The sequence below is a fragment of the Dermochelys coriacea genome, chromosome 12, assembly GCF_009764565.3.
Source record: "Dermochelys coriacea isolate rDerCor1 chromosome 12, rDerCor1.pri.v4, whole genome shotgun sequence".
Classification (NCBI taxonomy): Eukaryota; Metazoa; Chordata; order Testudines; family Dermochelyidae; genus Dermochelys; species Dermochelys coriacea.
Genome location: NC_050079.1, coordinates 37,284,550 through 37,755,419, shown reverse-complemented (window position 1 = coordinate 37,755,419; position 470,870 = coordinate 37,284,550). Strand labels below are relative to the sequence as shown.

Sequence of the window (470,870 nt, the reverse complement as noted above, 5' to 3'; positions counted from 1 at the left end):
TGTGTGCTGTTAAACAGCTGAGGCAGCTTCCCCAACAACAGCACCTCTCCCCTGGAGGACGGGAAGATCCCAAAGCATATTCTAGCTATCAGTTTAAAGCCCTGGTTGTGCAAGATGCTCCGTGCATGCGGGCCCAGCTCAGTGGGGCTCAGCAGAGGCACTGGCAGTTCCTTGTAAGCTGCAAGTGCCCCCATCCTCCGAACAGAAGCCGCCTTGCTTTGAATGTGCAGAGGGAATTAATTACGTTTGGCAGAAGCCAAAGCTGCTGAGCTGGTGTGCGGACAGGAGCAGAAGCTACCACCTGCCCTATTGTGTTGACCACATGTCTGAACAATATACAGGGCTGGGTGGGGCTTGGCTCTTTTCCTTTTCAACTTGGGCATTTATGCAGCATTTGCTCTTCCTTATCTCTTCAGAGGCTGTGCCTGCAGCTTGTTTTCATGCGGCTAGACATGGAGGCTCCCCAGCACTGTTGCTGTCTTTCCTGAAGTGCAGAGGTGATGTCTGATCCTCAGGCAGGTGGAGATGCAGGTAATACACGTGAGGCTCGCACTAACACTATTGCTAAAGACAAGCACTTGCGATGTGCCGCACCCATGATAAATGCTGTTTCAGACTATGGCAGGAGAGCAGCAGCAGGAGCACTAGGAGGCATGGCGAACCTGTGGATGGTGAATAGGTCTGGCCAAGCACATGTCCCTTTGCTTGTTACAAATCCAGCTGAGGCTTGCTCTGCCTAGCCCTGAGCCCTTGCAGGGGGGCCAGGGATGTGGTAGATCTTTCTGATGACTGTCCTGTCCTGGTCTCCTAGATTTCATCTCTCCCAGCCAATCACTAGTCTTTGCCAGGTGGCCCTCTTTAGCAGAAGTAGCAGAGTTGCTGTTGCCGCGATGATCCGTTGAACCGTCCTCTTCTCTAATATAAGTTAACTATGCCTGAAATATGAGCATAGATGTTGGTAAATGCTGCATGATGATTATGTCAATATCCCATCGATCCCTCAGCTCCAGGCTTGAAATCTTGCTGCCCTAAGCACTTAATGCAAATGTGGTAGCACGAAGTGTCAGGAACTATTGAGATGAAGCACCATGCAGTGACTAAGGGCAGCCCTGAATGCAGAGAACTGTAGCATGTGAACCAGCCATTCAGATACTTCTCTGGCCCCATAGCCTCTCATTCTTGTGTTAGAAACACATTCAGATCAGCAAGCAAACCTGTTCCAGCAAAAGAGGATGCCCTGCTGCTGTACGCAGTATTGTAACAGAGAGCCCTAGTGGTTTCTAAAGATCCCCTGGAGGAGGAGGAAGGTGTGGTATATAAGACAGAATGAATCTGCGTTGCTCTCCTCTAGCATGCTTCCCTGTAAACTGTACCGCTGGTAACTAGTAAAGCCAAATGTAAGAGTCTAATTGTTATTGGTCCCAACTAATAGCCGTGTTGCATACTATGATAAGGGAGGAAAGGTCAAAGCTGTGTAGAGGGCGTGTAACAGAGACAAGCATGCAAGAGGGCAGGTGGTCACAGAGAAGCCATGGAATGGGGTGGAAATATTCCTTCTTCTGAGTTCTGCTTAGCTGGCTGCTCCCAGCGGCAAACCAACAGCCAGCTTCTCCAACGCTGCTGAGTGCTTAATTTGTGCACGCAGCCGGGCAAATGGTGCTTTGGCCCATGTGACTGTTGGCTTTGCAGGCACAAGGGCAGCAATGAAGGTCAAGTATTTTTCAAATGGAGCCTCACATAAGGCTTCTAAAGCCATATTGAGGTGCCTAAGTAAGTAGCCTGGCCATTGTACATAGGCTGAGGACCTACTCCATTGTTGACTAATGTCCTTTATTCTACGGTATCCTGGAAAAAAGGTACCATCCCTGAAAAAGAAGCACCATTGCAGGACCTTCTCCAGATCCTAGATCCCTGCTTTAACATCAGCTTTTCCTTAGCCAGGTTCCTGCTGCACCAGGAAGCTAGTAGGGATGGGTGTTCCCGTACCTATTGCTACTAGCTGGGCAAGGATTCAAAGCCGTAGCTTTACTCTGAGAAGCTGTAATCTGCAGGGAAAAGGGGAGACATCGACAATGAGATGCTGAATGCAGACATTGCTCAATGGGGCTTAGGTGGTTGGAGTCAGAGCTGTGTTGGCAGAGTACCAAGGGAAGAAGCTTGCAGTAACTGCAGCCTCTCTAACCCCTCTTAAGTGCTCTGTGGTGTGTCCCATTCTTTTCCTTCTTGATTCTTTTCCTAACTGTAAATGCACTGTAAAAATGGATCAAAATTGCTTAAATCACCATCATTAAATTGGTATGGGCCCCCTCCCACCTCGGTGGACAATGGCTGGCGCGAAGCATTTGTTCCGTAGACCGAGCAGCAGTTTTTATTGCACTGAAAGCATGTTTGCTGCTTGATGGAAGGAGGGGAAAAAATAACATGTGCCTGAAAGGGAAAAATCAATGGGGCTCATTTCTCCCTGGATGCGTCGTGCTGGGCCATTCAGCTGGCTGACATCGCGGGAGGCCAGGCACACACAGCATGGGGCCATATCCCCAAAGGATCTCTGACTTAGTCCTGCAGGCACTGTGGAAATGCTGCAGCAGTGGGGAAAGCCAACAGCTGCATGCTCTCCCCTCACCAGCTGGTGGCGCTGAGACTATGCTGTCTGGAACTGAGGGATCTGTGATTGCAGTAACTGTTCTGTTCAGGTCTGATTCAAAGCTCACTGAAGTCAATGGGGGTATGTCTACACTTGACACACAGCCTGAACTCTGACTCAGGTTTGAGCCCAAGTCCCCTTCTGTCTACACTCAAATCAGCCTGACTAGGATCAGCAAGCACTCAGGACCCACGTCCCTGCTAGGGAAGGCGAAACCCCCATAGGGCCTCTGCAAATCTTCCCTGGAGGAAAATTCCTTCCTGACCCCAAATATGGCAATCAGCTAAATCCTGAGCATGTGGGCAAGACTCACCAGCCAGACGCCTAGGAAAGAATTCTCTGTAGTAGCTCAGATCCCACCCCATCTAACATCCCATCATAGGCCATTGGGCATCTTTACCGCTAATAGTCAAAGATCAATTAAATGCAAAAATTAGGCTATCCCATCATACCATTCCCTCCATAAACTTATCAAGCTTAGTCTTGAAGCCGGATATGTCTTTTGCCCCACTGCTCCCCTTGGAAGGCTGTTCCAGAACATCACTCCTCGGATGGTTAGAAACCTTCATCTAATTTCAAGTCTAAACTTTCTGATGGCCAGTTTATATCCATTTGTTCTTATGTCCACATTGGTACTGAGCTTAAATAATTCTTCTCCCTCCGTGGTATTTATCCCTCTGATATATTTATAGAGAGCAATCATATCTCCCCTTAGCCTTCTTTTGGTTAAGCTAAACTAGTCAAGCTCTTTGAGTCTTCTTTCATAAGACAAGTTTTCCATTCCTCGGATCATCCTAGTAGCCCTTCTCTGTACCTGTTCCAGTTTGAATTCATCCTTCTTAAATATGGGAGACCAGAACTGCACACAATATTCCAGATGAGGTCTCACCAGTGCCTTGTATAACGGTACTAACACCTCCTTATCTCTACTGGAAATTCCTCACCTGATGCATCCCAAGATCGCATTAGCTTTTTTCACGGCCATATCACATTGGCGGCTCATAGTCGTCCTGTGATCAACCAATACTCCGAGGTCCTTCTCCTCCTCTGTTACTTCCAAGTAGTGCGTCCCTAGTTTATAACAGAAATTCTTATTATTAATCCCTAAATGCATGACCTTGCACTTTTCACTATTAAATTTCATCCTATTACTATTACTCCGGTTTTCAAGGTCATCCAGATCATCCTGTATGATAGCCCGGTCCGTCTCTGTATTGGCAATACCTCCCAGCTTCGTGTCATCCGCAAACTTTATTAGCACACTCCCACTTTTTATGCCAAGGTCTGCGTAGTGCAGTATGGATGTGTTAGCGTGGCTGGGAGATCCAGGTCCAGATTTACAATGCAGCATGGACTCGAGCGCGGGCTTGGAAACAGTGAGCTCACAAGTCTGGGTCCCACAGATCCAGGTTAATAATGCAGTATAAACATATCCCTGGGAGCCCCTAATGCAAAACTGCACTGTCTTGGTGGAAGCTCCCATGAGTCTCAAATGAAAGGGCTACTGCGAGAGGAAAGAATGGCCCAGTGGTCAGGGTGCTCTTTTCTCTGCCACAAAATTCCTATGTGATTCTGTGCCTCAGTTCCTGATCTCTACAATGGGTCAATAGCCCTGCCCTCACAGGGGTGTGATGGGGATAAATACATTAGAGATGGTACAGTGCTCAGATACTACATGAATGGGAGCCAGGTACTATAAGTAGATACTGTGGTGCGTTTTAATGGGAGGCCAGCAAAACCAGCACATCCTAGAATGGTACATGGTGCCCCAGAAGCACCTCGCTCCACCTGGATTTTGTAGCTTGGTCTGTGGCATTTGGCTGGATAGTTGGTAGTAGCTCAGCTGAGCTCCACCCCCAGCCAAATCCCTTGCTGGCTGTTCAGTCCTCTTCCTTGTCACTGGGCAGAGGTCGTGTGAGTTGGGAGACTGTTCCAGGAACTGTTTAATGTAACTTAGCCAGAGCTGGATTAACCTAACAAACACATTTGTGGGCCTCCATGGGGGCAATGGAGCATGGTACGGGGACTTTGGTCCCCAGAGTGAGGGGCCAACCAGGGGCATGGCATGGCAGGGATGGCCCTGCTCCGCCCAGCCCAGTGCGAGGGCACTATTTACAAACGGGCGAGTCACTGTGCATCTGGCAACTGCTCGGCCCTGTGCTGCTAGCATGCCCCTTTCCCTTGGGGGTGGGTCCAAGCTGCGCCACACAGTCCCCCTACCCAACACCCTATTGCCAGAGCCCCCTGGACCTACTATGCCCACTGCCCCTCATGACCCCCTCTACAAATGCATAGTGCCTTGCACAACACCATCTCTATCCAATGCCCCCCTGCTCACAGCCCCACCACAACTGCCCAGCACCCCACACAGAGACCCACATCCTGCCTCCTAGCCGCGCTCACCGGCCCTGCTGGGAGGCAACTGTGTCTGCCAGGCTTGTGAGCTCACTGTTTCCAAGCCCGCGCTCCAGCCCTCAGGAGTGGCGCAATCAGCCAGGCCAGGGTCTGCCCCAGCTGGGCTCCCTCAGGATCTACTTGCCTGGAGGGGCGCATCCAAGCCCCCACATGGTCCCCCCCCCACAAACTGGCTGAGATTGGCCCAGCTTCTGCACCAGTCCCTGGTGGCTCTGGAGAGGTAGGCGGGGCCCCACAGGTGGTGGGAAGCAGAGACTGCACGGAGCCGGAGGTCCATAGTGATCCAGCCAGGGGGCAAAGAGGAGCCGGTAGGTGGGGCCAGAGGGTGGAGAGGAGCCCTTGGTCGGCGGGCAGGCTGAGAGGAGCAAGTGGTGGGCAGAGGGGGAGCCAGCAGGCTGGTGGGATCTTGGGGTGCAGGGCAGGTGGAGCAGGCTGGCACCCCTTCTAAGTATGGGCCCGGCTCCATGGCGCCATTGTAAATCTGGTTCTGCTCTGAGCCCAGGTGGCACTGACTCCATCACAAACACTCGCCTGGGCCTGCTCAGTGGGTAGTCCACCCAGAGTCAATCCTGTAGGCCAGGGCTTGAAGTGCTGCAAAGACGGTGGCCTTCGACCAGGCAGTGGGGTCCCGACCCACAGTTTGAGAACCCCGATCTACTCTGACCTCCTGCACAGCGCAGGGCACAGAACTTCATCCAGCTGCTGTTATATTGAGCCTAGTCACTTGTGGCTGATGCAAACTTCTGTCTCAGAAAGGCATCCAGGCTGGATTTGATGATTCCAAGAGATGGAGAATCCATCCTTTCCCTTCAGAGTTTGTTCCTTATTTCTAACTAGAATTTGTTTGGCTTCCAGCCACTGGTCCTTGTGATGCCTTTCTCTGCTTTCTCATATCTCTCAATCTCCTGCGTCGACTACTAGATTCTCAGTCTGCGGAGGTGCGGGTGGTTGGTGGTGGTAGTTTTTAGGATTACAACAGAAGTTTGGTTTGGGGCAAAGGGCAAAGAGAAACCATGCATTTAATTAAATGTCAGTATGGCACCTAAGGTGGTGGTGGTGGTGGTGATGGTCTCTGTCCAGTTCCTGGTGGACAGAGGTCCCTGTCAGAAAAAACACCCCAATGAGCGGCGGTAATTGGCCCCCTAGCTAGCAGTCGCAGGAGAGATGCCATGGACTGACTAGGCCATTGAGACAGGACTCAGCTGGAAGGGTTGAAGAATGCTGGTAGGCACGTGAGAAAAACTTGCAGCCCCAAGCTATAGCTGCTTTGGAACTACCCAGAGGCCTTCATTCTCCACGGCCAGCAATCTGGTACCTTTCACCCATGCGCAAGTGGTGTTCTCGTCCATCCTCCCCGTGGAAGGAAAAGGCCTGGGTAGGGACCGTCGAATCGTGGAGGTCAATGAATGGCTACGCAGGTGGTGTCGGAGAGAAGGCTTTGGATTCTTTGACCATGGGATGGTGTTCCATGAAGGAGGAGTGCTGGGCAGAGACGGGCTCCATCTTACGAAGAGAGGGAAGAACATCTTTGCCAGCAGGCTGGCTAACCTAGTGAGGAGGGCTTTAAACTAGGTTCACCGGGGGAAGGAGACCAAAGCCCTGAGGTAAGTGGGAAAGCGGGATACCGGGAGGAAGCACAGGCAGGAATGTCTGTGAGGGGAGAGCTCCTGCCTCATACTGGGAATGAGGGGCGATCAACAGGTTATCTCAAGTGCTTATATACAAATGCACAAAGCCTTGGAAACAAGCAGGGAGAACTGGAGGTCCTGGTGATGTCAAGGAATTATGACGTGATTGGAATAACAGAGACTTGGTGGGATAACTCACATGACTGGAGTACAGTCATGGATGGTTATAAACTGTTCAGGAAGGACAGGCAGGGCAGAAAAGGTGGGGGAGTAGCACTGTATGTAAGGGAGCAGTATGACTGTTCAGAGCTCCGGTACGAAACTGTGGAAAAACCTGAGTGTCTCTGGATTAAGTTTAGAAGTGTGTGCAACAAGAGTGATGTCATGGTGGGAGTCTGCTATAGACCACCGGACCAGGGGGATGAGGTGGATGAGGCTTTCTTCCGGCAACTCACGGAAGCTACTAGATCGCATGCCCTGATTCTCATGGGTGACTTTAATTTTCCTGATATCTGCTGGGAGAGCAATACAGCGGTGCATAGACAATCCAGGAAGTTTTTGGAAAGCGTAGGGGACAATTTCCTGGTGCAAGTGCTAGGGGAGCCAACTAGGGGGAGCGCTTTTCTTGACCTGCTGCTCACAAACCGGGTAGAATTAGTGGGGGAAGCAAAAGTGGATGGGAATCTGGGAGGCAGTGACCATGAGTTGGTTGAGTTCAGGATCCTGACGCAGGGAAGAAAGGTAAGCAGCAGGATACGGACCCTGGACTTCAGGAAAGCAGACTTTGACTCCCTCAGGGAACAGATGGCCAGGATCCCCTGGGGGACTAACATGAAAGGGAAGGGAGTCCAGGAGAGCTGGCTGTATTTCAAGGAATCCCTGTTGAGGTTACAGGGACAAACCATCCCGATGAGTCGAAAGAACGGTAAATATGGCAGGCGACCAGCTTGGCTTAATGGTGAAATCCTAGCGGATCTTAAACATAAAAAAGAAGCTTACAAGAAGTGGAAGGTTGGACATATGACCAGGGAAGAGTATAAAAATATTGCTCGGGCATGTAGGAAAGATATCAGGAGGGCCAAATCGCACCTGGAGCTGCAGCTAGCAAGAGATGTCAAGAGTAACAAGAAGGGTTTCTTCAGGTATGTTGGCAACAAGAAGAAAGCCAAGGAAAGTGTGGGCCCCTTACTGAATGAGGGAGGCAAGCTAGTGACAGAGGATGTGGAAAAAGCTAATGTACTCAATGCTTTTTTTGCCTCTGTTTTCACTAACAAGGTCAGCTCCCAGACTGCTGTGCTGGGCAACACAAAATGGGGAAGAGATGGCCAGCCCTCTGTAGAGATAGAGGTGGTTAGGGACTATTTAGAAAAGCTGGACGTGCACAAGTCCATGGGGCCGGACGAATTGCATCCGAGAGTGCTGAAGGAATTGGCGGCTGTGATTGCAGAGCCCTTGGCCATTATCTTTGAAAACTCGTGGCGAACGGGGGAAGTCCCGGATGACTGGAAAAAGGCTAATGTAGTGCCCATCTTTAAAAAAGGGAAGAAGGAGGATCCTGGGAACTACAGGCCGGTCAGCCTCACCTCAGTCCCTGGAAAAATCATGGAGCAGGTCCTCAAAGAATCAATCCTGAAGCACTTAGAGGAGAGGAAAGTGATCAGGAACAGTCAGCATGGATTCACCAAGGGAAGGTCATGCCTGACTAATCTAATCGCCTTTTATGATGAGATTACTGGTTCTGTGGATGAAGGGAAAGCAGTGGATGTATTGTTTCTTGACTTTAGCAAAGCTTTTGACACGGTCTCCCACAGCATTCTTGTCAGCAAGTTAAGGAAGTATGGGCTGGATGAATGCACTATAAGGTGGGTAGAAAGCTGGCTAGATTGTCGGGCTCAACGGGTAGTGATCAATGGCTCCATGTCTAGTTGGCAGCCGGTGTCAAGTGGAGTGCCCCAGGGGTCGGTCCTGGGGCCCGTTTTGTTCAATATCTTCATAAATGATCTGGAGGATGGTGTGGATTGCACTCTCAGCAAATTTGCGGATGATACTAAACTGGGAGGAGTGGTAGATACGCTGGAGGGGAGGGATAGGATACAGAAGGACCTAGACAAATTGGAGGATTGGGCCAAAAGAAATCTAATGAGGTTCAATAAGGATAAGTGCAGGGTCCTGCACTTAGGATGGAAGAATCCAATGCACCGCTACAGACTAGGGACCGAATGGCTCGGCAGCAGTTCTGCGGAAAAGGACCTAGGGGTGACAGTGGACGAGAAGCTGGATATGAGTCAGCAGTGTGCCCTTGTTGCCAAGAAGGCCAATGGCATTTTGGGATGTATAAGTAGGGGCATAGCGAGCAGATCGAGGGACGTGATCGTTCCCCTCTATTCGACACTGGTGAGGCCTCATCTGGAGTACTGTGTCCAGTTTTGGGCCCCACACTACAGGAAGGATGTGGATAAATTGGAAAGAGTACAACGAAGGGCAACGAAAATGATTAGGGGTCTAGAGCACATGACTTATGAGGAGAGGCTGAGGGAGCTGGGATTGTTTAGTCTGCAGAAGAGAAGAATGAGGGGGGATTTGATAGCTGCTTTCAACTACCTGAAAGGGGGTTTCAAAGAGGATGGCTCTAGACTGTTCTCAATGGTAGCAGATGACAGAACGAGGAGTAATGGTCTCAAGTTGCAATGGGGGAGGTTTAGATTGGATATTAGGAAAAACTTTTTCACTAAGAGGGTGGTGAAACACTGGAATGCGTTACCTAGGGAGGTGGTAGAATCTCCTTCCTTAGAGGTTTTTAAGGTCAGGCTTGACAAAGCCCTGGCTGGGATGATTTAACTGGGACTTGGTCCTGCTTTGAGCAGGGGGTTGGACTAGATGACCTTCTGGGGTCCCTTCCAACCCTGATATTCTATGATTCTATTCTATGATTCTATGCTAAAATAAATGAGGGCACAAATAAAATGACTGTTCATTATGTCACATGGAAATAGCCAACTGCGGCAAAGAGCGAATGACTGACAACTGCATGATAACGCACACTGAGCTAACCATATTTACATGGTTAATTAATCAGTAGGTAAAATTATAGTAGTGGGAAAATGCGATTATACTTCTGACATAGTCAATATCCTACAGCATAACATTGGTATCCTACATGATACTGGGATGTGCCCATTGGGCAGACTTATAGACAGAACTCTATAAAGAAGACGATGTATGTTAGTTGGAAGTGAGCTGTGATTTTTACATGTCTCATTGGTGAGAGATTCATACCTGCCTTTCAGAGTAGCAGCCGTGTTAGTCTGTATTCGCAAAAAGAAAAGGAGTACTTGTGGCACCTTAGAGACTAACACATTTATTTGAGCATAAGCTTTCGTGAGCTACAGCTCACTTCAGCGGATGCATTTGGTGGAAAATAGAGAGGGGAGATGTATATGCACACACAGAGAACATGAAACAATGGATTTTATCATACACACTGTAAGGAGAATGATCACTTAAGATGAGCCATCACCAGCAGCTGGGGGGGGGAAGGAGGAAAACCTTTCATGGTGACAAGCAAGGTAGGCTATTTCCAGCAGTTAACAAGAACAATTGAGGAACAGTGGGGGGTGGGGTGGGGGGAGAAATAACATGGGGAAAGTTTTACTTTGTGTAATGACTCATCCATTCCCAGTCTCTATTCAAGCCTAAATTAATTGTATCCAGTTTGCAAATTAATTCCAATTCAGCAGTCTCTCCTTGGAGTCTGTTTTTGAAGGTTTTTTGTTGAAGGATAGCCACCCTCAGGTCTGTAATCGAGTGACCGGAGAGATTGAAGTGTTCTCCAACTGGTTTTTGAATGTTATTCTTGACATCTGATTTGTGTCCATTTATTCTTTTACGTAGAGACTGTCCAGTTTGACCAATGTACATGGCAGAGGGGCATTGCTGGCACATGATGGCATATATCACATTGGTAGATGCCTTTAAAGTGGCTATTTTGAGTAGGTAGATGAGGGTTTTGTTTTTTCAGGGATCCCACTCAGTTGTGGGAGACGCACCCCTTGGAGGATAGCTGTTCCTGGGAGTTGGGTACAAGTTTGCTTTCCCAGACTTCAGCCAGCGGGTTTTGTTTGTTCATATGGAATTCACTCACTCAGTGCATGATGTACGTGCATAATGGTGTGTAACCTGAGGTCCATTGCTGGTTTGTAATAACACAGAGTAATGCCAACAAATAGTCCACCCCACATGCTATCCCAGAGGATGTTCAACTTGCAAATAAACCTTTTAGTTCCCCTCTAGTGCTAAGAATCAGTCTCAGAATTAGTGTGCTTGGGAAAAATGCATTTACAGAGGCTCCAAATTGCTTAAGAGCCTCATTGAGAGTTCCTTGCCTTCACGGAAAATCTAAGGTTCAGTAAAGGAATGTACAGTGGAATTAAGAATAAATACATCCAGCTCTCATGAGCGTGCCTGGTTAGTCCTGCTGTCCAATTACCGCCTAATCTGTGCATATTCTGGATTGCTGAAATCCTGCAACACATTCTCTTCGGAGTCCTCGTCACTGTCTTCCTGCCTCTGTAGAGTGCTCCAAACGCTCTAGAAATGAAGATGTAGAAAGCCATTATGCAGCCTACCATTCTGATCTCCTCTATTCTGCTATAGGTTTCCTTTAGTGAGGTTACTCCAGAATTGCACCAGCGAGCCTCAAATCTGGCTTTCAGGCTACCAGTAAGAGGGGACTCAAGCCAAAACCCTAGATCTAAAACACCCCTCAGACTTTCGGGAAACTTAGATCTGAATCTTAACTTTGATACTTGGGCCTACAATGCTATCTTTACTTAGTTATACGACCCAGCCGCTATCTAACTCTGTGCTGTAGAGACTTCTAGCTAGGGTGCAGGCCCTGGTAAACAATAGCAAGCCATGCTGGAACTTGAGCTGTGTAGGAATCTGTTTGTTTCTTAATAAATATGTCCCCTTCAAGAAAAACTGTGATTCCATACATCATGACCAGGCCCATCTCTGATCATAGCTAGAGCTGTGTCAAATGGGCTGGGGTGAACTTGAACAAGTTTGGGGTTTAGCTAGATAAAAGAACCCCCAAATTTATCCACAGCTCAGTGACCCCTGTGAAGTTCTTAGTTGCTCATGCATTTGTTACAAAATAATAATTTCTCAGCATGTATATGTTAAATATTTGTTTAAATTTCCTGGACCTTTTTCACTGTGACATGCTTCCTTGATCGTCATATGCCAAGATGCTTGTCTTGGTGCTTTTTAATAGCAGATGTTATATATTTTGGTAAACAAGTTAGGAGCTGTTTAATGTCCTTCCTCCTTATCTGTAACTTTCAAAATCAGTTCTAAAAGGAGCTTAATTTATGCCAGTTCCCCAAATACTGTTAAGCCGGGCTCCTTGAGCCAAATACTACATAACTGGGTACATTGTTGTTAACCACGTTTACTGTGGTAGTGCCTAAGGACCAACCAAGAATGGACCCCGTTTTGCTAAGTGCTATACAAACACCGAACAGGAGAAGTTCCCTGCCAGAAGAGCTGACGATCTAGAGAGACAAGACAGATGCAGGTTGGGGGAAGGGGTAGAACACGCACATACCGTGAGCAGTGTGATGACAAATGTCACATTAATGCCACGATTATTTTTGGAGGCGGGGAGGAGTAGCACAGAAGGGCTACTAGGATGATCAGAGGAATAGGGAATCTGCTGTGACAAAGTTCCTCCCCTGCCTTGGTGGGTCCTGCGCTTATTGGCGGATTTGCTCGCCTCAGAGGTTCACGGCAGCCCTCAGTTTGGCCACTTTCGTGTCTTAAATCTGCCGTTCACTCAGTTAGCCTCATCACTGGCCAGCATGGGGAAAAGGAAGAACAACAATCCCCACAGTCTCTGCTGATCCACCTAGTGGATCGGGGAACAGGCCAGAGACCTTCCCCTCTGGTGGAACCCACAGTCCAGGTCAACTCCTCCGGTATCAAGTAGGGAGTTGTGGGGATGGAGGGAACCCGGGCCCACCCTCTACTCTGGGTTCCAGACAGGGCCCTGTGGATTGCAGCTGTCTACAGTGGCTCCTGGAACAGCTGTGCGACAGCTACAACTCCCTGGGCTACTTCCCCATGGCCTCCTCCCAACATCATCTTTATCCTCACCACAGGACCTTCCTCCTGATGTCTGATAATGCTTGTACTCCTCAGTCTTCCAGTAGAATGCCTTCTCACTCTCAGCTTCTTGTGCCTCTTGCTCCCAGCTCCTCGCACGCACACCACAAACTGAAGTGAGCTCCTTTTTAAACCCAGGTGCCCCGATTAGCCTGCCTGTCTTAATTGATTCTAGCAGTTTCTTGATTGGCTGCAGGTGTTCTAATCAGCCTGTCTGCCTTAATTGTTTCCAGAAAGTTCCTGATTGTTCTGGAACCTTCCCTGTTACCTTACCCAGGGGAGAAGGGACCTACTTAACCTGGGACTAATATATCTGCCTTCAATCACTTTCCTGTAGCCATCTGGCCTGACCCTGTCACACTGCCTTATGAGAGGAGACTTAAGGGGCTTGGCTTGTTTAGCCTAACAAAAGAAAAGCGGAGGGGAGATCTGATTGCTGTCTACAAATACATCAGAGGGAGAAACACCAGGGAGGAAGAGGAGTTGTTTAAGTTAACGGCCAATGTTGGCACAAGAACAAATGGATATAAACGGGCTATCAATAAATGTAGGCTTGAAATTAGACAAAAGTTTCTAAGCATCAGGGGAATGAAGTTCTGGAACAACCTTCCAACGAGGTAGTAGGGGCAAAAAAACTAACCTGTTTTAAGACTGAGCTTGATAAGTTTATGATGCAATTGCCTACAATGGCATATGGCACATCCATGACTGCTATCCTCAAATATTTCCAACAGCTGGAGATGGGACACTAGATGGGGAGAGTTCTGCGTAACTACAGAGAATTCTTTCGTAGGTGTCTGGCTGGTGGGTCTTACTCACATGTTCAAGGTCTAACAGATTGCCATAATTGGGAAGGAATCTTCCCCTAGGTCAGATTGGCAGACATCCTGGGTTTTGTGCCTTCCTCTGCAGCTTGGGGCAGGGGTCACTTGCAGGTTTGAACTAGAGGAAATGGTGGATTCTCTGTAACTCAATGTCTTTAAACCCAGATTTGAGGACTTCAGTAACGCCGCCAGAGGTTAGGGGCCTACCATAGAAGTGCGGGGGGTGGGGAAGTGTTAGGTTCTGTGGCCTGCGATGTGCAGGAGGTCAGACTAGATGGTCATGATGGTTCCTTCTGGTGTCTGAGCTATGAGGGGCTCAGCTAAATGGAAAGAAAAGGGAAGGGACAGGGTACATGGAAAGGAAGGCAATGGGGGCCAGGGAAGGGGGGAAGAGACTGAGAAGGAGGGAGACAACTAGAGAAAACAGCCAATCAGAAATGACTCCAATGTTAGTCTGGGAGTACATGGGTGGCACTTTGGCCCCCTTCAGTCTCCATGAGCTCAGCTTTGGAAGTGGTGACAGCCAATCTCCTCCTTAGGGGGTCACTTTTCCACCGGAGTGGTTTGAATTGACTTTCTTTGAGCACTGGGGGGACAGCCTCGAGCTCAGGCTCTAATCCAAGGCCAAAAGCTTAATAGGGCACAACCAATGCGTTGCTGAGTCTCTCTCACCTGGCTGCTGGCAGACCATGGCAGGGTGGAGGAACGGTTTGTGGCGCTCACTGGCCTGGCATCATAATTTCCAGAAGCAATCTGGATCTTTGCTCTGAAATCCTAGGAAGGCAACACACCAATGGTGAGGGTCAATGCCAGCCATAGATGAAGACTTGGCGTGCAAGCGGGTGTCTCCCGAGTAATAGTGCGGGGAATCAATGCAAGCAAGCCAAGGGAGCTGTGCAAGCTCGGTTTCTGTGACTTCCCTAGCTGCTGTAGGTATAACTAGCACACAGAGCTAAATTGGGAGCAAATCCAAACAGCTGTGAGAGAGAGTTGGAAAACTCAGCTTGATTTAATCAAACCAAAGGCATTGGGGGGTGGGCACATGCCACTAGCCCGTGAGAAGGTGTGTGCTCTTCCCTCCATTGCTGGCTGGGATTGGACCATGACCCTGGCTCCTCCACAGTGGCTTGTGCCCCAGGGGTTGCTAGCAGTGAGGAGTCCTTGCTGCATCTGTGCCTGGTGCCTGCACGAAGGGGAAGGTGCCTTGTGCCCTGCGCACCTGCTTACAGGCTGGACGCAATCTGCCACTAAGCATCCCGTGTTAGCCAAAAGTGTGCAAGTGCTTGAACAATATATACACACAGAGCAGGCATTGTACTGGTTTAATGTGGGGTATATCTTGTAGAGGGATGGACTTGATGAGGCTTTTTTTATCTGAGATGATTCTGTGTGATGGAAAATTACAGGCGCCTCAGAAATACAAATTGCTCATTAAAATCTTATCTCCTTGTGAATAAAACATGCACGTGACTGATATGCTGTACTTAGACTGGGGCGGGTGGAGGTTACATCTGATCTAGTGAGTGTTGATCCAGTGGCCAAAGCTGGGGGCTGGGACTCAGGATTCCTGGGTTCTCTTCCACGACTTATCATCCGAGGTCACAAGTCATGTCACTGCCGTGTGCCTCAGTTTCCCCATCTCTATATTGGGGATGAGGATACCTACTTCTAAGAGGTGTTAGGGATTCATTTAGTGTTGGCAACATGTTTTAAGCTCTGCTGATAAACATGGCTGTATAAGTGTTCTAATAGAATGGTGTGTTTCCAACACGCGTACCTCCATATCTCTTTCAAAGTCATAATCGTCCAGCTTCTGGAAGGCGCTGGAATAGACCTCGAGAGCCTTGGCATGGAAAACCATCTCGATGGTGACAAAGTCTGAGAAAATCTTCTGCAAGAAAGGAAATGTGGGGGTGGGGTGCAAGAAAGGAATGTGGGGGTGGGGTGTAATGTGGGCCACCCCTTTCCTGCTCCTAATTATCGAAACCCCTTGAAAGACGAGTCATATACTGAAAGCACCAAGTACGCTGCCCTCTTCAACAGCATTGATGGTACTTAAGGGCACCCCCTTTGGCTAGTTAAGGAGCGGCATCACAGGACTCTGGAGGCATTTCCATTTGCTCTGCTTTGACCATATGGATGGTGGCTGCAGTAAGAGACGGGGGGGAAATGAGGAGGAATGAACCCCAACTCCAAAGTAGGGTCGCTGTACAGTTAAAACTGCTCTTAAAAGTCCTTATTTCCCAGATCAAACTGAGCCCTAATCCATCTGAGACCCGGGGGGATATAGGGATTTTTAAGACAAGGGACCATTGTGATCATCTTCTAGTCTGACCTCCTGTAACACAGGCCAGAGAACCTCACCCAGAGATTCCTGTGCCAAAGCCAGCACTTCTGTCTGAGCTAGAGCAAATCTTTCCAAAAGAAATGTCCGGTCTTGATTTAAATGCTTCAAGGGATGGAGAATTGACCACATTCCTAGTTAATGTGTTCCAATGGTTAAAATTACCCTCAGAGTTTAGGGGGAAAAGTGCCATTTATTTCTAGTCTGAATTTACCTAACTTCAACTTGTAGTCACAAGATCTTGCCTTTGTCTGATTGATAGAAGAGGGCTCTTTGCTCTGTCTGCTCTTAACCTCTTTGAGAAACTACATAGATTTAGTCTTTCACTGTAGGGCAGGTTTCCCAGACCTTGAATAATTCTTGTAGCTCTTTTCTAAATGCTTCACAGCGCATTTTACCTGGACGTCTTTCAGTTTCTGTTTCTGGAACTCATCGATGGTTTCCTTTAGCTGCTGGGTGGTGCGGCTGGCGTCTACTGAGACTTTGTGCACATTTGACTCAGCCTGAGAAAAATCCCAAGGGAAGCACAGCATCATATGGTGCCTATGCTATTCCTTCAGTTCCAGAAGGGGTTAACTGCATGGGCATCGGGGAGCAAAGGCAGCTCAGTGGGAGCAGAGTATAGAATTATGAGACTGGGCCTTCAGAGAGGAAGGATGGTCCAGTGGTTAAGGCGCTAGCATAGATCCTGGAAACCAGGGTGCACTTCCCTGCTGTGCCACAGACTTCCTGAGACCTTGGGCATGTCCTCTGTCTTCTCTCTGCCTCAGTTCCCCATCTGTATAATGGGGACAATAGCACCACCCTACCTCCCAGGGGGTTGTGAGGGTAAATACATTAAAGATGGTGAAGTGCGCAGATACTCTGGCAATGGGGCGCATACAGAGCCCTAAGGCAGGTAGGCAGGCCAGAGGCACTGCAGCACAAGGACCAGCAATGAGACCCAGACATGGTTACGGTGCAAGCTCCCGCATCAGTCAAATCCATAAGCCTCCCGGTCCCAGCGTGGAGGTGGTTGGGGGAATGACTGTGCCCTGGTAAACCCTTGTTATAAAAGCAGCCCTGGGATTAATGCTTGTGGAGCAATGCTAGGGCTTACAATGAGCCGCCTTAGAATGGAAGCATTTGCCTTACGGCCGTGCAAATGCCACAGTCCAATATTGTGTTCAGGGGCCAGATCCTGCATCCATCACAGAATCCAAACTCCCCTGGGTCTGACGTTGGCCTGCTTTGATTGAGCATGAGGTGCAGAACGGAAAACCTTTTACGTTCCCATTGCAAAGCCAATACCATGATCAGGTAAATGGTTTCTTTTGAAACTCACCCAGTGTCTCTCTCCTGGGGCTGCAGCCACTCTGGGGGTGATGTGATCTCTCTCTGACGTGCTCCTATGCTTAGATCCCTGTTCTGTTTCACCACTTGATGGTGATATACGTGCATGCTTTTTAGCAGGCCTGACGTTATCCAGCAGAGGGCAGTAGGACACGTATGCTTCATGGGGGAACAGACCATGGCCCAACATGTCCTCTTATGGCTGTAGTTTCATAAGCTTAAAGCCCTGTGAAAACCTTTGAGAGATCTAGGCCAAATTCATCCCTAGGGAGCTCCACTGAAACTGGCAGAGTGACAGCAGGGATTTACCTAGCCCTTTTCCTTGAGAACCAATTCAGCCTACATGGCATATATGCTCTGTATGTGTCCCCTCCCTGTGATTTTTATCAGCTGGGGGTTTAGCGTGACCATAGGATCTTAGGTTTCAGAGTAGCAGCCATGTTAGTCTGTATTCACAAAAAGAAAAGGAGTACTTGTGGCACCTTAGAGACTAACAAATTTATTAGAGCATAAGCTTTCGTGAGCTACAGCTCACTTCATCGGATGCATCTGTAGCTCACGAAAGCTTATGCTCTAATAAATTTGTTAGTCTCTAAGGTGCCACAAGTACTCCTTTTCTTTTTTCATAGGATCTTAGTTTTCTAAGAGTTCATCTGCTCCTACTGTTATTCCCCATCTTCCGATGATTCCCCTAATTCTCTGTATATGACTTTGCAAAGATCGTTTCCATCTTCAGATGGGGAATGAACAGAAGGTGCAGATAGTCATGGGGCCTGAATTTTAAAAAGCAGAGACCTGTTTTGCTTGTGCACTGACCACACCCAGGCACCAGCTTCTTATGAGGAGCTACTGGGTCCTGAACAGACAATGTCTGTGGAGTCAGGTCTTCCTTTTTCTATTCCTAGGATAGGTTACATCTTCCTTTTGAATGCTGAGCTAGTTGCTAAAGCTGGAGACTGATAGTCAGGACTCCTGGGTTCTCTTCCTGGTCTGTCACTGACTTGCTGTGTGATCTTGGTCAAGTCACTTACCCCCGTCTTTGTGCCTCGGTTTCCCTGGTTTCTGTAAAATGGGGATAATGAGGCTGACTTTGCTGGAAATGGCCCACCTTGATTATCACTACAAAAGATTCCTTCCCCCTCCCTCTTTCCCCTCCGCAACCCTCCCCCCCCCCCCGCTCTCCTGCTGGTAATAGCTCACCTTTCCTGATCACTCTTGTTACAGTCTTATGGTAACACCCATTGTTTCATGTTCTCTGTGTACATAAAATCTCCCCACTGTATTTTCCACTGTATGCATCCAATGAAGTGAGTTGTAACTCACGAAAGCTTATGCTCAAATAAATTTGTTAGTCTCTAAGGTGCCACAGGTACTCCTTTTCTTTTTCCTTGGTAAGGTACTTTGAGATCTACAGTGGAAAAGCCCTATGTGAGAACTAAGTGTTGTTATAAACTACCCAGTGGTGGTTCCTTTAGGCAAGGGAGGTGGCTGGAGAGTGCAGAATATGAAATCAGAAGGATGTTTCTTGTGGGCATGTTCGGGGGGGTCAGATGTATCCCCATGGTGGCAGACACCCTCAGGGAGCCCTACCACGATTTTCCCTTCCAGTACAAAGGATTCTATAGCTTGCTTGACATTCCTCCTCTCTCTCTAGCTGCAGGAGGGAAGGCGCAAATCCATCAGCACTGAATGTCATTACAGGAAAATAGATGAGACTTATGGCAGGGCTATTTCAGGTACTAAACATGTGGTGTAAAATCTGGACCAGTGGAGCATGGTGCATTAGTGGGTTGATAAGAAAAGCAGCTGGGAGGTGAAATAAAGCCTGCCTTAGTGGGGGGGATCTCAGGTAGGGAAAAAGCAGAAGGGAAGCTAGCCGGCAGGCTGGGTATAATTTGCTGTGCTCAGTCATTCTTTTTTTTCTCCTTTGAATACAAAACTGTAGGGTAAGCCTCCACCCAGCCTGGGAAGGTGATGCATCCAAATGTTAACCCTTTACAGTCATGCTGCACACACTACTGAGTAAACAGGGGCCACTCAGGGCTAGTGTGTCCATTGCGCATTCCCTCTGAGACCTCAGGCCCAGTTCTCCTCTCCCGCTGGTGTCAGTCAGGAGTCACTCCACTGACGTCAATGGCGCTGATCTAAACAGTGTACGTGATAAATTAATTCCTACTAGAAGTGCCAGTTGAGATCAGGTGCCATTGTGCTAGGCTCTGCACATGTGTGTGGGAAGAGGGGAGATGGTTGCAATATTGAAGGAGGGGATTTCCGTGAAAAATTTTGACTTTTCATTAATAGTAATAAAAAAAACACCCTGAATTTTCAGCCAAAAGATTTTTGATTGTTTTGACAAAAAGTCTAAATTTTCTGCAGAAAATTTAGACACTTCACCAGAAATATGGTGTAACTGAAAACCCAATTTTCCATCTAACAACCAGTTTTCAGAGAGAACTTTTGACCAGTAAGAGAGAGTCCTTTCTGCAGTGCGCTTACAGCTTAAATCGACAATACAACCCAGGATGGGAGAAAAAAGCCAGATTCCAGTTCCTGGTGTTATTGGAAGGAATTGGGTCTTGACTGCACCAGCGCCATCCTGTGTTTATAAATACCACAGGGAGGGTTTTAAGAATGTCCTGTCCCGCCCTGGTTGTGTGTGTCTTTAGCACTCACCTGTGCTTTATCCTGACAATCTTTTACTGTCCATTGCTTGAAATTATATCCTGGGTACAGGACAAATATTATACCCACGGGAACTTGTGCTTACCTGTGACTGATGGCAGTAGTCAAGGAATAATCTGATGAGAAGGGGAGAGTTTATAGACACACTGATCCTTGTGCTAGTGTCTGTGTGAGCGGCTGAGCCCAGAAGAACTGAACTGAGCAGTTACTGTCAGATGCTTGTGGGCAGGAAGGAATCCTGTCCTCTTACACTGACTGCCCTGATTGCATTTCTGAAAGAGGATTTTCACCCTGGGGCAAACATGGCAACTATTCACCCTATAAAACACAGGCCGAGCTTTGCCTGTGACTTTGTTGGAGTGCCTTTTAAATAGACCAGCGGATCAGCCCGGAAGGAACACCATTTATTGCCTAGGGTGATCATACGTCCTGTTTCGGCCAGGACAGTCCCTTTTTTAAGCCCTGTCCTGGCTGTCCCAACATTTCTGGCAATAGTGGACCTTTGTCCCGTTTTTACTCTTGGCAATTGGATTAGTTGGCAAGAGCAAACGGGATAAATGCCCACTTTTGTCAAAAAAGTGCGGTGTGGGGAAATTTGGGGGGGGGGCGTGGGTGGAGATGCCAGCCCCTTGCAGGGGCTGGGGAGGCAGGGCTCACACAGGGGAGGAGGGGTGACGAGCAGAGTTGCAGCAAACAGCAACAGCCTCTAGCAGGGGAGGGGGCAGGTCAAGTTCCTGCAACCTCAGCTTCTTGCGGGGCGCGGCAGGGTTCCAGTGAACCCAGCCTCACACGGGGGGTAAGCAGGGTTCCAGCGACCCAAGCCTTGTGGAGGGGTGGGGGCAGGCATGGTTTCAGCGACCCCAGCCTGATGCGGGTGCGGGGGGAGCTTGGACCAGCCCCATACAGTGTCCTGTTTTCCCTTTGGGAAATATGGTCACCCTAATATTGCCACATGGGGAGTGATCTCAGTGGAGGGAGGTAACCTGTTGGTGCAAACAACCGCTTTGTAGGAGCTCTTGTTTAAAGCACCTGCAGCGTTGGTGGAAAAACCAGTAAAAATCCAGACCTTTTTTTTGGAATTTTTACTGTTTTTGGTTTTTTTTTTCCCCAAAAATTTCAATGAGTTTTTTTGAGAAACTCTCAAACCTCCAGCAACCTCTGTAACAGGTGGAAAACCCACAAAGGTTCATGAAAAATAGAGTTGAAAATCTGCCAGGTTTTGCACTGAAATTTGATTTCCCACCCCCCTCCCCATGAAAAATGGCATTGAAATTCAAAAAGTGCCAAGCAACTCTGTGAGTGTGCAAATGAGGAGCACAAACCTGAGTGCTTTTTGCACCTGGCTTCTTGGGGACAGGACCCTAGGGATGCATGAGCCTCTATGCTGCCAAGTGTAGGAAGCTGAGCTGGGAGGCCGTGTGGTCCCCAATTAGCATGGTACTGCTGTGAAATCTACAGAGAGAGTGACATGCAACCCTTCTGGGGAGAGCCCATGCTAGTTCCCGGATGCAATGTTTTGTTTCCAGAGAAGCTGAGCCTACACAAAGATATCCAGTCCGATGAAGTGAGCTGTAGCTCACGAAAGCTTATGCTCTAATAAATTTGTTAGTCTCTAAGGTGCCACAAGTACTCCTTTTCTTCTTTCCCCCTTGAGGATCTTTGGGACTTTCAGCTGAGAATTGCCTTCTTTGGAAAAGCTGCGGAAGGGGTTGCTCATTTAAAATATTTTTGCCAGGAAGAGGCAAATCTCTTGAGCTGTCAAGATTATCCCTTTGAAAAGGGGTCCTACCAAGAAAGTCTGAAAGAACAAGAGACAGACGAGGTGGGTGAGGTAATATCTTTTATTGCAACAGCTTCTGTCGGGAGCAGGGACAAGTCTTTGAGCTTGCACAGAGCTGTTCTTCACATCTGGGTTACAAACTGACCCACCGTGCGTTTAGTTTAGACATTCTGGTTATCTTCTCCGGACCTGGGGAAGAGCTCTCTGTAGCTCAAAAGCTTGTTCCTTCCATCAACAGAAGTTGGTCCAATAAAAGGTATTGCCTCACCTGCCTTACCTTTCTCCTATCCTGGGACCAACAACGGCTACAGCAACACTGCAAACCATATAATAAGGTGTGTTTCCCTGGGTGGGCGGAAGGAGGGATATTTTGGAAAGAAACATTGCCCTATTTCCCATTCACATGCCATTCAGTGAGTGCTGATGTGGGGAAGCGCTTAGAGTAGTTAGCAACTGAGCCCTCCAAGATCTATGTGCAGAACGTGGGTCTGGGAACGAATTTAAGATGCGTGTGACCAGATTGGCGTAAAAATGTAGCACGTGTGAAATCTCCCCTTTCACATTTGCAGCTTGATAAGGAAGTGGTTTGGGGGGAGGTGGACTTGGTGGCTCATCATCTGACCCTCAATCCCTTTGCATGCATCTCGTTTCTCTGAGCTCCAGCTAGTTCCCAGGGAAGCCTGTGGTTAGTTTACAACAGTCTGGGCTTTCCCTTACTGGGGTGGGTGGTTTCCTGACGCAGGTTGGTTTCCAACAGATTCTGTTGGATTCCGTGGAACATTTGAAAGAAACCACAATGAAACCTAAGCCGCTGAGCCCTGGCTTCCTACCTCTGCGTTACTGATCAGCCAGTGTCCAGGCTGCCTAACCAAGTGCTAACTCTGCACCTCTCGGGGTTTGTAATGTGGCATAAAGGATACGAGGGTGTGCCGGTCTGAGGGTGACTTCTGCCGCAGTCTCTCCAGTTTCTCCAGTTGTTTTATCTCATTGTTTCTGACTTTGTTGAATCTCTTGATCTCTGCCTAGGAGATGAGATAAGTGTGTTTTGTTTTGTTTTTTTAAGGCTGGCACGGTCGGCTGGCTACGGGATGTGGCAGGGTCACAGCTATACGGTGTTTACCTGTGTCTGCTTGAGCTGGACTCCGTACCGTTTCAGCGGCTCCACAACCTTCGTTTCCAGTCTCTCCACCTAAAGGGGAAATTCACACCGGCAGTATGGCGGGGATATAATGTACGTGGTACAGACAGGGCTGGCTGATAGCCTGACAGGGTTGGGACCTCTAGCCACCAAGCAATAGCACTGCAATTGCCCTCTGCTCTATCACCTCAAGGGATCCAGATCATTCAGTCCTTGGTCTGTCAACACCACCAGTTACAGCAGGGACCTCAAAACAGGAGCTGGGCTGGCAGAAATGAATATGTTTCATGTAGCCCCTGAACTTCCATCAGATGGCAACACTAAAATGCTACCCTAACCCTGACCTAAGTTGGATTTAAACCAGACACCTGAGAGGTGAAAGGCCCTCTAATCCACTACCACTTCCCTAAAACGAAAGGCATAGCGAGACATGGAAGAGGGTGAATCTTCTCCAAATAGTAACCAAAGAATGGCCCATAATCCCCTCAGAAGCAGAAATTGGGGGATTATGCAGAGCTTGTCAGCTTGGATAAGGGATTGATTCACCCCTAAAATTCTTCCTTCTTAGCTTGGTTCCTCCCTTCCAGGCTGGAAAGGAGCAGGAAGGCTGCACAGATCAGTACCCTCAGCCCCTGAACAGGGAAAGCAGCAATGAGCCCGGCCATCCTAGGACAGGACACTAGTTGCTAGTGTAACACTGACAGACCCCGGACGTCAGCAGGCAGGATTGAACCTGGGACCTCTGGAGCTTAGTGCATGAACCTCTACTGCATGAGCTAAAAGCCATATGCCTTTTAGCTAAGGCTGTAGAGCAGACTTATTAATCTCTAAGTGGATTCGGTGCCACTAGATGGGACAGAACACTACACCCAGAAGGTGTGTGGGTTACACTAGCACAGTATATTGACAAACAATGAAATATTTAGTATTTCCTGTATTGCTCACATACAGGTTCGTTGCTCCCTCAATGTGAAGTCCCATGACTATGGTCAGATTGTGCCTCCCTAGCTGTGATCACAATCCTAGCATAGTCAGTGTTGCGGGGTCTAGGCAGCTCCTTACCTCTGCCTGCCTGTAGTCCTGCACTTTGGCCAGCTCCTCAGCAAAGTTCTTCATGGTGCTTCGCAGCTCAGGGTTCTCGGTGTTTGCATAGTCGATGAGCTGCTTCACCAGGAGATCTGACTTGTCCCGCAGCTTGGCTGTCTTCCTGGCGTAGGAGGCCATCAGTGCGCAGAACTGGCCAAAATATTTCTCTGTGTTGGCTACTGTGTTCTCCATAATCCTCACTTGGCTATCTCTGGGTAGGGGAGAGAAGAGCCGCATGTTGGGTTAGTTCACCATCAATGCTGGTATGACCCAGCTTTAAAAACTTGAGCCCAGAGTTTTGCAGGATTTCTCTCATGTGTGCATCAGAACCACCCCTTTGTATGTATGGAATGGGGCATTTGCATGCATAGATTGGAGAACTGTGCACCTGACTGCTCAGTGTGCACATGCACATGCGCGCGCACACACACACACACACACGGTGTCTATTGTTGCTCAACCACAAAAGGAATTTCTGACTTGGGTTGTTCAATAAATCAGGCTGAATGGTTTGTTACCCAAGAGTCTACTGTGACAACTATAGACTTTAAATATTGGGCCACTTGTCTAGACGGCCTTTGAAACAGCTGGAGCAGTTTCCCAGTAGGAGGTCACATCCGGGCCCTGTGTTTACGCTGAGTGATAAGACATTGTCAGATGCTGTTGTTCAGAATGTCTTGAGCTTGCAACTAGACCCAAAATCTGTCCCAAGCATTTTACAAGCATCAGTTGCAAGAGTTGGTTATAATGTGTAGGAGCAAGATTTGAGTTTTTTGTCCAGGAGTACTGTTTAAGTCCATAATGGTTCCCAATGAGTCAATTCATCCTGTCGCCTTATCTCCATCCCACAGTGCCTTCTCTTGCTTTCAAAATGACCTCCCTATGACAGTGCTGGGCCTTATGGGATAGGCAATTGAGGGGTTCCAGCACCGGGGCAAGCTTGGCTTTAAGGGATTCCATAATGGAATATGTCGCAGTTCCAGGGCTAGCTGCACCTGTCTCCTCTCTGGTCTCTGTCTACACTGCAATAAAAGACCTGTGGCATGGTAGTGGCTGGCCTGGGTCAGCTGACTCGGGCTCCAGCTCCGGGGCTATAAAACTGCTATGTAGACACTGGAGCCCATGGTCTGAGCGCCTATGAAGGGAGAGGGACTCTGAGTCCAGACATCTACGCTGCTGTTTGTAGTCCCACAGCCCGAGCCCCACAACCCTGAATCCACTGGGCTGGGCTCTGAGAAGTGGTACCATAGGTTTATCACTGTGTAGACATATCTGAGTGCCCCCCCCCGCAGGTGTCAGGCTTTGTCCCTTTCTCTCTCCTGGGATGGAATTGTGTAATTATCCTGCTCTGAGACCAGGACCTGGGCTACAGCACCCTGTGGATCACTCGTGCTTACTCAGCAGGTCCAGCTGGATATGGCAGCTGCAGTTCTTCCCTTTGGGTGTCTACAAGCAGAGGTCCATAGTGACCAACCAGTCTCCGTAAACTGAAGTATAAATGGTTAATCTTAAGAGAAGGAATAAAGCAAAGCATAAGAGGAAAAGGGTCTGTGTACGCCCAGCCAACCTCTGAGCAGAGTCCAGGATGACCTAGCTCTTCAGGCAACCTGGTGTGTGTCTGTGGGTGTTCCCCTGAACAGCCCCCTGACAAGTACCCACTCCCTCAGGAGAATGACTTGTATCCCTGGGGTTTTTGATTCTCCTTGGTGGACAGAAGTAGGACAACAAAGCCAAGGCTCTTGCATTCTCTCTGGCATGTCAGCCGCTGGGTGGCTATCTGAAGCCACAGTATCTTTCCTGCCTATGTGCAGTCAGTCTCTTAAATGCACCCCAGGTTTTCATACAGTAGCACACCCTAATCACAGTCAAACAAATACATAGGAGTCATATATTATTACAGAGCAGCCCATTGTCCATCACAGCACTGTCAAAAGTTATGTGGATTGGCTAAACCCAGACCCCATGCTAGGAGTTTTGCCGGCAAGGGTGGAAAATGTTTTCAGTGCCCCATTTTCCCCTTCCCCCATGAGTGGCCAAGCGGGGGGGGAGGGGGGGTGGAAATCACCCCCCCCAAAACAAGCAACCTGCCCACCCTCGTGACCAATCAGCGGAGGAGGACAAAAGAGTCTGAGAGGCACACCATTATGGCAAACCCCTTGGAAGTTGGCAACTGCCCGTTTGCCTGCCCTTAAATGCAGCCCTGACTAAACTATTGCAAGGTTTGGGAAGTGCCATTTCATGGCACAGTTTCCTCATTTGGGGGAATACGCTTTCACCCAGGTCTCCCTGTTTGCTGGTACAGTTTGTACCCACCTAAAAACCTGGGGGTGCCAATTTTGCACCTGCAAATATATTCTGGGGTGCACATCTTAGCACTGGGATGACATGCTAGCAGGGTAGGTAGCCTCTCTAGTGCGGCTACTTGCGCCTGCAAGTTTATTTGAGATACAAAAATGCACCCATGAAAGGGAGGCTGGGTGGCTAAAGAATTGCCTCTTGGTGTAGCCTGGCTTCTACGGTCTGAGATTTGGCATTGGGTGGCTGCCCGTTGGTGCAGCTGAGCCCCACACTGGGCTGCTGGCTGGGCTCATCTGTATGTGATCTGCATAGCACAACAGTTGAGACTTGAACCTAGACCTTCCCGGTCAATAGACAGCAACTGTTCCAGGCTAGCTAAAAACAAGCCTTCCCTTGAGCTATTGGGAGCGGTGCTAAACTCCACTCCGCTCCCAGGCGTTCTTGACACATCTCCCAGCTGCACTGCCCTGTACGGTACTGGTGGGCTTAAGCCGATTATTGAATGCTCCTTTCATAAACTTCAAATCTGCGTCACTTCATCCCATCTAGAAACCCAAATCCCCCAGCGATCAGTGTAAGACCTTCCTAAATTCTTTTAAGAGCAGTATTAATGGAAAGATACAGCTGCAGTCTGCCTACGTGTCTAGTTCTCTCAGCAGCTCTGCCAAGAGTGCTGCAGCTGTGCATCATCTAGTAAAGCCTGTTGGTCTCCATCATGCAAGCTTGACTCATTGCCACAAAAGACATGGGGGGGCCTTACATTTCTCAAGGCTCAGAGCTGTAGTAAACTGCCTTCCCCTGACCTCATGTTGAAAATAAATCATTGGCAAACAGTGCTGGCTCTCTAGAGCATTCGCTGCTTTAGGCAATGTGGGACTATGGCCACCTCTCCCAGGCTTGCTGCAAGGAATAAACTCACTAAACATGTTACTGCCCCTAGGCCTTTCTGTCTCTTCTGTGTGGTGTAGCCAGTCATGTCTTTCAGCGTGATTTTACTGCTCTCAGTTCTGGGTTCCTCCTTACAGGAATAGAGTGACAAACTGGAGAGAGTTCAAAGACACGGCCAGTGAAATGAGCAGGGGCTAGAGGGACTGACTGAAGAGGAAAGATGGAAAGAGCTTAAAGGTGCATAGTTTGGTTGAGAAGGAGAGATGTAACAGCCTACAAAAGGAGCAGAATTATTTAGTGAAAATACATCGAGGCCCTCAAAATCCAGAGGGATGGGGGTCCCTATAAAAACCTAAAGATGATGAAATCAAGTTGGAGAAATGTAGGCTGAATATCTGGAAATATTTCCTGATAGTGAGATGTTCTCCCAAACTGCAGTGGTCCACTGGGGAACTGGTGGGAAGCCCAAACAGGACTGGATGGAATACTAGATATGTTGTGGGGAATACCCTGAATAGGTAGGAGGGACCTAGCCCTCCTCGACCCTTTTCTCTCTAACTTCTGCCTTGCTCTCCTTCCGTGATTACACCTTGCTCATCTACGCTTCCCATGTGGGCTAAGCCATAAGACATACCTCCATGGTTCTCCAGTGTTTGCATTCCACAAACCACAGTGTGAGAGAGAGATCCTCAGAGATCCATCCACTCTGTCCCTGTCTGCTACTCCCCATTAGAGCAAGTTGAAAAATGCCAATGAATTTTGTGGAGAGTTGGAAACATTTTCTTGGTCTTTTTCCCCCCTAAATTTCCCCTTAAAGAGTTTCAGATTTTTCAATAAAACTGAAAGCCAATTTTAGTGAGAGGGTTTTAAATGGCTTTTGGACAAATGTTTCATTTTTTTCCAAAAACCTGAAAAGTTTTCCTGAAAAGTTTTCAGTTCCGATTGTTTGTCTAGAACAGGAATATTTTGACCAACATGAAAAGTCTTGTGGAAAATTTTGTTTCCATTTCTCATCCAAAACATGTTGTGACAACCAAGATGTGGATGAGCGCTAGTTTGCACATTTATTTCTGCAGAGGGCTGCTTGGGTGGCGAGCGATGGGCCGTGGCCGGGGCGCTGCCGCCTGACGTGACTCAAGCCTTGGAAACATGCTCCTTTGCGCTCATGTGTGCTAGGAAAAAAGAACAGGCCCCTTATAGATAGGGTGACCAGATGTCCTGTTTCTGGGCACTTTTTCTTATATATACATCTATTACCCCCCCACCCTCACCCTTTGTTCTGTCTTTTCACGGTTGCTATCTGGTCACCCTACTAATAATGAAACCCTGACTGCGTGTGGCCTTCATCAGAAGCCATCCAACTACTGAGAGCTGTGTGATTTTGGGGACTCAGTGATAGGGCACTTGGCAACCTGGTCTGATTTCTCCCTGGGGCATGTAGCTCTGCCAGGTCTGGTAGCAGGGTTGTGGTGGGAAGGGAGAAGGAGGCTTTCTGCCAGATCCTCTCACCTTGGCAGTAGTGCTGGAAGGGGAAGGAAGTTACAGCCAGACTCCTGCCTCCAGCAGCCTGGGTATCTCTAGGGACCCCGTGTTTTCTATTCTCTTGCTTGAGGCCCTGCTTATAGGCTGGATCTTGGCTTTAGTTCTGCTGTCAAACATCTGGCTCCAATACAGTTCAGTGTATGTTTGTTATCATAGTCTAACAGCTCCAGCAGATGCAAAGTTTCCAGAAGTTGCTGCTGCTTTACACGGTTCTTAAACATAGGATACATATACAGGATGTTACTCTTGCACCGCTTCTCCTTAGGGTTGCTATCTGCAGCCGTAGGGTGAGAGCCCTTCACTAAAGCTGCGTCTCCATTGCCCCCCACGAGCTTGATGCAAATGCTTAGGGCCGTGTTTTCAGACATCCGGCTTCCCTCGTTAGCCCACACTCAGTTGTTCATGGAGAGCCAAACAATGCTAATTGAAGGAGTGTAGGTCTCATTTACTGTTTCTACGTGTGATTGACAGTGAAAATTGTGGGTTGTGGGGATGAGCATGCAAAGTGGTGAGTTGTGCAGAGACATGCTCAGGCCCTTGGCCTGTACGTCAGCTCAGGGACACCAGAACACAAGCCAAATTTCCAGTTACAAGTCTTTTGACTACTTCATGGCTTCGGGCCACTCCTGAGCCTTGTAGATCGCTCACATTTATTTCCCAGGGTTCCCCAAAAGTCTTAGATAGCAGCTGTGCTAAAATATCCCCATGCTCCAGGTGCTTGGCATGCAAACCTCCCCCCACCTTCTACTGTGCTCTGTGCATAAGGGTCTGTGTACACTGCATCGGGGGTGACTGCAGCTCGAATGGATGGACCTGAGCTAGCATTCATCTAGCTAGCTTGGATACCAGAGCAATGAAGCTGTGGCCAGCACAGGCTCCACTGTGAGCTGGCTGCACGAGTAATTACCCTTGGTTCCAGGTGGGCTTATCCAGCCTGCACTGAAGCCCAGACTGCTGCAGCTTTGCAGGTACCAGAGCTAGCGAGATTGAAGCTAGCTTGGTGTGCAGTCTACATGAGCATAGTCACCCCAAGTGATTGCAGTGCAGGCTTTCCCTGTGAAAACACCTCAGGCTGCAGTGAAATTAATGACCATCTCCCACTATGCTCCTTTAAATCTCCAGGCTCCTCCTTCCCATTGTTGGGGTGTACAGCAAAATCTTGGAGGGAACCTTGATCCATTTCAGAAACGTGGATGAACTGAGCCTCTGCGAAGCTAGGTGAGTATCATTGCACCTATTTTACAGAGGGGAAAGCGGAGTTAAGTTAAGCGGCTTGCATCAGGTGGGACGAGAACCGAGTTCTCTTCACGCCCAGCCTGCTGCTCTGTCCACCCAGACGAGCTGTCCTCACTCACTGTAATGCCCCGTGTATCTCAGGGGAGCTTCCCGCCGATCACTGCAAGCTTCTTCCCTGGCAGGCTCCATGGCAGGAGGACAAAGGGAAAGGACACCCCCAAGCAGCTGGACCCTGGCCCGCCTTACCTGGAAAGGACGATGTTCATGGCAGCAGGAATGGGCCAGCCTTTCTATCACAGAGCAGTAACACTAGTTCTGGCTGCAGAGGGACCCACCAAAAGCACAGCTGCTCCTGACCCGGCTCAGGTGGCGCGGCCAGCCTGGTTGGTATGGCAACGCTACCAACAGAGAGCCGGGGATGTGGGTGGAGCCACGGCTCTGGTTTCCCGGGGTAACTGGGCCTGTTCTGTATCCCTGCCCAGCCTACCGTTGCTCCCTCCTCAGATCTGTCCATATTAACTGGTGGATCTCCCCCACCTGCTTCCGAGAACAGCTTTGCCCCTCCCCTAGCACCAGGTGCCGTCCGTCCTCGGCTGGCGAGATGCCAACCAGCAGAAGATGGCCCCGGGAAGCAGGACAGCAGGCAGTTCGGCGGGGGGCAGGCCTGGGAGTTCGGGTCTGCCTGGTTTTTGAGTCTGTGCAGGACCCCCATATTTTGGAGGTGCCCCCACTGCAGCTCTCCCAACCCTAGCTGGTCTGGGGAAGCGAGGGGATAACTTGATCCTTTTATAATGAATAATTAGTTGTATTACCCACAATGCCCACAGTGTTTTTCTCTGTTTAGCACAGTCCCTGCCCCTAGGGAAATGCAGTCTAAGAGCTGAACTCCTCCACAACTAGACAGCTGGCCTGAAGGGTGGATTAAAACTGTCCTGGCCCTGAGCCACCCAAACACTGCCCTACACCCCGCTTTGCTCCCCTCAGACAGCACAGGCATGGCCAAGGCAGCGGTGACACGCAGCTAAGCCTTGCAGTCTCCCTTGTGGGGCACCTCGCAAGCTTCTGCCACCTTGAGACACATTTAAACCCAGCTGTGACACAGTGGCAAAATATCATCCCCTGGCCGTTGTACAGTTGACCCAGAAGCAAAAATCGTTACCAGAGTCGAGATCCAGGGGGTTTGAATATGAAACACTATCCTTCCACCCCTTCCCCTGAAACCTGGGGTGGGTGGTGTTTGGCATACAGGGCTCCAGTTCAGCCCCGTATCTAGTCCCTGTCCCCCATGTGTCGTATAGACGTTAAGACCAGAAGGGAGTGTTGGGATCAACTTGTCTGACCCTCCTGCCTAGCACCAGCCAGAGACTCTCCCCCTGTGATTGAACTGAACCATAAGCTCTGGCTGAGACAGAATGGATCCCTTAGAGAGAAGCTTGGGCAACAAGTGATGGAGAATCCACCACAGCCCTAGATCAGTGGCTGCAATGGTTAATCACCTCCCTGTGAAAAATTTGCACCTTATTTCCCATCTGAATTTGTCTAGTTTCGACACCCAGCCGTTGAATCTCAGTCGGCTTTTGTCAGCTGGCTTGCAGATCCCTCTCCTCTCACAACTCCTCTTCCTGGGGAGGTACCTGTTCGGGGCGATGGGCAGTCTGCCAGTATAGGCCCATTACCACCAGCCAGATCTTCTCACAAGCCTCCTCACAGTGCCTGGGGAAGTGCAAGCTGCTGCTAAGAGGATAAAGGCTCTTATCTTTCCATGACTCTGTCCAAAGTTTAAAGGGCAGCATGAAACCTTTTTGTATACGTGTTACAGCTGGGCTTGGAGTGCCTGCTTCACATGGTCTCAGAGTAGCAGCCGTGTTAGTCTGTATTCGCAAAAAGAAAAGGAGTACTTGTGGCACCTTAGAGACTAACAAATTTATTTGAGCATAAGCTTTCGTGAGCTACAGCTCACTTCATCAGATGCATTCGGTGGAAAACACATGGTCTGGGGTCTAGCTCACTGGCTGACTGAGGATTAAGTCTAATCTAAATTCAAGATCTTCTGCAGAGAGAGAGAGAGAGAGAGAGAGAGAGAGTAAAGAACGGGCTCTTCCCTACTCCCACCACCACTACATGGAGTGGCTTCATTAGCTAAAACCCTCTGTAAAGCTGTAGGTGAGCTGTAGCTCCTTGCTGTCTCCACTCATCCTGCTCTTGGGCATGGAGTCTGAATGAGTAGCCAGAGGCTCAGGAAAGAAAGATACTCTTGTGGCTAAAGCACAGGGTGAATTCTCTGCCCTGTGTTCTATAGAAGGCCAGACTAGATCATCACAATGGTTCCTTCTGGCCTTAACACCTGTGCGTGGGAGTCAGTAGAATTGGGTTCTACTCCAGCCTCCTCTGTGATTTTGGGCAAGTCCCGTAAATTGTTCTCTGCCTCAGTTTCCCTTTTGGTAAAATGGGGATAATACTTCCCTCTCTCACAGGCTGTTGTGATACTTACTTTACTGTTTGCCAGTAAAGCGCAAGGGAACTGGCTAAGGAATGAAGCCAGGGCCAGCTCGGTCTATTACCAATCTCCTGTGATAGTTATAGGGGCAAATTCTGGTTGGCACTTGGCAATGGATCCCTCCAAGCGATAAGCAAACAGCAGTGCTGACTGCTTGTGCTCTGTGGCTCGGAGGGGGAGGCGACTTGTGCTAGCCCCCGAGGGAACTAGGGAATTTCCTTTTCTCCCATGGCCCTGGCGGGGGCACATCACAAGCACTGTTCCTCCTTTCTGTCTCACCGGAGGCCTCCAGTCAGTACTCCCTGCACTACCTCAGCCATGGGCACGTCACCTACCTTCCCCCTGCCCAACCCAGCCTGTCCCCACCCTAACAGCTGACGGAGCCCAGTGCTGGGAACCGGGGAGGGGGACATGATAGGAGGGATCCAAGCGGCTGCTCTGGGGGAGTCCCCCAGCATCCCTTGAACTGGCTCTGGTGCTCACGGAACCTACAGGAGCTGCAGATTGTTTTAATGAGCTCCTTAAAGGGCATGCACTGTGACGCTCTCCAGGAAGAGCGACGTCAAAGGGCAGGTTATGGCTTGGGGTTGGTAAGGGCAACAGGCCGAGATCTCTCCTCAGAGGCACACCTTCCCCTGTCGTGGAAATAGGAAGCAGTTCTGCTCCAGCGGATCAGATCCATCCCTGCTGGGCCTCCACTGGCCTGTGCACTGCCGGGCGGAGAAGGGTCCACTCTGTTCCCCCAGCTGTGTTTTCTGCTAAGTAGCAGTCTTGGCAAAGGGGCTCGAGCATGAGGCTGGAAAGGCAGGTGTAAGGTTTTGTGGCCCCTTGGGGTCAGAGGACTTGATGCTGTCTTTCACTCAGAGAGGAAGGGAAGGAACTATGTGAGAGGCACTGGACTGTGACTCAGGAGACTTGCAGTCAATCCCCAGCTCTGTCACAGACTCTCTGTGTGACCTTGGGCATGACTGCTCTGTACCACACACACCCCCTCTGTCAAATGGAGATGACTGTCCTCCCTGGCTGCCTTGGCCATTAGATGGCAGGAACCGCTCTCACTGTGTATCTGTGCAGTGCCCTGTGTGAGGGGGCCATTACGTTGGTTGGGCACTAAGAGATTATGTACCTGGTGAAGGATTGTGCTCCCCTGGGGATTATTTTTCCCCATCCGTACTGATGTTTATTCAGGGAGGGGGAGATAGTTTTAAGGGAGACAATCCATCTGTGGTTGCACCAGGTGTAAGCAATGTGCAGCCAGGGAGCTTTTTATTTTTTTTTTAGCTCTGTAGTTGCATTCTTGTTGGAACAGTTTGCAAAGCCAGATGAGTCCCTGGCAAAGGCAGATACGCTGCTTCGCCAGCACCTGGCAGGGGTCGGAGCTACCTGAACATGCAGGGCCTGTCACGCAGCACAGCTCCTCTCCTCCCGGCTTTGGTTCCTTGCCAGCTGAATGCAGCTGTCCCTAACTGGCGCTCAGATATGCCTGAGTGCACAGAGGGTGGTGTGCAGCAAAGGGCTTATGGGGGGGTAGGGGTGAAAGGGCAGGCAATGCATGCAGCTGGCTCTACACCAGTGGGTCAGGCAGTCTTTTGAGGTTATAACCCCACAGTGCTTTGAGTCCAACTACAGGTTTCTATTTAGCAGGCACTGGACTTTGCCTTCCGATTCTTGGCTTCCAAGCACCCAGCATTGATTTGTTTATGTAGTACTGGAATTATTGGGCCCCTGGAAAGATCAAAGGTTCAAGAAGGTTTCCTACTGAGATGGAGAGTATTGGGACCCCTGGAAAGATCAAAGGTTTAACAAGGTTTCCTACTGAGATGGAGATCTACTGCACAGCTGGATGGGTGAGGGTCAGTACCGAGGATTCCTGAGTCTATGGGATCTACCACACAGCTGGGATCCATTGCTCAGCCGAGCTGGAATATTTCTCCATACATCCAGCTGCGTTGGCTTTGAAATGGGCAAGAAGAAAGCTGGGCAGGAAGATGGTGTGTCCAGGGGATCAAGAAGGAGCTTAGCTGACAAGCCTGGTTTTATAACACACACAGTAATTGCCTGAGGTTAGTCTAGCCTTGCTGAGCACAGGCATATTCAGGGCATGGCTGACAGAACCACCATGGGGGCTCCCTGATGCTTTTCCTTGGGTGGGGGGACGGGCAGGGAGCAAATCTAACCAAAGTGCAGAGATGCCCCCTGGTGAGGAGGCAGCTGTTCAGACATGGCTCAGTGCAGGGCTCTCAGCCACTTGGGCTGCTGCAGCCAGAGGCAGTTGCTTAAACGGATGCAGCAGGTTTTACAGGCCGTCACGCTGCTGCGTGGGGGCTGTGGGGGCCGAGCTTTGTTTGGTAACCTGCCCGTCTCCGTGGCGTACGGGAGACGAGTGCGAGTTCTTCCCTCTGCCCCTCCAGCCTTATGGCTGATGCCTTTCACCAGGCAGGTCCCCAGTGCAGCCAGGGCTGTGGCATCTGATCCTGAGACCCTGTGAATACAAATCTGGCGGCATGATCTGCTCTTTGCTGCTGCCCTGCCTTGGCAGCCCTCTTCCTGCAATGCTCAGTCGTTTTCCTTTTTGCTGGCGACGTGCAGGAGGCCCAACTCGGCCCAGTGCGTAGTGCACCTGGGTGTAGTGCCAGCTGTGCTACCACTAATGGGTGGCCGGAGGCAAGTCACTGCCTCCCCTTGTGCCTCAGTTTCCCCTCCCACCCTTTGCCTGTCTTGTCTATTGAAGCGTTAAGCTCTTGGGAGCAGCGATTCTCTCCCCCCTCAGTGTCCTGCGCTCTAGGAATAATTTTGTCGCACTGCTTTCCCTGCCTTTCAAACAGGTCTCACTGCAGTGTCCCTGCCCCTGAGCCAGTAGAGGGCAACAGAGAACTGTGTGTCCAGTCAGCCATTCACCAGCGTGTGCTAGAAACACGTTCCCTTCACATGCCCGGCAGCTTGTCTGACCCAAAACAGTGCGTTCCTTCCTCCAATATTTATCCTGCCGGTGGGTGACAATCGGGTATTTCCTGTGGACTGTTTGCACAGAATGGGAAAGAAGGAGAGATCGGCTGTTATGACTCCTGCACTAGTGTGTCACCAGTGAGCGTAGACACAGCCAAAGGGGGTGAGCAGCTTGATTTGAGCCAGTTGGGAGCTGCAGACACCAAAAGGACACAGGAGCGGAGAGTAGGAAGAAGAGGAGGTCAGCAAATGGGTCTTCCATCCTGTGAAAAATTTAAATTAAAAAAAATATCCTGACTCAGGAGAGTCCAAGAACAAATCCCATTTCCGGACAGTTGAAACCTTTTGGTTTGACTTCAACCCTTCATTATTCTTTAAAATGTTATCGAGTAAATTTTGAAATTAAAAGTCTTTTCAAAACAAACAAAAAAAACCCAGAGTTTTCATTCTTAAAAATGCTGCATTGGGATGCGATGACATTTTTTTCCACTCGTTTTCCAAATGAAGTATCATCGAAAGTGATACAATTTCCTGGGAAATGCTGGGTTTGTTGAAATGGCATTTCTGACAGAAAACTGTTTTGATGGAATTTTTCCATCCAGTAGGAAGGCACTAAGGGGCATGCAGATGAAACCAGGGAGCCTGACTTTGATCTGGGAGGCGGTCAGGGGCCAGCAAGGGGGCGTCAGAAGGGGCTGACAGATTTTGCAACAGTCTTGGATGGTTTGGAGGGAGATGAGCTGAGTGTTGCAGAGAATGGGCTGCTGCAGTCGGAGCGAGATGGCCAAAGCCTGGATGAGGATTCATGGTGGGAACAGTTGCATTTTAAGGCTGTTGTGGAGGTAAAACCAGCATCGGTGTTGGGGGGACAAAATGAGAGACAGGAGATGGAAATGAGGCCATGGGGCTGCTGACAGCAGTAGATTGAGGAGGAGTTCTGCATTTGGCCTGGTGTCTTTGTGAGACAGACACTGTTCACTATTAAGGCTGCCAGAAGGTAGTGACCTTGGGTTGTCTCTGACCTTGGTTGGATTTGAATCAATGACGTAGAGTTGAATCACTCCACAGCCCATGACTGATTTCCTGAGCCATTCAGCAGATTGAATTGTATTTACCTAAAAAAAAAAGGCACCCAAGCTGACTCAAAGGTTACAACTCTGGTGGTTGTTACCCTGACATTTCTGCATCTGGACTGATGTCCCATGATTGTCATTGACTTGCCTAGGAGGGGAATCTGCACTGCAGCCTTTCTGCTTCTAGCAAGCATCTGTATTGTCACCCCGATTGATGGGGAGTCTGGGATGGGGGTGGGGGAGTCTGCAGATGCAGAAGACTCTTCGATCTTCTCACAGATATGGGAATCCAATCCATTTCCTGAAATGAATGGGAAATTGTTAAAAGGCGAAACCACAAATTAGGTATTGACTATCTGCCTAGTTGGTTGGCCACCTGTTATAAGCAGAATCACACTTCCCCATGCAATAGCCTGTGAGCAGGTGTACACACACACACACACACACACGCACGCACACACACACACACTGTGTGCTTGATTATCTGGACAGCACAGTGGATTATTTAGAATTGTTCCCCTCTGCCCATGGTTGTTGGATTGTGTTTGTTCCATGTCTCATGGCAGACTCTGTACCCGTAGGATGTGCAGGCTTTGGGATCAGGTTTGTTTTGTTCCGCCCTCCAGGGAGCAGGAGTTCTGAGTGAGAACTAACAGTTCCTGCTGAGCAGCAAGACAGTTAGGCTGAAATCCTGCCATCATGCTTCAGTTAATATTAAACCACTAGCATGTGCTCACCCAATAACTGGTGGGACTGATTGCAGCTTTAACCCTGACTTCACTGGCTGAACACCATGGCTCTTAGCTCTTGTTACTCACACACTTTAATGACAACATTAGGGACACTCTTGTAGCCTATCATATCGAAATAGAAAAGATTAGTATTAATTAACGCTGCAGTGCAAATAACAGGACTCAGGCTTGACATAAGAATAATATAGCAACAACAATGCAGATAGTGGCAGGGTAAGTTGTGTTTGATGCATCAGCTTTAAGTAACATAGGAAAGGTCAAGTCAAATTATGATATTTTAGAATAAGTTTAGGGAATAAGTCCGAGTCAAACTTACATGTATTAACCCCAGAAATACCATGGCGACTAATTGACATAAATGCTAATGACAGTGGAAGAAATCGGTAAGTAACCAATTAACTGTGTGTACCCCCAAAGATACAGAAGGCAGTGGAAGTTTAAATGAGGAAAAAGGCCAACGAGACATATGAACATGGATAAGATACAGGGGGCATCAGTGTAACCTGTTATAAAAGCTGGTAGCTAGCCTAGATGCCATGGGATATGCTGGAATGTGCCGGACTGCTGACTCTGCTGATTCTCTGACTGCCGTACCACCTGCTTTGCAATTTCCCCATGAAGAGGAGAAGGCGATGCAAGTGCTGGACATTTCTCTTTTTTGTTATATTACACTATGCACAGTTTTGTTTGTTCTGCTCATTATTAATCAGAGTAAATGTGATTAGGCTAAACTGGTTCATGGGTAGGGCCCTACTAAATTCATGGCCATGCAAAGCGCGTCACGGCTCATGAAATCTGGTCTCCCCCTCTCATGAAATTTAATCTTTTGTGTGCTTTTTACCTTATACTACACAGACTTCATGGGGGAGACCAGCATTTCTCAAATTGGGGGTCCTGACCCAAAAGGGAGTTGCAGGAGGGTCACAAGGTTATATTAGGGGGGTCGCGGTACTGCCACCCTTACTCCTCCCTGCCTTCAGAGCTGGATGGCCGGAGAGCAGCAGCTGATGGCCGGGCGTCCAGCTCTGAAGGCAGCACCCCACCACCAGCCGTGCAGAAGTAAGGGTGGCAATACCACACCATGTCCTCCTTACTTCTGCGCTGCTGCTGGTGGCGGTTCTGCCTTCAGAGCTGGGGTCCCGGCCAGCAGCCGCTGCTCTCCAGCTGCCCAGCTCTGAAGGCAATGCCGCCGCCAGTAGCAGCACAGAAGTAAGGGTAATAGTACCGCAACCACCCACCAACAATAAGCTTGCGACCCCCCCCCAACTCCTTTTTGGGTCAGGAGCCTACAATTACAACACTGAAATTTCAGATTTAAATATCTGAAATCATGAAATTTACAATATTTAAAATCCTATGTCCATGAAATTGACCAAAATGGACTGTGAATTTGGTAGGGCCTTACTCATGGGGTATCTCATTCTGAGATCACTCCTCACACTACGGTAATCTGGAGGTTGAATTCTCTCAGACTACTGCACACTGAATCATCAGTTATAGGTTAAATTATTGCTAATTCCTAAATATGGCTTCAATACAAAGGATGGTGGGTCTAAAATATGACCCACCCTAGTGTGTATCTGATCCCATGGCTTCTTGTATACTTCACTGAAACCCCCAAGAATGCATGTCACAGCAGAGTTCCTGCCCACCCCCCTCGGGAATCCGTTGTCTGCTTGTAGTCCCCGTGCCCATTAGTGCACTTGAGAAAAGCATCCAATATGGTGAGACTTGTAATACAGCTGTGAGGGATGAGAACTGTGACACTGGCTTTGCCAGTCTGGGCCCAGGTGTACTGACCAGTCGACAACAGTAAACATGAGTCACACACATACATTACGCTAGCTCTGTACTAGGCACTCAAGACATCAAGTCACAGAGGCAGATTCCTACATGGATTCTCTTAATCTTACCCCTATCCGGGGTAAGCCTACTATTCCCCCCCACCCCTCTGGGCTACAGAGTCAGCCAGCAGGAGTGAGTCCTGGCGGCATTAAGACTGGCTCATTCTAGCCCAACCTCCTTGGTCCAAGGAGAGGTCCTATGCACCAGCCTGGCAGTTGCAATCCACTGAGGTGCTCCTTTTGTTGGTTGCCAGCTTCAGACTCTGAAGGCAAGGCCTTCCCCTGACTGGGGTGCTTGTTCTCTTTGTGAGCTAGTTTGCTGAGCATAGTGGAAGGCCCAGCATTTTCCTAAGGTGGGTCTGAGATATGTCTTGCCTGTGGCCATCTTGGGGATGGTAGAGAGAGGCATATGTGCCATCACAGCCTTATGACTGTCCTAGCTCCAGGAGCGGAGGGTTTGTGCATTGCTGATGCTGGCTGCAGGTGGCCTGCTGTGATCTCACTGGAGTTCTGTTTTTTTTAATGTAAACATGCTGAGAGGCCGGGCGTGTCCTCCATCCATATGGATCTGTGTGTGCGAGGGGGAGAAGTGGAGTGCGGGATAATGCACATGGAGGAAAACAGCTGGATTTTCTCTCCCTGGAGATGTAAATCACCTTCCCCTGTAATGACTGAACGTCATAATAGTTTTGAGTCTCCTTGTAGCTCGTCCTTTTGCTCAGGGAGTAGAGACAGGCTTTTAGATGAAGGGGTGTCAAGTTCAGTCCTTGCAGATGGCCCGTTCATGTGCACAACTGCTAAGTACAGCCACATGGGCACAATTGCCCGCATAGGAACCAACACCGTGGGTGCTCCGGGACTGGAGCACCCATGGGGAAAAATTAGCAGGTGCTCCTCACCCACTGGCAGCCAAGCTCCCCCTCCTTGCCTCCTTCACCCAGCACGCCACATCCCCGCTCCCGCTCCCCTTCCTCCCAGTGCTTCCCACTGCCTAACAGCTGTTTGGCGGCACTTAGGACTTTCTGGGAGGGAGGGGGAGGAGCAGGGACACAGCGCGCTCAGGGCAGGGGCGGGGACTTGGGGGAAGGGGTGGAATGGGGGTGGGGTGAGTAGGTGCAGGGGTGGGAAGAGGCGGGGCAGAGGTGGGAAAAGGCGGGGCGGGGCGGGGCCAGGGGCAGGGGTGGTTGAGCACCCACTGGGCAGAGGGGAAGTCAGTGCCTAATTTGCCCTCTTTGCATGTGCATTTGGGGCAGTTGCACATGCAAATTAAAGATACAGTTTACACACCATTGTTTTTTGTTTTTTGTTTTTTTTTAAATGACTTATTTTTACATATCCTACTTCTGATTTAATTTTTGTTCTAAATTCAGTTCCCCCACCCGCCAAAAAAAAGTTCTGTTGCCTTTTTTCTTTTCCCCTTCACTGAGCAAAAAAGAATTGCCAATTATTTTTAAAAAATATTTATGATGGATATTGCAATCACATGGAATGTCTTTGGGGACCATACTGTATTGAATCTATGTATGACTGTGTTCTACTCCATGGGGCAGGATTACCACAACTTCTCCAGGAACTAAAAAGAGTGATTAAGGTGAATCACTGAGATGATGCATCCCTCGAGAGCTATCACCCTGTGGAGAGGTTTGCATACACTTGTTCAAACTGAGTTTTCCAGAGACTGGGAGACAAAGAAAAGGCCATTTTTCTAAAAGGATGAGCTTGAACTGACATAGAGTCTTCCTTCTGATCCAGTGAATGGACAAGGCCTTCTGTCCAATGGGGATCCCAACACTTGAAGAAGGGTTGGAAAGACTTTGGCCTGATAGGGCGGCGTAAGACTGACAGGTGACACCTGTCATGTTTAGTGTGTTTAAATCTGTTTATTGTTATATATTTTCTCTGTGAAGCTGTTACCTTAACAATAAAGGTTCATGGTAACTTGCAACTGCTCCTTCTAAAATACACTGTTCCTAGCCCTCGGAGAGAAAACAAAGCACTGGTGCTGGCTGTTAGGCAGAGGGGCTTGCTGGTAAGGCGTGGAGCTGTGCAGCCTTACATCCCCCATTCAGAAGCGAGTGAGTCAAGGGTCCCTGCCCTGAAATAGGTGATGGCTGGAGACCTGACCGGGCCCTTCTGGAATGGACCCTGGAGTGGAGGGGATGCAGGTGCAGTTACTCTGAAACTGTGACACTATTAATCCAAATGCCCATGACTCTTTAAAGAAAAAATGTGTTTAAACAAACGCTAAATTGTACATTAAAGCAAATACAGCTGTTTAATTTTGGGCCTAATGCAAAGCAGCCAGTAACGCATGCATGGAAGGATCTTTGTGGGCCTCTCTTTCTCTAATCTCAGGGCAATCAAAGGACTTCGGCTTGATTTCTTGGAATCTGGAAACAACTTTTTTTTTTCTTTTCTTTTTGAGAAATGAAAACAGATAACTAATTCCCTGAACCTGCCACAAATTGCAGCCTGTCTCTCAATCTCCACTGCATTCTGGCAGCTGCTGAAGCACAGTTGGGTTACCAGAATTCTGCAAATCTGCTTTTGCTTTCCTCTTCTTGCTCTGCTTCATGAGCCGATGCTGTCCCCATCTGTTTTACCCATCGGGCCTGCATGCAGTGATAATCTCAGGCTGGGAATATTAGCCCGGAGGCAGTGTTTGGAAAGGCTTCCTCTGAGCATCCTTTTCCTTACATGCATCCGATGAAGTGAGCTGTAGCTCACAAAAGCTTATGCTCAAATAAATTTGTTAGTCTCTAAGGTGCCACAAGTACTCCTTTTCTTTTTGCGAATACAGACTAACACGGCTGCTACTCTGAAACTTTTCCTTACAGGAATTAAGTGTTAAGAAGTCTTTAACAAGCTGTGCATACAGGTATCTCTGGGGATCCTTTCAGCAATGATAAACCCAGCCCAGTATTTTAAGAATGCAGAGTGCATCTGGACAAATAGAGGGGTGTTAATTGCAGATGAGACAAGGCATTTATAAAAACCTCTTGAGGGAAGATAGGATCAGATTCTTTCCAGGGAAGGAGGGATTCTTTTCATTGGACCAGGACAGTGTTTGAGGCCTGCCTCACTGACTGGCTCGCAAGGAAACGGTAAAGTCGTTACTAGTCACTAAGAGCCAGTTTCACCTCTAGTGCAACTCCATCAGTGCCACCCTTGGACTCTGCATCAGTGATGGGTTTGGCCATCGTAACTGCTAAAAACCCCACTATATTTCATATGAAGCCCCTGATGGATTGCTGCAGGGAAACAGCTGGTGGGAGGTCCAATTGGCAAGGTTGTTTTGGGGTCTGGCCTTCCTTGAATTCTTACAACAATGACTTGGGGGTCAGTCACCAGCTGCAGTCTGTGACAACATGGTCACTGAGCGGGGGGCTGGCTTTGAGACTATTGGATTTGTAATGTGTGTCTTCTCTTCACGTTACGGAGTGAAGGGTGATTCAGTGCTCATGGAAGTGGGGGACCAAAAAAGCTAATGGAAGACAAGCATCGTGCAAATGCTTCCTCGCTCATATCTTTGCCAGTGACCCTCCATCCCGATCTGCTGCAGCCCTGCTCTTCCAGCCTGGCACCCACACACTATTCCGCTGGGTGCACTTCCCTTCTTCCCAGCAGCATCCCCTGCCATTCCAGCCCTGGGCCCCTGTATAGCTGTGCCAATGCATCTCCATCTCAATAGCCGCAACTCCTTCCTCTTTCAGTTCTCAGCCTGCCGGGAGCAGAAGGAGCCAGTCATGTGGAATTATCTGCTGGTTTTGTTATGCCCACAATGCGGGCTAAATGGAGACACCCAGACTCATTCAACACCAAGAGCAAAGAGTTGGGGTTTGAACCCAGCTGGCCTGAGGTGAAAGGTCAATGCTCTAACTCGCTGCACCACCCAGCACCTCCCTATTGATGTGGTGCGAGGCGCTTGCCTGTTTGATTTCCAAATGAGCTGGGAGGGCTTCGGTGGCAGGGCTCCGGCTGTCATCCAGCAGTGCTCAGCTGGCAGACCCTGTGTTTGATTTCCCCTCGGAGACTGCACCTTCCTTTCATTTCACTTTCCTCTGCTGTTCCAGCCCCTTTGCCATAAGCCTTTTCAGTCAGACATTAAAGGCTTTGTCTCGTTCTGGGTGCAGAGCAGCCCATTTAGAAGGAATTAGTGGTTACGTTGAAACGGGGGGAAGAAAGGCTCCTGGGTTAAATGCACTTTAAATGTCTTAATAATCACGACTGGCTAATTTGTTCCTACCCTGAGCAAAGAGACAGTACTATGGGAAGCCTTCCTCTAATTGAGAGCTGCACTGATACTTGAGTGTAGGAAACCAATAGGGCAGAGTAAATATTTTGCTAAAGCTTAGCAGCCAAGGCTGTCTGTCTGTCATCCCTCCCTCCATATCTGTCTGCTCTTTCTAATCTGCCTATCACTGCCTATCCACGTTCGTACAGTCCCAGGCGGTGTGCTCAGAATGAGACTCTTGCCGTTCTCTGATCTCCCGGCACACGCCAATGAAGGAATTCTGGTGACAACCCCATGAAGTCAGCAAGTGTGTCCTCCCTGTTATACAGATGGCATCTGAAGGGCAGGGAGGTTAAGTGATTTCCCAGGGTCATACAGGAAATCCTGGCTCCCAGGCCTGTTCTCCGATTGCTAGGCTTCGAATTGCCAGGCTGAACTCGTTCCTTCATGAAGGCCTCGCTTTCCCTCATACCATCTCCCGTTCTCCTTCTACGTGGCCCGTGTCCACGTGACATATTTCCTGCCAGGAGTTGCTGCAGAAATCCCCAGTGCCCAGGTGCTGGATGCCAGCTTCCAGGTAAGAATGATTCCAGCATTCAAACCTGGGTCTCCTAACTGGCAGCCCCTTAGTACCATCTGGGTGGCTGGTTAAACCCTTCCTAGTCACATCCCGGCATCCTGTCTCCAGCCTTAGCGCCGCCCACGTCATCCATTTGTGATGACAAACTCCTTTCGCAAGCCGCCCTCCGCGGGGCCGTGTACAGAGAAGAGAAAAAGAGGGCTGTGGCCTGTTGGCACGAGTCCTAACAATTGGGTAGCTGCCTGGGCCAGGTTCAAGTTGTCCCAGGAAGAGGGTCAAGAGGTGCAGCTTGCATGAGGCTGAAAGCAAACAAGCGGCCTAATTTATTATGTGCCGGATGGAGTCGTCGTAGCCAAAAAGATAAAGATGCTGGAATAGTTGGAATTCTCCAGCCGGCCTGACTCCGAATGGCAAAGCCTTTGGAATGTGTGTGTTTGGGGGCTTCTGCTTTCCCATTGCACGCTTCCCAACCACAAACAGCTAGAGGTGAGAGTATTCAGGGATCCACGGCCGTCCCTTCTGGACCAAACTGGGTCTGCTGACTTCCCGACCGTGGGGGCCGCTTGGCCTTTGGTCGGTGAGAATGTAGGTCCGGGGGCGTTTCTGGAGTCTCCTGGGTGAACTGTGAAAGTCAAGGCATGTGTAAGGTGGTAGTGCCAGTGTGGCATATAGGGGGACTGGAACAGCCCTGTGGGCCAGTCTGTGTGTATTGAAGGGGCAATACAGGTTTGCTCCCCATGTTGTACAGCAGGGTGCCTAGCAACCCATATCCACTTTGCACATGGGAAATCACTTTCAAGCCAGTGGACCATTGGCATTCACCCATCTAATGCCCATCTGGTAGCCTCATGTAGGGGCATGGCTAGCAAGTAAAAACAAGCTACTTAGTGGCAGATGTTTCCATTTGTGCTGGGAGTTGTGTGTTGGAACAGATTCAGGTAGACGAGTCTCGCTGAAGAACACTGGGTCAAATTCATTCCAGTTGTAGTTATTCTTCCTTTGGTGGCTTTGCCTAGAACAGTGGAATTAGATCTGAGATTAATTTGGCCCACTGGGTCAGAGAGTATAGCAGGAACTAGCAGAGAAAGATGGTTCCAGAAAATAGGACATTAGCATAGGGTTTGGGTTCAAGTCCCTGCGCTCCTACAGACTTCCTGTGTGACTTTGGGCAAGTCACTTAGCCTCTCTGTGCCTCAGTTTCCCATCTGTACAATGTGGACAATAAATGGGCCTCCCAGGGCAGTATGAAGTGAAATATAGTGAAGATTGCGAGGTACTCAGATACTATTGTGAAGGGGGGGCATATAAATATGATCTGTCTCCAGATAGATATTTGTGATTGACTGAAATTGATCACAGGATAATCTAGTGTAAATATTGGGGACACATTTGCTAACAGACTGGGGATTGTTCTCCTAAGGGAGGTGGTGGAAACCCTGTCAGAGACCTTTAAAGCTGGCTTGCCTGGAATGGTAGGCAATGTGTTGTAAGGACAATCCTGCCCTGTTTGGAAGGGGATGGAGTCAATGATCTCATAGGTCTCTTCCATCTCTTATTTCTCGGAGCCTATGTAACCTTGGAGCAATGACGGCCGTTAGCACCTGGTCACGTCGCTCACAACCTTCTGAATCCTCTCCATCCCTCCCCCATTGGCGACCTTCCCGACCTCACCCAGGGAAAGGGGAACATTCTCCATCTGCTCCAGTCTGTCCATAGTCTTCCTTTTCGGCTATTGAGTGACAATATTCCATTCACAAAAACATTCCAGGTCATAATACGGGCAAGGGAATAACAAGGAGGGTTAAAAAGCCTGCTGCAGAACAACAGGTTCATAGCAACTCTAGAGCCGGTCCCCACTGGCCACACCAGCCATCTGCCCTGCCCTCCCCCGTGTGCCGAGACCTAAGTTCAACTCTCTACTGCCTGCGCCCAGTTCTGGTGGAAATGCTGGAGGTAGGACTCGTCATTCTGCAGCGCACTGTGCTTGATGGCTTAGCATCCCTGTTGGTGGCTGTAGCAGGGTCAGGGCTGGCTCTTATTTGCCTCCCCGTCCCTGAACGTTGTTATGCTCAGTGGTGAAAGCTGGGTCTTGCAATGGGGAGGAGGGTCCGGATCAGAACATGTAAATGGCTCCTGTGCGATGGAGTAAGAACAGCAAAGGGCCAGTTGCTCTGAGCCCCACCTGTGCTTCTCTTCTCTTTAGAGATGACACTGAATACTTGAAGCCCATTTGAGTGTCTGGATTGATCCCACCTTAGCCAAGATACTGAGGCAACAAAAACAGGCTAGGTGCTTTAACTCCCCCACAACGGAGTACAAGGCACTATGGGCTCCATCCTGCAGACCTTCCCTGGCTCAAGCCAGTCTCCCTCAGATGTCAAGGGGAGTTTGGCTTGAGCCAGGACTTTGGATCTGAGCTCTGGAAGGGTCTGGTCCAGGGAGAGATTCCCACAGACTTCGACAGGCGTTGGGTTGTGACCTAAGAGAGGGAAGGAAGCAATGGTTCCTCCCACTCTGCCATGCATGCGTCGCTGGGGTTTATTGAGCAGTTCTGGCTGCATGTGAGTAGTAGCTCTTTGACTCTGCAGTCAGCGCTGCCCTAAAGGCCTGGTTCAGGGAGCTAGAACAGTGGCTGGCCAGACTGCCAACAGCAACACTCCCTAGGAGAACCTCTGAAAGGAGCCATTCATGGGTTGCAGTGCAAGCTGTTTGTCTGAGCTGCCGGGGATCTCTGCCTGTCTCCCCCGGTTACAGTCATGGGAACAAGAGAGTGAATTGCAGATGGGTCCAGTGGAGCCTTTGCAACAGCTCGGAAGGTTCGGGCTCCCCAAAGCTCGGGCCAGGGCAAACCTACAGAGTCCCTCAAGACGGCTATTGAGGGGGCTGGACAAATCTCTGTATGTAGGGCATCGAGATGATCATTTACCTTCCTGCGTCGGCCCCGCTAGATGGCAGAACAAGGAGTCCCTGTCTCAGCCTGGCTGCTCAGAGCTGGTGAGGTCACTGGCTTGGCCGTAGACGTTCATTTATTTTTCCATAAGTAGCGCAATCTCTTCGCTCCCAATTCTTTAGCGGGGCGGCTGTTTGTGCCAAGGCTGATATGGAAGGGATAAGGGCTGAGGTGTAAAACAAATCACCCACCCAATGCAGACAGCTGCTCTGATGGTATTCCATCTCCGCCCCATGGGTGCCCTGACACCCTGCCTCTGCGGGACTGCGCAAGCCGGTCTCTGAGCACCCTCTGTCCCAGCTCTGCCGCTCCCTCCAGCAGAGGGTGCTACTTGTTCTGAATCCTGTGGGCAAATGATTGCTCATCCTTAAAAGCCATTCTCTGCCACTAAGCCATTTTCAGGTTGGACTGTTGGCTGCCTCCCACTCAGAACTGGGATGAAAGCACCAGGAATTGTTTCTTTCACTGAGTCCCTCGCCCCTCTCTATCTGCTCCTGCAAAATAAATTCAAAACCCAGACCAGGCAAGTGGGGTGTTCCCTAATCAGGGGTGCCACCTGATCCCTTGGGTTTGCAGGGCAATGGTCAGAAACAGCCCCTAAATAAGGGATAGACACAGGGGCATCATCATCATTAGGAGGAGGCAGCCACTGCTAGGCCAACCTCCTCCTGCCCCCCACGCCCAGTGTGGCAGGAAATCCAGTGCTGTGTCTGAAGCCAAGCGATCTCCTGGCTTGGATCGCTGCCCTGGATCTGTCTCTGCCCCCCGATTCTGCTCTCCCCAGCTCAGCCGCTTGTAGAAGTTTGGGGAGAGAGCTTCCTTTTCCTCCTAACTCAATGGGGCATTTTAATAGCAACTATTTAGTTCTCAAATTAATGGGCTTTTTTCTGAATGAAAGAAATGGTTGATGAAAAGGTTAAAACCTCCAGTTTATACCTAACCATCTTCTGTATTTAGCTTACCAATCAACTGAGGGGTGTGAAAAATCCACACCAGTGAGAGATGCAGCTATGCTGACCTAGTCACTGGTGTAGATAGAGCTAGGTCGATGCAAGAATTCTTCCATCCACCTACCTATTGCCTCTTGGGGGAGGTGGATTAACTACAATGGTGGGAGAACTCTCCCCACTACACCGAAGCACCTCAGCGGTCTAAGTGTAGACATACCCTCAGAGAAGTCCCACATCTGCCCAAGGCAGCCTGAGCAGATCAGGATGGGGGCGTGGGGTGGGAGAGTACATCAGTAACAGGGAAATAAACTCGGCCTGGCCTGCTGGTGAGTTTGTCCAGATTAAATCTGTAGCAATAAGGCTGGCTCTGAGCTGCTATCAATCCTACCCGTAGGGCTGTTGATCTGACATCAGAGAAACAGCCACGATTCTGCAGGGGAACAAGGATTACCTGACCTGGCAAAATAAATGTGATTGTAAAGGCTTTTTCTTGGAAAGAGAGTGGGTCAGGGGTGGGGGATATATTAGCAACTGTTACATTTCTGTATGCAGCACGTCCCCCTATTCACTGTGAAGAACGTGTTTGCAGAAGCTATTCATCATATCTGAATAGATGGAAATAGCCCTAATGCTCAGGTAATTTAGGGCCATGTTTTGAATTTTTACCTGCCATGGTGCTATATCATTCATGAATGTGGTTGTCTCTTTTTGCAGTCCTTGGATTTCAATGTTCCCTCGCCCTGTTTGCAGAGGCATGTTACGGCTTGAAAACCCGAAGGGGGATGGCGGGGGAATACCCTGCAGCAAAATCTGAAGCTTTGTCAAATCTGAGCAAATTAAGCTAAACGTGTGAAGGCAGCATGGGAGATTCTCTCCTCTGCTCCCACCCCTATACACTACTCTGGCAGTGGCTGTGAATTCATGGCAAGGGACCAGGGCGAATTCCCCTGGGGGCAGGACAGCACGGGGCTGTTGTTAGCCTTATGCAGCCCTCTTTGCTCTTAGCAGGAGTGGCAAGGAATAGCTCTGTAGCGCATACTGCTTTTTCTGGAGATTCTGGGCTGCGACTCAGCCCTGGGAAGCTGCCATACATGAGAGCGACCCCAGGGATGCTCTAATTTATATTGAGGGCCACACTGATTTGCAGACAGCTAACGCTCCAGGCAGAGCAAAGGAAGCATAAGGTCCCCTCCCTGCTCCAGGCCATGCTTTTTGTGCTGCAGCTCCATATGTGGGACCAAACCCAGTCCCCCCATCAAACAGATTTAGAGTCTGAATTCTGTAGAGGTTCATCTACAAATGGGTCAGAGCGGAGGAAGGTACATGACTGGGATTTCTTAGTAAAGAGATTGAAACCACTGAGCATTAGCAGCTTTTCACCAGAAAGCTACAGAGCCAGCTGATCCGTTCTGTAATTGAACCTTTTGGAGGTTTCCACTGGCAGCAATCCTCCTTTTGTCAGCATTAGCGCAAAGCTGCGGTGAATCTGAGTGGATGCTCAAACCCAGCGCATCCGGTGTAATGCAATTCTAGCCAGGACAATTCTCTTCCGTAGAGCATCTTCGTACAGAATGTCTCTCTAAGCACTGTCTGAAGTTAAATAGTACAAGACAGGACACAGAACAGCGTGTGGTGCAAATAGCAGAAAACAATGGGAGAGACACTGAGCTGGATTCTCCTTTCTGTACCCCACTGTCAATCAGAAGTGACTCCACTGGTGTAAAAGTGGACGCATTATGGGATAAATACAGCTGGTTCAAGCAGTCTGTTCTAAAGGTTGATGGTGAGAGGGATTATTAAGAGGGATATTATTATTAATAATAATATTATTAGCTAGGGAGAGGAATGACCTGTAAGGAGTCAAGAAAGAATCTATCTTGTAATAAAGGACAATTAGAAAGGGACTGAATTTTACCACTTGGCCTAAGTCATCCAACATGGATGAGGGATATAACAGGTTAAGATTGCTGTCACATGGTAGGAATCACAGATATCAGTGGCTACTGCTAACCTCTCCCCACAATGGCAGGACACTGCCCTGTTCCTATTATATGGGGATATCGGAGAGTGGCCCTGGCTTTGCCTGTTCTTATCCTTAGATTGGAGAAATCTAGAACAATATATGAAAGAGGCTTTCAAAGGATGCAGAGGTATACAAAGCTTAGCACATGCTAGATAATACGGTCACCGGACCTAGAGACAACACTCTATATAGGAGATGGGTTAAAGGACTGGCAGAAGCAGATTGAGAAGGGAAGAGTTTCTGTGGTATTTCAGGCTCAGCATATACACGTTTGCAAATGTCTCTTACGCTGCATCAGCGCTCAGTGTTGCCAATGCTCACGCTTTGCTCTGGAGTTTTGCGATATATGATGTTCTGATTGAAGTCCTAGGGACTGGAGTCGTGTGACTTTTTTAAAGCCAACTCATGATTGTGGGGGCCAGACTCATGGTTTATGAATGATTGGGGTTGGTGATGCTGCAGTAAGAACATCTGGGAAAGTGAGTGATCAGTATGGACAGAAGCGCATCTGCACTAATCTACCGGAGCAGTGAGAGGGAGTGGATTAGCAAAGTGCTATCATGTTCAATCAGGGCGAATCCAGCAGGGTTTGAAAGAAAGTGAGTAGGATTCCATAGAAACTGCTCTAAAACCCTATGGATTTTTAATACAGAATTAGATCCTTTCTATTGGTATTTTTCACCATCCGACAGAACTTGACTGAGACTTTTCTAACCCTCCCATAGATTTTTGCTTCATCCTATAGAATGGGATATAATTCTCTAGGATGGTTTTAAAATATAAACACCCTCTAGAAAGGTTATCGTTTTCCATTACGTTCTATGGGACTTTTCCTGAAGAGACGGTGCTGTGTATTTCTCACCTCCATCCCCTTTTTCATAGGCAGAGAGGAGCTTCTTTACCCCTGACCAAAGCTCACCTCGCTCTCTTCTGCATCTTGCGAACAGCCTGAATGCCCTGCAGCCCCTCCATTCATCCTGAGTGCTTTAATAGAAATAGGCTCATTACCAGAAACTAATGAGGCATGTACATTGCAACAAGGGAAGCCTAACGCCTCAGGAATGATCCCCCCCACCCGACGCTTTTTAAAAATCTGTTTTATTTATTTATTTTATTGTGTTTAAATAGTAAACTAAAGATGCTGTACAGAGGCACAATTAGTGTTAGCAATGAACCCCCCAGCCACATTATAATAATGCTTTGAACAGGAACCCTGCCAGCCAGCTACCTACAAGCCAAAGCTCCTTTCCACCTCTTGACTGGTCTGAAACGCAGGCCCACAGTCCCCTGCAGAATCCCGGTCAAACATGACTTTTGCAGAGTTCCCAAATTTGGGCTCTTTTGGAGAACCGAGCCATAAGCCTCTTCTTTTTCTGTGTTGCTAACAAAAGGAGTTCCAGTCTAAGCTCCTTTCTCTACCTGCCCATCCCCAGTCACTCCTGTTTCAAGACAGTCTAGATGTCAAGGAAGACCTAAGTGGAAAATCCAAGGATGTGGTGCTGTGAGACTGTGTTGCTTTCCCAGCTAGGGCAGCATGGAGCCTATGCTCCAGCTGTGTCCTAGGGAGCTGCTGTATTCCTGGGAGCAGGGGAGCTAACCCTGGGCATTGGTCAAATTCTACCTCTGGGGCCTTGCGTCCTGATAATTGAAAGGCCACCTTCAGTGTCCAATGAAAAAGTTATTCTTCCTGTCTTCTTTTCATCTTCTGTCTGGCTGAGCTCAGCAAGCCGATCGAGCTGTTAGTTCTTTCCTCAGTTTGGGGTTTGGATTGTTTTATTAAAATGTGTCACTCTCGTTAGTTGGATGTCTTAGCACAGGTGAGTTTTTCTGAAAAATGGGAAATGTATCAATTTTGCAATCTATATGTTTTAAATAATTGTCATACAGCCCTTAGGAATCTTGATTCCCTGGTCTATTTAAAAAAAAATTAAGTCCCTAAAATAAATAGTTACGTTACTCGTACAGAATGGCGGCTGCTGCGCTTCACACCAGATGCAGCTGCATTTCAGTGCTGAGTGAGTGACTTGTGCACTGAGCACAGCCTGTAACACGTTTTGGATTCTTTAGGATATAAGCTTTAACATAAACATAAGTTGAGGCTATTTCCTGCTGACTCCAGTGCACCTATGCATCCCTGCTTTTCTTCAGACTATTATGTACTATCATGCCTGAAGGAAAGTTTACACTCAGGCCTAGGTAGGCCATGGCAGGAATATTTCCTATGGCCTCAGGTTTTATTTATCCTATCCGAATGCAACTTCAGATTTTTTTTTTTGTTCTTATAAGTGTCTAATTTTTTTTAGTCCTACTAAGCTCTTTGCTCCAATACTATATTGTTGCATGGAGTTTCACAGGTTAATTGTAACTTGTGTAAAATATAATGTTCTTTCATCAAGCTGGCATTTGTGGACTTTAGCTTTCAATGGCTGTGCTTTTGCTTTTGGGATAAGTGTATGTCTATGCTGCATACTAAGCCCTGGTCCATGGGGCCCAGGTTTATTGACTAGTGTTTTCAAGCCCACGCTTGAGCATCCACACTGCAATGGAAACTTGGGTCTCATAACCTTGCTGGTGCGTCCATACTGCACTATGCAGACTTGAGTCAGAACTTCCGCATGTGTGGGTGTGGACTATTGTATCCCAGAGTTCTTAGCACCCAGCAGACCTTGTTTTCCCCACTGCTCTCCTGTCCCCTCTTAAATCAACTACCCTAAATGGTTTTAATGCCTTTCCCCATTTCCATTGCTCCTTTCTGAATCTTTTTGCATTTCTGCAGTGTCTTTTTTTTTTTTTTTTTTTTTGAGATGAGGTGACCAGAACGGACCACAGTATTGAAGCTGAAGATGCCATATGATTGTATCACACTTTCTGCCTTAATGGCTATCCTTTTCTGAATGCACCTTACCGTTGTGTTGTTTTGTTTGATTGCTGCTGCACGTTGAGCAGAAGCTTTCATTGATCCGTTCCTGGTGCTGCTTAGATCTTCTTCCTTTGGGATGTCAGTTAATTTAGAGCCCAGCGGTGTGCGTGAATTGTTCAAACCATCTTTTCCAAGGTGTATTAGTTGAACATCAATTGACCAAGGCCCTGATTCAGCAAAGCACTTAGTATGTGCTTACCTGTAAGCATGTCCCATCCTTATTCCGTGCTTAGCTGAATCGGGGCCCAAATGCTTTGTTGTGTTAGATCCCTCTGGAGTTCCTCACATCCCTCTTTAGTCTTAGCACATGTAAACAAATGTTGTCCCCTCACTGTGGCAGACTTTACCAGCTCACCAATGACTATATATTAAGATACACTGGCCTCAGCATAGATCCTCTGGACAACACCTTGTTCCATGATGAAACTGACCATTTGTTCCTAAACACAACCAAGATTCTTGACCTACTCTCCTCCCAGCTTCCCCTATGCTCCCGTCCCCTTGACTCTGCCAGTAGAAGGGGAGCAGATGGGAAAGAAAGGCACGTTAGTGAATTACTATAAGTGAAATCTCTTCCCTGGATTTGCTTTAATATAGACAACAGGTGAGGTTGCCTAGTGCTGGTGCCATGGTGATATGAATAAGCCTCTCTGTGCCAGCTGTGCCCTGCGCTGCCACCTTGCAGGGCGTGTGGAAGCTGCTCTTCCAGACGCTAGAGAGGAGACACAGTGAGACACTGCCTTCCTTGGCTGCCCTGTCCAGGCCCGTGTTTTGGGGGCTTTATGCCTCCCTAGTATAGGGAAGGTCAAGATAATTTCCTTACTGCTGCAGCCTCTCCCCACCTGGTGGCCTGTCTACCCTAAGAACCCCTCCACTGGCAGAGACCCTAGGTGAAACTGTCCCATTCATCCAGCGGCCCAGTGACGAGTTTCCAATCACCCACCAACACGGAATGATCTTACAAAGCTCTAACCAATGCGCATCCTCTCTACAGCTCATCCGCCTCCTCGCCCATTCCTCATATCCCTCAGGATTGCTTATATCCATCCCTCGCATGGATTGATGCAGCTGCTGTCTGCACTGAGGAGGGCAGGGGGGCCCAGCGGAACCCGGCTGGCTTGGATCGTATTCACGCAGCAGAGCCCTCTTATGGAAGCTCCACCGCAGAGCAGTTGGCGGTACTGGATTAATCTGTGAGCAGAGGAGGCTTTGTTAACCTCTGTAATTTTAAGGTTCACATCAAATATTCCCGTGTCAGACAATGCCCCTCTTTGTGGCTGGGCTGGCATACTAGGGGTGAGAGATCATATTCAAATACTGTAGCTTCTCTTTATGGAGGAAAAACATCTTTACGGTGGATTTTCAGGCCATAAATTTTTTCCCCATGGTTTCTAGTGTGGCTGATACCTTCTGCTCAGGATGTTACTCTAGGAAGGAGCGAATGGAGGGAGGGGCGGGCCAGCTGACGAAAGAGTGATGGATTAAGACGAGGCTTGGAAGGATTAAATTCTTATCGGTAACTGTTGGTAAATGTCAATTTCACTGTACACACACAAACTGACGGACAGCTATTTCCATCGCCGATAATCGAAACGTACAGGCAGAAACATACAGGCAGGCACAGAAAGAAAGCTGTTAGCGTTTGATTGAAGGCTATTTAATTTGTGCATTTTGACGTGTGCTGTTGACAGTGCGTTTTAACAGTTAAGCTTTCACAATTTGAATCTCAACATCTGCTGTCGCTGAAGAATTCTTGTCTGACTTCCTGCAGTCAGGGGTGCTCACCTCTAGAGCACGTCCTAGTGGTGGGGTGCGGTATCACAGTGCTTTCTTACCCCTGGTGCCCCCTACAGGTTGCCAGCTTACTTTGTTGGGTTTCCAGTGGTTTGGCCCTCCAGCTAAGTCACAAAGTACAAATGCCCCCTTCCAGGGTATTAAAGAGTCCAATAAATAAACAGTTTATCTGTTAGGGTCTTCAGCCCCAGCACTGGGCCCTTTAAATTCAGCCCTTGGTTCAGCTCCCAAATAAGCTCCATCCCCTTCTTTGGGTTTATGCCACTTTACCTGTGGCTGATAGGGGAACCTGGGCCTGCTCGCTGATAGGGGTTCCACCCCAGGGGCACAGCAGCCACATACTGCTCAACTTCAATCCTTCACTGCTATTTCCCTGAGCTTCTTCCTAGTGGGCCCCTTTATGTCCAGTGCTCTCTGGGGGTCAATGTCCTCAGGTCCTTCTCTCTCTGCAATCCCAGTGTATGTTCAGCCCGCCATTAACTCTAGTTACTTGTCAGGCTCCTTTGGCCAGAGAGGAGCCCACATCTGGTCCAAGCCAGGAACTCGCCTGCTATGGCCTTGCAGCTCCTTCCTCGTATCCCTTTTTATCACCACAACCTCCTGCAGGGCTGTCTAGTGGGTAGGACACTGTTCCGGGGCTCGGCAGACCTGATTTCTAGTCTTAAACTCTGCCCTGGGCAATTTATTTCCCCTTTCTGGGTCTCTCTTTTCCCTCCCACTCTTTGTCAGTCTTATTTAGTTAGATTGTAAGCTCTCTGGGGCAGAGAACATGCCCCTGTCCCCAAGGTAAAGCCCAGCCATCTCCCATTGACACTTGGATCCATCAGCCTCCTCATAGCTCAAAGCCATTTTACTCCATCTGAGTGGGTATAGCTCAGAGAGTGTGAGTCTAGGTCCTGCTTTATCAGTCCTTTGAGTCTAGCAGGATTTCACAAGGGCCCATTAAAACTTCTACCAGCCAGAAGGATTGGAAGAGCCCATCCTTGCACATGGTCCCATATAGGGCTTAAATTCTCAGAGATTATTTCCTGGAACCCCCGACGCTCCCTCCCCACTTGGGGCTCCGGGCTTCAGCTGCAAGGCAGCGGTCTTGGGACTTCAGCCCCACTGGGTGGGGGCGCCGGGGCTTGGGGTTTCCGCCCCACGGGGTGGCTTCCACAAGTTTGAAAATATTTACCAGAGCTCTGCTCCGCACAGCTCCAACTGATTTTAAGCCCCGATCCTGTGTTACAGACAGAGGAGGTAGCATTGCCTTATAATGAAGGTTGCCTGATAGCTCCCATTATAAGATCCTGTTTTCAGTTGCTTCTGACTTTGCCAGACTTTAACCATTTGGCCTGAGGAACTCTGTGGCAGAGGCAAGGGTAGCATCCAGGTCTTCATGGCAGCATTCAGGTGACTTCACAATGAGACTGTCCTTATAGCCTGGGACTGACATGGCTACAACTACAATGCATGCGTTCTTTTTTTGCAACTCCCAGTCTCATTCACTCTCCATCTTCCAACACCCGCAGCAACTGAGGCCAGGGTCCTACAGACAACAGCCTCCTTCATGACACCCCCCTGATTCATCTCCAGAGTGGGTTCATCCCGGGCACTAAATGAGGCAGGAGTCCTATGGAAAATATAGTGTGTGATCATACACTTAAAGAGTCTGTCACCGTGTATATGCACAAGGGGGCCAAAGTAAGGGGGCCTTATTTCTGGCTCTTCCTAAGTGTTGAGTGCTTGACTTTGCAACCTTAATAATGCTCTTTTAACAGAGTTTTTTGTGTGTAACTTGCATCCACATTGGCCAACACCTGGGGGCATTACAACCTGCTTCTGCTATGCCAGGGAGACTGCTCATGCACTACCTGAGCAGCAGAGCCATGGCATTGAAGGAGGCCATGCTGATGTCCCCAGCAGCTCCACAAAGCAACCCCATTGGTGCCTCGAGTCACCTGAGCACTGGCTGAGAGAGACTCTAAACACCCATTTTGGAGAATCAGGCAGGAAGAAGAAAAGGCTGGAGTCTCCATAAATGCTTTCCCTTTGTAAGTGGTGGTGGTGACCTGTCTCCTCGGTGCCGAGAGGGAATGTGCTCTCGTAGCCCTAGTTCCTATCATTCCACTGCTGCGGGCGGCACAGGACTGGAAGCTGGGATCCTGGGTTTTAGTCCTACCTCTGCTACTGACTTATGCAGCCTTAGGTAAGTCCCTTTGCTTCTCCCTACCTCAGTTTCCCCTTTTGCTAAATGAGGGAATTACACTGACCCAGCTCACAGGGGAGTTGCTATCCTTTGTATCTCTCTCCATAGCGCTTTACCAGAGGAATAAACATACAGGAGTTTATAGTCTAGGAGCCTGGTCCTGCCCCCACTGCGGTCACTGGGAATTCTGCCCTTCACTTCAATGAGAGCACTGACAGGCCTTCAGGTAGGAGTTCATAACCTCGGTTGCAAGGCTAAGTGATCTAATAGTGATAATGACTGTGGGGATTTCTGAGAAGCCCCATGAGAGGTGAAGAGTAAAAGATTGGTTCATTGTCCAGCAATAGAGGCAGCGTCTTTGTTTTTCTTCCTTAGTGAGTCATTCCCTCCAAAGGGAGGCCGGCTGCTCTGTTCCGGCATAAGAGAGGCCCCCCGAAATCCTAACAGGCTGGAAGAAAGGCGATCTCTCTGCCTCTTCTACTTTCCCTGGGCTGAGTTCTGGCTCTGTCTTGCAGCTGGGGAGACACTGGCGTACGGAGGTCTTCATTGTCAGAAGGGCGGAACCGTCACAAAGCCAAACTGCTTAAATTTCAGGGCCCCTCTTCCCAGAAAATGGCAAGGCAGGAAAACGTTTCAAACAGGGGTGATGCTGAGAATATATTAGTTGAGGGATTTTTGTTTGATTTTTTTTTTTTTTTATAAGAACCGGCTGCCTCCAGCATAGTGTGAGCTGCTGTTAAAATAAACCCAAGTAGCACTGGCTGGTTATTTGTACATTGGGACTTTCCCCTCTGCATCTGTCAATGTCAGCGGGAGTAATTTCATAAATATGCTCAAAGGGGGGGGAGCTTGCCCAGACTTGACGTCAGCGTAAACAGCCCTAATTGGTCCTGGAGCCTCATAATTCCAGGATTCCCACCCCCCGTCCTACCCATGTGTATCGAGGAAATCTGCAAACACCAAGGCAAAGCGTGTTTTCATTCATAAATTGAAGCGGGGGGCTTTGTGCAGATCTGGAAATTTACTCTAATTTGTTGCCTTTGGGTAATTTTAATCCCCCACCCCACCCCTTAAAATCTGACTTCTTGCTTTCTTAAGGGACGGCGGAAACACATGAATATTTAATTATTTGGCTGCTGGGAAAGGAGAGAGTTGGCTGAATAAAGAATTGCCATTTGCCGCTCAAAGGCCAGGCTGGGGCCTGCTCTAACCCCACTGGGAGTCTTCCTGTCTTCTCACACTTAGTCATTTTATTGCATACAAGCTGGTCATATTACTGTAACCATCTGGTCTTTGTTTTAAAACACAGTTGCATGCCTAGCATCCAACCTGTGGGCTTCGGTGTTTGGCATTTGGATTGTTTTGGGTCAATCCCCAGCAGCGGACAGTGGTCTACAGCACTGAATCAGTCATCGTTTGTTCTTTGGCACATTGCTGCACTGAGCCTGTTTGCATTGACGGTGGAGTCTTAACACATCTCGGGCCAAGGAACAGCAAGGGGGGGTGGGATGGAGAAAGGGTGATCCCTTCTTTACTGAGCCTGTAGTGCTCTATAACCTGGAGCCCGAACAATACCGAAGGCTACAGCTTCTGGCCTGTGATAATAGAAAGGGAAGCATATCCAACCCGCCGCTGGAGGTTCCAAGGTGAAACCTCTCCAATCATCTCCCCTCGCACTGTCTGACAGTCACCCCTCTGCAGAGAGACCCGCACAAAGCCTCTTCGCTATCTAAGCCTTACTATTGCAACTTAAGTGGTGCATGGGCCTTCTGTACTGGGGTGAATTTAACGCACTGTGCTGGGGGGAAAGAAGGTGGAGCAGAGGGTCTGGGGGAGGGGAGAAGCCAGCTGGCTTGCAGTCAACACAAAGGGCTCATTGGCTTGATGCTAGTACTGTGCCTTTCAGTCAAGGGTTTCAGCGAGCACAAGTTTAGTGAGTCATAAGCCTTAGCCTCCCCGGGAGGTGGGTCGGGAAGAAACTTTCCCATGAGCAGGTTATTTTGTAATTGTTCATTATGGGGTTTCTTACCCCTTTCTCTGAAGCATCTGGCGTTAGTATCACCAGAGCATCTGGTGAAGCATCTGTCAGAGACAGGGTATGGGATGAGGTGGTCCGTGGGCCTGATCCGCTTTCATGATTCCTGTGCTCAGCAGGTTTTTCCCATGTGTTTCTTTAATGGTCCACAGACCCAGTGTGGTTGGGTGACCATTGCTTGGGCAATCTCCCTTTCTGCCTTTCCTGATTTTTCCCTTCACTGAGAATCTGCAACCTCAGTGAGGCACTGATGTGGGCCTCAGCCCTGAATAATGATAATGGGCAAGCAGCGTGCGACTGCGTGGCCTCCCTGCCAAGGAGAACATGTTCTTTAACTATCAGCCTCTTGCTGCATAAATGTGCCAGGCCTCAGCAAGGTGGGGTCTGATGTGCTGATTCATGGCTCCTGGGGGTGTGGAGTTTGCCAAAGCTGGTACAGAAACAAAATCAGAGGCAACCTGATTTTCTAATGATTCCTTCTTGGGTTAGCTAGTCCCATGTGCATGAGTCAGGCTACAGGGTGCCTGCCAATCACCATGTTTGCTCCAGAAGCATAAGAAGATCTTTCCTTTGGGTGAAATTAATGCTCCTAAAAGTTAAGAGCTGCAAGCACTGGCTTGAGATGAGCAATGTGCAACCTTCCACACACAGCCTGATTGTTGCATCTCAGTCTTGACCTGCCCTGCTGCGTCCGGCCATTTCCAGTCCTTGGACCCGTATATTCCACTGCTGGGGCACCTCCTCCTCCTGCTATTCCAACCCTGGGCTTCTCCACAGCTGACCAGTTGTGCCTTGGTCTTATGATGGAGACTGGAATAAAACCAGCCTTGCGAAATCACACAATGGCAATGGGGCCAGAAGCAACGGCCTACTCCTGAATTAATTTCAGCTGTGCCTGCGGGAAAACCCTCTCTGATTGGTTGCCTTCCCTGCCTCCAGGGGAAAGGCAGCCAATCAGGGCTGCTGCAGGAGGCTGGTGGTGCTCTCTCCCTCCCGCCCCCCATGGCCTGCTGTCAGAGCTGAGAGGAGTTTTGGAGGCCATGCAGGAAGGCAAACGGCTGCAGTGCTGGGTCTTTTGTTCTAAAAGACACTAACTCCCTGCGCTGCTTCTGTACCTACCTGAGTGACCTCCCGCAACGGCTTGGGACAAAGCATGCCATTATGTCGGACACCCCCACTCCCTGAGCCGGGATTGGAGCAGGGTGTGTTCCCATTACCCATCTTCAGCACTGCACCATCTGCCCCGATTCAGCCTTGCTCAAGGAGCTAGGAAGCGCAGAGAGGGTGGAATTCCATCTGCCCACCCCTTCCCCTCTGGCTCAGAGAGGGGAGAGGCAGCAGCTTCTGGCTTTGCCTCTGCCATTTAGGCCTTCCTTGCCAGAGAGGGTCTGGGGCTTCCCCTCTGTGGTTCCCTGGACCTGGAGGCTCAGTGGGTTTCTATCTGCAGCTTTTTTTGCAGTCCAGGAGGTAGAGCTTGTCCTCAGGTTGGATCTGGCGGGGCAGGCTGGCCTCTGAGGGTCTGTAAGCCCGGGGTCTGTGGGACCCACCCGGGTTTGTGGACTCGGTGTTTCCAAGCCTGCGTGTGAGTGTGCACGCTGCATTCTAAAGGGCTTACGGTTGCTTGGCCTGGGCCCCACAGCTGATCTTCTGACTCGGGTCTGCAGCTTGAACTGTGTCCACACTGCGAAATGACAGGGCTTTGGACCCAAGTCACAGCGGCACTCTGCCTCTGACCCACCCCCACCCTCCAGCAGTGTCCCACGACTCAGAGGCTGAGCGCTCGCTAACCCGAGTCAGCCTGATTTGTGTGTGGATGGAAGGGGGACGTGGGTCCAAACCTGAGTCAGAGCCCAGGAATAGTGGTCAGTGTAGACAGACCCTGAGATTTAGATAGTCCCTGTGCTTACCTCCCCCTCCCCAGCCCATATGGCAGCAGAAGCAGTGCTATGGGCTCCCCGCCTGCTGCTCACCGCTGCTCTCATTAGGGAGAGTCACACTGGGGGGCAGTGGGAGCAGTAAACTGATATTAGCTGAGTCAGCATGACTATAAAATCCCTACAGGACTGATGGGGAGGATGCTGCAGGAAGCGGCTGTTGGCACAAAGACCTTCCCCCTCCATGGGCACCCTGACCCCCTGCCAGCACTCAAGAAGGTGTTCCTCATGGCCTGACATTTCGCCCCCTGTGCGTTTTCCTCCACCCTGAATCCACTGAGTTGTCTCCCCTCGGCTGACATCGACAGCAGCACCTGGCCGGGACATTCCGTTTCCCCCAAGCCTCCGCTGAGAGACTCCTCACTATTTACTTCTCTCTCCTGCTTCATAGCCCATGCCCATCACCGGGGAGCCATACCCCTTACTTGCGATTTCCCCAGTCCCATTTGCCACACTGGCAAAGAATTACAGCCTCTCCCACGAGACCCAGTGGTAATTTCCCCTCTTGTTGCCCTGCAGGGAGTTGCCTGCCAGTGCTAGGAGAAAATCCCATCCCCTTCTCATATCTGCCTAGGGTACTTGCATGGTGCCCAACAACGTAGCCTCTCAACCCTTTGTCTTTGGCCAGCTGAGGGGGCAATGGAAAGTCCTGCCATTCATTGAACCACATCCATTATCACATATGTACTTGTAGCATGTATAGGGCACTAATACCCAGGGTTTGTCAGCAATCGACCTGACTGGGTACCTTCACTACTAATCAAGTCTTGTGGTCTTCGTGAGCAGTTTGATCGAGGTCTGCTTTCATAATCTTTAATGCACTTATCCTCACAATGCCCTGTGAGGTAGGGCAGTGCTCTTAACCCCATTGTACAGATAGGGAAACTGAGGCAGGGGGTGATTAAGTGACTTACCCAGCGTCACACAAGAAGTCTATGGCAAAGCAGGGACTTGAACCCAGGTCCTCCTGCCCTAACCTCTGAACCTTTGTTCCTCTCCACCTTTTCCCAAGCTGGGTGTCTGGGAACTTCCCTACTTATTCATGGGAATTTAGCTGTTTTTTTTTTCCATTATGTAGTTTGCCCTTGACTGACTCAGAGAACTCACAAGTGAGCACTGGCTCCAGTTTGAACCATAGTTAAAGCTAGCTTCCTTCTGAAGCATTTCCCATGCTGACACAACCTCCCTCCCTCCCCCACAACCCGTCTGCCTATCGGCGTGGTGAGATCTGGTGAGCAACGCAGGTCAGTGTTCCACTTAACATCAAGGAATGACATGCAATGCACACAGCCTCTCCGTCAGGTTTTCCCATGGGAGGGAGATTCAGGCTGGGTCCCTTGATTCCTCTCATTTGCTCAATGCATTCCCCAGTGAGCTACCTTTTAAAAATGCCCCCTCCATCCCCCCTGTGTGGGCTTTGGGAAACACAATACCAGTTTTCCCTTCTGGGTGAAATTGGATTTGAAATGGGGATTTTCGCCTCTGGCACCAAAAGTGGTAGATTTGACCAGATTTTACGGTAGCCGCAGTTTTTTCACATGCTGGTTGGTAGGACAGAGTCTGTAGTACTGTCATTGTACGCTAGGAGGCAGCCTGGTGCAGTGGTAAAAGTGCAGGTCATTTGAGTTCTAGGCTTGGCTCTGACTCCCTGGGGGTCGGTTGGTGAATCTCTCTGCCTCAGTTTCCAGCTATCAAATGCGGGGTGGGTAACCTGCCTCCCAGTGGGGCAGTGAGGCTGAATTCATTGATATCCGTGAAGCCCTTTGAGAGGCTCCCAGGGATGAAGCCATAGAAGGGCAGTGTTGTTAGCACATACCCGCAAGGCCATGGCCGTGTTATCCTTGGCAGCCTTATCCTCCAGGAATGTCCTTATGATGCCCCAAATGCCAAGACCTGTGATGTTGCCAAGGGAAGTGCTACCTTTCATTGGCATGGCTAGTACCAGTAGGGTCACATTTACAACGGAGCAGACCAGTGGGTATGTAGTGTTTGCTAGGGCTGCCAAAACTAACTCACTTTGGGGCTAGTCCTGCTCCCAGTGGGAGTCCTGCAATTGACGTCAGTGGGACCGGGGTGGAGTTCTCTGGTGTAGGGAAGGTCATGTATTTATGCTGCATGGTGTACAAACAACAAACAGACCAGTGAAGACACTCCAGCCCCAAGTGAATCCCTTGCAATCGGCTTTCTGCCCCCAGAAGTCCAGGCACACAAATGACTGGGGGGGGGGGTGTCCTGCTAACTTTGTGCCCACATTACTGGTAAAGCATTTTACTGGCTATTTCCTTGCAGTTAGCTGCACAAAATGCCTGCACACTCTCACACCTGAAAATCAGGTCCACTATGTCCTCCTGCACCTACTCAGAGCTGGCAGTCAGTAGGGCAGGTCAAGCCTTTAATCTATCGATTCCAAGAGCAGATGGTGAAGAGGGAAGAGGAAGGAAGAAGAAGCCTGCTCCCGTAATGGATCTAGCCAGTTGTCATTACTTCCTGACCCCTGTAGTGATCAGCCTATGCCCTGAAGCCTGAGGTTGACTGTGAAATGATCCAGCCCAATGTAAAATTCCAGCTGCAGTCCAACCTCCTGGAGCCACGAACCACAGGCAGATTATGTCCTTCATGAAGAAGTATTTCTTTCTATCTCATCTTGGTTTGCCTGCTGTCCTTCTCATTCGGCAAGCATTCCTTCTGCTCCTGGCCGTCCTGTACTACGCCCCCAGCTCCAGCAGGCGCAGCTCTATAAGGGAAGGCTTCCTATGGCTAGGATTGGAGGACACATGCTCTGACCAATGCAGGGATACTCTTGGTTTTTCCACCACGCCGGCTCCACAGCTCTTCCCTTCTGTTCTGTTGCGACACGAGCTGCGATTTGGTGCCCAGGCCATTATTCATCACAACCCTCTGCTATATGCTGCCTGGATCGGATAGAAGACCTGCCATAGGAGCACATGTCAGCAGAAGCCGGGCACGCTCTCTGCAATGGCTGATATTTTTATGACCCACTCTCAACATCTGGGAATGCTCTTTAATCGGTTTGGTGGGTTGCAGTGCCTGACTCCTCACCAGTGAACGTGAACCTCTGCTGGTGGAGAGCAGAGGGCTTGGAAGTGTCACCCCTCTCCCACTCCATGGGATGATTCTGGCTCGCCTGACCAAACCTCGCCCTGTTGCAGATTACCACATCTGGGTGTTTTCCACTGTGCATGATGTTTAACTTGGCCCAAGGAGCATGTGCGGAGGGTAGCAGGGGGTATGGTGGAGACGTGGCTGGGAAGAGATCCCAGCCTCTAAACCGGCATAGGACAGGGTTCAGTCATTCCTGCTGACAAGTCCAAGGGGGCACACTTACGCCAGTCCACTCAGGGCTTGCCAGGGTAAATATGTCAGGAAACAGAGTGGGGCTACGTCATCCCTAACTGGCTGTGGTGAGAAAGGCAGTATGTTGATTTCAAACAAGTTTTATTGCCTCTCTGCCTTTTCATCACTCAATGGGAAAACCATGAGAACAGCACCAGGGTGAATGCCAGGGCTGTGGCCGAGGGAGAGGGGAATGGCTGTTCTTTTGCAAAAGGTTTCTTTCCTCTTTCAAAAGACAACATGGAAAGGAAATGTACCATGAGACATCTCTCTCCACCGATTTATTTTTTTTAAATCTCTGACTTTGACATATTACAGACATTGTCCTAAGGGCTGGTCAGTGGAACAGAAAGGGATCCGTATACATCAGAAATGCAATAAATCATACCAATGGATTTCTCAGAAAGTTTCCAGCCAGAGCCATAAACTTATGGTATGAGGCCAATATGATATCTGTGCAGTTCCCCGTCCATCCGTCTGTCCGGCATGCAGCCCGCAAAGCAAGAGCTACTATTTTCTCATATCCAACTAACACTCAGCAGCTGATAACTTTTTTTTTTTCCTTCGAGAGTCAGACTTTTCTTCAAATTAAAAAACTTTAAAGGAACTCTATCCAACAGCTTTAGACTCAACAAGTAGGTTTTGCTAGGAGAGCTAGTATGGTGGTTACAAAACTTCTTATTAATTTGTTTTACTGTAGCACACAGGAGCCCTGGTCATGGATCATTGCGTTAGGTGCTGTACAAACACAGAATGAAAAGATGGTCCTTGCCTCATAGAACTTACAATCTTATCTGCTAGAAAAAAATAGAGAGTTGGTTGGAATTTTTCACTTTTTTTCAAAACAAAAATCTGCCTTTTTTAAATGAAACTTTGAGCAAAAAAATCATTGATATTATAAAAATTGTCTATTTTTCATGGAGTTTTTAAAAAATGAACACAACTATGGTCAACTTTTGGTTACTGAACCCAGTTTTCAGTAAAAACCAGTTTTTCGTAAATAAAAAAATTTCAAAATCAATGTTGATAAATATGTCAGTTTTTAAAAGTATTATGGAAAATTCCATGAAAATGGGTCCATTTCGAACTGGTGAAATGGAAATTATTTAGAAAAAAAATTTTAAATCATTTCCCCATTTTCTGACCAATCCTGTTTATTATTAATGGTTTGACAGGGTGCTGTGTGCTTTCTGTGCATTCAAGAAGGCTCATCCCTGCTCTGAGAAATTTGCAGTCAACAGGCACAATCAGACAAATAGAGTTTCGGGAACAACATATAGGGGATTTTTGTTCAAGTCCATCAACATGCACTGAAATGCTTTCAGGATTTAATTTCAGTTAAATGGATTTTAGAAATGCCCTACATAATTTACAATTCAAAGTGCCAGAGAGCCAGGAAGTGAAATTAATTGCAAACAGAAAGTGAAACTGACCAACCTGGTTTCAATGCTGAATGCCTGTGAAGTACGAAAAGCAAACAAACTTTAGAAAAGTCTATTAGATTTTAAAAATTCTTTCAGTCTGACTGATCTAGGCTGTAATTCAATAATAACACATGGATGCATTTGGTTATTCTGAGACAAGATTTTTATTTTTCTGCTTACTTGGCCAGGGGAAATGGAAGTGCACTGGACAAGGGGCTGATAGGAGCTGTAGTTCCCTGTTTTACAGAGCCATCACACTGTGTTCTTCTGAGAGGCCACTCTGAGTGCCTCCCATGCCTGCTGGTTTCCATAGGAGTTGCAGATGCATAGTCTCTCACAGTATTTGTCTCACAGACTTTATGTAGGAGGCGTTTTCCTGGGTAAGACTCTCAGAATTGGCCCCTAGTATTTCACTGGCAAGTAATGGCCTAATCCATCAGAATTCTGAACAAGTGGAAGGAGGTTGACACCTCACAGGATCAGACCCTAAACACACTTTATATTGCATCTTCTTTCTGAGGAATCATCCGCCTATGTTGCAACCTGCATGGAACTTGGAGGGGGAGCACAAGTTGCAGGAGAGAAGAGTTTGGATGCGACACCAGGAAGTCAGTCTGTGTGCACATGGCTGGAATGCTAGCTGTAATTGCAGCATCTCTGTCAATAGTTCTCTCAGTAAAGAGCCAGCTGAGTTTCACAAGCGTGGAGTCCTTGCATGTTAGTATCCAACATGCACTACATGAAACAGCCTCTACGTAGATGAAACCCAACTTTGAATGCCCTGATTCTAGCTGGTGCCTCTATGGCACAGCAATGGACCCATCCTAAATGTATGTGTATATATAGATGGTTTCTGATGTACCTCAGACTGTATTGGCTTTCCACCAAGCTGAGTTTATCCCTGCATAAGTGCCTGGCTGTGAGACAGTCGTATTCCCACTCTAGAGGCAAAGCCTGTATTTCCCAACCCGGCCCAGGGTACTGTTGCTGTGTATGGGGTACCATGGTAGTTCGGGGGATCTTTCAGTAGCATGGTATGCAGTAGCATCTTGGCAAAGGGTGCCCAGGCACTTCCCGCTGATCCAGCCAGCCCAGACAATCCTTCCAGTCCCTTTCTCAGGGCGTTTACAGCTCCTGTTTTCCTGCAGGCGAAACACTGATTTAAAACCAGGCAAGAAGATTCATCTCTCAGCAGAGAGTTTGGACAACTCCTTTGAATTAGGAGAAAATCTGGGCTGGCTCTGCAGATTCCTTTTAGTAGCTGTTCAGCATGGGCCACGTTGTTCCAGTGACAATCCAGGCAGCCGGCCTGGGGTCTCTTTGGCTGGCAAACAAAAGGTGACAGCAATGCTTGGCCTTTGTGCAGCACTTGACACCCCAATGTGCAACGCAGACAGAGGAAGGATGGCCCAGGACACTCACTTGGGAAACCTGCCTTCAAGCCCCTGCTCTGCCACAGTCATCCCATGTACCCTTGGGCACGTCTCTGTGCCTCAGTTAATAGTCCTGCCTAGTACCCATGGGTGTCGTGGGGATAAATTCAGTACAGAGTGCAAGGTGTTGATACTATGGTGATGGGGGTCAGATAAGTACCTATGTCAGCATGTTACTGAGCTGTCCCAAACAGTCCAGTGAGGCTGTTAAATATTGTCCCCATTTCACAGATGGGAAACTGAGGCACAAAAAGATTAAGGCCCGATTTGCCACCACAGGGACCTAAAGTTTAGCTCCCAGGTCCATATTTAGGCCCCTTAATAAGTGGCCTGATCTTCAAATTTGCTGAGCCCCCTGCATCTCCCAGGGCCTTCTGGCTACCTAGTCGGGAGCCCAAATAATGGTCTTGGAGCCTAACTTGATGCTCCGATTTTTATCTATCTAATCATCCTTGGCCTAAATGGCTCCCCTAAAGTGATGCAGGTTCGGGATTGGAGCTCAGGCGTGCCCAGCTACCTGTCCCTTTCTCGGCTCACTAGCCTGGTCTCTCCAATGAGGGAAAAAGAGGAAACCCCTAGGTGTCACCTCCTCCCCTCCCCCACGATGATGGCAGACAGGATATTTCTCCAGCATCAACATGCCTGGATGTGGATCAAGCCAGGAGGGGAGAAGGGGGAGGTTGCTCTTGAGAAGGCACCTGGAGCCAGTTCGGCTGCGGCCACAGGGGTTGCTGCCTTCACTGCCTCTCCCCTGGGGATGACCATGTCTTCCCAGAGTGTCGGTTCTGTCCCATGCCTGCGGATCCTTCAGTGGCAGGAAGCAATGTATTGTAACACAGGTTTCCTGGATATCCTGCAAAAGCTCCCCGTGCAGGACACGGCTCCCCACCAGCTTCCAGAGGAATCTGCAGCCGTCGCTGATGCCAAGGGCCACTCTGAGACCCAACTTGCTTGTGCTTTCCGAGCATCGAAAGGAGAGGCCAGACAGGCAGCTCTAGAGACTTAGAGGCCACTGGGCAGAGGATGCTGCATATATGAGAGCAAATGCCAAGGTCACCAGCCTGCCAATGGCCTCTGTCTCCCTTGACCTGGAGGAGCCACCTCTCTGGCCAAGAGGGGCGTTTGATTTCCATGCTCACTCAGACCCTGTCACTTCTCTGGTATCAGGGTACTGCTAAGAGATGGCAGGGGCATTTTTAGCATGTGGATACCTGTCCACTGGGGACTGGCCTGAGAACCAATCCGTGGAGACAGAAGAGCATATGGTGGCTGTTCCCAGGGGACTTCATTCAAACCCAGAGGCTCCTGTTGAGTTGTGGAGCCGGCTAGTCTGAGTAATAAAAGACACAAGCCAGTTGAGGAGCAATGAAGCCCTGAGAAAGATCCCTTGGTCTAGCTCAGTCATAGGGTCAGCCAAGGGGTGCGCCTCTACAGATACAAAAGGGGTCTTGGTTGATGGGGATACTTAGTACAAGTGCAGGAGGTGACGGGTTACTGCAGCCATGCGTCATTAGCACTGGAAAGGGTCGGGCTGGTGCCTCACCGTGACCTGTGGGGACATCATATGCAAGGCCACACCAAGGGGTTATGCTAGGAACCAGCCCCAGGTTCTGCTAACACTTGCTTGGTAGGGAGCCTCTGCCCCTCTACTGTAGCTAACCGCCCTGGGCACAGAAGCTGCTGTGTGCATGTACCTTAGCTGTGATGCCTTCCAGCCAGCGCTCAGCCTAGCATTACAATTGAGGAGGGAGCCTGACAGCAGCTTCCCTGCCTCTATTTATCTTGCACTGGCTACATCCTGGGGAGCGGGACTGACCCATACATGCCTCACAGTGAGCTCTTCTGCACCAGATCGCACCCATGGCAGGTTTTGCCCCAGGGAGGACATCCCAACACCATCCGCTTGGGCTGCATTCCCACCCACCCCTTTGCAAGTGGCGTGGCCTGGGCACTGCTTCTCGAATGCCTCCCATAGGGTGCAGGGGAGGGGAGAGGCAAGAGAGCACTGGGCAACCACTCCTCTCTCACTTTATATTTCTGATGCTTCCCTGCTGATCGTAATGTCATTCACCTCACTTGACCAAGGGACTCTCCTGTGAATCTGGCATGGCAGCTGCAAATGAAAAGCGGGGGGGGGGAGGCGGCAGGTAAAATCGCTGTGTAGCTATCCCACTGGGGTCCAGGCAAATAAAAAGCCACCAGAGCCTGGCATCAGTTTAGTTTTATTGCTCCTTTATGTGTCCATAAAATTGAAAAGCTGGTTGTTTGTTTAAACGCACCCTCCCTCTGGCAAATCCCTCACGGGGGCGGATGCAGAAAATACCCCTGTGAAACTTTGTTCTACTTACTTGCTTTTCCTATGTGGTTCATGAAGAACCTGGTAGCTTTGGTCATCTGGCTCTTTGGAATGCATGTGTGTTGTCTCTATTGGAATTGCATCTCCCAGTGCAGTCACATCACGTATTTTTCTCTCTCCTCCTTTCAGTGATCATACATGTGGCTGAGACTCTGGCTGATGTGTGGCGTTGGTCCCACTCCTGACAGTGGAATGAGCCCCTGGCAAAAGCCAGCTCAGTGCCGAGTTCAACAAGAGTCTCAGGGGGCCGTGGACTCTGATCTGCCCTTCTTGCCTTAGGAAGCTGGTCCCTTCTGGTCAGAGGGTCCAGTCCATTGATGGGACAGGGTGGGAGAGGCCTGAGCTCCCCCTGCCCATCTGTAGTGTGCATAGAGCCATCCCTCCAGCAGCTCCCACGAGGCCGGCGTGCATAGGCTTGAGCACCTGTGGGCGTGCTCGATCCGCGAGAACTGGAGCGGTGGCCGTTGGGCTGGTTTGCTGCCGCACTAGCGGCCGAAGGGCATGCTGCAGGCAGAGCTCAGTCGCTGCTCTTGTTCTAGAGGTGGGCGGGGAGAACACACTGTGTGTTGGCACTCCTAGGAAGACAGCCGTTTGCCTAGAGCACTTTATCCTGACAGGCTGCCAAGGCCCTGGGTGAATTATAAGGCGATCTGAGAGACACTTAACCCAGCATGTCCGTTTCTGCAGATGATGCTTGTAAAGCAGTGAGTGAAGCCTCAAGAGTGAGCAGGATCCCGGTGTGTTAACTCCCAGGGCACGTCATACGGTCCCCATCACTCTGGGGAGAGGAACAGATGTCTGAAAAGCAGGGATTGCATCGCCCTCCTGTCCCTCTGGTCCCTCTTCCACATACCGATTTCTGCACAGGTATTGCAGGCACTTCCAACAGCATCTCCCATCAGCGCCTCCTTCAGGTGCCTCTTAGCTAATGTGTCATCTTACCCAGGGTCTCCTTCCTACTCTTCCCTCCTCCTGCAATCCATGCCTGCTTCCTCTCCCCATGCCACATGCTTCATGCTCGCTTTCTCCCCACTCCAGCCCTTGGCCCAGCTCCTGTGCTCCCTGCCCAGCGTCTCCCGTTTCACCTTCCTTGCTGCTTCACGGTTCGCAGGTCGCTGCACATCCTGCTCTCATGCTGTGCGGTTCCTGCCCGGCCTCCCCTCTCCTGCTTCCATGGTTCATAAGTTCAGGCACGCAGCTTGGCAATCGGCACCAGAAGGTTGTTTGTTCCTTACCCTGGTGGGGATCTTTGTTTTAAATTCAGCCAGGAAAAGGGAGAAAGTGACAGCATCCTTCTGAAGGGGCAAACTAGTACAACCCCAGGGCTGTTTGTGCCCGCAAGGTACGGATATGGAATGCAACGTACACCCCCAGGTTTCAGGGCAATGGGTGATCAGCAGCTAGGATAAAACACCTCCTTTCTTCATCACCGAGTATTGCTCAAGGGGGCCAGCTGCATTATGGCGGCCCTGATCCAGGAGCTGAGTCCTCAGTTCTTCCCTGTCCAGTCACTTGCCCTTCTGCGCATGTCTCCCTGTCTGTGCACTCTGCGAGGATTAATTAATGCATGCCAAGTGCATTGAAGAGTTAGACTGCTTGTTGTGGGGAGGGGGGAGTTTTGGCAGCTGGAAGCATTGGGGATCCGGAGAGATTTGCAGCTTGCTGGATCGGGAATAAAAGTGCCAAGTTTTCCCTTTCTGGGGTGAGGCTTTGAGCCTGCGATATGGGACTCAAAAAAGGATGAGCCCATTTGAAGCTGCATGCCCCGTGCAGACCAGCTGTGCGATGCATGCTGCAGGGAGCCTGGGGCAGGGCCCACGTCGACTAGGTGTGCCGTTCTCTCTCTGCATGATGGATCGTGCACTTCCCCTGAACGTCAGTGCACTGAAGAGATGCTGGCGCATAAAACAGGAGCGCTACTTGACGGTGCAATAAACATTAAATAACACACCGTACACAGTGGAGTCATTCCAGGCACAACTGCCATACGGCGATGTCATTTTAATATTTATAAACCTGGTTTCATGGGCTGGCTTTGCAGAAGCAGCTGGGAGTATCTATATTCATTTTATTCTCCTAAATTTTAGTGCGCAAAGATGCTTACAGCAACTGCAACTGGCTGTTCTGAGCAGAGGGGAACCAAATGATCTTCTCTTTATCCATCTCAGCTCTTTTCCAAAGAGAACAATAGTCCATGCAATCTAGAGAGGTGTACCAATGTCCTATTTTTGCAGCTAGTACCTTCAAACCAAACTCAGTGTCCCCTGTCTTTTAGAACTGAGAATATATTTGATTGCTGAGGCCCTGGTCCACTGATGTACATGTCAGGAGGTACGGCAATGGTGAGATTTAACTAGAGTCAAGTTGTGAAATAGTTCATCAGAGGAAAGGGAAATTCAAAGTACGATTTGTTACATAAATATTTTCAAGAAACACTGGACTGCTTGAGTGTTGCTTTGATTATTAATTTGTATTGTGGTAGGGTTAGGGACCTCCGTCATAGACAAGGACTCCAGAGTGCTAGGGACTGTATAAACCCAAAACGAAAAGATGGACTCTCTACCCCAAAGCGCTTACAATCTATCTAATAACATGACCAGTTCATCTTGAGTTTTTCTTTGCTGGCTGCCACGCTAAGCTGAATGACACTCACTAAACTAGAACTACAGCAAAGTTTGCTGGTGCCAATTCCCCCAGTGATTGGCCAGTGGGGAATGATTTATGCGGCTTTCCCAGCCAATGATCTTCGAAAGGAGTCTCGGTCCTATCTTGCAGAGGTAGGAGGGAGCCGTTTATAACCCTGGCACTTTGCTTTTTAAAGTGTGCAGCCTGCAGCATCTTGTGTAACAACAGGGAGCATGAAAAGGAAGTGCCTTAGCAAGGCAATAACTACCATTTTTTAAAAAAAAAACAAAACAAAACCTCTCCCCTTTTATCCTCCCTCCTGACCTTGAAGGATGTTGGAAGGTGTCATGACATCAGCATTTCCCAGCCGCGCCAAGCTGGGGGGAGTGCGATTTTTCTTCCTCAGGGCGGCTTGCCAAGAATAACAGCAGACTCCAGCAGGTCGGCACAGGAAGGGAAAGGCTGGCCCCTGATTTGCAGGCAGATGCTTGGAGAGCCAGAATGCATTTTACTAAAGCGGTCTCCAGAGATGCATAAACCTTTCACAAAAAAAAAAAAAAAGCAAAGCAGCTTTTCACTGAAGCTATATATTTTTTTTAAGATAAACTCACTGGTTTTTTTATCATGTTTTTGGGGTGAGGGAATCCACTTGGGTCAGGAAATACATTCTCTTGGGGCACAATCCTGGGACACCTTATTTCATTTCTCTTTCATCCTTATGCTGAGGCTAAACCCTGAAAAGGGTCAAACTCTTGTAACTCTCATTGCGGGGAGTCCTGGCCTCACTGAAGTCAATGGACATCTTGCCTTGTTTCCAACAGGGCCGGGATTTCATTCCTAGATCTCAGCTGGGGGTGCTCAGTGCATCTTCAGCATCTTGCCAAAGTGGAAACTGAAGTTCGGGTTTGGCCCTCAGGACGGGATTTAGATTCGTTCCAAGGACATTGAAATTGCTCTGGATCTGAAATTCCCCCACAAACCATGAAGAGGTTAAGGTCCAAGCTCTAGGCGTAGAGTCAAATGTTGCAAACTATCCCTGTCTTTGTAAGGTTCGGTTTGGTCTCATGGACCGTGTAGAAGCCACTGAAAGCCATGATGTTCTGTCCTGAGCCAGATCTGGCGTGTTACAGGATGGGATGCCTGAGACAGACAGGTGTCCATCCACACCATGTTTTAGGTATTCCAAGGGGTCTTTTTCATCCTGCCTTCATTGGGTCAACTTTGAAGATGATTCCCAGAGAGAAGCTGGCAGGCATTTGGAGCGTGCCATCATAGACTACGTGTTTGACCAGATACTAGGTAAAAGCATTTCAGGCATATGCTATGATAAGAACCTTGCCAATGTCAGTTTTACTGAGGACATAATTATTGAATCAATGGATGAGGTGGTTGTGGCACTTAAAACCTTGGAAAGCTCAGCAGCAAAAGTCCGCCAGAAAATTAACTGGGGTAAAACCAAAATTCTTCCAGTGGTGATTTCGAAGGCATTAAGAGGCACTAGCATCTGAGTAAGTGACCACCCAGTGGTGATTGCTGGTGATTTCACCTACCTCGGTTCTGTTGTCAATAACATGGGTGGCATTGAGAGAGAACTTGAAGCCCACCCTGCAAAACCAGCATCCGTAATTGGGTACCTCTTCAAGAAGGTCTTTTGCTGACTGAGTGCCCTGATATGTAGAGAGATGAAGCTGAGGCTATATAATGTTTTGATAGTCAGTGTCCTGATGTATAAGACTGAAACTTGGCCCTCACCATGAAGATTGAAAAGAAGTTGGACACCATCCAGATGAAGCATCTCCGAATGAGTGAAAACCTCAAATGGTGCAACTGCAGAGAGCTGCTTCCTAAATCAACAGGACTGCTCTTGCAAATGGTCACCCAGTGCTCTCCAAGGTACGGTCATCTGCTCTGAATGTCATTCTAAAACTCCAGGGTCAACCCGCCCTGAACTTTGAGATTCATCCAAGCCCCAATGTTGTGGTTAGCGCCTCTCTGTGTTCAGTCTCACTCTAAATTGTTGTTTGTACTTACAGCGATTGGTTGGCAGGAGCAGGTGAGCTGGTGAACATTTGCATTTGGTATAGAAATGTAAAATGATTGGCCGAGCTCGCCCAGACCAGGGCCCAGAGGTATGTGCTTTCAGCCGAACAGAATAAACAAGAGGTTGTAGCTGGCTGAGAAGATGGTACCTAGAATACACTAACACAAGAAGGGGAAAACATTTAATAACAAAATGAGGGGTATGATTTACAAATTATAGCAACAGGGAGGTGTCCATCCCTCCTCTAAGCCCTCATTTTAACTCCGGTTTTTAAGAAAGGAACAAATCAAACCACCACCTGAAATGCAAAGAGGAGTCAAATCCTCCTTGGTCCACAGCCATGGACTGTGATTCCTAGCTGGTTCACGGACTCTTGTGTCATTGTGCAGGGATGAATTTGGGTCCGTTAGATGTAAATTCCACTGGTAGCAATTTTGCAACAGAAAAGCTTCAAAAACAGACTCCCAAGGAGAAACTGCTGAGCTTGAATTAAAATGCAAACTAGATACCATTAGCTTGGGTTTGAATAGAGAATGGGAGTGGCTCTGTCATTACACATATTAAATCTATTCCCCTATGTTAAGTATCCTCACACCTTCTTGTCAACTGTCTAAATGGGCCATCTTGATTATCACTACAAAACTTTTGTTCTTTTGCTGATAATAGCTCATCTTAATTAATTAGCCTTTTACAGTTTGTATAGCAACTTCCACCTTTTCTGTATGTGTATATATATATATCTTCTTACTATATGTTCCATTCTATGCATCTGATGAAGTGGGCTGTAGCCCACGAAAGCTTATGCTCTAATAAATTTGTTAGACTCTAAGATGCCAAAAGTCCTCCTGTTCTTACTTCTATTTGTGTCTTTTGTCTAGTAATCTATTAACCTAGGTACTTACCTGCCCCCTCTTCCCCACCCAACATACTGTGTGTGAATGTGAGTTGGAAGCTGGAACTCTAGTAACCTCCGGCTCTTTAGCAAACTCTAATTAATGAAGCAACAGCCCAGTGAAGTAGAAAGGAGTTAATGTCAATGTTTTACAGATGGGAATCCTGAAACAAACAGAGTGACTTGGTTAAAAAAAATAAAAAGGAAGGCCAGTTGCCAGGGACTTGCATCCAATTCCATCACCTGAGTGACCTGGGCAGGTCACTTAGCCTCTCTGTGCCTCAGTTTCCCAACTGTACAATGCGGGGAATAGCCCCCTGCCCTGCCTTGCAGGAGTGTTGTGAGGATAAATGCATTGTCAGGTACCCAGGTACTATTTTAGCTGGGGCTATATACATACCAAGATAGATCGCAAAGCACTGCGGAAAGAACCCAGGAATCCTGATTCTCTAGCTGCTGTGTAAATGTATCACTCAGCTGTAGCGAATGCATCCTGCGGTTATTACTATGTAGCAATACATGTCACGCGCCATGCCTCCCGATTTTGTATTTTATTTTCTGTGCAGACTAGCTATCTGGAACTAAAGCTTTCCAACACATGTGCTTCCTTCCCCACCCCCTCTGCTCACAGTGGAGACAATATATACCTAATTCATTCCATAAAGGAGCGTCCTGCTAGCTTTCTGAGAAATCCTCTCGCTCACTTGGCCAACTGAAGCCAGAGTAGAACCTTCCAAACAAGCACTTCCACCAATTCTTACAGATAAGACACCGGCTATAGATCTTGATTCCCCTGCCCTGGTAGAAAACCTGCTGAAAGCAAGGACTCCTGGCTTGCTAATCAACTCATGCAGGCTCACTCAATCCTGCAAGATGTTGTTAATAATGAGAACAGGCTGAATTATTCATCACAGGCCATTTGTTAGGGAATTCCACCCTTGGAGACATCTGGTACCTCTGGATAGTCAGAGTTTCAGATAACCAAAATTCAGCTTGCATATGAATTTGGGATTCAGAAAACAGGAATGACAGGGGTCCAGATAGCAGGGCTTGGCCTGTGTTCTGCTGCTCTCTACAAAATGCCTAACTTGGAGTTAGAGTGTAGCTAGCCTGTGCTGGGTGGGGATTTGGGGAGTGGGTGAGGTGCAAGGAGCCTTCCTCCCTGCCATATGTACCTCTGTTGGGTCTCCGTGTGCCCATGCCCAAGAGCTAGAAACACAGTGGCATTATGCACTGCAAGGGGCATGGTGCAGAGAAGTGAGCTATGCCCTTCAGAATGTAGCCCAGCTCCTGCCCGGGTGCACATTTCTTCTGGATGAGCTGGAAGAGGCAGGATTGAGCCCTCTTTGGGGCAGGGGTAGAAACAACCTGAACGTGAAACTGGCACCAAAACTTTCATTCCCGGATCAGTACCAAGTCTCCTCCAAACTCCACCTTACCTTGCTTCTAGCCCCCCTGCACACTAGTGAAACGTAACCTCACAGGGACGCTGGATGTGCACGGGTATAAATGTTCCTGGGGCCATTTTAAACAGACCTGTCGGGGGCGGGCATGATGAAACCGGGCCATGGATCCAGAACTGGGCCCTCCCAGCTTATCATGGCTCTCGAAAAGAACCAAAAAGGTGGAATACTCCATCTGCTGGAGTGATGGAAACCCATTGCTCAAACCACTTAAAAGTTACTTGCAAATACAGTAGAGAGAAACTTCCACAGAGATAGGAATTAGCCATAGGGCTGCTGCTAACATCAACCCCATGGCTACAACCATCCAACCTGGGAAGGTCTCAGGGAGGGGATTAGATGGGTTTAATGAGGGGGTGTGGCCTCCCTCTAAAATTGATGGGTAGGGACTACACCTCTCCCCCTGGTGGATGGAGCTCCACCAGCCTACCACCCCCACTGGAAGCAGAGGGGCAGGACAGGAAGTTTAAACGGCAGGAGACCTGCCCAGCTGTAGGAGACCTGGGGAAGGAAGCAGATGTTTCTCACCCGAAGCTGAGCCCAGCACCCAAGACCGAGCTCTGCTGTGCCAAAGACCCAGAGGAGCTGCTGGGACTGCTGCTGGCCATGTACCCCAGGGAGATGGAGGTACCCTAGAAGGGGTAGTAGGAACTAGCCCAGGGACAGCAGACAATAATGCAGTTGTGTTGCCAGAGTCTAGATCAGCATGTTTTGGTGGGATCCCCACTGATCCAGTGGTGTAACCCTCTGCTACCGTCAGGGCCCTGGGCTGGGATCCAGTGGAGAAGAGCAAACCTGGGTCCTCCTACCCCCTGTTGCCCCCCTTTGGGGGTTGGCAGCCTACTCACCTGAGGTCAGCAGGCCTACACACAGAGCTCTTAGACTGCTTATTGCTCTGCCCTGCCCAGAGGGCCAGAGCCTCTAGACTGCTAATTTCCCTGTTGAGCATTGCACTTATAGGCACAACGTAGTGAGGGAGATTGACAGGGAGGGACGGCCACCGACCACTACAATGAGACTGCCTGTCTAATTTCAATAAGGCAGTGATGTTCACACCAGTATTTTCACGTTGGCAATTGTCGCATTTGCTTGTGCTGTTCAGCTGTTCCTTCCTTTGTGTCCGTATTCTTCTTGGGCCCAGTTCACCCTCTTGTGTAATCATTTACACCAGTGCAAAGCTCCCAAATCAGAATGGGAGCTTTTCACACCCTTTTTACACTGGTCTAAATTACAACACAAGCTGCCAGGAAAAGGCTCCCAGTAATGTTCTGGCGTGTTAGACTTGCCGTTCCTTTCTCAGCTGTGTCACCTCTGCACCACGACCAGCTGGTAATTGAGTGAGTCAAAATTCCTCCAACAAAGCGCTTTTCTGTCAGACAATGAAGATTTGTTCAAATCAATATGTTCTATGGGAATGCTTTAACAAGATTTCATTTTAAAAAATGTAATGCAGCATTTTGATAGGGTTTGCCTTATTGGAACAGAACGGTTTGATTTTTCATTTCACAGTGACTTTTTCTTTAGACCATTTATTTTGTATTGTATTATAAATTATAAAACAAAGCAAAATAATATAAAACTCTAGTTTAAAATAAAGTAAAAATAAAAATACACATAAAATTTAAAAAATAAGATAAATATTTTTAAAATAAGCATTAAAATATCAAAATGCAAAGGAAACATTTAAACTGACCCATCATGGGAAATTTTGACATTTAATTTCCATTCAGAAAGATTCCACCCCCCCAAAATGTCCAAAGTCCAGTTCCAGACCAGCTCTGCAGTAACCAATCAATCCCACCACTTACCAGTCATCTCTGAACTGAGGCTCAGAGAGGAACATAACAGCTGTGACTGTCATAAAAGATCTAAATTCTGTTGACTTTCAGTGCAATTTGGACACCTAACTTGCAGGCCCCTTCGGAAACCCCAGATTAAGAGGTGTAAAATTGGAGGGGCAAGGATTAGGAGAGCAGATGATCAGGACTGGTCAAGGTACTTTGAAGGGAGATGGGACGGCATCAAAGTGATCATCTGAGAGCTGACTCCTCTCATGAAAAATGTGCCTGATATTCAATGGAGAGCACAGCACTCATGGGTCAGATGTAAATGGGTGTAGCTCCACTGGTTGCTGTAAACGGGCATAGCTCCACCGAGGACGGTGGGACTGTGCTGGTTTATACCGGCCAAGGATCTGGCTCCATGTTCCAAAAGGACTGTGAGATGGGATGAATAGACCCTAAGCTTCAACAGCCACCAAGAGGCTAATGGGCAGAGCAGCTACTCCCCCACCTGCAGCTAATTATTAGGCCAGCAACAGCTGAGATAAAAGGCTGCTCCTAGAAGAGGAAAATGCAGGAGACTTCAGAAGACAGGGGTTCAGCTCCCAGGAACAGAATCTCAGGTGTGACCTCTGAGATCACTGGAAGACCCAGTTTGTGAGGTAATGCCAGGGGACTCTCCTCAGACCGAAGGTAGGAAGTGGCCCAGGGAAACAGCAGTAAGTTGATGGGACAGCAGCCTCTAGCTTTTTGATAATGAGTCCCTGGCTGCAAACCAGAGGAGAGGGAGGGCCTGGGCTTCCTTACCGACCCACAAGGAAGGGGAGGTAAAAATCTCTGATACAAAGGGGGGCAAGGACTATCAAGCCCAGAGTGGGCTGATGGCTTAGGACAGGCTCCTTAAACTTGTGCTTTGCTGGGCTCTTTACTGCCCAGGAGGGCTGAGTCGAGAACAGGGGCGAGCCAGCCCAGGCTCCAAGGGCCCAGTGATGGAGGTCCCAGAGCCAAAGAGGCTCTACACCAGGCTCAGCCATGCAGGGGCATCCTGGCTGGTGATTGACCCCTCTCCAGGCTGGTTCTCAGCAGCTCAAGTTCAACTCCAAAGGGCTGGGCCCATGCCAAAGGCAGAGGAGGAGAGTGCAGATGGTGTTTTCACCTGTTGGATGAATGAGCTTGGAATAGAAAGTTAAAACCAGAGACCATTTCCTCCTGGGGCATCTTCAGCATCATGTTAGATGCCTGCCTTCCCTCCCTCTCAAACACTGGGCACAGGTTGCCCCGAAAACAGCTTCAGTTGTTCCTGCATCAAAGCAGCTGTCTGCCTGGTAGCTCTGTGTGTGTGAGATGGAGACACACACACAGACACACATCCTGAACTACAGGCGAGTAGCGCATGGTACTCTCTAGTGACTGTGTGTTTAAAGTCGGGGACACCTATTCAGGAATCCAGTGTTCAGCACTGCCACCAGTTAACCTTTCCATTAGTTGGTCTCTTAACCTCCTCTGTGGGATAATGACAGACACATAGTTCATGAGGCTTGAGTAGCTGCCAAAGCACTTTGAGGACTAGCAGGGAAGGTGCTCTGGGAGGGCGAGTGTTAATTACCCTGAGCACCCCTAGCAGGTTATTGCTATTAGGGTCTTGGGGCAGAGGAAAGAGCTAGGGTTAGATTGCCAAAGATCTTTGCCTGCGATGGCTGCAGCCGGGGTCGCAGGGCTAATGCCCGCAGTGTTTTTACTGCTTTGTAGAATTCAAAGTTGGTCAGTGCTGGTAATTTTTTAATAGCAGGTTCTAACAGCCACCATGTTGACATGGCCCTTTGGCATTGGGGCTTGGCACTGCAGAGCACTGCGCTCTGGAAGGGCGGGGGGAGAAGGGGTCTTAAAAAACCTCACACCATGTTGAAGGACTTGGCTCCCGCCTGACTCGCAGGGAAGAGTGCCACTGAGTGAATCACCAGCCCAGCTTCCCGCAGGCAGCACCCGGGCCTTTCCGCAAACACCTCCCCTCCAAGCGCTTGCCAGAACTCTCTCCTGCTAATTGACCCTGTCTGTGTTTGCACTGAGCTCATCAGCATGGTATCTGGGTGCCTTGGACCTGCTTAGTTGATTGGCTCTGTCAAGATCACAGCCCTCTGGAGGGGTGCAACTGCAGTTTGGCTTTTAAAGAGTCAGCAGAGTATTCCAGGAGCCTGCCTGGTTCCATGAGTCTGTACTACGTTCTGACAAGCCAAGAACCAGACAACTTGTTGCTAAAAGAAAGCAAAGCCTGCTCTCTTCTGAATGCTCCTAAAAGCCTTTTGCGACTGCTGCTATAGTTCATTAGTTACTCTGTGTCTGTGCATTTGCCACAGAGCAGGCAGGGGGCAAGCAAAGCGAGGAGAATTATTATTTGCACCTTCCATCCAAGCATCATCAAGCCCTGTAGAGACTGTATTACCCCTCAAAATGCCCCTGTGGGAGGGGTTATCCCTACTGAACAGATGGGGAAGCAGTGGAGAGGTGAAGTGATGTGGGTAAACTGAGGCACAGAGTGGTTATGTGACATGGGTAAACTGAGGCACGGAGCGGTGAAGTGACTTGCCTACAGTTGCACAGGCAGCCTGTGGCAGAGCTAGAAATAGAATCCAGGGACCTATTGATTTCAGTGGGAGGTGTGTGCATGCAAACGCTGGCTGAGTAGAATCCTATGCTACAGCTCAGGGCCTGCCCCCTCCATTGCTGAGAGAGTGGAGGAAATATACAGCTATGTTATATTAAGCATGAGGCACCATTGTGAATGCAGAAACAAGTGTATGCAAAGAGAAATCAACGTTCCTTGCAGGGGCTTCTCTCTTTTTTTTTTTCCCCCCCCCCCCCAGAACAGCAATGCTGCTTTCCTCACTCCCCAACCGTGTGTGAGAGAGAGCGAAGCTTTAGCCTGACTTCTGCCCAAGTCCATGTACAAGCATCCAACTATTGACTTTACAAGGACAGCGCCAGAACTTCACCAATGAGACACCCGGAGCAGGAAAGAGAGGAACGTTTGCCCGTGGGTGGGTCTGCCTATGGGAGCAAGAATGACTTGGTGAGTTAGGGCTGTAGAATCAGACCTTGAATGGGGCTGACTAGGAAATGGCACTCTGGGTTGAGTTGTTGGCCTCTGGTTGTTATGAGAGAAGCACTTTTTGATGCAGCATTTAGGAAAGTGCTTCGTAGAGCAAAGAGACTGCAGCTACAATACACATTCAGCAACTTTCCACCTAGCGCCGAGGACGCTGACTGCAGTACTTCGCGCCAGCATGCTGGCACTGTCCACTGAGCAAGGCCATGTAGTGTTAGCCCATGCACACCTGCAGATGCTGCTTTGGGGTCATTAGCAGCTGCCAGCTGGAAGAGAGCAAAGGGCTGAGCTGAAGGCACAAAGTACCCTCCTATGGCATCTGTGGAAATGAAGCTTGTGTGATCCCTGAACACATGACCTGGCGGGTACAGATATGAGCTTGGGAAAACTAGATCCAGTGCCTGGGGTCAGCTTAAAGCAGGAATGGGGGGAGACCAGAGCTCATGGTGCACTGGTGATCCCCACAGGCGGAGCAGTCCCTAGGGGACCTGCTCCATCCAGTACATTTAGAGCAGTCCATATGCTGCTCTACATTACAGTGTTTTAGCCTCTGGCCAGCACCAGGATGGGAGGGTGGAACTACAGCTAAGTGCAACTGGCCAGACCCATATGTGGGTTTTCCAAGGCTCACACAGAGCCCATAGATCAGGGGTGGCCAACCTGAGCCTGAGAAGGAGCCAGAACTTACAAATGTACATTGCCAAAGAGCCACAGTAATATGCCAGTAGCCCCCCATCGGCTCCCGCCCCCCCACCCCCAGAGCCTCCCGCCGACCGGCAGCCCCACTGATCAGCGCCTTCCCCCTCCCTCCCCGCACCTCCTGATCAGCTGTTTCGTGGCATGCAGTAGGCTCTGGGAGGGATGGGGAAGGAGCGAGGGCACAGCAGGTTCAGGGGAGGGGGCAGGAAGGGGTGGAGTGGGGGCAGGGCCCATGGCAGAGCCAGGGGTTGAGCAGTGAACACCCCCTGGCACATTGGAAAGTTGGAGCCTGTAGTTCCAGCCCTGGAGCCGGTGCCTGTACAAGGAGCTGCATATTAACTTCTGAAGAGCTGTGTGGGGCTCCAGGTTGGGCACCCCTGCCATGGGTGACTGTGTAGCCCATCGCCAGGCCGCACCTGGTGTCAGTATGGGACTCAGGACTAAGGGGCGCCCTTGCCTACCTGCAGCAAGCTACAGATGAAAGGGCTCCGGCTGGGGGCACGTGAGGGTCGCTCATCACTTTCTGCCTCCACATACTCAGTCTGGCTGTTGGTGGTGCAGTGAGTCAAGAGTAAAACCTTCTGACCTCGGAAGACGTAGGATCACATCTGTCTCGGGTCCCGGTTTGAGTGGGTTTGTTGGTTGGAGCACAGTCTCCAGGGCATATCTGTGCGTGCCACAAAGCCCCGACCACACCCCCAGCCAGCACTGTTGGCTAATCTGCTCGGGAGACATCCAGGACTCCGAAAGGGATAGGGGGCCTGAAGAGCTCATGAAGGGGGTGCACAGACAGAGTTGGGGGGGGGGGGGACAGGCCTGGAATAGAAGGGGTGCTGCAGGGAACGAGGTGCGTGAGTAGAGGGAATCATGCTCGGTGCCTGGGGCACCGCAGCTTGGTTCAGGGCAGGGCTATCGGTTTCTTTTAAAATCCACCAAACTCCCTGCCCTGACCATGGCCCTGTCAGGGCCCTTTCTCTCTCGCTGCGTTTGCAGGTGCCCTGCACAGGCTGCCCTCTGCTTTTCTTTCAAATGAAACTCCTGTTTGCGCTGGTAAATATATCCCGCCTGTCTCTGACCCAAGGCCAAATCCATCCAAACTTCTCCGGTCGCTCCCTCACATCTGTTAACTCCCGCTTTTAGCGGGAGCAGCAGTGCGGAAACCAACTCAGCCCAAAGCACTTGCTGCAGGTTAGGAAAAGGAAAGGGGAGCAGCGATCGCTAGGGGACACAGACCAGTTAGACCAGGATTCACCAAGTGAAACAGGCATGCTCTGGCTTCTGTAGAGCCACCGAACCCGTTACTCCCATTCAGGTCCGATACCATGGTGGTTCTCAGTCTTTCCCTTTCCCAGACCCCCTCCCATCTAGGGGATCTACCTGGGACCCCTCTCCCATTTAACACTCCGGAAAAGGTAGGCTGGTTGTGACCTCCTGGTCGAGAACCTGAGTGGGATTATCTTTGTGCCAATGCTAGACATCTCTAATCTCACCGTTGGGGTGTGAAGATCACATTAACCCTAACTGGCCCCAATTCATCCCTGAAGTCAGTCCAAGTCTAGGTTAACCAGCTTGTTTCTCTGCCTGACCCTTTTTCTTTTTCTCTTTCTCTGTCTAATGCATCACCTTCTCCTTCAAAGGCCATGTGTGACTGTGACCCTCCTCTCCGCTGGTGAGGGCCCTTTTGGGGCAGGCTAAGGTTGCTATGCTCCTCCCCTCCCAGTGCTGACTGCGCTCTGTAATAGTTTATTACAGATTATTTGCTCCCCATTGTGACCACGTTCGAAGGCTGTTGCTGAATCTGAGTCGAGCAGCAGGACGTACATAGCGGGAGGCCTGGGCAAATGGAAGCAGCACGTCGATGGTGAGGTCGATGCAGAGAGACATGCACGTGATGTTTAATGGCGCTGCCCTCCAGCATGAGGACTGCTGAGAAATCTGAAATACAGCTGTGTGTTTCCTACCCACATCCCTTCAGACTCCAGAGAGCGAACCAACAGATGTGCCTTGTTGGACAACCAAGGAATCACACTGAACATATAGACTGGCTAGTGTGGTGAGGGTGAGCCAGAAGGAGGACTCTTCTCTGGATCAGTACTGTACTAATGTCCCGCCACAAGGAGGCGCTTGTCTTTTGGATACGTTGCATAACCAACCTCCTTCCGGCTACTGGTGGTCATCCAATGTCCTTTTGCACAGGACTAAGGTGCTTAACTCAAGTGTCCTGAACCTGTTCCAGTCCAGGGTGCTACCAGTCCCTCCTGCACTTTAGTTGCAGGAGCTGCTCTTTATTTCATTCCTGAAAACTATTGCATGCTGTTGCTTTAAACAGTCACCACATCCCACCCCAGAAGTAGCTGCATTTCAGTGATCTCTGTTTACTTATTATTGTAACAAATCTGTGGCCACCTGCAATGTCATGGCTGTCCTTATGCCACACGTCACAGGCATTTGGAACTGTGCAGTGATGATGAGGATAGAACAAAAGCCAAGGCCTCTACCACTGAGCTAACAGAGTCTCTCCATTGGGTTTAGCAGTATAGGGCCTATGACAAACCCAAGCAGTTCTGAATCCACCCACTAGACAGCTGTGCTATATGCAAACATACCCTAATAATGGAATGAACTGAGTGGTGTAAATATCCCTGGAAACTAGTCTGAGCTCGCTCGTTTTGCATGTGAGGTAACACTTTCACAAGAGGAGAAATATTGCCTTCAAGCTTTCAAATCAAACTGTCTTCATTCATTTCCTTAACAGCTTGCCTGTCCCAGGCTCTAGTATCTTTTCCACAAGCTTCTCCCTGTGCTGTCATGCCAGCAAATAGCAGCACCTGTTTACTGCTATTTTTCACCTCTGCTGGAGTTCAGCTTTCGCTATTGATAAATATTAATGGGTGACCTCCAGTTACCAGTTTGCACTAACGAAAGATGCTCTTTATGAGCCGCCTGTCCCCAACTCTGGATGCAGCCGATCTGACTGAACTGTGGGGAACATGAGACACGGTTCTGTGTATTGTGTTCCTGGGAGTTACCTCTTCCGCTAGCTAACTTTCTATTTTGTCCCATTTGGGACAAGCTAACTCAGATTTCATATTGTATGTTTTAGGGCAGGGCTGCTCTGAAACTGTGGATTTGCAAAGCTAGCAGAGATCTGCTCCCTGCACATATCTTTTGGGGTCATGCATCATCAACAGATTCTGCCCTTAGTTCATCTTATACCGGGACTGATTCTCTGCTGCATTGGTGCTCGTGTCAACATTTACACCCATACAAAGGTGAGCATGAAACACTAGCAAACCAGAATGGCAGCCTTGGTACACTCCTTTGTACATGTGTAAACAACCTATGGCAAGGGCAGTGGAGGATCAGAGCTTCAATGAATTTGCAAATGAAAGCAAAATGTGAAGGTAATGAGGTGCCACAGATATATCTCAAGGTGGGGTTTTTAGCCTGCAAAATCTTTATTACTGGTGGTGATACACAAGCTAGTATGAACGCAAGCTGATTCTCCGCTCTCAAGTTGAGTTTTCCAAGTTGGCACATAGAAAACCACTCTTTACATTGGGAAACACTTTGAAATGGGTTTTAATTACAACTGGTCAAATATTTTTCAATCAAAACTTTGACATAATGCCTTTTTGATCAAAACCAAAGTGTTTGGGAAATGTTTTCCTTTTGGTCAAAAATGTTCACTTTTCAATGACAAATTTTGAAATGCAAAATTTCAATTTTCTCCCCAAAATTTTGCTTTGTTTAAATGGGGGGAATGACCTTGCTGTCACTGCTCCTCCCTCACCTTTTAACAGATTTGAGAGAGAGAGAGAGCAAGGGGATGGGGGGTTACCCACCAATTTTTTTTTTTTTTAAATTAAAGAATTTTTTGTCAGTTGAGAAATTCAAAATGTTAAACAAAAAATCATTTCTTTTGAAAATTTGTCATGAAACATACTTACCTTTTTTCAACCAGCTCTAATTTTAATAATAAACACAAACCAAGTGCATGTATTGGCCATTTAAAAAAAAAAAAGGGGGGGGGCAAGAAAAAGGTTGTATATCAGAGTTCAAGATGAAAGAACTTCCCACCAGTCATCAACCTATTACCCACTTAACAGACTGGTATGCCAGGTACACTGGCAGCACAGAACTAGCCATCAGGTGACAAGTTTCTAATCCTGGGTATGCATTTGAGTTCCTGTGAAGCCTCAGGCAAATCAATTTCACTCCTCTGCTGCATTTTCCCCATCTGTATAATGGCAATAATCATCTCTACCTCCTTGTGTGTTGAGAAGCTAAGTTAATGTTTGTATTTATCAGCATGAATTCTTATCTTGGCATATTTATTAGTATTCTCTCAGCAGTTTGCATATATCCTGGTTTGAAATTGGTCATTTTAAATTGTGCGATTTACTTCTAGAGGGGTGATGATTTGATTCTTGATGTTTAGAAATGCAGCTGTAGATGCTGCATGAGCCATTCTGAACTTGAATATGGATCTCAGCATGTAAGAATGTATTATTTTAAACTGATTTCTTCGAAAAGGTTTACTTGTCTATTAGGAATAATTAAAAAAAAAAAAAAAAAAAAAAAAAACCTACTCAAACCCCAATAGCTCCTACACTGTATGAAGATAAAATACACATTCACAGCTGCTTCCAGACATTAAATCATCCATTCCCCTTACTTTTCCCAGTGGGACTCTGTATGTATTTGGAAAGGAGATTTGATGAGTCTGGGAACTGGTAATTACAGTGGAGTCTTTTACAAAGTTTGACCTTGGTATCTCTCTGTGGCATGGCCCTTGTTGCTGCACTCACAGCTTAATGGTTTTTATCCTCAGGACATGCCCAAGACAGACAACACTAGGATTCCCATTTTACAGGTGAGGACTGAGGGGACAGAATGCTGAAATGACTTGCCCAAGATCACACAGGAAATCTGTATCTGAGCTGAGAGTTGAATCCAGGCAGCCGGAGTCCCAGTCCCTGTCCACTAGACCATCCTTTCTACGCCTTGATGGGTAGTCACTGGAGGGTGACTGGAAGTTTTGCCACTGACTTCAGTGAGGCCAAGACTTCACACTGAAAGATACCTTCTAATGGTTATTCTAGAGTCTGTGTAAAACGAGTTGGTGGGTGTCTCTCCAGTTACTAGTGGATAGGTGCCTGTACTGCCGCTGGCACTGAGGTGCCCCATGGTGAGTTGTCAAACCCGTTCAGCTGAGAGGCAAAGGATGGGATGGCCCATGGAGACTGAAGTCCCGTCTCCTCCCTAGAAGTGATCCCTGCAGGTCTGGCATGGAGATGCAAAGGAAGGACTGCATGAAGAAGCTTTGACTCTCCCTGGGGTGTGGCTGTCAGCCTAGCACCATTCAGTGGCGCTTTATGAACAGGGAGTTTAGTTTTAAGATCCACATACAAAAAACTTTTTACCCCTCTCCTAGATTGCGTCCATTGACAAAATGTCTGAGAAACAGCAGAATTACCCACAAAAATATTAATAATCAAACCTCCAGAAGTATAAGAAAACCCATTTTGTTCCCCCTCAGCCCCATACAGAGTCCATCAAAAAGGCATTGCATCTCACAGTACTGCCTGGGGCTTGTGTCTTAAATTATACATACTTTTGAATTGACTAGTTAGAGAAATATTCCGTTTTCAAACAACATACCAGGAGCAGGATTACAGAGAGGGGGTGGTTTGGGGAATGGCCACGCTGACTCCAATGTAGTGTCGTGTTTGAAATAAGCTTTAATGCACACTCTGACGCATGGAACAGCTGGAAAGAATAAGCAGTTAGTAATTTCCATATTAACCTCAGCATAGTGGGAACAGAGCATAGGCAGAAGATGCCACAATGGTGCTAAAAACCTCTGCCACTATAAATCAGGCCAGCTGCGTTGGGGAGTGCTGGCTGGTAATGCGGTATCATTCACATACAGCTCCAACAGTGTGTTAGATGCCATTGCTGAGACAGGAAAGTGAGATCCCTGCCCCAAAGAGCTTCCAGTGTGAATACACACAGAGGCTGGGATGTAACAGGAAGCAGTCTGATACAACAATAATGGTGACGGTAGGGCCAGATCCCCAGCTGGTGTAAACTGATTTAGCTCCATTGGCTTCAGCTGCAGAGATTTCACACCAGCTACGGATCCAGTCCTATGTGCTGTCGGTTCTGTAAGGCCAGGGTTGGCTTTAAAAATGTGTACATGTATTGCAGTGTATGTATATTGCAAATGCCCACGGCATGCTGAGTTTAGAGACCATCTTGTTGTTCTGTGTCTGTACAGAGGTTAATACAATGGGGTTCTGAGCCATGACTCGGGGTCCTGGATGTTATCGCAGTGCAAATAATAATTGCAAATTAAGGGCCTGATACTGCTCCCTTTAAAATCAATGAGAGTTTGGCCAGAGGTTTCAGAAAGAGCGGGGCTGGGCCCTAAGATCTGCAGCAAATTCTCCCCCGTTCTATCATCCAGAGATCACCCAAGTTGATTGGCGGGGGAGGGAGGGGGGTGTGCTGCCATGCAAAATGAGGGGAGTGTTTAGCCTGCCATGCTGGTAACCAGAAACCATGTTGTTGTGAGTACTGAATGGCTCAGGGATTGGTACTGAGCATATGGATCACCAAGCACTGGCTTGGATGCAGTCATAGCTGAGGGACACTCGAGTCCGACAGCGGTTCGATGGCCTACACAGAATCATTATGATTATTTATTGCAGCGCGTAGGAGCCCTAGTCATGGACCATGACCCCATTGTGCTAGATGCTATAGGAAGCCTCACTCCTGAGGGCCGTCACATCGGTCACCCCCATTACAAATGCCATCCTTGTCCATTACAAGCGAGACTGGTTACTGAGACTAGTTTATCTTGCTACCACTACAGAGGTCCCTGTATGTCAGGGTGGAGGACCATGTGTTGTGTAGGGACTTGTGCTAGCTATGTCCATCCTGTGGCTAGTGAATTTCAGCTATTAGTGTCTTCATTCCCCTTCACCAGCTCTAAATTCACTTTAAAAAGATCAAAAGGACTGCTTTTGCCCACCAGCCTGAATGGAATTGCTGTGGAGAATCCTCTTTAGAGCCTGCTGGAGCCACGGCTCTCCCCTGAGGAGGTGCTGGCGGCCAGGGCAGATGTTTTCAGTCCTTTCTGAAGCTGACTGAGAAATCCTCTCTTCCCCCCTGCTCAGCTTGCGTTTTGCAAACAGCAGCCACAGGAATAAGGCCATGCAGAGTGATAAATGAGCTGCTCTGCCCAGCTACATCCAGGGCCCCGGAAGCAGCCTCTGATGCCTGCTGTGTGTCTGTGCGGTGAAGCACTGCATGTGCCGGGAATTGGAGATTCACATTTCCCCCTGAAAACGGAGGACTACAAACAGCGTTGGCAAGGAGCCAGAGTACAGGACCAGGAGCCAGGTACTGGGGTTCTGGGCCATGGTCTTTCTCTGCTGCCTTGGCACATCATGTAATTAACCCGTGCCTCAGGCTCTCAATCTCTAAAACGGTACTTGCTTTGAGATCCTGTGGGCACTTTTTTTTTTTTCCCGGCTGATGATTTATTTTCTGAAAAATGTGGTTTCAGGTTGTCTAAAACTGTCTGCGAATTCGAGTCAAATTCGGAAAATAGTTCCAGCTGGGGGAGGTGGGAACCCCAAAAGCGTTGAAACATTTTGTTTTGACATTTTCTAAATGAAACATTTTGACTTTGTGTGACTTAAAATAAACAAGGGGAAGCAACCAAAAACAAAATGAAACATTTAATTTTGGGGTTTTGGGGTTTTTTTTATTTTGGTGAGAAAAACTGAAAAATTGTCATTTGGGGATCAACCTGAAATATTTTTTTTTCCTGAATTTTTCTGTTCAGCCACTGAACTGAAAAATCAATTACTCGCCCAACTCTCCTTGCCCTCTCTGTCCCACAGGGTGGGCTATGTGAGAAGGAATCCATATTTTTACAGTGCTCCAAGATATAAGGATCTCACTCGGTATTAACAGGAGGGGTGGAAAGATCTTGTGCCGTACAGAAAATAGTTTTATTCATGAAGGGACATGAGAAAAATGAGTATTCAAATTGAACTGAATAACCATGTTGATAGTTGGTTGATGGAAGCTTTTCCAACATTGGCAACTGGCCGTAATAACACAAGAAGCTGGGTAGTGAGTGACTGTGAGCACTGCTGCCCTCTAGGAGTGGGAATCACACCTCCCCATGCGAATATCGTAGTTTCCATACCGCTGCGAGCTTGTGAAGATTCTCCTTTAGCTCAAGCGTGCTTTTAGAGCACAAGGATCTGAATTCTGTCCCTGCTGTTGCTGTGAAGTTCTTAGTATGGCATGTGACACAGCAACAACTGTGGAGTCCTGAGTGGCTTTGGATTTTTTAGACTAGTAGCAATACTGAGCACTTACATAATGCTTTATGTTTTCAAAGTACTTTCCATATATTAATTCACAGAGCTGCCTTCCCTACAAGGGTGCCAAGTATAATATGGTGAAAAAGAGAAAACAATTATATTCCGGTAGATCCTGCAGCCACAGTCAGGGATCAGGGCCCCATTGTTTCAAGGGCTGGATATGTGATGAAGTTGCACAAAGTCTAGAAACCAAATAAAGCTGTAAACTACTCTAGAAGTAGCAAGTCAGTCACCCATTCAAGACTCCTACTGCACGTGTGCCCAGTCCACTCCGAGACTACCTGCCAGCAGTATCACCCTGCCGTCTAACCCTGGAGCAGACCTAGAAGGAGGCATGGTAAAACTCCAGCAGCTGGTCTGCAACAGGGTGCTTGCACTTTTGTGGGAGGCCAGATGGAGCTTGAATGTCTCTGCCCCACTCCCTAGTGCTGACTTCACCACCACCACAATGTGAGATCAATGTTGCTGTTATTTATTAGACTGTAAGTTTTTTGGAGGCAGGGAGTGTGTTGTCCTGGAAGTCTGGGCAGAGCCTGGCACTACTGTGGTACAAATAATAGGTTATAACTTGTACATTGTCATTGAAATTAGAGAAAATACTGGTTAGATTACATCACCTGTTCTTCTACGAGGTGGGATTGTTCCCTTCAATCAGTGCTTTGAGACAGTGTGGCCCAGTGGCTAAGGGGCTGGACTGGGGCCCAGAACACCTGGCTTCTATCCCCAGCCCTGCAACGGGCATGTTACTTTCCCTCTGTGCTGATTTCACCATCTGTAAAATGGGGATATTGACACTTTTCTCCCTCATAAAGCACTTCAAGATCTGTGAGTGAAAACCTCCCTATTAATATTATTATTTTGATGACTCAAGCAATGAGCTTTCTGCCTCTTTACTGAGACCATTCTTCAGTGTAATAGATCCCTCCACTGGGAAATAGCATGAAATACATTTAAATTCAATATTTTCCTCCCAACAGCAAACGATGAGCCCTTCTCGTCTGATTTTTGTCTCAGTGCGAATGTGCTGGTGAGCACTCCTTTGATACTGCATTGCCTTCTCCATCAGTTCTCTCCTACAGGGTGATGGTGGGGTTCACTGTGGCAGAGGGGAGAGCATGCAGCTCCTGTCTGGGATTTGTCAGGTGAAATATATTCGCTTATGAAACCACCCAAGTGAATGAACAGAGTGAGGGAGTTCTCCACAGTACCTGGCTGGAACTGGTGCAGACTACAGCAGCTTACATGCTGCTGCTGGTTGTTGTTGTTTGTTGTTTTTAATCCATGAGTTACAGGGAAATTCCAGGCTGAACTTTTTTGTTCCCTTGCCCTCCAACTCCTAGCCTTCCGACCAGTGCTGTTGTAAAAGAAAAATCAAGCTCTCTGCCTGATTAGAGTTGGGGTGGATCAACAGGAATGGAATAACTTGAACAATGCTGCTCGCACATCCCTGCATGTAGAAAAGGGGATGCATTGGAGATTTTTAAATAGTTACCTGCACATTTGTTTCCCATTGGTTTCAGTGGACGATCCAGGCATAGAACCACTGCACCATCAGGCCTATAAATAAATAAAATGCAATGAGCTGCTTCTGCCTCCTGGAAAACTTTGGGGGAAAAAATCCCTTTAGAGACAGTTCTCCTTGTGTATCATGTTCTATACTTGGTTCTCCCCCCGTCCTTTATTGCCAGGGCCATCTGCATAGAAACAAGATCTTCATCCCCTAAGAGTCCTTCTGCCCCCTCCTGTTTGTTCTCCAGCTGATGTCAGACAATCCGTTTGATCTCACATCCACTTGCGGTAGAGGAAGAGGATGACAGCAAGACCTGATCTACCAGAGTCCTGTTGTAGAGCTGTAATGGAGGGGAGTCAAGCCCACATCCCTGCATGGGTGGATCATGATATTGCAGGCACAGATGTTGTCTGCATGTGCAATTAGTTGATATCCATGCCCAAATGCTTGACAGCACCTGGAATAACCAGGTTTGCTCTTCTCTCTGGTAGCAGCCAGCGCACAGAAGTTTGAAACTTGCACCTGGGTAAAGAACAAGCAGCAAGAGCAGATGGACTGAGAAGGAAGAAAGTTCCTGTTTTCATGCAAAAATCTCCACTAAAAAGAAAAAAGCAAGGCAAATTTTTTAAATTATTAAATGTTCCTAAGGAATGGGCTCTGGGAGACTAGGTGTTTAGCCTATCTTTCAAAGCTGCTTCCTAGACGCCTCCTCTCTCATGAGAGCCATAAGGATGTTCTGAGATCCTATGGGCACTGGAGCTATAAAGAATCTATACATATCCTGAGCATCTATAGCTGCTCTGTGCGCAATCGTTCTTCGGAAAATTAGGTCTGTCTAATCTATCTTTTCAGGCCTTTATGTGGTGCTCATCACAGGCCCCTGGACTTGTCCTTATGCTGTGTTCTATCACAGTTACTGGTGGGTGCTACCTATTGATGGCAACTTACATACCTTGGGCCTGATCTTGAGCGATCCTGAGCACCTGATTCTTTCAAGGAGTCTCTGCAAGGTGATGAACAGCACCCCATCTTTACCTGTGCCATCCATGGAAGTGCAGAGCACACAGCACTTTGTAGGCCTTTATATCTGGTGGGAATTTTACACACCTGAAGTTGTACCTCTTGGAACTACCTTCCCCTACCTGCGCATGCACATGCATCTTCAGTGACAATGTTGAAGCATCCTGACTGTTTCCAGAACATTTTTTAGTTGCAAATGTGTGCTGGATGTTTGGATGGTTGACTAAAGCCAGTGTTAGCTGTCTCTGAATGTAATAAGCCATTGCATTTCTGCAGTGCCTGTTAGTCAAGGACACTAAAATGCTTTACAAGCATTAAACCTCAGAATACTCCTTCTGGTAGGTCAGGTTATTCAAGGCTTAATTCAGGCATCACTGCAATGCAGCTAGCTCTGGCTTGGATCACATCAGTTGTTTAACAGTGCACAGCAACACTACACAGCATGGATTAATAGGGAAAGGAAATACTGTCTCTGATTGCAACTGCAGGGGGATATTAAGTATTGGGGCAGGACATAGGGTTATTGCTTGATATAAAGCGCTGTATAAAAGCTTGGTGGTGGTGTTTTCTTATGCAAAGGGCTCCGGGACCCATCATGCCCACAGGCAGGCAGTGTGAGGCTTCAGGGTGGTGCTGGAGTATCACAGTACCCACTGGCGCCCTGCTGGGCCCTTGTGTTGGGTGGTGACTCAGAGGGAAGAGCTCACACAAAGTGGCCAGGGCTGTCCCCTGCGGCCATGCCTTGTGCGTGAAGGCTGTTGTGCCCAACGCAGATTCTGTCTGAGGCTGCCCAGGGGCTGGTCAGGATCCAAGCTCCGATTTATTTGGAAAGTTCCTAGATTTGGGGGGGGGGGGGGAGGAAGGGGGAGAATTGGCACAAAGGTCTCAAAAAGGCCCGCTCCAAGTGGTTGGCCATACAATTAGCAATAGATGATGCCAGCCAGAGAAAGGGGTGTAGGTGTGGGCGGGTAGAGGGGGGGGGGTAAGAGCTAGATTCCCGGGCAGGGGGAAATTATGAGGGCAATGGGCCTCCAGCTCCGCAGCCATCCCGGAAACTTCTTCCCAGCCCCCAACCGCACGTGGGTAAAGGCGCAAAACTGCCAGAGGAAAAACCTACCCAGTTTTGCAACTCCTCTCCCCCCCCCCCCCGCCTCCCGGGGGCAAGGAAGCCTCGCGCTGGAGAAGCTCCGGGCGGGCCCGTGCACGGAGGTGTGTGGTTTCGCCAGCTTCCTCCGCCCGCTGCAGGGCGACTCCTTCCCACTCCAATCAGTGGCCGCGGCTCCGGCAGGCGCGGAGGGGGGCTGTGCGCTCAGTGGGCGGCCCGGCGGCCAGAGCCGGGTTACCGGGCGGCTTTGCCGATGGCCGGGAGCGCGTGAGAGGGGGCGAGCTGCAGCCCCGAGCCGTGGGGCGCGGGGGCCGGGCGGGGCCGGGGCCGGGGCCGGGGCAGCAGCTGCTGGGGGTGGGAGCGGAGGGACCCACCGCGCGGCGGAGATGGCGCTGCCGAGCTCGCAGCCAAACTTTGCACGAGACGCGCACGGACAAAGTTAGCTCTTAGCGCCCGGCTGCCAGGCGGCTCCAGCCCTTCCCGCTCCGCAGCCCCCCGGCCATGGGGCGCTGATCGCCCCCAGACTTGGACCAACTTTTGCGCAGCTCGTCGGCCGCTGCCGGCGCGTGGGAGCCTGGCCCGCCCGTGAGCGCGGCTGGGCAGCAGGATGAGAGCGCAGCCCCGGGGAGCCGGCAGCCGCCAGCCCAGCCGCCGCCGGGGCGCCCCGGGCGCAGAATGAGCGACCGCCCCGCGCCGCAGAAGGAGGCGCCGATCTCCCGCAAGCAGCGGCTGATGGCCGCGATCGCCTCCGGCAGCTCCGGCGCCGAGCCCCCCTCGGCGCTGTCCTGCTTCGTCTGCGGCGGGGGGGTCGGGCGCGGCAAGGAGCTGAAGCTGCAGGTGAAGCAGCCCCGGGAGAACCAGCCTTTCTTCCCCTTCCTGCAGCACCAGGAGCCGGCGCCGGGGGCCCAGGAGGTGACCCCGGAGGGCTGCGCCCTGGTGTGCGCCGTCTGCCGCTGCTTCCTGGGCGAGCAGTGGGACGCGTTCGAGCGCAGCCGGACCCCGCTGGAGAAGCGCATGTACTGGCTCAAGCGCCCCTACCAGTGCGAGGCGGCGGCGGGGGGCGCCGGGCTCCGCAGGGGGCCCCAGGAGTGGAACCTCTCCTACGCCCTGGACCAGCAGCGGAGGCTCAGCCTGGGGGGCAGCGGCAGCAGCCAGCCCCCCGAGGAGGAGGAGGAGGACCCCGGGGCAAGCGGCGGAGACTCCGACTTGTCCTCCCTCTCGGACACGGACCAGCTCTCCGAGCCCGAGCCGCAGCTCCCCGCCCCCGGCCGGGACAGGAGCGCCAGGAGCCCCGGCGGCTGCCCGGCCCCAGAGCCGCCGAGCCACGCCGCGGGGCGGCAGCGGCCGGTGCCAGGCGCGCCCATGGGCGGCCGCCCCAGCGAGCGGCGCGGCCAGCCGCCCCCCGCCCCGGAGGAGGCACCTGTGCCGCAGGACAACGGGCTGGCCGCGGGGCGGGGGGGCCGGCGGCGGCGCCACTGGCCGGCCGATGCCCCGAGCAGCGCCCGGAGCCGCTGGAGAGGGGGCCAGGGCGCAGCCGCCCCGCCCGATGCCTTCAGGGCGGCGGCCTCCGGCCGGGCACCCGAGCCTGCCCCGGGGCAGGGCGACTTGACGGGCCAGCGGGCCCCGGCCTATGGCTCGTCAGAGGAGAGCGAGATCAACATCACCAGCGACGAGGAGAGGCCGGGGGCCTGCCGAGCCCCCAGCAGGCCGGAGAACGCCCTCGCCCTGGCAGTGCCCAGGCCGCCCTGGGCGGCAGCACCCCCGCCGGGCACCGTCTGCTACATCTGCGGCAGCCCCTTGTCGCCGGCGGGCCAGCACCAGATCCACGTGCAGAAACAGGAAAAGACCTCCAAAGCCCCCTTCTTCCCTTTCCTGTGGCTGCACAGCCCACCCCTGGGGGCCCTGCCCATCAGCCCTGCGGGCAGCACTCTGGTCTGCTCCTGCTGCTTCACCTCCCTCATGCAGCAGTGGCAGAGCTTCGAGGTGGCCAGCGTGCCGGTCCTGCAGAGGCTCTACGTGGTGCCGCTGGATGCCAGTGCAGTGGGCATGCCCCCCAAAGGGAGGAGGGCCCAGAAAGAGGAGGGCGCCCCTGCCCTGTTGCAGGAAGCCTGCTACCTCTGTGGGGAGGATTGTAGCAAGGAGGCCAGGCCGGTCTCTGCTAAGATCACCAATGGCAATGCTAAAAACACCATGCACTTCCCCTTCCTCAGCCACCTGCCTTGCCCTCCCAGCTCCAAGGGGCTGAACAAGCACGGGGAGGTGCAGAGCTGCAGGAAGTGCTATGGGGTGCTGCAGGACCTGTGGGCCATGTACCGGGCATGCCGCAACGAGGAGCTCATCACCTCGGTGCAGAGCTTCCTGGGGAGGTATCACCAGGTCTTCTCTGCCGGGGATCCCAGCAGCACGGCCACGCACCCCTCAGCCACATCAGGCCTGGCCTCCGTCTGTTACATCTGCGGGGCTGAGCTGGGAGCCGGAAAAGAGTTCCAGCTCAACGTCAACCCGCCAGGGCGCTTTGGGGAGAAGGAGCCTTTCTTCCCCTTCCTCACCGTCTACCCCCCGGCCCCCAGGGCCAGGCCTGCAGACTCCACTGGGCTGGTGGCTACCTGTGTGCTCTGCTACCATGATCTCTTAGGCCAGTGGCTGCAGCATGAAAGCAGGAATTCCCACCATCCCAGCAGCGCCTGGTCCAGGCAGTACAAAGTGGAGACCTTCGTGTGCTTCTTCTGTCGGCAGGAGAAGAAGCGATGCCTTGGATTAAAAGCAGTGCAGGTTGCCCGGCTCCCTGTGTTTCTGTACACCCTCCGCATGGCCAACAGCTTACTGGTGGATGATGGGAAACAACTGACCATTGGAGCATGTGCAGAATGTGGGGCGGTGGTGATTGCTGGCAAAGGCATGACACCTCCAGACTTTCTGGCTGTGACACCCCCAGCCAGTCTCGCAAAGGTAAGGTACAATGTTCACTCCTTTCTCCATTGATTTCCCTTGGGGAGGAGGGGAAGCTGGATGCTTTGGTTTCAGTGAAATTAGTTTTACAGTGAGGTCGTTGACCAAGGTTCTTCTGTTGTGTCTGATTCAGGAGATAAACACTAAGCAGGGTGCTTTTTAGCAAACCAGTTTGGGGTCACTGGCCTTCTAGCTAAAAAATGGAGTTGCTCCGGAAGAGCTGTGGCCAGCCAAGAGCTGGCCTGTTAAGAAAGCAAGGGCCCAGTCTGCGGTGATGGGATTGGCTTGGATTTGAGCCTGCCCAAGTGGGGAAATCCTGGTCTTGTACCCTTCTCAATGGTGAATGTCACAGCTGCCACTCTCTGGCTGGCCAGAGAGACGTCTGTCTCCCTTTGCACCAGCCAGCAGAGCTTTAAAGGAACAGGTCTGCTCACGGCAGACAAGCCCCATGGGAAATTCCGCCAGCTAGCAGAGAGAGGAGCCTCAGCCTCAGAGGAAAGTTATTCAGCTATCAGCTAGCAAATGCATCCGATGAAGTGAGCTGTAGCTCACGAAAGCTTATGCTCTAATAAATTTGTTAGTCTCTAAGGTGCCACCGGTACTCCTTTTCTTTTTGCGAATACAGACTAACACGGCTGCTACTCTGAAATCAGCTATCTTTGTTTTCCTAAGAATCCCAATCAAAACAGTGTCTCTTAAGAGGAACTCAAGTCCTTCCGACAGATGGGAAACTGATGTCCAGACTCTCTCTTTGAGGTGTGGGGAGGAGGGGAGGACAGGGCGACATTCCCAACCTGAAAAGGAGTACTTGTGGCACCTTAGAGACTAACAAATTTATTAGAGCATAAGCTTTCGTGAGCTACAGCTCACTTCATCGGATGCCTCCGATGAAGTGAGCTGTAGCTCGGGAAAGCTTATGCTCTACTAAATTTGTTAGTCTCTAAGGTGCCACAAGTACTCCTTTTCTTATTTCATTCTCATCAGTGATTCCATCCCCCTTTTAGTGGGGCAGCAGCTCCTAATAGACTCCCAGTGGGTCCCATCGGATACAAGTGCTGGGTTGAAAATAATAGTAATTTAAACCTTGATCATCCAGGGGTTGCTTTTTAAGCGGCCTGCACCCAGAACAGCAACGTCTACTAAAATGCAGGCAGTCAGCATCTAAATGAAGCAAGGACAGGTTGCTTTGAAAACTGGCCATTTGCCTGCCTGGAGGTTACTTTTCTGGAATGGGATCCTATCTGAGTGTTTGATAGTACTCATTAGAAAACAAACGCTGCGTTGGTTGCCCTCATTGACTCCTCTGTAAAATGGGGATAATTGAGTCCTTATAATTACTTCACAGGTGTGCTGTGAGTCTTAGCTAAATTACAGAAAGTGCTTTGAGATCCTCCAGTGGGAAGGTAGTGTAGGGGTGCCATGTGGTGTTGCTGAAGGAGAACCCCAGAAAGTTCACTCATACAAGGGAAGGCCCATGCCTACGTTTCATAAACTGTCCTCCTCACTCTTGATAGGAAGGGGAATTTCATTAATGCCTTTGCTCAACAGTTGTCAAAAGGGAAAGATCTCAACTAGAGATGCCTGACTTTAAAGGGACCTGGTTTCAGAGGGTGGGTGCTCAGCACTATCTGAAAATCAGGACCCTTTTAAGTGTCTCAGGTTGATGCCTCAAAAATGAAGACATCCAAAAGGACTAGTCAGCTTTGAAAATCTTCAGATTTTGTTCATAGCCGGCATTTGTTCTCGAAGCATTGACATTTTCTTTAGAGATGCACCACAATCTTTCCGACTCGGGACTCCTTTTTTCTTCCCTCCTGTGGCTGGTTGAAGTACAGTTTTCAGATGGGCTCGTTTGCATTGTGGGCACTGTGTTCAAAGTGGAGTCTCACTGGCTTCGAAGCAAAGGGATGCTGCTCCTTAAGCTGTCAAGCTGCCAAATTCACAAGTCTTTCCCTTCGGGCTTGCTGGGCGACAGCTGAACGAGTCAGAGGTTCAGAGCACAGTGCCTGCTTTGAGAATTCCAGGACGGAGATGTGAGTTTGATTGGCACCAGAGACAGGAATCCTCCGAAAGTCACTCTTTTCAGTTTTCCCCTGGCTCCCTTCCTACATCAGTGCAAGCCAGAGGGACCTGATCTCAATGCAGGTCATTCATCAATGCAGATTATTTCTTTGTGAGTTACGCGCCGATTGGCAGAGCATGGCTAGAATCCACCCTTGTTAATCACTTTGTGAGTTATGATCATGTATGACACACTGTGTGTGCGATGGTGGGGACCGGGAAACATGAGATTCCTGGATCAAATGATACTAACTCAACACAGGTGATAACTCAGGATTTCACTGTTGAAATTGAGATTATGCTGTACATAAAAGGTCCAAATCCATGTCCCCTTGAATCCAATAGCAAACCTCTCATTGATTTTGCTGAAACCCAGAGCTGGCTCCCAAAGCAGGTAACTCAACTGAGAATATTCCTGACTCCAAAGAGTTCATTCACAAGCTCCCCCCGAATCCCAGGCTTGCGGCTGTAAATGTATTAGGAGACACTCATGTGGCTGCCAGAACGCATCAGAGCATAAAGAGATATAGATAAGTGTAGAGCCTTCCTTTCTATATCCCATTTTTGGTTGATCTGAGAGTTAAAGCCCCTCCATTAAAGAAGTAGCTGCAAGCTCAAAGGCCTGTTCTTACAACCCTTGGTCTCTCAAGTGCCCGGTAGTCACGTGAGCCATCCCGCTGACTTGAACAGAATTACCTATGTGAGCTTAGGTTGCATGATTGGGCTGTATTGCATGAACCACAGCAACCAAATCATCCCTCATTTTGAAGGAGATGTTTCTTCCACAGCTGGGTGCATTTCCCCTTCACATGCTGTCTTCAGATATTTCCCTCCACTGGACTTTTTTTCTTGCGCTGAATAATATCATGGGTCCAAGGGTGCTTTACATTAGTGCCATTGGGACTGGGAACAGGTGCTGCTGGGGTGTTTTACTGACTTATGAACTATTCCAGAGCGCTTCTGTCATCACTCGAATGTCAGAGTTAGACACTCACATCTGTTTCCTGAGTTTCCTGCAGCGTCTGTTATCTGCAACCCAAAAGCTACATATTTCTTAAGCCTTTTAATGGCTCCCTGCCACCAGAGCACTAACCCAACGCTCAGGTGATATGCTGTGCTCATCATCTTATTAATCAAAGAAAACTCTCAGCACCCTGTGAAAGCCAGCAATAGGGCCGCAGGACAAAACATAAAGCCCCTGTGATTTCACCTCCTTCCCTCCCTCTCCTGGAATTCCACCGTTTCAGTTGAACAGTGCGGCAGGCTTGTTTTGGCAAAGGGGAAAGCATCTGCTCAGAGAACGGCCCTGAAAAAATGTCCACTTTGGCTCTCTTGTCTGAAGCACTGTCCCAAATCTGAATGGTTTGGGGAATCTTTTGTGCGAGGAAGTGAAAGAAAGATGTGTGTGTTGTGGAGATGGGATTAGCCCAGAAGGCCTGTGCGAGGAGGGTGTTCTAGGTTGAGAGCAGATGCTATTGAATTCCTCTCTCTTGTTACATGGCTCGCTAATGAGCAATGTAACTAGCTGTTATGCTGGGCACCATGGGGCAGCCCCCAACACAGATGCTTTGAATAGATTTGCTTATGCGGGGGATTGCAATTTCAGCCCCATTTGATTGTTAATACCCTTTGCTTTTCCTTCATTGCGGTTTGGGATGGCAACTCTCTACCAGTCCCTTTTGTCTTTTGACTTTCCCCATGTTTGTATTAGCCTTCAGTAAGGCTGGATTTCAGAGAGTGTCAGGTTTATTTAAAACAGGACTTGGTACATTTGGCTAATTTAACTAATGGGAGAAATCTTTTCTCCCTCTCAGCTGCCGCTGATACGTTCAAGGGTTCTTGTGGCTGGTAGTCCTGTAAGAGCTCTTTACCCTTCACCACAAAGCCCTTGGTGCCTCTGTTTTTACTAACTTCCCTCCTTCAAAACCAGACAGACCAAAGCGCTTGAATATACAGTGGGGAAAAGCCCACACAAAAAAGGGGTTGGACAATATGTCCACAAGGTATTTCCCACGATTCCCTGTAGTTCTGCCTTTTGTGCTCTATTTATTTTTTCCACATCCAGCAAACACAAACCCATTAGCGTGCATAGATTTGGGGGGCGGGGGGTTCAACACTGAGTGGGGGAGCACAGTTGTTAGGGAGGGGTTAGTTAGACCCCAAACTACTCGAGCTTCAGAGTTAGGGCTTATTCCCAAAGTGAGTTTCCTGCATAAATTCACCCACTAGTTTGCTGAACAAAATCCAGCAAGATACTGAAAGCATCAGCTCCTTTTCCTGTAGCAGCCTGAGACGGAAGGTGTCATGCCTCAGATGTCTCCTACAGCCCTAGGTGACAGAAGGAGGGAACCAAGTCTTGTTGGGAAACTGACCTTTTATACTTTCTCATCAGGCTAGGTGGGCTCAGGTGTGTTCTGGGTGGGACATTGCCTTTAGCTCCACCTCTGACATGCCCCTATATATAAAAGAGGGGACAGGGCAAATTCTCTTTAGAGTTCCTGGGTGTGTTCTATCCTGCAGGAGCAATGGGATCTGCTCTTTGTCTGAGGTGAGCAAGGAGCCTTTGTGTGTTATTCTCTGGTCAAATCACTCCTCTGTCCTTGCTGTGTGTGCTGCTGGTGTGGATTAGAGAACAAAAGGTTACGGTAGCTAGCTGTTGTGCTGAGCTGCCTGTCTCCTGCCCTTCCTGGGGCAGTTATTGCTAGTTGAGCCCGTCAGTGATGAATGGCTTCTGAATTGGAGATGGTGGCTGTGGAAGAAGCCTCCACACTGTGCACTTCTGTCAAGAGGGGTGGTAAACTAGCTCATAATGAATGAGGCCAGGCTAGCAATATAGAAGAAGAATCTTCTCTTGCCTTAGGAATTGTATGCTGAGAATGAAGAGGGTGACAGGTTCTAATCTTGCAGAATTCCAACAGGAAAAATTGGTAATGTTTACTATGGTTCCTAATGCAACAGTTGCAGAAATTCAACAGGAGTACGCTTGCCATTCATTAAACTCCTTGTAACCACAGTGAGTCATGATGCAAAACTGCCATTTTAAAAGTCGCTGCCAGATATCTCTTGTCCAGATATCTCAGACAAGATTGTCTGTCTTGTGGTACCTTCTTAGAGGCCTTCAATACCAAAATGACTCTGGTGTGTCCTCTGCTGCTGTTTGACAGCTGCTCTTCAGTCATCAACCTTGGTACAAGTAACGCCTTGTCTTTCTGTGTGCATCACTGACTGTCTAAAGACAACTCCAGGGAGTTGTGTGTGTGTGTGTGTGTGTGTCCCTGCCTCTGCAGGGGTGGAGGAAGCTGTGTTATTCCTGTGGGATCCACAACTGAGAGCAGTGGTTGGGTTTTTGTTTTTTCTTTTCTGATTTATTGCTAAGAGAATTGTGAATTTAAAATGAGCCTCTCCAAGCCCTGGGGTGTTTAGCCCCTGCAGTCAGAGAGTTTAGCCAGGCTTACAATGCCACAAACAAGCCTGCTCTCAGTAACCTGAGTTTGGCCTCTCGCTCATTTCCCAGCCCTCTGTCTGCCCACTACTTATCTGTGGCTTGCATTGCAATTTCCTGACTACCCTGCTGTGCTATTTGCCTTGGTCCTCTGCTTCCAGACTATTGGGTGGCTCATCTCCCCTCTGCCGAAAGCTTCACAAATAAATGAATACTGGGGCGGGGGGAGGTTGTGTGCTCATGTGCAAGTTGGGCCCAATATTGGGTCTAAGCCACTTGACCCCGTCCCTTCAAGTTTGGTCTTCTGGAGCAGGAAGGGCTGCAGGCCAACATTTCAGCAGGGATGTTGTAACTCTCCTTAGCTGGCTGTGACCTTGTTAATCAAGGGCACTCCCCAAGCATCCCTGCATTCCTTTGCTGATGCTGTGGGGCTGTTTGCAGAATTGCCTGGTCCCTCCTTTGCAAGGACAATGTCTGGCATTAGTCTAAGGGCTCTGCTGCTGTCTGGTGTGATATACGGCAGCTCACAACCTTAAGTGTCTGCAGGAAGAAGCATCATGGTACAGTACAGATGGGAGGCCTGAAGGTCAGGGAGGGTAACAGGCCACTGAAAAGGAGCATCTGGAGAGACTGGTGATGTTCACTTCAGCAGGAAGTGCTCCAGAGCAGCAACGGCTTTGCTATTGTCTAGCTGCCGCCTGGAGGAATGCTTGTTTAGGCAATAGTGTTAAGTGTAGTGCAGCTGTCTCTTTAATGGCAGACCCATATCTGGGCATACAGTCTTTGCATGCAATATACAAAAAGTAGAGGACTCTTAATAGTGCTGTATTACAAGGGCACAAAGGGCCTGATTTGGCTGGATTGTGTGCATAAATATAGGTGCCTTGGTGCACCAAACTTGCATACATGTGACTGTCATACGTGTGACATGTTAGATTCAGGCCTGTCCATTTGCACACACAGTTACCATGTGTGCAGGCACAAATGATTTTCAGGCATGCTGTTTGGAAAATTGGGCCCAACTACTCTGAGGATTGTAGATACACAACAGGGAGTGAGAGGGGTAATTTGAGCCCGAGCCCATCTGGTCTCCGTGAATTGCATCCTATTCTCAAATCTAAATTATCGACTGTATCTGTCTAACCAAGGTTCTAATCCCCACAGGATGTAAGTCTAGAGTGAAAGAAGGATTAAAAACTAGCGTTTTAGGGGATTCCTTCACTTCCCTTTCACTCTCACCATTACCTCACACTGGGCTGTCTCTGCTCTCAGAGGCTGTGCTTAGAGGAGACAGTACATGTTGAGGCAGTGCTGGTTCTGTAAGTATTGAGCAGCACGTTGGGGTTATGAGCAAGACCAAAGAAGAGTAACGGGTAGCTCTGTTCCTTTGTGCTACAAGGTTATGAACATCTTGTTCCTCACACACCACGTGAGACAATCGTGCATGTGACTTGACTTTTCTAAAAAACTGACTGCATAGAGTTTAGTATTTATATATACTGCATGCATCAAAAGCAAATACTTAAAGGTACAGAAGAAGCCTCTTTTTTTGACTAGAAAGAGCAGATATCTTGTGTGGCAGAAGCTTTGATGACTCAGGTGTGCTCTCCAAATCCAGTGATGGGTTTTTTTTTTTTTTGGCTTTTTTTTTTTAAAGCTTTCTGTGCTGATGATCAACTCGGGTACCTTGTCTGTGTGGGTAGATCGGGCTGCCTGCTTTTTAAGGATCTACATTAAGCAGCTCTTAACTGCTCTTAATAGCTTATGGAGGAGCTTGTTGTCTAGCACTTGGTTGCAGCTTGCTATATTTGCTGTGCAGTGTTCTGTGACTCTGGGAAGGATGCGCTGACTTGATACGCTGCACTATATCCACATATAGCAAGGCGCATCTCGCTAAAGAGAAACCAACTGGGTTTGGGATTGGATCATCAGCTCTGCTTTCAATCCATATAACAGTTCCTGTGCCTGACTCTGGCATTCGGTTGGGGAAGCTGCTGGATCAGTGATGGGGAAAGGAAAAGAATTACTTAGTGAGTTTTGGTCTTGATTGTTTGGCAGGGGAGTCAATTACCCTACATCTCCTAGCCCATCAAAGCAGGTCTGCTCCTTTTACTGGCATGTACCTGCACCTGTCATGCACGTTATATACTGCAGCTTTGTAAAACTGTCACAGAAACTTAACAGCCTAACCATGGTCTCCTTGCCTTCCCCCTGTCCTCCTGGATGAGAATGACAAAATGAACAGCTTATTCACCCAGGATGGGTGGGCTGAGACGGTGTGACTACAGCGTGGATTGACTTTCTGAGCCTAGTCTTATTTTTTAAAAGAGGCCTCTAAAATGGCACACGTAGGTCTTTAGAGCTAAGTGGCTGAGACAGGGCAGGTGTGTGCTCTAGCACATTCTGCGCTTGCACACTCAGGCCAGGTAGACGCTTATCTACCTGGTTTGTCTGTCCCTGCAGTTTGTTCAGACCCATCCAGGTTTTTGCACCTGACAACGTTTCAGTGTGGAACAAGTGCATATAAAATTCTTCTTCTCGTCGAAGCAAGGTGTTCTTGTCGCCAAGGGCTGGGGTTGAAAAAACGTGCGTTCTGCTGCCAGCTGTGTGACCTTGGGCAAGTCGGTTAATATCAGTGCCTCAGTTTCCCATCTGTAAAATGAGGTGACAATATTTCCTGTCTGTCTTGTTTTAGATTGTAAAGTCTTCAGGGCAGGGACTGTGTGTGTTTTTGAAAAGAATACCACAAAAATATTTATTCAAAACAAACAATATATTCCGGTCAATGTCTTCTGCAATGTGTACATACAGCACCTAGCATGGTAGGGCCTCAATCTCCGTTGTGACCTAAGTGCTATTATAATACAAAAAGACAAGTCACATGGTTGTATAGTCACAGTAAATATAGACCCACTGAGAGGGTCTGCAAATGTTCAAAACTCTCACTTTCTGGCAGCGTCTGCCAGCAATTTGCATATAGAGTCCCGTTGCATGGCAAGCAAAGTTGTCTTTCTGTCTTTCATAATGTTCAGACATTTCCCAGTGGTTTGCCAAATTTGCATCCTGGTGGCCTCCCCTTCCTTTGGGAAGCTCTCATTTGCAGTGCCTGTTCCAGTGTTTCTTGTCCCTGGACCTGTGCACTCAGAATTGTTCCCAGAGTATCCACTCAGAAGACCTCCACACGCTAAACTGCATGGTACGCCATTACCCAAGGAGGATGAAAGGCTGAGAGATCTCAGCTAGGATTTGAACCTGTTGGTCCAGTTAATCTGGGTATTTTGAATCTGATTCGTGGCCCATTGCCTTGGTCTGAAAGTATTTTCTTGCGTCACTGTAGCATTTTATAAAGAAAACAGAGTTCTGGTTGAGCGGGGGTTCTGAATTTGCAGCTGTGTAAATCAGGAGCCACTCTATTGGAGTCAATGGTGCTGAACTGGTGTAAATGAGATCATAATCAGACCCTCTTTGTACTGGATTATTAGGGTTTGAATCACGGAAAAAGAAGAAAAATCTGTCTAGAGAACTGGGCACTTACAGAAGTTTTCAAGCATCCCTTTTAAAGTGTGTATTTATAAATGAATTAAGTCCCTACTTGTGTTAATGACTCTGCCCCCAAACGTTAAACACCAATGGACTTCTTTGGGCGTGTGCTGTGCTTTGGACGCTTAGTAGTTCTTTCATACTAGCAGAATGGGGATGCGTTTGGGGTCACAACGCTGCTGGAAAGGTGTCAGTTCTTTCCCCTACAGTCTTCTAAACAAACCTTTTTCACTGGCACCGTCAAAACTGTTTTCTTAACACTTCTGGTCATATTGGAGTTTGCTCCCTTTCCCTTAATAAAAAAACCACATGGCAAGAATCTGATACTTCTGACTACAGTGTAGCTGATCTCCTTCAACCAACCAAAAATAACAGTAGCTTTTCTGAAACCAATCCAATGTACTAACTAGCGAGCCCACGGGCTAAAATTGAGTGTATGCCATAGTCTCTCCCAACAAATCTCTTGCTTGGTGCATGAGTTTGGAAGCATCTCCTATGAGGATAGGAAAACTGGCCTGGGCATGATTGGTTCCATTTAATGGGACATTATCTTGTCGGATATTGGAGGTTAGGATCCTAAACTTAGATTGTAAAAAAACAAACAAACAAACAAAAAAAAAAACAAAACAAAAAACCCCAGCCTTACTAATTAACGGAAATGTCTTTAGTCAATTAAACATTAGTGACGGCAGCTCTTGGCTCATCTCTGTACTGTTTGCAACCCAAACAGTGCAGCATCTACTAGAAATGGATTGTAAACAATAAATGGGCATGTCTATATTTGCATTGTTGGAATTGGCAGAAATGGGGAAATGAAATGAGGCATGGTGTAAAGTAAGTTTGGTTTGGTTTTATTTTTAATTTCCAGTTTCAATAATCTCGGGTGATGCTACTGGTGAAACTAAGGAAAGTGTTTTTTATAATGAGCTTGATTCTGCTTTCTGTGATTCTGCAACAGTGTAAATTGAGATGAATTCAACTGAAATCAATGGGGTAACATTAGAGTGCAAGTGAGATCCGAATCAGACCCATGGTTTTTAAGCTAATAAGGGCTTGCTTGTGAGATTTCCGTGTATAAGAAGTGACTTTGTTGATAGAGCTTCCCTTTCAAGATCAGGTATTCAGTGGTTCTGGGAGACGAACCCTGCAGCCACAAAAAATGAACTTGTTTGGCATTTAGCTGCAATCTCGAGTCAGACTCAGAGGTGGCAATATAATCGTATTATGACTTCATGTCTCGGGGCACAGCCTCCTGTTGGCTCATATTGCAAGAGGGCAAACAAAGAAACACTAGGAAAATGTGCCTCTTGCTTTTTCCTGCAGATGAGGTCACGGAGCGTTTGTCTGTGGGCATCCAGCATTTGGTATGTACATATCTGAACTGTAAACTTACACCCTTCTGGACTATCCCATCCCTCCAGCACTCCGAGCTTAGAACTCTTTCTGATCAGTTATTTCAGTGTCACCTGCTGACCAGCCAGCTGGTGTTGGTGTTGTGCAGAGTAAGCAGGGGGCCAGGGACAAATCAGGGCTAAGTGTTCTGACCTCAGACAGGGCACAGGCTAAGACTTCTGTCCTTAGCTTCTTCTAGCAAACCCTGCCCCTGAACCTGCCTCCCCTCCGCCTCCAAAAAAGACCCTTAGCCCTTACACTTGTTTGTTCTCACTGACTGTTTTGCTGCCAAGGCTAGTTGCTTTAACAGCTGTTAAAATATCAGGGGTCCCCATTGCTTTGCAGCCCTGATCCCCTCCAGGCCGGGTGCTGACTCAGTAACTTGCCAGCTGGCTTGATCTCACCCCTCCAGCAGTGTCAGAGCGAGGAGACCCACAATTTGCAATCCCTCATTCTTCTCTGGCAGCTTGGGGTTCCTGCCAAAGATGAGGCTGGCTCTAGCTGTGCCGACTAGGAGAATCTGCATTTGTCACTGCTTTGTTGAAAACAACAAAATTGTATGCATCAGTTCTTGCATAGAGCATTGCCTCTTCACGGTGCCTGGTTGCCCCCATCTTTCTCTCTCCTGTCCTGTGTCTAAGCTCAAACTTGGTCTCATCGCCACTCTCTTGCACCCATGTAGCTGCACCAGGACAAACTCTTGGTGTGGATGGGCTGTGCCGGTGTGGAAATGACTTCTGCCAGTGTGACTTACAGACTGGGGTACCCTGTCTCTGTAGCACTTCCATGGGTTTTGCTTAGCTAGGCAGGGTGCAAAGAACCCCAGTGCAGACCTTCTCTCTAACTGGGAATGTTCCAGTAGCACACTTGTACTTTCCTTGATACTCATTAATACGTACAGCTGTTAATAATCTGCCTAGATCCTGTCTGAAGGCAGGTTCAATGCCCCTGTTTCTGTCCCTGTTTGGGAGCAGAGTGAAAGGCTTGATTTGCCATTGCCCTGTGCTATTTGTGCTCACACCAGTGCAAACCCTACCAAACTGGAGTGGTAGCATCCTCCTCCCATCTACATTGCTGTCCAAATTGCTGAGCAACAGCTGTAGGTCTGAGTTTGGAGGAAAGTGGAAAGGCTCCAACTATTGGAAAAGTGCAAAAACTTTTGAAGTGGTTTTGTGTGTTCCCTTCATAGCTCAGGGAAGTCCCCAAAAGCATCACCTTGGAGCCATTGCATGTAAGAAGATGCTCCTGTGCTCTCCAGAGAGGAGAAACTCACTTAAAGCCAAGGCACCAAGTTGCTGCCATGTGCACACATCAGGGCAACAGAAGGAGGTAGCTTCCCCCTCCCATACCTTGGGTTCAATGCCTGCTGGCTGGGCCAGGACACAGTGGGAGTCGGGCACCATGGCTTGCTCTCAAAGAGCTGGCCAGCATGTGTGGATGCCGTGGAACCGTGTGGCGCTGGATGTACGACTTTCCCCCGGCACCTGCCTTATGCCCAGCTATTTTCCAGCATTCTAGTCCTTTTGCCCAGAATGCAGGGATGAGTGTGAGCGTTCGGGTCTGAAGAAAGCAAGAGCATCTGTCCTCCGGTGGTGCTGGCAGCCTGTCTTCTCCCCTGGACGGTGGTGGGGATTTGAAAGCCTGGCACTGTAGATGAGTGATTCACACCCCCTTCATCTGGACCACGTCCCTGCTTAGGCAGCGATGACCTTCCTAATTCCAAACCAGAGCGAAAGTGCCGTCATCATCATGGGGACTTGAGCCAGGGTTTATTATGGCACAGAAAGCAGGATCCATTCCTGGAGCAAGGGTGGTTGTCTCCCATGGGCAGTGCATGATTGTGAGGGTTACTGCAGTGTGTGTGTGAAGGGCTAATGAATGACCCCCTGTATCCCAGAAGGGCTGACTCAGCCCTCCCTTCTCCTGCAGCAGATCAACTGTGTCCCACGCAACTTTCTGTCTGTCCCTGGGCCTTACGCTGAAGTCCTCTGGCACCTCTCAAAAGAACAGGGATGGTTACCCTGGTGGCTGGCCAGATTTCACATCCTGGCCCCTGCTGTGCAGTGTGCAGTTCAGCTGCAGTTCTTCCATCCTAAAGGTGGCTGCATTTCAGCTGTGCTGTGTGGGGCAGTCTGGGATCCTTTGGAGGAAAGGGCTGTACTGAAGTGTAACACCTAAGGCCTGGGGAGGGAGGGGGGCGTACAGATGAAGAGCTGTGCTCTCCCCTACAGTGGTGGTAGCGGTGGACTCCAGTGGATGACTCTTCAGTGCGGAGTCTGATTCGGGATCGATAAAGGAGAAAGAAACCATCCCATCTGCTGCGGAGAAGGCTGCAGCATGTTCTGTGGGTGCAGGAGGGGACATGTGTGGTGAAGGAAGCAAAGGGAACCCCCAATAGTCTGGGTCGGACAGCAGGGCCCTGCAGCCCCTGCTAGCCAGCTGTCTTCCCATCAGATGGGTCCTGTGTGACTCAGTGTTTAGGGTGGGGAGAAGACAGATCCCCCATTCACATCACGGAAGGAAAGGACTGACCTTCCCCCTGTGATGTCATTGTCGAGCCAGGCTGCATGCCCGCTTCGGGCTCCTGCCTGGGGACAGGGCCTCTTTTCTGAGCCGAGCAGCAGCCCCACAAAAGCTACATTATATCTTTAGTGGCAGGCTCCCAGCGGTGGGCTGGGTTTTCCTTTTCTGTTAACAGCTGGAGACGGGAGATGTTCCAAACATTGAATCCTCCCAGCCCGAAAAAGCCATGACAGCTCCATAATCTCACCCCATCCCTCAGAGTTGATGGGATGCGCCAGGATGCCTGGGATACTGAGCCTCACCCATCTGGCACCAGGCAGAGACTGAGTCAGTAGCTGCTTGCGGGGAAGAGAGAGAAGCCAGCTCACTTGTATTACGAAGTATTGGTTGCAGAGGGGCTTTTATGTTTCTTACCCAGCTGCAGTAGAAAATAAGGATGCAGGGCCAGGGTCTCATTATAATTCTTGGGACCCATCATTTGCCTCAGTGCAAAATGCGCTTGTTGCGATTTGAGTGTAAAAACTCAGCTGCTCCTACTGCAGGCAATGGCGAGCTGGACTCCTGGGTTCCACTCTCCACTGACTGTCTGCACCTCTCTTGTGCGTTTCCTATCTCTTGTTCTCCATTTTCCCCCTAAGTTGATCCTGTCTCAAGTGTGTAATGCTGGATTGGATGCTGTCTGGTGTGACGGACGTTTGGGGTGGCTCAGTTAATTTCCCAGGGGGCCATCGCTCAGACAGACACGGGGCTGGCACTAGTTGTCCCGCACGTTGTCACTTTCAGCCAGGAGCTCTGGACTTAACAGGCCACAGAATAAATTCCCCTCCCATCCCGAAGATGGGGGGCAGGGTCTGGGCGGGAAGAGTCCCATCAGCTCAGGGCTGAAGTGGCATGTGGAAAGCTCATGCTACTGTTTCTCAGCCTGTCCCTCTCCTGTGGCTATAGAGGACTGGCCGTCGGGCTGGCATACTGCACCAGCACAAAGTACACATGCGTGTAAACACACCTGCTGTCAGCGAGGCCTTCGGTCGGGCAGGCCTGGATACCCTTGGCATTTAGTTTTCCCTAGAAGCTGTAGCGTAATGTAGAGCTTTGCTCTGAGAACTAACATTGATTGAGGATCTGCCTTGAGGGAGCACCGGGGTGCAGAGACTCCTGAGCCTCTCGCCCTGCAGCTGGGTTTTGTGTTCCTTCGGCTCCAGCTTTCCCTCCGCCCCTGTGGCTGCCTCCTGCTGAACAGCTGTGTCACATGCAGGGCTCCTGGGCTCCCCTTGACCTCAGAAATACCCTGTGTGCTTAGTGGAGTCGCTAGATAAACAACTCCGTGCAGCCAGTGTGGCCTCAGCCTGGTTTTGCTAAACCATCAGTGGCAGAGGGGGAGGAAAATTCTCTTCCTCCCTCATTGGGATTAGCCAGGCTGAGTTGTGCCAAGCGGGGGTGGGGGGAGCTAATGGCCTGGGCTGAGAGACACTCTACAGACTGTGCCTGTTTCAGCCTGGCACGAACGATTCCTTGGTCTGGTTTTTCTTGTTCATGTTGGTGCTGCTGGGTTTAACAGCCCTCTGGAGAGCAAAGTCATCTGTTTATCTGTGGCTGGAGCAGCAGGAGACAAGCATCGTCCCCAAACCTGGTCACCCAGGTCCAGGTGCTGATTGCACAGGTGGCTTTGTGAATGCTGCGTCTGCCAGGACTGAGACTTGCCCCTCCTTTCACATAGCCCACAGAGTGGCCATTATGCGTCTGCCGCTACTGACTGCACCTGGATTGCAGCCTCTGTCCTCAAGGGATGCCCGGGTGACAGGCGCCGCATCCTATTGGCAGTTACCTTGGCCACCAATCCCTGCACTGAACTCTTACGTGCAAAGCTGTTGCTCTTTGAATCTCCCCAGTTGTCACCTTGCAGCTGGTTTGGAAATCCATAGTATTGCATCGAGGAGGACCCCTGGGGTAAGAAAGGGCTGAGAACTACTCGAGAATGCAAGAGCATTTGGCCGCTGCTGCTGTATTCTGGTCACATTTAGTTTGGCACATTCAGATTATCTTCCTAGGGGCAGGTGTGTGAGATGAACTTTCATTTCATGTGCTAAAGTTTATTTAGGGGATAATCAACCTCTCTCCTCTACCAGGAGCTAGATCAGCTGTTGAGGTGCTGAGGGTCTCGGCTATTCGATCTCTGGTCGAGGAGGGACAGTGTCCACGTACTTGCTGTGTGTTCTGTGGCAAAGGCTTGCAGTGAGACAAAGGGAATTAACTGAGCCAAGTCTGTGCCTTGTAGGAGTCGGGACCTGCAGGTCGAGGCTTGTCCGAGTGCCCAGAATAGATCTGTGGGCAGCGAGAACATCACGGTAAATGTTCAGTGTTTGGAATAGGGCCAGCGAAGTAGTCAACCCGCTGCTGAGCCTTTGGTACAGTGCAGTTACTCCTCCTGGAGCTGAGCCCATGGGAATTATGGGCCTGGAGAATCCTAACATAGACCAAGCTACAGTGTCTGTGGCAAGGTGGGATCAGAACGCAGGTCACCTGATGCAGTCCTGAGCTTCCACTACAACACCATCCTCCCCGCCCCCAAAAGGCTCTGGCAGGTTTCTTGGATCCTGACCTGTCAGCCTGAGGGATTGATCCCACCTGAGGGGAAAACCCAGCTGAACTGACCATTAGTTCTCCCCATTTGCACACCGAGGGCTGGGAACGCAAACACTGTCACTGCACTCAGCCCGTGGGTGCGCTGGGCTGGCTTTTTCCCATCTCTCCCTGCATTTGTAGTTGGGTACACTGCTACAGGCTCGCTCTGCAATGCCATTTAAATGGTTCCTTACGAAGCAAGCCCCAGCACTGGGTCATGCAGGGGGAAAAACCAAGCACTGCAGCACAGGGTGTGTTTACAGTGAAGGAAAGCTGCTGTCACGCCTCCCCAGCCTGGGGGTTGTAAACTTCTGGTGACAACACGCAAGCCCTAGGAATGGTGGCTTCCAGTCTGCGCCAGCGGCACCGACTAGAATCGAACACAGCGGGAGAGCGCGCTGCCTCTTGCACTGTCCCCAACTGCTTGTCTGTGGGGTGCTCTTCTCGCTGGGGCTCTGCCTCCCTGCAGGCAGACACCACTCACCCTCCCAGAACACGCTCTGGCGCTGGGGGTTATAAAATGCTGCAGGATTGGCCAGGACCCATCGGTTAGTCAAACACTGAGCACCGTCTCAGGAAACGTGTCTGGCCCAGTCCTTGGCATTGCCTCTTCCTCCCTAGCTGCTATCTCATTCGGTCTCCAAGCTGCAGTGGGAACCAGGGAGAAACGGGGCCCTTAGAGTCAGCCAGGATCTGCCAGGCTCATTTACACTGAGAGGCTGGGGAGCCCCCTAACCCTTGGCGTGAGTCGCCTCAGAGCTAAGAGCACAGCAGCCCTTTCCACTCTGGCTCCTAACTTCCTGTCTGGGATTGATTTGTGCCTGATGCAGGCAAGACATGAGAGCCAGCGAAGTGTGATCTGATGCTAGCATCAGGCAGGGATGGGACAGGTGCCCATCAGCCTGGTGGTAAGGGAGAAGGGGGAAAAGCTAGAATCTGGATTTTCTGCCTGTTTGGAACAGATTCTCTCTACCCTAGTTTCCTGCTGATGGGGAGGAGCTGGAAGGCCTGGACAAGGCGGGGCTCACTTGCCCCTGGCTCACCCAGCCTAGCTTAGTGGGAGCCCCTCCAGAACTAGAGGGCAGAAGCAGGCCCCGGAGTTTGACTGCAGCATGGGATAGCTGGGCAGCAGGAACACAGCGTGAGTGCAGGCAGCGGGAGCAGCCTGCTGGCATGAGGGATCTGCATTTTCCATAGTCCCCTAGTTACTGGGATTGATCCCTACCCATGGCCAAATGGGGTATCCAAGTGTTTCCAGTATCCTTGGGGCAATCGCATCAGCAACCACGGGGCTCCATTTTGGGGAGGCTTCATTTCCAGGGACAACAGATAAAATGCAAGACAAAGGCTCCATCAGGAAGAGGCATGTGCTATGTCTCTAAACCAGGAGCAGGAAGCCTGGCAAGAGGGTGTAGGGAAGGGTCTAAGCATCGTCGGTCCAGCTTTTGGGGAGAAGCCTCTTTGGCCGATTCTGGAGTTCCTTGTTCAGCATAAGAAGAAAGAGAAGCGTTCTGTGATTCTTCATCGCTGGAGAACTGGTGTAAGAGAGCCGCTACCGAGAAGCGTGTCCCACTGGCAGAGAGCGGTGTGTGGCAGCCAGTGGGTTGCTGCAGATCAGGACTGAACTCCATTTGCACAATGGTGGGGTGGTGGTACCCTAATGAATCGCTAGTACAATGCTTGGCATCAGAGCTGCTTTACTAAGATTACATCTACATTGGAGCTAGAAGTGTAATTCCCAGCTTGGGTAGACGCACCAGTGCTAGCTTTGAGTCAGTGTGCTAAACCTAGCAGCTTGGCCATGGTGGGATGGGCTGGCTGCCCTGCGTATGGATGTAGGGTTTCGGATGGGATTGCACCTGGAGCCGCTAGCCCATCCCACTGCCCATGCTGCCGTGGCTACATCACTATTCTTAGCAAGCAACTCTCAGCTACCGCGGGTGTGCCTGCCCAAGCTGGAAATTAACCCTCCAGCCCCAGAACCTATGCACCCTGAGAGTCATTCTGGATAGTGCTAACAGGGATCCAACCTTAGCTCAAGGGTCAGAGGTAGCAGGAAGATCAGAGTTTTAGCCTCGTGGTCACGGAGCTGCCAGTTGGCCTTGATGGGCAGTATGGTAAGCAGCAGGAAGTTTTAGTTGGCTGTGGCTGTTGTGATGAATGAGGGTTTGTGGCGAGCTATTGGCTTTCAGCCTGAGTGTCTTCTGTGGCGGGGCACCTCCGTTCTCACCTGCCTGGTCGATGACTGCACCACTGCGGGTACCCCTGCCTGCTGCTTGTCTGCATTATGCTTTTGGGGGCAGGCTGCGTTCTCATCCATCATCTGTGATGCTGCGAAGCACCATGCTGACTTAATGATTGCTCTCTTAGTCATTTATCTAGCTCTTAGGTCTCCGTTAAGCCAAGCAGCCTGGTTGTTGCTGCTTCCAGAGGGGGAGATCTGACACTCCAGAGTCTGTTCTTTCTGAGACTTGCACAGCCTGCTGAATCCATGGGGAGAATTAGTGATGGGGAGAATAAAGTGGCAGTTCTCCAGCTGCTGTCTGCATAGAGGATGCAGAAGCTGACTTAGCACATCATTAGCAAAGAGCTGGTGTGATCAATTCCAGGCCCACAGGTGTCCCAGGCCAGAGTGTGCACGTTCTTAATATAGTGTGTGCACAAGCATTTCTCAGGACCTTGGTCTGTCTAGTGACCCCAGCTCTAAACACGTTGGATTCCTAGTTCATTTAAAGAAAAGGAGTACTTGTGGCACCTTAGAGACTAACAAATTTATTTGAGCATGAATAATGCATCCAATGAAGTGAGCTGTAGCTCACGAAAGCTTATGCTCAAATAAATTTGTTAGTCTCTAAGGTGCCACAAGTACTCCTGTTCTTTTTTGCTAATACAGACTAACACGGCTGCTACTCTGAAACTAGTTCATTTAGTATGTGACAATGTCACCACTACATCCTGGGCTTTGTTTTCAGGGGACCTCTGCACTTACAGCTGCCAGGTGGGAGCAAAAGTTGAGGATTACCCAGAACTCCTGAAGTCGGGACCCAACCAGGTAGTACAGATTGGATCAAGCTGTGATGTTCTGTTCTGGGTCAGGATCTTGGATATAAGAGATACCCACTAAGGCCTTGGACTATACCAGTGGTCACCAACCTGTCGATTGTGGTCGACTTGCCGATCCTGGAGCCTCTGCCAGTTGATCGTGATCTCCGGGCTGCTAAAAGTCCAGCAGGGCTCAGGCAGGCTGCCTGCCTGCCCTGGCCTCACACCGCTCCTGGAAGTGGATGGCTGCTGGCACGTCTCTGCAGGCCTGGGGGAGGTGGCTCCGTGCACTGCCCACGCCCCCAGCACCATCCACGCAGCTCCCATGGGCTGTTTCTTGGCCCATGGGAGCTGCGGGGGTGGCACATGCAGGTGGCACACGGAGACCTGCTGCCCCCTTTCTTCCCAGGGTCTGCAGAGACGTGCCAGCAGCCAGGCGCTGCCCCGGAGTACCCCTGGAGTTGGCACCTATGCCAATAGCTATTGTACCCTGACTGCACACATGGTTCCAACTTTGGCTTAGGGAGGCAGAGTGACTGGGCCAAGGTCATAGAGGGAGTCTGTGTCAGAGCTGGCATTGGAATCTGATGGTTTCTGGCTTCCATCCCAGTGTCTAGCCCAGGCCTCTCTCTGCAGAGGGCCTTGTCACATGAGAAGTGAAATTGAGGTTTCTAGTGGGGCTGTCCAGGTGGCAGCTAAAGATTGCACAGTGTCTTGGGCTGTCCATGGTGCCATGTCCCCTCCTGGCTCTGACCTGGCACCAAGCCCTGTTTTCCATAGTCCAGGCTCTAACTCCATTTCCCCCATAAGGATCCTGTGATGATGGATAGAGCTATTGGGGGGGAGGGGGGCAGCGGACTGTGAGTGGTTCCAGTCAGCTGGATGTTTGTCCCGTAACGGTTTGAAACAGTTTTGATCTCAGAATCTAACTCTTCTCCACCCCCTGCCTTTATTTTGGAGATGGGAGAGGGAATCAGCTGACGCTTCCTGGGGCTCAGACAACAGCTGCACGTAGGCAGATTGGCCCTTCGGAAGCTGGGCATGAGGACTTCATAGTTTTCCTGCTGCTGAAGTCCTGGAAGGGACCTTGAAGCCCAGAAGGTTTTGCCGACTGTTGGGACGTCTGCCTTTGCTCTGCCGTTTCCAGACAGGAAGAATGTGGCAGAATGAGGGAGGGGGGTGGGGGACACAGCTGTGCAGACTGGGTGGGAGACTTCAATGCTGGATTTCCTCCTTTCCCCACGCCCCAAACTTGCCACCAACAAAATCCATCTGCCTGCAGCATGTTTCTGGGTGCAGACTATTCAGCCAGCTGGGAAGCTTTTCCTATGTTGTTGGAGTGCTAGTGACTTCAGTTATTAGCCTGGCCAGAAATTACACTTCTCCCCACCAACCCCTCTCTTTTGATTTCTTGTTTAATGATTTGGGTTTATCATTCCTGGCTTGGGATGAAGAATCAGCTGGTATTTTTCATCGTACATCAGGATGAAGGGCTTGCTGGGCGGGGCGCAATATACTGAACCTGCTTGCAGATACGCTCCAAATGTCCGGGCTGTGGTGTCTGCTGAGTGGGACATGAATTCAGTCTCTGTTCTGTTTTTGGTCCAGAATATCTGCACAGTAAATGGGAAACCTGGATTTTCTCCTGTTTCTTGGCCAGGTTGTGTCAGTTCTTTCTCAAGCCAAGAAATCCTTTGTTGTAGGAAGCAACATGACCAGAGCTGAGTGCTGGGTGTCTGTGTGAGCCCGTCCTCTGCTTTTTCTCATTCTCTTAGGCCCTATCCAATGTTATGAGTGCACACCACTGAAATGCAGCCACGTCTGGGGTGGACCCCTGCAGCTGTTGAGTAGCAGACAAAAACTCTTTTAGGACAGGAAATGAACAATACCTTAACTGGAATCTTAGGGAAATGGAATAGAATGACTCAATTGGAAGCCCTCCAGGACACTGGGAGAATCACTTTTTCTCTTCCCTGTAACTTTTGGTTTTACATCCCAGCCGAAAGAATTGCCCCAGGTGTAGCTACTTGCACTGACACAGAGCACAACCAGGTTCGTGTTTGCACTGGTATAAAGGACTATGCAACATGCAAAGCCAGAATTAAAATCAGGCCCACTCTCAGTCCAATGCTCCTTTGTAGCTTGCTGGGTTCAGTGCTGATCTGAAAGAAAACACTCCATCTACTGATCCCATTCAAGTGACCTGGCCTGACCCTGGCTAGCTTTAGACCAGTCACAGCCCATGGTGATGAGCTGCTTGTGTGTGCCCTACAAGGCACTATATGGATAGTCTCTGTCTCCGACTTGGCTTGTAAGCTCTCTGGGCCCGCGATTGTCTTTGTGTCTGTACCGCATCTAGCACAATGGAAGCTGGAGCTGTAATGAGGGTGCCTAGGCCCTCCCACTGTGCCAATAATCCCACATGGCCCTCCCCATCCCACTGCTGCATGGGAATCGATGGGGTATTGCCATCAGAAGGCATGGAATGGGCAGGGTTAAATAACCACCCCTTTGGCTGCTCCCAGATGCCAGTGGAAGATTGGTGCTGTCTCGGTCCCTGGCCGTGCTTCTGCGGGCATCCCTTCTTCCTGTCTTGCTGGGGGTGGGGAGGGGACTCCAACCCCATGCAGGTTCCTTTGCTTGGCTACCTCCCCCCACCCCCCGCCTTCGCTCATTACCAGCAAAGTGCTAATTCCCAACCTGGCGTTGCTGGCGGAGGAGAGATTGTTTGTTTAGAGCAGCTGGGCAGCTCTTGGCTCCAGTCTTCTCTCTCCACCGCGGGATGTTTATTCTCCAGCTCTGCTGCTGGCCTGGGCTCCTGGCAGCACCAACCGGAGGGCGCACTGTGCCTGGGACGGGCTGGTGGCACAACCCGGGGCCTGCGTCTGCTCCCCACCTCGCAGGCCAGGGAAAGACAGAAGCCCAATGCTGCAGAGGAGCTCTTCCTGCCCAGAGGCGCCTCCCGAACCCCGCATCTCCCTCCCCCGTTCTGTGTGTGCCAAGGATACTGCTTCTCTCTCCCTGCTAACAGACTGGTCTGTCCTTCTCAATTGCTTTTTTCCCTCCGCCAGGAGCAATGCCTGCGGCTCCTGGCTCATACTGAAGGGAAGAGCATCCCCAAATCCAGCTGCCTCTGTCGCATGGCATGGATCTATCCATGTATCTCCTGCTCTCTCCTCCAGCTAGCTTACCCCCTGTGGGGTGGGGGTGTCTCTCCTGGGTGCCGCTGCAGCCAGCCCTAGGGCAGCTGCAGGAACAACACGCTGAGTATGTGCAGTGTCCCCACCCAGCCTGTCCTTGCCGAAGCAGGCTGTTTTTGACACTCCTTGCCCGGAGCAGGGCTGTGCGTCTGAGTTAGTATTTCTGCTGGGGTTTGGGAGCAGGGAGATTTAGGGGGCTGAAATAACGTGTGATCCGGTGGTACTTCACACTGCAGGGATGGAAATTCCATGAAGAGAGCAAATCTGGTGATGTTCCCCTCCATGTATTAAAGGGAGATCGCCTCCACCCATAGGTGAACCCCTCTGTCACCCTGTGATGTCCCGTAGCCTTGCAGGCCGGGAGCATGACTCTGAGGGTCTAGATGCCTGGGTTTCCAGGAGGCAGGTATGTGTAGGGACTCTCTACCCATGCAGATTGCAGTAGCAGGTGCTTTTCCCATAGGCAAATCCCAGGCTGGATTCTCATGTCCAGCTGGCACCTTGATTCAGGCTGTGAGCCTGCTTCAAAGGGACAAATGATGACCCAGCTATTCCTGGGATGCTGGAGGATCTCATTGGATTCCTCTACTCCTGAGTCTGCAGATCAGGGAGTGCCTGGAACAAGTGACAACGGAGCTGACCTGAGACCGTTTTACATGTGCCTGTCCTTCCAGGTCACAGCGCTGTTCGGCTGGCCCCTTATCTGCCAGGGAGAGCTCCAGAGAGCAGCTGATTCAGTAGAGCCCCTCTCCCTTCTGACCTGGCTTATCCTCTGTAGTTTCCCAGGCCTGGGAAAATGTGTTTGTGGCTAACCCAGCTGCCCAACCAAAAGACTTCAGCCTCCACAAATCACTGTGCATTTCTGAGGGGAGCTGGTGGAAATCTGGCTGTCTCCTCTCTCCTGAGGATGAGAGCTTGGAGAGCTGCAGGCTGGAAGCTCTCACAAGCACAGTGAGTTCCCTTGGCCTCCCCCATGCTGAGCCGCCGTGCAGGAGCCATGCACCCAGTTACCCTCCCCGCAGCTCATTCCTTCTCCCCGCAGCCTTGTCCAAAGGCTTCCAGACAAATAGTCCCAACCCCAAAGCAACTGGCACTGCTTTGCCTTTCACACCATCCTGTTTACTCAGGGGCAGGCCTGGCAAGTGCTGCTGCTGCTGCTACTGATGGGCTCTGGTGAGCTTAACCACAACCTTCTGAGCTGCTTTCTCACTTTTTCCTTGGCTGTACCGCCCTCTTCCCCCTCCCCTTCTTTCCCTCCCTGCCCCTCTTTTGGCCATGCTGGCTCAGAGCCCATCGCTTTTTCCTCTGCTCTGTATCAGCAGGATGGAAGTCTCTAGCTGGGAGGGAAGCCAGTGGCTTAGCACTGCATGCAGACTTGGGGGTGGGGGGGATGGGGTTACCCCAATGAGTCACCAGGGAGGGGAGAGATGGCTGGTAATAAAGGAGTTTGTGGCAGCTGCCATGGGACACTTGTGTCCTGTGAGGTTTGCACCCCACTGGGCCCCTTCTAAGCATCTGGGTCAGGGCGATGATGTTGGGCTTGGATTAACTAGGTTTCTAGGTGGCCTTGCCCCCATTGGAGCAAAAGTTGTCTTTAGTTGAAACTTGGGTCCCATGTGGGACCCTTGCATTGTGGCAGCACCTGGAGGCCCCAGCCAGGATTGAGGCCCCATTGCGCTAGGTGGTGTACATACACCTAGAAAGAGACTGTCGCTGTCCCAAAGAGCTTGGGATATGTCTAGGGTTTTTTTTAAAACCCACAGCAGCAAGTCTCTGCAGCCAGGTCTCCAGACTCAGACTCCCGCTGTGGCATTAAACATAGCGTTGTAGATTCTCAGAGCCCCAGCTCCAGCCCAAGCCGCAACATCTAAACTGCTGTTTTTAGCACCGTAGTGCAAGACTGGGCTGAGCCTTGCTGTCCCAGGTTTTAAAACACAGTGTAGCCATACCCTTATTAGACAAGATGGGGGAAGAGGAATAACACATAAGCAGGACTCCTCTTACCTGGGCGTTCTTCAGCCTCTCCAGGAGCAGGGAACTGGGAACTCAGCTAGTATTTCCCTTAGTGGCCCTGGGGGAAACTGAGGCACAGCAAGGACTTTCTCATCTATGCAGTGGGGGTGATGGGATGCCTCACGTGGGGCATCTTGAGGCTTAGTGTTCAAAATACTGTGAACTCCGCTGTGGCTCATTCCCCTCTGCATGATCTGGGCTTCCCCGGCACCTGGCTGGAACATGCTCAATCTGCTACTTTCCTGAAACAGCCATATGGAGTGGGCTTCACGACTGCTATTTCTGGCCAGTCAGTGGCTTTTCTTCTGCGGTCACCAGAGTGTCGGGCCAGCCAGGTGCCACGGCTCACTTTATTTTTATTCCACTGGACCCTAATTGTGTGGGATGGTTAGAGATGTGGGTGGGAAAGGCACTAGTGCTTGCCAATGAGGAATTCCCCCACTTGTGCAGCACTTGGGCAAGACCTCTAAGGATCATCCTACCCCCTGTTTCTTCCCCTTCTCCCTATTTAAAATATCTATCTCTTCGGTGGGCAGCTGTAAAAATAGCACTTAGTTTGAGTTAGGAGGCTGGGCTGGGTGGGGGAGGTCCGGTTTCTTCTTTTCCTGGAGGAATTAGTGAGGCCACATGCTGCCGGGAGTGCTTGGCTGGTAGAGGCAAGCGGAGGCTCCAAGCAGGCGAGCAGGCGTCCGCACAGATGGAAACTTGATCACCCACGGCTCAACAGATTGTTTGATTTATTTTAAAATCAAGCAGATGGCTGCAACAGGAGTTTGTTTAAGTTCAGCTCCGAGCTGGGCCGGCAGCCAGGATACTGGAGGGCAGGCGTGCCAGAAAAATTTCAATGACTTTGGTCATCCACCACCTCTGTCCCTCCCCTCCTGAATGGCTGTGCACACACCAACTCCCTGTCTCCCCTTCTTATCCTGCTCTTCCTTCATCTCTTGGCTTTAGCTTCTTGTTTTTGTTTTTGTTTTTCTTTCTCTCGCCCTCTGCTTTTTTTTCCAGGCTAGCTTTCACTGGTTTAACTCTTCCTTCTTCAACCCTCTAGCTTTTCCCCTGCCCGTGATGGAGGGGAAGGTGAGCCACTCAGCGGTGGCTGCAGTGTGCGGCTTTGTAAGAACATAAGAAGGGCCATACTGGGTGAGTCCAGTGGTCGGTCTAGCTCATATGCTGTCTTACGGCAGTCCAAGCTGGATGTTTCAGAGGGAATGAACAAAACATGGCAATTTTTGAGTGATCCAGTCCCAGCATCTGGCAGTTGGAAGTTTTTTGCATAAGATTCAAGGATGACCACACCTGAAATACAATGGGGATCCTCTGGGAAACTAAACGGAACTGGAGAGCAGCTTTATGCAAATAATGTTCTCATCTGGAAATAGGGAGATAATAGGGTTGCCACTCACCCAGGTTTTACCCGGACAGTCCAGTTTTTGGCTTCTATATCCAGGTGCCATTTAGGGTTGCCAGGTGCCTGGTTTTTGACTGGAAAGTCTGGTCAAAAGGGGACCTGACAACTCTAAATATGGCACCCGAACCAAAAGTCTGGTTACCCCTGGGCGGGGGGAGGCGCCAGGTCATTAACCTGCACCTGCCCCTGCTCAGCCAGAGCCACCTTCTACCTGCAGGCAGGTCCCTTGAGATAATCCAGCGAGTGATGGGGTGGAGCCACAGGAGGGCAGGGGTGTGGCCTTGGAAGAGGTAGGACAGGGCCTGGGGGTTCTGATTATCAGCAATTAGAAAGGTGACAACCCTATAGTGTTTGGTGTTTCTCTAGATGCCTCTATCTGCATGTCTGGAAACGCTAGGCTACACCTCAGCCTGGGGAGACAAGTGGGTTTGTTGCTGTTTCTCAGATGGGAAAACTGAGATACAGAGACTTGGCAGGATCCCAGTCAGTGGCAGAACCTGGGGTAGAAGCCAGAAGTCATTGTTCCTTACCCTACTTCTGTGTGCTGTGTGGCAACAGGGATTTGGGGCTATTTCTAGGTGACCCAGTCCTCTGGGGGGGACTTTGGGGTGTCATCCCATGCAGCAGAAGTGTAAGGAGAAATCCCCTGCCTTGATCTAACTGATCCCTGCTATTTTAGTGTCCCTCTGGGTCCTGAGTGTTAGAGGTCTGGCAACACGGGAGGAGAGGCCTGCATTGCTGACCCCTTCTCTGCACCATGGTGTGATCTAACGTCAGACCCATGTTTGCTCCAAGGCGGCCTGCTCCATAAGGAGATGCTCACCTTGACGTCGTTCCTCTGGCTTGGGGGAAATGTCATCCAAGAGCAGCATGAAATCAGAGCCGTGATTTTAATGTCACCTAGAGGTTGTGCAGAGGTTGGAGATACCAGGCCAGAGCAGATACCAGTGATCAGAGCAGGGATTGTCCGAGTTATCTTCGGGGTCTGATCCAGTGAGTGGCTAGGCACCACGCCCTTCCCATGAAGCCACGGCAGGAGTGTGCTCGTGGCCTTGCAGGGTCTGAGTACTCGTGGGGCCAGGAGTCCTCACCAGCACCCTGCTGGCTGAAGAGGACTGAATGGGGCTCTCATCAGAGCTAATGTCTTAAACAGCATCTGGAGGCATGAGAAAGCGAAAATGGAGAGAGACTTTGATTCCAAGCTGTGGCCAGAGAGCATCGCAAAGCTTAATATCATTAGTGGCATTCAGAGCTTTAAATAGCACGGACACTGCTGAGGTGGCCCCATGCGGAAGATCCATTCCTCACGCAGACGGGTGGGAAAGCAGATGAAAGACTGAGCATGCATCACATGAGCTCCACAAAGGTTAGCAATGCAGGGGTTCCAGGACAGATGGGAAACCAGGGAACCCTTTATTGTTCACGGCAACCTGTGGCTGGAGCTGGCACTCTGGTACCCATGTGGTTCTGCCTGTGACCACTGCCTTGAGGATTTTCAAAAGGAAGGGAAAAGCCCTGGAGTCTCCAAGGGGGAGGATACATTGATGGGCATCAATGGTTGAAGTAATGACATGAGTCCAAGTGTGTCAGGTCTGGGGCTGTCCCCTGCATCCCTGTGTTGGGGCTAGCAAATGACTGACAAACACTGGCTTCTGGATAAGTCCCCATTGTATTGTGACCCTCTATATGCCTGCAGGCCACAGGGTACATGGGAGCAGACCAGAAGTTCCTGAATTTCTCCCTTTGAACTCTTTGCTTATGACCAAGGTATCAGTCTTTAAGGGGAATCCATCCCCCCATGGGGGTGCTGTGCAAGGGGCGGGACAGATCCCCCATCCTCTGGATGTGGGCTCTGGAGTCTTTAGGGGTTGATCCGTCCCCATAGGGACACAGTGCTGGGATCTTTTGGAGGGGAAATTTTGTCTTCTCATCAGCCAGAGCTTACAGTTTGTCTCCTCTTCCCTGGAATCTAATTTCTGGAGCTCTTCGAAGGCTGGGCATGTCTGATGGCCCTGTTTTCCTGCAGCGCCAGTGTAAATGTTAATCTGCTCTCCCGGGCTCACTGCTGAGGAGTGTGTAAGCACACACAGCCAGGGCCTTGTCTCATGGAGGGTGGTGACCTCACTGTGGCAGCGGCTGGCTTTGCAGAGGGAGAAACCTGCTCTGGAGTCCTTCCTGTCCAGCCCTAGCAACACTGCTCTCCTCAGAATGCCCTGGAAGCCCAGGCCAGGCCTGGATCCCTCTTCTCCCTGCTGCCAGAACTTGGATGCCATGGTGAAAACTGTGGCACTGAGTCAAAACTGGGCCCATGGGTGCAGCGTCCCCACTGGTGAGCTATGAGGGGAGCCGTAGTATCGACAGAGCGCAGATGTCCAACCGCTGCTGGGCCATCCAGAAATGGCGGTCCCTGGAGTCCTGCAGGTATCGGGTGGGGTGAGATTGTAGCTCAGTTTTGGCTGAACTGACAGCCTCTCCCAGTTCCTTCTCAGGAAGCTACGACCAGGTAGCTTTCCCCAGTTCCCCATCCACTTGCCCTGATCCCAGCCTCTTGTTTGTCAATTACCTGCCAGCTCCTGCTCCAAGCAGGCTGGTTACGATGGTGGCCTAGAATGCACCGGGCAGCCAGGCCTTTACCCAGGCGCTGTGCGGGGATGGTCCTGTCGGGCTGTGTTTACTCGTGGCCTGTGTGAGCTGGTCCAGTCCAGCCATGAGATATGCAGAAAAGAGATCTGGTGCCGCTTCCATAGCTGCAGCAGTATTCTTCTGAAGGGGGAATAAGGTATGTCAAGCCTGCAAGGCTGTGGCTCAAGGGGGTAGAGCTGGCTGTGTGCACTCTGGCTCCTGGGGAGATAAGGGGGGGGGGGCTCAAAGGGTTAAGCCACCGGAAAGAAAACACGGTTGCTCTGAGCCCTGCAGGGCCTGGGTGGCTGACAAGCCAAACAACTGTTTTTGACTCAGTGTTGCTGGCTTGCCAAGTGGAATTGCTTCCACATTCTCATCCCTTTGGCGCGAGGGATGGGTGGAGACATCGGCTTCTCAGAGCTGTTGGGAGGGGGAGGAGGAGGAGGAGGTGGGGGGAGCACGTGGGGAGCTCTGGGCCAGCCAAAGGCATCGCTTTCTGCCTTGAGATGTCAAATGCCAGACGCAGTCTCCGGGGAGATGCTCCATCTGCTGGGAGGCGGGCGCATGATGAGGGGATGATTAATGGTGTCTCCTCCGAACGGCGCCCCCCACCCGCAGCTGGGGGAAGGCACAAGCGGGCTGTGACCCTTCCAAGCTGCGTACAGGGTTGGAGACCCAGTCCCTTGTAATGGGATTGGGTAGCAGGGGTGTCTCTTCCTGAGCCTGACAAGCTGCTGCAATGTTACTCATAAGCCATCATCTCTGCCTTAGCAAGGGTCACTGACTTTCCTTCCAGTCCTGTTGGTTTTGGCCCTGGGTTCTAGGTCTGTGTGAATTGTAAGCTAACGGGTAGAGCTTTACCTTCTGGGGAAGGTGGACAGTGTCTCCTTCCCATTACAACCGGCCCATCCTAATCTGCAGCCTAGCCCGGGTGACTATGTGTCTTTTGGGGCACTATCCCAGCTTAGTTAAGGGTGCTGGGCTCTGGGGACACCTTCCCTTAAGGTCCCACTGATCCTGAGTGCCCCATGCCCTGGGTTGCCTGTCTCTGGCCAAGTAGGTCTGCTTGCTGCTCCCTCTGGAGATAATAGCTGCTGCTCCAGGCATAGACCATGGGACAGGCGCCTTTACTCCATTTCCACACCCCTTGCCCCCGCGCTGCCAGCATGGAGAGCAAAGGGCAGGCACAGAAACACACCTCACCCGCTCCCCCCTCACAGTTCCCAGCCCACTCTGTAACCCCAGCTTTTAACCCCGAGTTTGAAAATTGCCTGCCAGGAAAGTGTTAATTCCTCTCTTCCCCCCCCCCCCCACCCGCCCACCCCAATCTTCCTGTCATTTCATTCCTTTATCCTCTCCTGAGAAATGCTGCTGGTCTCTTCCCCCCCCCCCCCCCGCCCCCCAGCCAGCCAGCCAGCCAGTGGAGGGAATGAGCTGTGTGTTACAAGTCAGTATTAAAACCTTCCTGGGCCCCAGGAGTCCAATAATAAAGGAAAGTGACCTCCTGGTGACCCTGATCTGTGAAGGGACCGCAACAGCCCTACCAGTTCCAGGCCCCATGTGCGGGGCTGGGGAGAGGAGCTATGGATTTCCCAGAGGGGAGATGACCTGCAGAGCGAAAAGCTAAGCTGAGCAGGGGGCGGGGGGGCAGGGGCTGGAGAAGGTGAAATCTGTCAATGGGAAGAAGCTGGCCAAAGCCTTCAGACCTGAGTGCTGGTGCCTTTCTGTTAGAAGTGCAGAAATAAGTCCTTGGAATGCAGACTATCCCTGACTCTTTGTAGCTTTCATCTGCTCAGGGTTGCTATGCTGTAGGGTCTTTCATTTTTTTTCTTCTGATTTTTTTTTTTTCCCCAGTGTTTATTTTTAGGCAAATCATAGGCCAATTAAAGACACCTGCTGGGAGCACAGGAGGTTAGAGGGAGCCAAGTTTTGAGTGATTAAAAGGAGGACAAACTTTTTAAGGGCCCTCTTACCCTTTGAAAAAATTATATAGTACAAATTTTTTTGGGTGCTGCTTCACTTGGATTTCCCCCTAATGTCCAAAGTTTGCATTTTTATTGAGCCTTTTATCAGTGGATCTAAAACATTAAGCCTCCCAACCCAATAGGTGTGTGTAGATAGCATTCTGATCACCCCTCACTGAAATGCAACCATCTCTGGGACAGAACGTGGCAGCTATTTAAACAGCGCACTGCAACACTATGCAGCACTTAGAACAAGAGGTAACTTAAATTGCAAAGGGAACTTTGGGGAGGCAAAATTTAGTTAGAATTCACTTTAGGTAACAGGGTTAGCTCCCCCTGCTCTTATGTAAAGTGTCCTTGCAGTCCGAGCGGGGACTCTGCATTTATATCATCTGCTAGATGGTACATCCAGCAGCACAGTTCCCCCTACTGCCAAGCTGGGGTACTAGTTCACTCGCGACTTGGAAGGGAGATTGTGGCCTACTAAGGTCATAAATTATGTTGAAGGCAATGGGAGACTTCTGACTGAATCGGTCTCCCCTCCAAGTATTGTCCAAGTCCAGCCCTGCTTAGCTTGTGTGAGTTGATGAGGTCGTGATAAAGGTTGCACTGTTTGTGAACGCTTGTGCCCCTGCTGGTGGAAATGTGAATCTGGTTCTTTGGAAAGAAGGTGCTGTGGCAAGCGGGTGGAGGGGGGGATGGCTATGGGTTTCAGCCTTTCACGTCAGTGCTTAGGGGAGGGAGTGGCTTTACCTGGCACACCATGGATCAGACTTAGTTCTAGGCACCCACGGTCATCATCTTCCCGTTGTTGTGACTGATTGTATCTGTGCAGTGTGTGATGCTGTAATGTGACTCTGGCTCCTACCTCGATTCTTGCCCACTGTCCCCCTCCTTCCCAATTTCTGGCTTTAAAGCCATTTTTCAAATGTTTTTTCTCCCCCCTGTTGCTGTGTAACAGACCCACAGGGGAAATGACTATACAAGGGATACAGTGCAACTACGTATGCACAAAGTAAATAAACTGAAAACATGAGACCACAGTGGCATTGTTTTCCTAAAATGGTTCAGTTAAAGCCACTGCAGGGGTTACCAGTATCATAGTGGAGACAATATTGCCTGTCTGTGGTGTGATATAATTTTTCTTTTGTTGGTTAAGTTGATAGCATTCCTCTTTTCTCCATTCCAGCATAAGTGTCCAAAAAAAGGAATGAATTAGCACAGCCCTGGCAATGACACCTGCTAAAATTAAAATGACAAGAGATAGCAATCCTCATGCTTCAGGAGGTGAATGGCTGAGGTCAGGAAGAAGATCCCATCCTAACCCCGCCGTTGCATTCCCACTTGTATAGCATTGCATACAGTGCTTACTTTATGCTCCAGCACCTGTGGGCTTGGCAGTTTGTAGCCCCGGGACCTCCAGGCTTGCTGCATCAGTTAAAAAATATTGCTTGAGCCCCAGCACCTCTTTCATTACAACTTAAGCACTGATTGCATAATTGTGTACTGGGATTTTAAAAGCTTCATCTGAAGCATCCAGCATCTGCTGCGGACTGAGACAGGATCCAGGACTAGCTGGACTCGTGCTCCGATGTTACTGCTATAAAAGATGCACAATTCATCATCTTGACGCCAAGATGACTGTCTGGCTAACCTTTACTAGTATGACCATGCATGAGTCCAACTAGCTCAGCTCCGTTAATGAGCCCTCCCTGTCTGTACAGTGCTTTGTCCTCATTAGCCAGGCTGAGCAGCCATCAGCTTCCCTGACACAGCCTGCCCCCTTGCACTGCAGAGCCTGGATCTGAGAGGGTGTCAACCAGAGTAGAGGGTTCTCTCTGGGGGCATCAAGTACCCAGTCTCTCCCCACCACAAGCAAACAGCCCCCAAGCAAAGCTGTCTGATCCAAAGGGCTGTGCGTTTATTCCTCCCAGTCTGGGCAGCCTCTCAAGTGCTCTCTGTGGCGAGAGGCTTAGGGAGGTGGAAACTGGCTCCCTTTCCCAGTCTGGTTCTCCCAACTCCTAACCGAGCTGCCTCCTGGAGTTAAAGAGCCTGCAGCAGCCAGCTCGGCATGGGGCAAAGGAATGCCTTAGCAGGCGCCCTGCTGTCCCTCCTCGGAACAAGCCGTCCCGCAGCCTTGCCCAATGTCCAAGGACAAGAGAGAATTTAATTTGAGTAGCAGCAGGTGGAGGGAGCTGTGTGGGATTCCGCTGGGCAGAGCTCTACACCAGGCCAGGGGACAAGTCCGGTGCCTAGAGGGGGCATGAGTACTAATCCACTAGGGCTCCACAAGGGTAGGGGTTGGACTGTGGGATATTTTTTGTGCCTGGACACCCCTCTTATCTGGTCCAGCACAGCTGCACGCAGAAGATAGACCCCTCTAAAGTGTCCCCTCTGCTCCCGTTTTTCCTGTGGGATCTGAACTCGGCCAGGTGGTTCCGACGGAAGCATCGCTCTCCAGGGAGACTGGATTTGAGCGGTCTCTGTTCTGACTTGGCTGGCCCTTACTCGTGAGCTTTCCTTGCTGAATTGGGAGTCGCTGTTAGCTTGATGCTGGGGTTCTGCACCCAGCACTGGGAGGGGAGTGGGGCTCAGCAGCAGGGGGAAAGGATGGCTCAAGGGTTAAACCCTAGCCTGGCAGTTGGGAGACCTGTCCTCAAACCCTTGCTCTGCCACAGGCTTCTGGTGTGATCTTGGGGAAATCACTTAGCTTCTCTGGGCCTCAGTTCCTCATCTCTAAAATGGGGATTATGGCACTGGATATACGGCAGAGGGTGATGCAACCTTACAGGCACTCGGACTACAGGGATGCTAGAAGTTCCTCAAAGCAGGGGACTGGGTGTTAGCGTTCTGTGGTCTTCCTGTTTAACTCCAACACAGGAGTGCCTACATGACTCCATCTGGTTGGCCCCATTGTGCTAGGCACCGTGCTTCCCTGCTGGCATGACCTTGGCAAGTCCCTAAGCTGTACTTGCTGGAGTCCGGGTCTGTGCCCTCTAAGCTGGCATGCACATGAGTTGCTAATCCTTGGGTCTGGAGTGCCCGGGGGGCTGCACTGCTCCCATCCCGGTCTGGGATGCTCTTAGGATCTCCCTGAGGTGGGGAAGCTTTGAGTGTGGCTATGAACTGAGCACCCGACACTTGGCATATGGGGTCCACTTGGTTGTTGTGGATTGGTCAGAAGCCATCTGGTGCACTAGGGCTGAAATATCGTAGATAAAGAGCTGTGCGCCCTGCAGCGCTGTCTGCTTGTGACAGCCCCGCCTGTTGTAGATCAGAAGGTAAATGGGAATTACTTTCCTGAAATCAGGATCGACTTTCCAGCACAGTCTGCCTGTTCCTGGCAGTACTATCAGCGTCGCAGGGAGTCAGCCGGCGGCCCGTTGGAATGCTTCTGTGGGCCCATGGCTTCTTTGCGCGAGCTTCTGGGGTCAGCACCTTGGCATGACCCATGAGAGAACGCTGCTGCAAAAAATCTCTCCTAAGTGGTGAGGCAGATCCAACGTCACTGGGTCCTGTGGGAATGAGGGGTGGGAGGGCTTGGATGCAAAGCCCTTGAGAGAGAGAGAGAGTGCTCAAGGTAAAGGACAGGTACGGGGGGGGGAGGGTTTACTACTGGGCAGGGGTGGGAGTGCGTGATGTGTGGGGAATGGAGGGGATGGGTGGGGAGCCTGAGGAAAAGGTGGGGTGCACTGTGAGAAAGGTAGGAGGGGGTGAAGAGGGTATGTTTGGGGACAGACAGTGTGTGAAGGGGACACTCAAGGGAAGAGGGAGTAGTCTGGCGGGCGGAGGGGGGGGGGATGTTAGGGAGGCAGGGTGCCAGGCAGCGTCTGGGAGGAGAGCTGCTAGATGTCCGAGGGGCGCACTGCATGGTGCCCTCGTAGGAGCTTCAGATGCCGTTGGCAGTTGGTTTGACGGCGCCTTGGCTCCCGCCTGCCCTGCTGTTGTCTAGTCTCGGCGCTGGGACCGAGGGAGGTGACGGGGGTGGCTTTCTTCTGTAATCCGCTTCCCCTGGCTGCCTGGGCTCAGACGCAGCATCTGGCTTTGCAGTCAGCTTCCTGCTTTCCCTCCAGCTCTCCATCTGTATCGACTGAGGCCCAGGGAGGTCAAACAACTTGCTGGGGGTCAGGCATGAGGCAGAGAGCAGGCCTGGCCTGTGCGGTAACCACAAAGCCAGACTCCTTCCCGGTTTCCCAGTGCCAGAGGGGAGCAGCCCCCCAGGCAGGTGTGGCTCTGCCTCCTGCCCTTAGCTGCAGGCCCCATGTTAATTCTGTCTCTTGCCCTTTCCCCCGCTGAAAATCTGCTCTGCAGGGCACCCCCGTAGGCTGCTCCCTCCGGCTCCCAGTCCCCTGACCGCAGGTGGCTGGGGACAGCAGTGTACACATGTGCAACAAGAGACACCTTGTTGGCTCCTAATCTGGACACAAGAAACCAATTACAGGCTGGGATCTCCTTTCAGAGGCAGCAGATGGGGAAGGCCGGGCTAGCGAGCACGAACCTGAGCCGTGGGGCCGAGTGGTAGCAGCAGAGGGGCTGACTCAGAAGGGCTCTGCGTCTAATGTGTTTGCAAATCCTCACCAGCTGGGGAGATTAAAGCCAGCATCTGGCTTGCTTTATAATATTAAAACAAAGGGAGTTGCAGGCGCCATTATTGGGGCAGGGAAAGGAGGGGTCTGGTGGTCTGCTCACTGAGGTGTAACTGCTGGGAAAGTATGCAGCGATAACAGCGGAAACTACCCCTCCACCCTACTCCTTCCCGTGGAGCTTTTACCAGGCAGTAAAGCAATCCTAGTGCATGTTAGCTGCCGCTTTCCGCATAGCACCACAGGGTTGTTGGGGTAAGTCCCTCGGGATGCAGAGGGGAGAGAGGGCTGGCTGGGGTGACAACAAGGCTTGATAGTGGGAGGTCCAAGTTCAGATCCTGACTCCTTGGGCAGGGCAGCTCATGCAGCTTCTCCCCGTGCCTCAGTTTCCCTGTCTGCACAGGCGCTGAATGAAGGCATTGCTGGTATTGATTTGAGGTGCCTTTCTGCTGACAATCCAGACCGGCTCTTTCCTTTGCGATGTTTAACACTCGCTGTGCACCTGGGACCTTGGCACAGGGGTCCCTCTGTCCACACCTCTCCCCTGTCCCCTTCAGTGAGATGCAGCCTTTGGGGGGGCGTGAGCCCTGGGACGTCAATTCATGTGGGGTTCTGATAGAGTTAAAGGGAAGTATCTAATTTTTAAAGGGGAGGGAAGAGGTTGAAAAACACCAGGGAGGAGGCAGGAGGGAATTTTGTTACTATTCTTTTCATTTTTTTTCCATCCCGTTCTGCTGCTCTTGAAGTTGCGAGGATGCAGGAAGCTGGAATACGGCGGGTGCCAAGTCGGAGCTGTACTGCAGCCAAGACCTTGCTTGTTTTCTCGTCTTGCTGGAGCCAGTGACTGACCTTATTAGCTTGGAGGGCAGCTGCCTTATTAGCGCACATCTGGCTGAGGGGAGGCCAAATAGTCCGTAGATTGTCTTCCTGCCCACTTCTAACCTTGCGATACCTCACAGAAATGCCGACGGGGGGCTTCATGCATCTGGTGAAAATTTTTGCTGGGGGTTTCTCTTCTTGCGATGTCTGCACAGTAGCTTTGCTGGCACCCTCAATTTCTTTCTTCTTGGCACTCCAAGAAGGGACTCCCGGTGGAGAGAGGGTGCTCAAATGGGGGGGGCAGGCAGGGGGGCTATTGGCCTGGGAAGTGAAAATACAAGCCGTGCTCTAAGATAACATAAAATGATCCCCTCAAGCGAGGCCTGGATTCATCTGATTTTAGACAGATGGCTGTATTGCATACGGTGGGCATGTGCATCTCTCCACCCCCTGTTACTCCAGCATCATGGCCATTTGCATTGTGCTAGAGAAGGGATGTTGCACTGTCCAGGGCTCATTGCTGTCCCTCTTGAGTCAGTCAAAGCTCTGGTCCCTTGCTAGCAGTCTCCTGAGAGGCCTAGTTGGTTCGAACTGCAGCAGTGCCCTTGGGTGACGTGGACCGCCGCACACTTGCAATCAGCACTGCATGGTGGGAGCTGTCGTTTCCATGGGCCGATCCAGCCACGTTGTGGAACCTCACTCTAACCTGGGTGTTAGTCCCCACACTGCATCTGGGCCAGTCCTGCTGGGCCAGTGATGCTGCTTTGAGGGTCCTGCCCTAAGGTAGGATAGCACCACGAGCTGTGTAATCTGGACTTCTTGAGAGCAGCCTCTGAATTTGGAGATCTTCCGCATGGGCGCCATTCCTGTGTGTTGCGACCCTAACTGGCCATCAGGGCGCCCTGATTAGTATCATGGCTGTGCTGAGAGCCTCCATTGAGGACCAGGCTTTATGATCTTGTCTGAGAAGAGACCTGGCCAGCAAGTATGAGGACCGAGAGGGGAGGTGGGGACCAAGCACCGGGGAAATAAGATCTCACACACCACCTGGCCCCATGCCTGAGCATCCCTGCTGTGGAACATTGGACACACGTGGGGTTTGTTTTTAAAGACCCGATTTGGACCTGGAGGTTTGCCACTAACAAGCCACTCTACTTGGCTTGCGTCTCTCCAGTCAGACACACACCCAGGTTCCGGTGAAGGATAGAGGCGCTTCCAGCACTAAGCGCTACTATAATTAGAACGGCCCCTCCAGGGTGTTCAAGCCACTGTGCTCCTCTTACCACTTGCACATCAGTCCAGACTCTGGCTCTGTGTCTGGGGTGCACCAGCCCTGCTAATGTGCATGCACTAAGTGTTATTGCTATGCCCTGTCCCTGCTCTTCCATGAATGGCCGCATAGGTTTGACTCGGCATCTGGGCTGGCCCCCAGCAAATAGATAAAGAAATAGAACTAGCTCACAAAGGGATCTGGGGGTGTGTGGGGAATGGCTATATGGAAATGACTGCCATACTGCGTCAGTGAGGTCAGATCTTTGCCAGTGGGCAGCACACGGTGCCTCATGTGAAACGCTGCTGCAGATGGTGATAGGATAACCTGCCCCCAGTGTTTTCCTCCTGACCCCTAATGCTCAGAGGCTGGTTTGTGCCCTGAAGTAGGAGAGTTGCTATTGCTGATATTTTTCTGCCTTGCATGGCATCCCCTGGCACAGAGCTGTGGGCTGAGCGAGTGCTGGGTGGCTGCCCATCTCTCCTTGTTAGAGGCATGCCCTTTGTCCTTCTTGGCTTGTTTGGGAGTGCTGCAGCGCTTGGCTCCTCTCTTCTGTTTTTGAAATTCAAAACATTGACAGGGCGGCCCACTCATGCTCTCGCTGTGTCACGGAGTGAAGGGCTTGGCTGACTTCGCTGCTTGCTTTGGCTGCTTTTCCCTCTTGTTCAGGCTATTTACTGCCCCTCCTCCTCCGGAATAAGCTAAAAAGCGACAGTAAGCAGATTGTATTAAAAACACCGGTGCGGGAGGGAGGATGGGGGACGGATCACTCCGGGAGCTGCTTGCAAGCTTGCTTTGTGCTGACTTGGATCCCACCCCCGCCTGAGCTGTTGCAGAACCTACAGCCATGTTTCATGTAGACCACAGCCTGAGACCTCACCTGGGAGGCTAGAATATGCGTGGGGGTAGCTCTCTCAGTTGGCAGAGCTGCACCCGCTTACACCAGCTGGGGGTCTGGCCCAGAGTTTGCATCTCGATCCAAACTCTCCCAAAGGTGAATTGGTTCAGGTCACCCCCTGTGAAAGCCCAGCAGCCAGTGCTTGGAAGGGGAGCGACTGCTCTGTGTAGTAAAGCGGGGGTTCTCAACCCTTTCCTTTCTGAGGCCCCCCTCAACCTGTTATAAAAACTCCAGGGGAGGGAGGAGACTCAGGGTCTGGACCGGGGGTGGGCCCATAGGCATACTTTGACTTCTATTTTGGGGTGACAGGCGCGGGTGGGGCTTGGGTCAGCGCCACACGGCAGAGTCCAGGAAGGCAGCACCACCTCCACCCCCTGACTTACCTCAGCAGACCACCCAGCCTGTCTGGTGCAGGGAGTTGGGGGGAGGGTAGTGAGGGGCTGTGTGAGGGCAGGGGGTAGCTCAGGGTGCAGGGAGGGGGTAGCGAGGGGCTGTGTGCGGGCAGGGGGTAGCTCAGGGTGCAGGGAGTGGGGGGGTAGCGAGAGGCTGTGTGCGGGCAGGGGGTAGCTCAGGGTGAGGGGAGGGGCATAGTGAAAGGCTGTGCACGGGCAGGGGGGTAGCTCAGGGTGCGGGGAGCGGGGTAGTGAGGGGATGTGTGCAAGCAGGGGGTAGCTCAGGGTGGAGGCAGAGAGTAGCTAGGGGCTGTGTGCGAACAGGGGGGTAGCTCAGGGTGCGGGGAGGGGGGTAGCGAGGGGCTGTCTGCAAGCAGGGGGTAGCTCAGGTTACAGACAGAGAGTAACGAGGGGCTGTGTGCGGGCAGGGGGTAGCTCAGGGTGCGGGGAGTTGGGGGGGGTAGCGAGGGACTGTGTGTGGGCAGGGGGGTAGCTCAGGATGCGGAGAGTGGGGGGCTAGCGAGGGGCTGTGTGCGGGCAGGGGGTAGCTCAGGGTGTGGGGAGTTGGGGGGATAGCGAGGGGCTGTGTGCGGGCAGGGGGTAGCTCAGGGTGTGGGGAGTTGGGGGGGAGCGAGGGGCTGTGTGCGGGCAGGGGGTAGCTCAGGGTGCGGGGAGGGGGTACGAGGGGCTGTGTGCGGGCAGAGGGTAGCTCAGGGTGCGGGGAGTGGGGGGGGTAGCGAGGGGCTGTGTGCGGGCAGGGGGTAGCTCAGGGTGTGGGGAGTGGGGGGGTAGCGAGGGGCTGTGTGCGGGCAGGGGGTAGCTCAGGTTGTGGGGAGCTGGGGGGGGTAGTGAGGGGCTGTGTGTGGGCAGGGGGTAGCTCAGGGTGCGGGGAGGGGGTAGCGAGGGGCTGTGTGCGGGCAGGGGGTAGCTCAGGGTGCAGAGAGGGGGTAGTGAGGGGCTGTGTGCGGGCAGGGGGTAGCTCAGGGTGTGGGGAGTGGGGGGGTAGCAAGCGGCTGTGTGCAGGCAGGGGGCAGCTCAGGGTTTGGGGAGTTGGGGGGTAGCGAGGGGCTGTGTGCGGGCAGGGAGTAGCTCAGGGTGCGGGGAGTGGGGGGGTAGCAAGGGGCTGTGTGTGGGCAGGGGGTAGCTCAGGGTGCGGGGAGTGGGGGGGTAGCGAGGGGCTGTGTGCGGGCAGTGGGTAGCTCAGGGTGCGGAGAGTTGCGGGTGTAGCGAGGGGCTGTGTGCGGGCAGGGGGTAGCTCAGGGTGCAGGCAGGGGGTAGCGTGGGGCTGTGTGCGGGCAGGGGTTAGCTCAGGGTGTGGGGAGTGGGGGGGTAGCGAGGGGCTGTGTGCGGGCAGGGGTTAGCTCAGGGTGCAGGGAGGGGGTAGCGAGGGGCTGTGTGCTGGCAGGGGGTAGCTCAGGGTGCAGGGAGTGGGGGGGGTAGCGAGGGGCTGTGTGCGGGCAGGGGGTAGCTCAGGGTGCAGGGAGTGGGGGGGGGGTAGCGAGGGGCTGTGTGCGGGCAGGGGGTAGCTCAGGGTGCAGGGAGTGGGGGGGGGTAGCGAGGGGCTGTGTGCGGGCAGGGGTTAGCTCAGGGTGCAGGGAGTGGGGGGGGTAGCGAGGGGCTGTGTGCGGGCAGGGGGTAGCTCAGGGTGCAGGGAGGGGGTAGCGATGGGCTGTGTGCGGGCAGAGGGGCAGCTCAGGGTGCGGGGAGATGGTAGAGAGGGGCTGTGTGCGGGCGGGGGGAAGCTCAGGGTGTGGGGAGGAGGTAGCGAGGGTCTGTGTGCGGGCAGGGGGTAGCTCAGGGTGCGGGGAGGAGGTAGCGAGGGGCTGTGTGCTGGCAGGGGGTAGCTAGGGGCTGTGTGCGGGCAGTGGTGTAGCTCAGGGTGTAGGGAGTTGGGGTGGTAGCGAGGGTCTGTGTGCGAGCAGGGGGGGTAGCGAGGGGCGCAGGGAAGGAGTAGCGAGGGTCTGTGTGCGGGCAGGGGGTAGCTCAGGGTGCGGGGAGGAGGTAGCGAGGGGCTGTGTGCTGGCAGGGGGTAGCTAGGGGCTGTGTGCGGGCAGTGGTGTAGCTCAGGGTGTAGGGAGTTGGGGTGGTAGCGAGGGTCTGTGTGCGAGCAGGGGGGTAGCGAGGGGCGCAGGGAAGGGGTAGCGAGGGTCTGTGTGCGGGCAGGGGGTAGCTCAGGGTGCGGGGAGGAGGTAGCGAGGGGCTGTGTGCTGGCAGGGGGTAGCTAGGGGCTGTGTGCGGGCATTGGTGTAGCTCAGGGTGCGGGGAGGGGGTAGCGAGGGGCTGTGTGCGGGCAGGGGGTAGCTCAGGGTGTGGGGAGGGGTAGTGAGGGGCTGTGTGCGGGCAGCGGGGTAGCTCAGGGTGTGGGGAGTTGGGGGAGGTAGCGAGGGGCTGTGTGCGGGCAGGGGGTAGCTCAGGGTGCTGGAAGGGGGTAGTGAGGGGCTGTGTGCGGGCAGGGGGGTAGCTCAGGGTGTGGGGAGGGGGTAGCGAGGGGCTGTGTTTGGGCAGGGGGTAGCTCAGGGTGCGGGGAGGAGGTAGCGAGGGGCTGCGTGCTGGCAGGGGGTAGCTAGGGGCTGTGTGTGGGCAGTGGTGTAGCTCAGGGTGTAGGGAGTTGGGGTGGTAGCGAGGGTCTGTGTACGGGCAGGAGGGTAGCTCAGGGTGCGGGGAGTTGGGGGAGGTAGCGAGGGGCTGTGTGCGGGCAGGGGTTAGCTCAGGATGCGGGGAGGGGGTAGTGAGGGGCTGTGTGCGGGGAGGGGGTAGCTCAGGGTGCAGGAAGGGGGGTAGCGATGAGCTGTGTGCGGGCAGAGGGGCAGCTCAGGGTGCGGGGAGGAGGTAGCGAGGGGCTGTGTGCTGGCAGGGGGTAGCTAGGGGCTGTGTGTGGGCAGTGGTGTAGCTCAGGGTGTAGGGAGTTGGGGTGGTAGCAAGGGTCTGTGTACGGGCAGGAGGGTAGCTCAGGGTGCGGGGAGTTGGGGGAGGTAGCGAGGGGCTGTGTGCGGGCAGGGGTTAGCTCAGGATGCGGGGAGGGGGTAGTGAGGGGCTGTGTGCGGGGAGGGGGTAGCTCAGGGTGCAGGAAGGGGGTAGCGATGAGCTGTGTGCGGGCAGAGGGGCAGCTCAGGGTGCGGGGAGATGGTAGAGAGGGGCTGAGTGCGGGCAGGGGGTAGCAAAAGGTGCGGGGAGGGGATAGCGAGGGCCTGTGTGCGGGCAGGGGGTAGCTCAGGATGTGGGGAGTGGGGGGGGGGTAGCGAGGGGCTGTGTGCGGGCAGGGGGTAGCAAAAGGTGCGGGGAGGGGGTAGCGAGGGCCTGTGTGCGGGCAGGGGGTAGCTCAGGATGTGGGGAGTGGGGGGGGTAGTGAGGGGCTGTGTGCGGGCAGGGGGTAGCTCAGGGTGCGGGGAGGGGGTAGTGAGGGGCTGTGTGCGGGCAGGGGGCAGCTCAGGTTGTGGGGAGTTGGGGAGGTAGCGAGGGGCTGTGTGTGGGCAGGGGGTAGCTCAGGGTGCGGGGAGGGGGTAGCGAGGGGCTGTGTGCGGGCAGGGGGTAGCAAGGGGTGCAGGGAGCTGGGGGGGGTAGCGAGGGGCTGTGTGCGGGCAGCGGGGTAGCTCAGGGTGTGGGGAGCTGGGGGAGGTAGCGAGGGGCTGTGTGCGGGCAGGGGGCAGCTCAGGGTGCGGGGAGTTGGGGGGGGTAGCGAGGGGCTGTGTGCGGGCAGGGGGTAGCTCAGGGTGCGGAGAGTTGCGGGGGTAGCGAGGGGCTGTGTGCAGGCAGCGGGGTAGCTCAGGGTGCGGAGAGTTGGGGGGGTAGCGAGGTGCTGTGTGCGGGCAGGGGGCAGCTCAGGGTGCGGAGAGTTGGGGGGGTAGCGAGGTGCTGTGTGCGGGCAGCGGGGTAGCTCAGGGTGCTGGAAGGGGGTAGTGAGGGGCTGTGTGCGGGCAGCGGGGTAGCTCAGGGTGCTGGAAGGGGGTAGCGAGGGGCTGTGTGCGGGCAGCGGGGTAGCGAGGGGTGCAGGGAGCTGGGGGGGTAGCGAGGGGCTGTGTGCGGGCAGCGGGGTAGCTCAGGGTGTGGGGAGCTGGGGGAGGTAGCGAGGGGCTGTGTGCGGGCAGGGGGCAGCTCAGGGTGCGGGGAGTTGGGGGGGTAGCGAGGGGCTGTGTGCGGGCAGGGTGTGGGGAGTTGGGGGGGTAGTGAGGGGCTGTGAGGAATGCTGTTTTGTAAGGGCTGTGCTTGAGTCTCGTGTAACTGGGCAGCTGGCTGCCGGAGCCTGCCTCACGTTGGGCTCTCCCCGAAGCAGCGCTGCCCATGTACGTCTGTCCTGGCCTGCAGCAGCACCCCCTGCTGGTGCAGCCATGGCATCCCTTTCGGCTCTGCCATGCGCTTCTGGTCCATTCCCCGTGTCTCTGGAGCAGCCAGCATGGGTGTCAGGTGGAGCTTGTGATCTGCGGCGGTGGGGTGGGCCCCTGCTCTGTTAGCTTGGCTGTGACCGCAGGCTTGTGGCTGAAAAAGGCTAGTGCCCAGTGAGTGCTCATGAGCCCCCAGCTCATATACCGTTATCCTGCTGGAGTAGGGCTCATTGCATCCTGTCCCCCGCAAGGCCGAGCATTTCTCCAGCACTTTAAACACTGCCTCCTCTAACCTTTCCCCAGCACATCTGCATATCCCAGTGCTGCCCCCTTTACTACCATAGTGCCCCTGCTGCGGGTAATGCCAGGGCTGCTACACACACAGGGGGAAGAATTTTGGCTATTGTCCTAGTGTGGACATCCCTGGTGGGTGGTGAAAGCTTTCTGCCTTGGGCTGGCTCTGCCCATACTACGCCCAGTCACTAGCCTCCGATTACGCTGGGAAAGCCCTTGAGCTGGTTGCCAGATTGTGCTGGGTACATCTGGCCAGCACAGCTGCTTCGGGCTCTGAGCTGGAGAAATGCTGCGCAAGCTGCCTCCTAGGGCCGTTCCCAGGAGGGGTTGGGAAGGATGGCTCAAGGGGCTAGAACTTAAGACCTGGGTTCAATTCATGGCTCAGAGTCCCTGTGAGAACTTCAGCAACTGACAATCTCCCCAGGGCCTCTGGATCTACCCATATTGAAGGTATTTTCCCCCAGCCGCGGGTGTCGATAAAATCAATCCAGCACAATCCTGCTTTGAGAGGCATCTGCCTACCTGGACAGAGGGAACAGCTAGGCCCAGAGTTAGTGGGATGGGGAGAGAGGGGCGAGCCCTGTAACTGGGATAAGGAGCTCGGGTCTGATTCCCAGCCTGGTGGGCTGCAGTTGTAGGAATGCTGAGCTGTGGGAGAGGAACCGTGGGGGTGGCTGAGCAGAGCCAGGAGGGTTCAAACACCACCGGCATGCCAGCTAGTGGAAGTGGGTCAGTGACCCCTTCCCTAAGCCTCCCTTTTGGGCCTGATCTTTCTGGATCCCACTGTCTAATTGCCCTAAAGATTTCCCCCCCCTGCGATTCCTGCCTGTAAGCAGCTCCCCCGCAGGCCCCTGACATTGAAGATCTGTTTATTAAGGTCACAGGAGCGCAGTAATTTGTTCCTGTGCTATCACTTTGCAACTTCACAGCAGCAAGGAGCCTATTGCTGAGAGTGCCAATTAACCTGCTCTCCTGCCACGCACAGAGGCTGGGAATTTAACCCCTTCCCGATCGTGCCGTGCCACCTCTGGGTTGCAGCTGTGAGGATGCTGCCTAGCCTTGCCAGTGAGATGGCATTAAAACAGGGGTGGGGAACCTGTTTTCTATCAGGGGCCACTGACCCACAGGAAAAAATCAGTCACAGGTTACATACAGCCTCACGGGGGTGTGAGGAGGCTTGGTGCTTCCCCTTGCAGCTGGGCGAGCCGGTGCTTATGGGTCCAACTCTGCGGGGTGGGGCCGAGGAGACTCAGGGCTTCCCCTAGGCTCCAAGGTGGGGCCAGAAATAAGGGGTTCAGGATACGAAAGGGGGCTCCAGGCTGGGGCAGTAGGTTGGGGTGCAGGAGGGGGTGAGGGCTCCAGCTGGGGGTGCAGGCTCTGGCGTGAGGCTGGGGATGAGGGGTTTGGGGTGCAGGAGGGGGCTCAGGGCTGGGACAGGGGGTTGAGGTGCAGGAGGAGGTTTGGGGCCAATGGGAGCTGTGGAGACAGTGCTGGGGGTAGGGGGTAGCACATGGAGCTTCTCTGATCACCCCTGCTCCAAGGGGCCGCAGGGACATGCCGGGAGCTGCGCAAAGCCGACTGGACTTCTGGCAGCCTGCACCAAGGCTTGGGGCTTCCAGCCTGTGATGTGGAGACTTGCTGCAGGCCGGATGAAATGAAGCGGCGGGCTGGATCTGGCCGGCAGGCCGTAGGTTCCCCACTCCTGCATTAAAACCATCCCCACTGACCTATGTGCCTGGCTGCAGTGCGCACAGGGTTAATGACCTTTTTGTCTCCGTTGTAATTAACCCTTTACAAGCATCCATGAACCAACCTATAGTCCCTGCCAACTGCCTGGGGTTACCCCATCTGACAGGTGGGGACTGAGACAGAGGTTGGCCCAAAGTTTTGGAGGGGATCCCCAGGGGTGAGAGCTGGACTTAGAATATGAGAGTTCCTAGCCCCAAATCACACAGCTGAGCGACCATTATTTATCTGTATTGCCAGAGCATCTAGGTTCCCCAGTTACAGTGCTGGGTGCTGTATAAACACAGAACAAAACTGTCAGCTGGCCTGCAGGTGTGCAGGGATCCTGCTGGAGAGAGATGCTGCGTTAGTGGTGTAGAGAGTCTGGCTGTGTGTGTTCCCTTGTCTAGTCAGAAATGGCATGTCTCGCGTGGGGCGAGCGTGAGCTGTGGGGGTGCTGCTCGCCAGGGTCGCCTCCCTGTCAGGGAGCGGTTGGGGTTTCGGGTGCTTTGCTCCAGAGTGATACAAGGTTGACATGAAAACAGGCTCCGAGACAGAGAAATGTAACGGTTCAAAACGGGGTGGCCTAGATGTTGCCCCACCAAGGGGTGTAAAAGTGGCACCTTGCCAGGAGCTGGACAGGGCTGCACCAAAGTTGCATAATATGGGCCAGGTTGCAGCCGCCTTCGAGTTCCACACAATGAGGCTGCCCAAGTTGACTCTGGCTCAAGAGACTACTGATCCCAGCATGCAGCGCTCCAGAGGCCAAGCTGCCCCAATGGAGATGGAGCATGTTGCATGCTGGAGCCTGTAGTCTCCACTCTGCCAAGGGGGCATGGTACATACTACAGCTTGCAGTCATCAGTGGATTGAGCAGGGGGGCAGCAGTGGGCCATGATTGGCACTTGGCTGCCCTCTGAGGGGGGCCCCCGTCCTGTCTCCTTGGGCAGCACTAATTGATATTTAGCATGTTCTATGAAAAGGGAAACCCCTACAGCGTGGCTCCTTTGGAGAGGTGGGGGGAAGGAGGGGGCTTTGCTCTCCATCCCCCATTCTGGGCACTCTGCCTGGCCTTTGTTGTGGCTGAGCATGGCTGGGGCGCGCCGTGGGAGGCAGCTGGGAAGCGCTGGAATGCTGGTAATCTCTCTCCAAGGAGCTGTCAGCAACAGCATTCCCACTGGCTCCGGTTTCAACCAAATTCCACTCTCCCCACCCTGCATGCTCCCCTTCAACCCCCAAATGGCCTCCCCCAGCCGGCCAGTTGGCCGAGCCTAATTGTTTAAAGTCGCTGAAATGATTTATCTCCGAGATTGCTAGTGTCGCAGGTCAGGGAAACAACACACGAGGCCCCTCCGCCCCTCTCACTCAGGCAGGCGGCAGCTTCCTGCTTAGCATGCTGGAAATCGAGGGGCCACATGGGCTGGGAGGGGAATCCTAGGGTGTAGCTAGCCCACTGGGGCCAGAGGAACTCAAGATGGTAGGAGCAAATGCAAGCTGCATGCTCAGCAGGGCCCTTCTAGCAGAAGGGAAGCCAGCAGGCTGCTCTCTGCAGTGCGTGCTTTCATCACATTTTCTCCTCTGTGCTGATTTGGGGGCTGGCTCTAGCTCCCTCCCAGAGTCTGATCCTCAGTCACACTCCAGCAGCCCTCCCCCCCCCCCCCCCCCCGCCAGGCCTGTATCTGATAATAGGGGGTTCTTCAATCTAGCAGACAATAGCCAATGGCTGGAAGTTGAATCTAGATAAATTCTGCCTGGAAAGAAGGTACAGATTGGTGAGGGTAAGGAACCATTGGAATGGCTCACCTCGGGGAAGGGTGGGTTCTCCCGAATGGCAATCCAGATTGGATGTTTCTAAATGAGATGCTCTAGTTCCAAATGCTGGGAAGACCTGTGGCCTGTGTCGAGCAGGAAATCAGAGGAGATGGTCAGTGGCCCCACCTGGCTTTATCATCTTGAATACCTTCAATACAAACAAAAATGAATTACATCAAACAAACCCACCCACCCATGACTTCACAGGAAAGAACCCCAGCGAGACGGTGCGTGACCCTCACCCACACCAGCAAAGTATCACCCTGCTTGTGTCACATCCCATGCCCCTACTTGGGCCCATCTTGCCTAGTCAGACTGAAACTTTTCAGGGCAGAGGCCGGGTGGGGCGGGGAGGCGAGCACAAGGAATAACGTAGGGGTGTGGAATGATTCAGAGAATAGAGTGGTGGTGGAAAGGGGTCTCTTGTACTTTCTGGGCAGGTGATGATGACACTAAGTGCCCACGGCATGGGAGATGAAGGATGCGCCGTAGATGCACTGAAACGTGCTCGCCATGAAAACCTTTGGGAAGCAGTGGCCAGTGCGGCACACAGCACTCCCTCGCTGCCTGGATTTGAGAGCAGGAAGCCCATTGCACCAGGCTCTGTTCTCTCCCCACTGCAGTGCAAGGTGTCTACTGAGCTAAGAGGTGTGGGCCCTACCTCCCAGTCCTTCATCCAGAGGTGAGACCGGCCAGCATCTTCTCACTTATGCTCCCTGGGGGATATAATGAGAGAGTCCCAAAGTTTGAGGTGATGTTCAGACACCCCCCTCCAACCCAAACTTCCTCAAAGAGCCACAATGAGCCCCCTGGGGAAGGGCTGTTCCCCCCGCCCCACTGTGTTGACCCCACTCTCCCAGCCCTGTGGCTCCTGAGGGCTATGCATGGATTCCTCGCCTCTTGTTTATCTGGCTTGCCCCAGCCTTTCATCCTGCATTTCTCCCTTGCTCTCTGTTTGGCAGGTATTTGCTTAAGCAGCACTGCAGCTGCTGTGCCTGTGGGAGAGCTCCCCACCGCCAGCCCCAGCCTCCAACAAAGCAGGCCTGCGGGAGCAGCAGCTGCTGGGAGTGCAGGAGACACGTTGAATTCATTAGTGGGGCTGTGACACCGTGACACGACGGGTGGGAAGGGGAGCTGCTAGCAGGGCCCCAGCCCCTTCCCCTGACAGCCCAGAACAGACACAGACCTTTGGTTTTTATTGAGCAATAAGTCACTGAGGGAGCCTCTGTCTTCCCCAGGTTTGGATTCCTAGGGAATCTCTCCCTCAGGGCTGGGTGGAGGAGCCGAGTGAAAGGGACAGTGGATCTGGTGCTGAAGCAGGAGGGCTGCCATAGGGACTAGGCTGTAGCAGTAGCTCTCCACAATTGGTGAATTAACCCCTCTGCAGCTGGCTAACCAGTGTATGCCACTGTCTGAGCATTGTGGCCAGATCCTTAGCTGGTGGCAATTGGTGTAGCTCCATTGAATTGCACAGCTGTGTGGATTGATACCTGCTGAGAATCTGGCCTCATCCACCCAGCATTCCAGGGGTTAGCATGACTTACAAAGAAACGCCTGTGACCCAGGAACCTTGTAATGCCAATGGGTAAGAGGTGCACAGGGACTACAGGGGTCTCCTGGGTATGGTATGTCCAGTACAGCTCACCCAAGAGTATCAAGTGAGGTCTCTAATACAAACTGGTGTCACACCTGGCACCACTATCATCGCAGACCGTGTGTACGGATGTTGTGTGAGGAGTTACCTACGCTGAAAATAATGTTCTTAAAACCTGTGGCTAGGGACTGGTCACCAGCAAAGGTGAAAAACAGGTTTTCTGTCCCACAAGGCACCCTTATCTGACTGGTCACATGTAAATTAAGTGTTGTGAACCATACAATGGGTGTCAGTGTCTCAACTGATTGTTAAGGAAGGATTGTGAAACTTTTCTCTTTGAAGTTAACAGGAAAAAGTAAACAGTGGAGAGACAAGGGGAAGGAAACCCTATCTTGAGGTGCACATCAAAGATTTGCTTTAGTATATTTGAGGGACAGAGAAGACATCCTGTCCTCCTAGGAAGTAACTGGACAGCACATTTGCTTCACGAGGGTGGGGCCCAAGCTGCCTTGGTTGAAAAGGCTGGAGAGGACTTTGGGTGAGAACTTTGGGTGTCCTTTAGACAGCAAGTTAACTTGTTAAGTTTAGGGTCTCAAAAGTGTGTTGTGATTTGTCTTGTGTGTAACCATTTGTTTCCAATATCCTTACTCACTATCTTTTAAAGAGAAAAGGAGTACTTGTACATTAGATGCATTCTGATGAAGTGAGCTGTAGCTCACGAAAGCTTATGCTCAAATAAATTTGTTAGTCTCTAAGGTGCCACAAGTACTCCTTTTCTTTTTGCGAATACAGACTAACACGGCTGCTACTCTGAAACCTGTCACTATCTCTTGAATCTCTCTTCTTTGGCTATAGACTTATTCTTGTTTTCACTATAAATCTATCTCTGTGCTTTTTTGTCCAGCAAAGTGCTGGCCCTGAGTTGAATCTCACAAGCGGATGTGTACTGTTTGTTGGAAAGATCAGGCCTGGTCATTCTAGGACTGTCCAGTGGATAAGGGGCTGGGTGCTACAGGGAACACAGGGAGGACGCAGGGTTTGGTGTGTGCCTAGTGCTAATCTGTAGAGACCCCGCTCGTGCCGTAGAAGCCTGGAGGGTGGGACTCTTGCTGCCAGGGGCTGGTGGTTTCAGAGAGCTGACCCACAGCAGGCACAGACAAAAGGAGGTGGGGAGGTGCCTTGCAACCCTAGGTAGCCGCTGGGGAGCATCACAGGTGGGGGTGGGGCGGTGGGTGTGATTGCAGGGGCACTGGCCTCCCTCCCCCGCAATGGAAACGCAGATCCACCCTCCCAATGTGTCTGCCCCCAGGTGAGAACGGGACCCGGCTGTGCTGGGTGCAAGGAGAGGTGCCAGCGCACAGAGGGCAGGATCTGAAGGCGAGGTTGGAGTGGCCACCATGATCCCCAAGACTGAGCCGGCTCAGACCCACCTTCTAGACACCACTGGTCCTGGCAGAGACACCCAGCCCAGAGAAAGGGCAGAACCATGGAGTGCGGGATTGGACAGGGCACCATCACCTGGCCGGGGGCATTGGTGCATAGGGCCTCAGCCACCATGGAACTGCTGGGCTGCCCCCTCCCGGGCTAGAGCCGGCTGCCACCCCCTACCTAGTCTCCAGAGCCTCCTTTGCTCCCTTTCCTCTCCTGTCACTTCTCCCCTGCTCCATTCATAGGGAGAACCCCCGGGGCGTTACGCCCTGTTCTGAGCACAAAGGATGACATGGGTTGAAACTGCCGCAGGCAGAGCATCGAGGGAAGGTGTACGACTGACCCCGCCTGCCTCCTGTGGGACAGCTGCCCAGATCTGGACAACCTGATTCCTTGCGGGCATCACAGCATGCATGAGTCTTAGCAGGGATCTAGGAACGGGGAGCGCAGTTGATTGGCACCTTGCACCATGAGCTCTCAAACCAGTGCAGAGCTATAAGAAAAGCTCCTTTTAGGAGTGTGTCACATGCACTTTGAATTGGGCCAGCAAGGGTGGTGGGGAATTGGACCATCAGGGCTGGCGGCATTGCTGGAATGGGGAGGGCGGTGGAATTTGGGGGCGAGGGTGACCCAATAAAAGCAAAGCAGAAAAACAGGGGCAGAGCGATAGAAGGTCTTGCTGGTGAGGATGAGTAGCTTGAACTTGAAATAGATGCTAATTGCTATGTGGCTAATTACAGAGAGGAACAAATCACTCCGGCGCTTCAGAAAGTGTCTGAGCGAGAATAACAAGGATAATTAGCAATCAAACAGGAAGCTGCCACCTCACTGATCTGATGCCACCGGCTGAAGCTCGGGGGCCATGGCTCAGCCTTGTGTATTTGAATCCAAGAGCGTCAGGGCTTGGGGCTCCATGGCCTTGTGCAAACTGGGCATCAGCCCCTCCCAAGCCTCCCCCGGCGGAGATCTTCTGCACCCACTTACGCAGGGGTAAAACGCCAACCCGGCGTATCCAGCCCCAGCGGCCCTTGCCCTGGCCCTGAATCTCCCCCTGGGGAGGCCCTGTCAGCTTTCACCGAGTGACACCAGCAGCACCCGTAACTATGGAGATGGCAATCGTGCTTCGCTCTTACATGGCTGCTCTAATGTAAGGGCTTGGCAGCACCTGACAAACGCTAATTGGCTCTCAAGCCCAGCCTGCTCGCTCGGGAGGCCTTGCAGCCTGCTTCCTAAGTGAGGAGCTCCAGGCACGGGGGGGGCAAGTAAAAGCTGCTAGAATCCAGGAGTCCCAGTTCCCTGCTCTAGCCTCTAATCCATCCTCGGTGCCAAAACACTGCCTGGTAGGGGCTGGGGGCTGAGCCGTGTTCGTTGCCGTGTGAAGGCTGAACTCGCTGTGGGATCTGTGCCATTCCCTGTGCTAGGGAGCAGCAAGTGACACCCGCACTGTGACACGGATCTGATGGCTCGCAGGGGAGCAAAGCCCTTCGGGAAAATCTTGCCCCACTTGTGCGTGCTGAGCCCTTCGGAAAAGTCCGTCCCACCTGGGCGGTTTCCCCCAGCTGCTCTGCCCGTCGTGGGGCCTGCATTGCCGCTCTCCACGGCTTGGGTTTTGGACGGTGTGAAACACAAATGGAGGTGGTGTGTTGGCTGCAGCCCTGTGGGCAGAAGTCACTGGAGTGTGCCCCTCCGGGGAGGAGAGCAGTCTCCGCAGCCTGGTCGTCCTTGGCCTCTCTGCGGAGTCTGAGGGGGAACAAGTGTCAACTTGGGATGGGTGGAATGGGGGGGTGAGGGGGAAAGAACTGGCCAACCCACCACCCTGTAACATCTGTGTGGTCAGAGCCATTCTGGTCTGGATTTGAACCGGTGACTTGGAGGTGGAAAAAACACTCTCCAGTGGCCCTGTGCTGAGCTGACCCATGCCCCTGCAGACCCCCGAGGCGTTCCCTTAATTCTTGACTGTCTGCCTGGGACATTAGTTCACAACTAGTGTCACCACCTGCCCAGCCTCACAGATTGTGTCTATCCAAAGCTACAGTGTCTGGGGTGAGAGGCACTTTCCTTCTCTCCCCCTGTATAGGGCCGTGCTCTGATTTCTCTGGGTCAGAGCCGCTCTAGGGTGCTTGGAATTCTTTGCAAGCCCATGCAGTACCTGGTACCTGACACTAGAGAGCGGCAGAACCCTGCTGTGTCATTGTCCTTGGGAATACAAACGGCATCCAAGATTCTTCCCCCTGCCGCCCCATCTTCCTGACACTAAGATTCCCCCGGCACTATGGATGTGGTCTCAGAGGGGTGGGGGCAGTGGAAGCATCTGTTGATCTTGCCGTAGGGAGGGTGGAGATTCTTTCGCCCTTTCCTATACATTCCCAGGGCCAAGACCCTGGGCTTTGACAGTCCAAGCGACGGTATTAGCAGCTGCTTGGTCAGTGATTTCTATTGCCGCCCTGCCTACCTGCTCCTAGTGCTTCACCCACTGTAGGAGCCTGGAAGAGACGAAGTACTGCAGCTTGCAGGTTTGAAAGCCAAGACTTCTCTTTCTCTCTTGGCCGGCAACTGGGCTTCCCTTCACTGCCTGTGGAACCTGGCTGTCTGCTGGGAGAGATGAGGATGGTGATAAGGAAGGAGGGCTAAAGGCTGCATGCCAAGGGTCCCAGCTCCAAATTAGGTTCACCTTTAAGGCCAAAATAATCGGCTTAGAAAGATCCCCTGCATTGTGCCACCTAACCCGGGCCTGCCAGGGCTGCACACAGCACCTGTGGACTTTAACAGGTGGGGGGGGGGCAGGAATTCTCTCTAAAACAAGCGAGGCTCTGGCAGTGTGGAAAACAGAGTGCACACATGGCCTAGATATTGCAGCTGAGGGCTGCAGCAGCTCAGGGCGTGTGCGCACACGTGTACAAACTGGCCTTTGCATTCTCCCTTCCTAGCCAGCTGTGTGCCAGTCTGATCCCCTGGCCTGCCTGAGAGCTGCTTTAAGTTACCCTAGCTGCCAATACAATATGGGGCTAAATGGGCATAGGGCATTCCTCCTTTGATTTGGCCACGCTGCTGTACTTGTGTATGGCCTGCTTTGAAGCTGTCTGTTTTCCTTGGTAGGCTGTGTGCATGAGGACTTGTGAGGAAAGGGAGCTGCCCTTTCCGCCCAGTGCCCTCTGCAGCTCCAGAGGTGGTTGCCTGCTGATGGACAGCAATTAGGATTTGCTGTGTTAAGAATTCCCCTGTGGGCTTTGGGAGAATCAGGTGAGGAGAGGCCAAAGAACTGCCTTTGTCAGCTCCCCTCCCGCTGTCCATCACCACACTACTCTGTCCTTGGGATGGAGAGCCCAAGGCCTGCCCTCAGCGTGGCTGGGGTGGGCTGCAACCTATTGCTCCCTGCTGCTCTCTAGACTCTGCTCCGCCCCGACTGGGCAGCTCTGTATGCTTCTGGGACTTCTGTCAAGATCCCATTCCTGCCCCACTCCCAGTAGAGATGCCAGTTCCTTCTCCTGCCTTCCTCTGCAAAGTCGCTGGGTCCCTGTGCGTCCTGAGCACTAACCCCTTGTGCCCAGTGTGTTTGTGCATGGCACTGCCTCTGTGCTCCCTTGGGACGTGCTGAGAACCCTGGGATGGATTTCCCCTTGGCTTTTCCAATCCATTCCAAGTCCTGATCTGGCAAATGGGAGGGGATCTAAGCAACCGTCTCTGAGGTCTTCTGCCCCCCGCCCCGGCTTTGATCCAGCCAGTCTGATATTCTAGAGTGGGGGGTGCAGCTGGGTTTTGGGGTGGGGGAAGACAGGACTAGGGATACAGCCCCAAGCCTGTCACTTTTTTTTTTTTTTTGAGCAGCTGTTCCCTAATAAGCTGTTAATGATGATACAGTAAGTGGAAGCTGGAGTCCTGTGGGAGCTGCCATGATTTGTGTAATTGGTCTCGGAGGAGACAAAAGTATCTACTATTTACATGCCAGCATTAGTCCCCGGGGAGCGCTGTCTTGGCTGGAACGGTGCAGGGAGAGGCAGCTCCGTGCCTCAACCTGTCCGCTCGAGGCTGATGGATTGGAAGATCTGTAATGGATGGCAATGGCAGTGTGCCGGGCTGTGGGAGGAGCGGGGCCTGGCCTTCCTGCTGCTGGTGGCGGGGCCGGGGATGGGGAAGTTGTCAGAGGTCTTGCAGCTCTGAGCTAGAACGCTCTTTGAATGGCTTTCCGTGTCTTAGCGCTTGTGCAGGTGTTACCCCCCCAGAGCAAAGGGCTGTGTGTGCCCCCATGTCCTTGCACTGCCCAGACCATGTGCCCCCTTCCCCTCACAGTCTGACTTCGATCTCATGGCCTCTGAAACTGCCAGCAAAGGGGAGGAGGAGTTGCTACCTCTTGTGACAGCAATTCTGTGATGTGGCTGCCTGCCCTCAGGGAACAGGCACTGGCTCCCCCACGCTCCTTTTGTGCAGGGGCCCCTGGCTGCCGGGCGGAGCTTTGATGTTCTAGTCACCCAGTGCCATGGCTTCTGAGCGGCTGGTGCAAATGCACCATGCCAGAGCATGAGGCTAAGCTACGCCCAGTGGAAATGCAGGCTCCTCCTCGGCTGCCCCAACCCACCACCCATCACCGCCAGGGCTCACAGAACAGGGAGCGGTCGGGATGACTGAAGCACCCACAGCACGAGAGGCTCTGTACTGAACCACCCACCAGCACCGTGAGCGCTCTGTACTAATGCATAGTGGCATCAGTGATGCATGCCCACCCCGTGCCCATCTGTACCCCCTGTAATTCATGCAGGGGTTGGCATCAGAGGAGCCAAGCTCTGCTACCTCCCAGAGGTGCCCAGCAGCACTAAACAGTGGCAGGCTGACAAACCATGACAATCCCTGGCAGGGGTGAGCTTCCCTCGTGCCAGGGTGTGCCAGCATGCTCCCCAGGGCTCTGGAAGGGCACTGCACTTGGCTGCCAGATTGCTGCCAGCTCTGCTGCCTGTGGGAGAGGACGCAGGACAGGACTCAGCTTGAATGGGGGGGCTGACCATGGGCGCTTCGTGCCAGCTGCATTAGCCAGGGCTGTTACAAGGCAGGCGGGGCGGGAGAAGGGAACAGCCTGTCAAGCTGGCCAGCCCGTTCATCCTGCTGCCCTGGCCAGGGCAGGGTCATTCCCTGGGGTGGATTTTCTAAGGCTTTGTCCAGGCTCCTTATGGACAGAGGTTAGAGACCTGTTCATAGGGGAGATTAGAGAGACAGGATGGGGGAGGAGGCGGATAGAACAAGGAGCAGTGCACAGTTCCTCCCCAGGGGGGCAGGCTGGGGTGGGGCAGGTGTGTGCAGTAGCCCTGCACAGGCTGTTTCCCCCCCTCACCCCACAGAGGGGATATTGGCAGCAGCTACCTGTGAGGAGGGTTCCTTTGTCTGCGGCCCTCCCTTGGAGCACAGTCCAGTTACCCACCAGGCTGCTGGTGTGGGTGGGAGCCTGGATCCAGCAGCTGGTGAGGGGGAGATTGGAGAGGAGTTTCTCTCTCTCTCTCTCTGACCAGGTAGGGCTTGGGGCTGGCTCCACAGCTGCAGCTTCTCTAGGGGGTTCCCTGCAGTACACAGGGTAGGGACACCCGGTTAGCCTCCTGGGGCCTCATCTTTCCTCCAAAGGCCCCCGAGGGCAGCTCCCTTCGTGCTGCTGGGATCCAAGGCTCCATGCACTGGGGAAGCGGAAGGGTGGAATTGTCGATATCTGTTGATAACCCTTTGCCTGTCTTGGGATCTCCAAGGACTTCCCTGATCAACCCTTGATGGAATGGTAGCAGGCATCCCCAGGCTGCTGCTGGGGGAAACTGAGTGAGGGAGGTCTGGTGGCTTGTTTGGGGTGAGGGAGAGGCCTGGTGTTGCCAGGCTTTGGCCCACCCCATCTGTGCCCGCGTTGCATTAAGGTGTTGTGTGGTCTGCGGCCTAGCGCGCCTGCCCTGCCACCATCTGCTCCTGGGTGAGTGAGTAGCGACTGTGGTCCTGCTGGGGACCGCTTATAGCAGGGATTGATTCTGCCTCGATGGGCAGGGTGACCACGCAGAGCTCTTCCATTTCCTGCCTGTGGCCCCAGAGCTGGGGCAGGGCCAGGAGCCTGGGAGGTGTAAAATGGGCAGTGTTATGCATGGGGCAGGGGCTGTGTATAAAACCAAGGTGCACAATGGGATGCCTGCTACTGGCCTGGGGTTCAGCGAGCAGTGTGGCCTCTCCAGCCGAGCATCACAGGGTGCCACCCTGCATGGGAGCGAGCGATCTATGTCTGGCAAGCAGCCTGTGGGGCTGGAAGTGCCCCCTTCCCATTTTACAGATGGGGAAACTGAAGCACAGGGAGGGGAAGTGACTCAACTTGCCCAAGATGACCCAGCAAACCAGTGGCAGAGGTGGGACTAGAACCCAGGTCTCCTGTGAGACCAGTGCACTACCCACTAGGCCATGCTATCTCCCTAGTTAGCCACTTTAGTGCCTCAGTGGGTAGGCGTTTGCAGAGCTGAGGCTGCTTGGGGTGGCAGGGTCTGAGCATGGGTTGGAGGTGAGCTTGGAGCATTGCCCTCCGATCTTGGCAGTGAGACGTGTAGACTCTGGAGACATTGGGCTGAAGGCAGGAGTGGGTGCATCACACGAGGAGCGGGAGGCTCCATAAATCTGCCCCTAGGCCCGCGAGCAACAAGATGGGGAATGGATCAGTACCAGTAACGCGGACAATCCCTGGCCCATTTCCAGCTCCTACAATCCCTGGGGCTCAAGGTGCTCAACCTCACAACCCCATCTGTATTATTGCTGGGCGGATGGGAAAAGTGAGGCAGTGGGTGGGGCTGTGACTTGCATTATGTCAGGGGTTTTCAACCTTTTTCTTCCTGAGGCCCCCCACATGCAATAAAAATTCCTTGGCCCACCTGTGCCACAACTGTTTTTATGCATATCCTGTGGCCTAAAAGCCAGGGCTGGCTTTAGGAAATATCAAGCAGGGCAACTGCCCCGGGACCTACGCCACAGGTGGCTCCCCGAAGCTTTGTTGTTCAGGTTCGGGCTTTGGCTTTCTGCCCTGGGCCCCAGCAAGTCCAACACTGACCCTGCTGTCTCATTTATTTGGGCAGACCCCCTGAAACCTGCTCACAGCCCCCCTGGGGGCCACGGACATGGGGTTGAGAACTACTACTTTATGTCACCCAGGGAGTTGGCTCTTGAGGCGGTTTGTCCTTTCACCACTAGGCAGTGCTTCCTATTCCAGTAGGAGTTAACAAAACCATCGCCCAGGTAACGGAGGGTGGGGACCCCATCCCCAGCACAGCTACCCGCTGAAGGTTGAATGCTTGTAGCATCCATGATCCCTGCTCCTAGCTGGGCATCTGGCGTTGGGGTCCCAAACTCAGGAGCAGGCGGTGGCTGTCTGCTCACTGCAGACCTGGCTGCGGGCCCAAAGGGAACAAATTTCGACCCCTGCCAGCATCCTCAGCCCCTTGGGCTCCAGGTGGAGATCCTGCCCCATTCCTCTGCAGCCTCTCTGCCCTCCTGCCAGAGCTTATGCCTGGCGGGAGGACGATGCTAAGAAATGGGGCCAGGCTCCAGTAAGCTGCAGAGACCTGAAGAGCGACTCTGGGCTTTCTCTCAAAGCAGATGGGAGGGGAACAAGGGTGGGGGTTGGTTGGGCAGCAGCCCATGTTGCAGGAGGAAGCAGATCTCCCAGTTCAAAGGCAGAACCACACTGGGGGGATTCAGGTGGAGTCTTTGTGGTCAGGGCCCTTGGTCAGAAGGAGCCCCGAGGGCTCAGCCATAGAAAGCAGATTGGCAGGTGGCAGCACAGGGCACAACTGGTGGCCGGCTGGGCTGGCTGGGCAAGAGGAAAGTCTGGGACTCTGGCACGGGAGGAAGGCAGCAGGCAGGGCAGTTGCCAGGAAAGAGTCGTGGTTTCTGACGCGAAAGGGAGGGGCTGTTGCTGTCTGGGTCACCTGTGGGTGGCACTGAGACCAGCTGGAGGTGTCCAAGCCCATCAGGAAGGATGGTGCAAAGCCAGGTGCCTTTCAGATCCCAGGAGATCCCACCAGCAGGGTGGGAGCATCCAGCCACTCTGCGGGGCAGCGAGAAGCATGTGTGCGCGCGTCTCTGCTCCTTGTTTCAGTCTCTAGGAGCTGCACTTTGTGGCATGTTTCCATGAAGGCCAGGAGGGCATGGTCCAAAAGTCGGAAGTTACAGAAGCAATGGGGCGAAAACACATGCATACGCTTAGACTAACAGGACTCTGATCTTAGAGATCCCATATCGGAGGCAAGCGATGCACTCTTGGCCCCATGCACTTCATACACCTCTCAATGATTAAAGCTGCAAGGAGGGTAAAGTGCCACTCTTACTTTGTCCTACTTATTTCCCTTTTCATACTTTCTCAGCCAGAAGGGGGCCTGTTCCTGCACCCCTTTCCCCCCCCCCCCACTCCCTCTCTGGTCTCTGAGCTCAGCGGCAATTGGGCACTAGGAATGCTGACTGGGCTCTAGATGAAGTAAAGTCATCCTCACTCCCCTTGCATGGCCAGGTGCATTCTCCGTGCTTGTGAGGCAGACACGCCATGGGGACCTGCTTGGTTCCCCTGGGACCAGTTGTAGGTTGGGGGTCTTCAAAAGATCCCAGCAGTGTCTGATGCCCAGCTGTCTTCCAATTTCACTGGCATGCAGGCTTCTAATTCCCTTGTAAATTCTTGGCACCGTCTCCACTGGTGTCGAGTTTTTTATTTGAAACAAAACCAAAAAAAAAACAACTTTTTTTTTTTTTTACTGGATCTATAACTTGGGCCCCTTCCAAGGTGTGTGTGTGTGTTTGTCTCTTTAGCACCATCGTTTGCCCACACTTGTGCATTCACAGCCCTACTGCAAACTGCACATCAGCTGGCTGAGCTCTGTAGGAAGCCCAAAACAACCCTGAACTTGGCAGCTGCAAAGCCAAGGAGTAAAACACCTCATAAATGTAGCAGCCAGGGCTGGGCTCCGGCTCGGAGCTGCTGCAGAGACAGGTTTTGAATCTGTTGCCTTGTTGCACCCACTTTAAAGGCATCGCTCCGGGGCCAGGCACTCCCGCGGGGCGCCGGTGTTATCAGAGCGGTATTGACTGTGCCTTGGCCTTCCATCTGCATGGTACACTCACTGTCTGTCAGGAGCAGCCTGGTACAGAGGGGCCAGAGCAGGGTTCCCCCCCCCCCAGGGAATGTACAGCAGTTAACTTTCCTCATTGTGTCCTGTATGGGGCTGGGTGTTTCTCTTCCCATGGTCGGGTGGTGCCTATAGCCTGGAAAGGCGTCTGTCTGAGACTCAGTCTGGCTCCTGGGCCCTGAGGTTGCTGATTAACTCCATGCTGCATTGTGCATAATCTGAGCAGGGCATAGTGGTCCGGTGCCTCAGGTCTCCAGCCATCAGCCCCACCTGTTGACGGATCAGGGTCCAGGCCTGGCAGCACCAGGGCCTAGCTACACTGGGGAGGGCCCAAGTGGATAGAGACAATGGCCCGGCCCGGGGACTGCCCTCAAGAGCACCAGGGGCTTGCAGCGGGAACCCAAGAAAGGGAGAACAGTGGGAGGAGGGAGGCGTTCAGGCAGGACTGGGGCACTGGGGCTGTGGGGTGGAAGAGGCCCGGGCTGCAGAGGGAGATGTGCTGAGTGACTGAGGTGCTGGTAATTCACGGAAGGGCCGAGGGGACTGATGGGGCAGGAGGAGGGCAGGGGATGTTTCAGGGAGGAGCTGGAGGGGTGGCACAGTTGCCACCTCTCGCTGGCGTTGCACGTCCCTCTCAGATGTGCCAGATTTACCCCAGTGTCCAGCTTGCTGGGGGGCTGTACCGTGCTGGGGACTGTGGGATCAAGGAGATTGTGTTTGAAAATGGGCACACCTAGCGAGAGGGGCACAAGCTAGCCATCTGAGCACGGGCCCTGGAGCCAGGAAGTCCTGGGCTCTAATCCGGTTTGGCTCGCCACTCACCGTGAAGCAAGCCTCTGGTAGATGGCTTAAACTCCCTCTGCCTCATCTTCCCCATGTCACGGCCTGAATGTTTCTCTCTCTCTCTGTCTCAGGGAAATGCTGATTTGGAGAGGTGTCTCTCTGAAGGCCTGCGAAATGCATCAGCCCCACCAAGCGCTCTCACAGCCAGCGGGCTGAAATCAAAGCGCCACAGAGCCTGCGGAAAGGCCGTTGCTGTGAGCAGTGCTGGGTGGGCCCTACGCCAGGCAGAGGCGCTGGCTAGTTGGCGGGGTGCGTTCCCCTAGGCGCTGTACGGTTCTCAATTCAGCAGCGTCTCTGACTGCTCCAGCAAACCTTGGCTCCGCTGGAGATGGGAGCGGGGCTGAGCCAGCAGGAGGCTTCCGAAGAGGGCTGCTGTCAGTTTCCTAGCGTGTGGCTGGCTGTGTCGGACCTGGCTGCCGTTCAGCATGTGTGCGCATGGGGGGAGAACAGCTGAGATTAGATGGAAGCAGCAGAGCCAGGCTGGGCGGGGAAGGTGGGGAACTGTTAGGGGCAGGGCCGTGTTTGCTGCGTGTAGGTGCGAGGCAGGGAGAGAGTTGCCAATTTTGGTTGGACGTATTCCTGGAGCTTTCATCACAGGACATAATCTTTCGTTAAAGATTAATCTTTAATCCCAGGAGACATTGGGACAATGCTGGAGGGCATTGGGGTTGGCAACTCTAGGCAGGGACCCACACTAGCCAGGGCGCAAGGACCACACAAGGGCGCCCTTCTTTGCCAGCTCCTTGCAGAATTGCTCCTGACAAGTCCTGATCTAGCTAGGCCCGGGCCCCTGCACCATTGCTGGCAGAGAGGGGTTGGGGCCCTGTTAGGATGTGGGAGGCAGGGGTCAGAGCTGCTGACCAGCAGAGGGAAAGGGGCACTGGTTTCCCATGGCCGTGCTGGTTTGCAGGCTAGGTGTCGCTGTCTGTCTCGCTCAGAGTGCCCCAGCAAGAGAAGCGCTGCCGGCGTCCTGTCTTGCCATCATCAGGGCCTTTCAAGAGGACGTGTTCCTACCAGGGGCGTGCCTTGCTCGCTTTGCTGACCCCTGCCCCTTGCAGCCAGCTGGAAGGGCAGCTCCCTTGTTTACCTGATTTCCATCTCTGCCAGCTGTCCCTGATGCTGGCCCGTTGCTATGGGGACCTTCAACATGGCTTTGCAAGGGGTCGTCTCACATGTGCCCTCTGTCGTCCTGCTGGGGAGAGCCCCGCCTCCTCTCTGGATCCGGGCCAGAGGGGCTCGATGTGGGGACATCCCTGGAGAGCAGCCTTGCGGCAGAGTTTCCGTACCATGGCAGCCTCTTGCACCGGAGACAGGGTTGAATCTGCAAATTCTGGTGCTCTTTTGCTGGGTGGCCAAGCGGAGGTCTGGGGCGTACCCCAAAGGGCATGGGCAGAGCTGAGCAGGGGTCCCTGGGCTGGCGTACTGGGCATCCAGACTGCGGTGGATTGGCAGAGCTGTGGGAGGTCCCTGCAGGAGGTGCAGGTTGAGGTTAATGTTCCCCATGGGGGGAACACCAGGCATTTTATTTTTGGAGTGGTATCGCTGTCAGGGCACGGGAATGGAATACCAAGTGACGCTGCCCGTCAGGATTGTGGTGGATGGGCAGAGCTCTGTGTGTGGGAAGCTCGCAGAGCGTCCATCCAAGCTATGCCTGGCATAAGCTGTCAGCCTCCTGCTTTTCAGAGCACAGAATCAAAGGCGTAGTGTTTGAGAGACTTAAAATTAGACTGAAGAGGTTTGCGCTGGATGGTACCTGATTTGCACTGTCCTTTGGGTCCTGCCAGCCGGCTGGCTGACGCATCCAAGAATCCTGCTCTTCAGCAGTACGGCTTTCTGGGGCTCTTGACATAGGGGGCTTGTACAGGCTGCTCTAAAATAGCCCCGGGGAACTGTCGAAAAGGAGAAAATTCCTTGGGCCCAATTCTGACCTCAGTGGCATGGATGTAAACTGCGAGGAACGGCATCAAGTGTAGTGGAGTCACTCTGGATTTACACCCAGATAACGGAGGTCTGAATCTGGCCATCTGCCTCTCCCTCCCTCCCTCCCTCCCTCCCTTTTAAAACATCCACTTCATACTGCTGTAGGTCCCTCTTGTGGTGCAGCCATCTTGAAAAGATGCCAGTTGCTGTGGACGGTGGCAGAGGGGTTGTGTCAACCTAGCAAATTACTGTTGTTTCTCTAGCCGTGCTGGTCTTGGGCAAGGGTTCTTTCTTGGAGATGTTGCAGAAATCCTGAGCTGCTGATTGAAAAGAAGTGTGGATGGGGAGGATGTGTGCTGCTTATTACCTGAAATGAGGTTGGTGGTTCTCAGTCCAACTGCTCCTGGGCAAACGCCCACCTCACCAAAGCCACCTGTACCCGTGGCCTTTCGCTGCAGCCTCAGGGGAGAGGCTCTGGCAGCAATGGGCTGAGGCCCATTGGGCTCCGCCTGCGTGGCAAGATGGGGTTGCTGAGAAGCAGTGAGTAAACTCATCTCTCAAGCTGCCGACTGGAGCCCAGGGGGCATTTGGATCATTCTCAAAATAATCCCCTCATTTAAGAGCTGGAACTTGCAGGATTTTATTCCCCATCTAGGCTTGGGGATGCACTTGGTAAAGCCTCCATGAACTCTGCTGAAGGCTTCTGCCTCAGCCAAGGCCTGCCGGGTAGCCAAATGTCTCTGCCCTGGCATTGGAAGGAGGTGGTGCTAGGCTGGAGCCCCTTTTGGGTAGCATCTGCTGAGTGGCCACGTCGCCCTCTCGTAGCAGGTGAGGATAACAGCCTCCTCCTTCCTCACAGTTATTCCCAGAGGGGAGTGTGCCTTTGGGCTGAGCATCGAGAGCACCCTGATGTGGCTGCAGCTTCATTCCATGAACTCGGCAATGCCAGCATGGGGCGGGAGGGGCACCGCCCACCTGACGCTGAGCTCAGTGGGGCAAGGATTCAGTGGGATTTCAGGGACTCAAGGTTTTCTGCTGGTCTGGGCGATGGTCCTGCGCAGAATCAGCAGCCCAAGCCCTGCTCCACCCCATGTCCCTGCCCACCCCTCTGACAGTGAGGCCAGGGATGGGGTAGGAAGTTGCCAGATTTCTCCGTCGAGGGGCTGGGCTGCAGAGAAGGAGGACGCTCTTGTGGCGCAGGTTCTGGAGAGGGACTCTGGAGACATGGGTTCAATTCCCGGCTTTGCCAAAAACGCCATGCATGACCTTGGGCGAGTCACTCCATCTACCCTGCGCCTCCCTACCCCATCTGTACAAGGGGGATGATAATCCTTTCCTTGCCTTGTCTGTTTGGATTGTGAACTCGCTGGGGCAGGAACTCTCTCTCGTCGTGTGGACGTACAGAACCTAGCACATGGGCCCTGGTTACATACACATTGTAATAGGGAGATGAATGTTGGCTTGGTGCCAGCTAGCCTCGATTTCTGGGCACTTTCCCCCCCCCCCCCGTCTCCTTCACCCACCCCCACTTCTTGGCCGCGCTTCGCTCTCTGGCTGATCTGGGCACAACCCTCTCTCCAGCTGACAGATCCTTCCTGCCCTAAAGCCTTGGGGCTCCTGCGTGACTAATGGAAATCCCTCTACGTCTGCGGCTGGCTTCCAGCCTTTTCAGATGCTCCCTAGTCCTGGGGTTGCTGCCACTGCTGCTGATGCCACCTAAAATGTGCAGGGAGCAGCTGCTTAAATATCCCCAGTTCGGTAAACAGAACCTCAGCGCTGACCTAACAGCTAGTCTGACACGCCAGGAACTGGCCTGCATTTGCATGGGGCCTTTTCTCCTCTCTCCAACTCCTGCATTCAACATCTGCTCGTGACTCACCCCGACTGTCATTGGTTTCTCAGGAGACGATTAAAACCCACCCGCAGCCGGCCGTGCCAGCCCTGCAGCCGCCTGCCTGTGCTTCGGATGGAGATTAATGGGCCTATTTGTTCAGCCTGAGGACAATACGCAGGCCAGGCTCTGGGTATTGCTTGAACGTGTTTGTCTAGGAGCCTCCGCGCTCCTCCCTTTGTCTGTGTCTCCCCTTTCAGTGCAGGAGCTGAATGGATCCGGCCAGGACAAACAGGCCATGTGTTTCCAAAGGGCTGGGGTTCTCGCCTTCGCCCGCCTTGCTCCTGCTAGCTCAGCGCCTTCCCCAGCCTCCTAGCATCTGCCCAGGTCGCTCTCCTTCCTCCCGGTGGGAAGGCAGGGCAGGGGCCCAGGTGGGTCTGGCTGTGCAGGAAGGAGCAGGGCAGGGGCTAAAGCTGTCCGGATTGGAGCACTGGAAAATCATACAGGGAGTAGGAGTGCGGGATGAGCTAGATGGGACAGACGGGACCTGGTCTTCCAAAGGGTGGGAGCCTGGGGGAGAATTGTGGTGGGTCTCCATCCCCCTCCTCCTTATGTTCTCTTTTAAATCTGTGTTAAACAGGGACAATCAGTTCAGTCCCCATCTGGGAGCCTGCCAGTGATGGATTAACCCTTTCTGTCACCTTGGACTGAATCTAAATATTGCCTGCAGCCTCATCCGGTTCCACCTAAGGGACAGGAAGCAAAACCACCCCCATCCCCACCTCCCCCACCTTAGAGAGTTGGGGCCTAATTAGGTAGATGGGCTGGTCTTCAGGCATGTGCAGTAATGCACTGGATGCTATGTCCCTGTGATCAGAGAGCACATGGGGGGCCGATCAGACACAGCTTCCAGGTGAGCCAAGAACATAGCAGGGCCAGAGTGGTGCACCTGTGTCAGAACTGTATAGAAATGCAACGGTATGATTGTAAAGCAGGCTCTTCCCTCTTCTCCTGGCCACTGTCCGGTGCCCTGGGGTCCTGGCCTGCAGGTGAATACGTGGTGGGGTTCTCCATCCTCTATACCCTGCCCTGAGGAATGCCCCTAGGAGAGGAGAGGGCACAGTGAAGGGACAGGTGTCCCAGCGCGAGACATGGTGCTGGCACACTGTGCATTCAAACCTAAGCATGAAAGACCCATGTAGCTATCCTGTGGCTCTCTATAGAGTGATGCAATTTTACATGGGGCCTTAAACGCTATCCCAAACATCCTTCAGAGTACCGTGATCTGAGAGAGAATCAAAGAGGAAAGGAGACGGGGCAGGGGAGAAAACAGTCTCTCCACTGAGTGTGGAGAAAAGACATACTAAAGCAGAGAGCAGGAGCTGCAGAGGAGAAGGTCCCTATCCTCCCCAGACTGGGACTTTTGCAATAGGCAGGGCCAAGGAATCAGAGAGGTCAGAAGAGAAGTTGAGGATCGGCAAGATGGGCTGGGACAAAGTCCATGGAGGGTTTTAACAGCGAGGGGCAGGTTCTTAACTGATCCTCCCCGACCAGCAGCTCATCTCTGTATGTTCATTACCAAGCCTTGCCAAGCTCCCCAGTGTGCTTTCTCCCCGGCTGCCCCCATGCCTGGGCTGAGCGCTGGTAACCAGCCACAAAGCCAGCTCATTGTTCTCCTTCCAATCCCTCCTTCAGCTTCTCCTTTGCTCCGCTTCTTACAACGAACAAGGGCTAGGCAGCTGGTGTGCCGGGACCAGGGCCTGTCAAGGGCTAGGCAGCTGGTGTGCCGGGACCAGGGCCTGTCACTGTTCGTAATCAGCTCACAGTCACCTTGGGCTTTCCCAGCTGGTGGCTGTATCCACCTGTTGTCTCTTGTCTTTACAGTTCGAGTCCCTGCGTGTGGGTGTGGGTGTGTTTACAATGCCTCGCACAATGGGGCTGTGATAGTTTATTGGGGCACCACCATGTGACAAATAATTACTAATCCACACTGCTAAGGGAACAGTTGCAAACGAGGCCTTCGGTGGGCCTTGATTTCCAGTTCCTAGGGACTCACGCCAGCCCTCAAGAACTACAGTACAGCTTTGAGAGATCCCACTGGCACACCCCTGCGGAGGGACTGTGCCTGAACTAAACCTCCTTACTCCAGTAGGTGTCTTCCACTTCCTCAGAGCCAGGCCTCCCCCAGACATTAAAATCCTCCAATGCTGGAGCAAGTTTCTTTCCCATTGCCCCACTTCCCGTCTCATTGCCGTTCCCTGTCTCTTAGGCAGCACCGAAGTATCTGAGCATGTCGTGGTCTATAATGTATTTATCTTCACTGTGCAGTAGGAAGGCACGGTCCTCCCCTTTAAGCAAGGTGCTATTGGAGAGCCCAGGAGCTTGTCCACACATCCTTACTCTGGAATAGCTCAGTTCACACCCTGCCTTATTCCTGAAACTCTGGTGTAAACAAGCCCTAAGTGACTTGCCCAGGAAGTTTGTGGTGAAGCAGGGAATTGGATCTGGCTCTCCGAAGCCCTGGGCTAGCATGCTAACCGCTGGAACAACCTTCCTGTCTGTAAAAAGAAAAGGAGTACTTGTGGCACCTTAGAGACTAACAAATTTATTTGAGCATAAGCTTTCGTGAGCTACAGCTGTCTGTAAAAAGAAAAGGAGTACTTGTGGCACCAACAAATTTATTTGAGCATAAGCTTTCGTGAGCTACAGCTCACTTCATCGGATGCATCCGATGAAGTGAGCTGTAGCTCACGAAAGCTTATGCTCAAATAAATTTGTTAGTCTCTAAGGTGCCACAAGTACTCCTTTTCTTTTTGCGAATACAGACTAACACGGCTGCTACTCTGCTTCCTGTCTGTGACACACTTCAGGGGCTGCCTTCCCTTTCAGATTTATGAGCAGGAGGGCCGCGGGATGGAAGACACCCTTGTACTTCCTTGCGCAGGCTAATTTCCAAGTCACCCTCTGCATCCCCAGAGATTAGAGAACACTGAAGGCTGAGCAGCTCACAGCTCTTTCCAGAGGACCCCCTTTCCCAGCCCCAGGATCTCACAAAGGAAGGTGAATTTAGTTTTTGCTAGAACAGATATTCTGCACAGAGCTGGTGGTGACACTTGTAGTTAAGGTTGCCTGATACTTTCCATCCTAAGCCCTTGTCTAGTTACTTTGCCAAACTTTAACCATTTAAAATGTTCCATGCTTGTCTGCTGCGTCAGGGGGAATGTTTTTGGAAAGTTTCAGCAAACATACTTCCTCTACTACTGTGCTCAGTTCCTTGTTAGTGTTAGTAGAGCACAGGACTGTGACTCCAAATCCTGTTGATGACGCACATGGGCCTCAGTACAGCTCCACAGAATGGGATATGTGGGGTTTTGTGGAGAGTTTTAGTTTGCTGCTTTTTTTTAAAAGGAGGAAATTACATACAAATCTCTAAGTTACAAAGTCAAGTACTCAACAACTAGGAAATGCGAGAATTTGGGTTACCTGTCCAACCTTAACTCTGCCCCTGGGGCACATGCATTGTAATACCATCTTTAATTAGGTGATGCCATACTCTGCTTTATGCCTACAGGACCCCTGCCTTGTTCGGTGCACAAGATTGACAGTGAATAAGGCAGAGGTTGCAGGAGGAGAAAGGCTGCTCTGCTGTGATTCAGGCTCTGGACTGGACCCAGGAGAGCTGGTTTCTATTTCTGGCTCTGCTGTAGCCATGGCAAGTAAGAGTTGTCTGCCTGGAGCAGAGTACTAGTCTGTCTAAGATGGTCTTCTCCATCCAGCTCGTCAACCTTCCATAGCACACTGAGCTAATTGTACAGTGCTGCGTTTGGATGGAGGAATTCCTTCCTGACCTCCCTACTTTCCCCAACCTGGCTCTGAAGCATGCAGATTTTTCGTCTTTAAAATTCTATGTGATGTGGGTTGAGAACCTATCCTAATGCATACTAGACACAAGGGGGCCAAATTATGATTTCATGTGAAAACCTTAACTCTGACCCATGCTAACTTGTGACTGCTTGATTTTGCGACCTAAATGTCCTTTTCATGTAGATTTTCTTTAGTATCTAGCAGCAATACATATGAGATGAGACACCTCCTCTCCATGTTACAATCCGGTGAAATGTGGCAGGCTGAGACCCTGGAGATTGATACTCTCTTGTTTTATGCAAAGAACAGGTGCGTCTTAGGTAGCATCCATACAAGCTGCTTCCATGCATCCTCAATACATCTCACTAACTGACTGTAAACCATAGGTGCGAGGATCACGTCACTGTCATTCTATCCTTGGCCTCTCTGCTGTGACTGCCAGCCAGGAGTCAAGTGTGGTTGTAGGGTCTAAGTTCCTCTGGGAATTGGCCTGAGCACTCACCAACTCACTTCACCTAAGCCACTGAGCAGCCGTCTGCTGGTAATGCCCTTTGGGGTGTGGATTAACCCCTCCATTGCCTCAGGTTTCAGTGGGTCTGAAAGGGGCTGTCAGGTTTGGAAGGCTGGTTGCTGTGCTCGGGATTGGAACATGAGCTTCAGTGGCTGAGCATGGCCCTCCAAAAGGAAGGCAGGGGAAGCCCTGCTGCTCTCCATTAGTGTCAGACACCCGCCCGCCATGGTAATTGTGCCCTGAAGGGCGACTGCAGAATTGACTTGTAACATACAGACCCTGACAAGCTGTCGGGGACATCAAGCAGCTGCTGTGGCAGGGTCCTGTGGAAACAAACCCAAACGCTGTCTGTTATGATGTGAAAGGGGTGGGGAAAGCCTTTCAGATCAATCCCAGGCTCTGGAGGAAGCCCTCTGTCCGTGGGACTGAACATGCAGGCGCGGCAGGATGGGGAGCTAGGTTAAAGGCCCTTGGGCCAGCGCCATGGAGCTGTTGAATGTGAAGACAAACAGGACTGGGACAAACTTGATGCTGGACTCCCCTGCCCAGATGGCTTGGGGCAGACTAGCTGGGTGACTGCAGAGAACTACTGCTAGAAGGCTAAGCATGTGTGGCCCCCGTCCACCCCCCCTTTGAAGTCAATGGTAAGATTCCCATTGACTTCACTGGGCCCCTGGCACTGTACAAAACCCAGCAGTGTACCCAGTCCTTGAATCTGAACAGTGGGGCTCTCCCTGTGAGTGTTAGTGTTGTATGGCATGTAGGAATTATCCACCTGGAGCAGAGCACTAGTCTGTCTAAGATGGTCTTCTCTGTCCAGCTCGTCGACCTTCCATAGCACACCTAGCTAATTGTGCAGTGCTGCGTTTGGAAGGAGGGATTTTTTCCTGACCTCCCCACTTTCCCCAACCTGCCTCTGAAGCATGAGGACTTTTTGTCTTAGAATTCTTACTTTATTTAGATGGTGGAAGCGTGTCTACTACTTGCAATGGGGGTGGTGGTGAGAGGATGGGAGATTGCTAGGACTGCAGGGTTCTTTTCCTAGCAGTGGAACTGACTCACTGTGTGCCTCAGTTTCCCCATATGTCTAACAGACTCCATGCATACCCTAGGGTGGGCTGGAAGGTTTAATTCATTGTTGTTTGTAAAGGGTTTTGAGAACCTCCACTGGAAAGCTATGCAAGAAGCACAGGGTATTACTGCAAAAGGTAGGGGTCCCTGCGGGTGCTACTTACATTCAGATAAGGATCCCACTCTTCCTTTGAATCCCAAGCTTTTGGCTTCCTTCTCATTTGAACTCTCTGTGAGGACAAACACCTTTAGTTCCTGCAGCACTGACCATAATAAATAACGCCGCTTGCCCAGGCATATATTAATATTGACACTTTCCCTTCCGTAGCTGCATGTCCAAATATCACAAAGGCTGGATTTGTGACTCTGGGGCTTCTTTGAACGAAGTGGCTGCTCCTTCTAGCTTTTAACATTTGCTGCCCCAGGGTCCAGCCCCCCAAGGGGTTGATGGTTTCACTAAAGGAGCTGGAAGCACAGTCAGTCCTATGTTTAGGAAATGATGGGGGTGCTAGAAAGGGGGCACCAAACTGATGCCAATGCAGGGGTCCTGCATGGCTGGGTGTAGTACAGAGGCTGGTAACGGAGACTCTGGCAAAGCAGTTAACCTGGATATGCATACACTATAGGGGCACTGCTGGGACCTGCCAGGATCCTAGCCGGGTCTGCCATTGGCACCCTGCTGCCCAGTATCGGAGCCCCATTCACCACTTGTGTCTATGGCCGTATTTAGTTCAGAACGCTTCACACTCAGCCTCTCCCCCGGGAGAAGGATTTGAAGCTGAACATGGACAGATAAAGGGGCTTTATTGTGTGTTTCAAAAAGCAAGCAAGGATGCAGTGGGCTGAAGCACGGGACTGCGCGTGGACCTGCAGACACCTGCATTGGCACGGGCAGGGACGTGGGCACCAGCCTTAGCTCATGGCTTGCCATGCAGTGTGTGGGGGTGCCACAGTGCACACGTTTTTGCAAGCCCAGCCCTAATACCCCCTTTTGAAAGTCCAGCCTCTAAACCCAGGATTGCACCTGGCCACATGGACCACTGATCTGACGTGGAGGAAGGGAGTGCATGGCCCAGGCCCTGCCCGTTTGCTGCCAGTGACTGGGTTTATCACTGGGTGTTCAGCGCCCTTTCAGCTGCCATAGGACAAGGGAGGTAGCAACTGGATTAAGACCCATCACCCTCCTTTTGAGTGGGGGCCAGGGAATGGCCCCCAGCTGGTCATGACTTTCAGCCTCTACTGATCTCAGTAGCTCCGACATGCTGAGCCTGTAGTGAATCCCATTACCAATGCCCTGGGTCCAAGTGCCAGGCTATCTAAGGGAAAAGGAAGACAAGACTTCAAGTTGGCCTGGCGAAGGGCCCTGGCGGAAGTGTTGCGGAGAGAGAGGCTCCCTCGGTAGGGCCGACTAACCAGCGAGCACCCTGGTTCCTTTGTTTCCCTGTGATGTCCCATGGGGACGGCTCAGGCAGGAGGTAGGTGTGCTGAGTGATTTCAGCCATTGCCTGAGCAGTGCTGCTGCATTCTCAGCCAAGCATCTTGGGGTCCTTAGCAAAGGGGCGGGGGGGGGGGTGGATTTCCTGCCCTGCCAGCTCAGAGGAGATGGGGGGCGGTAGGAGGAGGGTAGTCTGTCAGACTGGCAGGCACCTCTCAGTCCTCCTCCAGCACGGGGCCTGCCCTTGCCAAGGGGGGGGCGGCTCTGAGCTTTGTTCCCTGGGTACACACCTGCTGCCAGCACTCTCAGTTACTGTAATTTACGAACAGGCTGGGCCCTGGGAAGCGGGGGAAAGATGAGGCCGAGGAGATGGTAGTGATGGTGCCATACCTGGAGGCTGCTGCCACTTCCTTGCCGGTGGGGCACTTGTGCTGTCTCTTGGGGAGGCAGTGTGGCCTAGGGGTGAAAGCACCAGCTGGTGAAGCGGGACAGCCCGGCTCTCTAGTCTTGGCTCTGCCACCAATCAGCCGTGTGACGGGGGGGAGACACTGAAAGGTGATTTCCACGGGTGCTGAGGGCAGCCTCTGACTCCAGCTGAACTCAGGGGGAGTGCTAGGTGCTCAGCACCTCTGCACATCCAACCTAAAGGTCTTCCTGCCTCAGTTTCTCCACCTGTACAAGAGGGACTTAACCATACATACCCAGAGCTTCGGGGCCCTCGGGCAGGAGGGGCTGGAGCAGTGCAGCATGTGAGTGTGTATTAGAACAGGCTTCACCGTCCCTTGAGAAACCGGGGCCCTTTTCGGTAACCCTGAGGCCTGCAGTCTGTAACTAGAGCTGGGTACCTATCTGTTTCCTCCCAGACCTGCGTGCCAAGTGAAACTCCCCTATTCATACTGTGGGTCTGCTGTTACAATGACAGGGGGTGGGAGGGCACCATAGATCCCCTCCTATCCCCACACCATGAGGGACACTAAGGGGGCAGCGGCCCCCCCAACTCTCAGCTGAAGGCCAGGCCGGGCCAGGCCTCAGTGCTCACTCCCCAGTGGCAGTAGGTGGGGGCTGCGTTCCCCCCAGGAGCAGACTCCTGCAGGGCTCTGCCTCCTTTGAGTCCCTTGGGGCTCTGAGAGAGGAGAGGAGTCTCCTCCTGCCCGGTGTCACCCTGGGGCTGGAGCGGGTGCTCTGAAGCCTGGTGGAAGATCTCCGAGCCTTGGCCCCGTGACAGCCCCCTGCCCCCAGGTTCCTGCTCTGCTTCCATCCAGGAGTGCACCGGGCTCCTCTCCCTCGCTCCCCTCCTCGCACTGTCTCCAGCAGCCCCCTTCCCCCCCCAGCCCGGTGCACCCCATGCCCTGCCCAGCTCAGGCTGACGGGGTGCGTGGTGGGGGCGCTGCATGGGCCCTGGGGCGAGACCAACCCCCCTCCCCCACAGTCCAGCCCCGCTGGCTTCCCGGGGTGGTGCTGGGTGTCTGTGCCCCGGGCTCTGACCCAGGGTGCCCCCCCCTTTGCTGGGCCGGGGGCTGCCGCTGAGGGCCGGCGCCCCGGCAGGAGCGGACACGCGAGGCAGCGGATCCTGCCCAGCGCTCGCAGCCCGCAGCGGCCAGTCACCCCGCGCAACAGGTGCCGCCCCGGGGCCGCGGGGAGGGGGCCCAGGGGCGGCGGATCGCGGCGCGGCGCCCCCCCCGGGCCATGGGAGCGCTCGTTCATGATCTAATCTCCCCTTTATGTTTAAGTGCGCGGCCCCGGCCATGTGCTGCTTTTGTTGGCTTTGTTGTGGCACCTCCCCCACCAACCCCGGCAACTTCCCCCTCCTGCCCCGCGGGGGTGGGCGGCTGGTGGGTTCACCCCCCCCCCCGTCCCAGATTTGCTCGGGGAGCGGGGGGGGTGTCTCTCCTTCCCCTCCCCCCCCCAGTCCGCCGGCCCAGCAGCCCGGGACGCACCGGCCCCGGTGGGTTTGGCGGCGCTCCGAGGGACGCGGGAAGCAGAGCGCGTGTTCCTCCCCCGGGGCTGGGCGCCGGCTCCCCTCCCGAGCGGCTGGGTAAGGCGGGGGGGGGTGGCTGATCAGGCAGCGGGGGTGCAAGGGGGCGCCCCCGGACCCTGCACCCCCGGGGCTCCGGGCTGGAGCTTGTTGCTGGCTGGCTCTGGGCCGCGTGTGTTTTGTCCGGATCCGGATCACGGCTGGCGGCGGCGGGGAGCGGCCGGCCCCGGAGCCGGGCAGCCCCGCAGGGTGTGCGGCCAACATGCACCTCGATGAAAAACTCTGCCGAGCGCTGGAGGACGGGCTCCTTCGTCAGGCGGCGGGGTTTGGTGGCCTGACCCCGACTGGCTGGTGTTTAGCCAAACCTGGGCCTGTTTAATCTTAAAAGGGGAAGGGGAAGCGACCTGACAAGTCTTCAAATCTGTTAAGGGCTGTTCTCAAGAGGAGGGACCAATTCATCCCCCCCCCCCTGCCCGCTGGAGGTAGGACAAGAAGTAACGGGAGGGATCTGCCTGCGGGGGAGTCAGGCTCTGGAATGGGCTCCCAAGGGAGGCTGTGGGGTCCCTGGTTTTGATTTTCAGACCCGGTTGGACAGACCCTGTGTCAGGGAGGGTCTAGGTTTACTCGGTGCTGCCTCCGCGCAGGGGGCTGGACGCCGTGACTTCTTGAGGTCCCTTTCGGCCTGGCATCTCTGTGATTTCTTGGCAGGGCTGGGAGCTCTGCAGGCTGCTGCCCGAGGTCTTATTCACTCTCCACCCCCTGGCTGGTATGATGGGGGCAAATCCGGGTTGATACCCCAGCCTAGGAGGCTGCAGTGGTTCTGGTGTGCATGTATTTTACTCTTCTCACCCCCCCGCCCCCAGCGATCTAATCTCACCTCGGGTTTCTGGAGCTGGTGGTGGAGATTAGGTTGCGCTGGGGTGGAAGGCGAAGCTGCTAAACCTTTCTCCATTTCCTATGGAGGAAGGAAGGATTAACCTGGCTGAAATTGTCTCTTGGGATCCTCACAACAATGAGACTGAGACCCACTGAGCAAAACCTGTTGAACCTCCCCGTCGTCTGCCCATCCTGCTGCTCCTAGAGACGCCTGTCGACCGGCTGCAGCTGGGTTTGTCCATAAACGATGCACGGGCCTCGTGCCCTCTGCTTGGATGGGCAAATGCAGCCTGGCTCTGAGTTGGCCAGGTTTGGGATGGACTACGGGTAAATCATGGGTGGTTGGGATTCGGGCCCCACTCTACCTGCCCCCCAAACATTCAGGGCTCAGGGTAGGGGATGACTCCTGGTGCAACACAACTCTTTTGTGTTTCCCCACATTTAATAGGGGGAGAGTGATACTTCCCTCCTTGGAGATCCTGGCTTGACACATGCGCTATGAAGGCAGAGGTGCACCCAGTCTCTGTGTGTTCACGTCACCATTAAAGATGCTGCTGCCTTCAGAAGCATCGGAGCCTTTGCTTCTCAAGCTCAGCTCTTCCCTGCCTCCTTCTCCATAGTGTTGTCACCCCTGTATTTTTGGGAACTCTGTTTCCTGGTGGCATGTGGTGTTTGGAGTTGCTTCCATCTGGTGGCTCCATGGAACACAGATGGTGCCACTGGCTGGGCTAAGAGGTTCTGCTCCAGGGTTAATCTGTGGAATGGTTCCGTGCCCCCCTAGAAAGCGCCGTTTGCTTGGCTGGGGGAATCCCTCTTCACTGGGGACCTTCCTCAGACCAGGGGCTGCCTTGGCTTTGCCTGCCCTGAAGGTCACATTGTCCACGCCACAGGAGTCAGTGGCCTGCACCTGATGAACGTGCAATGAAGCCAATAGCTGCAGCCCTCAAGTTTGTTACAGATGAGGTATGTCAGTGGGATTTGGGTGCCTTAACCCCTTAGGCTGCTTTGCGGCCAAACGGAGACTATATGTCCCAGCATGCTTGATGGAAGCAGTTTGGCCATATAGCATGCTGGGTCTTGTAGTCTCTGTGGGCCACCCTTCTGTCTTAGATTCCTCCCCCTCTCCATCCCCCTAGTACGGGAGGCCTTAGGCTTCAGAGTTTGGCTCTGGTGCGGACTTTCCCACAGTTCAGGGGTGGAGGGTGGGATGGATTCCAGGGTCTCGGATCAGCTCCTTCTGCCCTTCCAAGCTGTTGAAGGATGGACAGCTGGGAGGAATCTTTCCCCTCCGTTCTGCCCCAGCATTTCCAGCTCTGTGCTAGCCAGTGAATTTGAAGGCAGAGGGAGTATGTGCCAAACTGCGTGTCTGGGCTGGCTCTCAGAACCGAAACCCAAGCCAAGCCGGTGGGGCTGCCTGCACACACAAGCCCGCTGCAGTGATGTGTAAAGTCACTGTGACCGTTTAGAGCGGGGCCTGCCAGAGTGTTCTTACTGCCCGTCCATGCAGCCTGTTGCAGAGAGGGTTTCTTGGCTCCGAGCCAGGCTTCAGCTTTGCTTGGCTTGCCGGCCTTTGTAGAGGATGTGGTCTGGGTGAAATGGAAACGGGCACAAAACCCCTTTCATGCATGGGGGATGCCTCCGGGGAAGGCTGTCTTGTCTGTGCACATCCTGTCAGGGTGGAAGGATTTGTGACACCATGTGTTGCCTATGTGGATCCGCAAGCCCCGACAAACTCAACGGGGAGGAATGGTGCTCTGGTGGGTCAGGTGCAGGGCTCTGAGTCAGGAGGTCAGTCTTGCTGTGTGATCTTGGGCAAGTCACATCCCTGCGGTACCCCTTGTAAAGTGGGGATCATAATTCACCCTTGCCTCACAGGCTATGCCCTGCTGTTTGCCCTGTGCTTTGAGATCCTTGGATGGAAGGGAACAGCTGAGTGCCAGGGTCAGTCATTTGAGAGGGATCATTTTTCTCTATTCCCCCCTCCTCCTCTAACGCTGCAGCAGAAGCAGGACCCTATGGCTGCTTACACCGCAGCCAGGGGTATTAGTCACCATCTCCGTGTCACTGTGACCCACGCATGGCATTGTGCGGGATGTGGAGTCAGACGCAGTGTGCTGCCTCAGGGCCCGATCCTGGGTGCACTGAGCTCACAGACACGCTGGCTTCGGTGGGAGTTGAGGATGCTGCCATCTGCTCTGGTTGGTGCAAGCTGCCCAGTTTTGGGAGCCCTTCTGCCTCTCGGCTGCTAGTTGTGAGTCGCCAGACAGTCCCACCTGTCTCTTCTGGCCATTTGGCTCATGAGGCTATGCACAAAGCCTCTGTAGGCCATGCTGACTCACATCCAGGTGCTCAGAGATCCAGGAAAAGGGCAAAACCTCTTGGACTCTGCCTTTGATAAGGCCCTTGATAAATAGCAGGCAGGAAGAACAGGCGAACGCAGTAGCTAAAGTCCAGGGCTGGGAATCAAGGAAACCTGGACTCTCTTCCTGCCTTTGCCTCTGACCTCCTATGTGACTTTGGGCAAGTCACTTAAGCTTGGGATTTTCAAAGCTGCCTAAGGGGTTGAGGCACCCAAATACCATTGACATTCAGGGAGAGTGTTAACCTGTCCGTGATGAAGTTTCCTCATCTGGGAATAGGGATAATCCTTCATTAAAGGTTAGAAGCTCCATTTTTATGAGCAAAGCATGCTCGGATCCTTGGATGGAGAAGGCCACTGAAGGACAGAGTGCTCCCTGCAGGGAGGCGGGCTGGGTGCTGTCAAAGGCCCAGCAATTGCACGGCTCTGGCTGCAGAATAAATAATGGGTAATACTGAGCGTGCCAGGCGGGCTCTGCCACTGGCCAGCATGGTGCTAGAGTTATGGATGGATGGGGGCCCAACTCCACTAGGGCCCCTGTACTCCACTCTGGCAGTGTGAAGAATCATTCAGGTGGTGCAGTCAGAGCAGTGCAAAGGCCCATAGGCTCCTCCAGACAAGAGACTCCATCTCTTGGCTGAAAGAAGAAAATCCCCTCCTTTGGGACTGTGAGTTGGCCGAAATGGGCCAGCGTCTCTGAACTCTGGACATGTGAGCTGCCAGAGATGCACCTGATAACTCAAGGAGAGGGAACCTCTGAGGAGTGGAGGCTGTCACCCAGCCCTCTGCAATCCGTGAAAGTGACCAGTTGGACTGAGAGCCAGGCAGTGCTGAGTTCTTACCCCAGGGCTCACACCAGTCCCTTCCACTCTTGGGACACAGCTTTGGGTTGTAATTAGAGAAGAGCGCTAGAAGTCAGGACACCTGGGTTCTCAGGGAGAGCCCTGCCACTCACTGGCTGCCCAGTCTTGGAGCAGTCATTTCCTACCATGACTCAGTTTTCCAATGTGAGATAGTTGAGCCTTCCCTGCCTCCTGGAACACTCTGGATTAATGAGTGCGTTAAGTGACTTGAAGATGAAACATGCTATGAATGCCCATTGAACTGGGCTGTTGCAAGCATTGATCCATGCACCCTCCTTAGCGCAGATCCACCAGTCAGGAAGTGCAGCCACTTTGGCTGTCTCCCTGGGCACATTATAAGTCCAGGCTATGAGCTGGCTCCCAAGAAGCCTCTAAGCAGGTATTATCATCATCCTGTCAGTTGGTAACGGTGAGACAAGTTCTTGGGGGCATGTGGCTCAGCCTGGCTCTGAAGAGCCCCAAAGTCCATCTCTGCAGCCATGTAGAGATGTGGTGCGGAGCATCTCTTGGGGTGTGTGGTGGGGGGAGGCGGCTGTCGTGGCAAAGGCAGAGGCACCCACAGCTGAAGAGAGTGGGGTAGAACAGCGTGGAGGGGCTGCGTGCTCTTGGGAGGGCGGGTGGCAGCTGCTGAAAGTCCCAGCTGCAGAGTGGCAGATGACACACCGAGGTTTTTGTCACTGGGCTTTTCCATTGACTGCTGGGCCCTGCCCGCACGGAGCCCTGCGAAGCCTCAGATGGAGGGAGATTCTGTTTCCCCGAGGCAGGTTTCAAATGAAGCCCACTCAGTGGGGCTGGGCTTGCAACAGGCATCGCAAGGAAACAGCCCGAGTCCGGCTTGCTGGAATGCCTCGGGCAGAAATGCAGGTTGTAAAGATGCAGTACCCAGGAGAGAGCATCTCTCACACCCGCCGTCCACAGAGTTCGTTGTGCTGTGCAGGAGATAAGACTGAACATCCTGGTCCTTTCTGGCAGCGACTCCTCCATTTTACAGATGGGGAGCATGACGGCCGCTCAGAGCGGGGTTTGGGTTTGCATTCGTCAGAAGCTCAGGTGCAGTTGGTCAGTCCCCCCCTCGCCCCCCCATCCCCAGCTGCATTTGCATTTTCCAGAGGGCTGCTTTGCATGGAGGGACTGAGCAGCTTCCCAGCTGATCTCTGTGGCAATAGCAGCCAGGCCGGGGATGGGAGCCCCAGCTATGATGGGTGTGGTGTAGTAGCATGGTATTCAGATTGTGGGCAGGCCCCAAAATCTAGCACTCCCTCCTCCAGGGGAGCCTAGACTCTAGAGAGGAAAAAGGCCCCTTCGTTACATCGCGGGCTCCGTGCGGCAGGGACTATTCTGTATTTGTACAGCACCTAGCACAATGGGATCCTGGGCCGTGTCTTGGCTTGTTAATTCCCCTTGTTAATGCCTGGTGCTCTGTGGGGTTTAGTTTCTCCTCAGTTCCTCCCACATACCGAGCTCTGTCCCAATGCCGAGCCCCCCTGCTATTCCAGTCCTGGGCTCCGCACACCTGGCTCTGCTGATGCCCCTCCATCCTGACCTGTAGCTCCCCTCCGTCAGTCTCGTCCTCTTCAGTTCACACCCAGAATCCCATGCAGCATGTCCCTGGCGCTCTGGAAGCTCCGGGGGGCAGCAGGAGGTGAGGGACAGGTGATGGCTCACGGGGGCTGGCGACCCTCCTGGGGAAGGGGAGATGCAGGCTGACACCTGCTGGCCTGTGGGTCCCCTTCTGTGCCGGTCACTCCCTTCTCACCAGGAGGCAGGCAAGGTACTGTGAGGAGGCTCCAGGCTTAGGCGAGTTAATCAGGGCTCTCTGAATCATCCCTTGGGCCCTCCCTGGGCGGCAGCCGACTCCGCGTGGCTGGGCACTGCCCTGCCGGTCCCCGCGGCAGCGGCATGCTCCACTCTGTGCCACGTCACCCACACAGAGCCGGGGCGTGCTGGGCTCTGCAGAGGCATTCCTGTGAAGTGTCCAAAGCCCCTAGGCTCTGCAGCAAAGTTTGGGCTCTGGGCAGCCCAGTGGGATCAGGCAACCCTGTCCCCAGGCTCCAGTGGGGGTGGGGAGCAGAGCCGTATCTGTGCTGCTTTGGCTGTTGTGAGGGCTTATCTACACTTGCAGGCGTTACTCGCCGCAATGACAACACCAGATCAGGTAAACTGCATTGCTCCCCTGGGTCGACGCTCTCCTGCGGAACAGAAGTGGCCTTAATTGAGCTCACTTTGGAAGAGAATTAAACTAAACTGAATTAAAGCCACTTCTGTTCCACTGGAGAGCGTCCACACAGGGGGCTAATGCAGTTGAACTAACCCAGTTTCCACCCCCTCCTTTAGTTAATTCAGATTAATTTCCTCAGTGTCCCTGTCTAGACAAGGCCTTAGTTCTCCCGGGGTAGGTGGACCCCGTCCCCTCCTTTGTTCCCCAGCTGGCACATGGAGCAGCAGGTTGACACACACATGCAGTGGAGTTTGTCCTGTAAAGGCAGCGGGCCTGATGCCATGCTAGGGCAGCCCCCTAGCATGCTCTCAACAGGCTCTTGTGCCAAGCTGGCTGCTTGCCGCCCTGGCACTGGGGAGAGCTAGGAGGGCAGTGGGCTCTCCAGCGCCCTTCCCCTGGATCCTGGCAGGCATGCACAGCCCCCAGAAGAGCCTGCCCTGGAGCCCCTCATTCTAGACAGGGGACGCTCCAGTGGCTTTTTCTGGAGCGCTGCTTTCTGGATCCGCAACTGGCCTGTGAATGGGGCTGATTGTTTGCGGCAGGCTGGGTCAGAGCTGGGCTGGCGGAAGCAGTGGCGTCGAGCACCGTGTGTGGCCCCGGCTCAGCGCTGGCTGCTATGACACAGGGAGCGGGATTGCTTGGGCCAGTTCCCAGAGTCTTGCCCTGTTCCAGGGGCAGCTGGCGCTGGGTGCAGGACGGCAGCATTCCTGGGACCATCCCTAGAGACCAAAGGCCCTTAACGAGGGCTGGCGCTGATGTTCCCAAAGGGGCCGCCTGACAGCTGTGTGAGCGGCCTTAGACACAACTGACATGAATTTGCAGGTTTCAGCCAAGCTCCAAGCAGGACACTTCCCACCACACAAAAGCACTGCAGGAGTTAGCGTAATTCTGGCTGATTGACCTATGGCTTAAGAGAGGCCCAGGACTAGAATAGCTGGGGCACTGCAGGTCAGGAGTGAGGTGCATCAGCAGAGGTGCAGGGTGCACTAGCTGAGCTGTGTGGGGACGTGGGGGGTGCATTGTCAGAGCTGGAGGGAAGGTGGGGAGTGCACTGGTGGAGCTGGGGTGGGGGCTGAGGCCAGGACTGGAATATCAGGGGCTACAGGGGAGGAGTGAGGGGTACCTGCAGGGCTGTGGTGAACTCAGGCAGAGCTGCCTGCACTGGCCCGGGGGTGGGTGGGACAGGGGGAAGTTAGGTGCTGGCTCCTGCCAGGCACCCCGCCTGCACAGAGCATGAGCCAGCGCAACCAATGTGGTGCCACCTGCAGGCAGCCGCCTTGTAATGTGATAAATGCAGGCCTTGTCCGCCTGATAACCTTCCCCTCTCTGCAAGCCTCACTGGAGAGGAGCCCTGCAGCTACCACGCTCCTATTGCAGCAACACCGCAGCTTGGGTTACACTCCTGAAAGCCCCTGTTTTTCCAGCCCATGATGGGTGCGGGGGGGGGGGGGGGAGAAGAGGGAAGCTATGCTGTGCGAGCGTCCTTGGCACAGCCCCGCCCGAGTCCCTGGCCCTGAGCGCTTTGCATCTGGCAGCTAGGATTTTTAATCTGTTCAACTAGGGGAAGTGGCAGTGGGATCTGGTGGGTTGAGCTGGGAGATCTCGGCTCTATGCCCTGTTCTGCTGGCTGGGTGACCTTGACCAAGTCACTACATCTATCTGTGCCTCAGTTTCCCCAGCTTTACAGTTGTGCTAATCTGCCCCCCATGGGGATTGTGTGGACACGCTAAGAGCCTGTGTGCATGGGTTTGCCACTGCGTAGTGTCTGACTCTGTGGGCACTGCACTGGTGGGGGACTGAGTGCTGGGAGGGAACAAGGGACACAGACTGATCTTTTTGGGACCATGTGGTGTGACGAAGCATGAGCCGAGCCAACCCTCTCCAACTCCTTCCTCTCATCCTCCCCATTGGGCTGAGCCCACAGCCAGCAGAGACCTGCTCCTGGTGAAGTCCCTGTCCTGCCTCCTTGCTTCTGCCCCACAGCTAGGGTCTGTAGTACTGGCTAAAGGCAGCGTGAGCCCCAGGGCCCCGTGACTTGCTGGACCATCCAACCAATGTTTGTGGCCCCAGAGCACTGGGCAGAGAACACAGCGCCCCCTAGCGGTCCCTGTGTGCAAAGCTTAATGACCCCAACGACCCAACTCAAATGTCCCAACCTCCTGGGACACCCCGGTGCAGCTGGGCCCAGAGTTCCCCAATCAGCAGTGGCCCCTTGCTGTGGCTCCCCTTGAACACTAGCAACAAAAGCGGCTGCTAGGGCTGCACAGGCCAGCACGAGAGGGGGCAAAACCCTCAGTGCTGCCCTCTAGTAGAAAGGCCATGCATTGCTCTTCTTGCTCCTGCCAGATTGGGCTTATTCTGGGTCTCGAAGGAAACCCCGCTGCTCTCGCACCTGTGCGGAGAATCTCCTGCTTCCTGGGCCAGCTCCGCTTCCTTCCCTGAACTACGCATTTCCGAGCTTCCCCTAGACTGGATCACTTAGCGCCTAATAGTGCATCTGATTCCCAAGGCTTTTAAGTGCTTCATGCTGCGTGCAGCTCATGGTGCCTCTCTTCTTGTGCTGCCCAGGGAGCTCCCAGCGACTGCAGTTCTGTAGGTACAAATAATGACTCTCTCCTGCTCCAGTGCTCAGCACAGCCATGTCACCAGGAACAGGATTTATCCAAAGGTGCTAAAAAAAAAAAAATCTGTTTCCAATGGCCTAGTCGTAACCACATTCCTAAAACCGGGCACAAGGCAAACTCATGAGGGATCTTACAGATGTGGGGAGGTAGGCAAAGAAATGGCTCTGATCCAAAGGGGGTTGGGGCATCTCTTTATCTAAGGGCTGCCTGTTATTGTATTACTGAACCCTTCTGCATAGCTGGCCTACACTCAAAGCGGTGCTGCTTTGGGATTTAAAGAGGGATTGGACAGTTACAGCTCTTGCAGGTTCATCACAAGGCTTGTGATATTTGGTGGTGGTCTGAAAGCCCCAGCTCCTGGAGTCAGGTGATCACATGGGACTCTCGACTTCCTTTGAAAAAAATAAATAGAATGAAAGTTCCTAGTGCTCCGGGGTAAAGAGAAAAGCTTGAAAACGTGATCCCTCCCAGCTCAAAATCCAGAAGGCAAATGGAGACCCAACATTTATTTTCAAAATCTCATGATTTTGGGGCTCAGATTTATGGTTTCTGAACACTTGGGCCGCCAATGCTGCGTGGCTAACAAGATATGCAGAGTTATAACGGCAAACGCTACAAAAAGGGTTTGGGAAGCTATATAAATCCTCTGGCTTCAGGGTGTAAACCAACTTCTAACTGTTAGGGATCAGGATGAGACCTTTATGGGTGGCGGATTATCCCACATTTGCCTGCTGCGGGGCTTCTTGCACCTTTCCCTGGATCATCTGGTACTGGCGACTGCCAGAGACAGGACACTGGGTTAGATAGACTGTGGCACTGCTCCAGCTGTGCAGTTCCTGTGTTCCTAATGATAACAGCTGACTTCCAACTCTCATGGAAAGTAGGCCATGTTTGTAAGATGCGGGACTGTGGCTCTGTAAAGGCTTGAGAGTCCTGGTAGGTTAACGAAGTGAACGTGAGCTCCCAATGCAGGGCCGTAGCTGAGCGGGCAAACGTGATCGTTGGATGTTTAATCAGGGACATATTGAATCGGGGCGATATTACCTCACTGTGTGGTGTTACTGACTTCTAAGTGCAGCTCTGGTGTCTACGCTTCAAAAACAATGCTGAAAAATTGGAGAGGGTGCAGAAAAGAGCTCCCAGAACGACTGGTGGGTTAATCTGCTTATTGGACAGAAGGTTCAGAGGCGACTTGATTGTAGTCTCCAAGTATTCCATGGGGAAGAGATTTCTCATAGTAGCCACCTCTTCAGTCTTGCACACAAAGGTCTAGCTAGACAAACAGACTGGAAATAAGGTGTGAGGGGAATTACACACTGGAACATCTACCAGTGGGTGGGGTGGGTTCTTCATGTGGTCTTTCACAGAGCACTCAGCCATGTTCTGGGCTTGGTGCTGGAACGATGGAGCGAGTTCCTCTAGCCCACCAGTTTTCAACCTTTCTTTTATTGCAGACCCCTAAACAATTTCAAATGGAGACAAGGACCCCTTTGGAAATCTTGGCCCATAGGTTGAAAGTCACTGTTCTGGGGTAATGCCAACCTTTTGCGGACTCCTTAGACACAGTCTGAGGACCCCCCCACCAGTCCATGCACCACAGGTTGAAAACCGCTGCTCTAGACAGAAGGTCAGACTAGATGATGGCCCCTTTTAGCCTTGAAAATCAGTAACCATTATTTGAGGTATTACTCCCCTCCCCACAAGATTACTGCTGGAGAAACTGAGGCACAGAACTCTGACAGAGCCAGGAATAGAATGTAGGTCTGCTGAGCCCCAGTCTAGTGCCCTGTCCGCTAGCTAGACCATGCTGTCTTTGTTTTTTGTAGTGAAGACACTTTCTCCGTCCACCCCCACAGTTTGATTCAGCCATGTCCACCCAGACCCAAATTGTGCAGCACTACAGTAGATTGGCTGGGAGGTAGAAAGCCCCCTCCACTTGTTTCCTTGGCGACCTGGCCGAGGCCCCCAATCTGGTGTAATTCACCAGAGTGCTGACTCAGCAAACTGGGATCCTGCCCCATGCATGCTCCCAGAGCTGAGCAAGCCTACTGAGGGGGACGGCTCAGCCCTGGGGGACCAGTGTGGGTCCTGCCTGTCCCCAGCGCCCTATAGCCACCTGCCCCGTGGGCACCTCCCCCTTCTCGCCCATCCCATGGGCATACCGCACCTTGCCTGTCCCAGGGGTACCCCTTTGCCTGCTCCATTAGCACCTCCCCCTCTCTCTAATCTGCCCTTTGGGCACCTTCCCTACCCCCTCACCAGTCCCATAGGCAACTTCTGGCCCAGGAGTATCTGCCCCACTTCATTGCCGGCCCCCTGGGGGCATCTCCCCACTCCAATTCCCTCACGCATGGCAAAACCGTGAGACAGAAGCCATGCACATGGGTGTCAAGATTTCAGCTACTTCCTGGGCTCCAGTAAAAAGGCTCCTGAACTCCTGCCATTGTCTTCTCGGCCAGAGTTGCTCATCCCCTCCCCTGTGATCTTCCTCCAGGCCTGCCAGAAATAGGAATGCTCTCTGCACCCCCTGCATGGGAGCTTTCCAGTTGGTTAGCATGGAAATGCCCTGCCCTGGCATGCACAGCCGCTCTGCCAGCAGCTCTCCAGCTGATTGCACTACCCACTATCCCCTTGCTCACAGCATACTGGGCACCAATTTTGCAGGAAGGCTCCTGGATTTGAATGCATTACTATGTTGTGAACATTGTGGAGGGAAGCTGGGCAAGGGGCAGCTGAGGCTTTCAGTGCCCGGGAGGTGTGGGAAGCAGTCTGGGATTGTTGGATGTTTCTGCTAAAATGATCAGCGGTTAAATAGTTAACAGTCTTGGGCCTTTACGTGCCATCATTAGGTTTCAGTGTTAACACCCACTGAGCTGAGTGGGGCCGTTGCTGTCTGGCTGCAGACTCAGGCAGACGCCGCTGCGTTCGTTACGCATGCTTCATGTTTTCAAGGTTTCCGTCACAACTTGAAGGACTAGCGCTGGGTTCCGAGCCGCAGGCTCTGGATCTCCGGGGGCAGGCAGATTCCCCCCTGGCTCCTCAGGGCAGAGATGTGGGCCCAACACCAAGCCACCTCCCCTCCCCGGTGGTGCTGGCCCCGGGCTGGACCCAGGCTGGCTGTCGGTGTCTGGGGCTAAGTCACAGGTTGCTGAGTTTTTGGGGGCAGTGAGGAGGGGAAGGAGCCCTTCTCTGTGTCCTGTGCAGAGCTGCTGGGACACCACGGGACCAGCACCCTCACACTCCACGTCCTGCACCTTCTGTGGGGAACAATGGAGACGTTTCCCCCTGCCCCGCTGACAACAATGGGAGCTGCCAGTCTGGCCCCAGGTCAGTGTCTGTCTGCCCGGCCTATGTCCCTGTCTGGGTTTTAATTCCCCAAGCCCCGCTGCAGCCAGGGGCGGGGGCAGGGCTCTGGTAGCAGCAGTAGCATCTAATCTCCTGCCCTGACTGAGAGGTTTATAATCTCTTAAAGTAATTAACCAGGTGCAGCCATGTGGAGTTCCCCAACGCCCAGGCACTGCCTCCCCCAAGCCCCGGGCAGAGTCTCTGCTTAGGGAGCGAAGATCCAAAGGGCTGTGGAGAGTTCCCCTGGCGCGTACCCAGGGGAGCTGCATGGGCAACCCCCCTTGCCCCACACCCAGGGCCCTGCGTCCTGGATTAATTTCATGCCCTATGTATCCTGGCTCACATGTGAGCTCCCTGTGCCCAGAGCCCCCCCTGCTCCGGTGTTTGTGGAGGTGGCACGGACCGCCCCATTTAACCTCCGCTCCTATCCTGGCTGCCAGATGAACCTGCCAGGGTCTGGCACGGGTGGCCAACAAACATACTGAGGTGTGCGTCTGTGAGGAGCAGCAACACAACCCCACAGCTGGGCAGCCGCCTTAGATGGCACACTGGGGGCTCTTCCTTGCCACCGGGCAGTCGTGTACAGCACCTGCGACCACAGGGCTTTGTTATAGCCGGCAGGGTGCCAGCCCCACACGGCGCGCCTAACGCACTCGGTAATACCAGGGTGTGTTGCAGGTATTAGCCTGCATTCGACGCTCCCCGCGCAGATGGTGTGTGTTTAATCTGCGGATTAACAGAGCCATGTACCTCGCTGTAAATCTGGCTTTAGATGGCAGGCGGGAGCTGAGAACAAGCCCGTTAAGCTGTCGCTGGTGCGTGAAGGGGGAGATTGTGTCTTAATGCCTTAGCGTTGAGATCTCGTCTCGCTGTGTGTGTGCAAAGGTGTACGTGGGGTAGCAATGTGTGTGTGCGTTATGAGGGGTATTTGCGGTAGCGGTGCTAGGGATAGGCATTTCTGCCGGACCGGTGCATGTACAGCCCCTGCCTTGTTCTTTCATCTCCACGGGAAGTACGTGCTTCTCCCTGGTGCCTGCAGAGGCTCCTGATGGGATGGGTCCAGCCAGGAGGTGGGGAGGGGGGGCAGGAATCCTGCAGCAAAGCACTGCTGGCTGCCACCCAAGCTGGAGTCAAAGGTAACGTGAATGGCTGGGCTTTTTCTGGTCCTTTGATCTTTACGGTGTCAGGGCTGGCGTGTGTTCAGGGGCTGGGTTGGCTGGAACCCCAGAGCTGAATGTCCCCCAAGTGTAAGGGTCTGAAACCCAAACTTCCAGGGAGCTGCCTGCCGGGGCAGTTACTGGCATCAGTGGGAGTTGCACCCATACAGGGCCGAGATGCCACGTTTCAGGCTCTCACACTCCCAGGTCGCTCTTGAGGGTGTCGGCTTGGTGAGTGGGTTTGGAAAGTGTGAGGGGTGGTGACGGGAGAGCAGAGGGACTGTGCCATGAAAGAAGACCATGGTGCACGGTGTGATGGCAGGGGGCTGAACCATGAGATGATGCTGGTGTGGCCTGGGCCCGGAGCAGGAAATCTGTAGAACTCACCTCTTGCAATATCCCACTTGGTTTGGGGAGGGGGTGGCCTCGGGACTGTACTGCCCCATCCAGCCTCCTGGGGCACCTCCAGCTCCCCTGCCGGAGCCCAGGTACTGGGAGGGCACCTGACTGAAGAGAGCTAGGGAAGAGGGATTGCTCCATTGTGCCAGGCATCCTCCCTGGCCGCTGGCTCTGGCCTGCCCAGCTGGCACTGTGTGGAAGGAAGTGGGGCTGTTTCAGGGTCTGGATCTGAATCCTGCTGCTCAGGTTCCTTCCCAGTGCTGATGGGGCCCTAGCGAGAGAGCGGCTGTTAGCCAAGAGCATGGGCCTTTGGTCACCCCCGTCAGAGCCCTGGAGGCTTCTCTGCTGGCTTTACATCCTGTCCCTGGGTTGGGTTGTGGCCCCTGGGGCCTGATTCGAGTGGACTGGCCCTCAGGGTGCCAGCACAGACACCTCTCTGTCTAGCGTTGGCCTGCAGCGTTCCCGCCCTGGCTGCAGGCCTGCAGGGAGCTCTGATTGCCACCTGCTAAGGGGTATGGGGCATGGACTGAGGGCCCTCTGCCAATGCACCCCCACCAGGGGTCCTGTTGCTGGCCTGGGACTGAGCCATGATTGTTCCCACTGCAGAAGGGAGATGCGCTGAGCACTGCAGGGCCTCTCTGTGCCCTTAGCAGAATCTGTTCAGGCCTCTCCTTCAGGGCACAGTTGATTCTTCAAACAGAAAGGTCTCATAAGGTAACAATGAGCCGTTCCCTGTCCAGGGCAGGCAGCTGGGCCCCAGGCCTTTCCACTTGGGTCTCTCCCACTGCTTTAGGACCTGCCAATGGATCCCCCCTGCTTCCTGCAGCCCTGTCTTCGGCTGAGCTCTTTCAGCGGGTAAAGCAACCCTCTGACCCCTTCCCAGCTTGGTCAGATAATCCCCTCTCCCAGGTTCAAACACCTCTCCTAGGGGCTCTGCCTCCGCCCAGGGCTGGCTGGCCCCTGGCCCTTACCGGGGCAGAGCACTCAGTCACACGACCCTGCAGTGACAGAACAGTGTGCACGGCCCAGAGCTAAGGAGCATCCCACCAATGCCATCCCAGCGTGTGGGCGAGGACGGGCGTCCTGCACGTGTAACCTTGGTCTCTTCTTGCTCTGCAGCTCAGCATCCCGCTGCCGGTGCTGTGCTGAGCCGAGCTGGGAAGAACCCGCAGCCGGGGGGATTTGAGTGCCCCAGCTGTAATCCTCGCGCCACACTCGGCGTTCCGCCTTTTGGAAGCCCCAATTAATCATTATTAATTTAATCCAGCGTGACTTGCAGGCGTTCTGACAAGACGAGCTGCCACCTCTGCCACCTACTCAGGGGCAACCTTATCAGGAGTCACTGGTTTCATCAGAACGTGCACCTGGGCCCTAATGAATTTCCTGTCTGTCCAATTTGCTGAGTGGCTGTCATCGCCGAGTGAGGCGTTCAGGGATCCCGCTGTGGCGGCCGAGAAGAGCTGGGGGCGATGGAGTGGTTTTGGGTGAGGGGGGCAAATGGACTTTCCCGGCAGCTCTGTGTGAGGCTTGCACCACAGTGGAGCTATAGTCCCAATGCCAGACCCCAGTTGCACCTGGAATTGCATCACGATTGCCATGCTTTGCTAGGCTTCCCGGTGAGAGGATGTGTTGAACCCTTGGTCCACATGGCTGGGCTCTATCACCCTTCCCCTGGAGATCTCCAAGCCCTTGGCAAGGAGTGGTAGCCTCATCTCTGTTGTACTGGTGGGGAAACTGAGGCACGGGGTGGTTTGGTGACATGCCCAAGGGCCTGCAGTGAAAGCGGCAGCAGTGCCGGGAGTATCGTTGGCGTTAGCGGTTGGGATCGGGGCCCTCTTGTGCTAGACGCTGGGTGAACGTGGACAGAGATGCAGCCCTCCCCACACAGAGCTGCTTGCCATCTGATTGCGAGGCCAGGCGGGGGTGATGAGCGGAAGGAGGAAGCGGGGCGGGAGGCCGAGGGGACTGAGGGTGGGATCAGGAGGTACACGGACCCCGTTACCCAGCAGGATGGTTTGGAACCATAGGAAAATGTGAAATCTGCTCCAAAGCAGCCAGCACTGGTGGGCTGGTCCCTGCCAGGCCTGCCAGCGTGCATGGCTCTTGAGGAGGCCATGGAAAGGAGAGGCTTGGGGGACTAATTCCAGGATGGGTGGGCAGGATGGGAGGAAGACCCCTGCTTTCCTAAGGCCCTATCCCCTGGGCCATGACGCCTGCTGGGCCAGTGTGGGTGGCTGAACCAGGATTTCAGCTGCTGGCATCTTGCCCCCTAAGGGAGGGATTTATCTGGATAGAGCACAGCCCAGTGGGCCAGACTGAGCCTTGGGCTGCTGGTCATATGCCTCGGTTTACCGCTTGACATCGCAGGGCAGTGGTGTTGTGCGGGCGCCAGGCTGCATGGCCCCTTGCATTGGGCTGGGCACTCGAGCCCGGCACCCTTGGCTTTAGACGCAGGCAGTTTCAGGGCAGAGGCATCAGGTGTGTATCTGGGAGGCAAGGGAGGGAGCGCTGCATGAACATGAGATGCAAGAGTGGCGTTTGGGACGGGGAGGGGGGATTTTCCAGCATAAAAACCCCCCTTTGATCAGAACTCGGAGCGGCGCCTCCAACCACTCTCCCGCCCTTCCTGTCTTGCCTCGGTTGCTAGCTCGCACGCTGGACACGCTGCTTGGCTTTCACAGAGTGTGCGTTTGGGGGGGGGCGGGGTGCGGTCTCACCCTCTGACCATCACCCAGCACCAGCTCTGCTCCCAGTCAGCCTATCAGGCTGTTGGTTGGGCAGGCGCCTGAGGTATTAAATGCGGCGAGGAGACCAGCTCTCCTCCAGATGACTTTGCCAGAGATCCCCGTGCAGGTTGCATTCTGGCTGCTGGGCTCTCCTGGTCTGGGGTTCCCAGCCTTTGCAGGTATCTGTGCTGATTTACCCAGCTAAGACCTCTGCTGTGCCAGCCAGCACTCCCTGCCTGTCACCCCGCCAGCGCTGTGCCAGGTTCCAGCGTGCACAACTGAAGGGAATGGCACAGAAGCCCATCGTCAAGGTAGGGAGAGCCCGAAGTCCAGTGCTGCCCTGTGCAGGGGAGCGACGTGCCAGCACTTCCCTGCGGGCCCATCAGCTCCAGCTGCATTTAGGTTGGCATCTTTGCTGTATCAAGGGATTAGCCCCTCTAGTTGCAGAGGGATCCTTTCACATGCGGCTGATGCTGTCTTCTGTGAGCAACCAGCAGCAGTGGGGGAAGGCTAGTGATACAGGAGTGTAGGCCGGCGAGACAGGCACAAAGGGGCATTCAGAGCTGGCAGGGATGATGATGTATAATACTGGAAAGAGGGCAGGTGCTGCCCACAAGGGCCAGCCACCGGAAACACTGACTCTGAGTGTCATTCAGCTCAGTGGCGCTCAATGGCCCAATTTATCCCAAGGGTGATGTTAACTCTGAAACCTACTGATGAAAAAGTCAGCCGATGGGTGGTGGTAACTTTTTCACTTACAGTTACTTTTTAGCAGAAATTTTCGCTGTGTGGGGCTTGTGAGAGGTGTATGGGGTTGGATGCAGAGCTTGAGTGGAGCAGCAGCAGCTGGTAGTGGGTGTGCCAGGCTGTGAGATGGAAGAGGGAACACCGCAGGGCAAGGTGGTCGGCTGTGATGTGTTTGTGGGGGGAATGCATGCTCAGTCCTTCTCCTTGGCATCTCTCCTTTGGTGATCACCCCCATAATGAAGGAGAGGGGGGAGATCCCCTTGAGATCAGGACAAGGTGGCAGACGGTTCAGAGCGAGACCCCTGCAGGGCCCATATGCCTGCCAGACGCCAGCAGAAAGGTAGCCACGATGGGAGGCTTCAATGTTATCAGCCAGATTGTATCTGAAATTGGTGTCGCTCCTTTCGGTTACACGAGCTGAAAGCCAACATCTTAGCCCAGGGGAAAGCCAGCCCAGGCCCCTAGCTGCTAGCCCTGCTTGGACCCTGCTCCTGGGCAGCTGTGGTGGGTCACTCAACAGCACCCCCTTGTGGCTGTGGGGCCTGGCATCTGGGCCTTGGGCAGAGGGAGATGGGTGGGGTGAGAATGGAGCGTGGTCTCTGCCAGACCCGGCTGTGGATGCCAGGGCCCCTGGAACGGGGAGCAGGGAGACGGAGGCAGCGAGCTAAACTCTGGGGGCTGAGCCCTGTGGGCTCCTGATTGGAATACAAGAGTTGGAGAGGACCGGCTCGAGGCACCAGCAAAGCAAGCCCTGGGGTGGCACAATTCCAGGGACAGCATTCCGGCGTTTTTTTTTTTGCTTGGGCACTTGCGCTCTCGGAGCTTGGGGCGGCAAATTTTATGCTTGGAGCGGCAAAAAACCGAGAACCTAGAACCGGCCCTGGAGTTGGAGCCTCTGGACTCCTCTGGGGAACATGGACCCGGAGATTCCAGGATCTTGGGAGAGTCTGGAGCCCGGCTCTGCACCAGCCCTTCTGCTGGCCCCCTAGTGCCAAAGCAGAGCTCTCCAAGCCAGGCCTGCCCTGCCCTCTATGGGGCAGCGTCCCTCTATGGGCTGCTCCCGCCTGCGCCTGTGGGGGAGCAGCCTCTTCTCAGTGCTGATGCTGCGGGTTTGGCGTGGCCTGTGCTAGCAGCAGCTGGGGATCTGGTGGGCAAATCCCTGCTCCTCCTCCACTCTGCAGCTCCCCCTACTCCTGCCCTGGCCCCCTACGCTGGGTACCTGGCCCGCCGGTTTCAGTGCTGGGTGTCCGTGGGGGGTTGCCCACACAGGTGGCACCGGTGCCCTGCCCTGTGGTGGGTTTGGATGATACTTTTGCTGGAGCCCGTGCCAGCCTATTTCATCTGCAGCCAGCTGCCCAGGCCCTAAACGCTGACTTGAGAGATGCCGCAGGGAGTGGAGCTGGAGCCTGTCCAAATGGCTCCCTCCCTGTGACCTGGGCCAAAGAGCCAGTCTGACTACTGCCCAGGAACCCCCTGCCCTGCCCTGCCGCTCCCCTCGTCCCTGGCATCTGGGGCTTTGGTCAGCCCTGCTCTCTGTTTCCCTCTCCTGTGTCCCCTTGTCCCACAAGCCCGGCTCAGGAGGTCTGGATGGGGCTCCCTTCCCTCCCCACTGGCTGCGCTCTTTAAGCCTGCCAAGCACTGGGAGCAGGTGCAGCTGGGCGCTGGGTGCAGGTGCTCAGCGGAGAATAAATGAACCCCAGAAGGGGCACTGCAGCCTGGGCACCTGGGGGTCAGGGTGCTGTTGCTTGGTGCTGCAATGCAGGCGGGGGGACACTGCAGCTTGGGTGCCATCGTGTGGGCCAGGCAGGGGCAGCGGGGCCCAGAAAGGCTGTTACTGGGTGAGCACGTACATACATGGACTCGGTCCTTGTTTGTTGCCCTGCCCCTGGCATCTGGGGCGGCTGCTGCTGCTGCGGAGCTGGGTGGAGGTGTTGTCTGTGGTGGGGGCGCACCCAGCATGATGTACGAGTTCTCTGGAAGTCCCCGTGCTGGGTGCGCGGGGTGCCCGGCGCTGCCAGGAAACTGGGCCACCTTACGGTGTCTGCCTGGCTGGTGGGCGGGGTGAGATCAGGGAGCCAGGTCGCTGCCTCCCTGCGGCCCCACCCTGCCAGGCTGTGCTGAGTGGAGCCGGAGATGCAGGCAGCTCCCAGCAGTGGGGAATTTCCACCCGCAGCAGTGGGGCCCCTAGCGCTCAGAGCGCCAGTGGGATCCGCGTGCCGCAGGTGGAGTGCTCGGCTGGGAGCTGCCTTCCTCCCTCAGATAAGCTGATCCCAGGGCTGACACTGGCCGCCTCGGTCACCTTGGTCAAGGTGCTTAAGGGTCTCCGTGCCTGGGCAGGGTCAATGATGCTCTGCTTCATGGGTGTGTGTGTGTGTGAGAGAGAGAGAGAGAGACAGAGGGAGAGAGAGCTTAACTGATGTTTGCAAAGGCTGGTTCTAGCCATTGCTTTTTCGTCCTGGTGGTTCCTGGCCCAGCCCCAAGCCCTGACCTATGCTCGTGGCGGCCAGGGCAGGGCTTGGCTGCCGCTGTGCAGTGAGCTGTGCGGTGGCTGGGTTTGGCTGCCCCGTATCGGGGCTTTTTCCCTTTATCCTGCTGAGATCACTGGGCGCCACCGGCTGGCGTGAGTCAGGCCATTGGGGGTGAAACGCCCTTGCAAAGCCGCTTTGTGCAGCCAGTTTCCCCCTCGCCTCGCGTCCAAGCGGAGTCCGGAGCTTGGCTCTTGGCACTGCAGTGTTTATGTGGATGGCTGGAGCTGTTATGGGTGCCTCTTGCTGCCTGTGCCACCTGCGTGTCCCTGCCCCTTGCCCCTCCTTGTCAGCCAAAGAGAGTGGCAATTCTTAGCCCCGCCAGAGGCCCTGCCAGCACAGCAAGCAGCCTGTAGGGGGTGCTGCTGGGCTTTCAACAGCCCCTCCAAAGAGTTGATTGATGGTGTGTTTCACCCCTGAGACAGGGGCAGGGCGCCAGGCTGACAAGATGTCCCGATTTTATAGGGACAGTCCCGATATTTGGGGCTTTTTCTTATCTAGGTGCCAATTACCCCCCATCCCCATCCTGATTTTTCACAATTGCTGTCTGGTCACCCTACAGGGCGCACTGGGCCTGGGAAGGGCTGGCTGATGTGCGTTCCCGATGGGATGGTCTGTGGGGGGCTTGGGGAAGCCCTCTGGGTAGGTGCTATAAGAGGGCACAGCTGTTTTCTGGTTTAATTTGTCCTTGGCTGCTAACGGGGCTGTTTTGGTGTCCTTCCCTGGCACAGCCTGTCGCATCAAGGAGAAGGAAACGCAAACTTCGAAACGGGTGGGGCCAAACCCATCCCTGGGATCTGGGCCTTCCTGCACCCGGGCCTGGTGCAGGCCAGGATTTGCAAACCCTCTGCGGCCCAGGTCCTCAGCTGGTGCCAATCAGCATGGTGTCATTGAAATGAGTGGGGAGATGCTGCTGTGCACCCCTCCCCCATCTCCCTCTCAATGGGACCCCAGCCTGGGGTATGCCAGCCTCCTGGAGCACAGCCCTTAGACTCGAACGTGCCCATGTCCAGATCTCCGGGACAGCATGCTCCTCTTTCACAGATCCTCCCTGACACCTACCTTTACTCCATCACCATTAGACTGAGCGCTGCACAACCCTGTGTGCGTCCCACTAGCACAAGCCAGCTGCAGTAAGGAAATCCTCGGGGACCCTGCCCCATATCGGCTGGTGACAGAGGCGAGCGGGTTGCTGTGTACACACCCCCACCCCCAGACAGTGCATTGCAGCTCTAAATAGAACGATCCAAGGCAGCTGTGTAAAGGGAGGCTGCGATCCTGTTGGAGGCTTCTGGGGATGACGTAATGCCTTAGAGCCATGCTCCAGGGGTTTGTCCTAGAAGCACAGAGCTGACATCCATCAAGCCCGGTCCTGGCTCCTTCAGAGGCTGGCACCGGGTGCTTATGAGGAAGGTGCAACTAAGCTTTGGCAGGGGCCATCGCGCCCTGCTCTGCAGCTCTGCACATGTCTGCCTCTTCCACCCCGGGAACTGAAAATCTGTCTGCAGGGACATTTGGGTTTTGTCCTGGGTGCTGCTAACATTTGCTTGTAACGTTTAGCAACGAAAGGTGACTGAGCAGTTTCTCTCAGCAGAACAGGGTGGTGTAAAGATCTAGGTAGGTGTCTGGTTCGGAGCCTGGGTTCAAATGCTGCCCAGGGTTGGTTTCGCCTTCCAACCTCAAGGACGAGGAGGTGAACTCCAGGCAGGCTTGCATGGGTGTCCATCAGGTGAGAGCAGGATGGATGCATGGTGAGGGTCTGATTCGTCATGCACCCCAGGCCATGCTGTGCCATGCCGTGCCGTGCCGTGCCGTGCCCCTGCCTTACGGGCCCAGTGGCATGTTCTGCCTGCATTGTACACCCCGTGCAAACCCCGTGCTAGCAGGGCAGTTGCACCAGGTGGAAGCGTTGTTGACCTGCACAGATACCTGGTGTTTTGGCACTTGTGGCTGGTGACAGGGGCTGCACCAGCTGGACATTTGCAATGCAGCTCAGTTATTGGCAGACATCTGTCTTGGGCGAGCAGTGGGGGCTCCTCCCTGGTTCCCAGCAGGCTGGGGCCTGGATGTCAGTGGTGGGTGTGTAGGGGGGCTCTTAGCTAGTTTCTGCGAGCTTACGCCCACCTTTGTTGGTACGCCAGCTTCCCCGCTAAGGCGCTGGCGGCTGTTGCAGTTGGCACATAGCACTAGCTTGTGGGACTGTGTGCACCCCACGGAATGATGGACCCGGGGCAGGCTGAATGGGTGGTGCCATGCCTGGCTGCCCGTGATAACCCTCCTGGTGCTCATGCACTGCAGAGATGCAGCATCCATTGCCAGGCTGCTACAGCTTTGCCCCATCGGGGCTGTCTCTCGGGGGAGGGGGCAGCGCTCTGCAGTGAGTAGTTAGCTACATGGTAGCTGTGATTTCTCGGGGCTAGTGACCTGCTGGCCTTGGCTATCAGAAAGGGGAGGGCGCAAGGCCCTGCCCAAGGCTGTACAGTGAGTGTGTGGCAGGACCTGTGTCTCCTAGCTCCTGGACTTGGCCCAGCTGCCCCCCATCACTCCACCCAGCGCAAATCACCCCTTGGTGGCACGGCCCTGTTTGCCCATCCAAAGCTGCCTTTGCCACGTTTTGCCAACCAGCTTCTGTTATCTTCTCTTTCTTCCCCCCCCTTGCTCCTGCTCTCGCTCCTTCTCCAGCCTGGGTGATTGTGCTTGGCAGAACGGATTTTGTTCTAGCAGGCTAAGCTGCGGCTCCCCTCAGCCCCTCCTCGCTTCCCCCCGCTCCCCCCCCCGCTCTGGAACAAATGTCTGTTCTTGAAAGAAAAAAAAAAAGAAAAAAAAAGAAGTGCCAGGGGTCGGCTGAGCGCTTTCCACATGACCTGCCTGAGAACAGAGGACGTCTTTGTTAATCCGCTGGGCTGTCAGTTCAGCCTCTTCACCAAAGGCATAAGCCACTTATTGCTGTTCTCACCCCTGACCCCGGCTCCGCCTGCGTGGTCCCCCATTGTGCCGCGCCAAGGAAGCTGGCAAGCGATTTGGGCTCCTGCCCCGCCCCGTGGCTGTTCTGCCCGGCCAAGGGGAGCCGGGGCGGGGGGCGCGTCTGCGCCGCTCGCCTTCCAGCTGTTGTGAGGGGAGCGGAGCCGAAAGGGATCGGAACAAAAGGCTGGGGCCGCGCTGCGGAGCAGACAGGTTCATTTACTTTACTAAAGAGGAAGGAGGGGCCACGCTGCACCCCTCGCCCGCCCCCCCCCCCCCCGCTCCCTGGGCTCCCGGCACAGCCTTCCCCCACGGCTTGGTTTGCGCCTGCCAGCCAGCCACAAGCTGAGGCAGCTGACTGGAACCCGTGTCCTGCCCCAGGAGCATCAGGTGATCCTGCTCCCAGGAGGCAATGGGTTGGATCTGGATGGCGGGGAGTGAGAGAGAAAGGTGTGGGTCTTCCCGGGGGGGGCAGATGGATTCTCATGCTGGCCCAGGGGGAAGGTAGGCGAAGGGGGATCTCTCAGCTGCCCCGGCCAAAACCCCTTAATGAGGGAGAGAAAAGCGCCTTAGCGGCTCTTGCTGGAGCAGGCTGCAATTCGGGCTTTAGCCAAAGCAGATTATGGGCTGTGCACAAAGCCAAGGGGCGAATATCGCTTCCTTTTGTGCCGCTCCAGGATGCTCCGCGCAGCTCCTGGCCCCGCAGCTGCTGGTTAACTCCGAAGTGATCAAGGGTGGTGCTTCTGCAGCAAACCACCCCCCCAAAACACCTCCCATTACCCTGGTGGGGCTAGCTGAGGAGCAGAGTGGGGAGGAAGAGGCGAAGGCACTTCCAGCTGAGAAGGGGGGTACAGGGAGGCCAGGCCAGCTGCAGGGAGCATCATAGGAGAAGGCTCTCGCACCTGTGGCTGGTGGGGCGGATGTGGACAAGCGTAGGGGTGGCAGAGGGGAGGCAGAGTGGTGAGACGGGACCATGAGGCCGGCTGGAGCGAAGGAGGCTAGTCGGGGGTGACCCCGTTCCGTGTGTGAGCCTGCGGGGCCGGGCTGCTGAGCTCTGTAAGGGGTCAGCAGCAGAGAAACTGAGCCCAGTCAACCCTGGGGCTGGGGAATGCCTCTTCATCAAGGGGCTCAGCGTTGGATGAAACAGTGGGGGCGGAAGCCCTGATCCTGGGTGCAAGGTGCGGCCTTGGTGTACCATGAGGTGCATTGCTGGAGCTGGGTGACTCTGGCCAGGGGCTGGGGGTTCCCTCCTGTTCCCTCACCCCCCCTCACCTGCCCAGATCCCTCTGCAGCGAGTGCACGGCCGCAATTAGAGGCAGTCGCTTTGGGATTATATATAACCCAAATTGCAGCCTTACAGCTCATTAGCTAGCTGTCAGAAATCGCTGTGGTTCTGTCGGGTGAGATCCTGTCGCCGCTGGGAGGATGGGAGGGCAAAGCCGGGTGGCTCTGCTCTCTGGTGGCAGGGGGAGCGTCTCCTTGCAGCGTAGGTGCCGCTGAATCCTAGGTGGGTAGAACTGATCGCCCGCGCCGCCCCCCGGCTGCCCCAAGGCAGGCAGATGTGTGGATGGTGCAGAATGCATCTGGTCCTTCCAGGGCCAAGGCTCTCGTGCTCCTGCCTGTAGCTCCCAGAGCTGCTGCTTTGCCCCTGTTGCCTGTCACTGGGGGTAGTGCTGGGAGGGGAGTGCTGCTGGCCAGAGCAAGGGGGGGGCATTACGGTCCTACAGCCAAGGCGGCTGCCGGCTGTGGGCCTGTCACACGGGACTAGCTCAGAGTCAGAGCCTGGGTACGGGAGACGTCCAAGGAACACGTGGGAGCTGCTGGAAGTGCTGCTGGTAATTCAGTGGAGGGTGTTATTCCTTCTGTCAGTGCGGGCCCAGTGCAGCCCTATGGAACCAGAGGGCGCTGGGCTGCAGGGAGCGGTGTGGTGATCCTGTAGGGGGCGCTCTCCCTGTGGGTCCGCGCTGAGCCCTGTGTGGCATTAGGGGGCGCTGGGCTGCAGGGAGCGGTGTGGTGATCCTGTAGGGGGCGCTCTCCCTGTGGGTCAGCTCTGAGCCTTGTGTGGCACTAGGGGGCGCTGGGCTGCAGGGAGGAGGTTGAGCAGCTCAGTGGGGCTCTTTCCCTGAACTCAGTGCCCAGGGTGGTTTCCCTTGGCCTGGTGCTCTAGGGCTTTGGGGGCAGGGGCAATGTCCCTCCATTACACCATCACTGGTGCAGCTGTGCTGGAGGCAGCCAGGCAGGGAGCTCTAGGGCGGAGGGGCACCCGCTAGTGCAGCAGTTGGGGCCATCCCCCAAAGGGCAGGGTAGGCAGAAGCCTTATGCCCTGTGCGGTGGACTGGTGATGGTCCTCTGCCTTTGGGCTCCATCCCGGAGGTGGTCAGTGGGGGGATCCTGTACCTGCTTCCCAGGGATTGTGTCGCTCAGGTGGGTGCTTTGTGAGGGAGCGAGGGTACCCCAGGCCACTAGTATGTACATCTGCCTGGCAGGGTGCCCTCATGCAGTCTGGGGGGTCCACTTATCGCAGCTCACAGGGGATGATCTCTTGCCTGGGAATTTGTCAGCGCTGCGAGCCCAGAGCTCGGATAATAGGGACCTTTTCTGCATGAGGCTGCAGGACAAATAGCACTGACTATGGTGCCTTTCCACCCAGCCCTCCCTTCCGAGCCTGCCCCGCGGCAGGGGGCTGCTCTTCTCCCATCCTAAACCAGAGGTTTCCTCTGTCCATTACCACAGGCGGTGGGAGGGGCCCAGGCCAGTGTCCTCTGCAAACTGTCCTGGGGAAGTGAAGCTGTGGGCTCCTTGTGGGCTACCCTTGGGCCTGCAAGGGGGGAGGCCCGGTCACTAATGACAGGCTTTGCCGGCATGTGACTCTGCGCTCTCTGCTCCTTGGAGCCAGCAGGAATGTGCAGGGCTGTCTGCACCGGCCTTGGCGTTCCGCCGATGGGAGCCCAGACATGGCACATTCTTCAGCGCCCGGCCAGGCCGAGATGAGAGCAAATGAAACGTCAAGGACTTTATTACCAAGGCAGCTAGGCTCGGGCGGGAGGCAGCAAAGTACTCTGTGTGCGTGCTTACGTGTGTGCAAAGGAGATACGGCTCCGTGTGTGTGTGTGTGTGTGTGGATGTCCATGCACATGCATGTGAGGAGGTGGGACGGCTGCATGCATATACATGCATACGAGGAATCAGTATGTCTGGCTGCATGCACACTCGTGAGGAGGTGGTTTGGCTCTGTGTGTGTGAAGGGACATTGATTCGGGCATGTGGCAGGACTGTAGTTGGGGGGGTTCATACCCCCTTGTTCTTCAAATGGTTATTGCTAAGCAGGTACTGTTGGAAGGTTGGACAGGCTGAGACCCAGGGCGTGTGGGGAGGGAATTTCTGGAGAGCTTAGCTGTTCCCATTTAACCCTTAGGAGCTGCTGGGACCCTGTATGTTTTGGGTTGAGGTTGTGCCCTGATGAGTTCAGTGATGTACACCTGGGCAGTCCTTGCCCCCAAAGAACTCCCAGTTGAAACACATGACAGTCACAGGGCGTGGAGGGGGATCTGAATGCAGATAGTCCTAGTGCTCATCACACGCCCCATTCCTCCTCACCGGGAACCATTTTAACCCTCGGAGCCGGTGGTTCCCAGTGTGTCAGACATTTGAAGCCCTAAAGGTGCGCACACGCTATAGTCAGGCTCTTTATACACATAGCCACGCATGCACCCCCGTGCACATGCTCACGGATTACACATGCACAGAGATGGCTGTCCGGTGCATCTAGTGAGGCCGTCACGGCATCACACACGTTCTCATGTGGCTGTACAGTTGGATCCATGCCAAGCAAGATTGTGAACGGCTGACATGCTATGCGCATGTAGACAGGCCAGGCCATCCTGCCGGAACCCCCGGCCAGTGCCGACTGTAATCCGGGTTTGGGTGAACGTCAGCTGGGAGTGAAATGAAATCACGTTGCTGTCTAATCAGCCAATTGTCCTTTGCGCTGGTGACCTGTATGGCTCTGTTAAACCTGATACCAGATGCAGTGGTGCCATTAATATGGGCCCAGATCCGCCCATCCTGTGGGATGGCAATACGTATCTCAAGCTGTCTAGGGGTTAGAGCAGGGGACTGGGAGCTGGGGTCCATTACTGGGTGGGGAGGGCTATTGGGCTGGGGGAGCTGGGCACTGGGCTGGGGGTGGGGGGGCAGCAGGTGCCTTAGCCTTCCTAAAACCCAGATCAATGATACAACCACAAGCCCCAGCTTCTGCGATTGGTCCATGGTAGGGCAGCATCCTGAGTCCCGGGACCTGGCTGTCCCTGCCTGTGCAGGGACACAGCAGAGTCTGCCTGACCGGCCCTCCCTGCTTTGTCCTCTCCCCCTGGCACCTCCACTGCCCCACTCTAGGGCTAGGCTCCTGGGTTAGAACCGAAGTGGGAAGTCCTGTCTCTCTAATTAAAAGATGCAGCCCAATGAATGTCGGAGAGGAGGGTGTGTAACCCAAGACTGTCTGGAGGTAGCTGTGAGATAAGTGCCAACATATTGTGTGGGATCTTGCAGCAAGCCTAATTACTGAGCTACTGGAGACTGAGTAATCTCTGCAGCCACGCCGTGACACACGGCTCTGGCGTGTACATACAGACGGGCCTGCCCTTGCTGTTCAGATACATGCATGCGGGCAGACCTGCACGCACAGCAGTTCACACACTTGCAGACGCACTGTACATGCACAGCAACACACGCTCACAGACGTGCGAGCACGCAGGCTCGCATGCAGGATCCACAACTCTGTGAGGGCAGTGGCCAGGGGATGAAGAGCGAGCGGCTTGCTGAGTTAAGGCAGGCATTAGCGGGGTGGCGGCTGTGCCATCGAGGGCTTGGCAGCGAGACAGAGCCGCAGCTCAGGGTGCCAAGTGCTTGGCCCGTCACTGGCTGCCGGAGCTGTAGTGCCAGGCAGGGAACAACGTCGCTTGGTGCCAGAGGCTGTTTGCTCTCTGCGTGGGTCTGACTGGAGCAGCGCCACGTCTCTTGCTGTAGACCTGTGCACGGAGGCCATGAGCAGGCCGGGGTGCCGGGGAGGGCTGGAAGGCAGGGAGGTGCTGGGAGCAGGCTGTGAAGGGAGGCTCAGTGAGAGCCCAGCAGATGAGGAAGGGGATGTGCATTGGGAGCTGAGGGGGAGAACCAGGGCTCTGAGGTAGTCTCCCTGGGGACCTGGGGCGGGGTAGCAGGGTGGGTGGCCTTGGGTCTTTGAGAGAGGTGGGGGAGGATTTGTGCATTGTGAGCTCCGAGGGGGAGGTGTGGGCCTAGGAGACAGCTGCTGTCACAGCTCCCAGGGGCTCCCGCGGCAGATGCCCTGCAAGGTTAGGTCGCGTTGCTTGCCCGGGGCAGGGGCCTGGGCAGAGCCTGGTGGGCATGGGGCAACTCTTGGTGGATAGCAGTGATTGCTGTGCAGGAGGCATCTCTCGCCCTCCCCCCCCTTTACCCCTTAGAGTCTAGTACCCTTCTGCCCGGGGACAAGAGCTCGCATGTCAAGGCTCCCTCTGCGGCTGGCTGGCTGGCTCCTGGGGAATGGCACCGAAGGGCCCTGCTGTTGCTCTGATTCCCTGTCTTCCCTGGGAGAACCAGTGGCTTGCCCTTCCCTGGCGTGTACAGTTGAGGGGCTGAGGCTGTTTCTGGCGCTGGCGGCAGCACCCCTGGGGCCATGACGCCCCCATGCTCTTGCTTCCCACTCCTGGCTCTGGGCAGCTGGGCCCATGAATGTGATCTCTGGTCCTAGCCCCTGGGCCACCTCCACCCTCATGGGACCCCTCTGCTATCACCACCTTGTGCCCCCTCCCCAACGTGGGCTGCAGTGAGAGCCCTTCTGGGCTGGCCCAGGGGGCCTAGGAGTCAGGAACTGCCAGCGGGCGGCGGGGAAGCGGGCTGTCAGTTCCAATGAAGCATGAAGCCCCTCAGCCCAGCTGTGAATCGAACAGCAGGACTCTCCTCTGCATCCCTGCAGCACGGCAGCCTGCAACCCAGCCGCGGGCAGGGAGGTGGGGCGCCCGCTCGGCACCGTGCTGGGAGACCCCAGGCCTGGGCACCATTAAATAGTGCTGCAGTCCCCGGCGCGCGGTGCCTGTATGGCAGGGTGGCCAGGGAAGGGGTTGGTCCATGTACGCTGTGTGGAGCTGATCTGACCCAGGTGGGACTGAGTAGGAGAAACTGGGCGAAGCCAATTGTGTGGTGAACATCTGTGTTTCTGAGCATGGATAGCTGAGTGGCGAGGGGACGGTCTCCCCGCTGCCCGTGTCATTTCGCACTGGGCTGGGGAATAGCTCGGCGGCAGGTGGAGGAGCTACTTGGAACCTGGAGTGGAGTGTCTGCAGTGGAGTGGGGGCAGCTGCCCCCTGCCAGGGACAGGGCATTTTCTAGGGCAGCTGCTGGGTTGTATAGACCTGCCCAGCATACTTGAGCCTCCACACCTAGGGACATAGATCTCCCACAGCAGGGAGTTGCTGTGGGACCTAGCCCATGGCACAGGTAATCAGCGGATTCACCCACTGTACACAGCCATATGCTGCAGCCAGCTGCATGCGGAGTGTCTGGGGGATCTGCCTTGATGACTGAGGGCTGCCTCTCTGGCGGGGCTGCAGCCAGCCTCCTCTTTCCAGCTCACCAAACCCAGAGGCAGGGCTCCGTGCATTCCACAGGGGAGCCATCAACCATTCCCTGGGGATCTTGGCTGATGCATTTTGAGGGCCGGCCCAGGTTTCCCGTTAACCCTGTAGAGCGGCACCTTCTGCCAGGCGACAGGGTGCACAGCGCGCTGGCGTGTCCACTGCCTCCAAAGGGTTCATGTGCTCTTCCCCACTGGAGCGTTTCTGGGTTTTAATGGCAGGTTATGGGAGCTGTAATTACAGGCTCCGGCATTCTGCAAAGCAAACACGTCTGAGAAACTTGAAATCTGGCAGCGGGGCACGCAGCCCTGACATGATGAGCTCGCTGCTGGGGAGACCGCCTCAGAGAGCCTTTCATGAGGCCTGTCAGTGTCCCACAATAACACGGAGTGCTCCCAGCCCTTCCTATGCGGGGCCCTCAAAGCCCCTTCCTCCCCTCCCTCTGACAGTCACCCTCACTGCAGCCCCATGGGACAGGATTGCAAACGATTAACCAGGGAGTGCAGTGCTGCTGCGCTGAAACCTGAGTCTTCTTCCAGCTCTGTGCCTCAGTTTCCCCTCTGGAAGGTGGGGATAACTGTGGCCGGGGGTGGGTGGGAGGTGTAAAGTGTGTTCCAGGACTGTTTGTGAAGTGCTTAGAAACACTCAGCAGGATGGTGTCCTGGCTGGGTGCAGCATCCTTTCTGGTAATGCTGTGTGAGGGAACAGGGACGCTGGAGCCTTTCCATGGGAGTCGAGACCTGGCTGGTACATCTCAGGGCCCACTGGGAATCGGAGCCAAGGAGTCACGCGCAGAGCTGCGGTGTTGACTGGGCCATCCCCGCCAAACCCGACTTGGGTGATTATCTCCCAAGGTTTTGACTGGCTCAAACATTTCCCTTCACGTCCCATTTCAAACGCGTGCAGAGCGTTGCTGCGTGGCGGAACAGCCGCCATACTCTACTCCAGAAGTGGCAGCATTGCAATGGTGGGTGAGGCGATCTCTGTGGACCTTGTGCAGGGATAGGCTCTTCTGTCCACTCCTACAAGAGACCTGGGATTCACCTGGACGTCATCCAGCGCTCAGTGACAGACCCTGAGTCTGGGGGGAGGTTTACCCCACTGAGGACTGCAGGGTTTGGCCTGTGGTCTAGGACAGGGGCACTAGAACAATGGCCACTTGAGCTGATGCTCTCTGTTAGGGTCTCCTGCGTGGGGAGGGGAGGTGTTTCTGGAGTGCAGAGCCACTGAAAACATCTGTCTTAACAAGTAACTCCAGCACCCCCCTCGACCCCCCACAGCTGTAATTGTCGGTGGTAGGACATGAGAAGCCCAGCGTGAGCCCACAAAAGGAGCCGGAGGGAGCCTTTTGCTGCAGCCATAAACACTCCAAATGCCGTTTACTTTTTGTGCGGATTCGCATGCCTGCTTCGGGAGGTGGGAAGCAAATGTCTCGATTACTGCTGAGAGGAAGAGCAAACTCGCTGGTGGATTTTATTCCCCTAGAACCCCCCCCCCAAATCTGGGGCTGGACCTGGTTAACAACCCACCTCGCTCACCAAGCAAGTGTCTGGTCACCAACCCCCACCTCAGTGTTGAGGGACCTCGTAGTGCTGAGGCTGCTCCCACCTTTTCGGACCATCCCAGCCCCCCCTCCCTTCCTTGTGGGATTCTCTGTGCCTCGAGCACATGCAGAGCCTGGACTCGCACTCGGTCAGAGCCAGAAAGGGAGAGCTAGGCTGAGCTGCCACAGACAAATGAAAGGTCTGATGTCAAGCCAATGGGCCATATCACTGGAGAGACACAAGGAATCCCGGCTTCCTCTTGGCCTAGCGCATTTGTTCTCAGCCCTGGCAGTGTGCAAGTTATTTGGATTTCAAAATCCTGTCGTTCCGATTACCCTCTTCCTTACTCCAGTCACTAAGATCAAGCGTACCCTCTTCCTGACTCCCCGCTCCCTGGAGTGTACTCTCATTTTGACCTGAATTTAGAGGCTGCTACTTTGAGAACTGCCAGTGCCAGCCAGGAACGGCTGACCTCACTGGAGAGCCAGGGAATCCTGGCCAAGCCACAGAATGCCCCAGTTTCCAGTTCGGGTTGTTCACGAGACCTAAAATCTGTATGACTGATCCTGGCAAAAGTGCTGAGTTGTTAGCTGAGGAGCAAGGATTTGGGGCAGGATCTCCCACCTTCGCCCTCCATTTGAGAGCTGCTCTTTCCTTGCTGGAGATTGCCCTAGACACTTGGTGTGTGTGGGTGTGTGGTGCTTTCCTGGCCCTGCCAGGAAGGGAGATGCAGCAGGAGACCAGAGGGGGTCGATGGTGGCTTGTTAAGGATGCTGTCTAGTAGCCAGTCTGCATCCCAGAGTTGGGTTCGAGCCCTCCAAAGTGCATGAGAAGCGGGCAAGGGGAATTCTGGATCTTTGATTCTGGGATATGGTCCACCCCTTTTCTCTCATTGAAATGGTGCTCTTGGACTAGGGCTTTATTTCTAGTAGTTGGCAGGGGGTTACTGGCCATGTCTGTGAATGTGAGCAAGAGGCAGTGTGGCCTAGTGGACTGAGCACAGGGCCAAGAGCCAGGAAGTCCAGAACCCCAATCCCAGATTTTCCTTTAACGTGGCATGTGGCCTTGCACGAGTCACATAACCTGAGTGCGGGTTTGTCTCACCGCTGTGTAAATCGGGGATGATGATTCTGGCGGCTTCACACGGGGGCTATGAGGGTTAACGAGCCAATAGCTGCAAAGTGCAGGAAGAGGATTAAGTGCCAAGTCCTGTTATTAAAGGGCACAGAATGGCAGGAGGCCAGCAGTGCTGGGAGGAGGGCAGATTCCCTTCAGCAGGTGCTGTGACGTGGGAGTCTCTCTGCATTCACGTTAAAGGTGGTACGACTCCTCCGGGTCACTGGTTCATGAAGAATGTCCCAGTGCATGGTGGGGTAGATGGTGACCCCAGACCTGGCATGGAGCTGGCTTCCCCAGGGAGATGGAGACTATAGGATGTATCAGCCTTTGGCAATGCTGCATTTGGGGCTCACAGGTGACTGCCCCACTCTTGGAAATTAGGGAATGAATATAAGAATATATGGAGTGCAGTTAGCCCAAGGCTACCTAGGCACTTGTCACTGTGCTTCACGCCAGCTGGATTGCAGATCTGCCAGCTCTCAAAGTCATAGCCCTTTGGGATTGCTCGAGCTAACGGAGACTCTCTATCAGCTGCTAGCCATGCAGGGTGCATGACACACAGTTAAGTGGTTTTGATTCCATCCACTAGTAGGCAGCGGTGCACATACACACTACCCAGCTTATTACATGCACCTTCTCCCCAAAACCGTGCGCCAGGTACAGCTCTTAATTTAAAGGTGAAGTTGTAGAGCAAATAAGTGTGTAATAAATAGAGTTGACCCCAGTTTTCAAAACACCCCTGCTGACTGGACTCCCAGAGCATTTGGGGCTGAAATGCACAGCCTGGATAGTGGGCACATTTGGCACCGGTCCTTGGGCTTCACTCTGCTTCCCATACCGCGTCCCCATGCCCCTAAGCCAGTAGCGCGTCCTTCTCTCCGATGTTAGCTCTGTGCTCAGGCAGCTCCTAACACACGTGCCTCTAAGGGCCTCAAAGGTCGCAGCAGTTGCTGGATGGCGGGGAGGGCACCTGCACTGCAGTGATATGCCCAGGCCCATTGGCTTAGCACAGGACTGAAGGGGTTTTCAATGTGCCCTTAATTAACGAGTGCATCTGCAGCTCCCAGAGCCGCTCCGGCAGGTTACCCTGCCCCTCCTACACCTAGGGCTGAGAACTGCTGCTGGGCTAGGCCGCGCTTGGGAAGATCTGCCAGGAGGACCCCATCTCCCCCATCCCCAGCTGTGTTGGATGCTCGAAGCGCCACCTGCCCACATGCTTGTCTGAGCCAATCAGGGGGTCTCGCTTCCCTAGGCATGTTTGCTGTTTCCTGACAGTGAACTTCCCAAGCGCTTGTTTCTCATTTACGGGGGGTGGAGGGGGTGCCCTTGACAGACAAGCTGAGCAGAACACTGGCAGTGGCACTGCTGGCCATGCAGCTGGGGTCCCTTCCCCATCCCCTCCAGCGAATCCAGGCACATGCCCCGCAGGCACAGGTGAACTCGTTCTTGGCAGCAGTTGGCAGGGCAGTGCCAATTTGCAGCTGGCTTATTTAGGTCACTGTGCAGCGTGGAATGGCCTGCAGTCAGTACAGCGGAGTGGCATTTGATTGGATTTTAAAAGGCAGAGGGTGGATGGCGGGGAGGGGGAAGAAGGTGGGAGGCAAACTGCGGTGCAACGGAGGAGCTTTTCGAATCACAAAGCAGCGCAAGGCCCAGCCAGTTTCAGAGCTGGCCACACAGAGTGCACTCGCATGATTTGCTCATGCAGGCGCACCTGCACTGCAATCCCAGTCCCACCCATACTGGCCAGTTAAATGTCTAACTTGTCAGGTGCACAGTTAACCAACAGGATGGCTTGCATACACAACTGTGGTGATGCGGGCATGCAAATTCCACGTGAGTGCAATGCTAAAAATCACCCCTGAAATGACTGGGTTTTTCTTGCTTTTGAGCATTGCACAGATAAAGAAAATGAACAGGGAAGTGGGAAGTTGCCTGTATGGCAATCGGATGACATCACTGACAGGAAAAGCACCTTAGCGTAGTAGGAGGGTGCTTGCACAGCTGTTGTAAGGTAAATCTCATGTAGGAAATGTTGAAACACAATTCTGCCGAGCTATGAGCTCAGCTCCTGTTGAAGTCAGAGGAGACCCTTCCTGTGTATCCGATGGCACAGCCCCCAGAGTAGATCTGGGGCTGGTCAAAAGCCCCTTGAAGTCATTGGGATCAAGTTGATGAAGCACTGAAATTTACTGTAAAGATCAGAACTCGCCTTGCAACAGCTTTGGAAGAGGTCTCCAGCTTTTGGAGACCTGCTTTCCTGTGCTGAGCTGTGCTTCCTGCCTCTCAGATCGCATCACTGGATTGCACTGCCTACGGGGTGGGGGTAGGGGGGTGGTCAGTAAAATGGAAGCAGTGCCACTCCCAACCACAGAGATATGGACGCAGCCAGGGCATGGAGGGCAGGGAAGCATCTGACCCCGGACCTGGATCGCAGTCAGACCCGCAGATGTAGGGGCAGTTTGGATTTGCATTTTGAGCTCCTACATTTAGGAGTTTCTGGATCCAGGGTTTTGGTTCTGCTGCAGATACACGATTTGGCTCAGAGTGTGGGCCTGGGGGTTTGCTTCTGGCCTGTTTCTAACGTAGGTTGTACACTGCGTGTCGGTATGTGCATGTGGGCATGCATCAGGGAGCCTCTCCCAGCCAGACACGCCCAGCCCTCTCCGCATGCGAAGGCTGGGTGCTTTGGTTGGTGTCTCTCCCCTGCTGGCCTTCAGCTCCCCTTGACAGCCCTTCCATGCAGCGCAACTGGGACTGTCTGGCCTGCAAACAACATGGTGGGCAAGGGGGAGCCGGCTGCTGGGAGCTGCAGAGGCTGCAAGGTCGAGCCCCCTTTGCATATCAATAGGTAGCTCTTTCCAAGGCAGCCCGGCTTAGCCCATCTCCCTTGGGGCAGGGAGTTATTCAAAATCCGATTACCTCATTGCTTCCCCCGCTTCATTGGCGCCCTGGAAGGAGAGGGCGTAAGCTGATGAGGAGCAGCATATGGTCCCTTATTGGCCCTCTGGAAGGGAACATCCGATAACCATTGGGGCTAGGGGGGTGGGGGTAGGCAGCAAAACACGCAGCTTAATGAAGAGCTTGGACGGCTGGTGGGAAAGGCCACAGCATTTGGCTAATGCCACGGAGGGTACGTCTGCCCTGCCAGGGTCGACACGCTCGGGCTTGCAGGACTCGTGCTCGGGCTCTGAACTAGCTGTGTAGACAGCGTGCTGCAGCTGCAGCTTGGGCGCCAAAGCCCATCCCCTCCCTAGGCGTCCGAGCTCCAGCGAGAGCCGTAAGGGCTCCACAGCTATTTGGCGTGAGCCCATCGACATGGGCTGTGTAAACGCACCCTGAGAGAGCCAGGTGGCGTCCTTTTGCTCCTTAGTCAATTGGCTCAGCCAAGCCGTGGATGCCAGGCTTGGTGCTAAACTCGCTCAGGAGAAAGTTGATTTCCCTGGGGGCTCGCACCCTGGCACCAGGCTGGGGTCTGCAAAGTTCAGCTCCGGAGTCTGTCCACCTCAGCCTGTGGAATCCTTGAGGCTCCTGTTAGAAAGAGATCAGGGCCCGAGAGGTGGAACACCCCTGAGCATGGAGGGGTGGGGTTGGCTGTGTAGGGGGATTGGTCCAGGAGTTTCTCTCACACATTCCCACAAGGATCCAGGAATCCTAGTTTTCCAGGGCTTGTCTCTGTTGTTGTTCTAAGCTTAACCCATCCTTCAGCCTTGAAGGAGCTCTGGGGTCTAGCTCTTGGTGGTTTTAATCTCCTTCCTGCTGGGCAGGTATTTGTCTCCTGGCCCAAAGCCACAGAAGGCCCTGGGGCTGGCTGCGTGGGAGGTGCCCGGGACAGAGAAGGCAGGGCACGGTGCAGGTTAGGAAGGAGGTGCTCTGTGTGCTTAGCCATGAAGCAATCTGCCCCGAGGGGCTGAGTGGCTGTCTGAGGCTTGCTGGTGTGAAGCTGCTCGGCTGCCCAGCGCTAGAGTCACCCGGAGGGAAAACCTGAGGGAAGCGTGGAGGGGGCACTGTCCCTGCACCCCAGCCAGGATGGCGCTGCCCTGGTGCCACCTCCCCTCCTCCGGCCATCTGTGTGTGCAAATCGGGCACTTGCACAGATAAGTACCATGGATAAATGGGTCCAGCTGTTCTGGGTGGAGAGCTGTCAATCCAGGGCAGAGGGCGGGTGTGGGAGGGGAATCAGGCATCCTGATGACATCTCAGGCACTTCTCTCAGATTACAGCAGGTCTTTGGCTCCTGGTGAAGCTAGGAAAAGCCTAGGCCCGCTGAAAGAGTGAGGAGGGCTGGCTGTCTCGTACTGTACCTGTGTTGGCCTCCCCTTGCTATAAGTCTGATCCCTAGAGAGACCTGTGTAACCATCCATATAATCCTTGGTGTTGAGATGGCCGAAGAGCTTAACATGTTTTACAAAGACAGGAGCATTCTTAGCCTCATTCTACAGCTGGGGAAACTGAGGCCCACTGAGCTTAAGGGACTTGCCCAAAGTGCAAGTGGAACCCAGTACCCTGCTCAAACCCCTGGGCCCTATCGCCTCAAAATAGACAAACTGTGGCTAATACCAGCTGCTCTGCCTTGGATGGACTTCTCAAAATACCCAACTATGCTATTGCAGTGCTGAGTCCATTGAATTGGACAGTACAATAGGTTTGATTGGTGCTAGATTTGATTATGTTTCTGTGATCATCTGATGGGAACCCAGCCCTGAAAGTAACTTACATGCATGCAGTGTCTCTTGCGCTTTCTGTATGTTTAAGGTATAATTGACATCGGTTCCAATTAGAGCCTTTCTCTCCCCCCAAAATTCTGTCACCATGAAGAATTTCCCTGGAATTGAGCTGACGTTTTTCACTGTAATACCCGAGGCAGGGACTGGAGAATACAAGTAGGCCAGTGATCGCTCCTCTAATGCACTGTCAGGATGTGATAAACTGAGCCGGATGGCTGCCAGCTCTGTCCTGTGCACGTTAATAACAACATCCCAGTTGCCTGCACCCACCCAGTGCACAGGGCCAGGGCGTGGGGCGAAGGCCAGGTGGAGCCGCCGTGCGGTCCTTTGCCCCCTGGGGGTTCTCAAAGGAAGTGATAAATCAGTGGCTTCTCACTCGCCATTCAACATTGGGGATTGCCCAACATTGTCATGGCTCCCGAAACGCTAAGAAGTCTGATTGGCCGTTGAGAGGGGTAGATATTATCCTGATTGGCTGCTGAGCAGGGACCTCTCTTGTAGGAACTGCCCATTGTGTCAGTTTCCCCCCCATGTCCTGTATTTTAATAACACATTACTTTAACATTCCCCTTCTGGCAATATATAGCCCACGTTACTAGGCGTGAGGCCCTCTGCCGGGAATGGAAGGGGTCCCAGCATCCTAAGCCTCTGCCTTGAACCACAATGCTTCAGCTGCAGATGTGGCCCTATGTGATGCGGTTGCAGGGAAGTGGGTGGGAGGAGCAGGGGTAGTTGGAATGAATCCTGAGAGAGAAGAATTCTTATCTTCATTTTGCTTGGGGGGAAACTGAGGCACAGAGCAGTGAAGTGTTCTGCTCGAGGCCATACAGTGAGAGCCAGCCGTGGAAGCCAGCTCTCATGACCCTTGCCGCTGTTCTGTGTTAGCCACTGAATCATCCTTCCTTTCTTTGGAGGTCAAACTCAACCCTGTTGTTACTCCAGCAAAGTCAGGGGAATTGCAGACAGGGATGGGTTGGACTCGCTGTAGCCTTGCACAGCTCAGGGACGATGCATCTTTGGGTCCAATAAATGGAGCAAGCAAGAGAGCTGGCAAAGCAGAAACACAGCAGACTGAATGCCATCCTGCAGAGAAGGCAGGCTCCCATCCGGGGGGCTTGCTTCTTGTTTCTGATCAGCACCTGTTGTGTACGATGCACCAGCTAGGCAGAGACGCCTGGTCCCCGTATGTTACTGTCTAGAGAGTCCCGTCCCTGGAACGAGCCTGCCAGTTCTCATTTCTCGGGGCCCTGGCACTGCGCTGCTGGAAGTGCCATCTTCCCCGCAGGGAGTTCTGCCCCCTCGTGCTCCTCTCACCACAGCAGCAGGCTTGGAAGCAGCTGGTCAGGCTCAGCATTTGGTCAGGGCTTGTTTGCTGTGAGCCCTTCGCAGCCAGCCTCCCTGACAAGCTCCTGCAACATCTGTTGAGCTTTAGTGCTTTCTTGTGCATCAGCAGAAAAGATGGCATGTCTGAGGCCCCTGCACTCCTGGCGGCTTCCCCCGCATCCCACCCTGCCCGTGGAAGAGCCTCAGGGTGCTAGTTAACAAGTTAGTGCCCAAATCACGCTGTTTGCTGTTAATTGGTTGTGAGTCTTTGAGGACATGGTCAGGGTGCAAAGCCCTCCCCGTGAGTGGGGATGAAGAGATGGTTTATCTGGCTGGACAGATTCCTCCTAATTGAGCAGATACTTCATGTTCACAAACAGATGGCTTCTTTGCATCAATTATTTCTTATCTGTGTAACCGGGAATGATTTTCTGACAGATAGCACAGGGGAGAGTTAAAGAAGGAGGAGGCCCAGACACCCACATTCGCTGCCACAGTCTGGCACTGCTGTGCACTTTCCTAACCAGACACAATGGCTCAGCCAATGCATTGGGGAGGGGGAAGGCTGCTGGACTGTGAGCTGGGGAGGGGGGTGTCTCTCGAGAGGTTCCTCGCCAGTTAGGACCCGTCCCTGGTTGTTTTGTGGCTCAGGATTCCAGTTGCGTTGAAGTCTTGTCCCTGTTGCAGATGCATCAGTCTGGCTCTGCTCTGGTCCTGACACAAAGCCTAACAGCTCCTCTCCTTGGAGCATCAGCAGGGATGAGTGTGTCTCGGTCGGTGTGTCTAGTTTCTGTGTGCACTGCGCCAGCAAACACCGGGCAAAGCCCAAGAGACGCTGTGGTACAATGAGCTAGTTTGCCTGCTGAGGATTCAAGGAGGCTGAGCTAGCCGGGGAATGAACAACACATCTCTCCAGCCCTCTGAGGGGGCTGCGTAAGAGACCAGCTGGCATGTGGCCCACTTCATGTCAGATCTGTAAATGCAGACGGCAAGGGCTTTGTGCCCGTCTGGGCGAGATTGTCCCCTCCAGTGCTAGGCCCAGTTCAGCAAAGGGTAGCTGTCACGGAGTCCCCGGTCGATGCTCTGGAACTGCTCCCTACGAAGCCAGGCAGGACTCTGGTGAAGTCTCTTCTCTGTGAGCAGACTGTCTGCAGGGCAAAAAGCTCACGCGGCTTCCATCTTCCTGGGCCTGACCTCGGACCATTCAGCATCCTCTGCCCCTCCGTGTGCTTCCCACAGCGAGTCCGCCCTGGCGGGGTCCAGGGGAGGCCAGAGGGCCAGTTGCACCCCAACTTCGCAGTCAGACGTGGCTCTTAGCCAGCCAGTAAAACAGGTTTATTAGATGACAGGCACATGGTCTAAAACAGAGCTTGTATGTACAGAGAACAGGACCACTCAGCTGGGTTTATTTTGGGGGGCAATGAGCCAGACAACCACATCTGCACTTCACTCCTCGTCCCCAGCCAGCCCCAACAGACTCCCCCTCCAGCCCCTCCTCCTCTGGGCTTTGTCCCTTTTCCAGGCTAGGAGGTCAACGGATTCCTTTGTTCTCCAACCCTTTCGCTATCACCTTGCAGGGGGGGAAGGGCCTGGTCATCAGTTGCCAGGAGACAGAGTGTGGGCCATTTATGTACCCTGGCCCTTTGCTCTGCAACAAACCCACCCCCTTATCCCACCACCTAGAGACTTAAGAAATGCATAGGGGAAACTGAGGCACCCCTACAGTATTCAGAGGAAACATTAAGAACAGTCCCACTTCGTCACATCAGCATCGTTTGCCTTGGAAGAGGCAGAGTTCTGCGGCCATTGCCATGCGTCGGGGCTAGCGGGGCACGGTTCCCAATGCCCAGCAGGTCAGGTACCACTGGCTGTGAGCAATCACGTCATCGCGTCACCGAAAGGTGGTGGGCTGCCCTTTTGAGTGGGAGGGAGAGAGATGATGGGGGAGGGAGGAAGCAGGAAGGCTGCTGGGGTAGAGAGGAAGCACCGGCGTGTTTTCCCTGGGAGCAGAGGGAGCTCGATCCTTGTATTTCAGTTTCTGTTGTTTTTTTGGCACTTCCCAGCCCCTGTCAGTCTGTCTGTCTGTGGCTCCCACCTGGAGCTTTCCCAGAGCCAACATCAGCATCTTCCTTCCTAGGTCCATCCTGGGAATCTCCTGCCCTGAGACTTTGACGCCTCATACCCGCAGTGTGAAGCCCCTGCCCCCCCCTCCAGAGAGCTCTGTAAGCTCCAGTCTAACGACAACACCAAAGGGTGCTCAGCACAAACCTCCCCCCGGGTTAGCAAAGTGCACATCGGTGTCAGACTGTGGCAGCGAGTGTGGGTGTCGTGGGCCAGGAGGCTGCCCTGAAGAGCCAAGTTGGAGCCTCGAGGTGTCAGAGATGGAAATACCCCGTATATCCAGGGCTGCCTTGGAGAATCTCCTGTCTGCCCCTTGGGGGTACTTTCTGAGGGTTCCCCCCCACCACCTTCCTCTGAAGCATCTGGCTGGAGTTGGGGCACTGGGCAGCGTGTGCCGGGGCTCTGGGTGGTGAGGATTTGCTCCCAGGTGCTGGGTTGACTGGGTCTTGCTCAGATGCTCAGGGTCTAACTGATCGCCCTGGGTGGGTTCTCCCCAGCTCAGATTGGCAGTGACCTTGGGAGGTTTTCACCTTCCTCCACACCGTGGGGTACTGGTTGCTTGCCAGGATCATCTGGGTGTATCTCAGTCAGTTCCCTGCCAATGCAGGGCTGCTGGTCCTCCCCCCCAGCCCATGTTCTCACACAGTGGTTTAGTCTCCTGACGGGCTGTAATGCTTTGGGCCAGTTCTGGTTGTTAGTTTGGTGCGGGGATGGCTGGGTGGTGTCGGTGGCTGTACAGGAGGGCAGACTAGGTGATCTGGAGGGGTCCCTCTTGGCCTTACACTGTATGCCACTGTGTAAGCGTTCACCTCCATTTCTGGGTCCCTTCCTGTTTTCCAAGGCACCCTTTTCAGCTGGAGAAAAGAGCGACCCTAAGCTCCTCCCCTGTGGCATCTGCCCCGCCGAGACCAAACAAGGCTGTGCTTTGGCCTCCTCCCTTTGAGCTCAGGTCGCGGGCTTGGCCCCTGCCACAGGGTGACAGCGCTAAACATGGAGAGAGACAGAGCAGGGAGCCTTGCTGCGGTTTGTTTGTTTGCTTGGCAGCGCAGCCCAGCCCAGCCCGCGGTGGCACTTCCATCAAGATAATCACTGTGTCTACGGGGAGCTGAGCTGCTCCTGCAGAACATTACACGCCAGATAAGCAAAAGGCTCTGCCTCTCTCTCGGGAAGCTCAGGCCAACTCCCTAGCTTGTATGTTAATTGGAAGGAATCTAATCAAAGGGCAGTGCTGGTTCCCTTGCAGGAGAATGTGCTCAGAATCGCTAGCCGGGCTGCTAGGGCCAGGCTCAGAAATCCAGCTTGCTTTCCCCAAGGTGCCAGCACAAGCCCCTAGCCTTACAGTTGTCCCAGGCTTTGTCCCAGGAGCTCTTAGTAAATTGGTTAAAAGAACAGGAGGACTTGTGGCACCTTAGAGACTAACAAATTTATTTGAGCATAAGCTTTTGTGAGCTACAGCTCACTTCATCAGTTGGCAGCCTTCCCAGGGGAAGGTAGAAGGTAAAAGCTGGACTGGGTTCTTACACTGGAACCTTGAGAAGGGATCCCAATGTCTAGTTCATGATTGGCTTCTCACCATTCGGGATCTAGATTTAACTCCTGCCTTAGGTTGCAAGGGAAGATGGAGTCAGATAGCGTCTCGGTTGGTCCCTATTTCACAGGTTGGCCCAACAGGGTCGGTGTCTGCTTGAGAGAGACCTAGGGCTGGGATTGCAAGAGGTTCCGCAAGCCATGCGTGTGCACACTGCTGCACGCTCAGTGCCTCTGTAAATCAGGCTGCTTCTCTTCAGGAGCCTGTTCCTTCTCACAAGCGGCAGCACCAGCCTGGCCAATAATCCGCCAATGAATAATTATCGAAGGACATCTTCATCTGATTAGGACTGGAAGAGCTGTTGCCAATCATGTCAAGCATCACATTTAATTAACACTTGATCTGGTATCTAATATACCTTGAATTACTCCTGATTGCCTATTGCTGCACATATTAGCTAGCCAGTAATAATAATAATTAGTAATTATTTGCACTACTACTTATTCATCTGAAAGAAAAGGAGTACTTGTGGCACCTTAGAGACTAACAAATTTATTAGAGCATAAGCTTTCGTGAGCTACAGCTCACTTCATCGGATGCATTATGCTTATGCTCTAATAACTTTGTTAGTCTCTAAGGTGCCACAAGTACTCCTTTTCTTTTTGCGAATACAGACTAACACGGCTGCTACTCTGAAACCTGTGATTATTCATCTGAAGATCTCAAAGCAATTCCCAAACCCTAATTAATTACGCTTCTCAACAGATAGGTAATCATTTGCCTGTCAGCAATGTGCAGCCACCTCTGGGGTGGAATGTGGCAGCTGATTAACAGCACACATTAACGTTGCCTAGCAGTTTTAGGACAAAAAGCAACGCATCTAGTTGCAACTGGGGGCGGAGTTGGATTTAGGGAGGGAGAATGTGACAACCTGAGTTGGAATTTGGCCAGGATACCAGGCATAACACCCTTACTCTAAGGGGGTATGTGCCATGGGAACATTAGGGCTCAATCCCCCCCCCCCGCGATGTCAATGGTAAAACTTCCATTGAATTCAGTGGGAGCAGGATCAGACTCCTGACGATTACAGGTGGTTTCACATCTTCTCCAAGAGAGGGCATCCTGAGCCATATTGACTCAGTGTTGATTTGGGCGTTACCTACCCTGGTAACTGATTGCCTAATAGCCCCCCGCTCCATGCATGTGACATGGCCAGTAACAGTCTCCTGGTGCTGGTGCAGTATGGCCCATGGAAGCTCACGAAAGCTTATGCTCTAATAAATTTGTTAGTCTCTAAGGTGCTACAAGTACTCCTTTTCTTTTTACCCTGGTTACCAGTGTTCCAGGCTCTCTGTATCCTATGCTCCCGGGTATTACAGCAAATCAGTATTCAGGCAGGACCTGACTGTGCTGTTCACAGCCCTCTGGCCTCTGCAGGGTCTCAGGGTAGGCCTGTACCTCAGGGGCTCAGTCTCCCCTTAAAGCTGCCCGGCGCACCCGGGGAACACACATCTCCCCTCTCAACAGCCGGCCGGCTCCATGGGCCGGTGCTGGGCTAGGGCTTCCTTTCTTCCTTGACCACTTGCAGGCGATCGGCAGCCCCAGGGGCTGCCCAGCTAAAAGCCAGAGTGGCGGCTGGGCCAGGCCAAAGCTTCCTACTCTGGCCGTGCTGCGGCGGGGCCCCTCTCCCCACAACCGGCGCAGGGTGGGAAGGAGATGTGAGATTCTCAGCGTACTTATCCCTGCCCCCCAGGGAGCCTGGCCCGAGGAAAAGCCTCTGCCATCTCCAGGGAGACCCTGAACAGAGGCGCAAGCCCTCGGCAACCAGCCATTCAGCAGCCCGAGGCCGGGAGTTTGGAACACAAAGAGTCTGGCTGAAACCCGGCAAGGCTGCCGCTCGCTCTGTCCTGGCCTCACCTCGCGGGGCCTTGTTTCCCGTCTCTTTCGGCGTCGGGGTGAGGTGAGGACGGCGTGTCAGAGGGGGCCACTGCCCAGGACACGACGTTTCTTGCTGGTGGCGTGAACTGAGCTGAAAACGCCGGGCGGGTGCCTCCTCTCCAGAAAGCGCCCGTGTCCCCTACGCGTGCCCAGCTCTGTGGGGGAGATGGGACAGCAGCAGTTTTCTGTCCGCCCGGCCATCCATCCTTCCCGTCTCTCACCCTCGTCCCTGCCTCAGTGCCCAGCCCCGGGTTGGGGAGCCATTGGGAGCTATTGGGGTCTCTCCTTTGCTGGCAGTGTCTGCGGGGCTTGGATGGTTGGATTGGCTGACTCCAAGTGGCTGTTGGGCTAGTGCTGGGCTCTTTCCCCTGAGGGAAGTGGAGGCAGCGGAAGGAATCAGCATTGATATGTGACCTTAGAAATCTCTCTGTTCAGGGAGCTGGTCATGGGGCTTGCTCACGGTCTGCGTTTCAGGCACGCCTGTAGTGATGGGCAGGCCCAGTCGTCCGACCTGTCTTCAGAGGCCCCCACTGCCCCCCATACAAAATGAGTTTGATGGTTCTCAGCCCAGTTCCCCTTCACTGATAGGATTGAGTGGGGCACGGAGACCGGTCTCCTCTCTCACCCCAGAGGTGGTGTCTCCCTTGGCGGGCTTGGAGAAGTATTGGCAGGGGAATCACATGGGCTGTTCTTTATAGAAAGGCAGGATTTCAGCCTCCATGTCTGTCCCCTGGCACATTTCACCAGCCCTGAATTCCCTTGGTGTGAAAGGAGGGTGCTCAGAGCACAAGCCAGGAAGGGATCCCGGGTATGTCTGATGTTTCTTTTTAAGCCAGGGTTCTGCTGGCTGGTATTAGACGTGGCTGTGAGGGGAGCTGATGGCTCCTGAGAGAGTGAGTCCCAAATGGAGCTGGGCAGGATTTTGTGATAGCGTGAAAGGCTCTATCAGAATGGGAGGCATTTTCCATTTCAGTTTGATTGCATGGGACGGCTGAATTTTGCAAAGAGCCCAGAGACATCTCTCAGGGGTGGGATTTTTTTGTGCTGCAAATGGGACCGTTTCCCCTCAGAGACATGGCTAATTTGGAGCAAAAACTCCTATGAGTCTTCAGAATCTAAAGCTTCTGAAATCCAGATTTCAGCCTGGCATAGATCAGCTTCCATCCACACGGAGTACGTGGGGGGGAGCCCAAAGTTTTACCAAGTTTGTGTTTATACTCCCCTTCTCCCTCCCCTCCAAACCCCACCAGTTTGTGCTGGGGGGGGGTGAGGGGCAAAATTTTGGAGCCTCCTAAAATATTCTAAGTGTGGGCTGGGATGAAATTGTGAATATTTTGCAATTGCCTGTTGTGGCAGTGGGAGCCCTTGACATAAGCCCCTCCTGTTATTGGGGAGGGAGCTCAGTACTGGACAAATTGATAATTCTGTTCTTTACTATAGTTTCAGCCAGACACTTTAGATGAGCACAATATGTTGGGGAAGAGACAACATAGCTTTTGTAAAGGGAAATCACGCCACACCAGTCTGTTAGAATTCTTTGAGGGGGCCACAAGGCATATGGACACACGTGATCCGGTGGATATGCTGTAAGTGGACTTTCACAAGGCCTTTGACAAGGTCCCTCACCAAAGTCTCTTAAGCAAAGTAGGTAGACCTGGCATAAGGGAGAAGTTTCTCTCCTGGATCAGCACCAGGCCGGATCAAGCCCATGATCAGAAATCAGCGGAGCCGAGAGCATGAGACCTCTTTCTGTCTCTGGGATCAGGCCTGTAGTTTGCTGCACTGATGTGCTTTAATCCTTCTCTGTGTCTCGCGTGTTGTTGCATAAGGTGCCTAGGGCAGGTTTGCAAAGCAGGTTGCCAGGGGAGGTCTCAGCCGTACTGGTTAGATCAGCGTGGGCAAACTTTTTGGCCCAAGGGCCACATCATGGTGGCAAAACGGTATGGAGGGCTTGGTAGGGAAGGCTGTTCCTCCGCATACAGTCTGGCTCCTGCCCCCTATCCGCCCCTCCCACTTCCCACCCCCTGACTGCCCCCCCTCAGAACTTCCGACCCATCCCACCCCCCCGCTCCTTGTCCCCGACCGCCCCCTCCCGGGACCCCACCCCCTATCCAACCCCCCTGCTTTTCTCTGCCCCGAACCCTATCCGCCCCGACAGGCCCCCCAGGACCCCCACTCCATCCAACCCCCCCCCCGCTTCTTGTCCCCTGACCGCCCCCTCCGGGACCCCCATCCCTAACTGCTCCCCCCGGACCCCACCCCCATCCAAGCCCCCTGCTCCCTGTCTCCTGACCGCCCCCCCCAAACCTCCGCCCCATCCAACCGCCCCCTGTCCCCTGACTGCCCCCTTGCAACCTCCTGCCCCTTATCCAATCCCCTCCAACAGTGGATCTGCTGTAGCGTGATGCCCTCACACTCAGGCCTCACCCTTTCAAGGGGACAGGAGGGCATTAGGGACACAGCGGGATGTTGTATCTGATGTGAAGTTTCACCCTGAGCAGATGAGTCCCTGGGTTGTGCCACAGCTGTGCAATGCAGCCTAAACACGTTAGCTTGTCTTAGAGGAAACTGCAGCGCTGGCTAGGGAGGAGTCTGTCTTTGCCCCGCTGCATGGGGCATTGCACGATGTACTGGAGCCATGGCACCCCTGCCCCTCCTGGCCATATTCTAAGGGCTTGTGGCACTGCAGATTTGCCCTAATTCTAGCCATCAGTGGCCTGTCACCAGGTTAGCTTTGCTGGTGCAAACCCTAGTGCATCATCATCATTTGCATTGGTGCTGTCTGTCCTGACTTCATGCAGGGCTAAGATGAACTGGTGCAAACCGTGGTTTTGCCTGACTACACCAAGGGGTTGCACAAGTGCAGCTACCCTGATGGCTGGGATCCCCAATGCAGACAAGGCCATTGCACACGGGGAGGTCCATAGGGATGGAGGGAGATTTTGCTTAGAGGAGAGGGGCCCTGTTACCATCTGTGTCGAGTAGCCCCAAGACTCCCTTTGTAGGGGACAGGTCCTGACACACCCTTTCTCCTGCGCATGTCCACAGCCTTCCCTGTAAGGCTCTGCAGGCTAATGCTTCCGCCTGGTGCCTAATTAAAGCAGAGGCCATGCAGTAAAAAACCTGACACAGCAATCAGCCCCACCATGCGGAAAGAGTCACTTTCTATTAATAATTGCAAAAGAGAAGAAGAATCACAAAGTTACACCCATGTTTCCCTTAACAAGCCCTGGGGGACTGTGGGCCGCCCAGGCAGAGATTAGGCAGGACATGGCCGCTTGGCTGCCTAACAGTTCTTGTGCGGTGGCAAAGATACCAGCCTCTCCCATCCTCGGCCTCGGTCAGAGCGACGGGGCAATTGGTGGAAAGCTGCCAGTTGGAGTCAGTAAGTGTTGCCACTTGAGGGCTTGTGGGATTTGTCGAGCGCTTGCGGTTGTGCAGCGTTACCATATGGATTCCATAAATTAAACCTTTCCAGGAAACGAATGGTAAATTTATACGTCTGCTCACATGTGTGGCTCATTGATTCTAAGAGCTTCCCAGCAAAATTCATGTTCCATTCATCTTACTTAGGCGCTCCCAGTTTTATAGGACTAAGCCGTCGAAAAATTGGATCAACATAAAATCCTTTCTGCACAGCAGCCCTGGCCTTAGTGATTGTAAATTGGAGTGGGGACCCCCTGCACCCACCCCGCCAGTCCCTACCTCAGGCCTGCCCGGCTCCATCAAAAGGCTTCTTCCCTGACCTAAAGCCTCCTGCTTTGACTACCTTTCCAGTCTGTCTGGACACAGCCCCTTTCTCTCTTGCCAAGTCCTGAAGCATACAGAGCCCAGCTGCATCCTCTCTGGAATCCCACAGCAGGAAGGGGCTGGTAACAATCAGGGCTGGGTGGGGCTTGGTTAGCTGCACATGTCGGGAAGGTCTGGGTTCAAGTCTCATGCAGGGATTTGCTACTTTGCTGGGGGATGTGCTGAGAGAGGCATAGTCCTCTCTCAGTACAGCAGGTCCCCAAGTCTGGGTGTGTGTTAGACTGTGCTGCCACATTTTGCCTGGCATGGCAGCTGCATGTGCTGTGACTGGTTGTGCACTTGTTGGGCAGGGCACATTACACCCGTTCTCTGCAGACCCGAGTGCAACCCGAAGTACTCTCTGATAGGTACGTCCACATGGCAGGGCCTCCTGGCCTGCTTAAGCAGACGCTAGTGGGGCTTATGCTAGCGTGTTAAAAATAGCAGTGTGGCTGTCATGGCACTGGCAGAGGCTCTGGCGCGCTCCGAGCATGGAGCCAGCCAAGGGATAGGATGAGCCTGAGCTCAGGTGGCTAGCCCAGCCTGCCTGTGCTGCAATGTCCACATGGCTCCATTCAGCACACTAGCAGGAGCCCCGCCAGCACAAGTCTGTTGTGTGAGCTGGGAGGCTCGCTGCCTGTGGTCTGTGTGACTTGGGTCTCTTGCTCTGCACACGACCCCGCCACTGGTTAAAATCAACTGAGGCAGATCTGCTAACCTGGAGCAAGGAGAAGGACATTTTTACTAGGGTGTGGGGGAGCATACCCTTCAGCTGGGGAATTTCTCTGTGGCTGGTCTGGCAGGGCCTGAGTTTGCTGGTCCAATGGCCCATGGTGCAAGCTGTCCTCTTTCCTCCAGCTTTAGTGGGGTGGCTGAATTCTGTGGGTGATTGGTGCAGTTGGCTGTGTTTGGTTGGACCGCATTTGTCAATATGTCACACCCTTCTCCATAAAGAAAAGGAGTACTTGTGGCACCTTAGAGACTAACAAATTTATTAGAGCATAAGCTTTCGTGAGCTACAGCTCACTTCATCGGATGCATTTGAAACCCTTCTCCATGAATCACACATACACAGTGGGTTCTGGGCCATGTTTACTGACTTCCTAGGGTAACACAGGCAGGACTGAGTTTATAAACTTAAACCGCTGTCTGGCTGATCATGGGATTCTTCTCTCAGCTGGTCTCCTCTGCCTTCCTCCTTTTTAATATGCTCAAGTTGAAGCTAATGAGACATGCCTAGTCTGTCTGTCAGGGAGAGTCCGTAGAATAGCTCTGTGCAGCTCCATAAAGCCTGTCACTTTGGAAAGTGCTGGGTTTGTTATATAGGTTTACAGGTATCCAGACATTTAGCAATGGGGGCTGTTATGTTAAATAAAATTAAAGTACTATTTTATTGCATTTCTGTCTCAAAGATGAAAAAATCCATTCCAGCACAAGTTTATGCAGTTATGGAGCTAGAATATGGATTGCTTTAGTTACTGCCACTTATTAAAGATACAAAGAACTGAGGACAGTACAGCTATTTTCTCAGATGTGCATTAAACAAGAGGATGACAGATGCAGCAAATTAGGGCACACGACAAAGCTGAGACAGTAGAGATTATGAGTTATCGTAGGTGTTAGAGAAGGGGAAGTGGTACTGCAAAATGGAACACAAACAGAAATGTTTTCATTCAAATACTAAAATAAAGAAGCAGTGGATAGATTTGTAAGGCTGCTGATAGGTCCCAGAGCTTCCAGGGGGATGACGGACAACAGCGTGGAGCTGGAGCATGAGAAAAGAAAGTTGCAAAGGTCTAGAAACGGGGCTGGATCCTCAGCTGAAAGAGCACCCGTGTGTTCTGTGCTGCTTCACACCAGCCATGGATCTGTCTCAAGAAAATGAAACGGAAAATGGAATAAGTTATGAACAGACAGTGAAAGTGACTCAGAGCAGACCAAAGTAGTTTCCTTCTTCACACCCTCTGAAGTGCAAAATGTAAACCAACAGCAGCAGCAGTCTAAAGTAAATTAGAGTTTTGAAGGCCATTCACTCTCAGTAATCAGTTTCAGAGGCAACTTGATCACAGTCTAGACATACCTATGAAGGGAGAAGAAGTTTGTTACTAGAGGGCTCTTTAACTTGGCAGACAAAGGTATAACGCGATCCAGTGGCTGGAAGATGAAGTCAGCCAAGTTCAAACTGGAAATAAGACCTACATTTTTAAGGGAATAGATAATTGACCATTGAATCAGATTGCCAAGCGGTGTGATGGTGTCTACATCACGTGGAGTTTTAAATTGAGATTGGGGGCCTGCTCCTTCACTGGTGTAAAGGGGAAGAGACCCAGTGAGGTCAATGAGGCTACACTGATTTACACCAGCTGAGGATCTGGCCCTGGACATCTTAATTAGTCAGTCTCTAAGGTGCCACAAGTACTCCTTTTCTTTCTAAAAAAGATGCTCTCGGCTGAGCGTAGGATACTGGGCCTGATGCAGAAATCGCCGGGTAAGAATATCTGGCCTAGGTGGTCAGATTAGATAATCGTAACAATCCCTTCTAGCCTCAAAAATCCTCTTTAGATCTAGGACGCTTACCCTCCCTGTGTCCCTGTAGCAGGAGCCTCGTGTACTGTGACCACATTGTCACAGCAGAGGGGAGGGAAGTTGTATACCGGCCCATTGAGTAATCAGCAGCAGAATAATCAGCCCGCAGCCACTGGCAGGGAGAAGGATGTTGCTTTGATTCCTGCCCTCCCTCCCCCACCTCCCCAAAGCCTTTCTTGTCTGGTCCTGACTGGAAGCGCTTGGACTGCTCACTCAGATCCAGCTGTAGCCCCCATGAGACATGGAGCTGGCTGGCTGGTGAGCAGCAGACAGCTCCCCTACCCAGCCACGTGCAATCTGCCTGAAAGAAAACAAAAGCATCTTGTGTATCTCCACCCGGAGGCCCTCCAGCACTAGCAGGACACATTCTGGCAGAAGGACCCTGCTTTCTCCAGGCTGGTAGCGAACATGAGGGCTTGGGAGGGGAACCGGGAGGTCTGCTGCCTAGTGCTGAAGCTGATGCTGGCTGTCAGTTATTGAATATCCATGCAGGGATAGGTTCTGAGTCCCTGTTCTTCTGCTTTTGTTCCAGGCATTGTCCTCTTCTCTGGAGACACCTGCTGTGAAGCCTTCCACCAGCGAGCCCAGACAGCGACTGGCGGGCTCTGGGGAGAGCCCAGGTGCAAGGAACGGAGGTGCACAGGAGATTGGCTCTGACCGCGGCCAGCTGAGTGTGGATGTGGAGGGCGCAGACCTGGGAGCTACAAGTAGGTGCTAGATTTGCTGTCTGGGCATGGGGGGAACCTGCAGTAGCAGAGGTTGGAGCTCTGGGGCGTGACCCCAAGGACCCATCGTCTCCATGTTGCTCTGACTGTGTGCAGCAATGTTGCTTGCGAGACTTGGGCCGGCCAATCCCCTAGTGGGCCACAGCGTATCCACTAGGCACAGCTGGGCCCTGGTGCTTTACTCAGAGAAGGTGATAGTTGGGGTGTCCCAGGAAGTGACAGCGGCGCGTTGGACCAAGGCAGCTCAGGACCAGCCTCCTCACTCTGGCTCGGCTCCTCTTGAGAAAGAGGCAGCTTTCCCCCAAGATCTTGGGACTCAATCCTGCTGTTCTTGCATGGGCAGAACTCCCATCGACTCTGTTGGAAACTTTGCCTGTGTGAGGACTGTGGGACTGGGTCCTCATGGCTTGTGTGCTGGGCGGCAATCTATGCACTTGGCGGCCAGGATTTCCGCCCTGTCCCCAGTGCAGCTGCTTTGTGGGCAGTCTTCTCCAGTGCTGGTGCCTTGCCCTCCTGGGTAAGCCCCAGGCAGCTGCAGTCTGAGAGCCAGGATGCAGGGGGGAGTGTGTGCGGGGCGGGGGGCAGTTGGAAATGTGGATGTCCTGTCATTAGCCAATAGAGCATTGTCTGGCCAAGGGGCAGCCCTGGGTATGCGTCGTAGCTTGTTGGATGCTCTGGGTCGAAGGCCTGCTGAGCAGACTTCCTGCTGGCCTTTTTGTGTCTATGGACTGGGTCTGAGGGCCAAGAGAGAGGACAGAGTGTAGGTGAAACTCATTGCTAGGGACAGGAGATAGTGCCCCGGGTCTGGTGCCAGGGTGTGGGGCAAGGGTGACCTGGTGGCAGAGGACTCTCTACCAAACCCTCACTCTCGCGCTCTTGTGCCTCCCCCGGGCCTGCGTGGATGTGCTGTCTCCTTGGTCCATTTAATCTGCCAAGACGGCCAACCAGGGCTGGAGAAGGGCGGCAGGTTTGTGATGTGGACACAAGCCCACTGGGAGTCAGAGTGAAAGCCACCAACTCCCTGTGTGTAGGCCACCCGGCGGCTGTGCCCAGGGATGAAGTGACCTGTGGCTGGATCCCCAGGGTGACCTGGATGTGAAAGACACTTTCTCCTGTGAATGTAGTTTTTCTCCTGTGGCCAGTCCCCTGAGGCCAGGCCCTGCCGCCCCAGTGGTACACTGGGCACCAAGGACACCTGCAGGGCAATGCCAGCTGTGCCTGCGATCCGGGACGGCACGGGGCTGAGGCTGGGCTGGGCTCCATCTCGTGGGAGTTCAGAGCCTTGTCAGGCAGGAGCAGCAGCATTCCTTGGAGAGGTGTCACACACCCTCCCATGCTGGGCTTGTTTGTTAGCAGCCTTCCCGGTGGCTGTGGAAGACTCCTGGCGCTCTGGCTGCTTTGATGTGGAGACTGCCGCCCACTCCAGCTCTTGGCAGAGGGGAACAGGAGAGCGAGGCACTGTCATGCGGAGGAACTGCAGGTGCACCAGGCAGGGAGTGAAGGGAGCCCTGCGTGGGCCTGTTTCCATGCCAATGCCTGTAACTGCCTGGGTGGGGGGAGCTCCTCTCTGCTTGGAGGGTGGTCAAGCTGAGGGGCTGGCAGATCTGGGTGCTGTTCTTGGCTCTTCCACTGACCGGCCAAGCAGCCTTGGGCAAGTCCCTGGCTTTTCCCAGGCCTGGCCGTGCAAGGGTACCGTGAGATCCTCAGCGGAAGGGGCTGTAGGCAAGGCACAGGGTCTCATTACTGGGCCAGAGCTCCTTGGACCGCGCCATCTGAATCAGGCCCATGGGACTCAGCCCAGTATTCTGTATGACTGCAGCTGGTGATATGACTCGGGGCTGACTAGGCATGGCTTGGATAATCCCAGCTGGCTTGGATGGTCCCAGACCCTCCCCCCCCCGAGTCTTCACCCCATCTCGAATCGAGTCTAGACAGCATCGTCCATTGAGGGTGCCACTGCCACTACTCACACTCGTTCTGGCTGGAAGCAGAACCACTGAATTACCCCGGGGAAAGCTTATCTGCCCCGATTCCTAGCCCACCTCCACAGGCCCTGCCCAAGGGAGCTGCATTATCCTTTCACTCCCAGCTAGTGCGAGTGCTGCAGGGCTCTCACTACCCCTCCTGGAGCTCCCCAGCGCTTCCTCAGAAATCGCTCCGGGCTGGGGATCCACGGGGCCCTCACCATTTGCAAGCTGTTCCCAGCCAAGCGAGATGGGAGCTGTGGCCTGGAAAATCCAGCCCAGCTTTTATTGCCTTGCCATCGGCTGCCGGGCAAAGGTGACATTGATTAATGGCTCATTAGACGCCTGCCACATTTCATCTGCAGCCCGTCCCAGGGTGCTCACATTCCCACTCCAGATCCTGGTGCATGGGGATCTCCTGCCCCTTCCCCACACCACCGATGAGTGGAGAGGGGCACTTGCGCTGCAGGATGAAGGAAGAGGGAGAGCCATAAAGCCTCTGCCCACAAGTTTGTGCTATCTGATGGCAGTGACGTGGTCACTGAGCAACCTGGCTTTGAATCTGTGACCTCCGGGGAAAGGCTTCTTATCCGCCACCCCCAGAGTCCTGTCCATGAGACACCTCGATGTCGCAGGCCATTTTGCAGATACCCTCTTTGGCGCTGCGTACGTCTGTGTGCGCATGCGCTACCTCTTGCCTGTATTGCTTCCCTGTTTGGCACTCTGATTCGCATGGGCTCTGTGTCTGCGGCCTCCCGGGCAGCAGTCCTAGCTGGAGCAGCCTAGCTGTGAGGATGATTTAGCCTTGGCAACTAGAGGTGCCGCGATTGATCATCATGCCGAGGGCACAGAGCGTATCGAGCCTCCCTGTGGTGCCAGCGGGCTCCACTGGAGACGGGGCTAGCACAGAGTGGGGAGGGCTTTAATGTTAGGGTGTGCCCCCCAGGGTTCACTCTGAAGGCAGGTGGGGGCAACTAGCGAGGCCCTGTGTGCTATGAGAGACTTGCCATGGTAGGAGAAGGAGCTGCTGGATGGCTGCAAATGTGCTAGCTGCTTCCAAGAAGAGCCACAGCCCAGGGGAATCCACCTCTGAGCTGCTGAATGGCAGAGATGCTCCTTCTCCTTGCCACAAAGGGTGTACCGCCAGGAAGACAGAGCTGAACCTGCGACCACCCACTCTGTTAATATGGCGAGGCACTTTGCAGTGGGAACAGTGGCCCGGTACACACCTGCCGAGTCCAGGCCAGGACGCAGGGAGGGCCCTGCGTGGTTTCTCTAGCTGGGCTAATCAGTCTGGGTGCCAGAGAGAAACATGGGATCTGCCAGCATCCAGCAGCCTCAGCGAGAATCCCTATTTGCATTTCGTACAGCAGAGGCCTGTCTCTCTAGCATGCCATGGGTACGTGAACCGGGGGCATTCAGAATTCTGGGGCTTAGAGTGCCTAGAGGTGCTACCCACCCAAAGGCCCAGGGGCCTCACCTCCCTGCAAGCTGGCTGGCTTTGCAAAGACATGGAGACACATGCTGCACTAGCCCCCAGGGCCTGCTGTCACTAGTCTCTGCAGCTGGTTCACTGCAGTTTCGTGCCCCACCCTGATGCGTGTCAGGCTGGTAACACCCCAGAGTAACTCATGCTGGGTATATAGTAGGGAGTGTGCTTTATGCCAGTCTTTAATTACATGATTGCACAGGACTACTGCCTCATACAGTACACAGGATGAACTGGGCAGCTATTCATTATTTCTTTTCATCTTCCTCATTCAGCATGTGGTCCCAGGCCTTATTTCCCACCCACCATCCGAACCCCGCATTAAATGAAATACAGGAGTATTAATTTCTTCATAGACTTTTCTGTGGTGCATATTGCCATAGTGACTTGCCCAGCGTCACATGGGAACTCTGTAGCAGTGGTAAGGATAAAATCCAGTTCTCCAGGGCCACATTCAGCTGGCTCCACTACAAGTATATCCTTTCTCTTCCTGCATTTCCCTGTCTCATTCATTCCACAACCCTGATTCCTCACCAGAGCAGGTCCAGCCGGTGCACTGAAAGAAGCAGGGATCCTGTGGAAACAAATATGTGATCATGGAATTGGAGTCTGTAATCATAATGTGTATAGAACAAGGGGGCTGAATTATGGTTGCACAGGCACCCTTGATTCTGGCATTTTCCAACTTTTGAGTGCCTGACTTTGCAACAGTAACGTTCTTTGAATGTAGTTTTTAGTTGTGATTTCCTATGTTTTAAAAAAAACCCTGAAAAATCAGGAGTACTTTCGTGTGGAACCACGCTGACCCCAAACTTGGGTCATCATCAGGGTTGGGATCTTTAGAACTACAGCATAGACCTCTATACCACTTGGGCTAATTGAGTAACTGGTAGTGGAAGTAGGCTGTTACCCTCTAGGTCAGTCAGTCACTAGACTGGAAGAGAGACGCATTTTGCCAGCGGGACTCTCAGTTGTTTCTTGACAGCAGAAGAATTTTGGGATTGAGGAATCCTGGATTCTATTCTAGGTTCTGGAGGGGAGTGTGTTCTCGTGGTTACAGACCTTTCTGATCCTGTCCCCTCTGTGTTTCTTGCCCCCTCCCCCCCAAGCTTGTCCCTGTCCTACTTTGCTCCTGTCTTCATCCATCTGCATTTGAGTCAAGCTGCTCCCTCCTTTTTCCTCCGGACTGCCAGCAGAAGGTGCATTCAGAGCACCATAAAGTTTCCCTCTCTCAGTTCTGGTGTCTGGCTCCACCTTGGCCCCAGCTGTGCGTGGAATCAATTGCAGGAAAAGGGCTGCCCAGCTTCTGCAGCGCTAGGATGGAGCAGGTTTAGTGCAGGCCACGGCTTCGGAGAATTTAGCTGCCAGACTCTAACAGAGCACGTGCAAAGGAAATTTTCAGTGGGTCATAATTCAGCCGGATGTTGGTGGATTTTCCTAGGTAGAGTAAAGGACAAATATCAAGTCCCTGCTTCTAAACACTGGGGTGCTAGCGCTTCTCCATGAAACTGCTGTGAAGATTTTTCTAAGTATTTTTCCCTCATCTCATTCGTGGAAACGGCTGGACTCTTTTAGCGGAAACATTTTTGTTTTTTAAATTGTCCACGGCAGCCAACCTGCATTGAAAATGTCACCCGAATGATTACAGTCTGATAAAGTTCTAAGCAACTGGAAACAGGGTCTTATAAGGGGAAAGGTTGAGCAACCTTAACTGTGGGTGTCACTGGCAGATCTGCCTCTCCTGGGGGTGTATACATACTCTGTGACTCCCTGGGAGTGTGCACGTATAATATATGCTGACGAAGCCACACATGCATTCACTAGGAAAATTAAAAAATTAACAGGCATTGGCTCGCACTAGCTGAGTAAAGGCAGTGAGATAAAAGCATCTCTTTATACCTTGTGAGAATTGCTGATAAGGGCATTTGTTCCTCTGTATTCTTAAAAAAAAATGGCAATAAAAATTTAAAATAGAAAAGAAAGAGAGAGTTGGGGGAAGGAGAGTGCTGGCGCAACCAGCGCTAAAGAGTGTGGAGGACGCCTGGGGTGGCAGGCTCGATGCAGCTGAAGGGCCTTTGGAGAAAGAGGAACTGGGGAAGGGTGGGGAAGAAAAGTCAGTGGAAGCAAAGGGGGAGAAGGGGTTTGAAGTGAGAGTGCTGATGGGGAAAAGAGGCTCCTGTGGGGTTTAGGAAGGGGTGCGGGGTTTGAAGGAGACTATCTAGCATAGCTCATTTCTAATGCACCTATTGCTGGGATAGTGGAATATCTATCTGGGCACTGTCGTTTTTGCAGCCAGTGTCTTGGCAAGCGTACAATATCCCCCTCTCCCCTACTGTCCTGTGGCATCCCTGTTACCTGAGATACAGCTGTTGGATAGAATGGTGCAGTGGTTTGCCTATGCTGAACAAATCTTCCCTTGGGCCTGGGCTGAGAACCCACCAGATTCGTCTCCCTTATGATGTGAGGCAGACTGGTGGCCGTCCAGACCAAGGCAGGTGAAGTAAGTGGAGCTCAGACCTGGTGGTGTGCCAGATTTCTGAACACTGCTGAGCTTTGGCCAGAGGGTTCATGCATTTGCTCTTCCAATAGATGTCCATTTCTCTGGAATCACTGGGGACGGATCAGTAGAACACGGTGTCTGAGTCCTTTGCCATAATTCCACTGACAGGGCTTTGAGAGCTATTAATGGGGATGGAGGCTCCAGGAGAGGGGCCCCCTTGGGGCTAGTCAAAGAAGAGCGGCTGCCTCCTGGTCCCTTGATCCCAAGCTGAGCTGCATCGTTATCCTTGCCTCTGGCCATTAGCAGACAGCTGCCTCTGATGAAGGATCACGCTGGGCTGATGCTGAGTGGCAGCTCATTTCCAGCGTCAGGAGGGGGAAAGGACCTAGTTGGCAGAGTGACAGGAGTAAGGGGGACCCCAACATTGGGGGTGGGGTGTCAGGCAGTTGAATGGCAAAAATCCCGCCCCCTGAGATTCTCCAGCCCTCTTTGGATATGTTCTGTGTGGCATTCAATTCACTCTGTTGCCACCTGTGCCAGACCTGTCCAGGAGAGGGGCTTGTCCAAGCCTGTCAGTCAGTCACTCATCCCCAGCACAGTGGAAGCCACTGGATTGATAAGGCAGGATCCCAGCAGTACAGGGTGCCTTGGGCTGCCCTCATTTCACCATGCCTGGGGCAGCCCAACCTGCTGCAAGCTCAGTCCATGGGGCATGTCCTCGCACTTCTTCCCAGTCCCTCTTGTGACTTTGCAGGGGGCAGCCTTGAGACTGGAGTTGGCAGAGGGGCCAGACCAGTGCTGTTTGTGGTGGTTGGGTTAGTGATTGGAACCCAGGTCTAGCGAGAGAAATCTGGGGCCCTGGTACATCATCTTCAAGGGGTCACACTCCCTCCCATTTAACTTTATTTACACAGCCATTATAGATGTTTTGGGGTCACTCCCCTGACCTCCCATTGTCCCCCTTTTTCCCTTCTCATCAGCCCTGGCAGCACCCTTGTCATTTTAAGGACCAGGTTGCGACCTACCAGGGTCCCCAAACTGGTTGGTTATTTTGCTCAGTGGATGTTTAGGAGGCGCCTGGCAGGTGTACATGCGCAGAAGCTGCTACTCTGAAACATGCTAAGTATTAGTGACTTTTAGTTACTGCTGGGTTCAGAGCAATACCCCAGAGAGCAGTGGCTGCAGACCCCTGGGATTCTCCAGCCTCCTTTGGATATGTTCCATGCGGCATTCATCAGCTGTTCCCGCTCATTCCTGAGCTCGGGGGACCCCTGGCACCCCAGCTGCCTTGCAGTGTTGGGAACGTGCTCAGGGCCCATGCTGTCATCTTCCATTTGTCCAGGAGGTGGCGTGAGAAATCATCCCACACAGCCGCCCACCTTCGCTCCCTGTGGGCAGCAAACAAACCCCCACATGCTCTTATCTCTGCAGGGTGCAGGCTCATGGCAACTCAGGCAGTGCAGCACAGCTCCTGGAGGCGCCAGGCCCTCAGCCTGCAACAGGATGCGCTGGTACTTCTGAGTGCCCCCCTCTCTGGGTGCCCACCAGGCCTCCTAGGGAGATGGCTCGTCAGCAGCCCTGCTCTGGGCTCGGGGAAGCAGCAGGAGGTTCCTCCCACCCTCATGCCGAAAGGCCCAGCCTGGTGTCTCCCAGGGCATGGCCCAGTAGCGGGGTGGGGTGAGGGGTGTCTGGCAGGGATCTTTGGAGGCAGTTTGGGTCTGAGAGCTGGCTGCGAAGTGTCAGGGATCTCTGAGGATGTGAGGGGTTTACGGGAGTTTGGCTGCTGGGTTTGGGGGCTCTCTAGTGAGGCTAGAAGAAAAGGAGGACTTGTGGCACCTTACAGACTAACAAATTTATTTGAGCATAAACTTTCGTGAGCTACAGCTCACTTCATCGAATGCATCCGATGAAGTGAGCTGTAGCTCACGAAAGCTTATGCTCAAATAAATTTGTTAAGTTTCTAAGGTGCCACAAGTCCTCCTTTTCTTTTTGCGAATACAGACTAACCCGGCTGCTACTCTGAAACCTGTCATTAGTGAGGCTAGGGGTTCTCTGGGGGAGTTTGAGGGGTCTCTGTGGCAGGTCATTGGGGTATCTCTGAGTGTTGGGGGTATCTGGCAGGTCACCTGGGGATTTGGCTGTTTGGGGAGGTCTCTGAGATGGGGGATGACTAATGGCAGGAATTCTTCTAAGTGAGCTAAATGGACTTTTGGAGCAGCTCTGACCCTCTTCAACAGCCAGCCCACCCCCGCTCTGTCAAGGACCAGCCAGCTCCTCCCCCTGAACCTCCCTCCCAGAATGACTGCCCCCACACTCCAAAATCCTGACCCACTTCTGCAGTGCAGCTTCTGCTGCAATTGCGCCCCACACCCCGGCTGGGTGGCTGCTGACACCCCGGGGATCTTCCCTGCCAAGCACATGACCTCTTTCGCTGGCTGCTGCTCCCCATGAGCATTTGATTCCCCCTCCCTGCTTCCGGGTGTGCACCCTCCACCTCCGCCCCCATCCCCCCACTGCTCTGTGAGGTGCCTGCCCCCACCTCCATGGGGGGTGCGCCCCCATCCCCCCATTGTGGGGTGTGTGCTCCCCTCCACCCACTGCTCCAGGGTGCGTGTGCCCCATCCACCCACTGCTCTGCGGGGGGTGCACCCCCATTTCTGCTCCCCCCAAGAAATGTGACCCCCACTACTCCCCTGGGTCATGGGCACCCCCCGCCCAGTTGTGTGACAACACCAAGTGTTTCTCTTTTAAGCATGACCCCCCTCCCTGCTGCTCCCCCCGCCAGTGCTACCCTCCCCCTCCCATGGCATTACCTGACCTCCCCCCTGACAGTGCGCCCCCTCCCCCCCACTGCTCCCCTGGGTGTGCGACCTCCCCTCCCCCCACAGAGTATCCGACTGCTCCCCCCGGGTGTGCCCCCTCTCCCCACTGCTCCCCCCGGGTGTGCGCTCCCTCCCCCCATTGCTCCCCCCGGGTGTGCGACCTCCCCCCACCGTTGCTCCCCCCCGGGTGTACGACCTCCCCCGGGTATCCGACCCCTCCCCCCATTGCTCCCCCTTGGTGTGCGACCTCCCCCCACGGCAGCGCGCCCCCCCCGCCGTTGCTCCCCCCCGGCAGCGCGCCACCTCCCCCCATTGCTCCCCCCGGGTGTGCGACCTCCCCCCCGGCAGCGCGCCCCCCCTTCGTTGCTCCCCCCCGGCAGCGCGCCCCCCCCTTCGTTGCTCCCCCCGGGTGTGCGACCTCCCCCCCGGCAGCGCGCCCCCCCCACCGTTGCTCCCCCCCGGGTGTACGACCTCCCCCGGGTATCCGACCCCTCCCCCCATTGCTCCCCCCGGGTGTGCGACCTCCCCCGGGTATCCGACCCCTCCCCCCATTGCTCCCCCCTGGTGTGCGACCTCCCCCCTCGGCAGCGCGCCCCCTCCCCCACGGGTTATCCGACCCCTCCCCCCATTGCTCCCCCCGGGTGTGCGACCTCCCCCCCGGCAGCGCGCCCCCCCCCGCCGTTGCTCCCCCCCATTGCTCCCCCCCGGCAGCGCGCCCCCCCCCGCCGTTGCTCCCCCCCATTGCTCCCCCCCGGCAGCGCGCCCCCCCCAGCGTTGCTCCCCCCGGCAGCGCGCCCCCTCCCCAGCCCCGGGGGCCGGTGAGTCACGCCGAGCCGGGGCAGGCGCTGAGCGAAGCAGGAAGTGGCGGGGAAGCCGCCCGCGCGTTGCTCCTGCTGCTCCGGGAGCGCCGGGCAGGGCCCCCGGCCGCCTGGGACCCCCGCGCCCGCCGGGACGCGCCGAGCCCGCCCGGAGGCGGCGGGGGAAAGTTTCCCTCCGGTCCCCGCCGGCAGCCGCCGCCGGCTCGGAGCCCTCCCCATGGACGAGAAAAGCCGCCGCTGGAAGGTGCGCCCGCTCGGTGAGTGCTGCGCGGGGCGGGGGCGGGGGGAGACTCCTGCCTGCGGCCCCCAGCCCCGTGGCGTCGGGCCCGGGCGGGGGCAGCGCTGGGTGGTGGCTGCAGGGCAACTGGGGGGTTTCCTAAAGGACTCTCGGGGGCGGCGTAGGGACTTGGCCAGGCGCTCTGGGTTACTGTGTGGGGCGCCTGGGAAGGGATGGGGGCACACTGATAAGGCAGCCTGACCCCCTCTGCCTTGCCTTGTCCCCCTCAACACCCTCTCTGCGCTTCCTCCACCCATCCGGGGTCCCTACGCTTCCCCCCCAACCCTGCTGCACAGCTTCCTCCTACCCCTGCATACTTAGTACGCTGGTTAACCTGTGGAACTCCCTGCCACAAGGTGTCGCTGAAGACAAGAACTTAGCAGGACTGGACATTTGTTGGGGGTAATGAGAACATCCGTAGGTACTTTAAACAGGAGAAGGGGTATAAGCCCTATGAGATTTCCAGCTTCAGGGCATAAGTCAGCCATTAACTTCCCCTGGGGGCAGGCTGCCCCATAACCCCATCCACTGCAGGATTACTTGCACCTTCTTCTGAAGCAGCTGATGCTGCCTAGTGTCAGAGAGGGACCACTGGACTGATATGGTCTGTAATGCCTGGGTGTGCCCCCTCCTGCTGTGCCATATACCCCTGTGCTCCTACTGCAGAATCCCCAGCCCCTACTGCACTGACCTGGCTTGCACCATTCCCCCCAAACACACAATGGGAGTAAGGGGGGGAGTAAGTTGGGAGGAAAAGCTTTATGTTACCTGGGATGGGAAACTGTTCCTGCCACCCCCTATTGGGCCAGTGGGGAACTGTGCGTTGCCTACAGCTGGGTTTTCTTTCCACCTACGGTCAGGAGGGAACGTCACTGGAGTGGGTAGCGTGGGGCCACAGCTGGCCACTGCTCTGCCAGCAATCTCGGCTTTTGGGGGTGGCATGGGGTCGCTGCAGTTCTGTCCGTGCCTTTGCCTATCTCCCTCTCCCTGGGACCTGTGGACATCGAATGATTGACTCTCTGCTTGCGGTTTGGTTCTGGTCAGCAGCACCTGCTTTGAAGTGCGCCGTCTCCATTTTCACCTGCCTCCGACCTCTGAACTGGGTCCTTGAAGGGGTCAAGGCTTGCCACGTTGTTGCTTTCAGTTGCGTTTTCTGTTCTACAGCTTGTGCCATCCAGGTGGTGGGATGTGGTATTGGGACTCAGGACTCCTGGATTCTACTCGTGGCTCTGGGATGGGATGCAGTCTAATGGCTATAGCGGGGGGTGGGCGACAGGACTCCTGAGAGTGCTGCACTTGGACTTGGGAGACATAGGTTCTGTTCCTGGCTCTGCCACTGGCCTGCTGGATGACTTTGGGCAAGTCACTTTGCTCCCTGTGCCTCGGTTTCCCCATCTGTGAAATGTGGATAATGATTCTGACCTGCTTTGAAAAGTGCTTTGATCTACTGATGAAATGCACTAGATATTATCTGGGTGTGGGGCCTGGTGATTGGAGCAGGGGGCAGTGAATCAGCACTCCTGGTTTCTGTTCCCAACTCTCCTGTTGATGCACTGTGTTGATCTTGGGTAAATCCCTGTGCCTCAGTTTACCCACATACAATGTTAATTTTGAGAGGGAGTTGTGAACCATTTGTAAACACCCAGGCTAGAAGGAGGGGCAGAGGATTATACTGATGACCTCTACAGTTTCACACTGGAAACCTGATGTTGCATGGTGTGTCCATGTTTGCATGGTATGAGGTCATTGCTCTGGGGTGGAAGTCCTGCTTCTTGCCCGGCTCCCACATGTCTCATCTCATGGCGTGCTCCAGCTGGCCTTGCCCCTCGCCCTGGGGGCTCAAGAGTCACTGGGCCACTGGCCCTTCAAGGGCAGCTGCCGCATGCTTTAATGACTGCTGGGTGTTGGCACCCTGAATCCCACCCCCTTCCACTCGCTCCCCAGCATTTGTTTGTGATAAGGCCGGTGCCAACACAAGGCTCCTGTTTCTCTGTCCCATTAGAAAGTGCCTTCTGTGAATCAACTGGACACACTTAATGTCCTTGGCTTTGTAACCCATTCATTCTCCTCCTCTGCCCCTGCCTCCACCCCGGCTTCTCTAAGTCTCGCTGCCCTGGGGCCACAGAGCAGCACCTAGGGGCTGCGGGCACGGGACAGAGGCAGGGCTGGGCCAGGGGAGCCCTGACTGTGGTGGTGATGGGTGGCAGCAGCAGTGGGGAAGGTTGGAGGGTCGGGCACTGGCAAGCTCATGGCAGGAGCTGCAGCATGAAGCCGCTTGGGTCCGGTGGTTGGTTTAGTCTGACGTAAAATGAATCCTGGACCCGGGGGTTGGGGGGCCGTGGAAATGGGGAAGGGCTTGGGACATGTTGGTGTGTGTTGGGGGGAGGGGAATTCTGTGGGGGCAACCTGGCTGTGAGAGCTCACGTGTGTGCATGCACCAGCATGGTGGAAGGGTGTGCACAGTGCGTGTTTGGGAGTATGAACAGTTGAGAAGCTAGGAATGGGCGGGGAGTGTCCCGATGGATGTGATAGGAGCTAGGGATGAAAAAGCCAATTAGCCCATCCAGCACCTGCTCCTGCGAGGGACTGTGTGTCCGTGCTGGTGTCGCTTGGAGCGTTTTGGCATGTGTGGGTGTATCTGGGTGACTCTGGAAGTGGGTGTGGGGATAGGTCTGTGGATGACTCTGTGGGCATGGGCGTGTGCGTGGGGGGGGGGAGGAGGGGAGACACGGGACTGTGTGTGTGATTCTCCCATCACAGGCCTGTAAATGCTGGTGATGGGGTCGGCCTGGCTGAGCCAATTTCACGTAGCTGAGATTCTCCACACAGCCCTGCCCACATGGAGCGTCTCTTGGTCCTGTCCCTTTGGACAAGTCAAGTGGGTTTCCTGAAGCATTTTTCCCTTCCCCTTGTCTTCCAGCCAGCACTCTGTGGGCCTGATCCTGTGAGGGGTCACATGGGATGGGGGCACTCAGCCTTGTGCAGAATTGAGGTCTTTGTGTATCTGGGACCGTGTATAAGTATGTGTGTGCATGTGCCTGTATCTGTGGGGGAAGTGTGATTGTATGGTGCCAGTGTCTTTGTCGGGGTGTGTGTGTGTGCGCGCGCGTCTGTATCTAAGTGTGTGTGTGTTGGCTCCAGGGCAAAGGGAATTACAGTGGAGACAGTGGCTTTGGCAGGAGGCCAGGATTCCTGCTGTCTCTGGTGGGGGTGTGAGGGAGGCTGGGATGTGACATGCAGCTCCGGAGAAGCAGAACATTATCGCTTCCTGACATGCTAGGGCAATGGATGGGGCTGCTGCAGGTTTCAGGGGGAGGAAAGAGGGTGCGGGTGGGGGCTATTTTTAATCTCAATTCTTTCTACTCCTTCCTGGGGCCTCAGAGCCCTGGATCTCCCAGTGGAAGACCCAGTGTAGCTCTGATCTCCGCATCTTTGGGGGTACGGTCCCCTCCTGAGAGCTGCGGAGTGAGCATGTGGGATTGAATGGGGCCAGGTATCCCTCGGCAGGTGGAGAGGAGAGTTTGGGAGATTCATGTGAGACTCAGGGTCTTGCTGGGCCCCCACCTCTCGGTGGGACAGAATAACTGGGTTGCGGTGCAGTGTCACAGTAATCCTGAGCTGACCGCAGCTCTGTCTCTCTCCCTGACCAGCCGGGGAGCCAGACACCAGCTAGCTGACCCGTGCCTCCAGCATGGGAGTCTGGCGACAGAGCTCTGATCGCTGGGCCGTGCGGGGGTGATCCCGTGAAGCGCTTAGATAACACTTTCCATCTCCACAGCCTCTTGTGGACACTAACTCTGCGCTGTGGCAGGCATCCTGGTCTAGTGGACTAAGCAGGAGACTTGGTGTCAGAACTCCTGGGTCCCAGTTCCAGCTTGCTGCACAGCCCCTGGTCAATCACTTCATCTCTCCGCGTCTCAGTTTCTCCACCTGCAAACACGCCTCATGCATCTGCTGGGAGGGCTATCTGGGGAGCCTCTGTGCAGATGGCAAGTGTTACATAAAGGTTAGGTATTATTCATTCATGAAGCCTCATGCCAGCCCTGGGGGTGAGGCCGTAAATATCCTCCCCATCACCCAAAGAGGTTGAGGGCCTGTTCCTTGGCTGTGAAGTTGGTACACATGGTGCACTGTTGTATGTGTGTGGGAGCAGAGCCCTGTTTGCACATGCGTGTGGCAAGATGCACACCCATCTCACCATGTGCCTGGTTCTCAGGGTCTCGGTGTCCCAGTAGCTTGGATTAGGTCATGGGTGTCCTTACTTGGCTGCAACAGCTGCTATCCCAGGTTAAATGGCTGGGTTTGGCGAGCAGTCAGGGCACTGCCCCTCTCTTCCTCCCTGTCACTTCAGGGCTATGATTTAGTTGTTTGGGTCTTTGGGTTGTTTTTTTTTTTCCTCTCTGCAGATCTGAGCCAGCGGTCTGGCTTCCCTAATGCTAGGTCCCCGCGCAGACTGCAAGCCGGCAGCTCTTGTCCTCACTGTGCCGTGTGGTCTGCGCTGGTGGGACACGTGAACACAACCCCAGATCTGTTCTCGGAGCTGTGGGAGGCGAGCTGTCTCTGCTCTCTGTTTCTAGCCAGGAAACTGGATGGTAGCCCAGAAACAGTGGAAGGGAAGGGAGGGGGGGCGTCTGTGAGCTCTAATCACTCAGTGGGCCAGAAATTTTTACTGAGCCACAGGTGGCCCCCTCTGAGGAGGTTTGAATGGGAGCCCCTGCTGGGCACCACAGCATGGAGCCTGCAGGGGATGGTAGATTAGCGACAGGGTGGAGTGGGGCAAGGAGGGGGACAGAGTAGAAACCCCGAGGAGAAGAGTGGAGGTGCTGCATTTACATGTCATGTTGCAGGGGGCAGCAGCGTCTCCGGAGGTTGGTGCTGCTGGTTACCACCCGAGCAAAGCTTGTGTGTGCACACGTGTGTCCTCTTGTTTGTGTAGCTCTGTTGTGGCGTGCAGGTATTTGCATGGGTATCTTTGCATGCATCTGTGTGAGCGTTTGCATGTGCATCTGTGGGTCGTACGCTTGGGTGTGTTTGTGGGCTCCCCAGCAGGCTCCGGGAGGGCTGCCAAGAGGATTGTCCTTGAAGCAGTACTTCCTGTGCCATGGCTTCCCTTGCCCTCCTGAATAGGGCTGCCTGTCAGCCTCCCAGCCTGGGGGGAGCTGGGGAGGGACGTGAACACCGCTGGATATTGCTGCTTCCCCATCCTCTCCCCTGTCCCCTGTGGGTGGTTACACTATCTTGTGAAGAGGAAACCTGCCCCATTGCTTTGTTGCTGATAACAGTGGCTGCCTTATCTCAGGGACTTCTGAGAAGCGTGAGGCATGGTCCCCTGCTCCTGCCAGGCCTTATCTGGCTGCCATCATCTGCCTTAGCCATTGCTCGTTTCCTCTGGAAAGCTCCGTGTCTGGAGCTTCACTCCGGGAGCTGTTTATAACTCATTTTCCATATGGGCATCTGATGGTGGCACGAGCTTGGGGGGTGGGCAGGCTAACTGAGGTGGCCAGGCCAGGCAGTCGGGATCACCAGGCCGGTGTTCTGCCCATCCCCTGAACCTGGCCTAAGGGTGAGGGATGGTCCAGGTGCCACTAGGAGCACCATTTTCTTAGGGCTTAGATCCACTCTGATCCCTCACAGAACTAGAGGGGGAGGAGTCCCCCCCATGCACTGGGGTCCAGTGCAGGATTGTTCCCTGCGGCCTGTTCTCCAGGGCTCTGACTGCCGACCCCATCCCCCCCACTTAGGGAGCCTTTCCCTGTTTGACAGGTTTCAGAGTAGCAGCCGTGTTAGTCTGTATTCGCAAAAAGAAAAGGAGTACTTGTGGCACCTTAGAGACTAACAAATTTATTAGAGCATAAGCTTTCGTGAGCTACAGCTCACTTCATCGGATGCATTTGTCTCGCACCATTGCCAGCCCTGTCATGGGGGCTCCTTTCCCGAATTCACCTGAGCCCCTGGCCCTAGGTAACGCCAGGGCCCTGCAGCGCCCCAGCCATGCCCTTCCCCAGATCAGCCCCCCCGCTCTGCCATGAGTGTGTTAGGCCCCTGGGAGGATCAGCGCTGTTAGCTGTTTGCCATGTTACCCACAATCCTTCCTGCTTTGCAGTGCTTAGTGCTTCCATCCCGCGGGGTCATCCCTTCGGAGATTGCCGCTGACCCAACGTTCAGTTAGCAAGCTGCGCTCCTGGCGCTTGGCAGCATGCCCTCTCTATCCTTTTTGAAGTTTAAAATCCATTTAAGTCAAGAGGAGGGAAAGTTATTGCCTCTAAAGCCCCTTGCATTTAACAGTAAATCCTCTTTACTGCTCTGACACAGCCTCTTAGCACCAGAGGAGGGTCCTGCCCCAGGAAAGCGGGGGAGGGGGTGTTGGTGGCACTGTGTTCCTCCAAGGGGATCATGGGTGGGGAGAGTGCACATTTGGGGGGTTTCTCTCCCCATGCTCCCGTTACAGAGCAGTGTCTGGATGTGGGAGATCCAGGCCCCGGACATATCCCCAGGCCCCCCATCCTGCTGATTTGGGTTGAACCCCAATGGCCTTGGCTCCTGATGTGTGGCCCAAAGCGTCATGCGGAGGAGTGGGGTGAGGGGGTGTGTGGGATTCTGGGGTACTTCCTCCTGCTTTTCAACCCTGAGGGTGTGGCTGAGTATTGCTGGGAGGGGAACCCACCTGAGCTTTCCCGTCCCTTGTGAGCCCACCTAGCCCCTGGGAGCAGACCAAGGGCCATGTCTCAGGAGAGCTGGGTGTGCATGTACATCTATTTTATTTTGGGGGCAGAGGGGGAGGGAACCTGCTGTGGGCATCACTGGGCAGGTCCTAGAGCCGTGGCCTCTCTAGCTCCTGCCTGTCAGGTGCCCGCAGTGGCAGCTTCCTGCTTCCCCCTTCCCAGCGCCCAGGGATTTGCGACACATGGCTGAGGCTAGCAGGGTCAGACTCTCGCTGGAGCAGACTGCCCTGTAGCACCAGCCTCCAGAGGAGGGAACATCTGCCAGTGTTTTGTTGCCTTGCTGCTGTGGTTGCTGGCGGTAGCCTGGCTGATTTTCGTGCCGCTGGGAGGTGCCTGTTACCCGGGGGAAGGAAGCAGATCTCCCTGGTGTTAAGGAGCTAGCGGGCAAGGGCTGAGCCTGCTGCTCAGGCTCCCCGGGGATTTGGGGGGAGGGCCCTGCAGCGAGCGCTCTCTCCTGTTCATTCTCCCTGACTGTGCAGGCTGTGAAAGGGGGAGTTGCCTGCCCTCTGGAGGGGGCAGAGAGCTGGGTTACTGCTTCCTTTCTGGCCTGGTTTGACAAGGAGCAGAGCAAGTCTGGGCCTTTCCACCCTTCCCCTGGCCCCTTCTTCTCAAGTCCAGAAATTCCCCTGCCTGATCTCTGGGTGGAGACGCCCGCACGTTGCACCGGTTCCACGCCATCTTCCCACGGCAGCCACGAGCCAAGTCAGGGCACGGGCACTGCCTGCTTGGTGATTCAGCTGAGTAACAACAAGGTGGGTGGGGGGGAATTGCCCTAGGAGGCACACAAGTCAGCTGGTGTGGGCACTGGCCTCCTTCTGCATCACAGCAGGCCGGTGGGCCCATCTGGATTTGTATCGCCGTCCCGGGCCAGGCTAGCCCAGGCTGTCCATCCCTGCTGGGAGGAAATACAGAATCTCCCCTTCCCCCCTAGAAACCTGGCTTGAATAAGGCAGTTCCTCTGTGCAGTTGAACTGGAGGCGAGGGGAGCAGGATGTCTCTCTCTCTCACACCTATGTGCGTTGTCATTCCCCAGGGGCTGAGTTCCTGCTGGGCCTGATTCAGGGCCGTCCTGGTGCAGCCCCGCTGTGTCTGTCTAGTGAGACAGACTCCTCATTAGTGCAGTGTCTGAGTGTCACAATCTATAGCGCATTGGTCCTCACAGGCCCTGGGTTAGCCCCACTGAATGGCTGGGGGACCCGGGAGGCAGGGCGGTCCTGTTAGCCCCACTGAACGGCTGGGGGACTCAAGCTCTCTGGGCTAAAGAGACTTGCCCACGGTTACCCTGGAGGTCTTGGGCAGAGCAGGGAATTGAACCTAGGTCTTTCAAGTTCTAGGCTAGAGCCCTAACCACTGGCCCAGCTGTCCTCTATGCCTGACTGCTCTGCTGTGGCATCCCATGTGACACTGCTGGGTCATGGTGACTCCCTGGCAGCATCGGTGACGCTGAGGCCAGCCAAATGCAGCAGAGCGAGGTGAACAGTGGCCTTTCTGTTTAATGCATTGAGGCTAAACGGGATCTGGGCTCTGTGGGCAGCCTCCCTCGCAGCCTGGAACTACCCCCTGCTGCTCCAGATACACTCCCTCTGCTCTCTGGGTTAGGAGACTTTTGCCTTCTGCTTCTGAGCCCCTGGATCTTCCCTTCCCGGTCAGGCAGCCCAGTTAGCAGGCTGCCAGCAGTCAGTGACCTGCATGGTCTCCTGCTGCTCTCTGTATGGCTGCTGAAGCTGGACTCCACTCAGAGGCTAGGCTGGGCCCCCCTGTGCTGCCTTAAGCCGCCCTGAAATTGGGAGATGTGCCTGATCCTATGGGAGAGGAGAGGGGAGGATGCTGCCTGTCTTGTGGGCTCTGTCCCTCCCTTGGACTTTGTGACCCAGGCATGCACACACACACAGATGTCTCTGTCTATTCCCCTGGCTGCCTTATCCTGCTCTGGAACCCAGGGCATGTGCATGCACCTCTCCTCCGCCCACCTCCCTTCCCCTCTGCAGACCCTCAGCACCATGTCTCTCGGCCCCTCAGCGGCTCTGCCCAGCTACTCCAAGGAGCAGCATTAGCCGGACCTCGTGGTGCCCCGACCCCCAGATGCAGTCCTGGAGCGCTGGGTGCTGGGTGCGAGTGACTGCCCAGTCAGCCCCTGTGGCCCAGGGGTGCAATTCTGCAGCACTTGGCAGAAGTAGCAATTCTGCAGCACCGGCTACTCCAGCTTGAAGATTTAATTGGGCTGCGAGGGGTGGAAGAGCGTTCCCGACACGCCTGCATTTTTATTTGATTTCCCTTCTCTGGAGCTGGCAATATTTAAATATTAATGTCTCCCTCTAATTGCTGTGTCAGAAGAGTGGGCCTGTGTGTGAACGGGGGTAGGGGAGGGAGTGCTGGCTGGTTTTGTTTTCTCAGGGAGTGTTTGCCAAAGAGAAATGTTTGTATTTTTTCAGTAAGATTTGCTTGACCCTGAGGAAAGGAAAGGAGGGGAGGCATCCTATCAAGGGATCTCCGTATGGACAAGATCTCCTATGGATGGCTCTGTCTCCATGAAGAAGTGGGTGCTGTCTCCAGTTCAGAGTCATGCATGAATGCCTCTTGTGTGGCATACAGCCCTGTAGCTGGCTCGGTGCTTTACATTCACTGCCCCAGTGAGTTTACAATCAGCCCGGGCCAAAGACAGAGGGAGGGGGAGGGGTGGGAATGCAGTGTTAAAGCAGAGAGTGATTAGAGAAGGGTGGTGTATTATTTATCCTGTTTAGTTTCAATCAGTGTTGTCAAGGGGGAGTTTATGGATCAGATCTCCCAGCTGGTGTGCATAAGCATAGCTCCACTGAGTGCAATGGAGTGAGGTTGATTTATGCCTTCTGAATATCTGGCCCTTTAAATACTTGTGTATGGTTTGAAGAATCCACTTGCCAGGAGTGAGAAGGGAGCCTTCCTAGATCACGTGGGAGTGGGCATGTGCTCTGAGGTAGGGAGCTGAGCCCCCTTGATTGCGACACAATTCAAGCTTCCTTGATCGAAACATGAGTCTGCAGGCAGCTCCAGTGCCTCCCCGGCTGCTCCTTGCTTCACCCAAGCAGGGGCAGAAATTAACAAGATGCTGCTCAGGATCGCTGCTGCTGTTCCGAACCCTGTGGGCAGCAGTGGAAACGATCCAGAGCCATGTCAAGTTACGTAGGGATGCTGTAAGCTGAAGCCACAGGTGCTGGAGCAATCCATGGGGGAGGACTGTCCCAGAACAGAGGCTGACAGAGCCAGGTGGTGAGGGGTGGAGGGAGAATAATGGAGATCTCCATCATCAGCCAGGAGCAATGGGAGTGGGGAATACAGACAGACAGACTCTCCCCACTTCCAGCAGCCAGAGTGGGTGGGGGTTGGGCTTTAAGTCTGTCTCAGACCCCTCCAGCCAGGGGCTTATCCAAGATGAAGCCTCCCAGTACAGCGCCTGGGGAGGAATCCCAGTCCCCTCCTCCTTCCCGGTGAGCAGGCAGGGTGTCTCCCTTCCATAGCAGTCTGCCTCTAGTCCGGCTGCGGGAACCAGACAGTGGGGTGGGCGGTTATTGGGGAAGGCGCCGAAGGCAAGGAGCTCTCAGAACCAGAGCCAGGTTGTAGGCAGCTCACGGTGACGCTGTCGTGCCCGTGGGGCCAGCTTCCCCCTCGAGGTGCTGTGACATCACAGCAGAGCCGGAAGCATTCTGGACTGTCCTGTGCTGGTCTAACCCCGGGCCGGTCGGGATGGGGGCGAGGGGGTAATAGGTGCCTATATAAGAAAAAGCCCCAAATATCAGGACTGTCCCTATAAAATTGGGACATCTGGTCACCCAGGGGGGAGTTACCCAGGAGAGCAGACGCTGGGGCAGGGAAATGCATGTGGAGTTCTATGGCCTCCTTGAGGAGTGTCTGCGTCAACCACCTGCAGCTGTCTTTGCTCCCCCCGGGGACCCCCCTGCTCCGGGCCAGTGGCGGAGCAGCCTCGTGGGACGCCTGGCGAGAGTGGCAAGCCACTTATCTCGCAGTTGCCGGTGACCGGAGGGCCCCTTTACGAGCGCCCTGTGTGATTTTATGGAGTTAGTAAAATGTAACATCTGCTTGGCCTGTCATAAAGCCGGGTGAATGGAGTTGCTCGGAGATGCTCTGTGTGTAGCAGCGCCATGGTGCTGCACCAGCCCAGGCTTCCTGGCATTGGTGGCCCAGCAGCGACTACTTCCTATGGAGCTATGGGGCCCAGCTGGCTTCTGCCAGACTTAGAGTGTTATCAGGGTGCTGAGGATCCAGCAGCTCCACATAAGGGACTGGCTTTCAGGGGTGCCTAAGATAGCTCTCCCCGATTTCCTGGGGATAATGCGCAGCAGTGGGGGCGCTGAGCGCTTGGATAAAGGGACCATGTGTCCCAAGTCGTCATGGCCAGCCAGCAAATGGTGTGTACCCAGTGCAGACAGGACGGGGTTAAACCAGGCCAGCTCCTCGCTCCCTCTTTGGTTACAGCCGAGTCAGATGCTTATAGACTGGCTTCCTGTAATAAAGTAAACTCCGGCTTGCCTGTCACCTGCTCTGGGCTGCTGCTCTCTGTTGTGCTGCCAAGCAGCCGACATGCAGCCTCTTGCTCACAGGGCCCTCTGTGGATCCCTCCCCCCGTGCAGGTTTGAGCAGTTGCCCCGTGGCAACGCGACCTTAGCAGGTGTTTCGGGGAGGGTGGGACGAAGCCTGTAGCTGCACGTCCGGCGTGGGAGGAGGCTGTTTAACTGTTCCTTGCGTCGGCGGGCGCCGTTCCCGTCCTTGGGGGAAGCCTAGGCTGTCTTGTTGGCACAGAAGCTCCCGGGTGCAGCGTGCCACCTGGGGATCCTTGGGGGCGCTGCGAGGGAAGGCCTAGTAGTGACAGCACAGGCTGGGAGCCAGGACCCCAGAGGCAGCCCTGAATTACTTGTATCATGTTGGAGGGAGAGTAGTGGTGGTCCATCCCTAGCTCGGCCACTGACCCAATGTGTGGCCTTGGGCGAGTCCTGTTACTGCTCCCTGCCTCAGTTTCCCCACCTGCGAAATGAGGACAGTGATTCTGGCCTACCTCCCAGGTGCAGTCCAGTCATGCTGCTAGAGCCTCCGGTGGAAGCTGCTGTAGATGGGTGCAGATGTCATGAGCACTCTGGTAGGTGACAAATGGGGCCAGTTCCGGCTCGTTGGTACCAAAACCAGACTGGGCCGTTCAAGGAATTGTTGCTGTGGCAGGTGAACTCGACTGAGAGCCCACAGCCTGGTAAATCCCATTGTCCAGTGGCATTTTCCCCTGTCCCCTGGGAAGTCGTTGGGGTCAGTCCCTCCCCAGGGTGACCTTGTGACGGGAGATCAGAGATGAGCCTTTGGATACTACAGTGCTGGCACCTCAGAGTGCTGGCTGAGTGGTGTGGACCGGGAGGAGCAGTCTGTGGGGTTTAGGGCTGGGGGGAGCTATGTAAGTTGGCGGGGGGGGGCGGATTAGGCCTCAGGAAATGATAGAACAAGGGAGCATGACTGCCCTGAGGGGAGTGGATTTGTCTCTGTGCCCTCCCCATGGCCCATGCAGCTTGGGGCTTCCAGCCCTTAGCAGCACCTGGAGCCCCCACCAGGCAAAGAGGCTTGATGCAAGAGGCTGCTGTTTCCCTTGCCCCAGCATCTGTTCTGTTTCCTGTCCCATCCCTCCTCCATTTGAGGGCCCCTGGAGCCCACCCTTGTCCTTGGGGCTGTAAGACCTGCCCTGTTCTTGGTCATGCTCTCCTGCTAAATCCTTGCTGGAGGCAAGTTCGGAGAACAGGCTGCTTCTCCGTCCCCACCCTGCCTCACACGCAGTGTGACTGCCCCTCTAAGCACCGATGGTTTGGATTAGCCAAGCACCACCCCCACCCAGGTGGGCACTGATGTCCTGGAGCTGAATTCAGGGCCACGCACCTCCCCAGTCCAGAGGGGGCACTCCCCCCCCCCCAGGAGCTGCAGGCTCCTTTGGCTCCTCTGCCCTGTCCCGTTTTTAGTATGCTTGTCAGGAAAGTGCCTGAACCCAATGGCCCTTTGGGAGTCTGACGCCTCAGCTGGTTTGAGGCTGGGCCCAGCCAACTTGCGCTGACCCGCAGCCCATGTCTTCCATCCGCCTGTCCCATGACAGGGAGTGTTCCCATTCATAGGCACGCAAGGGTTTTCTTCCTGACCAAAGAAGAGACCCGGCTCCCCTCCATTAACCCAGAGGTGCTTTGCGGCGGGGCTGAGGGACAGTAATAGCTCTGTGGTATCTGGGATCTGTTAACCCTTGCTGCGGGGAATTCACACGCCACAGCAACAGTAACCTCTCAGGAAGGCTAATTGGAAGGAACTAACCTAGTTTCTTCTCCTGGAGCCCTCTGGGGGCTGGCAGGCGTTTATTTCAGTGGCTGCTAGGCAGCTAAAAGCATAGCAAGGATCAGATAAAGCCAGCGCCTCCTTCCAGCTGCTTTCCGACAGGGGAGGGGGCTTCCAGTCGACTGCCACAGAGAATTGATTTGTAAAGAATTAAAACTGAATTCTCTCCTGCTTCCACATGGGCCTCTGAAATCCTTAGGGTGGGAGCTTGTGCTGGGGAAGGTGTGTGTGTGGGGAGGGGGGGCGTTATCCTCCTGGGGTGGGCTTACCTGGGGATATGAGGTGCTGCCTCCTAGTGTAGTGTTCCCCAGTGGCAGGACAGGGCAACCGGCCCATCAGGCTCTGTGCCCTGGTGCCGTGGGGACTGGAGCCTGGGATCTTTAAAATCAGGGAGTGCCCTGCAGATTGGAAGCCTGGCCCTGGGTGAATCTGGCTCTCAGATCCTCCCCTGGGCCTGGGGCACATTGGCAACTAGCTCCGGGAGGGGGCGGGAAGCATTTTTTGTGTTGCTTTTGAGCCACCCACTTGGTTGACCCTTGAGGTACTTCAGTTGGATCTGTGTCCTCCATGCCCAGGGGTCCATGCAGAGCCTTCGAAAGTGACGAGTTAAAGACACATCCCTGGCCCGGGGAGGTGCTTGTAATGACAGCTGGCACCAGGAGCATGACTTGCCTCTGGCATTGATTTCCCCCCCCCCCCCCCCCCCGCACGCAGAGCTGGTGGGTGCAGTGTCACTGAATATCTAGCACGCCTCTAGCTGTTGGGAGGTTGGGACCTACCTTGCAGCGCTGAAGGGGTTAACGGCTGCAAGTCTAGGAACCATGGGCGGCTTACTTGCTTTATAGCCTCCAGACCAGCGAGATTATTACCCGCTGAGAAGGATGGCACCATCCAGACTGTGGCTGGGAAGCGGGGGAGGGCGCTCCCATCTGAGCCTTAATTCTAAGAGCTGGCTTTGTTTCTGCCATATAACAGTATGATGGAGTTTGGTCAAGCTGTGGATTCATAACTTGTTGGAAGACTTTTCAGAACAATAAAGGTGTCTGGTTTTATATCTGCTCGTATTTTATCCGCCTGGCAGCTTCCCCCTGGCTCTGGCCTGGATTTACTGTGGGGATATGTTAATGTGTTGAGGCTGCATAGAAAATCAGAGGCCTCTTCTGCCTTCCTCCCCGCTCCCCACGGGATTGGCCCCCTCCCCGCGCCTTTGCATTCAGTGTCTGTGCGTTGAAATATTTACCTCCTAGCTCCTCTGACAATTCAAGCCGTCTCATGAAGCAAAGGTTATTGAACTGCGAATGTTATGACATTACATTTTTGTGTCTGCACTTTCAAGATCCGTGATGCAGCCTGAATGATAAGTGATCTCTGGGTTAAGGTTGGGTTAGCTCCATTCTCCCCCCACCTTCCTCCTCCCCAGCTCAACTGCAGGCTCCTGGCTCTGCAGGGAATTGATAACATTCCCCTTTATTACCATGCCTTTGCATCTCAGCAACTCCTCCCCTGCCTTCCTTCGTTGCAGAGCAGGGGTCACTGGAAGGGTTTCTGGAAGAGGCCGTGGTTTGGCCAAGGAGGATGAACAGAGAGGCCTAGAAATCTACAGACCATGGCTTCTGTTTCTGGCTTTGCCATTGCCTCGCTGACCAGCTTTGGGCGAGTCATTGCCCTCCTCTGTGCCTCAGTTTCCCCCATCTGATGTGAATACCTTGCTCCCTCCCATGGTGCTCTGATTAATGAGTTAAAGTGACATGTGAGTGCTGTGTATTATCGATGCCATTGGTTCTAGAAATGTTCTGGCAAAGACATTGGCCCCCTCCTCTTCCAAGGGAGAGGGCCACCACGCATGGCAGGAGAGGTGCTTTCGGGAAGGCTTCCGTGGGCTTTTATCAAATAACCCCATTGATCTTTGAATGTGGAGCTCTCAACCGGAGAGAGTGTGTTCGTTACCGCCCCTCTGGTTAGAGAGAGGCCCGGTGCAATCTTGGCGGATAGGGCTGGCACCGGAATTGCCTTGATTTGGGTCAGTTCGCGCCCTCCCTGCAGTAGCGTGCTGCACACATGATAGCACGGGCCCATGCACCTGAAGGTAAGTGGGCTCGAGCATAATAGAACCCCCTGGTTCCTCCGTGTGGCCCTGCTGCAGGTGCTTTGCCTCGGCGACCGATTCAGATGCCTTGTGGGAAACTTTGAAAGGCATTCCACAGAATCTGCAGGCTCTGCACTGGTGCCACAGAGAGGAGCACGTGGCCCTGTTTCGGCATGTCTCTGGTCTTATCACTAGAGATGAGTGCATGGATATTGAGCCTCTGCTCCTGGAGGAGTTGTCATGCTCCTGCAAACCCGTGCTCGGGGGCTTTGGAGATGACTGCGCTGTCAGTTTGTAGAAGCATCTGACCTCTGCTAGGGAGGCAAGGAGCATATTTTAGTGCAAACGATGCTTCCCCCCCACCCCCCAAATATAAAAAATAAATGATGGGAGGGACAATTCAGTAAAACTCTCTGGCAGAATCATTTCCAGCTACTAATAATAGGCACTTTGCAGCCCCTTCCATCTGAGGATCTCAAAGCACTTTGGCAAACACCAATGAATTAGGCCTCCCAGCCTCCCTTCCCCCAGGAGGGAGGTAAGGATTGTCATTCCCAATTTACATATGGGGAAACTGAGGCACAGAATGGCAAAGAGATTTGCTAGAGGTCATGTAGCGGGTCGGGGGCAGAGTCACTGACCCAGCAACCCCAATTCCCGGGTATGCACCGTAGCCATCAGACTGCCCTTTCTCTTCGGCCTTGCCCCCAGCATCATCACTCAGGCTGTGCAAAGTGGGACTGTCAGATGTTCTCAAATCACGCTTCCCCCAATGGATGACATTGCTGAGGCAGGCAGCCCCTGGATTCCTTGCTCCATAGCTGTGCTGGGGCTCCATGTGGCTGGCAGCAGTAATACAAACCCCCTGGTGTTCTGTGTTCTGTCTTAGGTGGGTCTGTCTGTCTGCCTGGGATATCTCCACAGCACTCACCACCAGGTTCCCTCAGGGCAGATGTGACTATGAGTCACAAGCAGCAGAGCGGTGCCATTGTGGCAGTCCTGTTCCGGATCCTTATGGCACACTCGGGAGGGCTGTGAATTGTAAAGGGAAGGGTGCCCTGGCCGAGATCACCCACGAAAGCTTATGCTCAAATAAATGTGTTAGTCTCTAAGGTGCCACAAGTCCTCCTGTTCTTCATCCAGGGACTGATTCTTCACCCTTTGCTGCATTGAGAAAAGCTGGGCAAAAGGCTGAGTTTCACCCCTGCTCTGTGCTGGCGCAGCCAGATTATCTCAGCCTCCTCCACCCAGAAGCTGTGGCTGCAGCTGGTTCCCTGTGGCAGATTTTAACACCGGCCTGTGTAAATCTCATCATCCCTTCTAGATCTGCAGGGGCAGGTTAAGACAAGGGATCTCCTGTCCTTGCACGCTAGAGGGCAGCAGCGAGCTTAGCTGGCCAGCACCAAACCCACAGACAAGACTAAATTACATTCAATCACTGGGATATTTAGGATTTAACCTTCTGAATTTGCCAGATCCGGTGGCATTTCCAGTAATGGCCGGAGGTTTAACCTGAGGCACAGCAGCCAGGATGCCCCAGGGAGTGTGTTTGCTTTGGAGTCGCACCTTGGTGGCTGATTAATTCTGCTGGCTGAAGTGTGTGTGAGGCTGGGGGCGGGCAGGGGACGAAAGTTGGTGTGAGGGGGAGGAGGTTAAGGAGAGCTTAAAATTAAACAAGAGACCCGAGAGGGAATTAAACCGCAGGGCAGACTGGCCAGGCTCCTGCTGCAGGGACTTGCTCTGATCCGACCTGCAGCGTAATGTCATTCTGGGAGCAAATTAAATTATTCCATAAATTCGTCTGCTTTTGCTGCTATTGAATCACATTTTTTGTATTTCTCTCCCCCCCCACCCCTCGCCCCCAGCTCCCTGATAGAATCAACATTCAGTCACTAAGTGCAGGGAGATTATATCAGCCAGCCTGTGGAGCCTCACGCCCAATTGCCTGTGACATGCGGTGGGCTGGCCTGGTCTGCAGAAGGCTGGTAACACTAACATAAAGCAGCTGCGTGTGGAAGCGGGGAGGGAGCAGTGAAGGGGGGAGGGTTGGGGGGCGGGGGGCAACAGAGGGAAGATAAACCAAGAGAGAAGAAAAGAGGTCAGGGCCTGGGAAATTAAATGTTCATAAGTGTAGGCCCAAGCACTTAAAAAGTAGGCCAGAGCCATTAAATCTCATTAAAGTTTAATACCTATCAGTGCCACTTCAGGCAGCCCTTGGACATTGCTTTAATTTGATGGGTGTTAAGGGAGAATTATCAAATAATTGTGCTAGCTGGGGACTTGCTTTTATCATGTTACATGGCAAGCTCTCTCGGCTTTGTACTGCACATCACAACCGCAGAGGCTCGGTATTGTTCTAAGGGGGGAGCTGGCTGCGGGGGGAGCTGCCCGCTGGCCCCCCCAGCATGCCCCGCTTCCTTCCTTGGCAGGGCCAGGGACAATAATGCTGTCTGTGAGCTGGGTATCGGGTTGTCAGAGGGCCCAGGGATTAGCCACTCTGCTTACCTGGGTCTCTTTGCTGCGGTTAACCCTTTGGGGGCTGAGCTCTTCTCTGGCTGGGGATGGAGCTCTGCAGATGGGCTGTCCTGCTGCCCCTTACCTGAGGGATCATACAGGCAGGGTCCTCAGCTTTCTCTCCCCATCTCCTTCCATCAGAGAGGCTGCTCCATGGCCCTCAGGCAGGGCCGCCTTTCTCCTTGGACTGAATCTGTCTGGGGCCTCCCTAGCGTCTAGGATCCTGCCCGTGTGGTGCTGGCCTGCTGTGAGGGGGCAAGGCCTCCCTCTCCTCCCAGCCCGGGGTGGGTGGCCTGTGCCCCAGGGTGCCAGCCGCTTCCTGGGAACCTCCCGGGCATGCCCTTGTGGCGCGCTCCCCTCGGTTCCCTGCACTAGGGCCTATTACGCTGTGGTGATTAATGGGTGGAAGAAACCCCCTAATTCAGGGCCCCCTGGACATGGCTAGATCATGCTCAGGTCATCTCTGAGTCAGTGAGAGGGGGAGGGAATGGGCTTTGCTTGGAACGTGGGACATGCCTCTCTCCGCCTCCTCTTCACAAGGACCCAATCCATCAGAGCTGCTGCTGCTCCTAAATCAGCTGTCAGGGGTCACTCCCTGTCGCCTCCACAGCATTCCTGCCTCTGGGAGGGGGCGGGTGGGGGCAGGCAGAGGCCAAGGCCAGGAATGGAACTGGGAGCTCTGGCTAAAGCAAACACACGCCCCGCACTGTGCTGGGGAGCTGCAGAGAGCCCAGCCCAGGAAATGAGGGAGCCCCTCGGTGGGGTGGGGTCAGGTGAGGCTCAGCGTGACGGGCTAGGGGAGCTCACAGGCCAGCTCGCATTTCTGTGATGACATGGGCATGGCTCTGTGCGTGTCTGCTTGGCTGTGTGCAGCCAGGAGATTCTGGGTACGTGTGGCTGGGCGCGCATGCCCGAGGTTGCAGACACATTCTCCTGTGTGGCTCTGTGTGTGTGATTGTGCGCGGTTGCAAACTCTGGTGCTGGAGATTGTGTGGGCCCGTGGTGTGCGCGTGCACTTGCTCTTGTGTAAATGTGATGCTGGCTTGACAGCCCTGGAGACTGAAGGCATCTGCTTCGTTACTGATGTGTGCTATGGTAGCGCCCACTCTTTCAGGCAGGGACCTACAGTTTGTGTCTGCACCCAGCACAGTGGGGGCCGTAGGTGCTACCACACTATCATAAATAGAACCTTAAAGCTTCACAGAGCGGGTGCAGAACAGCTGGCAGCTGCACTAACTGCCCTGGGGTTTGACCCACAGGCCAGGGCTGGGCTCCAGAGGTCTGCCCTGTCCTTGGCCACTCTGCTGAGGTCCTCAGCCCCGCTGTTAGGTAGAGCTGGTGGCTTTTGTGATGTGAGGACTGGGCTGAGAAGTCCCCTGCATTTCCCTACCCCATGGGACTGCCCGGACTCTCTCGCTTCTTCGGAGAGCTGTATGTTAGACCGGAGCAGGCAACTGGCTCCTCTGTCCCGCCTTCCCTGTGGGTGGTGGTTTACAGCGATCATTCACCCCCCAAACACACACAGCGCTTGGTGTAGGTCCAAACATAAACAAACCCAGGCCCTCCTGAGCTTCATTTAAAAGCACAAGAAGGGGGAAGACTCCATTTCCTCTTGCAAAGGGAGCAGGACCAGCAGGGGCATTGGTGTGGGGGCGGGGGGAGCCAGCCTCAGTGGTTTGCTAGCCACATGGAACAAGCTCCCTGCCAGGGCCGCCATGCAGTACATGCTGACCATTGGGTGATGTGTTAGGCCTGCAGGCCTGGAGCTCCTGTTTGTGGGATTTAGGGCCATGCTATGTCAGTTCAGTGAGTCAGAACCTTTCCTTCCCCTCCTGGGGCCCTGGGGGCTGAACAAATTGACCCCAGCTGTTCCAGGCACCTGACAGTTCACTCAGAGCTGCTCCTGGGAGGAAAGGCCAACACATCTGGAAGGCTTTAGGCCAGAGCAAAGAGGGACTGCATGACGCCCCCGGCTGTACATTGCCCATTTCCCCTTGGCTCTTTAGGGAAAGGATAACGTTACCTTGGGCTTGACCTCACACCATGCCAGTATTTCCAACACGAGAGTGGTGTCTACTGATCACGCGGGGATGGGGAGGACCTCTGGGGCCCGTAGTGGGCAAGGGGAACCCCCCTGGAGCCCAGGGTGCTCTGGTGATGCTGCATGCCAAGCCCCAGACAGCACCGTTCTGTTGAGTCATTGTTCCAGGGAAGGCTGTGGAGAGCTGTGGAGGGTCCCTACAGGCTTTCCATGTCCTGCCTCAGTGCTCAGCTTCCAGAAGGTGCGGCTGCCAGCTATGATGTGTCCGAGCTCAGTCAGGCCAAAGGCCAAACCTTCTTTCCTTCCGGGAGTCACCGGTCCAAAGAGCCTGGGTAAGCGAGCGCTGCCCTGGGGAATACCTGTGACAGTGCAAGGGGCACAGGGAACGAGCCACCTGGTGGGGCAGGGCTCCCACCCCACCATCATCCGACGCCGGCCTTGTTTCTGGGAGCTGTCAGCAAGTGGGGAACCTGCCTGCCTCTGAGCTGCAGAGCAAGGGGAAGTCACTGTTAAAGCCTGGGCCCTCGTCATGTAATTCCATTCCTCAGGCCGACCCTCGAGCTGCGTGGAAAGAGGCATTCCGGGGGGTTGTACCTGCCTCCATGCTGCAGGGGTTCCCTTCAGCTGTGTGCGCGTGTGTGCACATGCTTGTGTTCTGTGTGAGCACAAGTACGTGTGTGTCATGTACGAGTGCATGTGATTGCATGTCAGCGGGGTGAAAATGTCCTTGCACGCCTGCCTGAGAGGTGTGTGAGTGTGTGTGAGATACTTCTTTATACCGCAGTTGCTGCTGCTATAGCACTGCAAAATGGGCAGAGAACAGGGTGTATTCTAATCCCCAATCCTTGGCACTGCTAGTCCCTTCACTGCCCTTGGTGAGGGCAGCAGTGGGCCCACTAAGTCCGGCGCACTGATGGCATATATCAGGGATGGTGCATGTGGAATGAACATTCTTCGCTTTCATCAGTGCCAAAGGGGAACTGAACTTCCCCTGTATGCTAAGGGAAACCACCTGCTGGGAGAACAAACCTGGGCTAGAGAATCACACAAATGACAGAGAATTACCTTCAGAGGGAGAGTTTTATTGTGACAGCCCTGCTGTCTGCCTGTGCAAATGCAGGCTCCATAATTAATACTAATTCTTGGAAAGCCTAGGCGATATCGGGAATCAGCCATCTAAGGTGTAGGAACTGGCACATCCGGCTCAGAACGGGCCTTTCTGCAACATGAGGATAAGGTGCTGGGCGGAGATGAATGCACCATGTCCCCACTCGTGCTACAAACCCGTGCATTTTTCATAGCGTGCCTATTCTTTCCATGGCTCTGGGCCTTTCTCTCTCTCTTTCTTCCTCCTCCTTTTTTTTTTAAGCTATAAAAGTCCCAATTGATAAAGAATTAGTACCAGGTCGTTAGTCCTGATTTTATTAGATTCCTGGGCATTAGGTGCTCTCCAGTAAAGGGGCAGGCCAACGGAGAGGAGAGTGTTAAGCTGGTAGCATGAATTATTCAGCAGCCCCTGATTTCACATTATTCTCCCTGATACTTTTACAACCTGTCAGTAAATAAAAAGATTCTACATTATTTATAGAAATGGACCTGAATTGGGGAGGAGGATTTACTGGTACTATTAATAGGGATATCAGCGCGGTGGTAATGAGAGACAAGCCGTGGGAATAGCTGGCTTCTAAGAGGGTTTTCTGAACCTCATTTGTCCCCCTTTTCCTTTTACAGTATATTTTTGACCCTCTCTCTTCCTGCCTCCCCCTCCCCCGGCTTATTCTGTTCTGCTCGCACCTCTGTCCACCAGTCGGCGCACCCAGTGATGCGGGGCCCGGGGAGGGGGCATCGAGCTGCTTGGAAATAGCTATCTGGCTGAAGGGAGCTATGGGGTGAATGCTCCCATTACTGATAAAGGAAGCCCACCCTCCCGTTTTGCCTTGCCAGGGTGTTTGTGGTTATGCGCTGGGGAATCCCATCTTTCATTGGCTGCACTGCTCCCAGACACTGTTGTGGTTGTTTGTGTTACGTCGTCCAGAAGAATAAAATGACACCTATGGCTTCCGAAAGGAGGGGAAAGCGCGGAATGAGTAACTCTGCTGTCATGGGGGGTGTGAAAGTGCATAGACCGGGAATGCTGTGGGAGTAGCATGGATAGGGTAGGAGTGTCCTGGGTGGAGCCCCCCCCACATTCAGTGATAATGATGGGTTGGGGGGGGGGCAATTGCAGCCAGCCACCCTCAGACAGAGGGAGAGTTGTTGGAGCATTGTGGGGTGAGGGGGGGGAAGCGCTCCAGAAAATATGGCGCTATGTGAGCCAAATCAGTTGAATACTGTTTGCATTTCCTGTCCTAAATTGTTGTGCAATGTTGCTGTGCTCTGCTAAGCAGTGTCATGTTCCACCCCAGAGGTAGCTGCATTTCAGAGGTTGGGTGGGTGAGCCATGTGTGTCTGCATGAGGGTGTGCATACATGACCACACTCTTTCAGATCTGACAGGTTGATCTTTTACCTGTGCTGTGTTAATTACTATAGATCGGGGTGGGCAAACTTTTTGCCCCGAGGGCCACATCGGGGTTGCAAAACAGTATGGAGGGCCCAGTAGGAAAATCTGTGCCTCCGCCAACAGCCTGGCTCCCGCCCCCTGATTGCTCCCCTCAGAACCCCCGACTCATCCAACCCCCCCGTCCCCTGACTGCCCCGACCCTTATCCACACCCCCGCCCCCTGACAGGCCCCCCGGGACCCCGACCCATCCACCTCCCCCCACTTCTTGTCCCCTGACCGCCCCCTCCTGGGACCCCCATCCCTAACTGCCCCTCTAGGACCGCACCCCCATCCAACCCCCCCGCTCCCTGTCCCCCCCCTCCTGGGACCCTCCAACCCCTATACAACCCCCCCTACTCCCTGTCTCCTGACCGACCGCTTCCCCGAACCTCCGCCCCATCCAACCGTCCCCTTACTGCCACCTGGGACCTCCTGCCCCCCACTCTCCCCGCCCCCTTACCAGGCCGCTCAGAGCGGCAGGACAGGCTTATTGGAAAGTCTGGGAGGTGGGCAGGCGCAAGCCGTGCTGCCCACGCGGCAGTGTGGCTGCGAGGGAGGGGGGACAGTGGGGGAGGGGTCGGGGACGAGCCTCTCCAGCCAGGAGCTCGGGGGCTGGGCAGGACGGTCCTGCGGGTCATAGTTTGCCCACCTCTGCTAAAGATTCTGTCCCCATTCAGTGAACATCAGACCATAAGAATAGCCATACTGGGTCAAACCAATAGTCCATCTAGCCCAGTATCCTGTCGTCTGACAGTGGCCAGTGCCAGATGTTTCAGAGGGAATGAACAGAGCAGGGCAATTATTGAATGATCCATCCCCTGTCGTCCAATCCCAGCTTCTGGAAGTCAGAGGTTTAGGGACACCAAGAGCATGTGGTTGCATTCCTGACCATTTTGGCTAATAGCCATTGATAGACCTATCACCCATGAATTTATCTAATTCTTTTTTTAATCCAGTAGGCCTTCACAGCATCCCCTGGCAAGCAGTTCCACAGGTTGACTGTACTTTGTGTGAAGAAATACTTCCTTTTGTTTGTTTTAAACCCACTGCCTATTAATTTCATTGGGTGACCCTTTGTTCATGTGGTATGTGAAGGAGTAAATAACACTTCTTTATTCACTTTCTCCACATCAGTTCTGATTTTATAAATCTCTTTCATATCCCCCCGGAGTTGTCTCTTTGCCAAGCTAAACAGTTCCAATCTTCTTAATCTCTCCTCATTCAGGAGCGGTTCCATGCCCCTAATAATTTTTGTGGCCCTTCTCTGTACTTTTTCCGATTCTAATATGTTGTTTTAGATGGGGCAGCCAAAACTGTGCACAGTATTCAAGGTGTGGGCGTAACATGGATTTAAATCATGGCATTATGACATTTTCTGTTTTATAATGTATCCCTTTCCTAATGATTCCTAACCAATTGCTCTTTTTTTTGATTGCTGCTGCACATTGAGTGGATGTTTTCAGAGATGACTCCACAATCTCTTTCATGAGTGGTAACAGCTAATTTAGGCCCGATAATTTTGAATGGATAGTTGGGATTATATTTTCCAATAGGCATTACTTTGCATTTATCAGCATTGTATTACACCTGCCATTTTGTTATCCAGTCTCCCAGTTTTGTGAGATCTCTTTGTAACTCTTCGCAGTCTGCTTTTGACTAAACCATCTTGAGTAACTTTGTATCATCTACAAACTTTGCCACCTCGCTGTTTGCCACATTTTTCAGATCATTTCACAAATATGTTGAATAGCACTGGTCCCAGTACAAAGACCCTGAGGGGTCCTGCTATTTATTTCTTGTCATTGTGAAAACTGACCATTTATTTGTCCCCTTTGTTTACTATCTTTTAATTGGTTACTTATCCATGGGAGAAGCTTCCCTCTTATTCCCTCTTATGCTTGCTTCACTTATGAGCCTTTGGTGAGGGACCTTGTCAAAGGCTTTCTGAAAGTCCAAGTACCCTGTATTCACTGGATCACCCTTGTCCACATATTTGTTGACCCCCTCAGAGAATTCTGATAGATTGGTGAGGCATGATTTCTCTTTACAAAAGCCATATTGACTCTTCCCCAACATGTTATGTTCATCAATCTGTCTGATAATTCTGTTCTTTACTGTAATTTCAACCAGTATGCCTGGTACAGAAGTTAGGCTTACCAGCCTATAATTGCCAGGATTGCCTTTGGAGTCTTTTTTAAAAATTAGCTTTACATTAGTTATTCCTCCAGTCATCTGGTACAGAAGCCGATTTAAATCATAGGTTATTTACTCCTTCACATAACACATGAACAAAGGGTCTTCTAGGATATAGAGTCTCCCCTTTAATAAATCCTCCCCTAAGGGATGTCTCTGTCTGAACCACATGCACCTCCACACCTGTTGCCTTTTCCCCAGCCCTTAGTTTAAAAATTTCTCTGTGCCCTTTTTAATTTGACATGCCAGCAATCTGGCAGTGTGGGATTGTTGTTTGCAAAGTGCTTTGCGATCCTTTTAAGAGGAAAATACCTATCTGAATGTAAAAGACTGTTATGCAGGAAAAAACAAGGAATCTAGCCTGTCTTCCTTTGAGACCTTGGAGGAAGGTTGGCACTCACCCCTTCCCTTCAGTGAAGAGGTTGTTTCTGGAGGGCATAAGAGCTGTTTTGTTTGTGGTTAGCCCACTGGCAGGGAAGAGATCCAGTGCCGCAGAGCCCCCTTAATGCTCTTTAAATAATAAGCTGCGGTAATGGTTCTTTCTCCATGTACAATGTGGCCGTGTGGCTGGGCTGTGGTTTCACTTGGATTGCATGGTGCGGGGAAAGGGGTGCTCTCTGGGACCAGAGGCACAGACCTGAGAAAGCAGAACAGAGACTGGATGACTCAGTAGGTCAATACTGGGCTCTAGTTTCTGTGGGAGCCTGCATACACTATGACTGAATTTGGCTGCTCTAGTCTCCAGTGGCCAGAAAGCCAGGGGGTTTCATGATGATCTCTCATGTAACTTCTCTCCTGGAACGATCCCACACTGATTTATGAACCACGGCCCTATCCTGCACCACTGGGAGTTTTGCCTGGATAAAAGCTGCAGAGTAGGACCCTATTTATAGTCGTATACGTAGGCAGACCACCACTGAAATGCAGCTGGTTCTGGCATGGAAGGCAACAGGTGTTTAACTGTGGCCCGCAAAATGCAGTTTGGGCATTGAGAAAAGAAGAATGCTGCATCTGACTGAAACTGGGGAATGGGGATGGCTCTGGAATTTCACTGGGTTTGGGCTGGGACTCGGGGGCGTGGCTTTGGAATGTAACTGGGATTGGGCTGGAGTTTGGGGGTGTGGCTCTGGAATTTCACTGGGATTGGCTCATGACATGGGGCTGTGGCTCCGGAGTGGATCTGGGATTGGGCCAGGACATGGGGGTGTGGCTCTGGGGTGGAACTGGGATTGGGCCAGGACATGGGGGCGTGGCTCTGGGATGGAACCGAGATTGGGCTGGGACACTCAGTCTTTCTGTGCCTCAGTTCCCCCTGTGCAGAATGGGCGTCATAACCTTCCCTGCCTCCCAGGACGTTGTGAGGCTATTTGCTAGTGTTGGTGAGGTGCTCTGATCCCACACTGACAGGGTAGAAGAGCCTGGATAGATAGAGAGGGGTCTCTTCTTGTTCCTCTCCCCAGGCTGGCCAGACTAACCCTTTCTGAGCTACAGAAAGCAAGGTAGGCCACCCTGGAAGCTTCAGCCGGAACTCTTTGAGGTTTGGAGCAGGGTGGGGATTGGATTTGCGTCCTTGAATCGAACCGCCCGCTCTGCCTTTAGATCTGGGAGAACCAAGGGGTCACTTTCTGGTGCTGGTATAGCTGCTGCTGAGGTTCTTGCGAAATTTGCCTACCCCCGGCTGCAGCCATCGTGTGAGAACAGCTCATTGTGTGAGATTTCCACTGCTCAAGATGGCGGAAATCTTGTGAGATTGACTAGCCATGTGGGATTTCCACCATTCAGCACCGACATCTCCTAAGAAACAACTGGCGAGGGGTTTGGTGCAGTTGAACCCTCCTCCTTCCTCCGCCCTCTAAGCCTAACCCTGAACTGGATTTGAACTCACCACATCCTCGGCCCCCCCTGGGGGACAAAGTGCTGTAGGGGAGTGGGGCTCATCACCAGGACCTGTGCCCATTCTTGGCATTGGACCCAAGCTCTGTGTTTTGCCTTTGTGCCACCAGAGTGGGTCGGATTTCCCATGGGAGGGGTCAGCCCCTCTCTGAGAGGTTCCGCATTGTGCTCGGTGATAAATGGCCTGCAGTGAGGCATTGTGATTATTTGGATGCTCACAGGCTCTCCTCCTCCTCCCCTAAGGTTGTCTAAAACCAGCACAGGGACTGAGCTGCTGCTGTTTTGTTCTCTGAAGCTTGTGCAGAGCTGGCTGTGTGGCTGACACTGCCCGTTCATCCACATCACTCTCTGAATGCCCCATCCCAGCCTTCTGCGGTGGCCCCGCAGCGGTCAGCACAACTTCTGGGCCACACGGGCTTCCGTTGCTCCCTGTAATACGAATCTGCGGGGCCCTGATGCAAGGATGTGTTTGCGTTTTCCCTTGCAGATTAACCATGCTGGCAAATAGCAGAGAAGCTAGAAGACCGCTGGGATGAGAAACCCAAGTCGAAACCCAAGAACTTAATGGTTTGTTTCCACTGTCCTGAAGGTGCTTGCTACAAGCCTGCCAGTGACAGTTTTATTGGCAGGCAGACCCTGCTAGAAGGATTGTAAGCTATTTACAGTGTGGAGGCCATGACTTTGTGAGCCGACAGTTAACATAAATTCACATGATGGATCAGTTATCACTTCATTGAACTGGTGGCGGATCCATTGAAAGCTGTGCAATAACATACTGTTTCCTGGCTTTGCACAGCTCTGGGATACATTAAATACACTTTATTTATAGCTTACTATTGCTGCTCTGTGGGCAGGAGAATGCAGCTTTTGCAACTATCATCTAATTTTATGATGAGCATTAAAGCAAGGCCTATAATTTGCACCTTTTTATTCATTAGACATTGGTGCAGCCATAAGTCAAGAATGCCCAGGGATTTAGATGCAGATCCAGAAGATAAACTATTGACAAGCCAGATGTATTTTTACATTAGTGTGCCTTTACAATAGTTTATGCTGCGAGTGGAATATAAATTGCATTATTAAATATGAGCCACTCTTGTAATCATTGCTTTGCCTGCTGATTTGAGGGAAGGATAGCGTCCAAAGCCACGGAGTAGGGAGGGCTTGCCTAATCTCTCAAGGTTGAACGGATGATTTTCCTCCTTTCCTTCTCTAGATGCAGGCTCAGTGCCCGCTGGCAGATAGGAGAGCTCTTTCACCCATGGAGCCTAGCGTAACACAGATGTGCCGTGGGCATGTGTTACTTTAAAGGAAGCCCTTGTCTGCCTATAGTACAACGAGCCTTGCTCCCTGGTGCCCAGGGTGGCATGAGTAGCGAGGAAGGGCTGGCATTGCATGGAGCTTAGAGACAGAGGTGGCATCTCCTTTGTACTGGGTGGTGAGCCCTGCTCTGTTTTCTGCTTGTCTTTGGGTTTTGTATTGCTGCCCATCACCCGTACTGTCTGCACGGTCCAGGAAAAATGGATGGGAAGCAGGGAAGTCCCTAGTGGGCCTCTTATGCCCCCTATGGCCTGGAGATGGTGTTAGCCAGTTATCCAGCCATCCGTGAATGGGGAATGTGGTTTCGATGAATAGAGTCATAGATTTTGGAAGCCAGGATGGACCACTGGGATCATCTAGTCTGACCTCCTGCATAACACAGGCCATTAGACTGCCCTGAATTAATTCCTGCATCACATCCAATGGCCGTGGTTGAACTAGAGCAGATCTCTTGGAACAGCCTCCCGTCTTGACGTAAAGATTGCCAGTGTCGGAGAATCCATCCCAGCCCTTGGTAAGTTGCTCCACTCGTTAATTACCCTCACCCTGGTAAAAACATTGCCCGTCATAGTGGTAAGAAGTAGAAGCTTAACCTGCTCTTGCAGACCACGGAAGAAGGAACACTGCTGAAAAAGTGACATTTCAGGAGAGCAGTGAGAAGGTGGAGAGCAGCTTTCCATTCACACCCTGAGACAAGAGCCCCCCACAGGAGGGACTGAGCCACAAGCGTGGCATGCAACTGCCCGGACCAAATCCACTGCTGGGCATGCACCAGTCTTCGGGTCTGTGCACTAACCTGCAGGCCTCCTGAAGGAAACGGAGAAAGTGGGTCTGCAGAGAGGGAGCGGAGGATTGTTTAGAGGGAATGGTACAGAGCAGATCTTGCATCAGAAGCCCTGGGATTTTTTGTTTCCAGTCTGCCCCTTAGTTTTGCCCTGAGGACTGGGGCAGGGAAGGGAGAGGGAGTCATGTCTCAGAAGGGGAAGCAGCCATGATGGTCTCCTTTCAGAGACCCTGGTAAGTTGTGGGCACCCGTGTCTGTGGCTGTCTGTGCTGCCCGCAAGGCCTGTGCAGGGGCCCAGCCACCTGCCGTCTGCTGCACGTGGGGCTCTCCAGCTGCCCAGGAGGAGCACTGGCTGCCCCTTGGAATTCACAGTGTGATATTAACTTCTAGGTGGTTGGGTTGAATCTGAGTTGGGTTGGTGGTGACTCCAAGTGAGACCTACCTGGGTGGGATGATTTCAGCCCAGGTGTCCACAGTACAGAAATCCTCCTGTGGCTGGCTTGGCTCTGCATAGGCCCTGCAATTTGCTTTGTGTCCTTGGCTATTAGTCCCTCTCTCCCCATCCTCAGTGTGTGGTCTGCCCTCCTGGCGCAGAGGTGGCTCTGTTTCGGTAGGCCCGCATGTGCAGAGGTGGTGAAATGCTCTAGGATCCTTTGGGATCAGGGCCTGGCGGTACCTTGTGCCTGGAGGGGAGCGAACCCCAGAGGCCCATGAATGGCGCTTGCCTTTGGCTGGGTTTTGGGTTCTTGAGCCTGTTGTATGGCGATTTGCATGACAAATCCTTCCAGTGTCATTGGAAACGGCTGCAGTGGGATTCACACCTCATTGGTGACTGTAGAACAGCCCTAGTAAAATGCAGCTGTCATAAAATTATTGTATCCAAAGCATCTCGCATGTGGGATAAGCCAAGACAGAAAAAAGAGCGGTTTAGCCATATAAGGATGTGAAATCTATGGAAAACCATCCGTGCTAGACAAGGGTTAGCAGCTGCTGTGGTCAAGCTAAACAGGAAGAGATTGTTAGGGCTGGCTTTTCCCCTTTGACGTGGGTTAGAAACCACCCCCCAGGGAGCTCTGAATTGGGGAGAGGGCAACCAAAATCCTGTTACTGATACAGGTTATCCCCATGCTGCAGGTGGGGATCCGAGGCCCCCAAGAGATCTGTAATTTGCATAAGGCCGCATTTAACTCGGGCCTCCTGAGTCTCCTCCAGCACTTTAATCACACGCCCGCCCCAAACACATCTTGTGGGAGCAGGCCAAGATTATGCATTTGGTTGATTAACCTAAATATCAGAGAGTCCCTTTGTAACCTGGCTCTTTGTACAAGTAGGGATCTTCCTACAGCAGAGTTCTGTGGTTCCTAGTGGGGCTCTCCCTCTCACACCTGGGGTAGCTGGATCAGACCTAGATGTACCAAGAGGCTGGGGGAGGTAGCAGTGTTTTGAGGGCCAAATTCTTCTCCACCACGCCGGGGCTATCCCAAGGTGAAGTATGTCCCTCGGCATTCCAGTGGGATGCCAGAAGGAGAGAGACCAACTTCATTGCAACCCTGAGCCTAGCTCTGGGTGTGGGAGCCTTTGAAGAGCCCGAAGCCACGTTTCCAGGAGCCTGTCCTGGCTCAGGGAGGAAAGCAAATCCAATCCATCCCACTCTGAGAATGGAGACTGCTGCAGGGTTATACCCCATACACACGCGGGGCTTGTTGGCACCTCTGTGACGCTGCAGCCCGGAGAGGCTGCAGAATCCCCAGTCGGCAGCTGTGGGGCTTGTGTGTGGCGCTGTCTTCTCATTGGCCTTGTTTTCTCCTCTGTGCCACTCCACGCGCCTTCATCCTTCCCTTCCCGGGGGAGCCCTCCTGCCTTTGGAGACACCCTGGGGGCCCATCCTTGGAGAAAAGGAGTACTTCTGGCACCTTAGAGACTAACAAATTTATTTGAGCATAAGCTTTCGTGAGCTACAGCTCACTTCATCGTAGCTTACGAAAGCTTATGCTCAAATAAATTTGTTAGTCTCTAAGGTGCCACAAGTCCTCCTTTTCTTTTTGCGAATACAGACTAACACGGCTGCTACTCTGAAACCTGTCATCCTTGGAGAGTGTGACTCGTGCAGGGGTGGAGTGTGGCCGGGTTGGCCCAGCAGGTGATCAAGGTGGGAGGCAGGAAGAGGCCAGAGGAAAGGCTCTTAAGGTGTCAGGCAGGAAACTTTCAGAGAGTAGCTGCTCCTCCCCCTTGGTTCTGTCTCCCCAGCAGCCGGGCACCCAGGCTAGGTGTTACCTCTTCACTTGTGCCGGGCCTGGGCCGGGGATGTGTGTGTGATTGGATGGCAGGGCTCAGGACAGGATCATGTTGTCTTTCCGAAACCAGGCACCCACCGGCATCGAGTCCTCATTAGTATTCGCTTGCTGGCTCGGCGGCGCCACAGACATTCTCGCATGGCGTCGGGTTTGCACTTAGTATGCAATTGGACGGTGACGACTTTTAGATTACAGAGGTGGAGGGAGGGGGAAAGGAGAGGAAGAAATGAAACAGCAAATGAGCTGCTGGCCCGGGAGTGCACCTGCCGCTCCTCAGTGCCGCGGCCTCATCTCTCCAGGATAATGTTACATAATGACGTCTCTGATTCGGCCATTACTACCCGTTTTATTTGACTTGTGCTCAGTCGCTGATGGCACAGAGCGCGGGAGAGTAATGAGGCGGCAGCTGCTTGCCTCCCCGCCAGGCGGCCCGTGGCCTTTAGAAGGGCTGGACAGCTGGGGAGGACTTTGGGGTGGGAGCGTCGAGAGACCAGTGCCAAGCTGAGCCGGGGCAAGACCTTTGTAAAGGCTACAGCGTGGGGGGACTGGGCTGTGGATGCTCTAGCTCTTCTGGGCAGGCACTGGAGCCCAGGTGACTTGCGGACACCCAGAGGGGTCAGCTCCCATCAAAGCCATGCTGCCCGTAACCACAGCAGCACCAGCTTTGCCTTGGAGGAGGCTCACTGGGCTAGCATGGGAGCAGTGAAGACCCGCTGCCAAGGAGGGGGGCACTGAGTTACCGGGATGGGGTGGAAATGGTCTGTGCTCATGTTTCCAACCAGACAATTAATGTCCAGACCTCGGCCAGAACCCCCCTGTGTCTCCAGGAGATTCTGCCCATTCTTTGGAATGCGTGTTCTCCCCCTGAATTCTTCCTCGCTCCCCAGCTTCCCCTTCCCCACGCTGTCCTGTCCCTGCTCTGATGTATCAGTGTCTCCTGATGCCACAGCCTGAGCTGCAGGGCTCCAGGTGGCGTGCTGGGGTAATGCACTAACCTTTCCCCTCGGGAGAGCTGAGTTCAAATCCTGGCCGAGGTCGCAAGGAAAAACGAGTCCCCGGCATCTATGACCCAGAATCGTTAGTGGTTCAGAACTGCAGGCTAGGCCTGGGGTAGCTTGGCAGAGCTGGGGGTGGGAGGGGAGGAGTAGGCAAGCTGGTATACAAGGGCTGGGAAGCATTAGCAGGACTCTGAGGGGGTCAGCAAATGTAGTGTGGGTTAGGAGTTGGGTGCCTTGACAAAGCTGTGGGGAGAAGCCTGCGCTACACCTTCCTGTCTCTAGCTGGTGCCGTTCGCCCTGGCTGTTGTGAGGCAAACCCCACTGAATTCATCTCTCTGAGATCTGTTGGTGGTGGCACCAATGGGGCCTTCTCAGCTGGTTCCAGACAGTTTAGAGGAGATACTGGCGGCTGGGGAAGAGCCCAGGTCCCAGCCATTTAGCTGATGCGGGGCTGGCACTGCAGCGTTGTCTACATGAGGAAGTGGTACTGACTGGACTCGCTCTGAAACCTGGTTTCCGCACCGGGGCTGCCCCATTTAACTAAGGCTTGCCCTACACATAAAGATTAGGTTAACATCGCTGGTCAGGGATGTGAAAAAACTACACCTGACTGAAGTGGCTATGCCGACCTAGCCCCCGTGTAGATGTAGCCAGGAATGCTTCCAGTGACGTAGCTACAGTCATCAGGGAAGGTGGTGTTCCTATGCTGACGGACGAACCCCGTCTGTGGGCGTAGGCAGCGTCTACACATTATACCAGCATAGCTGAACCGACCTTGCTACGCTGCTGTAGTCTTCGTAGTGGTGGCATGCTCTGGGCGGGAAGAGCCCTTCCTTGTGGACACCAGCAGTGTGCAAGGCCCAGATGCTGCGGGGATGGGTGCAGACATGGGGATTGGTTAGAATGGCTGTCCCTGCCACCTATTTCAGCGAATGATTTCGGAACGTTCACAAAGTTCCTGCCACATCCCCACAGGTCGGACCTGGATCCAAACTCCACCCAAGGTTGGGGAGAGACGTTTGGATCTGGGGGTTTGGGTTCGACCCATCGCAGAGGCAGGAGCCAACTGCAAAGTGGTGCTCGGGCTGCTGGCTTGGAGGGTTCTGCTTTGGGCCCACCTGTCATGCTGTTGGTAGCACTGTTCATGCCCAGGGCCTTTTTGAAATCGGACAGCACCCTGGAGCTCCTTGCTGTATCGCCCTTGTCCCTGCTGTTTTCGTAACTCGGCTGCTGAATAAACGCAGCCCTCGCAGCCTGGCCGGGTGCTGGGTTGGGACTTAGCAGTGTGGCTTCCCTTGTGGCTCATGGTTTGCTCGGCTGCCCACTGGCCACAGCACGCTGTGCATGGGGACAGATTGAGCCGGCTTGGGACCCAGCTAGGCCCTGTGATTCACCAGGTCTGGCATGGAGGATGGTAGAGCCTGGTAGTGCCTGGGTCTGCTCTACCCTGCCACTGGCCGGGCCTTGGATTTTTGTGTTGAATGCTCCCCCCCGCTGCAAAGGCCCTGACCCCTTAGCCCTATCTCACATGCCAGCCCTGTTGAACCCACTGGGAGAGCGTGCCCAGCGAGTTTCCCGCACCGGCCTGAGGCCAGCATACATCCATACCCCTCACGAGCACTGGTGGCCACGCCTGGTTGCGTGCTTGCCTCTTCTGCCCGAGCTGGCCTGACACTGCCATTAGGCCATTCCAGCCAGCGGCGGGTTAAATCCTTTTGTTTCCGAGGCAATACTGTTTAGATTATGTGCATGAATAAAAGATGAGTGTGCTGGGGGTAGCTGTCAGTATCTTCTCTGTGTATAAAGGTTTCTACTGTAGCCTGAGAGTAAAAGACAGTTTGGGGACTGATGTGGGTTCTCAAAGGAGCTAAATAAATAAGGGACACTTATTTTTACACCAGTAAAGGCTGCTGGCAATTGAAAGCCCCTTTTGTGTGTCTGAAATCGGGGTGTTTATTGTTATCTCATCGAGGGGGAATTTGCATGTTCGCTAATTATTAACTGAACCGGACACTTTTCCCTCCCCTACGTGCTTCAGCCCTGGCTTTATCTGGGGGAGAGAAGGCTTGCAAATCAAATGCAAATATTGAACATGCCTGGGGTTTTCACTACCCTTTGGCTGATCTCGCCATCTGGGTCTCCAAACTGTGGTTCCTGTTCTGTCAGCCAGCAGGTGCTGCCCTAGGTTTGTGCAAAGGTCCTCAGGCATGTCCCAGCAGAGCAGGATCGGTGCAAGGCAGCTACAGAATCACAAGAAGCCTGTGCGTTATCCTCAGGTGCTTTGGTTGGCCCAAGTGAACCATACCTGAGTCATTTAGCCCTGGCCTGCTATACCTGCTGTTTGTAAATGCCCCACCTTAATAATTAACAGCATCTGGCACTGCGCTAACATTCTTCATCTCCAGCTCTCTGAGTTACTATACAAATGTTGGTCATTCTCCCTATTTAACAGGGGAAACCGAGGCACTGAGAGTTTAGGTAACTTACCCAAGGTCACACAGCAAGTCAATGTCAGAGATGGGAATAGAAGCCAGCTCTCCTCGCTCCCAGTTTCCTCCACTATAACCACAAGACACACTGCCTCCAGAAGCCTGGTTTCTGTGGGGGCAGGGGAAGTACAGCGGCAGGGAGAGGCGAGCGGCAGGGTGGCTGAGTGTCACACACACCGAATGTAAGACAGAGATTTGGAAGAGAACCATCAGCAGCATGAATAGGATTCATGGTTGATCATACCTTTGATCATCCCTATTCCCTCCAATCCCCCCACAAATCTGCTTTATTCAGCAAGGCAGCGTAGATGGCAGCTTTGGAGGTTACCATGTGTGCGAATCTGCCAGTCAGTGCCAGGTTAGCCCCCAGAACAGTTATCCCATCTGGATGCAAGGATGGGGACTGGAGCAACAGAATCCAGGGTTGGAGCCAGCTGCCCGATCTCTTGTTTAACTAGGGCGGGACAGTATTGACAAGCTCTTAATTTTTATATTTTTCTTTCTCCCCCACCGCATGCAGGATCCTGCTCAAAATACTTTAAAACAATCTAAAAGTAATTATTATGAACAGGCTGTTTGCGAACACCTGCTTCATATGTCCCTCAGAATCTCTAATGTTCTCTTCCGAGCACTAACAGGCATTCTGCTTCCACATGCATTCCGCAGCCACCAGATGCTACAATTCCATGTCAGGCGATCATTTCTCTAGCAGAGTGTAACGGGGGAGCAGTCGGTGTCTTTGTTTCTCGTGCTCTTCACACAGCTGTCACTTCCAGTGATCAGTAGAAAAATCATCACCCCACCAAATCATACATATGGAACATTAGATTTGCAGAATATTTATTTTAACATGTGTCCTGGCTGCACTGGTTGCAAACCTAGGCCCTGTGCAGCAGGGCTGGAAATTTTCTTTCATCACCGAAGGTCTGTTTGCCAGGGGACTCCATGCTGCTGGGGGTGGGGGTGGGGGAAGGGGAGGGGGTACTTTCAGATAAGATATAAAACTCAAAGCCTTGATCACTTGTGATTATTAAAGATCCGTCTTGTAAGAGTTTAGCTAGCTTGGGCAGATTCCAGTTTGGCTAATTGCATCCCCTGTTCCTTTAACTGGAGGCAGCATTCTTTACTTCCTTTCCTGAGCTGTAGCCTCTCATCCCAAAGCTAACTGTGTTTTGGTGGTAGGGAAAGGGATCTCCCTAGAGTTGGTGAGTTGAAGCTTGTGGAAGGATCTGTAAGAATTGATGAGTGCTCACCTTTTCCCAAAGGATGTGTCTGATCCATCTAACCATTCTGAAAAAGCTGAGAACTTAATAGTGTGTTAGCCCCTGGCTAGCAACAGAATGAAGCTGCTGACCAAGGAATGTTAACTTTGGACCAAGAGCTGTAGAAAGAAACCTGCTAACGATTGCCCTGAAAATCTGTGCCTAACTACAATGGCTCCCCAAATTTTGTACGGTGCTACTAAACATTGCTCCTTAGTAGACTGTTCCTTGGTGGTCCTACGGATAGCGTTTGACGTGCATGGGGCAGTCCAGCGGCAGCCGGCAGTGGCACTCATAAATTCTGCCTGCAGACTGATGCTACAGGTGTCTCGCAGACAATCCATCCTGTTGGATACTTGCTCCCCAAAATTCCCTTTGCTCTGTGAGCCCCGCTGGCAATGTGGGAAGCAGATGTGTTTGGGGAGAGCGCTTGTCAACACCAGGAAGGTTTGCTGGGAATGAATGCCCGTTCTGAAACGGGAACACAGAGAGAGAGGTGCAAAAGGGCAACAGCCCCTAAGAAACACTGGTTTGCGGGCTGGGGGGAGAAAAGGGACAGGTTGGAGCCCATGCAGCTAGAGGAATTCACCGAGAGATCAGATCCAGCAGAGGATGCTTCCAAATTCCCTCTAAAGTCAATCTGCTGGCCTGGTAAGCCAGCAAGTGTCTGTGTGTGCATTGGTACTATTGCAGGGTCCTGTGCAAATGCAGCATAAGTCAATAGACTTAAAGAATGTATAGGGGCCTGTTTTCAATCCTTTCTCCTTGGGTGCCGGGGCCTCAGGTACATTCAGACACTGGCTTTTAGAGCGAACGAGCACAGCAAAGTGAGGAGTATTGGGTGAAAGGCTTGAGATTAGTCCTGGGCATGGAAATCAAGCCGCACAGCCATCCCATCCCAGCTACCAGAACCAGCTGCATTCCAGCCCAATGACCCCAACCCGAACATCAGAGACGTTTCGGCACTGGCTCCTGTCCTGGGGGAGGGAGAGATCAGAATCTGATGCTGGGAGGTTATTCTGACAGGTGGATTTTTGCCCCTTAGAGGTCCCCAAACCCACCCTGTTTGGGGCAGCCTCAGCAGACTGACAGGAGCCTGGACTCCGAACTCCCTTCTCACCCCTAGTTGTGGGGATCTTCCCAGTCGGGGCCATGCTCCCAGGCAGAGGGTGGCTGCCTAGGCTATACCTGCTGTGGAAGCCAAGAGAAGCCTTCAGTCTCCAGAGCTGTCAATCAGGCACCTTTCATCTGCGATGGGTAAACAGCGTTGAAGAGGCTGCTCCAGAGGAGTGCTGGATTGCTGCTGGTACTAATCCAGCATCTGGCAGACCTGGAGAATGTGTGCAGTTGCCTTGTGAGCCTGGCGTGCATACACGGTGCCCTGGGGGAGCTGTTGTGGGTTTCTTTGCTCTCCTGAAGATCACAGGAGGGGGAAAGGGAGGCAGCAACCACCCCGGACTGAGCTGTTCAGCACAAGTTAGGGGCTGGTGCTGGAGCATGGCGGTACCCTGTGGCTTGGGATTTTAATGTCTCATTGAGCAAACCCTAGAACGCAAAGCCAGACACGGTCATACTGCTGAATTTTCACTGGTTCTTTGCTCCGAGCCATGCAAGGTGTGAGTGCAGCAGGGCTTCCCGTACTGATATGGGCTAGCCCCCGAGCCCTAGCTCCTATCGCCCCCACACTTTGGAGGGGTTCGGATCTGGGTGGGGCCCATCTCTGGTTTCAAAGCAGAGCCAGACGGCCGCCTGCATCATTCATGCGCTAGCAGAAGGACTTGGGCTGCACCTGAAGCCAGGCAGATTTCCCTTGGCTTGGAGAGCGACAGTGAAAGGTCGGAGCGGCTCTATTAGACTTGTAAACTCTTCAGGGCAGGGGTACCTTTTTGCTCTCTGTTTGTACAGCACCTAGCACAGCGGGGCCTGGTTTGTCACTAGGGCTCCTAGGCGCCACCATCAGAGAAACAATAATCATACAGAGCCGTTGGCGGGCTGCGGGAGGCCAAGGCCTGTCCCCATATTGGAGCATCTGTAGGATCACTCTTTGCTGCAGTGCTTACTCTGTAGCTGACCCCTCACCATCCAAAGTAGCAAAGCACCAGGTTAAAAGCAATTTCCTCTGCTGTCTGGAGGAGGGTGAACAGGCTTCCCGATGGGGCTCTCGCCCTGTTTGCCCTGGGGAGGGCTGTAGTGCGGTCCCTGCAGCTCCCCCGGCCCTCCCCAGCTCGGAGGGCACAGACTGTCACTCCGACGCTGTCCTGTTTTTCGCTTGTCTCTGTGGTGGAGCGGAGTTTGACAGATGCTATCGCAGGCAGTGCAGGGGGTCAGGCTGATCCCCTGCACAAATGGAACGGGGAAGGTGTTGCGGGCACCTCTTGGCACCAGTAACCGCACAAGCGCTCTCCTCTGACAGCTTTATCAAGCCTCCAGACTTCCAAATTCCATTGTTCCTGACATCTGTTTCGGTAAGTGATTAATTGCAATTAGTGAACGGTTTGAAAGCCCGTGGAAGAATATTCAGCAGAAAACTCGTCAAGATTAATGAGTGGTGGCAGTTGTCAGAAGGGCTGCTGCATTTCCTTGATGCCGCGGCGAAGTGGAGGTGCAGGAGGCTTGGCAAGAGCTGAGGAATGGGAGCTGAGGTCTCCCCTCCCCCCCCATGCCTGCTGCTCTCCCCCTCCCCCTCTATAAAATAACACACGATGATTTTTCATCCCAATGCATGAATTATCCACTAATGTGCTATTAATAAAGCACTGTGGAGTTTCACTGAGATTAGGTCCTAAATCATGCAGAATGAATTTTAATGAGTCCAAAATACACTGTCATTAGCCACTCTGTAGGCCCAGATTAAAATAGGTTCTAGCCTGTGTTAAAGTCCAGGCCAACGGAATAGGTCTGTCCCCTGCGTAGTGTTCCTAGGGAGACAGTGGGCTGGAGTCGAGGCACTGTTAAGTCTGAAGAGTAATGGGTGCTCCCTTGGTTTAGAAATCGCAGATCCAGGCTAATACGGTGTGTGATGACGGAGGTAGCTGTTCCCAGGCTGTGCCGGCACTGGGCCCAGCAAGCCCGTGGATTTGAACCCTAAAATGGAAGTGATGGGCTCGGGATCCACGTGAGCGGCATCCATTGAATGCAGAATCAGGCAAGGTGGTTCTTCTGCCAGCCCCCAGCCTCCTGCCCAGCACTGGACATTCACGCTCTCCTGGCATGGCAACTCTAGCATAGGTTCTTCCAGGCCCTGTATTATGAACAGAGAATGGCCCATGCTGCGCTGTTGAGATCTAGATTCCAGTGGGAGAGGGTTAAGCGCCGCAGGTCAGAGTGGCCCAAAAGGGGAGGGGTGTGGATCTGGGGTTTCAGTTCCACCTCGCCGCCCAGAGATGGGCCAGCTCCGAATTTCACATCCAGAGCCCAACATTCCCAGAGCTCAGGGGCTGGGTTTCCGGGTTGGCCTCCTCGTTAGCTGTAGAATTAATAGTGTCTCCCGCTCCTACAGTGCCTTTCCTTTTTGAGAAAGGATGTGAGAAGGTTGGCTCTACCCACCACTGCAGGGCGGTCCCCTCTGGGGTGGAAGGCGGTAGCACGCCAGAGGGGAAGCACAGAGCAGTCACTGAGCTCCGCTGATTCAGAGAACGGAGAACAGAGGAGAACTGGACGTGCAGAGGAATGTGAATGGTAACTCATCCCACTTTGTAGCCATAGCCAGATGCAGACCTGGATTCTGTCCTCTGCTCTGCTACTGAAACTCCGTAGCCTTGGGGAAGTCTCTTCCCCTCGCTACTCTTGCCTACTCTGGGAAAACTGCCCATTGCTGACAAGGTGCAGGGCTGATTAGGGCTTAACTGCAAGGCGGCCCAGGAGAACGCCCGATCAGCACCCTTAGCAGAAGCCACTAACCACACTTTGTTCTGAACAATGCCTGCAATTAAACCACGTTGTGCACCTGTCGTCAGCAGGAGAGAATCTTCTTGGAGCAGACGCTGTGTCTGTGCCTCAGCTCTCTCTCTGTAAAGTGGGGGTAACAATACTCCCCTGGGTAAAGAGCTTTGGGAGATAGGGATGGGAGGTACTGGAGTGTTTATAAAAAAAAAAAAAAAAAAAAGGAGTACTTGTGGCACCTTAGAGACTAACAAATTTATTAGAGCATAAGCTTTCGTGAGCTACAGCTCACTTCATCGATGCATCCGATGTAGCTCACGAAATCTTATGCTATAATAAATTTGTTAGTCTCTAAGGTGCCACAAGTCCTCCTTTTCTTTTTGCGAATACAGACTAACACGGCTGCTACTCTGGAGTGTTTATATCACTAACACAAAGGCATTTCACAGCAGGGTCTTGCACTGATCCCAGGGCGCTGCTCTTCCTTGTGGGAGAAGAGGCAGTGTATGATGGATTATTCTAAGGGTGCGGTCCTATCTCTGCCTCCAACCTGTGTATGTGAGTCCGTTCTCGTGCATGTGTGTGTGCGCACAAAGCACTTGCCGTGCTGCTGGTTTTCAGGGAATTAGCTCCGCAGGTTATGTCTGAGTCACATTAAGCTCTCTAAATACCACGGCCTCAGCTTGCGTGAAAGCAGCTATGGTCGGGCGCCCAGGGACCGCAGGCGCACGTGTCCGCGATCCTGCTTGCTGTGTGTCCTGGGGTTTGCAGAGTACGGGGCTGTTCGAGGCTCGCTTCTGGGCCGGTCGGTTACAAGGGGAGTCCGTTGGGAGCCAGGCAGGGAGAGTGACCCGGCTTGATCCTCTGAATGGGAGCTGGGGAAGGAAAGGTCTGCTGTTGGGCCTCACCGCATCCATGCCCCTGGCCGGTACCAGGCAGTCCCCTGTTGTATATTTCCAGCACCTGGTAGCAGTGCCCTAGGACTGTGGCTCTTCCCCTTTCCCGCTGGGAATGCTTTCATCTGCACCCTGCCCGCCTCCTCTCCCCCGTGTCTCCTCGCCCGCCCACCCGCTGGAAGACCCAGGCGGTATATGTCCCAGATGCTGGCTAAGCTGGAGACCTGGCGTCTTGTTTCCCCTTTGACCAGACTCCTGCCTTTCCAGCGACCTAGCCGTGGCAGCTGGGCTGAAAGCCCGTGCTGAGCTGCACACTGGTAGCAGGAGGAAACCGACCTGACCACTCCGCGGCAGGCGCGGGGAGCAAGGGCGTGACATCTGCTTTTGCAAACTGTTTTTAATGATGAGGTCAGAGCAGCTGAAACCCCCCAGCAACCTGGGCTCAGGCTGTCTCCAGCAACTTCTGGCCTGTGAGCAGATGGCTCCAGGGCACACTTCATCCAGCTGGGTTCACGTGTTACCACACCCATGAAATTTCTCATTAACGGGCCATGACTGGGGAAAACCGTTCTCTCCCCACACACCCCCAGCCACTGTCTGAGCTGAGCTGCATGGCCCCATTGAGTGGCCCTTTCCGAGTGCCTTGGGTCCTCTGGGGGCTGCATGAGCCAGAGGTCTCCAAAAGGGAAAAATCCAACTGGGAGAACAGTAAGAGGCCAGAGCATGCCCCCCGACCCTAGGCACTGCAGAATCAATGAAGGCAATAAAGCCCTGCCCTGTCCGTCTGTCCCCCCTGCCCTGCCCTTTACCCCAACAGCCAGGCTTGGGCAGAGGTCATTTCACTGTTTGTAAGCCGCAGCCTTTTCCCCCTGACTCCGAGGGTACCCGGATGTGCGGGGAGCTGGGTGGGTCACCGTGGGTGGCTGAGTCTCCGCAGGAGGGGAGGGGGGAAGTTAAGGCTAGCTACCGGGCAGGTCTGTGGGGCTCAGCACTGCATGAATGGGGGCTGGTGGGTGTGTTGGCCATGTGCAGCATTAGGGCAGGCTCGTGCTTCACATCCCTAATCCCCAGCCGGTTCTGGGGTTCCCCTCTGATCTGAACCCCTGGCTGGGAGGGGAGCTGTACAGGTGGGAGCGTGGGGGGGGGCTGGGCGATGTCACCCACGAGGCCCTGCCTGTGGCTGGGGCAGCACAGAGGTGTCCCTGCGGCCTGGCTGCATCTTGCCATCTCTGCCCCCACCCTGAGTTAGGTTGAGAACTGCAGTGTCAAGGCCAGCCCAGCAGCCCCGCTGTGGTCTGGGTGGGTATCCGTTCCCCAAACCAGCAGGGGTGGGGAAGCCATGTCAGGCATGCACATGGCAGGAGAGTAATGGTGATCCTGAGACACCCTCCGCTCCCCCCCACCCCACCGTGCATTGCAGCCTCGTAGACACAGATGCAAATACATGGAACGCAGTAGCCCAGAGACACACGGGCGCACCCCGGGGACAGCCATGCAGGATGGCTGCGTGGCTCGTGTTCTGACTTGCATTGTTGTTTTTCTCATTGTTTGTTCCTGTGGTGCTGTTGTGGTGTGTTTTATTTGTTTTTGTTTTTTAAACCAGGCAACAACACCACAAACCCACCCAGCTCTGCAGTGGAGATATTGTTCGCTTTGACCTGACTGCGTTGGTGGTCAGGGGCAGTGGCCGTTGCCCCTTGCAGTATTTGGCAGCATCCCACCCTCCCCCGCCCCCCTCTGAGTTTCTGGCCAGGCAAAAACTCTGCTGTGCGCACGCCAGGCCGTTTTGCGTGCTCCGAATTCGCTAGTGAGAACTCCAGCCGCGTGTTTGCCCAGACAATTGCCGTCAGCCAGCATTTTTGTGTGTGCAAAAATTTAGATGTGAGAAATGCACGTGCAAAACTGCAAGGATGAAAATTCTTGTGTAGGGTCTCTCGCCTGGGTCCCTCTGTATTCGCAAAAAGAAAAGGAGTACTTGTGGCACCTTAGAGACTAACAAATTTATTTGAGCATAAGCTTTCGTGAGCTACAGCTCACTTCATCGGATGCATCCGATGAAGTGAGCTGTAGCTCACGAAAGCTTATGCTCAAATAAATTTGTTAGTATCTAAGGTGCCACAAGTCCTCCTTTTCTTTTTGCGAATACAGACTAACACGGCTGCTACTCTGAAATCTGTATATGCACTCCCTTAAGCATGCGGTGAGGCATTGGTACAGTTCTGGCAGGGGCTAGACGGAGGGAGGGAATTTCCCCCCCTCCTCCTCCACCCAGCCTTATGTCCGTTTGATTTATTGCTCTTTTTGGGCAGGGGGGAGGGGAGAGGCTGCTGCAGAAAAGCCACTTGAGGTGGAGGTCAGAGGCCAGGGGTGGCAGGGGTCAGTGCGGTTCAGAAGTTAAAGGCTGTGGTGGGGTCCTGGACAATTACCCAGGAAAGCCTGTTTGTTCGGCATGGTGGATAATTAATGTGACTAGCAGAATGGGGGTCAGGGAAGATAGACCCCCGGTGACCTGCCTCGCTGGAGGGCATTAGAGTCAGGGGCCTAGCCTTCCCCTGACACCATCTGCCTGGGCCGGGAGAGGGGCTGGGCTGCTCTGGCTGTCTACGGTGCTCAGCCGTGCAGCAGATGGCAGGTTTGAAGAGGGAGAGGGTGTACTTTGTTCTGAAGAGCTTTGGGGGAAAAAAAAAAAAAAAGACAGCGTGCAAAGAAGGGAGGGGTCACCCCGCCCCTCCCCTCCGGCTGTGCTTTATAGTCGGGAGCCCGGAGTTGTCACTGTGCCAAGAACGGGACTTCAAACGCGGCCACCTCCCGCCTGGCACCTGCCATGCGTTGCAAAGGGACCAGGATGGGCAAGACTGTCTGAGGCCTCTCGCTGGTGGGCCTGGGTGACGGGTCCTCGGGGCTGTGGGCTGTGCAGGAGGGGTCCCCACAGGAAGCTGCGCTTGGAGCGGGACCCTCATTTGGACCCCGGGGTCCCCTTCCCCAGCCTCCCTGCTGCTTCTCTCTGGGGATGCTGGTGCTGACGGGGCCTTGGGAGTCAGTGAGGGGCTGTGGAATCAGCTGCCACCAGAAATGGGGATGACCCTGAGACCCACTGCTCACCTAGGCCTCCCCAAGGGGCAGAGAGGATGGTATCCTCCAGCCGAGTGTGGCGCCGAGAAGCCACTGCAGTGGGCCCCCCGCCCCCAGGAATGCTAATGAGCTGAGCTAGAATGCTTTGGGTGTGTTCCCCTCGTGCCCATGGGAGGTGGCTGGGGCAGGGAGAGGGACAGAGGTGCAAAGCCCAGCAGCTTGTGACCACCCCAGACATGCGCCAGGTAGAGCCCAAGCCAAAGGATAGCAAGGAAACCCCAAACCCACCGGGCTTCAGCCTTCACTCGACCCTTGGAGCAGGCATGCTCCGGTCATGGGGGCTGCGGTTAGGGGAGGCCGGTGCTCTGTGCTGAGCAGTCATTGCTTGCCTGGCCTGTATCATACCCCCAGCCACTGGGGATGCCGACTCCTGGTGTGGAGAAGTTCTGGCTAGGCTGTTCTAGTGGGCACATACTACCAGGCTGTCTGCGGCCCCCTGCCAGGCTCCACCAAGAATACAGCAGGGCGGAGTTTTCTTACAATTACGCAGACTGTGATTTGATTGCAAGCTTGTGGGGCAGGAACCCAGGGTGGGCATGGGGCACCGCCTCGCCCAGTGGGGCACCACGGCAATACAGATCATACCAGCCCAACCCCAGTGATGTCAGTACAGCTGTGTGGGTGTTGCTGAGCAGCATGTAAATCATGGGCGCAGGGCGGCAGGAGATGGTTTCTCTGTCTCGGGCTGTGGGGCGAATGCTGCTTTCACTTCTGGGCTCCTCCTTGTAAGAACAATATGGACAAGTTGGATGGGGGAGCAGGGAGGAGCAAAAGAAATGCGTCGATTTCTCTGAACACAGGCAGGCAAACCGGTGAAAACTCTTTCCAGTGATGATCGCTGAAATGTACAGATGGGCAGAGTCAGAAAAATGCGGCTTGACAACTTTAATTGAAGGAGATTGCTCTGTGTGTTTTGACGTGTGAGGTTGACAATTTGTGTTTTAACGGTTATTAAGCTTTAACTTTTTGAATCTCTGAGTCTGTCATTAAATAATTAGTCTGACCTCGCCCCCATTGTTTGACCCCCCTCAGCATTTCCCAGAAGAGTTGAAATCGATACAAGTTGAAATGCGTGCTGAAAAATAAACATTGATCGTATCTGTCGAACTTCTAAAAAAATAGAAATGGAAATCCCCTCCGCTCTGATTTAGGCTGGTAGAAGGAACAACCAACCTCCTGATGGGGAGATGAGTTTGGCTGAGGACTCGTGTGCCAGGGAGGTGAGGGAGGCCCCGTCACTTGGGATACTTACTGTTGATTATTTGTGTTGTCATAGGGCCTAGGAGCCCCAGTCATGGAGCAGACCCTGTTGCGCTAGGTGCTGCATAAATGCAGGACAGACACTGGGCAAACTGTGGCTAAATGAGGAACATCTGGGGGCACTGGATGCGATAAAGTGCTGCACTGCCCCTTGCCGGGCAGCATCATTAATGCTGGAGCTCTCTTTCTGCATACAGAGAGTAGTTGATTCTCTTCTCGAGGCGTGGTGGTGTCACAGGCTGCCTGGCATTGCCGCACCATTCGGTTGCTGTGAATACAGCACAAAAGCAGGACCTGCCCCACACCCCAAATCAGTGACCCAAGCTGTCTCTTCACCACTACTGATCAGCTGGGCCTGGCTGAGGGAGGCAGATTTTCAGAGATTTGCCTCTGCTCCTGCTGGTTGAGAATAAGGGGCTCAAATCCTAGAGAGGTGCCCAGGTCCCAGAGTGAGACAGCACCTGGCTACATGGATGTAGCAGGTATGCGGTGCCTACAGTGCCTGGGGGCTATGTCACTGTCACTTGAGCGCCCCATGTCCTCTCAGATACACCCATCCAAAATGTTAGCTTGGTCTCAACAGCGTGGCTGTTTTATGATGGGTGGGGATGGCCTCCTTTCGAGCGCTGCTGTTTGGCCTTTGTTGATGCAGCTCATGGCTCATTTAATTTGACCCTGAGCATCTGCAAGGCAGCCTGTTCCTTTAAAGACTATCTCTTAGATCCTTTTGTAGCCCACCTTCAGCACCGGAGGTAGGTCTAGCGACTAAATTTCAGCGCTCCTTCCCTGAGAGAGAGACACCAGTGCATCCATTGCCAGGGATGGGGGGGGTTGCTGGGCTCCTGAACCCCTGATAGTCATATGCTCTTATGGGCGAGGGCTTGTGGTGTGCAAATGTGAGAGAGTGGGTTGTCTGTTGTGGTGTGTGTTTGGGTGTCTGGTGTGTGTTTCTGTATGGCTGTGTTCTGGTGTGTGTCAGTGGATGGGTGATTATTGTAGCATGTGTTTGAAGATACAGCTGGTGGGAATGTTTCTGGACCAGATTGTGTTGTGAGCATTGTGGTATATGTTTGTATGTTCTGGTGTGGGAGGGTGCGGTGGTGTGAGTGTGCACACAGCCAGAGGTCACTTGTGTAGATGTCTGGAGAGGGGTTTGATGTGAGTGTTCGGTATTGTGTGTGTGTTCGCAGTATGGGAGTGGTGCTGAGGTATGAATGGATGTGTGTCCCCCAGGGTATGATGTGAGTGTGGATTGTTGTGTGTGTCTGTGTGTGTGTGTTGTGCGATGCCCCAGGAGCATGGGGAGAAGGGATGTGGCCAGGGCAGGCAGTGCAGTGACATACCCTATGTCTGGGTGTGCCCATAGTGTGTGCGGGCTGCGTGTGGAGTATACCATGCTGTGTGTGTGGCGTGGTGTGTTGCTGTGTGAGTCTGAGCTACTTTGAACCCTTTGCCTGCCCCTACCTTACTATGCTGGGCTCACGGGCAGGATTTGTGGCTGTAATTCTGGCTTTCCCTTCTCTTAATTAAAGCCCTCGATGTGCTCTCTGAACCGGGTCTCACCGCACATTATGCTTCATTATGTGATCGCTGTCTGGGGTGCTTCTTCCGATCCTCCCCTGCATCCTAACTATGGCTGGATAATTAGGTGTGGTGTTCTACAGCATTTAGAGAGACACTTAATATGGCTTTAATCACACACTCTCTCTCACTCTCACACACACACACATCCCCCCCCCCCGCCCACTCGCTGGATCCCACCCTCTGCCCAGCCTGGCAGCAGGTTTTGCTGCTGTGTGTTTCCTCTGAAGAGGAAACCTGCATAAGAGGTAATTACAGGCCACGAGGCAGGTGCTGTGGCTGCTGCTACTGGCACATCGGGGATGGGGGGGTTGGTTTTGCTGCTAGCTGGGTTTCGTCACTTGCTTACGCTGAGGAGAGCAGTGAGAGCAGGTCGGTGTTAAGCAGCAGCAGAAGAAAAAAACCCGACTGGTTGGGGGCTTGGCCTATAAACATGTATTGTTGAGCTCTTTGAATTATTGCTTAGCAGGTAGCTCTCCTCTAGGGTTTCATCACACGCGGAGGTGAAACAGTCAGCGGCGGCTGCTTGGCACAGGTGCAGGCACAGATTCTGTTGAGCATGGCTTCTGCGAGGCAGGCATGTGCCAGCTCACCGCTGTGCCTTCCAAAGGTAGCAGCCATCTGCACGGCGATAAAAAGCCCCGAGGATGATAAATAGACAAGCCGCGCTTTTATTGGATTGCAGTTTAGAAGCAGCCACTTTGGGTTTGGCGTGGTGCTAATGACAGACTCTGCGGGCGCCTGGCCGGCCGTAGGACCCAGTTCCTCGGCCCCTTTGTCAGACTGTGGCCATGTGACCTTGATTCTTGCTGGGGAGGGGTTTGCTGTGGGGGGACAAGCTGTCTCTGGGGGCTGTTTCTCCTTCGTTACCTAGCGAGAGAGGGAGTGCAGTGTAGTGGTTAAAGTTCAGAGTTGTGAGCTGGGTTTGAATGCTGACTTTCTCTGGGTCTTGTGCAAGACGGCAGACCTCGGGGTTTGCCTCAGTTTCCCTATCTGTACAATGGAGAGGATGATACTTCGCTGCCTCACTGTGGGGGGTGGCTGTGCAGCTAAACCCATTAGTATGTGTGACTTTGCATTGAGATCCCCCAGTGGAAGGAGCTGCTGGGCACCCAAAAGATACCGGTTCTCCTCGCCCAGAGCTCTGCTGCTGGGGATAAAGTGGGGTTTCCTGAGCCCCATCCCACAGATCCCCCCCATCTGGTCTCTTTCCTGCTTCTTGGAAGTGCTGAAGATGTAACTGGACCAACCCCTCCCAACCTAGCTGTTGGGTTTGATGATCGGAACCCAGTGTCTGTTTTTACGAAATCGCAGCCCACCCCTCCTTTCCCCCCTCCGGTTCAGGGGGCAGGCGTTTCCCAGGGTGCTCCCTGCTGTATCATGCCATCTCTGTGGAGCCTGCAGCGGGGAAGATGCTTGCACCTCCCCTGATGGCATTGCTGTGTCAGAGACCTGGGGGGATGGGAAAGGTGGGGAGTGTCTCTTGAGGGGAGCTTGGGGATGATCGGAGATGCACAGGCCCCCCATCTCAGCCAGTGCTTCAGCAGTGCTGGGTTTGCACCATGATCTTGCCGTCACCTGCAAGAAACAGCTTGTCAAAAAGGGAATAGAGAAAATTGCAGCGGAAATGGGTTTGATTTGCCTTGTATCTCCTTAATGCGTTCACCCCCCAGGCACCTGTTGAGACACAGCGCAAAGAGAGGCAGCGGCAGGGAGGGGCGCATGCGGCTGGGCAGCCCTGTTCCAATCGCAGAACCTCCCCGAGTCGCTAGGCGCTTACCCGGGGCCTCGACTTTGGATCTCAAGAGCCCAAGCTTGCAGCCCTCGCTCAGGCAAAATTCCCAGGGCCCTGCCATGCAGCCTGTCTGTGCACAGCACTCCTCTTGGTGCCAGCGTGGTGCACTGAGGGCTAGCGGGATCAGCTGGCTCTGGCCCCCACCTTTGTGTCCCTGGGTCACGCCTCCCCCCACGCAGGATGCGTTGCTGGCTCTTCGTTTGAGAGGGGAACCGCGCTCTAAGGACCGACTGCTCTCCCCACTGGCTGGTCCCACCCATGCATGGGTGCTTTGGTGTCTGAGGCTGCCCTGGAGTCCCTGAAGCTCTAGGAGGAGCCAGGGATCTGTCCACCATGCTGCTGTGCTGCCACCTGTCTCTTTCCATGCCCACCTGGTGCCTTTGCACCATGTCATCATGAGAGGGCTCCAGTGAGCACTTGGGTGAGGATCTTGTTCCTCGAGCAGCTCTCTGTAGCTAGAAGCGGACGCTCTGGCTGCTCTCTCCGTCCTGCAAGGTTGCCTGCAATGCGGCTGCAATAAAAGCTCAGTCCAAGCTGAGGTGGGGGGCAGAGATGGTGTGGGAAGAATGGGGTGATACTGAGCACAGGGCCATGGATTAGGAAGCTTTTCCTGTTGGTGAGATTATCCCGTGGTCGTCTCATTTATTATGATTTTTATCACCAGGACCCGCTGTGCCAGGCACTGTACAAACACAGAACAAAGAGGCAGGCCCTGCCCCAATGAGCCGCAAGCTTGCCCCAGGCACTGGAGAGCCCGCTGCTGGGAGCAGTCTGGCCAGACCAAACATGGTTACTGAAGAGGCCTTCTGCCTCCCTAGGGCCAGATCTTTGGAATGTGCTCAGCGCTCTGGGTGCCTGGTGGGTGCTGAGCGCTTGTGAAAATCTGCTCCTTATTTTGGTATCTGAATGGGAGGTGAGCTCTCCAGAAATCTGGCCCAAATTGTGGGTGCTCGGTGCCTGGACATCTGGGCCTGAGCTCTCTGGAACTTCCACCTGCTGTTGTCTGCAGTTGAGTCTCTTTTTCACTTCTAAAGAACCCCAGGGAAGAAGGGGGCAGGAGGAGTGAGATGCTGAGCTGGGGATCCCCTTGCAGCATTGAGCAGCACTGCCTTGAAACCAGATGCGTGCCTGGGCGAATCCTTGTTGGGCGGTTTTTGAAAGCTCTCCACCAAAGGATGGGTTCAGTGAATGGGGTGGAGCTACCAGGCAGATGAACCCTAATGCTGGCTCTTCCTGTCTCCCTCCCAGCAGTTCAGTCTGAGCTCCCAGGATGAGGGAGGAGCCATCCCTCCCCTCCTCTGTCTATTATCCTGCCATGACACTGGTCGTAGGGCAGGAAAAGCACAGAGTAATTTCCAGGCAGGCCGGGGGCTGTTGCTGCTAACAGGTGATCTCTTACTGAGCGGCTTTCTCTCTGGGCTTCATAGAGGAATCTGTAATGAAGTGCAGCTGTGAACTTCGGTTTTGGGTCAGGAAGGCAATTTCTCATCTCCTTTCACTGCAATTGAGTAGAAAATTCAGTAGCTGGGATTTTTCCTCCCTTCCTCCTCCTCCTCCCCCACCTTCATGCTTATGGAATGAGGCAGCCTGAGTCAATGCTGACTGTTTCAGTGCTGGCAAAGGTGAGGAGCAGAGGGGGAACTTGGGGGTGGAGGATCTGCAGCTGGGTAGCTGTCCACCCTAGCCGAGTGCTGCTTGGAAAGAGTTCTTGGTTTCCCTTCTGTGCGCTCCCCTGGTAATGGTGCATTCCTTTCCCTAACGTCTTGGTGCCTGTCTACAGCATCCTAGTACACCTGTGCAGTAGAGTGCAGGCCGGGTCCTGCGTGGGGCTGGGGGCCTTCAGCTCACGTTGGCCCCCAGCCCCATGCAGATTGCAGAGGTTGTGTAGATGCCCGGGATAGCTGCATCTGGGGAACCAGGGCATAAACACAGGGCTGGGGATCTCATCCCAGCTCTGACATCCACTCCTGCTGCGGCCTTGGTCAAGATGCTGACGCTCTGTGCCTCGGTTTCCCCACTTGGGAAATGGGGCTAATTAATTAATCCGATTTACAGCACCTATCTTATTGGTCTGTGAGAAACTCTAGGCCACTTTGCATGGGAGAAATGCTACACAACTGCTAAATATTATCTGTATCAACACCTACGTCCCCCAGTGATGGGTGCTCTGTAAAACCTTACCTTGGTGATACTGTACCCTCTTCTCCCCTGGGGTCTGCCTGTGCAATCCCACTGGGCGCATGCTCTGGTGGTGGAAGTGTGCGTGCTTTGGGTACATTCAGCACATGGGCTGCAGGTGAGAGTGACAGCCGGGTGGGTCTGTCCCTTTAACTACACGTTACCGTGGCGCTCTTGATTCTGAGCGGCTGAAACGTTACCGTGCCACCTGAAACGGCTTTCTAGGCACAGCTTAGGTCACCGCGCACGCCCTGAAACCAAGATGGCTGACTGCATCCCTGCTTACAGGGAGCTCTGAATGAAGACACTGAGATCTGGCAGGAGTCTGGGTTGCATCTGACACGGCTGTCCACCACCCTGAAACTAGCTCCCTTGTTAAACGCTGCCAGCCAGGCTGTCGGAGCATGTACGACTCTTACGTCAAGCCTGGAATGCAGGGCATGGGTTTGCACTCAGTCCCGCGGGTATAGTCAGGAGTAACTGCCACTGATGCTAGCAGTTAGGCTGCTCTAAAATCGGGATACATGGGTGGAGTGTGAACCTTTGCCTGGAGGCCTGGGGCCTCATTGAGTAAAATGCATGGAGTTAACTGAGAGCAGAATTTAGCCTCTCCTCCTCGACTCTCATGGTTCCCATATCTGGAAGCATGGCCAGGGGGGTTCTGGCTGAGCCGGCGCTTTTATTTACAGCATATAAAGCTGTGTAATAAGACAAGTATTTGGGCTGCATAAAACGCTGGCCCTTAGATCCAAAAGTTATTGCGGTTGTGAAATCACCAAAGCTTCTGCAGGCAAATCTGTGTCCAGGCCAGCGTGCATGAATTCCAGCCTCACTCACAGTGGGGTAGAGCTGGAGGAGATCCATGTGGGACTGTGGGGCTCTCGCTTGCTGTGGGGGAATGCCGGAGTCAGGTGTGAGTGAGGGAGTGAGTGAAGCCTGGAACCTGGGCCCAGTCCAGATCCAAACAGCCCTGAAGCCTGCGGATTCAGTTCAGATCAGGGGCTTTGGTTTGGCCTGTTGTAGCAGCAGTGATATACCCAAGGTTGGGGCATATGTCTGCTTTTCTCTATTGTCCCATTCCCCCCCCCCATCTTCCCCACCTCTGCAGGGACCCTGGCAATTTGCTAGCACAAAGGTGTTTCACTGCTGGATGCAAATGTGTTTCTTAAAGTCAGGCCTGGATCCAGATTAAGAGCCATCTTTGTGCCTGGTAAAGTGACCCATGGCAAGAGAGAATAATTGGATTTTAATACAATGAGTGGGGAGCAGGAACAGTTTGCAACTCTGGCCTTTACGAGGGTTTGCAATTAAAATGATTATGTCTTGAGAGTCAAGCTGTCTGACTCTTTGCATGCATAATTTGATGATGCTTGATAGCCTCCCCTTCCTTCTTTCTTTCTTTTTTCACGTGCTGAAAGATGCGGAATAAAGGCCGGGATAATTAACGTTCAGGAGCAGATCCGAGGCCACGCGGAGTGGAGAAGCAGATGAAGGGAATTAATTACACTGCACCTCTAGCCTGGGCTTGCTTTGGTACACGTCACCTCTCTGTGTTAGCCAGGGCGGTTCATTCTCAGCTGGTGCTTTGCAGCGGGGCTGGCAGGAAATGAGAGCACCCCCTCCTCTCGATGCCTGCATGCCCCCCCAAATGCTGCTGTTCCCCTTGATATTCCTGTCTGCTCCCCATCAGCCTATCCGTCCCTTGAGGGGCATGCATAGCTCCCTCTGGGGCCATGTTCAGTGGAGAGTTGGCCCCAGCAGGCTGGGTAAGGAGCTGGATGGATTCCACAGGCTTCAGTGCTGGCAGCCCTTGGTTTGGTGGTTGTGCAGCGGTGATTGCATTTGCATGTTGCTCTCCTCTGGTGTATGTGGGTGCGTGTTCATGAACATGGGTGCATGTGTCTGCTTCCTGAGAGCTTTGACACGTATATCGTGTTCACGAGTGAGTGTCTGGGTGCGCGTATCCATCCCCTGACTGGCTCGTGGCTTGGTTCCCAAAGCTGCTGAGCACACAGTTCCTCTGGATCCCAGCAGGATCTGCTGTCCCTCCACTCCTCTCTCATCCTGGAAAGCTGGCCTTTCGAGACGCGGGGGTCAGTTCCACCCCTGGGGGGACGCCATGGAGATCAGTGAAGCTCCTGTTGAGGTGAATTTGGATCAGTCTCTGGCTTTCTGGTGTGGCCATCACTGTGGTATCAAGGCACCAGCAACAAGACACCAAGTCTACAGGGATTCCTGAGGCCTGGATGTCCCACCCATCCTCTGCTCTGTGCCGGTGTGTGCACGTGTGTGTGCATGCATGCTGATCCACTCCTGCCACATCTGTGCCAGGTGCCGCCACTGTGCCATGCCTAGGGCCTGCTCCCACCTCACGCCTACTCCGACCCCCTCGGAGGAAGATGGTAACGACCCTCCGTCAGAGAGGAAGTTCCTGACCCACTGGCTGCGGCTGAGGAGAGGCGACATTCGCGTTCCATGTCTCAGAGCGTTGCTAAGTGCCAGAATTAGCGCTCGGCCTCATTCCTCTGGCGAGAGAGACACAAACGCCCTGCACAGAGTGGGCAGGATCCTGGTGTCCTTCTTATTAAGGGAAAGAAGAAAAACACCTCTGCGCTGCCTGCCAGTGCCGGAGCAGAGTGGGGGAGCAGTGATGCAGGGACATTAGCAGGAGGCCTAGGGAACCCTTTTAAACCAATTAATTTGTATGAGGGAAGCAGTTAAGGCTGTCGGCTGGGCCTGTTATCCAGCGGGAGCTGTGTCAACTTCAGAACGCTCTCCCAAATCGAGGTTAGCGGCAGGAGGAACCCCCACACCCCAAGGCTGGGGCTGTGTGTGATGTTGTCTGCTTTGCAGCACTCAGAAATGCATTGTTTCTTTTTCATCAATTCCAGGCCGCCCCAGCTATCCTCTTAGCCAACGGCATGAGGCAGCCATGCTGTTCTGAGCTCTGCCGCTCTGCCCCTCGCTGGAAATAGGGGGGTCCATCACTTATTAACCAGCATCTGCACCCTGAATGCCAAGGTAACTTAGCTTTTCTTTCGGAGAGTGTCCAAGCACTTCTCAGGCACCAGCATGACTTACCTACACAGCCCTCCTGGGGTTGGGTGGGAATTCTTAGCCCCATTTTACAGATAGGGAAACTGAGGCACGGAGCAGCCTGATTGCCAGAGGAGATGGGCCACCTCACAGCTCCCACTGACCCCGGAAAATTAGGTGCTAAGCGACTGTCCAAAGGTCATGCAGCAAACTGGGGCAGAGCTGGGAACAGAGCACAGGTCTCCCGGCCCTAGGCCCCTGCTGTAACTGCTAGATTGCCCTCCCCAGCTGTGGGTCAGCTCGCAGAGATCAGAGGCCTGACCAGCTGGCTCGGCCAGACTTGAGCCATCCACACTATAAGAAGGATGTGGAAAAATTGGAAAGCGTCCAGCGGAGGGCAACAAAAATGATTAGGGGACTGGAACACATGACTTATGAGGAGAGGCTGAGGGAACTGGGATTGTTTAGTCTGCGGAAGAGAAGAATGAGGGGGGATTTGATAGCTGCTTTCAACTACCTGAAAGGGGGTTCCAAAAAGGCTGGATCTAGACTGTTCTCAGTGGTAGCAGATGACAAAACAAGGAGTAATGGTCTCAAGTTGCAGTGGGGGAGGTTTAGGTTGGATATTAGGAAACACTTTTTCACTAGGAGGGTGGTGAAGCACTGGAAGGGGTTACCTAGGGAGGTGGTGGAATCTCCTTCCTTAGAATTTTTTAGGGTCAGGCTTGAGAAAGCCCTGGCTGGGATGATTTAGTTGGGGATTGGTCCTGTTTTGAGCAATGGGTTGGACTAGATGACGACATGAGGTCCCTTCCAATCCTGATATTCTAGGATCTCTGTTTTTCCCCGTTTACACATTTGCAAAGGGAGATCTTGGATTTCAGCTGGAGCTAAACCCAGGAGGAACCTGCCTGCCTGGTGAGAATCAGGGTCCTGGTATGCACTTGTATAGATGGAGACCCTTCAGGGCAGAGGGGACAGGTCAGGTCGGGGGATGTAACCCCACTTTGGATCCTGGGGGTCTCGGGTGAGGCGTTTCCAGCTAGTGCCTGGCCCTGGCTCTGTTCAGGTACTGGGTGAGGGTAGAGTCTCCAGCCCTGCTAATTGAATGAATTCTCCTTTCTCTCTCGTGTGTCAGGGACATTAAGAATTGATGCCTGATTAGAGATTAGCCGGTGTGCGCTCCCGACGGCTGGGCGGTTGCGGTGCGAATGGGGAGCATAGCCTGGACAGGGTCAGATTGTACGCAGCTGATTTCAGGTGGAAAAAACATCGTTCCGGCACGGGGGCGGTTTTCTTTTTCTTTCGGGAAGGCGATGAAGAGAAGCGCGTATCAGCGCGGCCCGTTCTCTGCGGGGGCATTGCAACCCCACACCTTGCCCCCGGCCTTGTGTCGCCAGCGGAGCGAGGAAAGGTTCCTGGCTGCAGGATCGGCACAGCCACGCCAGGGGTCCCTTCTAGCCACGTGGAGGTGGGCGGGCTGCTGGCGCCCTCTGACCTTTGCCCCAGATTCCCGCGCCCGGCGAGAGGCCTTCTCGCGGGGGCTGGAGCAGGATCAGAACCAAAACCTCCACCTGGAGTCCGAACTGGGTCAATCAAACCCGGCAGGGCAGGCTGTCGGGGCAGCGGTCTCTTGGCAGCGCCGCCTCTCCCGACTGTCCCCTTCTCGGCAGAGTCCGGCCTCCCCGCCCCCCTGCTCAGCACCTGCTCTATTGTCTCCCACGGACCTAGAGGGGAGCGGAAGAGACGCAGCCGGGCCTGTGACAGCAGCTGCCTGCCTGGCCGTGAATCCCAGGAATTTGGCAGCGCTGGAGGGTAATGGCTAACTCCTCCTGGCCTCTGACCTGGGAGGATGATACAAGCCGTCTTCTGTTTCTCTTCAGACTGATTACGGGGTCAGGACAACGGCTCTCCCTGTCTCGCTCGCCCTGATAAAACGTCTGGAGTGCTCACGACACAATAGATCTGTCAAGCTTCTGGCACAAGCAAAGGGAGGGGAGGGGGACAAAGCGGGGGCCCTATCTCCGGCCTCGCCGGCTGCTCCCCTTACTCTTGCGCTGGCTGGGGGGCTCCAAGGCACAGCGATGAGCAGAGTCTGGCTGGGGCTGTCCCATGCCTACTGTAGCAAGGTTAGAGCTGGTTGTGTCTATGTCCCGCTCCCCCCACCCCCGTGGAGTCTGTGCTCCCCAAGAGGGGGACGTTCCGGGACTAGATTCACACTGGCACCCTATGCCTCAGTGTTCGCAGCACTCAGCACTTCCGTAGCCCCCCCTGCCCAAGGATCTCAAAGTACCCCACAAACAGGTGCTCACGGAGCTGCCTTCCCAGGATCCTCCTTGCTTTGCAAATGGGGAAACCGAGGCACGCAAGGGCCATGATTTGTTCAAGGAGTTCCTGCCCCTCGGATCTGTGCTCAGACTGTTAGGTCAAGCCTCTCTCTAGCTATGGACCTGGCTCCTCCTCTTGTGTGGGCTGCTCCGAATTGCAGCCCCATCTATTGCCCCTTGGCCCTGGTGTTGTGTGTAAACCCAGTGGGTAGCTTGCCATGGAGCCTGCAGCCTATGCGGAGATTGAGATGCCTTTCCTGAGCATGTCCTCGAGGAACGAGCCCCTCTGCAGGTCAGCTGGGCGCCCGGCCTCCCCAGGGCTTAGATTAATCTGGCTGCTCAGTCATGCAGTGCCACCTCCCCTCTTGCCCCGCTGATGTAGCGGATGCTAGCAGTCCCCCTCGGGGCTCTGGTGGACAGGGGAGACCTCCCATTCCACCTCCGCTCCAACCTGCCCTGCGCCTCGAGGCGCATCAAGGGCAGAAGCTGCGGCTGTCTTGGGTCAGCCTGCAAGTGTCGTGCTGCTTTGTGCAGTGCCCGTTCTCGGCCTCCTTCAGCCACCCCGTGAATAAAGCACTCGTGGCAGCGTAGGGGCAGATGGCTTTACTCACACAGTGGGGCTGGGTGCAGCATTATCTTGAATGAGTTCCATCTGAAGGAAGGACGGGCCATGATCCCAGTGAGAACTGGGGTGGGATTACTAGACCCCAACCTCTCAGGATGGCATTGGCGCTTTAGGTTACCCTGTCGATAGACTAGGGTCAAACCCACATGGCGCATTCCATCAGGGACGGAGGACTTCCTGCTCTGATGGGCCGTTTCGTTGATGCTGGCAACACAGGTCCCAGCTGTCCCCTGCATGGACCCTGCCAACTTGCCTCTCACAGGCAGGCAGTGGGTGGCAAAGGCTGTAGTCCACAGGAGACCTGAGCTAGAAGTGAAAGGCTTCGCATCCTACCACCGCTCTCTGGGTTGCTATGTATCTGCCCTCAGGGGCTTACAGTTGCCATCTCCCAAGGAACACAGTGCCAATCCCTGTACCTTAGCCACACGGGGGTGGAGGGGGTGTCCTGTGGGAATTGATGGACTCTCATGTAGGTTAGTAAGAGCTGAAGGACCTGCGATGGTGGTGATGTGTTTGTGTTGTTGTAACACCTGCAGGCCCCTGGTGAAATCAGGGCCCCGTGCTGCTAGGTCTGCCCATTCGCAGAGAGAAACAATTGCTGCCCTGGAGAATTGCAGTCTAAAGAGATGAGCAGACAAAGGATGGAAGAGGAAACAGAGGGAAATTGACTTCCCCAAGGTCACAGGCAGAGCTGGGAGTAGGACCCAGATGTCCTGGATCCCAGTTCAATGTCCTGACCACTAGACCAAGGCACAGACCTTCCTGGGGAGATGGCTCTGAGACTCCCTGGCCATGCTGCAACGTGGGGCGGTGGGTTCTTGTCAGGTCTTTTTGTAACACACAGATTGGCATATTTTTTCTTCAGAGTCCTAAACAGAGTCCTAGAACCCAGGGCCAGACACACACTGCCTCTCAGTTGGTTAATGACGCTGCAAGATGAAATATTCAGCTCTCCTTCCCTGTCCTAATCACCCTGGCTATTAGGAAGGGCTCTTTACTGCTGACTTGATAGCCTTTTTATGAATTGCTGCATTATCTGTTCAGAGCTTCCAATGATTTTTGTTCACATATTGTATCCAGCTCTGCTCAGATCCTGCTGTCTGGGAAATTAACAGTATTGAGTACTAGAAGTGACGGAGCTGCCGATTTTGCCAAAGGCTGATGGATGGGCCGCAGGAGTTTTGCCAAACCAGGTTCTGGCAGATATTAACCCTGATGGATTTGTCTTTGTTAGAGGGAATTTAGTGCTAGTGAAAGGTGTGATGAAGCGGGACTGTTCTTAATGTTTCCTCTGAATATTGTGGGGGTGCCTCAGTTTCCCTATGCAGTTCTTAAGTATATAGGTGGTGGGATAAGGGTGTATGATTGTTGCAGAGCCCTAGAGGGAAGGTGTGTGCAGGGGTCTGGACACAAAGAATGGCCAACACCCTGTTTCCTGGCAACAGATGGCCTGGGCCTTGCCCCCTGCAAGGTGAGAACTAAAGGGTTGGAGAACAAAGGGATCAGGTAATCCCCTGGCCCAGGAAAGGGACAAAGCCAAGAGGAGGAGGGGCTGGAGAGAGTTTCAGTTTGGGGCTGGCTGGGGACATGGAGTGAAGTGCTGATGTGGTTATCTGGCTCACTGCCCCCCCAAAATGGACCCAGCTGAGGGCTCCTGTTCTCTGCACCTACAAGCTCTGTTTTAGACCATGTTCCTGTCATCTAATAAACCTTCTGTTTTACTGGCTGGCTGAGAGTCACGTCTGACTGCGAAGTTGGGGTGCAGGACCCTCTGGCTTCCCCTGGACCCCGCCTGAGCGGACGCGCTGTGGGAAGCACACGGAGGGGCAGAGGATGCTGAATGCTCCAAGGTCAGAACCAGGAAGGTGGAAGCCCTGTGAGCTGTTTGCCCTGCAGACAGTCTGCTCCCAGAAGGAGACTTCCCCAGAGTCCTGACTGGCTTCATAGGGAGCAGTTCCAGAGCATCGCCCGGGGACTCCGTGACAAAAGGCACCGGACTGACAGCCCCGGAGACCGAAGCCCCTCCATGGATCCGCCAGAACAGGGACAGTGCTGGCAGTAAAAAAGAAAAGGAGTACTTGTGGCACCTTAGAGACTAACAAATTTATTTGAACATAAGCTTTCTTGAGCTACAGCTCAGTGGCAGGGCAAGCCATGCCAGTGTGACTCAGCCCTGACTGAGAGGGAGGTGTTCAGTCTTCACAGCCCGTGCTCCTGTCTGTCCGTCCAGGTGGTATCCAGGTGCCTCCAGAGAGTAACAATCTGTCTCTCTTCTCTGCCCCAGCCCGGACGGTGGTTTTCCCTATGAGTAGTTGTGCCTCTGTGCTGGTCTCATGGAGGGTTGGAATAACCGGCACAGCCCTGGAACTGGCCAGTGGGAAGTCAGTGCAGAGGGCAGGGCCCCAGAGCTGTTTTCCTGGAGTTGCTGCATTTTGTGCCAGTGGGAGTTTGCTCCTGGCACATGGCTTTGTTCAGTGCCTGCCCTCCCTGCCTGTTTGCCAGCAGATGTGTTGACCCACACCAGTTGCTCCTCCTTTGGGGATGCCCCTGAAGCAGATGATTTGAGAAGATGGAGGGGAATGGCTGCATATCCCACTGCTTGCCCCAAGAGCTGTCCCGCCCCTGAGCCCGCTGTCCACCAGTGCTGTGTGGCATTTCAGGCTCTGCCAGTCAGGCTCCCGCTCAGTCCCACTCTGGAAGGCAGAGGGGACTTGAGGAAAAGCCTGTAGGATTTAGCTGTCTGGCTGCGCAGCAAACTCTTGAACAAAGCCAAGGTGCTGAGCTGTTACTAATGACGTGGGTTGTCACACGGCAAGGATTTTACTTCCAAACGTTCAAATGTAGGCTCAGATGAGCAGTGCAAAGGGGCTGTCTGGGGTTCATCTGGGAGGCTGGTCATGGTCTTTGTGAGTCCACCGATGATTTGTACCCATCGCTCAGGTGCATGTGGCTGGCTGAGGGAGCAGGACTTTGAGAATCTGCCACTGGAAAAAACCTTCTAATTCTGAAGCATTCCTAGGGCATGTATTGGGCACCTGCCCCTCGCCCTGACTCTGGACATTCAAGACACTCTCCTTCCTCTCTCGCTGGGAAGATTACAGCCTTACGCAGAGCCAAGGGGGCCCACCTGAGATGGAGGGCCCCACTGTGCTAGCCACTGCCTGGACACCTGATGCCATCCAGTGCTCTGCCCACGATCCCCCACTGCCTGTCTCACTCCATCCATTTGTTTTTAAATCTTACCCTTTATCCCTCCTTTTTATTTCCCCTCGGTCTCTGTCCCTTCTTTCCCCTCTCTGCCTCCTCTCTCCCGACGCTTTCCCACACCAGCCCTCCCATGGGGCTTGCCGGGGTCCAGCCAGCACCGAACATTAGGTGTAAATAACGTGGCGCCGTTGCGACCGTAGGGAAGGTGTGACCATAGGGACCTGCTCCCTGGTGCTCAGAGCACGTGCCACAGCCCATCGCGCTGCTGCTCCTTACCGATCGCAGGACGCAGGTGGCCCCATCACACCAGCCCCTGAGCCCTGGGCCTCTCCCTTCACCCGGCCTCGGAGGGCAGCAGCGGGGCCTAGGCACGCGGCAAGCGGCGAGAGCATGGGGTCAAGCCATCCCGTGGGAGAGGGGGCAGAGGAGGAGGGCTGCAGGCTAGGTGGGACGGGGGGAGGGCAGGGTCTGCCTTTCTGCCCCTCTCTTGTTCCCCATTTCCTCCCTCGGTGGCGAACACAAAAGCCAGAAGCACTGTTGCTCGGGTCTGGCAGGGGAAAAAAATCCCCACCAAACCCAGAGCGGCTGCTATTGAGAAATAAAAAGCGCCTCCAATTAGAGGCTTTGGTGCTGCAAACTTGAGGCGAGGCACTTGAACTGTCACGGTGGAACCTTAATTAGCAGCTGCGGGTGAGAGGTCAGCAGCAACTCTGCGTCTTGACAAGCCTGCTATCAAGTGCAAGGGAGTGGGAGGAGGAGGGGGGGAGGAAAGCTCCTTTAGCTCAGGACGAGCGCTGAAACAGAGGGAGAGACGGAGTAGGCAGGCAGCGTTAAAAGGGAATAAAATGGTTGCTATCTCCCTCGGCTGGCGCGCCGTCTGCCACACGGATCCCACAGCACAAGAGAGCAGCTGCTCCCACTTCACGCAGGCATCGTGAGCCCTCCGCGGGGGCGGGTGCCGTCTGCCCCGGCGCGGGGAGCTGACCCCGGGGCTGGGAAGTTAAACTCCAGTGGGAGGCGAGGACGTGGGCGCTGCGAGCCACCCTGTTCTCGAGGCTGAAGGGGGGAGCCGGACTAGCCATGCTGAGGACTGCTTCTTAGACCCCCTGGGTTCCTGCTGCCCAGGTCTGGGGCACTATGCTGGAGATGAAGACCTGGTCAGCCTTGCTCCAGAGTCTGAGTAAGTGCAAATATTTACTTCCCTTGAGTGCTTGGCAGGAGGAGCTGGAAACACAAGGTCAGACATGCCCTGGCTCCCGGCCCAGGCCCCTCCTGTGAGCCCAGCGGGGTTACCCTGGATTTTACTGGAGAGCAGGAAAGGCCCAGAATGGCTGAATCAGCTCCCCCCCTCCCCCCCAGCACACTCGCTCCCCCTTGCACACTCGAGGACTCTCAGGTTTGCTCTGTCATGCCAGTGTGGGGGGGGGGCAGGTGCTGGATCTGACAGAGAAGCCAGGAGCCGCCCCCCTCCTCCCTCCCCCAGGCTTGCCTGGCCACGGTCCCTCCTCCGCCCCTGGAGTGGGAGTGTTGGGATGGGGAGAATCCCAGGCAGAAAAAGCCCCCGGGAAAACTCTGAGTGTCCAAACAACACAGCTGCTTTCTCTTCTGGAGCCAGCCCCGGTCCCTGGCACGGGAGGGGGAGCGACATGCAGGGGCAGTGCTGACGGGCTGTGCCGGGAGGATGGGGGGTGGCGCAAGGGAAAGTGAGAGGGCAGTGCAGTGGGAGGCCTAGACCCGCTTCCCCTCTAACTGCGAAGCCTTGGCCCAGGCCATGAGCCTGGCGCAGCCCTGGCATGGACTGTCCCATTAAGCTGGTGTTAGGACCTCACTCGGAAAGTGATTCGATGGGATTGTGGCACAGAGCGGTGCACCCTGGAGAGCGCCTGGCAGTGTTTGGGGGGGCGTGCTGCACCCCCGAGAGCACCCGATAATGTGCAGGGGGTGCTGCAGGACTGGGGAGTACTGTGAAAACAGGGTGAAGGCATTTGGGCAGGAGCTGTGGCAATGGATAATGATTAAACTCAGCTAAGGGGGCCACAAGTGCTGCTGTTTGCCATGCTGTAACAGGGAGGGGGTGCATCCCGATGCCCCCCCACCCCACCCCCACCGTTTCCAGCTGCAATCTGATCCATGCTACCTGCATTGTAACCTTCCTAACCTTGCCTGGCTTAGCCTCTGGCCCTCTGAAAAAGGGTTTCTGTGCCAAGTGATTTGACAGCTACTCCCAGGCAGGAGACTGGGCCTTGCTCTGTGGTCAGCGATGGAGCAGAAAGCCTGGCTTGATTGTGCACGGGGTGCGCTGGCTTTTGAACACAAGAGTACCAGACACGAGAGAGTGTTTTCCCAGTGTCCCTCCTCCCTCTCCCACACTGCACCGTTGGCAGCAGGACAGATCCTCACCATGGTAAGCGGGGTTGGTGTTTCACACGTGGGTGTCCTTGCTTGGGGGGGGACTCCCGTCAGATCCCCGAACCTCGCTTGCTGCAGGAATACGGTTTGACTATGGAAAGCTCGGGGGGAGGCACTTTTTCAGAGGTCACGGAAATGTGATGATTCAAGTCCAGCGGGTGGAAAGCTCTTCAACAAATCCTAAATCTGTCAATTGCCAGATTAGGCTGCTTAAAATTTTCTGTGAGGCAGCCCTGGGCAGGAGGCACGTCCTCCTGCTGGAGTGACTGGATGGTTTCTCTCTCCCTCCATGCCCGTGCAAATAAGGATGGTTGCTCAGCTGCCGCTGCCTTTCCTCAGGGGCTGGAGGGGATGCTCCCGAGGTCAGTCATCAGATGTCAGATCAGGAACTCTGGGGCCCCGGGGCCGAGGGGGGACTCGGAGGCAGACGCAACGTGGTGCTCAGCAGAAGGGTGCTTGCCACAGGCCGTGAGCCCCGTTAGAACGGGGGAGGAGAGCCCTCCACCCCCAGCCCAGCTTGGGCTGATGTCACCTGGTGGCTGCAAGGTGACTGATGGTCATTATCAATGAGGAAGCCACATGCTCTTCAAAGCCTGGGCTGGATGGGACAGTTGCTGGTAGTTACGGGCAACTAGGTTGCTCCTCATTTCAGGGGCGTTGGGGCGGCAGCTTGCAAGTCGTGCCACAAGGTGGCCCAGCACTGTACAAGACGAGGTGAGGTCTCCCGCTGCCCCCATCCTGATCGGTGTGGGACCCGAGTCCTGGTCTGTGCTGGCCTTGGCAAGGTGCTATTCTGGACTGGCCCAGATTCTCAGCCCGGCCACTCACCTCCGATTGCCCATGTCAGATGCAGCCCCCTCGTTGCTCTTTGCCCTGGTTCCTGGCAGCCGGAGGCTCAGAGCTTGCGCCCAGATGTCTCAGTGTGGCCTGGCGAAAGCAAAGCGAATGCAGCCGCCAGCCAAGGCTGGAGCCTTCAGGAATGGGCAGGTTTGGTCTCCCACCACCCGTGTGCCGGCGGCTCTTGGGGGACGCTGTGCAGCGCCCATAGCCCAGCCTCTGCAGCTGCTTCAGGAGAAGCTTCGGTCACATTTGGTTATGTTCAGGCTGAGCATTCAGGGTCCCCGGCCCAGCCCCTCCTGTGTGACCTGGGGGGAGCGTGGGTCAGGGTCGGGCACGGTAGTGCCGGCGGGCTGTAATGGCTTAGACGTGACAGTGGAGGGAAGGGTTTATCAGTGGCCCTATCGCAGAGTCGGCCTGTGCCTGGCATGGCCCTGCTCCATGAGCCAGCCCACACACAACTTCCCAGGGAGCCCGAGAGTGCGGTGATGGCATATAAAGGTCCAGGCTGCCGTACAGTGTCCCGCCGCTGGGACAGTTCAGAGCAAGCAAGCTGGGGACTAGGGCATCAGGCCTAGGGTGCCAAGCCTCCCAGCCTTTCCATCTGGGGAGCCCGGGTGGGAAAGGCTCAGAGAAGGTGTGGCCCTGCCGGCGGGTGGGGCCCTGGCACTGTGGCTAGTGGTGCCTCTTTGTGGCAGGGAAACCAGTCGTCCCTTGTCCAGCTGCGGTTAGTGTCTCTGAGGGACCAGGAGACGCTGCTTCCTTCTCGTTCTCTCTTTGCATTCGGCTGACCGGGCTGTCCTAAGCAAAACCTCTCTGCAAGCTGAGAGATGGTGCTGGAGGGAACCGGGGTCCCGCCCCTGCCTTGTCTCTGAGCTGCCCCCATGCCTGGCTCCCCCGGATTCCAGGCTGCCATTTTCCCTGTGTGGCTAGTTAATATAACACGAGTAATTTCTGAGCAGTCCCCCGGAGGAAGCAGCCACAGTTTTTTCTTGAAACTACTCGAGGGACTTGACTGGGCTAATGCCAAGGTGTCGCCTTTGACTTGCTGGTTGTTGGGGTTTGGAGCCGTTGTTTGTGTCTCAGCGGATCGGCTGGATGAGAGGAGGGAGCTGGTCGCTGGAGGAGAGGCCCAGCGGCCTGGTCTGTCGTGGGGCCCCTTGTGCAGTGGGGTGCTCCGGCCAGGCTGGAGGTACGCCTTCGGGCAAGGCCAGGCTGCAGCAATGCTTGTTAAACTCGGAGGCTGGGCCAGCCCCCTGGCATGACTGCACACCTGCTCCTGGCCAGCCCCTGAAAGGTCTCTGAGCTAGCAATGGGCTCCACACTGTGACTAGGGACTGGGCCGGCCTCCCATCTGTGCTCGTGCTCGGCCTCCTCCCAGGAGTATGGAGCGAGCCAGCCATTGGTTCTGTGCGTCGCCTCTGGGCCACCAGCGGGTCGGGGTTCTCACTGCGTCAGGCAGTGACACGTGCACCCATCCCATTGCCCTGCTGCGGGGGCCGCGCCCTGCACCGCGGGTGTGGGATAAGCGGGAATTGGGGCAATTCCTGTTCTAGTGGCCTCATGCATGTCGCCATGTTATTGCCTTGTACAGGAGGGGTTGTCCCAGGTGTGCTCATCTGCCTGCAGGGGCCCTGTTCACCCATCACACAGGCTGAGTAACCCCCAGTAAGTCCAGGGGAGCAATTTGCAGCCTGCGGCAGAGGATTGGGTCTCCGAGGAGAGATTACCAGCTGTTCTCCTGGCTGCTAGTGCAGTGTCCGTTAGCCCCGGGGGCAGAGAGTTCGGGTCCCCATGTGGCTCCATTGTTGTGAGCTGAGGGATCAGTGCAACCCTGTCAGAATGGGGGAGCAGCCGGACCACCTGAACTCGTGCCATTATCCTGCTGCTCTCTCTGCCCTGGGCACAGAGGGGCCAGAGGAAGGAGAGGGATCGGGCCAGACGCCAGCTGCATCTGTGCATGCAACTGTGTCTCAGTCAGATTGGAGAGGAGCAGAGAGCAAGCAGCAGTGGGAAATCCAGTAGGAAAGAAACTGCCGCGTGCGCTCATCCCCATGAAGTGAAACCCGATTATCACTGTGTGACAACTGAAATGAGCATAGCCGGCTCCTTGTTATGGCTGCCATCGGTTAACAGGCAGAGGGCATGGCAGGCAAAGCGGAGCCTCTGCCCTCTAATGCGGGCTAGAGGCATCGATTAAGCTCCTCTGGCTAGACGTTGCCTCTCCTGGAGAGGATCAGCAGATGGAGCGGTGGAGCAGGCAGTTCAGATAGCGGGGAGCTGAGACTGGCGCAGCTAGTCGGGGCTGGGGTGGGCAGCAATCCAGGGCTCCGGGGAAGCTGGCAGGGGAGCAGGCATCGGGCTGGGAAATGAGAGCAGGGAGTTGGTCTGGCAATCTGTCCTGCAGCCCAGCTCACAGTGAGCAGTGCTGTCCTTGTCTCACATTTCCCGAGCGAGAGGCTCACTGTGTCCCGCAGCGTCTGTGACTGATGTTCTGTCCGGAGCCCACTCGGGTCTTGTCCTGCCCAGATCTCTGCTGGGGCTTTGGGAACTTTGCATCCACCTTGGAGGGTCGGATCTTAGGGGCATGGAAATGGCAGACAGCAGAATGAGGGATTGGGGCAAGGGCAACAGTACAGTCCCCACAGCCCCTAGGAGCCATATACAGGGGAATGGAGGGCTGTCCCCGGACGGCTGGGGAGCTGTATCTAAGGGGACAGGGGCTCGTAGCCCTAGCCCTAGGAAGCCATATATGAGCATGTCTGGTCCTCTGTTGATACCCAAAAGGGGCACAGCACAGCCATACCGGGGGCTTTATGCTCATTGCCCCTCCGATTCGAGATCTCTCTCCTTGGAATCAGACTGTCCCTCCCTACCGGAGAAGAGCACGAGCCCTGGAGTGCTTTAATACAGAGAGAGAGCTCTGTGTTTCGTCTCTGCTGAAACTCCCAGGGCCATATTTATTTTCTAGCCAGCCTCGAATCCTGCATGCCCAGGTAGTGCATGTCTAGCCACTGAAGCAAACCCTGTGCTAGCCATGGGACTGGTGTGTGCTGCCTCAGGCAGGGGTGTCCCACCAGTGACCGGCGTGGGGGCTTGGATCTCCCCAGGGGCCTGGAGCATTCATTTGGCGTTCATTCCCCCCCAGCCAGCCAGCCCCAGCCCTGTCGCTTTAAAATCAGTGGGGGACCGCCTGGGGTGGGAATCTTCATTAGAGGCACAAGATACTGCAGTCTTCTCCTCTCCCTCCAGACACCACCAGCGTGTTGCTAGCCAGCCCTTAGGAGCCAGCCAAGCAGCGCCCAGCTCTGTATCCAGGCATGATTTGCAGAAGCAGGCAGAGAGAGGAGCTGGGCTTAATAATGGCTTATCATAGTCCCAGCCTGTGCCAGGCCGCTTGCCAGTCCTGCCCTCCCTCTCCTCCCCTGCCCTCCCACTCTGGTTCCATTCCCTACTCTGATCCCCAGCACGGCTCAGGAGAGGAGCAGACGCACTCGGCCTTGGGAGCAAGCTGCTTCCTGGGGCCTCGCCCTCTGCTTGGCGATTTCACGGGCCCTGGTGGTGTTTCGCAGTCACCCTCCGGGCTGTAAATGCGCCTGGTGCTTCTGCTTCCTGGGCTGTTCTAGGCTGGCCCCAGTGCTGCTGGCTGGTGGAGGCCGGGGGTGGGAGATATCGGGGTGGTCTCGCTCGCTTTGCTGAGGCAGAGGATAAGCCAGGGTAAAGCCGGCTGACCAGAGACCCTCCTGCACTGCCCTGCTGCAGGTACCTGAGCCTCTGCTCAGGATTGGACCTGCCGCTGTCTCCCCCGAAGACTCAGGCCTTCAAGTGTCATTTAGAGACTGTGAGAACTCGCAGCTCATGACACTGATGAGCTGAGTTTGGTCTGGGGGTGATGAGTGAATGCTATGCTCCCCTTAAGCCCAACAAAGGGGGTGTCCCCTCCCATTTTTACTGTTAAGGAGACTGAGGGAGATGCATGGTTGTCTGTCTGTCAGGACACATTAGAACAGTAATTCTCTATGTGTCTCTGGCCCCTTCCAAGAGCCCAAGCTAAGGGGAGTTGGGCAGCTCCCTCCCCGCCCTGGCTGTACAGGAAGAGCTCCCCTTTCTGCTTCAAGCTGCTTTCTCCCTGGCCCATCCAGCTCAGTTCAAAGCACTTCCCAGACATTGATCAGTTTAGCCTCCCGTCCATGAGATAGCGGCATATAATTAGCCCCATTTCACAAACGGGGAAACTGAGGCACAGTGTGAGCTGAAGGGCCCGACTCCCAGACTTGCTGAGAGTCCTGCTCCTGCTAACTTCGGCAAGAGCTGGGAGCTCTCGGAGGCTCTGGAAGTCATGCTCTGCCAGGCTGGCCCAAGGCCCAGACTCCCAGTCACCTGCATGAGCCCCAGGCTGAACCCACCACCCTGGGCTGTGCCGTTGCCTGGATGGGAGTGCGAATGATGCCCTGCCGTCATGGGACGAAGGAGCCCCGGGAACCCAGGCCTCTGGATTAGCGACACCAAGCAGCAGGGTGAGGAGGAACAAGCCCCGGAGAGTTTTTAATAGCTATTGCCTCCTGCCACAAAGCATGCCGCCCTCTGGTTCCTGCGATGACAGGGAAGGGATGTTGCTCATTCCCAGGTCCCAGCAGCACTCCTCTCGTCTGGAAATGAACCATCATGCACCCCAGCTGTAGGGGCCGCCTGGCCCCATGGAACACTGGTTAGCGCTGGGGGAGGGGCCGGGAATCTATTTGGGTCAGTGCGGCAGGTCGGGGTGGGGGGTTCAGTGCAAGCAAGGCAGAGGGTGGGGGCGTCTCCTGATGTCAAGGAATCGGGGGGGTGTGTGTCAGCTAATCCACCCCCTTTGCCAGGGCGCCCTATAGACTACCTGCTCTCATCCTTACCTGTGGTCCAGCGGGCACAAACTGGGGGTGGGGCTCCCAGGCACCCCACGGCTTGAGGGGCTCCAGCCTGCCTTCCTCCCACTGCCTGCTAGACAATTAGCGCCTGCCTGCCGCATGCCTAATCTGGTTTTGTAGCACCTGACTCCTGTTAAATCAATATTGAGCTGGCACCTGCGACGGCAGAGCTATGCGGGGCGGGCAACAGCGGGGTGCGCAGGACCTAGCACATGGCTTCCCCCCCCCCCCCCCCCGTGTCTCCAAATAAAGGCACCACCTCCCCAGCCAATCTCAGATGAGGAAGAGGGGAATAATCCTTTCGGGACAGCCCGTGGGAGCTCCGGTTAGGTGGCCTGTATGTTGCCATGACTGCAGGGGAGCAGAGGTCAGGGCCCATATGGGCTCTGTCCAGGCTGATCATTAGGGATGTCCATGGCATGTTTATGAGTCCCTGAACGACCTACTCAGCCAACTTGACCCCAGGCCGGTAATGAGTTAAGGAGGTTGGAATCGGGAGGGTGGAGGTGAAGGGCACAGATGCTTTGTCCCCAGGCAGTCTGGAAGGCCCAGGAACTGGTCCTCAGCCTTAAATGGGGAGAACAGACAGGCGGCTGGAATGGATGGTGGCACTTCACATAGTGAGGAGGGGGTGGACCCTTGCTGTGGGGAGGGTCCAGGCTTAGAGCTGTTCCTGGGGTGTGCAGAATGAGCTGTTCTGCAGGCATCACCTGGACTTTGTTTGGTGAGACCCATTGACGCTAGCTGGGAGCCTTTGCAGAAGCAGCATCTCTCTGGCTGCCAAGGAGAGTCGGCCTGGCCCTGACCACTTGCAGTAAACATCCAGGCTGCAGCAGTGCCAGCGAGGAGGGCTTTGGACTTGGGATTCAGGAGCCCTGGCTTCTATTCCTAGTTCTGCTACTGACTCGCTGCACAGCCTTTGGCAAGTCACTCCTCCCGCTCTGGGCTGAATTTTCCCCAGCTGCAGGAATGTATCCTACAGCACATCCTAAAAGGTGGCTCTGGTTGGCTGCAGGAGGGAGCAGGCTCCAGGACTGAGCGCCTCTGCTGGGAAGTCAGATGTCTGGATGGCGCCCCGGTATCGTGGCTGATTGTGATGGTCTTCGCTGGCCCCACTGGCCAAAGCAGGGCTGTGGTTCTGGAATGGCTGGCTGTGGAGAGGGAGGGTGGCGATAGTGTGGGTGGGGACTGGAGACCTGCACATTCTCCCTGTCTTTGCTGGGCACTAGGTCATCCGAATTACACCGTTCCCGCTCCCTGCGGTGCCATGTGCAGGATGGCTGGTGCTAGTTTAATGCATTAGCCTTTCAGCTCTGCTGGCCTGTTTTCAAATCCTGCCAAAATCACAGGGGAGCGCAAGGTTTGGTGGTAACCTGTAGTTCTTGGCTGATGTTTGTAGTCACAGCATGCCCTTTCCCCTACCCCCCAGTTTACCAGGCCTGGCTTTCGGTGCACTAGCCGGGGCTCTGCGGGTCAGGCCTGGTTGGCAGTGGCTGGGCTGTGAGCAGGAGCAGGACTGGAATCATGGGGGCTGCTGCAAGGGTCAGGGCATTGGCAGAGCATGGTGGGGAGCTGCAGCCTGCACTAGTGGGGAGGGCTTCCTGGGAGGTTGGAGGGATGATGACAGAGCTTGGGGTGTCTGGTAGGGGTGAGATCTTGCATACCTGGGGAGTCACTGGTCAGGACTGAAGTGTATTGAGAGGTCAGGGCTGGACTGGCAGGGGGTATTGCAAACTGCTTTGGAGAATAATAGTCTGGTGTCGCCCTGCAGGGCAGCATGCATTTCCCATTCATGCAGCCATGGGGAAATCTGCCCGAGCATCGGCCTTCCCTTGCCCTGTGTGCTGTAACTCTAACCCGCCGGCTGGTTCAGTGTGGCTTGTAAAGAGATAGGGTTAAACGCCCAAGGGGAAGAATGCCTTAAAGCCTATGTGCCAGCTCAGAAATGAGTGTTGCCTTTAATACACCATCCTTCAATCCTTATCTCTCCTAATTTATTGGACGTAACTAGTGGCGCTGATGGATTCGTGGCTTAGACCTTGGCTTCTAAATTTCAGCATTAATAATCTCTCCCTTCATTCTGCTCTCCAGATGTCTTTAATTTATCTGCTTATTCAGTAGGGGTGCAACCTAATGTCCTCTCTGCCAGTGCTAATGTGGCCCAGGGACAATAAATTTTGACTTGTAATAACATTTCCAGCTGAATTAATTGACCCCTTTGTGCCTGGCACTCCTGACCCTCCTCCCTTTTAGGTGATTGCCGGGACGGACCCTAATAAATGGAATCTGCGTCAACTCCCAGCCTTCCTCTGCCCCCTCCCTCCCCCTTTGTGTGCAAGAGACCAAGCTGGGGACATTTGGAGGGAGGTGGAGAAAGGGTATTGCTTCATCTTGAGTCAGTTTTGGAGCGGTCGTCCAGATCAGCCTCCCCGAGTCTCCCCGGAGTGGCGAGTAATCACGAAAGCATTTCCAGACACAGTCCATTCTTCCAGCCGTTTCCTCTCATTGGGAACGCTGCAGTTAGTGCCTGACTTATGTCAGAACAACCGAGCCCTCTCCGCCCCCGGGTGCTGAGAGGGGAGGGGCCCCACAGAGCTCTGCGCTCTTCACAGGGCAGCCGGTTCTGCTCGACCCTCACGCACAGGGAAGGAGAAGGCTGTTGGGATCAAAGAGGGGAGGGAGCTGAGGCTCACCGGGCAGCCGTGTCCTCTGGGTGATTACCATCAGGGAATAAATAACCGTCCCCTCCCCTCCCTGCCCGCCGCAGCATGTCGTGTCCCTAGCGTGCCACCGTTCCGGATCCTAGTCACTGCGCCATTCACAGGAGGGTAGAAATCAAGCTCTCCTGAGTGGGGAGAAGGTACCATTCCCCTAAGAGGCCTAATCTAAAGCCCACTGATAGCAATGGAAAGGCCTGTTGACCCCGGTGAGTTTTGGAAGAAGCCATAGGAGCGTGGGCCCTGCTATGTGCAAGGGAGAGGCTCCCGAGATGAGGAAATTCAGACAGGTGGCTTTTCCATGAAGACATACAATGGTTAGTCCTGTCTAAAGTGAAGGTTGGCCTGACTCTGCCCTGCAGACCTGCTTTGGTGAGCCATCAAACCTAGCTTGGGCAGGCACCTGGAGCATTTTCTGGAGTTTGAAACTTCTCTGACAGATGGGCAGGAATGGCTGGTAGTTTGAGTTCACCAGCAGCAAATCCTTCCCTTGATCATCCCTGGCCCTTCCCGGTAGTAATGAGGTGACATTTAGCTCTGGGACTCCCTTGTTCTAAGGCTTTCCGGTTGTATAATAGCAACTCCAAGGTCTAGAGACGTATTGATGGGATCCTGGCTCAGGTGAGATGGACTTGGGCGGTGGTTGCTGCCTTCTGGGAAAGGGGAGGAGTGGGTTTATTGACCAGGGATCTGTTGATTGATTTCCTGATGGATATAGCAAGGAAGGCCTGGGCTGTAGAATGTCCTTCCTGCCGCTTTCCATCGATAAAAGCACCCAGATGCTGTCTCCCAAGGGTGTATCGTAGGGCTGGAAGCAAAGCAGCAGCATAGAGCCTGTGTGCCCAGAGCGTCGGCATGGTTCCCACCGGGTTTTGCTTAGCTCTCTGACACCAGGACGGGCAGTTCGGACCCCGCACAAGGTGGCAGCTGAACTCTTGGATGCGCCAGGTTGAAAGTCCGACTTGAACGTGATTTAGAGACTTGCGAAAAGAACAGAGGTGGGGAAATCCAATGAGAAAAACAGCCAGAGACCCTAAAGGGGAGTTTCAGTCTGGATCCCATCAAGAAGGCACTGGGCTGTTGTGGGGGGTGGCTTGTCTCTCCCGGATCCATAGCACTAGCTGCCCTGAGCTGGAATAACAGGTTTGTTCTAAAATCAAATTGCCCTGACAGACGATAGTAATCACAGAAGAAGCCTGTGAATTTCCTCTGGTTTGGTGAACCCCAGTTAAGAGGTTTGTAAAGCCAAACCCACAAGGTCTCTTCTGCCCTTGCTCATAACCTATCATTTGGGGAGGGAAAGGTGGGGAATGATTAGCTGACAGACTGAATTAGCTCGTGAGGCCAGGCTGTATGAGCTGTGGTCATTAGCTGGAGCCCCAGCCCTGGGCCACCGCCCCACCCTCTTCCCCCAAATTTTCCACTCAGACGTGTTGCTTTGGGAATTAACTTTGCTCAACCCCAGTCAGAACCGGTTTCTTGTCACCATCAGCCCTCTGGAAAAATCCACATAAAAACAGAGACGGGTGTAAAGTGCTTTCAATTTATGATGCCCTCAAGCCTTTAATGGGCTTTCTGTGGCCACTGATATTCCAGGGAGTTTTACTAGGTGATAACCAATGGCACACGACCGTTTTACTAAATATGCAACTAATCAGGTGCAATTCCCTTGCAGGGAGAGGGTATGTACAGGATCTGGACAGGAGTAGGCATTGGTGACACAGTTGGCATGTCCAAAGAGCTGCATGAGCGCTAATTAACCCTTGCAATAAGGGCAGTCTGCTTACCCCAGCACTACAAATGCCGAAATTGACACCCAGAAATGGGAAGTGAGTCGGGACAGGGGCACACCAAATCAGTGCCAACGTTGGGATTAGATCCCAGGCAGTTCTCTGTGCTCAGTGCTTGAAGCGACAGTATTATGCACAGGGCTGGTAACGCCACCGATTATGATGGTTATTACTTCCCATTATAAGACCTCTTTTCAGTTGCTTATAACTTGTCCAAACTTAAACTGTTTGGGCTGAAATGTCCCATGCAGGGTGTCTGCCTCAGGCAGAATTATGATGATGATGATTTTTGAAAGTCTCAGCCAAAACGGTTCAGCTATTTCTGAGAGCGAGGCAAGAGGAAAAATACATTGTTTAGCAATGTTAAAAAAAAATTCTGGGGTCCTTTTATTTGAACATCCCTCATGCCCCCATGGTATGGAGCAGGAGCTTGAAATTTGGTGGGGTGGGAGCCTGAACGTTAGGGAGGTGCACTTTGTCATCCAGGTGAAAATCCGTCCAGGTTTGGCCAAGAGATAAGCCTTTGAAAAATCACAGTTTGCACCTACTCAGTAGAGACTACTTCGATTTTAGCAGCTAAAAACTCCAAAGAGTCCATCCGCCCTGAGCATGCTCTGACCGCTCCTAGTGCTGAGAGACTGAGCATGCTCCAATCCCGAGCTACTGGGGAGTTAGGGGTGGGGTGTGTGTGTGTGGGGGGGTGTGTGTGAGAGAGAAACTGTACCTGCTGACAGTGGGACGCCAGGGTGAGGGCGGCTGGCTTCAGCAATGTTACTGAGCATGCTCAATCCGTGTGAGTCTATTCAGTACAAGCTCCGCAGCAACTCTGGGGAGCGGGAGGGGCACGTGACCCCACATGTCCCTTCCTGCACATGTCGCCTCTGCCCCCAGGCTGATTCGGGCTTGGCTCGGTCCGGGCACCAGATCTGAGAGTGGAAAATGTAGTATCTGATCACGTCATGAAAGTCTGTATTATAATGAAGGCACACAAGAAGGCCGAATTAATGTTGCACAGGCAGCCCGACTTTGGGCGTTTCCTAATTTTTGAGTGCTTGACTTTGCCACCCTAATAATGTTATTTTAACGTAAGATGTTTGAGTGTTTCATATTGACAGAGGGTGTACATTGGACGCAGAAGCAGCAGGCTTATACCACATTTCGTGTGTGTGTGTGTACTGGACACAAGCAGCAGGCTTATATCACGTGTGTGCACATGTGAGCGTGTGCATTGGACACTGAAGCAGCCGGTTTATATCACATTGCGTGTGCGTGTGCGTGTGTGTGTGTGTGTATTGGACATTGAAGTAATTGATGCGAAGGGTGTTTGATTAACTGTTTGAAGTGAAGGGTGATGATTAACTGCTTTTGCTGTCAAGTCCAGCCTGTTGTTGTTCTATTAAAATGCAACAACAGTCAGGACAAAGTGATCCTCTCCAACACTCAACAGATCTCATCCTGCCTCTGATTTCTGCTCTTGATGCAGCCCCATTGAAATCCGTGGGCTAGCCCTGGTGTGACTGAGTGCGGAGCTGGGCCCCCTGTGGGTAGGTGGGGTCACCGCTCCTGGCCTTGGCCACATGGGAAAGTTTTGCCGGTTACACGTCTATAGTTATACAGGCCAGTCTTGTCCCAGAACGTCCCCATGGCCGTACCCCAATAGCTAGGTTGGTTGAAATCCACCCCTTGCTTAGACTGGAACAGCTGCCTGGTGCAGACCAGGCCTTAACCGTGACTAATTTTCACTTGAGAGCTCAGGGAGATGAGCCGCATTCAGCTGCTGTTCGCTCACCATAACCACAGCGGCAAGCGAAGCCCCAGCAGCAGGATCCCTGGCACATGTAGCACTGGGAAGGCCCTCAGAGTTGTCACGGGGGCACTTGAGACGCAGGCTGTTGGGGAAATGACGTCTGTTTACTTGTCAGTTGAGCAAATGTTTTTTTTGGGGGGTCACACCTCGTTCCCTATTTAGGCACCTAAATGAAGTGGCCCCATTTCCCAGGGGATTAAAATCCGTGGCTGCCCCACCGGGATTGTGCTCTGTCTTGGGGCTGTAAGGCTTCTCTCTTGCCTAGGGCTGATAAAAGATAAGCAGCTCTATAGCTCATGGCTGTAACTCCTGTGAGGAGGAATAGGATATAAACCAGAGTGCTTCGCCTGCACCTCCAAGGGGGAAACGGGCTGCACTGCCCTGTGTGTTTGTCTCCCCTGGAGTTCTCTTTCCCCTGTCCTGCCCCGGTCCTGCTCTCCTGCTGCGTCTTGGGACCCTGTGGCAAACTGGGAACGTGCAGCTGGGCCATTCCTCGACATGACACTGTGGTAACAGTAACATGAAGTTAGTCAATGATCTGTTCAACAGCAATTGATCACTAGCAGCCTGCCAGCCTGTATCCTGAGGGGGAGATTTTGCAGCTGTATCCAGGGGAGCCCTATTAGACTTGGGGGTATTTTTTCTAATGTAAAAACTGGAGGATGTTGTCATAATACTCGGCCTTTAACACAAAGCTCTGTAGTTCTTCAGGGCTTCCCAAACATTCACCAAACTAATCTCCCCTGGCATGTGGGGCAGTAAATATTGCTGTGCAGATGGGGAAATTGAGGCAGAGAGGTGAAGGGATTTGCCCTAGATCAGAGCGTGAGTTGGTGATAGAAGCGGAAGAAGACATTAGGAATTCCTGGCAACCAAAGATGTGCTGCTTTCTCTAGACCAAGCTCGCTGTTGATCTAAAGCCCTGTCCTCATTGCAAGGGAAACAATGCTAGTGGCAACAGGACGGGCTGGACAAAGCCCGAGAGGTATATGGCAGGGGACTAATCCTGCACTGGTGCTGGATGGGTTCTTATGGGTCCTTTTTTCCCCTGATCAGCCATGTGCTAGCTCAGTTTCCCTGGCCTGTTCTCCTGACGGGGCTGTCTGTCCGAGAGCCTCAGGAGCCAAATGCTGCCATAGACTATTCCCTGCAGTGGTGTATAGCACAATTTTGTAACTAACTGCTCAGATCACAGAACGATCGGGTGGTGAGGGGCACTGCATTAGCCAGGGCAGGCTAAATGCAAGCACCATTTCTAGCCGAGGTTTGCGCTCACGGAGGTCACGCTGAACCTGTCTGGGTGCATTGGGCCAATTCACTGCTGGCATTCTATGGGCCTGAGCCAGGAAGGGAATGGGAAGTGGAGTTTTTCTCTGTCCCATTTGGCTCTCAGTGGCTTCCCCTTCCTCTGTGCATAAAGGACACTTACGTGCCAGGTGCGGCAATAGCAGAGTGGTCGTGCAGCAGTGTGGCTCCCGCCCGGTACCTCCCCGAGCATATGCGCTTTTCACTTCCCTGCTCACGTGAGTGTGGCGGGCTCTGGCAGGGATGAAATGAGACAGCTGAGGTGGTGGGGAAGGAGACACGTTGCCTCCCTGGCTGCACACCTGAGAACATGCTGATGAGTGTGTTTACTTAATTAATTGGCTATGTGAGAGCAGGAGCGTGGTCCGGTGTAAATCTACCAGCGTAGCATGGGGCTTGGCAGCCTGCAACATAGCGGATGCAAGACTAGACTTTAAATAAGGCTGCAATTATTGTTTGAATAATTGAAGAACAATGGGCAGGTCTCAGCACTTGGCGGAATGGGCTTTGATCCATTGCCAGGGCGTGGCTCTTGGACTTGCAGGTGCTGATGGCAGAGGCCCCAGGCGCCTCATTGGGGGGATGTTTGGCCATAGGGGAATGGGGCTTAGCTCCTGCAGGGCTGGGCCAGCGTAGAGCAGAGCTGCCCCTTTACCAAGGCAGTCTTCGTGCTGGCCTCTCTCCAGCCTGTGAAACCATGGGGACTGTGGGTGACAAGTGACCAAGTGAAGGTGGGGGACAAAGGCTAATTCCCCTCCCGCTCCACACACCTCTGAGTGCCTCCCTCTGCATTCTGGGATCTCCCACTTGTAATCCCCAGCCCCGAGGATCACTAGGGCTCTTCCCAGTGTAGCTTGTTGGGGGCTAGCATATGCCACACTTTACACAGCAGCGCCTCCTCGCCCCACCCAACCCAAGAGTGGTGCTGGCAGGCGCCAGCCCTGTGTGCTGGTTAGAGATTGCAGCAGGGCCTGGGATGCGTGAGGCCTGTCAGAATGGCCATGGGGATGGGGCAGCACCCCTGGCTGTCCCCGTCCAGAGTCCTTCCACCCACTTCAGCTGTGGACCCCAGTCCTGACGCGCGGCGCCCCCCGGCTGTCCCCGTTCAGAGTCCTTCCACCCACCTCAGCCGTGCACCCCAGTCCTGACGCATGGCACCCCCAGATGTCCCAGTCCAGAGACCTTCCACCCACCTCAGCCATGCATCCTGGCCCTGACGTGCAGTGCATCCGGCTGTCCCGGCCCTGACCCACAGCGCCTCTGGCTATTGCTGGTGTCCCTGTTGGTCATACCAGGTGGTATGGTGGGTGAGTGCCAGGGACTGGGGCGAGACCAAGGAAAAGCGAATTTCTTGAGAGGCTCTTGCTCCCAGAGGAACTGGTTCTTGCCAGTGGACGGCAGCGATGTGACAGGCTTCGCGTTGTTTGCATGGGGCTCAAACCCAGCTGAACTGATCCTGTGAGGCCATCAGGTGAAGGCGTCAAACTGAAGCAGGTGGAGTCCTGATCCCATGCTGTAGCAGTTCCCGCTCCGGCTTGTCCCTCCCCGCAGCTGGAACGGTGAGAGCAGGCCCTTGCTGTGAGCGTGTTAATCTCTTTGGTACCAGCTGTGTCCTGCCCAAGTCAGCGCTGATCCTGACTCTCACACCGCCCAGTGGGGCGATGGGATGCTTTCCAGCCGTGAGTTAGGCCCCTGGATGCTAGGAACGCTCTGGCCAAAGGATGACAAGTCGTTAGCAGGTGGGACGCACATCCTGCCCTTTGGGCGGCTCTCGCCCCAAGCAGCATCTCTGCCAGCCGGCGTGGTGAGAACGTGAGACCTACCTGGCAATTGATTTAAATCATTTTCTAGAGAACCTTTGTAAAATAAAAAGCCTTTAATCACATTTGTATCCATTCCCGGCCTCGGTAAATCAATTTGAATTGAGCCGGGTGCCACGGTTACAGCTGATTAGTGTGTGTGTGTGTGTGTGTGTGTGGTCAGATTAATGCCAGCCAGGTTCACTTAATGGGGTCACCATCATTAGCTTCTGAGTAAGCCTCGTAAGCACTAATGTAAAAAGAGAGCGCTGTGCGGAGACATGCCGCTTTGGGGGCGGTCCAACACGCCGTCAGCCAGGCTGCTCTCTAGCTCCTCCCTGTCCAACCCCTCTTCCTAACTACTTCCCAGGGGGTGCTTTCCTTCCCGGAGCACTGAGCGTGTCCTCCAACACTAGGACAGGCAGAGAGACCCTTTGCTGAGCTTCCTCCAGAGCCTCCCATTCGTGGAACAGGGGCTGCCCCTTGGTGGAAGACGGAAGGGGCCTGCCCCTATGGATCCCCAGGCATCTGCCATCCCCAGGGCCTTCCCCCCACCCCGGGTCTATGGCCCTATGCAGTTTTCATGGCTTCCTCCACCTGTGCCAGCCCCAAAGGCTGCCCCCCGGCCTGGGAGGGCTGCCCAGCAGGGAGGGGACTATGTTCCATTCTTTCAGGCTTGGGCTGAGCCCAGCGGAGGCTCCCTTTGATGCCTGGCAGTCGAGGCTGTATTTGGTGCTTACAGCTTGCCTGGCCGGTCTGTTCTCTGTCTGCCCGCTCTGACCCATCAGTGAGGTGGCATCGCTCAGTCACTGCGCATCAGGCACATGGCTGGGCCTGGGGTGGGTATGGCACCATAGGACTTGATTTCTTTTTCTGCCCTACTCCTGGTGTCCCCCAGTGCTTGGCAGAGTTCCCGGGCATAACACACCCATGTGTGCTCCTAGAGAGGAAGCATGGGGCAGTAGGGAGGGCACTGACTGGCCTAGCAGACCTAGGATCTATTCTGGGCTCCGCCAGGTGACTGTGGGCAAGTTGCTACCCTGATCTGTGTCTCAGTTTCCCCATCTGTAAACAGGGGACTAGGATACTTTATGCAGTTTCCTAAAGTGCTTTGAGGTGACATGGAGGTGCACAGAATTATGATTATACCCCAGCTAACGCCTATGTGCTTCGCTAGAAAAGCCTGAGGTGATGACCTGTGAATATTGTTACCTGTAGCTCTCCTATGGGAATGAGCAGCCTAGCCCAGGGACTAGGCCTGCCCCCTTGCGCTGGTTTGGAACAGTCCCCCACTGCCCCTCCGTATCCCTGTGGAGAGCTCTGTCATGCTCCTCCATGCAGCACGTAGGCCGCTGCCCCGCTCGGGGGATCTCCCAGCTCTGCCCATGTGTCGCCCCCAAGGCTGTTGGGCTGAGACAGGGAAGGGAAGAGGTGGCATTGCAGCTGGCTCCCAGCGCCAGCTCTGGATGCTGCCCTGGGGAGGCTCCGGCAACGCCTGCCTGCGATAGGGCACAGGGCCTGCGTTTTTGTAGGTCAGGCAGGTAGCTGGCTGTGTTTTCCATCCGCCCAATTGCTCTATATGGCATCCTCCGTTCCTTTCTCACACTCAATTATTTATAATTATAGTGCTGGCAATCGAGACTGCTGTGTCCTGTCCCATTAAGGGAAGTGGAGGGGGGAGGAGGGAGGAAAAACTTGGAGAGCAGTCGTGAGCTCGGGGGCCGAACATGCACCACGCCTCCCTCGAGCCTCAGGCAGTGGCAGGAATGCCAAGGCCTGGCGGTGGTAGGACCCGCTGTGCTCTCCTGGGCAGTCCCCCAATGCTCCCTGCGCCACCATACGTAGTAGTGAATATGTGGGGCGGGGAAGGGGGGCAGGATTGCTAAGTGGGCTGGGTGAGGATTTGAGGGGTACTGGGAGAGGCGGGTCTGTCGGTGCCGCAGACACCCTCCCTCTTCTCCCGCTCGCCACCTGCTCCTTTATGCAGTGGCTGCCCCAATCCAGCACTCGCATGGGGGCCCCCGATTCCTGCAGGGCCTCCTGCTGCCTGCCAGTCGCTGGCACGGTCCTTCCCCGGGCTTGCCCCGGCGTGGACTGGGTGAAAGCTGGGGAAGGTTCGCGGGCAGCAGAGGGCGAAGCACAGAGCTGGGAGCAGGGCTGTGCTGGGGGGGCACATAAGTGAAGTGTGCCCATTGATTCAGAAGGCCACATCCACCCCACCGTGTCTGTAGCACGTGGCGCTGGTGGGGGGGAGGGGGCAGGAGCCACTCGGCCTCTTGTCCTGCCCCGAGCCTGCCCTATGGCCCCAGAATGCTTTGGGGTGGTTCGAAGGAAGCCGTTCCTGGAAGGGGACCGCGGTCGTGAAGGCAGCTTCTGAGGAGGGCAGGGCTCGGGGTGGGAACAGATTTGCATTTGTCTGTGCCGACTGCTGGTGAGAGCCTGGGTGGCAGGGGCGGTTCGGCATCCCTGTCCGGATGCACCGTCTCTTTGCTCCCTCCTGCCGAGAAGATCGACCCCTTGGGAGCCGTTTAGGGTCCATCGCCACAGCAAATGCTGTGTTGTCGGCGGCGGGGAGGATCGTGGAGACTCTCGGCTGTGATGGCTGCATGGGCGCAGCTGTTGGTGCCATGATGCTGAGCTGCGTGGGAGCCCCGGACAGCCCCGGCTGCTAGAGATTTTTCTCGGGCAGTCTGGTGCTGTCAGCACAGCCGCGGCTGACCCATGTGATAACACGTTCCCCTAGCATGGTAATGGGTGCTGTGTGGACAGGCCTTTAACAGCTGGGCCCTGGCAACCGCTCCTGTCCGCCCCACCCAGCCCAGCTCTGCTGCAGGCTGTGTGGAAAGGGCCGTGCGATCTCCCGGTTCAGCACCCGTGGGCTGATCAGCATCCAGCTCGTGGCCATGGCGTCCCCCCGAGGAAGGGGAAGGAGAGGGCTGGAATGCCACTTCCTGTGCCTTGTGTGGCCGTGCCCAGAGGCGGATCCAGTAGGCAAGGTAAAGCTGTGAGGGGCTGAGGCGCTCCCCGGCAGGCATGGGGGGATGTCCTGCATTGCCCGACTGGAGGGCAGGGTGTCTGCTCCCCGCCTGGCATGCCAGACACACTGGAGAGGAAATATGCAGCTCTGTGGCGTGTGCCGCAGTTCATATGACTTCTCCGCAAGCCTCCAGAGGAGCGATAAACAGATCTTTGCATCCCAGAGCTGGTTAATTTGTTTTCAATAGGTTTCAATCAATGAAGTGTGGTCCCCGGGAAGGGAAAAGTGCACCAGTAATTGGCTAAAATAAATCACTTGGCACTTCCCATGCAGCCCTGGCTGAGCTGCCAGGCCGAGGGGCCCGGGCTTCCGAACACACATGCCAGGGGGGTTTGTTCCCTAGCTCGCGCTCGCTCGCTGTGGCTGGGTGGCACCATGGGAACCGGGCCCAGGGGCAGCAAGGACAAGCTGTGCCTTGCGTGGCAGTGATTAATGCTGCCCTCCGTGCCCGCTAGGAGGACCTTGGTGATGACGCCATCTCAAGCTGCTGGCTCGTTTGTTTTGCTTTTCCCTCCCTCGCGCCCTTCCCCTCGCTCCTCCTCCTCTGAGCTTTGCTGTCCCGTCAGGGCTGGCTACTCCTTGCCGCTGCTGCTTTTGGGCTAGGGGCTTAGACACAGTTTGAACCTGCAGCGGAGCAGGGGCATCTCCCCAGGCAGGGATTTTGGCTCAGAGCTGAAATTGCTGAAAAGCCGGCTCCCCTCCGCCCCCTTCCCTCCTGGCACTACTCACTGCGCCTTTGGTATGGCAGCGCTAGGGCGCGGACCTGTGGGCCTGGGCACCCCGGCGCAGTTTCCTGTCGGATCTGCTGACTCAAGATCAGCACCCGTGTGCCCCCGCTCCCCCGGGAGCAGTATCCTGCCTGGCTCAGAAGGATCGGCTGCCATGATATGGGCCATGGAGGACATGAGGAACTAAGCCCCAATCCTCCAGCTCTAGTTTTCCCATCCCCCACGGTGACCTGTGCTCTCGTGGTACCCATGGCAGCAGGCCTGGGACCCCAACGTGAGAGCATGGCCCCAAGGCGGCTGTTAATTGGTTACAATCTAGGAGGGATCTGGGGAGCCCCCCTCCCCAACAAACCCTGAAACCGTTCCCTGTGAGACACCCCTGGACATACAGCAGGGAGGGTCCCAGTCCCCTAGGGAGACTCTCTCTCGTTGCCGTTTGCATTGCCGGCAGGCTGCTGGGTCAGCAAACCTGCTCCATGCAGCCAAGCCTAATGAAACACTCCTGCCTTAACGAAAGCAGGCACCACCTGATCGGAGCAGGTCAGTGCCTCCCCCGATCACAGCCGGAAACCACTGAGGGTGAGTGTTGTGAGCCTGCCTGTAATTACTGCACACGGCACCTGGATTGCTCCATTCCAATTAATTAAACACGGCAGTGATCCAAACTGCACTCTCTGGCCTTGTACGGTGCCGTATTCTTCACCACAACTGTCTGGGCTGGGTTTCGAATCTGGTTGGACGTGTCACCCGCGGAAAACAGTTGGGGTTCAACTGGAACCTCGCAGCCGACAAAACCTGTAATTAGAAACCCTCGTGTCCCGGCGACAGATCTTTCAAGCTGTCAGAAGCCACGATCCAGCCATTTGATACAAGAAGGTCATTATTGCACAGAACCTATTAGCGGCAGGTAAATAACGTATTGCGCTAGGGAGAGAAAGCCGGCAGGTAGGGGAATTGGCTGGCTCTTAATTAGGACCAGCGGTGCAAAAGATGGATGATTTACCCTTCTAATTTCCTGCCTGAGAACCACGTTTCCGGGATCCTACCTAAGCATTGGAGGGGCAGAGTGCTGAGCTAGCAGATTCCAGCCCTGCCCACTTGCTGGACCCCCAGGGGCCTTCCCCCCTTCCTTGTTTAGAGGGACATTGATGAGGCCCTGCTGACAGCAGCTGCTGGGCTGGGGGATGTGATCCCTGGCCAGGATGGAGCAAGGCAGGAGCCAAACTAAGCAGGATGTAGGGGGGACAGTTCGTCCCCATCCACCCCATCTAGGTTGGGGGAGGCGTTGGAACGGGTTGGGAGAGGGGTCATACTAGAACTTGGGGCCCAGCTGCACATTCCTGAGTGAGGAAGTAATCTTATGAGGTGTCTGGGTTTGGCACTTACCCATAACCCCTGGGGGGTCAGCCCCTGCAACCCACCTCCCATGCCCGTGTCTTGTGGCCTGTCCCCTCAGGAGCAGGGTAAAAGTGGCTATCTGCGGCAGATGGGTGCCTGGATTGCCCTGCACATCTACCTTGTGCCGGCGCTGAGCTGCTCCTGCTCAGAGCTGATGGCTCTCTTCTCCTGCGGGCGCAGCCACATGGAGCCCTCGCCTTCCCCCCGCTGGCTGGCGCCAGTCAGCCAGGGCCACTCTGGGTGATGGTGTGTCAGCAGCTGATAGGTGTCAGAGCAGCCCCGGCCAGTGGCACCGGCTGTGAAGCAGTATACAGATGTATGGGCACGTGTCTTTGCACCACGCAGTGCGTGAGTAACCACTGCATATTGCACACGTACATCTGTACCCCCTGTGACTGTGGGAGCACCCTGGCATGCATGTGCCCGCTCACACCCTATGCTGGCGTGCGCCCGTCCTTCACTGTCCTTTGCATGGCAGCAGCACAGCCATCTACCCTACGGGGTGGTTGTGACACCCTGCCACTCCAACACAGATGTACCCACCTGCTCGCGCCATGCTTTAGTCAGTCATCTTGGCCCCCCGTCTCAGGGCACGGCGGGAGGTCACGTGTAAGTTTCATGAAGCCAGGTGCTTTGGAATCCTACAGTTAAAATCTCCCTTCCCGGTGGCTTCCCTTCCCGCAGATACCAGCGCGAAACAATTGATGGTCTCATGCCTAAGCTGGGGATAAATCTGTGCCTGCCACAGCTTTTGAAGTGCCTGTCTGGGTGACATATTTGGTTGGTGTGAACGTCTGGATGGAAAATCAATCACCAGGCTCTATCCAGGCCCGTCCCCCGTGCTGCATTTTCATTGGCCAGTCTGCAGGTTCGGTACACTAGCATCCATCTCTATTTGTGTCAGGCCAGATTGCCTTTGTCTTCCTCATGGATCCCACCCCAGAGAGCCGTAGTCAGCGGCCACCATTCTAGGGCACCGGGTGGGAAATTAATGACTGGGGGAGAGGCACTTTACGGGAGTGAGCTGGGCCCAGGGGTTTGTCCCCTGCCTGCCTCTCTCACGCAGGTGGCCACCTGTTCACAGTGCGCCGAGCGGGGATGTCTGAGGTGGCGCTCACGGCCTCGTGTGGAGATGTGGTACTGCCTCTGGGCAGGGCAGCTGGGCAGCGGCGCTGTATTTGCTAGGTGAAACTGGGCCGTGGGCAGAGAGCTGGCGCAGGGCTGGCTCCCATGAGCGCTGTTTTTTCTCGACGACTGCTGTTGCAGGATCCCACCGTTCCTCGTCCCCAGGAGCCCGCCGGAGCTTTCAATTCACCTCTCGTTTCCATAGCCCCCTCTGGAGCCCACGTTCTCTATCTGAATACGGAGATTGCTTCTCTCAATGCAGCCACCTCTGGGGTGGAGTGAGGAGTAACTTGCCAGGCTGGCCCTGCAGGGGGTGCGTATGGAGGCAGAATGCAGCCATCCCCATGGGGCCGGGAGTCTGGGGCTCCCCTCATCTCTTCTCGTGGGAGGCGCTTGGATGGCCACACAAGGCGGGACTTGGATGTGATCTGTCTTCTAGCCAAGGTGTTGGTATCTGGTCCCCCTTCCTGTAGTAGCTGAGCCTCTCAAAATCTGCCCGTAGTTATCCTAAAAGCTAGGGCAGTGCTCTAGTCCCCCTTTGACAGAGGCTGAGTGACTCGGAAGGGAGTTGGGGGCCGAGTCTAGCGCCATAACCACTGGGCCATCTTTCCTCTGCCTTCTAGCTGACATCCCCTCCAGCAGCACTGGGCACACCATAATCCTTTGCTGGGCCCTGGGGCCACCTCCTGCAACCCCCAGCCTGCGTTCTCCCAAGATATTTCCTTGCTGAGCCCTGGCCAGGTCCAGCCCACGTAGCTGGGGGGCCCTGGGAGTGTGGCTGCGGTAGGACAGCTGCCTAGGATCTAGGACACGGGTGGGGCAGGTGCGGGCGTGGTGCTCCAGGATGGGAAATGAGACTAGGGAGAAACAGCCTGATTCTCCGGGCGGGAGAGGCTGTCTGTGGTAGAGGGGAGGGAAGGTTTGGGGTCTCATAGACTCATAGACTTTAAGGTCAGAAGGGACCATTATGATCGTCTGGTCTGACCTCGAATGGGGTGGGTTGCATCCGGGACTCTGGCACAAGCCTGTAGAATTACTCAGGGCAGAGGATCTGCCTGTGATCTGCCTCTCCAAGGCTGTAGCCCAGCTCCCCCCACCCCCGCCCCACCCCCAGTTGTCAGTCTGTTCCACGCGGGGCAGTCATAGACCCAACTGTGGCGCCCATTTCCTGAAACGTCGTGTTCTGGAAGCAGCCAAACTGCCAGGATGAATAGAGCTGGCCTCAGCTTCCTCTAGTGCCAGCCTGTGCCCAGCAAGGTGGGGGGGGGACTCCCTGTGACGGAGGGAGAGCAGCATGGGGAGCATTCATAGCTGTATCTCTCTATTTCTCCCTGCACACCCAATACATGCATCAGTAGCGGGTGGGGAAACCGAGGCACAGAGTGACTCCCCTTGTGCGTTAAGCTTGAGGCCCATCATCCTCTCCCAGCACCGGCTTTCACTCCTGGGGGCCCAGAGCGATGAGACAGAATGGGGAGTCTTTGCGTCTCTGCGTGATTCACACCCCTCTTCCTCCACCCGTCCAGTTCTGGCCACGTCTGATGGTCAGACCCACCCCTCCCGCCCAGCTCCATCCTATTGAGCGATGGTGGCTCTGTGTGTACAGCTCCAGGCTGTGGACAGCCCTGATTAGAGAGGCACTCCGGGGGGGTGGGGGTGCTAAGCGTGTGCAGCTCCCCTCCCCTCAGCTGTGCATGGAGTTTGTGCAGTGCTCCCAACTGGCCCCCCCTCACCGCCTGATCCCTCTCTCTCCTGCAGCCACTTTCCCTGACACAGGCTGACAAGAGCCATTTCCAAGATGGATTGATTCAATTTAGCACTAGTTTTTTGCTGGGTTTGGTGACGTATGGCTCCCCAGCCGGAGCTGCGCAGAATGTGACTCCCAAGTGCTGAGCCTTTGTTAGAACCACACCCCACGGGCCGCTGCCACAGCGCCAGCCTCATGGCTTTGCTGGACTTTGCAGGGAGACCGTGCCCCTCCTGGTACCAGCGCAGTGCCCGCCCCCCAATCCCTGGCGGCCCAGATGGTGTGGCTGAGAGTGGAGAGCCCCATTGCCTTCCGAGGTCTGAATTTCAGTCTCCTTCCCCAGCAGCCAGTTCTCCACCTCCAGGCCTTGGCTCCGGGAGAATCTCTGCTCAAGACTTCTCGCCTCTGGGCTGATGAATTCTTAATGCCAGTTGCAATTACAGGCCATAAAGGCAGCAGCCTGGCCACCCCACCTCAACCCAGGCACATACAGAGTTTGCAAAATCCCAATCCCACAGGTGCCAGCCAGCCGCGCCGGCCTCGCGCCCCTCCCTGCTCCTTCCCCTCTCTTTTGTCCCACTGCTTGCCCCTGCGGGTGCTAGCACCTTCTCCATGGCGGCTCCAGGGGTGACCCCAGGAGGAGGTTCGACCGGGCTGTGGGCTAAGGCTGGCGGGGTTGTGGGGGGGTGTTGTGTGGGCCCTGGGGTGCGGCCTGAGGGGGGGATACCTGAGGAGAAGAGAAGCCTCTTCCCTTGGTACCAGTCCCTGGCAGGCAGGGCTGGCAGCAGAACAGAAGGGCCTCGTTCCCAGGGGTTGGTAAAACTGGCACAGCAGGCTGGCTTTGGCCTCTCTCTGGCTACACCTGGCGATGCCTTTCCAAGGTCACTGATGATTTTGGATCCCTCAGTTTTGGGGGGGCCCAACTGGGTCACCCTCACAGGGCCTGATCCTTGGACAGCGGCGAGCTCCCGCCCTTGTAAAAGCAGACTCTCTCCCCGAGGCTCGCTAGCCACTTGTGGAAACCAGCTCTCACAGAGCTGTTCGCGTGCGTGTTGCTAGCTTATTTTTCTGGCTTCCCGTCAGCGTTGCAGGGTCCCAGGGCTCCCATGCACTGCTGTTGGGGTGCCCCCCTGGAGCCACGGGGTCTGCTTGTGCGGCTTCCGGCAACGCCGCCACCTGTGGTTTTGCTTTTCACTTCCCAGACAGAAATGGGCTCCTGCTCCTTCTCCATTGACCTGTCGTGTTCCTAACTATCTACCCAGAGCCAGTGGTAAATGGTTTACCAGGGACATTTCCTTGTCATTAGAATCTTACCTACCTACCTGCCTAGGCATTGCATTTCTAACCCACCAGTCACCAGGGTGAGTAGGCCTTCTGCATGCGTGAGACTGTGGCTCTCTCTAGTGGTGGGGGTAACAGCCTACTACTTGATCCTCCCTGAAGGAGGTACACTGTTAGCTGCAGTGGTAGAGGCTTGTACTTTGAATACTGCAGGGCACAGGTTCTCTCCTTGCTGATGGCCATGGCCGTGTGCAGCTGCCATGGTCGGTTACCATGCAGAGGGCCTGATCCGTGGCACTCAGCACCTTGGGGCCCCGGGGCATTAAAGGCGAGGAATGGGCTGGCAAGGCGAGAGACCTGCGCTTTGCAGGGGACCCTTCCTGAGGCAGCTCCCCTGTGCCTGCAAATTGCCTGCCACGGTGTTTTCTAGTCCCTGTCACCGTGGGAATTGGCAGCCTGTCTGTGTGGCTGGATGGCTCAGCTTCAAAGCCTCCGGCGCGCCAATCCAACACCCTCCCTCCTGGTTTGCAGGGAGTAGCTTTTTGATATGTGTCGGGTTGTCTCTCTCCCTCTCTCTTTCTCCCTCTTCCTTTGGAGGCAAATGGCTGACTGATTGCTTTTCATCTCCTGCTCTGAGGAGCTGTAAGAGCTACTTTATATAAACATCAATTACAGGCACGTAATAAATTAAGGCTCCCTTACACTGAACCCATTAGGGTCCACTCTGATATCAAAGCGCTCCCATCACACAAGGATTGGGGTGGAGTGGCGGGGGAGGAGAGAGATGTCTGATTAGCCGGGAGATTGTTAGCAGAACGCTGATTTAATTGTATCTCCGCGTGGGAGCGGTTGGGGCCCGGAGACGGGAGGGAACGGCCAAAAGAGACACGGCCAGGGAATATTTCCTTTTCCCGAGGTACCCGGGGGACGGGTCCCCCCGGCCTCATTCCATTGACTCTGCCAGGGCTGTGATGGGCTCCGGGCGCTTTGTTGTATAGACAGGTACAGCGCCGTGCCATGGTAACCAGCCCACAGGCTCAGAGGAGGCCACTGCGGGCTTTCACGCTGATCCCGCTCCGCTGGGCTCACCTCTGACGCAAGCCGTTCACATTGCCAAGTCCTGCTTGGCTGGGCCACCTGTCTGGGAGCTAAGGAGAACCACAAGGCTCCCCCCACGCCAGCACAATGCAGCCCTTTCCCAGAACCCGGGAGGGGGGTGAGCTGTTTGGCAAGCCTAGAGGGTTCGATTCCCCACCTACCCCTCCCGCCAGCCACCCCCCACACCTCTCCCACTCCCAGCCTTCCTGTGTACCCCTCTGTGCAAACTTCCTACACACCCCTCCACTCCTGTGTGTATCTGCTGCAGGGAGTCAGGAAGGGCACAGCAGGGGCTTACACCAGCGGCCCTATCCCAGGAGCGCACAGTCCTCTTGGGGTCCCCACGGCCCAGAGCATCGCTGGAGGAATTCATGCAGGGGCTGGGCTCTGCGCCACTCCCTCAGGCCTGGTCTTTTCAGAGAGGCTCCCAGTGGGGGGAATATTCCCGGATCAGCTGCCCTGTGGCATGGAGGGGGGAGTGTGGCCCTTCCCGCAGCACTGGGGCTGGTAAGAACCCCATGAAACAGGCCCGTCTGGCGGAGGTCTGGGTGGGGGGTCCCCACTATTGCTTGCACTGTCCCTGCTCTGGCTGCAGCCTGCAGGGCTCTGTGTGGGCCCAACCTCTTAGATCCCGGCTCCTGCGTCGTGTCCAGCTGGACCGAACACACACACACCTGCCCCGAGGCTGTGCAAGGGCCGGTGCGGGGCTCAGCAGAGTGGGGATGTTTGAGGGTTAAGAGATGACATGACAAGTTGCTGGGCAGTCATGCTCTCCGCAGAGCTCAGGGCTTGTGGCCGGCCACGCTCCCGAGTGCAGCAGAGAGACCACAGCCTCCTGCCTGGTTCTGAGAGCAAGGCGATCCGGATGCTCTTAGCTTGGGGCTTATAGAGACAGGCGTGCGCTCAACTGCTCAACGCTCAGCAGAGAGGCTCTGGAGGCCTTGCTCCCCTCCAAGGCAAGCGAGGGGGCATTGGCCCAGGGCTTGCACTCCTCTGCCCAGGGATAAACAGCCTGCAGGGCTCTTTCATCACTTGAAGATAAACCAACCCCCAGCGGCACAGGGTTCACGGGACCAGGAGGCAATGCTGGGATCTCGGCCTGCTGAGAGTTGGCAGCAGCCAGAGCCCTCTCCATTCTCCCAGGCAGGGCTTCCGCTGCAAACAGCAGCCCCCAGTTCTGGAGGGAGCTATTCTGGATGTTTGCCTTGAAGCGTGTGTTATGCTGGTTCTAAGTGTGCTGAGTCTGCGGGTGCACATGGCTCTGTGTGCACCCTGGCAGGAGCGTGGAAGCGAGCTCCAGGGTGGATTCACCGATGCTGCTGGGTCCAGTGCACTCCAGTGTGTGTGCTCAGCTCCTGGGAATGTGTATTCCTTATCTGGACACGTGTGTCTGCATGGCTGGGTGTGCTTCAGTGCACGCCCGCCCCAGTCTGTGTGTGGGGGGGATGCGTGTGTGCACATTCACCTGCCCCAGCCTGCATGTGTGTGTGGCGGTGCATGTGTGCACACTCACCTGCCCCTGCCTATGTGGGGGGGTGTTTGCACACTCACTCGCCCCAGCCTGTGTGTATGTTGTGGGGGTGCACATTCACCTGCCCCAGCCTGTGTGTGTGGCGGTGCATGTGTGCATACTCACTTGCCCCTGCCTATGTGGGGGGGTGTTTGCACACTCACCCGCCCCAGCCTGTGTATATGTTGGGGGGTGCACACTCACCTGTCCCAGCCTGTGTGTGAGGGGTGCATGTGTGCACACTCGCGCCCTAGCCTGTGTGTATTTTGGGGGGCACACTCACCTGTCCCAGCCTGTGGGGGGTGCATGTGTGCACACTCACCTGCCCCAGTGCGTGGGGAAGGGGTGCATGTTTGCACTCTTGCCTGTGACTGAGTGCTGGTTCTCTGAGTGTCCAGGAATAGGTGGGTGGGGGAGCGGATGGAAAGTTACTGAGCCCATCAGGTGCCGTTCAGTTCTCTGCCCCTTTCAGGGTATGTTTTATCTCTCCTGTGTGGAGCTGCTCACCCGTCGTTCCATTTCTGGCCTTCGGAGACTGACATTTACATATTAATATTTTCTAGGGGAGCGAGTGCTGTGGTGCAAGTGTCTGCTTTGTGGTCGTACATAATGTAAGTGAGATAAAGCACCCGGCTCCTCTATGAATAACTGCAAATGAAAACCCATGTGGCCATAAAAGCCTTCACATTTGCCCTGTCAGCATGTGGTACATCGGCTAAACAACTGATTTAGCTCTTCTTTTTTTCAAGGTTTATCGCCACTTACAGAGGACATGCTCTTTGTGCGCTGCCTGTCGCTTTCTGCTCAGTTTCCCTGTCACTTCCTGTTGGCATTCCCCTATTCAGGCACCAGGAGTGATGCTCTGTGCCTAAAACGCACTGACAGACACTATTAGCTTCTAGCCGAATACATCTTCTCACTGCTGGAGCTATTTATCTCTCCCTTGCAGAGAGCTGTTATCATGTTACCCGCCTGCTTGTTACAGCCCGGTCATTTACTTCTGCTGATCCTGGTGATTTTGGGTAGGGTCCTGACCGAGTATTAGCCTGCAGGGGGTGGGGGGAGCAGTGGGGGCTTCCCTGGGAAGATTTAGTTTCCATCTGAGTCCTGTGTGCTTTCTGGAATCTGACCAGCCGCTTGCAGGGATGTGAGATGGAACTTAGGGAATAGGAGAAGCAGGTGCTAAAAGGAACAAACAGCCACAAATGAGACAAGCTGTGCTGCCACAGGGCACATGTAGGTCCCTGCTCACAGCCAGCCCTCTAGCCCCTGAGAGCCACATACGTGGCCCATCCTATTTTGTGTGACGGTAGCAAAACCATTCCAGTATTAAGAGGTTAAATACTTTAGCTCTCTGGGCCTGCCCTGGCTCGTGGTGGGCTGACTCTGGCATAATGGTGCTGACTCCGGATTTACACTGGTGACTGGGAGAGGAGAACCAGGTCCTGTGTGTTTAAGTCGCTCTGACTGCATTGCTTTACAGTGCTGCTCTCAGGGCATGGGTCTTAGGTAACAGTGCCCAGGTGACGTGTGGATGTGATGGACCAGGTGTGTGCCTCCCCATACCATCCCCAAGTTCTGCCAGTGCCCTTCAGTCTTGGCGTCTACATCTCCACCGTGTGGCAGGCCCTGTGCCTTAAGGGCATCTCCTGAACTGAGACGGTTCTTCGCGCTGCGGTGCGTGGGACAGTTGGCCATCAGAGCTGGGACGACCGAGTCCTTCTGCCAAGGACTGAACCCAGGCTGCCGAGGTGAGTTAGTGCCTCAAGCCATTTGCTTTAAGCGGTGCTGTTTGCTGTTTCCTGGCCCTGCCTTTGAAGCCCCAGTTTAGGGCTCACCACACCCGTCCTGAGAAGGGAATGGAATGTGCCTTGATGGCACAGTGAAGCCAGCTTTTACAGCGCATCCTTAATGCACGCACAGCCACACAAAGCAGCTCACGGGGGAACCAATCTGAGGGAAGGCGCAGAGGCAGACTGGGAAGAGAGACGGAGAAGTGACCAACATCCCCCCCCCCATGCCTTAATTTCAACCCAAACAGAGCCTGGGGACTGTGGGCAGAGGTGGGGGTGAAACTGACTAGATGCTAAGGTGAAAGTGACCAGCCTCCTTTCACCATCTAACTGAGAGCAGAGCAAAAGGTAGCTCAGCAGCAAGAACCAAAAACGGGGAAGAGGAGATGGTTAAAATCCCTTCAGTGTGGAAGTGCAGAGAATTAATTACATCCTTTAATCTGGGGGGCCAGATCCTTGGGGAGTGGAAACTGGCTCCTTTTGAATCACTGCTGATTTACACCAGCGGAAGATCTGGCTCAGGACTTTGAACCCAGCGGTGTGGCTTCAATGAAGTGGTAGGGCCAGAACAACACAAGTGATCAGCACTTGCCGCCGAGAACAGCAGGCGCTGTGGGGGGGCACCCTAGAAAACTGGGCACTGTCATCTAGGGGCCTACCTGGGACCTGAGTTCTTGTGGCTTCTAGGGGCTCAGAGGTGGAGAAGAGACTTCCAGAGAGATGGCGCAGAGCAGGGGCTGCCTTTGAGCAGTGCTGGAGGAGCAGAGTGTGTATGGGGGGAAGAGGTCAGGGAACTGCAAGGGGAGCATTGCACGCTGGCTTTGCAGAACATGGGGTCTCTGTCTCTCGGTTCTAAGGCACCCGCCAGTGGTTTCTACGGAACAGCGCTAACCGTGTGACCCACTGGTGAGGGCGTCTCAGGTCCTACTCTGTGCTGATCCCTGGAGGATGAGAAAAGGAGTACTTGTGGCACCTTAGAGACTAACAAATTTATTAGAGCATAAGCTTTCGTGAGCTACAGCTCACTTCATCGGATGCATGAAGTGAGCTGTAGCTCACGAAAGCTTATGCTCTAATAAATTTGTTAGTCTCTAAGGTGCCACAAGTACTCCTTTTCTTTTTGCGAATACAGACTAACATGGCTGCTACTCTGAAACCTGGAGGATGAGAGTTATTATAGCTCCCAGCTACAGAGCCACCGCTCTTCGCTCAAGCTGCAGCAGCTCCTGCTTTTCGCTCTGGAGGTCCCCAGTGGATCACAACAGCCCTGTGGGGATTTTTCAGCATGATCCCAGCCCTCAGATAAATAATCCTTGCCAGTAGCGTACAGGCTAGCCCGTTGGTACTCCACTGCCCCTTGCTGGAAGGCACCGGAACCACTCGGCCGTGGGCCATAGGGCTTGTAGTGCGCGGGGAGATTCTCTTTTAGCTCCATTGCTGGGATCTGAGCACTAGCCTTGCTGGGGGTGTGAAGTTCCCTGTGGCTGTGGGTCTCCAGCACAGGGAGAACCACAGGGCTCAGCTAAGCCACGCTCTGGTTGGGGCAGCTTTCCCACAGCTTTTGTTTCGGAAGGTCATGCCTCCTGTGGGGCTGGTCAGGAGGGAAGAAGGAGGGCCCTGCACTCACAGGAATAGCTGAGTGCTTGACCTATTCCCCGGGGGAGGAGAGGTGGTGCTGGGGCTAAGCTGAGCCCTGGCGTAAGGCATTTGCTCCAGCCCAGAGCCGGCCTCTTCTGAGGAACACTGGTGATGAGCAGAGAGCAGGCCTGGCGCAGGGAGGAGACGGCATGGCAAGGGTCCCTCCTCCTGTCTCCCCTCTGCTGGAGGTAACCTCTGCCCGCTGGGGTCCTGGGGCTGGCTGGGCAGTGACACGGAGAGAGGGGCTCTGGAGCGGAGCTGGTGTGGCCTTTGGCTGGTGGCACCGGGACGCCCTGTCCTCTTGTGCCAAAGACACTCGTTGCTGGAAGCTCTCTCTATTCCCCCTCCCCATCCATGGCCTGCCCACTAACTGCGAGCTGGGCGCAGGGAGGGCCCAGGAAAACGTGGCAGCTGCTCTGTGCCGTTTACAAACTGAGAAATATGAGACCCCCCTGCCCCCCGCATTCCCTTCCCCCTCCTCTGCCCTCCCCCCTGCACTCCCCTCCCCCATCCCCCCTTCTTCTTCCTCTGCCCTCCCCACTGCACTCCCCTCCCTTCTCCTCCCCCACACTTGTTTCCCCATCCCCCACCCTCATCTGCTCTTCCCCCTGCTCTCCCCTTCATTCCCCTCCCCCTGCCCTCCTATCCCCCACCCCTCCCCTTCACTCCCTTCCCCCACCTTCCTCCTCTTCCCTCCCCTCTTACGCTCTGTATTCCCTTCCCCTGCACTAGTCTCCTTTTTCTCCTCACCCAACCCCAGCCCCTCTTCCCCCACTCTGCCCCTCCACCCTTTCCTCCTCAGGTGACTAGGAGTGCAGGCGGGTTCCCAAACATGCCACATTCTCCGGGGCAGCCGAAGGAGGAAATCGGAGGGTGTCAGTTTGCAGGGTCCCATCTGGCACTCGCCTGGGGGTGCTGAGGGAGGCTTCCGGTCCTGGTCCAGCCATCCATGGGGCAGAAAGAGCGGCCGGGGGCGTTTCCCTTGGGGGCAGCCCTGACTAGGGAGCAGCCCCGCTCCTCTGGGGTGTAGCCCAGGGTTGCTCCCAGCTGCTTCTCCCAGGCTGCAGAGATTAGGGTGATGCAATACCAGTGCTGGGGGGTGGGGGTGAGGGTGAGGGGGAAGCACTGGCCAGAACCTGTAGGTTATTGCTCTCCGTGTGCATGTATGTGCATGTGTGTGCGTGTGTGTGTGTGTGTGTGTGTGTGTGTGTGTGTGTGCAGAATTGGCCTGCCTTCAAGGTAGGACCATGCACCTGGTGCTGGAGCGCACCCTCACTGCTTGCTCTCAGAACAATGCAGAGGAACAGGAGAATACCAGTTCGCCTTCCTCGTTGGGAGTCTTGTATTGTCTTACTGGGGCTAGAGATCTGTATCTGCCCTCCTGGCTGCAGGTGGGCATTCACGAGGTGGCACAACAGCATAGATAGCAGGCAGGCCTGGCCCATTGTGCAGAGATTGTGTAGATAAGTGTGCAGACAATGCTCCCCAGACAGCAACACCTCTGTGACCTTTTCCCTGCAGACAGGGCTGGGACCAGCCCCCTTTATGCTCCCCGGGTGGGGCTGGCTGAGGTTTGTCCCACCTGGTCTGCTGCTGCGCCGCTGCTGGTTGTGTCACATCCCTTTGTGTGCCTACCCCAGAATGGAGCTGGCGAGCTCAGCCGGGGCAGATCCTGCAGTACGAGAGCCGGAGGCATTCTATCCGGCTTGGGCAGATGTACCTAGGCTAGCTCGCACGCTAAGGGTAGCAGCGTAGCCGCCGCGGCGCCAGTGGCAGGAGGAGCTAGCGGCTGGAGTACAATCCCATTGGAACCCGGGGTCAGGTCCTTGGGGCAGCAGCCCCTTCTGCTACCGTGGCTACACAAGCTAGTGTGGGCATATCTGTCCTTCCAGCTGCAGCGTCAACCTGTCTGGGTGACACTGGGTGAACCTGCCACAACTTTCCTCACTTTGGGATTAAAGCCCTCTCCATAGAGTGGGGTTTTTTGCACTCCTGGGGGTACCTCCCCCCAGGCGGTGCCCTGCATGGGGATAAGATGGGCCTTGCCTTGGGAAGTTACTTCGCTGAGTTGCACCAGTGTGTCTGCCCCGGGGACTTGCACTGATCTCATGTTGGCTGCGCAGTGGACCCAGGGTGGGGTGTGGCCCCGCTGTGTCCAGGCCGGGTTTGGAGCAATGCAGCTGCTTCGTGCCTCTGATGTACAAATCACGTGTTTGGTTGGGATGGGTACGTTCCCCCTCGCCCCCTTGGAGGGCGACCATCTCAGGGCACAGTCCCCTTCCTGGTGCAGCATCCGGCCCAGGAGCTGCGGTGTCAGTTCCCGTTAGGGGACTGTAGCGCAATTGGGTCACCTCAGCGCCTGTTATGTGACTGTTCCCCTGGTGATGGGCACAGCCCTGGCACAGCCAGCCAGGTTCTTCCTGCCTCTAGCACTGTCGCTAGGAATAAAGAGCAGGCTGCCCGGCAGTAGCTGAGTTTTCTGGTTGATGTGCGAGTGAGCAGAAGCTCCCCCATTAGCTCTGCAGGGATGATCCTTGGTTTTGTCAATAGAGATGAAATTCACCCTTGTCAGGGGAAGCATGAGGTCTAAGGAACACTGCAATCCCGGTGCTTAGTGTAAAGCCCTTTGCTGCCCTGGGGTCAAGTGCCCCCATTGCAGGCTGATGTGCCAGGTACGTGGTATGGAAAGGGGCCTTTTTGCCGTAGCGTCGTCGGGGTGAGTGAGGAGGTGGCAATCTGTGCATCACTTGGCATGGCAAGACCGAGCGCCTGCCCAGAGAACTCCCCCAGGAGGTGGTGTCTGGTTTTGAAATAAACGAGGATGCTTTTTGACACATCAGACTAGCCCCGGACGTCTGGGTGTGTCCCGTGAAACAGGGAGTTTCTAGGAGGAAATGCTGTGGGGGCCCAGTGTGAGCACAGGGTGTGTATAAAGAGATGCCTTATTGGGGCATGCAGGCTTGTGGGGGGTCATGGCAGATGGCTAGGGGGAGGTGAGACTGGGGATTTGCACATGCAGACCCCACGTGTGCTTTTACAGACATGGTTGGGTGCTCCTTGCTCTGTGTTTTCTTCCTGGAACTGCAGTCCTCTCTGAAGGCCACAGTGAAGGTTGGTGGGTCCATGTCTAATCCTGCCAGGCTGGTTTGGTTGGTAGGTGGAGGCAGCATGTTTCTAGCCCTGGCCATGAAAGCAGCTGGCTGCTCCTGCTTGGGGCTGTCCTGAAGGTGAGACTGGGATGGCTGCAGAGACAGCCAAGTCTGGGCTCTGGTTTGGGCTGTGGTTAGATGAGTAACTGCACTGCCAGGCTCCGGAGGGAGCCCCCTCTCCAGGGGCGGCTGGGACACAGGTTAGGGCAGGGCAGGGCTCTGGCAGAGACGCTGGGCTCCCACCCCTGGAAAGGAGCGGGATGATGGCTGATGCACCGCAAGCAGCTGGCTGTGGAGGATCACACCATGAGGGCCAGGGGTTCCTGCTCACAATGAGTCAGCATGTGGGTGGGAAAGTGCCTCACCACAAATTCCCCTGCCTTTCCTAGCAGCACCTCTGCCACCCTCCATACGCACCGGAGGGGGTTCTGATCCGCTAGCCCAGCCACAGTCTCGGTCACACCCTAGCAGGTTGCATCACCACATGCCCTGCGTGCAGATGGGGGTTTTCACAAGCGCTTTCCCATCTGAGCTGTACGCCTTCCCCTGGGGTTCTGGGGGGGTGGGAGAGGCAGTCTCCCAGTGCAGGGAAGCCACATTGTCCTGGGGGGATGGGGGGAGAGCGAGGAGGGTTGTTTACATTGGTGAAGCTTTTGTTTCCTTTCTGCACCTTCCCCGCCTGCCCCCGGGGGAAGCAGTTAGCAATTTGTTAGTCAAACCAGATGAGGCTTCCTGGAGCCCTCTTCCTGCCCTGCTGCAAGAATGCCAGGGTCAGAACCAGGGCACTGCCCCCTGGCTGGGATGGATTGTGGGCCCCGGGGCAGGGGTCTCCTGGCTGGATCCTGCCTGTGCACTCAGGAGAAAGCTAACGGGTCTCTCTTTGAATTAGGAAGGGGACTGAGCATGGAATTGGTCATGGGGTAACGGAGTGTCTGCCTCTAGACCCCCGTGTGACTCCAGCTCAGGCTGGGGGGAGTCATCAGATGGCTTGGTGGCAGGACAGAGTGCCGAGATGCCATTGCAGCCGCAGGCAAAAGTTCAAAGGGCAGGCCGTGGAGACTCCACACAAGGGGGGTCCTTTGGGCTCAGACACACCTTGGCAGAGGGGCTGACCTCTGAGCAGCACTCCCAGAGGATCATACGTGGTCTCCCCACCTCCAGGAGCTCCTTCCCCGGGTCATCAGGTCGGAGTCTGCCAGAAGTGGCTCAGCACAGTGGCGGGAGAGACCTGCCCTAGCTCAGCTGGGATTAACGCAGGGAAGTGATGGCCCCTGACAGAGGAGGTCAGGGGGTGAGATGATCACACTGGGCCCGCCTGGCCTTGGGCTCCATGAATCTATTCCCTTCAGAAGAGGGAGGTGAAACAAGGCTGTAGCGGGTGTCGGGGTCAGACCCTGGAGTAAAACCTAGGACTTCCTGGCTCCCAGACCTGTGACTACTAGACCATGCGCCTGGCCCAGGGCTGTTGCATCAAGGTGCAATGGCATAGCAAAGCACTTCTTGGGGCATCTCCTCTATTCCTCCCCATACCGAGAGAGTAATGGTACCCGAGTATTCTTAGCGTGTTCAGGCAGGGTATGCCCAGGTATCAGGGTATACCCTGATTCTCATGGGTGACTTTAATTTTCCTGATATCTGCTGGGAGAGCAATACAGCGGTGCATAGACAATCCAAGAAGTTTTTGGAAAGCGTAGGGGACAATTTCCTGGTGCAAGTGCTAGGGGAGCCAACTAGGGGGAGCGCTTTTCTTGACCTGCTGCTCACAAACCGGGTAGAATTAGTGGGGGAAGCAAAAGTGGATGGGAATCTGGGAGGCAGTGACCATGAGTTGGTTGAGTTCAGGATCCTGACGCAGGGAAGAAAGGTAAGCAGCAGGATACGGACCCTGGACTTCAGGAAAGCAGACTTTGACTCCCTCAGGGAACAGATGGCCAGGATCCCCTGGGGGACTAACATGAAAGGGAAGGGAGTCCAGGAGAGCTGGCTGTATTTCAAGGAATCCCTGTTGAGGTTACAGGGACAAACCATCCCGATGAGTCGAAAGAATAGTAAATATGGCAGGCGACCAGCTTGGCTTAATGGTGAAATCCTAGCGGATCTTAAACATAAAAAAGAAGCTTACAAGAAGTGGAAGGTTGGACATATGACCAGGGAAGAGTATAAAAATATTGCTCGGGCATGTAGGAAAGATATCAGGAGGGCCAAATCGCACCTGGAGCTGCAGCTAGCAAGAGATGTCAAGAGTAACAAGAAGGGTTTCTTCAGGTATGTTGGCAACAAGAAGAAAGCCAAGGAAAGTGTGGGCCCCTTACTGAATGAGGGAGGCAAGCTAGTGACAGAGGATGTGGAAAAAGCTAATGTACTCAATGCTTTTTTTGCCTCTGTTTTCACTAACAAGGTCAGCTCCCAGACTGCTGTGCTGGGCATCACAAAATGGGGAAGAGATGGCCAGCCCTCTGTAGAGATAGAGGTGGTTAGGGACTATTTAGAAAAGCTGGACGTGCACAAGTCCATGGGGCCGGACGAATTGCATCCGAGAGTGCTGAGGGAATTGGCGGCTGTGATTGCAGAGCCCTTGGCCATTATCTTTGAAAACTCGTGGCGAACGGGGGAAGTCCCGGATGACTGGAAAAAGGCTAATGTAGTGCCCATCTTTAAAAAAGGGAAGAAGGAGGATCCTGGGAACTACAGGCCGGTCAGCCTCACCTCAGTCCCTGGAAAAATCATGGAGCAGGTCCTCAAAGAATCAATCCTGAAGCACTTAGAGGAGAGGAAAGTGATCAGGAACAGTCAGCATGGATTCACCAAGGGAAGGTCATGCCTGACTAATCTAATCGCCTTTTATGATGAGATTACTGGTTCTGTGGATGAAGGGAAAGCAGTGGATGTATTGTTTCTTGACTTTAGCAAAGCTTTTGACACGGTCTCCCACAGCATTCTTGTCAGCAAGTTAAGGAAGTATGGGCTGGATGAATGCACTATAAGGTGGGTAGAAAGCTGGCTAGATTGTCGGGCTCAACGGGTAGTGATCAATGGCTCCATGTCTAGTTGGCAGCCGGTGTCAAGTGGAGTGCCCCAGGGGTCGGTCCTGGGGCCCGTTTTGTTCAATATCTTCATAAATGATCTGGAGGATGGTGTGGATTGCACTCTCAGCAAATTTGCGGATGATACTAAACTGGGAGGAGTGGTAGATACGCTGGAGGGGAGGGATAGGATACAGAAGGACCTAGACAAATTGGAAGATTGGGCCAAAAGAAATCTAATGAGGTTCAATAAGGATAAGTGCAGGGTCCTGCACTTAGGATGGAAGAATCCAATGCACCGCTACAGACTAGGGACCGAATGGCTCGGCAGCAGTTCTGCGGAAAAGGACCTAGGGGTGACAGTGGACAAGAAGCTGGATATGAGTCAGCAGTGTGCCCTTGTTGCCAAGAAGGCCAATGGCATTTTGGGATGTATAAGTAGGGGCATAGCGAGCAGATCGAGGGACGTGATCGTTCCCCTCTATTCGACACTGGTGAGGCCTCATCTGGAGTACTGTGTCCAGTTTTGGGCCCCACACTACAAGAAGGATGTGGATAAATTGGAAAGAGTACAGCGAAGGGCAACAAAAATGATTAGGGGTCTAGAGCACATGACTTATGAGGAGAGGCTGAGGGAGCTGGGATTGTTTAGTCTGCAGAAGAGAAGAATGAGGGGGGATTTGATAGCTGCTTTCAACTACCTGAAAGGGGGTTTCAAAGAGGATGGCTCTAGACTGTTCTCAATGGTAGCAGATGACAGAACGAGGAGTAATGGTCTCAAGTTGCAATGGGGGAGGTTTAGATTGGATATTAGGAAAAACTTTTTCACTAAGAGGGTGGTGAAACACTGGAATGCGTTACCTAGGGAGGTGGTAGAATCTCCTTCCTTAGAGGTTTTTAAGGTCAGGCTTGACAAAGCCCTGGCTAGGATGATTTAACTGGGACTTGGTCCTGCTTTGAGCAGGGGGTTGGACTAGATGACCTTCTGGGGTCCCTTCCAACCCTGATATTCTATGATTCTATGATTCTATGCCTCTGATACGCCCAGCGGCGGTACTGGGGTATTGTCAGCAATGACACATGCCTGACACGCTTTGTGGTGAGGTGTGAGTACCCCCTGCAGTAGCACCTGGGCATGGTACTCAGGTAGTTTCAGCACTGGCACACTGGAGTACTGCCAGCCAGAGGAGGGGAGCGCTAGGCCCTGCTCCCTCCGAAATCGCCTGGCTCCTCGTGATAAATAAAGAAGTTAACACCCTACCTGAGCTGGTAATTAGCTTTTAACCTGTACTAGCAGTTAACTCCAAAAGGCAATCATTTTTTCCAGGGAGCTGGTGTTGTAGAAAGGACTAAACATGGCCAATTTTGTTCAGGATGAATTAAGACTTGCAAATGTAAAATGAGTTCATCTATTTAATTAAGTAGCAGCAATATGGATGGTAAATTAAGTTAACGGTGGACGTGCCAAAACAGGGTTATAAAAATCATGTCCTGTTAGGAGTGATTTCTGGATCTGTCTGGCTGCTCTCAGTCTTGACCTCCCCGCTTCTAGCACCCAGGTGGGTGTGTTAGATCGATGGATGGCGGAGCCAGCAGCTCCAGTGCCCCCCTCTCCTCCCCGCCTTCGGTAAACGTGCTGAATTATTAATCGGCTGCTTTAAATGGCTGCTGGTTTGGCAGCCATCTCACCTTCCGGTGCGACCTTCGTGCAGGAGGCCCAGCTGCACCAGGATGGCGGGGGGGGGGGAGCCCCGCAGATCTGTACCGTGACAGTGCTCTGCTGAGCGGCCAAGTGATTTATGGGGGATGCCGTTGTGAAAGGGGCGGGAGGGGCGCGGGCACAAACCACAGCAGAGCGAGAGCACCAGGTGGAAGCAGCGGCTGCACGGGCTGGGGGGCTCAGGCTCGGGATGGGAATCGGCCTCCCCCGGCCTGTTCCCAGCTCTAGCACTGACCTCGGGTGAGTCACTTCCTCTCAGTGGGCCTCGCTCTCGAGCGGGGATTTCCCTGCACTGGTGGCAGGGCTGTTTACACAGCGGATTGAAGGGGCTGGGCTGGGCGGGGAGGGACGGGGGTGCAGGATGAGGCCGGGGGTGCTGCCAAAGGCCCCAGGCTGGGGAGAAGGTGGGGGGAGTTGCCTCATGTCAGGAGAATGGCGCTGGCGATTTGGCGCACAAAGCAGGCAGCCTTCGGCCGCCACCCACTCCCTGCCAATGCGCTCAGTGTGACCTGTAGGAACGAGAGGACGCAGACAGTTTCCACATCCATCCTCTCCTCCACCTCGCCATGGAGCCTGCCAGCCTGAGGGCCGCTGGGCCAGCTGGAAATGGAGGGAGGTGACCTGCTCGTTTCCCAGCGGCTGCCAAGCAGCCATCTTCAGGGGAGGGAGTGAGTCAGTGGGCCCATCCTGAGCCAGCCAGCTCAGCATGTTGGGCATTAGATTAAGGCTCTCCTCACTGGGGAACCAAAGGACCCCAGCTTTGACCTCCTACTCTGCAAAGGCTGGGAGAAGCGCGCCACTCCCCGCCCGCCAACCTGGCAGTGCAGGCCTGGGCCCCGTTCAGTGCTTTAGCGTGAGCCACGTCGTCTCTAGCCTCCCTTCCTGGATTGTGCCCTTCTGATGCCGTTAATGTGCAGCCGTGCAGATGAGAGATGCTCCCGGTTTGGCTGGGGTGGAAGCAAACTGGGTGTGAAATGAAGGCGTGTGGAGAGCTCCTTGCGGTAGGGCTAAGCGCCAGGGGTCTTTTCTCTCCTGCTCTGGCCTGGCCCCGCTGTCATTGAGGGGAGCGGGAGTTGGGCCATGTGCTTGCAGACCCCCTAGACGGCGCCGGTCTGGGCCGGATTCCAGGCGCTGCATTGGGAGCGCTCCTTTCAGGCCGGAGGGGGAGCCCCATGCTCAGAGCGTGTCCGCGGCTCCGATTCTCTCGTTATCGTCGTTGGGCCGGGGCTGTGGGAAGACAGGAGGAGACTGGTCTCAACGCAGGATTCCTTTCCTTCCCCTTCGCACACCGGCTGCCCGGGGAGCCCCATGGCCTCTGCGAGTGCCAGCTGCTCTCGGGGCTGCATCTTCTTTCACCACCCCCACTCCTTCCCTGTCCATTTCACAGCAAGCCACAGCAACGCTGCTGCGGGGGGGGCACCGTGGGGCTGGCCACTGGCCATCCGAGCAAAGGGAAAGCATATGGCACTCCAGTTCTCTGCCTGCCTGCCGAGCTTCGCTTGGCCTCCTATACGGACCTCGTAGCTCCCTCATTCAAACCCCACTGTGGCTGGGTTCTCTTTGGGGACCCCACATGTAGATTCATTTGGGACTCGGGCCCATCCTGAGTCTCTTTCAGACCCAGGGGGTGGATTGGGGGCTTTGTCGAGAACAGGGAGATTTCACTTGAGGAGCCTGGTAGACGTGTTGACCCTTTGGGGACTGACTGGCTGTCTCTTGAGGTCTGGCTCTGCCGGGCACCCTCGGTGAACCGCCACGAGGGATGAGCCCATCAGAGCCCAGACCTGTGGCATTCGGCAGGCTGTGGGGACTCTGAGGAGAGAGCAGGCCTCGGTTGCTCTGGGAAGGGGAAACGCAGGGCCCTGACTCACCCCAAGTGGTCACTGACTCCAAGAGAGCGAGAGCAATAAACTCACCCCCCAGCAATGCCCTCCGACTGTGATCCAGGCGCTAGGCTACTTGCTGCGTTCTGTGCTGGCCTACACCAGGCATACCATGCTGGGGACGACATCCATCGGCCGCTGGAACAGCTCCAAGAGCGCTCGCCTTCAAGCCACATTGGCCGCTCTGGAGAGGAGCACACATGAATTTTTGAAAAAAAGGAAAGAATAAGGGGAAACGGGGGGGGGGAAAGGCAGCGAGTGAATGTATCCTACTCAGTGATGCAATCTTAGCAGGGCTGAACTTTCCTCTCCTGCCACTGATATAGGATCCTTTAGGGACAGCCAAAAGAAATAATAACCCTCTGATTTGTAGCTTTCTGGCTCCCGCAGCCAATGGGAGACGAGCACTGCCTCATGCGATTACTGTTTTTTGTATGAACTATTCCCTAAAGAAATCAAACCCCTGTGAAATCCCCCTCATGCCTCAGCCTTTGCTATGCCGCTGACCCGAGCAATGCAGATTATCGTAACGCATCTCAGCCTTAGACAGGAACAGTCATTAAAATTTGAAAGGCAAATGGAAAATCGCTACTTGAAGCCTCCTCGCCAAACAGCCAGGCGGCTGATCAGAGCCCTCCTTAATGGATCTAATGTGTACGAAACAATTACAGCCTCCAAAGTGATACCTTTCCAGAGCGTCGTGGCTCTTTCCAAAAAAAACCCCATCACCTGAAAAGGCTGGAGCCATGTGAACAGAGCTGCCCTGTGTCTGTGTTTCACATCCCTGTGGACCCATCCCCATCGAGCCCCCCGGTGTGATGTACCCCGCTCAGCCTGGTGCTCCTCTCCCCTGGTGTAATTTATCCTGCACACAGGTCCAATGCACCATTTCAAAATTGGTGGCTTGTGAGCTTCTGGGCATAGGTGGGGTGTCAGTGGTGCCTGGGCCGTTTGCTGGCTAGCTGGCCGGGATGGATTTCACCCATCGCCATCCCTTGGCCCCAAGAAGACGGGCTAGGGTTTCCTTTGGAGCCCATGGGAGAAGCTTTCCCTAGTGTTCTGAACACAGGACTGGGAGCAGGGAGCACCTCAGTTGCCACTCTTTCTGTGGCTCTGGGCACATGACTCAAAAGGGGGTCAGCAGCGCCTGCCCCAGCGGGCGGAGAGGAGGCCTGGTTAGTGTTTGGGAGACATCCTGGCTCAGCGAGGCTGACAAGGGAAGCAGGCTCCTATCCCCAGCTGCTCTGAGCCCACTCTCTCTGCGGGGCTCATGGATGCTGAGAGGCTGGGGTTCCTATGGGCTGGCACTGAGCCCGATTGCTAGACCCTTGCAAACTACCCCTGACTTGCATATTCCCCTGCGGCTGGTAGACTGTGTTAGCCACTCTGTCTGCAACACTGACTGGGTTATGGGTCTGATGCCATCCTCGAACCTGCACGGAGTGGAGGCTCGGCAGAGAAGGGGCTACTTGCAGCTTTGTGCCCTGCTAGATCAAAGCCTCACAGTCTCCCAGGACAGGATCCCGCTTTGAAATCGCTCTCCCCATGCGGGCAGCAAAATGCTCTCCATCTCGGGCAGTGCCGCTGCGGAGGCCTCTATGCCGGGCTCGGGAGTGACGTTAGATGCTGGGAGCCAGGCTGAGAACCAGAAGCTCATTGCACAGAGGTCAGGAAATGGTTAAAGCCTCTTTGGTCACCGGCTGCACTGGGGCCTGTTTCAAAGCAGTGACCTAGAGATATGAAAGGTTTCATATCCCAGTTGCAATTCCTCTGAGCTCCCTTCCCATCCCCGCCGCCTCCAGACAGTAATCCGTGCTCAGCCCAGCCAGCCTGGGTGTATTTTTAAGACTAATTAGCTTGACAATAAAGCCCTGTAGGCAGCGCTGGGAACATTTGTAGGCACCCAGAAAATGCTGCTTGCTTTGAATACCGGGGCCGGCTTGGCTCGTGATGTAGGTAATGGCCGGGAAATGCTGATGGTTCCAGCATGGAAATCAGCGCCCAGGCTTCCACGTGCTCCCCTCTAAACCCAAATGCGCCGGGGGCAAAGGTCAAGGTCGAGAGAGGAGGAGGAAAAGCCCTGGCTGGGCTGACTGTACCTGGGAAGAGGAAGCTCTTTCGAATGTGGCTTTGGGTGACGCCGGAGAAACAAGAAGTTCCCCCCCCCGCCCCCGGCTCCGGGGTGAATTGGAGATGGCGCCTGAAACTGCAGCTGCTTCTCACGCTCCGGTGAGGGCCGGACACGCAGCCGAGGTGAGCCGGGGAATCCAGTGCAGGCAAGCTCCCAGCCTGTAATGCAGCCCCTCTCTGTCTGCTCTACCTTTCCAAGGAGCTCCTGCTGTCCGAAGCACCTCCTGCCACCTGCATTGCAGCCCCTTGGGGAAGCAGACAGCATGGCCTAGTGGATCCATGTTGGACTGGGCACCAGGTGCCCTGCAATGCAGGCAGGGCTTGGCTTTGGGCAGATCACTGAATCTCTCGGGGTAACTGTACTACCTTGCCTTACTGGGGATGCGGGGGTCTCCACGGGCATGCTGGTGTGACCGTTGCTGCTCCTGCTGCCATCTACTCCAGTTTGGATAGAGAATGCACTGGGCAGCTGCCCAGAACGATAGGGACTAGGGACAGGAAAGGTCTGGGAGGGCATTGCGCCCAGGTACCATTCCATGGGAGGGGCGTCCCTGCACCCGAAAGTCGATCTGTTGCACTGTACACAGGAACCTGGGCTTTACTGCTATGTCGGCACAAGGTGGATCCATTGCCCTGGTGCCCGTTTGATTATGTTTGGCCCACAGAATAAACAGCTTGGGGTTGCTGTCCCCGCCAGGGTGCCACTGAATCTCGGGGTGACTGAGCTGGCCTGCAGCATCCTCTCCTCGAGGCCGGGGGGGTCTGCTCTCATTCAGTGCCTGGGTGCAAGGTACCCGGGCAGGAGCTGTGCCCAGAGAGGAGGAAAGGGACCTCTCCTGCTTTGAACATGTTTCTGAGAGTGGGACAAAGGCCTGGCCTACAAGAGCCGCTTCCTCATTCCAGGACTCGGCCCTGGTTGGATGCAGACCCAGGCCTGGCAGCGTGAGCCTGCAGGAAAGAGAGATCCCGTGCTTGTAGGACAGGACACAGGCTGGCACCTCAGGCAGCCAGTCAGTATTCCCAGGATGCTGGGGCGAGACACCCCTATCTGCCCTGAGCAGACAGGGCCTGTCTCTCTGAAGGGGAAGTGAGGCCCACTAGGATTCTTGGTTGCATGGCGCACAGCTGGGAGAGCCAAGGTTCCTCCACGTGCTGGCTGGGGAGCCGGAGCAGGCAGCTTGCCGCGCTGCTGAAGGTTCAGACGCTGCTCTTGGGAGCATGGAGGCTGTGACAAGCACAGGCCTGCTGAGCCACTGTGCCAGCTTCAGACGCTCTCTGGTTTGCACCATCTCTCTCCTCTGCCCACGCCTGCCTCGCCTGCAGCTTGATGGCAGATAAAAGGAGAGAGGACCCAGCATCTGTCATCGATCAAAGACGCAACGTGCACTCCAGTCTCTGTGCTTTCACCTCATCACTGCTAGAGCTAGACAAGAAAGGGTGGCCAGGTCAGCCAGTCCCCTTTGCTCCTTCTTGGCCAGGGCAGCTTGTGCCCTATGGAACATCCCCAGCACGTTGACCAATCCAGCTGGAAACAACAGGGGCCCCAGCATCTCCCTGGGCTGGCAGGCTAATAGAGCTCCCTGCGGGATAAAAATATCCATCTGCCTGTCCATCCCCGTACACACCTTCTGTCTGTCTGTCCATCTGCCCGTTTTTCATCTTGAACATCCCCCACTGGGGAAATCCTGAGCAATTCCTGCCCCTTCTGGAGGTTGAACAGCATTGAAATACCTGGGGATGACCCCCCTGCCCCGCCTTGCGTCTTCACTTTGGCTGCTGTTCGGCCAAGGTGCGTACATGGGTTGAGTTCAGACCGCTGCAGGGCCTGCGTGGAATCAATCTCACGCCTAGCAGAGGGTCGCAGCAGGGTGGCTGGTGTGCAGGCGAAGGGCTGAGGTGCCTTGCTGGGAAAAGTACAACGTGGTTTGAACATTTAAGCCTCCGCTCACTCTGTATATTCCCTGGTGGCTGCTGAGCTGTGCGAGAGGCAGGCTACTCTCAGCCCGGAGAAGGTGGCTGGAAGTGTTGCGTTTCTCCCCCGCCAGGCGTATTGGAGGTCTGGGGAGCAATCTGCCAGCGTTTGAACCGTGCATAATGGGACTTGATTTCTCCCTGCCCGCCCCTGCTTCCAAGCAATGGCTATGATAGCAGCTGTGCAGCTTTGTTTATGTGTAGGACCTAGACAACGTGTTGGCAGAGCAGGATGGGACCATTGTAAAAATCAGTGGGACAGGCCAGATCCTCAGAAATGAATAAAGCGAGGCTGATTTAAACCACCTGAGAATCTGAGCCTGAGGATTTGATGGTCTAAACTCTGCTCCCGGTTAGGCTGGTGTAAATCTGGAGTAATCCCTGTGAAGGCAGTGGGATTACTCCAGGTTTCCGCTGCTGTACCCAAGAGCAGCTTTTGGCCCTCCACTTGTAACAGGCACCCTGTGGGGTGAGCGGCGAACGGCGTGAGTGAGTGTCAGGCCTGTGCTGAGCTGTCCGAGGGAGTGGAGCTGGGAGTGGTGGCCGGAAAGGGGGCAACGGGGAGCTCAGTCTGAGCCAGAAGGGTGGGGAATGGGCTTCGGGGAGGTGCTGGTGGCCTTTGCAATGTGCACCCCACAAAGAAGCCCTGGTGCATTCTGGGGGAAATTCCCCCCTGTGCAGAGAGCCAGCACAAGCATGGTCAGCCCTCAGTTCCCGGGTATGGCCTCAGGAGCTGGATGCAGGTTGGGTTGAGCCCTGCCCTGTTTATATGTCAGTGCAAAGGGCAGAAGGGTGGCCTCGGAGAGCCCCTCCCAATGCCACCAAGGCAGGGACACTCCAGAGAGCGTGGACTGGGATTTCCCAAGGAGCCTAGATTCCAGGGGGATTTGGACATCATTCCCTTAGGCTCATTGGAACATACCACCCAAAATGACTGCCAGGAAAGGGGGCCGTCTGCCAAGGAGACGGGGTATGTGTGTGAGACCAGAATATACTATTCTACTTATGTTGGAGGCCGAGGGAACTTGGGTGATTAAAAAGCTGATTTCTTTTCCCAGCGACTAGCGGGTTTGTCATCACATCGTAATTAGCCAGTTACACAGCCATATGTTTTATTCATGAGTTGGGGGGATGGTGTCAGAGGAACAATGCTTATTTTTTGTGTGTGTGTATATATGTGTATATATATATATATATATATAAAAATAAAAAACACACACACACACACACACTTTTCATTTTCCCCCTGGGGAATATTGCCTAAAGAAACCACTGCCTTCCTGCTCGTTCCCCATCCAAATCGGAGGCTATAAATGGTTTTGTGGGCCTGGCTGGGACTCAGATTGGTTTAAAAATATGGATTTATGTCTGTATTCTTCATTGTCAGAGGTCAATGAGAACAGGAAATCGTTGCTGAGCTTCTTATTTAATGGAAGGCAGTTGCCAGTGCTGCTTTGATTATTTTGTTTGTTTGATTTCTCTACACACACATGCACACGTTTCTAGTGCCCATTACACACACACATGCCCACGCGTTTCTAGCACCCATTACACACACACACACTTCTAGTGCCCATTACGCACGTGACACACACACTTGTTTCTAGCACCCATTGTGCCTCTGACTTACCACTCTCTAATTGTGGGTCCAACTGGTGCCAGGCAGCCAATGGGGAGTCCTTCCTGTGGTTTGCTCCTGTTTTCCGGTACTACTGCAACTGTCCCGACACCTCTTCCCGTACTCTGTGCTTAAAGTGGTTTGAAGAAAGTGGGGAACCCAGTCCAGTTCTGGTAGAAGTTTATGGCATTCAGAAGAGGGGACACACCTCTTCCCATTATCACAGGCTGCCTGAGGCAGGATAAAGCCCAGCTATCCAGAAGTTCAGGGTGATGCTTCTCCCAACGTTGTAATTGTGTAGGGACATAGGCAGGGCTGGGCAGATTTCATTTCTCCAGGGCTTCGTACACATTCCCTTTGGTTCCAGCTTGTGTGGGTTGTGCCTTCCAGGCCTTCCCTTGGGAGATTGCGCGCCCATTTCAGAGACCTGTCGTGAGCCAGAGTCCCTTCCTTGGTGCCATCCCGTGGCTTGCAAAGCAAGGAGCTGGAAAGCTCCTGCTGTCCCTACTCCCCTCAGAGACCTCAGTCCCTGGTGTGACTTGCAAGAGTGCTCATAAAATCCATCCTGAGCTTCTGAGGGATCCCTGGCTTGGAAGAGCTGTATTCATTTGAATGGGACCCATTTTTCTGCCTGGAGCCTTTGCAGGTCAAAAAATGTTCCCGTCAAATTATAGCAAACGTTGGGCCCTGGCTTCCCCTCAGCCAGTCGTGCTATGTGGGATCTCCCCTCCCCACAGGAAGCCTGGTTGTTTCAAGCACAGGGCCTCATGCCCCTGTCTGGATAACTCCTGGGCACATTCCCGGGTGGTTTCGGCCCATCCAGAGAGAGAAAGATAGAGCCGGGCACACCAGTTGCAGGGTTTGCTGGCCTGTTTGGTTCTCTTAGCTGCTTGGTAACGAGGTTTGCCCCAGGCAAGCACAGCGGGAGAGGCACGGTGCGAACAGGCGCCGAGGGAATGTGGGCAGCATTCAGCATCAGTAGATCACTGTACGTACCCAAATAGGTTAGGCCCATGCATGTAGCTCATAAGAGCTTGTATAACTCATGGGAGAGACGGGGCTTATTTCTCTCCTGTCAACAAGGCTTTCGCTTTAACTCAGAGCTGAGATCTAATCTGAATGCTCAATGCATGCACATCTACGCCCCCTGCTCACTCTGCTGCAGCTGTGGGAACGAGGCACTCCAACTCTGCCGTACTGGGTCAGCGCAGAGGCCGGGTTAGTGCATGCCACCTAGGCGGGATCTGGGCCAGAGTGAAAGGAGTGGAAGGATTCTCAGCAAGGCACCTCTTTCCTGCCTTGCCCCCCGCCTGCTTTCTGACGGTCCACTTGTTACAGCCTACTAGGAGTGAACTTGCGGGAAAGTGGCAAGTCAGAATGGAGCTTGTATGGCAGTCACCTGCCCTGCAGCTGGCTGGGGCAGCAGGTGCTCTGCCCTGGCCTCCCTGGCACTGCGGGTTGCAAAGAAAACAGAGGGAGAGAATCCTGGGAACAGGTTTCCCTACCTGCCAGAACGCAGGCAGCGAGGAAGGGATCCCAGCACGTATGGCTCAGGGTTTGGCAGGCTGAGATGTTACCTGTTTGCACTCGGTGTCAGGAACAAGCTGTGTCCATTGCAAAGTCATAAATAAGATCAGGAGACGAGGAGCCATTTGTCAGGGGTTATGGCAGAAGCTTGAAAGGATTTAAAGTTGAAAACCCCCATCTAGGACCTCAGGAGCTCTGCCACAGACCAGCTGAGTGATCTTGGTCTTAAGGTCTCTGTGCCTCGGTTTCCCAATCAGTAAAATGGGGATTAGCCTGACCTATCTCACAGGAGTCAGTTTGATAACGTTTGTGATGGGCTTTGAGAGCCTCAAATGGTACGTGATGGGAGAACTGAAGGGATGGGGTAGGCTGATCGCAGCGCTGTCAACGTACAGAGTGCTACAGTTTACCCCACTCCCACTGTGTGTTTGCAGGACACAGGGTGCGTCACGTGCTTTTATGTGTCGGCTGCTATATCCAACCGTGAGCTTACACAGACCCTCACCGGACACTGGAGCTCCAAGGCAGACAAGGTGTCCGATCATCGTTTGCTATGGCGGGCACGAGCCCAAGGCACGGGGTATGAGTCAGACCATGGGGAGGGAGTAGCAGGGCCTATGGAAAGCAGCACTGCTATTTCTGAGGCTTCCTGCTAAAAGCAGACCTTGCTGCTCCGGAGGGTTTGGAAAGGAGATGGGCAGATGCCACATGCTAGTGTGATCTGAGCCATCCTGCTTCGGGAGCTCTCAGCAGCTCTGGCATGACAACCTCAGCATTTGCGGCACCTTACAAAGTGGGGAGAGGGTCTGTTTTTACCCCTTTTGGAGCCTTGCCTGGCCTGTCTCTCTGCTATGGCATTGTCTCCTCCGCTAGAGGGCAGGCAGGGCCCCTCTGTTCCAGCACAGATCCAGATGCAGTAGTTAGCTCACAGCTGATTCTGAGAGGGGAAAGGAACCGGGGTCCCATGAAGAGAGAGGAGTCAGGTTTGCTTTTCTTTTCTTCGGCCCGGCCTGGCTGTCAGATGGCTGCTCTGTGGTTTTGCGTTTATCTCTAGGCGCTCCTGGGAGATGAATACACTCAGGATTGTCATTGGACGCTGAGCACGCTTCTTTAAGAGTCTAAAGGGCACTTAGCAGATGCAGGGGAAATATTCCATCGAAAACGCCAAACCCTGGAGGGGCTCCCTGAGTTGGGTTATTCAGCCTGCCCTTTGGCGCTCAGTACACAAAAGCAAATGCTGGCTCATTTCCAGGTGGCCAATTCCCGCTGCCTGGCATCATTTCCCTTCCCATCACCGAACTCTGGAGGCCCTGGCATGGGGAGGGTGAGCATGTGTGGGCAGTGCACAGACGGGCAAGGGAGCTGTGCTTCTGCAGCAGAGCTCTGAGCTGGGGCTGAAAGTGTGTCGGAGGGAGATGGGGATGCATGGCCAGCAGCTCCTGCCAAACAGGTCGAGTTAGCGCCCCAAGCCGCTCTGTAGCATCTCGCTAATATCACCTGGCCCGTGCCTAGAGCTCAGCAGTGGTGCAAACAGTAGCCAGTTAATCCTCTCGCCCCACTGGGAAGTGGGTCAGGATTGGCAGTCTCAGATGACCGATTTGGAAACTGAGGCACAGAGGGGGAAACAATTTACCTGGGCCAGCCATGGCTCTCAGACCCATGCTCACGCCGCCAGATGCATGCCTTGCACTCTAGGGCCTCACAATCTGACCAGCCTTCTACTGGGAACTTTCCCCCTCGGCCTCGTGTTTAAAAATCTTGTTCAAGTGAAGCAAGAGTCTGTGTAACTCAGGAGACATGAACGGGCTCGTTGCCGTTTCCTTCTCCTGCTGAGCCACGGGAGGCTGGATGGGGGCTAGGGGCGAGGAATCAGGGTGTCAGTTAGTTCAGTTGGGTTTCAGATGTTGCAAGGGGCAGAGCTCCTTCAGGCATGCCCGTTTCTCAATCCGGCGGCCCAGTGTTGCACCGCAGTGTGTACCCCTCCCCCCCTCCCCACAGCATGACTTGGAGGCTCCCATCCAGTCGCAGGGGCACCTCAGCTTTACCCTCCCCATCACTGCTGCCAGGGACGTTCTGCTGTAACATCTAGACTGCAGTCCTCTGCAGAGGTCCCACTTTGGTTCGGGACCCCTGTGTGCAGACTGCGGTACAAACACATAGGAAGGCACAGGCCTGGCTGAGATGCGTTTATGGACACTGCGTGGATGGATCCTCTGCAGGGGGGCAGAGCCCCCAGGATTCGCCTGCACTGAGCTCCTTGCAGGAGTGGGGCCTGCGACTCATCCTGCCTTGTGCTCAAAGATTTACAGGCAGGTCGAAACCTTGGGATTCTTCAAACTCAGCCGGGCTTTGACATTCCTGGACGGCCCAGACAGCCCCGGATGTGCGGGGATTTGACATCTGGCTGTCAGGTGAGCAGACTCAGCACTTCTGTCCCGTGCTTGCTAGGCTTAGCCAGTTGTCTTATATGTGTCCATCCTTCCTTGCTTCTCTCCTTCTCCCCTGCTGGTTAGAAGCAGGTTTGCCTAGTGGAGCGAGTGCTGAACTGGGGTGCAGGAGACCTGGGTTCTGTTCTCCACTCTGCTGCTGGCCTGCTGGGTGTCCTTAGCTAAGTTATTTCCCTGTCCTGTGCCTCAGTTTCCACATAGGGCTAATGAGACTGACTTGCTTTGTAAAACACTTTGGGATGTTTTGATGAAAAGCACAAGGTGTTATTTGGTATTTATTAATTGATATTTATTTACGCCTGCCAAGAGGTGCTCTCTGCCACAGAGGCACAGCTTGCTTTTGAAGTGGAGTCCAACTTAACTGAGTGAACCATTCTCCTTAGAGCTTTATATGATTTTTTTTTTAAATGGATTGGCAAGGCACTCCTCCCTCTGTACCCACTCTGTGATTGGCCTGTAATTACAGGTTTATTGCCTGTACCTCTATTGTGTAATGACATGTTTGCAAATTAATTTTTATGGCTCACGCCATTAGCATATACCGTTGATGTGGGGGGTAGTATTAATTATCTCCGACGTTAGTGTCATCCTGGCGAATTAAAAACCTGTAAAGGCATGGCAGCTGAAAACAGAGCGCCTGCAAGGGGAGGCGGAATTGTTGTCAGGGTTGTGGGGGCAGAGGCTGTGGCGGGAGAGGGGGTAGAGGCTGTAGCGGGAGAGTTGGGGTGCGTTTATGGGGGGAGGAAGCATCACCTTAGAGGTTATTTTGGCCGTTATTCCTTAGCCACTGGCTCGGTGGGAGCCTGGCCTAACCTGGCTGACTATGTCTGTGCTTGCTCACAGGCGTGGATCTGGAGTGACAGTCTGAGCGGGCGGCGGGGGCGGGGGGGGATTGAAAGCCCTTGCACAAAAGGCCCCGCTGTGTGAGGAGCAGGGTGGGTGATGCTAGCCAGTGCCCTGGCAGGCCGGCATAGGGCCCTGGAACCAGAGAGATTCCCGGGCACACGAGCCCACAGGGGAGCCTGGGGTCACCCAGCAAAAAAAAAAAAAAAAGCAGGGCAAGAGATGCTCAGCGTTTATGTTGTCATGGCCCCAGAACAGATCATTTCCACTGGGTCAATCCCTCCCTCTCCCCCCCACCGCTCAGGGGCGGGGAGGAAGCACACACAGCACGGACTGCTCTGCAGCCACCCTAGCACTCGGGGGAGGCTGGGGACGGCTGTGGGGGGAGGATTAAGCTATTGCTTATCTCCTGCCCAGACTGGCTGGGCTGATAGGAGCCTGTGCTCTGTCTACACCCACTGAACCGTTAGGGGACAGGTCGAGGACAAGGCAAAGTCATTTCACTTTGTAAGTGCTTTTCAAACCATGTGTTGTACGTGTGTGTGTTCGTTCGCTGCCGGGGGGGATCCCCCTTTGACTCCAGTGTATTTTCCTGCAAAGAAGCTTAAAAAAAGGACCTCTGAAATACTTGGGTACATGAGAGTGTCCTGAATTTAGCCCCCTGCTTGCTCACCCAGAAATACTTCCAATACTGGCAGATGGAAGCTTTGGACTTCCTTATGTGGTTTTCAACCAAAAAAAAACCCAGCTATTCATCCTGCACAAAATATTATTTGCCAAATTAGCTTCAGGGGGACTCTGGCATCATCTAAAAGTAGCACAGTTCTTCCTTTGTGTATTTCTCTGTCCTACAGCGCCTGATCCAGATCCCAGGGAAAGCCGTGGGCTTTGGATCAGGCCCACAGTGTGTTATATCAAATACAGGACTGGTTTAAAAGAGTCTGTAGTTGCCTGTCTGGGAGTAGATGTGCAATGAGGAGCCCTGTGCCCCTGAGGTATGGACCCCATTTCTGTGCATGGACGGGAATGCAGATGATGTCTCTCCAACCTGCTGGTGGCTTCTGGACTTCCAGGTGCAATAAGGGTATAACCACCCATGCAGTTGGGATCCTTTGTGACTCTGACTTCAAAGGGGAAGCCACACCAGTGTGCAGGGACTGTCTCTTGAAGCTGGTGGATGGGCTGGTCAGTTATCAGGCAGGATGTGGCTTTCTCTTGCAGTAGGGAGATATCACACCTTTGCCTTGGTGCACTTTGGCAGTGATAGCAGCCGGCAGTTCTGGAGGGGGTGGGGGAAAGGGACGGAAGGCCCACAGCACATTGTGTCACTTGATCGTTTACTTAAAGCAAATTAAACCTGGGCCTTTGTTACTATGGTGCAGCCTGAGCTCTGTAATAGCATTTATTAGCCCGATTTGCCTGCGAGCATGTCTTCCCGGATCTCATAATGCCTTGGTGGAGAGGGAATGTGTGAGATTGTATCAGGCACTTGATTACAGTCACAACAGGGATATTTTCAGACTGGGGAGGAAAGGGGGAATTGGAGGGGGGCGGGAGGACAAGGCTTATAGTCTGAACCTGGCAGGGAGTGGGTAGGTGTGTGAGAGCCAGTGAGTGAGAGAGAGAGAGCGAGCAGCCAGCCTCTGGGGCAGGTAGGAGTTTTTTGGATCCTCCTCCTCTTTCTTGTTCTTTCTCTCTCTGCTTCTCAGTCAAGATAGTTAACTCCTGGCCCCCGCTGCTCCTGGCAGGCTTTTATGTGCGAGGCAGAGAGAGGGAAGAGAAAGGCTCAGGGCATGCAGTGAAGGCAAATTCTTTTAAGTGGCTGGGAGGTCTTTTGTATGGCTTGTCGTTTGGGTTGTTTTTGATCAGCAGCTGCTTGGAAACACAGCCCACCTCCGGGGGCGGGGGGGGGAGGCCTGCGAAGAGTGGGGGGCTGAATGCTGCAGGAGGCTCGGGGGAGCCGGGGGCACAGCCGTTATCTGGTCGGGTGGAAGGGGAAAGAGAGACGTCTGCATCCAGGTTTTCATGGACCGGCTTCTTTGGCGCCTGGCTTCCTGCACCCCGGAAGATCGGGAGTGAAAACGGCTACAAATTCGTCTGTACCCCCAAACCCACCTCTCTCCCCCCCCCAAGAAAAAAGCAAAAAGCAATGGGGGAAAGCCGAAGATGACTTTCAGGAGCGGAGGAGCAAGCCCGGCATTAAGCGCTGGAGACTGCCTGCGATGAACAGATGCCTGATGGTTTCCTACCCTCTCTCTTTCATTAGAGGAGACAAATCGGCTGTCAAGTAGCCAGATTTCCAATTTACCGATAATGATTCTTGCATGAAAATTGATCAAGGGGGCTTTCTGATGCTAGGCGCTCTTCTCGCCCTGCCTGGCTGGCTGTAGCCTCAGGGAGGGTTGGGTTTCTCTCCCTCTGTCTCTTTTCTTTCTTCCTCCCCCTTCTCCCGTTCGCTCCTTTCGGAGTCAGTGGTGGGACACCGAGGGAAAGGCGAGAAGGACCCACAACAACCATCAAAAGCCCGCAGCAGCTCCTGCCTTGGCGACCCCCTTCCTGGCTGCTCGGGACGCTCTGATCTCTGGGCTCTCCCCCTAAAGAAGAAACCTCAGCTTCACTCCTTTGGAGTATTAATTTCTAACATCCCCCCGCCCCACACACACACACCTCTTGCCCTTTTGTAAACCGGTAGCTAAGGGGGAAAGAAAACAAAGCCGATTTCTCCTTGGTAACAAGAGAGATTCCTCCCCCCCCCACCCCTTCTCTCAATCTGTCTTTCCTCCCCCCCCCCCTTTGATTCTGAACATGAAGCCCTGTTGGAAGCAAATCCACTGACCCCCTCCCTCGCCCTTGACATTCAAATGATTGAATGGAGAAAAGCGTACAACTCGCAGGTTTTGGGGGGCTTGTCCCCCCCCTCCGCTCTCTCCAAATGAGTAATCCCTAAAGAAGATTTTACAGCCCGGGACCCTCCTTTCTGCCCCCCATCCCTCTTTCTCTTCCTCCTCCTCGCACTCTCTCTCTCTCTCTCTCTGTGTGTAATTTGCATCTCTAGTCTAAGAAGGCAGGAAAAACAGGGGAAGGCATCAAGGCATGGCAGCTGTTTAAAGTGCTGTTGTGTTGTTAGTCAATTACCTCCGTGTGGCTCTGCAGGTGACAGGCTGCTGCTGAAACTGGCAAGAGACCTTCCCCCCTCCCCCTCCCCGCTGCTTTTAAACCATTGGGGTTTTTTTTAATTATTATTATAATTTAGAGTATTTTTGCCTTTGGGTTTTTGTTTTTTTGTTTTTTAAAAACCCTCGGTGTGGTTTATTTTTTTTTCTTCGACAACCCCCTTCATCCTTTTCACCCTTGATTTTTCTGGTCGCAATGGAACTGTAACATAAATCATGTTTGGACTGAAGCCCCCTCTGTATTACTTACCAGGTAAGGAGATTCCATGGTGTGTTTGATTGTGTGTGTCCCCCCCTCTTCCCTCTCTCTTTCATTGTACAGCTGATAATAACAGATGGGCGCTGATTCTCTGATACACCACACTCCTGCAGATCAGGAGTATCTCCACTGGAGACGATGGGATTCTGTTGGTGTAGATCCGGATTAATTGCACTGGAGTCAGTGGAGTTGTGTCGCTGTGAATCAGGAGTGAATTGGGACTAACTGCACGGGGAGTCGCCAGAATTACATGGCTGTTAGGCGTAAATGAAAAGAGAATCGGGCCCCCTTGTGTATTCCTTCCCTCTCCCCCTCCCCTCCGAAATCCTTGTGCAACGTGAGCTCTGTACTTTTCACCCAGCCCTTGGGGTGTATAGCATATCTCGCTCCTTTTGTCTGCCCTGCTTGGCTCGCTAAGTGGTGAGCCGTGTTTTATTTAACAGCAAACGGCAGAAGCACTTAAGTAATCTAAGGTGAATTAAGAAGTATGGTGTGAAGTTACTTTCGAGTGGTGCCTAATATTGTTTCATGGCTCAGTGAGCTCTGATCATGTAGCAGACAGCACCAAAGTGGCGACTCTGAGTCTCTCCTCTTCTCCCGCTCCTTTCCCTCCTTCCCCTTTCTGCCCCAAGTCCCTGAGCTTATTTTCCCCTGATACGAGGTGTGTGTAACTGCTCTGACATGTGCCTTCCTGACACTCGCCTTGCTGCTCAGGGCGGGGAGAGGAGGTAAGCCATACAGAGATATTTATGGCAGTGGAAGAATAATGCTCTGTTTTGTTTCCTCTTCATTAACCCTTCACAGTGGAGCAACAGTTTGCATGCCAACTTTTTATTTTCAGTGTAAGTTCAGGGGAAACGAGTTGACAGCTTTGCCTGTAGATCTGTAGTTAAGATCATATTCTTTTAAGGAGATGGATAATTTAATGGCAGATTAGAAAAAGATGGTTGTCCGTCCGTCCCCCCATCTGTATTTCAAAAAATATTAAATTAAAGTCCTCATCGAAATGAAACCGCGGAGCTAGGGGATGTCAAGTTTGCGGTGGGTTTTTCTCGCTTGCTTGCTTGCGTGCACCAGGCGTGTGTGGTTTTGGTGGGAGGACTAGCTCTCCAGTTACCTTTGCCGTTGTGACTCCTTTGGTGGTTTCTTAGCAGTGCCTGATTGTGATGGTTATTTGTTTCAGGAAATGGGTTTTGCATGTGGCAGTTACAGGAATGAACTGTTATTTAAAAAAAAAAAAAGAGAGAGCCCCAAAGGTCTTTAAGCTGATGCAAAGTTCCCTGTACTGAAAATGTTGTTGATGAGTGAGTCTTTTATAACAGCCTGGGTTTAAACCAGCTACAGTGCTCTTTAAAGTCTGCTGGATACTCAGAGAAGGAAATTCTGTTTGCCCCACAATGGTAATGTATGAATGCTAGCAACCAGTTTGACTTCTCTTGTTAAATATCATTGTTTTGGTCAATTCATTCTGTGTTCTGCAGGGCTTTCCTGCATTTCTCAGCTGCTTTCTGATTGATGGTAGGCTGTATTCTGATCATGGTCGCGCTGGTGTAAATCTGGAGTCATTCCACCAAAGTGGATTTGCACAGGTGTAACTCGTCTGTGAGATAATCAGCATGTCCACACACAGATTTGCACCAAAAGAAATGAAGGTGTGAATTGCAACCAGTTTAGTTATTTCAGGGCCTATTACCCTTAAGAGGGTCCCTTAGGACCCTGACTTCACAATGGGGTAGAGAGGATAAATCACTAATACTTGGAAGCCTTCAGCTCCTATAGCTTTGTGGGCCTTACAGTTACCCATGAAGATCCTCAATACCCATCTACCTGTGGCAAACCCTTTTGTGATAGTAGCTATCAGTATGCTTGAGTGGGGTGCATCTGCAGCATCTCTCAGCCCAGTGGCTGCAATCCCTGGGAAGTGTGCTTATTGTTTTATTTGAGACTTGTTTAAACTTAGCACAGAGGGTATATAAAAAAGAAACTGGTGTGAGGCATGCTGTGCAATCTGAGGCAGGCACAGTTATTATTTATATAGCTCCACGCACATGCACCATGCTGGCCAACAGGAAACATGTCCCAAAAGATAAAAACCGAGAGGCAGAGCTCATTAGTTTTCTTTTATTTGCATTCAGTGCCATTTTTTTTTCTTTTGCTCTGGGTGCAGCTCCCTAACCTCCCTCCCAGGTTTTTAAGTTTTTTATGAGGTCTTTATGATCCTTGGGGACTCGTCTTCATGGGTTTCCATTTCTCGCTTGCTCTGGTTTTTTTCACTGCTTAAAAGGGGAAATCAATAATACTGCACAAACATGCCACCTTATTTTGTTTTTGTCCTGTAAATCACACAGGAGATGCCTGAAAAGTCTCTAAGCAGATGGAGTGAGAATATTTTTTAACATGTTCCAATCCAGCCGTATTTACTTACGGTGCCCCCGTTGCGTGAAACTTCTCTGTTTTACTACAATTGCTAGTTCACTAATTCCTACATCCTGTAAAACCAACCGGCATTTAATATCGAAAAAGATAAACTCCAGACGTGAGAAAAGGAATTGTTCCAGGGAGTGATAGAAAAGTATGATCTATTGCCAGTAGAGTGATGTTCCCCTCCCCTTCACAGGACACTGTATTTCTGTCCTCTCTGGGCATCCATCAGATGGTCTATTTTCTTTCCAGCGTCAGAAAGAAGAGATGCATTGAAGTGTCAGCCTTTGAGATTTAAAGCAATTAAGGCAAATTATGTGTGGACTATTCAAGGTGCTGTCAAACAGAGAAATCATGGCACTCAGGCGTTCGCAGCTACCAGAAGCATTAGGAAATGCTAATAGCACAGGTAAGGTCAGAGCAGATGTAAATTTCAACCTTCTAAGTTAGGCTTTCAAGCGTTTTACAGAGTGGTTTTATGATCATGGCAGTGACGCAGCTGCAGAAGCCCCGGGGAGCATTGTAACGGTCTCTGATCCATCATTGGACCTGTCCCCATGCTGTCTGGTGACAGCGACACACATAAACCCAGGGGTCACAGGGGTAGAGTTGTGTGTGTAATGTCAGGCCAATAGCTCATTGTAACCTGTGGGGGCGGGGAGATAGGAGAACATGGAGATGGGTGCCTCACACTCTGGATGACTTTTATTTTAAATTGAAAGCACTGAGAAAAGGTGCTAGACTGACTAACCCAGAGACCTGAAGGCCTCTGTCTGAGGGAACAGGTGCAGCAGCAGCAAGGACAGCAACAATGCAAGCTTCTCCCGTGCCAGTGCAGGTGCCTCCTGTCTGTATTCCTGGAGGCAATACTTTCTCCTACACCTTGCCTACAAGAGCACCAGTGGTGATGTGTGTGGGTGTGTGTGTGGGGGGGGGGGTTTCATGTGGGCCATAGATCAGTAACAACATGTTACACGTCTCTAGCACCCAGGACCCCCTGCGTGTTTACTTTTATGCTTCAGAACATCTCTGTGAGGCAGTGGTTTGCTCATCAGCCCCACACGACAGACTGGGAGACCAAGTGGGGGGAAGTGACTTGCCCAAGTCCTCCCAGCCAGGCAGTGGCAGAGCCAGGGTTCGAATGCAGAGCTCCGAGTCCTGCGCTTAACCACTTATTGCAAAACTTTCTGACGGTTACGTGGAAGTGAGTTGGGGATCCTCAGCACAGTTCTGTGGTGGGTTTGGTTCCCCCTTGCACAGTCCAGTCGGGCTATTGATAACACAGGAATTAGGAAATGAATGAGCGAGATGGTCACTGCTAAGGTGGGGGTGCCCGGGGGAGTGGTGGTCCTGTTGTGGAAGGTGCCGTACCCCGTTCCCAATCTGCTGATCATATGCCGCTTGTAATAATGATCCTCAGAAAGCAAATCCTGGTCTGCCCAGAACCGGAAGACGGCCAGGAAGGCTGGAACCGTAGCCCAGTTCATCTTTCGATGGCTGCTTCTGAGCCAGGAGCAGACAGGGCCTAGCTGACCGTTATAAACCCTTGTTCGCCCACCCCTTTTTTTGTAGACAGGAACTCTTTCTTGTGGCTGGCTGCCTTGGTGGAAATACTACAGACGAGGCCCTTTGGGGGTCTAATTACACCATCTAGATGGGTGCGTGGTCCAGGCTGAGGAACCAACTCATCAGAGTGGAAATTCCCACTCCCCCTCCTGCACATCCTCTAGCGAAGGGTGCAGTTCTGAGCCATTCATAGCACCAGACCCATTCCCTTGCATGGCTGCTCAGCTAGTCGTTAGTAAAGGGACATGGCAACCCGACAGTATCTGCTGTTGCTGAAGTGGGGCAGAGCGGCTTTAACAGCATCATCAGGGCTCGTGTCAAAGGAGCCAGACTTCTTTTAAAGACCAGGAAGGAATAGAAAACTGAAATCCCTTCGCTGCTCTTTATCCCAGTACCCGGTTGGGAGGCTTTCTCCTGGGACGCTTCCTCTCTGTCTGCAGTGCTGTCAAGGGGGTGGGAGGCAGCCTGGACAGGCGGCTATAGATTGATGCTCATTCCATGTGAGCTGGAAGGAACTATCTGTTGCGGATTCTGTTCCCCATCAAGGGACATTGCCAGGCTGCCGCTTCACAGCCAGGAGCTCTGGTCCTGCAGAGTAACCCTTTATTGGTGATTCTTTTTTGCATGGATTGTTTTGAAGTTGTGAAGGGTGTAGACTGAAGATCAATGTAGTGATGCCTTTTGCTGGCTCCGAGATGGTTGGTTTGATTCATGCCATCCTGCTCAGCCTTTGGCTGGAGCACCTGGTCAGATCAGCTCAACTCAGCCCCTGGCAAATGGGTGCTGAGTGCGAGGAGAAGCTGTTTTCCTGGGGGCTGACCTCTGAGCTGTCCAGCAGCCAGCCTTGAAGCTGGGTGTGCAGTGGGGGTGGAGCTGCCTCTGGCAGAGAAATTGATTTCCAAACTTGACGTGTGGTGGAAAGGAACTCGGTTTCCACCCAAGCCAGCTGGCTGTGGAAGGGCTTGTGAGCTAGGATGGATGTGGTAGGGGCGGGGAGTCATGCACATCAGTGGCAACCTCCCTCCCCTTGGCTTCAGCATACAACTGTAATGAAACAGTCCCATGAGACAGTGCTCTTTGAGCAGGGCTGGGGACATTGCTGGTTAGCAGCTCACATGCTCACCGTGAGGAATTGGTTTTGCCGCACCGGAGTTTGCGTTCCCTTTCAGCGTCCTGCGGGAGATTCTGATGACCTTGCGCTCTCTCTGGCTGCTCCCATCTTCCGATAGAGCCACCTAGCTCTGGGCCTATCACAAATCCCACTGGAGTCCCTTCCCTGAGCTCTGGATCACTGTGGGTCAGACTCTTGGTTTGGTTAAGCTTGCAGATTTCTTTGGGGCCCCAGAAAGGGATCTCTGGGCACCTTGATTCTCATTCATTTATACCCACGAATTCCCCAGCCATTGGCTAGGCAGTGCTGTTATCCCATTGGGGTTCTCTTTGGGACTCCACTTCAGAACACGCTCAAGCTCTGGGAAAGCCTTAAGCGCATGCTTAGGTGCTTTGCTGAATGGGGATAGCTGCAGAGTCATGGCTTCTGAGAATGGTTCTTAATTTCAACCCAGGGTGCCAATATTAGCCAGCAGATCAGAGCAGATGGTGGGATCTAGGGTCTGCCGTGTAAACGCTGCCCTGCCTGTGTCGGTTGCGTTGCGTTAAGGATGATTCACCCAAGCTGTGTTCCTCCGGTGTCCTGCTCTGTTCTCAGAGCGCAGCCTTCCTCTTGGGAAAGTGTGTGGGCAGGGTTCTCTGGCATTGGCGAGGATGTTCACATCCCTTCCCTGCAGCTGCACCTGGCTTAGCACCTACATGGGAAAGGTCCTGTTAATTCTGAGGTTGCCTCATTGCTGGGCCATGGCCGTAGTTCTGCCTCTAGGCACCTCGCTGGGGAACCATACCATGCAGCTTGGACTCCGTTTCCCACTCAGAGGGTGTGGGGGCTAGTAGTTAAAGTGGGGGACTGCAAGTCAGGACTCCGGGGGCCTGACTGGTATACATGGCTCAACATCCCGAGCTGTAAAATGGGTGCTGTGCTGACCTACCGCCCCTGACGGCAGGGTTGATGTGACGCTTGGTTAATAGTTTGTGAAGCGCTTTCGTATCCTCAGATGAAAGGTGCTGTGAGAAGCGCCCAGGAGTGTTCTGCCCTGCGGTACAAGAAGGCCATAGTTAGCTGAATCACATGCCTTGCAGTGCGAATCTGCCTCCAGAGCTCCCCCCATGACGGAATCTGGGGGGAGTGGTAACTAACGGGGACAGTCGCATTGAAAGTGGCAACTGTCCCCTCTCTCCAGTCCTGGTTTTAAATAGATGAACATCATCATAATACCAAGCTCTTGTGTGGAGTGCCTTTCCTCCGGAGAGCTCAGAGTGCTTTACAGAGGTCAGGATCATTTTCTCCATTTTATAGAAAGGGAAACTGAGGCAACAGGAGGGGAATTGAGTTGCCTAAGGCAACCCAGCAGGCCGGTGACCAAGCCAGGAAGAGAACCCAGGTCTCCAGAGTCCTGGTTCAGTGCTGTATCCACTAGGTCACGCTTCTTACCTTAGCAAGCCTTGGCAGAACCGGAGCTGATGAATAGATGAGGGCATTCCTGTGGGAGAGTGAGAAATGCCCTGTGAAATGGGGCTTGTGGGAGGGAAGTTTCCTGCTTCCCTGTCACCCACTGCCTCACTCACATGGGTGCACAGACTCCCTGCAAATTGCAGATGAGTGCCTAGCGAATGCAATGCGATGGCCCCACTGGGGTACCACTTGCGGCTGGCAATGAAATAGTACTCTTGGCAGCCCTGGAGCAGAGTGCCCTGTGAATGATGGAGAAGGTGGGGGGCTGGCTTTTTATCCCTTCTCCCATCAGGAGGGTGCTTACAAAGCGCCTCTTGCCTGCTATTCCCCTGGAGGAGCAAGCCAGGCGCAGGGAGCTGATGTGACTTTCCCCAGGCTGTGGGGTGAGTCTGTGCAAAACCTCTCACCCCTCTGACCTGATCACTAGCCCCCACTCCCTATGGGCATCCCCAGCTCAAACCGGGTTCCCTGCTGAGCCTTGGGAGCTATTCATCTTCCTCCCCCTTGGCAAGTTCCATGCCAGCCCCAGTAGGAATCTTGCAAACAAAGACAGGTGGGTCAGCGTGGCCGGCCAAACAGAATGTTTCAGCTAAAAGCCACGCCCAGGCTATCACCTGGCCATATCTTGGTCCACAAAGCCATTTGGTCTTGAAGGGCCCCTGGCTAGGGTTGGTTTATTGTTTTATCGGGCTGATACAAGGCTTCGCCTTGGTTCAAATCCCAGTGTGGGTTCAGGGCTGTTTTGAATGTGTTTCCTCCTTCAGGCCGGCTGCACAAACACCATTGATTTAAAACAATGCGCAGCAGCCACATATCAGGCTCTCGTCCACAGTTCAAACCCCACTGGTGTCCCCCTAGCCCTGGCAAATTAAGAGCAGCTGGTGGGAGCGGGGCTTATAATCCTTCCCACCTGTCTGTTTTCCTACTACCAACCCTGGGAACAAGATGAATTTGACAGTGCACCCCAGAGGTCAGATGGGGCTTTAGGTCAAACACAAGTTACTGGCCTCAATACAGGGGTAAGCGGGTGAAATTCTTTGGCCTGTGTTATGGAGAAACTCGGACCGGATCGCCTAAATCGCCTTCCTGGCCTTAAAATCAACGAATCTATAAAAGTTGAGCTCTGCCTAGGTCCTTAGATGACAGGTCATCTGGACAATCCTGCAGCCTCCTTTTCAGAAGTGCTGAGCCCCCACATCTTCCAAGGCTCAGCCCCGAGGTGATAGCACTCTCCCCCTTTTGTAACATAAACTCACACAGGATTAGTTCCAGACACGGCCCCCCCCCCAGCCTAAATTTGGTCATCATGGCAACAATGTCAACCACTTGCTAGTTTCCCTGTTATTATTTGAAAGGGGAAGAAAGAAGGGGGGGGGGAAGAGAGAGAGAGAAAAGAAAGAGGGAGGATATAAAAGGAGGGAGCAAAAAAAAAGAAAAACCGCACGGCACAAGGCCTGATGTCTGGGCGTCCGTGGACTAATTACTGCAGAGGCAGCTGGGGGGCGGGGGGGACAGGGGCTAAGTGGTGCTTTCATGGCTGGCGCGGAGGGGAGCTGTGACCCGCGGAGCAGGCAGTGGAAATCAATAATATTGTGAGGGAGGGAGGCAGGCAGGCGGTTGGAAAACCAAAGATTTTTGTCACCTTGGCTTTCCTTTGTGTGCAGGAGAGGGTGCCGAGGGCCCAGCTCCTTTTGTTCCCCTGCTTGGCACCGTGGTGCCCAGAACAAGTGTCAAGAGCTTAAGTGGTGATTAGCAGAGGCGCTTTCAGCCAGCCGGCCCCAGCTCCAGCGGGCCAGCGGGGAAGTGGAAAGGGAGGGGGGCCGTTTTCACACCCCTGCGCCACAGCCAGCACAAGAGAGATTTTAACCCCTTCCTGTATGTTCTGCTGCTGCAGCCCTGCTCCCCGGGGTGGCACCTGCCCGGAGGCCAGTCGAGAGCGAGCGAGCTCATTGCAGCCGAGCGGGTGCAGTTAGAACGTGCCCGCCACGCTGCCTGGTGCTCATTTGGGTATCAACGCAGTGCCCAGCTTTATGGGCAGGTTGGGTAAGGCCATGCTCTCCACTCCAACCGCTGCTCCCTGTTCAGTGGGTGTCCCCCCTCCGGTGCCCAGCTGCACCCGAGGTGGGTGTCATCTCCCCGCTCCGTAACATACGGCCTGCCTGTTGCCGAAAGGGGCGGACATGGCCTGCGCCCGCTGCAGGCAATGGGGCAAGCACCTGCCACCGACTTCACCCAGTGGGGCTAGGACTTGGCCCAAAGCCTTTAGCTCTTATGACGAGGCTTCTAAGGCGGAGGGGCTGCTGGACAGAGCTGTCCTCCTCCCTGGCCCCCAGCCGGTTACTCCTCCTCTCCGCCCTCCCCGTGACGGGGGGTAGCCGCTGTCGGCTTTGCGCGGGAGGAGCAGCCAGTGGCTCTGCTGGCTGCCAGGCGTTGATGGCAATGGGACGTTGCTTTGGCTCCTAGGTGTTGCCTCATATCTTTGCTGGGTTGGAAGGGAGGTTAGCCACCCGCTTGGCCTCTGAGAGTGGGATCCTACAGCTGGGGGTGGGCTCTTCCCCACAGAGAACTGTAGCGATGGCAACACTCAGCATAGGCAGAGTGCTCCTGCCAGCCAACCATCTCAAAGCTCTTTACAAAGGAGGGTCAGTAATGTTTGCCCCAGTTCATGGCTGTGGAAGCTGAGGCACTGCAGGGCGGGGCTGGATTTCTCCAAGGTCACGCACTGTGGATTCCTGACTTCTAGTGCTGTGCGCCGCTAGGCTACATGATCTGTGTGAATATCTGTTATCTGTCCTGGTATATGTGGCCTTTTCTCCCTGCTTCACCTTAATCCAACTTCCTTCTACATCCCCACTATGGCCAGCTCCTCTGGGAGTATGTCAGCGTGCTTTGCTTGTAGTCATGGTTTGGACGTGAATGGCTTGGGGAGGGGAGAAGTAAGTTATTACTACGCCAACCTTTTTTCCCCCCTCCCCCTTAATCTCTTTATTCCTGGGTTAAGCCTGGTTTCCAGTGGTTTTAAAGACAGATTTGCCCTAGCATATCAGACATAGTGGTAATGACTGCTCGTGTGAGTGTGTGTTTGTGTGTGCGCACTTGTAATCCCAGTGTAACAGTAATATCATCTGACATTTCTATGCCCCTCTTGTCCCAAAGGATCCCAAGGTGCTTTGCAGCCTATATATACAGGAATCAGTTTACCCATCAATGAGATGCAGCCACCGCTGGGGTGGAATGCAGCAGCTGCTCACTGTTCTTTAGCAGATTAGAAGAATGTTGTATTCCCTTGGAAGTGCCTGGGGGTGGGATTTATGGAGGCAGAATGTAATTATCCAGACAGGAATTTGGCCAGGACACTGAGGCTAGCACCCAGACTCTTGCAAAAGCGCTAAGGAATTTTTAATAATCCCACCTAATCTGATCTGAACGATGGTCCCCCAAGCAGCACAGCGCCCCCTGGCGTTGGTTCGGAAGAGCACCCCCGGACTATCTCCACATGCATTTCATGCCGCACTGGGCCTTCTCCGGGATCTCCTCCAGCCAAGCAGCCCCTCAGCGTGACACATCATAGCTGGGGAGTGCTCGCGAAAGCCCCATGGGTTGCAGGCAGCCCCGAGTGGCACTGCAGCAAATGTGCAGCGCTACTGCTGAAAACCCCCTGCTGGCTGCGGTCGTTGGCTGTCAAGGAGCTCAAACGGCTGGAGATGGGGCCAGTCGAGTTGCCTGGAAGGTAGGTTTTGTCATGGTCTGCTGTTTGGAAAGCAAATGTTCCCCTCGGGCTTTGGCAGGAGCCCCTGATCTGTCATTCCACATTGCGGCATGGTGCAGAGAGCACATGCAGTTCCTGCCGCTCCATCGGGGAGGTGGCGGATTACAGGCTGCCCAGCCTCCCCCCCACCTCCCCTCCCGTCCCACCCGAAAGCCCCTTGGTGATAAGGGCACCTGTGACACTGCATGAAAGTCCCACAAACCATTAATTCCATTACCAGCATCTGATCTCCCCCTGGCCAGGAAGGCTTGCTTGCCTCCAGGGTGGAGAGGCCTATGAATGAATTGCTGAAGCGCCGACAAGCAGATGAGCACTTAGCAGATGTTACCTTAAAAAGCGAACTTCCGGCGTCTCCTGCGCATCTCCTGCGCCTGCCTTTGCTTGGATCCAGCGTGCTCCGCTCCTGCGGCCTTTCCAAATGGATCCATTTGGCTTCTGGAGATCCCATCTTTGAAAGGGAAATAAACAACCCCACCTTCCCCAGTGCCCTGCCTCAGAGCTGCGCTTGGCTCTGATTGGAGCACCTGCTGGATCCCATTTCTCCCTGGCAACCGGACTCGGGCGGGCTGCCCCGCTCCGCTGGTGTGTGCAGATGGCAAATCTAGCAGGGAACCGTCTGCAGCATCGGCCAGAAATGCAGAGAAAGCAGCTTGAAGGCTAATGACGAAGCCATGTCCAGCCTGAGCAAATCTGCTCACCCTGGGAAAGGGCAGAGGCACCCTGATCCTGGGCTGTGGATGTGAAACCAGGGGTTTGAGTGCCGTGTGCACTCAGCACCTTTCAGGAGACCATCAGAACCGTCATGAGCCCACCCCAGAGAATGGTTTGTTCTCTACAACCTGCCATGTGCTACAGCCCTTGATTTTCTTTCTTTCTTTTCTTTCTTCTTTCTATTTGCTTTCTTTCTATTTCTTTTCTTCTTCTTTCCTTTTCTTTTTTTCTTTTTTTCTTTCTTTTTTCTTTCTTCTTCTCTTTTTTTTCTTTTTTTTCTTTTTTTTTTTTTTTTTTTTTTCTTTCTTTTCTTTTCTTTTCTTTCTTTCTTTTTTTCTTTTCTTTCTTTCTTTTCTTTTTCTTTTCTTTTTCTTTCTTCTTTCTTCTCTTTCTTCTTTTTCTTCTTCTTCTTTTTCTTTCTTCTTTCTTCTTCTTTCTTTTTTTTTCTTTCTTTCTTTCTTCTTTCTTTCTTTCTTCTTTCTTTCTTTCTTTCTTTCTTTTCTTTCCATCCCCTACCCTCCCTTTTGCACACGCTACTACTTAATGTGGCTGCTTATTGTCAAAAGACAAAGGTGGAATTTATACCCTTCGTGCTACCAAATGTCAAAGGCACACATGCTCCGAAGAAATACTGGCAGGGAATTGAAAAACCCGAGATATGTCTGCTGATTTAGGGCAGGCGCGAATGGCAGGCTGGGGCTGCCACCTAGCCTGCAGCTCTCTAAATTTGGCTCTGGCTAACTGCTTGGGATGACAACGTATTTTACAGTTTCTGTTTACATGGGGAGTTGAGTCTGAGTCACTAAGAGAGCTATTATACTGGATAAACATTCCTCTTCCTCACTGAATTATTTAATTGGAAAGAATTAAAGACGCAGTTAAAATAAAAATATGCTGCCTTCCCTCCCCCCCCGCCACTGCTGTCTCCCCCCCCCCCACAACCGCTTTCTTCCCCCACCGCCACCACTCCTTTCCCATTTCAGGGTTTAACTGTGCCCTGGCTTGCTCTTCTTTTAGCCAGCGACCATTTCTCCACTGTGTTATTTTTACATGGCGAGGGAGGGAAATAAGGCTGTGTTGGTTTTATGGGTTTTTTCCCCATTTTTTAATAATAAAGCTTTAAAGATGTTTGACATCTGTAACAAGCAGCTGGCATCCTGTTCTGGAAGAATGTCCTTTTATTTCAGAGCAGGTTGAACTGTCATTAATAGTATAATTAGGTGATTATCACTATACAGCAGAAAACTGCTTAATTGCACAGATAGCTTTGCTAGGATTCCCGCCTTTTTATGGCTGTATTTGTTTTAGCCGCCTGAATTTTCCCTCTGTTTTGTTGTTTGCTACATTGATTATTATTTTTTTAACGCATGTGACAGCTGTATGTGTCTGACAGTCAGCGCTGGTGCACCCACTGGTATTAATGCAGAGATCTGAGAAGGAGGGGACACCCAGATAGAGACTCACCCCATCGTTAGATCTGTTTAACCCCACGTGTGCTGGTCCCATGGCATGCAAGGGGTTTGCCTGTAACCTTTGACTCATATAATAACAAGTCTGGGTAAGGGGTGGAATGGGCCATTTAACCGGTTTAAAGAAATAAAAATGATAGAGAATCCTTCCTAAGCAATGAACCTGGTTCTTCACTGCCCCTCCTGTCTGTGCCTAGGTAATAAAGTCACGCTCCATCATCCAGACCCTGGCACTTGGCAGGGGTCATGGCTTACTGATGGTTAATAGTGCTGTCAGATGATGGGGGTCAATCTCCGCTACTGCTCCAACGTCTGCCCCTGCAAGGCAGGTGTAGAAGGCTCCCAGCTGGCAGGGTCATAAATAGCAACACAGGGCACAAGGCAGTGGGGAATTATAGCTGGCCTGTCTAAGGTGGGAGGAGGAAGACGGCAACCCATCCTCTTCCTCTCCCAGGCTCTGTCTGGCTTGCAGAGAGTTGCAGCAATGTAACGACACCGCTGTCATCCCGGCTTCTGGGTGGGGGGATGCGTTGCTCAGATGGGACGTGGGGCTGACCCCAGTGCAAGGTGCTGCCATTGGGTGGGCTGGCGTAAGCCCCACTTTGCGTCCGTACTGCTGGCATTGCATGGAGGGAGTTACACTGGCATGAATTTCTCTGGTGTAGACAGGAGCCTTTGAGGGGGGGAAGGCATCTGCCAAGGCGGGAAGGAAGGTGGGAGATCAGAGAGGTAGGGGGAGCGAGGGAGAGCGGAAGGGATGGGCCGTAGATAATAGAGATGCCCTGGTGAAGTTTGGCTCAGCTGCCCTGTCCCCTAGTTGGGGGGCTGGCTAGGATCCAGTTGGAGACACCCCAGAGGTAGAAAGGAGTGACTGTGGGGAGTAGTTTTGCAAGCCAGGAGCTTGATACCTTTTGAGTCCCGCTCTCCCTTGGAACGACTGACACCCCAGCTTCCCCGAGCCCTTTGCAGCTGGCCACCACTCAGCACTCTTCTCCTAAGCACCCACTTCAGTGGAATGCAGCTCGTCCCCCTTGGAAGGGGGATGAAAGGTGGAGATGAAGAGCCAGTAGTTGGAGCCCGTTGGTGAGTGTCAAGCACTGCTGTCGCCTGACTGAAAAGCCCAGCGTGGCTACATACTGAGGCGTCCTGCGGGACAAGATGAAAGCGGTGGGAGCGAACATGCCTGTCTTGCTCGAACAGGGAATAAAGGCGGCATCCTGCCACCTCGCAGCTTTTGAAGGGAAAGCGTTCCTTTAAAAGCCAGAGAGCCAGGAGCCAATGGGAGCTTTCGCTGTTCCTTCCAGGCGCTCCCCTTCGCAGTCCAGCCACCTCCTTTTCCCTACCTGTCACAGAGCCCCCATCTCGGCGGGTTCCTGGACGGGCTGGCTAGTAAGACGCTGCCTTGGAACTGTTCTGCCATGGAGCAGCTGGTTTCCTTGTCCCATTCTCAGCATGGTCTGTGGCACTGCGGGTCTCAGTGCCGATGGATGCCCCGCTAGCCGTGTGGACTCCCTTCAGCATCAATTCAAGGGGACCCGTTGCTAGCAGCCGCTGGCAGCAATCTCCTAGCATAGCTCTGACTTCACATGACCGTGGTTCCTGGCTTGTGGGCATGGGGTCTCCAGCCGCCCAACTGAGCTAAAGCATGCCCTCCCCCTTGAGTTCCCTTGGGCAACTCCTCACGTCCTGTCGCTGTCCCTTCACAGAGCCTCTTTACATCCCAGCATGCCCTCGGCCGCCCTCTTCCCCCCCCCAAATCCTCCTCAAGAGGCTCACAAATTGGAGAAGCGAGGCTGGCTGGATTGTGAGTGGAGAGGCCAAGCCCTCTCAGGGCTGCTTGCTGATAAGCTCTCTCCAGGTGGGCCTGTGTTGTGTGCAGTGCTGCAGTGGGAGAGGGAGGGGGGTCAGAAGGAGGAGACCCACCATGGCTGGATTGGAACTACTCTCCCCCCATACAACTTTTCAAGGCACTGCTGACTGAGGGAGGGGCATTCAAAGTGATCAGCATTCAAACAGCTGCTCCTGCCAGCCAGGAGAGATGGCCTCGGGCAGGGTTTGTTTGACACCCAGGAAGCAAGCCTGCCTGTGAACAGCTGTTGGCTGCACCTCCCGCCCCAGGTTTTACAGTCCCAGCCTGAGCTTGGGGATAAGTAACCTTCTAATCAATTTCTCCGCCTTAATGCAGCGCAGGGACTCTGATAACATCGGCAGGATATGCCACTGGACCGAGTGCTCAGGCAGGCAGCACCAAGCCGGGGCCTTTGTTAGTATTTGCTGGAAGCTGTAGATATTTCTTCCGAGAAGCGTGTTACCATTTTATCCTAGGTCGACTGGCAGGCAGATTCATTGTGTTCGTGTGTGTGTATGAAATGTAAAGAGACGTGGCAAATGCCAGTAGCTCAGAGACCATGGGTTTTCATAGGCACCCAGTCCTTGCCTGGATCAGGGATCTCAGCCATCAGTAATGAAAGCACCAGAACAAGCCTCCTGGTGTAGACAGGATACATTTGCACTGGTACCGCTAACCCCATTGGCCAGCAGGGGGAGCTGTGCAGGTGTCTGTTTGTCATGATGGTGCAGCCATGCCAATGGCTGGGGTTAAGGCAAGCTGCCAGGGTGGCCAGGGCCCAGGCAGCTTCCCTGCGGCAAAGGGCATACGCCCAGTGCTGGATTGCTTGGAGCCTTCGCGGGCAGATCCCCAAGCAAAAGCTGGCTGTGGCGCTGTCAGTGGAGAGCAGGCCTTTGTGCTCGCCAGACAATCGCCGTTTGTATCTCTCCCATCTGTGTGAAACACACTTGCCAGTGCCGGGATCTTTGTGCTATGCATTCCTGGGGGTAATGATGCTTTCATGTCTGATGGTCCCAGGCGAGCGAGATGGAGTCCAGTGTGTAAGCCACCCGCTGGGGGCTGGGGTCTCCCTGGTGCTGTGGGACGGGGGATGGGCAGAACTTGAGCTGCTTGGAAAACGTTAAACCAAACTTTTTTCCTTTGGAAAGAGGTCGATTCACCGGGCAGGTTTCTCAGGTCCCGGGTGGAATTTCAGGAGGGGCAGGAGCAGAGCAAGAGACATACCAGACTAGTCCGACAAGCAGGACATTCGCCTGCAATGTAGGAGACCCAAGTAAAAATCTGTGTCCAAACCGGACAAAGCAGTGATTCGAATCTGTGTCCCTCACATCCCAGCTGAGCGTCCTGATCAGTGGCTTGTTGTCTCTTGGGTGCTGGATCTGTCTCTGTCTCACTCTCTCTCTCTCTCATGTTTTTTCATGCGGTGTTCTGCATTGGAATGAAAACTCGTCTCAAAACCTGAGAGTTGTCAACAAAACAGAATTGCTAGTTTTGGGCTACCAGTTAAAACAGCAGCTGGAGAGGCACAGGGTGGGAGGTATGCATTTGGGGAGGCACAGGGGGACTGAAGGGTTGCAGCTGGAGAGGCATGGGAAATGAGCGGGGGCTGCAGTCGGGGAGGCGTGGGGGAAGGTTTACAGTCACCAGTATCCCAACCTGTCTGGGCCTAGCCTTAAATTCCTGCTCTTCATGCTTGCAGGGATCCAACATGTTGCAGCCAGCGGGACCCCTCACTTCAAGGAGCAGGTCCCTCTGTCCCCATCACTCCTGGTTTAAACTGTCCCGGGGTCTCTCTGAATTCATCCCCGGCTCTGCCCTCTGGATGCTCTGACTCCTGCACATGGCAAACGCCAGCTCTCTGGCAATCCCGAGGCAGGAGGGGGGAATCCTGCAGCATGGGGTAGTTCTGGGATGCCGCAGCAGCGTCCTAACCGCTCTGTGCTCAGTTAAATGGCTAGTGGAAGATCAGCATTACCGTGGAGGACCAGCACTGTCCCATTTCCCCTTTGGCCAGTTTTGGGGAAGACCGCCTGCTTCCTGAGCTCTGCAAACGCCTGCTGCCTGGAGTGGCATCTTGGCACCAGTCTCTCACTGGCACGTTGTTTTCACGGGCGGGAGGGAGCAACAGCAGGGGCATCAGCTAATCCTTCCACCCTCTCCTCTCCCTCTGACATTCCAGGTGGAGAAACAATACCTGGGCCCAGGACACAGCCTGTCATTTCAGGAAGGAACATGCCGTGCTCCCTTCACAGCAGTGGCAGCGCTCGCTGAATGCCTGCTCCTGCCTTTGTCTGTAGAGCTTATTACCCAGGAAAATTAAGGCTCTTTTTCTCTGCCTTCCAGGCAGGCAAATTAGACACTTGGGCAATTTCAAGAAGTTGTGGGGGGAGGAGGGGAAGTCTTTTATCTTTCAGCAAACAGCCAGCAGGTTGCATTTGCTGAGGCACAGTCTGTTGAGGTCGTGGCAGGCTCTGGTTGTGAACTAGCCTACGGCCCTGCCATAGCTGGAGTGGGTCTTGAGTTGGGTGGCAGCCGGAGCTTTTCCGGGCCAAGTTCAGAGAGTGTCAGTAGCCCTGGTGTGTCTATCTAATGTGTCTCCATCCCGCCTTTGAAATTGGAGAGCTCTGCAGCCGGGCTGCTGCTGAACTCTTTCAGCCTTCCAGGAGGTGCCGCTCCCGCTGAGAAATCCAGCCCTTCCCCAGAGGCGTTCGGACAGGCCCGCTGGCTCCTCACCAGAGCTGGCTGCAGCCCTAGTGGTGTCATCAGCCGGCAGGAGAGGCAGCTTAGCAGCAGTGCCAAGCACTGCCAGGCAGGCGATTAGAACGTGGTCACTTTCCTATCTCGGGTTCTCTTTCCCCAGGAGGGAGGCGTGCAGTGGCACCCTCTGCCCAGGGGTCGAATTGCAGGAGTGGGGGGAGATATAGTGGTACCCAGCCAAGTTCCCCCCAAAACCCAAGCCCCACCCACTTGAGATGCTCCTCACTGGAGGGGTCATGCTGATCTTCATCATATGACCCTCCTCTTCCTCTCTTGTGTGCGTCAATCAGCTGTGACATTTGCATAGCAATTGTTGGGGTTCAGACTCAAGGCCATGTTTAACCAGACAGTAGCAATTGTTTCAGGCTGTCTGCAGACTCAGGCAGACGTCACCGGGTCGGTTACACATTCTAACGGCTACCTGAGCAGGCGGGAGGCTTAAGGGCTTGTCTTTAATGAGAGCTCTAATTATAGAGACCCTCTGAACAGCACTGCCTTCCCATGCTTCTGTCAGCTGGCCCCGTCTGACCCCTGAGCTGGGGAATGTTTGGAGGGAGTGAACTCTTTGACCGATCTAGGACCTTCTTTTAGCTGCCAGGATACGGGCTGGAAGGGCTGAATGGGGAACATGTGTGTGAATCTTCGGAACCCCAGAGGGAACATAGCAGTAACCGCTGATTTTAAACAGGGCTGGATCCACTTCCCATGGCAGTCAAGGGATGAATACAGGAGAGGGAGAGGAATTATTTAAGCTCAGCACCAGTGTGGACACAAGAACAAATGGGTATAAACTGGCCACCAGGAAGTTTAGACTTGAAATTAGACGAAGGTTTCTAACCATCAGAGGAGTGAAGTTTTGGAATAGCCTTCCAAGGGAAGCAGTGGGGGCAAAAGATCTATCTGGCTTTAAGATTCTACTCAATAAGTTTATGGAGGAGATGGTATGATGGGATAATGGGATTTTGGTAGTTAATTAATCTTTAAATATTCAGGGTAAATAGGCCTAATCCCCTGAGTTGGGATATTAGATGGGTGGGATCTGAGTTACCCAGGAAAGAATTTTCTGTAGTATCTGGCTGGTGAATCTTGCCCATATGCTCAGGGTTTAGCTGATCGCCATATATGGGGTCGGGAAGGAATTTTCCTCCAGGGCAGATTGGAGAGGCCCTGGAGGTTTTTCGCCTTCCTCTGTAGCATGGGACATGGGTCACTTGAGGGAGGCTTCTCTGCTCCTTGAAGTCTTTAAACCACGATTTGAGGACTTCAATAGCTCAGACATAGGTGAGGTTTTTCGTAGGAGTAGGTGGGTGAGATTCTGTGGCCTGCGTTGTGCAGGAGGTCGGACTAGATGATCAGAATGGTCCCTTCTGACTTTAGTATCTATGAATGGAAAGCTTCCCATTGGGTGTAGGATCAGGTCCAATGAGGTGTGAAACTCTAGAGATTCAGTGGCCCCTAAGTGTCCCATTGTGACCTGCGGTGTCCAATGCGCTCTTCCTGTGTTAAATATTCCCTGTGTGTGTTGGAAAGGGGTCCAGGGGAGAGGCTCAGAGGATACATGGTTTTGGGAGAGGCACAAGTAATCAGCTGTCAGGACGCTAGCCGGGGTGGCGATGGAGTTAGTGAGTGGGTGCCACCCCCCAGTATCACAGTGTTGTCTTAGTCCCGGTTGGCAGAATGAGCCAGAGGAGCACCGCTCCTGCCGTGTGTCCCCTGGCTGAAGCAAAGCCAGGGCGTTGGATCCTGGGTGAAACAAGCGCCTGGCCAATTGGAAGCCAGGTTGCGGCTGGCCCCCAGAGCAGAACGCGCCCCCGTTGTGGGCTGGTTGGGTGCCAACAAGTCGCCAGCTCTCCAGACCAGCCAGGCTTGGTGTCTGGAACAACTGGCATCAGTGTAGCCCTTGCCCAGTCCTAGAGCCACATGCAGAGCGCCCTAACGATCTTCAAGAAGCGCTTGCCTCACGTGGGCTCAGGAGCCGCTTCCTTCCCTGGCACTGGGCACTGCCGTCCCCGGCACGCTGATCCCATTTTCTGAGGCTGCCGTTGGTCCTCAAGCCTGTCATTTAATCAACCGGGGCCAGCAGTCAGAGGTAGCGCGAAAAGTGACATTTGCTGAGCGTAAAAATTCAATTAATTCCAGAAGGCAGCTTAAATATAAGTGAATTTTAATAATTTGCTCTCCAGGCTGAGGATTACTGTAGGGGGAGGGAAGGAAATTGCACACACACGAGAGAGTATTTTTGGCACAAACATGCGGGATCGCTGGCCGAATATAATTAATTTAATTAATTCCCGGCATTGGCCAGGGAGGTGCTGCAGGGAGGCACGGGAACTCTGGTGTAATGTGGCTACAACAGCCAAGCCACCATTAAATGCCTTGCCCCTGGCGGCCTCTCCTCACTAGTCTCTCAGACACTGTGATGCCCCACGTGGACCAGCGTTCTCGTCAGTTGGCATCACAAGTGAAATCCATAGCGGTGGAAACACTTTACACTTATCCCCCTGTTCCCAGACAGCTATAACCTGTATAGCAGCCATGATACAGGGCCAGGTATGCAGGTGACCCACACACCTGGAATCAGCATGAGGTCAAAGGCCACAGTTGCATTTGTCTGTCTAATGACCAGTCACTGCAGTATTGTGCCACCCCTCCCCCATTGAGGCGATGCAAGGCCTTGGCGTCTTGGCACGCTGATGTGATACCAGGGCAGCCCGAGTTTATCCCGACGGAAACACTCTCCAAAGAGGTGACCCTGGGAGCAGTCAGTCCTTGAAATTGTTTCCCATCCTCAGTATCCGTTTAGGACAGTAGGATGTAACATCCCATTATAGACGGAGGCCAGCATTGCAGGAAGCTGGCCAGCTGGTGTGAACAAATGTAGCTCTGTGGAAATGGACGGTGCTTTGTCAGGGATCTGGCCCGGAAGCTATATGAAAATCCATGGCCTTACGCTCTAGGTAGGGAAGTGTTGTTGGCTTTTTCTCCTGCTTTCTCCATTCGCTGAATACCAGAAACCACAAACATTGCACAGAGCAACGATTTTTCTCGTCGGTTTCCAAAACTCTTCAGCTTGGAGGAAGATCCCCCTTGCAGAATGACAAATAACCGGCTGACACCTACTCTTTTGTTTTGTCTCCAGAAATCAGCCCTGACCTAGAAAAGCAAGAGAGAATATAAACCTGTATGTGTGCATGCACATTGTGTGCCTGATCCAGGCAAAGGCAACAGGAAGATGGCTTTCATGTAAAGATGAGGGTAGTCCACTGCCTACAAAATGCTGTTTCAAAGCCAGTGTTCATCACAGCCGCTTCCCACTCTGATCTTCACAGATTTTACTCTCTCTTTCAATTGGCCTTAATTATGGCGCTGCTGTCTGACTGATCAGTTCTGTGCTTGTTACGAAATCCTTGAGGCGTTCATGAAAGGCCCCGTGGCATGGGCTGGTACCAACCTCACCAGCTGTATTGCCCACACACTGGCCTCTTTCAAATACAAAAACGTTTTTTTTTTGGGGGGGGGGGGTTTGGAGGAGACGCCAATTCTCTTGCCAAAGAGATGCTATTTCCTTCCCCTCTCTGCTTCGTTTGGGCAAGAGAAGGCTTTGCAGCAGGCCTCCCAGCTGAGAACTGGCTGGCAGAGAGGGGCATATGGGAAACTGGCTTTGTAGCTGGCTGCCACCGGGGGGAGCACCTGCAAAGATGAAAGCCAGCGCCAAGCATAACGTACCCTGTTCTCCCTCCACGCTCTCTCTAATGCCCTAATTATTCCATGTTTGTTTCCGTAATTTACACTCTTCAGCTACTGATCCATCAATAATGAATGTGTTACCTGTCTCTGTGCGAGATTTAGGAGGCAGCTTTGAAAAGGTCTGCAAAGCAGCAGGAACCTCCTCCTTCCCCCCCCAAAAGCAAACCAGTGAGACATCTGCCCGCAGCCTTTTCTCTTTGTAACTCACATCCGCTCAGACACCAGCCTCTTTGGCAAGTGTCTTGCCAGCCTGGTGCATGGGGCCCAACTTTATTTTTTGTTGTCAATTGCTCCTCCCACCCTTCAGGGTTTTTTTTTTAAATGCCTCATTAATATTTAAAACTGTCACCATGCGTAGCGATCAAAACCAACCAAATCAAAGCCATGTCCCCACTCTTGTGCTAAAAGCAAACCCCATTCCCCAAAGCCCTGAGTGGAATGGACTTTGGGGACTAGCAATAAGCAATCCAAACTTCCCCCTTTCCTGGGGGAATCCGATATCGCTAGGGATTTCCAGCCACGAAGGGACACAGATGCCTGCCCCCAAAGAGCTTACAATGTCTGTGCGTCATCTCGGCAACCACAGCGAAGTTTTCTGGTTCATTTCCATGGAGCCTTACGACCAGTCTCTGCTGTGAGGCTTGCCTTCTGTCTGCCCAAGCTGGCAAGGGGAACAGGCAACCAGTCTTCCATATAAAAGTCCATCTCCTGTTGGACGGATCAGTGCCCTGTGCGATGGGGAATTTGGCTGAGGCAGACAGCTATCTGGGCAGTTTTGCAGCGCCAGGATACAATCTGATGATATGGGACTCGCTTTTGTGCTTTGGCTGCTCTGAAGAAAAGTCACCCTGGCATATTTTAAAGCACGGGGAGTTGCGAGATACACTGCTCAGGGTTTTTTTTGTTGACACCTGTGCTAGCCTCCACCTGCTGTTGTTGGAGGGAGCTGGTGTGGCCAGCCACCATAATAAATGTACTGGAACCATAGCCATCCCAGTCTGCACTGCCAGCTACCTTGTAAGTGGCAATTCAGGCTTCCAAAGGCGGCTTGTGCCAGAGCCTGGCCATCTCTTGGCCCTGGGAGAACTGCCGAGATCACAAATCTGCCTGTAAGTAATCGGCTCTGTCCTGGAGAGACAGGAAAGGCTGTGAGTGCCTCGTCAGCATAAGAAACAGAAGTCTGTCCCCTCTGGACCCCCAAAGCAAAGTTCACTATCTGGCGGCTGGTTCTTCTTGTCCAAACCAGCCTCAGTCTGGACCCTAAGCGAGAGGGAGTCCGTACTGTGCTCCCTGGATACAGGCGTGTCCTGGGGCAGCCTGTTCCCTCCTCCATTCCATTGCGAGGGGAGGATCTGGCTCGCCTTCCTCCAGGAGGGGATCACTAGTGAGAAGCGCCTGCTGACAACTCGTCTGTGCTTTCAGCCAGCTGGGAGTGTGCCCCTGCCGGCTGTGCCAAACACACGGTCGCTCACCCACTCCCAGTGTGTTTGCTCTCCCGGTGGGAGCACTGGTGCACAGCTGACTCTGTGAGCTGCTCTGTAATCTCTCTGGGTTTGTCATATCCTCCTCGCCCTCTGTGTGCATGTGAGGTAAACTGCAGTACCACAAGCCTTTGATTTTACAGCCCTGCAAGAATTGTTTCCCTTCAATATACTTGCTGGGCGCTGTCCAGGAAAGGGCAGCTGCCAGCTGCCCTGCCATCCATCTCCCTGGCCAAGAGTCCCAGCTGCTCTGAGAGATGGCCATGAGCTTTGAAAGCAGGAGGCAGGCACACACAGACATGGGCACCTTCTGATAACACCTTGTTCCTGGGTCTTAGATCTGCTCAACATTTGTGCTGATCTCATTTCCTTAGTAGGTAAAGCAGACCTGGTCCGCCCCCCCCACCCCCCAGAGACATGGCCCCTTATCCTTCCCCACCCCAAAAGAAATAAACCCCCAAGTCATGGCTTGATTATGGGGGGTAGCTTGGCTGATGTCAGTACCCGGCTGCTAGCCGGCAGGGCCACCAGCTGGAGGCTTCAGACTGAGACTAATAATGGGGCAGATCCTCAGGTGCGTAAATAGGATTTGCACCAGCTGGGGATCTGGCCCCAAAATGCATCAAGCTGGAGAGTGAGGCTTGCAAAGGCAGGTTGGTTTCAGTGGCTGCCGTGAGACTGGGGCTGATTGGTCTCCCTGTGTGATCCTGTTGCCAGGCCGGGTGCAGGGGCAGCTTTCCCCCCGCAGGGCTGTGCTAGGAGTGATGCAGACCGGGCTCATTCGGGGCGGCACTGGGATGGCTTGGAGTTAACGTTTTGTGACAGCAGGTTATGCCGGTGGCTGAAACGCCTCCTGCCTTGTCATAGAATATCAGGGTTGGTAGGGACCTTCGGAGGTCATCTAGTCCAACCCCCTGCTCAAGCAGGACCAATCCCCAATTTTTGCCCCGATCCCTAAATGGCCCCCTCAAGGATTGAACTCACAACCCTGGGTTTAGCAGGCCAATGCTCAAACCACTGAGCTGTCCCTCTTCAGTGGAGCTCACAGTTGTGCCAGAGGCAGGTCTGAAGGAGCAAGACAGAAACTGGGGGCAGTAGGGGAGAGGGAGAAATTGATGGAGGAGGAAGGCAAGCGAGCCACATCCTTGGCGTGTGCAAATCAGCTAATCCCACTGAAGCTAGTGGAGCTAGATTTCCACCAGCTGAGGATTGGACTCAAGCCAGGGAAGGGAAAGGGATTTTCTGGTAGAGAGGGGCCCAAATCAGAACCATTTATTGGACATCCCTCCAGCCCACTGGAGTCTGGGTGTTGGTTGATTGTGATCTGGACCTGAATCAGCCATGGGTTTGGGTTTGTAAAGCCAACTCCATCCCAGCCCCGACATACCTGCCAGGGGCTAGCACTTCTTGCCCGATGGCTTCCAGGTGAGAGTTGGGCTGCTTGGCAGCTGGATCCCAGGTCTCAAACAGATCTTGCCAAGGCCTCGGCAGCATCTTGCTCTGCATGTGCATAAAAAAGAGAGGAGGAGGAGGAAGGAGGAGAAAAAACCCAGGATGTGGGGCACCAATTGCTAGCAGATGGTGCTGGTATTAGGAAAATGAAAATACATGCAGTAAATTTGCTATTTGCCAGTGTTAATTTCTTATCCCAAGGTAAAATCTTCCCGCTGGCCCATGCCATACCATCTGCATGTTCATAAAATACATTACCGCGGAATTGATCCAGTGTCTGCGCGCATGTGGGGCCCTCCACTTTGCAGAAATACAAGGCGGGGAGGAGATGAGTGGGAAGCAGATGTGCTTTCGTGCCCCGGGATCTTTGAACGGGCTCCTATGCACAGACTGGTATGCGCACACACACATCGCGTACATACACGCAGATGCAAACTGCGCACGCACACAGAGGCACGTACCTGCACACAGGTGAACAGAGTAGCAGCCGTGTTAGTCTGTATTCGCAAAAAGAAAAGGAGTACCCGTAGGTGCCACGGGTACTCCTTTTCTTTTTGCGAATACAGGTGAACACAAACACAGACGTGTGCATGCCCACAGATGCAAACCACGTGCACACTCAGAGCCATGTGCATGCACGGACGTGCAAACTGCACACAATCACACTGAGACGCATGCAAATAGGTACACATAAGAGAGGTACACATATTTATGCATACACAGACAGGTGCATGCACAGTTCACTCTCCCCCTCTTCCTGCAGGCATTGCCTCGCCTTCCCAATGGCCGGGGAACGCCCTGCTCGTGGGTTAATCACTAGTGTGAGAGTTCACTTTATGACACCCGGGGGGCTGGGATAGCCCCCACATCTGTCCAATTACTGCTGAATCTGTAATTCTCATGACATACAACCTCAGCTGCCTCACCAAATGAGGCGATTAAAAGGCAGTTCCTTCCCTCTGCCTGCAAACACAGGGACCTTCTCCATGCAGCTGGATTGATAGAGATTGCCAGTGACCTTTGCTAGGACAAGAAGTATTATCATTAATACTTCTGTATTTCCTGGGTTCGGGCAATGCATAAATCTCATATCAACTCAGGCAGGCAAAGTAATCTGCCAGGCTGTGTTATTAATACACGCCGCCCTTTCCGCATAAGCTCTTTGTTATATTGTCTCCAACAAAAGGCCAGGATCATCAACTCTTCCAGGGGATGCACCGCAATCAGCATTCTGATCGCCTTCCGCCCCAACCTCGCTGGCACCGCCCGGCTACTGCACCCCACCCACCCTTCTGCAGGGTCCCTCTGTGTCTCTGGGCGTGTGCACATGCTATGAACCGTTAGCCATGCCCCTGCAGCCCCCTTGCTCCCGCTGGTGTGTCCTGGTTGTGTTGCAAAGCTGTGATCTTGCATCAGGTCCCTTTTATCTCGGGGGGGATTAACTGATCCTGCCCCACCATGTGCAGAGATGTTTTATGGACTGGACTCTCTGGGGCATGACTTTCTGGGGCATGACCGGACTCAGCTGGTCTTGGCCTCCCTCTTCCATGGGCGTTACTGGCAGTCCAGCACTGGTTGGTTTCTCAGATTTCAAGGCCAGAAGGGACCACCCTGAAAACAAGCTTACTGGGACTAGTGCAGATCTTGGTTGCTGCTGTTTTGTTTGGTTGCAGGGTACTGGGATACAACAGGTGAGTCCTCTCTATCTGGTATCCAGGTACATAGAATCATAGGACTGGAAGAGACCTCGAGAGGTCATACGGGCCAGTTCCCTGCACTGCTGGCAGGACTAAGTACAGATGCGGCCCCACCATTTGTGAGATTAGGGCGCTTCCACTGGAGAGGCGTGGGGAATGGAGTGGCTTGGCCGAAATGCGGCGAGTCCGGTCGTGGGTGGATAGGCAGCAGGCTCTCAGTGCAGGAGACGGGCACTGGTGGGAGAGTGAAAGCCCCGGAGGAGCCTAGCAAAGGAGGCTCAGTAAGGTGGCGGAGGGCAGGGGGTGTTGCATGTCCAGGCGGGGAGGGACCATACATGTTTCTTGGCCTGATGTAGACGGGCTAGTTATGGGGAGCAAATCCCCTGTGTCACCTGAAAGTGGCGCTGTTAGGGCCAAGATGTTCCCAAGTGACTAGTGATTTGGGGAGCCCAACTGTGGAGGCACCTTGAAGGAGCCTGGTTCTCAGGGGGCGGGCACTTGCCAGCGAATCAGGCCCCATTCAAGGTATCCCCATGGATTTCAGCACGGTTGTCTTGGGCTCTCCGGGCAGTTTCCCTGTGCACTGGCTTGTTTCCGTTTTCCTGATCCCTGTAATTCCCCAGGGCAGTGTTGTGTGCCTGCCTGTGAGTTTATTCCCTGGGGCTGTGATTGGCACAAACGCCAAGCCAGCTGGACACCTGCCTCCCACCAAAAGCCATTGGGACTTGGGAGCTTGGAGCCGCTTCGGGCCTTTGGCAATCTCCCCCTCGCTGGTGGCTGTTAAGATCCGGGGGAAACTGAGGCTGCATGAGACTCGAAGGGGTGGTGTGATGAGAGGTGTGCAGCGTTCAGCTGTCCCTTGCTAGGAGGAAAGCACCACTCGCCCCAGCCCGGAATGGAGCAGGTGGTGGACTAGTAAGTGTCAGCGTTCAGTGGCCCACGCCTTGCCTGAGCTGCCAGCCCAGGAGGGGGCTGGTTCTGGCTGTCCTGCGGCATGGCCCTGGCATGAGCCCAGTGCTGGCTACAGCCAGACTGCTGGCCGGCAGAGAGAGCCGCCAGTGTGTGCGTGGGGTCTGTGAGGTCGCTGTCCTAGCTGCCTTTTGATTTGGGTGGGACCTTTTTCCTTTTCAGGCCTTGTTTCTGTGGCACACGTTTGTGGGGGGAGCAGGGCAGCTTGGTTGTTTCCCCTCTTGCGCCCCTCGTTTGTGTGTCTCTGCAGGGAGCTGCTCCATTAGGTGTCTCGGCCATGCTTGTGCCCCCTCAAACCCCATTATCTCAGCAAGTGCCTGCCCCCTGGGGAGTGAGGCCTGCCCCTCCTGTCTGTGGCCTGGCGTCAGGATTCCACCTCCAGTGAACCGAGCAATGGCCAGCCGTGAACCTGGGGGATTCTCTCCCTTCTGAGCAGCCTGCTGGGTGATTCAACTTTAACAGGGGGTGCGGGGATATCTCCATAGCATGGCTGTCCGCCCCTCGCCAGCGGTTTGAGACCAGGGCACGCTAGCTGATCTGTCCCCAATGGTGTCGCAGGCCCACAGCAGCCAGGTCTTACCCCAGACTGAACAAAGCCAGTGCGGTTAGCAAGGCAGCCGGCCGGGACAGCTGCATATTGATAAAAGCCCTGATGGGAGAATGAGAAGATCGTGCGTGCCCCTGGCTCGCACCCGCGTCTCTTCCCGTCCCAGGGCAGGCCCTTACTGCCAGACACATGCGGTTTGCATGCCCAAGCACCGTGTTTCTGGAGGTCCTTTGGCCATCTAGCCCGTGCACAACCAGTGCAGCAGAGGAGATAGATCCCCTGCTCTCGGCAAGGGAGGAGAAGCCAGTCAGCTGGCCCGTGCCTTTGGGAAGGGAGCGTTTGGGAGTTCAAGCCCAGGGACTCTGTGCAGGAGTGCTGGGTTCGGCTCCCTGTTCCGCCACAGCCCTCCTGTTCAGCCCATGGGAGTCGGGTGCCAGCGCCCATCTCATGGAGACGGGGTGAGACGGTCAGCTCATCAGGGGTCGTAAAGCCCTCTGAGAGCACCCAGAGCAGAGGGCAGGGAACCCTAACCGCTACTGGAGTGCAATCCTACAGCCCAGCTCACTCCGTCTGGCACACTGAGCCCCTTCCCTCGACCCTGTCCCCCCTCCCCCACTGCATACCATTAGGGACCTGATCTGGGGAGCTGCCGAGTGCCCTCCCCGTGCCCTGTGCACTCAGAACCTCGCAGGATCAGGCCCTAACGTATGACCCATCCACAGGTCTGACCTGAGGGACTGGCTGGTGGAGTTGGCTGCTAGCACTTTCTCCCAGAATCCGGGCCCCATCTCCTCACAACTTTGCTCCCCGTGCCCCCTTAGCCACTTTGCCCTCTGCATCCCCGTCCCGTCCCCCCCACGGCCTGCCCTGTGCCCGCTCCAGCCTGCATGAATGTCTAATCTCCAATTTTATTCGCTCTGCTCCAGCCTATTTGCATAATCCACATAATCACCCTGGTTTTAATTGCCCACAACTCTGCAGAAAGATCATGTGGTTAAGTGGTAAATCATAATTAGATAAATAATTGGCTTGGCCACAGCAAGCTGCTTTGTTATACCTGCCATCTGCTGGGCAAGTTTTTTCTTTTGCTTAGAACAATGCACTTCTGATGGCAGAGCATGCGGCTGCCTCGCTGATCTGCAGGGAGGGAGGCCTGGGTGGGGGATCTGCATGGAGAAGAGGGGTAAAGCGGGGGGTGGGGTCAGCAGCTAAACCTGGAATCCTGCCCAGGAGTTCTGTGCATTGCATGATTTCCACCCCCCACCCTCTCTTGTGGGCACATTAGCCATTCATTACTGGGCTTGCTTAATGCATCAGAATGGCAAACCTGACTCCTTGAACACAAAGGGGTTGGTGAGGCTGGAGAGGGGAAGGAGTGGAGGAGGCAGCGCCTGGGCTACTAGCTTATTAGCTCTGTGCCAGAGGGGAAAAGCAAAGCCAAGGAGCAGGGCACAACGGGATGGCTGAGCGCTGGTGGCAGAGGTGGGAGGAGAGCACAAAAAAAATATGGCCGTGCAGGGTGTCCCGGGTGGTTTGTTCTTCTGGGCGTGGGGGACAGTCACGTTTCCTCATTGCAATGATGCAGGGGTGTGCAGAGCAAAGGGGTCTGCAAGCCCCCAGTAGACGGAAGCTGCTATTGATTGGGCCTTTGCTGTTGGGGGTCTCTCCCGTAGTGCCCCGGCAAGGTGCTTGAGTCTAGTGGAGTGTGCGAGGGAGAGGTGTTGCTAATCAGTACATGGTGCGTTCTCAGGGTGGGGGTCACACAGTCCCCGGGCCTGCTGTGAGCTTGGGGTTGGTGGGGTTCTCTCTCCTCCTTGGAAAACCCGCTGCTCTCTGTTCGGACAGAGTCCCCAGCCTGTTCAAACTGCAGGGCAGGATTTCAACCCAAATCACTGGGAGTTGACGCAGTTCCACCTGGCTCCAGGCACGGGAGGCCCAGCCGCTGTCCTTGGAGCCCTCCATCTGCAGGATTATTTCCAGATCGTGCTCCTTGGTTCTAGGACACGGGGCCCATCTGCTCAGCATTGTGTAGGGAGGGACAGCACAGCCGCTCGAACATGCTCCTTTCTTAGTTCGGGCAGGAGAGTAACCGCTCGGGCCGTTCTGGCCTTCGCTGGTTCCAGTAGCTCTTTGACACCCCTGTATTCTTTGTCCACGCCAAGCTGCCAAAGGCGCTGGGGAGGGACCCGCTTGGAGCTGCGACTTCCAGACGACTCAAGGAGTGAAGGGGGAGTGCAGGTCAAGGGCTGAGAGTGCAGCGAAGCACAAGCAGTCATCAAGCGGGTCATCTGAGGCCCTGGCAGTTGGAACAGCCGTGGCTGAGAGAAGCCTGGCTCACCTTGAATAAAGACCCAACATAACCATTGGTAAAGGGCATTTTATGCAGCGGCGGCTCTGCAGATACTTCCATTTCCTTGGTTTTCTCTTCCCCTGTGTTGCGGGGTTTCCCCCCTGCCGTTGTCTTCTCAATTTGATTACTGCGGCTGCTTGCATAAAATCAGGATCTTTGGTGAAAAGTCCATCAGCTCCCGCACCGGCAGCCCTGCCTGGGTCGTCTTCAGCCTCCCCCTGGGGCATCACGAGCGAAAGGTGCGGGAGACGCAGTGATCTCCTACCTGAAGGATGGGAACGCCCAGATGCAAACGTCCTGTGGTCACGCTAGCTAGGGGAAGGGAGCCGAACCATGGGACCCAGGATTGTGGGGAGGGAGCATAACACCCAGGAGCCCATAGCAGTAAATCCAGGCATAAATGTTCTTTGCGAGAGTTTCCTTTGGACCGTCCTGGGGCTGGCCAGTGCGGGAAGTAGAATGCTGCCCTAGATGCGCTGTCCAGGATGACTGCATGCTTGGTTCCCATGACCCCAAAGTTCAGGGGTGCTAAGATCTCAGGCTTTGGTTTTGCCTATTATAAGATGGGGCCAGCAGGGTGGTTTGGAACTACCCCAAAGTATGTGTGTGGGGCGGGGGGGGGGGTTCCAGCTCTGGGCTGTGGGACCTACGAGTTCTGGTGCAGACAGAGATGAAACTCTCCTCTTCCTGCAAAGGCCCCAGGAGAAAATATAAACCCCACAAATCCCTGGGCACACCAGCCAGGCTGAGCATGTTCAGTGTCAGTGTTGCCTGGGGGAAGGGGGTCTCAGAGGTTCTTTGAGATGCAAAGTGAGTGCTCTCCTCCCAGCCAGCGGCAGGTGGCTTTCAATCCCCTGTCCGAGGAGCCAGACCAGGCCCCATGTGGACCAGCCCCTCTGGCCAGTGCAGGGGGGAGCCCTAGTGGATATTCCCCAGTGCTTTGCCTGGGGAAATGACCTAAGTGAGGGGGTTTCCTTCGCTGCCCCTCACAAGGCCTCCCCACTGGCAGCCAGCAGCTGCTCTGTGAGCTCCCTCTTTTCACATCCCTTGTGTGCAGCTGACAAGGAAAATTATTCCCGAGCCCTTTGCAATTGCAGGCATGATGGCTGTTCGGGTTGCTGCTGCTCTCTGGGCTCCTTCCCAGGCCCTCAGTTCTATTATGGTGGATACCCTGTGCCCAGTGGCCTGGATCTGTATTCCTGCTGGGAATGCATCATCCTTCCCCACCTGGGATGGTCCGCGAGGGTGTGAGGGGCTCCGGGGAGCGGCGTCCTCAGGTGCACGCACAAAAGGATGCGCACAGTTGTGCTGCTTTGCAGCCTGGCGAGAAATCCTTCCAATTAAAACACTCCTCTGGTCTTTCAGACATTGCCGGTATAATTTACAATGGGCTTAAAGGCACCCGGATTCAAATGGCTGAGCAGGTACACCTAATCCTCTCGACAAAACCCCACCAGCCTCCGCTTTGTAAGGCCGCTAATCCTCCCTTGGAAACCCCAGCAAAAGCCTCTACAGCGAATGCTCTGTAAAGTGCCCCCTTAGTTACCGGAGCAAGGAGAGTGGGGTAGGGAGGATACCATATTCTGCTTTCTGTCCCTGCCCAGGAATCCCAAGCAATCCTGCTTGGTCCCATTACTGTAGGATGCTGCTGTGCTTTCTGTAAGGGTAGAGGCCCGGCCTGGCAACGCAGGGGATCCCCCGCCCGGTCGCAGGCCCCGCCTAGCAACACAGGGGATCCCCCTCCCGGTCGCAGGCCCCGCCTGGCAACGCAGGGGATCCCCCGCCCGGTCGCAGGCCCCACCTGGCAACGCAGGGGATCCCCCGCCCGGTCGCAGCCGTGGTGCATGGGGCACTGCAGTACGGCACGCATCAGCAGAACGCTGCTGTGAGCACACGCCCGCGAGTGGCACCGGTGCCAGGCTCCTCTCTCCGGTGCCTGCACTCTCAAAATGAGCTCTGATTAGTTGGCTTGTTGTCGTTTGCCAGATCAATGATCCGTGGCGGAGTGATCGATGGAAGAGCCTATGAAAACTGAACGGGCTAATAGGGCAGTCACTGCCTCAGCAGCGTTCAAAACCTCCCAGCTATTCCCAGCCAGGAGGCTCACACGGACAATTTGCTGAGCTCTTTGGCTCTCTCCATTCTGTCTCTCTCTTGAAGATCCTGGCTGGGGTCCCACGCACCTCCTTCGCCCTGCCTGGAGCTCCAGGTCACTGTGTGTGCAGGTGGAGCTGCACAGCTTCACAGAGGGACTTCACCCTTGTGCCATTGCTTGAGTGAGGGACCCAGGATTGCGGGGAGGGGGAGTAACACCCAGGAGCCCGTAGCAGTAAATCCAGGCATATGCAGTGATGGGAAAATTGGTCTTATAGGTTCTTACAACCTATAACTTTATAACCGCCTGCACGTGGAGGGGAGATGCTCATCACAACAGACTTCAGATTTCTCCTGGCGTCTGCGGGTGCTTTGCCTTCCTTTTCCATACAGTCCCTGCGGGCGCTGATTGCATTGCACCCAGCTTCTGGAGAGCCTGGCTGAAATGGCTCGTTTCTCCCCCATCGTAGGATGTTCTCATCAGTCAGAGGAGAGCCCCCTGCCCCACTTTCCCCTCAGTCGCCTTTGCGGGCTTCGGGAGCTTGTCTTTCAAACCCATCACCCATGTTATGGCCCTCGGTGTTGGCTGTTACCCAGTTATCCTGGTGGCGACTCAAAAATGAAGACCCCGCTGCTAAAGCACAGCACCCCAGTGGCCGGAAATGCTCGGAAAACTCCAGTCTCCCGCCATCAGACCATGAGGCTGAGCCAAAGCTACGGGCAGCTGAGGAAAACCCGTTCAGTTCCAGCCCTCCCAGCCTTGTCCTGCGTGCGTCGGGAAGGTCGCGGTGACTTTGAAGGGAGCTGCAGGAAAGCTTAGTGCAGAGGTTGCATTGCTAGGGGGCCCGGGCGGAGTCTGTGGGAGTTTCCGCCAGGCACATGGTAATTCTCCAGGCAGCAGGATGGTGGGGGAAGAGGCTGGCATGACCGCTTGGGGAGATCACTCACCTAGGTGCACCTGGCTGGGCTGCGGGACTGGGTTAAACCGGGCAGAGGAGGGCTCTCACCGAGGCCCAGTTCAAGCAGCTCTGACAGCCTGTCTCGCTGAAATGGGAATTCCAGTGTCGTGTTTCTTCCTTCCTGTTGTGTTGGCAGAATAAAGTCTATCCAGACACAAGAGGAACTTCAGGGAGCAGTTCTGGGTGCTGGGGTGGCTGGGGTGATCCCCAGCCCATCCTTGGGGGTGTCCCTGCCTCCCTCTGCCTTCGCACTACAGTCAGGAGACGGGGCTGGGTGGCAGCAGGTGCCCCAATTGAGGGGAGCGTCCTACGTCCCAGCCCATTCCCGGTGTCTCCGCCTCGTCCCATGCTCCCCGCCCCATCCTGGAGTCAGGCCGGGTGGTTCGTATCTAGCTGCATTCACCCCCCAATGCATTCACCCGCCCATCTGGGTGTCCATTCCCACTTTATGCGCTACACAGCCGGGGGCACTGGAAAGGCCCTGCCATGTTACGGAGACAAAGCAGAGCCGTGCTTCCGATGGATCGCACTTGGGGTGTGCCTACCCATGGACTCTGGCAGGGGCAGATCTCTGTCGCAGGGACAGATCTCCTAAGGAGCATGAGTATTTAAGCCAGGTTGGCACCCACCGCTATTCCACAGGATCCCAGCTGTGCCTGGATTCTAAAGCACACGGCACCCCTCCTGATTGGATCCCCATTGACACTGGCATTAAGCCTGGGGAAGGCGAGGGTCCCCCAGCAGTGAAAACCCCGTTATCCGCGTGGTTGGATCTCCCACTGGGGAAGAGCGGAGAGGTCTAGTGTCCCAGCTGATGCGGTGGGAGGTAGGGGCGAGGGGCAGCCAGGGAGCGGTGCCACGTCCTCTCCAAGGTTGCAGTGTGGCTGCCCATCCCTCGTGCCTGCCAAGAGCTTGGCGGCGATGCCCATTCCCAGGGCAGAGCCCCCACCAGCTGTGCGGGGGATCCGGGTATTGTGACACTGCTCCGGACCTTGCGAGCGTGCAGCAGTACAGCCGGGGGCAGTGTAACGCGGGCGCCAGTCAGTCAATGGATTAACGAAGAGGGTTGTAAGTACACTGGAGCTGTGCTAACATGGGGCGGGGAATATGTGACAGCTCAGCAGCAATCCCTGTTAACTATAGCATGGAAATGAGGCAGGCCGCCACCCCCTTGGCAGGGGCACCGAGCACTGATTAGCTGTTGGGTTAGAAAATTAGTATTCCTCGTGGGTGACCAGGACCATGGAGGCCATCGAAATGCACCAGCTGTCACGTGCCACTGCTATTAATCCTTTCCAGGCACTTGCCTAGGAGGGGTGGAGTGGGTCAGTGGGTGGCTGCTGGTTATAGTCCTATTCCTGGGAGGGGTGAGTGGTTAGGAAGTGGGGGCCCGGGGATCTCAGACTGTTGGCATTAGCCCATCTCACGGGGCATGTGCTGTCTGTGCTTTGTCCTCCTCTAGTGGCTGGTCCCTGTGGAGGATAACAGCCTACTACAAGTTAGAGGCGTTACAGCTATCCTTCCTTTAGCTCCAGCGGAAGAGGGTTGTGCTTTGGGTCTGAAGGTCTGGGATTCTGTCCCTGCTGATGGTGCATGAGGGGTGCGGGGGCTGTTACTGGTTTACTATCTGCTGGGGGGTCTCTCAAGGGTCTTTCCCCTGTGCTTGCTGCGGAGACATCTTTGCTCATTCGATAGATGTTTGCGACTCATATCTGTGGTGCTAGGGACGGAATGGGAGTTTCTGTTTGCTTGTGAGCAAGTGCAGCCTGGGGGTTACCGGGGCTTGGGGCAAGTCTGTCGTCTACTTTCCTGCTGTGCAATCGTTTTTCCCTCTCCGTGAAATGCACCCGCCCCTTCTGCAGGCAGGGCCTTGGTGTGGTTTTGATGCCCCTGCGTGGGAAAGCCAGATGCAGCTCTTAGCCACTGCACGTCTTGTCACCTGGGTAGTGAGAACTGAGGCCAATGGGGCTTGAGCTGCAGTTGGATTGTGCCCCCAGCCCCTTCTCTGTGCCCAGATCCCAGAGCAGATATCCCACCTGGCAGAGAACCCAGCCCTCTCGGGGGGCAGATATCCCTCCTGGAGGAGAGCCCAGCTCTCTCTAGGGTTGTTGCTGGGCTGTCCCATCCAATTAGTCTCCCAGATCCCAAGCACCAGGGAGACTGGTATAATTTCTGTGCAGCCAGCCCTTTGTGCCAAGCAGTCTGCCCTGGTACTGGGTCCCACAGTAGTCAGCAAATGCAGCGGTGGCAAAGCAACTGAGGCAGGCTTTTCCCTCCTGGGGCCTCGGGCTGAGATTCCCGGCTGGAAAATCCAGGGGGTCCCCTGGCTCTGGAGGGAAAGAACAGGAGGAGAAAGCGTGGATCCTCAATAGGGAAGCATGCACATGCCCCCATGCGTGCAGCCTGCGCTCCCTTCTTGCACCACCCCGCCCCCTCCGTGTTCACACCCGCTTTCACCAGGCTCCGGCTGCCTCGTTCACCAGTGCTCCGGCTCTGACAATGCAAGGCAATTAGAATTGAAAATCTATGCAAACCAGCTGTTAACTGATTGCAAAGGAGTGCAGCTGTGCGCTGGAGCCAGCCGGAGAACAGAGGAAGTGTCACTGCAGCCCAGGATTAAAAGGCAAAGCAATGAAACAAAAGCCAAAGGGGACGGAGGAGGCCTTATTCCCATCCCAGGCCTCCTGGCTGCAGGCCTGGCCAATATTCCACGTCTGTCTATCTGTCTCTCTCCGTAGCATGGTGTCCGTGAGGGGTGGGTGTGGGTGTGCGTGTGCGATCCCAGCTGTTCTCCTGCCCGCCTTGGGTTGGTTTGGTAAGGCTTCTTTCCAGCAGGGTTTGGTTGAGGGGGGGTGACCGTGTTCCCCCTTCAGTGGGATTCTGGGACAAGGCAAGAGATCACCTAATGCCAGAGTTAAGATGATGGAATCTCCCTCCTCCCCCCCCATGGCTCCCTCTCTTTGCTGCTGGGTATGGGTCTGTCAGTTATGGGTCATTCACCTCCTGCCCGCAGGGTTTTGCTGCAGCTTTGTCCATCTGTGACCCTCTGGGGTTCTGGCCCGTTCTGTTAAATGGGCACACCTAGCTGGGGTAGCCCAGGCCCTGTCTGCGGGCCACCTGAAAGGGTGGCAGCAAACCGGCTGCAAAAGCAGCACGGATGTGCGTTTTGGTTTAAACCAGGTGGGTTTCAGCTTCATTGAAATCCACATGGGACAGAGTTACGCTCGTCTGAAAGAGGCTGCAGGGCCTCCACCGGGTCAGAGAGAGCGGTTTAGTGAAATCAGAGCAAGTGGGAGTGTGGATAAGGTCGTTGTCTGTGTGTGGCTAGCCCTCTGTGTCGCAGTGCACAGGCTCTCGCTGTACTTAGGGGCAGGGGGGGTATGCGTTATGCTCCATTTGCCGGGAGCTGGAGATATTGCCGGATCGTATTAGGTAATAAATTACTACTTCCACGGCTTCTGCTCCCACGAGCTCAAAATAGCTGCTTTTAAGCAGGCGGCTGGCGCGGGTTGAGTTCAATGGCAATGTGTGCTGAAGGGTACTTCACTCTCATTACAGGCCTTTCAAGGTGTCTGTGCATTACCGAGTAGGGGGGTTAAATGAAGGTGCTAAGCCCAGAGTGCTCCATTTCCCAGCAGTCCCCTCCTGCGCCGGAGCAAATCAGCCCGTGTCAACTGAGATCCCAGCGCCAACCTGGGGAGGCAGCCCCCGGGCCAGGCTGTCAGGGAGGACAGGCCACCCCTTCAAATGTCTTTCCCCCCCCTCCGCACCTCCGTCCCAGCCTGATTTATGTCTCCTCCCCACTCCTTACACTTACCTCGCTGCTCCTTGCAAGTGCCTATAAATCTGAGCCACCTACTGCAGCCTTCAGAGGCATCTGCTTCCCCAAGCCCCTCGCTCTATATTTCATGAGACATGGGAACTGCTAAGCAGAATGTGACCGGGGGGGGCCTTCCCCCCCCCCACCCCAAGAGCGAGCGAGCAGCAGGCGTGAGGTGGGGGTGCCGGCATGTGCAAAGTCCCTTGTTGTTTCTCACCTCCCCCACCCCCACTTTGCACCTTGTCCACACCACGACAAGGAGCAAAGCGCTAATGATGCCTAAAGTAAACAGACGCATGCGTAATGTAGCTAATGGTCAGGTAGGCAGGGAGAGACGGGGCCATTAATGATGACAGCTCCAGTGATATATGGAGGGGCCGCCAGGAGAATTTTAATTCATGACATCATTAGCTCACAGGCGGCCTGGCCTGGTGGGAGGGCTGGGAGTATACAGGGCAGTCCTTCCTCCCCGGTGGAGGAGGCGCCCCGGTGAAATCCATCTGATTCCGAGCTGGGGTGACGGAGGTAGGCGAGTCGGCAGAGGGGGCGTGGGGAAAGCTGTTTCACACAACGGTGCTGGTAGCAACCATCTCTCTGTATGTAGAAGGGCTCACATAGTGGGTTGTGTCTGTGACAGGCTGTTCCAGGGCTGTCAGGTCCCCTTGAGGCAGGGTCCGATTGTGAGCCCATGACACAGATAGGGATACCCAGGCAAGGAGGTGCAGTGACTTCCCCGAGAACATGGAGAGAGTCTGTGCAGGCCAGGACTAGAACTCAGGAGTGTCTGATCCCAGGCCTGTGCTCTGTCCACTGGGCTCTCTCGGCTCGTGGCTTGGTTATCTTGGGATCCTGGGGGCACGCAAGGGAAAAGCACAGGGTGAGGTACCATGATTGGTACTTGCTCCCCAAACTGCTCAGTGTTTCCCTCGACAGCTGCGGTCCCTCGTTGCCAGGGGGCACTGGGATCCAGCTGCGGTGATGGTAGAGAGTTGGGTCATGCTGACGCTGGTGGGATGGGGGAGCCTGGCATGGGCCTGGCCTGTTGGACAGGAGAGCAGCCTGTGGGTGCCAGGCAAGGCACGAGAGCCTGTTTGGTAGAGCAGGAGCTGCAAGGAGGCAGTCTCAGCTCGTGACGCAGAGGCCCTGCTCCCAGGTGACCGATTCCCTTGGGTGTTACCAGGCTCTCCTCGGACAGAGCCGAGTGCCAGCCACCGTCAGCCGTCTCCCTGGCTGGCTGCTGCCTCCTGGTGGCTGCTGGGGTACGTGCCAGGCCTTCCGTCCACTCATTCCCCTGCACCTCGCCGGGGCATTCAGAGCTGGGCCCCTGGATTCTGACCCCCGCTGCTACTGCATGGAACCCGTGCGCCCTGAGCAGCGCCCCCGACCCCTAGCCTCACCTGGCATCCTGAGACTCCGCGCTCCAGCTGGGGGAGCTCAGTCCCCCGCCCCCAGCCTGGCTTTCAGGGGCCTAGGCTGAAATCTCCCTGGCGGGTAATGGGACTAACTAAGCCCTGGTGTGACTCGGCCCCCACGGCTGTATCCGGCCCATGACATGCAGTTGTCCTGTGCTGAGCTCTGAAGGGGATCTGACGCCGCCCGCTGGGGCACGGTTATGCAGAGTTTTGCTAGGTGCAGTGCCTGTCTCTCTGTCCTCTGCTGGTCTCCCCAGCCCTGCCCTGCTGCCAGCCACACGTGTCCCCCCACCAGCAATGGCACGTCGGGATGTCCCTGGTCCACTTAGCAGCAGCCACAGGGCATTGTGGGTGCTCAGCGCCTCTCAGGATCAGGCCTGCACCAGCTTAGCCCAGATTTTGGCCAGCCAGAGCCCTTCAGTTTGGCCCCTCTCCTTTGACCATGGAGTGTTTTGCTTCTCCTGTCGGGGTGGGCAGGAGTGGCGTGTGATCTTTCTGCACCGGGGCCCTGAGCTGCATTTCTGGGGTGAACTGACAAAGATCTCCATCTTGTGCCTCTCCATCCGTGCCAGCCTCTTGCAACGCCAGTCTTTCCCGAACACCCTCTTCCCCATGTCACCACCCCAGCCTCCTGCAATCGCCCTGTGGTGCCAGCCTCGATATCATTCCCTCCTGCCCCACGGCTGCTGTCGGTATGGTATTTATCTCTAGCCATACCAGGCAGGCAGGCAGGCTGGTTCTGCTCTCGCTGTCGGGGAGGCTGCCCATGCCAAAAAATCCATCGGCATCATCAGCAACAGATGGAGGGAGGATGGCAAGTGCCCAGCTCCCAGCCCCACGTCAGAGCTGGAGGCAGGGAGCGTGGCGCCCGCCTCAGCGATGCCCCGTGGGCAGAGATCTATGGGCACTGAACCAGGCAGCTGTCCCAGGCAAGATGGGGCTCCCACGGATGGGATGCTGCAGAGCTGGCAAGGGGAGACAGAGGGAGGAATAAATCAGCCCCCGCCCCCGTCCAGGGCCTCCCCCATCAGTATTCATCCCTAGCACAGGGACTAGGTTTTCATCACTCTCCCGGCCTCCACGCTATCTTTGACAATCCTGTTTGCTCTCCGGTGCCAGGAGCCGGGCGTGTAGGACTGTGCCAGGGCAGCAGGGAGCGGAGTCGCTGCCAAATCCTCCACCGCTTCCCGAAGGGGGGTGGGGAGACCGCCTTCCCCTCGCCTTCGCTGACCCACCTGCTGCTCTGCAGCTCCAGGGCCAGGAAGCCGGGTGGGGTACCAGACCAGGCGGCAGTTCAACTGGACCCGAACTTCCCCACTGCTGCGGGGGGGGGGGGGGGAAGGTGTCAGATCGGGCCTCCTGTCTCTGGTTGCCTGCTGGACTGAAAGAGCCATGTGGCCATCTGGTGCTGGCTTCCTTAGCTGCTGCACGGCTTCCCAGCAACAAGCCGGAGCGAGGGTCCCACCTGAGAAGGGCTGGCTGCTCTGTGACCCCTTTATCAGAGGGTCTCAGCGCACTTACAGACAATGCTCGTTAAGCCTCCCATGAGGCCAGAGGCAAAGAGAGGTGCCAGGAGCCTTGACCTGAATCCATCTACTAAGCCAGGCTGTATCCCCTCCCCCAAACACTCTTGGATTCATGGCTGCCTATCAAAGCAACTGAGATGTGCTGTCAATTCTCTGGAGTACTTGCACCTCTGAAACTGTAAGGGTTCAGCTGACATAGTGAGAGGCAGATAAAAGAGATCCACTCTTAAGCTTCAGGGCAGGGGCTGATTGCACTGGGGGTCAGGAAGGAATCGCTCTGTCCCCACTCATCCCATGCACGGTTTTGGTAAAGCCAGGTGCATTATGAGGATGGGGAGGGGCCTTTTAGTGGCAGGAGGCCGGGTAGCTCGACAAGCGGAATCAGTAGCCTGCTCTTGCCTGGCCAGTTTGAGAACTACAGGGGAAGATGCATCTGCCTCCCAGAGTCCTGTCTGCATCGTAAGCAGGATCCTGTGTCTTTCCCTGTTGTCCCACCCTACGCAAGGGCATTGGTCTAGTTTACTGGTCCTGCCTCAGTGCAGGGGGCACGACGTGGTGACTTCTCGAGGTCCCTTCCAGCCCGACATTTCTGTGATTTTAATCCCTCACCCCTTTTTCCAGCGCTGATCCTGCCTCACCCCCAGCAGGGCGAAGCCATAGGAGGCAGGGGCATTACTCCGGCTTCCAGGGGCATAGCTGGGATCAGAACCAACCAGCCCTGTTCCGCAGCACAGGGCAGCCTACAGGGAAAAATGTGCCCCAGGCACCAGCTGGAGTGGGCAGGAGAAGTGAAACCATTTGGCCTGGGTGTGTCCTGCAGCAGCAGGTGTCCCCAAACAGGAAGCTCCACCTCCCCACGCGGGACATCTCACAAGAGCTGCAGAGCAGATAGGTGGGGCCACGGCAGGAGAACGGGCCAGTTCTGGGACGCTGCCCTGCCATGAAAGGTGAGCGGGGGGCTTCTCTCTCCGTTCGGCTATCTCCAATGTACCCCTTCCTTGGGTACCACAGGCTTCTCCTGACCCTGCAAACCCTAGCATGTGCCAGGGCAGCTGGCCAAAACAGGGTAGCTTTAACGCGCAAAACTCACAAGGGATTGTTTTCTCTAGCCCTGCCTTTGGTGGGGATCCTTAGTTCCCTGGGGGACGTCTTGCAGGGATCCAAAACCTGATGGAAGAAGGAGCCTGGGAGAGGGTGCGTGTGTGTGAGAGAGATCTACACTTCAGTTAATGAGAGAGAGAGAGAGAGAGAGAGAGAGAGAGAGAGAGAGAGAGTGGTGTGTAAAAAGAAAAGGAGTACTTGTGGCACCTTAGAGACTAACAAATTTATTAGAGCATAAGCTTTCGTGAGCTACAGCTCACTTCATCGGATGCATTTGGTGGAAAAAGAGTGGTGTGTGTGTGTGTGAGAGAGAGAGAGAGAGAGAGATCTACACTTCTATTAGTGACAGTGTCGGAAAGCTCTGTAATTCCTCAGCCATGGCCTTGAATCTGTCCTATTGTCTTTCATGCTCCATGATTTAGGATTGCCTGGAGGCAGGTGTGGCCCGTAGAGGTTTGGCTCCAGATCTGGGTCTGAAATGTTCCCAACATTCCAGGAAGGTTTGGATCTGGGCTGGTTCGGTTCAGCCCATTATAGCGCTAACGAACAGCTGTGAAGTTGGCTGCTGACGAACTCAGAGGTGCTGATTTTTGGGGAGTGGTGGGGGGCGGGTACTCCAAGCCAAGTGTTATTGTCACAGAGAGCCACATGGTTGGGTGCCGAGGGATCCTGCTCTCTGGAAGTTTGGAGAAATCGAGCCAGAGCCTGAACAAAGAGGCTGTTTGGATTGTGCTGAGTCTTGTGGTGTTTGTTTTGTGGTGTGTGGAGGGGGATGGGAACGGGGTTTACAAGCAGTGTGGCTGTTTGGATTGCCTGCTGTAGACAGCCTAAGTGGATTTTGCATCTGCTGCTCTAGAGCAAAGGTTGGGGAGCCGAAGATGACAGCCCGTCTCCTCCCTACATTGTAGGGTCTCTGTGTGGCGAGTGAGGTACTGGGAGTAAAAACAGATGGACGTGAAAGGCCAGATTCCTGCCTGGTACAACCTTCCCCCACAGAACTGGTGCAGTTACCCCCCAGATGGATTGGCCCCGGTGGCATTGCTAATGTATGTCACACGTCCAGATACAGCAGTGATGGGCGCATTAAAAATTAAAGCTTTCAATCCCACCAGTCATCAGTCCCTCTCCCTGTGCCTCCCTCTCCAGGGTTGAGTGGACATGTCGCCATCCTGCTTAGTCAGAAGAATTCAGGTTAAGGGCTGGGCTGGATATGGGAGAGTTTCCCCCTTTGATGACTGCTGCCGCGCTCCTTTGTTTGCTCTCGGCTGTTTGAGTTCAATGGAAGTCTGGGGAAGGATCATGTTGATGGCTGGAGCTTGCAAACCCAAACTTGGCATTTGAAACCCTGCCAGGGCTTTTCTGCTGCTGCTTTCTCTTAAAAGGACCTTTCCCCTAAGCCACTGGGCGAGCCCGTTCCGATGGCTGCTTGTGACTGTCCCCTGAGAGGCACCAAGCAGCTGCGCTGGGCACACCCGTCCAGTGTCTAGGCCCTTTCTAAAGAGCCAGGAGCTCCACTGACCCACGCGTGGGGGGCCGCGCTCCCTCATCCCCGTACTGTAATGCGACCCCGCGGGAGCGCCCCCGCAGAGGAAGTACCCAGCCCCCAGCCTCACGGAGGCTGAAACTGAACCCTGGCCCTGTGGGCTATTTCAGGCTGAGGTAACGGAGAGCATCGGTGTCGGGCCCCAGGAATCCTGGCTCCCGGGCCCCGCCCCGAGCACACAGACAAGTCGGCCGCGGCTTAACGGTGCTAAGGCCGGTGCTCTCGGAGCAGCCGCTCTGAGTGAATCCGATGGGCGTCAGCGGCGGGCGAATGAAACCCTCTGCTCTTGGACGCCCTAGAAGTCGGGCTGAACCTTGACCGAGCTGCTCCCCATAGCCACCCTCCGACTCTGCAGGTGAGGGTTCAGTCCGGGGCTCAGCACATGCAGCAGCAGCGAGCGGGCTTTCCGCTGCAGGTGGCTTGCATCTCGAGAGGCTCCTAGCCGGGGCTGGCTCTCATGTGGTGCTCTGAGGGCGCTCTGTGGGTGAGGAGGAGGCAGCTCTAGGATCACAACCGGAGGCTGTGGCGGGGGCTGTTTGTACAAATGGAAGCACCTGCTCATCCCTGCCCAGACTGCTAAGAACAGAGCTGGCTGAATCCAGGGGTGGGGGGCTTGTGCTCCCCCGTGCAAATACAACTCCTGTGAGGCCAACCCAGGGCTGCCTCAGCCGGGCCACATGGGGCAGGGTCCAAACACAGCATGTGCCAGTGAGACAGAGCAGGTCCCTTGGTGTGAGCAGGGCCCGGGCAGCCGCCAGGCTAACAGACGGGGATCAGCCACTCCCCAGGGATGAAGGGGTTGGCTGGCTAGATTTAGGCCCAGAGTTAAGACCATAAGAATGGCCATACTGGGTCAGACCAATAGTTCATCTAGCCCAGTATCCTGTCTTCCGACTGCCCAATGCCAGATGTTTCAGAGGGAATGAACAGAACAAGGCAAAATGTATCCAGTGATCCATCCTGTCGCCCAGACCCTGAGGCGTAGAGACAGCCAGGGCATGGGCTTGCGTCCCTGACATCTTGGCTAGTAGCCACTGATGGACCCGTTCTCCATGAGGATCAGTCCCATTGTACATGCAGGCCGATCCGTATCTCGGTCGCCTCGTTGAGCGGAGGTGCCCTGGTGCGTGCTGCGATCTCGAACGCACTGGGCTTGCCGTGAGAGGGAGACCTACAGAGTGCGAGGGCCTGACCAGGCATGGGGTAAGCCCCCCAGGCCCCACTGACCGCAGGCCCTGTGGGTAGGGTACAGATCCTGCCCGTTCCCATAGGAGGAACTCCCCCTCTACAGGAGGTAAAGGGCAGTGCACAGCCTACACATGTGGCCGGAAAGCACCTGACGGGGTGTAATCCCGGGGGCAGGGTACAGAACTGGCTTTGGGAGGCATGGGGTCTGTTCTCAACTTGGCATCTGACTTGCTGTGCTTCACAGATCCTCAGAGGTCTGTAGGTATTTCGCTCCCATTGATTTCCCACTGAGTTCGGAGTCTATATACTTCTGGGAATCGGGGCTTTCACCTCTTTGCAACGCCGTTCCCCACCTGTCAAATCACGCTGACCTCCCTGGTAGAGTGCTTTGAGATCTGTGAAAAGAAAAGTACTCTCCTGCTGGTAATAGCTCACCTTACCTGATCACTCTCATTACAATCTATATGATAACACCCATTGTTTCATGTTCTCTGTGTATATAAAATCTCCCCACTGTATTTTCCACTGCATGCATCCGATGAAGTGAGCTGTTGCTCACGAAACTTATGCTGAAATAAATTTGTTAGTCTCTAAGGTACCACAAGTACTCCTTTTCTTTTTGTGGATACAGACTAACATGGCTGCTACTCTGAAACTTGAGATCCATGAGTGATCAACGCCCTGTCAAGTCTAGGTGTTAATGTATATAGTTCCTAATTGGTCTTCCCGGTAGAGCTGCTGCCCAGTCCTGGTGCTGTTGTGTGGGATCCTTCAGCTACCTGCTGCTATTTATCTCAGGATCATTTATCCCCAGCAGCTGCCATTATCCAGATCTCTCTCGTTGCATGTAAACCCTGGGATCAAACAGCACCTTTCACTCGCTAGCACCTCTCTTACCACAGAAATAATGGATTGGGCCAAAGAGCTCCTGATGCCATCTAGCACCAAGTAATATGGCACAGGTGGGTACCAGGCCAGCAGACAGGCTGATGGATGGGGATGCAAAACCTCGTTAAAATTACTGGGCCAGATTCTGGTCTCGCTGGCAGGGGGTGAATGCAGAGTTACTCCAGATTTATGCCAGTGGGAGATCAGAATCCAGACCAGAGTATCTTACTGAGCCAAGGGAAATCCAGCTCCATAACAATGGTATAGAAATGAATAGATGGGGATGGAAGAGAATTACTAGAATTCCTAGTTTCAGAGTAGCAGCCGTGTTAGTCTGTATTCGCAAAAAGAAAAGGAGTACTTGTGGCACCTTAGAGACTAACAAATTTATTAGAGCATAAGCTTTCGTGAGCTACAGCTCACTTCATCGGATGCATTTGGTGGAAAAAACAGAGGAGAGATTTATATACACACACACAGAGATCATGTTCTCTGTGTGTGTGTATATAAATCTCTCCTCTGTTTTTTCCACCAAATGCATCCGATGAAGTGAGCTGTAGCTCACGAAAGCTTATGCTCTAATAAATTTGTTAGTCTCTAAGGTGCCACAAGTACTCCTTTTCTTTTTAGAATTCCTAGTGAATTACTTGTCATTCAGCTGGTGCAGAATTTGCTGACAGCAGATTCCCCTGCTCTTAGTGTGGATTTAAAAGTCTGAAGCACTGGACCTGCCACCTCTTCCCTCATACTGCCTGAGGCATCAGTCAAGATTTTCCTGATACTCGCCTTAAATTCCCGTTTCCTTCATTTCATCCTGTTGCTTCCACTTTGTACCTGTATACGACCCTGGAGCATTCCTTGCCTCTAAATTGTCTGCACCCGGAGATCCTGGGAGCGCCTCAGAGCGTATCACCTCCTGCCTTGGGAGGGAACACCAGATCCACAATTTCTGCACCTAGAGGACTCAGGATATGTCTGATCTGATGAAGAGCCCCAAACCTGTGCACATGGAGTTTTGCAGCTGACTAATGCAGGAGCAAGAGCTGGTACAAGTAACGTAGTGTAGATGTATGTTGCCTCACCGCTGAAAGGCAGCCACCTCTGGTGTGGGGAACAGCAGTTGTACCGTAGTGCACAGCAAAGTTGCACAGCAGTCCAGGGCACTGAGAAGGATATGGCCACTGGTTGAAACTGCTGGGAAGGAATTTAGGTAGGCCAAACGTCATTGCCTGAGTTGGAGTCAGGCCAGAGCATTGGTATTAACACCTCCGACCTTGAGATCTTTAGACTCTGTCTGCAACGCTGGGGACCAAGTAGCAGAACTGGTTCAGAGCTTGGTTACAACACAATTCCAGTTAAGCTGCTGAAAACTCTGATTGTATTGGATAGCCTTGCAGTTCCAATCATTGGATGTGTAAAGAGGAATCTCAGCTAGAAGTGGGGAGAGGGTATTACCTCTGTTTGGCACTGGTCCAGCCGCTGCTGGAATCCTGTGTCCAGCTCTGGTGGTCACGGTTCAGGGAAGATGCAGGTAAATTGGCGAGGGCTCAGAGAAGAGCCATGAGAATGATTAAAGGATTAGAAAACCTGCCTTCTAATGATAGACTCAACCTGTTTGGCATAACAAAGAGACGGTGAAGGAGTGACTTGATCATAGTCTGTAGGTACCTACAAATATTTAATAATGGGCTCTGCAGTTGGGAAGACACGGTCTAACAAGATCCAGTGGTTGGAAGTTGAAGCTAGCCAAATTCAGACTAGGTGCAAGGTTTGAATTTGTAAGAATGAGGGTAACTAATCATTGGCATAGCTGACAGAGGCTTGTGGCAGATTCTCCCACGGTGGGAATTTTTAAATCAAGACTGGATGTTTTCTCCTAAAAGATCTGTTGTGATTGAGGTAGGAATTAATTCAGGGCCGCGCTCTGGCCCGCGCTATGCAGGAGATCAGACTAGGCGATCACAGTGGTCCCTTCTGGCCTGGGAATTTGGATCTAGTCCTGTTTAGAAACTGACACTAACGTACCGGCTGGAGCCCTGGTTTTGACTGAGACGCTGTCTGCAGCTGTGCCTCTGGAGCATGGTAGCATAGCCACTTCCTACGCCACCGGAGGGGGGTTTTCCGTCAGTGCATGTAATCAGTCTCCCGCAGTGGTGGTGGCTAGGCTGATGGAAGAACTCTTCCATTGACGGAGCCATGTCTGCACTGGGGGCTAGGTCAGCTTAACTCCGACGCTCGGAGTGTGACTTTTTCACACCCCTAGGCGGCATTGCTAGGTCAGTCTCATTTTTACATGTAGACGAAGGCTAAGTACCAGCCACCCAGAAGTTGCACTCTATATCTGGGGGCCAGGGGTGTGCGTGGCGGGGGCACAGATACTCTAGGGAACAGGTGACACCCCCAAGCACAGTTGACGGGGAAACAATGCGGCCCCAGGTCCCACACAAGGCTCAGAGGTGGGATTCCCTCCCGCTCCATCCCTTGGCTAAGATCTGGGAGGGCTCAGATGCGCTGGTCTTGTGCCTTGTCGGCTGATCTCTGCGGATGAGTTAATGGAGGGGGGAAGGGGAGAGCTAAGCAGAGAGGAATTCTCCCCTCCCCTGGGGTCAAGGTGGGAACTTTCTCTCCACGCCTGCTCCGCCCTGAGTTCTTAACACCAAATTGTCTCTTGAATATTTGATGCTGCTTTTAGCAGCTTGCGGCTCAGGCTGCGCCTTGGGGCTGGCTGAGTGGGGTGCGGGGTGGGGGGGCAGAACTATCCTTAATTAAGGTGGGGAAACCCCAGAGAGAAACTTTTCCTGCCTAAACAACTCTCCATGATACGCTCTCGTGATTCGGAGGGAGATTGGCCTTGGTGGGGAAGGAGGGAGACCTTTTGACAGGCTCCAGCCATCCTCCCTCCTTGTCATCCTTAGTTCCTGTAAAAGGAGCCCCGACTTTCCCCTGCGGGCGGGGTGGGTGGCAATGAAAGGGATTGATCTCCTGACCTGTCTGTCCTGTACTGATGCTGTGAGCTGGCCGCTCTTTCTTAACGGGGCTGGTACCTCTGTCGAGCTGGCCACGTGCCTCTCTTCTTGCACCAGAATGTGGGGCACCAGGCCTTTGAGTGGGGAGGGCTGAGAAGCAAAATGCTGGCTGCACAGCAGGTCTTCTGCCCCTTTCTAGGGGGTTCAGAGATGTGTGTGCATCCGGGAAAGCCTGGGGTGATAGAGAGGGCTTGGGAAAGCAACAGATGGGGGCTCTGTTAGACCATGGCGGGGGCCGGGGAAATGAATGGCAGAGGCAAGGACCCCTTGCAGAAAATGCTTTGCCACAGCCCCTCCTGTTTCTCTGCAGACCAGAGCCCCTCCGTGGATATGTTGCGTGCCTTGGGGGAGCACATGGTCTCTGCATGGCATCTCCTGAAAGGATCAGGGCGTCCTTTGCAGAGAAAACCCTTCTGGACAGCACCCTTCCCCTGCCCGGTGTTGGCAAGCCATGACCATGCTGTGTAGTTAGGGGGTGCAGCCACTCTCCAAGCAAGTTGGCAAGTGGCTGGCGGATCTCGGGATCTCCCGCAAGCCGTTAGGCAGGGATGCGTGCTGCCCACATTGCTGGATAGCGCTAGGGCTGCCGAGTTGGGATCTGAAGCATTTCCAGCCTCAGCTCTGGGATCTCCATAGAAATTATTAGTAAATGGACCTAGGTCCAACCCCACACAGAATGACACTCCAGGGCCCCAGGGCTGGAGCCTGTGACTCGGTTGAGGTTACGGGCTCAGAGAAGCCTGAGGGTCCAGCTGAACCTGGGGATAGATGTCATGAGACTGTGTGAGCCCCACCCACTGGCATGTGCCAGCCAAGATGTGTGCAAAACCCACAGTGTTAGGCATCACAAGGGCTGTGCAGATGTGCCCTGTGTGCACACCCAAGTCCACACAGATCCATGTGAACTCAGACCCATATAGACAGCAACAGACCCCCGTGTACACAGGCACCCGTGTGGACAGGCAGACAAGAGCCCAGCCCTAGACGGACACGCTCCCAGCCCTTCCACACAGATGTGGTATGCACTGCGTGCCAGTGTCTGTCCTGCTGAGGAGTGAGTCGCCGTGTGCCTGGACATACAAAGAGCAGCTTGCATGAACGGGCAGCGCTTGTCTTCCTCTGCGGAACCGCTTGGCTTCCAGGGATGGCTTTGGCATCTCCTGTGCTTCACTGTGTTACTGGTGCTTGGGGATTCTCCTTATTGCAGGGGTGGAGGGTAAGGTCCCAGTTCAGAGGAGATCCCTAGGGCCGTGCGTGCAGGAGGTCACCGCGCCCCAGGGAGCTGCATCAGCACTGCACTCAGTCGTGGCAGTTGGCCCTGGTGTAACCTGGCTCAGGTTGCCGGGGCAAGGCCTCCGAGACATTGACCCCTGGAAATTGGTCTTTTCCAGCCCCCGGATTCTCACGTTCCTCCCCTCCAAACCCCAAGGTCTCTGTGGGACGAAAGCCAAGGCGTTAAACCCCCACTGCTCCACTGCCCTTCTTCCCTCCCCCTCCAGGGGGAATCCCTTCCTGCCCAGCTCTTTGGAGAAATTGCTGCTTTGCCAGTGAGCTTGGAACAAGCCAAAGGCAACAAGGAATTTATTATGCGGCTGCAGAGATCAGCTGATCATCACATGCTGTATGTGTGTCTGCAGCCTCCAGCTGGAGGGGTGAGCCCTGCTCTGTCTGTCTGTCCGTCCTCCTGCCCCCTGCTGGAGGGGGATGATACCTGCTCTGTGTGCGTCTGTCCTGCTGCCCCCTACTGGAGGGGGATGATGCCTGCTCTGTGTGCCTCTCCCCTGGGAGAGGGGTATGAGGGTGGGAAGGGGGGGCTCGGGGAGGTTCAGCTTGCGGGGGCGGGGAAAGCCCAGTGCACCCAGCTCTTGGGCGTCCTTTATTTGTTCACAAACATTTCTTTCTCCGGTAATGAAGAATTACCGAGCGGGGTGATTAGGTAATTCAGGCCGCCAGTGAGCTCCTGTGAGGAAATGCAGAGGCCTGCTGCGCCAGGCATTCCAGGGTGTAATTACCCCAAGGGGGGTCATCAAGGGGGAAGGGGCGGGATTGGTGCTTGAACTGGGCCCAGCAGAAAATTCATTGAAGCTATTAGCTTGTAATTACAGAGCAGCGAGGCAGCAGGCCCGAGGTCTGGTGTCTGCGCAGAGCCTGGGATGAAAGGAAGGAGTAATTATGGAATCGGCAGGAGGCAGGCAGAGTGCTGATTAGTAATGCTTCTTGAACCATTTATTGGGCAGGGGGGGTGTGGCGGGATACAGATGCCATAATTACTGGAGGAGAAGAGGCTTGCTTTCTGTGGGCTGGTGCCCTGGGACAGCTGGCCCAGCTCCTGGTGTGCAGCAAGGCTCCAGGGTGTGTGAATGAGGGAGTTACTGATTAATCCATCCAGGCTCCTTATCGCTGGGGTGCCTTGCAGGAAGGAGGGATGTGGCAGCTGGAGCCGTAATGCTCACGGATCTCAAAGCACCCTGCCGAGGTGAGTCCATGGCATTCGCCCCATTGGGCCTGAGAAGACACAGAGACTGGGTTGAGTTAGCACCAGGGCCCAGGAGTTCTCATTGGTGCCTCCCTTATCAGCTTGTGTGTGAGCGTGGCCTCGCCGGGGAGGGGCACTGGAGCAATTTGCCAGCCCTGGAGACGGGCAGCTTCATTAGAAACGCGACAAGGACAGCCTGGACAGTGGCTGTCTGCTCCCGAGAGAGGGGGCTTGGCTCCAAGCTGGCTCGGGCTTCTCTGCTGAGATGCGCTCAGGGGTGTCTGCCGTGGCATGGGACCCACCAAACATGTACCATGCAGGCCATCGGGCACCCCCGCCGCTCACGATGGATCTTAGAAGTCTAAATGCTTTGGGCTTTGGTGACTGTCTGCCGGCTCTGCAGCCTGGCTCGGTGTGAAGCCCCCACATAGGCTGTGGTGATGGGCGATGGCTTTAGGGAAGGGATGGCACTGGGATGGTTCGTGGGCCTAGAGCGCCAAAGAGCTGCTGCTTGACTTGCTGCATGGTGGTTTAGAACAGACATTTCAGGGCTGCAGCCCCTCTGCCTCCTCCACTGCCCACTCCCGCTGGCTCAAGCAGGTGCAATAAAAGGCAGGAGACCCCTTGCCTGGCACACGCTGCCCCCACAGCCCTCATCCAACAGCTCCCTTCCCGCTCAGGCAGGGTTTTATTCCCAGCTGTTAGGATAATGAATTTACATGAGCTGATCATGTAGACAAGACTCCAGTCAATGGCTGAGAGCGCAGAAGTTAATAAATGCCTGTATAATGAGGGCAGAGGCGAGGGGAGAGGCAGAGAGCTCGGGCTCGCTGGGTGTCTCTCGAGGCCGCCGGGGCCAAAGATTAATAAATGCTGAGTGACACTCCAGAACCGCCGCCCTCCCCTTCCATCTTCCCCAGGAATCGGACTGCTCAAGTGCTTGGCTTTCTCCCTGCCTCTTCCCCGTCTCCCCGCAGCCGTGCAGCAGCTGCTCCTGCGCTAGTTCTTGCCTTCTCAAGCATCCCTGTTCAATGCACACGTAGGCCCCTTGTGCAGGGCACGGTGCCGGGAGACCTGCTCGCGGTGCAGTTGTTTTCTCACTGCAGTACGGCTCCATCACATGGGGCAGTGAGGAGCTGCAGAGGACGGGGCGGTGGGGAGGAAAGGAGGCTGGAAAGGGTGTTTGTGTGGTTTTTACGTTAGAAATTCGCCTCCTGTCCAGTTGGGGAGAGTCTGTGGTGACCTGGGCGGCCGTTGGTTTAGCGCTGCACCTGAGTGCTTGGCCCTTGACACACATCTTACTGCAGTGGTCAGCGAGCATGCTGGAGAAAGGAAGTCTTGGCTAAAGATCGCTCCCTGACCCCTCAGCCCAAGTGCTCGGAGACGCACGGGCTGCTCGCCAAGGGCAGCCCGGTTTGCCGTGCCGGAGATTTCTGAGGAGAGGAGCCTGTGTGAAGAACTAGCCTGCTCTCCGGCACAGAGAAGGGCAGAATGGCACAAGCTCCAGGGTTTCCTTTACGGAGGGTCACCTTTACGGAGCCTGCTAGTGCCTCAGGTGATAGCCCAGGCTCAGCTGCAACGAAACCAGGCCTCAGGCTGGCGGTAGTGGAGACAGGCCCTTCCAGCTCAGACAGCCCGCCCGCGTGGGAGCCTGAGGTGCGGTCTGGGGATTGCGACGAGTGGGGAAAGGCGCTGAGCCAGGCCTTGCCGAGACTGCGTGGGGAACATGCTAAGAGGCTGGGTCCGGCTCCCATTCCCACCCTGGGTCTGGAGCTGCCGGTTTCTCTGGGCTCCCTGGTCCCGTCGGTTGGGCTGTATCCCCCGGAGCCTGGGCGTTTAGTGCCCAAGAGGCTTCATTAGATGGGGCCTTCCGCAGATGGAGACAACTCAACCCCGGAGCTGGGCCAAGGGGCGAGGCGTCGCCAGGCAGCTGGGACAAAGCGCAGCCACCCACCCTTTGTGCCCTCGCTGCCACCTGGCCCCCTTCGCGCCCAGCCCCTCTGCGGCAGAGCTCTGGCTGGGCCTCCAGTGGAGGGGGAAGGTCCTGGCTCCAGTGGCCACAGCAGATAGGAGCCAGGCGAGAGGTCCCCGCTCTGTGTGGAAGATTCCCAGGTTGGAGAAGTCCCATGGAAGGTGCCAGGGCAGGGGGGGATGATGGGGGAGCTGTGGATTGAGGTGATTTGGGGGGAACCCTCTCCTGCTTGGCCATCTCCATGCCCGGGAGAGGCAGACATACTGCTTTCCTGGGGGTGCCCCCAATGCAGGGACAGCAGCGTGGGGCATAGAGCCCAGAGGAGATAGTTGTGAGGCGACACACGCTGCGCTGATGTGGGCTTTCCGGTGCTCTCCGGTCTGTTCTGAGTGCAGGAAGGTGGCAGTAGCTGTCCTGGCACTTGGAGCCCTGGCCAGCCTCCCGTCATTCTGACTGTCTAGTCTGATCCCTGCCCAGCCCCAAAAGGGCCAGAGAACTTCCCCCAGGGAGTGCTGCAACAAACCAGTTCTGTCAGGTGCCGCAGTAACACCCCACAGCCCCGTTTGAACCCAGAGCTCTGGCTGGAGCTACAGCCCGCAAGAGCAGCTGGCAGAGCAGGTCTGACTGCAGTGAACAGCATTCATGGGCGGCTCTGATGGATCATTCCTTGGACGCCAGGCAGCAGAACCTATGCCCCGGCCCTGCCCATTCCTGGGCAAACGGGGCCTGGCACAAGCTGGCAAGAGCCTGCCTGGCTCTGAGCTCACCCAGTTACCCCGGCTGTCCTCCCCTTGCAGATCGTCCTGGTGCCCTGTTGCTGGCAGGTGAGCCAAGCCCTGTCCCAAGTGCTAAGGCAAGACGCTGTGGTGTGGGGGGAGGTGCTGGGTCACAAAGCAAATCAGAACGTCACTCCCTGAGACTCGTGCAGCGGCAAATGGGCCAGAGGAAGGTCAGCACGGGCCACATGGGCCCCAGTGTCCACAGTGACACTGCAGCGCAGGGGCGGCCCCACGGGCTAGGAATGTTCTGCTGGCGGGAAGGGAGGGTGGGTGATGGTGGCATGTCCCGGCTGCAGGGGTTGCGTGGCTCTGCCCTGTCTCTGGGACCTGTGGTGGCTGGTGGCTGCTCTGCAGCAGGGGAGGGTTGTGCCATGTGGCTGGAGATAGTGCCTTGGGCAGGCAAGGGAGGCCGTGAGCTGGGGGATGAGGGCCCAGCCCCCCATTGGTGCAGGTGACTGGGATACAGGAAGGAGATGCGGTGCTGGTGCTGTTGAGTTGCTGGTTGGTGTGACGGGAGCGCCCGTTCCTGGCGATGCACGGCTGGCGCCAAGGTGCAGGGGGACCCGGCATGGGTGCGGGGGAGTGCTCAGTGAAAGGGGCGGTTTGGTGTTGCTGGTGCAGGGCTGGGAAGGTGTCCAGTGGGGCAGGACTTCAGAAAGTGCTCCTGGCTGTCGGTGTTCCCATCCTCTCTGCAATGGTCCCAGGCCCCTCACCCCCATAACCCTGGATTCTCACCTGGCTTGGGGTGCGGGGGCAATGAGTGTGAGGGGATGTTTGTTCTGCCACAAAACAATTTTTAGACCATGTGAAGCCTGATGGGCAATTTCTGCCCAGACCTGGGATGGTACAGGGGTTGTGGGTTTGAATTGAGGGGCATTGGCAGAGCTCTGTGGGTACTGGGGGAGCCCAGGGCTGGACTAGCAGGGGCTGCGGGTCGGGACTGAGGGGCATTGGCAGAACTGCCTGACAGCCATGGCCCTCCCTCTTTCCTAAACTATATTGAGTCCATTCATTCCCAGCTGAGCGAGAAGCCTGGAGCAGGATGATGGGGGCGGGTGATGGACTCCCAGCTCGCAGGGTGTCAATGTGGGGGGACAGCCAGCCAGCCCCCTGGAGCGACCTTTCCCCGTGCGCTGCTTCCGAGCGGCAGCTGCGAGGCCCCGGCTGAGGGCCCCCAGCCCCTGCGTCTGGCTGAGCAATTGGCGGTACAGCTCGGGCTAATTTTTGCTCAGCCCTCGCAGACTCGGGTGAGTGCAGCGGCTCAGCCTGCTCCTGGCTTTCTCCCTCTCTCTCCCTCTTCTGCCTTTAGCAACAGAGCGGAGGACACGGAGGGGTCAAACGCCTGGATCAATGCTGCTTCAGACGTGCTCAATAGGGCCTGCTGCTGGGTGCCGCGCTGACAAAACACCACTGTTATCTAAAAGCGGCCCTGGATATTACAGATCAGCTGGGGCCATGTGACTTCGCGGCAGCTGTTCGCCCGAGAGTGTCAGCCTGTTTTCTGTGGGGAACAGTGTCTGTGTGCCGTTGCTTTGTTCGATAAGCTCCAAGCGCTCGCTGGGAAGAATGGGGTTTCCCTGAGCACCGCTCTCTTTTATAATCCATCACGGGCTGCAGAAATTAAACCCAAAGCCCCCGTGCCCCGCAACCCCCAGCTGACGGAAGCCGGGAGTCACCTGCCAGCCTGCGCTCTGTAAGCTCTTTGATTCTCTACTCTCTCCTTTGCAGGAAAGGGGCCCGGCTGACCTGGGGGCCGGGCGTTTGATTCATTGTTCTGGACCTGCCTCTTTCATGGGGGCTGTGTTTCGGAGGCAGGGATGGGAGAAAGGGCCATGCTTTGTGTGCCTGGCGCCGTGTGACTCCACAGGCCAGGGGCGGTTGGGCTCATCAGGTAGGAGGGTTTCAAAGACTTTCTCGCCTTCAGCTGAAATCCTCAGTCTATTTCTCTCCCCCTCTCCCCTTTCGCACGGAGCCGAAGGGGGAAGCCCAGTTGCTTGCTCAGTGTCCGATCTCGTGAGTCCCGGTGGGATGGGGAAATGAGAGCTTAGATTCACTATTTTTGTTGTCTCTGATTCCCTTCCCTCCTGTTGGATTTCGGGAAAAGGACTGAAAATCCAACAGCTCCTGTTCTAGCAGATCAGGCCTTCTTCCAAGACGTCCATGTTTGGGATCTGGCCCCAGTTGTCCGCCCGCTGCTGCCTCTCCTCTTGCTTTCTTTGGAACCTGGCTGGCATCAGTTTCTGCCTCTTCCCCCTTCCCCTCGCAAGGCTGCCCGCGACATCCCCCAGATGGGCTCGTTCATAAGGCGGTCTCCTCCTGGGGATCCGCAGCGTCAGGGAAGGGTCGAGCGCTCGTAACGCACTGGGTCAGCTGGGCTTGTATTGATATTGAAGTGGCAGGCGGGCTGCTTTTGGAGCTGGGACGCTGTTGACGTATGGAGTCTTTGATGCAGTTCTGTGTGGGTGGAAAAGATGGTCCAGTGGGTGGAGCACTCAAGGGGGATTGAGGTGGGGTCTGGGTTCAATTCCTGGCCCCACCACAGGTTTCTTGGCTGAGTCGCTTTCCCTAGGTTCCCAGGGAAGTTAGAAACCTCACGAGCTCTGGGCCCCGGGCCCGTCGTCTCTCTCAGATGGGGGCTGTGTGCCTCTCTGGAGGGGGGCATTGGGAGGGTAACTCAAGTGGGAGATGCTCAGATGCCAGAGTGGGAGCGTCGTGTAGCATCCAGAGAGACCGGGGAGGCAGGTGGCCTGGGTGGATGGTGAGCTGTGGTGGTTGTACTTGGTTGCCCCCTTCAGCTGATCCAAGTTTCGGGGCGCAAGCGGGGGCATCTGCAGCCGAGACCAGGAGAGAGAGGAGGCTCCCAGCCCTGCTGGGCAACCGCCGGGTGCAGGTCTCGGCAGCTCCCTTAAGAGAGACACCCGTTCCCCCACTACCGCCCAGGGCTGGCCTTGCTGAGCATTGGGCAGCCGTGACTGGTGACCAGGGAGCTGGGAGACTTGGCTTCAATTGTGGGCAACTTCAGGGCAGTCATGTCCCCTTCCCTGTCCCTCGTCTCCCCCTCAGTAAATGGGGGCACTGCCTTTGCATAGCGCTTTGAGATCTGCGGCAGGCAAGCCCTGTGTGGGTGCTGGGGGTGGGTGGCTGCCCGGGGGCCGGTGTCCATGCCAGGCTCTTGACTGCTGTCGTCTGCCCCGGGCTCTGTCCCTGTGTGCGGTAGCGACTCTCTCGTCACTCGGGCGCCTGTCTCCCGGTGATCTGGATTGTTCTTTTCGTTGTTTCAGGCATGAGCCATGAGCCAAAGTCACCTTCACTAGGAATGCTCTCCACCGCGACCCGGACCACGGCCACCGTCAGCCCCCTGACCCCTTCTCCTCTCAACGGCTCCCTTGTGCCCAATGGCAGCCCGGCGACCAACAGCTCCTTGTCAGTCCAGTCAGCGCCTTCCTCCAGCTTCGCTGCTGCCCTGCGCAAACTGGCCAAACAGGCAGAGGAACCCAGAGGTAAGAGAGGAGCCGGGAGAGGGGCCCTTGAAATGACACCTGGGGCATAGGTGCCGACTCCGTGGGTGCTCAGGGGCTGGGAAAAATTGGTGGGTGCTCTGCATCCCCTGGCAGCTCCCCTGCCCCAGCTGACCTCTGCCTCCTCCCCTGCGCAAGCCGCCGCGTCCTGCTTCTCCCCCATCCCTCCCAGCGCTTGCACCACGAAACAGCTGGGAGGAGGAGGAGGAACATGGCACGCTCGCTCGGGGAAGAGGCGGGGCTGGGGCGGGGATTTGGGGAGGGGTCCAATAGGGGCAGGGAGGGAGCGGAATCAAGATGGGGCAAGGGGCAGTGGGGGCGCGAGCACCCACCGGCACCAACAAAAGTTGGCGCTTGTGGCCTGGGGAGGTGTGCCTGAGACAGACCCCTCGCCCAGCCCCGCTCAGAGCAAACCTGAGATCCTCGCCTGGCGCCGGAGCTGACCCCAGGTACTCGCAGCAGCTCACTCCAAGGAACCCCAGGCTTCAGGATGAAGCTGAGTGATTGACAATGGGGGTCAGGCCGGGATTTCCCTCTCCAGCGCCATGCACAGCACCCACTTAGGGAGGGTGTCAGACATGGTGTGCTGTGATGGCGTTACTCTGCTCTTCTCGAGCACCTTTCACCCCCGGATCGCAAAGCGCTTTACAAACCTGAATCAAGACTCCCAGTGCCCCCCAGTGAGGCTCGGTTAAGGGATATACAGGGATCATGTCACTCTGTGCTGAAATGCAACCTTCTCTGGGGTGGAATGTAACAGCCCTTTATGTAAGGGTCACTTACCCGGTACTGAAATGCAGCCACCTCTGGGGCGGAACACAGCTGATGTTGCACAAGGATTTCCTCACCCCCTTGCAGTCACCTCTAGAATGAAATACAGCAGTTTTGTATATGGGGGTTGCCCACCCAGTGCTGAGATGCAGCCACCTCTGGGGTGGGGATCACCTACCCAGTGCTGAGATGCAGCCGCCTCAGGGCTGGGTTGCTGCAGCTGGTTAACAGCAGGCAGCAATGCTCTGTGCAGTAGTTTGGGACAAGGAGGGAAGAAGCGTTTGTCTCACTGAAGCTGAAGGTGGATACTGGGTGGGCAGAATGTTACTTGCCGGGGCTAACAGCCCTGCTGCTGTGATCTCTCAGGGGCTCAGGGCCGTGGTTTCATGCGAGCCAGGTCTGGATGGGCTGCTTGGCAGCGCCTGTGCAGGCCAATGGGGTGACTGCCTGGAAGCGGGAGCCTAGGAGGCTGCAGGAGCCAGGGTTGCGGGTGTTCAGGAGCAGGCCCTGCGTCTGAGTGCAGCGTCTGTCTGTGTCTTTGGGACAGGGAGCCCTGTGCTCCCTCAGGACTACGGCAGGGCAAGGACACGATGCTCTGGGCACAAGAGGCTGAGGCAAAGGGATCCACAGATCCTGCAAGGCCAGCAATACAGTTGTAGAGAAAGGAGTTACTGCCCATCACCCTCGCCTCTGGACGCGTCCCCATTATTCAAAGCCAATCCAAGGCCTGCTCTGACACTCTGTTACCTGCCCTCTCCCCGCCCCCACTTAAAGCCCCTTCCCGATATTAACCCAGATCCAGCGGGAGGCCGGGACAGCTGCAGAGCCCAGCTCTGTGCCCAGGGGGTCTGTGCCCTTGGGCTTGGGCTGGGGGCGCTCCGATCCCAGCTGTGAGGACAAGGTGCAGGGAGAGCTGTGGCTGCCGTTACTGCTCGCTCGCCACACACAGATGACTCTGCTCTGTGGGAAGCTCAGCTCTGAAAGCAGCATCTGCTGTATAGAGCAGCCAGCATAAACCAGAGCCCTCCCCTCCTGCTGTCCCCAGCCCCGCTGCCCACCCCCTCTCTTCTGGCTGGGCCCCCGTGTGGCTTTCCCTCGCCACGGCACAGTGCCCAGCACCTGTGGGGTGGAACGGGGGCCTCCGGCAAGCCGTGTGGCACTCCATGGCACAGACGGACATGCGCTACGGAGCTCCGTCCTGCCAGCTCCCTGCACCAACCCCACAGCTGGGTTTGAAGGCTGTGGGCTGTAGCCGGGCCGGGAAGCTGTTCAAGGGCTGCGGGAGGTTGTGGTCATGTGAGATTTGCCCCATTATGCCCCATCCCCTCCCCCGTCAAGGCCTCTGAGGCCACCTTGCCTTGCCGACCCTGGAGGCTTGGCTGGAAGAGCTTTGCCCCCCTGGAAATGCAGCTTATATTGGCCAGAACTTAACCCACCTGCCTGAATGGAATAAGCTAGACCGGCAAATGGTCTTTTGGGCTAGGCTCCCCGCTCTGCCCTGGGGTGCTGCCAGCACAGCTCTGTCAGGTTGGGGGTGACAGCTTTTCCGCACTCCTCCCCGACAGCGACGCCGGACCAACCTTGCCATGTCGGCCAAGCCCCAGCCGCCGCCCTGTCCCTCTGCCTCCATCCCTTCCTGGGCCCTGGTGCCTGCCTCTCGTGCCAGTGCAGCCCGAGGCAGCTGATGCTGGGGCCTGTTTGCTTGTCTCCGTGCCAGCCTGTTTCTCCCGCAGCCCAAGTGTTCCATAAATCCTGCCAGCCCTAAACCTGTCACATAAACTGTCTGGCAGGCGCCTCTCGCTCGGCAGGGCGGGGGAGCTGGCAGCGGGTGCTTTTTTTTCCTGACCTCATTGAATTGTCACTGAATTGAATTGAAGGAGCTGCCCAGGTGCCATCAGGGGGCAGTGCTGAGCCTCACGGTGGTGGTGCTAAGCAGGTGCTCACTGGCTGGGGTTGGTAGGACATGGCCCTCAGAGCCGTTCCCTTGTTGTGACGCACGGGGTTCGGAGGGGGAGTGCTGGGGGGCAGCACAACCTGTGTCACTGAGCTCTGGGCAAGGGCTGGGGCTCACCCCGCACCCCCGGTGGGCAACCATCCCCTGGCTGGCTGGTACAGAGCTGGCCCCTGCTGTTAACTCTTCCGTGCAAGGTGCAGGTGCCCAGGGCTGTGCCTTCCTCCCACATGTTCCATACAGTACCGACGGGCCTTAGATTTGGGTCAGAAGCTGCTTCTGGCTTCCCTGCTGGGATCCAGCCCAGTCCTGAGGGTGCCCAGCTGCGGGTTTCAGAGCCAGGTCGGATTGGCCAGCAAGTGTTTGGATCCAGGGGGTTGGGCCTGGCCTGTCTAGGGTTCCCAGTAAGCAGCAGCACGGATCCAGAGGTGGGGACCCAGGAGACACCCTTGTAACGTTCACTGCGACTGTCCCCAGACTCCAGGGAACAACACTGTGGAGAATGAGATTGGTGACCCCCCTGGGGTGTGAGTGGATTGTAGGGTACTTCCCCATGCCTCTGCTGTCCCCTCCAACCCTCCTCCGAGAAGCACTCCACTTCCCCTGCCCTCCTCCCCAAGGAGTGGCTCCTACTCTCCCCAAACTGCCATGCGGCCTGCTCTCTCTGCTGCGTTTGCCCGGGGCCTGGCTAGAGTGCAGGCCCGTCGGCTCCGGGAGCACATCCCTGTCTGCCAAGTGCCTGGCCTGGGATCAGCACTGATCCACAAGTGCCTTGTGCCCAGAAGGCAGCCGCGAGGGCAGGACAGGGAGCAAGCCACGAGGGCCTTCTCCTCCCGCTCTGGCTAGTGAGGATCGGATCTGCGGCAGGAGCAGAGCCGTTTCCATCTCACCCTCCTTCTTAAATCCTTAGCAGGTGTTTTTCTCTTGCGGGTGATGGGTAGAATTAGCACGAAGCGTCCATCAGTCCCCTGCACAGAATCAACCCGGGGTCCACTCCCCAAGGGGCTGCATCTGTTCCCCTGTCTCTTTGGGCAGGGCCTCCATAGCCCGGATGCTGCATGCACAGAGCAGACTTGCCCACTGCTAACTCCTGACCCTGCTCCTGCTCCTTGTATCCCTCTGGCTAATTCTCAGCTCAGGGAGCAGCTGGGGGCAACACGCACAAAACTCAGGTGCAGATGCTCAGGGTTTTGGGACTCTGAGGAACAGCTTTGAAAAAGTGTCGATCTCCATAGGGCGGAGCTGCAGGCCAAACTTACCAAGAGCTCCCCAATTTGCAGATGCATTTTCTTGTCTCCCCTTCCCGTAAGATGCATCTGTAGATACAGGTCCCTGCTTTGCACATGCAAATGCTGGGGGGTTGCACTGGCTCTGTACTTCCTTGGTCTGCACCCGTGTGTGAGAGAGGCCTGGGGCATGGGTGCACCTTGAGAGCCGTGCTCATGCTGTGAACAGTGGATGTTGGGTACGGGATCACATGGGGAACGCGCTGCCCCTTGCAGCTGTAGGGAGTTTATATTGTTCGTAGGGCATGGGGCAAGTCCCAAAGGGGAGCAGTTCCCATAGCTGGGGTTGGGGTTCTGGGGCCAGGTCCCTCCCTATGGGTCAGGGTCAGGATCCTAGGAATAAAGCTCAGTGATGTCTTTTGTGTCCCAGGTCCAGGTGGCACCAAACCCCAGGCCCGTCTGGGGCAGCCTGTCCATGGCCCCCAGGCACAAATCTAGGGCTGGCTTCCCCATGCATTCCATGCCCCGAGCGGCTTGGAACTCAGGCCAGGGACGGTGAGGGTGCGGGGGAAAGCCACCTGTCTGCATCAGGCTGCACCCCCTGCACGGGAGGCCAAATGCCCTGAGTGACATGCTCTGGGTGGCCTGGCCATGGGTGGCTGCTTCCCAGGGAGCTGGAGAGGCCGGGCTTATCGGTGGGCTTAGCCGTGGCCTAGAGTTGGGACTGGCAGACTAAGGACCCTGCAGAGACAGGTAGTGGCATTTTGCAGTACCCTGGGCAGTGCGGAATAGGGGCATCTCCTGCTGTCCCACACACTGACTGATGCTGCTGCTGTGCCCACTGGCAGACCTCTCAGTCCTTTAGCGAGAGCCCTTAGCAGGCCCCCAGCCAGGCCTTATACTGTCCCCTCCCTGTGCCGCCCCCAGCTGCCCTCTCTTCTCTGTGGTGCCCAGCTCCGGGCCTGCGGACAGAGCTCTGTCTGGGTGGTGGGTCTTCAGCCAGCTCGTGGGTCTGTGCCGTCGCCCATCCCTCAGGGGGACTGTGGCCTGGGAAATGTGCCGCAACCCATTGGAGCAGCCTTGCCGGCGCCCGTGAAGGGGGATGGTCGGTCCCCTGATGCTGCTGGAGCCGCGGCCCAGGGAGGCTGGAGGGCCGGAGTGGCCAGGCTGAGGCAGGTAAGAGGGAGGTGCTGGGGCAGAAGGTGAGAGTCTCTCCAAGGAGCTGAGGCAGCCACAGGGAGGGGGCAGGATGGAAGCCAATGGAGGGTTGTGGGGGAGGTGTTGCAGGGGCAGCGTTGGCAGGAGGTGGGCATGGGGGGAGCCTCTGACCCCACGGCTGCTAGATCAGTCCGTGCTGGCACAGATCTGAGTGCGCAGCCGCCCGCACTGGGCACGGGATGGCAGGGAGCACGTGGGCAGGGTCAGGGGAGATCCAGCCATCTCGTACCCGCTTGTGGGCTCTGTGGCAGTCACAGCAACTGGGGGCCGGGGCGGGGGGAGCCTGGCGTGCACACACACACGCTCTCTCCATCACTGCAGGCCGGTTACATGGCCCCTGTTTTCCTCGTCTCATTCTGATAACCCGGATCCACTGCTTTGATTCTCCCTGGCTGCTCCGGTTCTTTGTGGTGCTAACTGATCCCTGGCTTGGAGTGGCAGCCCGTATTGCCCAGTCGCCTGCTGACTGATCTGCAGAGCCGATCCGGCACCGTGCCCCTGGCTCTGGGTTTTCTAACCACCTTTGAAGCCGTGGTCTGCGGCCCAGTCTCGCTCCTCTCCATCTCTGACCCCTGCCCCTCCCTCGGAGAGCTCCCTTGTGTTTTTCGCCAGACAACGGCCTGCTCTCCCCACTGCTTCCCGGGCTAATGTCTTTCCTCAGCATGGTGTCTGGAGGGGGAAGTTTAAACTCCATCCGTTCAGATGGAGTGATCCACATGCCATCTCGTTTGCTGTCCCCCGAGAGAACGCGGGACGAGAACGCGGAGGGGAGGCGCCAGCCTTCCCCCACCTCGGCTGCCGAGCTGCCATGCTTCAGTGAAGTTTTACTTTGCCTAAGGCTCCTCCGTGCATTTGCTCACCAGCCAAACTGCCCTGCTCATAATGAAGCCGGCGACTGCTGGGTGCCGGCCTGGAGAAATGCACATCTGAATGATTTCTCTTTCATGGGCTATTTAACGGGAGCCTGGCTAAAGGCGACGCGCAGGCGCCAGTGGGAGGAAGCGCAGGTAGGAATTAGAGGAAGAGTGGAGGTGTTGCAGGGTAGCAGGGAGTGGCAGGGCTTCCCGGCCCCATGCTCCGGATTCTCTTTCATGTAACTCAGTGTCGGGTTTGGAACCACAGTCTGGGGAAGCAAGACCTTTAGCTGCCTGCAATATGGGTGCCCCCGCTCCCTGCCTTGCCAGCAGGGATCTGCAGCATTCCCCTGGAGAGCTCAGCCTCCATGCTGGCCTCTCTGCTGGGGCTGCTATGGCACATGTGGTGTGGCTTCCTTTCCTTTCACACCTGCCCGCCAGCATGCCCAGCTTGTGTCACGCAGGCTAGAGCCCCAGGCCAGGACGTGCGATTCCAGGAGGGGGCATCCTGGAGGTGCCCAGCAGAATCCTGTTCCGGATCCCCCGAGGCAGAGCTTCGGGAGCTGAGCACAACCGAGCCATCCCGGGCAGTCACTCTGTCATTCCAGCGAGGTCATTACTTTTGCAGGCACTTGCTGTGCCCGGGGTTTCATTGAGGCTGGCTGTACGTCATCCCGCTGTGTGTGTCTAGGCAGGCGTAGCCACGCCAGGGCTTGGAACTCACTCTTTGGACAGGAGCCCTAGAGACGAGGGTGCAGGAAGGACCGTTGGTGGGCATGTGTTCCTTACATCACATGTTTGGGGGGGAGGGGGCTCGCTATAGGATGCCACCCGGGACAACTTTTCTTGGATATTCCCAACGCGCGTGAGCCTGACCTGCTAGGTCATTTGGCCATGCAGCGCTGGGCTGGTACAGTGCTAACGTCCCAATGTGCAGGGCCCAGCGCAGACAAGGTTGCACCTCGGCAGGTCTCGCCCTCATGCCCCCAGCAATGGCACCCGCAGAGGCTGTTGCTGCCCTGTGGCACCGCTCTGGGAAGTGTCGATTTCATGACAAGCACCTGGAAATCTGACCTGTATTTCTATTCAATGCCCCTAATCTGGGCGTGAAGATGCTGTGGCCATGGAGCTCAGAGGATTTAAAGAACCTTGTCATTCAAACCCGTGTGACTGAAAAGGGAGACCTGGCAACAAGCAAAATGTGACCCTCTCGCTAAAGGGCAGCCTGTGTGGGGTGTGTTAAAGAGCAATCACACCCTCGCCCACACAGAGCAAGGCTCGTCTCATCCAGCAGGACAGACGGACACATGCACACAATGTACAGAGGCTGGGTCCTTTCCTCCAGCAGATTCTCTCTCTCCTGCTCCGGGCCAGTTTTCGCCCTCTTTTCTCATTGGGATTTCCCTTTCTCTGCCATTTTCTTATCATCTCTTCCAAGTGAGATGGGAGCCTCGGGATCTTCAAACTTCTCAGCCCAGGGGGTTGGAAGTGGTTTCCAACAGGCTTCCCCCTGCCAGTGGGAATCTCCCCACAACGTTAATGGACAGGGGCTAGCGGGACAGAGCTGTAGCCTGAGGTCTTTTTTTGCTGATTGCCTTAGCTGCCCCCCACTCTCTCTGAATGGGCTCCCACCCTTTGCCACGCAGCCAGCTTTGCTCACAGATGCAGCGTCCGCAGCGCCAGCCAGCAGGGGTCAGCCTTATGGAGTGTCTCTGAGCTACAGAGAGCCTTGCCCCGGGGAAGCCAACTTGGGAGTGCTGGAGGTCCCTGGCTTGCCTCCCTTTCTCTGCCTGCTCATCTGGGATGAGTGTAGCCAGGTTATGGAGCTGGAGCATCAACCCTATTAGCGTAGCGCTGGTCGCTGCCCTTCCATTTGCGTCAGACTCCTCTGGGCCACATGCTGCCAGGCCCAGCCCAGATCTGGAGAGGAGACAGCCATGGGCAAAGTCCAAGGGCTGGTCCGTGGCACCGCAAAGAAATCCTGGCTCCTGGGGGAGCATGTATGGGGTTCCTCTACCTTGGCCATGACCCTTTAAAGAGCAACGCGCCAGCACTTAGCCACACGTGGATGGCGTGTGTCAATCGCCAGGACCTTCCTTTGGCGGCACAGCATCTCCTTGCCGCCAGTTTTGGGGGGGGTTCAGTAATTGCACATAATTTGCTGCTGCCAACAGAATTTCTCACGGGGAAGGGAGTGAAAAATGCAGACAAGCTTCAATCTGGCTGCTCGGGGCTGTGTCTTGCGACAGGGAAGGGAGGGAGCTGGGGGCTGCTGGTGACAAGGGAGATCTCTGTGCCCGGCCAGTCGTCTCTGCTTGATGCACTGTTACATTTTCCACTGACCGGCCAGTGCCAAGAGGCAAATCTCCCGAGGGACAGTCCCGCAAACACACAGTGAGATGGGGCCTGGTGTGGGGTGGCAGGATTACATCAAGTGGCTGATGGCCTCTGAAATGTGGAGGATCACCATGGCAGAGGATTAATTAATAATTACGGTGAAAATTGCCCAGCCGTCTGGAAGAGAACGTAAATCAAGCGTGGATCCTACCTAGCATAATGGGAGCTGGTCAGCGCCGACGTATCCCCTAACTGCACACAAAACGGAGAATCAATTTGTAAAATGCTATAGATTCCACCACCCCATCTTCCTCCTCTGGCTCCTTCTCCTCAGCCACGTCTCGCTGCTTAGCCATCAAAAGCGACATTAGTGGGTGCTGACGTTGATTTCCTGATGCTTAAATTTTTCTCTCGCGCGCCAGTCATCCTCACCAATGCCGTCATTTTCCTTTGCAGCGATATACAAAGATCTGCTCCAGCAAATTTGGTTCATAATAAAAAGCTACAGATTTTCTCTGTTGATTTAGATTTAACGACTGTATAATTTGATTGCAGAATCCTTCCCTGTCTTCAGATTTCCCTGCCTGCCTGGGTTTGTGAGATGGATCATCTCCTAGATGTATAATATATGACATTATCTGTCTCGGGAGGCTTTGGGCGGGAGAGGAAGGGGATTGTGTAAAACAGGAATGTGGCATTAGGAAAAGCTATGGGTAAAAAGAGTGCTGAGTGGCAGTGGGCCTTTGACAAGTGGAGGCAAATTAGTGCGTTTCCCTCCTGAACTGCTAGAGGCTGCAGTAGGTTGATGCACTGATCTCTCGTCTCTGGAGAGCTAGGTTCAGATGCCGATTAGATCACTGGAGAAATGAATTTGAGAGGCTCAGTCCCTAACAAGAGTGGCGGAAGGTCTCTAAAAGTGTGGTGGGGAGCACCAGAGCCTGAACTGTGGCCCCGCCTCCTGTGCCCCCCCTTCTCCCTGAAGCCCCGCCCCCACGCCACCCATTCCTCCAAGGCCCCACCCCCACACCGCCCCTTCTCCCAGAGCCCCCCACCCTTGCACCAACCCTTCCCCTGAGGCCCTGCTCCTCTTCCACCCAAGACCCTGCCCCCCACCGCTCACTTGTCTCCACTCCTCCCCCATCACTCGCCCTTGTGGTTGGTAAAAAAGTGGGAGGGCCATGGCTGCCTCCTCCTTCTCCCCCACCCCCTTCCAGCATCCCTGGGCCCTATCAGATGTTTATTCACATCATGAAGCCACCTCCTGATTCTGAGCCATGGTGATTTTCTCAGGGAGGCCAGGACTGGGGGAGCTGCAGGGCAGGGCTGAGATGCATTGGAAGAGCGAGGGAAGCTACCTTGCAGGTCTCTCACACTCCAGCCACACGGCCATACCCAATGCTGGTTGTTCCTCACTTTCCTCAAGTTTCCCTGGATGCCACCCCCTGCAGTCCCAGTACAAAGAGCTCTGTATGCCAGGTCTAGCAATCCCCCCTCCCCACAACTCAGCTGGAAAAGCTGCCGGAGCCTTTTGAGTAGGATTTTGTCTCTCCTAGTCAATGGATCGGCTCAAGCTGAAACACGACTTTAAGGGGAAAACAAGAGATAACCAGGGGCGCCGTGCCCGGTGGGGATTAAAGCGACATGGTTTCTCTTGCAATTTCTTTCTCTCTCATCTCAAAGGAAGAGGCCAGGCAGGCTCAGAAGCTGTGGGAAAGGCTTGTGTGTGTGAGCCAACCACATCCAGAAACAGGGAGCTGCTTAACATAGTTATTGATATCAAATGGATGTTAATTGAGTTCCAGGAACTTGGAGATTCAGCGCAGAGTTCAAAGTCATTTTTTTCCCCCCTCGCTGGCGTTGCGTGAATCTGTTAAAGGGATATTAACCTCCAGGAAGGAGGGCTCTGTCGTGTGAACTGGAGAGCCATGTCAGAGTAGCCACAGCCCTTAGCTCTCGGTGTTTGTCCATGCCAGAGAGCTGCACTGACCTACTGGGTCGGAAGTTGGCCTGTGACTCAGGAGCCCTGGGTTCCGGTGACCTGCGGGTCACCTGGGCACGCCACCCCCCTCTCTTTGCCCTCCCGCTCTTGGCTTAGATTGTAGGGTGGATGGGCAGTGACTGTGTTTGGGCAGCACCTGGCGCAGCAGGGGCCGGATCTCAGCTGGAACCTCTGGGTGTTACGGTAACACGGATGATCATCATAATATCTGAGCCGCAGACCCAGGGCCTGGGCTATGCAGAGCCACCCTCACAACGCTGTTGTTCTCCAGGATAGAGACGACCACCATCCTCGCTGTGTTGCCGGCTCAGCCAGATTGTTCTGTTCTACGAGAGTAAAGCTGTCCAGGGATGCGTGCTCGGGGAGGCTGGGTACAGAGCGGAGTTCCTGGATGCTCACCAGAATGGAACTGGCTGGAGACAGGGCCTGGTTCTGACGTCAGTCTCCCTGCTGTGAACCCAGAGAGGCTGCGCTGGCCACTGGGGGCTTGCGCTGCTTTACAGGGCATCGCTGTGGCCAGAATCTGGCCCAGTGTGCTCATCGGGCTGGTCTGGTTTCCAGCCTCTCCCAGCCCCAGTGAAATGCTGCTGGGTTCTTGCAGGGGCCTGCTTGCCCATTGCTGTTTCTGCCGCATTTTAGGGCCTGACCCTGCCAGGTGCTGAGCACCTGCGCCTCCCTGGAACCCACGGCCACTTGCTGAAGGAGCATGGTGGGTGCTGCAAATTGGCAGGAGCAGACCACGTTGATCGAATCCTGGGGGAAGGATTTCGAGAGAAGGGCTATTTTTTAATGGGGAGGCCTCATTGTGCATACCTCAAGAGCCGTGTGTCTGAGTTGGAAGGAACGGCCCATGGAGTAACTCCGGCTGGTTAGGTGGGGGTATAGTAGTGTCATCCCAGTGTGCCCCATAAGGCTTTGCCTGCACAGCCCCCTTGTGCTCCCTGGGCTCTAACTCGCTACGGCTTCACACAGGGCAGGGTGAGCCGACCCCCATGTCGGGCCAGCCATCCCTCGTCTTTGGACTGCAGGTTCCCAAGGACCCCTGTAGCATCTCGGTCCTTGCGAGGATCGTGGAGCACAAGGATGCAGCCAATGCGGCACACAGCAGGGCCTGGGCAAACAGCAGCAAGGGGTGGAAAGGCCCAGCCTGAGCAAAGTACGGAGAACTTTGCCTTTCCAGGAGAGCTGGGTCGGCCCTGCTGGGTTCTGAGTCTGTCAGATGTCAGACCTTCTGCATTAGGAGCTGACCCGGTGGGTCATCCCCCCCGAAGCCATCCCTTGACTGCAGAGTTAGCCCAGGCTCTTCCCAGGGTGTTACCGCAGCCCAACCCCCTCCACACACACAACCCTCTCGGCCGGGATTGCGGGTTTGGCTAGCTGGGGGTATAGGCTAGAGACCGGTTGCTGCTTTCACTCAGGCTGGTAACCTGCCCACTGCAGAGAGGACACTGGCTAATTCGCTCTTGAATGCCGATAGCCCTCCAGTGCCTTCCCCCATGTGCCCAGACAGAGAGATGCGTTCTCCCCCAGCTCATTGGCAAAGGATCATTAAGCGGCTCAGCTGGCTGCTGTGCTGGGAACCGAGCGATGCGCTCCCAGAAGCCCTAGCAACATGCTGTAACTCAGGGGCTGCTTGCACCCAGTTGAGGCTACCCACGCGCTCAGATCTGGGTGCTGATCAGACCTCGAGTGGGTATATTCCACACATAGTTCAACTGAAGCGTGGGAAAGTTAAGGACTTGCCCAAGGTGGCGCCCGGGATTGGTGACCAAGCTGGGCATGAACCTAGGCATCCTGATTCCCAGTCCCTTGCTCTATCCACTGGACAGGAGTAAGAAGCTGGAAAAAGAGCGTGTCTTCAGTGCTCCACGTTACTTACCGGCAGATGGTGACTAGTTTTGCCTTTAATGGGAATGCTCCCAGCTGTGGATGGCTTTGCTAGAGGGGAGGGGAGAGACACTGGATGGCCTGTGAGTTTGCGTTGCGGGATGAGTCATTCATAACTCAGACCTTTGCAGTGTCCGGGATGCAGGGTCCCCGACGCCTTTCTTGGCCGGACAGAAATCTGCATCTTTTCTTGCCTAATCAAGGAGCAAATTTATTCCGAAAGGGAGGCACAGCAGAGAGGAAGGAAAGAGGCACAAAGAAATCCCCAAAGCTCCTCAGCCGATTGTGGGCTTCACTGGTTCAGATCTCTGTTTTTTCCTTCTTCTGCAGGGTCTCAGCTGTTAATTACATTTGCCTGTCAGCCTCGCCTGCTAATCTGCTATCACTGAGCGGAAAGCAGGAGGTCAGACAACAAAGGTGACACTGTCACACTGTGCCTCTTGTCATCTCCAATCCAGATTAGTTTCATTGACTAACTCCTGGCTGAATAGCACCAGTTAATTATAACGATCACAAAGCCTCCCGTTTAAAGCCACACAGCGAGAATTAAGGTTCTGAAGTAAGACTTTAGCTTCATTAATTGCCCAGCTCATTGTGGTGGTATCGATTGTTAACGCTATCGCGTGGTGAGTAATGGCTTCCCAGCTCAGAGGGGATTAGGTGCTAATTGTTGTTGGCCTTGCGCTGACAAGATAGACCTCAGAGGGTGTCAAATCTGTATCAGCCGCCTCCTTTGTCATGGGCAGCCTTTCTCTCCCTGACTCTCCCCAAAGCGACTCAGGAATAATTAATAGGGCTCGGCTCGGCAGCTAATAACGCCTCTCTGCACACCGCCATTGGGTAGGATTCCTCCACCACTCGCCCTTCATTTTCCCCATCCCCAAGCCTGACGGGATAGCCATGCCGAGCCCATGTGGAACAGCTCTGGTGAACTGGTGCTTCTCCACTTCCCATGCTCCTCCCCTTCTGCTCGGCACCAAGGTCCGTGCTGTCTTCCAGGGCTCTGAGAGAGTTGCTGGGCTCTGCATTGCCACTGTAACCGGAGCATGGGGAGTAATAGCATTAAAGAGCCCACAGGTGAATTGGGGAACATCTTAACTTAGGGCTTTATCCTGTCACCATGACATCTGGGCACCTTCCACATAAAATCAGTAGTGCTAGCGACGTCACGGAGTCTGCCGGGCCCAGAGCCTCGAAGGTCCTTACATGACAAACTCCCACGGAATTCATGACATGGTATTTCCTTTGTCCTGCCAAGCGGGCGCACGGTCTGCAGGCTCCAGTTCTGAGTTAGAAGCCCTGGGATTCAATCCAGCTCTGTGCCAGCCTCATAGCTGAGGGGCGCCTTGTTCAGCTGGGACACCATTAGCGACGGGTTGTGGGAGTCAGACCAAATTGAAGAGTCTTTCACCTCTGTGTCACCGGTTTGTGTCCAGCCCAGGCTGGTCGGCTCACCTGATGGCTGAGAGCAGCCGCAGTCCCCTTCCACCCAGGGAAGCAGCCGCCTCGCTAAGCCCATGCTCAGAATTGGTGCTAATTAGCAAACTGAGGCGTAAATTGATGCAGCGCCATTGACTTCGCTGGCCTTTTGCCCATTTCCACCAGCAGAGAATTTGGCCCCTTGTTGACGGCTGAGCAGAGGAGCCAAGGATTGACAGGCACCGGAAGTGGTCCCCGCAGGTCAATGCTGAAGCGCATTGGCATAGCGACAAGGGGTCACTGCAGCCCACAGTGTTCCTGCTTCTCTCTCCCTGGCCAAACAGTGGGCATCTTTCAGGAGCACCAAATTCACACATCCCAGAGCTTGGCCTGTCCTTGCTCATTTTTACATACTAGCAATTTGCAGTGAAGCACATGATGAGCTCTGCGTGTCCTAGTTAGTCATCCCATTTGTATTTCTGTCCCAGCCTTTCTCGTCTATATGCATTGCTCTTGGTACTTTAATTCCATTTCGGAGGTTTTATTTTTCCCTTGCAAATATCACTGGCATCCCCAGGGTGGGTATAATTTAAAATACAGATGTATTATGCAAATAATGCCAGAGCCTTGCCCAAGGGTTACAAAGAGTGACTCAATTTATCCCAATGCCTGCATCTGCGATCGCCGGCACTCACTCAAGAGTAACTTTTGCAGCCTCAACTGCAAGTGTTGGCTAATTTTTCTTGAAAGAAAGCAGTCACCCTCTCGGGTCACCGTGCCCCCGTTTACGTGCAGCGACAGGCGTCCTCAGCAGCGGGTGCTGGTGGCACGCAAGTGGCACCCTTTTGCACATGCTTGGCATCCCTGATCCCCCTTTCCCGTCTCCAGTGCCAGCGATGAGTGTCCATACCGCTCAGAATCAGCCAAGCTGAGGGCTGGAAAAATTCTCAGGTTGGCTCAGAGCTGGAATATCAGGACTTTGCATTAAGCATCTGTAGGTGCCCAGCTTTGCCTGCTTGGAGGGTGGCGTACTGTAGACGGGGTACCCCTGGAAAGGACACATGTCCTCATACTGCATGTTGTCAGCCACAGGGAGTTACTGAGTTAAATAACATAAGAGGGTTTTAAAAGGGACTGGAATATTTTCTGAGCAGCTTTAAAGCTTGTAGTTCTGCATGTTAGTCTAATCTCCATGCTTCAGGGTGTGGGGTGATCATTGCGGAGGTCAGGAAGGAATGTATTTCCTCTTTTACCTAGTATGGCATTGCTAGCTGGGTTTGTTGTGAGGGGGGGATGGGTTGTCCTCCTCTAATGTTGTAGTCATAGTCCCCTGTTAGAAGGTCAACAGGGGAACCGAAGGGCTGACTTGGAGAGCCAAATCTTAAATGACTACCCAACCATATGTGTAAGTTTCTGCAGCCTGCTGCTAAACTTTTCATTCCGCTGGGGAGGGCATGGAAGACGGCTCAATTATCCTTGCTTTGAACCAAGGGATTTGAACCAAGGATCTTCATAGCCGAAAGCAGCCTCTTTGATGCCTCAGCTACAAGGGTAACTTGAGGGGCTGCTCATGACAGTAGCACTTGTGTCCTCTGCCGCCAGCCGGGATCTCATCGCACTGCGTGGGCACCAGAGGACACAGTGGGGCCACGGGGAGAACTGTGAGGCACATTTTAGCTTCCCCATTGGCCACGCGAGAGAGCTGCCTTGAGGTGCTTGGGGATAGGGTGTTTGCAGGGGCTCTGGAGAGTAAGACCATGGTCTCGAGCAAAGACAGTTAGGGGAGGCACACCACCACCCTCTGCTGTCACCACCCCAGCCAGCTGTTCCTTATCGGGGGCTGGCGCCGCTGGCTGCTCGATGGGGAGATCTGTGCTATGAGGCTACATAGACCCAGCCGCATCATGGAGCAGCCCTGGTGACCCCGTCTTAAGGCTCAGCGGAGCTGTCTGTTTGAGAGCTGATCTTCCCAAGCACTCTCAAGCCCCAAGGGTTGGGCAGAGGGCCTTGGAAATCCCTCCACCACATCGGGGCTCAGGGGGGTGAAAAACCAGGGTCCTTTGGAGGCAGTATGTCAGGAACTCCAACCCTCCCATCCCCCCCAGCAAGGACCTGCTGACCAAATGTGCCAGCCCCAGGGGACAGGACAAGGGGCAGAATCCTCATGCACTGGCCCCTGCCCTCTGCCAGTGTCTGGCACCACTGAAAGCTGGGCAGCTGCCCCATTTGCACAAAGATGCCCTTGGCGAGTGACTTCAGCCCCGCTGGTCCTTGAGGGTGGAAGTCCTCTCCTGGCTGTGGTGCTGCCCGGGCCAGGAGTTGGGGGTGCTGTCGAGCTATTCCGAGGGGACTGACAAGAGAAGATCCATTCTGGGCCATTTAAACAGCGTGTGGCAAAGCCTTTTAACTCTAAGAGGATGCTCCCTAATGAGAACTGAATGGCTGCCCAGCACACGCACTCACAGACCGTGCCGCATGCTGAATAAAGGGGTATTGAATTATAAATAAACAACTAATGGCTTTTGATGCCTCTGACCTCTTTCGGTGGCAGCACATCTCCTGCGTGGTTGTCCTCCTCTGCCCGGAGCCTCTCTCACCATGGGCAGGGAGCCAGCTTTGGTGGGCTGGGCAGGAGTAACGGCCTCTTATTAATAGCACCGCACACCGAGACTCATTGCCGTGATGTATTTTACACCCTGGCTGTGGTGGAGTGCCTCCGCCACTGAAATGCGGCCACCTCTGGGGTGAACAGAGCCATTCAGGCAGCCCAGAGCAAAGGGTCATTAGCCTAAGCAAGGCAAAGTAGAGTCTGTTTGAAAACAAACATGGCTTCTGCATTCTCTGGCTGCTGGGTCTTCTGGTGTGGGGTCGGGGAAGAGAGGTGTTAATAGGTCCTCAGACATGCAAAGTAAATGCGCCACATGGATCCTTCTTTAGCCCCCTGTGAAATTTACCCACCTTGCTGCTACCACTCCTCCCCACAGGTGGTCTTGTTCTACAAATGTTTGTACCGCTTCCAGAGTGACATGGCATGTATGTGTATGCGTAATTATGCCGGAGAATTGCCCTGGGGTAGACAAGTCCTGAGGTTGCCTTCATCCATCTCCCACTGTCCCTCACCTCCTGGATCTTCATCCATCTCCCCCTGTCCCTCAGGTCGGGGATGGCAAAGATCCGCTCAGCCCGGCATGGGTGTTCATTGCCTTGTTGGGGCGCAGCTGCCACCCGTTGGGAGTCTAAACCACACAGTGGCATTGCGATGCGAGAGTGTCCTGCGCTTGTCGCTGTGGTCCCTGGGTTCTACCTGCTCTGGTACTCACCCAGCGTTTCATTCGGAGGCCTGCTTGATAAGGGAGCGGTCCCCTCCTGGCCCTTCTCCCTGTCCAGCCCTAGAGCTGGCTTTGCATTTTCTATTCTATGGGCCACCAGGCAGGACTCCAGTGGTGGCCGTGACACTGGACTAGTTGGGGCATTGAGGATAGATGCTGGCCCTCCATGGGACTCTGAGGACCTTTCGTAGTGGCCCCGATGCTCTAGGCCCAATCCCTCAATGCCATGGCAGTCAATGGCCATTGTGGGTGCAAAGTAACTCACAGGAATCCCTCAGCACCGCATAGGATGGGCCCTCGGTGATGTTTTCTTGGATGCTCCTGTTCAGAGAGGTCAGCGGCTCTGAAGGGTGGTTTCACGGGACATGATCTGCTAGCCCAGTTTGTAGTCTCTGACGCGGCTAATGGTGCCCAAGCCCAACGCCTCCAAATTCACAGCCTGGAGTTCTGGGGACAGGGCTGTTGTCAATGCGGTTTAATGTGTGATGTGCTGCTATTAAGGGTTTGCAAAAGGTTTCCCTTCTGAGCCCCTCTCTCGGTTTCTTTAAAGGGTCTTCAATAAGCAGCGAGTCTTCCCCCGTCTCCTCGCCAGCCACCAACCACAGCTCCCCGGTCAGCACGCCCAAGCGAGGACCCATGGGCCCCATCATCGTGCCCCCTGGGGGGCACAGCGTGCCTAGCACGCCCCCCGTGGTGACCATCGCCCCGACGAAAACTGTGAACGGGGTCTGGAGAAGCGAAGGCAGACAGGTAACGTGTGTGTGTGTGTACGTGTACGTGCTTGAATCTTATGGGATACAGACACTCTCCTACTTCAGGGCATAAACTGGCCTCTAACTTTTGGGGTCAGGAGGGAATTATTCCTGCAGGCAGGTTATGCAATCAGTGCAGGGATCTTACACCTTCCTCCAACACAACTGGCCTTGTGGGATGCGAGAGTCGATGGGCCAAAGATCTGACCTGGTGCAGCAGTTCCTTATTCAGCACCACAAGAATGTGTTGACTCCCCGCAGGGGTGTGTGATGTGTATGCAAGCTCAGAGGACAAAGCCACATGTGTGCACAATGGTGTTTGCTTTGTGTGTATATCTGATACCGTGCACAGAAGGAGACTGGTGGGAACTTTGCTCTCAAGCCAAATGTTTTTGGTTCCAGTGCCAAGAGTGATAAAAGGTGGTGGGAGCGGGGCAGCCTTTGTCTCTAATCTCCATGCAGCCTGCAGTAAATATACACCCTCAGAGCAGCCCCTAGTCCTGTTGCTCCCAGCGCCCCAACCCGACTTGGTTTGTCCCAGGCTTCCCTTTTGTCTCTCCCCGCCCCCCAACCCGGTGCCCATGCTGATGCTGCAATCTGAGTAGGAAGCGCTTGCTAATTAAGAATCGTTGTTAGCAGTTCTCCTTGCCTGTATTTTACGGCGGGTTCCCGGAGGGATTACACCACTTGGAAAGACTAATTAAAGCACAAAGAGGAGAGGGGAAGGAAAGCAAAACTCTTGGTGCTTCAAGGGACGCAGGCGCTAATCCCAGCTGAGATCCCACAAAGCAGAACCCTCTGCCAATGCTTTGGGAGGGGCAGGGCGCTCTCAGCACCACTCCCTCAGCCTTCCCTCTCCTGGCTGCAGGCTTGATTTCCCTCCCCCCCACCCCCCAGTTGGCTGCCTCATAAGAAGTGACCTTTTTAAAATCTAGGTTAACCAGGTCTGGTTTATTGTCTCGCATAGCCACGTCCCAACCTGGCACCTGGTGATGGGGCGGTAATTGCCGCATGCACAATAGACTTTAATGCGCTAAGATGGTAAAGGAGAGAAGAGACCGTTCCTTCTCCTTCTGACCCACCCCTGCCCTTTGCACAACTCGCTGGAGGGGACGACTGTGTGCAAATCCCATAGGGCCGCAGCCCTGCAAGCCAGTCTGCGCAGGGCAGGGTCCAGTGGGACTTTGTGCTGCTGCAGAGGTCCACACGGATCAGTGTGAAGCTTGGGCCCTTACTGGCTGCATGCCTCAGTTTCCATAGCTGTAACACGGTGGTAATTGGGGCCCCCAGGGGACTGGCAGAGGGGCAGTAGTTAATGGCTGCAAAGCTTGAGTGGGAAGGTGCTGTGTCACCCTCACAGCCCCCCCAGAGAGGCAGGGCAGCGCAGGGCAAGTCCCATCCCCATTGTCCATGCGGAGGGCCAGAGAGGCTGAGTGACTGGCCCCAGGTCGCACAGGCAATCTGTGATGGAGCAGGGACTTGGACCCAGGTCTCCCCAAGTCCCAGACTGGCACCCTACCTATTGGGCCACCCTTCCTCTCTGCTGGGAGAGAGGAGTGATACCGATACGTAGCACGTCTCGTCTGTAGCTCTCAATGCATTTTACAAGGGAAGGCAGGTATCCTCAAGCCCATTTCGCAGACGGGGAAACTGAGACTCAGAGAAGTGATTTTTCTCCAGTCCTTCCAGGGTCATGCAGTGAGTCAGGAATCGATGTCACCCCTCCCCCTCCCTGCATCTGCCATGATCCCTCCTGTGGCCCCTGCTGCAGTGGCAACTGACCCAAAGGGAGATGGTTTCAGACTGAGCCGTAGGGGACACGTATTCTTTACAGGGCAAGGGGGTTCTGGGGGAGCAGATGAAGGTCCTGCTGCAGATAGCCAGTACCCAGCCCTCATGCTGAGATCACCTTGGACTCTGCCCCCAAGAATACTGCCTCGCCTTGGCACTGTGTCCCTTCACCTCCCTAGCTCCTTGGGTCTCGTATCGCTGCTCCAATCCCAAATCCTGAGTCTCTCCTCTCCGCAAGGCCCTCTGGCTTTGGGGGGGATATTCCTGTCTACACCCACATCCCACCGGGATCAGTGACCCACACCCTATGCCGAGAGCCGTGGGGTTTGGGCGTGGCTCTCCCCTTTCCCCCGTTCCCCGTTGCTTCCCAGTGAGCTGCCAGGTGAGAGCACTGAGGGCTGCCGTCGCTCTCCCCGTTGGGTCCCATTACCAGTGAATCAGTGCGCTGTGTGGATCCGTCTGCCCCTGCTCTCAGCTGGGGGGGAAGTTACAGCATAGCACAGGGACAGCATCGCTCGGGAACCTGCCTTCTCCATTCTAGAGGCTCAGAGAGGGTAGGGGCCTCCCGAGGGGGAGAGGACACAGTCTCTAGAGGGGGAGCCAGCATCTCCATGCCCCTGGGTGGTGGTGCAGGCTGGAGGGGGGCAGGGTAAGGGCCCTTCCCCCATTCTCTGCACATCACCCCAAACAGAATGGGGGAGAGGCCTGGCCACGCCAGCGGAGACTCGGTCCTTCCCTAGACTCCTCCCTGCATCACCATCGACTCAGAGCTCGTCCAGCCTGCTGGATTCCCCTGTGCCATCCCCAGTGCCCTATTGTCCCTGTCCTCACAGCCGAGTGAGTACTAATGCCTCCCCCCACCACCCCGAGCTCCCTCCATTTCCAAGAGCCCTGACCACTTGCAAAGCAGCCAGTGCCCTGTGAGACGGGGCCGGGACAGATTCGCTCCAGTGATTCATCACACTCAATGAACCACTAATGCTGCCGAGGAGGGCTGGGAGGGAGCTGGGACTGGATTAGCAGATGATATATGGCCCTTCAGTGCCTGCACAAAGATTCAATTGAGGGTTTAATCCTCTCTTTGCGGTGCGGGAGAGACAGAGGGAAATAACTTCATAAAGTTAGAGGGGTGAGTCACTTGGATCAGCAATGCAGAAATCAGAACGGGGAGCTGAAAAGCTGATCCATCAGCAGCCGCTACTCCAGGGTTACCGAGATTTCGCCGGTAATGGGGAGCCTTTGAAAGGCCAGATTAAATGAAGAATAGTCTATTTTAAACCTAATAGGGCATGTCCTGCATTCTCACTGGCGGAGATCACTCGCTAATCGCCAGGGAATGACGGATTTCTTTTCCCCCCTCTCTCCTCCCCTCTCATCGTCACAGCCACCGCTCCGAGACAGCCAATCAAACGCAGGCCACCCGGTGCGCTCGGAGCCCTGGGAAGCTGCCGCAGCCCTGGTGAGGAGGTCCTGCCGGGTGGCAGTGCTGTACCTGGGGGAGTGTCGCCAATCCAGCCACTGGGGAATGAGGAAGGGCTGCCCGGTTTGCCCCAGGGCAGGATGTCTCTGACTCACGTGACCCAGGGACATTCTCATTTGCCTTCGCTTTCCTCTCTCTGCCCCACGCTGGGCTCAGGCCCTGGTAAGGCAAAGTTCCACCACTCCTCGTCCTCTGGGAAAGAGTTTCCCAGCTTCCCCCGCTTGGCTTCTCCTGCCTGAATAGGGCAACCCCATGCACTGCCAGAGTCCTTGCTAAAATGGCCTTGGTAACGGCTACAGCGGGATTACTCCTCTCATCCATCCATCCAACCAGCAGCTGTCAGCCCCTTCCGGACAGGGCATCACCTCCCATCAACCCCAGATCTACCCGGGGCCATGCTCCCTTTCTGCCATAAAGGAAGAGCAGAGATGTTAGAACACCCTGATCCCTGTTTGTGTCTCCTTTGGGGGTCCCGACCCGCAGGTTGAGAACCTTATTGATCAATCATCTATGGATCTATCATTCTATCTTATTCCTAAGGCAGCTGGCAACCCAGATCCTATCCCTGGGATACCCACTGTTTCTCCCTGCTCTCTGCCTGGCTGAGTTCCCGGGCGGTGTTTGTTTCTGAATGGAGTATTGCTAAGGGTAGGCAGGGTGTACAATCTGTGTCCTTCCTCTCGGTCAGTACTTCACGGTTATACAGAAAGGGGAGTGACGGGTTTGTTCTGCCAGGCACAATAGGCTGGGCGGGAGTTTTCCCTTCTCCCTCCCTCCCTGGCCCTGCCCTGCTGTCACCGATCCCCACCTTAGCCCCCTCCTTCAGACCCCCCAACGCGCTGACCAGGTTTTGATCTAAGGAGATGGTGACCTTAGTCCTGTATTAGGAACAAAAATCATCATTGCATTATAAACGGATGAGCCGGGGGCGCCTACTGCCTGGGAGGGGTGTGCCGATGGCGGCCTGTCCGCAGAGCCCGCTTTCCTGGGCCCCTCCGTGCAATGCCTGACTAACCTGTTTGTTTTATGGCTGTTATCAGAGGCCTGCTGGATTTATACTTGCTGTGCTGTTTCAAGCTCCATAGGCGTCTGTATCCTCCCTGGATGATTAATGGTGCCGGAGAACAAAGCTGCCTGTAAATCTAAAGGCAGGTGAAATGTGGGCCTGCTGCTAGCTCTCCTCCCTCCCACTCGCTGGCTTGCCTTATCTCAACCCCGCGCTTGATGGGAAGGGAGCTACACACAGACACACACACCCTGTTGTTGGCCCCTTCCTGCTCATCCAGATCTGGGTCTTTCTCAGAGCGGCCCAGAGTTGCTGAGGTGTCATCGGTAGTGTTGCACTGAGGCCGCCCGTTGGCTCGTGTTCATCTCCCTGATGCCCTTGCCTCCGCCTGCGGAAGGCAAGGGCGGCCGGTCCATATGGCCCGTCCTCTCCAGCCCTGTGGCGTCCGTGTGTTTTGTTCCAGTCGAGTCACCCTGACCCCTCCCGTCCAGTCATATCATTATCCCAGGAACGCGCCTTCTGGAGAAGGTCAGAGGTGGCCTACTGGGCGCGAAAGAGGCCGAACGTGGAAGTCTGGGTGCCTACAAGGCGCAGAGAGTGAACAGATGTTCCTGATCATTAAAAATTCCCGTCAACGGGTCCCATCTCTTTCAATTAATTATGGCCGATGTGTCTTCTGAAGAGATTATGAAGTCTTGAGGAGCCATCAGCTGCTCGCGGAGTGTGTGCTGTGGTGGTGTTTAGTAAATACACTTGACTGATGAAGGCAGTTCCCCCGATGGTGCAGCACAGCCTGGCCCAATGCTGTTTAAATCTTATCTGCTGTGTGTTCGAAGATGTCACTATCTGGGGATATGAAGATGGATGGGCCACCGTAAGAAGGGCAGACTATGCAAAACAATGCTCCCTCTGTCTCCCTGGGAGATAAATTCCAGACAGGAGGAACGGCTGGCTCCTGTATCAAGCTGCCTTCTCCTGCAGGATGATGTGCGTCTGGAGTGGGGGCAGGAGAAGCTTAGAGGGCGTCTTGGCACCTCCTGCATACAGGCAAGGTCTGTGGTCAGCTGGATACATGGACTGCTGCCATGTTTCACAGTGCCAGGCCCATGGGAACGGGTGGGGTGCTGGTACCCACGTAGCGCTCAGCTCCATTCCTGTTGACTTCCAAAGGAGCTGAGAGCAGCCTGCAGGGGCCCTCTTCACCTTGCAGGATCTGTGGCATTGGCTGGAATTGTCCCCGCTCGCACCCTCCACTCCCCCCACAGCCAATCCGTAGCCCTCCCTCTCACAGACCGTTCACTCCGTTCTTCCACGGGGTTTCTTTCTTTTCCCCTCCATGACTGTTGCCATCCCTGTTTTTTCTCATCATGGTTTAGGAAATGAGTAGCCCATGTCCGCCTCCAAGACAGGTTTGCTGGAGCGCTGAAAGCCCCGGACTACTGTCCGTCTGGCTGCCGGTCCCGGCACCGGCTCCCTGCAGTGCACAAAAGATTTGCTGTTGGAGCCCCATGTAAGTGGTGGGGGAGAGCCAGGTTTGGAGAGTGGGAAAAGTGCAGCACAAGAAAGGGCTGACTGAGCAGGACTCCCCGAAACAGCAGGGTTGTATAAATGGAGCTGGACAAGGGAGAGGAACACAGCGATGGCCAAAGGGCAACCAAAGTAGTTAGTCCAGTAGCCAACGTCAGGTGCTGCTGTGACCACATCATAGGGTCCCAAAGAGGGCAGGGCAGCCCCACCTGATGGTGTAAAAAAAAAATAAATTCTAATCCAGTTGAGAATCCCTTTACCCAATAATACATGTGGGTTACAGTCATTGTATTGTCCTTGACTAGCCCATTGGACTATAAACTGAGAGGTTTGTATTAGAAAATTGTCCACAGCTGCAGTAAGGCATTGCAAACAGAATGGTCTCCCTGAACAGCCCACAGCCCCTCCACCTGCAGGTTAAGGAATTGGTGAGAAATTCTTAGAGCAACTGGCAGGAAAGAGGTAGCTGGGGACTCCCAGGTCTTGTCCTGCAGGGGAAGGGGTTCACTGTCTCTTAGAGTCATAGATTGCAAGGCCAGGAGGGACCCTTGTGATCATCTCGTCTGACCTCCTGTACAGCACAGGCAGGAGACCTGCCCCTAAATCATTCCTAGAGCGGAGCTTTTAGAAGAAACATCCCATCTTGGTTTTAAAATTCCCAGGGATGGGGAATCCACCATGGCCCTTGGGGAACTGGTTAATTACCCTCACTGTTAAAATGTACACCTTGTTCTCAAAAGCAGACTGTTTAGTCCTGGACAGGAAAGGGTTAACAGGATGACTTACTTAAAGGGTTAGAGAGTGCTCTGAAGAGGCTGAGCAGCAGGCTGAGTTTGTCTTGTGATCTGGTCCTGGCTTGGCAATTAAGTGTGTCAGTTGCCAGCGTTTCCCCCAATGGCTCTCCAGCAAGGAGAGGGTTAAGGCTTTCATGGCGGTGTAAACTGTTTCCTTTCCGGACCGGGGCAGTTGTCTGAGCCCCCAGTGAAAGGGCTGGTGGTTGACCCTTGTTTCTTTATGAAGCGGCTTCAGAAATGCTCAGAAGACCCAACGCCAGGAGGGGCAGGGGAGGCGCTTGAACTCTGATTTTGACTTCTTTTGACATCTCTGAACTGCTTTTCCGCCTCAGCACACATCCAGGGTACTGCTGCATGCCATCCACTCCTGCAGAGCCATTAGAAGGGTTTTATCCCTTTCAAGGGGCTGGGGAGAGCTGGAGAGTGCTGCTTGGCTCCCTGCCAGGGGCAACGCACATTAAACGGGCCTGAGCAACATGTGGGCTCGGCAAAAATAACATTGCTGACATTTAATATTGCATGTTCTCGGCTGGGAGCCGCGTGGGGTCAGCGCTCGGTGGCCAGGAGCCAGCGCTGGAGCGTGGCAGCCCCTCGGGAGGGGAAACAGTTCATGGAATGGGATTTCCTTCCAAATCCAAACAAGGAGTAACCCATCAAACAAGGCCTGTCAGCCAGAAAAGTCCATTAGGTGGTTAATATTTGATCACCCGATGGTGTGTTATATGGGATGAAGATTATACGTGTGACGTCCCCCCGCCCCCTCTCTGGGCTTCCTGCATTGTCCACCCGGCCGGCAGGAAGCTTGTTAAGAGGACAGGTTCCGTCCTTTGGCATGGGGGCCCAGTGCGGTGCAGTAGTTAGAGCAATGGATTGACCCTCAGGAGACCTGTGCTGAATTCCCAACTCTGCTCCTTGGGCGGGTCTCTCTTTGTGCCTCTCTTTCTCCTTCCATGCTTTGGCAGTTTGGAGTGTGGGCTCTTCACGGCAGGGTTTTATAGCTGCGAGGAGCCCCAGTCGTGGCACGTGGCTTCAGTGTGCTAGGTGCTGTACAAACACAGAATAGAAAGATGCTCCCTGCCCCCAGGGGGTGAGGATGTTTTGTGCAGTGTCCAGCGCAGCAGACCCGCTTCTTATTTGGTTGATTTCAGGGAAAGCAGCTTTTCCCCTTCCTTTCGGTTTAAACATTCCCCTACTGGGTTTGCAACCCCCCCGACAGGGAAGCCCACCGATCTAGGTGCTATCTGGCAGCTTCCAAATGCATTGGCTGTATTCTCTCTCCCTTCGCCTCTCTTCCCTCTCCCCAGGTCCTTTCTGTAGCTCTTCTGTAGCCCAACCGCAGCCCTGGGAGCAGGTCTAACAGTGCCGTTCCGAGGTCGCAGGGCTGACCTTTGTCTTAGCCGCAGAGAGGGCAAGAGTGCCCCTGCCCAAGGGGTTCTGCAGCACCGGAGGCAGGCTTATCCCCCCTGGGGGGCAGGGTTAGCCCCACAGCTCTTGTATGGAAGTGGGTTCAATGCCCACCTGCCCTTACAGAGCTCCCTTTTCCTGCCAGTGGTTTCTCCTCCCACCATGCCCTCTTGGGCCCCCCAAGGATTGTGTAGAACATGCAACTTGTGGGCACTCCTTGGGCCATGCAGCCCTACCAGGGAAGGGAGGAAAGGCTGCAGTGGCAACAGCAGTCCCGATACCTCTTTCCCTTATTTTCATGTGTGCAGCGGTGCTGCCAGAATAGCTGTGACAGCACAGACAAGCAGCTGATATCAGGGCCGCTTAGGGGAACTGCTGGTTACAGACCAGCCTGCCCTATCCTGGCAGGAATGCCAGTTTCCTAATGCCGTGTGTGTGTGTGTGTGTGTGTGTGTGTGTGAATAGCTGGGATGGCAAGCGAGCAGCTGCCATCCAAGCTGATGCCAGCCCTACTCCAGGAATGATCGGCTGGTGGGTGTGCAAAGGAAGGCCCCATTCGGATCGCTCCCTCCTCCTCTGGAGCTCAGACATATTGTCTTTTCAGCATGTCCATGGGTCTGTGCTACAGTCTGCGTTCTCAGCCCAGCGGGGGTGGTGGTTACCGCCAGCTGTTTCCAAAGCCTCCTTGTTTTATTTGTCTTACTTTATTTAAAACTTTGGAAATGTTTGGAAGCGAGTGTGTGTGTATAAGTGCGTGCACATGTGCAGTCCTGAACTCCTTCCTCCGGTCAGCTCCTGAAGCACTTCCATCTTCTTTTCCACACGCCGATTTTCCGAGCTGAGGGGCACTCGCAGAGTCACTTGTAAGTCAGGGGGATCTGCGTGCGCTCAGCCCTCCTGAAGATCAGGGGCACAGGTGGGTTTACTGATCTCAAGCACTTCTCCCTGGATCTAGGTGTGTCCCAGGCTAGTCGAAATGGACGGCTGTGCGAACAAAAATCGCTGGGCTGGACTAGCAAACAGCCAAAATGACCCAGCCTTGGCACAGTCCCCTCCACCCTCATGCTGCCACTCCCAAAGGACAGGGGATAAAGGCAGTCAGTGGGAGTCTTGCCTAGCAGTTCCCTGGACTACAGCCCAGGGAGCCTCCAGTGAGTCTGACTGCAGCAAGGCAGGAGCGGACAGACCCCTCCAGGAGGCCCGTTGCTGGGGATCTGAGTGGAACTGTGGGCTGTTCCTCAGCAGGGAGACCCTGAGACTCCCAGATTGGCAGGGGGCACTGAGCTAACTCCTGGCCAGATGCATCTGCTTCCTCTGTGTCTGTCCTCCCCTCAGGACAGTTTTTCCCTGACACTCAGGGTGGGGGGTCATTTGTTTTCTTGTAGCAAGAAGCGGGATCAAGAGGCAGCAGCAGCAGCCGGGAGCGCCTGATTGCCGAGCCTCCACTCCCACAGGAGAAAGCTGGGGGCCCCGCTGTCCCTTCTCACCTCCTCGGGACGCCTTACTCCTTCGGGATCCCCCCCACCTCCGTCGTCCAGGATTCCCGCTTCCCACCTTTAAAGTGAGTCATGTTTCTGGGAGCAGGATCCACTGCATCAGCCTCCCACAGTGTCGGGTTCACTCGTGTGCTGCCAGCTCTGACACATCCCAGATGAGAATCTCCCAGCAGGGTGGCCTTTTATTGCTCCTCAGAGGCTGGTGTCTGCCTGCCCTTTTCCAAGCTTAGTTCCTTTGTGGATGTTTTCTCTGGGGTTCCCCAAAGAATTCTGCATCCCTGGAGAGCAGGCCTTCCTGTAAGCGGGTGTTTGGTTCTTTTAGCTCCTGAAATAGCTCAGATAGAAGTAACCGAGGAACACAGCAAGATCTGCAACCACAGACTGGCTCCACCAGGCACCTGGCTTCTGCTGGTCCCTGGAGTGGCTTACCTAGGACAGGGTCTATTGTAATACTCGTCCTTTCCCCTCCCACTGAGTTCCACGACATATGTTCTGTGGCTTAGAAGCTCATCACAGACATTGCCTTGAGCCATGCGGTTTTTGTGCGACACTCCCATCCGTCCCAGCTGGGGTTCTTCCAACACAAACCCAAACCACAACTCTGAATACATCTTTTTCCATGTACATTTCAAAACCTCAAACCAACCAACCCAGGAGCAGGGGACAAAATTAAACCAAAGGTGGCCTGAGCTGAAGGCCAGGACCGGCCCCAAGTGTCTCCAAGGACTGGGGGAGCTGGGAGGCAGCTCTGGGGTTTTGGGCAGGACAAAGTGCGATTAAAACAAACTGCTCTGGAAACCAGCATCGCAAACACCAGTGCAGGGTGTGTCACCAGTGCTCCTTCCGAATCCAGATCTCCCGCTGCACGGAGCTAAGACTCTTGTGCACTTCCTTGAAGGACTGTATGGCAAATGTACCGGGTTACATTTGATTGGGGAGATCTAAACCCTGGGGGGATGGTGGCTGGATGATACTCGGCTCCCTGGAATGGCCTCTGCCAGCTAAAGGTGCTGCGCTGACAGCTCTCACCAGTGGGGGCAGCATTCCTCTCAGACTGCCCCACCATCCCCAGACAGATGCTCGGGCCAGGCAGCTGCCTTCCTCCCTCTGCCTGTGGCCGACTCTCACGAGCAGAGGGTGACTGGGTGGTTGCATTCTGCTGCGTTAACTCCGGGCAGCATGGCTTGGGGATGGCCAGACCCCTGGAGGTGAAGTGCCCTGACAGGGGGATGCAGGTGCTGGAAGGAAGCAAGCCTGGTAGGATACGGCTAGCACAAAGCAGATTATGGTTCTACCTTTGCAGTGAATTCCTATGCTCAGCCACCAGCATTTCAGTAGGAGTTGCCCCTTCTCAGGGCTCTGCATTGGGAGCCCAGTCCCCTCCCCAGATCCAAGCTAATGAGGATATCCAGAGGCTTGCGAATCTCCTGGACTGGGAAGGTCACTGACTCTCCCTCCATCCCTCCCCGCCAGCAGCCTGCAGCGGCCTGTACACCATGTGGTGCCTCCCAGCGCAGTCACTGAAGATTATCTGCGGAGCTTCCGGCCCTACCACACCGCTGAGGAACTCCGCATGTCCTCTTTGCCGCCCATCAGCCTGGATCCGGCCACCGCTGCCGCTTACTACCACCCCGGCTACCTGGCCCACCACCCCTTCCCTCACCCAGCCTTCAGGTAAGTGTCAGAGGCCAGGGGAGAGAGGGACTGCTAGGCGCTGGGCAGCGATTGTTTTTCTCCACACATCCAGCCAAGGCTGCTCACCAAACCTTGCAGGGGCCGTGGATTGAGGCAGAGCAGTGCAATCAATTACCCTAACGTCGGCTTTGGAAGCTGCACAGAAATAAGTACACTTTATCCACAATTGATGGTTCCCCGGGCGCTTCAGTACAATGGTAATAAGGAATTGCAGGGAGGTCATTTACTACAGCAGCGGGGATTCCTGCGGCTGGGCTGATAACTAGCTCCTTGAGTGTGAACCCTTCACGGCAGGCTTGTATCTGCTCTGCTGCTGGGAGCAGTGCCGAAACCCCAGCAGTGTCTGACCGCCAGAGAGAGAGGAAGGATCAGCACAGAGCCCAGGTCCCCCTCGTGGGCAAAGCATGCTGGAAAATCTCTTTCTAAGCTGGCTGTGCTAAGCTTCTCCCCGGAGCCAGAGTGCCCATCCTGTGCCTGTACCATACAGTTCCTTTGGCTCTCCACAGCAGGCTTGTGGAAGGTCGGGAGAGGGGCAGTGACGGGAGCCAGCCTGAACCCGACCTGGGAGAGGCCTCCAAGGAGCGGTGTGTAGTGGTAGAGTCAGGCTGGGATTCCCATCCCTGGGGGATTGACGAGAGCCTGCCATACACGTGAAGTCACCTCTCCCACAGCAGGTGCTTTCCCTTCATAGCCACATGCTCCTGGCTTCTGCTGCCAGCTGGAGAGGGGAGCTGTGTGGCTTTTCAACCTGACCCGTTCTCTCTTTCCAGGATGGATGACTCCTACTGCCTTTCGGCCCTACGGTCCCCCTTCTACCCGATCCCAACCCCTGGTTCGCTCCCACCTCTTCATCCTTCAGCCATGCACCTCCATCTGTCGGGAGTGAGGTACCCCACCGAGCTGCCCCACTCGTCGCTCTCTGCCCTTCAGTCCGAGCGGATGTCCAGTCTGACCGCAGAGAGGTAAAGGACTCCATGTCCTGCGTCAGGTCGTGCACAGCCCCTGGGGGCGGGAGGATGGGGAGGCCAGTGGAGATGCTAACTTTGCTGTTCTGTTGGTGATTCCAGGCTGCAGATGGACGAGGAGCTGAGGCAGCGTGAGAGGGAACGTGAGAGGGAGCGGGAGAAGGAGCGGGAGCGGGAAGCCGATCGGGAGCGGGAGAAAGAACGGGAGCGGGAGAGAGAGCGGGAGAAGGAGCTTGAGCGGGAGCGCGAGAAGGAGCGGGAGCGGGAGAGAGAACTGGAGAGACAACGAGAAAGGGCCCGGGAGAAGGAGATGAACCTGGCCAAAGCCATGGAGAGCCCATTTCTGCCGGTGGCAGAGCTGCACGGGCTGAGGAGCCATCCGGCAGAAGAACGTGTTAAACCAGCTGAGCAGCTGATGCCAAACAGACCAGGTAACTCCTCCCACGCGCCGCAGAGCCCTGGCCTGGAGCACTCCAGGCTGGTTGGTCTCCCAGCCACCGCTGAGCCTGGCCCCACTGGTAACTTCCCAGGGGCCTGACCTTTGCCGGGGCCTTCTGTGAGACTCGCAGCCCTGGGATTTTGCATTGAGTTCACCTGGAAACTCACAGCAAGATTCAGTTGGGAGTCACAAACCAGCCTGTGCTCCAGGATCTTGCCCCAACCCAAATAACTGCTGCTGGGTTCCTCTTGGTTCCTTCTGATTGCCGAGCCATTTCTGGACAGACGGGCTGCTCTTGACTACAGGATGGGGTAGGCTTGCCCCCAGCAGCTTCCCGACACTAGTGACGTACCAAAGCTTTGTCCTTCTCTAGCCTCCTCCATCCCTAAAATGCCACAGATGTGAATTTAGCCTCCTCACCTCCTGTGAGGCAGGAAGGGGTATTAACTCCCTTCCAGAGATGGTGAAACCAAGAGGGTTTGGGGATTTGCCCGAGATCCCATGGGAAGCCTGTGGCAAGTTCAAGGCTAAAGCCTAGATCTTGCAGCTGCCAGTCTTGGCTGTCACTGCTTGTTAGTTGGACTCTTTAGTATCTGTGTTGGGGTGCTGGGTTTCCAGCGGGGATGAGTTCGGGGGACCATTCCCATAGCTCTGCCTCATGTAATAAACACTGCACCTAGTTATCCACCTGGCCCATCTATCACCTGCAAACTGATTGGCTGGGCTGAGAGTAAACGAGAGCAGTTCTCGCTGACTGCAGTGTGTCCTCTTCCTCCTGCAGAGAAACCCAAGGAGGCGACCATCCCGACCCCTAAGCCCATCCAGCACCCCTTGCACCAGCCGCCCGCCTCCCACCATCCTGTGCCCAGCCTCATTTCCAGCCACAGCGTCTTCCCCCTCCCCGGGAGCAGCGCGGCCACGGCTCTTCTCATCCAGCGCACCAACGAGGAGGAGAAGTGGCTGGCACGCCAGCGTCGGCTGCGGCAGGAGAAGGAGGACCGCCAGTCCCAGGTATCGGAGTTCCGGCAGCAAGTGCTGGAGCAGCACCTAGAGATCGGGCGGCCGCCGAACCAGCCGGAAGCTGAGCACCGGCCAGAGAACCCCAGGTAAGGACTGACTCCAGCGCTGGGATGGACAGGGACTCTCTGGAGTTCTGGAACTGGAGGAGCAGAGCAGCCAGGCCTGGCTTGTGTGAGTCAGGAGGCAACTGCTGACTTGGCCAGAAACGCTCAGTTTTGCTTGTGTCCACTTAAGAGGACTACGTGCTGTGTCCGGGCAGCTGGGCTGCTGGCAGAGCCCCTTTCTTGTTGGGATGGGCTGGCTCAGGGGGGTGGGCAATGAGTTAAAGAGTCTTTCCCCTTTAGGTCACTGGTTCCAATCTGGCCTGTGCTGGCAGTGACAGCAATTTAATATCTCCTGACAGCTGCTCAGTGACCTGCATGAGATAAGTCTGGTGACCTCAGGCCAGTTGTTAGTGACTAGGTGTAGCTAATTGCTACCCTTGCTGGCAGTATCAAGTCACACAGACTGCAGGGGAAACGAGCCACGGCCTCCCTAGGGGCAGCTCCTCCAAGATCAGGATCCAGGCACCTGGCAAGGCAGGAGGAAGAAGGGTGCGCTGCTGCTGCCCTGTCTCAGACCTGTTCTGGGGCTAAACCGAGTCCTGGGGCTGCAAGGCTGTCAGTGTGGCACCATTCACCGGCATTTACATTTAGTCCCAGTAAATACAGGGGGAAAATCTCATTGCTGTTTAATGAGAGGAAGAGTCCAGATTCTTTCCAAGTCTGAGTGCTCCATCAGCGCTTCCATCTGTCAGGTGCCAGCTGAGCCCTGGGTACAGTGGGGAGTTCAATATGATAGCCTGCCTTTCTGAACAGCCAGGAATCCAGGCCAGCGGCCTGCAAGCTGCGTGCCAACCTAGCCCTACAGCGCAGCACCCCTCTCTTACCTTGCAGCGCCATGTCAGCCCTCGGCGTTGGGAGCAGATCAGCAAATCAGAAGGGGTCAGGGGAGCAAAAGCAGCAAGAAAACACTTGGTCTCCTGATGTGGCTGCCCCTCTCTCTAAGCCTCAACATCTCCCTGCCACCTTGGGGCTGATTGATGCTGGCTTTCTTGCTCTGTGGCTGAGCGCTTAAGCGCTGCTGGCTCATCCAGTCATCTCTGCCACTGGATTCCATTGTCATTTTTGGGTATCAAGGGGATTAGCTAAACTAATCAGGTATAATAGGGAGCGGATTGCAGGGCTGCACAATGACAAAGTCTCCTTTCAATCTCCATTTCCACGTTCTCATCCCTCCCCAAATCCAAGCAAGTAGCTCAAGGTCACCTCCACTACATGGACCAGAATGTGTGTGCGTGGGGTCTGGGGTCTGCTTCTCCCTCCACCCCTCCCAAAGTGCAGGCTGGGTGCGGGAGACTTGCATTGGAAGCAGCCACAAGGAAGTGTGTGGGTGCTAATCTGCCTTGCTCAGCAGAGGTGCTGCGTCTCCCTCGAAGAGGACTCACTCATGCTTGACAATTGAGATGTCAATTGAGCCGGTTAACGTCCATCATGACTGAATAAGAAGCCCTGCTACCTTGCCATGTCGAATTGAATGCACATTGCTTCCCTGCCTTCTTAAAGGTCTATTAAACAAGCAGGCTGCTGTGACGGGCCAATTTCTCCAGAGCTCTGTAGCTAGCACCGGATCGATCTATACTAGACAGGCCTATAGAACTCAGGCATGCTGGCAGGGGGGAAGCACTCTAGGTAGGAAGTGGAAGAGACTGTCTCCTGCTCGCTGTGGGTGTCTGTACCTCAGCTTTCCACAGCTTCATGGCAGCTGCGATATAAATTGTAGCACTGATCTGAACTTGATGCTTCAGTGCATGGAGGTCCGGAGCTCTGAAGTGGAAAACTGTTAAATGCACAGCTTCAGTGCATGAAATATTTATTCTGCTAACAGTTTTATTTCTGTATTGGTTACTTAAGAAGGGTTTCACGGTGTCATTCCCTTTGTGCTTCTAGAGCATTGAGTGCAATGCCCCCTACCTCCTCACCTTTGTTCAGCAGAACATGGGCAGAGGCTGTATCTGATGGTTTGTAGTTGGCTAAGAAGTAGATTTACCACCTTGGGTCCCACGCAGGTAAACTGCTGTTTCTGTGTGGATTCCTACTGAACAGAGCTCCTTGCAAGCACAGCAGTGCACCCACAACGATCAAGAGGCATGATCCGAGTAAGATATATATAGGGGGACTGACAACCAGAGTGGGTCAAATAGCTAAACAAGTAATTGGTGATTAAAAGTGCAGAGCTTAGATGGTTAAGATCCATGGGCTTTACCAGCAGGTATTTGGGAAAATGTTTGTGAATCCGAGAGTTTCACTGGTTTTAGCCAGATGTTTAAGAACCAGAAAGCCTGTCCAATCTGGGCAAGAAAATATCATATCATATACGACTTAGATGACCAATAACGAACTGGGAATTGTTTGCAAACAGCCTTGAGTCACAACTTTGTTTTTTAGGCCAGTTGCTTATCAAATGCTTGTAAATAACAAAGCCATTGAGGGAGAATCCAGATCGATTTGCAAATGATTCATTAACCCAAAAAGGGGGCTAAATTCAGACTAAAGCTTATGCATCAGAAAGAAAGTAACTTGATTACTGACAAACTGGTCACATGTTAAATACTCCCCAAATTATGTAGGCATTAACAGTTCTTCCCAGGTTCAATTATGCATTACCACGCAGTCTTTAATTCTGTAATCACATCCTGCAACAGCTGATAATGGAATAGGTCTCTGTATTACCAGAATGCCTTCCACAGTTGTGTATTATCCACTGCAGTTAAATGAATGACCGCTAGATGTCATGCCAGTCGCATTCAGAGGCAGTCTGAAGGCCATTTATCTAGTTATCAAGCCTTGAAGATGCAGTCTAGCAGGGAATTTGGTCTTCTGTCCCAGAGTTAAATGCCTTCATACCCTGAATACCTCTTTTCCTGCTGCCATCTCTTGGCTATTTCCCTGGGAGGCCCAAGATGCGTCTTAGGGCTTGGCTACACTTACTTGCAAGTTAGAGCGCATTAAATCAGCCCCGGGCACCCTAACTCCAGAGGTGTCCACACTGGCAAGGCACTGCCTGGACTCCACGGCTGGAGTGCCCCTGGTAATCCACCTCCTTGAGAAGCATGAAATACCAGTGTGTCAGTGTGGACAACATGTTGCATTACTGTGCTGTGATTGGCCTCCGGAAACGTTCCATAATCCCTTGAAGTCAAGTGGCCACTCTGGTCATTGTTTTGAACTCGGCTGCAGGCATGAGGATATCCCCTTTCAAAGCTCCCTTTTGGACAGCAGGCATGCTTATCTGCCCGGACAGAAAGCAAACCATTACTGTGGAATGCTGCTGCAGAGGCAGGCGTTGCGCATGTGTGTGTGTGTGTGTGTGTGTGAGAGAGAGAAAGAGAGAGAGAGAGGGGCAGGGGGCTGATGGGGTTTCCCCCTTCCCCCGTCTGAACTTACAAGACAGCATGCTGACACACTCTCTGCTCCCCAAAAATACAGTCTCTCCCCCCCACATACACACAATACACTCCCTGTCGCACTCCACCCCCCCATTTCAAAAGCACTCTGCAGCCACTTGTACACTGGGATAGCTACCACAATGCACTGCTCTCTGTGGCATCGCAAGAGCTGCTAAAGTGGCCACTCCACTACACTTGCAGCTGACAGTGTGAACACACTGCAGCACTTTCCCTGCTGCTGCCTCGGAGGGCTGGTTTAACTCCCGGTGCTCTACATCTGCAAGTGTAGTCATAGCCTTAGTTCTTAAAGGTCACTTGGTGTGGTTTTCTCACCTGGAGAAATCACACCACTCTAAAGAGCTCTTAAGGCTGCATTTATCAAAAGTTGAGTGTGCAAATGTGCCCATCGTTTCCACTGGGTGGTGTGCCAACTGGGTGACCATGCCTACAGATGCATCAAATGGGCCAGCAATGCAATCACCCCGTGTGGCTGTACTGATGTGGCAGTTGCTTGTGTAGATTAGGTGAGGAATTGCACATGCATTGATGATCTGGCCCTTAAAACCAAAACGAAAGCTGAATGCTTCTGGTAAAGTTCAGAAGGAAATGAGTGTGAAGCTCTCCTATTGCTGGTGTTGCATAGGAGCCCCCACTGCTGGTGTCAGGGGGCCCTGAAATGTACTTGCTCACATAGACTGTTTACTGAATGTGAGCCTCTCTCCCCCGGAGCAACGTGAAAGGATGCCGATGAGCAGCATGGGTGCAGCTTCCTTTTGCAAAGTCTGCTTCGGGTGACATTGGCAGGGCACGACTGCTATGCACTCCTCTTAGTAGGCATCTATTCATGTGTCCCCCAGTGGCACAAAAATTGTTGCTTCTATGATCCTGCTGATGCCTCCCTCTTAACTTATTGTGGGTCTCTTCTTTCTACAGATCGGGACCAAACCGCCATGAGCCAAGTGGTCGAGACCAACCACAGCACTTTGGAGGGCCCCCTCCGCTCATCTCTCCCAAACCTCAGCATCATCCAGTGCCCACCTCACTCTGGAACCCAGTGTCCTTGCTGGAGAACAACATGGAGCCGCGCAGGATCCAGGAGAATCACTCTCTCCATGCCCACCCTGCCCAGTATGAGCCCAGCCGACAAGCCATCCCCTTGGTGAAGGTGGAACGAGTATGCTGCCCCGAGAAGCTGGATGAAGGAGCCAGGAAGAGAGAGGCACTAGACAAATACCAGCCTGCCAGGGAGCCTGGGGCGTCGGAACATGGTGGGTTCTCCCATGGGCCCTTCCTGGCAGAACTGGAAAAGTCCACACAGACCATCCTTAACCAACAGAGGGCCTCGCTCTCCCAGACGGGGCAGTTTGCTGAGGTCACCCTGTCCAGCAAGCCTAGCTCACCGTACCGGCACCCGCTGCCCAGGGCCCACGACCCCATGTACGTTTACGACGAGTTCCTGCAGCAACACCGTAAACTAGTCAGCAAACTGGACCTGGAGGAGCGGAGGCGGAGAGAAGCCAGGGAGAAAGGTGAGTGCCTGCATTGAGGAGTCCCTTCAGTCTCAGTGCCCGCAGTAGCGCTGAACATGACATCTTACTGAGGGCCTGTCTACACAGGGGCGCTCGCCGTGCCGTAACACCCTGTGCTACAGTGCGCAAGCAGGCTGGGAGAGAGCTTTGACTTGCTGCACTTTACAAACGGTAGTAGCCAAAGCGCACTCCTGGATGGGAGAGTCAAACCCTGGCTTGTCGAGCAGTAACGTCCTATGCAGACAAGCTCTGAGAACAGAAACAAACTGAAGCAGTGCTAAAGGGCTATAGCAGGGGTCGGCAACCTATGGCATGTGTGCCAATTTTTAATGGCATGCTGCTGCCTGCCGGGTCCCAGCCACCGGCCCTGCTCAGCCCGCTGTCGAGCCCAGGCTGGCAGCGAGCTGAGCAGGGCTGGCGGCCAGGACTCTGGAAGGCAGCAGCGTGCCATTAAAAATCCTGCCCGCCACGGCCCGCTCTTCTCCGCCCCCCACGGGGGCAGGGTGAAGAAGCTTGGTTCTGCCGGCTGCTGCTGCAGGGCTGGCAAGCTCCCCCTTCCCCACCTCTTCCCGCCGCGTGCTGGGTTCCTGCCTCTCCTCCTCTCCCTCCCTGCCACTGATGAGCTGATGGCCCTTGCACGGGAGGGGGAGAAGCGGAGCCGCAGCCCACTCGCTCGCTGCTCCGGGGAGGAGGTGGAGAAGAGGTGGGGAACGGGGGTGGAATCAGGGTATATGCCCTCCAGCCCCCTGCTGTGAGCTGCTGGGGGCTGGGAGCACCCCCACGACCCCAGCCCTCTGTCCTGACCCCTGCACCCCCCTCACACACTCCCAGCCCTCTGCCCTGACTCTTGCACCCCCCTCACACACTCCCAGCCCTCTACCCTGACCCCTGCATCCCCCCACAACCCCAGCCCTGACTCCAGGACCCCCCACACATACCCAGCCCCCCCATGCCCTGACTACTGCACCCCCCTGACATGCCCCCAGCTCTCTGCCCTGACTCCTGCACCCTCCTCACCCACCCCTTGCCCTGACTCTGCACCCCCACACATACCCAGCCCCCCCATGCCCTGACTCTTGCACCACCCACATTCCCACCCCCACCCTGAGCACCAAATGGGAGCTCCTGCACCCCCACCCCATTCCCACCTGCACCCTCACACCAAATGGGAGCTGCCCAGGTAAGCACTCCACATCCAAACCTCCTGCCCCAACCCTGAGCCCCCTCTTTCATTCTAGCTCCTGGCCAGACCCTACACCCCAACCTCCAGCCTGCTCCTTCACCCCCAGCCCTGTACTCAGTACACTCCCACCCTCAGCTCAGTGCAGAGAGAGAGGAAGAGAATGGGCTAGAACCAGGGAGAAGGTAGGTACCCACTCTATATGGGCAGGGCCGGGATCCCAGACTGGCAGTGGGCTGAGCGGGGCCGGCAGCCAGGGCGGATGGAACCCCAGACCGGCAGGGGGGTGAGTGGCAGTGGGCTGAGCCACTCAGCCCACTGCCAGTCTGGGGTCCCGGCCACCGGCCCCGCTCAGCCCGCTGCCGGACTGGGGTTCTGGCTGCCGGCCCCTTGCCAGCCGGGGTCCCGGTCACAGGTTCCGCTCAGCCCGCTGCCGGCCTAGGTGAACGGAACCTCAGGCTGGCAGCGGGCTGAGCAGGCTGGCGGCATAAGATCAGCATTTTAATTTAATTTTAAATGAAGCTTCTTAAACATTTTGAAAACCTTGTTTACTTTACATATGACAATAATTTAGTTATATAATATATAGACCTATAGAGAGAGACCTTCTAAAAATGTTAAAATGTTTTACCCTGGCACACAAAACCTTAAATTAAAGTGAATAAATGAAGACTCAGCACTCCACTTCTGAAAGGTTGCTGATCCCTGGGCTATAGCTTTGAGCAGGGGGAACTGGATGGATCAGAAGATTGGAAACGAACTGCAGAGCCCTTAACCTCTAGGGCAGAGGCTCAAACCCAGCTGAGGTCAGCAGGGGATGAAAGTTGTGACCATCTGACGGCCTGGGTGAAATTATTCGGGATGGGGATGTCTTAGTCCAATTCCTGTTGAACAAGTCTCTGTCTCTCACTCACCCATCACTGTGGCTGGCTCTCACTGGCATGCCTGTCTGTGTCCATGTAAAAGACAAAGATTGAATGGGCCATGTTCCTCCGAGACAGGGGCCAAATGCATCAGCTGGGCAGAGAGGACTGGAGTTTTCAGGGCTGTGAATCCTGCTCCAAACACAGTAAAGCAGCAGCAGCATTGTCACTTTTGTGGGGGGGAAAGTGTAAGTGTGTGTATTGTCCAAGACAATTAAATAAGGACAGTAACACCTTTGATTTTGAACAAGCCCTGGTAGTGGGGTCGTGTGTCTCCCGGGGAGTTAATTGACACCTCTGCCGAGCAGACAGACCATACCGCTGTCCCCATTGCCTATGCAAATCATGCTGAAAGCCAAATCAGAGCAGCTCTGTAAATCCTCCACTGCAGACATGCCCAATTAATAAATGATGAACTGAGGCTAATAAGATGGCTTTAAATATTAATAGGACTGTACAAGCAGGGATAGGAACAACAGGGAAGAGATGGCTCTGCGGTGGAGAAAGGGGGATTTGGGGCATGGGAGCTACACAGTCATTCTCAACTGAGGCTTGGGGCTGCAACTGTTTCCGGGCTGCTGATCTCTCTGCTGCTGACACGTGCTGTGTCTCAGATGGTGGCTCTTGTCTCGCCAGCATGCTGCAGTTCTCTTCTATTCCCTTTTGGCACCACACGCTCTGTTATTTCTGCTTTGCACTTGGCCCACCTCCTGCCTCTGCCCATTAACTCTGGAGCCAGTGGAAGCAGTTGATGGCACAACAGGCTGCTATGCTGCCATGCATGTGAGCCTTGTCTCCTGCACTGCGGGTACTGGGCCAGGGTGGCACGCTGGTCACTCCTGCAGTGCACAAATGCTTCTGCCATAAAAGTGAGACACACCACTCCACCCCCTCCCTGCAGAAGGCTGCCTTGTAGTTCATGGCTTCCATGTACCCAGGAGGACATCCTTATTTGAGGCTGTTCAACAGGGCCTGAACTCCTCACTGGCCTGGCTGGGCATATCCAAGAAGCTGCTTTCTTGTGACAGGCAGGGAGCAGTTACAGATTTGCAAGGTTGCAGATGTTTAATCTGAACAACTGTCGATGCTGCAGACCCAGTGTGTTGCAAATTCTACACATGACGCCGAAGGCTTGAGGGAGGGGCATGGGCTATCAGCCACGCGAGTGGGGAGCTGGCACTTGCAGAGCTTTGAGTCTCATCTCACACTGGGGAAGGCCATTGGCTTCAGGGGAGCTCCTCCTTGTATGCAGGGATTCTGATCTTGTCTGCAGATCAAAATCAGCTCCCAGTGTATTGCTCAAGTGTGGGGTGTCTGTTTAGTTTGAGTTCCTCTCTCGGCAGGGAATAATCATGAAAGATTAGCTAATATGATCACACACACACAAGCCTGTCTAAGTACACAAACATACACACCTGTATGTAACTGCATGTTCAGTTACCATGACTGTATGTCCAAATGACCAGTGCACAATCATCATAGTTGCACATGCACTAGTCTGTAATAAATTGTCTCTAATCATGACTCCCCGTCCGATGGGTTATTTGTAATGTCAAACTACTGAGCAGCCTCAGACAGCTGCATTTATATGAAAAACTAACCCATCAACAGCCTATCAGGGAAATTATTTCTTCTTCTCCCACTCCAAAACCAAAAGGACCAAGCCCCAGGATCGGTCTGAGAACCAGTGGCGGTCTGAGAACTCCCAATTCTCCGCTCATCAAGACTAGATATGGGAGCTTTATCCCATTGGGAAGGGGACTTCCCAGCTTCCCATTGGGACCCACAGCACATTCTGCTAACCTGTGACAAGTCCCAAGATTTCAGCCATTTATGTGCTATTATTCCAGAGAGAAAAGCCATTTTTGTGATGAACTTGTAGAGGTTTATTAGTGATAATTCCCCCCTTTTGCCTCCAAATCTTGGCCACTTGCCCTTCTGGTACTAAAAGCAGCTGTGCTTCCCAGGTGGAGGCTTATGAATAAAAGACCAGCGATAGCTTTAAAGCCCTTTTCAAACATTTTGAAAGCAGGCTTTCTGTGAGATGTTTGTCATGTAGAGAATATACTCCCCACGCATCATAGATGCATCCTAAACTGCTGCCAGCCACCCCTGCACCCCGTGTGATTCAGGTAGTGACATGTAGGTACATGCACACATACACTAGACTGTTCTTTTCCCTGTGTAATGGGCCTGGGGAGACGGACTGAAATGCACTTGCAGACATATTGCACGACATGGCCTTCAGCCCCCTGAGGGTACAGCCAGCCGCTTCAGTGAATTATGCAGCAGGCTGAAAACGGTTCCTGCAGGGAGCCCTTTGTCCAGGCACAAGCCCTTAGATCTGGGCAATTCTTCCAGGCTTCCTTGCTGAGCCCTCCCGGCATGTCACTTGGCTGGGATTCATCGCAAGCCACCCAAGTCTGAGTTGATGGAGCTCTGGCAGGTTCTCTCAAGTGCAGGGGAGGGAGCTGTCTGTCCCGCCTCTTGGCCTCACCATCCCACTTTGCATCTTTCACGCACAGGCTACTACTATGACCTGGATGACTCCTACGATGAGAGTGATGAGGAGGAAGTGAGAGCCCATCTCCGGTGTGTTGCTGAGCAGCCCCCGCTGAAGCTGGATACTTCCTCAGAGGTATGCCAGCTGTTTGATCCTGCTGAGGTTACTCTTGAGGCTTTGTGGTCAGTTTTATGGGTGAGGTGCCCTGAGCCAGCTCAGACTCTATATGGTCACTGAGCATTATGGGGCAGAGCAGCCTAGGATACAGCCACGGTATGTTTCTTGCCCAGGAGCACCATTGAGGACACTGCGGCTTTGCTCTGTATAGATTATCAAACCTTTTCCACTGCAGAGATAAATAAGTAGCAGCAGCAGGAAGCAAGCTGCAATCAAGGGGCACAGTGAAAGGATGGAGGGGGTGTTTTCAGACAAGGAAGGAGGCTTGGCGAGGTTGAAAGTTACAGTGAGGGTGTTTCGGAGAGTTGATGTAGCGGAGAGACTGAGCTTTTCTCAGCTCAGAAAGGGAGCTGTAGGCTCATCATCCTCTGACTGCCTCACTGTACCCGAGGCTTAGCCATGGCTTGCTTAGCCCATTGCCAGCCTTTGGAAGAGAGCCTCTATTAATATGTAGCCCACTGCACTAATCATCTTCCCAGCATTTCACCAACATTAACTAACCTGTGTGAGACAGGGGAATGAGGATTTATTACCCCATCGGGCAGGTGGAGAAACTGAGGCAGGGAGGTAAAGTGACTTGCTCGGGGCCACAGAGAGAGACAGTGCCCAAGCCATAACCTTCCCTTACCCTTAGTCTGTTTGTATCTTCAGACTGCAAGTCATTCGAGGCAGGGGTTCTCTCTTTTTTGTGTCTGTACAGCACCTAACACAATGGGGCCTCGATCCCGACTGGGGGGCCTCGGGTGCTACCATACTATAAATATTTAAAAACAACAACAGGAGAAGGGGTGCTCGGAAGTCTGCCTTCCAGTCCCACGTTGGACCGCTAGCCTGCAGCTCTCTGATCTGAACCAGCACAGCGGTGCACTTTCCATGCTCCCTGTTGACAGGCTAATTCAAGCGGAATTGTCTTCAGCATTTAGGTTGGTCACCAATTCTGTCCCCTTTCTGGATGGCTTATACATCTGTGGTTTTGGAGGAACTGAACAGCTCATTCTCTGTTTAAAAGACACTGGGTTTCCCATGCCACTGATTTTAGTATTATGGATTCCTTTCCAGACTGCGTAAACGTCCCCAGAGAAGCAGTATGGTGTACATGGAATTACACCCCCATAAACCTAGCAAGATAGAAAGAAATATATGACAGGGAAACATGATAGCAGGGTTCTTCACTGTTCAGCTGAAGAAAAGTCCCACTGAGCTTTGAAACTACTTATTTTTTTGGCTTTCCCCCATTGCCAAACTCCAGAAATTGGAGTTCCTGCAGCTTTTTGGCCTGACCACCCAGCAACAGAAGGAGGAGCTGCTGACTCAGAAGAGGAGGAAGAGGCGGAGGATGCTGAGGGAGAGGAGCCCATCCCCTCCCACGGTCCAGAACAAACGTCGGACGCCCTCACCGCGGCTGCCGCTCTCTACGCGCTACAGCCCTGACGAAATGAACAACAGCCCCAACTTCGAGGAGAAGAAGAGGTTCCTGACCATCTTCAACCTGACTCACATCAGCGCAGAGAAAAGGAAAGGTACGGTTTGATCCCTGCAGGCCAGTGGTGGAGGGGATGTGGAGTGTTGGATTATGCACATGAGGCTCTAGGTACATATATGGCCCCATCGCGGTGGTATGGGTGAAAGGAGAGGGAGCTCACAAAGCTGGTGGCCATGGTCTTTAGAGTAGCACTAGGAGAAATGTCTTGATTCCATGAACTTCTGAGTCACAACATGGTGATGGCCTTTTACCCTGTGATGACGCGTTGCCTCATGGTGCTATGACTTCCCCCTAAGAGATGAGCAAGTAAAGTACCACTTCTGGTCCCCACCCCTACCCCCTACACATAGCACCCCTAAGATTTGATTTTCAGAAGTGCTGAGCACTCTCAGTTCCATTAGTCAGGGGGAGCTGCAGGTTCTCAGCACTCCTGCAAGGCAGGTCCTGAACTTCTGGGACAAGCGTCACTAGTCTGAGTTGAGGATGTCCACTTAACTCTTGATTTCAAGGTTTTCACTCTGCTGCAGGCTGGTTGGATCTGCTTTGCTTCTCCGGTAGATCCAGCCTGCCCTGTTCCTGATCTGTACTTTGGTTGTGGTGAGCAAAATGAGGGCATTTTCCACTGCCCAGGAGCGAAACCCTTTGGTGCTGGGGCGTCCCCCAGCTCGTGTGATAAAAATGGGGATCCAAAGGAATGTTTATCCAGTTGTGAGCCTGAATACATGAATGCCGTCTCTCCCAGGACATGGTATGCAATCCATCAGCAGCCTGGTGGGAATCTGCCCGGTGCTGCAAGAGAGTAGCACGGCTCCACTGGTCAGGCAGCCACCCCCTACCTGGAGCCAACACAAAGGGCCGTTCGTGTCCTGTTGTTCAACAGGTTTGGATAGATCAGTTAAGCTGATGCAGGAAGCATCCCTTACCCCATGCTCACCACCCCCACCTGGATTATGGATAGTGCCGTATGCTGCTGGGTGGACACAAACAGTTAAGCAAAATGCCCATTGCAGGCTCTGATTTGTAGCGACTGCAAATTCAGTTGATGTTCCTTTGCTGCCTTTGTGCCCAGTGCTGACCAGGTGCTGTGTTCGTGTCTGTGTGCTATAACTCCAATGAGACTAATTTCCCATGTATGCACTTGCAAAGCCGAAAGTTGCCCTGTGCTGTCTGCTTGTGGCATCTTCCTACTTATCTCTGCTCCAATGGGCAAAGGCTGTACTAAATCTCAGCTTCCCATCCTGCAGATAAAGAGAAACTGGTGGAAATGCTCCATGCCATGAAGCAGAAAAGTGTGACAGCAACAGTGGTGGTGAAAAGCTCCCCACGGGACAGTCCCAGTCTCGCCCCAGCTGGTAAGTAGCAGGGCAGAGAAGCTGATGCAGGGAGATGAGGGGGATGGAGCAGATGGACAGACCTCCATGGTGTTCCTGAGAATTGGATCATAGGGACTAAAGAGTGCATCTAGTGGGCCTGATAATCCTCATACTTTGACTGGTTTTACTTAGATGTCAGTGAAATTACCCCAGCATGAGCAAGAGGAGAGCTGGGTCCAACCAATAATGCCTTCATAACTGAACTGGATATAATGGGCGACATTCACCTGTCATTCTGCCCATTCCCCACTCCTCCAAAGACACACAGGTGGCTTCCACAGTAACTGGCTAATGCAGAGTATGTTGAAGTGATGGAGGTGGGAGGATCAGGCCTTTTGCAGGCTTGGTGTTGAAACACTTCCTGGGTCAGATTTTCCAAGGGCCTCTACAGCATGTGCAGATGTCTGCATGTGCAGAGCCCAGTTGGGGTGCCCTGGGGAAGAGTTGTGCACAGTCATGTGCCAGACAGTCCAAGGTGCAGTGCACTGATCTGCAACGTCTGCTGTGGGGGGGCAGGGGTTAAAGGTCCTTTAGCATTACAGGCCCACCTAACTTTTGGCATAGGATTTCTCTTCCAGCCCCAGCCAGCTGGAGGTAGATCTATTCTGTGCTGTGTGAATGCACCTTCTTCTAGAAAACAGCAAATCAACCAAAGGGCAGTGTGAGAGCCCTCCCCAGAGCCATGATGTGTCGGGCCATTCAGTAATGCCTCACGGCACGCAGGGACATTCAAATCAAGCATCCCAAGCACCACTAGTAACTCATGTTATGTTTTATTTCCCAAAGAGCCCCAGGTGCAGCAATTTCCTGTGGATTCAGATAAACCTGTTGGTATCACCACCTCCTTGCCAGACACTCAAAAGACAGCAGAGCCCAGCAGATTGGAACAGCTGAGACCACACGAGCTCCAGAGGGCCAAGGAACCAGCTCCTGTCTCTGCTGAGAAGCCCAGGCTGAATGATGGGCACACCGGGAAGAAGAGCCTGAGCATATTCAATTATGTCAGGGGCCCTTTGCCTAAGGATATCCCGGTGCCACTCTCTCACAGCATGAATGGGAAGAATAAGCCATGGGAGCCCTTCATAGCTGAGGAATTTGCACATCAGTTTCACGAGTCTGTGCTGCAGTCCACACAGAAAGCATTGCAGAAGCACAAAGGTAATGGGACAGACCCAGAGGGGAAATGGAGAGGGGAGACAACAACAGTATATGTGTACAAATAAGAGCACTGCACCAAATTTTCAATGAGGCTTCCATCTAAGCTCTAAAGCAAGTGTCCACACTTTTGCACATGTAAGATTCTGCATGCAAACTTTTTTCCTCACCTGAGTTTTAGCACATGCAGATCCTGAATAGAGGCCAAATTTTATTTGCTTGTACAATGTCAGGTACATCAAACCGCCAGTTTGTGTACACAAAGGACATCTGCACGTATACATGGGAGTTTGTGTGCACAAAAACCTAGACCTGAAATAAAAATGCTTGCAAAACTTGTGCATATAAAATTGTGGGAGTTAGTTTAGAAAATCTGGCTATTGGTACAAATATAATGACAATAATTGCCCAGCCAGCGATGCTTTTGTCTCGTATGTGTTCAAGAAAAAGAGTTTTAGAAATGACCATTATGGGAAGGGAGAAAAGCCCATCTGACTGCCAGCCATGTGGGTACTCAATGTAAGCATGAAGCACAACCTGTTTCTGGAAGGTATCAGGAAATTACAAATACATCTGTGCTTTCTCATCACTGAAACAGCCTAAACAATTACAGAAGGAAGTAAAAATATGGGAACTTCATGAGAGGCACTGAAAATACGGCTCACTCACTGAAAAGCTCATTAATTTCAATGGGCAGAAGTAAAGTTACTACAGTGTGTGGGGAGCAACTGTTAATAGAAATTTTTTTTTAAAAGTATTAAGAAAGCAGAGAGGAGCAGCATACAAAAAAGTAGACCGTATGGGGCCATAAATGTATGCAATGTCTGGCTCAGAGAGCCATTAAAATCTACCGAAGACATCTCCAAAGCTGAGGAAGAAAAGTTAATCTTATAGACAAATTAATATCCCATGGGCAGCATATTAATGCAACCTGATCAAAAATGTTTTTAAATAAGAAGCCTATTTTAAGAGCACACTTTCAGTGATTAGGTCACTTGACTGACATGCAAGAGACTGGCACTCTAGTCCCAACTCTGCCACTGACCTACTGTATGACGTACAGCAAGTCACATAATTTCTCTGCACCTCTGTTGTTCCTCCTTCCCTGTCTCTATCTTGCCAGTTAGGATCTCACCCTAAAGAGCTTAGGGGCCACTAGGCGCTACTACAATACACATAATAGTTGAAGCATTTTAGAAAAGCAGTAACACGTTTCCAGGCGTGTGTGCCATCGGGAGAGAGTGAGGATTAGAGCAGGATTGCAAACAGAGTTTTCTTGCACTCACTGCACCTTCTGTTACAAAGGGTGCCAAAGGGAAGTTGCAGCCTTGCATTTGGCATTCTCTTCACATTGATGCGAGTGCATGGAGTTCGTTCACTCACGCTTTTTAGATTTATCAACCAGCATGATTCCACATGGGCCATCTGGGCAGTCAGGGTCAGATTGTTCCTTGCAAGCAGGGAGACAGAGAATTCTAATCGAACATTAGTGGCCAGGTGATCCAAACCCCAGCTCCCACACTCCTCTTGTCTCTGCCAAATGAGAAGTCAAGCTTCTTAGCCTTTGTGGCTACCTGGTACAGTAACCAGACACCGCTACAAGCCTGATCGTCAGTGGAGCTTCAACATCTGACCCACACTTGCGCATCCCCACCTGCGTGCATAGGTGTTAGTGAGAGCAGGTGCATGCACACAGATGAGGCAAGGGTTGGAAAATCAGTCCTAATATACTTCATTGCAGGACATGCTTTGACACCCAGAAATTAGTCTGATTGCAGGTGGTAGCTGTGGAATTAGCTCATGTAGGCTATCCGCACTGGCCCGGGCCTTGAGATGTTCTCCAGTACTGTGCCTTGGTTAGTTTGAAATGTATTCTGAGGACATAAGAAGTCTTCTTTTCTCTTTAGTTCTAGCTGATTGTTTTCTGTTCCTGTCTTGCTTCCAGGAAGTGCAGCAGCACTTACTGCAGAGCAGAACCACAAAATTGACACCTCTATCCATTACAACATTCCTGAGCTTCAGACCTCAAGCAGGGTCCAGCTGCCTCAACAGAATGGGCAGCAAGACACCCCACTGGCACGAAAGGGGCTAATCCCACCCGAACAGGACAAGGACTCTGACTCAGAGGGGGAGGAGGAGGAGGAAGAAGAGGAGGAAGAGGAGTACCCCAGACCTAAATGGCAGGGGATCGAGGCAATCTTCGAAGCTTATCAGGAACATATAGAAGGTAAGGGAAAAGGATTACAAAGGGGGACAGCAAGGCGATTTCAAGCCCTCCTGTCACCTTGAGGTCTCAGTCCTATAAATGACAGTATGGTATTTCTGCTACCATCTCAGGGGGTGCTCACATCACTACATTTTCTGTAATGTTAGAGGAGAAGGTAGAATTTTGGTGAAACTTCCACCTTCAACTTCAGCTGGAGTGGAGAAGGAATAGTAGGACTACTGCTGTCCCTGTGGCTGCAGTTGCTTCCTTGACTATCCTCTGTCAATATTGAAGGGTTGTCTCTCTAATAATGATAAGAACTGCTCTGTGCCTATTAGTTTCTCAGAGCACTTGGTTCGAGCCTTGGCTCTGCCATTGACCCATTGGGACCTTGGGCATGTTACTCTGTGCTTTAGTTTCCAAATCCGTACCATGGGGATTAAAAACAGATCAGTCTCACAGGTGAGGCAAATTTATTCACATCTGTCGAGCACTTTAAGATCCTCCAATGGAAGGGGCTGTGGAAAAGCAGAAGGCTGTTAATTAGCAGAGAATAGACATAAAGGCAACAGGTGTGTATGAAAATTCATTAATACAACCCAGCACCTTAGAGCTGTGTCTGTAAGGCTGCACAGGGAAATGGAGTCTGGTTTCAAGAGCGCAAAACCCCTTGATGTTTTTCTCCTTAGTCTCCTGCTTTATATTCTTGAAATGTGTCTAAAAATAATCCCACTGACGCACCGCCTCAAGCTGGCAATGGAGATGCCGTACAGGTGTCAAATGGTGACCTAGTGCACCCTCCACTGTGCCCCAAAACAATCAGATCACTCAACCACTGGCATGCGCTGCACCCAAGGGGCTGTGAGTCATTTTCTTTTGAACGACACTTCACTTAGGGGCTGTCAGTCTCATCTGTGTAGAGAGACTTTAGGAATTACAACACGGCTAATTACCAAATGGCGAGCTGGAGCCAAGTCTCAGGAAAACACAAATGCAGATTGATCACTAAGTCTTTCCCTAATTTATTGCAGTTATAAACACATATGTAGCCTGCAACTCAGAGTCTGAAATAGGACTGGGGCATCTTTTACCACTATTGGTGAACCTAATTTAATCTGTTTTACACAGCACCTATCTCTATTGTTATCCACCTGATTCTCCAGCTCTTAAGACTCGGGTCTTTGTTCATGCCACTACAATTAGTCCTCCGTGATTAGATGATTATCAAAAATACACAACAACCTTTCAGTGTCAATACAGCTGGCTAACCTATGAACACCTATGAATGCTCCACGTATTCAGTGCTGCACAAATTTTGCTACATGCTGTTTTATTTTCCGGCGCTCTGATTATTCTTTGTGTTCTTGATAAGATGATAGAAATATTGAACAGCCTCCAGTGGATCAGCTGCGTTAGCTTCCCCTCTCATTTTATCACGGCAATAAATCCTTTGTTAGTGTGCAAGACCAATAATGTTTCTGATACCCTGGAAGTTAATTACATCTCACTTACTCAGATCCTTATGAATACAGTCTAAATTATCTTTTAAAAAACTGAAAGGTGCCGTTAGTTTTCTCAAAGGAGCTTCGGCAGTGTTTTTTCCATAAGCTGCGGACCCTTTATTTGACTTCAGGCTGTCTTGCAGATCAATTCTTACTTTCCTTTAGAAAATGATTATACTAGTTTGCATTCCTGAGAGCCTTTCATCTTGGAGGATCCCAAAGTATTTCACCAACAGCACCACTATAATGTAGCTACCTCTGCCGTGGGTGGTGGTAGCCATCTGGCTCAAAGCAGACGGCACATGGAAAGAGGAGTTGTGGACAGGAGTACAGTCCTGCCTTAAGAGAAGTGGCATTGGATGGTTAAACTCCACACGGAGCAGCGAGAGTCTCTGTTTAAAGTGTGAAGCCAGAAAAATGACAGGGGAAAAACGGACCTCTCTCAACAGCTCTGCTCCCTGTATATATTTGGACTCCTGTCTGATTCTATCATAAGCTTTTACTCCTGTTAGCCTTGCAGAGGCAACAGAGCTGTGGGAGAGGAAGCTGGATGGCATATTTTGGCTCACCCATCAATGGAATCTTTGTTCCAGCTGCAGAGCCTGTTCTCCATTCCCATAGTATTTAGGCACCTAGTTGATAAAGCACAAGCGATAAAGAACCCAGCTTGTCTCTCAGATCCTAGGCTGTACTTGCATGATTGGCAATTAAAAAAATCCTTCCTTTGTACAAACTGAACACACTTGAATTCAATGGAAGATAGGAGCCTAAACACCTTTAGGAGCTGGGCCTACATTCTGAAGAGGCGGTAAGTCTGGAACCAGCACCATGCTGCATTCTAGAGGCACTGTAAACTGGCTGGAATTTATTTTAATCTACTTGGGAAGGGCAGAGTTAATCCTGCTGGAATAGGAGAGAATCTGGCGACGTGTCCTGCCTTTACTTTTTACAGATCTGTCCAGTGTGCCAGTGCTTGGTTTAAAGAGTGCCAATGGCCATTTCTAGTGAACACACAAATGAACACCTTAGGAACATTGCAGCATGGCACACAAATTTTAGGGAAAAGGCCAAGATATGGAAGACTGTTCCATCCATGAGGTTATGTAGTTTGCTGCACAGTTGATCGCTGGCTTTAGTGGTGGAGTCCTTAATCTCCATGACATAATGTGGTGAGAACACTTCAGTAGTGGTGGATGAAGGTCCACCTTGAGAGGTCCATGCTGGAGCAGACTGGCATGTCTGACATCGTACCTCTGGCAGTGACCTTCTGAGGTTTCAGAAAAAGGCCAACATCAAGGGTGAGAATTCAAGAGCCTGGTGTGGAAAAGACTAGCTAGACTAGAGATGCTATTAGCCAAATATTCTGATGATACCATGCAAGGCTGATGGTTTCTCATTTGCTTGCAGAACAAAATGTGGAACGCCAAGTGTTGCAGACACAATGCCGACGGCTGGAGGCCCAGCACTACAGTCTCAGTCTGACTGCAGAGCAGCTGTCACACAGCATGGCGGTGAGTGATGGACACTTTGACATGCTCGGGGATGGGTGGGGCCGAACCTATTGGAACCCCAGTAGAGGCAAATTGGAGGCTGCCCTTTGGAATGGCAGGTGAGGACAAGAGAACAAACACATGTAGTCGTGTTGCTTGATGCACTACTGGAAAGCACTCAGACACTACAGTGATGAGTGTGATATAAAAACCTGTATAGAATAGCATGCTTCTCAGATGACATACTGCCCATTTGTATACAGCATCCTCTGGAATAAAACTGCACTAGCAAGTATTAGCAGACAGGGCCGCTGTAAGCAGCATGACCCTGGTAGCAAGGAAAGGAGACCCATCCAGAATCTGTGCAAACCTATAAACAACTTGTAGGGCAGAACTACTCCGCTGTGATTCTCTGTGCTTGCTCAGTGCCCCCACCATCAACGGGAATTCAGCATGTGCAGGGCAGTAGGTTTATTATAACACTTGCCGTGTAGGATTTTTTAAAATGCAGCAGTACAAGTTTTGCCATCCCTTTTAGTTTCCTGGCTGGCCCACTGAAAAGCTGGTTGCAGGGTTCCCCACCTCTTCACCACAGGGGAAAGACATGGGCTGGCTCCAGACAAGGCTGGATATCAGGATCTCCATTCTTAGGGCAGGAGCTATGAAGCAATAGGATGGACAAATGTAAGAGGGAACAGTGCTGGAAAAAATACAGATGCCACAAAGTTTGAGGAAAACATGATTCCGAGCTCACTTACTCAGGGGAAACTCAACGGGACTAACCCAGCATGAGAAAAGAATCAGCTCTTCTGATTTGATCCAACTTTGCTGTAATTTCCATCTGCCCACCAAGCCACCCAAATGTTGACTGCAACAAACCCAGTGGCCTCCCTCTGCAGAAGAGCAGAATATATCTCCCATAGATGCACACCCTGGGAGAGAGGCACCACCAGCATGTCAATGTCCCCTTTTTAACTTTGTGTTTTCCTACTCTCTTACAGGAACTAAGGAATCAGAAGCAGAAGATTGTCTCGGAAAGGGAGCGACTTCAGGCCGAACTAGATCACTTGAGAAAGTGCCTTGCGTTGCCTGCAATGCAGTGGTCTAGGGGTTATTTCAAGGGATATCCCAGGTGACGCTCCCTTGCACTAGGCTGAACATATAGTATAGAAATAATAATCTATTTTATTACCTTGAATATTTAATATTTTTCACTGGGAGGTTTGAAGCTAAAATATAAATGGAGAATGTGCCATGCATGAAGCAAAGGATTATGGGATCCAGAAAAAATACCCACTTCTATCTTGACTTCAATGCAGCTGAATCTTTGTAATTCTGCAAGGAACCCACCCCTGAAGGCTAGATTTTGTTTAATTTTAATGAGGGGTGTTTTTTTTTTTCCTCCTTCCCCTCCACTTTTTAATTATTTTTTTAAAATCTGATAAAAGACTTCATCAACAACACTAATAGCGACCTCCCTGTAGAGGAGGTGCTGTCCACACACAAAATCATTCTTTTGTTGCCATATTAGTCCAACTACTGTACCATGGGGTTTGCCTATTCTTCACTGAGAAGATGGTGTCTCTCGTGTTAAGAGTAAGTTGGGTACACTTTTGAAAGCAAATGAACTGTGTATCTCATATACGGAAAGCTGTGGTAGCAATCTGCAGAGTAACAAGTCCTGGAAGGAGCCAACACAGCTTCAGAACTTGAGCCTTTCCCTAAATCAACAGGCTTTCCACTGGAAATGCACTTCGCTATAAAAAATAAAGTGAATAAACAAACCGAAGGTACCTTTTATTACTGTTTGGGGGGTAGGGAGCGGAATGTACAGAACAACACACATACACACACCTAGTGAGAGAGAGAGAGAGACACAAATTACATACCCTAGTGGGTAAAATTTTCATACAAACTCAAACGATTTTGCAATTAAAAAAAAAAAAGTCAAAAAAGGTGCTTCAGCCTTGTACTGTGTATATATTTAAAAAGTTTTGTATGTTTTTATTACTTTAATTATTGTTATAAAAAGCTTGCCATTTTTAATATGTTTCTGCTTTTTTTTTTTGGCAAAATAACTTGCTTTTAGTGTTTGTACTGCTGCTGGTCAGGACATGAAAAATATTGAAGTGTTTTTAAAAAAAAAAAAAAAAGCTTTCCACTGGGGCATGTGCTATCACTTCTGTTTTTTGCTTTGTGTAGCATCAGTTACTGGTACAGAAAATTCTGTTCCTAAAAGACGAGGAATTAATTATTCCTTACTGCCCTTTCACGGATTTTTTTTTTCCCCCTTCAAGCTCTTCAAAAGTTACATTACAAATAGGACCAGCTCCTACTACATGGGGAAGGGAAGGGAAAAGTCTGTGTTGGGAACAAAAGTTCAGGAACTAAATGAACTGTTTGGGTCTATGATTCAGCTTTATTGATGTCTTTCAACGCTCTGATGAGTACTCTAGAAAAATGTTTTAACATGGAAGAATGCTTGTGTTAGAGAGGAAGCAGTGCAGACTGAGCTGAACTTCCCATTCTTTATTTACATGAGAAACACCAGTGGGAATAGGGAAGAGGAAGTAGAAATTCTCCCAGCTTGCCCTTTGTTTCTCTTCCAGTTAGTTATTCCTCTGAATAACATTTCTGAACTAGGAGGACCTTTTTCACAAAGAGCTGGCTTGAAGTTCAGTTTACAGTTGGGTTATCCCAAATCTAGGTGAGCTCTATTCCTTGTAAGCAGCCAAGGGGCAGCTGCTGGCAAACTTCAGTCTTTTCTGAGCAGTGCACAGGAACTGATTTTATTTTTTATTAATTTCTTAGCTGGGTGAGAGAGACTGTGGATAATAGGCTTCTGCTTCCCCTTACTTCCTAGCAGCTGGCAGTAATATTGCATTAGCTGTTTCCTCGGATAGCATTTGCTGTGCATGTTATCAGGAATATTTCATCTTAAATTAAGATGAAGTGGCAGCAGGAGGAACAGCACTAACAGGCTCTTCGTTTTCAGCTGTAAATTAGACAGGAAAGGCCAGAGGTGTACATATCCCATTCCCCTACTCAACAGCTACTGTACATGTTCTGTAGCTGAGGGAAGGAGTCACGGGACAGTTGATGAGGGCACAAGTAGCACAAACATCTCTGATCAAAATCTACATACTACTGTTTTGTCTCTAGACTTGGAGATGTCTCCTTCAACAGCAGATTTTGGAAGACAGAGACAGCCAGAGATACCTGTTCTGTTGGAACAGTGAAGCACTTGGAGTGGAAAAACAGCCTCTAGTAATCACAACACGCTCTAGACAAGGTTCATGGCCTTCCGTCTCCCTGTTGTTTGCTTTAGGATTCGAACAGTCGACACTTAGAAGGCAAGCCATTTAGGCTATGTGTATGCAACACAGCTGTTTGGCAAGAGGAGAGAGTTCTCCCACCTACAAAAAACTTCCACCCCCAACAAGTAACTTTGGCTGCAGAAGAGCTCTTCTGCCAACAAAGTGCTGTTCACACCACAGCTTTTTGTCTGCAAAACTTTTGTTGTTCGGGGGGGGGGGGGTGTTTTTTTCACATATCTGAACAACAAGGTTCAGTTTCTGGTGTAGACAAAGCCTCAGTCTATTGCTGGTCTTCAGAAGAAACATTCATGCTGCCCACTAAATCTCAGGCAGGGCAAGAGTTAGCCTATTGCATTCCTAAAAGATTTTGCACCTATGTGTTCTCAGTTGGCAGTGACAGCTACTTCACGCTCTTGCATAGCTCATGATTGAGGAGCTAGCCAGAGTAAAATAATGACAATGAAGGCAGAACAGGGAAAAGCAAATCCATGTGCCACTGTTTAAGTAACAGGTTTCAGAGTAGCAGCCGTGTTAGTCTGTATTCACAAAAAGAAAAGGGAGTACTTGTGGCACCTTAGAGACTAAAATTTGAGCATGAGCTACAGCATCCGATTAAGTGAGCTGTAGCTCTCGAATGTTTATGCTCAAATAAATTTGTTAGTCTCTAAGGTGCTACAAGTACTCCTTTTCTTTTTGTGCAAGTAACAACTGTTAAATGCAGCACCTAGAGGCTATGATTTCCCTTTAGCCATAGCTCCTACAAACACCTAATTGCAACCCTGCTGCAGTTTCCACATTGAAGCTCTTTTCCCTCCCGCCAGAAGTACCTCCCACGACAATCAGATTAAATAAAGCTAAGGCTGTAATGCCGCATGAACAATAAATAAGGAAAAGGACCAGAAAGGAAAGCTAAAACTAATGCCTATGGTAAGCCATGCAATTCTATATTTTTTCCCCTTTCATAATGGTTTTTAGGGCAGTGCAAACAGCAAACCTCCAGCCTAGCTTGAGCCCGTTCCATTTTGCAAATGGAAGAAAATAAAGCAGTCGCTGACTAGTGTCAATTTAGCTTTACCAAAAAAGCTGAAATGATGGATTGTATAACTGCTCATGTGTGATTCTTCTTTTCTGGTGGGCTGACACTATTTTCCCTCGAGGAGACTGAAGAGCAGACAAAACTACATCAACATTACAATAGGAAGAACAGCAAATATTACACTGCACAGTTGTCTTCAGAGCTGATTTATGCCACTCTGGTTTCAGAGTATTTACGTGAAGGAACTTCTGTCTTCCATGACTAGCAATGTCTTCACAGCAACAGGCCTGTAGTTTTCCTTTCACTCAGAGGGCAGAGATCTTTTTAAAGGGCCATTATGAGCAGGCAAGTGACTAGAATACTATGTGATTTTTAAAGATTTACTCTTAGTTGATGCTTTTGTTATCAGACTTTTACAGTTTAAAGCGAGCCCATTTTTAATGCCAAGGTTGGTTACTGCTAACCTGAAACTAAAGCCATAGCCTTCCTGCTTCATACCCTGTCAGCAATCAAAAGATTCTAGCATCAGAATTTAGTTGGCAATGCTGCTGCTGAGGTAACTAGAATTTAGCTTCTGGTGTTCAGTCTTGTAAATACTACATGACTGACAGCAGAAAAAAATTGAGTGGGTAGTAGATGAGGAAGCTATGACTCAGAATACACCAAGCCGCAATGTAATGCTGTTTTTAGGGTCACTTTTCTAATCGTAATTGCATTTTAAATATTGGAGGCTTTTTTAAAAGAATAGGGCTCAGTTTAAAGAAAGGAAGTTACCACTGCTTTGTGTTTACGGTCTATTATTGCAGGCGCCAAAAAGCGCATTAAAAAAAGCACACAAATTCTTGGTTTAACTTTCCTGTTTAAGAAGTAAAATACACTTATGGCTGACAGTTCTTTAAACCAGATTGCATAGCGAGCCTTTGGCCTACTAGTTGCCAATTCACAGACTTCATGATAATTTTAAACACAGAAAAAATACACTATGTTTAAATCACTGTTTCCCCTCCCCGCCCATGAGAAAAAAGTTCATTGTCAGGTTATCTATCAATTTCAATACACTGCAGAGTGGGAGTTCACAAGCACACCACCAGATGACAATGTTTAGGAGCCTGTTTGAAAATGTAACTTCGCTTAGCAACAATTCCTGCACTTGAGTGTTGAGTCCATCCCCATTCCTCAAATACCAATAGAGAAAGGAGCTAATCACCAACTTCTTGACCCACTGATTAAAAAGTCTCAGTAATACTCCCCTCCCTCTCCCTTGCCCCAAGGGCCATGTTGACTGGTTGTGTTTATTTGTATGTACCCTGTGCAGAATTGCTAGAGCAGTAAAAACCAGAGCATGGGAGGGAAAGGTAAAGGGGGAGGAAGCCCAGGCCTGCTGGGGGCAGTTTAGATGCTGTGAAAGAAAAATTAAACCTGTTCTAAGTGTACTTGTTTGAATTAATTGTAATGTAATATATTATTTGTTGAATGTAGTAATTAGGTATTTATGAATATATTGCTGTAATTTCTGACAACATCCAAAAAATAAAATTGTCCTAAATCATGGCAAAGGGTTGTTTTTCCCTCCCCCTAGTGGATGGAAAAGTTACACTGATCCAGAGTGAAGGACAACATGTGCAATGCACTGCACTACCATTTACAAGATTCCAGCAAAAAGGCATTGTGTGGTTGACACTACATCATGGCATTTAGCCAGCACCAGCCCAGCTTGAGCTCTACAAGCGGTTTTAAGTCAGGGGATTCATTATTTCAGAAGGATCAAGTCAGTCCAGAGTATCCTACCTCATGTTCCATCATCAGATACATAGGCCACTTCACTCTCAACCACCTCACTATAATGAGATACATACAAGTTAACCAGGAACTACATAAAAAAGACAATGGGATAGCAAAATCAGCATAGGGGAATCTCAGAAGGGAATAGATGGTGGGAGATATCTGGAAGACATTTCAATTGTTTGAGAGTAAAGACAGTTGGGAAACGTTATGGTGATTAACTACTGCTGCCTGATGAGAGCCATGGACAACAGACTTGCTTTCCATTGAGTGAAGGGCAGCCCCCATACACATGCGATTCCTTGTGGTGTTCACAGTGATGCAAGTGCTATAATAGAGCCTAAAACCAACAGTAAGACCAGTTTATAGATTCTGAGATAGACAAGGCCCCTAATGTGAGCTGCAAAGGGCAAGAGAAGAGGAGGTGTTTTCACACAATACCATCTAGATCTTCACACAATTAGTGTACCAGTGGATGTTAAAGGAAAAGGAGTCTTATTCTTCTGACAGACAGCTCACTTTTATATGCATGATTTATTTATTTTTTTTTAAAACAAATAGTAACTTCAGTCAAAAGATCAAACGAACAATATGTCACAGTGATATGTCTTCCAACTACCAGGAATATTTCCTTCCGCTCCTCCAACTGGTTTTTAAACCCACTTAGTCTCCCAAACAGCCAGCAGATTGGCTTGGTTCTCCCCTTTACTGCTATCCACATAGAGCCTAGCACAGCAACTGGCATTGATTAAAGATTAGATTCAGTGCAGTGGGAGCTAAACTACATCATAATCTTTTGCTTTCAAACGATCACCTACCCTGCAGTGTCCAGGAACAGGCTCTATGAATGCCACCTAATATTCTCTCTGTTGCAGAGATTATTGTTATGATAATATTCATATTCAGGAAAAATCAACAAAGGGATTGTTTTTTCTTAGTATAAATGAGAAAGAAATGCTGCTGGTAAGCCACTACCTGCCACAGCTGAATCTACACAATCTCAGTGGCCTGCTAGAAGCAGTATCTGAACCAAATGAGGTAGTGCATGTTCTCTTTAAAGCTGTATCCTCCCACTGAGGGAGAAATACAAAGCTACAAGTGCACAGAGAGAACAGTGCACTTAAATGGCCTTGGCAAGCCAGCCACGTGAGCTCATCTATCAGCTGTGCTTAGAGATGAATATACTGTTGTAAGTGATGGCCCAGTTGAAGAAACAAGCCTCACCATACAGTAGAGTTGGTTAAAATCCATATATCACTATCCCAGGGAAGGCAGGACTGCTGTGCATCCAGGTGTTTAAAAACAGTCCTATTCTGAGATCTTCCTCAGCCAGGCTTTAGACAACCAGTGGAAGGAGAAGAACAAAACACTAAACTAAGAGCATATTTATTGCTGCTACATATCATTTAAGAGATTAACAAGAAAAACCTACCCACAGCATCTAACTGCTTCAACCAATTCATCTTGCAAAGACAGCTGCATAGGGGCTGGGAGAGTTTGCCAGGTAGAATCATTTGTTTTGCCAAAGAAGCTCATTATAGAGCAGAAGCTGTTCACGATAGCTGCTGAGCAGGGAATGCCCTCTGTGCCATCAGCAGTCCTCAACTTATTAATATGCAGCCACAATGCTGCCTTCTTTCTGTTGCCTGCACACAAACTGAGGGAAACCAGCCTTCACGCAAACACCACAGAGCCTCAAGTTAGATACAATTGACAGGAAATGTATAAGACTTGCATGGTTTTTAGCAGAGATCTATACAGGGCATTTAAGGCATAAAAACAGCATAAGAGAAGTTCCATTAGGACTCATTAATAGTGTCCAGAGAGCAGAGTCCTCCTACTATTATTGCCTCATCCCATGAGGACTGTCAGAAGGCATCTTAGAAATCCTGGGACTGGGCACTCTCACCCAGCTGAAGGTTTGTGCGTAGCTTGTACATGTGATCTAGGGCTTGAGTAAGAAAAGTCCCAGTGGTGTTGATCTCCATCAAGGTCAGATTATCCAGCTAAAAGACAAGGAGGGTGACATTACAGCAGTATTTGGGGAAGCAGCACTACAGTCTCTCACGATGGCAAAGGAAGGTCAATCTATGGACAAGTCTATGCTACAAAATTAACTTGACATAAGTTACATCAAACAGCCACTGCAGTAATTAAATCGATTTTGCATGTCCACACTACCCTCCTCCTGTTGGCGGTGCATGTCCTCAACAGGAGCACTGCCACCAATTTAAAATGATAGTGTGGGGCATTGTGGAGCACTGAAAGCTCGGAGCCCAGCCACTGGGGCTGACAGCTGGGGCTCCAAGCTGTCAGACACCAGGGGCTGACAGCCAGAACAGTCAGTGCAGTGTCTACAGTGACATCGTGTCAACCTAACTACATCAACCTAAGCAGCTATGCTTCTTGCGGAGGTGAAGTTATAAGGTCGGTGTACTGGGTGACTTACATCATCGAGAACAACATTGCAGTGCAGATGCTTAAAGCTGAAAGAAGCATTGCAGCATTTGGAACATCATAATACATGTGGAGTAAAAAACCCCATATGGCTATAGTTCTCAACTGACAAGTGACCAAATCACTGAAGAAAAAAAAAAAAAGCTACAACTGGAACTTTCACTAGCAATATTATCATTCACAAGCCACATAATCACAGAGCATCTTTAACATTCCCAGGCTAAAACTAGCAGACTTATCAGCCCACCCCAGATTTCCCTTACTGTACCTTGGCATGGGCCTCCTGCTGTCTGACAAAGCTGTCCGCAGACAGCCGCAGTTTAGCTAGCCGCGTATCCCAGGTATCCTTAACCAGTGTTCGGATTTCATCTGCTTTTGGGATGCTGTCTGAGGCACTAGAAGAGGAGGTAGGTAGGTCAGAACAGCCTGCAAGGGACTAATACGTTAAGTCTCTGGCATGAGTAACACTGGCAGCTTCTCGAAGCATGAACAGAGTAGTTTGCTTTATACAAAGAGGGAACACTGAAATCCAAAGTGCTGCTGCTTCTGCAGCTGGAGTTTTCTGGATACTTTTTTTTTTTTTTACCCAGGAAAGCTCAGTTTTCAATACAATCCTTCTGGTCTTTAATTGCCCAGATGGTTTGGAATACCAGGAAGTCCAATAACCTGGCCAAAGTCACAAGTAAAAAGCAACTCAATTGCTCAACTGTTATTAGAGCTCAAGTTCAGCCCGGTACTCTTACAGCTCAAATCACAAGGCCCATACAGGTTGTGTCACATAACATCCTAATGGTTAGGCAATTAAATACTTCCACAAGGACCTCAAGAGATCAGATCAATTCACCTGGACAGAAGTGTCCTGGTTATTCTAGTGTTAGGAAAGGGTCTGCATGCTAAGAGGTTGTAAGCGTCAAAAGAAACAGTTGGGCTTCAAATGGCCAGTCCTCTGTAATCAAAAGGTTTTTCAAGTCAGAAGGGTATGTGCTTAGAAGAGTAGTTCTTGACCGGGGTACACATACCTACCCCTGGGGGTATGCAGAGGTCTTCCACGGGGTATTTCAACTCATCTAGATACTTGCCTAGTTTTAAAACAGCATAAAAAGCACTAACAAAGTCAGTACAAACTAAAATTTCATATAGACTACTTGTTTATACTGCTCTATATACTGAAATGTAAATACAATATTTGTATTGCAATTGTTTTAAACGGTAAAAATGAGAAAGCATGCAATTTTTCAGTAATGGTGTGCTGTCACACTTTTGTATTTTTATGTCTGATTTTGTAACCAAATAGTTCTTAAGTGAGGTGAAACTTTGGGTATTCAAGACAAATCAGACTCCTGAAAGTGGTGCAATAGTCTGGAAAGGCTGAGAGCCACTTGCTTAGAAGAAATACCAGCCAGAAAGCTAATTTTATTGTAATGAAATGTCTTCACAGACATGACAGTTTAGAGTCAGGACATCCCCAATCCCTGCTCTCCAGGCTGAGAAAGGAAGAAATTCCCAACTCCTAAAGGATAGCCTAACAGCAGCAGAGGGCAGAGACGTCTGGGAGGATTAAGCTGCTGGGCCTCTCAGGTAGATTGAGAGCTGTGAATCTGTATAAATGAAGCTAAAAAATATGCTAAATACATCCAGGGCCACTACACTTAGTTACTTCTGTATGGAGCGCTGGAGTTATCGCACCACAGAACAAGTGAAACCAAGTTTCAGGCTACCATTAGATAAGTGCCCTAGCAAAATCTTGATGTACTTTGGAATAAGCCTCCTGTTAACTCTTTCCCAAAGGCCTCCAAATTTAAATCCAATTAAATCCTAAAAGCTTTTCTATGTCACGACTCACATTTCTGAATATTTACCAACCTCAAACCCAACTGGGCAGGGAGGAAAGTGCTTTTGACTGGTTACAGTAAGAGACCTACTTACTAGTTTAACAGCAGCTTAGTTAGTTCCATGTAGTAGGGACTGGGCATAGGAGTGAAAGTATCCTCTTTGCGTTCCTGATCCCGGATTTCCTCCAGCTTTTCTGAAACACAATTGGAAGAGTTATACTTTACCAGATGCTTCAATGCTCTGGTGTCAAGTCCTCCCATGGAAGCTGCACCCCTTAACCAAATTTGAAGGATGAACTGCCAGTTTCGTGTTTACATCAGGAGGAATCAGCACTTAAGTGGACACACCAGCTGCTGCAGGAGAAACAAGTCTAATGCTCAAAAGTTTATCTGATCTCATGTCTAGAAGCAAAAGGGGACCTCAACTCATATGGGAGAAAGGGACACCCACCAACCCAGGATTGCAGTGACAGGAGCTGAGGAGAAACACTCAGTCCTACATGGCTAGAAGGATGAATCACCGCCACCACCTGGGACATGAGGAGAGAAGGAGTCACATGCCTGGAGAGAGAGCTCCTCCAAAAAAAGGAACCTTTCTGCCAAGTAACATTTTGGCTCACTAATTTGCACTCTCTGGAATGAGGAAAATGTGGAAAAGGGAGAATGTTTAGAGACAAGCTTCTTCACTCTTCCTGAGATTCCATCATTACCTGCTTCCTGCCCTCCTCAACTATACATTTCCCTCAAGATGGCAGAATGGAGGGAGCTAGGATTTTTATTTCTAATGGGAGGAACATTTATCACATTGGGGTAAAATCTCTTCAGCGTCTGACTGCCTTCAAGGGACAAAGGAAAATGAGGAGATTAGAACTTCTGTATGCTCTCCAAAGACACCCTCTTCCATAGAGATGAAGCTAGAAAAAAGATGTGCTAAAAGGCAGCAGACCCTGCCTTGATTATAACAATACTCTGCATTTTTATTACAAACAAATCACCTCACTGAGTATGATTCTCATTTTACAGGTGGCCAAATAAAGCCAAGAACAGTGAAGTGGCCAGCTGAAGATCACACTGAAACCAGTGGCAGAACTGCGATGCAGTATTTGAAACCAATTTTATGTATCAGAATAAGACTATATTCTAACTATACAGATTAAAAATTAAAATGATGATATGCTAAAATCACACTAGTTTGCAGCGTTGTCATAGTCATGTTGGTCCCAGGATATTAGAGAGACAGGTGGGTGAGGTAATATTTTTTATTGAACCAACTTCTGTTGGTGAAAGAGACAAGACATGAAGAACAGCTCCGTGTAAGCTCGAAAGTTTGTCTCTTGAACCAACAGACGTCAATCCAACAAAAGACATTACCTCACCCACCTTGTCGGTCTAAAACCATGCTAGGTCTCATAAATCTCAGCAGCATGAGGCAACGATTCTTCCTGTAACTCCATTTCTCCTTGCAACTTTCCCTTGGGAAAAGTGCAAAGGTCCAATTCCTGTATTTCAGGACTCCCCACTAGCCCTGCAGCCTGGCTAAATCCATGCCTAATCTGTGGGCTACTGTTCTCCTTACCAGCATCCATCCATTCAGGAGGTATTAGCCGACACTTCTGTCTCTGTTTTAGGTTAACAGCTAGCCAAAGAGGCACTTCCACAGGCAAGCCAGGATTAAAGGGACCCAAATCCCCCTAGAAAATGAAATTCAGTATGAAAATAAGGAAAGTAGAAGTAACAGAGCAGGGAAAATTGTGACACCTCTTTGAAAATCTAGTTTTCCTTCATCAGCCTCATGCACTGCTGAAGGATCAACAGTTTCCTGTAGATTTAGGGAAAGCCACCCCATGCCAACTGAAATCACCCCTCCTTTTGGTCCCAGATCCCAGCACAGTTCTCCTCTCTTCCCTTAGCAGTAACTACTTACGTTTTGATGGCACTTTCTATCCTAAAGGGTTTCATAAGCTATATATGAAAATTACATCTCTGAAAGATAGCCCCTTTGGCTGTGGGTGGACTCTGGGAGATGTTTTAATAGTAGAACAACTAGTGCAGGGCAGTAAGTGCAGGTGATTCTTGTATCCACTGGCGCTGCAGGAGGGATCTGGGCTCACAGGCAGTTAGCCAAAGGGAACGCAGAGGTTAGGAAGAGCCAGGAGGGTAATGTAACGTTCAGGACTGGGCACTTTGCTGTTACTCCACTATGGGCTTTGCTGTCGCTACGGATTTTACTGGCAGGCGCCCAGACCCCATGGTAATGGGCGGCAGGATCATAGAATATCAGGGTTGGAAGGGACCTCGGGAGGTCATCTGGTCCAACCCCCTGCTCAAAGCAGGGCCAAGCCCCAATTTTTGCCCTAGTTCCCTAAACGGCACCCTCAAGGATTGAACTTACAACCCTGGGTTTAGCAGGCCAATGCTCAAACCACTGAGCTGTCCCTCCCCCCTAGAGCTCAGGAAAGCTTATGCTCTAATAAATGTGTTAGTCTCCAAGGTGCCCCAAGTCCTCCTTTTCTTTTTGCGGATACAGACTAAGACGGCTGCTCCTCTGGAACCAGAGATACCATTGCCTCTCATCAGCATGCCAGTAGCTCCACTGCGGAGCGGGTCAGCCCCAAATGGGCCACCCCCTCCCCGCAGCCGAGCCCCAGATGGGCCACCCCCTGCTTCCCTACGTCAGACCCCTGCGGGCGCCCCCCAGTGCTGTTCCCCGAACTGGGCCCTGTCCTCCCAGCGGCCTCCGTCAGGGCCCCGGCCCCGTGACACCCGAGAGCCCAGCCCCTGTTTACTCCCCCAAACGCGCCGGTCCGGCCCCTTCCCCCGCGAGCCCAGGCCCTACGGCCACTCCGGCCCCGCACCCCGATGAGGTAGATGCGGTCCAGGCTGAAGTTGGGGATGACGGTCACCAGCTCCTTCTCGGCCAGGAACTCGGCCTCGGCGGGATCCATGGCCCGGGGGGGGGGGGGCGGGGCGCCGCCGCCAACCCGCCGGAACTGGAGCTCGCGGCACGCGCGCGCCAGTCCACGCCCTTCGCCATTGGCTGGGAGGGAGACAGACCCCGCCCCCCGCCGTACCCTCGCCCGACGCTGCCTGTTTCTGAGCGGCGCGAGACGCTTGCTTTGCTTTCCCGGTCTCGGGCTCAAGGCGGGGCTCGCAAGGAAAGAGGCTCTGATTGGCTTATGAAGACTTACAGTCGCTCTCTGATTGGCTTAGTCACATACATCGTGCTACGCGATTGGCTGAGCGGCGAGAATGAGGTCCAGCCAATCAGAACGCTCTTGGGCCCAGGTCCGCAGGAGGGACGATGTTCCCCGGGGGATGACGCCGGCCCGTGCAGGCCCCATTCCCAGAGGGGGAGGCAGTGACTCAGGCCCGCTGCCGTCTTCGAGCCTGGCTGAGCCCGCCCTACCGTGTGTCATAGACCCCGCACTGCGCGTTCCCGCGGGGGATTCCTCTCCGGACCTGGAGTCCCGGCCCCACGCAGATGGAGCTCCCCTCCCCCCCCGTCCTATTGCCTCCTGCTCTGCCCCCTCCAGCCCCCGGGGAACAGAGCAGCCCCTACTCCAGATGTTTTAGGTCAGAGGCCAATCTCCTCTCCTGGGCTGCTTGCGCCATGTTTCCAGCCGGCTGCAGGACTCCAGAGCCATCTCTCTCCTTTGCAGCCTGTGTTCTGCTCCCCTTTTCCTAATCAGCATCACCTTTGCAGCTGTGCTCCATTGGGCCTCGGAATACCTGGCACCGATCCTGAGCGGGCTGAGCAAGGCCTGAGACATTTAGCCAAGAGCCCGAGTCTCAGCCCTGGCCTACCCTGGGGTTTTAGGCATGGGGCACAGTTTACACCTCTGCCGCACAGCTCCCAGCTCTGCTAAAGGTTTGCACAAGTACAGCTACGCTGCAAGTAAACACCTGACCTTGATGTAGATGCCAAAAGCGGTGAGAGTGGGAGGATCTAAGTTCCAGAACTTCTGCTGCCTTTAACCTCTCTACAGATCTTATATGGTCCCCAATCCCCATTACCATAGTATCTGAGCAATTCACAGCCTGCAATCTGTTTTGCCAGTTTGATTTAGGCATTTGACTCTTCACTCCATATTTCTTTAACTGCAGATTTATGGAATTGTTGCTTTGTTTTCCCATCGCTATTCTTGACAGTGGTGTGTCCTGGACAGAGAAGGGACCTTGATTTATTAATATTAATAAGTTAGCACCTAGAGGCAAAGGCCCTATTTTACTAGGCACTGTACAAATGTATAACAGATAATCCCAGCCCTGAAGAGCTTATGCTGTAGTGTAAGATCACAGCCAACAATAGACAACCTGGCTGAGCCCAAGGAAATAAAGAGATGGCATTAATCAGCATGAAAAACAGCAGTCCGAGCAAACCAGGTGCCTGCCTGCCCACAGTCATTGTTGGGAATGTTGTAAGCATCACAGCAGAGAAGTATTTTAAAGAGGGATTTTTCAACTATTCCTCACCTCTGATCTTGATCCTTCTCCCTATCACTTGTTAATTAAAAAGAAAAACCATCTCCAAACACACAGCAATCAGGATGTGTTTAAGAATGGAGGATGGGGTAATCACTAGCAAACAGCATGGATTTACCAAGAACAAATCATTCCAAACCAGCTTGATTTCCTTCTTTGACAGGGTGACTGATTTGGTGGATAGGAGGAATGCAGTGGACATAATATACTGGGACTTCAGCAAGGCTTTTGACCTGACACTGTGGTAAGTAAGCTGGAGAAATGTGGACTTGACAGAACTACTATTAAGAGAACATAAGAACAACTATACTGGGTCAGACCAAAGATTTATCTAGCCCAGTATCCTGTCTTCCGACAGTGGCCAGTGCCAGGTGCCCCAGAGTGAATGAACAGAACAGGTAATCATCAAGTGATCCATTCATCCCCTGTTGCCCATTCCTAGCTTCTGGCAAACAGAGCAGGGACATCATCCCTGCCCATCCTGGCTAATAGCCATTGATGGACCTATCCTCCATGAATTTATCTAGTTCTTTTTTGAACCCTGTTATAGTCTTGGCCTTCACAACATCCTCTGGCAAGAAGTTCCACAGGTTGACTGTGCATTGTGTGAAAAAATACTTCCTTTTGCTTGTTTTCAACCTGCTGCCTATTCATTTCATTTGGTGATCCATAGTTCTTGTGTTATGAGAAGGAGCAAATAACACTTTCTCCACACCAGTCATGATTTTGTAGGCCTCAATCATATCTCCCCTTAGTTGTCTCTTTTCCAAGCTGAAAAGTCCCAGTCTTATTAATCTCTCCTCATATGGCAGCCGTTCCATACCCCTAATAATTTTTGTTGCCCATTTCTGTACTTTCTCCAATTCCAATATATATTTTTTGAGATGGGGCAACCACATCTGCATGCAGTATTCAAGATATGGGTGTACCATGTATTTATATAGAGGCAATGTGATATTTTCTGTCTTATTATCTATCCCTCTCTTAATGATTCCCAACATTCTGAGGATACACAATTGGTTAAACGACTGTAAACAAAAAGTAACTATTAATGGACTGATGTCAGATTGGAAGGAGATCTCAAGTGCCGTTCGACAGGGATCTGTTCTGGGTCCAGTGTTTAACATCTTTATTAATGACCCGGATGTAGATATAGAGTGCATACTGACCAAGTTTGCAGATGACACAAACCTAGGAGTGGTTGCCAATACTTGGCAGGATAAAGCTAAAATTCAGAGGGATCTTGATAAATTGGAGAACTGGGCTATGAACAACAAAATGAAATTCAACAAAGACAAATGTAAGGTGCTACACTTAGGGAAGAAAAAACAAATACAGAATGGGGGAAAACTGGCTTGGCAGCAGCACTGCTGAAAAGGATCTAGGAGTTGTGGTGGTCAAAACCTCAGCATGAGTCAGCAATGCAATGCTGTTGCCAAAAAAGTAAATGCAGTTTTTGATTGTGTTAATAGAGGCATAGCATGAAAGTCATGGGAGGTGATAGTACCACTCTACTTGGCACTGTTTAGGCCTCAGATGAAGTACTGTATCCAGTTTTGGTCTCCAATGTATAGAAAGGATGTAGAGAAACTGGAAAGGATTCAGAGGCAAGCAACAGAGATGATCAGAGGGATGGAATGCAAGCCATATGAGCAAAAACTGAAGGAACTGGGTACGTTTAGTTTGGAAAAGAGGAGATTAAGTGGGGATATGACAGTGGTCTTCAGATACTTGAAAGGCTGCCATAAAAAAAGATGAAGAAAAGTTGTTCTCTTTTGCCAAAGAGGACAGAACAAGAGGCAATGGGTTCAAACTACAGTTTAGCAGATTTAGATTAATTCTCAGGAAAAACTTTCTAGCTATAAGAACAGTAGGACAATGGAACAGACGCCTAGGGAGGTTGTGGAAGCTTCTTCACTGGAGGTTTTCAAAAGGAGGCTGGATAGCCATCTGTCTTGGATGGTTTAGACACAACAAATCCTACATTCTGGCAGGGGGTTAGACTATATGATCCTTGTGGTGCCTTCTAACCCTATGATTCTAAGAAAAAAACAACAAATAAAACTGCCAAGACACATTGAAGATGTTAATGTCCAAAGTTATTCAGGGGAAAGAAAAAAATAAAAGGCTTTTATCCCAGAGTGATTTAGAGCACTGTCAGCCAGGCTGTTAGGTTGTCAGGTTGTCATGGAAACAGAAAGCCTTCAAACAATATTAGCAGTGACAGATCTATTTAATAGTGTGTTCTTGCAATCTTGTTCAAAACACCACCTATTTCTCTGTCTTGCCTCCATGGTGTCTCAGCAACAGCAGCAACCTTGATGCAATTGGAAGAATAAAAAGGACCCAGTATCAGGTATACTGTGTTTCCCCACAAAAAGTCTCTTCCAGGGAGCCACTTTTCCTCTTCTTACCCCTCATCAACCACTCCGTTATTCTCTCTCTCACCCAAACCAGGATCTGTAGTATTGAGAGCCGAACTACTCTACATTGCATGAATAAAAATGAAAAATGATAGCACCACAGTTGCAGGATGATAATAATCCCATTTTGCGGCTGTCACTCAAGGGCCTTGTTATGTCTGGGTCTGATTTTCCTTCTCTCTGCTCTCACCCCCTTCCCATAAAAAACAAATCGAAGTGCCATCTTGCTCGCAGCAGCTGCCAATGGTTCCTATTGATTGATTTTTATTGATTGATATTTTATGACTCCCTAAGGGCTTTTTTTTTAATTAAGTGAATTTTGTGTGTATGAAAAGTGCCAGACGGGCAACTCCTCGGGCCTCTGTTTATCAGTGGAAGAGGGACAGCATTGGGAGTGGTACTGGCAGGGCAAGCTGCCCCTGCTTACTGCCCCTGGCTAGGTGTCTCATTTCTGACCGGGGAAACCATCTGTTGGGGGGAGAAAGCAGCTTAGTCTCCATCACTCGATCACCCTTGGCTTCCTTGCTGTGCCTGCCAACAAGGAGGGACCAAATAGTGCCAATTGCACTTGGAGTCAGCAATATCACTAACCCCAAGTATTTAAAAAAAAAAATGAATCAGGCCCCAAAACATGAGATTGGTTTAAAAATCATGAGATTTTTAACACTAATACATGTGCAGTCCTTTTTATCAACTTCCTGGTTTCTGAGCCGTTAGACATCACATTTTTCAGCTCTCCTCCACAACAATCAGGATTAGAAACTTGCTTCTTGTTTTAAAGGGAGTTCTTTCATAGAGATTCTCATAGAAGATGGAACCACCAGTCTCCAGGAGCTGAGGCTTTAAGAAAAACACCAGATATCATGAGCGCTGGCTGGCAACACCAAAACCAGGTGCAAGTTTGGTTTTGAAAATGATTGTCATCGGTTTTTCTCCATCTCTCTATGTATTTCTAGTGCAACTGCCATGATTTCAGCCCCAAACCAGGCAAAACTCAGTGATGTTGCCTGAGTTTGCTTTTGACATTTTGAGTTTGTTGGAACCCCTGCATTCAAAACAAAACTCAGGTGCAAACCCCAGCCCCCAGATATCAAAACACAGAATACTCATGCTGCAACCCTTAGCAATGGTAATCACCAGATTTCTCACAGCTCTGATCTTCAGAGGTTTAAAGAACAACTCTAATCCTGGAGCAAGCCTAAAACAGTGAAAAGAGTAACTGACAAAGAAATTGTATTAGGTAAGCACTGCCCTGGGTTCTGTTAGCTCTAAATTCACTCTGATGCAGAGAGCTCTCAAAATAGGGCGTATGTGGGACTCAAAGTGCTTTCAGCTTCTAATCAGGGGAGGCTGCATCAGTGCAAGCTCTGATTTAAACAAGTGCAGCGTGTCTACTCTGAGAGGTTGCACTTGTGGAGCTACATTGGGATATCTACACAGGGGCAAAGATCCCAAACATAGAGACATCCTCAGTGAAGATCTTTGTTCTGAAGATCCCTTCCCTCTGACAGTCACAGCAGCTTCTGCTGCTCCATCCATAGGAAAGGCATACAGGCCTGTGCTGATCACAATAGCAGGATGAAACAGGAGGAGGAAATGGGCTGTGAGAGGGCAAGAAGCCCAGCTTTACATTTGAAATGTTCAGCAATCCAGTCTTAGGAAAAGCTCAGATTCCAGTGCATTTCCAGATCCAATCTCCATAACTCAGCCCTGTCTTGATTTAAACACAAGAGATGGATTTAAGCTCCAAAGTCCCACTTTGGCTTTCAAACACCTCAGTGTTCAGGGGTGTCAAATCTGGGTGGATTAATGTAGCCCAGGGATCAGCAACCTTTGTCACATGGCCTGCCAGGGTAAGCCCGGCGGGCTGGGCCGGTTTGTTTACTTGCTGCGTCTGCAGGTTTGGCTGATCGCAGCTCCCACTGGCAGCAGTTTGCTGCTCCAGGCCAATGGAGGCTTGGGGAAGCGGCAGCCAGCATATCCCTCGGCCCACACCGCTTTCCGCAGCCCCCATTTGCCTGGAGCGGCAAACCGTGGCCAGTGGGAGCCGCGATTGGCCGAACCTGCAGACGCGTCAAGTAAACAAACCGGCCCAGCCCACCAGGGGCCGTACTCTGGTGAACCGCGTGACAAAGGTTGCCGATCCCTGATGTAGCCTATTTTAAATATCAGGACAAATTTGCAAAATGCAGATCAAGAGTCAGATCTCAAAAGGCCCACATTTTGTGCCTTTAGATCTCTCACTGAAGTCACCGCAGGCCTGATTCTCCAGTTAGGCTGCTGTAGATCAAGGGTAATACCACTGAAGCCAGTAGCCT

General features: G+C 53.6%; 3 protein-coding genes and 2 long non-coding RNA genes across 16 annotated transcripts; 2 read left to right on the top strand and 3 right to left on the bottom strand.

The window, feature by feature from the left end:
- Nucleotides 1–10,659: 10,659 nt before the first annotated feature.
- On the bottom strand, nt 10,660–30,385 carry CIBAR2 (CBY1 interacting BAR domain containing 2). Of its 2 annotated transcripts, XM_038368409.2 has the most exons (9): nt 30,249–30,385; nt 24,015–24,249; nt 22,935–23,003; nt 22,735–22,836; nt 20,120–20,125; nt 16,419–16,523; nt 15,454–15,567; nt 14,349–14,450; nt 10,660–11,274 (listed from the first exon to the last, which is right to left on the bottom strand). In XM_038368409.2, exons 1-9 carry the CDS (start codon nt 30,266–30,268, stop codon nt 11,170–11,172), a joined length of 858 nt encoding a protein of 285 aa, XP_038224337.1. In that variant the 5' UTR covers nt 30,269–30,385; the 3' UTR covers nt 10,660–11,169. The 2 variants fall into 2 exon arrangements, with proteins under 2 accessions (XP_038224337.1, XP_043351009.1); XM_043495074.1 differs by lacking the exon at nt 20,120–20,125 and having other exon boundaries at nt 16,419–16,529.
- Nucleotides 30,386–78,673: 48,288 nt separating this feature from the next.
- Nucleotides 78,674–93,438, top strand: LOC119841223. The gene is made up of 4 exons (XR_005288449.2): nt 78,674–78,787; nt 86,731–86,772; nt 89,081–89,306; nt 91,993–93,438. It is a non-coding gene; the product is annotated as an uncharacterized LOC119841223 (long non-coding RNA).
- Nucleotides 93,439–95,481: 2,043 nt separating this feature from the next.
- On the top strand, nt 95,482–455,049 carry GSE1 (Gse1 coiled-coil protein). Of its 9 annotated transcripts, none has more exons than XM_038368956.2 (18): nt 95,482–96,888; nt 219,069–219,243; nt 400,619–400,837; nt 418,397–418,596; nt 427,986–428,161; nt 429,570–429,770; nt 430,562–430,753; nt 430,859–431,187; nt 431,977–432,301; nt 436,636–437,231; nt 441,860–441,972; nt 443,264–443,534; nt 444,742–444,849; nt 445,657–446,028; nt 447,971–448,252; nt 451,141–451,244; nt 452,225–452,355; nt 454,386–455,049. In XM_038368956.2, the coding sequence occupies exons 1-18, from the start codon at nt 95,899–95,901 to the stop codon at nt 454,489–454,491; spliced, it is 4,890 nt and encodes a 1,629-aa protein (XP_038224884.1). In that variant the 5' UTR covers nt 95,482–95,898; the 3' UTR covers nt 454,492–455,049. The 9 variants fall into 9 exon arrangements, with proteins under 9 accessions (XP_038224884.1, XP_038224881.1, XP_038224883.1 ...); XM_038368953.2 differs by having other exon boundaries at nt 95,790–96,888; nt 429,573–429,770; XM_038368955.2 differs by lacking the exon at nt 454,386–455,049 and having other exon boundaries at nt 95,793–96,888; nt 429,573–429,770; nt 452,225–452,654.
- Nucleotides 329,031–346,145, bottom strand: LOC119841477. 3 transcript variants are annotated; one of them, XR_005288559.2, is made up of 3 exons: nt 345,194–346,145; nt 331,268–331,418; nt 329,031–330,578 (listed from the first exon to the last, which is right to left on the bottom strand). It is a non-coding gene; the product is annotated as an uncharacterized LOC119841477 (long non-coding RNA). The 3 variants fall into 3 exon arrangements; XR_006275286.1 differs by lacking the exon at nt 345,194–346,145 and adding an exon at nt 336,966–337,681; XR_006275285.1 differs by lacking the exon at nt 345,194–346,145 and having other exon boundaries at nt 331,268–331,998.
- A 317-nt stretch (nt 455,050–455,366) lies between the features above and the next one.
- GINS2 (GINS complex subunit 2) lies at nt 455,367–464,793 on the bottom strand. Its single transcript, XM_038368957.2, has 5 exons — nt 464,503–464,793; nt 463,224–463,338; nt 461,742–461,841; nt 460,084–460,210; nt 455,367–459,364 (listed from the first exon to the last, which is right to left on the bottom strand). Exons 1-5 carry the CDS (start codon nt 464,590–464,592, stop codon nt 459,239–459,241), a joined length of 558 nt encoding a protein of 185 aa, XP_038224885.1. The 5' UTR covers nt 464,593–464,793; the 3' UTR covers nt 455,367–459,238.
- Nucleotides 464,794–470,870: the final 6,077 nt, after the last annotated feature.

What these genes read in the sequence shown, in the direction of transcription:
- CIBAR2 (XM_038368409.2), bottom strand. Translation starts at nt 30,268, where the DNA reads ATGAACATCGTCCTTTCCAG. An exon ending in AGGACTACAGGCAGGCAGAG is followed by an intron (nt 23,004 to 24,014) that starts GTAAGGAGCTGC and finishes TTTCCCCTTTAG; the next exon opens with GTGGAGAGACTGGAAACGAA. An exon ending in ACTTTGAAAGAGATATGGAG is followed by an intron (nt 14,451 to 15,453) that starts GTACGCGTGTTG and finishes TTGCCTTCCTAG; the next exon opens with GATTTCAGAGCAAAGATCCA.
- GSE1 (XM_038368956.2), top strand. Translation starts at nt 95,899, where the DNA reads ATGCAGCAGTGGCAGAGCTTCGAGGTGGCCAGCGTGCCGGTCCTGCAG. An exon ending in TTCCCTCACCCAGCCTTCAG is followed by an intron (nt 429,771 to 430,561) that starts GTAAGTGTCAGA and finishes CTCTCTTTCCAG; the next exon opens with GATGGATGACTCCTACTGCC. An exon ending in AGCTGGATACTTCCTCAGAG is followed by an intron (nt 441,973 to 443,263) that starts GTATGCCAGCTG and finishes GCCAAACTCCAG; the next exon opens with AAATTGGAGTTCCTGCAGCT.
- GINS2 (XM_038368957.2), bottom strand. Translation starts at nt 464,592, where the DNA reads ATGGATCCCGCCGAGGCCGAGTTCCTGGCCGAGAAGGAGCTGGTGACC. An exon ending in ACCGCATCTACCTCATCGGG is followed by an intron (nt 463,339 to 464,502) that starts GTGCGGGGCCGG and finishes TTCATTTTCTAG; the next exon opens with GGGGATTTGGGTCCCTTTAA. An exon ending in ACTAAGCTGCTGTTAAACTA is followed by an intron (nt 460,211 to 461,741) that starts GTAAGTAGGTCT and finishes CTCCTCTTCTAG; the next exon opens with TGCCTCAGACAGCATCCCAA.